This window comes from Aotus nancymaae, unplaced genomic scaffold, assembly GCF_030222135.1.
Source record: "Aotus nancymaae isolate 86718 unplaced genomic scaffold, 86718_ANA_hifiasm-v0.15.2.pri h1tg000064l_0, whole genome shotgun sequence".
NCBI lineage: Eukaryota > Metazoa > Chordata > Mammalia > Primates > Aotidae > Aotus > Aotus nancymaae.
Window position 1 is genome coordinate 5320710 of NW_026988478.1, and position 510909 is coordinate 5831618.

At 41.7% G+C, this 510909-nt stretch overlaps 2 protein-coding genes and 1 non-coding gene across 13 annotated transcripts; 1 reads left to right on the plus strand and 2 right to left on the minus strand.

The window, feature by feature from the left end:
• The first annotated feature begins 47643 nt into the window (after positions 1-47643).
• AKAP13 (A-kinase anchoring protein 13) lies at positions 47644-295686 on the plus strand. 10 transcript variants are annotated; one of them, XM_064366197.1, is made up of 38 exons: positions 47644-47687; positions 84037-84184; positions 96225-96521; positions 105962-106145; positions 133855-134053; positions 137064-140244; positions 143811-143944; positions 193708-193783; positions 199510-199646; positions 209516-209886; positions 212621-212674; positions 217059-217124; positions 219193-219385; positions 223670-223778; positions 228976-229101; positions 233440-233494; positions 235714-235846; positions 244328-244502; positions 259031-259098; positions 261926-261992; positions 266733-266868; positions 268233-268345; positions 268941-269093; positions 269998-270248; positions 273191-273316; positions 273432-273549; positions 274586-274834; positions 277857-277933; positions 278612-278793; positions 278927-279009; positions 281931-282125; positions 284687-284848; positions 285260-285330; positions 285798-285842; positions 290070-290120; positions 290937-291386; positions 293371-293704; positions 294766-295686. In XM_064366197.1, the coding sequence occupies exons 1-38, from the start codon at positions 47655-47657 to the stop codon at positions 294813-294815; spliced, it is 8652 nt and encodes a 2883-aa protein (XP_064222267.1). In that variant the 5' UTR covers positions 47644-47654; the 3' UTR covers positions 294816-295686. The 10 variants fall into 10 exon arrangements, with proteins under 10 accessions (XP_064222267.1, XP_064222268.1, XP_064222270.1 ...); XM_064366198.1 differs by having other exon boundaries at positions 268944-269093; XM_064366200.1 differs by having other exon boundaries at positions 268947-269093.
• On the minus strand, positions 205203-205307 carry LOC135270577 (U6 spliceosomal RNA). Its single transcript, XR_010338733.1, has one exon. It is a non-coding gene; the product is annotated as a U6 spliceosomal RNA (small nuclear RNA).
• A 27995-nt stretch (positions 295687-323681) lies between the features above and the next one.
• Positions 323682-359425, minus strand: KLHL25 (kelch like family member 25). Of its 2 annotated transcripts, none has more exons than XM_064366105.1 (3): positions 359407-359425; positions 333104-334908; positions 323682-325452 (listed from the first exon to the last, which is right to left on the minus strand). In XM_064366105.1, the coding sequence occupies exon 2, from the start codon at positions 334895-334897 to the stop codon at positions 333128-333130; it is 1770 nt and encodes a 589-aa protein (XP_064222175.1). In that variant the 5' UTR covers positions 334898-334908; positions 359407-359425; the 3' UTR covers positions 323682-325452; positions 333104-333127. The 2 variants fall into 2 exon arrangements, with proteins under 2 accessions (XP_064222175.1, XP_012304324.2); XM_012448901.2 differs by lacking the exon at positions 359407-359425 and adding an exon at positions 344325-344389.
• Between the last annotated feature and the right edge of the window lie 151484 nt (positions 359426-510909).

A 510909-nucleotide genomic window follows, 5' to 3' on the forward strand; every position in this document is an offset into this window, starting at 1 on the left:
GATACAGTAAAACTATTGGATTAAGGTTTGAACAGTTTCAAGTATCTTTATATGTAATGTTAAATGTGTTAAATTTTATCCAAAATGCTTGTGACCACTTATTTCATTCCCATCATCTAAGTACGGGAGCACTTGTTCCTCTATGTCTTTGTTGGTAGTGGGCATTTTTACTTTCCTACACTTTCTTGATTCATAGGTGGAAGATGATACCACCTCACATTCATTGCTATTATATTCCTCTTAAAAATGCTGTGAATGCCTAGTCAGTCCACAAACTCCTTAGCCTTCGTTTTTGGTCTGAACCCAATTTTGGAGACTTCCAGATCATCCTTTCTTGGTATTAGTTAAGCCTCCTAAACACATGGATGTTTGTGTAAGACTAGTATGGTTTCATTAAAACCAGATTGTCGGCTGGGTGTGGTGGCTCACTCCTGTGATCCCAGTTCTTTGGGAGGCTGAGGCGGGCGGATCACCTGAGATCAGGAGTTCAAGACCAGCCTGGCCAACATAGTGAAACCCCATCTCTACTAAAAATAACAGAAATTAGCCGGGCATAGTGGCACTTGCCTGTAATCCCAGCTATTTGGGAGGCTCAGACAGGAGAATCACTTGAAACCGGGAGGCAGAGAGCTGAGGCAGAGAATCCGGGAGGCAGAGGTTGCAGTGAGCTGAAATCGTGCCACTGAACTCCAGCCTGGGTGACAGAGCTAGATTCAGTCTCAAAAAAAAAAATAGGCCAGACATGGTGGCTTACGCCTGTAATCCCAGCACTTTGGGAGGCCGAGGCAGGTGGATCACGAGGTCAAGAGTTCGAGACCAGCCTGGCCAAGATAGTGAAACCCCATCTCTACTAAGGTGGCATGCACCTGTAGTCCCAGCTACTTGGAAGGCTGAGGCAGAAGAATTTCCTGAACACAGGAGGTGGAGGTTGCAGTGAGCCAAGGTTGTGCCACTGCACTCCAGCCTGGGCGACAGAGTAAGACTCTGTCTCAAAAAGTAAATAAATAAAAACCAGGTTGTCACTGAAAAGTTATGCAAGCATTTGGAAATTACTGTAAAGGAAAAAGAACACCTAACAAAGCTCTCGGTGTTTGCAGCGTTCCGTGCTTACCCTTTATATGTTTAGCAATTACTTCAACTGAACCAGTTTGTTCATCCAGAAGAACCAGTCAGAATGTCTCTCTGCCCTTACCTTCATCTGAGCAAACACCATGGTCATCTCCTCCCTTTCGCTTTTGACTATGACTAGCAAGTTCTCAGCTAGCTTACTTGTTATAGACTTGTTCATACAACTTCATAGCTCTGTGTCTGTCAGCCGTATGTCTATTTTATAGATGAAAACTTTTTCTTAATTTAAATTTCCCTTTTCCTGGAATTTATTCATGTGTTCTGAAATGCTGCTGTTACTGTAACTGACTATGTTGAAAATTCATGGATTTTATCTGTGAGGATCTTGACTTTGATACTGAAGAGCTGATGCAAAATCTTAGGCAGTAAAAGAAAAAAGAGCTTGTCAAATACATGAAAGAACTTTCTTCTTTCTGTATTCATCAGTAAAAAACATTCTGTCTAGGATTTGCATAGGTGACTCTTTTCAAAATCAGTTTTCACCTGAGGTCATTCAGGTATCTAAAAGGGAGGGGATTATCTAAACAGTGACAAAGCTGTCAACAGAGCGTTGCATCAAGTTCTCTCACACTTTACTTTTTGCTATGAAAGCTGCTTTCTCAGAGCCATCCACTTAATCTTGTCATATATGCAGTTTGAAGAAGTTTTTTTCTGTCTCTTTTTCCTCACCTCTACCAAGGTAATCATGGCCATTTAGAAGCTGAGAATTAATTTTGGGAATGGCTTAGTGTGGTAGAAATTTCTTAAAAATTCTGCAGTGGCTTAAATAATGCAAGTAGATTTCATTATAGGGACTGAGATAGCAGTTATAAGAGCCAACAGTTTGATAGCAAGAGAAACTTCAAAAAACAAAACAAACACTTAAGGTCTCTAAGCTCAACAGTCAGGTCATTTGAAGGTTTACACAGTTTTGTTTAGTTGAGGTCTTTCTTGTGTGCTTATGTTTTCACATATGTAGATACTTAGGAGTGGAATTGCTGGGTTACACTGTTGTCCAAAGTGCCTATACTTTTTACAGTTCCTCCAGCAATAGGTTAGGATTTCAGTTTTCCCCACGTTTTGCCGGTACTTGGTATTTAAAGTCTTTTTTATTATCACAGTTGTGGTGGGTGTGTATTGGTAGTGACCTATAATGTTAAATGTTTTTTTACTGTTCGTATTTTCCATTTGTTTATTTTCTTTGGTCAAGTGTCTGTTCAAACCTTTTGCCTGTTAAAAAATTTTGTTGTTTTTGTATTGAATTATAAGAGTTCTTTATATATTCTGGATATAGGCCTTTTATTAGTTTATGTGATTTGCAAATGTTTTTTCTTAGTCTGTGATGTGTCTTGTCTTTTGATTTTCTTGATGGTGGCTTTTGAAGAGGAAAAGTTTTCAATTTTGATGAAATTAATGTATCGTGTTTTCTTTTATGGATCATACATTTGGTGTCATATCTATAAGAGATCTTTGCCTTAGCCAGGATCACAAAGATTTTCTCTTACGTTTTCTTCTAGATGTTTTATAGTTTATTTCAAATGTTTATATCTGTGATCCATATTTGGGTTTATTTTTGTGTATGGTGTGAGCTGAGGGTGTAAGTTCATTTTTTGCATGTGGATATTTGCTTGTTCTGGTGCTATTTATTGATACGGCTCTTAAAAGTTTTTTTTTTCTATTAAACTGTATTTCTGCCTCTCAGTCTTATATATGCTGTGAACACAAGCCTTCATTTTCTGACTGAATTGGTAGAAGAGGGAGGAAAGGGGTTTGTCTTGGGTCTTGCTTGGCCTTATTGTAGGGAGCTTTTGTTTCATGGTTCACTTTGCTTGATTCGGCCTTTTAAGAAGATATTCAGTCTCTGTGAATAATAGAGTTTTGGTCAGTTTGGCTTTAGTTAAGAACATGCTCTGTTATCCTCTCCCTAAGGATGATTATGAAATCTTAATTTATATAGTTAGGGTTGGGTAAGCCTAAGATACTATAAGCTACCACACAGAACATTGGTTAAAAATATTTCTAGGCCGGGCATGGTGGCTCATGCCTGTAATTCTAGCACTTTGGGATGCTGAGGCGGGTGGATCACGAGGTCAGGAGTTCAAGACGAGCCTGGCCAACATGGTTAAACCCCAGCTCTACTAAAAATACAAAAATTAGCTGGGCATGGTGGCGCACGCCTGTAATCCCAGCTACTTAAGAGGCTGAGGCAGAATTGCTTGAACCTGGGAGACAGTGGTTGCAGTGAGCCGAGATTGTGCCACTGCACTCAAGCCTGAGTGACAGAGCAAGACTTCGTCTGAAAGGAAAATTCTAACATGAGCATGATGCAACTCTTCTTAAAACATTTTATTTTCTTTGTCCAAATAGTTGTTTCTAACTATAAAAGTAAAACATGCTTATTATAGAAATGTTTTGAAATTACCACAAGTATGAAGAGAAGACTTTCTTCCCCTATCACTGCCATCCTGATTTGGCTCAGCAGTACTTTTAATTTTGTGCAATTGAAATAGGGGCTCTGGACCGCATAGTTTCTTGGAATAATATTTGGATCTACTGATGGATTCAAGCTTTTTAAAAAATATTTCTCTTGGGAAGGGAAAAGGATGGAAGTGACATTTGATGAGTATCTATTGTGAGCCAGGCGTTGTCCTCCAGAGAAAGTTCTATGAAGTATTAAAATTACATTAAAATAGCATGACAAATTCATTTCCTCTCTTCATCCTCCCTAACTCCCTGCTCTTTTAGTCTTGGGTTAAATAATTTGCTCAATGTCATTAAGCTAGTATGTGGTAGATTTGAAAAGCTGGGGAAAACTTAAGCATCTTTCATTTAAAATTGTTAACCTGTGTCTTATTTCCTGGTTTGAAAGGCTGTAAAAGAAGAAAGTTCTCTCTGCCCGCACCCCCACACTTTTCTGGCTCCTGTGGTCTCCCTTTTATCTTTAGAAGTCCCAAGATCCCCTATGTCCTACTCAAATTAAGACTTGTTTCTCTTCTCCTGTCTGCATTGTACTTTCAACACTGAGACCCTGTTTTAGCTTTGATATTTATTAGCTGAATAAAAAGATACAGTAAGAGAGCTTGGATTTTTAATAAGAACATTTCTTGAATTGGATTGATTTCATCATCAATTTTAATTTCTTAAGTATTAACTAATAACTAGCTGTGGCTTCCCAGGTGAGTCCACTAACTTTCTTCATCTGTAGAATGAACTACCTACTCAACAAGGATCCTTCTGTGTTATGTCAGCATTCCTTATTTTTTGTGTTAGTAGAATCATGAAATACATTTCTGGTGATGTGGTCTCAGAGAATTTGCAGTTGTATCATAGTGATAAGTATCTATATCTAAACATAGAAAAGGTACAGTATAAATACAGCATTGTAATCCTGTGCGACTGACTGCTGTCTTATATGCGGTTGGTTGTTAAATGAAAAATCATAATGCGGTACGTGACTGTGCATTTGTGTCAGTGGATGAAAAGCATCAATTTCATGTAAAGAAAGTGTGTGTGTGTGTGTGTGTGTGTGCGCGTGTGTGCGGGATATTTGTGATTCTGGAGCCTGATTTTTCCTTCTTCATTTAGGAGGTATTTATGACTGTCGAGGCTACTTGACTGCCAGAACTTCCCATTGATGTGCTCACTTTATCAAATAGCATAGCTTATTCTAATCTGTTGTTTATTTTGTTGCCATAGTAACCTTTTTGGAAACAGAAAGGTGGTTGATATGTTTGTACAGGAATTCAGGGCTTTCCCCTGGGTTGACATTTGCTGGCAGGAATTTTTATCCTACTGATTCAGGCTAAGGCCTGGGGCTATAATGAGTACAAAGGGAGGTGGGATATTTGGACAGTTACGAAGCCGACTTCTTTATATTAACTTTGTTAATTGCTAAATTATTTTATTTAGTGATTCAGGGCTTTCCACTCCAGCCAGCTACTTGTGTTATGAATTATGTTCATTCCTGACAGGTGTTACATTTGGGCTCATATTTAGAACTCAGGCTAGAGTGGAGCACCTTGCTGCTCCCTCAGGCTTATTCAGACAGACAGAACAGAAAACCAGAGTTGACCACTTCAGATCGCCTTAGTGCATTTGGATTAGTGAACCTGGATGAGCAATAAAAGGTAGTTGAAGAGGTGTGGAAATGAAATCCTAAAGGAAATAAAAAGTGAAATGTTTTCACGTCTCTTACTCTAATGCCAGTGAACCTTTGACTTGGTTGCTGAACGAATCTACATGGGAGCAAGCAGCTGTTTAGAGTAAAATCTTTGCACAGATTGTCTTTACTCTTTTCACGTGTTTATAAAATTGGGAAGAAAATCTGCAAGTGAAATTCCAAAAAAAACCTCAATGTAATCATTTTAGAATGTCTAAGAGGGACTACAGAATCAGTCTTAATCTTTTTCAGAAGACATGGCCACAGAGGCCTTGTGGGAAGGGGATTATAATTTAGTTAAAATTTAGTGAAGTCAACACCAAGACTGTAGCAACAATTAATTTTGTTCTTTTTGTCCTTCAGCTTTCCTTTTTGGACTTCTTACTTCCTGGAGGCTTTCTCTGCCAGTCCCTTTGCCTTTGGGTATCGTGTTACCACAAAAGGAGTTAACTCTTCATATGGTACCATCATTGTGGCTGTTTTTTTTTTTTTTTTTTTTTGAGACCTAGTCTCACTCTGTCTCTAGTGCAGTGGCACGATCTTGGCTCACTGCAACCTCCGCCTCCTGGGTTCAAGCGATTCTTCTGCCTCACCCTTCTGAGTAGCTGGGATTAGAGGTGTGCGCCACCATGCCCGGCTAATTTTTGTATTAATTTTAGTAGAGGTGGGGTTTCACCATCTTTGCTAGGCAGTCTTGAACTCCTGACCTCGTGATCGGCCTGCCTCAGCCTCCCAAAGTGCTGGGATTACAGGTGTGAGCCACTATGCCCGGCCTGCTGTTTTGAAATCTGTTTTTTAGCTGAGGAAATTAAGGTAGAAAGAAGTTGTTAAGGGGTCACGCACATTGTTTTTCCATTTAATGTGTTCTCTTAAAGTATATAATACTTTAAATGAACTGTCCCTTTTTTTCCCCTCACCTTCCATATGCTTAGTCAAAAAGGGCTTATCCTCTGATCTCTGATAAGTACTGCGAAACTATCTGATCAAAACAGTTCTTTGGAATGAATGTCCTTAAGGTTATCTGTGTTTAAAAGATGCTGGATAACTAATGAACATTCAGTTAGTATAGTTTGTGGGGATTGTTTTGAGGCCCCTACAATACCAAAGAAAATGGTAACAACTTGGTACTTCACCACTGAAAGGGGCTTCATCTAAATTTACATTTCTAGAGCTCACAGTGGGAGTTATAGGCTCTGATGGTATCACTGGTAGCCCAGAGGAAACTGATATGTTCTAATTCTTGAGACAGGAAAGAAAACTGATACAGCTTAGGATTTTTAGTAATCATTGCTGCATAAATAATTTAGGAAGGAAATTTAGTTATTTAGGATATTCTGTTTCCTGGAATGTTAGTTAATTGTATTTTTCTACCCACTTGTCATATTATGGAAGTAGTTTATATGACAGTGTGCTTTTATGAGCAGTCATTTAATTAAATCTTCCTTTGGATTTTCATAGCATGGTGACCTACCTTTATTATAGTACTTACAAACTTGGAGAGAAAGATACCACCTATCTGTGAAAAAAGTCAGTCTAAAATTAAGGTACAAATGCAGAGAGCTGAAAATTATTCATATTTGTCTTTTTGTAGTGGCGCTGTACCTGATGTTTCTATTTATTTTTAATAAAATATTTTTGTTTTTAATTATGGATACATAATTATATATTTTTATGGGGTACATGTGATATTTAATACAGTCTACAATTTGTACTGATCAAATCAGGGTAATTGGGTTATCTGTCACCTCAAGCATTTAATATTTGTACTGGGGACATTCTAAATCCACCCCGTAATTTGTTTTGAAATGCACACTTTCTTTCCATTTATTTTGATTTACTTGTAGAAGTGCCATGGTTGGTGAGCAACTTGATATTGCTCGAGTTGTGATGGCAGCTGGAAATAAAGATGTAGATAAACATTTGGGACTAGGGAGTTTGGCATTTAATGTGAAGAAAGCAAGAAGTCCTTGGAAAGATTTGATCAGATAATTGACACATACCATATTCAAGTTGTGGGGCAGTTGAACCTTGTGATACTGTGGAAGATACTATGCTTAGAGACAAGGAGAACAGTAGGGAATAGTTTCAGGAGTGAGGACAAGGACTTGGGTAGGTAAGGAGATGGTGTGGAGGTAAAATAAATAGGATTTGTTGAGATGCAGTGTAGGCAGTGAAGAAGGAAATAGTTGTATAAGAGTTTCAGGTGAGACCATTAATGAGGATAAAGGACAATGAATGAACCTGTAGAAGAGGGATTCAGTGCAGAACATCCAAGGGGGTTAGGATGTCTAGCAGGCACTTGGCAGTTAGGTTATGGAGCTTAGGAAAGACTTTAGGGCTGGAGACTCAAAGTTGAGAGTGATTACACATAAGCAATAATTGAAACTGAGGGAATAGGATGGAAAGATATTTGTTGTATGTAATGACAACCTGGAGTTAGCTGGTCTGGCCAAGTAAACATGCCTTTTTGTCTTCCTTACTTTGCCTAGCCCTTCCTAAATCTCTAGTCCAGGCTCTGATGAAGAGGACTGAATATAAAATTCATGACACATAAACTTTATATAAGTAAAAGGTGTGCTCTTAAAGGCAGCATAAATATCTGAGTTTCACCAAGAAGGAATGGGAAAATGAGTTAAACTTAAAAAGGTTATGTAGTCAGAAAATGACAGAGCCTCTGCTTTTAAAAATAATAAATCTATTACTATTTTAAAATAAGAGTTCTTCAGCAAAATAGATAGGATGTGGACCTGGATTTGATTTTTAATTCCTTTTTAAAAAATTTATATTTTAGGTTTGGGGATACATGTGAAGGTTTGCTCATAGGTAAACACATGTCAGAGGTGTTTGTTGTACGTATTATTATGTCACCCAGGTATTAAGGTCAGTACCTAATAATAGCTATCTTTTCTGCTCCTCTCCCTCCTTCCCCACCAGACCCCAGTGTCTGTTGTTTCCTTCTTTGTGTTACTAAGTTCTTGACATTTAGCTTCCACTTAGGAGTGAGAAATGTAGTATTTTGTTTTCTGTTGTTGTGGTAGTTGGCTAAGGATGATAGCCTCCAGCTCCATCCATGTTCTTGTTTTTAATGGCTGTGTAATATTCCTTGGTGTATATATGCCACATTTCCGTTATCCAGCCTGTCATTGATGGGCATTTAAGTTGATTCCATGTCTTTGCTGTTGTGAACAGTGCTGCAGTGAACGTTGATGTGCATGTGTCTTCATGGTAGAAGGATTTTTAATCTGCTGGGTGTATACCCAATAATGGGATTGCTAGGTTGAATGGTAGTTGTGTTTTTAGCTCTTTGATAAATTGCTATACTGCTTTCCACAGTGGTTGAACTAATTTACCCTCTCACCAGCAGTGTATAAGGGTTCCTTTTCTCTGTGACCTTGCCAGCATCTGTTTTTTCACTTTTTAGTAATAGCCATTCTGAGTTGTGTGAGATGGTGTCTTATTGTGGCTTTGATTTCCATTTCTCTAATGATCAGTGATACTGAACTTTTTTTTCATATGCTTGTTAGCCACATGTATGTCTTCTTTTGAGAAGTGTCTGTTCATGTCCTTTGCCCACTTTTTAATGGGGTTGTTTTTCTTTTGTAAATTTAAGTTCCTTATAGATGCTGGATATTAGACCTTTGTCACATGCGTAGTTTTCAATTATTTTCTCCCATTCTGTAGGTTGTCTACTCTGTTGACAGTTTCTTTTGCTGTGCGGAAGCTCTTAAGTTTAATTAGATCCCATTTATCAATTTTTGCTTTTTTGTATGATAGCTTTTGGTATCTTTGTCATGAAATCTTTGCTGGTTCCTGTATTCAGGGTGGTATTGCTTAGGTTGTCTTCCAGGGTTTTTATAGTTTTGGGTTTTACATGTAAGTCTTTAATCCATCTTGAGTTAATTTTTATACATGGTGTATGGAGGGGATCCAACTTCAAACTCGTGCATACGGTTGGCCAGTTATCCCAGCACCATTTATTGAATAGGGAGTCTTTTTCCTATTGCTTGTTTTTGTCAGCTTTGTCAAAGATCAGATGGTTGTAGATGTGTGACCTTATTTCTGGGCTATTTTGTTCCATTGGTCTTTGTGCCTGTTTTGTACCAGTACCATGCTGTTTTGGTCACTGTAGATTTATAATATAGTTTGAAGTTGAGTAACGTGATTCTTCCAGCTCTGTTCTTTTTGCTTAGAATTGCCTTGGCTATTCAGGCTCTTTTTTTCTGAAAGGAAAAAAGAAAACCTTTTTCTAAGGTTCCATGTAAATTTTAAAATATTTTTTTTAGTTCTGTGAAGAATGTTGTTGGTAGTTTAATAGAAATTACATTGAATCTCTAAATTGCTTTGGGCAGTATACCCATTTTAGTGATACTGATGCTTTCTATCCATGAGCAGCGATGTTTTTCCATGTGTGTCTTCTCTGATTTCTTTGAGCAGTGTTTTATAATTCTCCTTGTATAGATCTTTCACCTCCCTGGTTAGCAGTATTCCTAGGTATTTTATTTTATTTTATTTTATTTTATTATTTGATTAGATTTGAATTTTTTGGTGATGTTTGTGATTTGGCTCTCAATTTGGTTGTTGTTGGTATATAGGAATGCTACTGATTTTTGTACATTGAGTTTTGTGTCCTGTAACTTTGCTGAAGTTTATCAGCTGAAGGAGCTTTTGGGCCAAGACTGTGGGGTTTTCTAGATACAGAATTGTGTTGTCTGCAAACAGAGATAGTTCGACTTTCTCTCTTCCTGTTTGGATGCCCTTTATGTCTTTCTTTTGCCTGATTGCCCTGGCTAGGACTTCGAATACTATGTTGAATAAAAGTGGTCAGAGGCATCATTGTCTTGTGCTAGTTTTCAAGAGGGAATGCATTTGCCCATTCAGTATGATGTTGGCTGTGGATTTGTCATAGATGGCTCTTATTATTTTGAGGTATGTTCCTTCAGCACCTAGTTTTTTGAGAGTTTTTAACATAATGGGATGTTGAATTTTATCAAAAGCCTTTTCTGCTTCTATTGAGATATTCATGTGGTTTTTATTGTTAGTCTGTTTATATGATGAATCACATTGATTGATTTTTTGTATGTTGAACCAGCTTGCATCTGGGGATGAAGTGTACTTGATTGATCATGGTGGATTAGCTTTCTGATGTGCTGCTGGATTTTGGTTTGCAAGCATTTTATTGAGGATTTTTGCATTGATGTTTATCAAGGATATTGGCCTGAAGTTTTTTTTGTTGTTGTTGTTGTATCTCTGCTAGGTTTTGGTATCAAGATGATGCTGGCCTCATAGAATGACTCGGGAGAATTCCCTCCTCTCCAATTTTTTGGAATAGTTTCTGTAGGAATGGTAACAGCTCTTCTTTGTATGTCTGGTAGAATTAGACTGTGAATCCATCAGGTCCTGGGCCTTTTTTGGTTGTCAGGCTTTTATTACTGATTGAAGTTTGGAGCTCATTTTTGGTCTGTTTAGGGAATCAATGTCTTTCTGGCTTAGTCTTGTGGAGGAGGGTGTATGTGTCCAGGAATTTATCCATCTAGTTTTTCTAGTTCGTGTGGGTAGAGGTGTTTGTCATAGTTTCTGATGGTGGTTTTTATTTCTGTGGAGTCAGTAGTAACATTCCCATTGTCACTTCTAATTGTGTTTATTTGGATATTTTCTCTTTTCTTTATGATTACTTTAGCGATCTTTTGATTGGTTTTTCCATGTCTCAGTTTCCTTCAGTTCAGCTCTGATTTTTGATATTTCTTGTCTTCTACTAGCTTTAGGGTTGATTTGTTCTTGATTCTCTAATTCTTTCAGTTGTGAGGTTAGGTCATTAATTTGAGATCTTTCTTTTTGGTGTGGGCATTTAGTGATGAATTTTCCTCTTAACAGTGCCTTAGCTGTGTCTTAGAGATTCTGGTATTTGTATCTTTGTTCTCAATATTTTCAAAGAATTACTTGATTTTTGCCTTAATTTCATTATTTACCTAAAAGTCATTCAGGAGCATGTTCTTATTTTTCATGTAGTTGTATGGTTTTGACTGATTTTCATCGTGTTGACTTCTGTTTTTATTGCGCTGTGGTCTGAGAGTGTGTTTGATATGATTTGGTTTCTTTTACATCTGTCGAGGATTATTTTATGTCCATTTACGTAGTTGATGTTAGAGTATGTGTCATGTCGTGATGAGAATAATGTATATTCTGTTGCTTTTGGGTAGAGACTTCTGTAAAAGGTCTATCAGATTCATTTTGTTCAATGCTAAGTTTAGGTCCTAAATATCTTTGTTAATTTTATGCCTCGAACTGTCTAATACTTTCAGTGGAGTGTTGAAGTCTCCCACTATTATTGTGTGGAGAGTCCATGTCTCTGTAGGTTTCTGAGAACTTGCTTTATGCATCTGGGTGCTCCTCTGTTGGATGCATATATATTTAAGATAGTTAGATTGTCTTGTGGAATTGAACCCTTTACCATTATGCCGTGCCCTTCCTTGTCCTTTTTGATTCTTGTTGGTTTGGAGTCTGTTTTGTCTGAAATTAGGATTGCAACTCCTGCTTTTTTGTGTATTGCATTTGCTTGGTAGATTTTTCTCCATCTCTTTGTTTTGAGTCTGAGTGTCACTGTGTGTGAGATGGATCTCTTGAAGACAGCATACCATTGAGCTTGCCACTTGGTGCCTTTTAAGTGGGGGCATTTAGCCTGTTTACATTCAAGGTTAGTATTGATATGTGTGGATTTGATCCTGTCACTGTGCTTTTAGCTGGCTTTTATGTTGGCTTGTTTGTGTGGTTGCTTTAGAGTGATACTGGTCTGTGTGCTTAAGTGTGTTTTTAAGAATGTTGAATATAGGCCCCCAATCTCTTCTGGCATGTAGGGTTTCAGCTGAGAGATCTACTGGTAGTCTGGTGGGGATCACTTTGTAGGTGACCTGCTCTTTTTCCCTAACTGCCTTTAACATTTTTTCTTTCATTTCGATCTTGGAAAATCTGACAATTGTACGTCCTGAGGATGATCTTCTTTTGTAGAATCTTGCAGGAGTTCTCTGTATTTCCTGAATTTGACTGTTGGCCTCTCTAGCAAGGCTGGGGAAGTTTTCATGGATGATAGCCTGAAATCTATTTTCTAAGTTGTTGGGTTTCTCTTTTTCCCTTTGGGGGATGCCAGTGATTCATAGATTTGCCCTCTTTACATAATTTCTTAGAGGTTTTGTTCATTCCTTTTTTTTTGGTCTTTATTTTTGTCTATCTTATGTCAGAAAACCAGTCTTCAAGTTCTGAGAGTCTTTCCTCAGCTTAGTTTATTCTACTGTTAGTACTTGTAGTTGCATTGTGAAATTCTTGTAGTATGATATTCAGCTCTATCAGACACTTTAGGTGTGTGTCTTTTTTTTTTTTTTTTAAACATTGGCTATTTCATCCTTCAGCTCTTGTATCACTTTTATACTTCTTATTTTCCTTGGATTGGGTTTTGTCATCCCAAATCTCGTGATCTTTGTTCCTATCCATATTCAGAATTATATTTCTGTCATTCCAGCCCATTAGGCCTGGTTAAGAACTGTTGTTGGAGAGCTGGTATGGTCATTTGAAGGACATATGACAGTCTGGCCATTTGAGTTACTAGAGTTCTGGCATTGGTTATTTCTCATTGGTGTGTGTGGGTATAGATTTCTTTTCTGGATGTTTTCACCAGGCCAAGGTTTTGTGTAGGGTCTTTATTTGAAGCTGATTTCTTGTCTCTGGTTTAAGAAGGGAGGGTATGTCAGGTATTTTTGGTGTTGAAACTTTGGGGTATGATCAAGCAGGTGGAACTTAGGCTTATTGGACAGTTGGTAGATTCAACAGTTGTTCAGTTGTGCGGCTCCCCTGTATTTTTCTCATAATTGCAGCCATGTTCCCTCACAGTGTCTGAAAGTATGGATTCCTCTCCCCCTTGAGTGCTGGCTATAGTTGGTGACTTGGCACTCCTGGGCTGCCCACTGCAGCTCTGGGGAGATCTCGGTGTTTTTGTTTATCCCCCAGCTTACAGGCAGCAGAGGAAGAGATCTGAGTAGTGGTTTTGGCCAAGGGTTGTTTGCTTAACTCCTGGGGGCTCCACCTCAGAGAGATGCAGGTCAGCAGTCGCTCAGTGCAGTCAGCCCAGGATGGAGGATCTGTGTTGTGGGTCCAAGCCAGGGGTTCCCTGTCTGGTGATGAGTCATCGGGGGTGTGTGGGACCTGTGAAAGACAGGTTGGCTTCCTTTCCTTGAGCTGACTGCAGCTTGTTGGAGGTGTGGATAAGGCACTTAAAGTCTTTGCTCCTTCATCAGATCGAGGGTGGCAAGGGCAGTTCCACAGTAGTCAGTGGCCGAGAGGCTTTCAGTTGCCCCTGGAAGCTCTGTCCAGGGAGTTGCTGAGTTGGTGCTAGCTCAGTGGCTCTGGTTGGGAGTGGCTGGAGCCCCAGGCCTGGAGGACCTGCCCTGTGAGGAGATATGGGAATGGGCACCCATGTAACCATCTGGCCACTTTTCCCTAGGGCTGCTGTGGTATACTTGGGGTCTGTACCAGTTCCTAATCACCTTGAATTTTCCAGAATCTGGAGGTGTTACCAGTGAAGACTGTGAAACAGCAAAGATGGCAGTCTGTCTCTCCCCCTGGGAGCTTTGTCCCAGGGAGGAACTGACTTGTTGCTGGTCCAAAGGCACCTGTAGGAAGTGGCTGGAGACTCCAGTTGGGAGGTCTGCTAGTGAGGAGGAACAGGATCAGGACTGCTTTAAAAAGCACTCTGGCCATGTTTTGGTAGAGCATGAGTGCAGTACTGGGGGTCCACTTCAGCCTTCAGTTATCTCAGACACTCTGAAGTCCTAAGGCAGGAACAGCTAAGTCACCCCAACAACAAAGATGGTGGCTACCCCTCCCTCTGGAAGCTTCATTCCAAGGGAACTTGAGATCTCTGTTGACCGGAGAGCTTGGACAGGGGTGGCTGGAGCCCCAGGTTAGGAGGGTCCTACCCAGTGAGGAGGAATGGGACTTGGCACCTGCTTGAAGCAGCAGCCTGGCCATGTTTGGATAGAGCAGCTGTGCTGTGCTGGGGGATCCCTTCTGCTCCGGGTCAGCTCAGATTCTCCAAAGTCCGAAGACTGGAACAGCAAAGATGGTGGCCCACCCCTTCCCCTGGGAGCTCCTTTTTAGGGAGGTACAGTGCCACTACTGGTAGCTGGCTAGAGTTCTACGCTAGTGGGTCTTATCTTGTGAGCTGCTGTGGAAGTTGGTCCTGTGGGCTGTTGCTGCTCAGTCCCCTGGATTCAGCCTCTTTTCTAGGGGTATGTACAGGAGTCTAACCTCCCACTTTGCCAGAGCTGCAGCTACTTTTGCCAGAAAGCCCAGTATCTAAGGTTCCAAGGTCTTCACTCATGCCTGAGCAGTTGCTCTGCCGAGACTCCACGTGGCTCTTTCGGTCAGACCATAGACTGAAGGCCCTGTCGGAGTGGGTTCACAAGGAGATCTCCTAACCCAAAGTTTGCAAAGATCTGTGGGAGAAGTGTGGTTTCCTCGGGTCGTTTATTCACTAACTGCTTCCCTGAGTCGGGGAGGAACCTCTGGCTCCATGTTGCTCCCAGGTGTGCTTTTGTCCTGCCTTGCTTTTCTCTGTTCTCTGTGGGTCAAGTTGTTTCTTTGATTAATCCCAGTGCAAGTACCTGGATGTTTCAGTTGAAGGTGTTGTATTTACTCACCCCTTCTGTTCCTCTGCGTGACAGACACACACACACACTAGCTGCCTCTAGTCAGCTCTGTTGGCCACTTCCTAACCTTTTAAACTCTTTAAAAAAAAACTTACTGTGATGTAATTCACATGCTATATAACTTACCCATTTAAAGTGTACAATTATTTTAGTATATCTGGAGAGTTGTTCAGCTGTCACTGTGATCAGTTTTAGAACCTTTTCATCACCCTAGAATGAGACCCTGCACATGTTAGTTGTTATCTTGACCTAATATTTCATAACTGTTTTGAGTTGCTCACTGAAGCTCGTTTGCTCTCTTAACTGGCAGCAAGAAATTGAGCGTGATTATCTCTTTTCTTGATCTGTCATCTTAGTGACAGAGGAGAGATTTTTAGGCACCAAAAACCACAAGCCCTTGCTGTATATGCTACTTTAAGATAGATTGCTTGTTTTCTATGAGTTCATTTGGGAGTTTTCTGTTCTTTTCTTTTTTTGAAACGGAGTCTCACTCTGTTGCCAGGCTGGAGTGCAGTGGTGTGATCTTGGCTCACTGCAACCTCTGCCACCCGGGTTCAAGTAATTCTCCTGCCTCAGCCTCCTGAGTAGCTGGGACTACAGGTGCACGCCACCGTGCCACCTAATGTTTGTATTTTTAGTAGAGACGGGGTGTTTCACCGTATTGGCCAACATGGACTCAATCTCTTGACCTTATGATTTGCCTGCCTCAGCCTCCCAAAATGCTGAGATTACAGGCATGAGCCACTGGGTCCGGCCCTTTTGGGAGTTTCAGTGAAGGACCCTGTTGTTTTGACAAAAGTACATGGTTTATGTGTAGCCATATTAAATTTCATCTTGGTATATTGGGCCTCTCATGTCTATCCTTGGTACATCCTGTTAGCCTTTTAGGCTTTTTGGATATTCATTCTACCTTCTAATATATTAGTGTTCTTAATGAACCTAATATAGTCTGTATGTTTGATCATTTGGTCATTAGAGTTTTAAAAATCATTGGTACATGTGTTCATTAGAATTAGGCAGAGTGGGAGTGGGGAAGAGTTGGTGTTGTCTATACAAAAACCTTGTTTCTTGAAGATATCTGTGAATTACTCATTTTGCTTTATTTACAGAACCATTATAGGGTTGAGGGTGGCAGCTGTGGGACATCAGGCATATTCTCTCCTTCCCACAGTACTTCTCTAAATTCCTAGATTTTACCTAGAAGCACAGACCAAAGAACGAGCTGAGGGAGGAGAATTTTAGTCATACTGTTGATACCTGTAGCTACCATGTCATCTAAACTCAGATTTCTTTAATTTGTTCAGAGTAGTATCATGGGGTATTTGGGCATAGGTTTTACTCAAATTCAGACACAGTGTTTTTAGTTTTCCTTAATTAATCTCTGTTACCAATCCCTTGGATGATAAAATTTATTTTGAAAAAAAAACTGTGGTGTGTCTTATTGTAGGTATATGCTGGGCTTTTAGATTATTGCTTCCCTTTCAAAGGCTCACAGTCCATCCCTTTAACAATTTGTGTCTGACACTGAGATAAAACTCAATAGATTACAGATTGTTGAATCTAGCTTCTTACTGCAAAATACTGTAATCCCTTTGTAATCTTCCATCTGTTTTATTCTTATATAATCTTCTTTTGGGACTTAGGAAGTATCTCTTTCTTTCTAGCCTGGGACAAACTCCTTTAAGTCAGATACTCTGAATTATTTATTCTATATTATGTATCCTGAAGTTCATTCTCATTAATAGAAAAGGAGGACATAAGATAGGAAAAGAACTCTTTGATGGACTTTGTTTTGCACATCACCACTCTGAGCCTTAAATCTTAGATCTTCCTTATTTGCCTTGCCCTAAACATAATTAGAAAATCAGTAAAGCTCTTTTTTATAGTCCGTGGCATTTTTCCAAGGTACAGTTGAGTTTTGAGTAAAGAATCATACCCTTTCTAGCTTTCCTCTCTAAACTTCTGCAAGTTTATTATTATTCTTGTAAGCAAAATCAGAGGTGTTTAATTGTTTAATCACTTGGATATATACACTGAACCTTTTTAGTTAAACAGACCTTTCTGCTTTGAATTGAGGATGAGTATTAATAAAGTGTTAGAGATGAAAATCAATCCTTTTTATTCAGAATCCAAATAATAAGGATTGTACTGCCTCAGTCTCTGTAGGGATACCCACTTCTCACTTTAAAAAAAAAAAATTTTATTTTTTATTTTATTTTATTTTTTTTTAACCGTTCTTTGCAGAGCAGGGCTACCGCATAGGCAGTGTGCCCAGTATAGCCCACTTTTTATTTTCTTATAGCTCATGTTGGCAGCTTTTCTCTCCAAAATGAGTCTATTCATCTCATGTGAAATTATTGCTGTGTGTTCTTGTTGAGGTCATGAACCTTCTTTAAAAGTTTCATGAGTTTATGGATTTGGGGAAGTATTCCTCAGTTTATTCAATACAATAACAGTAATGACTATAGTTTATTATCCTACTGTGAGGCAGACACCAACTGCAGCAAGACATTCTAGTTAGGTTTTGTTTACCTCCCCACAGTGTTATAAGAAGGGCATGATCCCCTTTTTTCTGACCAGGAACCTGAACCTGTAAAGTGAGGGTTGAATGAATTGCCCCAGACCTCATAGAAATAATATATTCTGCATTTGTATTTTTAAATCAGTTTTTAAAAAGTAACACATCTAAAATAAGTAAGAGGGATGTCTAGAATTCTAATTTAGGTCTACTTGACACCACAGTGAGTGCTGCTTTTTACTGTGATTGAGGGCCTACTGGGATATGCCATTGTGGTGGCTTCTTTGGAGGATAAGAAATTAGCCACCAAAATTAAAGAGAGCACGTTCTCTTTTAAGGAAAATACCATCTTGGCTTTTAAACACTTTTTTTTGTTAAAAGGTGAAGGAAGCCATGGAGATTTATTAAAAAGAGAGACACTTCATACCTTTCTTTTGGGAAGCACTGGACTGGTTGTATTCAGCAGTGTACAGAATTGGAGCCATAGTTAAAGGAGGTGGAGATTGGAGAGCGCCTGTCTCCGTACCCTTGGCCTCTGAGTCAGTAGCCCTGAGTCCTTGGAGTGATCTGTATGTCACTCTGTATTTGGACACAGCTGTTTCCTCAGGTTGCATGGTAACAAACCAAATAATTTGCCTTTAGACTCTTTTGCTTACTATGTCTGTCATCTTTTACAGAACTCAAGCCTTTGGTGGAGAATGACTTAGAGTTGTGACTACATTACTTAATTGTAATGAATATTCTGTTTGAACTTTGTAAGCCAGAGCTTCATGAAGGAAGATTGGAATGTTTGCTACGTAGAAGTAGGTCTCTTTGAGGGGTAAGGTACTGCCTTAAAGAGTTATAAAGAAAACACTAACTTTTAAGTATCCCTTACAAATAGGTATTCCAGTTTTCCTGATTTTTAGTAATATATGTTTGTTATGGAAATTCTGAAATATGTAGAACTGAACTTATGGAAACTTTAGAATATGAAGTAGAAAAAAGAAAATTACCCATAATTGTAACTTCCAGGAATAATCACTGTGAACATTTGAACCTATCCTTTGTTTTTGTTTTCTGTTTTTCTTTTATGTCTTTTTGTTTGTTTGTTTTTTTCATTTGAGATGGAGTCTTGCTCTGTTGCCTGGGCTGGGGTGCAGTAGCGTGGGGCGCAATCTCGGCTCACTGCAACTTCCGTCTCCCAGGTCCAAGCGATTCTCCTACCGCGGCCTGCCGAGAAGCTAAGATTACAGGGGCCCACTATCACGCCCAGCTAATTTTTTGTATTTTTAGTAGAGACAGGGTTTCACCATGTTAACTAGGATGGTCTTGATCTCCGGACCTTGTGATCCGCCCGCCTTGGCCTCCCAAAGTGCTGGGATTATGGGCATGAGTCACTGTGACTGGCGTTTTTTTTTTTTTTTTTTTAAACTGTGTGTATGGAGTGCTACACATCTGTATTTTAGTTATCACTTTACATTGATTAAGCATTTGTATATGCTATTAAGTTCCTGTTATAGCTCTAATTTATATATTAAAATAATCATTCTGATGTTATATAATTTCCATATTAATAGTGTAAATCCTTATAGACACAATTATTTTTAAATATTGATTTTTAATACCTAATATGGATTAGCCAGATTTCTAGTAAGTTCAAAACTTAGGGGAATCATTTTGAATAGTTGGCAGTTTTTAACAACTGAAGATTTTCCCTCCTAAAAATTTAAAATTTTGAGCATCTTGGATAAATTTTTCTTAAACATTATATACTTCAATAAATTACTTAACAGCTTAAAATTTCCATGATGATTTGCTGCCATCATTATAAGCATCAGTCTTGCTGTCTTCTCCTTGATGGCTTCTGTCACACCAGTCTTTCTTATTCCTCTCTGGCTTCTTTCTAAATACTTGTTTTCCTTAGAGTGTTGCATTGAGTCGTACTTTTCTGCATATACTTTTCCAGGCAATTTCATCTATGCTTATAAACTATCAGTTTTGTGCAAATGATTCCCAAATCTACAGCTCTAACCAAGACTTTTCATGAACTTTAGATCCATATATCCATCTTTCTGGTGTTCATTGTCACAAGCTGTTATCCTTTGACTCTGTCAAAGACACATCAAAAGTAATACACCTAGAAATTAACTTGTCTACCCCTAAAACTACTATTTTATACATGTACTTTTTCTTTTTTGAGACAGTGTCTCACTCTGTCATTGCAATCTCCGCTTTCGGGGTTCAAGTGACTCTGCTGCCTCAGCCTCCAAAGTAGTTGGGATTACAGGTGCCCACCACCATGTCTGGTTAATTTTTTTTTGTATTTTTAGTAGACACAGGGTTTCACCATGTAGGCCAGGCTGGTTTCGAATTCCTCACCTCAAGTGATCCACCGGCCTCAGCCTCCCAAAGTGCTGGGATTACAGGCGTGAGCCACCACACCTGGCCTACTTTTTCTTAATAGTACCGTTATCTATCTAGTTAAGGTGAAAATTTTTCTAAACTCCTACTTAGTCTTCACTCTCAGGTATATCAGATCACTAAGTTTTAGCCATGCTACCTTTCAACTGTTTCTCAAATTTATTTTCTCCTGTTCATCTCTCTTATATTGCCCATATTTAGGTTCACTAGTCTTTATCAGGACAGCTGCAGTAGCCTCCCAAGTTCCTACTCACAGACTTACTTTTCAAGGATATTTTCATATTAAGGGCAAAAATTGCTTTCTTGGGCATATGTGTCATGCTGTTTTAATGCTTACAGGTTTTTAACGGCTTCCCGTTGCACCTGGAGTCAAGTTTAAATTCCATATCAGTCTATAATTGTTTGTTTTTACCTTTCTGGCCTTTTCTCCTGCTCCTATCACACACATACTCACCAAGCTTTTGCTACCAAACTTCTAGCAGTTTTCTGATTATTCTGTGAAATTTTATGCGCATATGCATTTGTACAGACTGCTTATTCTTTCTGGAAAGTACACAGCTCCCCCCCCGCCCCCCCCCACAGCTTGCCCTGCATTCTACCCATCATTGTAATGTGTTCTTAGAAGATACAGCGGAAGTTCACTGGTGTGATATTATTCATGAACCTTGTCACGCCCATGCTGGACAGAAATCCCTTCCTTGCTCCATCTTTGAGCCATTTGTGATACTTTCTGTGGCAGACAGAATAATGGCCCCCGCCAAGTTGTCCATGTACTTTATATGGCACAAGGTTCTCTGAAGACATAATTAAGATGAAAGACCTTGAGATGTGGAGATTATTTTAGATTACCCAGATGGGCCAGTCTAATCACAGGAATCTTTAAAAACAGAGACCCTTTCTTGCCTGTGGCAGAGAGAGAGATGACGATGGAAGAAGGGTCAGAGAAATTTGACTTGGCTGGCTTTGAAAATGGAGAAAGGGGCCACAGCCAAAAGATGCAGGTGCCCACTAGAAGCTGCAAGAAAGGGCGGGGAGAAAGATTTTCCTGGATAGCCTCTGGAAGGGAATGTAGCTCAGCTGACAACTTGATTTTTATAGCCCTGTGATCCATCTCGGATTTCTAAGCTACAGAATGGGGAAACAGTTTTTTTTTTTTTGTTTCAAGTTACTGAGTTTGTGGTAGTTTGTTATGATATCAATAGAAAATGAATACACTTTCATTGCATCTTATCTGTCTTATCAGGTTATATAGCTCATTTCTTACCTTATTTTTCACTAGATTTTAAGCTCTTTAAGGGCAGGGACTGTGTGTATATATATATATATATAATTTTTTTTTTTTTTTTGGAGAAGGAGTCTCCCTCTGTCACCCAGACTGGAGTGTTGTGGCATGATCTTGGCTCACTCCACTTCCAGGGTTCAAGCAATTCTTCTGCCTCAGCCTCCCAAGTAGCTGGGATTACAGGTGCCTGCTACTATGCCTGGCTAAATTTTGTATTTTTAGTAGAGGTGGAGTTTTGCCATGTTGGCCAGGCTGGTCTGGAACTCCTGACCTCAAGTGATCCATTTGCCTCGGCCTCCCAAGGTGCTGGGATTACAGGCATAGAGCCACCACACCTGGCCAGTAGATAATATCATCTCTATTTCCAGCACTTTGCACAGTGCTAATACAGTGTTAATACTAAAACGTTAGAGTGTATGAATTAACCAATATACTGATATTTGTATTCTGATGTGTTCAACAATCTTTGCTACATACTAAATCCCCCTATTTATTTTTTGAGTTAATTGTTACTACTTTTTTTTTTTTTTTTTTTTTTTTGAGACGGAGTTTCGCTCGTTACCCAGGCTGGAGTGCAATGGCGCGATCTCGGCTCACCGCAACCTCCGCCTCCTGGGTTCAGGCAATTCTCCTGCCTCAGCCTCCTGAGTAGCTGGGATTACAGGCACGCGCCACCATGCCCAGCTAATTTTTTTTTTTGTATTAGTAGAGACGGGGTTTCACCATGCTGACCAGGATGGTCTCGATCTCTTGACCTCGTGATCCACCCGCCTCGGCCTCCCAAAGTGCTGGGATTACAGGCTTGAGCCACCGCGCCCGGCCTTGTTACTACTTTTTAAATAGTGATTTTTTTTGGGGGGGTGGGGGTGGGGAAGTCTCTTTCCTTAACTATTTTTCTTTCTGCTCCTGTTTTCTTTAGCTGTGGTGGTTCTTTTCCTGTTGATAGTTTGTTGCTTCAAATATGTCATTTACACATGGCAATTTAAAGTAGAGTGACATTGTGTCTGAATCCCTTTTGGACTCAGTGTCAGATGTTGGGAGTTTATATTTTCTCAGTGTGTCTTTACAGGCATGTACTCTTCCTTTCCCATAGAGAAATCTGAACAAGGATTTTAACTTTGGTCATTTCATTAAATGAAATTACCGACGTCCTCTATTTGTTAAACTTGCGTTCCAGTATAAATCTTATGTGAATACTAGATTCACTTATCCTGTTTTAATTTACCAACTATAACTCTGGATAAAGTACAAAAAAACAACTACGTGAAGGCACTAGAGAGCCAACAACGTGGTTTCTGGAGGGCCGTTGGTATGTGGAAGACCAGCAGTCACTGGATGAGTTTCTTGTTTTTTCATGGCTTTTCACCTGATGGCAGGCCTCATGTGGGACAGCTGGAAGTCCATAGGAAGCCTGCAGTGCTTATGACTTGTCCCATCAATCACAGCCATTGGAACATGAAGAAAAAAAGAAAGTGCCCCAATGGGGCCTCCCTAATTCTGCGTAGAATATCTGTCCAAATCACTGAACCATACCCCATACGATCTGAATGGGGCATCCACACTAATGCTTAAACTGAATAGAGATTGGAACTGCCATCAAGAGACAGAAGTTTGCCATCTGACCTGCTAAAACAAAATAAAAAGTCAAGATTCTTTGAAGGAATAGAAAAATCCATAATTGCCACAATGTCCAGGATGCATCTAAACTTACTCAAAATATGAAGAAACCAGAAAGTGTGACCCATTCTCAAGAGACAAACTAATTAATGGAGATTGGATCCCAGGATGACTTGACGTTAGACTTAGCTGATAAGGTTTATAAAGGAGCTGTTATTACTACACTCAGTTACACACAGGAAAATCCACTTAGAATCAAAACTATGAAATCTAGCAGAGAAAGAGACACTATAAAAAATATTTGAAATAAAAATTTTGCAGGACAAGTTTAACAGCAAAACAGATGACAGAAAAAATATACTGCACTTGTAGTTCAATAAGAATTAACTAATTTTGAAGAACAGAGAAAAGGAGATTGAAACAAAGTGAACAGAACCTTGAAAACGTGGGACAATCTCATGTAATTGGAGTTGTAAAAAGAGAAGGGAGCATGGGACATAAAATCTTTGAAAAAACAAGGGATGAACATTTTCTAAATTTAATATAGAAATTATGTAGAGATCATTGCTGTTGGACATTGTTTATAAGAAAAAAGGATTTTGCTTTGCACATTGAGCCTAGGAATAATTGAGGCTTGACTTTCTTCTCCCCAGCGATCTGATTTTATCAAATCTGACTGATTTCAATTGCCATAGTGTTTTTTTCTGGGTCTTACAGATCCCACACTGTTATGAGTTCACTGGAGTAAGTTGCAGCCAAGACTAAATTGCACAAAATGGTAGAATATGGACAGTGGTTTTTTGAAACATGCCAGGGCTGGTTTCTTTCGGAGATCTGTAGTGAACACTGGATCTTTTTGTGTGTGCTGCTTTCCCCTCTGCCCTTTTTCTTTGCTTTCTTTTCCTGCTACCCTCTTCTTGTTTCTGAGAAAGGGCAAAAAGGAGACTAAAGCATTAGAGCTAGAACTCACTGGCTACATCAAAGGCAGTGAGTTCTATTGATATCTGAGTCAGCTTCAACATAAAGTGACCTCTAGGGAGGCTTTTGTTGGGTCTCTGCTTTTTTTCCCCCCCCCCCCCTCGGGTGATGTTGCTGGTGGCAGTGCTGGGAGTCAGTTGGTAATGAGTCCTTGCCAGGGTGCCTTGACTGAAATTTGGAAGCCAGATTCCTGTGATTTTAACTGTAACCTTTTTTGATACGCATACTTGTATGCTCATACCCAGCTAGTGTGTACTGGGGAAGCCATAATGATTGTTACAGTTTTGAAATACTCCTCCCAAGGCCCTGTTTCTGCTTTTTGTCCTAGTTGCCCTTGAACCTCCTGATGATCACTCTTCCCCCTTCCCACACAGTGTCTGTGATCCAGCAACCAATGGGTTAAAGTCTGGCATGCCTTCCTCTATTCAGTTTTATCTGACTGGTGACTTTCCTCTTCACAAATAACGAAATATCTCCCTTCCCCGTCCCTGTTGTGCCTGTGCCCATCCATGTGTGTGCTCCACTATGTGTTAAACATAATTGTTAGAAATCCAGTTACAGATTTTGGAAGGTAATATAGTCTAGAATTAAAAAAGAGCTTTGGATTTAGATTGACTCCAGAGTTGACCACTTTTGAGCAGGGTGTCCTTAAATAAGTTCTTTGAGCCCTATTGTCTGTTTTCTTGTAGAACATGGATAATAACTACTACTCCTGAGTTTTGAAACTTAATCTGTATGATAAACCTTCTACATTCATGTTTATTCCTTTGATTCCCTTTTGGTTTTATCATAGCCAGTTATCCTAGGTCATTTCTAACTCTCCGTAGTTTTTGTATAATAGTTCTGTTTTAAGGAATTAATTTCAAAGAGGGAAGTTAGAACTGGTAGGTTCTTACTCAGCTGTCTTTACCAAAGAGAAATCTGAGGCTCAGAGTTATAATTGAGTTGCTCAAGATTATATAGCTTGGAAGCAGTGTAGCTGGAATTTAACCTTAGGCAGTCTGATACCAGAGTCACAGCTGTTGACAAATTTGTATCAACATCTCTCTAACGGTAAGGTTATGTTGGTTTAGAATTGTCAATTGCTTTATGCCATCGTTGCTGCTGCTTTTACTAGTTTATACGTAGGTTAATGATGAAACCAGAGACTAAACTGTAGTTTTCTCTTTATTTTACTTGTAATTGTCTTTGTTGATCTTTAGGCATTTATTACTTTCTAACCTTGCTGTATCTGTTTACGGATTTGACTTTTTAGTAGGCTAAAGATCTTTAAAGGCATATATTTGGATTTTAGTCATTTTTGAATCCTTGGGAGGATTCAGTATTCGTCTTCCCATTTGTACTGTCTAACACTGCATCTTACGCATCATGATGGATACATAGTACTTTGCTTTTTTTTTTTTTTTTTTTTTTTGAGACGGAGTTTCGCTCGTTACCCAGGCTGGAGTGCAATGGTGCGATCTCGGCTCACCGCAACCTCCGCCTCCTGGGTTCAGGCAATTATCCTGCCTCAGCCTCCTGACATAGTACTTTGTTTTTGAGATGGTGTCTACCTCTGTTGCCCAGGCTGGAGTGCAATGGCGTAATCTTGGCTCATTGCAACCTCTGTCTCCCGGGTTCAAGCGATTCTTGCCTCAGCCTCCCGAGTAGCTGGGATTACTGGCACCCACTACCACACACTCCCAGCTAATTTTTGTTATTTTTAGTATAGACGGAGTTTTACTATGTTGGACAACCTGGTCTTGAACTCCTGACCTCGTGATCCACCTGCCTCGCCCTCCCAAAGTGCTGGGATTACAAGCGTGAGCCACCGTGCCTTGTCCCTTTTTATTGGTGACAGTGATGACTTGAATAAAACCTTTGAAACACCAGAAATAAGCTTTTAAATTTTTGCTCAGCTGTTAAGCTATGGAATCATGGAATTAAGAGAAACTTAAAGATCCTTTAAAGGTCCTTGGATCTTTTTTCCTGGTTAATCCTCTTTAATTTTTGTCCACTGCTATTTTTACAACATGATTTGTTATTTTGTTTATCATCCCTTCACTTTGTTCCCACCCTTTAAAAAATTGTATCTGTATTCGTCTTGGTGGGGTTCCCAGAATGGACCATTATATGCTAGGTCTGTTGAGTAAATAATAGTTTGAAATCACTCATTACCTTCTCTGCATTGGACACTACATCTGTTAACTGTATTAACTACACACACGTATGTAACTGTTAATCATCCATGTATTAGTGCACACTAACAATTTTGGCACCCATTTTGTGCTGTCGATTTTTCATTTGTGTGCACTATAGTATATTTTACAAGTGCTTCTATACTTTTCTACCTTTATTTGATGCAGTTGATTCTAAATATAGACCTTGCACATGTATATTCAGTACTTGGTACACACTAGGTACTCAATAAATGTTTTAGTGATTGTGATTTTGAGCTTGCCTACTTCACAAGCCCTCCCTCCCACCTTACCCCTTCACAGCATCCCCATGTTACTCTGTGATCTGTTCCTGCTGAACTACCATTAATTGCTCCCCTAAAGATCTGTGAGTTATTATGTCTCTATGAATATGCACATAGTTTTATCCATCTAGAATGACTTCCCTATCATCTCTAATGTATTGTCAGGCTTTTTTTTTCTTTCAGCTTCTGAGATTTAGCTTAGATTACCTCTCTGAAACCTTCCTGATTGTCCTTTCTTTCCCACATGGTAATTGACCACTCCTTTGTGTCTTCCTTGTTTTCGTGTGTTTGTCTTAGAACATAGGTATTTTGAGAGAAAAGATTGCATTTTTATTGTTCTATCTGCAGCACCTAACACAGTATGCCTAGTAGTAGCTGCTTACTAAACTTTGGTGCATGAGTAAATGACTAAAATAATAATGGGCCATTTCAGGGGTTATTTCGGCCTGTAGTCCTTTCGGCCCTGTTACCAACCTGTTACCCATTAGATCCAGCAAGTTTGGTCAGCGTGTGTTCTCTGTCTTCATCCATCTTACTGACTTAAGTGTTGACTGATGCAGAGTTGGGGAGGACATTTTTGATGCCTGATTTCTAATATGTTCAGGTACTCAAATTTGCACATTCTAATTTCTTTGTATTTTTGTCTCAATGTGAAAGAACAAAACTTCAAAATATTGTGTAGGTAGGTGGTTCTTAAACTCTTTCTTGGGTGAATATTATAAGACTATGTTGGAAAAGCTTTCTTATATTTCTCAAGGTAAGGGAACTTTTGAGGTATTTCATGAAGACCTATTAAGGTTACAAGAAACTGAAATTGGGAAGCCTGTCTATTTTTCCCGTTTCATTTTCTAGTCTGGCCCTCCCTTTGCATTACATGTTTGAAATAGCCTGAATATACTTTCTTATGGCCGATGCCCCTTTTAGACTGTCAGAGTCTTAGCCCTTCTAGAGGCGTATCGAGATTGGAAAATCACACTGTTATGAAGATTATTGTGGATTTAGTAGTTGTCCTCTAAACTTGAACTATTTTAAATCTCTAGGAGCAGATGAGAGGTAACAAATCTTTGGAAACAGACTGAGATAAAATTAAGTTTTGGTAGAATGGGTTGTGATTTGTAGCTTGGAAGAGTAGGCATATTAGCATTTTAACAATATAGCTTTGATCCTTGAAAGAACACTAGGCTACTAAAGAGAGGTCTTGGTTCTCAGATGAGTTTCAGTGTATCACTTGCAGAGAATTTTGTTCTTTAAGGTATGAAAATATCCAAACAAAGCAGAACAAGTAACGGGTTTCTAATGTGAACTGGATTTGTAGAATTTTCTATAAAGTCTGACTTAAAATGTAATTAATATTTGGGGAATGAGTTTAATCTTTACTAATTTTTTTATGTTAGAGAGCATAACTTCTGTGAAACTGCTCCCATTTCACCTTTTATGCTTCACAAATACTTCTAGAATATTTTCACTGCCTTGCAATTAGGTATTTCTATCAGTCTCTCCTAACAGATTGAGAGCTCCTTGAAGGCTGTGACTACCATTTGATCTGGCCGTTATTGGGTGTGTGTGTGTGTGTGTGTGTGTGTGTGTGTGTGTGTGTGTGTGTATATTTTTTTTTTGAGTCGGAGTTTGCTCTTGTCACCTAGGCTGGAGTGCAATGGCGCCATCTCGGCTTGCTGCAACCTCTACCTCCCAGGTTTAAGTGATTCTTCTGCTTCAGCCTCCAGAGTAGTTTGGATTACAGGCATGCATCACCATGCCTAGCTAAATTTGGTATTAATAGTAGAGACAGCATTTCACCATGTCAGCCAGGCTGGTCTTGAACTCCTGACCTCAGGTAATCGACCTGCCTTGGCCTCTCAAAGTGCTGGCATTACAGGCGTGAGCCACTGCACCTGGCCAGGAGGATAAATGAGAGATCTCATATGTGGATTTGTGTCCTAGTGCAACCAGAAAGTGCCTCTTTTAATAAGGAATTGCATATAATAGTGCCTTCTAGAATAGGGAGACCTAAGGTTAGGGCTGTAGTTGCTGTGTACAGTGGATATTACTATTGGGTCCTGTTAGTGGGGTTACTTCTTTCCAGATAGTTCCAGATTGTGACAAATGGATTAATCCAGTAAAGACAGGTGCTGTTTTAGGTAAAAAGTTTAACATTGATTCCTAAGTGTACTTCTGGAATACTTCGGAGTCAACACTTGCTGTTTCTGGTGGACCTGCCACCTATAAGATAGAGATTGATTCTTGTTTTCCTCCAGCCCAAGGATACTGTGATTGTTAAGCAGCATACATTAAATAACTAACTCATCTATTAATAAGTATGCACATAGACTTTGGCCAGAACACATTAGACCCCTGAACCTTAAAATACTAATGCATTTACTTTAGGTGGCAGAGAACTAAATTAGTCAACTAAAAGCACATGAAAATCATTAACTCCAGTTTAACAGTCTACTTGCCATGTTTGTATAGAAGTTGTGATAACGTGAATGGCATTTTTAGTAGAGAATTTGACTATTTTAAAGACAAACGTTCATGAGTGTTCTGAAATAATGGTATTGTTTCTCAACCTCTCACTCCATGGGAAAGGCAACCTTCAACAATCTCTCTTCCCAGTTACATAGGGCAGTACTAAAGAAAACAGAATCTGCATTCCTAGGAGTCCATAGTAGGGGAAGAACTGCGGTGCCTTTTTAAACGACAGTTTATAAGAGTTGTGCCTGATTCTTTGTGGATACTAATAAAGATAATTCACTTTCAACTCATACTGCTTTATAAAACAAACATAAGTGTTTAAAACGGTAGCATTAAAACATTATAGTTTGTTTTATAGAGGAATAATCTGACATCTAGAGAGATGGTTTGTACAAGGTTCTTCTAAATTGTTAACTAGTTTAGAGGCTCATGGTTAGTCTTTTTAAAATAGCTTTTCCCTTTCCAAAATAGCTTTTGTCATCCCTCCTTGCCTTTCATTTTGTAACTTTAATAAAGTCAGTATGCCCTAATCACTTTCTTTTCTTGGAACTAGCCAGTGTGCATCTGACAGACCTGCAGTTAGACAGAGGCTCAGAGTATTAAGCATTGACAGTGAAGAGAGTTCAGTTATTTTATGTTACTGTGCAGATGCGGGGGAGAAACAGATGTAGCATCTCAGGAACATTCAATATTATGCTTTCTGTGAGCTATAACATCATGTGACTGCAGTTGGTTAAGTTGCACTGTAACTTTGCTCATTTTTATCCTTATTATCTATCTACTTTGTAGTACTTTTAAACAAACGTTTGGCACTATCTTAGTTACCTAGTTTTATGTACTTGCCACATCCCTTGTGACTTCATATTGGCCTCTTGTTGCCAGGCTGTTACTGCCCTCATTGTGGAGGAAGCTGAGATTTTCTACCAGGCCCAGCCATGGAATAGTGATAATTGGTGTTCAACACAGTGACACAAAGCATTACAGCATTATAAAGAACTGTTGAATCGTTTGAAACAATTTAAAAAATTTTTTAAAATCTTGTTTATTTAGGCTATAATTTAAACACAGTAAAATTCACTCATTTTAAGTACTTAGGTTAGTTGGTTCTGACAGCTACATGCAGTCATGTAACCACCACAATCAGGAACTAGAACATTTCTTTCACTCTCGGGCTTCTTGTTGCCCTTTTGTCATTGCCTCTCCCCATCCTTGGGCCCAGGCAAGCACTGGTTTACATTGTGTCACTACTTTTGCCTTTTCTGGAATTTCTTAAGAATGGGATCACATAATAGGTAGTATAAGTCCTCCAACTTATACCACCTCTGTTTATTTTTTCAAATTGATTTGAATATTTTAAGTCATTTGCATTTCCATATGTTTTTGAATCAGCTTGCCAGTTCTTTACAGAAGACTACTGGCGTTGTTACTAGAAATCCATTACATTTGGCCTGGCATGGTCATGCCTGTATTCTCAGCACTTTGGGAGGCTTAGGCAAGCGGATCACAAGGTAAGAGATTGAGACCATCCTGGCCAACATCATGAAACCCCATCTCTACTAAAAATAAAAAAATTAGCTGGGTGCGGTGGTGCTCACCTGTAGTCCCAGCTACAGAGGGAGACTAAAGGCAGGAGAATTGCTTGAACCAGGGAGGCAGAGGTTGCAGTGAGCCGAGACCGCGCCACTGCACTCCAGCCTGGTGACAGATCAAGACTCCATCTCAAAAAACATTAAATTTGTAGATTAATTTGGGGGAAAGTTGACATTTAATATTATTAAGGTAATATATTTACCATAGTATATCTCTATTTTAAAAGACCTTTAATTTTGTATTTTTTAAGCAAGTTTTTCAGTCTTCAATATACAGACCTTACACACATTTCATTAAATTTGTCCTTAAGTATTTCATGTTTTTTATAAGCTATTAAAATTATTTGAATTTCAACTTCTTATTGTTTAAAAATGCTATGATGAAGAATTGGTTAAATTAGATCTAAGTTTAAAGTCATAAACTAGGTTAAAAAAAAAAAAGGCAGGAAGCTGGCCTGGTGGTGCCCACCTATAGTCCCAAGTACTTGGGAGGCTGAAGCAGGAGGATCACTTGAGCCCAGGAGCTGGAGTCCAGCCTGGGCAATGTAGTAAGACCCATCTCTTAAAAACAACTCAAGTATGCTTTGCAAATTTTCATAACTGCAGCAATTCAGTGAAAAAAAAATTTTTTTTTTTTTTTTTTTTTTTTTTTTTTTTTTTTTTTGAGACGGAGTTTCGCTCTCGTTACCCAGGCTGGAGTGCAATGGCGCAATCTCGGCTCACCGCAACCTCCGCCTCCTGGGTTCAGGCAATTCTCCTGCCTCAGCCTCCTGAGTAGCTGGGATTACAGGCACGCGCCACCATGCTCAGCTAATTTTTTTGTATTAGTAGAGACGGGGTTTCACAATGTTGACCAGGATGGTCTCGATCTCTTGACCTCGTGATCCACCCGCCTCGGCCTCCCAAAGTGCTGGGATTACAGGCTTGAGCCACCGCGCCCGGCCAAAAAAAAAAAAATTTTTTTTTAAAGACAGTTTTACTCTTGACTGGAGTGCAGTGCAGTGGCACAATCTTGGCTCACTGCAACCTCTGCCTCCCGGGTTCAAGCGATTTTTCTGCCTTGCCTCCTGAGTTGCTAGGATTACAGGCATGCACCACCACAGCTGACTAATTTTGTATTTTTAGTAGAGACAGGATATCTCCATGTTGGTCAGGCTGGTCTTGAACTCCCCACATCAGGTGATCCACCTGCCTCGGCCTTCCAAAGTGCTGGCTGGGATTACAGGTGTGAGCAGCTGTACCTGGCCTTGAAAATGGTTTAGAAGAAAGATTAAATACATAGCTTTTTAAATCAAATTATTAAAGTTATTGCCAGTCTATATTGGGATAATATAACGCTTCTGGATTTAGAAATAACACATTTAAGAGAAGCTTCAGTGTTTATTCCCTGAATTTCAAATTTTCTGAACACCTTTTTTTTTTTTTTTTTTTTTTTTGGTGTTCTAATGGATTCAGGTAGTCAAATAGAATTTAGTTATTTCAATAGAATTCAGTTATTCTAATGGATTCAGTTATTCTAATAGAATTCAGGTATTCTTTTTTTTTTTTTTTTTTTGAAAGAAAGAAAGAAAGAAAAAGAATAAAGAAGAGGAGGAAAAAGGAAAAGAAAGAGAGAGAATAGGAGTATTGTTTTCTTGCCCAGGCTAGAATGCAGTTTAGTAATGGGCATTGAAAACCTCTTTTATACCAATAATTATACTTGATGTAAACAGGAAGGAATAAGGGAAGAAAATAACAAACGAGCAGCCAACCAATATTTCATTTAAACCTATGAAATGCTATGCGATTACCGAGGAGTGATTTACTTCCAATTATGTAGTCACTTATGGAATAGGTGTGAGGTGGTAATGTATGTTTTATGTATTTGAAGTAGAGAGTTCTATAAATGTTTATTAAGTTTACTTGTTCCGGTTCTGAGTTCGAGTCCTGGATGTCCTTGTTAATTTTCTGTCTCGTTGATCTATAAAATCGTTAGCTCTTCTTGTTACATTGATCCTTTTGCCATTATGTAATGTCCTTCTTTGCCTCTTTTGCTCTTTGTTGCTTTAAAGTCTACTTTATCGGAGGCGAGAATTGCATCTCCTGCTTTTTATTTATTTGTTTATTTTTACTCTCTAATTGGTTGATAAATCTTCCTCCTTCTCTTTGTTTTGAGTCTTTGTGTATTGTTGCATGTGAGATGGGTCTGGATGCAGCATACCGATGGGTTTTGGCTTTTTATCCGATTAGAATATATATAACTTTAATACTGGCATTTGATGCTAGCTGGCCGTTTTGCCCATTAGTTAGTGTAAATTTTTCGTTGTGTTAATGTTCTTTTCTTTTTGATATATTTTTGGAAAGGCTGATATTGGTTGTTCCTTTATATGTATAGTGCTTCTCTCAGAAGCTCTTGTAAAGCAGGCCTGGTGGTGGTGAACTCTCTAAGTACTTATTTGTTCGCAAAGGATTTAATTTTTCCTTCGATTATAAAGCTTAGTTTGGCTGGATAGGAAATTCTGGGTTGAAAGTTCTTTAAGGATGTTAAATATTGGTCCCCACTCTTTTCTGACTTGTAGGGTTTCTGCTGAGAGATCTGCTGTAAGTCTGATAGGTTTCCCTTTATGGGTAACCTGACCTTTCTCTCTGGATGCCCTTAGTATTTTCTCCTTCATTTCAACCCTAATAAATCTGGCAATTATGTGCCTTGGGGTTGGTCTTCTTGAAGAATATCTTTGTGGTGTTCTCTGTATTACCTGGAGTTGAATATTACCCTGCCTTGCCAGGTTGGGAAAGTTTTCCTGAATGATATCCTGAAGAGTATTTTCCAACTTGGATTCATTCTCTTCATCACATTCAGGTACACCTATCAAACGTAAATTAGGTCTTTTCACATAGTCCCATATTTCCTGGAGACTTTGCTCATTCCTTTTCATCCTTTTTTCTCCAATCTTTTCTTCTCGTTTCTTTTCACTGAGCTGGTTCTCGACTTATGATATCCTTTCTTCTACTTGATCAATTCGACTGTTTAAACTTGTGCATACTTCGCGAAGTTCTCGTTTTGTGTTTTTCAGCTCCATCAATTCACTTATATTCCTCTCTAAATTGTCCATTCTCGTTAACATTTCGTCAAACCTTTTTTCAAGGTTCTTAGTTTCTTTGCATTGGGTTAGAACAAGTTCTTTTAATTCACAGAAGTTTCTAATCACCCACATTTTGAAGCCTGCTTCTGTTATTGGAACACACTCGTAATCTATTAAGCCTTGTTCCGTTACTGATGAGGAATTGTGATCCCCTGTAGAGGAAGAGGCATTCTGATTTTGAGTATTCTCTGCCTTTTTACGCTTATTTCTTCCCTTCATTATATATTTATCCGTCTGTTGTTGTTGTAGTTACTGACTTTCTAACTAGGTCTCTGAGCAGACGTCCAACTTGTTGATTCCCAGCGCCGAAATCTGAGCAAACTACTGCGCCGGCCAAAACAGCGGTGTTAAGATGGATGGTGCTTTTCTGCCTGGGAATCTCCGGACTCTGCACCAAAAACTGGCGCGCTAAGGCACCAGCAAAACCGCCGCGCTGGCCACAAGAGTTGCCCTGGCAACACGTGGGGCTCCTCTGCTGGGAATCTCCTGGTCCGTGAGCAACAAATATTCGTCTGAAAGTGTGGCGTCCTCTCGTTCTCTGCGCTTTCACTGGGAACTACGAGCCCGAGCTGCTAGTGATCAGCCATCTTGGATCTCTCTCTAAACTCCTTTTTTTAATATTTTTGAAAATTTAGACAAAGGATCTTGCAACATTGCCCAGGGTGGCCTCAAACTCCTCAAGGCGGGAGATTGCTCAAGCAATCCTCTCCCCTGGCCTTCTAGGTAGTTGAGACTATAGGCGTGCACCACCACACCCAGCTTTGAACTCTCCTTAGTAGGAAACTCTTAGAGGGTTTACGTATGTTAAGAACTTCCATATAGGGCAGGAATAGAAAATTAATTTCCCCACTTGAACTAAGATAAAAAATGAAGTCATCATGAAAAATATACACGTGGTGGTTTAAAACATTTTAGCATTTCTAGCTGTGTATGAAGAGATAAATAGCACGTACATAACAGAAATGCGTAATGATAGTTTCTAGTAAATGTGGAAACAGACCATATTACTATGTATGTGACACTTTAAATATTTAATGTACGTGGCATATACAGCAGAATATAGCTAGAGAAACAGCTAGACATCTAAATAGTACATTTTAAAATTACTACACTTCAGAAATTCAAAAAATGCACATAGGTGTTTTATAAAATCACTGTTGTAACAGAATGACCCAAGTGCTAATAATTTGGTCATAATTAGCACATAAAGAGCACAACTGGCTAGTTTCCCTGAAAACCGTTACAGTCAAAGAGTAAATTAATTTAGGGGAAAAAAGACTGAAGGTTTCAAGGTACGGGATCCTGAAAGTAAAGCTACTGCTTTGAAAGTTGTCTTAACGGGGTGTGGGTATGGGGGTGGGAGTGAAGAGTAGGAATGTAGGCTTATAGACGTAGGTCGTCAGGAGAACCATTTGATGTGGAAGGGACAAGGAAGAGAAGATGTGAAGCACGCAAATGAAAAGTATTTGAAAGGGAAATAATTGACTTCATTAATTATTTGAATGCACACTCTAGACAGAGATTATAGATAGAATAAACTATAAATAGTCCAAATAAACTCTCTGGAGAATGCTGAGACCTTGGCTTTCTGATCCTCCACCTAAGTTAAACAGGTCCCACGGCAGGGCCCCCACTGCAGCAAACAGCTGGTTCAGTGCTAGATTAGCCATTGTTAGAAGATGGCCAGAATTGAGACTGATCTGAAAAACCGAAGAACTAAGGTTGCTCCAAAAACTCAGAGACAGCCAAAGGTCAGAATCAAGTAAACATCCCATGTCAACTAAAGAATGATGGTCTGCTTTGGTCATAGTAAGAGGGTCCTGAGAGAGGAGGGAGCTGACTCCCAACTCCTTGCTAGCTGGGGGCCTCTCTCCTCTGTATAAAACAGTTAATCACTTGCCTCAGAGGGCTGCCGTAGGTCAGATGAGATGCCATCTGTGCAGCAATTTAGTGCACAGTAGATGTTGTGTAAACTTCATCTTTCACTGACAGTAATACAGTAAACAGGCATACCTGACTTGAGATAAACAACAAGAAATAATAATGGGAAGCAATGAAGAAATAAAATCCTTACTTCTTACTTGAACAGCAGAATCCTTAAGAAATAGAGCCCGCTCATCTCAGTGACACCAATTCTTAAAGGTGACTTAAATAGGATGAAAAAAGTGTTCTCAACTATAAACATGGGTTCACTATGAAATACGTGGCTGACTCTCCATCAGCAGTAGCAGCAATGGTTAAAAACCACAAGCCAACACATTCTTAGCTCCTCCTCCAAGTAGTGAAAGCTCATAGGTCCATTATTTTCATAGTTTAAAAAGTATATTCCTGATTCCCTTTCTCTTTCTCTGTTGCACTCCCCAAATGCTGTCTTTAAATAGTCAGATTCTCTGCTAAAAATGCCATTCATGTCATCACAAGTTCTGTATCGACCTGGCATCGATTGTTAAAGTGGAGTTGATAATTTTCATATGCTTTTAGTTGACTACTCTAGTTCTTTGCCGCGTAAAAGAAATCATTAGTATTTTCAGAAGTATCCCTGCTTAGTGTATAAGAGCAAGATGACTGTCTAAGGAATTACTCATGCCAGGAATGTTTTATGAGTAGAAATTCTCCATCAGAAATAAAATTTTTCATTGAAGCCATTAATAACATTAGAGAAATCTTTAATGGGGGACTGCTGAAAATATTGGGGTCTTCCTCATATCTATAGGATTTTCACTTATGATATATACAAGTTTTTAATTTGAAGTCTTTATTGTTTAAAATGTCAAATTTTGATTGGTGGTTAAAAACTTGCCACCTTGTGTTCACAGTGTCATTGTTCTCAAGATGTTAAAGACTTAGTATTGTGAAATTACAACATTGAAGACAATAATTTCAAGACATAACCAATTTCATAATTTACAAGGTAACATTGACATTTTTAGCGTCTCTGATCCCCGGTGCCTGACACTTGTAGGACTCGTCAATAGTCACATAATGGGCCTGAGAATGTGGGCTATGTGTGCCTCAGAAATCTTTCCTAACAGGTTTTGCATTTGTTCAGGTAAGGTCATCCAGCTCAGTAATGTCCGCATTTGTGTGAGAGCCTACTTGCCTATATTTAGTCTTTCCAGGTGGTTTATAATTGGTTTAGCCCTTTGGGCAGCCTGCTTTTTGGTTGATAGAGGCTAGGGAGGATTGAAGGAAGTATAAAGGCTTGAATTTGGCAGTCTCTCTGCCGGATATCTATTTTAACCCCTGCTGAAGTTGATTTACATAAAACCCAGCTGTGTGTGAAGTTTTCTAAATTTAAAGTTTATTCTTATTACTGTAGAGATAGGAGTGTCAGTACTTACTGAATTTATGGTCTTGCTCTCCTGTGTCTGGACCTCCTGGCAGCTTCTAGTTCCCGTTTCCTTTGGATAACAGGATACAGCTGGTGGCAGAATTCTCACCTGTGGAATGGCCATTGGGAATTTTCTTCTCCATGTAGATCTTAGCAAAGCAGCAGAAACCATTTTTGCAGGAAACCACAAGCCTGTGTTAAACACCAAAAGAGAATTGAAATAACATGTCCACGAGTTCCTCTTTCCAGAGGTACCAACCATCATGTGGGATCCTAAGTATAGTGTTAAGTAGCTCTTTGTCCTCCGCTTCACTTTGAGGTTGTCTAGTTACATGATGTTGAATTCCCCAGCTCTGGTCCCTATTACTTCTCTGGCAGATTAAGCAAATTGCTTCAGGCTGGATTGCTTAACACTTAGCAGGATTCATGCTGCCTTTAATGAGCTACCAGTTTAACCTTCTGGGGCTAAACTGATTTTAGACATTATTGTTTTGTTGGGTTAATTTTTGTACTCACAGTTATAACTGTGGGTCCTTTGCCATCAAACTGTTGTGCAGCAAAGCTGCTGATGAATTTGTCTCTGATGTTCATGTCAAACAGTTATTTCTCTAGTATTTATTGGGGGCTCAGTGCTGTGCCATGAGCAGTAGTGGTGTGTGGGGGATGCTACAGAAGTCATCAAAATGCAGTAGACTAGAATAAAAACAAGTTGGGGAGAGAAGGCAAGCACAGAAATAAAAGAAAAATACAAGAGAGTATGTGATTTACTGCTGATGGTGTGGGTTAGATTATCAGTGATAATCCTATTAAAATCAGCAAGGGTGGACCCGGTGAGGTGGCTAACGCCTGTAATCCCAGCACTTTGGGAGGCCGAGGTGGGCAGATCATGAGGTCAAGAGATCGAGACCATCCTGGCCAACATAGTGAAACCCCATCTCTACTAAAACAGAAAAATCGCAGCTACTCGGGAGGCTGAGGCAGGAGAATTGCTTGAACCCGGGAGGCGGAGGTTGCAGTGAGCTGAGATTGCACCACTGCACTCCAGCCTGGTGCCTGGCGATAGAGAGAGAGACTGTCTCAAAAACACAAATCAGCAAGGGTGGAAGGTGTTAACATGAGCAAAGATGTGAGGATTGGACTGAGCCTGGTGCATGCACGTGAGACATGTAGGGACTGGATGGAAGGTGTGGTATGGAAGAAAGGAGTGCTCGGTAAGGCTGTATAGATAATGATAAACCCTGAACACTATTTGGAGGCACCAGAGGAGGGTAGTAGGGGGACGGTGGATGGCTTCTGAGAGCTCACCAATGATAAATGGTATGTTTAATAGGGTACCTTATCTGTTGGTGTGTGTATTTCCCTCACCATTATCTTTTATTTAGAATTAGGGATCAACACAGTGATGAGGACGTCCTGAGAGATGTGGAAGTTGAATATGATGTAAAGTTAGTGCTGAAAGGCTATCGTGTAATTCATACCACGCAAGAACAGGAACTTACCTTATTGAGTATTTTGCCTGTCACTGTGTTAAACCTTTACTACACATCTTTATTTATTCCCATTTTACAGATGAGGAAAATAAAGCTTGGTAGTTAAGTAACTTGTGCAAGATAACACAGCCAGTAAGTGCCACAGTTAGAACTCAGTTCTAGGTCCTTTTGTCTCCATCTCTGAATTATGTTGGTTTTCTAATTTTTATCCTTACGTTAGTCTGTTAGGGGTCGTCAAAGAATTATTAAACATTGGAGGGTTGTCCCTTGTCTTAATGAGGATTCTGCAATCATCCCTTCCTTTAATATCTATTCACCCAAGTGGCTTGCCCCTTGTTGTTGTAAAATAAGTGCGTTTAATTATTTTTACAGAAGAAATGTAAGCTTAATCATGTGCTGGCTCTGTGTGTCTGTGGACACAGCGTTCAGGAATATGGGTCCCAGAGTACAGGGCTCCATCTTTAAGCCCTTGAGGTTTGGAAGCTCTAGAAAACTAAGATGGGTTAAATGTGTTGCCAAAACTGTGGTCACATTTTATGTTTATGCTTTTCTCTCCTTTTCTTGAATCATGGTAGGTTACTATTTTAGTGCCATGCCCTGAAACTCCCTAAAGTAAAGGCATTGGTATCCCAAGAGAACCGTTGTAACAGATTGCTCACTTCTGTGAAGGCAGAGAGGGTGCTATAGAATTAAAATAGCGTTTTAGGAAGGTTAAGTCAGAGGTGTGAGTGGAGCATGGAGAGATTTTCTCAGGGTGATAAGACCCTGGTGCTCAAGTCTACAAGCAGAGGCAGGCACATTGGCAGTGAGTCCTCCTCCTTGGGGCAGAAGGATGATCTGGGCTGCTTCCAAGACCCCTTCTACCTGTAAGTTCTTGTGATTTGGGATTGGGATTAAGAAACTCCAGGGGCCTGTGCAACTTGATTGGGCACCAGCTGTTGTTTGCTGCACCTCAAGGAAGCCATGGTGGGAGTCTGGCCTGGCCTTGTTGGCTGTGGCTCCCAACAGATACTTGCTGTGTCTGGGTGTGAGTTAGGTTACAAAATTACAAACATTTCCAGTGCTACTTTTTGTGAATCTTTGAGCCTGCAGTTGTGAATGAACAGAAATTTGAAGTGAGCTTAAAAAAAGTGGGACAAAAAAAGGTAGAGTTTTGGTGGTTGATACCATTGCCATTGTGGGACTGTGGTTTCTCTTTTCCCCACTTAGCTGCAATACATTTATTTTTCCCTTGTATAATGGCTGAGATTTCTTTAGTATAGAGCTGTGTCACAGTGGTTTATATATTTTCTCTCTCCCTGCCTCTGTTTCTAAGGCCAGGCAGCTTTGAGGTCTGCGGATTGACCTGGATGCCCCACAATCCCCTGCCAACACTTCTCATTCCTCTGTGTAGTTCTCAGCTACTCACCGTGCTGTCATATTTGGCACGTGGTATTCCTTCTGCCCTGTGCTTCTCCCTCTGTGTCTATTTGGTGGAACTTTCCCCATGGTTTGCTTCTTCCAGTAATCTCTGTCGGGACCCCCCATCTTCTAGAGAGTGCATTGCTCCTTCCTGATCCTTGTAACGTTTTTATTATCTTTATTATTGCGCTCATCATACTGTAATAGCTATTTACATACATACGACCCTTTACTAAAGTGGTAGGAACCACATATTATTTGTTGCTAAAGCTCAATAACTCAGTACAGGTAATATTTTAGGACCTCAGAAATGTGAGATTATCTCCCATTATTGAGTTTTTATGTGCCAGGCACATATTATAAACATATGTCAAGAAAAAGCCTAAACACAAAAGATACAGTGTACTTTCCTAATGACTTTTGAAATAAACTCTGTCAGGGTTCTGATTTTTTAAAAATAAATTTGTTATTTTAAGTTATTTTTATTTCATTATTGTAAGAGTTCTGATGTTTTTTCTGTGATAATTACATTGATTTTTGTGTTTGTGCATGTGTTTGCCCCAAACTCCGGATCATTATGCCTGTTGGGTAATCCATCGTTGATAAAGAATTAAGTAAATGAGTGAATATGGGCCTTACTGTTTTTGTTTTCTTTTGCTATAATTTGCTGTGTCCTTCTGTTTTACTGTTGAGTGTTGTCCTTTGTTAGACTCTTCATTTCCTTCCAACCCTACTTACCCAGTTTGTCCTGCTCCCAACCCCCTGCCCTATCCATTTGGGCTCAGTGCTTTGCTTTTTGTCTTGGTGACTAGTAAGTACCATCATGTGATAGTGGGGCAGAGCAAGGCTAACTGTGCCGTATAAAAATCAGACACCTATTACGAGTCTTAACATCGTTTCCCCAAGTGCGGATCAGAATTCTAGAGCAAAAGGATCACCAGATCTGGCCTCCTGATTTGTACTCTTTCTGGTCCTGGGAGCGAGAATGAGCATTCTTTAGCAAGGCCTTAAACTGATGTTCATGTGTGCCAAGGTTCAAGAATTGGTGCTTAAAACTAACTGTTCAATTATTAATTAATGTAGCTGCAAACAAAAGTAAAGCATTATGAGGGTCTTGTAAGACTTCCTCAGTCCCATATTCAGGAATATTTGGCCTATGTGGTATTTTACTTTTTTGGTAGAAGTTGGCATTTTCAACAGGAAAAGCCTATTTACTCTTTGTATCCTGGTCTTTTTCCATTGTTCAGATTTCTTCCTCTTACTGCGAGACTCCCCAGCCAGGGCATAACATTTTTATAGCCACCAGCCCAGGCTCCTTGGGATGAAGAAAAGATTCTTTGGATCCTGTTGTTTTCCTGGAGGAAGAGCTGAACACTGACTCTTTTACAAGAATCCAAAGTATGCATCATCATTTCCATGTTAACTCTCACCCGAAATTTTTGTGGGTTTTGAAGGATTGATTGTAGCCCAGTCTTAGCAGGATCTCTGGCCATGGAAATTCATTTGAAGGACATTCTGCCATGGAAGTACCCTGCAGGTAAAACTGCTCTGTTTATACTTGGCTGAGTCCCAAACAGCTGCCATGCCCCTGTTGGGACTGGGAGCAGATGTGGGGGTGGTTTGCCCCCTCCCATTTTTTTTGTGTGGATTTGGAAGCTTTCCTGTTGAGAGTGACAAAAAACCTGTCAATTGAAGTGATAGGTATGTCAAACCTGGACAGCTGGTCCTTAAGAAATATGCTGAGATCACCAAGCTAACAGACACAGAAGGGTTTCCAGTTTGTTGTATGATACGATGTTGGGCCTGTGACTCCCCCACCCCCTTGAGGGACATGTCATTAACAGTGGAGCACTTGAAATTTAGTAGCATGTGTAGGTATGGCTAAAGAATAGTGAATTTGATTTATGTTAACATACATCTGGATACATACATTCCCATTTTAATTTTTTGTTTTATTGGTTCTAGGGACTTTTGGTAAGGATTGTAGATTTTTTCAGTTTTGGACATGTAGGAAACAGTGTCTTTTTACTCATTTCCAGTACAGTTGTGACAGATAGAATGACAAGGGACTTTAAAACAGACATGCTGTGTATAATATTTTCTTCCCGATTAAAAAGTACTATCTATTATTTGAATAGTTACAATTAAGAAACAGATTATTGTGGCTCAAGCCTGTAATCCCAGCACTTAGGGAGGCCAAGGCGGGTGGATCGAAACCATCCTGGCTAACATGGTGAAACGCTTGTCTCTACTAAAAATAGGAAAAATTAGCCAGGCGTGGTGGCAGGCACCTGTAGTCCCACCTACTCGGGAGGCTGAGGTAGGAGAATCGCTTGAACCCAGGAGGCAGAGGTTGCGGTGAGCCAAGATTGCACCACTGCACTCCAGCCTGGGCAAGAGAGCAAGACTCCGCCTCAAAGAAAAGAAACAGATTATTTAGGCATGAAAATTTCCTGTACTCTCCAAGATATGTACACTTAACATTTCAGTGCTCGTTATTCCAGATTCTTTTCTATGATTATTGTATTTTTTAGAATTGTAGTTTGCCCACCAACATATTTTGAGAAGTTGCCAGAAAGGCGTCTTTGAGTATCTGTAAGCCTTTCATTTAGCCATTTATGGATTTCCAAGTATCTTACTTGGGGTTAGTCTCCATTGAGTCTCAGGAATTCTGCAAGAGGAAGAAGCAGTGGCTTCTATGTGCCTGTGAATGTGCTTTTAATACTTTACCTGGATCATCCCTTCCACTAACCCCACAGGATAAGCAAGCATTATTATGCTCTTGCTGCAGATAAGGAGACTAAGATTTAGACAAGTTAAGTGACTTGCTCAAGGTAATACAGTTAATTGTAGAGGACTTGGGATTTAATTTGATTTATTATCTGGAGAATATTGTTATAGTACTCTATTATTTTCCTGTATTGAGATGTTGATGGCGGGGGGAGTTCAAGCTGGAAATAACTGAGATGTATAAAGCTGTTGGATAGAGACACTCTTTCTTTCTTTCCTTTGAGATGGAGTTTCTCTCTTGTTGCCCAGGTTGGAGTGCAGTGGCGCGATCTTGGCTCAGGGCAACCTCTGCCTCCCGGGTTCAAGTGATTCTCATGCCTCAGCCACTCCAGTAGCTGGGATTACAGGCACGCACTACCACACCTGGCTAATTTTTTTTTTTTTTTTTTTTTTTTTTTAGTAGAGACAGGGTTTTACCATGTTGGCCAGGATGGTCTCAAACTCCTGACTTCAGATGATCTGCCTGCCTTGGCCTCCCACCGCGTCAGGCCTAAGGGGACACTGTTTCTTTGGCTTTTTTTTTTTTTTTTTTTGGAGACGGAGTCTCACTTTGCCACCCAGACTGGAGTGCAGTGGCATGATCTCGGCTCACTGCAACCTCCGCCTCCTGGGTTCTTGGAGTTCTCCTGCCTCAGCCTCCTGAGTAGCTGGGACTACAGTCGCATGCTTCCACGCCCTGCTAATTTTTTGTAGTTTTTAGTAGAGGCGGGGTTTCACCGTGTTGCCCAGGCTGGTCTCGAATTCCTGAGCTCAGGCAATCCACCCGCCTTGGCCTCCTAAAGTGCTAGGATTTCAGGTGTGAGCCACCGCGGCCAGCCTTCTTTGGCTTATTAAGAGGTATTTGGTTAGCGTTAGACCAGAGGTTGGTACGTTATACCTTGCTGACTGGATATAACTTGCTGCCTCTTTTTATACAGTTTTATTGGAACACAGTCACACCTACTCATTTACATATTGTTTAACAGAGACCATGTGACCTTCAGAGCCTAAAATACTTAACCAATTTGCGCTTCACAGGCACTTTGCTGACCACTGCTGTGGACACCAGTTTTAATTTAGGTATATAAACATTTTTGTAGCTTTTGAGGTTTTGTATTCATTTGCTCAGGCATACGGGTTGGTGGAGGTGCTTTCTGTTCCTTCTTCCAATCCACAGTGCTATAACTTCATGCCTGAGTTTCTGTGTGGTCCTCTGTGGCAATTGAGTTTTTACGTAGTTCTTTGCAGGCAGCATGAATTTCAGAAATCCCAAAACTTTTGCTATTGCTAATCTTTGTAAACTTGCACACCCAGGCTGGTCCATTCTGATGATGGTGTTCACACTGCATTCTATGAAGAAAAGACTGATGATTGTTTATATTAAAATGCAGGAAGAGAATTGTAACCACAAGTTTTGCTTCTCTAATCAGGAACACCATAAGAGATTTAATATGGGTGGGCAGTGCGGGAGAATGTTAATTTATAAATTGAGATAGTTGTATTAAAATTGAATGAGTCTTATTTTTACATAAAGTGAATTTGTCTCTTATACAGCAGAAAACTAGTAAATTTGTTTTTTCTCAGCGTTATAAAAGTGGAAAATGTGGTAAGGAAGAAGTAGGATTTTCTCCCTTAAAATTCCTTGTTGAAATCATTAGATGGGCATGGTATTTTAAAACACCATTTTAAAAAGGAAAATTTAAAATTTTCCTTTTGGAAAGGCTTCGTCAAAAATCTGACAAAGCAAAGACTTTTCAGTTGGTCTTGGTCTTTCAATATGTTTAGTTATTAAGTGTGTTTACTCTGACCAAAAACTGCCTTCTTTGTAATATGCTCCTTCCTTTAGAACACAGTTCTTAAGTAGAATGAGTTTGTTTAAATGTGTAAAATAAGTGAATGCATTATATGCAGCGAAGTTTTGCATAGAACCCTGAGTTTTCAATGTTGTGTCAAGTTTAAGTGTGTAGAACACCTTTTACCTGTTATTTCTGTTACCTTTTTTTGGGGGGGGTGGTGAATGTTCTCAGGGAGGCCTTCCCTCAGCACCATATTTAAATTGCCATCCCCTTCATTTGCTATGTCTTGTTTTATTTTTCTCTACAGAATTTGTTACTATCTGAAAATTATTCAATGTTTTATTTACCTGTGTTACCCCTAGAATAATATCTATGAAGGTAGGGATTTTTGTCTGATCCTTCTGTACCTGCAGAGCCTTGAGGAGTGTGGTACACTGTAAGTGCACAATGATGCTGAATTAACAATATCAGGGAGAGTTTGTAGAATGGAGCTAGAGGTGTAGGGCAAGTTTAGATTTGAGGTTGTTAGCAGGAGATCGTCTTACGATGTGAAGGGAAAAACACATGTTTTAATGTCAGACTGGGTTTGAATCTGGTTCTTCAACTTACCCTTTGACCTTGGTGTTACATAATTTAACCTTTGAAAGATCAGTTTTTTCACTAGTGAAATAGGGGAAATAGTATCTTTTTAATGAGGATTAAATGTAATATCCAACATAATGCTCTGCACATGTTAGTTTTGTCTTTCCCCTTATGTGCCAGCATTGTAGAAATCTAAAAGCAACCTGAATTTACCAGTTTGTTTCTGGAGCGTTCTGGGGTCATTACTTTGATTACTTTTGACAGATACATTCTTTTCAGCAGCCTGTGTTGCCAACATAACAATGACCTGTCCCTTTGACCAGTGTGGGAGGACAGATACTTTGTCATCCCTCTTTTAATCCATGTATCAGAACAACTCTTAAGAGTTCTGGCTTTGAAATATGTATAGAGGAGTTTATAATTCCAAACAGTTCAGATGACATCAGCCCTTCCTTAGAGTCCTCTGAGTTTGCTCAGCTTCCTCATTCCAATGCGGTGGGAACCATTCAGTTAAATTGATGTTTGTGGTCTTTACACATAGTCATCCTAAGTTTTTTGCAAATCGTGAAACATCAGAGGTCTGCTAAGTCACTAGTTTGTCTCTGTAGATTTCTCTAATTCAAGCTTGTCCAACCGCGGCCTGTAGGCTGCATGCAGCCTGCAAAGGCTTTGAATGTGGCCCAACACAAGTTCATAAACTTTCTGAAAACGTTGGCTGTGCCCGGTGGCTCATGCCTGTAATCCCAGAACTTTGGGAGGCCAAGGCAGATAGATCACCTGAGGTCAGGAGTTCGAGACCAGCCTGTACAACATGGTGAAACCCTGTCTCTACTTAAAATAAAAAATTAACTGGGCATGGGGGCGGGAGCCTGTAATCCCAGCTACTTGGGAGGCTGAGGCAGGAGAATTGCTTGAACCCAGGAGGCAGAGGTTGCAGTGAGCCAAGATTATGCTACTGCACTACAGCCTGGGCGACAGAGTGAGACTCTGTCTTAAAAACAAACAAAGCATTTGAGATTTACGTTTTTTGTAATTTTTTTAAAAGCTTATCAGCTATTAGTGTTAGTGTATTTTTTATATGGCCACAGACACTTCTTCTTTTTCCAGTGTGGCCCAGGGAAGCCAGAAGATGGGACACTGCTCCTTTAATTTTTCTTCTGCTTGATGCAGGAACACTTAACAAGTTAGTTAAGGTAGATTGGTTCATAAATTTATAGGTTCTTTCATTCCTATGTCATAGGCAAGTCTGAGCAGGATCTGGAAAGCTCGTTCAAAGGCCAGTGAGCACAGTGAGCTTAATTTTTAAATTAAATGGGTATTTAATACATTGAGAAGGTACTCAAGCTTTTCAATCTTTCTTTTTCATTCATGCTTGCTGTTTGAATCTGATGGGCTTGAAATTGACTTTGTTCTTCTAAAAATGTTGGTTTGTTATTGCTACCTTTCTCAAGCTTGGTTTTCAGTGTGGATTTCTGCAGATAATTTTTGCACCTAAAAGCACAGAGTCATTAAGTGAAGGCAGTTAGAAAGGAAGGAGTACCCCTAGCCAGGAGGTCTGTTATGGGGTATGGAGTGAACCAGAAAATGAATGGGCATGGACATGAGGATGGAGTTGGTTCAGTCAGTGTGAGAAAGCCACCTGTGTGTCACCTTCCTACTGCATTGTCCAGCAGAACACATTGAAGGTTGGGGCTTACAACTGGTGTGGAGATTATTTGCATTTAGGGGGCTCATGTAGATTATTTTCCCTCTAAGTGTGTGTGAACTGCTTTTTGGCCAAGTCTTGATCTGAGACATACACAGCTTGATCTGTGGCAGACCTGTGAGGATTTCAATATAAAGAGGGTTCTGTTATTTGAGCTATGCACAGCTACCAAGGCATTGCTTTTCATTCCAAACATTTGGTCATTTCAATTTATTGTTAGTGAGGCTTTTGTGATTTGTTGGAACACAAAGTTTGGGATTTTGTCTGTTTTTTTTTTTTTTTCATGTATGAATGACATTTTATACTGTTGTTTGTATTGCTGGTCAGTATGTGTCTTCATTTGCCTATTGTGAATAAGAAACTTCCTCAGATCAAATTATAATGAAGTCACTTTGGTCTGTTTCTCTGACTCTTAAGAGGATGAAATAACTTTATACTCAAATTCAGGGTACTTGGTAAAGGACCTACCATTCGGAGCATTTATAGCCTAGATGAAGTCCTGGTCAAATCACCAAAGTTAAGCTTTTAAGAACATGCTATTCTTAATATTCAGGAATTCAACCCTGGAAGCCTTCTCTAAATCTTAATGAGATTCTTATGAGAATTCATTTAGTGAAAATAACAATCAGGGAATCCAGCTATTAATTTTGAGGAGGGTCATGACTTTTAGTGATTAGAGGGGCAAGCTGTAGCCTCCCTTCTCAGAGAAGGTGTATTAAGAGAGAGAGTTCTAGGGGTCCCTTGCAATCCTCCTTTCACTTTCCAGGCTTCTTGGTAAAACTGGAAGAAGTCCCTGAGCAAACAGCGTTTTGAGAGTTTGAGGGACTACATAAAAATGTAAGTGAACATGCAGTAGTTTTATTTTGATAACTGCTTTAAATATCCTGTTGGTTGTTGAAACTTCTGTGACAGTGAAGCATTTTATCTTTATTTTTCAATCCGAAAATCTTTCTTCCCCGCTTGAAAAGATTGAATCTGGGATCAATCCCTCACCCCATCTCCTTCCTAAATCTCTTAGTGTATAGTATACAACTGGCCATATAGTAATCTTTAGTGTGGGATTGTACTCAGAGCTATGCTTGACATCTAGGACTTTAGGTGGCTTATGTATTTTTGATGACAGCTTTTAATTTTATTCTCATTTATTTATTCCATTTCTGTTTCAGTGTCCTGGGTCATGAAACTTACTCCACAACAAGCTCCCTTATATGTGAGTAAATTCTGAGATTTTTTAAATTTTGTATTTATCTGTTCTGTTTACTTGTTATAATAAGCTCACACTCTCTAATTGTCCTGCTAAACAGTACTGTAGCTTCTTAGTTTTACCTGCACTGCATTCCTGTAAAAGTAGTGTGGAGATCCTCCTACTGCCACTGTGATTTACCTTATGTTGCAGCTAGGTGGCACTATGTCATTGGCAAGAGTGCTGTTTTTTTTTAGGACTCTGGGTGAAAGCTGGTATATCATTTCTCTAAAGTGAGGGACTTAGAAGATAAAACTGATGAATGATTGAATCAAGGCTGGAAAAGGTAAGCTCTGGGCGACTATTCTTTATTGTAAGAGTGAATTAGTTGAATTTGGGTGGTGAAGAGTACCTGTCTGATGAGAAGCCAGCCTTAGGGTTGTGGATGGTAGGACTATGAGAGGCCTGTAGATGTTGGGTTGCTATGTTCTGGAAAGGGTGAGAAAATTTATTTGTAATAGGACTTGAATCAGGTCTTGAAAAATAAGGATCATTTACTTGCACAAAACATCCCCAGAATTAGTTGAAGACAAAAGGCAAATGGTCAGTGAAATGGGTGGCAGTGAACATAGTGTTGCATGAATAGTGGGGGTTGGTCAGTGGAAACTCTGGCCCACCCAAATTTGTGTCAGGGAATAATGGGAGGTAAGCCTAAAAAGATGGATAAAACTCAGTTGTGAAGGAAGACGAAGGTGTGGGGATTTTGTATTGTGATGACCAAGGAGCCATTGATGGTGTTTATTTTAAAGATGCTTTTCCTTTTATGTATTTATATATAAATACATAAATGTACTGGACCATGCTGTATTAATAATAGACATTTACCTTTCTAACACAAAATGTTCATGTAACTTCTGCATAGCTGATTTTTATGTTACATGTAACATGTAAAGAAAAATACGTGTTCTTAGAAGAGATTTTATGTATTCATTTTCTTTCTAGACAACCTGGAGATTATTATGTTCACCAGTGGGTTTGCATGTACTGGACCTTGGGTGTCTTTTTTTTTTTTTTAAATGAAAACGGGTCTTGCATTGTCATCCTTGTTGGAGTGCTGTGGAGTGATCATAGCTCACTATAGCTTTGAAGTCCTGGGCTCAGGCAATGCTGCCTTGGTCTCTTGAGTAACTGGGAATACAGGCGTATGCCACCATGCCGAGCTAAATTCTCCCTTTTAAAATGTGTGATTCTTTGGTTTTTAGTATGTGTACAGTTGTGCAATCATCACCATTATCTGACTTCAGAACATTTTCATCACCCCCCAAAAAAGCACCATACCCATTGGCAGTCACTTACTATTCCCTGCTCCTTTCAGCCTGTGGCAACCACTTACATACTTTCTGTCTTTATTGATATACCTATTCTGGAAAGTTCATATATATTTATCGATAGATAGATGGATATATGTAGTCATGCAATACATGGCCTTTTATGACTGGCTTCTTTAATTTAGCTAATGTTTCCAAGATTCACCCATGTTAGAGCATGTATCAGTACCTTGTTCTTTTTATTAATGAATAACAGTCCAATGCATGGATATAGATCACTATTTACTTATCCATTCATCAGTTGATGGGCAGTTGAGTTGTTTCCACTTTTGGTCTATTATGAATAATGCTGCTGTGAACAGCAAAGTTCTGGTGAAGACATATGTTTTCATTTCTCTTGAGTATATACCTAAGAGTAGAATTGCTTGGATATATGTTAACTGTGTTTAAATTTTGAGAAATTGGAAAACTGTTATCTACAGTGGCTGCACCATTTTACATTGCTACCAGCGGTGTATTAGGACTTCAGTTTTTGAATATGCTTGCCAACACAAGTTATCTGACTTTGATTTATAGCCATCCTAATAGGTGTGAAATGATAACCTCATTGTGGTTTTGATTTTGCATTTCCCAAATGGCGAATAATTTTGAGCGTCTTTTTATGTGCGTATTGGCCATTCTTCTGTGTCTTTGGGGAAATGCCTATTCAGATCCTTTGCCTATTTTTAAATTGGGTTATTCGTCTTATTAAATTGGAAGGGTTCTTTGTATATTTTGACTACAGGTCCCTTATCAGATACATGATTTGCAAAAAATTTCTCTCATTCTGTGGGTTGTCATTTCACTTTCTTGATGGTATCCTTTCAAGCACAATTTCAGTTTTGATAATGTTCTGTTGTCATTTTTTTGTTTGTTTGTTTGTTTCTTTTTTTGGCATCATATCTAAGAATAAGTCTTTACCTAACCCAAAGTCAGAGATTTACTCCCATGTTTTCATCTAGGAATTTTACAGGTTTTGCTCTTACATTTAGGTATGTACTCTAAGAGTTAATTTTTGTGTATTTTGTAAGGGAAGAGTCCAGCTTTTTTCTTTTGCATGTGGATCTCTAGTTGTTCCAGCACCATTTGTTGAAAAGGCTATTCTTTCCCCATTGAATTGTCTTGGACATCCTTGTTGAAATTGATCATAAATGTAAGGAATTTTTTCTGGACTCTGAATTTGGTTTCATTTAGGAATCAATTTCTTTCAACAGTGCTTTGATTTCTTTCAACAGTGTTTTGTAGTTTTCACTGTGTAAAGTTGGTACTTTCTTGAAATTTGTTGCTTATGATTTTACTCATTTTGATGCTATTAATTTTGTTTTCTTAATTTTTCATTTTTTGATTGTTAATTCCTTATATATAGAAATGCTGTTGATTTTTGCATACTGATCTCTGAAGCTATAATCTTGTTTCAGAGGTCAATTATAAACTAGTGTGGCTTGTTTGGCAACAGTTTTTAAGTGGATGCCTTAGGATTTTCTACGTACAGGATTAAGTAATTGGAGATTGTTTTCTTTTTTTCCAATCTGGATGCCTTTTATTTCTTTATCTTGCCTAGTTGTCCTGGGAAGCATCTCTGGTACAACACTGAATGGAAGTGGTAAGCACAAACATCCTTGTAATACTTAATGGAGCAATGTGTTACCCTCTTTTTAAAAGGAGAGTAACAGTGTATTGGATTCTCAATGAACAGAGTCAAGGCCTAGGGATATATGCTATTGGTGAGGAAAAGTAGATATTTTATGATAGTCCATTGGGCAGGATGGTGGGGCAGTTCTCTGTACCTAGGGAAAGAAAGAATAAGCAAAACAACAGAAAGCTTGTGAAGTTTTCATTTTAGATCATATTTGGGATCTGCCAGATTGAATATCATCAGTAGAAGAGAGAATATTGCTACCAAAGAAGGAAAAACACTGTACCCAGAGAAGAACTTTTATCTGTCAGTTAAGACAAATAGGCTGGACTTCAAATAAATACTTTAATCAGCCTTTGAATAAAGATGTATCCAGAATACTCTGCAATAGTTAAAAATGTAAGAAAGGTTCCAGAATGTATAGGTGGCAGTACTGTTGAGTGTTTAAATGAAGTTCCTTTAATGAATTAAAATGTTGACTGTAGAATGTGCAGGACACTGGCCTGAAACTTAGGAGACCAGTAGCTCAATATGGCCATGACTTGGTTTTCATGCCTGTGTGTTTGTATGAGTACAACCTTTATGTTAGGCAAACTAGTTACATCACTAAGTCGGATTTTTCTTACAGCCTCCACAAAAGTATTGATCATTGCCAGATGAATTCATAAGAATTGCAGTTTCAGTTCCATTTAGTGGTAGTGCTAAAAACTTTGAGTAACTTAGTAATAACCTTCTCGGTATAAGGGCCTGGATAGTTTAGAGAGAGTAAAGATGGAGAAGCAGTGGCAGATGCAAGAAATATTTCAAAAGAAACAGCAGGTCCAAATGTTTTATTAGACATAGGGAGTGAAAGAGAACCATGAATGACAGTTGATTGAGACCTTGAGTGTGAGTGACAGCTGATGCCATCATCAGGTATAGAAAAGGAGATGATGAGCCTTTTTTTTTTTTTTTTTCCCCTGAGGAGAAGTCTTGCTCTGTTGCCAGGCTGGAGTGCAGTGGCACAATCTTGGCTCACTGCAACCTCCACCTCCCAGGTTAAAGTGATTCCCCGCCTCAGTCTCCCGAGTAGCTGGGACTACAGGTGCGCACCACCACCATGCCCAGCTAGTTTTTTGTAGTTAGGTAGAGATGGAGTTTCACCAAGTTGACCAGGATAGTCTCGGTCTCCTGACCTCTTGATCCACCCACATCTGCCTCCCAAATTACAGGCGTGAGCCACTGTCTAGACCGATGAGCTTGTTCTTTACACATGTTAAATAAAGGCACGTGGGTGTTCTGTTGCTAGGTGGAGGTGTGGGCTTGAAGCTACAGAGCAAGGAAGTTGGTTTTGAAGTGAGATAGTTTGAGTCATCGCTAAGAAATTGATTCTTTTGACTTTGAGAAGAGATGAGCTCTTTGAGAAAGTAAAAGAGTGGATGGAATTAGTATAGTGGATTTTGGTGTAGAAGACAAAGTTGAGTCAAGAAAGGAGCACCAGAAACCTGGGTTGCATTAGAGCCTTAAACATTTTATTCCTGGAGTTACTTAATTTCACTTGTACATCAAGATTGGAAATAAACTTTGGACTCTAGCTGGGCAATTTATGCTTTTATCCAGGTGCCTTTTTTGTGCCAAGACCTGTTCTGGATGCTGGAGATTTAGCCATGAACAAAACAGAAGGTCCCTGCTCTCCTGGTACTTGCATTGTAGTGAGAAGAAGGAAGACAGCAAGATAACATATCAGGAAGAAAAGTTCTATGAAAATAAACAAAATGGCAGTGTGATGGTGCCTGACTAGGGGCTATTTTATGTTGGGTGGTCAGGGAAGGCTTTTGAGAGGCGTGTTATTTAGGCTGAGACCTGAAGGAGCCAGGATGTGAAGATCCTGGAAGTGTTCTAGCCCAAGAGAACAAATGCAGAAACTCTAAAGTGAGAAGTAGCTTAATATGTTTGAGGAACAGAACAAGGGCTGGGGCTTAGTGAGTGCAAGGGCAGGGATGGGGGGCAATCTCTTCTCCTGGATGAGACTGGAGATTTAAGGAGGAGAGGAGGATAAAGTTGGATCTAGTAGGATTTAACAGACCATTGGATCATCTTCCTGGGCCTACCTTCTCTCACATCTAAACCCTGCTACAGCACCCATGCCTGTGTGTACTTGGAAAACTTTAGAGCTCCTGCTGGCTTGAGGTCGAGTCACATCTCTTAGGGATACTGGGATTTATCCTAATGTGGATCTGCTGACCATGGGCAGACAGGATTCTTAGGTAGTTTAAACATACATACTTTGGACTACCCTTTTGAGGAAAAAATGGTTTTAGTCCTTTCTGGTTATCGTTAAATTCACGTTTAGATGTAAATGGATGTTCTTGAATTGAGAATTTTTTTTTTAAGCAGATTTGGCTCTTATGAGAGGATAGTATAATAAAGAACACCTCTTTGTTTTTATATCGTTTCATGACTGAGTTGCTTTTTGGGAGAAAACCATACATTTTCAACACTTGCTTCTGTTAGTCTATTTGCGAACCTCAATAAGTGGTGTATAATATGATTTAAGAGGAGTCCTTTCGTTCTCTCATTTTCTGTGGGTACTTTACCTGCAGTTGTGTAACATTCATTTGTATCACCTGTAACCTTTCTGGATGACAACTCCTTAAAAACGAGCTGATGTTTGGATAGTACCTCATAGTTACGAAAGCAGATTTGTATACCTAATGTTATGCATGCGGTGCTCACAGCCATGTTACCAGCGCGAGAGCAGAGGAAGCTGCCTTGTTACCCTTGTCATACATAAGGTAACATAAGCTTAAGACAGTTCAACTAGTGAGTGAATGGCAGAAATGGGCCTTTACCAGAAATGGTTACTCTGAAGTTCATTTTCATTTTTCTATGTACCAATCTGTCTTATTACAAATACCAAGTCCACAACTATTCCATAAGACACAAACATTTCACAGCACTTTATATTATAGAGACTTACACAAATAAAGTCCTTTTAAAAAATAGGTAACCCAAGTTTACTCTTCCATTTTATGTTTTAAAAGATTTAATGGACTTTGTTTGAAATAACTTCAAGGCCGAGCACAGTGGCTCATGCTTGTAATCCTAGTACCTTGGGAGGAGGCCAAGACAGGAGGATCGCTTGAGCCCAGGAGTTCAAGGCTGCAGTGAGCTATGGTCACATCACTGACTGCACTACAGCCTGGGCTACAGAGCAAGACCCCACCTCAAAAAACAGAACAAAACAAACTGTAAATTTACAGAAAAGTTACAAGAAGAGTATAATAACTTTACCTCTATCATCTGTTATTAAGTCACATTTGCTTGTTCTCTGTATTACATATTTTTATTTGTTTTAGCCATTTGAAAATTGCAGACATTATACTCCATTCCCCTTAAATATTTCAGCATATGTTTACTAAGAACTAGGGCATTCTGTTTCATAACCACAGTATAATTAACAAAAACAGGAATTGTAACATTGATGTAATACTTTATATGATGTAAGTCCATATTCACATTTCTCTAATTTTCCCAATAATGTCCTTAATAGCATCCATTTCCCTTTTCAACCAGGATTTAAACACATTATGTTAATATCTCTTTAGTTTCTTAATCAGGAGGTATTCCTTTGCTTTCTTCTTTTCATGAGATTGACATTTTTGAAGAGTATAGGTCAGTTATTTTGTAGCGTGTTTTCTCATCATCGGCAACAATACTACATAAGTGATGTGATGTCGTTGGTGTGTCACATTAGGAGGACACATGATGTACTTCCCTATTGGAAATGTTAACTTTGATATCTTAGTTAAGGTTGCATTGAATTTTCATAATTTATCTGTTCCAGAGGAATTGGGTGTATAAGAGATGGTGTAAGTAGTTGTTCGCTTTGCCCTTCTAGAGTTTTTTTCTGGTTTGGAAGTATCTCTTTTGTGTGTTGGATTTTCCTAAAATAGGATACCCTTGTTCTGTGCAGGGTGTACCCTTGAATATAGGTGAAAGGGCTAATGTCAACAGAGCTCATTTTGAGTGATAAAGTGCCTGATGTTTAAGGGAGCATTGCCTCTATCTTTGTGGATACACATGGTTATTTAACAAATGTAATTCTCAGCTGAGCTATGACAACCATATTAATATGGAATATAGTAAGCACTCAGTAAACATTAATTGAGTGAGTGAATGAAATACAGTTTAGGTAAGACCACTAAAATTTTAGTGAAATTCACTTTTTGACAGAGCTACTTTTTTTCCCCCTTATTTGGACAGAGCTACTTTTTTTTTTAAAGTTGCTCACTGATTTGTTTCTCAGGTTTCATTTGTTAATCTACCTAGCATAGGCCCTGAATAGTTAGTGATGTCATCTTTATTATTGAAGATGTGGTCAACAGGGAAATGAAGGCGATAACCTTATCTTTATGGTGCATGTGGAACCTTCTTTAAAACTGTAAGGAAATCCTTACAGCATCTATGTGAAGTATAGCCGAGTGTGTTTGATAGAGCTTTATTGTAGAGATGTATTCTTTGAGATAACTAACTTACCTAGTTGAAGAAGCATAGTAGAAATAGAACCTGTATCTCTCGAGTCCTGAATTACCTTAGTTTCTATGGGATTTATAATCTGAGCCATTTGTTTACAGCAAGCCATGTGACTGCTTGTATTTTTTTATGAACATAGTACATGTACCTTTTATCTCTAGAGCTCTTCTCACTGTCAAGATACAAAGCATAGTCTTGTCCCAGACAGGATAAGGGATGCGGGATGCTGTCAGATGATAAAAAAGCCAAGCACACAAAGGAAAGGTTAGTATTTATAAAACAAAAAGAATGGGCTCTATCAGCACTCCCACACTCTAAGCCCTACCGGATCTAGCAACCTAGCAACTAGACACTAGCAACAGTAAATAAATCCTCCTCCAGACTAACAGCTGAAAAGGAAACTAGATTTTTAGACTTCCGATGAAGGAGGAGGAAAGGGTCTTTGGATGCCCCTTATCTCAGGCCCCAGGCTTAGTCTGGAAGACATATGACTAGGTCAGGCCTGAAGTTCTGCGAGGTACAAGGAAATAATAGCTGTCAAGAATTAGGAGACGTGGATGAATCCCATACTATGTATGCCAGGGAAAGTCACTTCCTCTGTCCTCTCATCACTTTACTACACCCAAGTGAATGTCCTACAGTCAACTCTGCATGTGGGATTGGACTTTATGGGAGAGGTCAGGACTGGTGACACATCTCATGAGTCATAGGGATCATTGTATTTTAGGAGTGGTTGAGCCCCAGTCTTCTGGAAGAGTGAGGAAACTGAACTACAGAGAGAGATTGGGCCCAGTTTCACAGTGGGTTACAGTAGGTCTGATCAGGTAGCAGAATCTGCAAATAATTTTAGCTTAGCTGGTGTATAGGAGGCAGGTCCCTAATTGGTTTGAATTTAATTACTCAAAGTACATGCACAGAGAAGTTGTAGTATAAGATTCAGAACAAATGGGCTAAGTAAGAGAAAAAATGTAGCAATTGGAAGATGAAGAAGAGAGGAATATTCAAAAAGATAGCGTTGTGCTTTTTTTCTTGGTGGAGTTGAACAGATGAGGATTAGACTGTCTTCATGGACTATAGATACATTGGAAAATAGTTTACAGTCATTGTTTGAAATCCGTCTATAGTGGAAGAAGTAGTGAAGATAAAATGTGACTTTTCATAGAGGAAAGTCAGCAATAGACATCTCAATAAAGTATATGCTCAGCTGTTTCATCTTTATACTTAGAGATTCCTCAAGAGGATGGTGACACATTAGCCATGGATCAAAGAGAGAAGGACCAAGGCCCTGGAACAATAAGGCATTTGTCTGGTAAAGCTCAGCTCCCTGGTTCTTTGTTCCTTTTTCTGTGTTAGAATAATGTTCTTTACTGGTTTCCAGAATGTTTCGAGGGGCATGGGACCCTTCTGGTTAATGAAATGTGCAGCTGTAACTCCAGAGTGGATGGTTCTACCTAACACAGACCTAGTTGGTTTATATTGGATGCTGATGATTCACTAACTTAAATGACCATAACACATTTCAAGAGGAGAAATTTGGGGTGCATATCTCATATTTTTCAGTTGTAAACTTGCTTTTTTTGTGTCTCTAAAGATTGGTGGTCTATTGAACACATCTCTGTGTCTCCCTCAGGAAAGCCAAACAGCATATTTTTGCCCCTGCAAATTAAATACTTTTTAAAGCCAGTGAGATACTCAGATGGGAGATTCAAATTTCTCCAAGGTAATATGTGGGATAATAATCATTACCTGCCATATGTTTGGGATAAAATCCACACTTATTAGATTTTCAAGGGGAAGAGCCATTCCAATTAAAAAACAAATTTCCAGAACCCCAACAGATCTCGTTGATTATGTCCTTCTTCCTCTCTTGTTTTCTCTGAGTACCAAATGTTTTTGCATGTAACTGCTTCTGGGAGGAGGCAAAACATGCTGATAATAGAAGAGCATCATAAGAAAGAATATCTGGCACTGGATGTCTTTCTTTATTTAAAACGTACAAAACAATCTCCAGTAATTTTAAACTATTTTTATTAGAATAGGGACCATTCCTTATGATGATGTTCTGTTTTCCCAAGGAAAAGTTAGGGTGCTAGTATTGGTTGAGAACCTACTCTTGACAAGGTAACCATGCCCAGCATTTAATACACACTGCCTGATTTAATGATGACAACAAAGGTTTGGTTATTGTATATCCACTTTACAGCCAGGGAAGTGACGACTCAAAGGGGCGACTACATTGTCTAAGGTTGCACAGCTGCAGTGGATGTAGGGTTCACATCCTGTGAGTGGCTACAAAGCCCTCCCCACATTTTCTTTTTTCCCCCAAAAGCCCATTTAAAGAAGGGAAATCAGAAGAGCACAGCCACTGGACTTGAGTTTAGATCTTGAGAAAAACTTATCAGAGTGATTTTCTGTCACCACATTGGGTTTCTGTTTACTCCAGATACGTTTTCAGCCTCCATGAAGACTTGGACTTTGTGCAGTAGATTAACATACTGTTCTGTTTATGCTAATTAGAACAGACCTCACAACCCAAGCAATACCAGAAGACGAGCATGCACGCAGAGATACTGTGATTAGGAGGAGGAGGCTTTAAAATTTTATCAGTTAAAAAAATTTATTCCTGAACAAATGTAGTTTACATAAATAATTAAATTTTTGAAGGGCCACAGAAATTAGGTTACCTCAGCTTAATGTTCTCAGTTGCCTGCTTATAGGGAAGACTAATTTGGTAATGGCCCAATTTTAGAGTTCTTCCTAGGAAATGTGTTTGCACAGTAGGCTCTGAAATAACCTGGCTGTGCTTCTCGCTTGGCTGTTAGGATACATTTTGCTTATACAAAGAGCCTTATCAGCCTCCTGATCTCTTAAATGGATTACCTGCCTTCGCCTTAACAATACATTTCTGATGGGTCTGCTCTAGCATCTTGTGGACTGGTGGCCCTGTCCAGCCAGATCTGAGACCTCCATTTAAATACGGATATTGTGACTAGCGCCAGAGAAATAAGGAAGTCAAGGGTTCCTCAATCTAGCTTTTGATAGTTTTGCAGAGCAGGAATTTCAGTTTTCTTCTGTTGGACTTTTTAATCAGTTTCCAGAAACTTGCTTTCAAGTTAATGGGTTTTACATTTGTAAGTAGCATTTTCTCATTTTTCCTTGGCATTTTTAGAACAGACAAAGGTACATCGGTCAAAGACTTTTCAGGGCCTTTTTACAGGATGCTTTTTTAATAACTTGGTATTTCCCAAGCTGTCAAATAACAGTGAGGGGATTAAAATTTCTGTTTGATACTAGTGAAGAGAAGTCTCGCTGTCCAAGGAAGATTGAAACATATCACTCTGTACCTTTAATTCATTTAAAACAAGTATTTGTGAAGCACCTGTTAGATGGATGGGAAATCTGTTCTTAGAGGAATAGATTCTTTCATGGGGAGGCAGGGGCTCAGATGCATGAGTAGATAAATTACAGTGCAAGCAATAGCGATTGGAGTGCTAGATGAGCTGGGCAGACAGTGATTGTTCATAGCAGGGAGAGGAATTAAATATTGGCAGATTTGATTGGGAAGCCTTCAGAAAAGAGGGGGGCTCTACCAGCCTGGATAGATAGCTGTGGAGACAGGGAAGAGCAGAGCGAGAGGAGGAAGCACAGTCTTTGGAGTGAGGCATGGAAGAGTGTTACAAGTTGTGGTGAGAGACTTTGCTTGACTAGGGTGGGCAGTTGACATTGAAGTATACTTGGAGATGAGATTATATAGCTGCTCTGTTCAGTAATGTAGTCATTAGCCATGTGTGTCTGTTTAAGTAACGTGAAATAAAGTTAAAAATTCACTTCATCTGAAATATTGCTTAGTTGCTACACATAGCTAGTGGCTACCATATTGTGTGCAGATAAAAAATATTTCCATCATTGCAGAAAATTCTGTTGATCAGCCCTGATAAAGGAAATACGGGCTTTTACACAGGTTAACAGTATAAAGAGCAACTGGAGATCTTTTGACTTGGCAAATAGTAGTGTGATGGAAGTCATACCTAAAATAGAGAGTAGAAGGAGAGCAGTGAAAGGTTATCAAGTAAGTAGGCCTGTCACTTCACCGTTGCAGCATACAGAATGAGATCTGGGGATGATTAAGCTGTTGTGAAGGAAGAACTTTTGGATTTTGCCTGGTAGGATGACTGAAAGCATCAAAGAGCTACAGATGCAGCCACTGAGGGTTTCAGTGTGAGAGACAGAGGGAGAATGGTGTAGTATCAATGAGCAAACAGTTTGGAGGAGGAGCTGCCTTGGAAGCCTGGTTGGGGAGAACAGTCATGTTTTTAGAACCTTAGAGTGTGGTATAAGGATTAAATGAGGTGATACATCTATAAGGCACAGTGAGCCGGATCGTGGATAAAAACTTCAGATACAGGGAGTTTTAGAAAGAGACCTACCTCCTTTATTTTGGCATAATTTGAAAGCATGTAAAAATTACGTTGTGTGACTTTGTCTTTCATCTTCTGCATAAATACTTGCGCTGAGAGCTCTTCCCCTTGTTAGCTTAGATAGCAACTACCTTTTACTGAACACCTTCCTTGTAAGGTGACTTAGGTACTTTATCTCCTCACCCATGTGAGATCCATTTTATAGATGAAGGAACATAGCTAAAAAGAGGTAAAGCAGTAATTCGAACTAAAAGCTTTGCTTTCCCATTTTATCTCTGCACGTGAGGATGGTTTCACTATCCGCTCCTCAGATTGATACTGTGATTTCTTGATCTGGTCATCTGAAGCTTGACGCCGACGTCACATCTACATTTAGAGGTTGTCTTCAGCACTGAACTCCATTTGCCATCTCTTTTTCAAACAGACATACATCCTATAAGACTTGCTTACTCTCGGTGGTAACTGGTATGTGGGGTGACCTGGAATGACTGCCACCTGGACGTCTCCAGGGCACTGGCTCTCAATGTGAGGTCCACAACCAGTAGCAGCAGCATGAGCATCACTAGGAGCTTGGTAGAAATGCAAATGTTTAGGCCCCAGCCCAGACCTAAATGCCTGAGGGTGGGCCCAAAAAGCCACTTTAAGCCCTTCACGTGATTCTGATACACTCCAAAGTTTCAGCATATAAGTCAAATGAACAAAAAGGATAGTTTTAAAAACCTCCTATGAATTAAATTGGAACTGTTTGGGTACATTTATATTTTTCAACACACTGACTGTGTAACCCATCAGCAACGGTTGCCTGTGAAGATGCATGGGAAGGTATACATATTAAGTAAGATGTTATTTCAAAAGGACAGATCTATGGTTTGTTTGTTTGTTTGTTTTAAAGGCTAGCTTTGTGAGTAAATTATCACTATGTTATAGACTCAATAATATCAAGGTGTGTACTGTTGAATACAGGGCTGGGTATCTCTTCGTAAGAGCTAGCAGTGATTTTCAGTGGACAATTAAGGGAGTTAACACTTAATATTTTTCACGGTATTTTTATGTCAGTTAGAATTTTTCATGAATTCTTCCTTGAATGATTGTAGAAAATTAAGGCCCCATATGCTTTGCAGTAGTAGCAGCAGCTCAGATTATGATGCAAATGGAACTGGTAAGAGCAGTAGGTTTTGGATTGAGGTTGCAGACAGGCTGCTGAGACTGATTTTTGGACGGCATTAATGAAAGCAGTATTTGGATGTCAGCATTCAGAGTTTAAAAGTCCCTAGCTATGGATCCCACACTGAGTCAGTGGTACTTCAGGTAAACCAATTCCAACTCTATGTAAGCTAGCCTTCAGCCATGTGAAACTGTTACAGCATTTCTTCTTCTCTCTGAATCACACCACCCAGCCCCACCAATCCCCAGCGCATGCACAAAGAAAAGCACTCATCTTTCAGGATTCATTTCCTGCCACTTGACTCTGTGGAGCCCCTCCTGAGCTTTCATCCTCCTGTGGATCCGTCACTCCTACTCCCATGCCCCAGCTACTCTGTGCAGACTTCACTCTAACACCTTGAGCACTTTAGATGCACATTTGTATGGATGCCTTTTCCATTTACTGTGTTTCTTGAGGGCAGGGGTTTTGTATTTGAATTATTATTTTATTGCTCTCATTTTTACTTCAGCTTCTATCACGGGACTTTGTATATAATAAGTGCTAGTATTTTTTATTGTTTCCAAGTAGAATTAAAGTTGTTCTTTGGGAAAGGGTGTTGCCTCATGCATGGATAATTATGTCTGATTTGCCAAAGATGAGATTTTTCTTTTTGGTTAAGATTTATGACCCCAAAGGGAAGGTCACTGTAGTTCATCAGCCAATAAATGAAACCACACAGGGGGACTTTTTGACCTGGGACAGTGTGTCACTTGGCTTTGATCTTTGGGATAGAGCCTCTAAAAGATACCTTTCTAGTGAAAACCTGGGACTGACACTAGGTGAAAAACTGAATTTCAGCCACAATAGCCTAGTACTTCTGTGTGGCGTGTGAGTTATTTACTTGGGACTCTATATTTGCTTGCTTCTTACTATACTAACCTCATTTTATTGGTCTGGCAAACCTATGAATTAAGAGCAGTTGTTTTCTTATTTTACAGATGGAGAAACTGAGACAAGAAGGTTTATATTTTAAAGTTCTAGTATGTTGATTATAAGATTTTAATTGCTCTCTTTGAAAATTGTTTCCTGAGATGAGACTATTAGCTAGATTTGTAAAGTCTGCCCACTGAATCTAAAATTCAGAAATCTGTAATTAGCTCCCTTAAGTAGAACGTTGGAAACATTTATTTGTATCATCAGGGAGGTAAAAATTACATTTTTCTGGAATATACATGAATTTATTGATTGATCGATGGGTTGGTGATGCACATCTTTAGTACTTTTTCCTCATTCAGACACATTTTCCCCAGAGATTTTGCTTATTTCCTTTTGGATCCTTTTATGTGGGGGGCTGTAACTTAGGGTATTTATCTTCAAGTGTAGAGAATGTCACCTGTACTCCCAGAAATTTGTTTGTTACTCTTTTTAAACCAGGAAGGAGCTGTTGGCTCTTGTGTCTTTGGAGCCTTTCACCAAGCTCTGTGTCTGGATTAACTGCTGACCCCATGTGATACACAGAGCATCTGGCGGCTGGGGTGGAATTCTCAGCTGTCTCTCTTTGTTATGTCCACAGAAGGAAATGTGAGTTTTATCTTACTGCTCAGGCGATGGTACATTCCTTTTTTAGTTCATGGGACCCACCAATCTGATTGTGGGAGCATTTCCTACCGTTCCTGTCATCTTCCGGAATTAAAGAAGGCCGGGGTTGATCTTAACCTACTCTCACTCGTGAACAGTTTTCTTCTCAGTCACCTTTTGTGTTCCTAAATTCTACTTTGAGTAAAGTGTATTATTGTGTAGTTTGTCCTATCTTGTATGGTTTAGGGATCCCAGGCAGCATGTTAAAAAGCTACAAATATGGGTATTTCTTGTAGCCAATGTTGTTCCACCACAAATCCTCACTTTCCAGATACCTCTGAAATTTGTTGTATTCTTGCCACCATATACTCATGACTGTGTATTGTCCATATCTTGCTAAATCTCAGAACACAAAGTAATTCTTCTCTTTGACCATGAGACAGATATGGGTGTTTTAAAAAATGGTGTGCCAAGATTGCAGTTTTTCTAGTGAATGTGGGATGTTGATTTTTCATTTGCCATAATGTACATGTGTGCATTTGTATGCAGTAGAGGTTGGTTGAAAAGTGTACTATGTTCAAATGCTGATCTTAAGCCTCCATTTACTCCATACCTGCTAGTAACTTATCACTATGCTATGTGTCTTACATTCATTTTTCTCGTTTAATCATCTCAGTGATCTCATGAGATGACTATTGTTTTCTATATTTTAACAGAGGAAAGTGTCAGAGAACTTTTGTCACTTGCTGAGGTCATGCAGCTAGTAAGAATAAGGTTAGAATTCAAGCCAGACCTTTATTCAGAAACCTGGGCTTTTTAGTGATGTCAGCATATTGCTCCTCTGTGTCTGCTTTTAACCCTGCATGGTGCAGGGAAGAAGCGTACTATTGCTGAGGACTTGTAAAATAAGGATGTTGGTGAAATTTTTAAAGTGAGAAGGAGACACTGAAAAGTGGAATTTGTTGGGAAGAAGGGGAACCATTTAGGGACAGACAGTAGATCTTTGTGGTAATTGGTACAGTAGAGCATGGTGCTGTGGGGTCACTGGTTCGTTCTCAAACTTAAGCATGCATTTGGGTCACCAGGAGGACTTATTAAAACTCAGGTTGCTGGGCCACACCCCAGATTGTCTGACTTACTAGGTTTGGGACAGGGTGAAAATTTGCATTTCTGTTAAGTTCCAAGGTGATGCAGCACTTTGAGAACCCGTGTAGAGAAAAGTATACGGGCTTAGGAGTCAAGTAGATATGGCTTTAAATTCCTGCCCTTCTACTTACCAGCTGTGGGAGCCTTAGAGTCTTTATCTAAAAAATTCTGTAATATAGGGTAGTATGTACATTACAGGATTTTTCGTGAGCACTACGTGTGACTTAAAAAGTGACAGCGATATTTGGCAATTATTGAATACTTAATAAACATCAGTTAGTTTGAGAAGCATTTAACATATGTAATTTAATCTTCAGCAGTTAAGTATATCATTCCTACATGTAAAAATCTTACTACATATCAGTTGCTCAGTTAATATTCCTGTCCACTTTTACTGGAAATGTCTAATTCCGCTTAGAAAGGTTTTCATAAAGTTGACTTATTTCTTTAAAAAATTTCGACACTTTAAAAGGAAAACTTAAAATTATTTTTGTGAAATGGTTTTACTGATAATGCTAGATAAGTGATAATATCTGAAATGATAGAATTTTCTTCTGGTTACTTTTATGGTTAAGTACTGTGGGTTGTTTGATACCCATGTAACTATTTGTTAGAAAGCTTAACCAGCTTTGTGAAAAAGCTGGTTTACCTTTAAAACTAATTTGATGAATTTTCTTCTCCTAAATTTCCATGTAACTACTTTTCAGAGAGTTTCTTTCATAAAGCCTATTTGCCATTCAGTTAAAATTCTTCACCGATAATTAAGTAAAACTTAAAAAGTAGTCAAATTTATTACCATACTTTATTTGGCTCTGTTTGAGAAATAGTATGTTTTATTAGATGAGATTAAAAGAGAGGTAGAGACATGGAGATTCTGAAATGTGGGATGTTTCTGTTTACTTGAGAATGGATGGGAACATTTCCTTTGTGCCTAGTGTATGCTAGGTACTTGGCATACCTTGTTAAAATACTTACAGTACTTACTTTATATTGTGGTAAGGGGAGTAAGTGGCAACCTTAATTTGTGTAAGACATTTAAAACAGTCCTGGCACATAGTAAGCATTTGATGCAAGAGGCATTCTTGTTTCGTGCATTTCGGTTATGGGATTATAATTTCCATCCTCCTAGAGTTTACATTCTAGCAGTTCTTACAGGAAGTTTGAGGTAGCTCCTAAAAGAATCAGCTGTTTTAAACACACAGCTTGAGGTCACACAGCTAGTAACAACAGAAGCTGGTGTTCTGAGTCATGTGATTTCAAAGCCTGTGATCTTCCTCTGGTACTACAGCCCCCAAAACCATGCCACCCATCTGTATTTGTACCTTCCCTTCTTAATCTTGGAGTTGACAGTGTCCCACTTGCCAACTTTGAATGTCTCTTTTCCATGGTCTCAGTATGTTGTACCCTGGGTTAGGAGTGATATGTGACCAGAGGTGATTCAGCTTGACCTGCTGGGCTCCCTGACTTAGGCATTGCTGGTGCAGACATGCCCATTGTGCAAACCTGATGGACTCATGGAATCAGAGGGGACCTTGATCTGCCTGCAGTGGGTGAGGCATAGTATGTATTAGATCGGGTAAGGAGGCCCTTTGTCTGAGGAGGGGGCCCAGGTTTCTACTTAGAAAAGAAAGGCATTGTCTTGGTTCATGCTTTACTCTCACTCTAATCATCAGTGTGACAGATAAAGGGAGCAGCATGGCCAACTAGTGAGACAGGTGGTGAGAGTGAACCTTGAATGTGTGTTCTTGAACTGTCAGTGGCTTGGTATGCTTGTAGCAAAATGAGGAGAGGCTCTGTGAGGGAGAGGATGCTGGGGATATCAGTGAGGGCTAGGTTGTGGGGGCTTTGTGTGCTGGGAATTGAAGGGACATGCTCAAGCATAGGGTTTTATCAGGAGAGTAGCTTGATCAGATTGTATTTTGGAGACTCTGTGCTTCCTAGTGTGTGGAGGCCAGCATAGAAGCCTGAAGTCCTAACTTCATTGATGACTTTGAAGAAAAAACAGGATAACTCAGGGTAATAAATAACCAGAAAGCTAGGTGTGTAACTATCTGTAAGATACAGGTGAGAACAAAAGTCAGATGTTTAGATTTTAATGACAGAATGTCACCTTTTCAGTCAGCAACAAAGTAGCAGAGTGTAATGTTCAACCATCTGCTCTCTGGGAGAAGAGAGGTGAGAAGGAGTAAGGAATGGGAAGCCAGAGATTGATTTTTATCTAATCACTTCAAGTCTTTCATTAAATTTTTATAGAGAATTAATAAAGGCTGGGGGCAGTGCTCATGCTTGTAATCCCAGCACTTTGGGAGGCTGAAGTAGGAGGATAGCTTGAGCCCAGGGGGGTTCGAGATCTGCCTAGGCAATATAGTGAGACCTTGTCTCGACAAAAACATAGAAAAAATTAGCCAGACATGGTGGCGTGCACCTAGCTGTTTTGGAGGCTGAAATGGGAGGATTGCTTGACCCTGGAAGATGGAAGCTGTAGTGAGCCATGGTCACACCATTGTACTCCAGCCTGGGTGACAGGGCTCAAGACTGTCTCAAAAAAAAAAAAACAAAACAAAAAAAACACAACAAACAATAAAAATCCTTATGTGTCTGCATTTTAACCAAATATCTGGTCTTGTTAGCAAAAGGAAGAATACTCTTTAAGTATTGACCTAATTGATAATTCTAACAGTTCCAGAGAGTTGTGAAACATTTTTCAGAGGTAGAGACACACTCTTGCTTTCTCGCTCTCGCTCGCTCTCCCTCTTGTGTGTGTGTGCGTGTGTGTGTTTTAAAGTCATTAGGAAAGCCAACACCGTCTGAACAATTTAGCTTTGCTGGACAAAAATAGACTTGAAAGGCAGAATTGTACATTGAAACAAAAAGAACTTAGATTCTTAAAAATATTCAATTTTCTTCCTTTTAAGAAATATTTATCATTAAAGGGATCATACATTAAATGATATTCAAACTTCAGTGTTTCATTCCTTTTCTATCTGAAATCCAGAATTCTCCTGTTATAACGTCTTTAAAACTACTCCATAGACTCAGAGCTTTGGTAAATTTATTGAGCGCCATCTGCTGGCTTTGTTTTAATGGACCATTTAAATAGGTGGTGCCGGGACATCTTTAAGAATTGTCCTGTATCCTAGTGTTGCAGAATTATGAAGCTGGAAGACAGTATGAATTTGGGCTGTGACTGGTGGTAGTATTTGAAATAATAGTTTTGTATTGGCATTGAGAAGGGGTATGCTAGGAAACCTTGAAGCAGTCCAGTAATGAGATTTAAAAAAAAAGGGGGTGTGCTTTTGGCAGGAATATACACATAACCTGAATAAAAACGAAGACGACATTTCATTGGCCAGTATCTTAATCTGGCAAAAGATTAGCCTAGTTTAAATAAAAAGTAACTTTAAATGCAAATTAAAATCCTTTAATATTTTCTAACAGTGAAGTCAATCTAAGTATATCTGGAATGACTTTATGTGAAAGTCAATAAATTTCTTGGTAGATTTCTGTTCATGTTGCTTGAGATACTTTGAGGTATCTTTTAAGGAAAGATTTATAAAAATGGCTTTGTTGCCTAGTTTCGAGAATGCATTTTATTTTGCGGGATGGGGAGAGTATCTTAGTATTTTCCAGCTGAGACAGATACAGGTAAAGCCCCTAGGTTAAATAATTAGGGGTGAAGTTGTTAGGCACTGAGTCTTAGTCTTATTTTTTAAAGTGACTTTTTGAGGACAGCTGAGCTGAACATTTGGCATACCCAGACCATTAGACTCTAGATCTTTTAATTAATTTCTCATCTAGTCATCTTAAATATTTAAGATTAATTGTAGAAAGACAGATTGTCAGGCTAGGCGCTGTGACTCATGCCTATAATCCCAGCTCATTGGGAGGCCAAGGTGAGTGGATCACTTGAGATCAGGAGTTCGAGACTAGCCTGGCCAACATGACAGTAGTGAAACTGTCTCTACTAATACAAAAAAAATTAGCCTGGCGTGGTGGTGAGTGCCTGTAATCCCAGCTACTGGTAAGGCTAAGGCAGGAGAATCACTTGAACCCGGAGGCGGAGGTTGCAGTGAGCTGAGATTGCACCACTGCACTCCAGCCTGGGCAACAGAGTGAGACTCTGTCTCAAAAAAAAAAAAAAAAAATTGTTTACGGAAAGAGTCCAGAAAGGAATTTGTGCATTCATTTGGTCAACATTTATCGAGTACCTAAAACAACGAGACACACCTGTAGGCAATGATATAGCATTAAATATGGTCCCACCTCTCGGGAAGCTTATGTAGCAGTTGAGAGGAAAGGAGAACTCAGATAAATACAAAAATATATACTCTTAGAATTTTTTATATATATATATGTATAACATATGCTGTGTTGTATTAAATAGACATACATGAATAAATATGTATCAGTAAATGATGCTATGGAAAAAATAAAGCAGGGCGAGATAGATTAGGAGAGTTAGGGCAGGGGAGTTCACATTTCATTTAGTACGGTCAGGGATGACCTCACTGCTAAGGGGAGATATGGTCATTAGTGTTAGAACAGTTTTTTATGATCATCTTACTTGACCTTCACCAACCATGTAAGCACATGGGACAGATAACGTTATTAATCCTTTCATGGGCCCCCTCAGTCTAGAGTAGAAAGGCTGAAATCCTTGGTACTCATTTATGTCCATGTTTCCTACGCTGAAGCCATGCACGTTAGTCCTTGAATACACCATGTTCGTTCAGTTCTGTGCCTTGGCACATCCTTTCCCCTCCTTGGAGTGACTTTATCTCTTGTCTTCTTAGACAACTCCTACATGGTTTTTGAAATTCATCATAAATTTTACTTTCTCTGGGTAGCCTTTCTAGTCTCCTCTGGCAAATTTTCTTCCTTCTTTCTTTCTCTTCTGTTAGGCCATAGCACTTTCGAAATGTTTGTTTATAGCACCTGTTACATCACTGTATGTTGGCATGTTTCTTCTTCTAAATCAGTGGTTCTTAATCTGTTTTTTGTTGATGTCTCAGAGGGTGTGTGAACCTCTGAAAAACTGCATTGAAAGGTTATAGACTAGTGGTTGGCAAGCTACAGCGTGTGAGCCAGATCTGGCCTGCTGCCTGTTTTTGTAAATTAAGTTTTGGTGGAACATAGTCACTTGCATTTCTTTTTTGTATTGTCTGTGGCTGCTTTTGTGCTACAAAAGAAGAGAAATGAGTAGTTGCAATGGTAACCATACTTCCCACAAAGCCTAAAATATTTACCATCTGAGTCTTTACAGAAAAAGTTTACCAATCCTGAGATGAGATGAAATGGGGATTAAAAAGGAAACATTTGGTGCTGTATGGCACAAAGCTGACTGCGTTTTCCTTATGTCTAGAAACCACAAGGAACACAGAACCAAGTCACCTAACTTCTAAGTTTCTCTTTGCCCCAGGACAGAGGGCATGGCATTCTTCTAGTGAAACAATTTGGATGTCACCAACACCTGATGACAGGTGGTGGTCATGTGGCCAAGAATGTGAGCTTTTGGGGACCAGTGTGTAATGAGCTTGCTTCGTTTAGAACTGACAACCCTAAAGCAGCAGCAAGTGGGAGTAGGGTATGATGGCAGCAGCACCTAATCACCCCCTCCCTCCATCCCCACACTGGTGGTGCTCCCTGGGCACAGGTGGGCATCTGCTGTTGGAGAAGCTTTCAGTGTGCTGCTTCTGAGACTTGCCCATGAGGGCATGGCAGACACTGGGGCCATGGATCCTGGCAAGAATGTAATCCTAAACTGTCCTTTAGGCTGTAGGCCCCTCCTCCATCTATCTGTGGCACTTGGCTTTGTCCGTTTGGTGTCCTAGCTTTACAGATGGGTCTCAGCAAGATATTCTCAAAGCATTTCAAGCAGGAATAAGCTAAGAGTAATACTGATTGAGCCTCTCTTTTCCTCAGGCACTTTGTGTAGATTTTTTTTTGTTTTGTTTTTTTTTTTTTTTTTTTTTTTTTTGAGATAGGGTCTCACTCTGTCACCCAGGTTGGAGAGCAATGGCACAGTCTCAGCTCATTGCAGACTCAATTTCCTGGGCTCCAGCATTCCTTCCACCTCAACCTCCTGAGTAGCCGGGATATAGGTGTGTACCACCATGCTTGGCTAATTTTTGTATTTTTGGTAGAGATGTGGTTTGCCATGTTGCCCAGGCTGGTCTCGGACTCCTGGGTTCAAGCAGTCCACCTGCCTTGGCCTCCCAAAGTGCTGGGATGACAGACATGTGCCGTCGTGCCTGGCCTTGTGTAGATTTTTTTAAAGGTAAAGGATTGAAGTTGGGAGTTCCAGCCCTCTGATGGGTGTGGGGGCACTGCTGGCTCTTCAGTTCAGTCCTCTGTCATGTTTCATCTGGACCACTCTTGATAGCTTCATAGGTGGTCTTTCTGCTTCTGTAGTTTCCTTGCTCTGATCTGTTCTCCACGAGATCAGAGGAACCACAGTAATCCTTTGAAATGTGAATCATGTCACTCTTCTTTACAAAACCCTCTAGTACTTTAGCGACACACACACACACACACACACGAAAAAAAATCAATATTCCAACCTCACCTTCCATCCAGTGTTTATTCATTTGCTTCTCCAGACTGACCTTTGCTATTTTTTAAACATGCTGAGTTTGTACATGCCTTGTACATAATACATTTTCTTTGCCTTGACTGCTTTCTTAATATCTTCCCTTAACTTGCTTCATTCAGGTTTCAGCTCAAATTTGACTTCCCAGGAGGAGCTTTTTCTGTCAGAAAAAGTATCCTCTCATCCCTATTTCAGACAAACTTTAACCCCTTTATGCTCTCTCTTTTTTTTTTTTTTTTTTTTTGAGACGGAGTTTCACTCTTGTTACCCAGGCTGGAGTGCAATGGCGCGATCTCGGCTCACTGCAACCTCCACCTCCTGGGTTCAGGCAATTCTCCTGCCTCAGCCTCCCGAGTAGCTGGGATTACAGACATGCGCCACCATGCCCAGCTAATTTTTTGTATTTTTAGTAGAGACGGGGTTTCACCATGTTGACCAGGATGGTCTTGATCTCTTGACCTCGTGATCCACCCGCCTCGGCCTCCCAAAGTGCTGGGATTACAGGCGTGAGCCACCGCGCCCTGCCTATGCTCTCTCTTTCTAATAGAACTTTCCCTCTAATGTTACTTTCTAGTTTGTCATACCTGCTAAAATAAAGCTCCATGAGGGCAAGGGGTGTTGTCTTTTATGTTTGAGGCCTAGTTCTTAACAGTGTCTGACACATATTACGGTAAGTTTTGTAATGAATGAATTCATTTTGCTGACAAAATGAGTTTCAGGTGGTTCTTATCAGTGGTCTGGAGCTATTAAGTGACTGATGCTGATTCTGTTTCCCAGCCTTCATTTTTATCCTTCACTACCGTGTGTGGTGGCTGATACCTTGTTACCGAGTAGCATGTTACGTTTAAGAAATACTGAGTACTAAATAATGTTAAAGATTTTTGTGCATATTCACACTTTGTAATAGAAACGAAGAAAGGAAGCTACTCTGAGAACCATTCATGCGATTTTGAGGTAATATTAAAGGATTAACAGAATGGGATAGGTGTGTTCAAAGATTTAAGGATTTTAGATGTTTTTCTTTTGGTAGGATTTCTGTTTTCTAGCTTGATGGCAACAACATCATACATTAATGTTCTCGTCTTAAAGAGCCTTATGGTACTAATTTGCTATTACTGTGCCTTATAAATTTGTCTTTCATTTTCTAGAGCATGCCTCTAAATTAGGTAGTACAAATGTAACTCATTTATCCTGTAATTACATTTTGTGATATTCTCCTTTTGAATGAATTCCGATGTAAGCAAGGCCAAGGAATAGAACTTCAGGGTACTCAAAAAGTTAGAAATACAAAGTTTGTGTTTCTTTGGGGTTTCCTAGTATTATATGACATTTTGTAAGCACCATTATATCCAGTATTTAGAAACTCTAGGTCTGACAGCTGAATGATTTTGGATTTAGTTTGTAGCCTCTGTCACCTCCCCCGTCCACTGGTTGCAGATACCATTTTTTTCTAAATAGAATTTGAAATCAGGTGACCCGAGAGAGTTGGATTCCTCAGGCTCCTTCCAGGTGACCTGCGTTTGAGAAGACTGTGGGAGGCCTCTCTGCTCTGCGGTTTGCTCAGGCAGCCAAGGGCCTCCTCTACTCCCTGCAGTCCCTGGTCCTTGCTTCTCCTACTATGCTTTTTATACAGCTGCAATTGTTGCCTTATGTGTCTTTCTCCCTGAGAGGCTGTGAGCCCCAACAGGGCAAGAACCCATAGCCTCAGTGTGTGCCGTAGTTCCTCACCCAAGTCTCCACCCCAGTGTTCGAGTGAAGGAAGGAAGGAAGGCATAGGCAAGACAAACTCAGTATTTGTAGCATTTTATGTTTCATTTTTTAAAAAGATGAAATACGTTTGGTTCAACCCAACAAATCTTGATTGAGCACTTGGTGTATGTCAGGCCTTTTGAAGAGATGGTGGGTATACAAAGATGAATGAGGTGACGTCTGTTGCCCAGCTTCACTGTAATGGCATAAGCTTCCAGAGAGTATGTGCCTGCCTGAGGTGATCTGTCTTGAGCCTTGAGCCACACTGGGCATAGACATTTCTCCACAGAACTCTTTGTGGTCATATTCTTTAAGGTAGGGTTTGGGCATTCATCTCTCTCTACCTAGAGAAGTCAGTATATGTACTAATATAGCATTTATTATATTAGTAGTAAATGTATAATTAGCAATAAATTTTATTGCTACTATACAATTATTGAATTAATAAAGTAAAATATATTAAAGGGACAAAATACTTTTAGATAAGACTGATTTCCCTTATCAGTGTTGTTTCATATAATGTTTGTATTTTAAAAACTAATCCCAGTAATGGTTGGCAGTTCTGTGTCTATATTGCTAGCAGTAAGTCGTTTGAAAATCCTTTAATTAATGCAGGCTAGCTTTCCACTTAATTATTACAGATTAATAATTATACCTTGTCAAGATTGTATCATTCTGAAAGGCTTTTGTAGTTACCAAGGATATTATTAACAATAGATTGTTAAAGAGAACTCTGAAGTATTTTAAATGGTGTGGAATTGAGTGTATGATGAATCTGAGAAGTGATTATTTTCGGTTAGCAAATGAACTTTCTGAAAGACTTGAAATGGGAAACAAATATTTTAAGTTTTGGCTGCAGAGTGCTCACTTGTGGCTGCCATTAATAGAGAGAAATATGGGAAATTCCATGTTTTTAGGTGGCACTTGAGTTTGGGTTCTTCTTGGGTCCATAGGGCCTTTTCTGGGTTCAAGGCACTGGAATAGATAGATGAAAGGTATGTTACGAAAAAACCCATTTAAGGCTGGAGGGAAAAAACACTAATTTCTGAGTTTGTTTCTTTTCTTCAGATAACTGTCTTCCATTGTTTGTTCTGAGGATTTTTTTTTTTTAATCGTTCCTTTTAATGCTGCAAATCCTTTATATATCCTTGCCTCTTTTGGCTTTGTTGATCTTCCGTTCTCTGATTTCTCCTCTTTGACTGGCTCTTCCTTGTTCGGCCTGTTTTTCCAGATCCGTTTCTTCTTCCTGTCCTCCCTTGCTGGAACACCAGGGTCTAGTCATTGGCTCTCTAGTCCCGTAAACTCATCTACAGTCAAGGTTTTAGTTCTTAACTTAGTGCCGGTTGACTCTCACATCTGACTGGCTGGACTAGCCCTTTTTTGACAGCTTGCCCTGTTACCTGTCTGCTGGATATAGAATAAGTACAAATATCTATCCTTTCTACCCTGCTAATATATGAAACTTAAGATTCAAAGCCTGTCATTTTATCACAATTATTCCCATAAGCCACTAGTTTTCCTTAGAGATACCCCTTTTTCTCTTAATATTGCTTCATGGTTACTATCTTTCAGTCCCATCCAGTCACTTGTCGTATTTCATCAAGTTATTAATTTGGGAGACAGAGTCTTGCCCTGTCCCAGGCTAGAGTGCAGTGGTATGATCATAGCTCCCTCAGTCTGCATCTCCTGGACTCAAGAGATATTCCTACCTTGGCCTCCCCAGGTGGTGGGATTACAGGCATCAGCCACTATGCCTGGCCCAAATTATTTTTAACAGAATTTTTTTCCACATTATTTTTTTAGATTGTCTTGCTACCATGGCGGTTAAGCTCTTTTCACTTTCTCATGTTGTGTTTTTGCATTATTTTCCACCCTCCATTTTTCTTTCAATATATACTGCATAAGACTCTGTCTTCTTTTTTTTCCCCTCACCTACACAAGTTCAAGTATGAATCTTTTGGCTTGCCATTAATATTCAACATAAGCTGATCTCTGCCATCTTTATTCACTCAGTTATTGAACAACTTTAGGTAGACCTTATGTGAAGTTTCAAAAAGCAGTTCTTGCTTTCTGTAAGCCTCAAGTGGTGAAGAAAAACACGTACAGCATACTGCACAAAATTACGCGTCTCTCTGGCTTTGTTGTACATGTTTGGGCCCAAGCAGCCATTGTGTGTGAGTTTGGGTTTACCCTGAGCATTAGCAGGCCTCCTGCCTCTCCTCCCTTCACCACCTCCAGATTCTTCTATCTTCCTTTCTCTTGGCACCTTCTTTCTCCTATACCCTGTAATCCTTTGATGCCTATGACTTGCTTGCTATGTAACGTGTTCCTTCTATCCACAATTAATGCTTTATATATACACCTCCTTTTTCTCCCCACATCTAACTCCGTCTCCTCTTAACTTCAGGGTCGGAGTAGTGTCAAGAATACAGACTTAGGAAATCCCACTTGGATTTGAATCCCTGCTTGACCCCTTCTAGCTTTAAGGCAAAATTTAAAAAATGCTCTGAGCTATGTATTTCTCATCTCTAAAATGAAGATAAAGATACCTTGCAGTATCTGCAAAGCACCTGGTTCAGCCTCTCACCTGCACTAGGCATTCAGAAAATGCAGTAGTGTTAACTCCTCTTCCTTTCTCTCCTTTTACCATACTCCTATAGCGTTTACTATTTGTGTAATTTTAGTTCAGTGATAAAAATGTCTGTGGTGTTGTATTATTTATTTTTCCTAGGTCCTCAAGTAAAAGATGCTTGTCCGAGCATGGACAAGCTCCATGTTCTCAGTGTGTGGCTGAAGGAACTTCTGCGTTTGCTGTTAACGACAGAGCTTTTTCCACAACTGTATTGATAGGGCTTCCCACAATTCCAGCCCTTAATTTATTTTAAAGGCTTTTTACAATTTTTTTTTTTTTGTATGGGGAGCCCTGGAGGTTTTATAATTTTTTATTTTTATGTTTTTAAAACTTGTAATGTGGAAATCATTCCAAAAATATTAAAAATATTTAAAAATAATTTTATAAAAAGTTTTCTAAAAGTAGTGCAAAGAATACTCACATATTCTCTATTCAGGACAACACCTGTTGTTAACATCTTACACCATTACTTTATCATTTTCACTCTAGCTGTTTACCTGTTCAGTCTGAGAGATGTTTCCTTAATTATCTGTTAGTAAGTTACATGTATCCTGGCTGTTTATTTCTAAAATGCTTCAGTGTGTATTTCTAAAATAGGGATCTTCTCTCTTGTAATCTCAGCAGGATAGATGCTGCTCTTTAGTTGTCATGTCTGTTAGCCCTTTAAAATCTGGAACACATCTACACCCTTTATCTGTTACCTTTTACAGTTTTGAAGAGTACAGTACCCTTTCCTCTTTTGTAAGAGACTGTTTATCATTGTCCGATGTTTCCTTGTGATTAGGTTGAGGGCTTGCACTCTTGGTCAGAACACTGCATGGGTAACATCGCGTCTTTCTCAGGATGTGACTCAGGAGACACATCTGTCATCTGTCTTTATTGAGATCTTTATTTTGATTACCTGGTCAGTGTATTGGCAGATTTCACTGAATGAATACGACTTTTTTTTTTTTTTCCCTCTCTTGTAACTAACAAGCAGTCTATGGGGAGACGCTTAAAAACTGCAATATGTGTGCCGTTCCTCCTCAGAATCTCCCTCTAGATTGAGCATTCATTGATAACTTTTTGCCGGAATGAATGTTTACCATATAATGAACAGTGATAATTTTACTACTGCAGCAGTCTCCCCACTTTTAGCAGTCGGCCCTTGTCATTCTGTGATACTCATAGGAACTCGCTTCGATGCTGTATAATTTATCTATTGTTTTTGTTAATATGGACTCATGACTTCCTATTTCTTAAATATTGTTTATCATTTATTACTGTTCTTGATTGTTTAGTCTTTAAATTGTCCCAGGTTTGTACAGAGGAAGCCGCTTGAGACTGACTTCTGTGTCCTTAAGACATGGTTCCATTATTTTTTTTGAGCACTTCCTTATTTTCTGTCAAAACAAGATGTTACAATCTCATCTTACAGATACTCTGACCCAGGCCTGGAATCAGCCAAGTCTCTGAGGAGACTTAGCTCTTTTCAGCGGAGAATGGTATTCATGACCAATATCTGTGCACTAGATAAGTTGATTGCTAATGAGTGTTCCTCTGTTGTGTGAGCCTTTAATGAAATTGAATCCTAGCTACCATGAATTGCCAAGTTAAAATGTCATGACTTTGCATTTTAGCCTATGTGAAAGTTGTAGCTACCGTCAATCTTTCGTTGCTTTAGGAAAGTAACAGGTAAAGTGTTACTGATTGCCTGTACTTGGTGTTTAAAGGAGAGAATGAAGATAGTTACGTGAAGACAAACAGTGTTGGTTAATGAGATTTTGAGGGCTTTTTCTTTTTTTGGGTACTGTAATAATTGCTATCTCATGGAAAGGTAATATTCTGTAGTAATACACAGTTTTTACTTAGTATTACTTAACTCCCTTGTTTCACTTTTCCCAAATGTGCAGTGAGTATAAATCTTGTCATTTTGGCAGACTGGGAAATTGATTTGGGGAAGCCTGTGAAACTCCTTTAAGGTTCTGGATTGAGCTGGGCGCGGTGGCTCACGCCTGTAATCCCAGCACTTTGGGAGGCCAAGGCAGGCGGATCACGAGGTCGAGATCTAGACCATCCTGGCCAACATGGTGAAACCTCATCTCTACTAAAAATACAAAAATTAGCCAGGTGTGGCGGCATGCGCCTGTGGTTCCAGCTACTCCGGAGGCTGAGGTGGAAGAATGCCTGAACCCAGGAGGTGGAGGTTGCAGCGAGCCGAGATTGCGCTACTGCACTCCACCCTGGCGATAGAGCAAGACCCCATCTCCAAAAAAAAAAAAAAAAATTTCTGGATTGAAAGGTAGCTTTTGTTATAATTTCACAATTTTCAGAGCCTGCAAGAATGTCTTTACATAAATATATGTGACTGCAGAATATAAAAAATAAACTCAGGAATCTAACTTAATTTGATACCTTTTAACTTCAAATATTTGGTTATATTATAAATTATTGAACAGAGAAACTTTACTCTGAAAAAGCTGTAAGAATAGTACAGATGTTACATCTTATAAACCTTAAACCCATATTTTCCAGCTGTTAACATTTTGCCATATTTGCTTAATCATTCTGTCTCTTATCATTTCTTTCCTCAACCATTTGAGAGTAAATTGTAGGTATCACTCCCCTTTACCCCAAACACTTTGTTGTCTAGTTTTTTTATTTTTATTTTTATTTTTATTTTTTGGGATGGAGTTTGTCTCTGTTGCCCAGGCTGGAGTGCAGTGGCGCGCTCTCAGCTCACGCAACCTCTGCCTCCCTGGTTCAAGCAGTTTTCCTGCCTCAGCCTCCCAAGTTGCTGGGATTATAGGTGTGCACCACCATGCCCAGCTAATTTTTGTATTTTTAAGTGGAGACCGGGTTTTACCATATTGGTCAGGCTGGTCTTGAACCCCTGACCTTGTGATCTGCCTGCCTCAGCCTCCCAAAGTGCTGGGATCACAGGCATGAGCCACTGCGCCCGGCTTGTTGTGTAGTTTATAAGAACAAAGATGTTCTTTCATAACCACAGCACAATACCAAAATCAGGAATTTTAACACTGGTCCTGTGTTAATCTGTAAACCTAATTCAAATTTTGCTAGTTGTCCCAATAATATCCTTAATGGCAACTTGTTTTTATTATTCAGGATTCACTCCAAAATCATGTGTTGTGTTTAGTTGGCAAATCTTTGTAGACTTCTTTAGTCTGAACAGTAGCTCAATCTTTGTCTTTTATTAGTGACATTTTCTGAAGAGTTACAGGCCATTGTTTATATAGATGCCCCTTCAATTGAAGTTTGTCTGAGGTTTTCTCATGACTAGAGTGAAGTTACACATTTTAGTTAGGAACACTGGAAGTGAAGCTGTGTCCTTAATGTGTGCTATATGAAATGTGATGTTAGCTTATTTCTCTGTTGGTTATTTTTACTTTTTTTTAATCACTTGATTCTGGTGTTATCTGCCAAAGTTCTGCTTTCCCCTTTGTTATTTATAAGTGATAAGTGGGCATTTCTCCAACATCTTTGTTGTGTTATTAACTTCTTTAACATTTTTTTTTTTTTTTGAGACAGAGTCTTTGTCTCCAGATGCCAGGCTGGAGTCCAGTGGTGCGATTGTGGCTCACTGCAACCTCCGCCTCCCGGGTTCAAGCAATTCTCCTGCCTCAGCCTCCCGTGTAACTGGCACTACAGGCGTGCGTCACCATGCCCAGCTAATTTTTGTAGTTTTTAGTAGAGACGAGGTTTCACCAAGTTGGCCTGCATGGTCTCAATCTTTTGACCTCGTGATCCACCCACCTCGGCCTCCCAAAGTGCTGAGATTACAGGCGTGAGCTGCTGCGCCCGGCTAACTTCTTTAACATTTTTAACGTGTTTTCTGTTTTCCAATTTTAAGCAACAAAGATGTTAAAAATTGGAAAACACGGAAAAGCACACAGTGTATTAAAATTGCCCTTAGCTGCCATTTAGGAATAACTGCCATTAAAGTTTCTGTGCCTACTTTTCTGTCTTTTCAAATGCAGCTTATTAAGTCTAGAAAAAGGTTTCTCAGTGAATAAAACATGCTCTAATGGGGTGTACATTCTGGGACATAATAATAGTAGTCATTTATTGAATATTATGTGCCAGACACTTGATAGAGGTGCTTTCCTTTTATCAATCACTTAATTCTTCAAAACGACCTTATGAGATTAGGATGATGATTGTGTCCTCCCTTATGGCATAGGGAAGTTAAATGACATAACTCGGGTTAAACAGATACAAAGTGGTATACCATATGGTGATAAAGACACAGGCAGGTTGGTGTCAGAGATCATCTTCTTAATCGTGGTGATGCACTAAACAAGTTATAAACTAACAATTTAAGGTGGTGATAATACTGAACTGCTGATGACAGCACTGTTACCTGTGACCTGTGATGCTTTGTACTTGACTAAGGTTTTATCTTACAGCAAGACCTCCATTCTCTCCATAAGTGGTGATGTCTCTTAAATGGGCCTGCCATGGCCTTCCTTAGTCTTCCCTGTGGAAATACTTCCCCTTTTCCCTTCTCCTTCCCTTCTGCTGACCTATTCTCAGTGGTGTGCTGGTTAAAAAGAAAGAAAGAAAGCCCTGATTTGTAGCATTTGCCAATTTTCATGGTGTAAATACTCCCATAATGGTTTTCAGGCTGTCAAGGCCACATTACTGAATGAGGATTTGGCAAGCGATGTGAGTTGGGAAGACGTGCAGCAGCACACCATTATGCGGAATTCCTGCGTTCTAGATACAATAGATACAAACTTCCAGAGCATAGAGGATAGTATGTTGTGGTAAATAACTTAAAAAGTGATGAGTTTTGAGTATTTATTACGTTTGTTTTTAATGCAGTTTATTTAGTTATAAGCTTATATCATGTAATTTTTAATAATGGCTGTGTTTAACAGCTGTCTTGCAGAATTCCTGAAACTTTAACAGTGAGCACTCATGAGCCTACACAAGCTAGCTCCAGCATACCACTGTGATTTCTTTGCTGCTGACTGGGCCCACCTTTGAAAATTGAAATGACTGACACTTTCTTACTACCTAATGTGACATCGGTGCTATCCTGTCTTTCATTCTTCCTCCTACAGGGCTTCCTGTCTCATTCTCCTAATCCATATCTACCATCCGCCCTATCCAGAGCTCTTTGCTTACCATTCATCCCTGCACTTTAATTTGCCTCTTCCCATCCCCCAAATGCCTTTCCCAATCGCATTTTTTTTTTTTTTTTTTTTTTTTAAATCAAGCTACTTTTCCCAGTTAAAGGAAAGCCTCAGACCACAAGTATCTTGGGACATGGAGAGTCTCAGCAAGATGTTGGGTCTCATGAAGAGAAGACATCTTTGGTCTAGAAAAGGAAAATATATTTTTAGAATTCTGGGGTAGAAATCTAAGTGTAAAAAAAATTTTTAACTTAATATATAAAGGAAGTCACAGTGCAGAAGGTTACAATGCCATTATTACAGTATGTAGCTACACTGAGAATTACTTGAGGATGGGGAAAAGTGAGACCATGGCTACCATTTAAAATCCCATTTTAAGGTAACCCTTTTATAAAAACCTGTTTTTATTTGCAAATAAATGATTGATAGGTGATATTTTAGATCACAGTTTATTTATATGGGGGGACGGCTAACCTATATTTAGAGTGAGACTTAGTATGCATATCTTTTCCGTTAGTTTTTGTGTCATCTGTCAACAAAACTAAGACCCTGAAAAAATTGTCAGTTTGAGGTATACATTTCTCACTAATGAATACACGTGGAAAACATCTGTGTAAGGGGATCACGCTGTTTCTGAAGTTCACATTATTGGAAGAAAGTGTTGATGTAGATGTGTGCTCTTCCTGAGGTTGGGTCAAACTAAAATGATAATTGAGACTGTCTTGAAAATTACCCTTGTTAAAAAGTTGATCTATTTTATTTTAGTTCGAAACATGGCAGATTTGTTCACTGTGTAACCAGATGGATGATCTGTTTATTCTGTAGACTGGTCTTTCCCAGGCACAGCAGAGTAATTTATTAATTATCAGGGTATTCTTCAAGGATGGTAGGATTAAAGCATCTCAACAAAAATTGTTACCTAGATCTATTTTTCCTTGTTTTTTAAATCACCATTCTACCCATTTTATCTTTCAAAACCATCTTAAGTAATACTAGGTACCTGGTTCTGCTGGAGTAAATGGGAGTCAGGTGGCTGAAATGCAGTTTGTTATTTGCTCTCAGTGACTTTATCAGTGTGCAGAGAATACTCCTTCAAGGAAAATAGGTACTTTCAATTCCAGGTGCGTTTGGAATCTAATTTTCAAGAGGCTTTGAAATGAATGGAGCTTCTGTGTTCTCTTCTATTGAATATTTTGGGCATAAGGTAGCGTGACTTAATATTACAAAATAACAACAACAACAAAAAATACCTACAGGCTGGGCGCAGTGGCTCATGCCTGTAATCTCAACATTTATCGGAGGCCGAGGCTGGAGGATTTGCTTGAGTTCAGGAGTTTGAGACCAGCCTGGGCAACATAGGGATACTTACTCTCTACAGAAAATTTAAAAAGTAGCCAGAAGTGGTGGCGCATGCCTGTGGTCCCAGATACTTGGGAGGCAGAGTGGGAAGGATCACTTGAGTCCTGGAACTGGAGGCTGTGGTGAGTCCCGATTGTACCACTGCACTCCAGCCTGGGCGAGTAAGTGAGACCCTGTCTCAAACAACAGCAACAGAAAACCCCAACTATTAAAGGTATGAAAGCAATTTAAAACTGACTGACTTGTAAAAAGAGGTTCATGTTGAAAGCATTGCCAGAAAGATTCATCTGCCTCTGTTAGCCATCTCTTCTGTCCCCAGTCAAAGAGAGGCCCCAGATACCACTAGTATCTTGGGTCACAGAGAGTCTCCCAGCAAAATGTTGGGTCTTACGTGAGGATGAAATTCTTGATCTTGCAAAGGAAGATATATTCTTAGAATTCCAGTTTAGAAATCAAAGCGATTTTTTTTTTTTTTTCCTGAAAAAGTCCAGTTAGTAATTAATTTAGGGTGTGGGCTAACTTCTCATGTAATCATTACCTTCTATGGCCCATTATAGTGCCAAACTGTCCATGGACAGTGGGTAGATGAATAGGCTGAATTCCAATAAAACCTTTATTGACAGTGAAATTTGAATTTTATGGAATTTTCACATCAAAAGGATTAAAAGGCCTTCTTTTGCCCCTAGCCCTAACCCCGACTCCCACCCCTGCAAAATGTGAAATAGGCGATGGTGAGAGATTGGAATTAGCTTGTGGGTCATAGTTTGCCAACCTGTGCTGCAAAGGATGGAACTTCTCATTTGTCCTTTTTTCAGGTTATGAGGGTATTTCAGTACCTTGAGAAATGAACTCTTCTCATACATGCTGTAAACATCTTTTTAACTGGTTGCATCATGCCAAAGGAGATTATACATTTTACCAGGCTAAGCTTTTTGAAAATGTTTCCAAGAAAGAGTCTTATGAACAAGACAGAAGTATAATTCTTAGTAGTAACTGAAATCAGTGATAATTCTGTTTTACCAGCTGCGATGTTCCTTGGATTAGGATACTTTTGAATGCCCCACTGTGATGTCATATTAGTAGTCACGGACCCACTGGAGCATTTTTTGTTAATATACCTGGTTCCTCGGTTTTAATTGATGATTTTTGCTTTTTAGTGTTTAATAAACAAGTACCTTCTGCTCAGTTATGCTGCTGGGCTTAGTAAATTGTGACCACAGGGTGGTATGGTTCTCTTGTTGGCTGTAATTGTTGCTAAAATTGAAAGGAAAAATATTCTATATGTAATGAGAATTTACTCCGCTAATTATAATGGTCTGGCCTTCTCTAAATTGATTTTTCTATAGTGCATTATTAAGATTTAGATAGTATTAAATCTCAGTGCTTTAAACTTTGATGCTTTACAATCTTTTGTTATGGTTACAACAGGAATTATATAGTTTGTAATTGGGAGAATGCTAATAATTAGGACTGTATTTCATATTTCATAGAATATATTTAGCCACTGGCCTTGATTTAAGAAGAAAAAAAAAAGTATAAAAACTGCTAAAGAATATTTGCAGCCACGTGCAAGTGGCTAACTCCTGTAATCCTAGCACTTTGGGAGACTGAGGTGGGTGGATCACCTGAGGTCAGGAGTTCAAGACAAACCTGGCCAACATGACGAAACCCTGTCTCTATTAAAAATACAAAAAAGTTTAGCCAGGCATGGTGGTGGATCCCTGTAATCCCAGCTACTTGGGAGGCTGAGGCACCAGAATTGCCTTGAACCCAGCAGTTGGAGGTTGCTGTGAGCCGAGATTGAACCTCTGCACTCCAGCCTGGGTGACAAGAGGGAAATTCTGTCTCAAAATAGATAAATAAATAAATAAATAACAAAAAGACAAAGATGTATTACCTTCTAATAGTTGGAAAGTCATAGACAGAGTTATTGGCCCAAGATTTTTGTCTGATTTCGTGGGATTAATGTAGGGGTGGATAAAGAAGAATAGGGATGCCAGATGGTCAGAAAATATAAATTATTAGAAAAGCAGCCTCCTGTTGTAATAGGTTAAAAATATTATCATAGGCAGGCCGGATACGGTGGCTCACGCCTGTAATCCCAGCATGTTGTGAGGCTGAGGGGGGCGGATCACGAGGTCAGGAGATCAAGACCATCCTGGCCAACATGGTGAAACCGCATCTCTACTAAAAATACAAAAAAATTAACTGGGCATGGTGGCATGCGTCTGTAGTCCCAGCTACTCAGGAGACTGAGGCAGGAGAATTACTTGAACCCAGGAGACAGAGATTGCAGTGAGCCGAGATTGTACCACTGCACTACAGCCTGGGTGATAGTTTGAGACTCCGTCTCAAAAAAAAAAAAAAAAAAAATCACAGGCTGAGAGTTGAACCACATATGTTCCAGGAGTTTTCCTATACAGTCGTGTGTTGTTTAAATTATGGGCTTTGTTGTGAGAAATGTGGCATTAGGTGATTTTGTTCATTGTGCAAACATCATGGCATATACTTGCACAAACTTAGATGTTGTAGCCTGCTGTGCACCTAGGCTGGAGCCCCAAGCTCATCCTCTTTGCACTCTGACATTTCCAGGAAAGCCTAGTAGAGTCTCTCCACCTTTGCTGGAGAATATATGGACTTGGTAATGATTTATGGGGTATAGAATGTAGAGAATTATTGTCAACGGGAACACAGCAGTTAAGGAACATTCTGAGTACGAGGATGTGTCCATTTATTATATCCCCTCCATCCTCTCTGCCTTATTTTTGGATTTTCTTCTACGTTTCCCCCTGCCCTCTCCCCTTTTTATACCACTCATCAAGTAAATTTTACCTTCATCTTGTTGGTTAACTTATTTGTCTAATCACCTCCCCTAAAATATAAGTTTAAAGAAGAGAGAACGATCTTATTTTCAGGTTCTTTCTGTATTGTGAATGCCTAGAAGGTTGCCTGGCACATAAGTGCTCAATGTTTATATTTGTTTCAACCTACTAGAATGGGGGCATAGTTTAGATATATTTGACTTTCCCTTAAATATGACATTTGATGAAGGCTGTGAAGAGGAACCTTACTAATGTAAACTTGCTATATTGTTTCCTTTCCTAGGGCGATTGTGTTGTTACAGTGTTGCTTGCCGAAGAGGACAAAGTTGAAGATGATGTAGTATTTTACTTGGTATTTTCGGGTTCCACCCTCCATCACTGTGCAAGTACTCGGAAGGTCAGTTCTGATACATTGGAGACAATTACTCCTGGTAAGTATTTGAATGGAATCCTTACTAGCTTTTCCTAGTTTTTAAATACTTTTACTGTATGTTTATTAGTATAGAGTGACAGGAAGCGTGAGCCAGGATACTATAACCATTGTCAGCTCTTTTAACTACGTAGGTACTCTATTTTGTTTATATCTTGCATATTCCACAAAAATTTGAACCTAGGTAAACAAAAATGAAATAAAACATTGTAAATTGAAAGATAAAAATCAGGATCAGCAAAAATATTAATTAATGGCAGCATTGAGATTTTGGGAAAACTAAAATATATGTGGAAGTTACAAGTGCTCACATGGTTACTATGGTGGGACTGCAACTCTGATTCTGAAATTTCACAGTGGCAAAACCAAAAGGTAAAACATAATTAGTAACACATTCCTCAGTATCTCTGATGGAAAAGCTTACAAAATGTTTCATAAAGCCAGCTTTTCCCCAAGTTAACAAATTATAGTTCATGATGGAATGAATACTTAATCACTGTTGCATTTATGAGTTTAACAGAATTAAGAAGAAAATGTTTACTTTTTAAAAATTCTTACAAAGTCATTAAGTCATTGCTGCTTCACCAGAAAAGGCTAATAAAGTAATGGTCGTCTCTTACCAATCTCATCATCTGAAGACATACTGACTTGTGTTTGGAGATGCGCTTCTTTCCCTAACTGACCCTGCTTCAGAGTTCACTGTTGACCAGTTTTCGTCAGAATTCAAAAAAGGACGCATTTAGAGGGAACTCCTAAACTGTCAACATTTTTAGCTGTTTTCTTTAAAGAATAATAAGACAGATACAATTCTTATTGAAACATTTTTTTAAAACCAGCATTGTAATACAACATCGATTCTACTTTGTTGGTATAGGTAGTGTTAAAAAATTGTTAAGTTTATAAAGCAGTTTGAATATCTGGTCCTGCTGGTATTGGAGCAGATTGCCAGTTTTTTATTGCTGTGCCATTTTATGTATATTGCTTTTATGTCGGCCAGCTACCAAATTTTGTAAATTATGACTTATTTAAGAACTGGGATTATGACCGTCGAAAGCTGTTTTTATCCTCCTACTTGGCAAAAAAAAAAATGCTGTTGAAAATTAGAGGATTTAAAGATTCTAGAGAGTCCCTAGGTATATTATTTCCAAATTTTTATGGACAGAAAATAGATACTGTTTTCTCTTCTGAAGAGTATTAGGTATCTGTCCTTGCGACCCATAGTTCCAGTCATTTTGTTTCCTGTGATGTATATCATATCAGAAAGTCTTCTCTGGAACTTGAGGTGTTCTCTCTAGCAGGTGCCATCCAGTATCACCATTGCTGAAAATTTATTATGTGTTGGTGATAGGGAGAAACCGCTTCTTAACCCAGGTATAATCAATCAGTCCATGACTCGGTTCTCATTAGGAAAGGGATTGAGGTAATTTTTATAAACTTAATACTTCCTATATTAGGAACTCTTTAGGGTTAAAATTTGAGGGCTCTGTGTTCATATACCTGTGTTTGCATATGTGTCTAGAAAGAACATATAAGTAGATACAAGGAGATTGCAAGCAGATACAAGGAAAGAGGCAGATATAACAAGGATGCCCTGTGTCCTAACTGTGATCTTCAGTTACAAATCCCAACAAAGTCTGTTCTCTTGGTGCAGAGGGATGTGCCTGGAAGCCTTTACACCTTTACTGGTAAGGTCCTTAAATTAGGATGGGCAACAGGCAGTTACTATCCTGGAGTCGCTGAACTTGTATGACAGCCTGGAGCTCTGAGTCTGTACCAGATCCTTGTACCTTGTCCTCAGCCTACCTTTCTGAACTCTAGTTCACATTTCTTGCCTTGACTTTGATTCTTTTATATATGTCAATGTAAGTACTCTTGCCCTGCCTACCCAAGCCAAGCAGAATGGGAATTACACACTGTTCCTTTCCGCTAATTTGGTCCGAATCCTCAGTGGTGACCCCTTAGCTTTGGCCCTGGAGTCCTACCTAGTACCTGGCTTTTCTTTCCTTTTTGACTAATCATCTCTTCTCTTACCCACATCCCAGTATTTTCCATCATGCTTATGAGGTCAGATAACTCCCCCATCCCATAGGCCTGAACGTTCTGCTTCCCACCTGAATTTAGTCAGGCAGCTGGTATGAGCTGCCTCTTCACAGCAGAGGTAACAAAAGGAGTAGAGTCCTTGAAAGACCTTCTTGTACCTCTGGAAGGCCAAATGCAGAGTAAGGCAGTGCTTTAACATGTGAGTCTTTGGTATGTGTGCGAGGGTACCAGTGAGATCCTTGGTTGGTGTAGTAGAAGCTCTGGTAACTAAGCAAAGGAGATTCCTGACTGGACACTATTGCTTTACTCATCACATAGGAGATTTTTCTGGTTACTTGTCTTTTTCAGCAACTGTCATTTGGTTTAGTTAGTAATTTATTGTGGAGGGGTAGAGATAGGGGTATTTTGAAAGTTAACTTGTTTTGAATTTCTTGTTCATATCATGGGGTAAATTTTCTAGCCTGGAACTAAACTTTTTAAAATCTGCCTTTGTGGACTTAGACTTGTGCCTTCCCTTCCTTCAGGCCTGTACTCAGCTATCACCTTCTCAGTGAGGCCTTTTGGTACAGCTTATAAAAATACCCAGCTGCCTCCTCTCCACATTTCCTGTCCCCCTTTCCTGCGTTATTTTTCTCCATTGCACTTTTCAACTTCTCACATGTATTTTACTTATCTTACTTCTTTTCTGTCTGCCCCAACTAAAGTGTCAGCTTTATGAGGACAAGGATTTTTGTTTGTTTTGCTCAGTGGTACATGCTAAGAAGGCTTGTTCTAGGAAGTTGTCACTTGCTAGAACCAACATTTTTACTGTCACACATCCTGGTTCCCAGAAGCTTCTCTTCTAGAAAGATGTGTGTGTGTGTGAATACACCCACACTCACGTATAATTGCCCCCCTCCGGCCTTTTTTTTTTTTTTTTTCCCAAATACATTCAAAAGGAGTCTCTGACTTCTTGAGTTGCATACTTAGCTTGGAGAAGGAGTCTGTTTTTGGTGTGTTCCCCCCTGCAACTCCCCCAGAGCTCCCATTGATGATTTCTGTACATCAGTTAGCTGCACTGATAGCTTGAGAGTTCCTGTTTGCTGGGGGCAGTGCCAAATTAGTCAAGATTCTTCATGGAAAGCCCATGCAGTGCACTGTGCATCCCAGTTCCTGGATAAACGTGCATGGTCTGCTTTTTGCAGCAGCTACTGCCTGCAGGGATTCCTCTGTACTCTTTGTGATGACGTGTGGGACTAGCTCTGCAATTCCTAGTTATTTTGGCTAAGAGAAGATAAAGCTTTGTGCCTTGTTCTTGCTCTTTTTTTTTTTTTTTTTTGGAGACGGAGTCTTGTTTGGACGCCCAGAGCTGGAGTGCAGTGAATGTCACAATCTCAGTTCACTGCAATATCTGCCTCCGGAGTTTAAGTGATTCTCCTCCCTCAGCCTCCTGAATAGCTGAGATTACAGGCCCGTGCCATCATGCCTGGCTAACTTTTGTATTTTTAGTAGAGATGAGGTTTCTCCATTTTGGCCAGGCTGGCCTTGAACTCCTCACCTCATGATCTACCCTCCTTGGCCTCCCAAAGTGCTGGGATTACAGGTGTGAGCCATTGTGCCCAGCCTGTTCTTGCTTTTAATGTCGTGTTTCATCCAGATTGCTGGCTCTGATTTTTCTTTAAGTTCTCTGTATGTTTCACTGTCAGTGTTTTGTAGCATTTGTTTTTCGTAAAACCAAAAAATTGATTGACTTTCAAAAGGCAGCTACTTTTTGATGTTAGTCTGTAACCTTTTATCAAATTAATATTTTCCCCAAATAGGGTTGACAAGTAGATATTCTAAATTATATCCTAATAAATTTTTTTGACTTTGGATATTGAAATTGCAGGCCCATCTCCCACCCATCTGTTTTGTCATTTTTTTTAATGTTTTCTAATAAGTCTTTACATTGAAGTGTTATGTGTCTGTCTGTCCCTGTCTTTGCCCCTCCCCGCCCTCCCCTTCCCCCGCCCCCGTGTGTGTCTGTGTGTAAGTACAAAGAAGTTGTAAAGGCCTTTTAAAGTCGTTATGATATGATTTCCCCTCCGTTTTAAAAATAAAATAGATTAAGCATAAGTGGTAACATGTTAGAGGGCAAGTAAAGAAGTGGACTTTGACTTTCTACTTTTTCTATCTTTGGATCGTCTAAGTGTTTACACTGAGCATGTTATTTGTATGATGCATAGTAATTTTCGATGAAAACATTTTGGAGGCTGAAAAGAATGTCCTCTCTTTTGAAAATAAATCCATCTTTGTGCTGATTAATACTGGAGGCCAACCAAGGCTTTATAATAAAATGTTACTTTCAAAACACCTATGAAAGTGGCCAGTTCAAGAATATAATTTCTTTGAAACATAGCTTGAAATGGAATTATACTTATAATAATGAAGGTATTGCCTTAGTAATAAATGAAAATAAAATTTTCCATTATTGCCCCTTCATAGTAAACAAATAGAACTCTGGCTGGACGTGGTAGCTCACGCCTGTAATCTGAGCACTTTGGGAGGCCGAGGTGGGCAGATCATGAGGTCAGGAGTTTGAGACCAGCCTGGCCAATACGGTGAAACCCCATCTCTACTAAAAATGCAAAAATTAGCTGAGTGTGGTGGTGGTTGCCTGTAGTCCCAGCTACTCAGGAGGCTGAGGCATAAGAATCACTTGAACCCAGGAGGCGGTGGTTGCAGTGAGCCAAGATCATGCTATTGTAGTTCAGCCTGGGTGACAGAGCGAGACTCGGTCTCAATAAAAAACAACAACAATAAAAAAAAAAACCAAATACAACCCTAAATGACGTTTTCATTAACCAGTGATTTTCCTCTAGAGGTAAAACTGAGATTTGTTTTTTTAAGACCTAGGTAGGATTGGCAAATAGCTTACAGAAATCTGGACATCCTTTTAATATAATTGTTGGGGTGGGATGCGGGCATAGAGTACTGTTTTATTGTGTTCAGTTTTATTAATGAAACTGAATTTAGACCAAGCAAGTAGTGATGAAAGATGGAACAGGATGTTTAGTGATTTTTGTGTACTATTTTTGTAAAATACTTTGGTGCAGAATCTTTCATAAAATGAAAAATTTTTTCAGCACATCTGTTATTTATTTTTAGAATTCACGAGAGGGTTCTTGTTTGAAGAACTACAAACCTTTATTGACTCCAAATTTGACTCAGCTCTTTTATATTTTCCTTTTCTTTCTCACTGATAAGGGAAGGTACTTTTAAAGTAGATTTGTCATTAAAAAAGAAGACATTTATCTGATTAGAAGTTCTTTCGGGTTTAAAGGAAAAATTTGCAGCCCAGTTTGCAACAAATGGTCTGACAGTTATAATATGTTACGTCTTTATTTTTCTCTTTCTTTTTTTTTTTTTTTTAAGACAGAGTCTTACTCTTTTGTCCAGGCTAAAGTTACAGTGGTGCAATCATAGCTCACTGCAGCCTTGACCTCCCAGGCTCAAGTGATCCTTCTTCCTCACCCTCCCAAGTACCACTCACCATCATGAGTGGATTTTCTTTTTTCTTTCTTTCTTTTTTTGTAGAGATGATGTCTCCCTGTGTCGCCCAGGCTGGTCTCGAACTCCCGGGCTAAGTGATCCTTCTGCCTCCACTTCTCAAAGTGTTGGAATTACAGGCGCGAGCCACCATGCCTGGTATCTTTAATTTTTTATGAACCAAGACTTACTTTCTAGCAGCAGGCATCCACTATTACCAAATTGAATAGCATATTTGAAAAGAAGTTGTAGACTTTTAATTTAATGGGCCTAATTAGAGAATTCTGACACCACCCCCCAATCCCCTGGCAACCCCTGCCGAGGTAATCAGTTATTTTTATCGGACATTTTCTAACAGTCTCCTTATTCTGAAATACTATAAGGTTATCTCTAGACACATGAGATTTTATATTCTATAAAACTTAAATGCTGTCCCTATGCTAGTCAGTACATATAGTGGTTATACTGGAAGAACAGACTGAGAACTAGTGGAAGGGGAAAAAATCTGTTATCTACTATCCTTAGTTGTAATGTTATTAGAAAATAATATATTTTATAACTTTGGAACTGTGAAGACAGCACTGGAATCTTAGGGCATACAATATTAAGGGAGCGATTTTCTTCCAAGGGGGTGAAAATTGGCTTTTGAGGAACAAAAAAACATACTGTGTATATGTAAAACACAGTTAAACAAATTTGTGGTATATCTGTGGTTAAAGTTTCATAAGGTGAGGGATCAATAGAGAATAATGTCTGAAAAGGCTGTTTAGGGGGATGATAACAGAAGAAAAGGCTGAGAAACACTGCCTTAGAAGTGTGGGCTGGAATATAGTAGAGCACATTTTTAGCATGAAATCTCCCCTTCTTCCTCTAAAATGTGCATGGTGAAATTCCCGTGCCTACTGTTTGTTCTCTTCTGATTCAGTACTCCTGTACACATAGAGATGTTTTACACATATACCAAATTTGCACATCTGCCATTAGATCACCAAAACCCAGCAGTGGGTGTACATGCTTCTGCACATAATCCTATTTCCAACAGAGTCTGCATCTGAAGACTGAAAATTTGTTTCCTTTAACCCTATCATAGCCACTTAAGGAAGAAAAAGACACCAAATTTTTAGAGACTTTGATGCCAAACTGAAGTAATAAAGGTATTTTTATATTTTCCATCATTCTTTCTCTTAGAAGGTGACATCGGTGTGGGGCTGGACTTGGCTGGCTCAGCTAACACTTTTAGGGTTTCTTTTTGGATAGCCGATGAAACAAAGTTCCTATTGTTTCATCCTCAAAAGAGAAGGCCCAGATGGGATGCATTCCACTTTTAGCTTAATAGGAAATGAAGTAATTCTTGGGCCACGCTTCAGCCTTTTTGTTTATCAGTAGCAATATTTTGTTTCCATGGGTGCTCCATACACTGAGAAGGAGCCTGCAGGAGAGCTCTCCCAACCTTGCACAAACACACCTCCTGACCTGCCAGCATAGAAAAGGTGTAGATTAGGTGATTTTAAGAGGACCATGGGTAGTTAAGTTTTTGTTTCTCATCTAGGTGCTCTTTGTGTTTTGTTTATTCTTTCCCTCCTTTCTTTATTTTTTCAGTTCTCCAGTGCTGATGGAAAGCTTTGTTGGGCCATGCTAGAGGAGCTCTTTTTGGAGTATTAGGAATCTGTTTTCCTTGAGTTACCTAACAGAAGCATTTTAATAGCTAATAATAAAAACTACCAGTTTTAGATGACCATTTTATGCCAGATACTTTGTACACAGCTCTGATGTTTTTAAACAATCCATAAGGTTGATGACGTTCTCATTTTGCGTACAAGGAAAACAGGCTTCAAGGTTGATTGACCTTCTTAGGATAAGCAAATCTGTTGCAGTGGAGCTGGAGTTCAAACCTAGTGTTTTCTACTTGATGGCTCATTTGCCAGTATACTTGAGGAGGGTCCCTACAGTTCAGCTGGGAGCAGACTTCTCCCACCCCATAATTTATTTTATATTTATCTTGTAAGTGGACTTGATAGTGTAAGAAGTTGAGAAATTAATTCATAATTTAAAATATGGAATTAAAGTTTGGGCAATGTTTCTACCTGTAGTTTCCCTCTCTCCTTCTCCTCTCTAAATTCTCTAGAGTAGCTGCCTTCATTTTCAGAACTTCCTTTTTAAAAAAAAGATTGGGATTTTTATTTTCCTTTCTTGTCTCTAGGAAATTGAATCAAAGGAAAAACACCATGGAACTAACTGAAAATCCTGCTATTCTTCCTACTGCAGCTTATGCTTTCGTGCAGAAAGTTAGTTTGTGGTTATTCTTTCAAATTGGATAGGTTTCCCATCCCCCCATGTCCTTGCAGTGTAATTGTAGACATTGTTAATAACCCTGCAGTCTGTATGTACAAAGGCAGTCATATGACTAATGGCCCTCTTGCAAATAGTCATGTCTCTAGAGCTAATTTATGATAGTAAGAGGTTTGGTGTAGGCATATGCAATGATTTTAGTTTTATTACTGAGTCTGTATTATATAACATTTAAAAAAAAAATGCTGATTCCCGCCCCCGCCTTACTTTATCAGAAAGGTTATAGGAATTAAAATATAATCTTGAGAGCCACTTGAGCCTAATAGGAAACATTAATTTGAGAGAGTAGGCCTGCCAACCTCGTGCGGTTGATTTCCAGACAGTAGGGCAAGGTACTTCTTTATTCGTGATCAGTAGTAACGCTTCCAGTGTACTCTTTAAGGTAATAAAGACTGATCCAGGAAACTGTGAGTTCCCCACTCATCTTTTAACCCTCAGGTTTTCTTTTGAAAAAGAAGCCTCTAATCATACCAAATAAACTCCAGATTTATAGCGTATTTTACTTATGATTAATCATTTCTCCTTGAGATTTTGAATTCATGTCTGAAGGGAAAACATTGGATTAACAATTGAACAGTTTCTCTCAGGTATCTATTTCATGGCTACTTCTGACATTCTGCCTTCTCTGTTATACAGTTTGATTTTAGTTATACACAAATAGAGCTGACAGTAGCTCACACATAACCTGCTAACAAACTTTGTTAATGGAGCTGGAAGAGGTAAGCATACTGGTGTTGCCAAGCACAACACCCCCACACGCACATACCCATCCCCCTTGTTCTGTTTCTCTCCCTGTGATTCATCCTCATCCCATTCTGCCCAAGTAAACAGTCACTTTTAGCAATTCCAGACAGATTTCTGTGCGGATACTTCTGCACTTCAGTTTTGAGTAAGATAGCATTGCTTCATCATGGCTTTTTGCTTTGTGACTGATGTTTACTTTTAGTGGTATTGTGACTCCCTTTCTGATTCAAGGGTTCAGGTTTCTCATCTTTGCATAGACTTGAGAAAGGATAAGGACTGGTTAAATGGATAGGGCTATGGATACTCTACTTTACATAATGTAATCTCTCTTCTAAGGCATTGCAAATTGAAGATTGGCATAATTCAATTTGGATCTCAAATTACTTGTCATCATTGAATTGTGAAATTTTGGTCTTTATTGACATTTAGTCATATCTACCTCAAATGACTTTCAGAAGTTTACAGATTAGCTTAATTCTGAATAAATGGGACAGTGCTATACATTGATTGCATTGATGAAGCACAGCATTTTTTCTTTAAAGCAGTTCTCCTGACTGACATATGTATCGCTTCATGCATCCATTTACCCATCATTCACCATCCATCTGCCATAAGTTTATTTGGAAATTAAGTGAGGCTATGTATGTTGTTTTGGGTGATAATATTAAAGAACTTAGGAGTCCCTTCTAGATTTTATTTATTTATTTAGAGACAGGATCTCTATCTCCCAAGTTGGAGTGCAGTGGCACGATCTTGGCTCATGGCAACCTCTGTCTCCCAGATTCAAGCTGTTCTTCTTGCTCAGCCTTCCCTAGTAGCTAGGACTATGGACGCCTGGCTGATTTTTTGTTATTTTTAGTACAGACAGGGTCTCGCCATGTTGGCCAGGCTGATCTTAAACTCCTGGCCTCCAGTTTTATGTGCCTGCCTTGGCCTCCCAAAGTGCTGGGATTACAGGCATGAGTCACTGTGCCTGGCCTAAGTCCTTAATTGCTATCTCCTTTGTGAAATCTTCCTGCTTTTGCCCACATTCGGAATGCACTAGTCCTCTTTCCAAGTTGCACTGTATTTAGATATTTAGATATTAGGAAAGTTCTTGTAGAGCTCCTCTCATTTTCACTTACATTGCAGTTACCTGTAGCTTGTTTGATTCTCTGTTATGGACCGTAAATCTCTGGGGAGTTGAGACTCCTTATTTTACTCATCTTCACCTTCTGATCATAGTGCCTGGACTTGATGGATGTCTAGCTTTTAGCTCTTGAACAAAACTGAGTCAGATGTTAGAGAATATTTTAAAAGAAACATTTTCTGCTAGAAAAATAGACAAATCATTTGGCTTGTTTCTGCTAACATTGATGTCTGTGTAGTTAGGTTGGCTGCCCTTCAAAGAAATACTGTTTTTTCCCGCAATTCTCTTTCATATATTAAATGTATAAATTCCGCATATACATTATTATAAAGTGTGCATGCATGTGCACATGCTCATGCTTATACACACACACCAGGCAGAGGATGCTTCAGCTTCCTGCAGCCTTCTTAGAAAGAATTTGACTTGGAAGGCAGTGGGAGTATTGTGTGGATTCATTGTTCACATGAAGACTTATCTTCGTGATTCCTGAACCAATTATTTTTGCTTAAAGGTCATACTAGCCCGTCATTCCGAGTGTTAGGCTCCTCTTAGGCAGGTACTTAGTTCTTAGCCTTATTCCTCTTCAAACACGTTGTCTATTTACAGGCAATGTGGTACAAAACCCTTGGATCATGATTTAGTAGGCCATGTCCTTTGCTATCAGCCTTGACTCTGAATAATGAATTCTGCACCTTAATATATGTGTAACATGGGACAGTTACACATATATTAAGGTGCAGAATTAAGTTAAGTCCCAGTTTCTCATCTATATATTGAGGACAGCACATGCCTCATTAAATTGTTACGGAGAGAAATGACATGTCAGATGCCTGGCGTGTAATAGGTACTTGGTTGGTAAATACTTCCTACCACCCTAGAATTATACAGCAGTGAGAGATTTCTTTTGCCACAGGATGAAGGGCTTAAGGAGGCCCCTGGGAAAAAAGCATGTGGAAAATCAACTTATTATTCTGATTACATGGAAAAAACATTGTCTCTTTCAAAGACAGCAGAAAGCTTTGTTCATTCCAAGTCTGAAACCTATGTTGGCCTGTGCCCGTGGTTTGGAAATTCAGTCTCAGGGGCTATGTAGAGGATTTCCCTCTACGTCCTCAGCTGTAGAACAGCAGTCTGAATGTGTTAGAGAGTCAGGGAAGTGACGCATGCATGGGTGCCCATGATGAGTCAGGGTTAGGGTTAGGCAGAGCACAAAGCGGCATTCACCCAAACAACAAACACATTAACTCAACTTTCTTTTCTTTTTGTCATCAGAAAGATAATTTATGGAAGAAGGATGATGATAGGAGCATAGTTCTGGCTGTTTGACATCAGCATGTGAAAACAGGAAATACAATGTGAATTGTGATGAGTGTATTCTGCATATTGGAAAGATTTAATTCTGTGAGGCTAAAAATTCAAAAGAAAGCCTGATTCTTTAATAAGGCCTTACCCGTAGACGTGTGATGTTAAATCTTGCTGACTTGGCTCCAGCCGTGCTCTTTGGAGTGGCATGCAGCTTGCTGCCTCCAGCCACCACTCCTGAGGTGCCTGCCAGTCTGTACACTGGGCATCATGGAGACCTCGGTGTGTTTGCGTCTCCTGAATTGGGCTCCTAGCCCTAGCATTGCATTATCCTCATGCAAACCAGGTAATTTCATTGAAGTCTTCATTACATTAGTGATTGAGATGGGAAAGAAAGTGTATCTGAGAACAAAAATCATTATTTATTTTTTTAGGCTGTGGATTGCTCATAATAGTAAAATAAAATCAAGTAATTATGTGCTTTTCCAAGTGCTTCATCATGTGAGCCTTTGTATTGTGATAATGAAGTAAGTGCTAGTGAATCTGTAAAATTCTTCCTATATAACTTGTATGAGTGATTTTTTTCCCTGTTACGTTTTCAGATCTAATTTAGTTCAGTAGCTACTTGCAGGTCCTTGAGCTTTCATTCTTAAATTTGTTCAAATCATAGCGCCTAGTTGAAATTCAAGCCTGTTCAGTTCCAGATACCATATTATAGCCGTAGTGAAAACTGGGGCACACAGTTAGTGCTCTTTGTTAAGGGAGTTGGTATTTGCAAATAATGTTAAAAGCTGAAAATGGAGTTTTAAGAAGTTTGGAAAAATGCCGTCAGAGCTCAAGAGGAAGGAGAGGGGTGTCTTTTAGGATGAGAAATTTGTGTATCATGAAATAAGAGCTAAGAGGACCCACCAGCATCCTTTCAGCAGAGAGACTCTAATACTACATTTTTTGCTGCCTATGTTTTCTTTAGGTCATGATTGCTGTGAGACAGTGAAGGTGCAGCTCTGTGCTTCCAAAGAGGGCCTTCCTGTGTTTGTGGTGGCTGAAGAAGACTTTCATTTCATCCAGGATGAAGCGTATGATGCGGCTAAATTCCTAGCAACCAGTGCTGGAAATCAACAGGCTCTGAACTTTACCCGTTTTCTTGACCAGTCGGGACCCCCATCTGGGGATGTGAATTCCCTCGATAAGAAGGTGGTGCTGGCATTTAGGCACCTGAAGCTGCCCGCAGAGTGGAATGTGTTGGGGACAGATCAGAGTTTGCATGGTGAGAATTTATATGGTCTACAAACAAACTAAGTTTGTGATACTTCTTTTTTTTTTTTTAAGTGGGGCTGCTCTTCTAGGTCATCATATTCAGGTCTTCCACAGAGGCTGAATAGATCTTAGTTACTATAGGAAAGTGGCCTCAGTGACATCTCTTCTAGGTTCTTCAGTTGAGCTGATAAGCTTGTTGTTGCAGTGAAATGACCCAACGGACTACCCAAGGAGCGTGGCACATCACCTTCCTGTGGGTCTGGATTTCGGGCTTGATCTCTCAAGTGTAGAAAGTGACATGTCCTTCAGGAGGAGACTAGAGTTACTTTTTGGTATTTAATGATCAAAGACATGGTTTTCATCATTGTATTCTGAAGTTTTCTAAAGATAGCCTGGAGGTGAAGGAGAGGAAAGATTGTGCAGTGAGTGGGGAGGAGCATGAGAACAGGGTGCACTCTGAGAAACCACACACTTCTTTAACCAGGCTAGTGTCACTCTTACTGACTTTATCTGTTGGCCCTCCCTATAAGAGTTCACTGAAGAAAGGACTCCACCTTTTTTTTTTTTTTTTTTTTTTTTGAGATGGAGTTTCACTCTTGTTGCCCAGGCTGGAGTACAATGGTATGATCTTGACTCACTGTAACTCTGCCTTCTGAATTCAAGCAGTCCTCCTGCCTAAGCCTCCCAAGTAGCTGGGATCACAGGTATGCGCCACCATGCCCAGCTATTTTTTTTTTCCTGGTAGAGTTGGGGTTTCACCATGTTAGTCAGGCTGGTCTCGACCTCCTGACCTCAGGTAATCCACCCGCCTCCGCCTCCCAAAGTGTTAGGATTATAGGTGTGAGTCACCGCACCCAGCCAGGACTTCACTTTCTGAAAAACATTTACATAGTAAGTATATAAGTATGTCCTCTTTCTCAGACAAGGGTTTTTTCACATAATTCTGGTAGCAAATGACATCTACTTGATGTCATAATTGTATAGATACTTTTTAATGAAACATAATGTGTACCCGGAGTTCAATGAGTAACATCCAGTTTTCCTCCTGAGTTCAAGTCCAGTCGAACAATTTAGGAGTCCTGAAATAGAGATCAAAATGTTTACTTTATTACTGATGAAATCTAGATTGGAAGCCTGATGTTACAGCTCCTGCCAGAAGGGTCTGCTTGTACTTTCTATTTCTTCAATGAAAAAGCTGATCTTTGACACCACTGCCCTACAGAGTCCACCAGCCTTAAGTATTGAATTATGTTGGGGGAGCAGTTCCTGAGGAGCAATACCCAGAGGGGCCCGAGTCATGCATACTTAGTTCCTACACTCAAAGTTTTGTCTTCTTTCATGGAAGAATGGTAAAGAAGTCTTTGCCAGCTGTGATTCTCTTAAATCTAAATTTAATAGTTAAGCCTGCGATCAGCTATCAGAATGGTGTCCCATACTGTCAGGGGCATACTGTCAGATACTACCTGGATAGTACTGCCCAGGTAAAATCTGAAAGGAAGTATCAAATCAAGGAAGAAAGGCTTCATTCTTTCCTTCCTCTTTTTTAAACTATAGTATCCAAGAAACTTCCGTCTTGCTAATATTTAGAGATCAGAATATTTGACATTATATAGCGCTTGAGTGCCTTTTCAGAGACCCAGTGATGGGCTTGAATACCTCTAGCTTCTGCCATTTCTTTTTTTTTTTTTTTTTTTTTTTTTTTAAAGATGGAGTCTAACTCTGTTGTTCAGGCTGGAGTGCAGTGGCGCAATCTGAGCTCACTGTAACCTCTGCCTCCTGGGTTCAAGTAATTCTCCTGCCTCAGCTTCCTGAGTAGCTGGGATTACAGGCATGCGCCACCATGCCCAGCTAATTTTTTGTAGAGGTGGCGTTTCACCCTGTTAGCCAGGATGGTCCTGATCACCTGACTTCATGATCTGCCCGCCTCAGCCTCCCAAAGTGCTGGGATTACAGACATGAGCCACCACACCTGGCCACTCCTGCCATTACTGTATTGATAGGGGAATGTTTATTCTGGCTGCCTTTCACAAATTAGTGTCAAGATAGTACTGCATTAGTTATTTGTGGGGCCTATAGTGTTTCATGGTTTTGTTTTGTCTTGTTTGAAGAGGGCCTAGGAGTTGGATGGTTTTATGTTACCATGATTAAAAACAACTATTAGAAAAAGCAAACATCTGAAACTTTGAACATCTCTTCCTCTGTTTTTTGTTTGCTTTTTTTTTTTGAGATGGAGTCTCGTTCTGTTGCCCAGGCTGGAGTACAATGGCACGATCTTGGCTCACTGCAACCTCTGCCTCCCGGGTTCAAGCAGTTCTCCTGCCTCAGCCCCCCAAGTAGCTGAGATTATAGGTGCAAACTGCCATTCCTGGCTACTTTTTTTTTTTTTTTTCTGCATTTTAGTAGAGATGGGATTTCACCATGTTGCTGAGGCTGGTCTTGAACTCCCAAGCTCAGGCAGTCCACCTGCCACAGCTTCCCAAAGTGCTAGGATTACAGGCATGAGCCACCGTGCCCTGCCACCTCCTCTCTCTGGGCCTTTAACTTCCTTGTTTTTAATAGGAGGGAATTGGCCAGCTTTAATATTTTTTTTGTACTCTTAGTGTACTGGTAAATTTTCTGTTGTACAAAATTGTTCAAGCAGTGTTAACAGAGGCCAAACCGCATATGAATACTTAAGGAAATACATATTAAAACCGTAATGAAATACCATTACATATTTATCATAATGGCTACAATGAAGAATACCAAGTGCTGGCAAAGATGAAGAACATCTCATTTTTCTTGTAGGAATGCAAAATGTATAACCACTCTAGAAAAATTTGGCAGTTTCTTATAAAGTTAAACATACACTTAGCATATGACCCAGTAATCCCACTTCTGTGTATTTATCCTAGAGAAATGAAAACTTACAGTCACCAAAAAGTCTGTGCACAGATGTGCTCATAGTAGCATTATTCATAATCACCAAAAACTGGAAATAACCCAGATCTCTCTCACTGAGTGAATATAGAAGCAAACTGTAAGACATCCATATAATGCGATACTACTCAGCAAAAGAAGCAAACTGTTGACATGTGCAGCAACTCGGATGCTTTTTAAATGTATTATGCTAGGAAAATGAAGTCGGTTTCCAAAGGTTCCTTGCTACATGATTCGATTTATATGATATTCTGGAAAATGCAAAATTATGGAAAAAGAATAGATGAGTAGTTGCCAGGGGCTGGGAGTGGGGGAAACATCTGACTGCAAAGGACTATCGTGAGGGAATTCTTTGGGTTGTTGGAGTTGTTTTGTATCTTGTTTGTGGTGGTGGCTATAAGAATCTATGCCTGTGTTAAAATTCATAGGAATGTACACCCTGTAAAGGTGAATTTTATTGTACATATATTTAATAATCAATTACAAAAGAAATTGTGTAAGTTAGGTGTATACTTTGCAAGGTGAAATGCATGGAAGTGACTTGATGGAACTGCCTTTAAGTCAACAACTGGGATCAGGAATCTGATTTTGAGTGCTCCGTTCACATTCTGCAGTTCACATTGTTCTGTCCATTGTTGATTAGAATCTAGGAACACTGGGTACAGTAAGGGCAAAGTAGCATCAGTTAAGAGTCCGTCATGCTTGCTGTTGAGGGACGAATGTAATGGAATAGTCTGTTTAAATAAATGAGTTGCATATCAAATACTTTTGAATAGATATTTAAAGGAAAAAAGGACAAAGTAGGCATGATGCCTGAGGTAATACAGGTAAATAGGACTTCTTGCTGTTGAAAGCTAGGATGTTTACAGGTATTCTAGCTTAACACTTACAAAAAGTAGTATGTAAGATTTATGGCTAATCCTCCTACTCTTTTAGTTGTTTAGGCGCACTGCTTTTTAGCTTTCTTCAGGTCAGTGACTCCTTTGGAAATTGCTTAGATTTCTCCTCAGAAAAAAACGTTTATAGGTGCCTACCTGCAAACATTTACACATGATAAATTTCATGGTCTCCCTGAACTTCAGCCATGAGCATAAAGTTAGGAATTCTGGGTTTTAACTTTGCTATTGCTAAGTGGGAATAGCATGGGCATTGGAGTCAGTTTGTTTGCATCCTGGCTTCATTGCAAGAGTTTGTGCAAAATACTTACTCTGTTACTTAATTTCCTCATCTGTGAAATGGAGGAATGTGTATTCTGATAATGTGTGCTAATTTGTAAGCTATTCATTTTGAATGTACCATTTAGAGATGCAAAACATTGATGTTTTACTTGTTAGAAAAATTAATCTTGACTTTATGAACAAGAAGGAGTTTATCATTTTAAATCTTCCAAGTGTTCTCTGATCCCTAGTTACATAAACAAGCTTCTACATTGTACTCTTTGCCACAGTTCTGCCTTAAATTCAGGTGATAAGGATTCATCTGGGTGGAGGGTGAATGATGGGGCAAGGATATTTTTTTTCCTCTCTGAGTTTTCCAAGTCTTACTTAGTTTCTCAGCTGGGTGGTTGGTGAAAATGGTAAACTTAGGAGGGTTTTCCTTGTGCAGTAGCAATCAGCATAACTCCCAGGTAACTTAGGGTGGGCCCACTGTGGACTTGCTCTAGGGGAAGCAGGGAGAAATGTCCTGCGGGAAATCTTCATTCTTACTCACGATATTGTATAACCAAGTGAAAAGAAGATCTGATCATCTTTGGGGGCAAGAATTCTCCCCCAAAGAGAAATCTGGGTGGAGAGGAGGAAGACAGATTTAGGAAAAACTACACCACGAACGACCTGTGTATTCCCAGTTCTGTGTATCTGATGTTGGTTAACAGGTCATCCACCATAATCATTTGATGGTTTAGTTCCCACCCTCCTTCAAAGTGTTTGGTAGCTTTTCATAAAAATTTTTTCTTAGCTACATTATTGTTTGTGTACTTTTTCAGCTATCATCACTGCTATAAAGAAAATAACGTATTTTAAAACTGCTAGTGGTTTTCTTTTTCTTGGCAGAAGATTAGTATTTATTGATCCCAAGACTAGTAGTGTCAGGACTTGAATTCCAAAAGGTTTTGTTGCCTCTCAAACCTTGTTTTTGTCACAAGGTTACATGTCTCATTTTTCCACAACTGCATTTTCTCACACTGGCCTGTTCTCCTTCCTTTCACATGCAGCTGAGAATGTGGGACTTTAGGTTTTTTAAGAGGTTGTCCAGCATAGTACAAAGAATGGTGACTTTGGAATCATAGGAATGGATTCAAAGAGTACTGGGAGCAGGGCTTGCTAGGTGGATTGATGGGTTAGGAAAGTAGTCCTTCATTATTGTACTGATCCTCAGAACTTAGAGCATTTTACTTAGAGAATCTGACCATTTGAAAAATATACACCCCTCTAGCAGGCTCATCATGCTTGAATGCCTACTAGGCACATCAGCTTTTTTGCAGATCTGAGGGAAGGTGTGTGAGAGGTGTGTCCAGCATATAGGTAAATAGAAAGCAGGACATGAGACACTTTCCACTTTCCTCCTCTGTGGGTAGAAGCTAAGCCTACAGAGATCTTTCCAATTAAGTATGGCTAAACAGGATATCCAGCCGACGTGAGGTCTATGAAATAACATTACAGCATACAGAAAAGGGAAAAGTATCATAAGTATTCAGATGGAAGATTCTCTGAGGATGTGCTTTCTGTAAGAAATAACAACAACAAAAAAACGCTTTATATGATATTTCCCATTTGTCCTTTAAAGAGCTCAGTTAGATCAGATTTATTAGGAAATTAGAGGAGACGACAGCCAGGAGAAAAGTAGGTTTTATATCAGTCAGTGTTCAAGGTAGAGAAGCAGAACCACTAGGAGAAATATGTTAAGGTTTTTTATAAGGAATGGTGCCTTTGATTGTGAGGGCTAATAAGTCTAAAATTCGTAGGGCAGGACGGGGAGGGAAGGTCATGGGCAAAGTCAGCCCACCAAGGTGGGCCAAAATTTCATGTCAGGAAGGGGAGATCGTGGGTGGGATAGAGCTCCACAGCCACAGGCTGGTGCTGTCCTCCACAGGTGGAGTGGAATCGCTTCTTTCCAGGAGAAACCTCAGCCCCGCTTTTAAAGCCTTTAAGTTGATGCAGTCAGGCCTACCCAGATAATCCAGGATAAACTTCCTTATTAGATCAGCTGGTTAGGGGCTTTAATTACATCTGCACAAAAGCTGTTATGATGAGGACAAGGATGGAAGGGAAGTGAGTTGGCAAAAGTAATGCAAACATCCAGAATCCTAAAGCACAATTAATTCACACTGGGGACAAAGGACCCAATTGACGTTGTAGGAAAGGCCATTAGTGATCTAAAAAACAAAGTTGAATAACTCAGAATACAGAGGAGTACTAATACAGAGAATAGAGAGCAGAGATGGATCTGAAATTACTGAGCTGTCTGCAGTTTAAACAGACAAAAGGAAGAAAAGCAGTGATGGAAGCTTTCATGCTCTTAAAACGGCACAGACTAAAGGAGGCTACATTCATATATTCATTTGTTTATCCTTTTGCACCTTGGCCTCTTCTACAAACCTAATTCACATGATCCCTGAATCCAGTAAATTCAATCTCACAAATTTGTGTAAGAAATTAATGGGAGAATCTCTCTAAAACTGGGGGTATATGCATGCGGCAGACTACTCAGCAATAAAAGGGAATGTACTACTGTGTGCAGCAATGTGGACAAATCTCAAACATGCTAATCAAAGAAGGCTTACACGAGAATATATATTCTATAATTTCATTTATATATGGAGTTGCAGAACAGGTAAAACTAAGACAGGTGAAAAATTCAGAACAGTGCTTAACTCTAGGAATGAGAAGAGGATTAACTGGGAAGCAGCACAAACTAACTTTTTTGAATGTTGGTGATGTTCTGTATGTTGATAGAGTTGTATATGCGTTTGTCAGAATTTATCAAAGGGGTATACTGTACCATTTGCATTTCATTATATATAAATCACCTAAAATTGTAGCTACATATTGAATGCTAGTTAATTACATGCATGGTGAAGTGGACTGATACTTTCAACTTATTTGGAATGCATAAAACAAGTTGGATGGATGGGGAAATAGAGGGAAGAATAACTGGATAGATATGTGATAAAGCAAATAGAGAAAAACATTAATTGTAGAATCTAGGTAGTTGAGTATCTGGTTATTTGCTGTATAATTCTTTCAATTATATGTGTACGTTGAAAAAGTTAAATGTTGGAGGAAAACATGAAAAGGTGCTTTTTAAACCACATTAACTTAGCTTGATTGTATGATTGCTTGTTTTTATTTCCCAACAAAAAAGGGAGTAATGGAAAAGGTGTTTTGTTTTTTTTTTTTTAAGATGCAAGACAGAAGAACTTGCGATTTTAAATCCTGATTTGAACTCACCTTCATTTCCACAATGAAGATAACCAGACATCATAGGGTTACTGTGAAGATAGAATGGAAAAAGTTGACATAAACTGCCTAGCTCAGTGCAAGGTGCATAGCAGGTCCTCACTCCATTGTTTTCTTGTAATCTGTTATGTTCAGAAAGGATCTACATAAAAGCAGATGTAGGGTACCAGTTACTAAGACTTTAAGAAATTGAGAGAGGATGTAGTGCAGGAGTCTGGGCGTCAGGTTCTGAACAGGTGCATGGCCTTATTATTGGGATTTCTACGCAAATGCTGAGCCGATTCAAACCAAATACAGATCAGAAGAGTGGTTGTGGGAGCGTGGTAAAGAGACAGCTGCTTCCAAGTTGGAATTAACTGGCCTCTAAAAAATCACGTTTCCTAGTTAGTGCCTTATTAGCTCTTTTGTTTTTGATAAAGATGTCAGAACAACGGTAAGGCACAAGGTAAATGGTGCTATTTGATCTTTTGTGAGGATTCTATTTGTCCTTTTGTCTGGTCTTGCCACCTGTTCAGAGGTGTTGATTATTAAGATTTGTACCTGCACATGTAGTTGTTTCTTCTGGGGTATATCCTTTCCAGCCCTGTGCCTCTGCTCAAACACCCTATAAATCCTGAATTGGTCAGCGTATATACAGTTCTGAAGGGAAAAGATACAATGTGGAAAATTGTGCTTCCAAGGAAATTGCCCTTAGAAATAGGGATACCAGACTAATAAACAGATGACATTTGGAAACACTGTAATTGAGTTTAAAATCACACCTTCAAAAATCTGTTCATTCCTTTGTAATACTCTCATATAGAAGCATTGGAGTACTTCACAGTAAGGAGAAAACCACTGGGGGGTTTAAAAAGTCTGAGTGCTCAGTGAAGAAGTTGAGACCCGTGGGAAGCCACGAAGAATGCGAGATGATAGCTAAGCCGAGGCAGGCACAACTCCAGGGTGCCATTCACAACTCCCTGGAGTTGAGTGTAATACAGCCTTGTGGGGCCATATGTGACATCCCTGCAGGGACCTTAGTTCCTGTCATCATAGGTTGGGCATGAGAGGGCTGCTGAGAAAGAGGGTATGGCTAGTGAACCTTGAATGTAATTTGAAGTCCAGGAGGACAGTGAAGAGAGCAGGGAAACAGAGGAACTGGCATTTAATGAGTATCTACTACAGTTAGTCATAGTAGTAGCATTTCACCCATGTCTTCTCATTTGTTACAACTCTGTGAGTGAGGTGTTGGTATCTCAATTCAGGGATGAAGAAAGTGAAGTTCAGAGATGTTACCTGTATCATGCTTTGTCACACGGATGGTAAATGCCAGATTCGAACCCAGATTTGTCTGACTCCAAGCCCTTCCTCATTCCATCACTTTCAGAGTGACTCAGTTTACTAAGAGGAAGCCTTTATTTCAAGTGAAGTAAATGTTTTCCTTTATGCAGCTATTAGTGGATTGTTTTAGTCTTCCTTACTAAGTGCCAGAAGATGCATTTCTTCCTCTCATTAAACAAATAAATAAAGCTGGCAGTGCCAGAAATTTGATTTGCCTTTATTGTGGAGGAATAAAAAGCCCCATGTGTACTGAACAAGCAGAACCTGTTTTTAGTGTTTAGCCAACTCCTGTCTGGGTGTTCTTATAAAAAGTAATTATACCCTTTATGATACACCCATTTAAGTCCTAACAGCTATTTCCCGATGGACCTCATGTTGTGTGGGGCTGTATTTGCTTCTATTATTTGAGTAAAAAATGTGTATTGGGGGCATCATGTCTATATGCCTGCCTATGACATTGGTTGAACAAACACTGTCTGTTAAGTCAGAATATAGAAATGGCTTGATTCTCTTTTGCAGGGCTATGTTCTGTTGAAGCTTGTGCTTCCTATACTTTCTATAGCTTTGTTTTGCCTTTACTCGAGGGCTGATTCTACCTGGCCACAATAAAGCTGCTCACACTGTATGTTGTAGCTTAACGTTACAGTCTTAAGCACTTGGAGGCAGCGGTGTTTACGTAACTTGTTTTTATGTTTGTTTGCTTTTTGTTTTCCTATTCCCCTCACTTAACGTTCATTTTCTCCCCCATTTACAGATGCTGGCCCACGTGAGACGTTGATGCATTTTGCTGTGCGGCTGGGACTGCTGAGGTTGACGTGGTTTCTGTTGCAGAAGCCAGGTGGCCGAGGAGCTCTGAGCATCCACAACCAGGAAGGGGCGACGCCTGTGAGCTTGGCCTTGGAGCGAGGCTATCACAAGCTGCACCAGCTTCTAACCGAGTAAGTGCTCCTTCTCCTTATTTCTCTCCTCTCATCCCCAGCCCCACCCCCGTTCATAGTAGTACCGCCCACATGGCATCTCAGTGTGAGTCTGCAACTCTGTACCTTGCCTTCTGCTGTGGGTTTGTAAGCTTGCTCCTGCTAACCACTTGATTGTCAGAGAGAAACGTAAGTCATATTACCATTTTCTCTCTCCTCTGCCTCTCTGCCTTCTCTGCTTCTTATCTCTTGTAGTTTACTATTTTACTCAAAAGTCAGAATGAGCCTTGTCTGTGGAGGTAGCATAACATTACCAATGTATACAGCTTATCTTGGTTTAGTACAGGAGGGAACAGATTTCCTATGTCATACATTTTTTTCTGATATGTCTTTAAGACTTAAAAGAGTTTATTAATTAGAAACCAGTACTTTCATATTATAATTGCATACAGAAACTATGGTAAACATTTAAGTTCTGGATTGAATGTAGTCTCTGTGAATAAAATTTGAGAGCAGTAGTTTCTTCATATGAACAGCAATAAAAGCAACTGAATTGTCCTGGAAATGTGCAGTAGGAAATCCTGTCTATCTTTAGGCCCAATTATTATATTTTCTGACTCTTTAAAAATTCTCTGGAGGAAGGTTGTTAGTCAAAACATTTGAAGAGTGCTCTTTTTTTTTCTTGTATAAATAAAGAAATAAATGCACTAGAGCAGCCAAAAGTTTTTATTGGATTGTTTATATAAATAAGTTTCAAGAATAGTTTCTTTTGTTTAATATATTTTTCGAATAGTTTTGTGGTTATTATCTTTTCTACCACGTTATCTGAACAAGTATAAACCCCTTTGGATCTGTGTTGTTTAGCAATTGAGGGACCTTTGCAAATTGAGTCAGTATTAGCAAATTCTCATATATTTTGCTCATGTCAAATTTAATTTAGTTGTGCTTTATGTTTTACCATTTTTAGCTGTGTATATAGTCTGGAAGGACCAAGAAGAGATCTCAGAATGTAATGCTACTTATGGTTATATAAACAGTTTTTTCTTGCTTCAATTGCTAAGCTAATAACTTTCCCTGTCATGCTAGACAGATGGTTCTTTGCAGAAAGCTTTGTGATGGGTGCTACAGATACGGTGCTGGTAGGAGGGGCACTTACCTCAAATGAGCTTTGGATACCTGAGCTCTCCTAAGACAGTATTCCAGGGAGTGATGCATTCTACTCCTTCACACTTCCCATCTGGCCAATGATTGGATTCATTCTACTGTTGGCTTCATGGCCTCAGGAAGAGAGGCCTTGTTCCAGAAATTGAAACAGTTAACTCCACATAACTACTGTGATGCTTAAATGAATTTCCTCTAAATTTGATTTTTTGCTGGGAAGCAGAGTTGGTTAAGGACTGCCATCCAAATGGGGAAATAAAGTGATTACAACAGCTTCGTTATATCCTTGGAGGAGATGTCACAAGACTGTTATTGCAGCATAGCTTTAAGGAAACTAGAGTGTGTTTGTTCTGGACTTTTTTTGCTTGCTTTAAAGTACTACCTCTGTTACATGTGGAAAGCCACTTATCTCCTTTTGAAGGTAGATTGGTGAGGGAAAACCAACCTGAGAAATCTCCAAGTAGAGGACCCAGATAGGAGAGGATGAGCACCTTGCTGCAGATCTAAGGCTTCTCTTGAATCCTGGGATTTTACTGTTCTGAAGCTTAGAAAAAGTGCTGAGTCATAACTAGCAATTAAAAAACGGAAAGGGGGCGATTGTCCCAAATCAGTTTGAGTGTGATTCTAGTAGAATTTGCTAGAATTTCAGTTGCTAAAGGAACAAGAATTGTCATCATTTTGTTTTTGGTTTTCTTTTCTCCTTTCCTTCCCCTTTCCCTATATACGTAACATAAAAATGGTTAAAACAGTAAATTTTGGGTACAGCATTCAGTGGCATTTGATACACTGACAGCACTCTCAGTGTTACGTAACCATCACCACTATTGTTTCCAGAACTTTTTCATCACCCCAAACAGAACTTCCTTTTCCCCCAACCCCTGATAACCTCTGTTCTCCTTTCTGTCTCTAAGAATTTGCTCATTCTAGGTACCTCATATAAGTGGAATCATGCAACATTTGTCCTTCTGTGTCTGTCTGCTTGCACATAGGATAATGTCCTCAAGGTTCATCCACGTGGTAACATGTGTCAGCATAATATATATTTCAAAACTGCTAGAAGAATATATTTTTCACCACACAAAAAACAAGTAGCTGAGATGATGAATATGTTACTTAGCTTGATTTTATCTTTCAATAGTGTATACATCGATTAAAACATCACATTGTGCCTCATAAATAGATGTTGTCAAAAATAGATAGATAGATAGATAGATAGATAGATAGATGGATGGATGTTGTCTGTTACCTCCCCCACACAGCCAAAAGTGGAAACAACCTAGATGTCCATCACAGATAAATGGATAAACAGCGTGGTATGTTCACATAACGGAATACTATTCAGCCTGAAAAAGAAAAAAAAATCTTTAACAGATGAAACTGAGATCCAGAGAGACAAAGTTGTTGAATTAGGATAACAAGGTGGCAGGGCCAGAAATAGAAGCCAAAAGGCTGTCCAGAGCTCTTTCCTTCCACTCCTGGGATTCGTAAAAAGTGGCCCAAGAATAGACTTCATAGAGTCTACATCCCTTGAAATTATAGATAAACATACGCATGTTTTTCTGAGCAAAGCATTTGTTGGTGAGATTCACAAAGGGGTTTGTAGAAAGTTAAGAATTGTCACAGTGTATGTTTTTTGTTTTGTTTTATTTTGCTTTGTTTTTGAGATGGAGTCTCACTCTGTAGCCCAGGCTGGAGTGTAGTAGAGAGATCTCGATTCACTGAAACCTCCGCATCCCGGGTCCCAGTTCAAGCAATTCTGCTACCTCAGCCTCCCAAGTAGCTGGGGTTACAGGCGTGAGCCACCATGCCCAGTGTATTCTACACTTTACTGAAAATTCAAGCTTATTTAACCCCATTTATAGCCCTTCGAAAGTACATTTGTTGTTTTAATTCCTTGCTGCTTTACGTTGTTTTTTGCTTTATAAATTTTGGTGGGGAGTGGGGAGTCAGGATATTGGGCTGGTTAGGGCCCAAGTTCTTTTTGTGTTTCTTGTTCAAGACTTATTTTGATTGCCACTCTATTTTGATAAACCAGGTCTTCTGTGAAAATTATGATTAGCAGTTCTTGGAGATAATAAAGATTCTCTACCATCCTTTAGAAAACACTTGGACTTCCAGATAGTAATAACTATTCAGGACATTTTTTACAGTTTCCCTCTTTTGTAACCTGTGATTGTTAACTTTCACTTAGTTCAGTGATAGGGAAGGCAGAGCTTTTGTTGACTTGCTTTTTTGCTTCAGTTTATATTTAGATCTTACATTATGAATATGGATGCATTTGTGATCTGAAAATTGATCCTAAATACATTGTATTTAAGTTTCACCTTAAGTAAATGAAAGAATTCATGTACGGAGCATAACTCGATGATTGACATATATGTTATCTCTTATTTCCCTTTCCTTAATTTTCTATCTTGCCTGAGAAATCTTAGCCCCAGAAGAGTACCCAAAACATGTAGGCCTACTTCTACTTTAGGTAGACAATCATCTCCTTTGATTTGAAGTGAATAGGTAAAGACCCTAGTTTGCAGGCTCTTGGTTTCATGAATACTAGGAAGTGACAACATCAGACAAACGTGGCATCGTAGTTATCTGAGAAGAGAGTATTAGGCCGGATGTTACTGGATCTGGCAGATCTCTTACATACACATCACAAAGTAGAAATCTTGGGACGTGGATCACCCACGTTGTGGTTAAGAGGGAGTTTGAGAGTAAGAGGCAGCTCCAGTAGTGACTAGGTGTGCAAACTTGGAAGTCAAACCTAGGTTTGCATTTTGGCTCTGCCATTTGCAAACTTTCCTCGCTAAGCCTTGATTTCTTAATCTCATAAATAAAGGATTATACTATACTTACTGGATGACAACCCAGTCTCTAGTATATGCAATATGAAAAGTTAGGGCTTATTTGTCATACAGATTCTGGATATTTTTGTGGAGCCAATAAAGGTGCTATAAGTATTTCAGCTTGGAGAAAGATAGTAGTATGGCATGGCAGAATTGCTTAGGGATGAAGAGGCTAATTAAAATCTAAGCCTACCTAGTTAGTAGTTAGTGTGACTTGGAAAAAGTCACCTATCCACTCAGTCTCATGCTTCCTCTCTCTTAAGGATAATACCTATTGTGCCTACATCACAAGGTTATTGAAACTGAAAAAATACTTGTGCAAATACTTCGTTAAACTCTTAGATAATCTATTTGAAAATTTCTTATATATTAATAATGAAATCACTAAAATTAGAGTTAACTGATCGATGAAACCCAAATTCCAATTGATTGGTCTACCAGATATCTTGTTTTGTAATATTTATTGTAGTTCTCTGTGAATTAAAGTTAGTAGATTGGAGTCTAGTTAGACTGGCTGGTTTTGAATCCAGGGTCTGCTTCTGTGAAACTGTATTATTTATCTTGGGTGATTCACTTAACCTTTCCAAACCTCAGTGCTTTTTTTTTTTTTTTTTTTTGTAACACAATAATAAGAGGACTTTCTTCAATGGGTTGCTTTGAGAAATAAAAGAATTCATGTAGAGAGCATAACTCAGTGATTGACACGAATGTTATCACCATTTCCCTCTTTTAAATTTCTTTTTCCTTCGAATGCTTATATCAGTTTTTCATACTTTAAGGAAATTTTACCAGAATCTTGAAATATTTTAGGCATCTTTCGAATGTCCCTACTTAATATGGATTGGAAATTATTCCCTAGTGTAATAGATACTACTTTAAATAAAATTAGTTTGGCCCTCTGATAGATGCTGTGATGTTGATGCCTCTAGGTTAATCGAACGAGGAATTCTAGATGGATAAAGAATCATTTGCAATCCTTCTACCCTTATAAGAAGAGTATTTCTTTTAAGAATTTCAACTCTGGAGTGTTGGCATACAAGTGCTGAAATATTCTAATTGCCGCAAGAGCCAGTTTAAACATATTTGTCCTCATAAATGTCATTTTTAGTATCAGCTTAACAAATCTTCATTTGTTGAATGCCTATACTGCATTAGAAACCATGGTTGGTACGTAACAGATACTATTTCATTTCAACCTTATATCAACCTTGTGAAATAGCCATTGTCTGTGTTTTACGGGAGAAATATGGAGGCTCAGAGAATTAAAGTAACTCGTCCAAGGCTATATAGAAAATGGTAGAGCTACTGTTACACAGACAACTGTGGAATTCTGAGGCCCGTATTCTTTCCTCTGCAAAAATTTGACAGAGAAAGACGAGATGTACTTAAATGTAAAGGGTTATATGCTTTCTAGTCTATATGTTTTTTGAGGAAAACAAAGTTCTTACTATAATAACTATACATTTATATTACTCATATGACTTTTAAGGTACGGTTGATTACTTTCAAACTACCTTTTTACCAAAGGTAAGTATTGTTATCTCTGATTTATGTATGTATTTATGTATGTACAGACTCTCGCTGTCACCCAGGCTGGAGTTCAGTGGCACTATCTTGGCTCCTGTCACCCAGGCTGGAGTTCAGTGGCACTATCTTGGCTCGTTGCAGCCTCTGCCTCTCGGGTTCAAGCGTTCTCCTGCCTCAGGCTCCTGTGTAGCTGGGATTACAGGCGCACGCCACCACACCCAATTTTTTGAATTGGGTTTCACCATATTGGCAAGGCTGGTCTCGAACGCCTGACCTCAGATGATTCACCTGCTTCAGCCTTCCAAAGTGCTGGGATTACAGGCATGAGCCACTGCACTCCGTCATTCCTGTTTTATAGTTGAGGAAACTGAGGCCAGAGAGGTAAAACGAGTTGCCCAAGGTCTCGGGTCACAAGGTTGCAAAGTAACAGAACCAGGCTCAGGCCCAAAGTCCAGTGATGTGTTCAGATTGAGGGGACACGTGAATGCTGAACACAGACCCAGCCTGATGAGCTCTAGGTACTCAGTCATGATTTACTGCAGTAGGCACTATTGGCCCCTCTCAAAGGGTTTGTGCCTGTAAGTTCTCAAGTCCTTCTTAGAAGACACTTGCACTTGAAAGCTAGGTACAGCGTTAGGTGGTAGAGTAACTACTTGAGAATATGTATTTCACAATGGAACCAAGTGCTATTGAGCAAGATGTTCTGCCAACATAGTGATTGCCCGTAAAGGGTCCTCTTTAAGTATTTGACAAGTGGGTCCTCGGTAGCCCATCTAGTGCAAAACAGGTTTGGAGCCTTTTCTTTTGCATAGTAAAGCAAAAGATGAAACAATATACAAACTTACCTTAAAAAGAATAACCAGAGAGGCAGGATTTGGTATGACTTGACATCTGGCCAAAGTCCCATCTATCAGTCTGTCCCTCCATTCATATCTGACCTCCTTTGTCATTGTGTGATCTAGGTCTTTGCACCTTGATAAAGATAAGATGGTAGAACTGAGTGGAAACTAGAGAATGGGGGAGGAGACTAACATTTATCGAATATTGAAAACTGGCTTTGTATTATGCACAGTACTGCCTTGGTGCTTTACATATGTTTTCATTTAAAACCTCTCAGCAAATCTCAAGGAGGCTAAGCAGCTTGTCCAAGGCCATATAGTTAACTATTTCCACAGCCTATCTTTAGGTTGTATTCAGATTTATTGATAGAATTGTGAGAGAAGGCATGTTTGGTAGCATTCTCAGGCTTTTAATCTAATTTATGATGATTAATAACTTTGGTTTTCAGTGCCTTTTTTTCTTTTTCTAAGTTTACAACTGGATGACTTTAATCATTTTGACAGTTTGTATTTTTTAAACTATTCAACTAGTAATCTTAGGTTTGCCCTATCTGGCAGCATGCTAGAAAGTTGCAAGATGTACTTTCTGAAGGTAATATATTTATAGAGCAATTTCTTGTGTTCACTGCTAGGTATTTTAGGTAAATTCTCATATATTTATCCTCTCCCCGACCCTTTGAAGGCAGGTGTTTTATCTCCATTGTACAAGGAAATACAATAGCCACAGCTGGTAAGTGATGGAAGAATAATTTGAACCAGGTTGTAACTCCAAATCCCATGAACTTTTATACTGCCTTGGACTTTCTAAGAAGATGGGTAGGAGTTGAAAGTTGGTTGGAATGACAGAGCCCTTCCAAGCATCTTGTGTTTTCATTCACTTCTTTTCTCTCCCTGCTGATTGCTGCATGTATACTGAGCAGGTACGTGTGTGTTCTTCGTTGCCGTGTAACATTTAGACTTTAGAGTGGTCGGAGTTGTGAAATTACGCTACTTAACCTATGGTAACAAATCCTCTATGACAACTGCCTGTTATTTGTCTGACTTCACTCCAGGCTTAAGTGGAAGAAAATACAGACCTGGAGTATAGGGCTTGATAGTCATGTATGAGAAAATGAAGGATCAGTTGATGGCACCTTCTACCCTTTAAAAACTACGTATGATTTTTACTTGGTCAATTCTCAAGTTTTCTTAAAGGCATACCAATAGAAAGAATGACTTGAACATTTTACCTGCATTTATTATTAGCAGAAATAGAAGGATTAGGGAAACAAGGGAAGTGATTAGAGAAAGAAGAAAAAAATAGGTGTGTTGAATAAACATTTTCACTAAAATCAGTATTTGGCTGAAGCAGAATATCACCAGTGTAGAATGAAGTTACATGATACAAGAATAAATGTGAGGTAGTAAAAAATGTAACCAGTCTTATACATTTATTAATACCTAACTTTTCTGTTTTGAAAGTTTGACCTTATAGTAGAACAATTTCTCAGCATTACAGCTTCTAGATTGTTCTTGATTCATTAAACAGTATTCACAATTTCTGCTGGCACATCAGTAATATCTCTATCTGGTTGGACTACAGACAGTTAAAATTCAGGGAAGTTTTTCAGTAACATGTTCTAGAAGGAATTTTGTATTAGGATTCTGGATTTAATGAATCACAAAAGGCTTTTTGCTTTAGCTGCTGAAATTGGTTATCATTGCATAATGATCATTTTGACAAGGTTTTGTTAAGTCATTAGTGTCCACAGGCATATATAAGGAACAGTATTAAGTGTTCTTACTAAAGCCTGTTTTGTTTCATTAATAAAAACGTATTTGAGGTACCTAATATTTTTCCTAACACTTAAAAAAATACATTTGTGTTTGGATTAAAGGTGATTTATCATAGTTATAAATGATTTTAGCAATTTCTTTTTGTAAAATTTGGAGGTGGCAGTGTTGACATTCTGCTCTTAATTTTATTCTTACGTGAATGATTTTCAAATAGAACTTACCCTTGAAAGACACATGGCCTAAATGGAATATCTACAATTTAAAAAATTGTTTTGTTTAATGTTCTGAACACTAGTTAACAAAAAGTTAAAACTAGAGTTCTTGTATAATCTAGTATCTGTAATTGTTAAATTTTTGTAAACATTTGTTGACTTAAGATAAAACGTTCTTCAGGTTATCTAAGCAGTGTACTGTCTCTTAATCATTTTAACTGTCAAACCATTTATTTATTCATTTGAAAATTCTTAGTCGTTTTTGCATATGACATTAATAGTTTTTACAGTCACTGATTACGTTTTATTCTTATAATACATATTTTATACTTTTACTAGCCAATAGAATTTATGTGTAGAAAGCACATGCAATTTGTTCTTTAAATCAGGGGTTCCCAACCCCTGGGCTGCAGACTGATATAGTCCATGGCTTGTTAGGACCCAGGCTACACAGCAAGAGGTGAGAGGTAGGTGGGTAATCAAGCATTACCACCTGGGCTCGCCTCCTGTCCTATCAGCACTGGCAGATTCTCATAGGAGCAGGAACCCTATCATGAACTGTGTGTGCTAGGGATCTAGGTTGCACACTCCTTATGAGAATCTAACTAATGCCTGATAATCTGAGGTGAAACAGTTATATCCCAAAACCATTCTGTCCCCCGCCCCCACGGAAAAATTGTCTTCCTTGAAACTGATCCTTGGTGCCAATAAGACTGGGGACCGCTGCTTTAAATTATGTAGGGAATGCTTACATAGTACCCCTTATTTTAATAGTATTTCTTGCATTGGCGGTGTTGCCTCGTTGATATGATGGTGACCCTGTAATCACTTGATCCTTGCTCAGTGGGCATCCATCTGTTCTTGGCCTTAAAAATGGCAAAGTTGAATTTGAGTGTGTCCCTGTTGTTTAACATCTCTGTGGGCCCCAGTTTCTTCATTGACAAAATAGGGAAAAATAATATGTACTGCATAGATGTGTTAGGATTAAACAAGAATGTGTTTATAAAGTTCTTAGGAGTTGACCATGTCTCTTTATTTGGAGAGCTAGGAAGAACAATTCATTGGAAATATTTCAGCTTCATAGGAATATGACATCTCTTTTAAGCACCATCTAGTTTCAGACTTACTGTTTCCTAGTCAGCCTCACCCCACAATTATAATTATCTCTTGACCTAGTGGGGAAACCGAGCCCTATTTTCCTCAGATTTTTGGGGGTAAATAGTGGTAGGTGATGCAGGGGTAGTTACCTGACAGTTACCCCACAAGCAAGGTTACCTTAGCTTTTTTTTTTTTTTTTAAAGTCTTAATACTGAGAAGTTGCCTTCTTTTTTTGTTCATTAGAATTATACAAGCCCTCTAGTATACCACACAGTCACCATATATTGATCATTTTGGGTGGCCAAAGAGCTCACACTTTGCATTCATGTTCATTTGATCCTCATGACAAATGTAGTATTTTCACTTTACAGATGAGGAAATTTGAAGTGCAGAGAAATTTAAGTAGTCCAAGATCACAGAGATGGTAAGGTCAGAGTAAGGAATCAAACAAACTGACTTTCCAGCTTATGCTCTAACCATTACCTTATAAAACGTTGTTGATTTAAAAGCACAAAATTTAGAACCAAGTTCTCCATAAACAATACTTGCTCAAATGATGTACCTTCTTTTTTTTGCACTCTCCTTATGCTAATTATTAAGGGGAGAGTGGCAATTCTATGTTCCCTCCCCGTCCAGAAAAAGGAAGGAAGAGAGGAAAACTAAGTTTCGGTACTAAAATATCTCGTAGCCCTGGGTGTGCATGAATGCATATCTGACCATAACTAGCCTAGCAGTGAGTTGCCTACAGATAGCTAAGGTACATTATTTTGAGGTGGATTAGCTATCCTCCACCCGCTACCCCTTTCTGGCATTTAGCCTCTCCAGCTCCATTTCAGTAGAGTGTGGTTTATATTGTAGAACTCACTAAAGTTTGGCACTATTACAGTGATGTGGTTTTGAGAAGATAATGCAATAGCCCGCAAAAAAGGAACTAGGTGCTGCAGTTCCTTGTCAGAAGTAAACTTGGAGTGAAACATGCCTTTAGGAGGGGTGACCAGGCTGCTTTCCTCTACTTTTAAAGCTGTAGTATGAAGCTAAAACCAAAAGAGGATGGGCTTGCGATATTCGTGGTGCTTGGGCAGCCATGGGTGAGTATCAGCTTCCAGATCGATGCTTTGTTAATCTTCATTGTTGACTCTTTGACGTTTTCTTTGGATTTTTACTGTAACTCAACAAGAAGCATCATTGAAGTTGCCTGACTAACTAGTGTTGTTAGGATCAGAAAAGTATTTTTGTTTGCAGTTAATTTGGCTGGATTTTACATGTATGTTAGCATAAAATCCCAGTGTTTTCTTGAGTTGAAGCATGCTAGACAAGATAAGGCAGAGTTTGATTGGTTGTTGATTATTGCATGACAGGTAGAATGCTAGAAAATTAGTTGAAATTCATCCTGGGCTTATTGAATTTGGTTGTATCATATACATAAATTGTGGCCACTTAGTTTGGATGCTGTAACCTTATCTCTGAGAAATGGCCTCTAATTTGTGTTATTTTGTAGTTGAAAAACTTACTATGGATCGTATAAAATTTATGAAAACAAAAATTCTAACATACTTCATTAGTTTCTGATAAATACCACGTCATACATTCAATTAGTATAATTTGAATGTGGTTTGAAGCTTCTATAGAGGTGTAGGTTTCCTTGTGGATAGTGGAAGGGGCACATAAGTTTTAGAATTGGGTCTGGGTACAAATTGTGACCGTTTCACTTAGAGCTGTGAGTTCTTGGGCAAATTATCTATTAAGTCTCAGTTTCTACACATGCAAAATGGAAATACACCGATACCTGCCTCAGAGTTTTTGTGAGGATTAAAACTAGATAATATACCAATAACATAGTTGTTTTATTATCATTATCAAATAGGACGTACTGTACAAATTTTATGTGCTGTGCTTTTATGTGACCGGCAGAACAGTAGGTTTGCTTTCGCTGGTATCACTGCAAACATGCAGTGCACTGCAACATTATGACGGCCATAACATCACTGGGTGACAAGAATTTTTGAGCTGCATTATCATCTTACAGACTCATCATTACATGGTCTGCCATAGACTGAAACATGGCTAAGCAGCACATGACTGTAGTTAATATTGTTAGCATTCTTCTTTTGTTTTTTTAATTTTTGCCTTCCTCCCTCTAGTGTTTTCTCACCCCTCCAAGAATAAAATCCTAGTTGCTACCAGGACTCACAAAGTTCTGTGAAATCTGAACCTGGTACAACCCTGAGACCTCATTTCATAACATTCTCCTCGTTCCCATTTGCGCTCTCTGCACAGCTACACTGACTCTAAGCCCCCAGCCAGCTCATTGCCACCTAAGGATCTTTGCACTTGCTGTACACATTGTAGGATGTTCTTGTTCCCTAACTCCACATGCTGGCTCTTGCATACCATTCAGGTCAGTTGTTAGGTCACCTCCTCAGAAAGCTATTCTGAAGAAGCCACCATTTCTACTTGAAGACATTTTCTACCATAAGCAGCTGTTTTATTTTCCTTAAATAAAGATTTGGATTTGTGTTTTAGACTACATACAGATTAAATAAAAATCCTCTATATCCTGATGCTGTAAATGTATTCAGGGATTTTTCTATTTACACTTCCTTTTAGAGAATATGTGCATTTGAAATGGTTTTGTTGTTTTAAGGTACAAGTATTCAGTAGAATACCTCTTAGTGCCATTTTAAAATGTGATCTAAAGAAACATTTTGCTTTTATCTTTTCTTTCTCCTTATTAATCCATGTAAGTTACTACTCTAAATTGTTTTAGAATAAATAGATTGCTTGGAATGAATTTTAAAATTTATTTTTTAGGCCGGGCGCGGTGGCTCAAGCCTGTAATCCCAGCACTTTGGGAGGCCGAGGCGGGTGGATCACGAGGTCAAGAGATCGAGACCATCCTGGTCAACATGGTGAAACCCCGTCTCTACTAATACAAAAAATTAGCTGGGCACGGTGGCGCGTGCCTGTAATCCCAGCTACTCAGGAGGCTGAGGCAGGAGAATTGCCTGAACCCAGGAGGCGGAGATTGCGGTGAGCCGAGATCGCGCCATTGCGCTCCAGCCTGGGTAACAAGAGCGAAACTCCGTCTCAAAAAAAAAAAAAAAAAAAAAAAAAAAAAAAAAAAAAATTTATTTTTTAGCCGTCAGCTCTGTGAAACCTTGGTTGATTTGCCTAAACACTTATCTATCTGCAGAACCTTGGCCTTGTTACTTGGAAGATTAAATGTGATATTTATGATGAAAATGCTCTGAAAAACTGAATAGAGCTTTACAGTCGTATTTATTATGTATTGTGATTTGTTCCTGATATTTCACATTTGATTCAGGAAAATCATTTCAACAAATAACAACATCTTTTGCTGTTGTTTTTGTTGGGTTGTTTTTTTGAGATAAGGTCTCATTCTGTTACCCAGGCTTGAGTGAAGTGGTCCAATCATGGCTCCACTGTAGCCTCAACATCCCACCTCAGCTTCCCTAGTAGCTGAGACTACAGGCATGCACCACCATGCCTGGCTACTTTAAATTTTTTGTAGAGATGAGGTCTTGTATGTTGCCCAGGATGGTCTCTAACTCCTGGACTCAAGTGATTCGCCTGCCTCAGCCTCCCAAAATGCTGGATTACGGGCATGAGCCAGTGTGCCCAGGCGACAGAACCTCTTTGTAACATAACTGTTACAGCTGATATTTGGGTTCTTTTGATTTTTGATAGCAATTACAACAATAATAAAGACTGGGTGGGACTGAACCTTTAAGGTACTCTTGATATTATTCAATTGATTTTCAGCTTTGCTCAGGCCTATGCAAAGTTTACATTTGGGAGAAGAATGATACCTTATCCAGTAGGTCTGTAGCTGATACCACATGCCATGTTCCTTTCTGTGCTATGCTTCCTGTCTCTTCTGCCAGTAGCTTTTTTCCCCAGAATCTATGTACATTAAATTTCATTTTTTCAGTAGTTCATTTTTAGTCTTTGCTTCAGTGATGAATTGGAAAGTTAAAAAAAATTATAAGTAATTTGAGCAGTGCTACTGTTAGGGAGAGTGAATCAATGTTGTATGTTCTGCAAAAGCAGCAAATTAGAGGAGAGACATGAGAAAAGTCACATCTAGTTTATCCAAAAGACATTGTGTCTTTATGAGGACCTACTTTATTAATGTAACTGCTTTTAAATAGGATTAATCAACTTTAATTATAATTTATGAAAAGTGCCAAATCAGGTCAGTGGCCTATATAAAAATACGCAAGGTAATTAGAAGCTTATTGGGCTTGTTGAGTATGGGTTCTTTTCTTGAATTTTAGTAATGATAACCTCATACATAGTTAAGTGAACTTTATGCCTGAAGATAGAGGTCTTGCCCAGAGAAATGAGCAAAAATTTGTCTTTTTTTTTCTGAACTGTAAAAGCTAGTTTACAGAGTGATAACTTCATTGTGATTAAAGTTACCAGTTTCTGTAAATATACAACATGGCTTCTCCATTAAGTTAGAAGCTTGTTAATGAGCTGATTTTAACATTCACCATGACACTGAAGTTTTGGATTCATGTTTAGTTCTTAATCTTTCTATCATACTTAAGTTTCTCATGATCTTCAGGAATAAGACTGGAAGAAATGGATGTGCATTCCCTTCTCTCTGTCCTGATTCTTTTATTTAAATTGGTAATCCTACGGGGTTTTTGTTTGATTTTGTTTTGTGTTTTTGCTCCATGAGAAAGCTAAAGAAACTTTCTGACATTTTAAAGATGAGTGTGTACTCCTCCCTTCCCTTTCTCCTTTCCTTTCCCCTCCCCTCCCCCTCAATTCTGGGAAATGTGACTTTTTTTTCTGTCATTGGTTTGAAATTACTTTATCCAGTTATATCATTCTTTCCAAGTTTCAGCTTATTTTGTAAGCAGTTCTCCTTTTTCCTGTTCTCGTTTTGCCACTGTAGTTGATCTCAGTCAACAGTGGTAATGTTCTCACTTTCAAAATAATTCTCAAGGGCCTGTGTTTCTCAGTATCACTAAGTAGCATGAAGCACTGGTTAAACAGAGGACAGTTAAGTAGCTGGTAAGCCAATAACTGTCATGGAATAGACAAAGACACACAAGTTCTGACATAGATCAGCCTAGTTTGTGTATAAATACAAATTTAAGTAACATTTAAATGGGGGCTTTCAGCAGCCCCCAATTTTTTTTCGGCACAGGTTTTGTTGAAAGACAGTTTTTTCATAGGCCTGTGGGAGGAGACGTGATGGTTGAGGGGATGATTCAAGCACATTAAATTTATCGTGCACTAAATTTCTATTATTACTGCACTGTAATATATAATGAAATAATTACACAGCTCATCATAATATGGAATCATTGGGAGCCCTGAGCTTGTTTTCCTGCAACTAGACAGTCCCATCTGGGGGCAAAGGGAGACAGTGACAGATGTCAGGCGTTAGATTCCCTTAAGGAGCACACAGCCTAGATCCCTCCAATGTGCAGTTCAGGATAGGGTTCATGCTCCTATGAGAATCTAATGGCACCGCTGATCTGACAGTAGGCGGAATTCAGGTGGTAATTCAAGCATTGGGGAGCAGCTGTAAATACAGATGAAGCCTCATTGGCTAGCCTGCGCTCACCTCCTGCTGTGTGGCTTAATCGGGCTTAGACTGGTACTGGTTTGTGGCCCAGGGGTTGGGGACCCCCTGCTTATTTAACCACTTGTAACTTATAGTCACTTAGATGCTGTAAGTCATCTGGGGAGTGAGAGGGTTGGAAAAGAGAAAGTTCATTACTAAGTAAATATTGTTTGGGATTGTTTCTTAGGTAAGGATCTTTTGAAGTGTCTGGTGTTGTTTTAGGGTGAACTAAATATAACTGCATTGGAGTCTAAGCTCAGAAGTCTGTGTCAAGGTTTATTGCTTCTGTGATACCTGCTGTTCCCATCTCAAAAAAAAAAAAAAAAAAGTAAAAATCAAATAATTATCCCTTTTGCTGACCTGTTACCCAGTCTAGAGTGCTGTGGTGTGATCATAGCTCACTGCAGCCTCAACCTCTCACCTCAGCCTCCCGAGTAACTAGGACTACAGGTACACTCCACCAGGCCTGGCTAATACGTATATTTTTTTGTCTCCCTGTGTTGCCAAGGTGGGTCTCGAACTCCTGGCCTCAAGCCATCTTCCTGCCTCAGCCTCCGAAAGTGCTGGAAGCAGATGTGTCACTGCACCCAGCCTATTTATTTATTTTTAATAATTAAGAGCTGGGCACCATGGCTCACGCCTGTAATCCCAGCACTTTGGGAGGCTGAGGCGGGTGGATCACGAGGTCAAGAGATCGAGACCATCCTGGCCAACATGGTGAAACCCCGTCTCTACTAAAAAATACAAAAATTAGCTGGGCTTGGTGGCGTGCACCTGTAGTCCTAGCTACTCGGGAGACTGAGGCAGGAGAATTGCTTGAACCCAGGAGGTGGGGATTGCAGTGAGCTGAGATTGCGCCACTGCACTCCAGCCTGGTGCCTGGCTACATAGCGAGACTCTGTCTCAAAAAAATAATAATTAAGTTGTACATATTCATGATGCCACCTCCATAAGACAGGTTTATTTTATTATCAGATATTATCTCCCACATTGTATAGAATTTTCAATAAGGTTGCAGCTGATACTCCATTTGTAGTCTGATATTTTCACTTTGTCATATTTTTATCCATTTCTGTGGTCTTTATAAGTATTTTTGAGGCCCTGTTTATGAGTATTTAAATTATTCAAGTAATACTGAATATTTTGATTTTTAAAACACATTAAAACTAATGAGTGCTGGAGTGAGCCTTATCTTTTACATACTGATTTTTTGCTTCTGTTAAATTACTTCTTTAGGATAAATTTCAAGGAATTGTATGATTAGGTCAGAAGAAATTATGTTTGCAGCTCGCATGTTCATTGCCGTGTGGCCAGTTCTGGCTCTGCTTTTCTTTTTTCAATCAACTGCTACCTGTAGGTTACTTTAATGCAGTGTTTTACAACCTTGGCTGCATATTAAAGTCTCCTGGGGAACTTTAAAAAACACTCATGCCTGAGGGCCACTGCTAGAGATTCTGACTTGATGGGTGTGATATGCCATCTGGACGTAAGGATTTTTAAAAGTTCTCCAGACAATTTCAAAGTGCAGCTAAGGTTAAAAGATTACTTTAGTGAGAAGATTGGGCTTAACATTGCATCTGAAAATTGATTCCTAAGAGTTATTTGTTCAGTCAGGTTGGTGGCCTAAATCTGATTCAGCAAGAGGAATCAGCTAAATACCCTGATCACGTCAATAAATATATACATGTCTGTCTAGTATAAAATTGATTTAACTTTAATTTTTGCTAATCTTGCAAAGGTTGGTGTATTAGATATTGATACATGTATAACTAATATAGTGACAGTATGCTGAAAATTACTCTTTTGAGATGTTGAAAACAGTACAGTAAGGTAGGACTGGAAAATACAACTTTGGCTATTAGAGGAGCGTAGTATTCCAGAAGTTATGGACTCATTCAGACAGGGAGCCAAGTAGGCCCTCAGGATAAAAAGCCAGAGAAGAATGAACGCCATGGATTATACTGACTGCTGTACCCATATCCATAGTGTGCAGTGATCTAGAGCTTGCACACTAGTCCCCCAAAGTGTGTATGGCAGGTGGGCGTGAGCCACGGCACCTGGCTGACTTTGAAACTCTTTAATCAAAGAATGTATGTTGTAAAATATTCTACTTGGAGGAAACATTCCTTTGACTCATAAAGAAATTTTTCTCTTAAAGGCCTCTTTGCTCCTTGCCTTCAGATTACCCTGAATACTTCGGACTGTGGGCACCACCTGAAGTGTTCCTATAAAGACCAGCCATTTCCACTTAAAGCATTGCGGCATTAACATGGGGAGAGCACAGGCTTTGGGGCTAGCCCAACATGGATTCAAATCCATAACTTGTTAGCAATGTGCTAAGTAAGAAGGTGCTAATATATATTAACTGCCTACTGTATGCCAGGCATTATTAAATAATTTGTTTACTATCCTCCTTAATTGCCACAGCAACTTTTTACAAGGACTGCTACATTTCTTAATAGGTCATGCCGCATGCTCAAAGAGGTTAAGTACCTAGCTCAAGTTCTCACTTCTTGTAAGTGGTAAAGTTTGATTTTGAACTGAGGTTTATCAAACTGCTAATATATGTGGTATACCTTGATCAAATACGTTAATGTTTCTGTTCTCAATTTCCTCATCTTCAAAGCTGGAATTCTACTTTGAAGGACTGATATGAGGATTAAATTAGTGTACTTAAATTTTCCTGTGAGAGTATCTGTGTTTAAGTAGATACTCAAATAATATTAGTTTCTTCCCTACCTTAAGTAAATCGTAATCATAGAAGAATGAATTGTCACTTCTCCCTTTTAAAAAATAATGTTTTACATTTAACTTTGTATTTTGAAAAATTTTGAATTCAGAAAAGATGCAAGAAAAGTGCAATGAACTACTATATACCCTTCATTCAAATTCACCATTCTTAACATTTGGTTACATTTGCTTTATCTGTGTGTGTATACATGTACATATATAGAATTTTACTGAAGTCTTTGAGAGTCAGTTGCAGAATCATGACCTTCTTTTCCTAAATATGTTCAGCATATATTTTCTAAGAACAAGGACAGTCATTAAATATAGTAACAGTGCATTTATCAAAATGAGTAATTTATCATTAATACATTGATCTAATATGTAGTTTATATGCTACTTCTCACCATCTGCTTAATAGTATTCTTTTAAGTATTTTTCCTCCTGATCTGGATCACACACTGGATGTAGTTGTTACACTTCAGTCTCCTTTGCCATCTGTGCCTTTTGAGCCATTACTGCCACCTCATTGGGTTGTACTAGAATTATTTCCTTTGATTATCTGTCTCTTCAGAGAGGGATGATCACAAACATCTTAAACGTTGTGAGTAAAACAAGAATATTTGTACTCTTCTACCCTGGAGTGAAATCCCAGCAAATATTTGAGTACCTACATATGTCAAGAGATTGTGCTGAGTAGTGGAGATCAGCAGCAGGTCAGGAAATACGTCGTCTTGCCTCTGAATGGGGCTTCCAGATGAGTAAGATCATTATAGTGCTGCTCAGCAAGTCTTGCTGAGCTCACAGATAGAGATTGCTCCTGGAGGGTACTCCCGGAGGTGTGCTGGAAAGTAGATATAATTCAGGGCTCCCAAGGATGTTTAAAAACAATATTAATTACCTCATGACAGGAAGATTGAAAGTTTCAGTCAGCCTTTCATATCTTAAAGTCTGTTTTGAAATCTGGTTGAATGTGAAAATCTAAGAGACTTTAATACTATCTGTTATAATAGTAATGAAATAATGCTTCTACTTCGTAATTGCCACAATTGGTGGTAGAGTACCCTTTCCTTTCTTCAGGGTGATAGTTTCGTCATTGGAATTAAAAAGAAAAAAGCAAAAAACAGATAGTGGTAGAAATCTCTGTAGACCTTCCTGCAGTATTTACATTCCTTCATCTACAGGTCTTTCTTTTCACTTGTTTTGTTTTTGTTTTTGTTTTTTGAAGTGTCAGCTGAGGCTGTGGTGCCTCTTAATTCATCAACTGAAACAACCAGAATTTCTAGTGCATTTGTAGTTATGCTTTCCTGTCCTGCAAGACCTGATTTGGTTACAATATAATCTTTGTTCACATTTTCCAAGGTAAATTTTAGATACCTACGCATAATCCTCTTTGTGGCAGAAACACTAGGCTGACCGACAACTTAATTAGTAACTGTAGACATAGGAAGGGCTTCCAGTCAAGAGAATGCTAAGTAGTTATTTTACAAGGCTAAAGGAGACTGAATGAGGAAGATGCATTTAAAATGGAAATGTGGTAGTTGTACATAACGAAGTTCTGTGCTAGAATTATAGAGCATTTAGATAAACTTAGGATTCTAGGTATGAACCTCACAGTTCACTTAAGAAGGAGGGTAGATGGAGAGAGAGCAGGGCTTTGCCTTCCCTTGACTAGCCCTGTCACACGTAGCCACTCTGTGCATATGACTTTATCTGAAAACATGCAGCTACTTAAAAGTTTGAAAACTAGTGTCTTAGTTGTATTTGTAAAATTGTACCATGCCATGGTCTTCTGAGGTTCCTTGCAGTTCTATATAAAGCTTGTGAGCTGCTTTCTTCACAAGTGTTTGCTGTCCTATTGCTGGCATGCTTTGGCAACATAGGTGCATGGTAACATTAAAGTAAACAGAGCATACTGTGAAGCAGATGATGTTGGAACTGATGGTTCATTTGAACTATTTGTACTATCACTACCCGTGCTTCAGAGAGACAGTTGACTTTATTTATACTATGTTACAGTATCTTCAAATGTGCATCTTTCCAGCTGTGCAATCAGATACATTTTGATCAGTGCTGTTGCACCATTTATTCATAATTTAATTTGCAAGAGTTTTTTGCTTTACTGGTACATGAGATGATGGTGCCTTTACAAGTAACAGCATCTTAATTTTGATGAACTATGCTCTATTTAGTGCATAAATGCCACATATAGAAAGGTAAAACTCCGAAAACATTTTTTCCTTTTTTGCATCTGTGAAGGTGGCAAAACTCCAGTAAGCTGGTCTGTGGCTATCTACCAGTAATTAGTGTTGAGACATTAATATTGAGACAGATGTCATATATCCTTGTAGTTCTAGCCTCTAGCATAGTGCATACCACTTAATTAGGGATTCAGTAAATGTTTTCATTGAATAATCTTTTAATATTACATTGTGAGGCGAGACCATTAAAACAAGGTTTTAGTTGGGAGTAATTAGGAAAAAGAAAATAACTTTATTCAAGAGAAAAATAATTTGTATAAGAAAGGAAACTAATCATAGCATATTACTTAGATCACCTAGGTACAACGTTTCTAGATGCATAGTAATCATAGTAATACAGATACTGAACACTGATCCTACCAAAATAGTAACTTTTAAAAAAATTGTAGATATTTAAGGGATACAAATGCAGTTTTGTTTTGTTTCTTGAGATGGAGTCTTGCTCTGTCATTAGGCTGGCATGCAGTGGCACGATTTTGGCTCACTGCAACCTCCACCTCCTGGGTTCAAGCAAGTCTCCTGCCTCAGCCACCCAAGTAGCTAGGACTCCAGGCGCGCACCACCACACCCAGCTAATTTTTGTATTTTTAGTAGAGACAGAGTTTCACCATGTTGGCCAGGATGGTCTTGATCTCTTGACCCTGTGATTCACCTGCCTCGGCGTCCCAAAGTGCTGGGATTACAGGTGTGAGCCAATGTGCCTGGCCACAAGTGCAGTTTTGTTACATAGACATATTTTGTAGCAGTGGTGACTGTAGGCTTTTAGTGTAACCATCACCCAAATAAGGTACCTTGTACCCATTAACAAAATAATAACTATTAGGAGAAAAAGACAAGCTGTGTGCATATGTTTTGGGGGAAGAGGGGCAGACAGTAAGCTAAATACTCATTTTCTATGTTGAGAAATCAGTTTGTAACCTCATCAGTCTTCATTCATTCCCACATTCCTCCTCTTTGTGCATGTCTGGCTCTGCTTTGTGATTCCATTGTTTGGAGATGTGTAGTTTTTATGTAACATGGCCCAAAAATGTTAGGCCAAGATTGCATTTGTTGATTGGCAAAAGGAAAAAGTGTCAAAGAGAAATTCTTTGTATACTTGTATTTTTGTATTATGTACCAACTTTGGATCTTAAACCCTCAGTAAAATGCAACTCCAGCAGACACTGTCCCACACCTAATTTGGAGCTTCTCTTCTAGTGAGAGAGCTGAGAAAAGTATATAAATACCTATTAAATAGCCCAAAGAGGGTGTGTCTGTGTATGTATTTTAAAGCCACAAGAGACTAGGTGCAGTGACTCATGCCTGTAATCCCAGCACTTTGGGAGGCTGAGGCAGGCAGATTGCTTGAGCCCAGGAGTTCAAGACCAGCCTGGGCAACATGGCAAAACCCTGTCTCTAGGAAAAATCCAAAAATTAGCCAGTGTGGTGCTGTGTGCTTGTAGTCGCAGCTACTCGAGGCTGAAGTGGGAGGATCACTCGAGCCCTGGAGTTTGAGGCTGGAGTGAGCTGAGACTGTACCTCTGTGCTCCAGCATGAGTGACAGAGCAAGACCCTCTGTCAAAAGCCATAAGAGAGTAATATAATAAGGAGGGGAGAAAAGATCCTGTATCCATAGAGAAAAGAATGAAAAAAGCAATCAGTAAGTCAGATCAAAAGATGGGTGGGTTTTGGATAGGCTGGCATCCCTGGGTGATGAAGTGTCTTTGAGGAATGCACATTTACAGTTTGGTTCCAGAATGGGATATAAGAAAATTAATTGTGGGTGGAAAAGAACATTCATGATACAGAGAATGGTGATGGCCTGGCAGAAGAGTTGCTGGTGTGGCATGGCCTATCGAGGCACCGCAGTAGTGAAAGAGATGGTGTTCTGGCTCTGCTTATTAGCTGGGTGGCCTTGCTCAGGGAGTTCTGTGGCTCTTTGCTTTATGTATCTAAACAGTAGAGATAGGATGCTTGGTAGAATTAAGGTTATGATGAAGAGAGAAAGCCTAGGTCATACAGGCACACATGTGCTTCACTCTCAGTACAAAAAGAACAACAAAAAAGTTGTTTTGCAGAGCAGAGCTTTTGAACAAAAAAATGATGTCACTATTGCTTTGAAACAGTTATTTCTTATAGATTGGAGGGTAGTGAAGGCCCTAGGGTAATTGCCCCATAACAAGAGTGGTTATGAGAGTCCAGGTAATTCAGAGTCTGAACTGAGCAGTCCCTATAGGATTTGAAATAAGGAAGTTAATGGGGGAAGCATTGCAGACATAAAGTCAACAGAATGTTCTGAACAAGGGAAATGGTATTATTAGGGATAACGGTGGTTTCATTAATGGAAATAGGTTTGGCATTGCTCCTGCGTTGGGTTATGGGTAACATAAAATTGAGGTTTGAAATTCGGAGGTGCCCATTAGACAACGTGGCAAAGACATTCATAAAGTGGTTGGAAGTGTGGGGCAAGAGCTAAGAGAGACTCTGAGTCAAGAGAGATTGTGGGGGTGAATTGGGGCTGTGGGAAAGGATGGATAAAAGAAGAGGACTGAAATCAGAGTTGATGTGTGTCTGCCTTTAGGAGATGAGAGGAGGAAGAGGAGCCAGGAAAAACAGTGGATGGATAGGATGGATTTTTGTGGATGTCAAATGAAAATACATTTCAAAAGAAGAATCAGGTCAGCATTTTTAAATTCTGCAAAATTCAGGTTGACAGGGATAAAGAAAGGCCACTGGATTTTGAGATTTACTTGTCACTGGAAACCTGTGACAAAGTTTTAGTAGTAGTCAAAGTGAGTAGGAGGGCGGGTGTGGTGGCTGATGCCTATAATCCCAGCACATCGGGAGGTAGAGGAGGTTGGATCACCTGAGGTCACGAGTTCAAGACCAGCCTGGGCAACATGGTGAAAACTTGTCTCTACTAAAAATAAAAAAATTAGCTGGATGTGGTTGCGCATGCCCTGTGATCCCAGCTACTTGGGAGGCTGAGGCAGGAGAATCGCTTGAATCCTGGAGCTGGAGATTGCGGTGAGCCAAGATTATGTCGTTGCACTCCAGCCTGGGTGACAGAGTGAGACTCTGTTCTCAGAAAAAAAACAAAGTGAGTAGGAGCCAGGTCACAAAGCCTTAAAATGTTGAAATGGATGGGAAGGAGGTAGAGACGGTGAGACTCCCTTAAGGAAAGAGGAAGAGGAAGATGGAACCTGGTTCAGTGGGCTCAGCAGGGTTCCTTGACACCAGCACTACCAAGTTTGGGCCTGATAATTCTTTGTTGTAGGGAACAGTCCTGTTCATGGTAGAACTCCACCCCCACCTCCATGTTGTGACAACTAAAGATGTCTCTCCACACATCGTCAAATGTTGGGTGAGAACTTCTGATCACAGGGTTGATCTGATCACAGGGTTGAATAAGGATTGCTACTGCTGGAGTGGGGCAGGAACCTAGTCCAGAGGTGAGTGCAGAACTGCAGGCAGCCAGGGGGTGATTTAGTGAAGCAGGGATCCAAGGAGGGCAGGAGGAAACCCAGCAAAACCTCTGTCTACAAGAGGTACCCTGAAGTTGGAGATGGTGGGGAAAGGCTTTTGTTTTGGCTCACATTAGATGGCCTCAAGCTTATCACTAAGAAAGGAGAAAAGGTCTTTTGAGAATGAAGAAGGCAAGGTTAATGTTTGGAGGAAATTATGTAAACTTTAAATAATCCCAGTGGGGGAGGATTAGTATACCAATGAGTAAAAGCATTACTGAGCAGCAGTGAGGCCTGGCTGAATGGGACTTTGGAAGCAATTATTAAAAACATTGGTAAAATCTTGAGAAAGAGGAAAATGTGTATCTCAACCACCCTGATACTTTCTATATTGGTACATTTTACGGTCTAGACTTACGTACATTTTTTAAAATTTTGCTATTTCACAGAACTTTGTAGATTTCAATGGACTGGATTTTTGTTTGTTATTTTTAATAGCTATGGTAATAGTTTATAGATGTGTTCTTTAATTTACCAGTTAGCGCTCCAGTTACTGTCTGATTAGGTTGCTTCCAGTTTTTAATGCTGTTATGCCTAAAGTTGCAGAAACATTCTTATGTATAGAGTTTTGCCAGATTTTACTAATGGACCCAGTAAGCGTTTTATACAGTGGTAACACAGAGCAGGAAATGTGTTTCCTGAAATGTCACATTAATGAGGGCTCCCTTGATCCACCACATTTAAAATCACAACCTTCATGCCTGCTTTCATCTCCATAGTACTTGCTATCTTCTAGGTGTTTTACTTATAATCTTGATTGCTGTTGTCCCCTTTATTCAACAGAACAGGGATTTTGGTTCAGGTCACCGGCACCTTAAATAGTGCCTGGCACATACATAATGCTGAACGAGTGGATGATGGGACGTACCCAGACCTGTGGGCGAACTGGGTTTGGAAGAGTGTCAGTAGCAACGGATATTCATGGAAGCCACTGGAAAAATAATTGCATTGACTAATCTTTAGTATCTAGAGGGGGAGAGGAGGAAGCAACAAAAATCCACAGGGACAGGAATTGGGAGATTGAAGGGTTAGCGCCTGGAGGTGATTGACAACAAAAGCACATTCCTCTGGAAGGTGAGAGTGAGAGAGGTAGAAGGGAAGTAGGCTGTGGTTAGAGAAAGGAATTTCCCAAGTTTAGATATTAGAAATGGAACGATTTTGAGAATTAGTAGTGGCAAGGTTGGTAGACTACTCCATTTCGCAGAGAATGGACTGTGTCACTTTTTAATTGCTCCTGCCTTGGCTAATTTACCAGTTAGCGCTCCAGTTACTGGCTGAAAGTTGCAGAAACATTCTGCAGGTTTTGTTGTCAGAGGTCTTTCTTGTTGGAATATGGCTATCTATGATAATCTGACTAAGCAGATATGCTGGTAATGTCTGCCACACAATTAGGCATGTTAGTGACTATGTCAGGCTAGGCTTGAAAGCTAAAATTAGAGAGAAGTTGTTTCCCTACTATTTGACTTCTTGAGTCATTTGAACTGTTGAGAGTGTTTTGCAGGTGCTTTTCTGTTTGAGGTCATTTTACTGAGAGTAGAGCAGCTTAGTTAAATATGTAAAACATCTAGTATAGCATATGCCATTCTTATTTTAAGCTGCTTTTGGGGAGCCACTCTTTGGTATGGAAATTGCAATAGTAGTTTTTTGGAGCACACTTAATTGTTATTACCCTCAGCCAGTACATGATTTTCCATTGCCTTATAGGTTCTCCACTGTAGCATTTTTTTTTTTAAGTTTTTTTTTTTTTTTTTTTTAATTTTAAGTTCTGGAATACATGTGCCGAACATGCAGGTTTGTTACAAAGGTATACACGTGCCTTGGTGGTTTGCCTCACCCATCAACCTGTCATCTACATTAGGTATTTCTCTTAATGCTATCCCTCCCCTAGCCCCCTACCCCCTGACAGGCCCTGGTGTGTGATGTTCCCCTCCCTGTGTCCATGTGTTCTCATTGTTCAACTCCCACTTACGAGTGAGAACATGTGGTGTCTGGTTTTCTGGTCCGCTGTTAGTTTGCTGAGAATGATGGTTTCCAGCCTCATCCATGTCCCCACAATGCACATGAACTCATCCCTTTTTATGGCTGCCACTATAGCATATTTTTAGCTTTAAAATTCCAGATAGTCTCCGGTGAGTTGTTAATGATGGACAGGTATGACTTAGAACAGTCTCTGGAGAGACAGAGTTGAAGTAATCTTTATCATATTTTTCAGTGGCTAGATAGCATGTCTATAATTTCTTAATTCTTCAGTTTCTTCAATTTCAAAATATGATCATAATCTCAAATATAACCTTCCTCCCAGAATCTCAGTGATATTTTACCAATCTGTCATTTGCTTTGGTGGGATTATAGTAAGTATGATAAGGGTTGGGAGGCTGAGGTGGGCAGATCACCTGAGGTCAGGAGTTGGAGACCAGCCTGGCCAATGTGGCGAAGCCCTGTCTCTACTAAAAATACAAAGAAAAATTAGCTGGGCGTGGTGACGGGTGCCTGTAATCCCAGCTACTTGGGATGCTGAGGCAGAAGAATTGCATGAACCCAGGAGTCAGGTTGCAGTGAGCTGAGATTGCACCACTGCACTCCAGCCTGGGTGACAGAGTGAGACTCCGTCTCAAAAAAAGATAAAATAAAATATGATATGGTATGTTCAAAGATGTTAATGTTGTAAGGAAAGGAAAAATAAAGAACATTTCAGATAAGGAGGAAAGGGTTGATGGAAAACATAATCTATTATTGTGCCTGATCTTTGAGCTACTAGACACCTCATCAGAATGCTATTTGAGGATTGTTTTCATTATTTTTAAAGCTTTCAGAGAAAACAGGATTTTCTGATAGAAGTAGAAAAGTAGAAAAAAGTAGAAACATTTTCTACTTTTAAGAAGGGAAGGCTTACTAAGACTTATATTTAAATATAACGAATGAAAGAGTAGAAGGCGGAAGAACAGGCAGCATCTGTGTGTGACTTCTCTGTGGCAAACACCATAGATTTAGATTTTAATGCACATTTTCTTTTAATTCTCAAAACAGTGCTTGGATTATAATATCCATGTTTGCACATTATGAAATTAAGGCTCAGAAGAGTTAAATTTGTCTAGCATCACATAGCTAGGAAATAAAGTTTTGTACCCAGAACTCTCTAACTCTGTATAGCATACTATACATACTAACATACTAACTATACATACTAACCATAAAGAATAGTGACACCAACGATTGAGGTTTCAGACATTTACGTTTGTGCTGAATGCAGAAGAGGCTGAAGAGGCTGCTGAACACTTGAAATGCAGCTTAAGTACAGTTGTTGAGTAATTCTTACCCTATCCCTGTTTATTGTATGCCCCAAGATTCTTTCATCTGCTGCAAAAAAACAATGCAGATTATGGATTGTATCACAGCAGGCATTAAGGGCATGGGTATGCCTTCTGGAAGCAAGGGTGGAATTGGAGGTGCTGTGGCCTTCAGAGGAGAAATCCACTTGCCTTGTTCAAATCAGTTGGCTTATAATAGTGGAAAGTTCTTATATATGTTTATAATGGTATGAATTGACCAAACTTGCTTGTTTTTTAAATTTTAAAAATTTTAACTTTAAGTTCTTGGAACCAAGTGCTTTATTCCAAGTAGGATGTGATAATTGTATTGACCAGTGTTGCACAATATGGCATCGTTAACAGTTTTTCTCTGTGTAATTGACTTCAGTAATCTTGAGGGTGTTTTCTCCACCTATTGTTTGAAAAGTTGGAGTGCCCTTATAAGGGTTGTAGTGAGTGGTTCTTCTCTTCCCATTATAATTGACTGTAGTTAGCATATGGTCTAATTTATTTTAAGAGCACCTCTTAATAAGCCTTGATTTTATTGAAAATCATGTTCCTTGGACTTCCTCATTACTTGGTTATTAGCATAATATTAACTGTTACTAGATCCCAGACATCTCTTTATCTTGATCTAAAGAACCTCGTTAGGGAGGAGTCCTGCAGTTTTCATTTAACCCATTTGTAATCTCTTTGAGGAGGATGGAGCTGTTTGTTTTGTGACTGAATCATTTGGGAGGTATATATACTAATTTTTGCTGTAGGACCTCAAAGAACATTCAGGTTAGAAAAAGGATGTAAGACTTAGAAGGTTAAGCCAATGCCTGGGAGGCAGAATATATGTTCTAACCAGAGATTGCTTGCGTGTAGGGAGAATGCTGAAGAACCAGACTCCTGGAGCAGTTTATCCTATGAAATACCATATGGAGACTGTTCTGTGAGGCATCATCGGGAGTTGGACATCTATACATTAACCTCTGAGTCTGAATCACATCATGAACACCCATTTCCTGGAGACAGTTGCACTGGACACATTTTTAAACTTATGAACATCCAACAGCAGCTAACGGTAAGTCAGAAAGCTTTTATTTGTAAGTGTGTGCATGTGTATGGAAGTGTTTTGTGTGTGTGTCCCTACCTTCCTACAATGAACCTTGATATAATTAGAACATAAAAATACTTTCCTGGCTGGGCATGGTGGCTCCCGCCTGTAATCCCAGCATTTTGGGAGGCCGACACAGGTGGATCATTTGAGCTCAGGAGTTCAAGACCAGCTTGGGCAACATGGAGAAACCCTAGCTCTACAGAAGATACAGAAATTAGCTGGGCATGGTGGTGCATGCCTGTAGTTCCAGCTACTCGGCAGTCTGACACAGGCAGATCGCTTGAGCCTGGGAGACAGAGGTTGCAGTGAGCCAAGATGACACTACTGCACTCACCCTGTCTCAAAAACAGAAAAAGACTTTACCCAAAGATTGTGAAACCTATAAAGCAGTATTAGCAGTGTTAGATGTTACCACACTTAACAGACCAGAACTAGTTTTAAGGTTGTAGCAGTAAGGGGACTGAAAGGCTTTTTGCATTGATTTTTGGAATAACGAAAGACACACATTTCAGGTACAGAAGTATGCAACAACTAGAACTAAATTATCCTGGCATAAAAGGATATTTGTCTGTGTTTGGTTTAACTTTACAAAATGAAATAAGCAAAACAGTTTCTGAGATTGTTGCCAAAGAACAAGAACCAAATTTAATCAGGAGTATTTTTACAACTATTTTAGTGAGCGATGATATGTACCATTTAAATATAGTGTTACTATGTTTAATTCAATAGTTGTATGGTACGAAGATCACTAAGAAACAAACAAACAAAAAAAAGATTTTATAATCCACTCAAATTTTCAAGATGAAGTTGTTGCCAGACATAAAAACATTACAGACTCCTTGTTAGCATTTATTACAAATAATATAAACGTCATATGTGTGTATCTCTCTTGGCTGCAACATCTGAAAGACTATGTTTAGGTAATTTTTCCACCCAGTTTATTTCAGAGCTGATTTGATTTGGAAACCACTTGACAATAATTTCTTTTAAGGTCAGCTCAATGCCAGAGGCTTCTTTGGGAACATGCATTATTTGAGACCAGCAAGCCAAGAAATGTCATAGGGTTATGTGATGCCCCTACTTTTGTGTATTAGAATGGTGTTCATTCCAGAGCAAGTGACATTTTATTTTTCTCTGAGTGGACTGCTTACCTTAGAGCTCTTTTTACTAGGTGAATGGTAGTCCACTTGAAAATACCGTTTTGCAGGTGCCCAAGCTACCTGCCAAGATGCGGGAATGGTTGGCAGGCAAATATGAGAAATTAAAACTGTGGGAACATACATGTGTTATGTTCTTCAGTCAATACTGCTTATTTATCCACATCTGTTTTATAATGTTTACCACTTATTAAAGTGGATGACTTGCTTTCCTGATTTTTAGGAGGCTGTCGTACTCCCAGCAGGATTGGAAATAAGCTAATTTGAATACTCTTAAGGAGCATAACGCAGAAGCTTTTAGTGAAAGTCCTTACTTGTACACACTAATAGACTTTAACAAGCATGATACATTTTACACTTGTACATATAAACTTTTACAAGAGACCCTGTAGGTAGATAGGAATAGTCTGATGATGGAACCCTGTAAATGCCCAATGTATTCACTGAGTGAGGAGGTGAAGGAGAGGATGGATGGCAGTAGATACACATATTATTGCAGTAGATCAGGTAATGAATGGAGAGCAAACCAGATATTTGGAAAAATAGATTTTAGGAGTTGAGAAAATAGTATTTTTGTAAGAATTCTTGAAATTTTGACATAAAGATAAACTCACTAAAGATCAGCTATATTTGTTTTTCTCCATTTTTCCTAAATCTTGCTACATGCACATGGGATTTTTGCATATTTATAAACTTAGATTAATAATTTTTTTCTGATTGCAATATAGTCCTCATACTTAGTGATTGCTGGTATTTCTTCCATCAGGTGTATGAACCATGATTTTCTTAACCATTCCCATAGTGTTGGTTGTATCTGTTTCTATATTTTAAAATACTTTAAAGTGGCAGAATCTATTTTTGAGATGACATGTAGTATCCATAGTATACTCTGACAGTATATAGATATATGTTATCATTTATTTTATATTCAGTATGTTCTGATTTTATCAAAAGGTGAAAGTATATCTACCATGCCATTGTTCCTGGAATTATGACTCCATAACTCAAATGGTTAAGTTAGATTGGCTGGAGCATATTTTGGGGGCTTAAAGGACACCAAGTAACTCCTCAGTAAGTATTTAGGGCACAGGAGCATTGGTTGCACCTTGTAATTGAAAAGAGCTATGATTTGTTTTCACTTGTATGTATGAGGCAGAGTGGAAGTAGGCTCTGCTCCTCTGAAGACTGAAAAATATAGGCGAGACATAGTGGCTTACGCATGTAATCACAGAACTTTGGGAGGCCCCAGTAGAAGGATCCCTTGGGCTCAGGAGTTAGAGAACAGTCTGGGCAACATAGTGAGACAACCTCTCTACAAAAAATAAAACAATTAGCCAGGTGTGATGGTGCACATGTGTAGACTTAGCTACTCAAGGGGCTGAGGCGGCAGGGTCACTTGAACCCAGGAAGGCTGCAGTGAGGTGTGATTGCACCACTGCACTTCAGCCTGGCCTCAGAATGAGAGATCTCACCTTAATGTTAGCTGCTGATTTGAAGATACTGAGCTTTTTTTTAAAAAAAGGTTTTTGAGACTCAATTTTAATTTACTTTCTAAAATGAGTTCAAAATATAGAAAATAGAAATTTCATATGTTCTAATCCATTTTGAACATCTTAATGTATAGGCAGAAATGAGAGAAGAAAGTAATATCAGGAATAAGAGAAAATTTATTTGTATTCTCTTAGATCAGCTTATCATGTGACCTTCGAAGGGCTAGAATGGAAGTGAGTTATGTCCAACAGGATTTTTGCTCAGAGGATATGGTGGCATCTTCTCCTACGGACAGTTTTTTAAAAGTATATTTCATTTCCTCCTAGAAAACAAACCTCAAGCAGATGGACAATCTTAAGCCCTTAATGGTGACAGCACAGGATCCTTCTGGTGCCCCAGAGACAGATGGCCAGTTTCTTCCCTGTGCACCAGAGCCCATGGACACTCAGCAACTTTCTTCTCCTGAAGAGACCGAGAGTACTCAGTGCTGCCCAGGGAGCTCTGTTGCACAGACTGAAAGTCCCTGTGATTTTTCAAGCATAGTTGAGGAGGAGAATACAGACCGTTCCTGTAGGAAGAAAAATAAAGGCGTGGAAAGAAAAGGGGAAGAGGTGGGGCCAGCACCTATTGTGGACTCTGGAACTGTGTCTGATCAAGACAGCTGCCTTCAGAGCTTGCCTGATTGTGGAGTAAAGGGCACGAAAGGCCTTTCGTCTTGTGGAAACAAAAATGGAGAAACTGGAAAAAAATCTTCCGGAATGGCCACAGACCAGGAGTCCTTGAGCAGTGGAGATGCTGTGCTGCAGAGAGACGTGGTCATGGAGCCAGGCACAGCCCAGTATTCCTCTGCAGGTGACCTGGCAGGTGTTTCAACAACAGATGTCGGTACCCCAGAGAGTGCAGGGGAAGCGGAACATGGGCTCATGAACCCAGATGCCACTGTCCAGAAGAATGTGCTTCAAGTAGGGGAAAGTACAAAGGAAAGATTAGAGAACTCTAATACTGGCACAGCTGGAGCCTCTGACGTGCAAGTCATAAGTAAGTCTGTGGATAAAGTCAGTGTTCCAAACTGTGCCTCTGCCACCAGTTCCCTGGGTGGTAACAAACCTGCTGAATCTTCACTTGCATTTAGTAATGAGGAAACCTCCATTGAAAAAACAGCAGAAACAGAAACTTCATGTAGTTGTGAGGAGAGTGCCGATGCCCCAGTAGACCAGAATTCTGTGGTGCTTCTGGCTGCTGCAAAAGACAAGATTTCAGATGGATTAGAACCTTGCACTGTCTTAGCAGGCATAGGTGAAGCAACATCACCCTCAGATTTAGCCCTTCCCGGACTGGAAGTAGATGTAATGCCACACCAGAACTCAGAAACAAATTCATCTCATGCTCAAAGCCAAAAGGGCAAATCCTCACCCATTTGTTCTACAACTGGAGACGATAAACTTTGCTCAGACTCCGCGTGTCAACAGAACACAATGACTTCTAGTGGCGAGTTGGTTGCACAACTGTGTGATAATATAGTTAGCCAGCCCAAAAGCACCACAGCAAGGCAACCCAACTCACAAGATCCACCCAAGGCAACCCACTGTGAAGACCCACAGGCTAATACAATCACCTCTGATCCTGTAAGGGATATCTGGGAACGTGTGGATTTTTGTCCGTTCAAAGTGGTGGATAACGAAGGCCAAGGAAAAGATGTGAAACTCGATAAACCTTTAACAAATATGCTTGAGGTGCCTTCACATCCACATCCATTTGTCCCTAAAATGGAGAAAGAACTGGTGCCAGACCAGGCAGTAATATCAGACAGTACTTTCTTTCTGGCAAACAGTCCAGGCAGTGAATCAGTAACCAGGGATGACGCACTTTCTTTTGTCCCCTCCCAGAAAGAAAAGGGAACAGCAACTCCTGTGCTACTTGCCGCTACAGATTGTAGAGATGGCCCAGACGGAGATTCGAATGATCCTGATACGCAGCCACTAGAAGACAGGGCAACAGGCCCGTCCACGTGCTCCACTGCTGCAGAGCTTCAGCCCGGGATGGGGAATACCAGTCTCACGGGACTTGGTGGAGAGCATGAGGGTCCCGCCCCTTCAGCAGCTCCAGAAGTTCTGAATATCAAGGGGGACACAGACTCTTCCCTGCAAAATGTGGGTAAGTCCACTTTGGCTTTAGATTCAGTTTTGACTGAAGAAGGAAAAATTCTGGTGGTTTCAGAAAGCTCTGGAGCTCAGGAACAAGATAAGGATAAAGTAGTGACCTGTTCCTCCATTAAGGAAAATGCTCTTTCTTCAGGAACATTGCAGGAAGAGCAGGGAACACCACCTCCTGAACAAGAGACTCCACAATTTCATGAAAAATCTATCTCAGCCGCCTCTGCCAAGGACGAAGCACTTCAGCTAAGTAATTCACCGGGTGCACCCTCTGCCTGTCTTAAGGCAGAAACTGAACATAACAAGGAAGTGGCCCCACAAGTCTCACTGCTAACTCAAGGTGGGGCTTCCCAGAGCCTGGTGCTACCAGGAGCAAGTCTGAATACAAACTCAAGGCAGGAAGCCTTGGGTGCAGAGCAGAACAGCACCACTCTGTTGCCACGTCTGTTGCCAGATGGGTCTGATCAGTCTGAGGCTCTTAATTGCTGTCAGCCTTCTCCTCTGGATGACAGAGTGAAGAACACTCAATCCCAGGGAAAACCTAATGCTAGTGCCTGTGAGGTGAGTGGAAATGTGACTGTGGATGTTACAGGGTTTAATGATCTACAAGACACAGCTGAGCCCAGAAGAAAGAGCGTATCACACAACACCCAAGACATTCTGATTCCAAACGTCTTGTCGAGCCAAGAGAAGAAGGTCATCTTGGGTGTGCCAGTAGCTTTACAAGACAAAGCTGTGACTGACCCACAGGGATTTGGAACCCCAGAGATGGTACCTCTTGATTGGGAGAAAGGGAAGCTGGAGGGAGCAGACCACAGCTGTTACACGGGCAACTCTGAGGAAGCCCAGATAGACAATGAAGCACATCCTGTCCTACTGCAGCCTGCTGCCAAGGAGCTCCCCACAGAAATGGGGCTCTCAGCCCATGATGATGGGGCCCCAGCTGGCGAGAGGGAAGTTATGCGAGGCCCGCCTTCAGGCAGGGAAAGGAGCACTCCCTCTTTACCTTGCTTGGTCTCTGCCCAAGCTGCACCTCTGCCTAAGGGAGTGGACTTGATAGAGGAGGCTGCCAGCCGTATAGTGGATGCCGTCATCGAACGAGTCAAGGCCACTGGAGCACTGCTTACTGAGGCGAAGGCCTGTCACACATCAGTGTCCAGTGCTGAGTTGGGTCCTCTCACTGAAGGGCTAGAGAATGCTTCTACAGAAAAAGTGAGTGCTTTCCCACCTGGGGAGAGCCTGCCAGTGGGCAGTACTCATGAGGAAGTCACGGGGAGCCTTGGAGGCTGTTTTGCTGGAGGGGAGGAGCCAGAGAAGATTATTCTACCTGTGCAAGGGCCTGAGGCAGCAACAGGTAAGCAAAACATAATACAAAATTAACAGTCTGAGAAGCCGATTACCTTAAGAGTCTCTGTGGTGTCCTGGTAAAAATACAGGCATCTTTGTTGTCTTGATGTCTTACAGTCATTGGGTAGGTAGCCACATTAATAGTCACCACCATCAGGAGAGGCGTGTCATCTCAGGGTTGGACAGATTTTGCTTCCTGTGTTGTAGACTTAACTGCTTGATTGCTTAAGCTTATAAACAATCTCGTCTGTCATTTTGGAGTGGTTGCAACTTTGTAAACCTGGAAAACAATACCTGGGTCACAGGTGCTATGAAATGATGAAGGAATTTAGCTGATGTTTTTATTCACATGGCTTAGTCCTTTTCTCTAGTACCATAGAAAACAGTGCTGAAAAACCGTGTCTTATTTACAAGTCTGAAACTCCCTTTCTCCCCTATCATCCTAGTCTGTATTCTGAGCAGATTTAGAGGCAGAGTGGTTTCATGAACAGCTGTAAGTATTGTTCTAAGCTGACATCCTGACATCCAAAATGGTGGTATTAGGTCATTGGGTGGGTGGGGGTGTGTGTGTGTGTGTTTTGAGCTAGGGGAGTTTTTGATGGGGAACTCCTTCCTTTTCCTGTTTGGGGAGCAGATCTCCAGTTCCATTGCCTGTTGCATTTGGGCAGCAGTCTGGGAATTCAAGACCCTGCACAGTGCTGGGGATAGGATGCAGGATTTCCGCCCAAGCCCAGTCTGCTGAGCTGCTGTCACAGGGCAGACCTTGTGTCTGCTTTATCTTGGTGAAGCAGCTGCACTGAGCAGCTTGCTCACACAGCAGCCTGTTCCATCTACGGGTAACCATGTTCCGAGACAGCAAAGAGAAACCACTGTTGCTCGGTGGAAAGAAACTGTCTGAATAAAACTTCTTATTGGGGGTTGAGGCTGAAGCTGAAACGAGTCGGACACGATCTTGACTCCTGAAGTTTTTAAAGGTCAGTTTGATGCACACTTTTATACCACCACCTGTTACCCGCTGTAGACAGAGGACCTAGCTCCTTGCTTGCCCCTAGGCTTTTGTAGGTAAGAAGTAGCCTGATTTGTCTTTATTGTTTATTTTTGCTGTTCTTACTTTTGACAATCTCTTTACACATATGTATTAAGAGGTTGGGGGAGGGTTATGGAGAGAAATGAAAAAAAGAGCAAAGGAAATTGCTTTGGAAGAGGCGCAATTTAAATACAGTGGTCTTTTTCCCTGGTAAAGGGCTTGTAGCCATTTATATAATCTTCTTCCTCCCCAGTTGAGGGATTAAAGGAATCTGAGGTAGAATTTTTGATGACTTTAGCTTTTTAGTTTTATTAATGTTTTGAATTGTTAGTGATAGATATTTGTTGCCTGTTGTCTCAGGATTTAAATGAGAAGGTCTCTAATTTTTTTAAAAAGGCACAACAACAAGTCTATTTTGGGGGCCCTGGCAGGTTGGCATTTCAGAAGAATGGGAGTGGCTGTAAGCTGATGCCTGGCAATGTTCTTTTCATTTGGGTGCTGTGTCCTTGGCCACATGGGCTGAAATTATTTCTCTTTCTGGCTCAATGGTCAGAATTTAACTCAAGCAAGTGTGAACCCTGTGGGGATTGTGTCTATAGTACCCTATGAGAAAAAGTAAAAAACAGGGAGAATTTCATACTTTGGTTTTTATTAGCACATAGAGTAAAGATGGTAAAAAATAATAGCTGTTTAGGATTTTGAGGTTTTTGAGAAGGAAGAAAAATGTTTGAATTTTCAACAGTATATATGGGCTTAGGGTTGGCAAATTTTGTGTAGCTGAGTTACTTGTCCTGTTACCAAAAGGAGTCATACTCATGGTCTCGGACTACAGAGAAATTCAGTACTCGTGGTCTTAGATTACAGAGACAGTAGCCAGTCATGAAGAAATCGGTGCTTTTTTCAGAAAATGGCCAGGATTGGGAAAATCCCTGGTCACATTGCCATAGAGAAAAAGCACCTGAGTGTGATCTCAGAGCCAAAGGGTATTTTCTAGCAAGTTTACATTCTAGTCATAGATTTAATCATAGTGTTTTACCAGTGAGAAGACATAGGTTTAACTGCTGACTTGGAAGGAGCCAGTTTGAAAGAGGGGATATGGCCTCTCACCCACCAAAAGCATTGACCAGAGTGCTTAGGAAATGAGTGGTGCATGACTGAGCCACGCCAGTCCTGCAGAGGTTGCCAACACCCTTCAAGACTGGTTGCTGTGCCAAGATGCATCTTTTCAAAGTTGATAAGTGTAGAAAAGGATGCACCAAAAATCACATCCCCAGAGGAAAGCAACCCTCTTTCTTCCCAGAAGTTACTTTGACTCACTTAGAGATGTTTTGATCAAGGGATAGTTCTAAGGGGATTGCTTAGTCAGATTTTAACTTTAATAACATTTTATGAAATTTAACACAGATTTTGGTTCCTTGGGCAAAGAAACTTGTTTACTCATATTTAAACTGCTAATAAGATTATATAATTAAAAGGACAGAGAAAGAAGAGGTTCTTCTATGGATATGTAACTCTTACACATTTAAGGTAGACTTTTGTACATGTCATGTGCTGCTAGAATAAAATCTTAATGTAATTTATTCTTTGATGAAAGAAACTTCTGTGCCCTTTAGTGTGGGGAGCATTTTTGTCTGCCTGAGTAGTGGCATCACTAGGTTAATAACCACAGAAACATTTCCACATGAAATCAAGATGACAGTTCCATTTGTATTTGGGTTATTAAGGTGATTTTTTGACTGTTCAATCATCAGTCCCCTTTAAAGAAGTGTCAGAAGCCTAAATTTGCCTCAGACATCATTTATCACTTCCTTCCTGTGTTTGCTTGACCATGTGGTGGTCAAGTAACAAAAACCACCACTGTTTCTGGTCTGTTGAGCATAGCCAGCAACAGGACAACTAAGTAGTTCTTAAGAAAACATGCACAGAAACGTTTCTCTTAAGAAATGGATAGCTAGTCTGTGATTATGTTTCAGTTTTTGGAAAAAATAGGGGTTAAAAACAAGAAGTAACTCCTGGAGTAGTTCAGCCTTTCTGGTTACAGTGATGGGTGGATCAGAGTATATTGTATGTTAGTGAAAGTAAAACTTGTCCCAGAGGCTTTGTCTCTCATTGTCAGTGACTTTTTCCTTTTTGCTTTGTACAAATCCTTCTTGCTTTTTTGATGATGGCCAGGATGGATTACCTAGCTTCAGCTGTTTAATCTGTTCCCCTGAAGCTTATGAATTTAGTTTCCATGTGCAAGTTGGCGCTACACTCAGATTTGTCATACAAAGTCAATGGTGAGATGGGTGTTCAAACGACATTGAATTGGATCCTCGCTTAGTTCCAAGCCAGTACAAAAGCTAGGGAAAACCAGCAACCATGTGATAAAGGAATAGCTCAGCATAGGGTCAGAGATGACACTACTTCTGACAGCAAAAGAATACTTTTCTGTTATAACAAAAAAGCAAAAACAAAACACATGAAACCTGGAGCATGTTGTATAACTAGTAAGGCACAGGAATCAGTTTTTAAAAATGCACCCTGTAACCTCCCTGCACTTTCAGAAATGCCAGACGTGAAAGCTGAAGATGAAGTGGATTTTCTGAGTAATATCAGAGCAAGTTCAGTTTCTGAAGAAGTGGCTGTAGGGAGCATAGCTGCTACGCCGAAGATGAAGCAAGGCCCAGTGACCCCGGCGGTAAGTGGCTTTAGTCTGTCCTGCTGTGTCTGATTTATGGCTTTGTCTTTTATTTGGGGGTAGATGGGCAAAATAGTATTTTACGCCCGTCTCTCGTGTGCTGTTATGTAAATGTGTATATGTTGCTGCAGTTAAGCTTTCATAAATGGTATATACCACACAGCAAAGTTTTGGAATGGGCTGTTACATGTTTCCTTGGAGATTGTACTGAAAAACATTTTCCCCATGACCACAAGACTTAAAAACTTGTCAGTAAGCTTAAATTGTCACAGAATCAGAGTTATCACAAAAGGGGATCTATAACTTTTTTTTTTTTTTTGAGACGGAGTTTCACTTTTGTCACCCAGGCTGGAATGCAGTGGTGTGATTTCAGCTGATTGCAACCTCTGCCTCGGGTGAAAACGATTCTCCTGCCTTAACCTCCCAGTAGCTGAAATTACAGGCATACACCACCATGCCTGACTAATTTTGTACTTTTTGTAGAGTTGAGGTTTTACCATGTTGGCCAGGCTGTTTTCAAACTTCTGGCCTAAGGTAATCCACCACCTCAGCCTCCTAAAGTGCTGGGATTACAGGTGTGAGTCACAGCGCCTGGCCTATAAACCCTTCTTAAACCTGATTCTTCTTTCTTTATATAGAAACTGATAGCCAAAATGAGATTTTTACTTTATAACTCAATAGTAACTATCTAAATTACAGAATATGTCATTTTCAGCAATGAAAAAAAAAAAAAAAAGGTTCAGTAGCCAGGCACAGTGGCTCATGCCTGTAATCCCAGCACTTTGGGAGGCTGAGGCGGGTGGATTACCTGAGGTCAGGAGTTCGAGACCAGCCTGACCAACATGGTGAAACCCTGTCTCTACTAAAAATACAAAAAAATTAGCCGTGCATGGTGGCAGGCGTGTGTAATCCCAGCTACTTGGAAGACTTGAGGTAGGAGAATTGCTTGAACCCGGGAGGCAGAGGTTGCAGTGAGCCAAGATCGTGCCATAGCACTAGCCTGGGTGACAAAGCAAGACTTCGTCCTTCAAAAAAAGAGAAAAGTTCACTATGGTTTTTTTCAGAACAGCATTATTAGGATATAATTCACATACCATAAAATCCACCTAATCAAATAAAGTGCGCAGGTCATTAGTTTTAAATATATTTACAGAGTTCTGCAATGGTCACCACTAATGTTCTAATTTCATAACATTGTTACTCCAAAAAGAAACCCAGACCCATTAGCAGTGTGCCTCTCCCTCGCTCTTCCCTCCCCCAGCTCATTAATCTACTTTTGTTCTCTGTGAATCCATAGAGAGAGGTGCTGTGAGAGTGTGAAAGTGGCTGTAGATAGTATGTAAATTGCCCATTCCAGAGCGTCATATAAATGGTACGTGTCACACAATATGTGGTCTTTTGTGACTGGCTTCTTTTACTTAGCGTAATATTTTCAAGTTTCATCCACATTGTGGCATTGATCAGTATTTCATTTCTTTTTGTCAAATACTATTCTGTTGTATGAATATACCACATTTGTTTGTGGATTTGGATTGTTTCCACATTTTGGCTACTGTGAATAATACTGTTGTGTACATTTGTGTACAAAATTATGTGAACATATGTTTTTTATACCTGGTGGAATTGCTGGGTCATATGGTAATTTCCATTCAGTTGGTTTTAAAAATACTTTTCTTCAAGGTCTTGAGATTATTTTTCTTTGTGTTTAAAGCTATTAACTTTTCTTTTTTATTTATTTATTTTTGAGAGGAAGTCTTGGTCTGTCGCCCAAGCCAGAGTGCAATGGCAAGATCTTGGCTCATTGCAACCTCTGTCTCCTGGGTTGAAGCGATTCCCCTGTCTCGGCCTCCTGAGTAGCTGGGATTACAGACATGTATCACCACACCTGGCTAATTTTTTGTATTTTTAGTAGAGATGGGGTTTCACCATGTTGACCAGTCTGGTCTCAAACTCCTTGCTTCCAAGTGATCCACCCAGCTTGGCCTCCTAAAGTACTGGGAGTACAGGCATAAGCCACTGCACCCAGCCAGCTGTTAACTTTTAAAACAAAAGTTTGTTTGAGAGAAACAGTGTCCTATGCTTTAGATTCCATGGTGGTAAAAACAAAAACAAAAACAAAAGATAGCTGAAAATCAGGTTAGTGAACTTACTCATACTTCCCCCCTTTGAAAGTCCATGCTTCTTGGGCTACACTTGACATTTCACTGTTTTTAGTCTTTAGAGGACTAAGTGGTATTTTTTTTCTTGAAGTTACATGGTTGGTAAATGAAACAGTCTATCCCAGATTGTTTTAAGAGTATGAACAGTGGTAAACAAGCCTTGTTTTATTGGAGTACTGCTGTATGAAGGTGCTGACTGTTCTAACCCATCCTTATTACAGATAATTTCATGACTAATGCTTGGGTGGCTACTTGTAAAGCAAGCATTATTCAAACAAATGTTGCTTTTACCCCTATGAGAAGAAAAGAGAACACACCCTGCATGGGTACATTTGTCTTTGTTTCCAGAAGCCCCTTAGAAAGGAAAGGAAAAAACTCACATCCTTGAATTCAAATGCCCCTGTTTCTTAGTACTACATTTTAATATTGTAGTGATTAGAGTCATTGAATCCAGGCTGGTACTTGGCTCTAAACCCTTTGTTTTCTGATGAGGGATATCTCTATTCTAATGGTGTCTTGTCTGCTATAAAGAAGAAAACAAAACATGACTTAAAGAAAAGAAAAGGTCTCCTCTCCCAGTCCCTTTCCTCTTCTCATTTTTTCCTGTAGTTTTAAGACATGAGAGAGTGAATATTCCTCTGGTTGGTCAGCATACCTCATTTTACAGATAAAAGAATAGACCCTTGGAGAATCACATCACTAGCTAAAGGCCAAAGGCCCCTGGAAGAGTTTATTTGATTTCTAATCTAGGTCTTACACAACAGGGCAATTCCTCCTTGTCTCTTCACCTGGGCTCTGTGATTGGTGGAGATGCTGTAAGAAGCCTGAGAACCATGTAATTTGTCTCTGCCTGGGAGTTATCATTACCTATGCTTTGTGTCTGCTTCCACCTTGTAGAGTTGGGGAAAGCATATGTTAGTGGGATTTTCAGGTCTAAATACAGGAAGTTTTTGTGTTCGCAGCATTCTTACAAGGATGTGAAATCTGACTAACTTCTCCTTGGTGCATTGAGAAACTTGCCCTACTTGCTGTGAATTGAAAGGATAAAACATAGACACACACTTTAATTTTTCCCATTTAACTCTTCATATACTGTATTCATCATGTAGGTTTTCACTGGATGGGGAAAGACAGCAGAGGTCTGCAAACCTTTTGTAAAAGACAGACTTTGGTAAATGCTTTGTGGGACATATGGTCCCTGTCACAATAGTAAGCTTTGCTGTGAGTGTGAAAGCGGCCACAGATAGCACGTAAACGAAGGAGTGTCACTGTTTCAATATAACTTTATTATGGACACTGAAATTTGAATTTCATGTGATGGTCACTTGTCATGAAATATTGTTTTGAATTATGTTTCCAGTCATTAAAAAAATGTAAAATCTTGGCCGGGCGCGGTGGCTTATGCCTGTAATTCTAGCACTTTGGGAGGCCGAGGCAGGTGGATCACGAGGTGAGGTGTTCAAGACCAGCCTGGCCAACATAGTGAAACCCCGTCTGTACTAAAAATGCAAAGAATTAGCCGGGCGTGGTGGCAGGCGCCTGTAATCCCACCTACTCAGGAAGCAGAGGCAGCAGAATCGCTTGAAGCCAGGAGGTGGAGGTTGCAGTGAGCACTGCACTCCAGCCTGGTTGACAGTGCGAGACTCCATCTCAGGAAAAAAAAAAATTAGCCAGAAATCACTTGAACCTGGAAGACAGTGGTTGCAGTGAGCCGAGATCACCCCACTGCACTCCAGCCTGAGCGACAGAGTAACACTCTGTCTTAAAAAAAGAAGTCTGTTTTTTTCATGGGCTATAAAAAAAAATAGGTAATATCCCACTGGCAATAGCATGTGAGCCCCTGCCTAATAAATACTTGTGCATCACTGGAAGAAAAGAAAAAGGAAACAAGCAGACTAATTTTCTTAAATTGTTTTGTGGTGAAACCTGTGGTTTGTAAGCTACAGGTTGGGAGTGGGGAGTTCGGGTTCTAACTTTCCTGAATAGCTTTTTGACAGCCTCTCTAGAGCTCAGTTTCTTGTCTCTACTCATTCTTTAACCTTAACCTTCTACAGTCTGCTTTCATGATGAAAAGGGTTAGAGTCTGTGATTACATTTGAGGGAGGAGGTGGCATTTGTGTAATATTTAATCTGATCTTTCTGACACATAACCGGTCTGTATGCGTGCCTTGGGAATAGGCCAGTCATTGCTTCATTGAATTGTTGAATCATCCTCTCCAAATGTAAAATAGAACAAATTCCTATATCTTATACTTTGCTACCAGCTTGAAAACCAGTACTATGCTAAATTTATGGCAGTTTTCTAGTAAAAGTAAAAAATCTATTTAAATTCTTATGGAAGTCTTGTTTTGTAACCTTCTCTAAACATGTAATTGTTAGAAATAAGAATCTCTGTTGAGCAGCACTACCAAGGATTTAAAGAAAAAAGCTGCAGTTTGGTTCTTGTTTTCTTTAGTCCATTAGTCTGATATCTGTTATACAAACTGAGGAATAATTTTTTATTCCTTAACCTGTTTGACACATGTATTGTTAATAAATCCTTACTTTAAGGGTCCAATGCTGGAAATCATGGTTTGTGAAAGGATTAGACAGTGTCTGCATTCATTTCTTATATTCTCAGAGAAAGCACATGTATGTGTTAAGTGCTGCAGATTTCTTGATGGTCTTTACTGGTGGGTTTTTTTTGTTTTGTTTTGTTTTGTTTTTTTTGACACAGATTCCTGCTGAGTCGCCCAGGCTGGAGTGCAGTGGCACAATCTCGGCCTCCCGGGCTCAAGCCATTCTCCTGCCTCAGCCTTCTGAGTAGCTGGGATTACAGGCGCCCGCCACCATGCCCCGCTAATTTTTGTATTTTTAGTAGAGACGAGGTTTCACCATGTTGGCCAGGCTGGTCTTGAATTCCTGACCTCAGGTGACCCACCTGCCTTGGTGTCCCAAAGTGCTGGGATTACAGGCATGAGCCACCGTGCCCAGCCACTGATACTTCTTTATTAGGTTGAAAATGTTCACAACTTTTGAGACAAAGTTATTACTTCACACATAATGTGGTTTGTTCCCATTGATCATTTTATTATAATTGTGGTTTGTTATTGAGTGTTACTAAAGTTTTAATGCTCATTGCAATTTAATACTCAACATTACCTCCCTCTACATACTTTACTGGTTTCAAGGTATTCAGATTACCTTTCATGTCATCTTTTTTTCCTTAGTGAGTTAATATATATCAAGTACTTAGATCAGAGCCTTGCACACAGTAAATACAGCTTAGCATTATTATTAATTAGTTTAGTAACTTCATATTCCAATATGCTATTCATTTTAGTAACTAGTGGAGTGTGGTGGTTCAGACTCAGTTACTGCTTCTTGAACACATGTTATAAAAGCTTCAGGAATAGTTTCTTACATTAATTTGAAATTGAAAGACTTGGAGCTTGTTTTACTTCTGAGACCCTTGGAATTTGAGAGAACCTTAAAGATTTTCTGTCCAACACCTTTGCTTTATAAGAGAAGAAATGGATTCAGGACAGTCAAATGACTTGCTTTGTTTCATAACTAGTTAACTGTCAGCTGGACTAGAACCCAATTTCTATGCTAATAATTTTTCCACTGTATGTTTCCTGAAGAATCATCTGAGGGTATACTTGGGAAGTCCCACTCACTTAGTTTAGGATGGGTTTTTGCTTTTTAAACAACTATCACTGAATGATACTTAAGCATGCTAAAATTCTAAAACCATTGCATTATACTTTTCATGCTTTTGGTAATAGTTGGAGAAATTCCTTTAGCCATTTTAAGATGTAAGCTGATACACTTAAAATCTCATGTTCTTATTATAATCTGTTTATTTGGAACTAAATACCATGAAGATGTTTCTCCAAAGTGCTCACTTTTGGTGCAGAAATTATGAAGATTTTTTAGACCTACCTTTTATTTCCTCGAGAACGATACGATACTGAGCCAGATGCTGGAGGGAAGCAAGAGATGACGTTGAATACTTAAGTTCAGAAAAGGCGGCCTCTGACACCATTCGTCTTTGTAGTATGCCCCACTACTGCAAACCAATATCATATGTTGTGGGGATCTTTTCTTTTCAAGATATGGCCAAGTTCACTAGGAAGGACCTTCCCTCCCCGGGGTGTCTGTTCATTGAGGTATCTCAGTAATAGTTGCTTTTCTAAATGCTCATTGCACAAGCTTATTAGCCATATGGAACAGTTAATTCTGCAGGGTTCCCATGGTCCTGGCAGTCAGACACTCAGGAACAACTATGTTCAAGGACAACTGTAAAATCCCATGTGTTGAGTATTAGGTTACTGGGAAAATCTACTCTTTATTTAACACACCTTCCTCAAGAAAGCATTTAAAATCAGAACCATGATTTTTTTTTTTTAAATTATATAGCCCAACATCAAATTAACTGAATTTCCATTCTTAGTAATTTTTACAACAGTATTCATGTTTGTTTCTTCAGGATTGTAGTAAGGGCAGTGTTGGTATTGGAATATTGCCTGTTAATATCTTCCTGAACTTTGTCCTTTTATTATATTTAGTGAAACATTATGTTTTCTTTCTCTTGTCTCAAGGGGGCGAACTTGTATTTCCATCCCTAGTCTAGGAATTTGGGTAAAGCTTTGTTTTGTGTGGCTGTTCACAGCCTTCATGCTCAGCTGCCATGGGAAAATATGACAGTCTCTAGGCTGTTTGGTAACTGACCCAACAAACTATAACGCTGCTATTCAAAATGGCTTATACATCCTACCCTGTTATTTAATAGTTGTCAGTTTTTAAAAAGGTCCTTTAAAAATGTTTCTGCCATCATATTTACATAGATAGTTTTATAGTGTGTGTGTGTGTCACCTAGGAAGAGGCAAAGTGGCCTCTTTCGGAGTTGCCGGAAAATCTTGTCTGCGTACATTTGGCATTTAAGAGAGTCATGCTTTCCCTAAATTATCCCTTTTAGGTCCAATGCTAGAGCTAGCATCAATCACAGGAAACTTAATTCTCAGCTTTTTTGATGTAAATTTTTTGGAGACTCTCTCTCTCCTCTGAAATGGAGAGTTTCCAGGAAATTCTCAGTGGCTCCTAGTACTAATTTTTAATACAATTGCAGAAAAGAACTACCTCAAAGAACCCCAGACTATAAAGTCACAAGTGGCAAAACTATAAACTTAGTTTAAAACTTCCCATAGATGATGTATATAAAGGTATAATTTAATGATCTAGTTGTACATTTTTAAGTGACCTTAAACAAGTTATTTAATTTCTCTGATCTCTGTTTTCTCCTTTGTATAATGGCTAATCACTAGTTTCTTCCTGCTCTTAATTTTTGACTGGTGTACAATTCTGAAATAATTACAATAATTTAAAAATATTGTAATCCCAGCACTTTGGGAGGCCGAGGCAGGTGGATCACTTGAGGCCAGGAGCTCGAGACCAGCCTGGCCAACATGGCAAAACCCCATCTCTACTAAAAATACAAAAAAAATAGCAGTGCATGGTGGCCTGTGCCCATAATCCCAGCTACTTGGGAGGCTACCACATGAGAATTGCCTGAACCTGGGAGGTGGAGGTTGCAGTAAGCCAAGATTGCACCACTCCCCTCCTGCCTGGGAGACAGAATGAGACTTTGTCTCAAGAAAACAAAACAAAAACATAAACAAAACACTTTGGACCAAAAGGACAATCATGAGGGGTGTGTGTGTGTGTGTGTGTGTGTGTGTGTTAATTTGAGACAGAATCTTGCTATGTTGCACAGGCTGGTCTTGAACTCCTGGGCGCAAGCAATTCTCCTCCTGCCTTGGCCTCCCAAGGTGCTGGATTACCGGTATGAACCATCATGAGGGATTTAAAAATATATATGTCACACATCGTTTAACCACATCTTTAATCACTTTTGTCTTAAACATTTTCCAAGGTGTTTTGTTCTGGGGTCTTAAAATCAATTATACTAGAATCTACTTTTTTCTTTCCTAGAACTGCTGAATCATAGGTCATATTTGCATTTTAGAGGGGATGTGTGTGTCATGCCATCCCCTCTTGGGTGAAAATAACCATATCTGAGTCTTATCACTCATTCCATCTACTACTTACACTCATTTCTCTTTTGTTCATTCTTACTATATTGACAGCCAATGATAATACCTAAGTTTAAGGGAAAGATTATGGAATCCAAAGAATTAAGGTTGTAATCCCAGTTTTGCTAATTATGAGCTGAATAATTTTGATTCATTTATTTAGAGGCTGTTTCCTCAACTGTACATTTGGGATATTGATGCTTATTACAAAGGTTATTTGTATTAACTAGAGTTAGGATAGTTCTAGCCTATAATAGGCATTTTAAAAGCAGTAGATATAATTCTAATCTCATTTTAAGCTAACTCAGAATTATCAGGCCCATCTTAAGACAGTTTGAATGAATGATTTTAGATAATGATTTAGCCTGAAGAAGATGCATGATGAGAAGCACCAGAGCCTGTGTAGTGTGCAGTCTCTGCTTTGTGGGCAGTAGGACATTTATTCTAAGAGGCTCAGGAGTTTTTTCCCTCATTCCACCCCTGTGAAAGCCAGAAACTGTGGGAAGCCACAGACTGACTTGTCAGCGGAGAGGCATGGAAAAAACGTATGTCCATGCATGAGTCCCTTACTTTAAACATTTGTAGCAAAGATTCCAACAGTAAGTTATGCTGTTGGAACGTAATTCCTTCCTTCAGGAGATGTACTGTTGTGCATTTCCAAAGCAAAATTGAGCCTTTAATCTTCAAACATCTATTATTTTATATGCTGAACATTGTAATAGAAACCAGGGATTCCATGGTGAGTAAAATGAATAAGATACTCATCCCTCAAGAAGCTCTATTGGGAGAAACAAAGAAATGAACTAGGAGTTGACACCTGGGTCATGGGAACTCAGAGAAGGAATTTTCCATTGTTTAGGCCTATCTATACCACTGTCCCTTCTACTGTTGACTTCTGGTAGGATTGTAACATCAGGCATTAAGTGGAATTCTGCTGAAATGTTTCACTCCAAAGATTTTCCCTGTTGACAGTACTGCTTGCCTTAAAATAGGGAGTCAGACTTCTCATTCCAGTTCCAGAAAATGATGCATGTATCATGATTGTTTTGCTGTGAAACAGTTCCTGTCCCTATTACCCTTGTAGTCAACACAATAGGTTATGTTCCTTCCCAGGAGTCATTAGGTTTCCCTAATGGGATGATGGAAAGGAGGGAAATAGAGCTGTGGCCCTCTTTCCTCATTAGCGCTGAAACCTGGTGCTGTATCTGCTTCACATCAAGCTCAGTGGATTGTTTTTCTCCTTGTCTGAGTCTGTTCTTTCCTCATTGAGTGAGGAAAAGGATTTAAATTCTGTCTTGCCTGACATGGAACTTTACTGCAATGGCTATTGCAGCTGAACCCATTAAAAGAAGTACTTGCAAGCTGTGAGAAGAAACATTGTTTCAAGATTGGTGTATAATATAACATGGACAGTGGGAAAGACTGTGTTCTGTAGGATTTGAAAAAGAGTAGAATTTGTCATTGGCACGGCACACCCCACCCCACCATCATAATCCCACAGGCTTCTTTGTAGCCATGGGAGGGTCTTAAGTGATACTGGCAGTGGTGAATTCAGGTGATTGACATTTGCTGCTGATTACCAGTGTTACAGTGTGTCTCTGCCTACTTTGGTTTTGGTCTCATCTTGGGAGCTATTATGCTTTTAACTGTCTCAGAAGGTGGGAGGTGGCAAGCTTGTCAGTGCCTAACAATGCCAAGATTTCTTCCCTTTATTCCTAATGGGAACCTATACTGCTGTATGTCTGTTTCTTGGGATGACTCTTTGGAAAGGAAGAGGGGTTAAATAAAAACAAAATAATGCATACTTTTTATGAATATTCTCTATGGGCTGGGTGCAGTGGTTAACCGCCTGTAATCCCAGCACTTTGGGCGGCCAAGGTGGGAGGATTGCTTGAGCCCAGGAGTTCAAAACCGGCCTGGGCAACAAAGTGAGACCCCCATCTTTATTAAAAAAAAAAATAATGATATTATCTCTGAATTAGTCTTGCTGGTTTTATTTTTTAAAATACTTGTAGTCATCCTATTGGTTAGATAATACTAACCATCTATTAGCAAACAAACAGTGCCCCAAAACATGACTAATGTGGGATGTTACCTTGATCCTTCCTCTTTTAAGGCTGGTTTGTGGTAGCTTAGAGTAGGAAGAAGGGCAGTAGCAAAAAGGACAGAGAAGATGAAGGAGACCTGTAATGTGGGATTTGGGGAATCAAAAGGATAACTAAACATAGGCCTCTTGACAGCATCTGCGACCAACCATGCACCAAAGGCATGATATGGCAATAGCTGTGTAAAGGCCCAAGATGTTTGATTCTTTCAGCAGTTGTTCGTGTAACTTGTGTTAGTATATCACCCCAGCATAGAGTGGGGAAGATGAGAGTAACTTAGATTAAAAAAAAAAAAAAAAAAGACGGGGGGCAAGCTTACTGTTCTTACTCTGAAAAGCATTTTATCACATAACCAATTAGTTAATGGAGGAAGATAATTGCACAAATCTAAATAAGTAAAAAGTGGGAATTGTTAAATATTTCTAAAAGCAAAACTTTTACTTTTAGAGATATACAATTAGGAAATTTCAACAGCTGCCAAGTGGGCCATCTTTAATGTAATAGACAAGACTTTAAATACTGACACCCATTTTCACAGCACAAGTGTTCCTTTAGGAAGTTCTTTTTAATAAATAATAATTAAAAGATTTAACAAATGTATGACATTAATTTTAAATTTAACAAGATAGTCTTTTAAAGGAATTTATTCCCCCTCCCAGCACCTAAAAGCATGTATGTCCTGATGACCACAAGGAATAACTGATCCGAGAAATAACTTGTCTTTGTCAAGGAGATAAAATTCTTCTGCCATGTTTTTACTTTCCATACCTTAGCATTGTGGCTGTGTCTCTTTGTAATGTCACCTTCCCCAGGAGTGAAGACCATTTTGTAATTAAATTGGAACATTCCACTGTGGAACCTATGACAAGTTAATGTTTTTGGAATGGCAGTCAGATAGCTGGAGGTAAAGCCTTACGTGCTGGAACTTCTACTTCGACACCTTTGCTATATTTCTAAAATATCCGTACTTGGCTGACTTCTTATGCTGAGCAAAATTTCTCCTCTTCTTCATGTCTCAGAATTATTGTTACGGGTATCATTTACTATTATGTGTTAAACTGTATATTAATGTGCTCTAATCCTAGTAATAATTGAGGAACTTGCGTTGGAAAGAGTTACTCATGTCAGTTTCCCATTTGCCCTGGTTTTTCAGAAAGGGAATGAGACTTAAACAGCCATATAGTCCCTTAGGAAGTACCTTTCAGCTAACTTCATTAGAACATAGGTCATCAAAATTCTTTTCCTAAATAATTGTATTTGCCTTTCAGAAAGCCATCTCTGTTTATTATTCTTGCTGTGATTCCTTTTAATTCCTCAGCTTCATTCATAATGTTATGAAATTGTTTAGACCTAATCTCACATATAACTAAAGGCATTAGCTTTCATACAGTCTAAATTAGAAAGCTCTCATCTAAGATTCCATCCTTTCCCCCAAATAAGAAAAGCTTTTTTTCTCTGAGATAGTAAATTTAACTTATCACATTAAACTGCCAATTTAGGGAATTTATACTCGCATCTTCTCTTACCTGAATTCTTAGGGTTTTTTTTTTTTTTTTTCCAACTATTCTTGTGTTCCTTATAACCCATCACTTCTCAAAATCTTTGGTCTTGAGTTCTCTTTACACTTTTAAAAATTATGAAGTGCCCTAGAGCTTTTATTTATATAGGTTATATCTAGAAATGTTTACTGTATTAGAAATTAAAACTGAGAAATTTGAAAAATATTCATTTACAATAATTATTAATATTAAAAGTATATATTTTTAAATATATGTGTGTGTATATATATAATTTTTGAGACAGAGTCTCTCTCTGTCTCCAGGCCGCAGGCTGGAGTGCAGTGGTGCGATCTCGGCTCATTGCAATCTCCGCCTCCCGGCTTCAAGCAGTTCTCCATCAGCCTCACGAGTAGCTGGGACTACAGGCGCATGCCACCATGCCTAGCTAATTTTTTGTATTTTAATAGAGACAGGCTTTCACTGTGTTGGCCAGGATGGTCTCCATCTCTTGACCTTGTGATGTGCCTGCCTTGGCCTCCCAAAATGCTGGGATTACAGGCATGAGCCACCACGCCCAGCCAAAAATATTTTGTCTTCAAAAAAATTAATTTTCTTTTTTTTTTTTTTTTTTTTTTTTTTTGAGACGGAGTTTCGCTCGTTACCCAGGTTGGAGTGCAATGGCGCGATCTCGGCTCACCGCAACCTCCGCCTCCTGGGTTCAGGCAATTCTCCTGCCTCAGCCTCCTGAGTAGCTGGGATTACAGGCACGCGCCACCACGCCCAGCTCATTTTTTGTATTTTTAGTAGAGACGGGGTTTCACCATGTTGACCAGGATGGTCTCGATCTCTTGACCTCGTGATCCACCCGCCTTGGCCTCCCAAAGTGCTGGGATTACAGGCTTGAGCCACCGTGCCCGGCCAAAAAAATTAATTTTCTACAAAATTTAGAGGAATAGTATTGTTTTAATTTCTGACTTAATGTAAAATATTTGGATTCTTACATCTTTTATGCATTGAACCTATTGCAATATATTGTTTTGGTTAAAAGTATGTAAAGTAAGTTCAGCTAATACAGGTGTATGCTTTCTAAAATAATTGTGATATTCTTTGATACTAGATCAGAATTGACAAATAGTAGGTTCTTAAATCTGTTTTCAACGTGGACTCTGAATTCATATCGTTGAACTTTGTGTACTCTGTGCCACTGCACTCCAGCCCAGGCAACAGAGTGAGACAATCTCGACCCACTGCAACCCCTGCCTCCCAGGTTCAAGCTATTCCTGTGCCTCAGCCTCCCGAGTAGCTGAGATTGCAGGTCTGTGTCACCACACCAAGCTGATTTTTGTATTTTTAGTAGAGACGAGGTTTCTCCATGTTGGCCAGACTAGTCTCAATCTCCAGATCTCAGGTGATCCACCCCCCCGGCCTCCCAGAGTGCTGGGATTACCAGCCTGAGGTACTATGCTGGGTCTGGTCTGTTTCATAATTTTTTTTTTTTTTAGATGGAGTCTTGCTCTGTCGCTTAGACTGAAGTGCAGTGGCATAGTCTTGGCTCATTGCAACCTCTGCCTCTTGGGTTCAGGCAGTTCTCTTGCCTCTGCCTCCCCAGTAGCTGGGATTACAGGTGTGCACCACTACGCCCGGCTAATTTTTATATTTTTAGTAGAGATGGAGTTTCTCCACGTTGGCCAGACTGGTCTCGAACTCCTGACCTCGTGATTTGCCGGCCTCAGCCCCCCAAACTGCTGGGATTACAGCTGTGAGCCACTACACTCAGCCTATCTCATTCTTACAGTGAATCTTTTACTCATGCATGATTTTGTAAAATCCTAGATTGGTCGTTTGGAAACTGTTGATTCACTGAGTCAACTCTTCCAAATACAGCTCTTGCAAATGTTGAATATTTCATTCCACAATATCAGAAACTCAAATTTGTTACTACTGCTACCAGTCTCATCAGAAATGTCTTTAAGTGTTGGTTAATTGGCAGACTCACAGTGGCAACTACAGGCTTTCCAGAATTCTCATTTTCATTTGAAAGTCTGAATTTTATCATCAGCTGTAAATACTGTCAGTTGTGTCCCTTGAGAAGCAGATACACTCATTCATTTCTACGAAAATACCCCAAGTTCTGAATAACCATCATTTGTCAGTCCTTTTAAGTAAAAGTGTTGTTTTATGAAAAAAGCAGCTAGTTTAGCTCACAAAATAATCATAGAAGTGATTTTTCTCAAGACAGGCATCACATCTCCATAGACAGAAGTATTTTGTGTTTGCTTCCTATTTTGTCACAGAATTTTAAAAAGATGTGTACCCAGAGTGTGGCAGTGAAGAATATAATGGCTCCTGATTAATTTTCGTACCCATGTCTTGGTTTGTGCTAAGGTGCAATCATTGCAGATGTCAACACAGTAAAAAAGCAAATAATAACATGAATATGAAAATAGTTTTGATCACACAGACACCCTGGAAAGGTGTCCTCAAGGTTTTGTAGACCACATTTTGAGAACTACTTGATCTAGCCCATGTTGTAGATTCTTGCTCAGAGTACATTATATAACTCCTTGGTTTTTAAACGTTGTTTAAGCTCTGTGATGTGGCATACGTGGACTTTATAATCTGTCTCTTAAGATGACTTGTACGGTCCCATCAGTTAAACTATTTGACCCCACGGTCCAGCTGTCAGCCTCGCCAGAACGCCCTTATAAGTTGAAATTTATTGTTGTATTCACTCAATGTATTGTGTGCCTGAAATGCATCTCTGGAGTCCACAGTGGTACTCTTTCCTTCTTTAAGGCCCTTCTCCAATGTGCAGTGTTGGCTGTGGTGCCCTCTTCGCTCTCTCAGGCCTCCTGTTACACTCTTCTCCCTCCCTACACCGGAGCAGACCCAGTGGAATTGTGGTGTATATCCTGTGCCCCACTAAGTACTGCACTGGGAGCTCTGCTGCCTCCTGCCAGTAACTCTGCTTCAGCCGTGTTTTCATGCACAGTTACTTGTCACATGTCTCACACATGGCAGGCATTTATAATGTCTGATGTATGTTGAGTGCCGTGAAAGAAAAAGGAACACAGAAAGAACATCAGCAAGGCTGATTTCTAGTTAGTTGACAGTTTTCTGTAAGTATTGCTTCAGTGAACTCTACATAAGGGGATACAGTATTTACTTCATTTATTCCTCTCCTTCAGGGTGCTGACAACTTTAAATACGTCACTTTCTTTTAAAATACCTATTTCCTAATTACATAACAAATATATTTGAAGATTTAAGTTTTGTAAGTTGAGGTTAAAAAGCTGATTTCATCACTGTGGCAGGAGTTGCAGCTAAAAATTAGGAGAAGAATAGGAAGGTCTTCATCGAGAACCCATTAATATGAGTATTTAGGATTGAACCAAGAGGGTTAATTCATCTTTCTATGTAAAATTTGGATAATTGCCTTAGTAATGAAATAGAACAGATCAAAGGCTTCGTTGTTTGTTTGTTTCTTTTTTTTTTTTTTTTAAAAAGATGGAGTCTCGCTCTGTCACCTGGGCTGGAGTGCAGTGATGCAATCTCAACTCACGGCAACCTCCGCCTCCTGGGTTCAAGTGATTCTCCTGCCTCAGCCTCCCGAGTAGCTGGGATTACAGGCACCCACCACCATGCCCAGCTAGTTTTCGTATTTTTAATACAGACGACGTTTCACTGTGTTGGTCAGGCTGGTCTCGAACTCCTTTCCTCAGGTGATCTACCTGCCTCGGCCTCCCAGAATGCTGGGGGTTACAGACATGAGCCACTGTGGCCAGCCTTCATAAGCTTCTTGATGTTCATCAGAATGAGAGTTAGTTGCATAGAGCCGTTAGAATTCAGACCCAGGAAAACCATACTTGTATGAAAGAGAGATTAGGAAGATTTAGGAAGTTCTTCTAAACAATAACCATATGCTGAGTTCTTTTGAGTACCACTGATGTTTACTGTAACATATTCATAGGGCAGGCATAAGAGAGACATTAATAATCTTTAGATGGCTAGTTGGATGGACAGTTTATATGTGTCCTACTCAGTGCTGCACTAAGAGCTCATGACTGCCCCGATAATTTATGCTCTTAATCCCCATGGATTACCTAATTTCCTAGATAAACTCTTCCTGATAGTCAGTGGTGTGCAAGCTTCTGAGCCATTAAATACACACATATGCCCCCGTAGTTATTATCAGAATGCTTTCATGAAACGTGGTCTCAAATAATTTACCATTTTGTGCAGAGTGTATTTAAAAGTTTCACTGGGAACAGTTGTAGAACATTGACATAAATTCCAGAAGGAGATATTTGCATACTTAGAAAGGGTCCTTTGCAGGAACATGGATGGAGTTGGAAGCCATTATCCTTAGCAGACTAACACAGGAACAGAAAACTGAACACCGCACGTTCTCACTTATCCGAGAACACGTGGATACAGTGGGGAAACAGCACACACTGGGACCTGTCAAGGAGTCGGGTGAAAGGTGGGAAAGCATGAGGATAAATAGCTAAAGCATGTGGAGCTTAATACCTCGGCGATGGGTTGATAGGTGCACTAAACCAACATGGCCCATGTTTGACCGTGTAACAAACCTGCGTGTTGTGCACATGTAGCCTGGAACTTAAGATAAAATTTTTAAAAAAAAGTTCTAGGATATCAGCTTATAAATAATTGGGAACAAGTAAAATAATATAAAAATCAATATATATTTAGTTAGACAAATCTCAAAGATGGATAATTTTACAGAACCCACCCAAACTTCCATTTATATTTTTAAAAAGCAGTGAGTCTTCAAGCTTATCAAGTTGTGTATACTTTAAATGTACATAATTTCTCGTATGTCTATCATGCCTCGATAAAGTCATTTAAAATTTTTTGTTTTTAAAACAGCATTAAGGGTAGACGGAATATTCTCCATTTACTGATAAATTTCTGATAGGTCTCATTTATTGATAAGGTCTAACTACTAATGTCATTTGTTTGTAGTGGGCAGAGTAGATGACCTTTTTCTTTAGTGCATATCTCTGTGTCAAAAATTTATGATTTATTTTACGTTTTTAAATAAAAGAGTTTCTGAATCTGGGTTTTCTGCACTGGTTTAATCTACTGGTGTTTTGTTTTGTTTTTGATGCTTTCTGGGTCACTCAGGCTGGCGTGTAATGGCATGATCTTGACTCCCTGCAACCTCCGCCTCCCAAGTTCAAATGATTCTCCTGCCTCAGCCTCCTGAGTAGCTGGGATTGTAGGAATCCACCACTCCGCCCAGCTGGTTTTTGTATTTTTAGTAGAGACGGGGTTTCACCATATTGGCCAGGCTGGTCTTGAACACCTGACCTTAGGTGATCCACCTGCCTCAGCCTCCCAAAGTGTTGGGATTACAGGCGCGAGCCACTGCACCCGGCCTAGGTTTGATCTACCCTTAAGTATGGGTTTCTTTACGTGAAAGATCCTTTTCAGACAGAGATACATATTTATTTACACAGAAACTATTTGTTGAATGCTAAGAAATCTAAAGAAACAGATGTGGTGTTCCCCGAGCCTTGTACAACAGGCGCCTGCATAACTGTGATAATTGATGGATGAGTGCTAACACAGTTCTAATGGAGTTAGAGGCAAGATAGGCCAGTTTTTTGACTGAGGTGTTTGGTGGAGGCATGGAGGTGACCACAGTTGAAGAAATCTTAAAGACTTGTCCGGTTTTGCCTAGACTGGGAAGAACGTCATGGGAGGATCAAGGACATGGAGGCAGTCGGAGAACAGTAACTTGTGTGACTCAAGTAGAAGGATCTTGCAAGGAAAAGTGAGAGAAAAGGCCAGAGAAGTGGTCATGGTGCTAGACTTCTTTCTCAGGGTCACCTCTCAGAGCCAGATGCTCTTTATCCCAATGGATCACACTGGTATTTCAGCTTTCTGGGTGGGGATTGTTTTGGGGACATTTTAAGTTCAATCCAAATTAGGCACTTGGGGATTGGCCAGGAAAAATCTATAAATATCTGTCTTTTCTTTCCCTTTGCCTCAGATGAAGAGACTTTTTCCTTTCCTTCTTTGCTTTTTTCATTTTCTTTTCTTTTGTTTTTTGGGACTTAACACTTCGGTGTTCTTCCTTGGCTTTTAAAGAAGTACTTCTTCGTAAAACAGCTTCAGATACTCAGTAGTTCCTTTATTTGTAGTTTTTGAGGTAGCTCCCTGCCTTCTCTAGTTACCAGAGGACTGGAAAAGTTCACTTTTCCCTCTGCTTTCCTGTGCCATGATACCAAATAGATCCAGAGGGGATATGGCAGTCTGATTGAAAGCAAAAGTGTTTTGTTCTTTCAATTCTGACTCGAGTCAGAATTTACCATTGTTACTTGGTTTTATTTTATATGCTCCCTTGTAGGCTGACTTAAGTACCTCCTTTTTAAAAGTAAGACAAAAATGTAACGTACATTATTTATTGCTCACAACAACCTTTTTTTTTTTAACCACTTGCCTTTATTTTTACATCTATTATATAGGTGAGAAACTGAGGAACAGAAAGGTTGTATAACTTGCTTAACACAGTCTAGCTCCAGAGTTCATGCTTTTAACCACTGTGCTAGCTTAATAGAGTCATTAAGCTACTCATTTGTCCCTTCATTTCCTTTGATTTTTCCTGTATGAGAGGTCTCTGCTAGTATGAATTTAAGTAAAGGAGCATTCCCTACTCTTTAAACATATTTTTGTGATAACTTCCAGAGCACATTTTTACAGTGTAATCTAAGGTAACCAGAGTTATATTGTACTTTCTTAAAAATTTCCAGAACATTAAAATGTCTGTTCTAGTTGAGTATTGTCAAAATATAAGCTCCAAATGATAATCTTTAAATGAACAGAAGCAAGTTTATTGCTTTGAGTATGAGTGAATGCCAGAATTAACCAGGCAGTAGGGTTGACAAATAGGCTTTTTCATGAAGGACTTCTCTCTTTTCCCCTTTGCTTTGTTTTTTTGGACAATTGATAAAAAGAGCAAGTTGTACCTCCCCAATTTTTGGAAAACATGATTGTACAATGGTGTATATTTGCCTGGAGGGATGAGGGAAGGCTTCCATGGGAAGCTGAATCATTTTTTGGCTTGTCCGACTGTATGACTATGCTAGAGATACTCTTTTTGCAGTGAAGAGAAAAATAAGAAGTAGTCAAGTAATTTTCTAAAGTACTACATTTTTATTTTATGTGGGATTCAAATTTTCCTTGGGTTGTGGTTATTTTGAGCAGGAGTTTTTGTGTCTGGCCAGGACTTGTATTCTTCTAATACAGAGACTACTTCAGACAAAATTCTTTTCTCTCCTTGTTTAATAACTAAATTTGGTCAGCCATTGAAGTCTTAGGGTTGTGATTGTGGTGGTAAATGAAGACATTATCAGTTACTCATCTCACCTTGGATGTCTCATATCATTGTTGGCACTCTGGAGAAATTTGAGAAATGGTTGTTGCCTTTAAGGCAATTATTATTTGCTTAGAGTCAGACCAGCATGCAGTAGCAGTGAACAATACAGGGCAGGACGCCATGGAGTCAGCACTGCAGAGTCTAAGCCCCTTAGTGGTTCAAGGGAGGGCATTATAAGGAGGATTAGGGTAGACAGAGAGATCTGAATTGGGAAAGTAGAATTAAAGGATGGACTTTGGCTAAGGTGGATAGGCAAGAGAGGGAATTGCAGAAACCATGATTGTTCTAAGAGCCAGGGGCGTTGAAGTAGGAACAACCACATCCTGATTGTGGAACCTTGAGACACAAGCATTAGGCTTATCTTGGAGAACAGTAGAAAATGAGATTGGATAAGGGTCATGGAGCAGTCTGAAATCCAGGCAAGGGAGATTAGACTGGATGAAGCTAAAGACTTTTGTATTGCCTTTCTGAGTGACAGCATAAATCACATCACTTCTTTGTTCAAACATCTTCACTGGCTCCCAGCTGCCTAATAGAGTCTTAAACTCTTTAGCATAACATCACATGCTTTTTAAATTTTTAATTAACACATAGTTGTACACATTTATGGAGTACAGTGTGATATTTTGGTACATGTATATAATGGGTAATGATCAAATTAGGATAATTAGCATATATGTCACCTCAAACATTAATTATTTCTTACGGTGAAAACATTGAAAATCCTCATCTTGTAGTGAGTTTGAAATACACAGTATATTATTGCTAGCTATAGTCACCCACCCTGCAATGTGATGGAATCCTACATTTGTTCTTTCTGTGACTCTACCCATTGACTAGCCTCTCTCCATCCTCTTCCCATCCTTGTCCCAGCCTCTAGTAACCACTGTGGTACTCTCTTTCTGTGAAATCAACTTAGATTCCACATTTTCAGTGAGATCTTATGGTGGTTATCTTTCTGTGCCTGGTTGATCTCATTTAACATAATGTCCTCCAGGCTCATCCATCTTGCCATGAATAACAGGATTTTGTTATTTTTTATAGCTGAATAATATTCTGTTGTGTATGTGTACCACATTTTCTTTATCCATTCATCTGTCAGTGGACGCTTAGGTTGGTTCTATATCTTGGCTATTGTCAATACTGTACTAAACATGGTAGGGAATACTGATTTCATGGCCTTTAGATACATACCCAGTAGTGGGATTGCTAGATCACATGGCAGTTTTCATTTTGCATCATCTGTTTGTATAATCTGTGCTGTTGATGCTTTTTCTCCCCAATGTCATATCAGTCCCTTGTATGAATCTGATGCATGTAACCAGGCATTGTTCTATTCCTCTGTCTTACCTGGCATTCATTGACAGCTTTTCATTCACTCACACTCTTTATATACGACGCCCACCTTCTCTCTTGAATTTTCTCTCTTTCCTTCCATTTATTTTAAAACAGCATCTTTTCTATCACTTCAGCCAGAGATCCTCTTCCTTTTGCTGAAATTCTGCTTTTCATCGGTACTACCGACCCAAGCTGTCTTGTATTTGTGTTTCATACAGTTGTTCCTGCTGTCTTTTCTTTGAGGACCCAGAAATGTCTTACGTATATGTATATCTCTCATAGCACCTTACAGGGCAACTCACCTACAGCAGACACTTAAATATTTGCTGAATGGGTAAATAAATTTGGCTAATATTCATTAGTTTGCTACTAATTGACCTTGGCATGCTGATGATGACGAAATCCCATTACAGAATTATGGTCAGTAAAGGTCAGCGTTGTTTCCTTTTACCTCATTGCCTTTGTTTTTTCTGGAATGAAATTTGTTCTTATTTCCGTAGATGATCATATGGAAAGGGAGTTTCTCACTTGTTGCCTTTTCCCTTCTTTTTCCACTTTCTTGCCAAAACACTTGTCCACCCTGCCTCCGTCCTCTAGCTATATGAAACGTTTATTCATATTCCTGACCAGGGTAGCAGTGTGTGTATTCAAGTGTTGTACTTCCGTTTCTATGGCAAAATCTCTGACAACAATCAAAAGTATACAAAAGGATGGTCATGATGCATGCAACTCACTTACTGTTAATGGTCCTTTTTCTCTGTCAATGTTTTGTTTACTTCTTAAAGTCTTTAACAATCTAAAGTATTTATTGCCAGGTTAGAAATCTTAGAGCAATCGTAATATAAGGATTCACTTAAGGCACTTTCTCTAAAGGAAAAAAAGGTCTTAAGAGAAAACTCAGAATAGTATACAGATAGAAAGAACATAAGGGCCGGATGTGGTGGCTCACACCTTTAATCCCAGCACTTTGAGAGGCCGAGGTGGGTGGATCACCTCAAGTTAGGACTTTGAGACCAGCCTGGCTAACATGGTGAAACCACGTCTCTACTAAAAATACAAAAATTAGCCGGGTGTGGTGATGGGCTACTTGGGAGGCTGAGGTGGTAGGAGAATCACTGGAACCCGGGAGGCAGAGATTGCAGTGAATTGAGATCACTCTACTGCACTCCAGCCTGGGCAACAAGAACGAAACTCCATTCCCCCCGTGCCTTCTCCCCAAAAAGAATTTGTTTTCCCCTGTGAAATAGAAGAATATTTAAATCCAGTTTTCATCAGTTTACAACTACGCCAGAACTACCCTCACCAAGATCTACAAAATATTTGCCTAGCAAAATCCAGATCTTGTATTTGCATGACTGTTTTATAGCATTTGGCACTGTTTGCTATCCTTTCTTTACTTTCTCCATTTCATTTTCTGAATGTCACATCTGTGTGTTAATTCCCAAATCTGAATGTCCAACCCCAACCATTCCCGAGTTCCAGTCACACACTTTTCAACTGCTTACCATGGCTCTGCTCAGATATCTCTGAGACACTGTGTCTCAGATTCACTGTGTCTGAAAGTGAGTTCATGATCTAATCTCTCCCTGCCACCACCTTCTGCTGCATTCCACCCTTTACCTAGTTGTTTAAGACAGAAGCCTAGTCCATCATCACACTTCTTTTCCATTCTGCTCCCTCCCTAATTCCCAGTATCCTGTTAATGTTAAATATCTTTGGACTCTCGGTTTCTTTTCCTGATCTCTGCTTTCAGCCCCTGAGATCACACTATCATTTCTCATCTAACTTCTGTAACAACTTTATAATTTTATCTGTCTCTAGGCTTGCTCCCTCCTGTCTTTTGAGTGTATTCCAGAAAAAAATATTTTTGAAATAGAGATGCCATCATGCTTTTCCCTTGCTAACACTTACTCAACTGCTTTTCCTGTTGTAGTGACATACACTTGTGAACACAAGTAACATGTTCAACTGGGGATGGCCTCATCCTTTGTCTCTGTGCTCTTTCTTCCTTGTGGGCCTTAGCACGCAGTCTTCTGCCTGAACTTAGATGCCAGACAGTCTCCCTGGCTTCCCTTCCCTGCCTGCCTACACCACCATCCACACATACACCCTTTGCCTGTTTAATTCCTAGTCTTCCACCGAGTCTCAGGTTAGTAACATATTCTAAGGGCCAGTCTCATACATGATTGTAATTATTTATTGTCCATTTTGTTCACTGCCATATCCTCAGTGCCAAGCGTACATGTCAAGAAATATTTGCCTAATGATTAAACTTTATTTACTGAAAAGCTTATTGAAGATTTAGGGCAGTGACGTGGAGTTGTACTATACAGTCACAATAATGTTATGAATTTTCCATGTAAAATTTCTTGGTTGAGATTTTTCATGTGAAATTGTTATTCAGTTTGCCATGTTTAGTGTTCTTGGCACTTCAGGTTTTAAAAATTCTGATGTATCTTAAAAACATGTTTAGGAAAAGTTGATAATACAGTTTAAAAAATTAAATGTTCCTAAAACATGTATTATGCTTTGAGTAAGCACAGTTGATGTAAATTATACTTCAGTAGAGCTGTTTAAAAATTAACTGATGATAAAAAATATTTTCAAGGTCTAGATTACAGTCTGAAATATATATATATATTTTTACCAGTGCTTTTGTCTGAGTCACACATGGCATTTGGCACTTGTGTATATACCAGCTATTTGGGTGGGGAGAAGTACAAGGTTGTGAATTCATTTGAATTGACTATTTGGTGGTATAGTTAGCATGTTAAAGAGTAAGTAGGCAGGGCACGGTGGCAGCTCACTCTTGTAAATCCCAGCAGTTTGGTAGGCTGAGGCAGGTGGATCATTTGAGGTCAGGAGTTCAAGACCAGCCAGTCCAATATGGTGAAACACCGTCTATACTAAAAATACTAAAATTAGCTGGGCAGTAGTGATGCATGCCTGTAATCCCCAGCCACTCGGGAGGCTGAGGTTTCGAGAATCGCTTGAGCCTGGGACGCGAAGGTTGTGGTGAGCCGAGATTGTGCCACTGTACTCCAGTCTGGTGACAGAGTGAGACCCTGTAAAAAAGAGAGAGAGAAAGTAAGTAAGTGTGGAGAAAAGGTACTCTTTTTGCCTTAATGCCTTAGGGGAAGAAAGGGATGCTATTATTTATAGTAATTTTACTCCAAAATTTGCACTTACAGGCTTCACGAAATTGGTAAGATTTCTACATGTGAGAAGAAGTCTTTGTGACATTGTATAATTATGAAGAGAAAGAGTAGCATTTGTTTCTGTTTTTATTTGTCAGTGCTGGACTGTCTTATGTGGTGTTCTTTTGGTCATGCTAAAAAGAAATGTTGCTAGAAGATTCAAAACTAAGAGTAAATATGGCTTATAGTTTTATCAGATACAACAGTCTTTGGGATCTGGTTTTAAATAGATAATATAAATAGTTATCAAACAGTATGCTGCATAGGTAGTGTCTCATTTCCCTTTTTGATGGCATTATTTGACAGGTTGAATAGGAGAATGCCATAGATTTATTATGTATTAATTTCAGGAAGAAGTTTTACTAATTATTCTGTATTGTATAGAAGATGGAGGAATGGGGCTCACAATTCAGTTGGCTTTGTAGCTGATAGACCAGCATTTTACTTAATATTAGGAGTCCCGATTGATGGACAGATATCCTACCCAGGGAGGCTTTTAGTGATGTACTTCTGGGTTCCATCATTAGCCTTGCTCTTCAGATTTATAAATGACACAGAGTTTGGAGGAACACCGGTTATTTCTGATGGAATCGAGATTCAGTATACTCTCTTTAGGCTAAAATGGTAACTTTAAAACAAATGAGATAATTTATTTGAGAGAATGTATTTATACAGAAAGCTATAAAGGAAGTTTCAAAATAAAATCACAAGATTATAGTATAAAGGAGACCTGATACTGTAAGTCACACTGAAAAAAAAAATAAGGGAAGTAAATTTATTTCACAATATGCTTATCTTTCTAGTGGTGTGATATGTGTGTCAAGAAAACCAGTTTCATCTTAGTTATCCCAGTATGCACCATGTCCGAGGATTTTGTTTGGGGCGTCCACTTCGCAAGAAGGACACTAACTAGGGAGCACTCGGGTACCCTTTTGCCTGAGGAACAGTTGTGGGACTCATGAAGAGAAACCTGAAGAGGGTGGTGAGCCATGATGGACATTAAAAAAAAAAAATGCTGCCAAAAGAAATAACCAATGTTTGCTCCATAGAGAAAAGCCAGATCAGTGGATCTGTTCATTTTAAGGAAGACCAGGGTAACAATTGTCGATACCCAGAAATCTTTTCGTCTGTGTGTGTGTTCGGTTTGTTCATTCTGACTTTCGTAAGGTGTTACTATTTAAAAAGTGAGAAACTTTTTACAAGTGGAATGTCAAATATTGAAGTGTTGGCAGAGAAGTTGAATCTGATTAATGTGAAATTAAGACTCGGTATTTTTATTTAAAAAAATAACATCTTTTTCTGTCCTTTGACATTTATGTAAAATCAGATGTAGGAATATTGATGATGAGTAATGAATCCCAAGTTTTCTTTCCTCAAATTCTAATTTTTCTCTGTTATGGTTTCATTTCTTGGGGGATTTATCAAGTGGTAAAATAAGATGTAGTGGAAAGATTGATTTACAGAACTGAGTTTAAAGCAAACCTGTTTTATTAGCTGTGTGATGTTAAATAACTGATTTAAACTCTGAGTGCTGCTTTTCCTCATCTGTAGATAGTAAAATTTCACCTTATAGCTTTTTATGAGGAATAAATGAAATTGTATCTGTGGAAGCTCCTGGCAAACAGGAGGTATTCAGTAAATGTTGTGCTTAATTAATCTTGCTCCAGAAGACCTGTCCTCGAGATTAAACTATCTTGTCACATTTTCCCAACTGAAATTTTGATTCTGCCATCTCCCTTTCTTCCTTCCTCCCTCCTTTTAGTTCTTAAAGCTGTTGGTAATTTTAGTAGAATTTAACATTTGTGTGTAAGTTCCATGAGACCTTGTTCCTGTAAAGAGCACAAGTTTATGAAGATAGTTTTCTTATATTATTCCATATTCATTTGTTGTTATTTTAATTGTTGCTATTGTCAATTTGCTGCCACCAGTTAAATTGTCTGAAGGTTTCTTCTTGCAAAGGCAGTAAAGGGTTAAGGAAAGGAGCTGTTGGCTACTGCTTGCTACTAATTTGAAAAGAAATGCTGGTTATGGCCTACTAGGTCTCTCCTTCTTTACACTTTTACTGTCTTGTAACCTTCAAATCCGTGTGTCAGTGAATGCTAGGAGAGGAGAGTAGACCTGCTTCTCCCGGAGCCATAGTACCTAGCACCTAAACAAACACCTACACTGAAATTTACAAGGAAACCCTAGTTGGAGACAATGCCTTGGCAGCCATTGTAAATAATTTTCTGCTTTTACGTCTCAAATACTCTTTCACCTCTCAAGTATTAATTCCTCTTACTTGAAGCAGTCTGTTATCTAAGTGGACAGGAGTTGCTCAAGTGGAGACTGTTTTATCTGTATTCTAATAAATTTTACCACCAACATATATGTAAATCTGGATGATTCACTATATTTAAGTGAATAAGATCATAGATTAATGAAAATTGTTGGCTGTGGTAAACTTTTCCTTCCTTTCCATTTCATGTGAAGAGCGAGAGTAGAAACTGTCATTATGCCAAAATAATGTTCTCTGCAAGTTTTAAGACAATGTCTTGATTCCCTTTTCTTTCTCCTCTGAATCTACCCATATCCTATGAAACATACGGCAGGTAATAACAACTCCCTAGTCTCAGACTGGCAGTTTATAATATTAGAGCAAGAAGGACCTTCAGATATGATCTAGCATCGAATCTCTCTCATTTTTCCCTTCTGGAAATCTTGGTCCAGAGGGTCAAACTAGTATCTCCCAAGTTGTTCAGTGAGACAGTGGCACACCTAGGAAGAGAAAGAACCCTTGATTTTCATTTAGTACCTTGTGTTCTCTGCAGAGAGTAAAATTGAGCATTGATGAATCATTAACCAGTCTCCAGTCACATGCTGCTACTTTATGTTCCCTTTGGGATTTCAGGAAAAATACTCAGTAGCAGAAGATGACTCCCATCCCCATCCCCACCCCCCAAAATATTTATTGGACTTTGGTGTTCAGTTTGGGTCTTCAGCATCCCCACTAGGTGGTGTCCTAATTCAGAAACTTTGCTGTAAGACTTCAGACAGGCTTCCGCCCTAACTGAGCTAAAGCAGCCACAGTGTTGACCTATAAGAATGCTTAAACAGTTTGGTAAGGTGCTAGATCTTGTAGTTAAGTAAATCAAATGAAAATTTAATTCATGAGCACAAATGCTATAGCTAAATTAAGATGTATAAAATATTTTTATATTTCATTTTCTGGAATCTTTTTTTTTTTCTTTTTTTCTTCCAAATTCATGTTGAACATTTTCTGGAATCTTTAAGAATGCATGTTGGGCCTGTGGCATGAGACAGACTAAAAGCACTGGTTGCTTTTAAAGAATCTGGGATCCTTTGTTGTGAATAGAGGGCAGGATGGAGAGAGAAGGGAGATAAAATTAATACTGGAAGTAACTACTGTTAAGTAGTATTGCTGTAAATAATAAAATATTTTACTACACGTTCCCAAAATTAAAGGAAAAGGGAAATAAACTAAAAACCTCCTTTAAATCTGTAACTCTCGGCTCTGGTTTAGATATGATTTGTTGCTGTATTTCAGAATCCTAACAGAATTACTGTTCAGTGGTTCCGGATGTTTTTGATAAAAACTTGGTATTGTCAAATCAACTGCAAAAGCACAAGACTGCAGATTCTGTCTTCTGTTGGGGAATGCAGAGCAGATCCAGAGGGGAAAGCAACATGACTCTTTTTCTCCACCCAGAGCATTCGTTTCCCACCCAGGGTATTTGTCTTCCAAGAAGAAACAGAATATGTAAGGAATTGTCCTTTTAATATGCAGAAAAAGCAGGAAATCTAGGTTTCTAGTCAGTGGCAAAAGCTGGAAATTAGAAATAAAAAGGTTAGTCTATATGTCTCAAACAGTAATATAGGCTCTTTCAGCAAATACTATTTTAAAACAAGTTTGTCATCTAAAGTTCCTGAAAACAGGTATCTTGTTATTTATTTCTTTTGTTTGCCTCCACTATAAGGCACAAAATATCTGTTACATTGATATAGATTATCTACATTTAAGTTACTGGACAGGGTTAGGGTAGAAAGGTTTTTTTTTGGAGACAATGTCTTGCTCTGTTGCCAGGCTGGAATGCAGTGCGCAATATCTTGGCTCACTGCAACCTCTGCCTCCCAGGTTCAAGCGATTCTCCTGTCTCAGCCTCCCGAGTAGCTGGGACTATGCGCCACCACGCCTGGCTAATTTTTGTACTTTTAGTAGAGACAGGGTCTCACCATGTCGGCCAGGATGGTCTCCATCTCTTGACCTTGTGATCCACCCACTTCGGCTTCCCAAAGTGCTGGGATTACAGGCGTGAGCCACTGCGCCTGGCCTGTAGAAAGGTTTTAATGGTGATTAAAGCATCTCTCATCTGATCCCTAGAGAGACAGATGCCTGGGAACCTTGGAAGCAGGAAACATTTGATTCTAATTAAAACCGAAGGGAGTGGCAATGAGGAACAAACCATATTGAGGACAGAGGGGAGGCAGCTCTGTGTTCAAAAAAAAAGAGAAGGGCGAGTTCTGCATACTAGCTTGGTAAAAGCTTTTACAGAAGATAATAAACCATCAGTTTATCTATACATTCAAGCCTAAAGTCTCTATCTGTGCCCTAGACCACATAGTTTGGAAGTATTTGTAAATCTTTGGGGGCTCCCATGCTTTTGATAAGCCTGAGCAAGAATTTTATTTACAACTTTTAAATCTCTGTCAAATCATCTTGTTTCTACTGTTTCCTAGCCTCATTTGTAATGAAAAGCAACATCTGTTTCTCTGCACATGTTGGTACCATTGCAGCGCCAACGCTCACTGAGGGCATGAGAGGGGATGGGTTGTCCACCTTCATTCCTTGTTGAAACAGTTGAGGAATAGGGAGATAAAAGGCTTTTATTTGAGATTAAAGGCTGTAGCATATTAATAGATAGGTGAGGAAAATGTTTGCACTGCACTCTTAGCAGGGTTTGCTGTATTTCCCTCCTTTAAGCTGGTCAGCAATTGAATACCTGGCCCGAGGATATGGAGACTCATCTATAACTTTTTCTGTACCCGTTTTTTTGTAGCTCCTGAAAAACCTTTTTACCAACTTTGTTTGCAATGTCAACAGAAACGTAGGTGTTAAATCTCTCTTCTCCCCTTCTGTTGTGGTATTTGAGCCCCTGCTTTCACAGCCTAGCTAAGGATACGCTGGCCAACTCAAGGAAAATCTGAGCAGCTCCTAGAAAGATTTTTTTTACCCCTTTTCTTTTGTTTCTTCACTCCTTTCTGCTTTTTGCTTCCCATGGTTCCTCATCATTTTCCCTCCCAAATCATTTCTGATCCAAGTAAGAGAATGTCTGAAGTAAGAGAATGCATTCTGCAGTAAGTCTGTCCCTGAGAATGTTAGATAGGGTGGGGGCTAGAAGGGTCTGGAATAGTAAGACAACAGGCAGATGAAGTAGCAGATGTACATTCTAGACCCAGTTAGTGTGCATAGAAACATTGAAGGAGAAGTCCCAGCCAGGCGGCTACTCTTAGTCACAAAAAGTATTAAGATACACAGAACCTCTGTTGCACTTCTGTTCTTTAAATCAACTACATCCCTTCTCCCTGCCCCTCAAAATAAAGCTTAACTCTTGATAATTTTTAGTCCTTATTAGACACATTTGTAGCCACTTCTCAATCCTAGAGACATAACTGCAATATTTGGCTAACATTTTTCTTGTATTAAATCACTGGTTTGCATTTGGCAGGGAGGTATGGTGTATGCTTTGGGCAATTTCAGTTTTCTGTACCTCGCAATAAGTCCGTTGTACACGCTCATGGTGTTTAGCAGAACACCCCCACTTCCTTTATTAGCATACTACTCTGACATCAAAAAACTGAGCTGCATCTTGCAATGCCTGACAGAGCCTTTTTCATAGGGAGGTGGGAGGGGGAGGAGGAGGAGAAGGAGGAGGAGGAGGAGGAAGAGGAGGAAGAAGAAGCGGGTTGGAAAAGGAAGTCTTGTTTTTTTGTTAGTCTGTAGATGAATCATGTTCCCACAACTGCAGTTGGGTTTTCAAACCTCCAAGGCTGCGGGTGCAGAGCTGAAAGGGCAAGCAGTGACGTTCTTGAGAGAGAAGGAAAAAGGGAGGAGGAGGCTGGGGCGGTGAAGGGCTGTCTAGGGAGGGAGAGAGTACAGCAGGAGTGGTCTCTTTTTTTTCCTTTTACTCTGCTGTCCTTAGAGATTTTCAACTTAAATCAAAACCAAGCCCTACTGCCTGGTGAACAAGAGACAGACTCTAAAGACTGCTTTGAAAAGCATCTCCCAGCTTCTACTTTTTATCTTTAAGGAAAAGTAGATTTTCTTTGTCTTTGTTTTTGTTTTAAGCAAGAACAGAACCTAATGACTTTTTTCATGTCACCGCTTTGAAATAGAGTCGTCTTCGTTTCTTTCCCTCTCTCTTCCTGGCAAAGTATATACTGAAGTTTTATTGCTTGCTTGGGTTTTTTCCCTACGTGTATCGGCCGTTATGCTTAGCCAGTGTATTCTTAATTTTTTTACTGGAGTCATTGCCAGTAATGGAAATGGTGTTTGCTTCTCTTTCAGTCAAGAGCTGCACAAAGTATAGCATCAGGGGGTATTTATTGTTTATATTATGAATTCTACATTCATCATTCCAGCACTCTGAAGTTGCCACCAAGTTCTCAGTTCAAGGAATTGGATTCTGCTCGGTTTCTTTTGAATTCATTGTTTTTAACCCCTTTGGGAGTTTTATAGAGGATCCTGAAAGGCAGAGATCTCCACCTCACCGTGAGAAGTTTGGAACTCAGGACTTGGATGAGATCACTGATCCCCAAGTTAACAGTGGATATACTTCTTGCATTTTCTCTGTTCTTTCCTGCATTTGGGCAAAATGTATGAACGGCACAAGAGGCGCTACAGCCTTTGTGACATCTCCAAGGTGGACAGGACTGTGGACGTGGTATTGCTGAAGGTAAGGGGCCACACCTCATGCTTTCTAAAGCTCTACAGGCTGTTTTATCTCTTTGAACCCAGTAGCCTTGTCCCTGGCCCTCTTGTATTGGGAGAAAGGCTGAGAAATCTGTGCACAATAGAGGGTGAGGGGTGATGATAAGGCTCTTAAAGGAATATCTGAACAGGAAGCAGGAGGTGCTTGGGAATCAGCATTGAACCACATAGTAGTGAAATTTAATTTTACTTGCATTAAAATGGATTCTTATGCTTGGGAGAACCTGATACTGTTGAAAATCAGAGGGAAAATTTCACCTTCCAAGTTGTTCTGTTTGTCCTTCTGTCTCTCTCACCCTTCCACCCCCAGACTTCACCCCCATCTGCCTGGTCTCTTTCTCTGTCAGTCTCTCTTTCTGCTTCTGTCTTTTAAGACTTTCTGTCTTTTGTCTGAGTCTTTTCTGTTTTTCTGCTACTGTCTCACTCAATTCTTTAGGGGAAAGACAGGCAACATTTATTTCTTTTGGAAAGATTTCCAATAAACCTATTTATTAGTAGCAGAGCTGACCTTTTGGCTTGGTTTGACTGCTTTTCAGAGTTAGCTTCTGACTGTTGATAGCTGTATTTGTTTGTGTTCTCAGCATTAGTGATGTTAGGTGTCTAAGCAGGATGGGGGCGGAGACTCTGAATAGCTAATTGCTCACAGAAGGCATCCTTGAATCTAAAATTAGTAAGAACTCCTCCAGCCGGTAAGATGAGAGTCTGGGAATGTTGGACAGCTCAAAGAATACTTTTTTGGAAATTTAGCAATTTTCTGGCAGAGGCAGGGGAAATTGGAAGTCAACCAAGCACTTCATAGATGACAGAAAGAACCTCAGTATCTGAACTTGTGAGGGTGTATGTGGAGGTGAGGGTGATTTTAAGCAAAGTGGAAATATATTGTCCTGGTCAAGGAAATAGTGGACCTATTTTATTGATTTATCAATTCAGTTTATTGCTTGGGTCTTTTTTTTTTTCTTTGATTGAGTAATGCTAAGGAATGGTCTCAGAAGGCTGGACACAGAAACCAGTGAAATGCCATGTTGGGCAAGGCACTAGGTAGAGGAGTTGTGATTTGTGGTAGAGTGTTGTCATTGTCTCTCCATAATCACTATCAGGTGGTTGATTTGCTGGGCCTAGGCTGACAGCGGTTGGTAACTTGGTGTTTTAAAATTGTTCCAAGATATTACTCATTTTGGTTTCTCTGAAATGAGATTTCCTCTGTGAGATCATAGTGATGTTTTAAAATTTTTGTCCTCATATATTTAGGAGAATCTTGTTTTAGGATCTTATGTGCAAAATACCCTATGATTTCGCCTGTGAGTCAGGAGAAGAAAGGAAGAGAAAAAGAAAATCTTGAGTATCACAAGAGTGTTGTACATTTAAAATAATGCTTAAATATATTATAGTTTATGCTCTAAGTGGATGTGAAAGCCTCTTTGTGAGTGGAGCTAAATGAGTACAGGCTTATTGGCCTCAGAGTTGCTGTTTTATAGTTTTAATGAAGCACCTCCATACACATTACTTGATTTGGGACTTGCCAGGCAGTTACTTTTTACCCTATATTCATGTGAAGAGCCTGAGGGTTTTCTTGAGCACAGTGAGGGGTATGAAGAACTTGAGTGAAAAGAATGTGTGTGTTTTTTCTTTTTTTTTCACAAACCTACAGCGAATAAAGGTATTTGTCTTTGTTTGTTTGTACTATTATGCCCAAAAAATAATAAAAGATTCTCAGTAGAGAAAACTTCACTTCTCAGAAAATATTTATTTCACTTCTCAGAAAATAGTCATTAGTAGTTAAACACAAGGAGTCCTGAAAATACCCTGTTTCCAGTTTGAAATGAGACGGGGACGTTTAGTGTTAGTTTCTTTGCTTTGGAGATGGAGAAGACAACATCATTGAGAGCTGTAAACTTAAAGAAACCTAAATACCTATCCCAGGTGAGCCATAGAATACAGTCCTTATCCCATTATTGCTTAAAGACAGACAATAGAGAAATAAGTACAAACTGTTATAAGTGATTTGAAAGAAATGATTAGGGTGCTGTGTAGGGAATAATGGGCAGAACTGTTTGAGATAGAATGGTCTTTGGATACAAGAGCTTTCTGAGGTGCAGACATTTAAAAAGTCAATCTCCAGAGGATGGAAAGACACTAACTATACTAAGGAAGAGCGTTCTAGAAAGAACGAACAGCAAATACAAGGCCCTGAGGAAGGAAGGAATGGACAGGGTCATTGTGGTGGATGGGAGCACCTTGAGTGGAAAGTGGGGTTGCAGGGTGAGAAGAAGGCCAGAGCCATAGGTGGGACCTGGAAGAGCAGGGCCTTGACAGCTGTGGGGAGGATGCCTTACCTCTCAACGTATGTGTTGAGAAGATTATTCTGGGAGTAATCGGTTAGCCTCCTGTTACGATAGCACAGGCAGGATAAGAGGGTTTTGTGGTCTGAAGTGGGAAGAAGTAAATGGATATGAGACACAGGCATTTAATGTTTACATTCCTGCTCTTTGTCTCATTTTACATATGAGAAAACAGATTTGTGTCATTAATAACTTTCTCATGTCTCACATCTCATATGTAATTGATAACAGAGTGCAGTTCCAGGTTGGACTGTTTTCTTAGTCTGTGTTTTTCTTGCTATCCTAGACCTCTTTTTTGAGTCTGTCAATTCCTCTTATTACATGAATATATATTAGCTTTTATTGGTATATACATATGTGTTCTTTATCTGTCTTACACTTTTCATATTGGAAGAAGTCTTACTATCTTGGTCTCTTCTTTCTCAGTACAGGAATTCCTTCTGCAATACTTAGGACAGGTACACGATGACGTATAAGTTCATTTTGTCCCATGATTTTTAGCAAAGTTTTCTCACAGTTCTTAAAAACCATTTGGACGTGTTCTCCAATTATTTCTACAAAATTATTTTGAATTTCAGTATTTTCTATCAGTGTTTTTAAAAAATGGTTATGTTGGGTGCCTGTGCCACCCAACATGTTCATTCTGTACATGAATTCTCAAGCCATCATGTACATGTTCTCCAGTTTTATCTATGGAAGTTTGCTTTTTGTACTAAGGAGTGTCATATTTCATCTATTCATTAATATTATCTAAACACTCAAAACATTTGTTGTTAAATGAATTCATCTTTGAAGCATGGATTCATAAACATCATGTTATACAAATGGTGTTTATATAACAGATGAGATGAACTATGGCAATAATTACAGAGTTTAAGTTGTGAGCCTGTCACTTTGGTATTCCACATTTACAACTATAATCTCTCCCGTTGGCATCCTAATAATTCACTGTAGATTAGCTTCAAAATTCTCATTCTGTGTTATGTAGTCACACTTTCTTTGGCTTCTTCTGTATTCTGCCCTGCTTCCTTTGATAGTTCTGCATAGTTTCATGGTAGCTCTTCTGTATCAAGACCTTCTTGTAAGATTTCCCTGAGGCTGGATATACCAGTGTCATCTTCACACTAGCTCTTGTGTCCCATCATCAACCCCCAATACCCCTGAAATACTACCTCTATTCTGAACTTTTTCTAAGTAGTGAAACCTAAGTTGATAGTATTCCTTGGTCCCCTATCCCTCTCTTCCCCGGGATAATATACACATTCCTGTTCCCCTGTATATGACATGCCCCCAGCTCCCCTTTTCCTGATGCGTGCATGACATCTGACTCTTGCAGTATGCAATTGGCAACTATGAATCATATGCTAAAAATGGGATATGGAAGAATTGTAATTGTTGGCGGGAGCCCTTCGGTACCAACATGCCCATTTTTCTCAGCATCCTTCAAAAAGGTAGTGTTGACTTCGGAAGTTGGTAACTGATGGGAGCTTTCACCTAACTGAGTTCAGTAGCCAACTTTAGCTCATGATGAGCATTACTAGAGAACAGCAAATATCAGAAACTGACTGTAAAATTAGCGTACCAAAAGGAAGTGGGTCAGAATCAAGGATTAACTGCTGATTTACACTGCTTTCAGCCTAGGCCACTGCTGGTTTACTAATTTTGTAACTTTGGGTAACTGGAAAAATACTACCTGTTAATAGTAATGTGATTCTTCTTATTACTGATGATTTACACAGAGTATTTTGTAGGCAGTAATTCAGAATGTTGGCTGCATGGTTAAAAGATTTGCAACCATGTTATGTATACGTTGAATGAAAATATTTACAGAGGAGGATCCCCTCCCCAGTCACGCTGCTTGGGCAGGCCACAGGAGCTTATTGGCTAAAGCTGAGGAGGAGTAGTCTGTCTCTAATTGTGGTGTCATTTTGCAGAGATACACACATTGCCTAAAAATTTGCTTACTGTAAGAGACTTCCACATTGCAGCAAAACAAAAGACATACGGAAGCTCTGGATTGAAGACAGCCACATATGTAGCCACTCAGATACAATCCGATTCCCTGAAAAGACTTTGACTCAAGTGTTGGCTTCTATGTCCGGATAGTGGGTTTTTGCTTCCTTTTGTTCAATCTTGTAGCTCAGGCAGGATCTCCTGAGACAGTTGCAGAGGAAATAAATATGGGCAGTAGCTGGGAAGGCTGGGCGTAACCATGAGCTGTATTATTAGGATGTTCAGATACAAACAGTAACAGAAACACTGCCAGAGACAGGCAATTCCCTCTCCACTGAAAATATGTACAGCTCTATTTTCTGACTGATGGGAACACATTGTGGGTGTGGTTTAGGGATAATTACAAGGGGTCCACAGGCTTCAGGTCAGAAATTTAAAAGTTACCTGGATAGGTGTGGCATTTCTTCTGAGGTAACTTCCATTATCCTGTGTTTCATGTGTGCCATAATTCACCAGCACTTTGGATGTTGAATACCTGTGGTGTCCATGAACTGGATGTCATGGAGATAGTATGTACAAAGGAAAACCCATGACTGTTGTTTTTTAGTTGAAGAATCCTAAATGTGATCAGAGCCAAAAAGTATGTTTTGGTGATGTATCTCTCCAAAAGATACAGATATTTAATGGTAAAATCTCTGTTTTCCACATTTCCAGCTACTTGCTTTTCTAAATCACATATTCTCTTTCCTACCCATTTAGTCAGTTGCCAATCCTATGCTTTGTTCACAGCTGAAGATTCCATAAGGGCAAATCTGAATAGAAAGATGCATGATTATCTTAATTTTTCTCTTTAAACTCAAATTATTAGCAGTGCCAACACTGATGATTCTTCCTATCCTGTGTCCTAATTCTGCTGATGATCAGAATCTTTTGTCAAACCTAGTCTCAGAACTGGCTGAGAAGAGTGTTGATAGTATAAGGAACAAGTTTATCTGTTAGTGTGAAAACCTTAGTCTTTGAATCACATTTGCAAAAGAGACTAACAGGAGAACAAGCATCTTTCTAATAAAAAATGTCTGGTGGCTTTTGATTTCCTGCAATATACATTTCAGATGTGGCCAGGCACAGTGGCTCACATCACGCCTGTAACCCCAGCACCTTAGGAGTTTGAGACAGCAGGATCACTTGAGGCCAGGAGTTCAAGACCAGCCTGAGCATCATAGCAAGACCCTTATTGCTTAAAAAAAAAAAAAAACAAAACAGCCGGAGGTGGCAGTGTGCGCCTGTAGTCCTAGCTGTTTGGGAGGGTGAGGCAGGAGGACTGCTTGAGCCCAGTAGTTGGAGGCTGTAGTTAACTACCATGCCACTGCATTAAGCGTGAGTGACAGAGTGAGACCTTGTTTCAACAACAAAAAAAGTTTCAGCTGTCTTTGCATGTATGTACTCAGAGCCTGGCTATCAGGCCTGAAGGAAGCGTTCTGACAGTGTTTCAAGTGGAGCCACCTAGTGTGGCCTTTAAGTTGCCTTGGTTGTTTGAATGAGAAAGAAGTTGTTGTTTAATAGACAACAACTATGGAGTTGTTGATGAATAGAACCAAGACTAGGACACATTTATCTGCCACATCAGTGGTTCTGAAATAGGGCAGAAGGAGGGGGAGATGTTTTGTAATCCACTTGACATCTCTTAAGCAGCTTACTTTATAGTAAGCACAATATTCACACATGAATATGATATGCTTGGTATCGCTGTTTCACAGGATGTGGTTGAAAATGCTGATACATGTTTTGACATTGTTTCCACACTCGGTACATATGAAGTTTGTCCTCTGGTTAATGACATTGACCATGACTGGTAGCGTCTGGCCCAGATTACTGGCTCTGACTCTGTGTGGGCTGCCTCCTACTTTTCTCTAAACAAGTTTACATGTCTCTAACTGCTGCACACTCATTTCTTAATTGCGATAGAGTGTATATACCATAAATTTTAACCATTTTTAGGTATGTATTTCAGTGGTATTAAGTACATTCACGTTGTTACATAACCATCCCACCAGCTCTCTCTCCAGAATGTTTTCGTATTCCTAAACCGGAATTCTTTACCTGTTAAACACTAATATTCCATTCTCTTTGCCTGCTAGTTTGGCAGCTGCCATTCTGCTTTCTGTCTCTATGAATCTGACTACTCTAGGTACCCCTTATAAGTGGAGTCATACAACATTTGTCCTTTTGTGACTGTCTTACTTCAAGTAGCGTAATATCTTCAAGGTTCATCCATATTATAGCATGTGTCAGAATTTCCTTTTTAAGGCAAAATAATATTCCATTGTAAGTATATACCATATTTTGTTTACTCATTCGTCCATCAGTTGATATTGGGCTGTTGCCCCCATTTGGCTATTGCAAATAATGCTGTTATGAACATCGATATACAAATACCTGTTTGAGTTCCTGCTTGCAATTGCATGTATACCCAGAAGTGGAATTGCTGGATCATAAGGTAATTGTATATGTTTAATCTTTTTTGAGAAACTACCGTACTGTTTTCCACAGTGGCTGTACCATTTTACATTCCTACCAGCAATGAACAAGAGTTCCAGTTTCAACACATCTTCACTAATACTTACTTTCTATCTTTTTTTTTTTTTGCTTAAATAATAGCCATCCTATTGAATATGAAGTGTTACTTCATTGTGGGTTTGATTTGCATTTCCCTAATGCACACTTTTGTCCTGTTTGTGTTTGTAAGAGTCTAGCAAGTATCAGCTTTCCAAGCCACCTCATCTGTAGATAGGTATTATCTACTGTGAATGCTCCCTTTAGCGTGCCTGTTCTTTTTACGTGCTCTGACTTGGGTCTCTTCCACACTCTTTTCATCCATTACCTCAAGTACAAATGAAGCTAGCACCAGCCTTTCTCTCAAGCTTCCAAAACTTTTGTAACCATTTGCAAGACATGTTGTTGTTTCAAACTCAACGTGGGCAAATAGAGTTCATCATCATCTTCCCTCTAGATTTCCTGTATCTGTTAATTGTGCATCTGTGACCTGTTTTCCTCTCTTATTTTTGTGAATTTTGCCTTTGTACTAGCTTTCTGATGTATACCTTTTATGTGCTTCCCAGCCCAGATTACACTACCTAGTTACGCTAGACTACTTCAGGCTCATCGCACCTGGCCTTTGTGTCTCAGATGCCCTGTGATTTCTTCCTCCTTACTCCCATTTTATCTGTACACTATCTAGAGTTACTGGCTAAGGATAATACTGATCTTTTTACTCCCTTGCTTATGTGATTGGCAAGGTTCACCCTTGTCAGAGAACAAAGCCTGAATTCATTGTAGCTGTGTCTCCTGTTGTTCTTCTTTGCTCAGTTTACACTTCTGGATACTGTTGGTTTTTTGTGTTCCTAAAAAAACATCGAAAGCAAAGGTCTTTAACCTGGATTATAAGGCTACGCAAAAAACCACCGATTGTGACGTAGGCGTGCATGTTCCTGTGAGGGTTCCATGGCTTTCTGCAGATTCTTGAAGGAGTCTGTGATGTGAAAGTCCAGCTCTGGAGTGTCCTAACTGCTTTGCTCATGCTTTTTTCATATAACTAGATTCCCTGCCTTACCATCTTTCTCTCTTAAGCATATTGTCTGCTTTTGAAGCCTACCTCATATACCAACACTTTCGTTGAGCTTTTCCCAGATCCTTGAGCAGGAATTATTTTCATTCTGGGGACTTTCTTTTGTGGATTTTAGTTATTTGTATACCTATTGTATTACACAAATTAATCAGTGTTTCCCCAACCTATAGGCCATGGTTTGTGGAGTTATCTCACTGAATTTAATAATTAATAGACTCATATGGATGTATGTATAAATCTGTCATCCTGGGATGTCAAGGCTTCATAACCCAAGGCATTTTGTGTTAAAATCATACTTACAAACCATGGGATGTACTATGCAAATTGTAATCAGAGTCATGTCTTTTTCACCTTCCTGTCTGTTGCTGTATCTTAACCTGGTTCCTTGCCTAAAGTGAGCCCTCCATAAGTGCTGCTGGCTACCTGTGTGGTTGGGTCAGTGTGTAGCTGACAACAAGAGAGCTTTAAGAAGCCGCCTTCTGCTAGATTTCCCAATCCTGGTTCAGAAGTCCCGAATTATTTGAAATCTTACTGTTTTCTAGTGTGGGTTTTACTTTTAAATATTTGTAAACGAAATCTAATTCAGAAGAGAGAACTTGCTCAGATTTGTGTAAGCTTCTTGTGTTTTTAAAGACAGTGAGCCTTCTCGGGACATCATTGTTAATTAACTGCTGGTGATTAAAACCACAGGATCCTCGTAATTGACAGAGCCAGCAACAAACAAACAGTAGTGTTTTTCAGTCACAGCATTTTGATATTTAAAAAATGGGTATCCACAGTCTCATATTTTATTTGTGTCATTTCATTAATACCTTATTTTCTAAATATTTTTGTCTAAATCAAACAATGACTGTTTTCCAACAGATTTTTCTTGAAGATGTTAAGTACATTTTCTCAAACTTATTCAATTTAAGGCTAAAAAATTGTTAAACAATTACTATTGAATTCTGAGACAAAGTTAAGAATAAGAAGAGGTGGCACAGTGGCTCATGGCTATAATCCTAATGCTTTGGGAAGCCAAGATGGGAGGACTGCTTGAGGCTAGGAATTCAAGACGAGCCTAGGCAACATTGTGAGACCCTTGTCTCTCCAGAAATCTTTTAAAGAACAGGTGGGCATGATGGCACATACCTGCAGTCTTAGCTACCCAGGAGGCTGAGGTGGGAAGATTGCTTGAGCCCAGCAGTTTGAGGCTGCAGTGAGGTATGATTGTACCACTGTACTCCAGCCTGGGGTGACAGAGCTTATTTGTCTGAAAAGGAAAGAAGTGGAAGAAGGAGAGAAAACAAAAGGAGAAAGAAGAAAAAGGGAAAAGAACAAGAAGAGACTCTTGAGGGGGACATTTGTGGTGGACAGGAAGTGAGGAAACCTTGGGTCCTCTGTTTTGAAATATTTATTACTTTCGTCAAATTATTTTGCCTCCCTTGGTCTCAGGTTTTTTACGGGTCTAATAAAGGGAGGCAGAGTTATAATCCTAAAGGAGTCTCTCCACTCTTTTTCTTGAGAATCACTAAGGATAACGAATTCAAAGATTATTCATTAAGCATCCACCATGAACCATGCAGTTACTACTCGCTGGGGAAATCTATGGAATAGATGTGATTTTGTTCTCAGGAAGTTTACGGTCTTTCAAGCAGATAAAGCTATAAATACAATATGGTCCACATACATGTATGCTCTGCAAAAATCACCAGACCTCACTGAGTGTGTTTTCTTCCTCTCTAAAATGGCAACATGCCTTCTCACAGGTCTGTAAAAAGGTCAAATCTACATGATGGTACTTTAAAGTTTCATGAATCTAGAAATACAATGAGTTATTTTACAGCCTTTTTTAAATATTTTTTTTATTTTGGAGACAGTGGCTGTTTGGCCCGGGCTGGAGTACAGTGGTGTTGTCTTGGCTCACTGCAACCTCCGCCTCCTGGGCTCAAACCAGTCTCCCACCTCAGCCTACTGAGTAGCTGGGATTACAGGCACCCACCACCATGCCCAGCTAATTTTTGTATTTGTGGAGACAGGGTTTTGCCATATTGCCCAGGCTGGTCTTGAACTCCTGAGCTCACAGCCAAATTCAGTAACTTCTTTTTGTTTTGTATCTACTTTGACTTCTCTGCAAGCAGATTCTGTGAAGCTCTAATCTCCTAAGTTCTCTGGCTCTTAGACACTGTTGTGTGCCATCTCTGCCTTCTCTATTCTCTGTGTTTTACACATACACACACTATATGAACTAAAATAGAAAGTTGTTATTCTGGCGCAGTGTCTCTGTATATATAACATTTGTGACCCAACCAGAAATATTTGTAGCACTGAAAATACTGGATGCAGTATAGTGTTCCATTCAGTGTCCTTCTCATCTCTACTAATTACAGCATGCATTGTCCAAGTGAAAACACATTTCATTACCTACTGTGCAAGATGCTATGGTAGGCTTATTGACCGACCTAACATTTTCACATTTCACATATAAGCTGAGTTCTTTGAGGACAAGCTGTTTGACTGCTGCTTTTAAGGCTTGGTACAGTGTTTGTTACGTAGAAGATACTTAACACATTTTTTAAAAAAAAAAGGAAAGAAGCATTCCAGCATGGCGAGCATCACATCTTCACACTGTTTTCCTTTTCTAGAAAGTAACAATAGATTTTAAAATATTTTCCATTAAAAAAAAAACTCAGGATGAGAGCCCATGTCACACCTACTGTGGTGGCTACAATAAAAAAGGTAACAAAAACAGGTGTTGACAAGAATGGAGAAAAATTGTCAGATGGTACAGCCACTTTGGAAAACAGTCTGACGGTTCTTTAAAGTATTAAACAGAGTTATCGTATATATAACTCAGCAGTTCCAGTCCTAGGGATATCCTAGGAGAAATGAAAACATGACCACATAAAAACTCATGTATGAATATATTCATAGCAGCATCATTCATCACAGTCAGAAAGTGAAAAGCCCACATCTCCATCAACTGATTCGTAGATAAGTAAAATACGGATATATCCGTGCAGTAGAATATTATTTGGAAATAAAAGAAGTAAAGTACTGTAACATGCTACAGCATGGGTGAACCTCAAAAACACTTTGTTAAGTGAAAGAACCCAACATGAAACATTAAGTAATGTATGACTCTGTGTATGAAATGTCCTGAGTCAGCAAATTTTTAGAGACCAAAATAGATAATCATGGCTGTCTAGGCACTAGGGGATAGGGGATGGGGATGAGGCCTGACTACTAACAGGCATAGAGTTTCTTTTTATCAAGATAAAAAGGTTCTAAAATTAGATAGCAGTAATGGTTACACAGCTCTATGAATATACTAGTACTACTGAATTATATATATTAAATGGTTCAGTTTTCTAGTATATGAATTACATCTCAAAGATGTTAAAATGCAAAGTAATTCTCTCTCTCTCTGTCTCTCTCTCTCTCTCTCTCTCTCACACACACACACACACACACAGACACACAGGCACGCACACACACGAAATGCAATGTGGCGATTTAGATGGGATCTTGGAACAGTAAAAGAACACTAGTGGGAAAACAGTGAAATTCAAATAAGTATGGAGTTTACTTAATAGTAATGTACCATTGTTGGTTTCTTAGTATTGACAACTGTGCCATAGTTATGTAACATGTTAACATTGACGAAACTGGTGAGGAAGAGAGGGGAGATAAACGGGAACTTTCTCTGCTGTCTTTGCAACCTGAATTTATGTCTGTTTTTTATGTATACTATTTTTTATCAGCCTGAAGTTACAAAATAAGTTTATCAAGGTAAATTTTTTTTAAAATAAAAGAAATATGTAACCATTGAAGAAAATTTGGGAAACTACAGGAAAGTTAAAAGGAACATAAGTTGTCGTCTTGTGGTCATTGAGACGTAACCACCCAATTGAAAATACAATCAGATTAGGAGATTGCACCACAGAGATGTAACATGTTCAAGAGATTTTTGGCTGCCACTGTGTGTAAAAATTTTAATACTGTGTAATATATACTAATTGTTAAGAACTGTGATGATCTGAGACTTTACATCCTGACACAATTTTGTGGGTACTGGCTGAAGTTAAAGGATTCTAGGGTCAGAGGGAGATAAACATATTATGCATTGCATAGCCAGCAGCATCAGCATCACCTTCCTGTTGGGTCCCCTTGCTTCCTAAGCCCCATGAGGGCAACACGAAGGGGTCCAGGTGTCACAGCCGAGAAATCTAAACCTGAAGAAACCTGATGATTATTTTTTTTTTTAAGAAAAACACTTAAGCAGAATGTTTTATTGACTTTAGGTCAGCTGGCAATAATTACCTGCATTTATGCCTTATTTTACCTCACTGGGAAAAAGACAAATGTTATATTTGTTATATTTGTCTTCTGACTTTCATGTGTTTGCTGCTCGGGGCTGAGAGAATGTTGAGCTGTCTCCTTCAGTATTACAACTCATCAACAAAAGGTGTATGTCCCAAATTTCCACTTGCTGCCATCGATTTCTGGCCAGTTCTTTGAAGCATTTATTATGTCAGCGTTAGCCACTGAATGAATCTGCTGAAGGACTGGGGATGAGTAGCATGTAAGAGCCAGCAACTAGAGCCTGGGAGTTGACTTCTTGCGGGAAACCCTCAGAAGACTCCACTGACATTAGGTATCCAGCTTTCACCTTGTTCTTGGCAGCTTGGACGTCTGTGTTGGAAAGGAGAAACCTGAATTTTTACACAGTGGATAGTAAGCCTGTGTGACCTTTGCCCTTGACTGAGACATTATCTTTATTATACTGGACAGAAACAAACCTGCCCTTTGCTTCAGAAGGAAACAATATTTATTACCTTCTGAGGATGTCTGATATACAAACAGTCTTGAGTAGATAGTCTAGAATAAAAGGTCCAAGAGGGCTTTTGCTGACAAGACCTGCAGAAATGCAAGAGGGACATGGAGAATTGTTTTCTAACGTGAATATGTTCTCATCACTGTTACTCAGAAATTATTATATTTATTTAAAGATATTTAACTTTAATTTTGTTCTAGTGTGTTATATATAATTTTGCAAAATATGAAACTCACTTTATGTAACATATGTGCCTAAAATGACAGGAAAAGTAGAAAGTCTTAGTAACTTTCATAGTCAAGGCAAAGAATGTTCACTTTACTCATTGGCTATGGATGGCATGTGGTATTGAGAGGGTAATGAAAAATATTCTAAGAAACAGAGTTTTAGTAGGATTTTCTAAAATGTTGGCCAAAAAACTTGTCAAAGGTCATGGTAGGAGACAGCAATATGGTAATTGGTCTAGTAGTTCATTTCCAGATTCTTGACTCTGTCACTAAAGGATCATCTGAGCTCTTTTATTTCTGTTAACTATCTAAACTTGTTGCTGTATTCATGCAGCCTCTTATTACAGGAATAATCTCAGGGGTGGGTGGAGAAAAGCAATTTTTTCCCTTCCAGCTTAAAAGTATAGTTTTGTATTGCAGTACAATGGTTCTACTTGCAGAGAAACTTATTTCACAGTAAGTAAAATTTGGCTCATTTCAAATGAAATGCAGTTTAAAATTAAGAGAAAATTCTTCTCTGAATGACTTTTTTTTTTTTTTTTAAAGAAAATATGTTGTTTCAGTTATTTCAAAGGTGTGGATATGGTGTTGGTAAAGTTACAAAGTTTGCGATTACTTCTTTATTGTGCACACCTAAGAGTACATTTCAGAAAGGATATTTTTTTTTAATAAATATGTGTAATCCCAGGGAACCTGCTGAAGATTCAGTTCCATTCAGGATTACTTTTAAATTTTTGGCATCATTTTGTAACATACCAGGAACTGAACCCTTGACGGGCCCTGGTTCCTGCTGTTTATCCTCTCTAATAGTAAAATAGCTGAACAGAGCAAATGATAAAGGGATTTGTTTCATGTGGTTGTAGTTTGCCTGGTTATTTGCAAGCAGTTTAATTCCTTTCATTTATTTTATTTTCAAACAGTTATAATTTGACAAAATGTCCTCTAGCTTTCTGCCTTATGCTACTTAGCATATATAGTAAAACTGTTATCAGCAGTAGAATCTTTATCAGCAGTAGAGTTTAATATCTTCTCACTAAAGTGATCAGAAATATATTTTAGAGGTTATTGAATAAAATGGAGGCTTCTGTCTGAGCATTACAAATATTCACAACTACTTGGTAGTTTTAGATATTTCTGCTTATATTATTTAGAATTACAGCAGAGTATCTCAGTTTTAATGATTAAAGGGTTATAATGTTAAGATGCTTGGTAACTGTGAAAACTAAAATTTATTTTATATTTTATACTTCTGTTTTTGGGAATGTATTTGTTTTCAGCTTTATTGTGGTATAAATTTCCATACAACAAAATTTACCAATGTAAGTTTATAGTTTAGTGAGATTTGACAAATATCTAAATTCTGTAGTCACTACCTCATCATCATAGGAACATTTCTGTCAGCTCAGAAGTTCCATTCTGTCTCCCTATAGTCAGTCTTCTCCTTCAGTCCCTGCTGATCACTAATGTTTTCTTGCCACTATAGTTTTGCCTTTTCTAAATCTTGAATAGATAGAACCATACAATAGGTAGTCTTTTGCATCTGGCTTTTTTTGTTTGTTTTTTTGCCTTACCATAATACTCTTGAGTTTCATCCATGTTATGTGTATCAGCAGTTCATTTCCTCTTATTGTGAGTCTATAGCATTGTATGGCTATACTACAATTTGCTTATCCATTTACCATTTGATGGCAATCTGGACTGTTTCTAGTTTGGAGCGCTCATGAATTAAAGTGCTTTTAAAATTCCAGTATGAGTCTTTGTGTGACAGTAGATTTTGATTTCTCTTCAGTAAATGAACAGGATGCTGTATTGTATGTAAGTGTATGTTTGACATTATAAGAAACTGCTAAACTGCTTTCTCAAAGTGACTATACTATTTTGCATTCTTTCAGCAACATTTCTGTGTTCTAGTTGTTCCACATCTTTGCCAACATTTGGTAGTATCAGTCTCAAATTTTAACTCTTGTAATGGATGTCTGTTGGTATGTCCTTGTGATTTTAATTTACATTTTCCTGTGGATTAATGATGTTGGGGACCTTTTTTTTTTTTGGTGGGGGAGGGCTTATTTGCCTTTCATCTTATCTGTTTAAATGAAATGTTTATTCAAGTCTTTTGCCCATTTAAAAAAAATCATACTGCTTTGTTATTGCATTGTAAGAGTTTGTTTTATTTTTAAATATTCCGGGTAGGAGTGCTTAGCAGATAATTGTCTTATAAATATTTTCCTTCACTTTTTAGTTTGCCTTTTTGTTTTCCTAACAATGGCTTTTGAGGAGTAAAGTTTTTAAGGTTGACAAAGATTTATCTGTTTTTTCATGTACTACTAAGAAATCCTTGTGTAAACCTAGGTCCCATAAAAATGTTTCCCTGTGTCGTCTTTAGGAGTTTTATAGTTTTAGGTTGAACATTTAGATACATAATCTATTCTGAGTTCATTTTTATAGGTGGTAAGGTTTGAGGTAAGATTTTAGATATTGGGCAGTTTTATTTGTTTGTTTACATCTCAGTATCCAGTTGTTATAGCATCATTTGCTCATAAGACTAGTTTTTCCTCATTAAAATACCTTGGCAGCTTTGTCAAAATCAGTAGGCCGTATCTGTGAAGGTCTGTTTGTGGATACTCTCTTCTCTGCCTTTGATCTATATGTCTATCTTTTAATATCACACTGGTTTGATTAGTGCAGCTTTTATAGTAAGTCTTGAAATCATGTAGTGATCAATTTGAGGACAATTAACAACTGTATTGAGTCTTGTGATCTGTAAATATGGTATCTCTGTATTTAAGTCTGCCTCAATTTTTCTCAACAGTGTTTTATAAAGTTTCCAGAGTACGAGTCTTACTCATATTTCCTTAATCCCTAATTATTTTATATTTATTATGCTATTGTAAATGGTATTACTTTTACTTTTAATTTCAATTTCTAATTGTTCATTGCTAATATAAAAATCTAGCATTAGTTCTTTTTATGTTGACTTTGTGTCTGGCAACCCTGCTATTATTAATACATCATTTATTCCCGTATTTTAATAGATTCCTTAGGATTTTCTGCATAGGCAGTCACGCCATTTGTGAATAAACAAAGTTTTACTTCTTCCTTTCCAATGGTATGCATTTTTTTGTCTTTTTCTGCTTTACTGCACTGGCTAGGCCTCCAGAACATGGTTGAATAAAAGTAATGAGAATCGACATCTTTGGTTATTGTTCTCAGAGTGAAAGCATTTAGTCTTTCACCAGTAAATACCATGTTAACCATAGGTTTTTGTCAGGTTGAGTAATTGCCTTTCTGTTCCTAGTGTTCTGAGAGTTTTATCATGAATAGATGTTGAATTTTGCTAATTTTTTTTTTTTTTTAGACAGATTCTTGCTTTGTCGCCCAGGCTGGTGTTCAGTGGCACAGTCATGGCTCACTGCAACCTCTGCTTCCTGAGTTCAAGTGATTCTCTTGCCTCAGGCTCCTAAGTAGCTGGGATTACAAGGACCTACAACCACATCCGGCTAATTTTTTTATTTTTAGTAGAGACTTTTTATTTCAACATTTTGGCCAGGCTGGTCTTGAACTCCTGACCTGAAGTGATCTGCTTGCCTTGGCCTCCCAAAGTGCTGGGCTTACAGGCATGAGCCACCACTCCCAGCCCCAAATTCTTTTCCTCTAATGATGGTCGTTAGTTCATGAGGTTTTTGGTTGGTTAAACTGATTTTACAAGTGATAAACCAACCTTGCATTACTGAGATGAACCCATTTGGTCATGATATCTTAATCTGTTTTATATATTGCTGGATTCCATTAAGCTAAAATTTGGTTAAGGTTTTTTGCGTCTGTATTCCTGAGGAATATTGATCTATAGTTTTGTTATAGCTGTCTGGTTTTGATTTCAGAGTAATGCTAGGCTTATAAAATGAGCTATGTTTGCATGTTCTTACTCATAAGTGGGTGTCGAACAATGAGAACACATGGACACAGGGAGGGGAACATCACACACGGGGGCCTGCTGGTGGGGGTGGGTGGGGGAGCTAGGGGAGGGAGAGCAGGAAGTCAGGGGGTTAGGGAGAGGTAACATTAGGAGAAATACCTAATGTAGATGACAGGGGGATCGATGCAGCAGACTACCATGGCATGTGTATACCTATGTAACAAACCTGCACAATCTGCACATGTACCCAGAACTTAAAGTATAATAAAAAAATGAGCTGTGTTGTAAATAATTTTCTTCTGTTTTCTGTAAGAGCTTGTGTAGAGTTGGTATTTCCTTCTTAAATGTTTGGTGGTATTCACCACTGTAGTCATCCGGGCCTGAAGTTTTCCTTGTAATAAAATTTTAAACTATGGATTAAATTGCTTTAATAGAATAAGGCTATTCAGATTATTTGTGTTTTCTTGAGTGAAAATTGGTAGTTTGTGTAGTGTCATGGAATGCTGCTGTTTCATCCAACTTGAATTTATTGCAGTAATGTTCATGATATTTCTTTATTTTTTTTGATATCTATAGGATCTGTAATGGTGTCACTCTGTAATTCCTAATTCCTGTCATCTGTAGTATTTCTTTTGTTTTTGATTAGCCTCACCAAAGTTGTATTGATATTATTGACCCTTTAAAGGAACCAGCTTTTGGTTTCATTGATTTTATTGTTCTTATGTTTTCTATTTCACTGATTTCTGTTCTTTATTTTCTTTATCATGCTTGCTTTGAGTTAATTTGCTCCTATTTTTCTAGTTTCATAAGGTAGAAGTTTAGATCACTGATTTGAAATACAGGCACGTAATAATATAAATATTGCTGTTGGCACTGCTTTAGTTATATCCCACAAATTTTTATATGTGGTGTTTTAATTTTTATTCAATTTAAAATATTTTCTTATTTTTCTTAATATTTCTACTTTGATTCATTGGGTTATTTAGAAGTCTAAAAAAAATTTTTTTTCAAATATTTGAGTTTTTTCCAAGTATCTTTTGTTTTGGATTTCTGATTTAATACTGTTGTGATCACAGAAGCTCACTTTTTATGATTTTAATTCTCTTATGTTTGAGACTTGTTTTGTGCTACAGAATATGTTTGCTTTATATCAGGTTTGTTTTGTCATAGAATATGAATATTCGTCATGCACTTGAGAAGAATGTGTCTTACGCTGTTATTGGGTGGAATGTCCTATATTGTGTCAAACTGATTGATGTTTTTCAAGTTTTCTCCATCTTGCTGATTGTGTTTCTACTTGCTTTATCAATTAAGAGAGGAGTATTGAAATCTTCAATGGTAATTTAAAAAATTTAAAATGTAATGAAAATAGAGTTATAATATTAAGATGGTTGGGAGGTATAAAGGCTATATTTAAACTTTTTTTTAATTTAGAGGGGGTATTTGCTTTTTAGAATTACACAGACTTGGCATTCCAGTACCAGTCCTGCTATTTATTACTTCAGCAACCCCTCTGAGCCTGTTTCTTTTCTTTTCTTTTCTTTTTTTTTTTTTTTGAGATAGAGTCTTGCTCTGTCGCCCAGGCTGGAGTGGCGTGATCTCAGCTCACTGCAGCGTCTGCCTCCTGGGTTTAAGCAATTCTTGCTCCTCATCCTCTCAAGTAGCTGGGATTACAGGCATGTACCACCACGCTCGGATAATTTTTGCATTTTACTAGAGGTGGGGTTTCAACATGTTGGCCAGGCTGTCTGGAACTCCTGGCCTCAAGCAGTCCTCCCACCTCAGCCTCCCAAACTGTTGGGATTACAGGCCTGAGCCACACCAAATATTTATTTTAGTATTTAGTCAGTTTCATTTGTTAACTTTTATTTTACCCTTGGCCTACACTGTGGCCTTTATCTCTGTGTATCTTTTCCTGTTGCTTTGGTATGCCTAATTTTTATTGACAGTCTCTTTAGAGCCTTGAGTATAGATCGTGAAAAAAAGTGTTTTTTTCCTGACATAAGTTTGCTCACCCTGTGTTAAAAAGATAGGAATGTTGGTACAGTCAACATAATTTTGACAGCTATAAAATTATCTCACAGTACTTCAATGTCTGAAACTCAGTGTTTTCCTTCTCTTTCAGATAAACCGAGAGAACTGGTGTACAATAGAGCCATGCCCTGATGCAGCGTCTCTTTTGGCTTCCAAGCAGAGCCCAGGTAAGCTGAGATTGTCCATCCATTCATTTTCTGGAGCTGCAGGCCCACTCTTAACAGATCACTTTATTTGGAGATCTGCCTTTCCTTAGCATGTTATACAATAAATCAGAGGAAGGGATATATGTGATTTGGGTTTGTAGGCATTTTGTCTCACAGTTGAAGATGAGTACGTCATTACCTTAATTTTATTTTGGTAGTAACAGACGTCATAGGTGGCTTTATGATTGATTCATATGTGATGGCATCTGTGACGTGTATATACATGTGACATAGGTTTGTTAATCTGGTAAAAGGTTATATAAATACACTATTAAGAACCAAACCTGAGGTTCTCAATTTTGACTGCACATTGGAATTATCTGGCTGAACAAGCTTTAAAAATATACTAATGCCTGGGTCCTACTTTCAGAGATTCTGATTTAATTGGGTGGAGTGTGGCCTGGATATCAGAATCTTCATAAGCTCCTTTGGTTACCCTGCTATGAATCCAGGGTTGAGAACCATTACACTTTGTATGCATGGTCAGGATTTGAGTCTTCCCTTAAGTATCTTTGAATTATTACTAACAACACTTGAGGGTGTGATGCTCTTAAGTCCTTCCTTGCTAATGACGCAGCACATGGCTTGTGGTTTCTTAGGATTCCCAACTTCTAAACCGAGTCCGGCCTCTGACTCTGTGACGTAAAGTATGTTCTCTAATGTCTGTGTGCTCTGTTGTTTCCCATCTGTAAAGTGTTAGCTTGTCTCATTTTGAGGGTGTTATACAGATGACATGATGAGTAATCCCTTTGCCTGTTCCTGCGGCTGCTAAATGCATACTAGTAATTTGCATTCTGAGTTTTTTTAGTCTGCTTTACCCAACAAACCTCTGTTTCCTTTCCCAATTTTTACTGCCCAGCTTTAAAAGTTACCTGGTCTTCATTTGCAGGTCCTTCTAGAAATGGTTTAGGTGTAGATACCCTCCAGCAGTATTAAATTTAAAAACAAATTGTTTTGAATCCTCAAACTGCAGAGCAGCTTCCTACTGATTCTCAGTTCTCTGACTTTACTACAAAGGAAATATTAGAAATATTAGAAACAGATATAAAAAGTGTTTTTCTCTATTTTTGTCTCATTTTTGAGAGTAGGTAAAGGATACTTTGCTATAGGGTCCAGGTTTTACAAGATTGACCCTGTTCACAGATTTAGCTGATACTTCCCCCATGTAGCCTCCTGGAACCTTCTGCTTAAACACGTACCACTTACTACTATGTTTTGGTTCCTTAAATTGTTTGGGGTTTTTACTAAAAGTGTAATTACAACCACCCAAGAGTGAAACTTTCTGCCAAGTAAAGATTAAATGAGGTTGCTCACAGTTTGAATATTCATAGGAAGGAAAGATCTCCACACATCATAGTTTAATTTCCGTATTTAGAGAAACGATTTTTGAACCCCTGAACATTTTCCCCAGGACACAATTTTGAGTTCTGTAGACCTACTCCACACCCTAATCCCAAGCATAAGCAATTTAGTCTTTTTAGAGTAGGTTTTTAAAAATATCGATTTAAAAATTGCAGATCAGAATCATGCTACTGAGATTTTGATTTTAGGCATAGTGTTTTTGTGAATCCCAGGTACTTTGTTTAGCAAGTTTCTCTATTTTACTTTATAAACACTTCCTCAAGGGAGCAGTAGCATTAGACCAAATAAGATAATGTCTTTTGGCCGGGTATGGTGGCTCACGGCTGTAATCCCAGCACTTTGGGAGGCCGAAGTGGGCAGATCACAAAGTCAGGAGTTCAAGACCAGCCTGGCCAATACGGTGAAACCCCGTCTCAACTAAAAATACAAAAATTAGCTGGGTGTGGTGGCACGCCCCTGTAGTCCCACTTACTCGGGAGGCTGAGGCAGAAGAATCGCTTGAATCTGGGAGGCAGAGGTTGCAGTGAGCTGAGATGGCATCACTGCACTCCAGCCTGGGCAACAGAGCAAGGCTCCATCTCAAAAAACGATACTGTCTTTTAAAATCACTTTGTATACTCTTCAGTAATGGCTCATTACAAGACAGGATTATGATTAGTGTGACATAATAGAGCCCACTGGATGTCAGAGCTGTGTTTTCCTACCCTTCCCCCACAACAGTTTGTTGGTATATCTGTTATTTTAAACCCCAGTTACTAGACAACATCTTTTTAAAAGTTTGTATTCTCTTAGCTTCTAAAAAGCTAATAGCTCAGTACACAAAAATGATAGACAAATATACATATGGGTCATAAAATGGGACTGGCCCTAGCTGTGCCCACCTTTAAGGTACTCTCATCGGGATACTTACTGAATCATACATTAAAGGTTAATGAAGCCTTAACTTTGTTAGACACATGTATCACACACCTGCTATGTGGTAGAAACCAGAGTTGTGGTTACTATATGTATAAATTATTTCTGTCACTGTGGCTCCTTTAGGGAAGTAGCAATCATCCCTTGTCACTGTTACGGAAATGGCAACTGAGAGGAGAGTGAAATTACTTCTTGCCTGGAATTTTTCTTCTAATAACTAGTCAGACCTGGATTTAAGCCCAAGCAGTCTAACTCTAAAACCAGAGCTCTTTATTCTTGTTTATACTTTGATATGCTGCTCCCCTTTATTCATTAGGAAGGGGACATGGAAGAAAGAAAAGATTTTATTAATTTTGAAAACTTAAAAATACATGTGACCCAGGGTGTGGCTTAGCTCTACCTTTGGGGATTGTTCCCATCTCCCCCTGCCCCATGATGCTGGGGGGTTATAATGGTTTATAGTCCCTCTCTCTCCATCTTGCTCTTTTTTTCTGAACTTCCCCCTCTTCTCCTCCTCAACAATTGGCTTTATCTCACAGAGCAGACTCTCATCCCAAACTTGGTTTGTCATCCCTTGTGGTGCTGGCTTGAATTTATTTTCTGGGTGAGGTATTCCTACCAGGGCTGAATCTGGATCTTCCCCATGAATTTTCCATTCGAATATCATGAGCTGGTTTGTTTTCCAGTCTGGAATTTGGACGTGGTCTGTTAGACAGCCAGCTGGACAGCGAGCAGCTCAGCGTAGTTGCTGTGACAGCCCTTTCTTTTCTTGGCCAGCCCCCCTGTTTTTCCCTCAACCACGGAAAGGCGTTTTTTATTTTTTCAAGTGGGGAAAGGAGAAGGAATAGATCACACCCACCAACTCCTCTTAAGTTACTGCATGCTCTAGGAAATGTGAAAAAAAACCTCCAGAATACCCATAGTTTCCAGTATGTTAAAGGCAGGGCTGTTCCCACCGAATTAACATACTCTGAAATAGTTTGAACCAAGACTGAAACAAACTTAGGTGATTTTTGTTTTAACTGAAAGATTTTCAGATTAATCCATGAGCCCTGTTCCATTTCCTATGGCATTTTTTTTGTGTAATTCTTTGTTGAAATTGTCTTCTAATATGTTCGTTTCTACCATAAGACAGTAAACTGCCTCCCTCACAACACTAAGCATTTCTTTTTATTTGGATACTCCACAGTATTTAGCTAGATGCCTAGCTAGTAGAAAAAGTAATTTTATTGACAAGTGATTTATGACCTATACTAATGCAGTGCTTCCTTGACCCTTACTCTAAGCTACCAGGGCAAATAATTTAGTAATTATCACTAATCAATAAATGTTAATTAGAACAACTATTTCTTCCCACTGTCTCTCAACACAGGGACAGCGTAATTATCATTGCAGGCATAACCATAATAAGCAAAGGAGACATTGGAAGTTATCTGTTCTAGTCTTCACTTCCCTCTCTGTATAGCTACCCTTTCTGTAATATCCTGATACAGCCATTCACTCTGTTCCAACCCTTCTGGTAAAGTGGTAATTCACTGCAGCCTCCACCTCCTGGGTTCAATAGTGATTATCTTATGGGGCTACCTAGCCTATTGCTTAGAAGCCCCATTGTAGTGAAGCTCTGCAGCTCACACTCAGTGGCCTTTGTTCGGCCCCTGGAATAGCACAGAGGCAATCTATGACCATCTTTAGGCACATTTTCCTCAAGCTCCTCAGCAAGCTGAATGTATCTCAGATGTTTTGACTGTTGTGGCCCCATTACTATGTACACATTTTTGTTTCTGAGCGTTCTACTTTAGATGTTATCTAGGAACAAGCAGAATCCGGAGGGTGTGGTCTGGATGGTGCATGGTGACGGGATTGTTCCCATTTTGGATGCCAGTGTACTGTTTACTAATAGAGACTAAAACTATTAATGTTTCTTCAGTTTTGCCATCACCTTGTATTGTCAATTTGCTTCCCCCAAAACCTCCAGGTAGAGTTCGCTTATCTCTTAGATAGCCAGGTTTCCTGCTCTGTCCTTGATCACTTAGTGTCACCTACAGGTTTGATAAAGTGTACATACATGTTTGTCTGAATAACACATTAACATGCTTTCAAAAACAGAGATGCATGACTTTTTTAATCTTTTTTTTTGTTCTTGAAATGGAGTCTGTCTCTGTTGCCCAGGCTAGAGTGCAATGGTGTGATCTCAGCTCACTGCAGCCTCCAGCTCACAGATTCAACCAATTCTCCTGCCTCAGCCTCCCAAGTAGCTGGCATTTCAGGCACCCACTACCATGCCTGGCTAATTTTTTGTATTTTTAGTAGAGACGGGGTTGGCCAGGCTGATCTTGAATTCCTGGCCTCAAGTAATCCACCTGCCTTGGCCTCCCTAAGTGCTGCTAGGATTACAGGCGTGAGCCACCACACCCAGCCATGACTTTTATCCTTAAAACTTCTTGAAGGAAGCTGATATCCACTCCGTAATGGATCTTGGGTTCTTGGTTTAACCATCTACAGATCTCTTTAACCATATTGCTACCAAATCACATGTCACTTTTGTTTACAAAGTTAATAGACAGCCTGGGCAACATGGTAAAACCCCATCTTGAGAAAAAATAAGCTGGGCATGGTGGCATGTGCATGTAGTCCCAGCTACTTGGGAGGCTAAGGTGTGAGAATTGCTTGAGCCCAGGAGGCAGAGGTTGGAGTGAAGTGAGATTGCACCACCACACTACAGCCTGCGCGACAGAACGAGAACCCATCTCAAAACAAACAAACAACACAAAACAAGCAAAGTTAGTGAGAGAGAATACCTTGCTTATTTCAGGCTAAGTTTTTAGGCTTCCTCGATGTACCAATGTAATATTTCTGTAGCAGACCCCTCTCTGGCTTGCCAGGGTCCCTGTTCTAGTTACTGAACTAAAAACAGATGCTAAATGATATATTTTTCCCCTTTAGCACATTGTGCCCCCAATTTAAGAGCTATTTATGGTAAGAAAAGTTAAATTTATATTTGTTATTATTCAGTAGAACCTATAAGTTTAAAACTCACCCTATCACATAGTTGCTAGTAACAGACTTTGGATTTTGAAGACAAAAGAAAAAAGTTCCCTAACTACCAAGAGGAAAACATTACCATTCGGGTATCTAAATAGAAGTAGAATATGCTTCTAAATCATCCATTTATCTTTCTGTACCTAATATAATCATGGCAGGTACATAATTGTCCTGTAGGAGCTGTATCAACCTAGAATTGGAGTAGCAGAGCTACTAATTTGGCTGTGTCCTTTATAGCTTCTTAATATTGAAAAAAGACATAGGGAAGGAAGATAAGTGTGAAAGAGAGATTTAAAAGACTGGTTGCTGGGATGAAAATAAAGATTGGTTTTTTTTTCCAATATTGGTGAATAAATTCTCTTTTTCAGAATGTGAGAACTTCCTGGATGTTGGACTGGGCAGAGAGTGTACCTCAAAACAAGGTGTACTTAAAAGAGAGTCTGGGAGTGATTCTGACCTCTTTCACTCACCCAGTGATGAAATGGACAGCATCATCTTCCCAAAGGTATTGCATGGACCTTCATTTCATTTTTCGTCCTGTGCTTTCGTGTTCCTATTTGGGCTTCCCAAACTCTTTTTCCGCTTTTTTTTCCCCTCTTGTGCTCATTGTCTTCCCAAGACATGTTGTTGCCCTAAATATGTAACTCCTGCTAGTAAGTTGTGATCCAGCTAGCCTTGTAGGGCCTCACTCACTCTGAGAGGAGTGTAATGTTCTCTCGGAGAAGGAAACACCAGATTACCAGGGTTTAGAAAAAGGCATTGGGCTGGATGTGGTAGCTCACGCCTGTAATCCCAGCACTTTGGTAGGCTGAGGTGGGTGGATCCCTTGAGGTCAGGAGTTCAAGACCAACCTGGCCAACATGATAAAACCCCGTCTCTACTAAAAATATAAAAATGAGTTGGACATGCTCACTTGAACCCAAGAAGAGGAGGTTGCAGTGAGCCGAGTTTGCGCCAATGAACTCCACCCTGGGTGACAGAGTGAGACTCTGTATCCAAAAAAAAAAGTGGATGGGGAAGAAAACCAAATTTGTTTATTGTGAAATTGTGAGTAATTACTTGCAGATTTTGAAGCTCACATAGAAATCAAAAGAAATGGAAGTTCCCTTTAGAATGAAGTAAGTCAGAAGACTGAATACTTCTCAGTGGGCAGCAAGGACCGCAGCTCAGACTATATGATGTCATATATATAACCATTTCTGGTTAATGTGTTTAGGCCTGAAGCTTCCTGCTGAGTGTGTTTGTATCACTCATCCTCATCTAGCCTGCTTAATTGGAACTTTCTTGATCTTTACAACTGAGCCCAAGCTTTCTCCCTATTGAAAAGCCCTTCCACATGAGTCAGCTCAGGTTTGCATATAATTTGAGGCCAAGGGAGGTGGCCGATGAGGGCAGTTTGCTGTCTTTTGCTTATGTTTGTTTCTAGTTGCAGCAAGTTGTTTTGTTCCCCCGAGAATAGAGGGCTTTCCCACAGCAAAGATAGCAAATGCTATTCAATTATATGCCACAAATGGTTTTTTTAATGCTAAGAGGTGAAGAGGCAGAAGCACTGTTGAACCTGTGAAGACTGTTCCTTCTAGTTTTATAATGAGTTTGGAGAAGTGGTGAGAGCAGTTTTGTTAGTGAGTGATTAATTTGTCCAAGATGCTGAATGATGCTGTGTAGAAGTTAAAGAATAGGCCATGTGTGGTGGCTCATGCCTGTAATCCCAGCACTTTGGGAGGCCCAGGAGGGTGGATCACTTGAGGTCAGGAGTTTGTGACCAGCCTGACTAACATGGTGAAAACCCGTTTCTACTAAAAATGCAAAAAAATAGCTGGGCTTGATGGCACATGCCTATAATCTGAGCTGCTCGGGAGGCTGAAGCAGGAGAATTACTTGAACTCGGGAGGCAGAGACTGAAGGGAGCCAAGATCACGCCACTGCACTCCAACCTAGGCAACAGGAGCAAAACTCCATCTCGGGAAGGAAAAAAAAAAAAAAGTTGCAAGAATAGAGACCTAAAGTTGTGGGAATCGGGAGCATATCAACGCCTCTGTGAGTGTACCCCGTGTACCTTCCTGTCATTTTTGGCCTTCCCTAACTTTATCTTGAGCTCATTGTCTTCCCAATGTCCTTGGAAAGATTTCTTTAATATGATGCAACCTTAAGGATTTCTATTTTTGTTATCCATAGTTGACAAAAAATTCTATGAAGTAAAAACTCCACATTTAGAGGATCTGCCTTTCTCTTAGGAAAAGAGAAATCAATAGGTTTCTAATATATATATATCAGAATTTAGGTAATTTCCACTGTGAAATTTGAGGTTTTAATTGTAAGGACTTCTATTCCTCCCAAGGGGAATACCATTCTGAAGATATGTGTTTCTAAAAACGTACTGAAACAGATTAAATAGTATCTCTAAGTTCCAGCTTTAAAATGGGATCATTGATAATCCCTGAAACTGAGTCATGGATATACAGAGATTTGTTAAACATTTATATATGTCTGAAAAAATTTTTTTTTCTTCTCTTTTTTTTTGTTGTCTGGTCAAGAAAATTTTAATGTAAAAAGTTTTTAAAAAATTGAAGTGTCTTCATTAAGAAATACTTGCTTGTAAACTCGTAGGTGCATGGCAGCTTGTCCCTGGGTATTACCATCTCTGCAGACTCACAGTTACTTCTGGTCACTGAATTGAATGGTTTTCCTAGTGAAAGAGAATTAGAATTTTCTATATTTCACCTTCTTAACTCAGTTTCCCAGAACCATTTACAAAATTGCTCATATAAATGGCCTCTGCTAGATTTGGGAGATTTTTTTTTTTTTTTCAAGAATACCAGATAGATATAATTTTTAAAAAGTTGAAAGAGGCCAGGCACGGTGGATCTTGGCATTTTGGGAGATTAAGGTGGGAGGATCACTTGAGCCAAGGAGATCAGCCTCAGCAACATAACGGGACCTTGTCTCTATGAACAATACAAAAATTAACTGGATATGGTGGTGCACACCTGTGGTCCCAGCTACTCAGGAGGCTGAGGTGGGAGGATCACTTAAGTCTAGGAAGTTAAGGCTGCAGTGAGCCATGATGTCACCACTGCACTTTAGCCTGAGCGACAGAGCAAGGCCTTGTCTCAGAAATAAATAAGTAAATAAATAACACCTACATTATATACTAGACTGCTTAGGGAAAATCAGAAATGGTAGGTTCACTTTCACCTCTTTATGCATGCTTGAGAATGTCTAAATGGCCTGAGAAGAGATGGGGAGGGTTTTCTCAGTGTTTTTGCTCTACCAAAGTAGTTCGTGTGCAGGAGAGGCTTTGAGATAAATGTTTGCTCTAGCGTTAATAAAACCAAGGGCTTACTTACTCAAAGGAGAGAGACAAACTAATACTGACAGGATACTTACTGTACAGTAGGTACTGAACTAAATTTTTTAAATATTTGATCTCAATTTAGGTGGTTTTATCCTCCTTATGCACTTGAGGAAATAGAGGCACTAATGGGTAAAGAAATTTATCCAAAATTACTTAGTGGGTGAGCAGCCGACTTGAGGTTTGTCAAAGCATCTAGGCCTGACTCTGAAATGTGTTCATTTTTTGTTTTACTCTCAACCTCCCAAAACCTGCTCTATTAGCCAGTGATGAAATAAAAGCATGGCATTGGCAGATAAGCCATTAACTGCTTCCTTAAAAGCCTTCCTCAGTGGTCACCCACAGTCTGTTCTGTGAAATATCAAAATGTCCTTCAGTTTGTTCCCAAGCTCTAACCCTCTTCTTCTTCTCTAAAAAATAATCTATAGGCAAGACATTGCAACATCTTTTTCTGTGAACCAGGAGTGATACATGAGGTCACTTCCTGCAGCCATTTGTGTGAGGGGCCTCACAGACAGCTTTAACAGCCCGAGCCCGTAATGTTTGTAGTGACCTTTTCACCTTAACCCTGTCTTTCCATTCAGTATGCCTCCTGGTAAATGAGCTTCATGTTTGTTCTCATGAATATGTGTGGGTTCCTAAGGACTTTCTTTTTCTTAGATCAATGGCATAAAATTTAGTTTTTGTTTTTAAAGTGAAAAGAAATCCTGGGATTCTTTTTGGCACTAGCTGAGAGACAAAGTACGATTATAAAATATACATGATTTAGGCCAATCTGTTATCCAAAAGGATAATTAACGTCTACAGGAAATACTAATATTTGCTGCCTCTCTTCCCAAAAAGAAGTAAATAAAGCTTTTCCATGTATTTTTTTTCTCCAGGTTAGCACATGTATCTACAATTGATTTTAAAAAATCAAAATGACTTCTGTAAGATACAAAACCTAAATGGAACATCCTTCTTTCATTTGCACTAGTTTTTCTGAAGTGCTTGATCCTCAACCTAAAACTTTACTTAAAAAAAAATAATAAACCATTTCAGGATAAAAGTAAATGTAAGCCAGGCATGCTGCTTCATGCCTGTAATCCCAACACTTCAGGAGGCGGAAGTGGGAGGATTGCTTGAACCCAGGAGATTGAGACCAGCCTGGGCAACATAGTGAGAACCTGTGTCTACTAAAAAATTTAAAAATTAGCCGGGCATGGTGGCACACACCTGTAGTCCCAGCTACTTGGGAGGTAGAGGCAAGAGGATCTCTTGAGCCTTGGAGTTCAAGGCTGCAGTGAGCTGTGATTGTGCAGCTACACTCCGGCCTGGGCAACAGGTGGAGACCCTGTCTTAAAAATAAATAAAAGTAAATGTATTTACAGAATCCTAATTAAGAAAACTACAATTGCAGCTAGGCGCAGTGGCTTATGCCTGTAATCCCAGCATTTTGGGAGGCTGAGGAAGGCAGATTCACTTGAAGTCAGGAGTTCGAGACCAGCCTGGCCAACGTGGTGAAACCCCATCTCTACTAAAAATAGAAAAATTAGCTGGGGGTGGTGGCTGGTGCCTGTAATCCCAACTACTCAGGAGGCCGAGGCAGGAGAATCACTCTAACCTGGAAGGTGGAAGTTGCAGTGAGCTGAGATCATGCCACTGTACTCTAGCCTGGGCAAGAGAGTGAGATTCCATCTCATAAAAAAAAAAAAGAAGGCCTGGTGCGGTGGCTGAGGCTTGTAATCGCAGCACTTTGGCAGGCTGAGGGGGGTGGATCACGAGGTCAGGAGTTCAAGACCAGGCTGGCCAAAATGGTGAAACCCTGTCTCTACAAAAATTAGCTGGGCATGGTGGCGGGCACCTGTAATCCCAGCTACTCGGGAGGCTGAGGCAGAGAATTGCTTGAACCTGCGAGGCAGAGATTGCAGTGAGCTGAGATTGCACCATTGTGCTCCAGCCTGGGTGACAGAGTGAGACTCCATCTCAAAAAAAAATTGCCTATTCACAAGTGCTGAAATTATTAAAATTTTATAACTGTGAACCAGTGGTAATGCTTGTAATCAGGTACTTTTCTTAAAGTATTGAACATAAATGGATTAAGTGGTTGGCTTGTACTAGATGTTTAAAATGTGAGCTGTTATTTTCCAAGGCATGTAGTAGAGTGCCTTGTGTTTTATTATAAATAATAGTAATGAATATTTGGGAATGCATGAAGATTAAAGGACTAGTATTTGGCAATATTAAGCATGATTTCTTCAGGCATAGTAATAAGATGTAAAGTATGCAGCAGTTTTTATGATTTTATGTATGTAAGTGTATATAATGTTTATACCTCTCCGTACGCTTAGGTGTCCATACCTACATAATGTAACTCTGGCTGAGAAAGCTGAACAGGCATTTTTTCCCAGCATTTTATCATGAAAATACTTAAAAATATAGAAAATTTGGAAAATTGTACAATGAACACACATACACCCACCACCTAGATCCTACAATTAACTTTTTATTATTTTTGCTCTGTTATGTAACTATATATCTGTCCATCCTTCTGTCCACCCAGTTTTCCTAAATTCTTTGAGGTAAGTTACAAACATCGATATACTTCAACTCTGAGCACTTTGAATTCAATATTTGTTTATAGACTGGTTGGGTTTTTTGGTAGAATTTACATACAGTGAAATGCACAATCTTGAGGGTACCAGTCAGTGACTTTTAAAAACAAAAATTTAAAGTAATGACCACTTCACAAATGTGTGCATTATACTTGCACAGAGGCCATGCTAATCTTCTGTGCATTGCTCCAATTTAGTGTATGTGCTATTGAAGTGAGCAGTCATCATGACTTTTGATAGAAGCCTTTATTCACCTGTGTACCCAGCCTGCATCAGGATACAGACTACAAGCATCGCTTTAGAGTTTCCTCATGTTCCTTCTCAGTCAGTCTCCATTCAAACTCTCAAGACAACATCTGTCTTGTTTTCCCACCACAGATTAGTTTTCCCTGTTTTAGAAGCTCATATAAATGGAATTTAAATAATATCATTTCTCTGAGTAAATACCTAGGATTTGAATTGTTGCACTATGTGGTAGGTATCAGTTTAGTTTGCTAAGAAACAGATCTTTTCTCAAGCTGATTGTTCCATTTTACATTTTCACCAGTGATGTTTTGTTTTCCTTTTCTTTATTCTTCTTTTTTTTTTTTTTTGAGACAGTCTTGCTTTGTCACCCAGGCTAGAGTGCACTGGCGTGATGTGGGCTCACTGCAACCTCTGCTTCCCAGGTTCAAGCGATTCTTCTGTCTCAGCCTCCTGAGTAGGTGAGATTACAAGCACCTGCCACTGCACTCGGCTAATTTTTGTATTTTTAGTAGAGTTGGGGTTTCACCACCTTGACCAGGCTGGTCTCAAACTCCTGACCTCGTGATCCACCCACCTCAGCCTCCAAAGTGCTGGGATTGTAGGCATGAGACACTGCACCTGGCCTGTTTTCGTTTTTCAAGTAATAACCACCAATTCATAGAAAGAGCTGCCTAGTGCAGTAAAAATGCTGTTATAAGAATATTATTCTGTGTGAACTTTATTCTTACCAGATATTCAAGACTGTAGAAACCATGTAGGTTCAGTGACATCTGAGTTAAAAGCACGTATTAGGAAGAAAGGCTTTGTGTTGAGGATATATTCTAGACAGGTCTCTTTGTTTTTAAAATAGGTATAAACAGGCCACCAAAGATTTTCTCATCTTATTTTAATGACTGTCATAAAGATAGATGGTTGTTTTTTAAACTTCATATTAGTAAAGTCCCAGAGAGATAGCAGGCCTTTTTTTCAAGGCAAAGTCCTTCCAAGATTGGATGCCAGAGTGAAGAAGCACATATGCAGCTGTCTGCGAGTTATTTCCAAACTGGGAATAGCTAACTGTAAGAAGGCTATATGGTAAACTAATCAATGGAAACTTTAACTCAGAATTTTTGTTTGCTTCGAAGGCTTTCTTGTGTGTTTTAGAACAGGCTTGTTACACATTTTGCTTTATTGATGTTCATCCTGTTTGTCCCTTGGTATTATTTTGAGAATTAGAAATTTAGGCAGCTGAAAGTGAGTATGTTCGTTTCCTAGGGCTGCTGTAACAAATTTACTGGAAGCTGGGTGGCTGAAAACAACAGGAACTTACTTCCTCACAGTGCTGGAGGCTGGAGATCCTAATCACTGTGTCAGCGGACTGCTTCCCTTCTGGAGGCTCTGAGAGAAAATGGCCTCCTCCTAGTCTCTGGTGCTTCTTCACGGTCCTTGGTGGTCCTTGGGTTGTAGATGCTGCACTCCAGTCTCTGCCTCTGTCTTCACATGGCATTCCCTCCTGTGTGCCTTTTTGTGTCTCTTCTCTTGGAAGGATACCATTCATGTTGTATCTGGGGACATGTTGGATCCACCCTATTCCAGTATAACCTCATCTTGACTAATTACATCTGCAAAGGCCCTCTTTCCAAATAAGGTCACCTTCTGAGAAGGACGTGTATCTGAGGAGGACACTGTTGAACCCAGTGCAGTGAGGAAGCTGAGATACTCACGAGACCATTAACATTGTCCTTGTCCCTGGAGAGCTGCTCCATGAATAGACCCCTTTAGAAAGCCCCCTAGTCCCTCATTCACTTAAAAAGCATAGTCCGTAATTTTATTTTAAAATACTTGCCGTAATTTAGAATTTACTTGATGAACCGTAGTTGTATTTTGCAGAGTGACCCAGTGAAGGCACTTTTCTGATACTGACTTTCGTATCTTCTATTTACAGGATTTTAAAAAGATGATTGAGGTACCAGAATAGGGCAATTTGAGTTGAAATCGGTCTGGGTTCAAATCTTGATTCTGCTGCTCATACCTGAGTCCATTGGACAGTCTGGGCCTCAGTTTGACCTGTCCAGTGATCCCCATGCATCTTCTCTCTCACTCCCATCTCATACATTACTTAAAAAACAATCTAGGAAACTGGATTCCACAGAATTGGAAAAAGAAAGCCTTCCATTAGCTTGTGAGATCAAGCCCAAAAGGTAGAAAGGGTGCTTTCAGAAGGCAGTGTGCTTTTGAACTGTTACATTAAACCTTTTAACAGAGTCTCTTTATAGTATAGAGCTGGTTTTCTGTTCCAAAGCAAAAAGATTTTCATAATTTTTTTTCTCTTTCTTGAAGAACCATAAATTTTTTTTTCCCTTAATTAAAACATTCAGTAGAATAATTAGGAAAATATTGTGGAAAAGGGAAAAAGAATTACAGAATCCCCTTCCCTGTTCCTTGCCCTCATCCCATTAAGAGTGCAAAATAGATATTAAGACAGTGTCCACGTCTTCAGAGTATGATCAAGCATCTCTTAGGTACTACTTTTGGCCTTTTAGGTGTCATGAAGCTCATCTTTCCCTCACCCATCAAATTCTGTGTTCTGGTATCTTCCTTTCTTTCCTTTCTTTCTGGTGGAGTCTTGCTCTGTTGCCCAGGCTGGAGTGCAGTGATGTGATCTCGGCGCACTGCAACCTCTGCCTCCTGGTGATTTTTCTGCCTCAGCCTCCCCAGTAGCTGGGATTATAGGTGTGAGCCATCGTGCCTGGCTGCTGGTATCTTTCAACAAGTAGAAAATGTCAGGCTACTAGGGCAAAGTTACACAATTCCTGTTAGGTGCTAGAGGTTAGCCAGGCAAAGAGCGTCATCACTTTATCAAAGACCCCATTGTCAGGACTGATTATATAGTGTATGATTTGCTTCATAACACTCAGCCAGTTCTCAGTGAAATGAGAAAAATATATAGCTTTCTTCCATTTAGATATTTGTAACAGGTACTTACACATTTGTGGCAAACGTTAGGTGGGGTCATAAGCTATTCCACTTTTTTCAGAAGGCCACTGAAAACAACCACAGACTTACTTTTGGAGTATTAATTTCAGCACATTATTATTGTAGCCAAGCAGACTGCTTTGTTTTCAGTTAAAGCTTGTAAAAAAAAAAAAACCTACTAACACATCATGAATTTAGTTTCCATATAGCAAAAAACCCAGAGACAAATGGATTCGTTTCATTGCAGTTGGTGATGTTGACTGAAAGAACTAACATAAATTTGATATTTTTCCTCTTAAAGAAAAATAGGGGCTGGTCACGGTGGCTCAAACCTGTAATCTCAGGGGCTGTAATCTCTTTAGGGGGCTAAGGCAAGAGAATTGCTTGATCCCAGGAGTTCAGGATCATCCTGGGCAATATGGCAAAACCCTGTGTCTAAAACACACACACACACACACACACACACACACACACACACAAATTAGCTGGACATGCTGGCACATGCTTGTAGTTCCAGCTACTCAGGGAGCTAAAATGGGAAGATGCCTTGAGCCCAGGAGTTCAAGACTACAGTGAGCTGTGATTGCACCACTGCAATGGTAAGCCTAGGTGACAGAGTGAGACCCTGTCTCAAATGGGAAAAAAAAAAAGAAAGAGAAAAAATGATGTACTTCTAGTCTAGTACCTCTAGTAAAAGGATATAAAGAGGATAGACTTAGGCTGGGCCGGTGGCTCACGCCCGTAATCCCAGCTTTCTGAGAGACCAAGGTGGGCAGATCACTTGAAGTCAGGAGTTAGAAACCACCCTGGCCAACATGGTGAGATCTTGTCTGTACTAAAAATACAAAAATTAGCCAGGCTTGGTGGTGCATTCCTTACTCCCAGCTACTTGAGATGCTGAGGCAGGATAATCTCTTGAACCCTAGAGGTGGAGGTTGTGGTGAGCTGACATCAAGCCACTATACGCCATCCTGAGCAACAGAGTGAGACTCTGTCTCAAAAAAAAAAAAAAAAGGATAGATAGGATAGACCTAGGCTATTTCTTTTCTCGAGTCCAGGGGGATTTGAATCCAACTGTGATCATCCTATTAAAAAAAACAAAAAGTCTGTGTTTGAAATCTTGCCTGTCTGGAACCCGCTGTGAAGCTGTTGGCTCGATTTAGAATAACTGAGGCTGTCTGATTGGCCCTGCTGGCTTCAACCATATGTGCTTTCTCTCCATTACAGCCTGAGGAAGAGCAGTTGGTCTGTGATATCACCGGATCCAGTTCATCTACCGATGACACGGCTTCTCTGGATCGACATTCTTCTCATGGCAGTGATGTGTCTCTCTCCCAGATTTCAAAGCCAAGCAGGTCCAGAGATCGGCAAAGCCTTGATGGCTTCTACAGCCATGGGATGGGAGCTGAGGGTCGAGAAAGTGAGAGTGAGCCTGTTGGCCCAGGCGACATGGAGGAGGAGGAGATGGACAGTATCACTGAAGTACCCGCAAACTGCTCTGTCCTGAGGAGCTCCATGCGCTCTCTTTCCCCCTTCCGGAGGCACAGCTGGGGACCTGGGAAAAATGCAGCCAGTGATGCAGAAATGAACCACCGGAGGTGAGATGGGAGGTGGTTTGTTTGGTGTCTCAATGTCTGCTTGCTTTTGAGAAATTTCTGGTTTGGTATTATTGTTGGTAAAGAATTTAGGAGACCCCATAGTATAGACTAGAAAGAAGGTAGGCTTTGGAATCAGGAAAATCTGTGTTCAGACCCTAGCTGTATAATTTACTATGTAGATGACCTTGGGCAAGTCACCTGACCCCTCTGAGCTTTAATTTTCTCATCGGCAAGGTACCTTCATTATTATTTTTAATAATACAATGAAATATGATTGTCACATTATGAGTGTTTAGTAAATGGAAACGTTTATTCTTGCTGCATTAGTTAATGAAACTCATGAATTAGGAAATATTGGAGGCAGTAGTTTCATGTTAAGAAATAAACATGGTCCAGGCGCAGTGGCTCATACCTTTAATCCCATCACTTTGGGAGGCTGAGGCGGGTGGATCACCTGAGATCAGGAGTTCGAGACCAGCCTGGCCAACATGGCGAAACCCCGTCTCTACTAAAAATACAAAAATTAGCCTGGCGTGGTGATGCACACCTGTAATCCCAGCTACTCTGGAGGCTGAGGATGGAGAATTGCTTGAAATAGGGGAGTGGAGGTTGCAGTGAACAGATTGTGCCATGTACTCCAGCCTGTGAGACAGGAGTGAGATTCCATCTCAAAAAAAAAAAAAGAAAAGAAACATGAAGTCTTACAGGCTTAACACATCAAAGTATTTTCTGAGAATTAAAACCTTCTGTTTCTCATATAGAAAGTTTTGATAAAATCTAAATTGTCATTGTTTAATCCTCAAGAGAATATAAGACTCATTACATATCATTAAATTGTTGGTATTTTCCCCATGTGGGAACTTTTATTATAATCGTGACCCAGTATCAGTCCTTCAGTTTGGAAGCAGGCTATACAAAGATAAGTCAAATTTGACTTCTGACTGCTGGCTGCCTAGATGAATGTAAGCTAAGCAGATGGTTTTAGCTCTAAAGAATGAGTTACAGTAGTGCCTACTGTATTTACAAGCGTATGCTTATTCCAAAGCTACTTTGCTAGTAAATGTAACAGATAAGGGATGAGGCTGACAGTCATTTTACAACAATTGATGTAATCTCATGAGCTCAGGAGTTTGAGACCAGCGTAGGCAACATAGGAGACTCCATCTCTACAAAAAAGAAGACAGTTAGCTGCGCATGGAAATTCTTGCCTGTGGTCCCAGCTACTCGAGAGTATGAGATGGAAGGATCGCTTCAGCCCAGAAGTTCGAGGATGCTATCTGGGCAACAGTGAGACCATGTCTCAAAATAATAATAATGGTAATAATAATAATTGATGTAAACAGCTCAGCTGGAGCAGTTATTTGCTCAAATTCCTCAACCTCCTGGTAATAATATGGCTATCTAATCATGTTCATTCACTCATTTATTCAGCCAACATATATTGAATACTCACTATGTGCCAGATACTGCTCTAGGTTCTAGAGATAAAGAGGTAAACAAGACACAGTCCCTGCCTTCATGGAGCTCACAGTTATACCTTCTTATACCTTCCTGATTCGCTCATATTTTCAGACTCCATAACACATTTCTGATGTAATTTTTCAATCCTCTCCATGAGTCAAGTGGTATTTCCCCATGTTTGCAGATGAGAAGACTGACGCAGATAGTCTACATCATTGATCCATTTATCTCTGATCTCTTAATCAAACGCCGTTTCTATAATTCCATATTATGCTATGATGGCATTTAGGAGGCTAACCTTAAAAATAAGCAGCATGCTTTTTCTGCTAGCTTGTTTTTATATACATTTGAGACCCTAGATCATATAAAAAGTAATTCCCCGGTTTTGCTCATGATGTACTTTTTTTAAGCATTGATAGCAATAGAAAAGGTAAGGCCGTGGTGAATAATCCCTACAGCTAGAATTCTCTTCTTGAAGCAAAGGTAACCTTTTTGGTAGGACAGCCTTATCTTAGATGATAACAGCATTAAGGAATAAGGGTTTATTTTCTATACAATCCATTTTTCTTTATAATCCATTATGGATTCCTTTGTCACAACTTTGATTGTAGAGCTACATGTGACTCTGTCATGTAGCTTAGATGAGGAAATTGAAGCTCAGAATAAATGATTTGCCCAAAATTACATAGTGATCTTAGACTGAACTGAGACTAGAACTCTACTACTTTTCATCCTGCATAATGTCATGGGATCTGCTGTTGAATTTATTGCTAAGGGTTATCTAGGAACACTGTCCTATACCTGTGAAGATAATGGAATGAGGGTGAGGCTTTAATTATCACTTTAATTAGTTTGACTCACTCTTACAGTATTACCTGCATGTAATATAACCTGAACTTTAAAGTGTTAAGAAAAACAACTTTTTTTTCTTTTTTTCTTTTTTCTCCTACAACTAAGAAAAAGAAAAACACCTTAAAATTTTGAGTAGTAATTTTTTTCTGATTGTTTAACTTTAATAATTTAATAAACTTTATAACTTTTGCCATCTGATTAACTCCTTGGAGCAAGGGGAAGAGCAAAGTAGCCCTCCACAGAAATTGTCAGGCCTTTTTGGTCCTTATATTTTTCTCATTCCACATTTCTTTATTCTCTTCCCTGTGCCATTTCTCTTTGAGCAATGTCTGTCTTCCCAGTGTGGTGTCTGTGTGTGTCATGCATTTGTATCCCATTTTGTTTCACCTGCAACACTGACCTCTTCACCATTCATTTTCAGTTCAATGCGAGTTCTTGGGGATGTTGTCAGGAGACCTCCCATTCATAGGAGAAGGTACAGAGTTCATTAACTTGATGAACTAACCATGTCACCTCTGAGCATATACTAACAAGCATCTCATTCTGCTTAATCCATGACTGGACCATCTACTCTTAAGTAATGTCCCATCTAATTCAGGCAAATAAAATATAAGTACTTATTAATTGCCAGTGTCCATTTGATATGAAATGGTTTCTTTAAGATGAAGTTTTATCCTTTATAAAAATTATTTTTAGTTTTTTTTTAATTTTGTGCTTATTGGTGTTCAGATGACTTTGATAATAGGGTCTCACCCAGCTTTCTCTAGGAGAGTTAGAAGAATTGTCTATGTTGTGCCTATCTAATGGACCCTGGGGAGTACTTTTTTTTTTTCTCCTCACAAAAGAAAAGCCAGGAATTACGTGTCCTTGTGCACAGGCCCTAAAATATTTTCAACACATTCTTTAATAATGTAATGAAAGACTTACTCGAGTACTAGGCCACCTGGCATTTTCCATTCCACTGTGGATATAGTCATTTATTAAAGCCAAGTCAGAGGCATAAGTTGATTTCTTGACCTTTGAATTCCTTAATTAGTATTTGTCAGGTAATATTTTGAAGCTAAAATTAAATGACTTATAAGCTGAGAAGTAATTTCTAGTCAGAGTGCTAATTTGCTTCAAATTTTCCATTGGATTTTCTTTAGAAGTCATTAGTGACGTTTTCTTCCATTGTTTAGAAATCCAAAAATTAGGGTTCTATTACTGTTAGTTTCTCTTATTAGGAGACATTTGTAAAGAAGTATTTTTAACTATTAGCTGAACCTGTTTGTTAGGAAGTAGGCAAATAGTAATCTTTCCTAGTTTGTCTTTTTCAAGTGGATGCTTTAATTCCAGATTTTAGGCAAGAAGTTGAGCTTAAATTCAGATATTCTCATGAATTTCAGATAATCATGATTCCTATGAAATTGCTCTTCCAGAAAATAAGTTGTTAACCCCATCTCTACTAAATAAGTTTTTTAGTAGAAGGTCCTTTGGAGATACATTTGTCTAGCTCTTTATTAAAGCTCTTTAATATGAGCTTATTAAAAATGTGCACTTGATTACAAGGTAGTAGACAACAGATTGCTGTTGGATATAGTCCAAGTTAGTGTATACACGTGGCTGTCATCACCAACTCCCGTCAGTTTCATCCCTAGTGAAACTTATTTTGTAGGAATAACGTAATGTATAATTTAAAATTTTGTAAATTGAAATATCCAAACAAGTATTATGAGGTGGAAGAGGGACATTTATTGTTTTTAATCTAGAACTTTGCATATTTCAAAATAAAGCCAAAGAACCAGTATTACTCCTACTAATTTAGGAATTGAGGAAATGACGATGCTTTCGAAAATACCCTTAATTATGAAAGGAGCTCTCTGTTACCAGGAAGGGCAGACATTGTAGACCATCTGCAACTTCCTTCCTGGTTCCTTAGAAAAGCTATTATATCTTGGCCAAGCACGGTGGGTCATGCCTGTGATCCCAGCACTTTGGGAGGCTGAGCCAGATGGATCACTTGAGCCCAGGAGTTTGAGACTAGCCTGGGCAACATGGTGAAACCCCATCTCTACTAGAAACACAAAGATTGGCCAGGTATGATAGCACACGTCTGTAATCCTAGCTACTCAGGAGGCTGAGGCAGGAGAATTGCTTGAACCTGGGAGGCAGAGGTTACAGTGAGCCAAGATTGCACCACTGCACTCCAGCCTGGGGGGTGACAGAACGAGGCTGAGCCTCCAAAAAAAAAGCTGTATGTCTCTCTTCCTGTTTCCCTATTGTTTTCATTCTCTTCACCTTAAATCCCATCAGTCTTCCACATTATTGTCATATTCTGAAAGTAAAGGAACATTAAATCTGTAAAAGGAGTTTTTGTTTTGTTTTTGAGACGGAGACTCATTCTGTCACCCAGGCTAGAGTGCAGTGGCATGATCTCAGCTCACTGCAACCTCCACCTCCCAGGTTCAAGCATTTCTCCTGCCTTGGCCTCATGAGTAGCTAGGATTACAGGTACGTGCCACCATGCCTGGCTAATTTTTGTGTTTTTAGTAGAGACGGGGTTTCACCCTGTTGGTCAGGCTGGTCTTGAACTCCTGACCTCAAGTGATCCGCCCGCCTTGGCCTCCCAAAGTGCTGAGATTACAGGCATGAGCCACCGTGCCTGGCAGAAGGAGATTATTTTTGAGAATGACGATTTGACAGTGTATGTTCAGTTACTGATTTGCCACATTGTGTTTCTAAAAAAGAAGTTGGATATTTAGATAAAAATGTGCCTGTTCATTAACTGTTTGGTGATTTTAAATTTAAGTTAATAATGTCAAAGAATGGATTTCTGAGTCTTACATGTGTTTGTAAAATATATATCTTCTCCTCACACAAGTAAATTATGTCAGTCTCATCCTGCTTACCAAACCAGAGAAGTGTTTCCACTGTATATTTTTACTTTCTGCTGCACTTGTAAGCTTTATACCACTAATTTAATCTGATTTAAAATGTTATATACTGTTTAAATTATTTTTAAATGATATGATAAAGATTTTTTAAAAGAGCCATAGGGGTAGCTCTTAACTTCCTCCTACCGTTTTCCTTGTGTCCTTTCTCCAGCCAAAAACCCCACTTGTCAATAAAACAAAGTTATTAGGTATATCCAGTATAGATAATGTTTTTGGTGCCAGGCCTTCCCATCTGCAAGATTCTGGAGGGAGCCGAGTGGTTTTATTGTTGTCCACAAGTTCTGCTTTTATCCCTTCTCAGAAAACAAAAGCACATCACTTAGAACTTTATGGCCCAGGTAGGCAGGATTTTGTGGGTTTTTTTTTTTTTGGTTGGGGGCGCGGAGTCTGACTCTCGCCAGGCTGGAGTGCAGTGGCATAATCTTGGCTCATTGCAGCCTCTGCCTCCCAGGTTCAAGCGATTCTCCTGCCTCCACCTCCCGAGTAGCTGAGATTACAGGCATGCTTCATCACCATGCCCAGCTCATTTTTGTATTTTTAGCAGAGACAGGGTTTCACCATGTGGACCGGGATGGTCTCGATCTCTTAACCTCATGATCCACCTGCCCAGCCTCCCAAAGTGCTGGGATTACAGGCGTGAGCCACCACGCTGGCCAGTAGCAAGGTTTTTTTTTAAAGGGTAGCTTTTGTTAATAAAAATCCTGACATTTCCATGTAGTTTTCTTTATAGAGCATGCAGTGTTTTGAATTGATTATTGTTTTAGCTGGTTGTGTTTACTTAGCATTTCCAACCCCAGATTTTCTGTCCCTGCTACTTGAGAATAGATACCCCTACTGGGATATTCAAGGAAGTAGATGATTAGATGGATGTTTAAAAATCTTGTGGGGAAAATGTATACAAACTTAAAAAGACACATTTCTAACACAGTGCCATAGAATTCCTTTTTTTTTTTTTTTTTTAAATTTTCATTATCAGCCAGGCACAGTGGCTCACACCTGTAATCTCAGCACTCTGGGAAGCTGAGGTGGGTGGATCACTTGAGGTCAGGAGTTGGAGATCAGCCTGACCAACGTGGTGAAATCCCCTCTCTACTTAAAAAAAAATACGAAAATCAGCCGGGTGTCATGGCACACGCCTGTGTAATCCCAGCTACTCGAGAGGCTGAGGCAGGAGAATTGCTTGATCCCAGGAGGCAGAGGTTGCAGTGAGCCAGGATCACACCATTACACTCCAGCCTGGGCAACAAGAGCAAAACTCCATCTCGGCGGGGGGGGGAGAATTTTTTTCATTATCACTAAATATATAAGCAAATATATAATTAGTGTTATATGTTTTATCTTTAACGTAATAGCCTAGTGAGTAGGGTTTGAAGATGGTTGCCAGTGTTGACTAAGTATCTTATGCAAAATCTATTAATTGTCTGGTTTGGTTGGATCCTTAATGAAAACACATGGAAAAAAAACACCTGATGACTCTATGAGCCCACCAGAGCACAGTTTGTCACTGTCTCTTTTACAAAGTCTAGGATTAGAGATACTATGGGAAGAGTAATGTGGGTATATGTGATGCACTGAGAGATTGTTCCCAGTGGTGGAGTTTTTGAACTACCTTTCATGTCTGAAGAGCAAGCCATAGAGCCATAGGTAGTTGCCACAGATTCACCAGAAGGAATTTTTGGGTTTCAGGTTGAACTGGTGATACTGTAAAGAACCCACAGTCTTTTCCGCAATGCTGTCTAGATAGACAGCAAGAAAACAATTTTAAGTTTCTGTAGTTCTTATTCTTGCCCTTTTTAAAATTGTCAGTGTTGATCACATAAATCCATCTGTCTCTAACTTTGCCCTTCATTTTAAAACCTATTAACCCCATCCCTGTTTCCTCTTTTCTCCCTATATTTCTGTTTCTGTCTTTGATGTCATCCCCAGTATGAGCTGGTGCCCCTCTGGTGTGCAGTACTCTGCTGGCCTGAGTGCTGACTTTAATTACAGAAGGTATGATATTGTCATGTGTCCAGCCACCAAATGGGGAACCATAAAATATGGCATCAGGGCTTTTGGCTTGGAGCTGGCTTCTGTGTGGCTGGGATGCATATGAGCAGGCTGCTTTGTCTGTGAGCACAGTGTTTCGTTGCCTCTGCTATGGGTGTCACTAACTCAGCTGAAGAGATGCCGCCTAGGAGTCAAGTGATGCATCCTGTATGTCTCAGTTGGCCATAGATTTGATGTTTTCTGCACAGATTTCTCTCTCTCTGTTTTGGTCTGTCTTGATGTTCAGATCCTGGAAATTCTCGAATCCTGAAGAAAACAAAGAAGGCAGCTGATAAGATGTACTAATTTCTATTATGCTTCTAAGTCCATCAGTGTTTTTAGATTTCAAATTCAGAGACTCCTTATCGTTGCCTATTTTCTCAGCCGAACAGCTAGATTTAATTATTAAAACATTTTCAGGATTAAGTTTTGCAGTCAGCATAGATGTGGTTTTCCTAGGCTTTTCAAGTAATTTCTTCTTCACTTAGCCCCTCTTCTTAACCCTGGTAATGAAAATGAGTTTTACAGGCCAGGCGTGGTGGCTCACTCCTATAATCCCAGTACTTTGGGAGGCTGAGGTGGGTGGATCACATGAGGTCAGGAGTTCGAGACCAGCATGACCAACATGGTGAAACCCCACCTCTACTAAAAATACAAAAATTAGCCAGACCCGGTAGCGGGTATCTGTAATCCCAGCTACTTGGGAGGCTCAGACAGGAGAACCACTTGAACCTGGGAGATGGAGGTAGCAGTGAGCCAAGATAGTGCCACTGCACTCTAGCCTGGGCAACAGAGGGAGAATCTGTCTCAAAAAAAAAAAGACAACAACAACAAAAAAGAAAATGAGTTTTACAGAGACAGTGATGATTTCTATTACCATATTGAGATAAGAAAAACATATCCATTATTTAAGTTACCTGCTAGAGAAAATAGAGACATGAGGCTTCAGTTCATAAGTGATTTACAAAACAAACAACAACAAAAAAAGCAAATACAAATGCAAGTCCTGGACTCTGGTATGTATGAACTTAATTGTACCAGTTTTCTGTAAGTTTTCCTTGAGTGGAGGTAACTAAATAGCTTCATTATACCTTCAGATTGAATTCTAACTCATTGTTAAATGAGAACATGGTCAGCTACAGCTATATTTTGAGATCTTGATTATTTTAAAGAAGTTTCCACTGCAGTTGTAACAGATGTGAATTATTTGAGTTAGCAACCCATGGAGTTTAGATCACTAACCTCTCTCTGTAGCCTCCTGCTGACTAAAAATGCTTTTCGTTCTGCAAATCACAAACTCTTTCTCTGAGAAATCCTCTTTAAAATGGCAAATCCTGTTTGCCTTTTTTCCCTTTACCAGTATCCAGACAAAAAATTACAACTCTTTCTACTCTTAGACTTGGTAGCTTTTCAGCATTTGTCCATTAAAGTGTTACATGTGCCTGTTGCAACTAACAGTTCTCGGGAAGCCTGTGGGCAGTTGTTGGGCCAGCTGTGCGTAGATGGTAACACTCATGAGTAACGCTTGGGTTTTCTGCTGTGAAAGCAGACCTGTAAAATTATAAAAGTCAACTTGAACCTGAAGTTAGAAAGGTCCGCTTAATGGACATAAGGACGAGTTACCCAGTTTGCCTTCTGAAAGTTACTTAAGTTCATATTTTCTCTGTGACAATAATTTAATTACTTGGCTTTTGTAGAGTTAGATTCACAAAGATTAATTAGATCAAGGAAAACCATAAATATGGCCTGTCCATATAGTATATTGAAAAAAATCCGAGAAGTGATCTTAGGTGGTTCAACATTTGGATAAATTTAATGGGGTAAGAAAATCTAATGGAGTATTCTTTCTCAGTATTCCACAGTCTGTTGGGGAAAGGTAGGTGGTACTCCTTGTGCCATACCCCTTTAGACAGTTTTGCTAGCTGACATAGAAATAATAATACGAACAAAGGAGATATACCCAAAGGGATTTTGTATCTTCCTTCGTTTTTGAGACCCAGAAATAGAATGAACTTTTGTGCCCTGTGTTCAGTTTCAGTCTAGAAGGCTTGACAGGAGGAGCTGGTATCGGAAACAAGCCATCCTCATCTCTAGAAGTAAGCTCTGTAAATGCCAAAGAGCTCAGACACCCTTTCAGTGGTGAGGAACGGGGTGACTCCTTGGTGTCACTTTCAGAAGAGGATCTAGAGTCAGACCACAGAGAACATAGGATGTTTGATCAGCAGGTAAGTCTTAAATATGTCTATTTTGGAAAAAATATATTTCACAAAATATGAACATAGAAGGCAAGGCTTCTGTTAGTATAAGGCTAGTAGCTATGATTACTTACCCATTATATGATAGACTTAATCTAGAACTAAAGCAAGTTTTTAGCACTTAATTAAAAAGGGTCAGGCATGGTGGCTCATGCCTGTAATCTCAGTGCTTTGGGAGGTTGAAGTGGGAGGATCACTTCAGCCCGGGAGTTCAAGACCAGCCTGGGCAACATAGCAAGACCCCCACCCCCTATCTCTATAAAAAATTTAAAACTTAGCTGGATATGGTGGCTTGTGCTTGTAGTCCCAGCTACTTGGGAGGCTGGGATACGAGGATTACTTGAGACGAGGAGTTTAAGGCTGCAGTGAGCCATGATTGCACCACTGCACTCCAGCCTGGGTGATAGAGCAAGACTCTTGTCTCTAAAAAAGGTAAATAAATAAAAAATAAAGAATATCATTAATCCACATAGATTTAAATATTCCATCAAGGCACACTTTTTTAAATTAGGAAAGTATCCAGGATATTAAACTGAGTTTTTCCTTCCTATCTGAGACCTTCTTTTACCATCTCAATAGTAAAATGAATCTTGAAATATGATATCATTATTGATTTTCCGAATTCTCTAAAACATATCCCAAGTTTCTCCTTTGTAGAAAAAAAAACTTTCTTACTACACCAGGAAAGGACCATGGATTCTCTCTCGTTCCCATTCCTGCCAGAATTCTTAAGAGAGCATCTATGCTCCCTGCCTTCTCTTTTTAAAATTTCATTTATGTATGTATTTAGAGACAGAGTCTCACCGTGTTGCCCACACTGGAGTGCAGTGGTGCCATCATGGGTCACTGCAGCCTCAACTTCCCGGGTTCAAGTGATCCTTCTGCCTCTGTTTCCCAAGGTGCTGGGATTACAGGTGTGAGCCACTGCGCCTGGCCCTGGCCTTCTCTTTATCACCACCTAATCATCTCTTAATTTCTGCTGCTTCCACTTTCTTGAAACTCCTGTCTTGAAGGTCATGGATTTCCTTGTCAGTTAAATCAAAGTGACTTCTTAGGTCTCATCTTCTGGGTGTCCTCATTATTACTTTCACTTTTGACAATCCCTTGGGGAGATTTTGAGTTAAGAATTCGAATTATATGCTTTTTTTTTTTTTTTTTTTTTTTTTTTTTTTTGAGACGGAGTTTCGCTCTTGTTACCCAGGCTGGAGTGCAATGGCGCTATCTCGGCTCACCGCAACCTCTGCCTCCTGGGTTCAGGCAATTCTCCTGCCTCAGCCTCCTGAGTAGCTGGGATTACAGGCACGCACCACCGTGCCCAGCTAATTTTTTGTATTTTTAGTAGAGACGGGGTTTCACCATGTTGACCAGGATGGTCTCGATCTCCTGACCTCGTGATCCACCCGCCTCGGCCTCCCAAAGTGCTGGGATTACAGGCTTGAGCCACCGCGCCCGGCCAAGAATTCGAATTATATGCTTTTTATAGCATTCTGCCTTATTGCAAGTCTTTTCCTCTTGGGCCAGGAGACTTTCGATTAATTTATGAAAACATTCTGGGATACATCTTATGTCCTCCAAATGAAACATTTATAATTTTAAAAAAAGCTTTTTGAATAGATGACTGGAATTTGGGGCAATATCTAATGATATATTTCTAATTAAACAAAAACGTTGACAACCTCTTCCATGATTTGCTGAGGAGGACTTTGTGTAGAAGTTTAATTTTTTATTGTATCCTACTATGAAGTACTGACATGACCAAATATAAATTTGGCTCTGAAGGGTAACCTTAGTAATTAATGTAGCACTTAGGCTTGTGTGAGACCAGATGAATAAAAAGATACAGGCAGCTGGGCGCAGTGGCTAAATGCCCGTAATCCTAGCACTTTGGGAGGCCAAGGCGAGCAGATCACGAGGTCAGGAGATTTAGACCATTCTGGCCAACATGGTGAAACCCCATCTCTACTACAAATACAAAAAAATTAGCTGGGTGTGGCGGTGCACACCTGTAGCCCTAGCTACTCAGGACGCTGAGGCGGGAGAATTGCTTGAACCCAGGAGGTGGAGATTGCATTAACCCGAGATCATGCCACTGTACCACAGCCTGGGCGACAGTGCGAGACTACGTCTCAAAAAAAAAAAAGAGAGAGAGATTTATGCAAAATCAGTTGAAGACCTGAATGAAATTTGCCCCTTTAAAAATTTTTTCTACTTGATCTGATACTTCAGAAAGTTTGAAAAAATAAGAATGTGAATAATGTGCTCGTTGAAGCAGGTAATTTAGATTTACTCAGCCTAATGGTAAAAGAAACGGGAAGGAAAAAATAAGAACAATTCTTTCGTGGCTATTGAGCACAGCTTGGCTAAGGATAAATAAACCAGTGAAAAAAATCTTTAAAATAAATTGCATGTCAAATATATAGAATCCTTTGGATATCATTTGCAAGATGAGATAAAATATCAGAATTGTGAATTTGTAAACAGACTCATAGACAGAGACCTGATATATCCCTTCAGATTCAGCTCAAGCCCATTTAAATGACTTGCATAAATCCATGTAAGTGGCTATTAGCTGAACCAGTAGTAAACTCAGTTCCTGGCTGTTAATTTCACTGCTGCTTTTTAGGTTTTTAGGGTAGGTGAGTTTTAATCAGGAAATAAGAATGATTTAATTTTCTTAATATTGTTTATGTGATACCTTTTCTGAGATAAATATTTCCAGGAATTTGACAGATAACCCTGCATTTTAGTAAGTGACATTACTACCACTGATGAGTTTCTAAAATAGACTGTCTTTCTGAAGTGGATTTTCTGATTCAGTCTTTCTAAAGTTGTTGTTTTAGTGCCTTGCTATGCTTAGCCTTCCTAGAATCTCTGCTCACCCATAGTTTTTATCTCGTGTGCAAACTCAGAGTGGGTATTTGGGCTGCTTGTATCACTCTGATCTGGATGAGTTGCCTGCAGTCAACTTCCTGTTAAAAGTCTCTGCCTTTCACTGAGGTCATTTTTTAGACCTCACAGTTGTGTTTCAAACATAGCAGCTGTTTGCCTCAGCTTCCATGGTTACGCATGAAACAAGCTCTAAATAATCAGAAGTCTGGCCTATTTGAGTCAAGTTCATGCTAGTAACAGATTTTTCATTGCTTCTCTTTCAACATGTTTGAGTCATAAGGAGGCAGATTTCATTCTGTGAAGGGAAAGGATTAGTGATAAAGTCAGTTAACAGTTAGAATGGGCTACTATCTCCATTAGTGTGCTAGTAGACACTAGGTGACTGTCTTTCAGGGATATTATACCAGGAACTCCTGCAGCTGATTGGATTATGTGGTCTCAAAGCTTTTGTTAATTTACTGATAGAGTTAAATTACCAAATTTCAGTTACCTTTATGTTCATGTAGAAACAGTCTCATCGTAGAAGAGGAAAGGGAAGAGATTGAAGCTTCTTTGCAAATACACTGTTGGTTTTTTTGTGATCTTAAAACACTTTACTTGCATCTCAATTTCCAATCATCTAAAATCAGAGGCCGGGTGTGGTGACTCACACCTATAATCTCAGCACTTTTGGAGGCTGAGGCAGGCAGATCACTTGAGCACAGGGGTTTGAGATCAACCTGGCCAACATGGTAAAACCCCGTCTCTACTAAAAATACAAAAAAATTAGTTGGGCGTGGTGGTGCGCACCAATAATCCCAGCTACTTGGGAGGCTGAGGCAGAAGAATCACTTGAACCCGGGAGGTTGCAGTGAGCCAAGATGGTGCCATTGTACTCCAGCCTAGGCGACAGAGGGAGACTCTGTCTTAAAAATAAAGTAAAATCAGAATATTACTGATAGCCTACTATATCTGTATGAAGGAATATTTAGACTTTCAAAGAACAAGTATGTAGTTTGATATTTCAAGTTAAATTATTTTTATGTGATTAAGCATCCAGCAGATATTTATCAAGTACTTACTAAGTTTGAAACATTGTTAGTTGCTATGAGGGATACAGAACCACTGTAAATAATGGATACTCTAATGGTCCCCATTTTACAGATGAGAAAACTAGGCCACAGAGAAGCTAAGTAACTTCTCTGAAATTGAGCAACTGTTAAGTAGCAGGAGCAGACTTTAACCTAAGAGTGTTTGACCACAAAGCCTGGGCTCTCACCCCCTTCTGGACTGCCTTATTTTATATGTGGGTCTAATTATAAAGTTTTATGCTTTTCTAGAAATATGAGAGCATATGCTTACAACCTGTTCTTTTTTACTTCGTAGATGTATCACAGATCTAAGCAGCAGGGATTTAATTACTGTACATCAGCCATTTCCTCTCCATTGACAAAATCCATCTCGTTAATGACTATCAGCCATCCTGGATTGGACAGTGAGTATACTACATTTTTTAAAAATTAAATATATTAAATCTTAACTACTCTTCCTATTACTTTTCTCACTTTAAGTCCCCATAACATTACCTGCCAAAATTTGCTTGCTGCTTCTTTGGATGAATGGTTCAGCACTTAAACAGAAAAGGTGACATACAGTTCATCTTGGGATCTTCCTCCTTTTGCTACCTAAAAATATCCCTGGGGGCTGGGCACGGTGGCTGATGCCTGTAATCCTAACAGTTTGGGAGGCCGAGGCAGGCGGATCCCCTGAGGTCAGGAGTTTGAGACCAGCCTGGCTAACAGGGTGAAACCCTGTCTCTACTAAAAATACAAAAAAAAAAAAATTAGCCAGGTTTGGTGGCACATGGCTGTAATCCCAGCTGCTTGGGAGGCTGAGGCAGGAGAATTGCTTGAACCTGGGAGGCAGAGGTTGCAGTGAGCCAAGATCGTGCTACTGCACTCCAGCATGGGCACCAAAGTGAGACTCGCTCCCTAAAAAAATATATATATCACACACACACACACACACACACACACACACACACACCCTTAATACATAAGTTTGTTGTATTCATAGGCATAAATCTTACACACTTTTTTTAAAACTTTTAAATTTTTTCTTAAATTTTCTTCTGAAGCCCTGTGTAAAACTTTTTATTTTGAAATAATTTTAGACTTGAAAAATAATTACAGATAATGTTCACTAGGAAAGAAAATAGTTGCAAAAATAGCACAAAGTATTCCCATGTATTCTTCACTTCTAGTCCTCAAATGTTACCATAATACTTGTTTTGCCAGCCTCTCTCTATCACTCCCCTTAAAGATTTTTTCTGAAACACTTGAGTAAGTTATATCCATAATGCTCCTTTACGTCTAATTTAATGTATATTTCCTAAAAACAATGATATTCTCTTATATTACCATAGTATATAAGGGTACCATATACTATATACTAATGTATACCATCTATTGAATTAAGTTGTCGTGTCTCTTTAGACCCCTTTAATCTGAAAAGTTGCTCAGTTGATCTGTCTTTCATGAATTTGGCAGTGGAGAAACCTGGCACAGTAATTGACCTGAGCTTTTCAACAATGTCAAGCTCAAGAAGGACGAAGCAAAACTGAGATAGAGATTTAGTTCAGTGAAGGCCAGTAGGATTTCATCTGAAAGGGGTTAGTAGAACTGTGTGCAGATTTAGATCACCTGGCAATGGAAGTTATGTAGAGATGTCATGACATCCGTAAGCACAAGGCCTTGCGACACTCAAAAACATACTTGGATTGGATCAGTGTTGTTTGCCACAAAGAAAGCAACTTGTTCTTTGAGAAGCCTCGTTTTTTATTAAATGTTGATTTTTTTATTATGAGTAGTTGCTGTGTGGGATCTTGATATAAAGATTAAATTCTCGTCAGAGAGGGAGTGAGTGATACATTATGTTCTTTGCTGAAAGACCATGTGTCTTGGAGACTGAAGCAAAGGAAGTAAATACACTTTCCTGGTGTTTCTGGAGTTTTCTCGTTGATTCCTGATATAATTCAGTTTAAGAGTTGGTGAAAGAAGCAGATGGCCTGTATTCATGAGATATTCTGTCTCACTTCATGACTTACTGGAATTCTAATTTTTAAAATTTTCACAGTGAAATTAAGACATAATGGATGTCTCTAGCCAGACATGGTGACACATACCTGTAGTCCAGGTGCTTCAGAGGCTGAGGCAGGAGGATCACTTGAGCTCAGGAGGTCAAGGCTTCAGTGAGCTGTGATGGCACCACTCCACCCCAGCCTGGGTGACAGAGTGAGACTCTGCCTCAAAAAATAAGAAAGACATAATGGATGATTCTGTTAACTTTCTTCTTGTTTTCATATGATTAATATTTCAAATGCAAATCTAGCCTGTTTGAGAAAAGGTACTAATGAAGACATATTCTCACAGATACATCCCCCAGAACTGTGACAGAAATAGCTTTTCCTGGTTTTGCTTGTTCTGATTTTTTTTTTTTTTAATTTGGCTTTGAGTTAGGGGTTTGGCTTGTATAGAAAGGAAATTACAATTGAATAGTTTGTAGTGAATTTGATAAGCCAGAATGCTAGCACTCAGTAGCCAGAGAAGGCCAGGAAGGCACCTGAGACGTTTCAGCCCAGTGTGCCCTCTTTCCATGACCAGCAAGTGTTGTGGCATAGTGGATATTGTACTTCTGTAATAACAGATACCTAGTACCAACAGAATGTGTTCCATAGAGAGATCTTTTTCCTGTGTTTTCTGACATATTTTGTTTCCTTGTGGATGAAACACTTCATTATTTTTCCTTCACAAAACAAGGTGCTTTTTGACTGTGTTTTCAGTTGCTATACAAACACTATAAATAATGCAGCTAACTCCCAAAAGCACTATTCTAGAGGTTCTGGCACATAGATTGCTGGGAAACTTTCTGCTTAACTCATTGAGGGAACCTTATTTCAGTAGTAGACTGATGTCAAAAGTGGAGCTTCAAGCAAGAGTTCACTCCTTTCATCCAAATGTAATACCCTCCTTCTGGTTTGTAGCATGTGTGTCGTGCAGGCTGGAATGATAGCTTGTCTCACTTACCTTCCTAATAGCGTATACTGCAACTGAAGGACCTATCAACCTTGATGGCAGTGCTTCTCCTTCGTTCCTCCTATATACAATTAAAATAGTTTCCCAACTGTATTTGTTATTCTACATTAGAAACATAATACATCATTTTGGAAATGTTAAAATTCTGACCGAAGAGAAGACTAAACTTTGTGTTAAAGTCTGTGTGGTATGCCATAAGCATCAGGATAACTGGATATTTTATAATTTGCTATAGACTCAAGTGTTCAATTCCAAATCACTTAAATACTCAGCATGATTCATCTATGGTCATAGTCTCCCTAACTGAAATAGTGTCATAATTAAAGTCCTCAGTGATTTTTAAAACCTAAAATGTTGGGTAGACTTAAAATATTTTAACTGATACTTGAAGCACACTTAGTGGCTATATTACTTTGAGCTTGTTACTAAAATTCTTTGCTTCAATTCACCTGTTAAATGGGGATAATAATGTGATATGGCTTAAATCTGAGTTTATTTGAAGTCTGTGGCATATTTTCTGTCATATAATAAGCACATGCTGTCATTGTGGAGTGTGATTGTTCACAGTAACCAGAACAGTGCCAGGGTCCATTTTTCTCTGCCCAGAGCTTAAGCAGTGTTAAACATTGCTTACCATTGCTAGAACATTGTCCCTTGTTGTCTTACGCTTGGCTGTTTCTTATGAACATCCTTGTTTAGGAACAGAATGTTTGCTAAACTCATCCTAATCTCACTGCTTTCCAGCTTTTACCTGTGCTTTTTTTCTTTCTAAAGAAATTATTAGTTGCTTCGACCACAGTTTATCACAGCTGTCAGTAACACTTGAGAATTTCTGAAAATGCATTTCCACTGAGCTATTGTCCAGAATGTCTTGTTGGGTCATTTGCTAGATGAAAAAAACAGACAAACTGTAGCGTCATTTCTAAGCTGGGATCTGTTTTAAAAACGTCTATTGATGTAAAGGGAAATACTGAGTAGAGAGAGTGACTAAAATATTTCTGTATCATCTGCTGGGGTGGAGAGCAGGTAAGCAGTAGCTTATTTAGGAACCCCAGAGGACGGGAAAACTGCAGTGGCTCCTGTCTTGGACTTACTGTCTTGATGCAAAGGGTGGGATATGATGAGCATGACTTGCCAGCCCATTTTTTAGGGGGTCGCAGTAGCACAGGCGTTGGCTATGTAATGAGGCTTGTTGGTGCCTGGGAGGACTGATGTGGGAGAAGCTTGTCCACAGAAGTATTCAAAGCATTTCTCCTCCTTGCATCAGAGAAAGATCGTGTGGGGCCTTTTTCTCCCATTTATCTGGGGTATGGAGTAGCTTTTATATTAGGTAGGTACAGGACATTTTTTTTTTCATTTCTCTCATTTCATTTAGGATATTGAGACTCCAGATAATCCAATAAAGGGAAATTCATTTATTAATGTGTTTAGTAAATATTTGAGTACCTATTCTTTTCCATACACCAGGTTAGCCAGTGGTAGGAGAGGGATGAACTTACAGATAGGATTCTTTTCCTTACCACATTTATAGATGAAAATAAGTGAATCTAATAGAAAATGGTAAATGCAGCAACTTAAACATTTGATGTCATAGGACTGGCAGACTTCAGGGGTCAGAGAAGACTGACTGAGGAGAGATAAATAAAGTTTGGACCAGAAGGAAACTTGAGAGTTAACTGGGTGAATTAGTATGTGGAAAGCAAGACTGAGGAATTTGGGCCTCTAGCCTGAGGGAAATGGTATCATTTACGTTGATTAAATTGATCGATTAATTGATTAGAACACTTTAGGCTGACCATAGTGAAAATGTTTTGGGAGGAGAGGTTGGATCAGTAGAAGGCTTTTGCAGGATTCAAGTTACAGTAGTAGACAGTGTCCTGAACCAGGGCAGAGAGCAATGGTGATAGGGGAGGAATGGAGGTTGAGCTAGAAGACATAGTGAAGAAGCCTGAGTAAGGTGTCAAAGAGAAGGATTCAGGGATGGTGCCCAGGTTTCTGTTTTGAGTAATGAATTAGATGTTAGGAACCACTCACTAAATAAAGGAACACAGGAGGAGGAACAGGTCTGCAGGAAAGATAAGTTCACTTATCTTCTTTTGGCGCTTCAGCTGTCTGTGGAACATCCACCTGTAGGTGAGCAGGGAGATGAATGACTCTAGAGCTAAACAGAGAGATCTGGCTTCCAAATTAGAAAGATGTGAGTCAGCAGTGTCTTATATGCAGACTGTCTGTTAAGAGGTAGAGTGAATGAAGACATTTGAGGTGAGAGAGAAGAGAGCCAGATACAGAATCCCAAGGAACACCACTACTAGATGTTTTTAGTATACTTTTAAAGAAGAGAACCCCAGGTATGAATTGTGATTATTCTTGTTTTCATAATTAACAAGTATGTATTTTATTAGCTGAATTTTTTAGAAACTGCATTAGAATTCTGTTTATTCTGAAATGGAAATGAAAATGTACACAAATTATTACATCGTTCACCTATACAGCACTTCCTGGAACCACGTAGGCCATTGACATTACGCTGTTTCCCCATGTCCTGAAGGTCCTGGTGTAATCTGTGCATGCTCTAATGTCTTCTGTGACCCTCCTCAGCTCAGCAGCAGATGCGGCCAGCAAGGCGGATCTCCTCCATCAGCATCTCTCCGCTCCTCCTTAAGTCTAAAACTCTCTTTTCTCTTGGCTCTTCTTATTCCAGTGATGAGGAGGAGGAGTTTCATAGTAAGTAAGCAACTTTGGTGTCCAGTGACTATTCTTGAAGGTCTGACCAGCTCAGAAAATGCTGTAGGCTTGGTACTAAGAAATTGTTTGGGGACTTTTAGCCCCTTGCATGCCATCCTTTGTAAGTCATTTGTCTTCATGCTTGGCTTTGAGAATTGGTTTGGATAGAACATTTTTTGTCTTCTTTATGCTGCTAACACTGAGCCATTGGCCTCCTGATTCCAGGGCACAAGGTATCTTTCCAGCACACAGATACCCTCAAAGGTGTAGGGGACGTGTTCCCATCCCATTGTGTACTCTTTGTAATACTGTGCGCTAATTTCACAAAACTTTATTTGACAGTGTAAATTTTATTTTCCTTGTTTTGTTTTTCTGTCTAATGGGACAGATATCTAGATGTTCATCTGTGGTATTTAAAAGCTATTGTTATACTTTTTTTTCTGCTTTTCAGACCGTTTCTTTAAAAATACCTTTCTTTTAAGATTAGACCCTATGCGTTAGAGGGAGGGAGTTATATGCATATTTGTCTCCTACTTTCTCTCTCCTTTTGAACTTTTATTTTTCAGTTCTTTGGATAAGCTGTAGGTTTCAAATGAATACATTCTTACTTGATAATGCCTAGTATAAAAACTTTAAAAGGCATCAATTTTAGTAAACTTGGAAAGGAAATAACCCCCTTTATGAAAATTGCAATCTTCAATTGTGCAAGATTTCTAGAATACTCCAGGATTGCTTTTAATGGAGAAAGCATTTATAATAGAAAGTTAAATAATGAATCATTTTTCTATAACTCATATTACGAGTCTGAGACAGTTACCATATTCATATGATTGAGTGCCCTAATTCCCTACCACTTGCTGATCCTAAATTTCAGCAATATTAAGTGTTGCTCAAGCTGGCGTTTTCACACTGTTCTTAAAGGGAAGTGCCTTATGCACAGTAAGACAAACAGTTTCGTTAATTTGGTTTTAAATGGAAGCCTTATTAAGCATTTGGTATATTTTTCACTAATAAAAGATGTTTGAAAAATAGACACAGAATAAGATAATCCCAGTTGTAATAGAAGGAAAGTTGTGAAAATCCATTTCAACTTTGGGTATTCAAAAATTTTCAAAGCTTTCATTTCAGAGTATTTGTAATAGGCCGGGTGTGGTGACTCACACTTCTAATCCCAGCACTTTGGGAGGCTGACACAGGCGAATCACTTGAGGTCAGAGTTTAAGATCAGCCAGACCAACGTGGTGAAACCCTATGCATCCAAAAAAAAAAAAAAAAAAAAAATTAGCCAGGTGTGGTGGCGGTCACCTATTCAGGAGGCTGAGGCAGGAGAATCACTTGAACCCAGGAGGCGGAGGTTACAGTCAGCTGAGATCGTGTCCCTGCACTTCAGCCTAGGTGACAGAGCAAGACTCCATCTCAAAAAAAAAAAAGTAATATTCTGGGAAGTAGCCAAGTCAGCATGACAAGTCAACCAAAGTCCCACTAATACAGAATTATAACCCTGTAACAGCAGTGGTCACTCTGTTAATGCAACACGGTGGAACCCTAAAAATACCGAAGCTTGCACAAACTTTTGAATCAAGTATCTTTTCAAAATGTGTTTCTTAAATTCAAAAGCACTGGTAAGAATTAGGTGTGGGCAGGGAGAAGGAAAAGGACGGAGGCAAAGTATTAATAAATTTGGGAAACTCTGGGTTAAGCAGGCTTAAAATGCTAACGTTGTATTACGTTGTGGATTTCCAAGGCAATATTCAATATACTGTTTCTCCCAAATGTATTAACTAGGAAACCACAATATGTGCAGCACCATATACAACATTTCATGAAACTGGTGTTCCATGGAACACTAGTTCCTGAAAAACATTGACCGTGTGCATCCAGTAGTTCCAAGCTGAAGTGCCTGCTTATAGTATAAGTCTGAAGGTTATTTCATGCCTTGAAAGACAATCTAGTTGAGATATATTATTTACCCGCAATAATACTTTGCAGGCTAACTTTAATGACAGGTTTCTTTTCTTTTGTCCATAGTTTTGTCATGGAAGTAGCATTGGCTGTTTTCTACTCTTAGATGCTCTGAAAACTTGATGACACTAGAAATTTCAGAGGCATTGGTAGATTAATTACTGTTTTCAGAATCACATCTAAAAGGTCATCATAACTAAAATTTTTAGCAGTGGAAAAGTTGGAAATATTACAGGAGTCATAGATTCTCCTAGTACTCAGTCACGTATTTGTTCACTTTTTAATTTATTCCACAGATACCTACTGGAAGCTTATTATTGGCCTGGCTTTGTGTTAGTTGGTATTTTCCTGCATTATGAATTTTATTTTTATTTAGTTCATATTATTAGGGTGGTAACTTACTAGGTAATTTTTTAAATGTATAATAGATTCCAGGCAGGCTTAGAAAATTTAATGCTGCTTATATCACTGAAGTTTCCTTGGGTAGAAAAAGTTTTAAAGCCACTGATTTAAACTATCCTCTTGATTTTTTTTTTTTAAGTACACTAAGGCATCATGAGGTTAAAATGCTGATAGTTTCTTTCCTAGATCATGCAGAACCTGGGGATGGATCCCAGATATTCTTACTCTGCTAATCTTTTCCTCTCACCTGGCTGTTGTTACCATGTGTTGTAAGTGAATAAATAGAAGAACCACCCTAAATTGGGAAAAAGAAAAAATACAGAAGATAATCTTTTGAAGACTTAGAATTTGTTTTAAAGTTTCTTATGTTTTATTCCTACTTGTTGGCAATTTAAATTTAGCCAGGTGCAATGGCTCACACATGTAATCCCAACATTTTGGGAAGCTGAGACAGGAGGATTGCCTCAGCCCAGGGGTTCAAGACCAGCCTGGGAAACGTGGCGGCACCCTGTTTCTAAAAAAGTTTTTAAATAATAAATATAATAAGTACAGTTTGCATTTCTGTTCAGAATCTAGAACAGTTTGAGAGTTGAAGAGTTTCAAATGCTGGTAATCTGGGGTGCTTTTGTTTTTGTTTTTGAGATGGAATCTTGCTCTGTCACCTAGGCTGGAGTACAGTGGCACAATGTCGGCTCACTGCAACCTCTGCCTCCCTGGTTCAAGTGATTCTGCTGCCTCAACCTCCTTAGTAGCTGAGATTACAAAAGTGTATGCCACCATGTGTGGCTAAGTTTTGTATTTTTAGTAGAGAGGGGGTTTTGCCATGTTGGTCAGGCTGGTCTCGAACTCCTGACCTCAAGTGATCCGCCCACCTCAGCTTCCCAGAGTGCTGGGATTACAGGCGTGAGCCACCGTGCCTGGCCCAAATCCTGGTAATCTGGTTGTAGAACATCTTCAAATCTGTATCAGATTAAAATTTTGCTCACAGTCATCTCAGAGATCCTTGAAACCAACCTCAAGGAGAAAGGAAGGGGTTTTGTCTGCGTCGTTAACAATAGTGATACAGAGTAACCTTTGTTTCCCTGAAGTATACATGGAAATAGTTCTATAGCTTATCTCCTGAAAACTGAAAAGCATTTGTCACTGTGACTGAGGCCTTCCTCTCATCTAATTCTTCAGTAACTCAGCCTTTACTAACGTGGTGGATAAAAATAATGATAATCTTTCTTCTGGTTTTTCTTCATATTGCCCTATTGGGCATAGTCTTAGAATTTTCATGACCTGAGGCAGTTTATGATCCAGTAGTTGTGGAAGGAAGAAGTATGCTTTTGCCTCATTCTTTTTTATCTCTATTAGCCTGGAAAGGACTTAGCCTTCTGTTTTATCTTCCTCATTTCACAGATGAGGAAATGAAATCCAAAGGTCTCATCCCAAATTAGTGACAGGCCCAAGACTTGATAATCAGCTTTGATGCTCTTTCCTGTTTGCTAATCTGTTTCTAGAAATTATCATGAAATTATTAGCGATGAGCTAGATCTTTAGTATAGAAACATATAAAAGCAGGATTAACAGGGATAAAATATGATATTTAATTTCCTGTTTTGTATTCTTCCTATGATGTCATCTCAGGAGGACAGTTTGTGTAAACTGAAGATTGATAAGAACTGGAATTAAACATGCTTCATATGTGTTTAAGCATTAGAAAAAGTTATTTGGAGTCTTTTCAATTACTTGAATCCTGGATTAAACTTATTTTCTTTATGGGAAATTCACTGCCTACTTGTGGTTCTAATTTGAGGGTTTCAAGCTTAATTTTTCCTTCTTTCAAACCTTTAGAAGGAGGAGGTGCCATGTGCTGATGTTGACATGCTGTTTTTGCTTTAGCTGTGTCATTGTGAATTTTTAAGTATTCTACCCACCACCAGTGTTAAATGTTTTGGTTCTAACTTTTCCTCTGCCTTTTCTGTTTTCTAGATTCACGGCCCTTCCACAGTACCTTCCACAATACCAGTGCTAATGTGACTGAGAGGTATTATAGACTTGTTTTGTTACTCCTTTTTTCAGAAATAAAATGAAGGAAATTTAAGATCTGTTAGGCCATTTAATTATATAAACTAAGTTAATTAAGCTTATTGGGTTCTTCTTTGAGTGATAAATTTGGAATAATGATTAAAAGTGGTTTTGTAATGAAGGCTATATCTTTTAAAGTTAATGTCTTCAATAGTTTTCTACTTCTATTAATTACACTGTCCTCAGGATAAAAATTATTGTTTGCATTTATTGATGTGAGGGTACACTATTATTTGACTTTATGAACTTGCGCACACTTTACTTATGGGGAGTTTTCATTCCTAAATCTAATAGTCTAACAGCATTTTGTGTCATATTAGTGTCTGTGTGTTTGCACATTTTATAATACTCTTAGCTGTTTTAAGCTTTAAAGCTGTGTTCTTCTGTATGGATGTAAATGGTACACAGCTTTGTCAAAGTAAATTGTTTCTTTACTTGACAGCAAGCGAAAAACTTCAGTTCTGAGTCATTTTTGTTTTCATGCTTATGAGACTGAATATTCTACTTGAAGCATAATTGGGGTTCCTATGGCTGCCCTGCAATTTTTTTTGAGTTGATCTTCCTTTTCACAGAGGCATCAGTTGTGATTCTGATTCAGAATCCTTGCAATGAATGCTTCTCTTTGCACTGCTTTTATAGCTTATTTATTCTTTCTCCTTTCTAGAGCAGTGGTTTTTTTTTTTTACCATTTCCCCTTTATCTTAAAAATAGACTGCTTTGTTTTGTAAACAACACATATATAAATAAACTCTGACTGCTGACAGGACCCCTTATGGTGCTGCTTCTGCCTGCAGCCTGCCCTGTCACAGAGGCTCTAGAGGCAAACACTGCTGTTCTATGGGAAAGTTCTAAAATAACTATTCTAGAACACCTTAGCAAAGTAATATAAATGGATGCCTTTTCTATATGATGAATTATTTATTCAAATGCCCAGCTTTTTTTTTTGGACACAGAGTCTCACTGTGTCACCCAGGCTGGAGTACAGTGGCACAATCTTGGCTCACTGCAACCTCCACCTCCCAGGTTCGACTTACTCTCCTGCCTCAGCTTCTTGGGTAGCCGGAACTACAGGCACGTACCACCACACTCAGTTAATTTTTGTATTTTTTAGTAGAGACAGCATTTCACCATGTTGGTGAGGCTGGTCTTGAACTCCTGACCTCAAGTGATCCACCCGCCTTGGCCTTCCAAAGTGCTGGGATTATAGGCATGATCCACCGCGCCCAGCCCAAATGCCCAGCATTTAAGAAAATCAACCATTGCAAGTTTCCTAAGTTAGAACATATCCATCCTGATGGACTTAGATTTTATGTGGGCTTCTTCAACAGATGGATCAGTAAATCTGAATCTACGTAAAGCTCCTAAAATGGATTCTTTAATTCTGCCTGCTATTCAGTATGTTCCCTCCTAAAATTGAACCTAGCTGCATGGACCATTCCACAGTCTTGATTGTCCAGTGTGCCAAAAGGCTAGAAAAGAGTTGTGATATCTACCATTAAGGAACTTGGATATGTAGTCAGTCATAAGATTACTTGGTTTGCAACCCCTATTAACAAATGCCCTGCCATTCTTTTACATATATGGGTTTCATTTCAAGCACCTATTTGTTGCAAAGGAGTTTGTAGATTGAGTGCTATTGTAGGTGAATAGATTCCATATAACATAATTCTTGAATGATTGATAGGCTCTTTTTAACATGAGATCACTGAAAAATCCATAATTAAAACATTAACAATGAGCCAGGCAGTAGCTCATGCCTATGATCCCAGCACTTTGGGAGCCTCAGGTGGAAGGATTGCATGAGGCCAGGAGTTCAAAATCAGCCTGGGCAACAGAGCAAGACCCCATCTCTACAAAAAAATAATTGGAAAATAGCCATACGTGGTGGCATGTGCCTTTAGTCCCAGCTTACTCTAGAGGCTGAGGCAGGAAGATTGCGTGAGCTCAGGAGTTGAAGGCTGCTATGAGCTATTACCACACCACTCACAGCAAGACTCTGTCTCTAAAACAAATAAACAAAAAACATTAGTGATGGAAACTTAGACAAGTTTTGATAACAGAACCTGGGCATTGTGGCGTACTCTATAAAAAGCCATTCAGCAGCCTTCGTCTACATTTTATTCTGCTTCTCACTTGTGTAGTCCTTTAAAAAAATTCAATCTTCTTGTTTTTATTTAGTATAACAGAAGAGAACTATGATTTCCTGCCACCATGTCCCTCCAAGAAAGATTTTGAAGGGAAGAGTGGAACAAAAGTGAGTCGTACATTCAGCTACATCAAGAATAAAATGTCCAGCAGTAAGAAGAGCAAAGTAAGTATTGGCTGTGGGCATTGCTTGTGAGCACCACAGTCGGCCCTCAGTAGGATCCCGTCACAGCCTGCATGACACCAAAACTGGCTGAATCATGGAGACCTAAATGGAAATAAATTCAGAATTACTCTCTAAAATCGCCTAATATTTAAAGGAAAATAACAAGAAGTGGAACTACCAGTTACTGAGTTTTTACTATATGCTAAGTGCTTTCTATATATTGTCTTATTTAACCCTTTCAACAACCCTATCAGGTAGGTATTATCTCTCTTTTCTAAAACTGAGATACCTTACCAAGGATGTTTCTCTAATGTGAGAAGTAGTTCAAACCAGATCTCTTTGGTTTCAAACCCCATATTCTCATTAAACCACAGTGCTTAAATCTGTGATATCAGTTTAAATGCAACAGAAAGGATTTTATGCCAAGATCAAAGGATTGAAAATATTTATATTTGGATTTAGAGGGAAGAATGATTATCCCACAAAAGATTACAAGAACTTTTAACACTAATATGATTTCTTAGATCTATTTCTAAGTAGGAACATTTTAGAATATATTCTCTTAGTGCTTAGGAGATTAAATATTTAAACTAAGTCTGTGTGTGTATATGTGTGTGTCTATGTCTGTGTGTATGTATAGACAACTCCACTGTATTACCCAGGCCAGAATGCAGTGGTGTGATCATGGCTCACTACAGTCTTGAACTGCCAGGCTCAAGCAGTCTCCTGCCTCCCACCTTAGCCTCCCGTGTAGCCAGGACTGCAGTCATGTGCCATCATGCTGAGCTATGTTTAAATTTTTTTTGTAGAGATGAAGTCTTGCTGTTTTGTCCTGGCTGGTCTAACTCCTTACCTTAAGCAGTCCTCCGGCTGCAGCCTCCCAAAACACCGGGTGTGATCCACCGTGCCCAGCCTAAAGTAACACTTTTTATCTGGTTACTTTTTACATGCTCATTATAGGATTCTTCAAAATACAAAAGTAAAAGAATGAAAATATCCTGTAGTAACCCCACTTAGACATAAGTATGCTTAATGTTTTGTTTTATATAGTTCTAATCTTTTTAAAAAATGTATTTTGAAAAGAAAGGAAGAAAAGAAGTTCACTTTATTATACTGATTCCCAGTGCTAAACCCAAACTGATTCCAAATATTTCAAGTCCATGGGGAAAAACTTTTCACCTCTCATACTGTATTAATCTACCCACAACACCCTCTAACAAAATAAAGACAGAAGTAGATAAACATTTGAAATCGGTTAAGGAACTCTTGCAAGGAATCACTCTGTGTGTGTGTGTGTGTGTGTGTGTGTGTGTGTGTGTGTGTCTGTGTGTGTAAAAGGGCATCGCCTCCTCCCTCACATAACAAGGTACACTAAGCTTCTGAAGCCCTCAGTTCAGTGGGTTGATGGAAGTATAACCAAAGTATTTTACCATGTTTTGTAAGATCTCTTTCTTTAGCAGATACATTCAAAAAAAATTTTTCACAAAACCTGCCACAAGAGTTGTGTTTTCTCTTTATTTCTCCTATTCAGGTACAGAATGGAGAAGAAGTAGGCAATCAGGGAGAGATGCAAAGAGTCTAGCAAATTATTTCTAGCATAGTCACATACTTGTTAACTTCAGACTCAGCCTTGTTTTATAATTCAAAAAAAAGAAAACGAAGGTCAAAGAGTAGAATTCTTTACCAGTATTCTATATATTTACATATTGTCAGCCAGGCTTAAAGTAGAGCCTTAGCTATTTTACTTATCACTGCTGACTTGGATACTAGTTGATATCAACAAAAGAAAATCCCCTTGGACAGATCTATATAAATTAGCCAAGTATTATTAAATGATTTGTATGGTCTTAGCATTCCACTAGGTGCTAACAGGCATCTAAGAGAACTAAAGCTCATAGTCTTGACCTTGAAGAACTTTGTGATCTAGTTTGGATGCATTCAAAATGTTTCTGCTGTTTTTTGTTTTGCTTTTAAACTGCTGAATCTTGTCTTCCAACAAGCTTTTAATGGAAGACCGGTAAATACATGGTGATTCTTCCTTCCTATCCATCTCCCCAATGTCATGGATTTTTGGGACAGAGCAATGAATATACCATGATCTTATGGATGAAGTAGAACACACATATGATGGGGGAAAAAAAACAATGTAAGATGGAATTTAGAAACTGGACCCTGACCTTTAAAAAAGTCTCATCCTAGCCTCCTTTTATGTTTTTACAATTTTACAACTGAAGCAAGAGACATAGGCTTCAAGTCACACAACCTCTGTGATCTGACTTCCAGGAAGTAGTACTCATCATTTTGTGCTTCAATAAAATGTTACTATACAGTAATTTTTTTCTTTTAACTTTTTTAATCTGGAGGGACTGGAGTTTGCTAGGAGGGAGTGAGCAGAAAGGACAGGAGAAAACATACTTTATGTTAGAGTGAAATCTGTGATCACTGGTGGAAACTGTTTAGTATCAGTTGACTTCTTGCCTTTGATGATCTCCTTTGTCAAAATGACAACACTCTTTTGCAATTGAGATTGGTTCCTCTTTCAGACTTGGCTTCAAGATTTGATATTTTGGGGCCATACTGTCTTTAGCCGTGGAAACCAAAAAATTAACGAATCCATAATCCTGGATTGCAGTCCATTTCCCTTTACCAAGTGTTCAGAGTGTCCCAATGGCACCGTAAGTCACCTTTTATAGTAAATTGTTATTAGCTCACTTTTAGATAAAATTGGAACAACTCGGCTTTTGTCAATGTAGCAAAAGATGGTTTAAAAAAAAAATGGCGGGGAGCCTGGACACAGTGGTATGCACCTGTAATCCCAGTACTTTGAGGCTGAGATGAGAAGATCTCTTAAGGCCAAGAGTTCAAGGTCAGCCTGGGCAGCATAGTGAGACCTCATCTCTACAAAAACATTGTGAAAATTAGCTGGGTGTAGTGGCACACCTGTAGTCCTAGCTACTTAGGAGGCTGAGGCAAGAGGATGACTTGAGCCCAGGAGTTCAAGGCTGCAGTAAGCTGTATATACACCAGCCTGGGCGATGGAGCAAGACCCTGTCTCTTAAAAAAAAACAAAAAAGAGAAATAGTAAAGCAGTATATTTTGTGTTGTTACATTAAATACCCTGTCTCACTGTGCTGTGTATCCACATGGAGTTTTACCATACAGAAGTACTGTATTTTCTAAATGATAATATAAAAATTAATAAATACTAAATTTTCTTAGCATAGCGATGCGAACTTTAATCTTGTTCTTAACTATTGAATTATGTTACTTCTTCATAATGTTAACGAATTTAAAGTGCTACTATGGATGTTGACACTGATTTTTCTACAAAAATGATAAATTTTCAGTTTTTAAAAATTGTTTTTTAAATAGATGCTATGAGAGACCATCTGACCCATTTGTTTTATTAATCCGCTATACAATAAAACTAGACCTACATCTTTTAAAGGAAAAATTTAAGCGTCTACTGAATATAATATTAAAATGCCACCTTTAATTCTTAGAAAAGTGTCTGCTTTCTATTCCTGATGTATATATGTATATATCTTTATGAAAATAGATTATTGCAACGGCAGTTTCAAAGCAGTAAAGGAAAGAAAAAAAATAGATTATAATGATTAACCTAAATTTTATTCAGTTGTATAATTATGATCATAAACAGTTCTTAAACATATCCAAAGAAGCCAACAGCCAGTAGGCAATAAACTGTTCACATTTCCAGGAGAGTAACATATTTTGTCTGGAGCACTGAGTTTTGTATAGAAACTTAAGAAATTGAGTCCTTGATCCTATGTCCTTTTGAGAATTATCAACAACTGGCATAAGTGATTAGATTAGATAAAGTATATTGAATGATTTTGTCGAAGACAGGCTAAACAGGAAGTATAACAGGAAGACTGGCAGTTTCTGCTTTTGTCTTAGTATCTTTGAGAGATAGTGCTGATTCTTGCTTAGTAAGTTTGCATGTTTCAGAGGATTTAAACACTCTGTATGCATGATGTTTGAGTTCACAAAGAGAGTGGAGTGACCTCTTTAAACCATCCTATCACACTGGTTTTCTTTTTTCTAAACCTCAGTTACTTTTGCACCAACCTAATACTAAGCTTTCCTCTTTGTAGGCAAACGAGTTGGTTAGAAATGTTTTAAACAAATCCATTGACTGGAAGTAGGTATTTTTGAGTGCACGGGTTAGATTCTTACATAGCCACAAATACTACATGACTTCATAACAGGACATTCAGTTACAGCTCCTAGGTCCTATGGTCTGTTTAAAAAAGAGCTGTACCCATCGGCCTTTCAGAAGGTCCTCCCAGTGTAGTGTTGACAAAGACTTCAGTCAATGTTAAATATAACTCTCATTCCTTCTTTGATTAAAGATCTGTAACATGACAGTTGTTTGATCATATCATGTTTTCACAGTTGTCCAAAGTGTTCTGATTCTTTTTAATTGTAGTTACATGTATAAAGGGGTATTTTTGGAAAAGTGAAGAATCCTCTTTCATAGTGTCCCAGTGCAGTTGTTACCTGCATCTATCCCTGTTAAATACCGTTAGCTTGTTTCCCCAGCACACAGATCAAGCATTTTGCCAGTTGTTAAACATGGAAAAGTCAAACTTCAGAAAACAGCTAGTCACCACTTTACCACAGGTGACTTCACTAAGAAGTTTTGTTATGAAACTCACTGCAATTTATAAAATGAGTATTTTTAAATAGATAAGATGTGTTCCTTAACTTCCCTTGTAAAAACTTGGCTTCAAACCTTGCTAGAGTTCTTACATTGCCGCTTAAGCACTGTCCACACACACTGTTTTTGGGGGGAATGGGTTTTGTTTCATTTCCTGTATCCTTTGTAATAAGGATTGTTGGCTTTACCAGCAGCATTCAAACAGTTAAGACTGTCTTAAGGAAACAAGCAGCCTCAGCCCTCCCTCCTTCCCTTTCTCAACCAGTCTCTGGCTTCCTCTTACGGTTTCACTAATGGCAGCTCAAAGCTGCTGAGCTCTGCCTTGACGGCATGCACCCCCGCTTCTGTGAGAGCACATTTCCTGGAATGGGGGTCGAGTCATGTCGATAAAATGGGGTCGGTTTCATGAAATACCCCACATAACAGTGAGATTCATAGGACCAAAGCATGGGGAGGTAAGAGCCTGACTTCTTTAAAGCACTAAATTCTAAGAAACACAGAAAGGGGCAGTGGAGTTAGTTGTTTTGTTTTGTTTCTATCCTGGGAAGAAGTAATTTGGATTGTTGCAAAGGGAAACTATTTCTTATTTATTCAGATTTGAAGAGCATTGCAAGGCTTGAGAGGAAAAGCTACTTGCCATAAAAGATTTTTTAAACTATTACAGTATGCTTTACCTTTCCTGAGCAAAAAATCAGATGCTTTTCCGTTTAACATTTTATGCATGGAGAAACCTTTAGCAAAATTTAGTTAAAAGAAAGAAATTATTTGAAAAAACTCAAATTTTGTTGTTGATTATTATTAAAGTTTTATGTACTTTAGCGGTTACCAGTTTTCACTCAGAACAGTTTCCTGTTTTGTAAAGTGAAGGAGTTTTTCTCTCTTCCTCTCTCGTTATTTTTTATAGTTTAAAAGTGTAGTAATTTGGCCCTAGAGTGTTCATTATATGTATTTTATTAACAAAAGGCTTCACATGCATCATAGATCTAGCAAATATTTACCATTTCATTACAGTGGATGGGTTCTGAACAGAAAGTCAGAACACCTGGATTCCTATTTTGACTGTGCCGATCATTTGTCGTGTGACCCTTTGCAAGTCAACCAACCTCTCCAGTCCCTGGCAGTGTAGTGCAGTGCATGAGAGCTGAACTTTACAGTCAGCCAGATCTGAATCTTAATTTCAGCTTGGGGAATTATTGGCGTGTAGTCTCAAACGTGTTATTAAACATCTCTAAACTTCCATCTCTTAAGATGTAAAATGGAGATAATACCTAGTACTCAATTAATTGGGTTGTTGTGAGAAAATACATGTAAATTGTTTATTACAGTGCTTAGCACGTAGTAACTGTTCAGATTTTTAGCTGTTTTCTCTTTATCCTCTGCATTGTCAAATGGGAAGCATCATGCTCACCCTGCCCACTTCAGAGTTACTGAGTCAGATGAAATGATGTATGTAGAAGACATGGATTCAAAATGTAAGGCATTTAGTAGTTGTCATGATCACTAACTTGAGACACCCATTTTTCTGTAATTTTTTTAGGACATAACAGTAGTATTGGCAATAGGTAAAATCTCCTACCTCTGTGAATGGTAGTTCTTTGTAGTCCAGTTGGTCCAAAAGGAAATTATTCCATTGATACTAATTTACCAGCCAAGTAATGTGCAAACAGTGCTTCTAAAGGACCTTTTATGGAGAGTATGGCTATATCCCCGTGGTCCTGGCCTCCTCAGAATGGTATCCACCTGAAATGTCCCTGATTGCTTTAGGTGTTTAATTAAGGACCCAACACTCATCAGTAGTTCAAGTTTTCAGGGTTTGAATTCTTTTCCATTCTTCATGACTGTAAGCTTTAATAACAGTCTCTCTTAGATTGTGGCTTGATGTCATGTGAGTCCTCTGCTTTTGGTCTGTCTCTAGAACATTTCTGACATTCTTAAGTTGTTCTTGAGGTGACATGGCCAAAGTAATCTGGCACTTAGAGCTCCTGACTCCCAGCCCAGTGCTTCACTGGTCACCCAGTCTGATCTCTCCTTTTCTGGTGTCCCTTGCGCTTTATATCTGGTCCAGTTATGGCCTGCTTAGTAATTGGAAGCACCTGGGCAGTGGCTGGCACACAGGAAGAACAAAATGACTATCAGTTTCTGTTGCCACTCTGACAAGTGAGGGAAGACCACAGGTAAGAAAGGAGCTTCGCAAAAGAGGTCAGAGAATACATCTTACGAAGCTTATCTTTCCAACCTAAGGACACTGCCTGCTTTTCCTGCCTTCCTGCGCCCCTAGGTACTCAGGGTACAGGAGTGAGTGAGCTGCTAGGCCTTGAGACTTCTTTTCCTGGTACCCCATTTTCTTAAAGAAAGTGACCCTGTTGTTAACTAGCTTGAGGGACAACAAAGGCAGTTTTTGAGGAGAATTATTATTAGTATTATTTTTTTGAGATGGAGTCTTGCTCTGTCACCTAAACTGGAGTGCAGTGGCACCATCTTGGCTCGCTGCAACCCCTGCTTCCTGGGTTCAAGCAATTCTCCTGCCTCAGCCTCCCAAGTAGCTGGGATTACAGGCACCCACCACCACACCTGGCTAATTTTTGTATTTTTAGTAGAGATGGGGTTTCACCATGTTGGCCAGGCTGATCTTGAACTCCTGACCCCAGGTAATCCGTCCGCCTCGGCCTCACAAAGTGCTTGGATTACAGGCATGAGCCACCACGCCCAGCCAAGAAAAATTATTAACAAAGCTCCTTCCTGTCAACTGCGCATTCTCCTATCCTCCCTGCCCTGCACCGTCGTCCTTCAGCCAATCCCCAATTTCTTTCATCTTCCTGGCTCACATCAAAACTTCCTTTCTTTTACTGCAAGCAGTACCTTTCCATGTTGGCTTAGGAGAGTAATGAGCTAGTGAAACTCATTTCCAGTAAATTATGACTAATTATTATATTGCTAAGCATTATTGTGTATTCATTGTATGCCATAAAAAACATACGAGATGGGTACTTATTCCCATTTGAAAAATGAGAAAACTGAGGCTCAGAGAAATAATTTACCCAAGATTAGGCCATTACCGAGAAGTAGTAGCAGAATCTGAATCTGAACCAAGGTCTGGCACCATTGTCTGTGTTCTTAACCACTGTGCGGTTTTCCAGCCTCCCCCTCTCATCAGTCTCCTCTTGCCAGTTTGAAAATTAGGCCAAAATTAATATTTATAAACCTTAAAATTCTAATTAGCAAAGACTGAAAATGTGTATGTGGAGCATATTTAATATTTGTGACTAACGTAAAAGAGAAAACTTCATAGATACCCCCTCATTTAGGGATATGCGATTGATGTGAGAAAGTTAGAGAGGAGCCTTGGTAATTTTTCATGCCGCCCAGGCATCTTTCTTCCCCTCAGACCAGTCCCAGAATTGCTACCACTCTTTCTTCCCTCTGACAAGCTGACCCTAAACGCATGGCTTTCTTCCTGCGTGGACTGTGGTGTGGCTTGCTAAGGAAGGACTGTGCTGAGGCTCTCAGAATCCTCTTTGCAGGCCATTGTGTCTGTCAGTAGAAATAACCACTGAATAAGCCACTGCCGGGACTGTTCAGCCTGCTCAGTTTTCATGTGAATTTTCTAATGTATCTTGCATGCCAACATCTTAATTTAAAAAAACAAAAAACAAAAAAACTTTGCCTAGAATTTTGTTTCTCACTCTTGTCCAAAATAGTCACCAGCCACTGTTGATCACATGGCATCCGGGTACCCAGGTAAGGAGAAGGCCCTTCAGTGTACAAGTAACTGTGGATTCTTTTCTTTTGTTTGGCAGGAAAAAGAAAAAGAAAAAGATAAGATTAAGGAGAAGGAGAAAGATTCTAAAGACAAAGAGAAAGATAAGAAGACTCTCAACGGGCACACTTTCAGTTCCATTCCTATTGTGGGTCCCATCAGCTGTAGCCAGTGTATGAAGCCTTTCACCAACAAAGATGCCTACACTTGTGCAAGTAAGAGATATGCTTCTTCCTCTCATAAGATGGAACTCTCTTGGCTCAGGGAAGCTCATTTCTAGTTTCCTGTCCACCCCACTCTTTATCTGTTCCTCATTTATGTGGAGAAGTAACCCTTTTTATATCTCTCTTTAGACATGATAAAACAAATAAATTCTAGATATGTAATATACACCCAGTATTTTTTTCAGACAGCCTCAATTTCAAATACAAACGGTCCCTAAGTTAAGATGGTTCAACTTAGAATGTTTTAACTTTACAGTGGTTTGAAACAATATCCATTCAGTAGAAACTGTACTTTGAGTACCCATACACCCATTCTGCTTTACACTTTCATTGCAGTATTCAATAAATTATATGATATAGTCAACACTTGATCATAAAATTGGCTTTGTGTTAGATGATTTTGGCCAACTATAATATAAGTGTTTTGACCTTGTGTGTTTACGATAGACCAGGCTAAGCTATGATGTCCAGAAGGTTAGGTGTATTTAAATGCATTTTGACTTAGAGTATTTTCAACTTACGACTGGTTTATGTGGTTGTAGCCTCATTGAAAGCTGAGGAGTGTTTGCATTCTGTTCTATGATCTCTAAACCACTACACTTTTTTTGTTTTGTTTTGTTTGTTTTTGAGATGGAGTTTTGCTGTTGTTGCCCAGGCTGGAGTACAATGGCGTGATCTGGGCTCACTGCAACCTCTGCCTCCCAGGTTCAAGCAATTCTCCTGCCTCAGCCTCCCAAGTAGCTGGGATTACAGCCGTGCGCCACCATGCCCAGCTAATTTTTTGTATTTTTAATAGAGACGGAGTTTCTCCATGTTGGTCAGTCTGGTGTCAAATGCCCGACATCAGGTGATCCACCTGCCTTGGCCTCCCAAAGTGCTGAGATTACAAGCATGAGCCACTGCGCCTGGCCCAGTACATGTTTTAAAAGTCTGTGGTCAGCATCAAAATTTTCCATTGCCCCAAACCCTAAAGCTACTCAGTGGCCTTTCGTTAGATCATATGTGCCTGTTTTTATTCTGTTACTTTGGTGTATGCTTTAACCATTACCAACATTAAGCCATAGCTACTGCCAAGAAAGAGTACGTCCATGCACAGAGACATTCTGTGCTGACCTGCTGAAAGCCAGGTCTGCTAACAGAGCATGGTTCCTGGTTTCGATAAGACACTCTCAGGCAGGAGTTGCTTAACTTTTTCCATACAAGAACAGATAAAAAGTGTCTTAGGCGTGAGCCAGATGGTCTCTGTCACAATTCTTGAACGCAGCAGTTGCAGTACAAAAGCAACCGTAGACAATACGTAAACCAGTGAGTGTGATTCCAATAAGTCTTCACTTATATATAGTGAAAATTGAATTTCATAAAACTTTTTGTTATGTAATAATCTTCTGTGTTTTTTGTTTTTTGTGTTTTTGATGAAATCTTACTCTTGTCGCCTGGGCTGGGGTGCAGTGATACAATCTTGGCTCACTGCAGCCTCCATCTCCCAGGTTCAAGCGATTCTCCTGCCTCAGCCTCTTATGTAGCTGGGATTACAGGCGCCCACCACTATGCCCAGCTAATTTTTGTATTTTTAGTAGAGACAGGGTTTTGCCATGTTGGCCAGGCTGGTCTCGAACTCCTGACCTCATGATCCACCTGCCTCAGCCTCCCACAGTGCTAGGATTACAGGTGTGAGCCACCACACCCTGCATCTTTCGATTTTTAAAAACTATGTAAAATGTAAAAATTATTCTTAGTTCATGGGCTATACAAAACTAGACTTCAACCCACATTTAGCCCACAGACCATAATTTGTACAGTTTTCCTCTAAGGCAATGCATCTCAAAATTTTGTCAATGCACAGATCAAAAGTAGTATTTGTAGAGCATACCAGGGTAAATCAGGGAGGCTGCTCGTGGTCAGATGTGACAATCTGGAGATCCAGCCAGCCCAGGCCCAGGCCAGTTACCCAGAAGGCTGAGGTAATTAACATAATATTATACCTATAACCAATTCAGATAAAATAGTGATGAATTCAGATGCCAAGAAGCAACTCTCAAACCATGATGTCCTGGAATCATTTTTCAGTCGTTTATGTTGGATAGGTCAAGTAATTTCTTAATAAAAATAGTTAACTTACTGAAATTTGATTTTTTTTTTTTTTTTTTTTTTTTTTTTGAGACAGAGTCTCACTAGTTGCCCAGGCTAGTCTTGAACTCCTGACATCAGATGATCCTCCTGGCTCAGTCTCCTGAGTAGCTGGTATTAGGCATGCACCACTGTGCCTGGTAGAAATTTGAAATGTTTAAAAGTGTATTTGGGCGAGGCATGGTGACTTGTTCGTATAATCACAGCTTTTTGGGAGGCCAAGGCGAGTGGATCACCTGAGGTCAGGGATTCAAAACCAGCCTGGCCAACATGACGAAACCCCGTCTCTACTAAAAATACAAAATTAGCTGGACTTGGTGGCACACATCTGTAATCTCATCTGCTCAGGAGGCTGAGGCAGGAGAATTGCTTGAACTCAGCAGGTAGTGGTTGCAGTGAGCTAAGATCACGCTGTTGCACTCCAGCCAGGGTGACAGAGCAAGACTCTGTTTCAAAAAAAGAAAAAACAAAAGTGTATTTTGACAGATTGGAAGTTATTTCTAGGATAATTTCCACTCACTTTCTTGCATGGAAGAGAAGGAGTGGAATTGGTGCTACTGTGACTTTTTGAAATGACTGACTTTATGGCACACATTCATGTAAAAGCATTTTTATGGATACTATACTTCCAAAGTAGTCAGCAACACTATTTGTTTTACTGTCCTATTTTTTCAGAAGTAACAAGAAACCATGAGAACTGTCACCCAAATCTTTTTGCATCCCTATGGGCAGATGTCACACACATTAATGTCATCCTTCTTTTGTGACTTACCAGACCTTTGAGAGCTACTACCACATAGTAATAATTTCATGTAACGTCTAGGAAACAAGAGACTGTCACCGTCCAGTATGTCTTCAGTGTTTACTTTGGAACTCAGGTTCTAATAGGATTCTTTTCTAGGACACCAGTTGAAGATCTATAGTTCAGTTTTTAGCCACCAGACAGAGTTAGCCTGTTAGTACTGGAGAATAACCTGGTTGCCTAGAGCAGTAGTCACCAAGCACTTTTTAGCATGTTCACCTATTATTAAAACGTTTTTAGCATCCTCACACAGGATACATATATCACGTAAAAAATTACACAGGAGCCCTACTATGCTGTACTTAAAAAGAGCTCATTCTAAGAATAAGAGATGTCTCAGAATTGCCATTTTCTTCTTTTCTGGTTAGTTATTAGTTATGAGAGATAGTATTGTCTGTGTTCATGACTTTGAAGGAATTTGTGTAACTCTCATTTTCATTTTATTTTAGTTGAAACCAGGTAACATAATCCATAAGCTCACTTTATTGGGTACCTGTATATTTCCATTCATCTTAACATGCTGAAAGTAAGCAAATGGGGATTATGCTTCCCTAGCCTACCTCCTGGGTGAAGAACACCCCACTCCCTCAAGAAACCTGTAACATCATATGTAAAGTGAGGCTGCCTAACATAAAGACTGAGCAAGGTACCCTTATGTCAGTTAGACATTAACTCAGTTTTTCTTTTGCGTTAAGTCAGTTTAAATAAAGAGCTGTAAAATTTTCCTCCTGTGATCCAAGGGATCGTTTTTTACATCCCTCCTTGCAATGTGCCAGTTCTTCTTTAAGGGGGAGCACTGATCTCAGAAAAATGGGAAGAGGCTGTGTTTCTTGATTGGCAGTATGAAATTAATATTCAGGGAACTTCATCAGTAAAGCAGACTAGATACCTGCCTTCTGCTATAAAATATAAAAATGCTGGATGCAATATATATATTTTTTAAATTAATGCATAACTGAACCTGCCAAATAGAAAATCCCTGAGGGACCTCAAAATCAGAGCAGGAAAGAGCATGCCCCCTCAATTGGGGTCAGGATATGTGGCCTAAGGGCATGTAGTAGGAGCTGGAACTGAGACCCCTGTATAAAAAACCCAATTTCAAGACTAACATATGGCCAGGCATGGTGGCAGACACCTGTAATCCAAGCACTTTGGAGGCCAAGGTGGGCGGATCACCTGAGCTCAGGTGTTCAAGATCACCAGCCTGACCAACATGGTGAAACCCCGTCTTTAAAAAAAAAAAAAAAAGACTAACATCCATCACGAAGTACCTTGAAAAATTCTACCCAGTGGCCTTCTGAAGCAGAAAGGAACTTTGCAGTCTACCCAGGACCCTGAGTGAGAATTCATGAATCTGGGGTCCAAATTTATACCATCTGTATGTGCTGGAACTTCAGGCTAAGAAACTTTTACAAGAGGTTTCATGAAATTCCAATTTAGGAATGACAGATCCTTGAGGGACCCAGCTTGTAGCAGATATAGAGCTGCTCCATTGGATCAGGTTGACAAAACAGTATACCCAAGGCTACTGTGGGAGGAAAAATTCTGTGACGCTGAGCTCACTACAAAAGATACATAGACGTCACATAAGGAAGTAAACTACCCAGAGGAAGAATTAGGGGATGCATATGCAAGAGATGTAGAAAATTACTAAAAGGGGCCGGGTGCGGTGGCTCATGCCTGTAATCTCAGCACTTTGGGAGACTGAGGCGGGCAGATCACAAGGTCAGGAGTTCAAGACCAGCCTTTCCAACATGGTGAAACCCCCGTCTCTACTAAAAATATGAAAATTAGCCAGGCATGGTGGCTAATGCCTATGATCCTAGCACTTTGGGAGGCAGAGGTGGGTGGATTGCCTGAGGTCAGGAGTTTGTGACTAGCCTGACAAACATAGTGAAACCCCGTCTCTACTAAAAATTGGAGAAAAAAAAAAATAGCCAGGCGTGGTGGCGGGCACCTGTAATCCCAGCTACTCAGGAGGCTGAGGCAGGAGAATCACTTGAACCCAGGAGGCAGAGGTTGCGGTGGGCCGAGATCATGCCATTGCACTCCAGCCTGGGCAACAAGAGTGAGACTCCGTCTGAAAAAAAAGCAGTTCTAAAGTATAATCTTTGGTAGTTGTTTATTGTAACATTGTTTATATTCTGGAAAAATTGAAAGCAATTGAAATATCCATCAATAAAATACAGTATTTTTTGTATATTATATAGATGGATAGGCTGATACTACAGAGAATATAGGGGCCTGTCATGGTGCCTCAAACCTGTAATACCAGCCCTTTGGGATGCCGAGGTGGGCAGATCACTTGAGGTTAGGAGTGGTGAAACCCCATCCTACTAAAAATACAAAATTAGCCAGGCATGGTGGTGGGTGCCTGTGGTTCCAACTACTCAGGAGGGTGAGACAGGAGAATTGCTTGAACTTGGGAGGCAGAGGTTGCAGTGAGCTGAGATTGAGCCATTGCACTCCAGCCTGGGTGACAGAGCAAGACTTTGTCTCAAAAAAAAAAAAAAATTTAGGACAGATCAGAGGTTGCCAAACTTTTTCTGCAAAAGAACCGATGTTATGTTAGATTTTGCAGCCCATCAGGTCTTTGTCGTGACTACTGGACTCTGTCCTTGTAGACAATGGATGTGTGTTCCAATGAAAATGTATTACAGGCCTGGCACGGTGGCTCACGCCTGTAATCCCAGCACTTTGGGAGGCCGAGGCGGGAGGATCACTTGAGGTCAGGAGTTTGAGACCAGTCTGCCCAATATGGTAAAACCCCATCTCTACTAAAAATAAATCCCAGCCACTCGGGAGGCTGAGGCAGGAGAATTGCTTGAACACAGGAGGCAGAGGTTGCAGTGAACTGAGATTGAGCCACTGCACTCCAGCCTGGGCAACAGAGCAAGACTTTGCATCAAAAAAAAAAAAAAATTATATACAAAAACAGGCTAATGGGCCTAATTCGGCCCAAGGACCATAGTATACCAAGCCTGGGAGAGATCTACAGGTACAGACAGAACTCTCCAAAACATTTTGATGAGTTGAAAAGTCAGTAAATAGAACAGTATGTATAGCATGATCCCGGTTTATAGAAAACAAATAGTAGTTTATATAAATTTACAAAAATATCTGAAAGGCTATATACCAAACTGTTAATCTGAAAAAAGAGAAATAAGCAGAAAAGGAGTTGAAGATGACTCTTTATTTTATTCTTTTATATTGTTTGAATGTTTAAACAATGTATTTATATGTTATTTGTATGTCTAAAAACAAAATGGAAACATTGGACCACTGATAGTTTCAAAGGTTTTTCTAGTTATTTATCAGCTGATCTCTGATGAAAGCACAAAATAGATGGTATTTGATTCGAGAATTTAATGGACAAAGCAGAATTACTACCAGAACAGAGTAAGCTTAGAAGCCTTAAGGAGAGTTGTTTTGCCACTGTTAATGATAGCACCAGCTTGAATCAGAAGCAGTATAGTTGAGGTACCAGCTCTCAGTTCTGGATTGTGATGTGAAACATTTTCAGGAGATTCAAAGACCCAAAAAATATTGTGCTAGAGAGACAGTAGATTTAAGAACCATTGGTTTATGGTGATAATGAGTGGCTATGCCTTTCCATGACTAGCTCTAGACAATTTTGCAATTTAAAGTTCAGGTTAAAAGAAGTTGTCTAATACATGCCAGTGTATATTTAGTTTTATATTGTCATTGACTTGTGTATATACATTATTTCTAGGTTACAGTTAGTTGAAATTTGCCCTTTTTGGCTGTATTAAGTCTTTTTCTACATTAGACTATCACTCAGAATTAAACCTATAACTGGCATATAATGTATTTATCAGTTAGCAAAAATATTTAGTTAGTGTAGGAGCCTGCACAGGCATCCTAAGCCCATTTTTGTTTTCTTGATATGTCTTCTTGTTAAACATAATAGAAATTCTCTTTTACTGAACTCCCTGGATGAGGAAGCACACATAGCTAAGAGACCACAAGTTATTGGACTGCTTATGCTATCAGTGTGTGCTAGAACCACCTCTGGAGAGCGAGTTCTGGGATACTTCTTAGAGACATCTATTGCCCAATGATGCCATAGCAACCCATGGAGAATCATTTCTGTAGGGTTTGGTATTGATTGGGAAAAATTGAAAGGTTTGAGAGTCTGAGATTTTCTGTCACACGTCCATGTAGTAATTAAATAGTTTCATTGATAGGGCAGTAGCTTTCAGGATGTCAGGTGGTTGGAAGTTCCACAGATTTCTGAATTTATCTATATTTAAAACTACATGAAAACATACATTCTTAAAGGTATAATTCCCAAATTTTAACATCAACATATTAGCTTTAGCTGTCAGCCTACCTACTTATTTGTATTTTTCCTTCAATCTCTAATTAATTGCAGATTATACTGTGATTGCAAGGAAAGTCATTAAAAAGAACTAATATTGTTTACATGAAGAACATCAAGATATTCTCTGTATCATGTGCTCAAAATTAAATATAGAAATAGAGGTTACAGTAGATAAGTGAATTGCAGGTGTCATGAACCTCTGGTTTCACATTTTTAGTTCACAACAACTTCATTGTTCTCATTAACTTTAAAAGAAAATTTTAAAATTGCAACTCAGAAAATAAATCTGTACTGTTTTACATATTTGCACACAGTATATTAATACTTTATTTCATTTAAGACTTTTTAGAGTTCTAAAGTTTTGGAAAACCAGTGAAATAATGGATTGGCTACCAGTTCTGTGCTAATAGTGTTTATAAGTGGAATGGGACTTTTTTGGTTGAACCTGTAAATTTTAATATGAAGTCACCCAAGGAATTTGCTTTTTCTGGAAGCAGATTATTTTATGAAGTCCAGTGTGTTATCACTAGACAAAAGTATTTTTTGTTTGGGAAGTCTATCAGTGGGGGCATAATATTCTTTGCTAATTGTTTCTTGTTTTTTGGTAATAGCTTGATCGAATCAAGTATCAGAGATTATCTTAGTTCTACCTGTTCAGCAAAACCCAGGAAAAAGAGTTAACATATTTGAGAAGTGTCTTTTTTGTTTTTTTGAGATGGAGTCTCACTCTGTCACCTAGGCTAGAGTGCAGTGGCGCAATCTTGGCTCACTGCAACCTCTGCCTCCCAGGTTCAAGAGATTCTCCTGCCTCAGCCTCCTGAGCAGCTGGGACTATAGGAATGTGCCACCGCACCTGGCTGATTTTTTTTTCTTTTGTATTTTTGTTAGAGATGAGGTTTCACCATGTTGGCCAGGCTGGTCTTGAACTCCTGACCTCAGGTGATCCACCCTTCTCGAACTCTCAAAGTGTTGGGATTACAGGCATGAGCCACCATGCCTGGCCATATTTGAGGTTTAAGCTGAAAAGAACCAGACAGCAAAAAGGAATAGTTTAAATTGGGCTTGATTGTTACCCTAATATGCATCTAAGTTTCAAAAATACGTTCTTTAATTTGCATACCACCCTAAGCCAGATGTAATGTTGAGGTAGTCTCAACATCTGGTGATAGCGTTAAGGTTTGTGTAAGACAGTCTGCAGCCTACGTCTTATAAAAAGAAGGGGGTAGACTGGGCGTGGTGGCTCACGCCTGTAATCCCAGAACTTTGGGAGGTCAAGGCAGGCAGATCACGAGGTTAGGAGTTCAAGACCAGCCTGGCCAATATGGTGAAACCCCATCTCTACCAAAAATACAAAAATTAACTGGTCATGGTGGCAGGTGCCTATAATCCCAGCCACTTGGGAGGCTGAGGCAGGAGAATTGCTTGAACCCTGGAGATGGAGGTTGTGTTGAGCTGAAGATCGCATGCCATTGCACTCCAGCCTGGGCGACAGAGCAAGTTTCTGATTTAAAAAAAAAAAACAAAAAAAAAACAGGTTGAAAAGGATTGAAAGCAATGAAATAGTGTGTAGTCATCTTCTCAAAGGAACCAAAATAATGGGCTGATTATCTTCAGCTTCCTGAAGAACCTGAATGTTTGTGTGTACGAAGTTCTGTGTGTTATCTTGGCAGGAAGTAGAAAATATGAGTAATTTGGGGACCCAGAATCTTTTGTCATTTCCCTCCATCACCTGTCATGTCCAGGATCTTCCCAGAAGTCTTAGGAAATGTAGCATCCATGCAGTTGGTCATTTACCTCCTGGGAAACCTTTGTGCTCTTAGAGACAGTGGCTTCCCATTGTGGTTTAGCATAACCCTATGTGGCTGACCCCTGGATAGAGCTTCATACTCTGAGCACTGCCTAGTCACCTTTGACTTGTGGTTAGAAAGATCAGCCATACAGTCCATCGTGATGATATATTATGATGGTTTATTCAAGAAACAGGTACTTTTTTTTTCTCAGCCAAAACTCTACTCTTGCTTTAGGATTAGGTGACTTTAACAGGGTTAATAGAGGAATGTCTTTTCAGCTCTTATTTCTCTATTATGTAAAGCTGTTACAGAATAATCAGCTGTTCTTTCTAGCTGTCACAAATAATTTGGTCTTTGAAAAGCTTAGTGACTTAGTGGAGTCCTTCAGAATAAGGAATTTTTTCTGTTTGGGTTTCTCGGTCTTGCCAGTGGTTCTGTTTTGCTTGCTTTAAACACATATAAAATGATACTGAAATTATTGCTGATTTATTTTTTTGTGCTAGCAGCATTTCAGTACTTTTGTGGTAGGTTGTTTCTTTTAACTAAAAAATAAGTAAACCAGCTGCAATCTAAGTAGGAAACAAGAATTTAGAATGTGTGTGATGGTTGGATTTTACTGCTGATTTTATCAGGGAAAGCTGGTCTCTGGACAGACGGTTTTCTGGCATTTATAATTCATTGCTTATATGGTAGAATAAAAAACATATGGTTGATTAAAAGAAGGAAATGTATTAGGGAAAAGGAAGATAAAAGAAGACCCTAAGCAAAGGCAATTCTTTTTCAAGGAGAACACTTTCATTTTGTTTCATTTTTGTTTACCAGTGTTTTTAAGAAAACTGCTGCTGGGGATACTTCAGCTGAGATGATTTGGCTCTTTTTTGTGGCTTTCCTCTTGTTCTGTACATCAGCGCTGTGGTTATTACACCAGCTCCTAAGAACATAACATCTCACAGGCCATTTGCATATAAGCACTCTCAGTCCAGATAGGGTGGTGTCTCAAATACCCCAAAGATTTTATTTGTTTATTGGCTAGGTGCGATGGCTCACGCCTGTAATCCCAGCACTTTGGAAGCCTGAGGCAGGTGGATTATCTGAGGTCAGGAGTTCGAGACCAACCTGGCCAACATGGCAAAGCACCATCTCTACTAAAAATACAAAAAATTAGCCCAGCATAGTGGCACGCGCCTGTAATCCCAGCTACTCAGGAGGCTGAGACAGGAGAATCGCTTGAACCCGAGAGGCAGAGGTTGCAGTGAGCCGAGATTGCACCACTACATTCCAGCCTGGGTGACAAGACCCCATCTCTAAAAAATAAAAAATATATTTTAAATATATATATTTTTTGAGACAGGCTCTCACTCTGTTGCCCAGGCTGGAATGGAGTGGCATGATCATGGTTTACTGAAGCCTTGACCTCCCGGGCTCAAGTGATCCTCCTGCCTCAGCCTCCTAAGTAGCTGGTACTGTAGGCATGCATTACCATACCCAGCTAATTTTTGTATTTTTTGTAGAGGTGAGGTTTTGGCATATTGCCCTTGTTAAAGATTTTAAACAAGAAGTTGCAGAAAGAATTTTGTAGCGTGCATTTCTAAATTTGCTCATAATTTGTTTTTTGTTTTATTTTCATTTCTTGGTTAGAGTTGAAATGATAGGAGAAAGTTGTACATTCTATCTTTAAAGGTAATTCCTCAACTTGTGTCCCAGAGAAGGATCAGGTCATATTTCCCGGTTAGATTTTGCTGCTCACGTCTGTAGGCAGAACAGTCAGAAGTCTTCAGCATATTCCCAAATTGATGATCAGTGGACTGAAGTATTGGAAGACTTCTTCTGTCAGAGCCCCGGCTGCATATAACTCACTTCACAAAGGTGACTTTTTCCTATATAGGCAGTCCTTTGATATTCTGTCATTTCATTTCAGTTTGGCTTGGCTACTCTTATCATTGTATAAAGATGATTTTCTTAAGTTAGCCTCTCTAATGGTCTGTTTAATTTTTCTTCTGAAAGACAAAAAACACATAGTATATAACCATTTGCCAAAGATCTGTGGTGGTTGGTGGCATGAGTTTAAAAAAAAAATGCAGCAATAGATAGATGATAGTTTCCAGTCATGTGGGTTTAACTTCATTTTCTTTTGTTTGATGCCTTCTTGTAGCAAAGAAAGAAGTTGAAGGCTGGGCTGTTTGCTTTTAAGTTCAGAGGAATCCAGTTAGGGGTTCTCAGCACCACTGTGCTGAGACGTTTTTGAAGAATTTTGAAAAATGAAAGTATATTGCCTACTGCTATTAGGAAATCTATCAAAAAAATAAATAAAAGGCCAGATAATTCTTCTTTGGTCTTCATAACAACGTGGTATGGTTTGTGGCAGAGAGCTTAAAAGTGTATTAGATTTGTCTTCAATTCTCGTGTTCTTGGTAATTGTCTGTTTTCCCAAACAGAGAATAAGATTTTAATCTTCTGACTTTGGCTGATGTCAGTGGGGCTGAAGTTTCTAAATCATCCACGCACAGCACTAAAACCGTCACTGTGAATTGAGTCTAGGACAACTTGGAAACGAGTTGAGTGTTTTTCAAGTAGGTACTTCAGCCTGTTAAGGAGATGTCCATGCAAACAAACTATTACTAAGACAAGACTCATGACCACGATACAGAGCATATTAAACTTCCAGCTGGGTTGTGGGTTTCGGGACATGTTTCAGTTAATTAAAAGTGAATTTATGTGAAAAGTTCTTTACTAGAAGCTCATTTTAAATGTGTTTTTCTGCTTTTATGATTGATCTCAGGTACTCAAACAATGGCCTGAGAGTTTGAATATTGTTGAAAGTCTTTTTAAAAGTGATAGTGCCACTCCCTTAAAAATCATCCTTTCTTAAATCTCTGTAGGGTGTTGGAACTGGTTGGGAAGAAAGGAACAAAAAAAACAGAACTTGGAAACAAATTCTGTGCATAGTGTTCTTGATCCCATTTGCAGATCAGAATTAGTAGCTGGTTCTCTAGCAAATCTTTCACCTCCTATGTTGCCCTCAGGTGTCTAAAATGTTACAGATTTTCAGTAAAACAAAAATGTACTTTTGCAACTGGATAAGACAATAAAATCTTATTTTTAAGTTATCACAGATATGACAAATGGATTTTTCAAAAGGATATGGAAATGTTTATTAGCAAATCCAAGGAACTTTGAATGACATTAGTGTGTAATACGTAGGTCTTTTTTTTTAATTTTGAAAAATGTTAATACAAAGTATCGTTCATAGGTAATTTAATAAAACGCATGTGTCCATGATTCAAAATGAAAACATAGTAACATTCTGTCATACTGCTTCAGATTGTTTTGCTTTTTAAGAAATAAACCATTACAGTTAGGTTTGGATTCCCCTGTGTTTCCCTGCCCCATGCATCTTCCTCCCCAAGGACAAGCACTGTCATGAATTCAGTGCATTTGTAGTCTGTGTTTTATAATTTATTCTCATACATAAACAACATATAGTTTCTTTTGTGTGTGTTTAGCTTACATAAATACTACCATTCAGTACATCTCATTTTGTAATTTGCTTTATTCTCTTCAGCATTATATATTGAGGATTCAGCATGCTGAAAAACATAGATCTAATCATTGACTTCACCTGCTCCTAGTCTGCGTCTACTTTTTCTATAGAAGGGAAGAAGAAATGGAATTAAAGATGGTGTATATGAAAGACTTTAGCTGAGTAGGGATTTATGAAGAGAAAGGGGCTGGGTGGGGCAGGCTTTGAAGTCTGTGCATGGGAAGCAGATGATGGATCAGCTAATGGAAGGGGAAGAAACCAAAAAGGAGCACGCCAGCTGCAAGTCCCAGGCATCTCTGGCAGAGGATGGAAGGTGCACCATCCACCCTGAGTAAGGATAGTGGTGAGGATGGGCAGAAACACATTTTGGTTTACTACAAAAGAAATAAAGCTGTTTGCCTTGACCACTTTGTTATGCTTCTTGCTGTGGGTCCCGCAGCCTGAAACTCACCCATCTTACAGAATCATAGCAGAGGGAGCTTGGGGGAAAATGTGATTCTTCCTTTTTCATTTTATAGATGAGGAAACGGGGGCCTATTGAGAAGGGAATTGTACTAGTGTCACACCAACTAATAAGCAGACCCAGGACCTACTTCAAATTTAGTTTGACAGATGTTTGTCCTTGTGTGTTATTAAATTGATACTTCACATACTGTAATCAAGCCTGTGTCAGGGCATTCATCTGATTTTAGTTTAAATAGGCATAGTAGCGTCTACAGATGGGCAGTTGAATAGAATGCATGAGCCAGGCACTGTGCTAGAGAGGCTTAATTGAAGATTCAGCAGTGGGCGAATGGTCCCTGCCCCAGAGATGGGATAGAGGAAAACCCAAGAGAATCTCAGTACATGGTGCCTGGTGGCATTATGGAGGAGACCTGTGAACCAAGAGGGTGTTAAAGGAAGTGTTACAAAAGGAGTGGAAAAGGCCTTTGAGGTCTGGGATTCTAGCAGTCTCTTTTCTGGTTTCTTCCCCTCCCCATCATCACTCCGGTCCCCGCTAAATCTGTATGTCTGGTTTAAAAGAGATGTTGGCCCTTACCTGGTGAGTCGATGTAGACAGGACCTGTGATGCTTCCTGAATCAGTCTGTGAGGCATTGCCTAGTGAATGGTATCTGTGGCTGATTTCCTGAGTGAGCCCTTCCTATGAGAGTGTTTTCTCATCGAGTGTCCCCACAGACAGATCTTTGATTTGTTTCTGCGTCACCTCTGGCTTCCTGGAACAGTTCTGGTATGTGACTTCATAGCAGCACTGAGAGCTGATGGGGAGCCTTTTGAGACATAGAGACCTGAATTTTTACATCAGTGGCCCTTGTAGGTCAAGGGAGTGAAAAGTAAACGAATTGAGATAAAATGCTGTCCTTGTCAAATTGTGGTCTCTGCTTTATCTTTCAGAAAGTCTCCATTTTCCCTTAAGTCACAGTTCCCAGAGGAGCATGTGGGTGGTTCTGATGACCTTTCGTGTGTGGTTCCTGTCTCAGAGAATGGGCTGCAAAAAGCCAAAAAACAGAGTTAATATTTTCAGATTTTATATTCTGTGCTTTATTGCAGTCATGCAAATTGTATAACCCCTGTCGGCACTTTATTTATGTATTTATTTGTAATTTAGACTTACACATTGATGGCAGACACTTTCACTTTTAGTTTTGGTAGCCGTTCAGCTTTCTGTCTGAAAAGTTCCAGACTTACTAGTTTTTGTTAATTAGAAATCACATCTGCTCTTGTTTTTCCTTCTCCAAATAACATCACAGACCAGCTTCCCAGAAGAGGACTGTGATATAATTTCATTTAGTCACATTCTCCCATGTGAGTGACTTCACTATGAAATTCAGAGGCCGCTTGTAACAACAGTGGAAACTCAGAATCTAGGATCTGTTTGCTTTGTCCATGTGACCTTGGGTTTGCTTTCTTTTCAGATTGCGGTGCTTTTGTCCACAAAGGCTGCCGAGAAAGTCTAGCCTCCTGTGCAAAGGTCAAAATGAAGGTAAGACTTTCTGGCTAAAAGAAGGCTTAAAATAAAAGGGTTTAAACCAGCAAGATCCTCTGGAGTTGGGAGAGTTGAAGTTGTGGTGGATTTTGTTTATTTTAATCATTTGGTACCAACTTTGAGAGCAAATTATAAGTAGAACATATTTTTTTCTCTTAAGTGATCAATCCTCTTCTTGATTAACACTGGAGAATTAGACTTTCAGAAAAGAAAATGCTTTTAACACTTCTTCATGTTCAATATACATTTCTTGGTGATTTTAATACTTCCATGTTGCTGTTAAAGTGGGTTTCTTCTTAGCTATGTCTGCAGGCCTACCCTGCTGTTCATACCTGTCTTCCTCCTTCAGGACCGTCAGGGCAGCAGGTGGAAGTCAGGGGCAGTGATCTGCTGGTGAGGGTGGGGAGGGTGTTATGGTTAGCCCCAGCCTGTCTGGTAGCACTTTTCTCCTCAGGTACATAATATAGGTGGCTCTGATCACATGATGTAATAATAGGCAGATACTGTTTTATGGTAGTACCTGCCCTGAGCATGTGTACTATGTAATCATGCTTTTTCAGTGGCCCTTAAGGAAAGAGTGTGGGGGCTGGGCATGGTGGCTCACGCCTGTAATCCCAGCACTTTGGGAGGCCGAGGCGAGCAGATCACGAGGTCAGGAGTTCGAGACCAGCTTGGCCAAAACAGTGAAACCATATCACTACTAAAAATACAAAAATTAGCTGGTCTTGGTGGCAGATGCCTGTAATCCTAGCTACTTGGGAGGCTGAAGCAGGAGAATTGCTTGAACCCGGGAGGCAGAGGTTGCAGCAATCTGTGATTGCGCCACCACACTCCAGCCTGGGCCACAGAGCTAGACTCTGTCTCAAAAAAAAAGTGTGGGTTGGGGGGCATACATTTTAGGTAGCCTGTGAAGTTTTCAGTGTTCTAGTTACCCGTGTCTTTTCATTCCTTGTCAGAGGAGTACTTTGCAACTATGTCGACACAGATGATTAATGAGCTGTATGCTTCCTCAGTAACCAAACACAGTTATCTAGTGCCATGACCTCAATCTGGATTGTGCATCAGAATCAACTCGAGGGCTTATTGAAAGAAAACTTACTGAGCCCCACTTCCAGAATTTCAGATTCTGGGGGAAGAGTCCGGGAATTTGCATTTCTAATAAGTTCCCAGATGATGCTGATAGTCCGAGTACCTCACTTTGAGAAGCACTAAAACTAGCATCAAAATGGCAAAAAATAAGATATCCCAGATCTAATTCAGCCCGTGGACATATATTTTGATTGGCTCATGTAGTACTTTTAAAATGGGAGTCAGTGCAGTTCTTTCAAAATAATATTTTGTGTCAGTTAGGATTCTTAAGTTCTCCTGAAAAAAAATTGGAAGATTTATAACCCTCAGCCCCCGATATTTCCCTGTACCCCACACTCCCAATTTTTCCTTTTTTCCATAGTACTCATCACCTTCTTAAATTCTATATTTACCCATCTTTATTTATTGTTATATAGATTTCTTATAGTCTGTACCTTCCCCCCACTATAATATAAGCTCTAAACTTAACAAGCAGGCTGAGGGTGGGAGTCTGCTCCATCAATGGAGCCTGAGCACCTTGCAGGGAGGGAGGGAGGGAGGGAGGGAGGGATGGCTGGAGCTGAGTGGAGCTGCCTCCTTTAGACAGGATATTCCAGTTCCAGACCGCCGCTGCCTTCCTACACCCCTACATCACCCCACCCCAGCTTGATTCTGCCATTTGTTACCTGCCCTCTCTGACTTTCTGGTTCTGAATGTAAAAATGCACCATATTCATTTGAGTTGGTGATCTCTGGTAACACTCAATTGTTGTGAATGTACTAGCTTATACAGAACAATCATGATAGAGATGCGGCATCTCCCATATAAGAGAATGTAACCTAAAAGGGGGAATTCTCTTTTATTTTATTTTACTTTATTTTGTTTTCGAGACAGAGTCTTACTCTGTCACCCTGGCTGGAGTGCAGTGGCGCAATCTCAGCTCACTACAACCTCCGCCTCCTGGGTTCAAGCAATTCTCCTGCCTTAGCCTCCCAAGTAGCTGGGATTACAGGCGCCTGCCACCATGCCTGGCTAATTTTTTGTATTTTTAGTTGAGATGGAGTTTTGCCATGTCGGCCATGCTGGTCTTAAACTCCTGACCTCGGGTGATCCACCTGCCTCGGCCTCCCAAAGTTCTGGGATTACAGGTGTGAGCCACCGTGCCCTGCCCAGAATTTCATTTTAAATAGAAAGTAACCTAGTTCCTCTAATGATTTATCTCAGATTAATTGCTTCAATCTATAATTGCTCAAAGTATTTTTGTTATATGCTACAATAAAAGTCTTAACTAAAATTAGCATTTTACCCAGTTTAGTACCTTATAAATGCTAGTTACTAGAAATGAAATTAAAAAGTCATAGATGCTGCACTTAAGGCCCCAGCAGTCTTCTGGGGAAGATAGACAGGCAGGCAGTTAGTATAAATGAGAAAGGGGTGCCAGTCACTGCCTTGGGTGAGGAAAGGAAAGAAGCTATGGATGGCTTTGTCAAGGAGGCAATACTTAAATAGTCTTGAAGCAGAACGCCATGCCTCTGAAGTGAGAAAAGCATTCCAGGCAGGATAGACAGCATCGTGGCATTGGAGTACACAGTGTGTTTACAGGACGGCAGCTGAGGGCAACCGAGGCTGGAACACAGGTAGCTCAGGGCAATGTGAAAGCAGAGCGGGAGAGGAGGCTGAGCTGCTCTCTTCCTACTCGGCTTCTCAGGGCTTGACAGAGGTGACTTTTCAATGGACTTACTCTCTTTTTCTTTAGCAGCCCAGAGGGAACCTTCAGGCACAGGACACATCATCACTGCCCACGGTCATTATGAGAAACAAGCGTAAGTAGCTCAGCCCACCTCACAGAATTCCCTTTCTGGCTTTCTGGTTCTGAATGTAAAAATGCTGTTGTAATATTCAGTTATTATTCATAGTCAAGATATGAATACCTATTTTGTGGTAAGTGAGAGAAGGCTGCTGTTTTATCCTGCAGATTCCTTGACCCATAACTTAACATTATACCATCAAACCCTCTTGGAAGGTTTCTAGAACAGTTTGTATATTAGCTTAAAGGCAGCACCTTTGCCTTGTGTGTTTAAGCACGTGACCCCTGTGCATCTTAATTTCCTCTTGAATAATAGTTGAGAATTAAAGACTTGTTTTTAGTGTCTTACAGTCATATGAATCAAATGAGACCTGGCTTGTTAAACTTTTTTTTTTTTTTTTTTTTTTTTTTTTGAGACAGAATCTAGCTCCGTGACCCAGGCTGGAGTGCAGTGGCACAATCTCAGCTCACTGCAGCCTCCGTCTCCTGGGTTCTAGCAGTTCTCTGCCTCAGCCTCCCGAATAGCTGGGGTTACAAACACGCGCCACCATGTCCAGCTAATTTTTGTATTTTTAGTAGAGACGGGGTTTCACCATGTTGGCCAGGCTGGTCTCAAACTCCTGACCTCGTGATCCACCTGCCTCAGCCTCCCAAAGTGCTGGGATTACAGGCATGAGCCACCATGCCCAGCCTAAACTTCTTTATAAACTGAGAAGTTACAGAAAATGCTTCTTTTTTTTTTTTTTTTTTAAGGACCTCAAGTGTTAGTCAGAATTGAGTAAATCACACTCTTTCATTCACATCAAACTATTTTCACCAGTGCATGCAAGACTCCACTTTGGTTTCACTGATACTTTTCCCTTTTCATTCTCCATTCCCTGTCTCATTCCCCCTGTGGTATATTTAATGTATGTCCTTCTAATCTGCCATATCTTTAGACATAGGTATACATTGAAAAAAATTTATTATTTTGTTTATATTTAAATTAGATAATATGACTTATGCTTATATATTCTGCGTTTTTTTTTCACTCAGTATCATTTCGAGATATGCATGTTATTGTACGCTGCTGTTTCAGACTATGGCATGGTATTCTTTCATAAGCATATTTCAAATTTTAGTTATTAGTTCCCCTAGAGACAGAATATTTAAATTGCTTCCAGCTACTACCATAAATAATGCAGTGATTAATATCTTCTTAGCTGGCTCATGAGAGTCTCTGTGAGGCTTTCCCCAAACGATGTTCTTGAAAATGAGCTTTTAGAAGTAGAGATTCTTGGGCCCCACCCTGATCTATGAATCACAAACTGTGGGATGGGACCAGCATACTGTGTTTTTTTGTGGTGTGTGGGAGTGTGTTTAATAGAGACAGCATCTTGCTTTGTCACCCAGGCTAGAGTGCAGTGATGCAGTCATAGCTTACTGGAACCTCAAACTCCTGGGCTCAAGAGATCCTCTCGCCTCAGCCTCCTGAGTGGCTGTCACTCCAGGTGTATGCCACTGTACCTGGCTGATTCTTAAATTTTTTTTGTAGAGGCAAGGTCTCACTATGTTGCCCAGGCTGGTCTCAAACTCCTGACCTCAAGTAGTCCTCCTGCCTTGGGCACCCCAAATGCTGAGATAACAGGCATGAGCCACTGCAAACCAGCCCAGTCTGTGTTTTAATAGATCTCCAGATGATTCTGATGCCCACTCAAGCTTGAAAACCACTGCTTTATGCCGAATTTCTGAGTACTTTCAGATGGCTCCTGAACAGCCGTACTAGTCTATATACCCACAAGAGTGTGAATTCCCTTTAGAGCTATTTAATCCATTTATAATCCATCTTTACATATAGATGCCTAGAAGAGGAGCTTCTCCAGGTTGATACCCACTTCAGTCTGTGATCTCACCCATTCCACATATTTTTTATATATGTCTAACTTCCTTAAATTTTTTTTCCTGTGACATTATCTGTTGTTTCAGAATTCTGATTTCTTTCTTATTTTCATGTCTTTTTTAGAAACAAATGCCTATTATGTGCAAGGATCATGAGTATTACCTTTGACCCTCACAAATATTCTTTTTTTTTTATTTGAGACTAAATCTCTCTCTGTCGCCCAGGCTGGAGTGCAGTGGTGCGATCTCTGCTGCAACGTCCGCCTCCTGGGATCCAGCATTTCTTCTGCCTCAGCCTCCCCGAGTAGCTAGGATAACATATGCTTGCCACCACGCCCAGCTAATTTTTGTATTTGTAGTAGAGATGGGGTTTCACCATGTTGGCCAGGCCAGTCTTGAACTTTCAACCTCAAGCAATCTGCCTGCCTTGGCCTCCCAAAGTTCTGGGATTATAGGCATGAGCCACTGCACCCGGCCCTCTCACAAATATCCTTATTTCTGTTGTACTCCACTGAGACAACATAGTGGTGTGGAGTACATATTGTGAATTTAAATTGTAAGGATTCAAGTCTGACACCACTACTTAATAGTTGTGTAACTGTGGACATTACCAAACCTCTCTGTGCCTCATTTTCTGCCTCTGTAAAGGTGGGATAATAATAGTATCATAGGGTGGTAGTCAGGTTTTTAAATCAGATCATAGCTACAAAGTACTTAGTAGGCACTCCTTAAGTGTTAGCTTCCACTGCTGTCATCATCACAAATAAGGAAACAGCAATACTGAGTCACTTACTTCAGTAGAATATGGATTGGTTTCAAATAAGGAGAGCTGTTATTTTCTTCACCCTCTGCTGGCTTTTAGATACACGTTGTTATGAGCTCTGCCTAATGTCATTCTGCTTTTCCAACCTGTTTTCTCTTCTACTCTGTGTCTCCCTTTTACTTTAATACTGCATAATTACTTCTGCCTTCATTCCCACAGTTGTTCTCATCAGAGTTGTCCTCTCTTTTCCTTCTGACCCATCCACATCCTTGCCATTCTTCAGGAACTAGTGTTTTCTTCCTCCATCAGATTTTATGTGCTCATTCAGGGTATGCTCCAGGCTCTTAAACTCTTAAGCTTATTCTCTTTTCTACTCACTTGCTCTTATTCTCTTGGGTGGGGTGGGGGCAAAGGGGTGGGACCCACATCCCGTACTTGTGTATTTCCTGCAGCTAGAGTCTGGTCGGGTTTCTGCTATTTTACTGTGTCATCTTCTTCCAAATAGAGTTTGAATTGGAAATTAATGATTATATTAATGCTTATTGAGTCCGAGACATCCTGAAATACTGTGAAGTCATAACTACCACCCCAGTCTTATTTCCTTCACTTCTTGACACTCCTGGGGATGAACAGATAATGCAGCCTGTGAATGGGACAGCAACTCAGTTACCAAGGAAAAACGTTACCAAGTGCCAGCGTGACCACTTTAGCAAATTAGGTCTCCAGTTTCCTCTTTAGTCATGTTAATAAGAGATATGCACAATGAGAACTAATTAGATTTGACCCTTGAATAGATGTGCCAGCCCCGCCCCCATGCAGTCAAAAATCCACATAAATGTTTGACTCCCCAAGAATTTACCCATTAATAGCCTACTGTTGACCAGAAGCCTTACCAATAGCATAAACAGTCAATTAATGCTATGTCTTTTATATACTGTATTCTTACAGTAAATTAAGCAAAAAAAATGTATTTTAAAAATTAAAAGGAAGAGAAAATATGTTTACTATTTGTTTAAGTGGAAGTAGATAATCATAAAGGTCTTTATCCTTGTCGTTTTTACATTGAGTAGACCAAGAAGGAGGAAGAGGGAGGAAGAAGAGAGGGGCTGGTCTTGCTGTCTCGGGTGGCAGAGGCAGAAGAAATTCCACATGTAAGGGAATCTGTGGAGTTCAAACCCATGTTGTTCAAGGGTCATCTGTAGTTATAGATGTTAAACAAGTGTCAAATGTTCCTCATCTATAAGTTAATTTTCCTCATCTGTACTCTCTAGCAGTGAGCAGAAGAATCATTTGAGCCTGTAAGATACATAGACTCTTGGGTTCCACCCCTAAAGGACGAAGAGGGCTGAGATTTCATGTCTAACAGGCGCTCCAGATGTTTTCATGATGAACAGTCCTAAAGAACGCTCCTCCCAGTTATCTCTAAGGTTCCTTTTACCCTTAAAATTCTTTCAATCTTATTTGAGTTTAAATATTAAAATACGTAAAACTTCCACAGGATTCTTTATCCCCATTGCCTTTCCCACCCCAGAGGTAACCACTCTTCTTAGTTTATTCATTTATTTTCCTGGAGTTCCCTTGTTAAAGTAAATACAACTTGGATTATTTTTCTTTCTTTCAAACATGAATGATAGCCTGTCATATACTTTGCTCTGCACTTTGATTTTCCGCCCCTTAATAGATCTTGGAGATAGATCCATCTGTGTCAGTACTTGGAAAGTGTCCTCATTTTTTTTAAGTGGCATTGTATTCTGGTATGTGGTGTACTATAACTTATTAACCAGTCTTCTTGTGATACTCGTGTCATTTCCAGTCTTCTGCTTTAACCAGTGGTGTTGCATTGAATAATATTGGACATACATCATTTCATGAATATACAGGTATATTTTGTAAAATAAACATAGCCTAAAAGTGAGATTGCTGGATCGAAGAATATAGGCATTTACAATGTCAATAGTTATCACCAAACTATCCTCCGTGGAGTTTTTATACCAACTTACAGTTCCAAGGCAAATCTACTGTAAAGCACCTTACTTCTGTTTGGCTTTTGTCAGATGGGTCAGGACTAGGTGGGAATGGATGGATGATGCTTCAGTTAGTGTCCTCCTTTTGCAGCCTCACAGCCCAAGGAGCGTCCTCGGTCCGCAGTCCTCCTGGTGGATGAAACCACTACCACCCAGATATTTGCTAATAGACGGTCCCAGCAGAGTGTCTCGCTCTCCAAAAGTGTCTCCATACAGAACATTACTGGGTAAGTAGAGATGTTTAAAGATAGCATAGTTGGCATCTAGGTGACAAGAGCATAATCACATCATTTGACGAAAAACCTTTTTTTTTTTTTTTTTTTTTTTTAAAGAAATCTGTAAAGTCATGATGAATGGTGCAGACAAGGTTGATGGGGATTACGTTTTTGGTGCATGTCATGACAGTCATTCTGTCACAAGGTTCTTCTTTAAATACCATTAGCAGGCTGGTTGCTCTAGGCTTTTGTATGTCATCAGCCCTAGTTGTGAAGAATCTGAGTTCTGAAAAGATTATTTTTTAGATGAAAATAAGTAGGAATAGGAAAAAGGATGATTTAATTCAGAATTTTTGGTTGCAACCACTTACATTTTCAGATGTAATGCTTTTCTGTTGATCATATAAACCTGGTGGTTTTATTTCTTCTTACCTCTGTTTTACATCTTGGCCTCTTAACACTTAAGTCAGTTTTATGAAGGCGAATGCTGAGCTAGTTATGACTATTAGGTTCCCACTCACTGGTTTGCACTGAGTTTCTTTTCTGGTCTCCTGTGGAGGTCTCAGCTGTCAAGTGGTTAGCACAGGGCTGATGATGATGTCGCTGACTATTTTGGTTAAGATGCCTGCCTTCCCATCAGCTGAATAAGCCATTTCAAATGTAGGACTCAGAGTCTCTCTATAACCTAGCTTGGGACAAAATTCCTAACTAAAGGATGCAAAAATTCCTTTTGTTTGTATTTCCTAACCTCCCATGCTGGCTAATGTTTTTTTCCTCCTTTAAAAAGTTTCAGGTTATTTTTGTTCTGTTTTGTCTTTGTATTCTCATTATTTCCAAAAGTGTGCTTTTCAAAGTTACAACTTTACTAAAGTTTCTTGTAGTAACTTTCAAAAGTTGGTCTTTAAAGTGTTTTTGCTTTTATGTCTACTGAAACACCAATTGGGTGCCTGTGTGCTAGCTGGTGAGTTGGGATTGAGAAAGTCTGAAGAGAATATAGTTGATGATAAGTGCTGGGTCTGTAGTTACGTAAAGAACAGGGAAAAAAAGTACACTGGTTAGGCAATAAGTTTTAAACAGAAAGTTTCTTATATAATGTGTATGTGGTTTGAGGGAAGAAAGTTCTCCTTGCTTCTTACCACTCTTTAAAAAGGCTCAAGAAGTCCTCACAGTTTGAGTCTACAGTGATACTAAATGCTTCTAGACTTTATTACCAGGCAGTGTGCGTGTTGCTGTGACCCTGACATAAGCAGTTTGTCTTCAGTCACTGTAGTGCTTCCAGCCAGCTGTCGTTCTAGAGTCTTCAGGTACTCATTTAAGAATGCAAGCCATGGGTTATCAGAGTGTATTTGACAGTCTGTACTTTCTTTTGCCCCCAGAGTTGGCAATGATGAGAACATGTCAAACACCTGGAAATTCCTGTCTCATTCAACAGACTCACTAAATAAAATCAGCAAGGTCAATGAATCAACAGAATCACTTACTGATGAGGGTAAGAGGAAGTTATGGCTTACATTTTATGCCTCTGTAGGGACTGTGTGTGCACCTAGACTATAAGTCTTAATGGAGTGATAGTGCCTCCCTCTTCTGTATCCTGTGAAGATTCTCTAAATTGTCTGTAAAGCGTCCAATGCTTTGTGATGACTGGGTAATCGGACTCATCCAGTTGTTAGCTGTCAAGTGAAGGATGTCATTTATTTCCATGTGGGCATACTCTTTAGTAGAAATCTTTTTCTTCCCTTAGACTTTTGTACATGTACAGTTCTAGCTCTCAGAGCTATTGTAAGCCTGCTCTCTTAAATATGAAAAGGTGCCAGGCCCCTTCCAATTCTTCATGTAGATAGGAGTCATGTCTTAATCATGTATGATTTATGTGATGTTTATTACTCTTAACCAAAGTCTCGAATGTAGTCTGTCACTCCTGAACAGGACATTGATTCTTTTCTGGTACTGGAATATGTTCTCTGTTATATCCCCTATATTCATGTGTCTTATGAAATCAACTATCATCTTGAGGCAAGTCCAACATAAGCTTATTCTACAGGTCACAAACCCAAGGTTCTGATACTGATTTTTTGCTTATTGAGGAGTAGGTACAGACATGAATGAAGGACAACTACTGGGAGACTTTGAGATGGACTCCAAACAGCTGGAAGCAGAGTCTTGGAGTAGGATAATAGACAGCAAGTTTCTAAAACAGCAAAAGAAAGATGTGGTCAAACGGCAAGAAGTGATTTATGGTGAGATTCTTCATTTTGCTCTGTTTATATTTGATTTGCATTGTCCAGCATTTTTAAAATGGTAGTTTGTTGGGCTATAGAAAATCAGTTTTTTAGTATGTGGCTTCTTGAAAAGTTTTCCTTTGAAAACTTTAAGGCACAGAGACATAGTCCTGTTTGTATCCTATCTCCTTTTTGCCCCATTCTTTTTTTCCGTTTCTACTGAATGTTATACCTACATATGAGTGCTTATTTATACAGCCGTCCTAGAAAGAGAGATCTCAGTTTTGTTCCTTACCTACGCTAAAAACTAGACACAAGTTGTTTCTGAGAACTGGGCATACACACAGTTATGACAGGTGCTGAATCCAGTGAAGACCTCTTTGGAAATCATTATTTAAGACCGATGGAATCCAGTGTACCTATTATCAGAAAATAGGACACATGAAAAATAGAGGAATAAGATGAAAACACTTGACCAGGCACAGTGACCCATACCTGTAATCCCAACACTTTCGGATGCTGAGGCAGGTGGATCACTTGACCCCAGAGTTCAAGACCAGCCTGGGAACATAGTAAAACCCTGTTTCTACAAAAATACAAAAATCAGCCAGGCGTGATGCCACTTACCTGCAGTCCCAGCTACTCAGGAGGTTGAAGTGGAAAGATTGCTTGAGCCCAGGAAGTCAAGGCTGCAGTGAGCTGTGACCACATCACTGCACTTCAGCCTGGGTGACAGAGCAAGACCCTGTCTCAAAAAGAACAACAACAAAAAAGATGAGAACACTTTTAGGGGAAAGATAGCGACCCAATTTTAAGGTTCAAATTGGGCTCTAAATTAGCTTTGGGACTGCAGCAGATGATCTTTGAGGGAGAATCCTTATAAAAGAGTGTTCCTGACCCTTGATCTTTTTCTTCCTTTTAGAGTTGATGCAGACAGAGTTACATCACGTTCGCACTCTCAAGATCATGAGTGATGTGTACAGCCGGGGGATGATGACGGATCTGCTTTTTGAGCAGCAGATGGTAGAAAAGCTGTTCCCCTGTTTGGATGAGCTGATCAGTATCCATAGCCAATTCTTTCAGAGGATTCTGGAGCGGAAGAAGGAGTCTCTGGTGGATAAAAGTGAAAAGAACTTTCTCATCAAGAGGATAGGGGATGTGCTTGTAAATCAGGTGAGAATGGGAGGATCTCAGGTTCTTATATACACTGGGAAAAAGGGAAGTTTGGGGAATCCATAGCCATGCATTCGCATCTTGTTTCTACCATTTATTGTTTGTGTAATCTCAGGGAAGTTATTTATCAGCCTTGATTTCCTTTTCTATAAAATGCAGACAGTAGGATTTCTCTCCTAATGTTATTTTAGAAAGTTAAAAGGGGTGTATATATAAAGTACCTAATGCATATGATGATAGATGTACAGTTAAACTTAGTTTTTCTTCCTCAGAGTCTATGCCATCATCAGAAACAATACAGTTTAAGAAATCAACAAATAGGGCTGGGCGTGGTGGCTCATGTCTGTAATCCCAACACTTTGGGAGGCCAAGGCAGGCAGATCACCTGAGGTTAGGAGTTCAAGACCAGCCTGGCCAACATGATGAAACCCCATCTCTACTAAAAGTAATCAAATATTAGATGCATGTCATTACACCTGCATGCCAGGTACAGTGGCATACACCTGTAGTCTCAGATGCTCAGGAGGCTGAGGCACAAGAATCGCTTGAATCTGGGAGGCAGAAATTGCAGTAAGCTGAGATCGGGCCACTGCACTCCAGCCCGGGAAACAGAGTCTCACTCTGTCTCAAAAAATTTGGGGCTGGGCACAGTGGCTCACACCTGTAATCCCAATACTTTGGGAGGCCAAAGTGGGTGGATTGCTTGAAGCCAGGTGTTCAAGACCAGCCTGGGCAACATAGCAAGACCTCTCTCTACAAAAAAATAAATGAGCCACATGTGGTAGTATACACTTGTGGTCCCCACTACTCAGGAGCCTGAGGTGGGAAGATCGCTTGACTCTAGGAGTTCAAAGTTGCAGCAAGCCATGGTGATTGTGCCACTGCACTCCAGCCTGGGCCAGGGAATTAGACCCCAACTCAAAATATATGTATATATGTGTGTGTATATATATATAATTTATATAAATATACATATGTTAGAAATCTTCAACTTTCCCCTCTGCCTCAAATCAGAAGGATCTCATGTATCTAAAAACTAGCTGAAGCACAGAAAATTGAATAACTGTCTGTAAAATACTTAATAAAATATGTATTATTAATAGTTTTATCAAGGGGGTGGTATGGTTTTAGTCATACTCCAAAAAAATTAAGCTAAAAATTACTTTGGTACTTACGGATGTGATTGTCATAGACAGACTTTAATGTTTCTTTTAAAAATATTCTTCTTGAAAACACATTGCCTGTATAACCTTTCCAGGCAGAGGTATATAACATGTACATGTGACTAGACCTTTTCCCCAAAGATGTAGATTCCCCAAAGATTTTGGGCAAATACCTGCTGCTGTGTAGAAGCAGAGGCTTAATTGCTGGAACAGTTGTCTGAGAATTGTATATGTTGTCTTTCCTTTGTATTCTTGAGCCCATACCCCTCACTTCATTAATTTATTAGCACATCCACACATTCATTTTTCAGGTATTTACTGAGCATCTATTAAATGCCAGGTGGAACTACAAAGGTAGATATGGCTTAGGCCTCTGCCTCAGGGAACTCCTATTCTAGGAGTAAAAGTAGACATGTTATGAAATAAATGCAAATGCAGTGTGGCAAATGCTTGAACACAGATAGCTGCAACAGATAGAGCTCAAAAGGGAGACCTTCAAATGATGGGCTTTCCTCCTGAAACATCCCTCAGCATTTCCATTTCTCTTTCTGCCCCTCCTCTCTGTTTTCATGTAACTTTGACTTAGACTTCATCTTAGTGTTTCATCAGACTTTGACTTGTATTACCATTTGAACCTCCTTGTACTTACGTACAACCCCTGGTAAGATCTGTGGTGCTTCTAGAATTCAGTTTAACCCATAGTGTCCATTTGCTGGTTCTGTGTGCCAAGTGCTCTGCTCACCATTTGGGGCATTTGCTTTGTCATATGAACAGATAACTTACTGTCTGTCCATCTGCTCCTCCACTGGTTAATGGTGAAGGGAAAAGCTACCCTGATCCTTCTTTCCAGTTTTTTGGTAAAGATCAATTTGTGTTGACTCTGGAGGTTTTTAGTGGAAATGGAAATCAATGGCTTAGCATGTTTTTTATGAACTGCATACAGAAATTCATTGATTTACCACAAAGTGGACATACCTTGATATGAACAGTTGAGACTGCACACATTTGTTAATGATTTAAGGGCCTTGTAGAATTATTAGGATTCCTAGGTAATGATGGCTGTTTATGATGTCTGACTTATCAAGATCAGATATGTAAGACTGTACCATGAAAAACTCCTAGTGAATCTCATTATTTTATTACTCTGTTTATGACAAATAGAACTTAGGGCCGGGCGCGGTGGCTCAAGCCTGTAATCCCAGCACTTTGGGAGGCCGAGGTGGGTAGATCATGAGGTCAAGAGATCGAGACCATCCTGGTCAACATGGTGAAACCCCGTCTCTACTAATACAAAAAAAAAAAATTAGCTGGGCATGGTGACGCATGCCTGTAATCCTAGCTACTCAGGAGGCTGAGGCAGGAGAATTGCCTGAACCCAGGAGGCGGAGGTTGCGGTGAGCCGAGATCGCGCCATTGCACTCCAGCCTGGGTAACAAGAGCGAAACTCCGTCTCAAAAAAAAAAAAAAAGAACTTAGAATACATTTTGTATTTCCTATGTGTACAGTACATAAAATTTCTTAAATTTTTTTGTTGTTTTTCAAATCCGTATAACAACTTTATTGAGATTTCATCCATATGCCATATAGTCTACCCATTTAAAGTTTAACCTCTTGAGTAACTGCCAGACTGCTTTCCAAAGCTGCTGCACCATTTCAGCTTTTTGGGAGAAGTTAAGACGAAGCACTCTTGACTTTCACATATATACTGGAAACATTTTACAAAATGGTTTTATGAGTTTGGCGCCCCATGACATAGCTTCTGTTCTCTTTTCTCTGCAGTTTTCAGGTGAGAATGCAGAACGTTTAAAGAAGACATACGGCAAGTTTTGTGGGCAACATAACCAGTCTGTAAACTACTTCAAAGACCTTTATACCAAGGATAAGCGTTTTCAAGCCTTTGTAAAGGTATTGATATGAAACATAAAAATCCCCATCGTCGTCGACAGCACTGTGTCCCTGTCGGCTTTTACTAGAGAGCCTTTTTCATGTGATTCCTGACGGTCTGTGTACTCTCTTGCAGAAGAAGATGAGCAGTTCAGTTGTAAGGAGGCTTGGAATTCCAGAGTGCATATTGCTTGTAACTCAGCGGATTACCAAGTACCCAGTTTTATTCCAAAGAATATTGCAGTGTACCAAAGGTGAGTCTCCCTTTCTAGCTCAGTCTTGTATGGCAATGGACTGTTTCCTCTGTGGCCAGTAGCACTGGAGGCCCCATGGAAGAGCTATTTCATGCTGTAGTAGGTCTAAAAGAGACCCTGTGTTTTATCTTGAAAATAATTTTCTTTTTTTTTTTTTTTTTTTTTTTTTTTTTTGAGACGGAGTTTCACTCTTGATACCCAGGCTGGAGCGCAATGGCGCGATCTCGGCTCACCGCAATCTCCGCCTCCTGGGTTCAGGCAATTCTCCTGCCTCAGCCTCCTGAGTAGCTGGGATTACAGGCACGCGCCACCGTGCCCAGCTAATTTTTTGTATTAGTAGAGACGGGGTTTCACCATGTTGACCAGGATGGTCTCGATCTATTGACCTCGTGATCCACCCGCCTCGGCCTCCCAAAGTGCTGGGATTACAGGCTTGAGACACCGCGAAAATAATTTTCTTGAATGAAAATTTGGACTGTTATGTTACCAGACTTAGGGTGGATGATAGCAAGAGGAAAAGGGACCCCATTGATTCCATCTGAAGTTCAGTGACCTGAACATTCTTCCCTTATCACTAGGCTGGGAGATAATTTCCACCAGTTCTTCCCAGAAGCACTAGAATTGCTGCTGTTTTTCACTTAATCAGTAATTACTGGTTTCTCTCTTGGCTAATTCTGTTCTAAGCAGTTATATTAAAGATTATAAGGCAGTACATTAAACATTAAGTAAAACAAAGATTAAAACTTGGTTGCTCTTCCTGCTACTACTCTCCCTCCTAGAAGTCTTTAGTTTCTTTTATTTTTAGAACACAGCATATGATTGCATATTATTTATATGATTGAAAACTTCTGACATCTTTTAGAATCAAACTTATGACAGCAAGAGGGTTAGGCACATGACTTCTGCCATGTTGGCTTCCCTCTGATCGCATAACCACAAAGGGAAAAGATGATGTGGAGTGAGAAGTCAAGATTCCCACCCTCTGCCTTTGTCCAAAAAGAGCCATAAAAAAACAGAATTATTCTTTCCTTTCAAGACGATGAAGTGGAGCAGGAAGATCTAGCACAGTCCTTGAGCCTGGTGAAGGAGGTGATTGGAGCTGTAGACAGCAAAGTGGCAAGTTATGAAAAGAAAGTACGTCTCAACGAGATTTATACAAAGACAGATAGCAAGTCGATCATGAGGATGAAGAGTGGACAGATGTTTGCCAAGGAAGATTTGAAACGGAAGAAGCTCGTACGTGATGGGAGTGTGTTTCTGAAGAGCGCAGCAGGAAGGTTGAAAGGTAAGGCTAGGCTTTTCTGTCTCATTGTGTGCCCAGGTACAACAGGCAAAATCCAAGTGCTTTTGTTGGAAATTCACTGCCAGAGAGCCCATCTCCATACACCGTCCAAGAGCAACAAGCATTTAATTCTTCATAGTCTTACATCAAAAATGTTTAGTGATGGCTTACAAAATCATAGAAAATATAGTAAGATGACGAAGAAATGATGCAGTCAGGGAAATTGGAAAATAAGATTTAAAAAAAGGAAAGGATAAGATTGGTGCACATATGCAAGCCATCAAGGAAGGTGTATTCCCCTACAAGAGATGGACAGCCAGGTTGGAATTGGGGTCTGTGGCAAAACTCACTAGGAGGGAGACACAGTTTCACAGAATCTGTGAGTTCAAAACACATCACTTGTTCACAAGAGATGTTAGAGGAATTTGCAGCTCCTGACACCTTACAGAAAGGTAAGTTTAACACATATCAGTTAGATTTATTATTACACTTTATGATGGTCTTATATCTTTAAAGCAAAAGAAGTCATAAAAGATGCCCATTTGCCATTTAGTTTTAATTTTTACTTTTCAAATGGTCAGCTATATCAAGTTAGTGAAGTTATGAGGCTTGTTTTCTATTTTATCTGTACATTGGATTTTTTTTGTTTGTTTTCACCAAACCTATACTCCATGGGCCTGTATGTTACACCAACAGCCTTGAGTTATACCCACCCCTTTGCCCTGGCCTCAGTAAGCGGAGGATGTAGAAGCAGGCTAGCCCGGTGCTGTCAGCCTCCCTGGTGTAGAAAGAAGGTGGAGGAAATGTGTGCTGCTTTCGTTTCTGAGGTGTAAGTGATGATGTAGGTAACTGCTGTTGGTGGTACCCATGCTTAGAACAAGTAGTAAAGAAGTTCCAGGAGATCAGCTGGTTTCAACAATGAATAAAGCAGGACATCCTGCTTAGAAGTTGAAATCAAAATGAAGAGCCTTGGAAAGAGGTACCTGCTCTACAGTGGCAAGTGCTGGAATGGAGGAGAAAGCAAGAGGAATAGCAATAGGGACAAGTCTTGAAGGATGATAAGGAGGGTACCTGGTACATAAGGAGAAAGTGTTCCCCACAGTAAGGAAGAAAAAGTAGAAGCACAGAGTTGAAAGGATGTGGCACGTCCAGGGAGGAGTGGATGCCCGGGACTCACAGAGAGCTGAGTGGATGACGAGGAGTGATGGGAAATCAGCCCGAAGAAATGGGGAGGGGCCAGGTTGTAATGAGGTGCATTCTCCAGACTGAAGCCTTAACAGTTGATACTATTGATGAGGGAACGGGGCATAGAATGGGTTCAAAAAGAAGAATAGCAAGCAGGAAAAGGAAAAGTGAGATGGTTTTTCAGTATAATGACTTGGGGCAGTTCAGAGTCCACAGAGACTGGTGACAGATAAATCAGGAGGCTGTTGCAGTGCTTTGGAAAGAGCTCATCTGGGCCTGCATTGTAACAGAAGGCATGAAAAAGAAGGGCAGAAAAGATTGAGAGAAAGATGCCTCCTTTCCTACCACCAACTGGCTGTGTATTTCATGGTTCTGTGATGAACTAGGCTTCTTCGCTCAGTCCTAATACTCTGTGATGTTCTGAGAGCCCTAGCTCTCTTTGAGACTTGTAAGCAGGCTGGCAGTTCAGAAATACCTGCTCTTTCTTGTAAGGGCCTGAATTTCCTAAAGCTGCTGCTGCCTGGAGCCAGCACTTTATTCTTTCCTTTGCCTAGCAATTTAATTTTTCCCAAAATAAAAACGAATAGATTCCAGCTGTTGGAATAAAGTTGTGTTCAAGCCAGTGGCAGAATGACAGGTTTCTGGCCTTGAATGTCTCCAGTAGAGATAGGAGTTGCTGTTTAGTCATTTTCACCTCCAAGTGAACTCATGCCAAGAACAGCCAGTACTATGTTGGGTACTCTCTGAAAGGGGTGGGATTGTTTTTCTCTGATCCACTGACACTGATCATATAAACTTCAAGATTCAATGAAGTTAAAAAATTGTGTCTTGCTTTTTTTTTTGGAGGGGGAGAGGGTACAGGCACCTGAATTATTTAAAAGTAAGCTTAGAAACAAAAACCTTTTTCATAACTGATGGCAGTACACAGAAAATTACAGTTTAGCCTGAAAAATTAGACCTCTCTAGGAATCAGATGTCCTTCCTTCTCTTTTCTTCATAGCTTTGCAATGAATTCCACAGAAAAGGGATTCCAGTTGTGGCAGAGTTTAAAGAAAAGGTGAGGAGTGGACTGCATAAATCAGTTCCATCCTTTCCCAGGGATTTGTCGGCTTCACTTTCCACAGTGACGATGTTACATAGGGGCCAGCCTGCTGGCTCCAGGTAGACTCCACTCCAGAGATGTCAAACCATCCTTAAGAGAATAGTGGAAAATGTTACTTCCTACTTCTAGAGGATTAGTCAGAGCAAGAGTTTAAGTTGACTATAGCATATGGAGCTGAGGAAAGAGCCCTGTATTTACATGTGCCTGTGTGACTGGAAGGCGTCTGTGTGGCCACTCTTGCTCTTTTGCGGGTGTGGAAGACGTCTTTTTATTAGACTTAGATATTGCTGCACTCTATCTTTGGGCAGCACTCCTGTCTCCTGCCTCACACCTTTCCGATTACTGTAATCAAAAGTTGAAAAATACTGCAACCTGAGGATTTTATGGAGTATGCTGCTATCTGTTGCTATTTAATATCTGTATAAGTCCAGCTTTTCAGCTTTATTCTTAAAAGTATTTTAGTCTTAAAATCTTGGCCTGTGGTGTATTTCTAGGACTGAGAACTTAAACTTTTCCAAAACAAGGCTTTGGTGATAAATCCCCTTTTAAAATGCCTCTAAAAATCTGGTGACCAGATCTAATTCCTGGAGAACTGTGAAGCTGTTGCTTTGGAGGATTGTGATCTCAGATCAGAGTTTGCCCTTATATGTGTTGCTGCAACACCCTTCAGTAAAAACCCTGTGGGTTAATATCAAGCAGTCATCGTTCTGTCTTCCTTCTCCCATTTCCATTTTCCAGAGGTTCAAGCAGTTCTTCTCACTGACATTTTAGTTTTCCTTCAAGAAAAAGACCAGAAGTACATCTTTGCATCATTGGTAAGCTGAATTGTTATTTTTGTAATAGTATTCTCAGCAGCGAGGTTAGTTTTGGAATGTAAGCACTATATTATTGCTCTTCCCCACCCCCCTTAAAATTAAATGGATCAGGACAAATTCCTCTGAGTAATTTCCCACATGCCTTCACAATTTTCTGGCATCCCATCCTCCCCAAAAAGTATTATACTCTGTTTCATCACAGTCTTTTTTAGTGTGTTGGACATCTGACTATTTGACCTATGAAGAAAGCTGTCACTGGAGTATTTCTCACATTTGAGCCCATAAATGGTGCTAACGTATGATATTGCTGACTGAATTCTTTGGGGAACCTGGAAAGATTCATCATTAGAAAACATGACTATAGGTGAAGGGGAGGAAGGCAGCAAATCACACTGCCACGTATGCACCTATGCAACAACCTTGCATGTTTTTCACATGTACCCCAAAACCTAAAATGCAATTAAAAAAAAAAGAAAAGAAAAGAAAACATGACTGGAACCTTTAGAGCTATAAATTACTATTTCCCTTTTGAAAATCTTTTTTTGTTAAAAATCTGAATGAAATAAGGAGGTATTTCTCTTTATCCTAAAGCCGCCATTCTTACCTTAGATCGAAGTTGTCCTTAAGAGTTAGAATATTGTATGTGTATCTCATATTTGCCCTCTTCCCTTTTTCCAGGACCAGAAGTCAACAGTGATCTCTTTAAAGAAGCTGATTGTGAGAGAAGTGGCACATGAGGAGAAAGGTTTATTCCTGATTAGCATGGGGATGAAAGATCCAGAGATGGTGGAAGTCCATGCCAGCTCCAAAGAGGAACGGAACAGCTGGATTCAGATCATTCAAGACACAATCAACACGCTGTAAGTTAACCACCAGGCCCCACCCCTCCTAGCTCTCCTGACGTCTCTGTGTGATTTCATAATAGGCTGGACTGTGACCAGAGTAAGTGACATCATAGGAACTTTTTGTTCTGTCTTGTTTGGGTTGTTTTAGGAACAGAGATGAAGATGAAGGAATTCCTAGTGAGAATGAGGAAGAAAAGAAAATGTTGGACACCAAAGCCCGAGAATTAAAAGGTGAGGCACTGGGGGTAGTTGGAGACCCTTGTCTGGAATGTCTGCAGTTGCCGAAGAGTGCTGGTGGATTTTAGAGGAACGAGCTTGCCACTCAGTTCGAAAGCTGCCCAGCAGCCACTTGAAAGCAGAGAAATTAATAGCTGTTTAACAAAAGAGAAGCAAAGTCCAGGCTGACGTGGGTCCTGGTAAAGAATGGCTCTAAGTGTGTGTCCAGTACTGGATCAAGAGAATATTGATTCTCTTGACTAAGGATCAGTGTTCTCGAACCTCATGACATTATCTGTACTTTGTCATAGGAGAATTTGCCAGAATTTATAGTCACATCTAAGATTAAAACAAGGAGGGAAAGGTATTTGGGGAAAAGAATTCTCTAGTTAGTCTGATTTAATCCTCCTGCCAGTCCCTAGCGTTATCGCTTATCCACATATTCACAAATGAGTTGTGAGGTGAAGTTTTGGGAGAAGGGTATATATTGATCTATGTTGGATCCCTGTTTATTGAATACTAATTGTTTTATGCGGTCTTGTCAGTATCCCTACAACACAGGCATTCTAATCCCCATTGTGCAGATGAGACCCATAAAGGACAAGCAACCCAGGGTTACGTGTGTAGTTAGTGGCTAAGCCAAGATTCTGTTCCCTGTCTTAGCAGAGCCTGGTGTTCTTTGCCAGTGGCTTATCGAATGTTTCAAAGTAAAGACTGTGCTGTGGGTAGAAATAAGGCTTAGAGTTAAATAAATGTAAGCACCTAAGGAGTTTGGTTAGGCCTTAAGTCATACAAATGATAGCATTCTATCTCCCTGAAGGAGAAGAAATTAAAAATATGGACAGATTTAGTCCAGAGCCAGAGTTACAGCACATTTGTTGGCCCATGATGAGGATGACAAGGATAAAAATCTTCTGCTTTAAGTAGCTGGCTAGGCATACTGCTAAGTACAACAGATGCAAAGATACCTTCAAAAGAGCCCTTGCCCTTGAGAAGCTCACACTCTAGCAAGGGAGACATACATAAATGATGGGCCACAAAATGGTTTATTAGACCACAGACAACATTCAGCATGTGTGGGATCTCCTCATCCTGCCTCTAGTAAGTCTCACAGGGAGCTTGTTGCATGAGCTACATCTGAAAAAAGTGATCTCAGCCCACAAGAGTAGTTATGTGCAAAGGTGAAAAAGGACTTGACATGTCTGCCAAGGAATGACAGGTTTGGTGTGTCTGGAGGGTCAGGGCTGAGGGATGGGAGCTTAAGCTGGAAAAGCACCAGGTATTAAAAGGCAACAAGGAAATGATGTAACTTAAAAAAAAAATGGTTTTTTTAACATGCTGAAGCCAGTTAGGAGAGTTGCTAGAGGGAATGGGAAGCCCCTGGAAGTAGAAAGACCGTTTGGAAGACTGTTAGGCTAGGCCGAGTGACAGTGAGCTGGAGATGTGAGTAAGAAGTAAGGTTATTAAAATCGGGTCCTTTGGGGCCAATTGCGGTGGCTCACACCTGCAGTCCTAGCACTTTAGGAGGCTGGGGCGGGTGGATCACCTGAGGTCAGGAGTTCAAGACCAGCATGGCCAACATGGTGAAACCCCATCTCTACTAAAATACAAAAATTAGCCGGATATGATGGCGGATGCCTGTAATCATAGCTACTTGGGAGGCTGAGACGGGAGAATCGCTTGAACCCGGGAGGTTTCAGTGAGCCAAGATCGCACCACTGCACTCCAGCCTGGGCGGCTGAGCAAGACTCCGTCTCAAAAAATAAAATAAAAATCTGGTCAGTTGATGATGGGACAGAGCGAGGAGACGGAATCTCTCATAGGTTTCCAAATCAGGTGACCTAGAAGATGAAGAGTTGTTGACTGGGAAGAGACTCCACACTAAAGGGAGGAGGTGGTGGGCTGGAGAAAAGATTGGTTTCCACATGCTGGGAACAAGGCATCTCGGTGGAGGTGGCCACTTGGGCCCCACGGTCTACTGCTAAGAAAGAGGGGAGGATTTTTTATGGATTTTTTGGTGGATTATCAGTATATAGAAGATAATTGAAGCCATGGCGATGAATGAGATCAAGAGGAAAGTGGGTAAGGTAAAGAAGACAGCTCAGGCCAGGCACGGTGGTTCACACCTGTAATCCCACCACTTTGGGAGGCTGAGATGGGCAGATCACCTGAAATCGGGAGTTTGAGACCAGCCTGGCCAACATGGAGAAACCTCGTCTCTACTAAAAATGCCAAATTAGCCAGGCATAGTGGCACACGCCTATAATCCCAGCTACTTGGGAGGGTGAGGCAGGAGAATCGCTTGAACCAGGGAGGTGGAGGTTGGTGATGAGTCGAGATCATGGCATTGCACTCTAGCCTGGGCAACAAGAGCAAAATTCCGTCTCAAGAAAAAAAAAAAAAAAAGACAGCTCAGGATGGAGCTGAGACAGGAGCCCAGATAAGAGTTTCCGTTGCAGATGCCAGATCTGTAAAGTGCCCTGAGAAAGAATGGTAGGAAGAGAACTGGTGTCTTAAAAGTGAAAGAGGGAAACATTTTTTAAAGGAAGAAGTAATCATCAATGCTGGAAAAAAACAACCTAAAAGATCGCATTGGATTCAGTCATGAAGTTGAATTGGGAAAGAGCAGTTGCAGAATGGGCAGAAGCTAGAGAGTAGTGGGCTGAGAAGTAAACAGGGGACAAGGGAGAGGAAGCAAAGCGCAGACTTGTTGTGTCACAGTTCTCATCGTTCGCCAAAAAGATCCAGAATGGTTTCCAGATAGAAATTACAGAACAGAAACAATATTGCTGTCATGGTGAAAAAGACAGGGCAATGGGCAGGGAGGGTGTCCTATCTTGTCCCTTCCTGTAAGTTACCACAAGGTGGTGCTCGTGTCTTACTTATCTTGTAATACTAAACCAATCAAATCACAGATGATTTTCTCCGTCCTGCAGAACAACTTCAACAGAAGGACCAACAAATCCTACTCTTGTTGGAGGAGAAGGAGATGATTTTCCGGGACATGACTGAGTGCAGCACTCCCTTGCCAGAGGATTGCTCCCCAACACAGAGCCCTAGAGTTCTCTTCCGCTCCAACACAGAGGAGGCTCTCAAAGGAGGACCTCTAATGAAAAGTGCAATAAATGAAGGTAATTAATATTCAGCATTGCCCCCTCTTCATCTCCTCCCAGAGTGGTTTCACATTAATATTACCTGCCGGTTTTTACTTTTTTACTTTAAAATAAAGCACAAATGCAGAAAATTACCCATACCAAGTATTACACTGTAGTAAATTATTATCAGGTGAATATCTTTTTAACCACTACCCACATCAAGAAATTAAATGTGCCCATACACCCTGAAGCCCCTCCCTCCATGTGCCCTGTCCCATCACAGGTCCCTCCCTCCAAAATGAGCAGTTTTTCTAACTTTTTTAAATTAATCACTTATATTTCTCACTTATATTTCTCATTTTTTTTTTTGAGACAGGATTTTGCTGCTCTGTTGCCCAGTCTGGAATGCTGTGGTGTGATCTCGGCTCACTGCAGCCTCCACCTCCTGAGTTCAAGTGGTTCTCCTGCCTCAGCCTCCCAAGCAGCTGGGACTACAGGTGTGCACCACCACACCCAGCTAATTTTTGTATTTTTCATAGAGATGGGGTTTCACCATGTTGGCCAGGCTGGTCTCCAACTCCAGACCTCAAGTGATCCACCCACCTCAAGTGCTGGGATTACAGGCATGAGCCACCGCACCCGGCCTGCTTATGTTTTTTTATATGCATCTTAAAATTTGTGTGTGTGTGTGTGTGTGTGTGTGTGTGTGTGTGTGTGTGTTGGGAGTTTCACTCTTGTTGCCCAGACTGGAGTGCAATGGTGCAATGTTGGCTCACTGTAACCTTCACCTCCCAGGTTCAAGCCATTCTTCTGCCTCAGCCTCCCAAGTAGCTGGGATTACAGGCACCTGCTACCATGCTTGGCTAATTTTTTGTATTTTTAGTAGAAACAGCATTTCACTATGTTGGCCAGGGTGGTCTTGAACTCCTGATCTGCCCGCCTTGGCCTCCCAAAGTCCTGGGATTACAGGTGTGAGCCACAGCTCCCGGCTACCCAAAGGATTTTTTTTCTAAGTACAAGTAGTTTTAAAGAATATTCCTTGGTTTCTGTTACCCTAGGTTGATGCTCTTAGGTTCACAGTGTTCTGTTTTCATAGGTGGTTACAAATTTTTCAGATTTCAGGAAATTATTCTTGAATTACAATTTGTAGTATTTTCCCTATTGCCTTTGCGTTGGTTTTCTTCAAGAACTCCATTTATCCTTATGTTGGACCTAGTCTGTCTTCAGTATTTGTCACTTTGTTTTAATACTTTTGATCTCTTCGCCTTTTTAATGTTTAAATGGTCTTCCTTTCACCTGCTTTTTTCTTAAGTCATTTGCTGCTGGGTTAATTGCTCTTATGTTCTAGTTTAGTTTTCATTTCTATAATGATGTGTTTTTCTTTTGATTATAGTTTTGCCATTTCATTTCTGTGTTTTCTAATTCTGACGTAAGTTCTTTCATGTCTTTTGTCATTTTCTTAATGTGTTTTGCTCACTTATTTTATGGACATGTTTTTCTGATGTGCTTTTATTATCTGTAGAGAAGTTAGACCCTGTGTTCTCTCCACCATCACTCCCTGTTTTTAACTTTATATGGGATTTGACTTCAGTATTTTCTATTTCTCATTTTTATGTGAAATTAGTGTCTTAAGTTTATAGGTTCAGATAACTTTTCTCACAGCATAGGACTCGTCTATCATTTTTATGTGTTTTTTTTTTTAATATGGCTTGTCTTAATCAGATTTCCTGCTGTTGGTCCCCTCCCTTGTTGCAGCTGGCCCTTCTTTATCTCTTTTCTTTTCTCCCGCTCAACTTTTATTCCTTTTTCTCCTCTTTCTTCTTTCTGTGAGCCACACCCTAGAAAAGAACCCTAGTGGGCCAGAGTTGAGATGCAAATTCTTTTTTTTTTTTAAGACATATTCTCGCTCTATCGCCAGGCCGGAGTGCAGTGGCGCGATCCCGGCTCACTGCAACTTCCGTTTTCTGGTTTCAAGCAATTCTCCTGCCTCAGCCTCCCGAGTAGCTGGGACTACAGGCATGCACCACCACGCCCGGCTAATTTTTTGTACTTTTTAGTAGAGATGGTGTTTCACCATGTTGGCCAGGATGGTCTCGATCTCTTGACCTCGTGATCCGCCAGCCTCGGCCTCCCAAAGTGCTGGGATTACAGGCGTCAGCCACCACGCCCGGCCAAGATGCAAATTCTTAGACTACTCTAGCCCCATGAACTCACTTCATATTGGCAAAGGCAAAATTCCTGACTTTTTACTTGCTGTTCTGAAATCAGTTCATCTTACTTTTCAGGGAATATCTTCTGACTGCTTGGGATATGATTCCAGAAGCCATGCCACTTCTAGTAAATTACTCTGCCTTCCGTGTACACTTTGAAACTTCCTAGGTCTCTTGTATACAAAGTGGAAGGTCTCATCTCTAAATTTCTGGTAGAATCCAACTAAAACACATACCCTGAACTGAGACCTTTCTGAGCAAAGGAACTCACCCAGTCACTCATTGGAACTTTTCAGTCATGTTCCTTGTGCATATCATGTATACTATGAACTTGGTTTTTCCTCATTAAAGATAAGATGTCAGTTTTGCATGTTTCTTTTTTTCCAGTGGAGATCCTTCAAGGTCTGGTGAGTGGAAGTCTGGGAGGCACACTTGCGCAGACTGTCAGCAGCCCAGTTGAGCAAGAAGGCGTGGTCGGTCCTGTTTCCCTGCCCCGGAGAGCAGAGACCTTTGGAGGATTTGACAGCCATCAGATGAATGCTTCAAAAGGTAAATGATGTGAAGTCGTGAGCTTTTATAGGCAATCCTTGACTGTCCCACACAACTAAAAATGACTTGTATTTATCAGCTACAGCTCCACTTCCATTCAATCAGTAAATTCCTTAGTGAGATCTTAAGACACTCATTATGAGTCTGTCAGATGAAATTCATTTTGAGTAACAAAAAAGATTTTCCTACGATCTTAGCTGAAAGAGTAGTGTAATACTTGTTCCTGCTTTCAGTTCTTCTGCATCAGTGAAATTATTAATAATCACTTAGCTGCCACCAAGCAGCTCCCCCTTTTTGGGGCCATCAGTAGGATTCAGAAATATTACATCCCTAAGATACCTATATTGTATTCTTTCCTCGGCTAGTCTGTTTCACAGCTTAAAAAAAAAAAAAAACCTATTTTTTGTTTAGGAGGCGAGAAGGAAGAAGGAGATGACGGCCAAGATCTTAGGAGAACGGAATCAGATAGTGGCCTTAAAAAGGTATTTCTCTTTGAAACATACTAGGACCCTCCTTGGCATTTCCCTCTGAATTCATAACCTTTGATGTTATTTCACTTTGATCGTGTTTTGGATGCCCGAATTGCTGCTTTTGATAAAATTATTTTCAGGGAAAAATCATTTTTAAAACAAATAGTACAGTTAAGAGTCCCACATTATTGGCTGTTGGGCCTCACTGGCTTAGCACAGTGTGTTTATGTTTATAACTCTGCCATGGTCCTAGCAGGACCAGTTTCATTAGGAGGTTTGTTTCAGATGCTCCAAACCAACCTCACCTCTTGACGAGACATCAGTGATAAATAGTTCAACCTTAAATTTTCTCTACCTTGTGAGAGGCTGTGGTAGAAAAGAATGAAGATGGAAAGCTACAGCCTAACACAGAAACATATTGAATGTTATTTTTGCATCAAGATCTTCATTTTTTTATATGCATCTTTTTTGTTTCATAGGGTGGAAATGGTAACCTGGTATTTATGCTTAAAAGAAACAGTGAGGTAAGGACATTATGAGCTATTTAAGAAAATATGTGTTGGTTATCATTGTCAGGTTAGGAATATTCTTTTTTCCTTTTTTTTTCTTGACTTACAAAGAGGCTGACTCCTGGCTGTAATCTGTACATGTAAACAATACAGTTGTCAGTTTCCTTGACCTTTCCCTTTTCTTTGGTCCTGGGGCAGCCCCTTGGAATTTTGCCAGTTAGAGAATTGCCTACTAAGATCTAAGATAGCCTCTGATTCTCTGTCCTTAAGAAAGCCTCTTGCTTTCTTGGGGTTTTGGTTTTTTTTTTTTTGAGATGGGGTCTCACTCTGTCGCCCAGGCTAGAGTGCGGTGGCGCAACTTCAGCTCAGTGCAGCCTCTACCTCCCAGGCTCAAGCAATCCTCCAGAGTAACTGGGACTATAGGCATGCATGTCACCATGCCCAGCTAATTTTTGTATTTTATGTAGAGACAGGGTTTCACCATGTTATCCAGGCTGGTCTCAAACTCCTTGACACAAGCAGTCCACCTGCCTCAGCCTCCCAAAGTGCCGGTGCTGGGATGACAGACATGAGCCACACCTGGCACTTCTTGCTTTTAGTCAGCTTTCTCTATTTAGAGAGGGCCCCCTTGTGAATCCTTCTTGGCGGTTTCCTTTGGTCTAAGCACACTGAGTGGAATTCATGGCAGCCTCATCTCTATCACAAACCCGATACCAAAAGCCATAGATCTGGAACATGGGCATTTAACTTGTGGGTAATTTGACAAGTAATTGCTTATCCTTCAAGTACTCAAGTTATTTCTTCTTCTTTCTTCTTCTTTCTTCTTCTTCTTTTCATTCTCCTTCTCCCTTCTTCCTTCTTTGTCCTTCTTCCTTCTTCTTCTTCGACAGAGCTTTTTGCTTTTGTTGCCCAGGCTGGAGTGCAATGGCACGATCTTGGCTCACCACAATCTCCACCTTCTGGGTTCAAGTGATTCTCCTGCCTTGGCTTCCCGAGTCGCTGGGATTACAGGCACGCACCACCACGTCTGGCTAATTTTTGCATTTTTAGTAGAGACGGGGTTTCTCCATGTTGGTCAGATTGCTCTTGAACTCCCGACCTCAGGTAATCTGCCTGTCTCAGCCTCCCAAAGTGCTGGGATTACAGGCATGAGCCACCATGCCTGGCCGTATCATCTTCGAGTATTGCTTTAGACTTAATATGTGTTTTCATATGTGAAGTAGTGTTGGTGTCCTTCTAGAAGGATGGCCATTCCCCACCCCGCAGTGACTCCTTGTTGTGACATAAGTCTTCAGATTACTGCCATCTCCAAAATTAATTCTGAGTATTTGACTTTTTTTTTTTTTTTTTTTTTTTTTTGAGACGGAGTTTTGCTCTTGTTACCCAGGCTGGAGTGCAATGGCGCGATCTCGGCTCACTGCAACCTCCGCCTCCTGGATTCAGGCAATTCTCCTGTCTCAGCCTCCTGAGTAGCTGGGATTACAGGCACGCACCACCGTGCCCAGCTAATTTTTTGTATTTTTAGTAGAGACGGGGTTTCACCATGTTAACCGGGATGGTCTCGATCTCTTGACCTCGTGATCCACCCGCCTCGGCCTCCCAAAGTGCTGGGATTACAGGCTTGAGCCACCGCGCCCGGCCTGTATTTGACTTTTAAGCAAGCTAGAATCTGGGTATACTTCTCAAGGATGTTGATTGTGTTTCTTCTTTTTCTTGTTTTTAACATAGTATCTTAAATCTCCAAGGAATTTCATTTTGAAATTTTAAATTAAGGGGAATCTTTTTTCCCCCTAAAATACAGAAGGATATGTTTTATATTTGTTGCCACAAAAGTCTAAATACAGTGGAGTCCTGAAGGAATCCTTCAGCGTGCTTATCTTTAAATGACAAGCCTGAGCTTATGGAAGCTGCTTTCGTGAGCCACTGCGCCCAGCCTTGATTTTTCTTTATGGCCACTTTCCCCCCTATATTTAATGAGAAGAATCAGGGTAAGAAAATAGTACAAGACCTGTTTGTTTCTCAGACATTCCAGTATGGATTAGACACTATAAATGCTTAGCTAGAGTCAGCAGGTTCTTCTGTTGCTTCTCTCTGTTTATTAAGAATAAAATAAGGGCGGGGGCTGGGCGTGGTGGCTCATGCCTGTAATCCCAGCACTTTGGGAGGCCAAAAGTGGGTGGATCACCTGAGTTCAGGAGTTCAAGACCAGGCTGGCCAAAGTGGTGAAACTCAGTCTCTACTAAAAATACAAAAAATTAGCCAGACATGGTAGTGGACGTCTGTAATCCTAGCTACTCAGGAGGCTGAGGCAGGAGAATCGCTTGAACCTGGGAGGAGGCTGAGGCAGGAGAATCGCTTGAACCCGGGAGGAGGCTGAGGCAGGAGAATCGCCTGAACCCGGGAGGCAGAGATTGCAGTGCTGAGATTGTGCCACTGCACTCCAGCCTGGGCAACAAGAGCAAAACTCCATCTCAAAAAAAAAAGAATGAGTGTAAAAAATTTTCTCAGAAGAGCTAAGCCTGGTAATTAATATTTTTGTGTTTTGTTTTTAAATGATTTAAGTATTCTAAAAGGAATACATGTTCATGATAGTTAAATGTTTGGTGTTTATATTTCCAGCCTTGTGCATAACATCCCTGAGTTGTATATGTGTGAATAGTATAAAAATAGTTTGGCGGGGTGCGGTGGCTCATGACTGTAATCCCAGCACTTTGGGAGGCCACGGTAGGCGGATCACTTGAGATCTGGAGTTCAAGAGCAGCCTGGCCAACATGGTGAAACCCCATCTCTACTAAAAATACAAAAAATTAGCTGGGTGTGGTGGCGCACACCTGTAATTCCAGCTACTCGGGAGGCTGAGGCAGGAGAATCACTTGAACTCGGGAGGCAGAAGTTGCTGTGAGCAGAGATCACACCACTGCACTATAGCCTGGGCAACAAGAGTGAAACTCCATCTCAAAAAAAATAGTTTTACATAGTTTGTATCAGTTCTTCCTAGAGCTTCATATCTTGCTTTTTTTCCTCTTAATATGCATTAAAAGTATTTCCCAAGGCATATTTTTACAAAGCATGCTGTTGCATAGCATCATATTATTGTAAACCATAGTTTACTTAATCTTTCTGATAGTTAACTGTTTTTTCTACTTTTTGCTTTTAAAGCGGTGAGCCAAGAACATCTTTATACATGCCTTGTTTTTTGCATAGCTCTCTGATTATTTCCTGAACATGCCAAATTGCTATTGAAAGGAGGTTATGCAGTGCTTGGCCCTACTCATCAGACATACAAGTGCCCATTTTCATCTTTTACCAACATTGAGTGTTACTATTTTTATTAAGTTTTTATTAGTTTGATAAGTTTGGGTCATTTATTTTATTTCAAATTAGGTTGAGTCATTTTAATATGTTATGCTTATTGGCCATTTGTATTTCTTCTGTAAATTGCTAGTTTGTGTTCCTGGCTTAATTTTCTACTAGGGTATTTTTTTTTTCATAATGTTCTGTGAGAGCCTTTTTTAAATCAAAGATTTTTCCATCTGAATTTCTATTCGTTTGTTCTTTGCCTTTTAATTTTATTTTTACTTTTTTACATAGAATTTTTGAAAAAAAGTCATGTGGTTTCCTCTGTGTTTGCAAAGCCTTCCCTGTTTCAAGATTAGAAAACGTTCTGTTTCCTTCAGCTCTTTTTTGTTGGTTTGTTTTTTGGAAATAGGACCTCGCTGTCTTGCCCTGGCTAGACATGAATACGGTTTATTTTTTACCTTTAATATTTTCAGATATTTGAACCTTTTTTTTTTTTTTAATGTTAGCTAAGGTCTCAAGTTTTTTCAGAAATTTAGCCAATTTTCTCAGAACAATTAATTGAATATTCTTTTCTTTCCATTGATTTGAAATGCTACTCATATGCTAAATTGTTAATGGGTAGTTTCTGGAATTTCTGTTCTGTTGCATTGATATGTATGCTGTCTGTATTCTAGACATTTTAAGTAATGGAAGCTTTCTCATACGTTTTAACTTGTGCTGATATTCCTCCTGCACATGGGTCACTGGGTTCGGTCTTTTGTTTTTCTTGGCTGCTGGTACTCACTTATTTTCCTTGGTGCTTTCAATATGAAAATACTACATAAAGATACAGGCATTTAGTTGTATCTCACAGCAGCCATCTTACCAGATAAACATTAGCGTGATGGATTCTGAGATTCATAAAGTCCTGAAATAAATATTTCCATTTTGTTCCTTTGGCAGCAAGTTGTCCAGAGCATTGTTCATCTCCACGAGCTCCTCAGCACTCTGCAGGTGCGTGGCTGCGTCTCCCATCCCTGCATGTATTTGTGTAGAGGACAGCAGCGTGGGGCTGCTGTTGACTTGGATCTTTGAGGTCTGTAGGCTGTTTATGGGTAAATGGCGCCCTCAGTCTAGAGAAGACTGGCTCTCACGGTGACAAAGTTACAGAATGCAGTGGGTAGAGTATCATCACCCTTCTGGGAGTACAATTAGCGAAGAGCTGGTGGGCCTTAGGCATGGTTTGATAACCTTGCTACAAAGCACGTCATGTGCTAACATGCGTTTGGAATATTATTTCACTTTAGAAAGCCGTTAGTATAAGTTTCTATATTTTGTGTCTCTGTGTGGTTTTTGAATAGAGTGGCCTTCCTAAAACAACCACTGTTTGAGACTTCCCAGGAACATCCTCAAATTCTCACTTCCTTTCTGGAAGATCTAACCTATCTCGTTCCTACTTTCTCCCACTTCCAACACACACACACACACACACACACACACACACACACTATACACCCACCACACACCTACACACCCACCACACACACACACACACCACACACACACTACCCTGGGTAATACCAGTGACTGCAGCCAGCATTTGAGACTAGATTTGACAAAAACCTGTAAGTTCCTGCACCTTTGATGTTCCTGTATGCTAACTGCCTACAGTTATCCTGGAGCATTTTTATTAGATGGGCTTGAAAAGTGAGGGGAGAGTCCTGGTCCATCATAGTGCCTGGTGTCCCCTGCTGTGGGGTCAGGAGGGATCCAGAAGTTGGCTGTCTCCCTGGCCAGAGCTGCAGGGCTCTCCTCTGTGTGCCTCCTCAGGGCGTGGTGCTGCAGCAGGACAGCTACATTGAGGACCAGAAGCTGGTGCTAAGCGAGAGGGCGCTCACCCGCAGCTTGTCCCGCCCGAGCTCCCTCATTGAGCAGGAGAAGCAGCGCAGCCTGGAGAAGCAGCGCCAGGACCTGGCCAACCTGCAGAAGCAGCAAGCCCAGTACCTCGAGGAGAAGCGCAGGCGTGAGCGCGAGTGGGAAGCTCGTGAGAGGGAGCTGCGGGAGCGGGAGGCCCTGCTGGCCCAGCGCGAGGAGAAGGTGCAGCAGGGGCAGCAGGACCTGGAAAAGGAGCGGGAGGAGCTCCAGCAGAAGAAGGGCACATACCAGTATGACCTGGAGCGACTGCGTGCTGCCCAGAAACAGCTCGAGAGGGAGCAGGAGCAGCTGCGCCGGGAGGCAGAGCGGCTCGGCCAGAGGCAGGCGGAACGGGACCTGTGTCAGGTAATGGGACTCACTGCCGAAGGCAACCTAATGATGAGACTGATTTAAGACCCCCTGTGTATTAAGCACCCTAAGAAAGTAAGCAGAGATACAGAACCTGTTTTTGGCCAGGTTCAGTAACTCATACCTGTGTTCTCAGCACTTTAGGAGGCTGAGGTGGGAGGGTAACTTGACACCAGCCTTGGACAACACAGGGAGACTCTGTCTCCGGGGGGAAAAAAACCCAAAAAAACCTGTTTTTAAGAATCTTTTTAGCTGGGCATGGTGCCTCATGCCTGTAATCTCAGTACTTTGTGAGGTCAAGGCACATGGATCACTTGAGGCCAGGAGTTCGAGACCAGCCTGGACAACATGGCAAAACTTCGTCTCTACTAAAAATACAAAAATTAGCTGGGTGTGGTGGCACCCACCTGTAATCCCAGGTACTGGGAAGTCTGAGGCAGGAGCATTGCTTGAACCTGGGAGGTGGAGGTTGCAGTGAGCTGAGATTGTGCTTCTGCTCTCCAGCCTGGGTGACAGAGCGAGACTCTGTCTCAAAAAAAAAAAAATCTTTGTTTTACCCTGAAAGAGAGGCAGAGGAAGAAAGTCTTTTTCTGCTTTTCGCAACTCTTTAAGAGGCTGAGGAAGAGAATGGAAATGGCGGGGTGTTCTGGCCAGGGCCGTGGTGGATATTTGGAGCTGGCACTTCTCTCAGCTAGAGGAGCCTCAGTGTATCTGAGAAAATGGCAGTCAGCCACCAGGATTTTAGGAGCAGCCCCACTGCTCTGTGCCACATGAGAAATCAGGCATGGCCCCACCCTGAAGGAACTTGTAGCTTAATGGAGAAGCACAGCAAGAATCAAAGAGCCCCAGAACACATGGTGCCTATGGTCATGAGCCAGCAGGAAGTGGCTCTCATGCCAGAGTCGCTGAAATAACCCATGTGGTAGGGTCGGTGGGAGTCAGTTACAGAGGGAAGCGCCCATCCCAGCAAGTAGGGGAGGCGGCCACTCCCCTTGTGGACAGATGACGATACTCTTGCTTGGGGATATTGAGAAAGCTGCACTCTGCATACTTCCTGATTTGCCTCTCTACGGCTGATGAAGCCTTTCTCTCTCTATAGCTGCTGCTGATATGGGAAGGCTTTCAGTTACTCAGCACACTCACTCCTGAGTTTATTTCGGTGATATTCCTTGGTTATTCAGAAACATGGATGCTTGTGGCAGATGGAGAGCCCGGGTGTACACAGATCTGCCCGTGTTTTGAAATGCATATCATGTTGCCATTTGTTTGATTGATTGACCTTGGACCATGAAAGAAAATTATACCGACATCTTCTAGAGTGGGGGCAGGTGTAGCTTTCTGCAGAGGCTGCCAAATATATGGTGGGGAGCAGCAAATGCCATGTGTTGCTTTTTATGACATAAGGATGGATTCTACCCCCATCCCAATGAAATCATCAGAGCTTTGACAAAGGAAGGTTCCCAGGCAACTAAGAGAAACCAGATTACATGATCCTCTTGATCTTTGTTTAACCTTTGGCTAGGATTCTTGGTGTCAGCTCGGCTTTTCCACTTATCCTCCAACGTAAACAGGCTTCTGTAGTCCCTTTGCCCTAAAATAATTATCTGCATCCCTGTGTAGAGCAGTTTTAAGTAGCTCTCATTTCTTCAAGGAATGGGAATTCTTTTCTAAGTCGCCCCATCAAAGGTACTATCGGTTTTTTATGACACCAGCGTTTATGTTTGTAATAAAAGTCTTAACGGTATTGAAGTCGGTATTTTTAACATATTTATAGATGTTACTTGGGGGAGGGCAGCTAATGGAAGTGAGAAGTTCTGAACCTTTGAGTTCTATGCAGTCTGCAGAAGTGATCTCTGTAGAGTTGACAGAGGCGGGTAAGCACCCAGCCAGCACACCCAGTTGAATCAGACAGGATTTACTGAATGGGCATCGGGGCGCCGACGGTCTCCGAGTGAAAACCCCTTCTCTTGAATATATACAGGTTTCACATCCACATACCAAGCTGATGAGGATCCCGTCGTTCTTCCCCAGTGCTGAGGAGCCTCCCTCACCGTCTGCACCTTCCATAGCCAAATCAGGGTCATTGGACTCAGAACTTTCAGTGTCCCCAAAAAGGAACAGCATCTCTCGGACACACAAAGATAAGGGGCCTTTTCACATACTGAGTTCAACCAGTCAGACAAACAAAGGATCAGAAGGACAGAGCCAGGCCCTTGCGTCCACCTCTGCCTCTACCCGCCTGTTTGGATTAGCTAAGCCAAAGGAAAGGAAGGAGAAAAAAAAGAAGAACAAAACCAGCCGCTCTCAGCCCGGTGGTGAGTCACCCACACCTGCTCTCCCTGTGGCCACGGTGTCTGCATTCTGAGAGAAGGCAGATTTTAGCGGCACAGGGCGGGGTTGAAAAGGGTACAGTTCAGATGCGCAGAAGCCAAGCTGCCATCCTTCTCACCAGCTCCACTTGCTAAGAGTGTTCATCAGAGAGCGTTAACCCACTCTGGCCGGGGGCGGTGGCTCACGCCTGTCATCCCAGCACTTTGGGAGGCTGAGGTGGGCAGATCATGAGGTCAGGAGTTCAAGACAGCCTGGCCAATGTGGTGAAACCCCGTCTCTACTACAAATAAAAAAATCAGCTGGGCGTGGTGTTATGCACCTGCAGTCCCAGCTACTTGGGAGTCTGAGGCAGGAGAATCCCTTGAACCTGGGAAGTGGAGGTTGTAGTGAGTGGAGATTGAGCCACTGCACTCCAGCCTAGGGGACAGAGCAAGAGTGTGTCTCAGAAAACAAAACTCCATTCTGTGTGGCATATGTGTAAAAGCAGAGAGCATGGGTTTTGGAGCTCACCTCTGAATGAAGTCATTCAAGTCCTCCTCGCTTTTCTCAGCCTAGTCATTGATAACAGCTAGCACTTGATGCTTTAACCCTCACGTGACTGCATGAAGTTGGCGCTGCTAACCCCAAGAGAAATGAGGAAACTGAAGCTCACAGAGTTTAACTAACATTGCCAGTGGCCACAGAGCCTGTGGTTGAATTACACTAGATGCCTCCCGGTTCATGTGCCACTTTCCCCCGAACCCTTCTCTTCAGGATTGATCTCTCCTTTCTATGTGGGAGGTTAAAGAAAAAAAATTTACATTTTTCAGGCCTCTTTATAAATTCTAGTGCTTATGTCAAAGTTAAAGGGCACATTAGACAGGGAAGGATAGCACTAAGAACCTTGTTAACCAAATTCCTTCAGAAACCCCAGTGTGCAGAAACTTAATTGCCCACAAGCCCCCGTCACCTATTTGCATTACAGAAGACTTTGGGTTGGGGAGGAAGTTCAATGAAAGGAGCAGTTTTTCTGAATTTTCTTCATTATTCTTTTTCACTTTTTCAGATGGTCCCACATCAGAAGTATCAGCAGAGGGTGAAGAGATCTTCTGCTGACCCTCCTCTCTGCTGAGGCAGCTGCCTCCTGGTCCTGGCCAGCCCACCTCTCCTGCTGTCCCTGCGTGCACAAGTCTCTTACACTGGACGCCCACTGCTCCTCAGCGTCCAGTCATCCTGGGTGGCCCCAGGCCCTGGACAAGAAGGAACAGATGATCTGAGTGTCAGGGTGGGGAAGGAGGCCCGGACTCTGCTTCGGCCGTGATTTGTGACCGCCCAGGACTCTCAGGTTGGGCTGGCCCTACTCAGGATGACACTGAAAGTAGTGGCTCGTAAGTACAGGTGATGGTTTTGGACACGTCAGGAATTCCTAAAGACTGAAAGAGCATTTCCAAATAAGGTCTGGAACTCTGACTGCCTTTAATTTGGGGTAACACAAAACCACACAGCAGGTGTTCCAGACCTGACCTGTGTCCGCACCCGGGACCTGTCTGCATACACACGGGGGGAGGGCCACAAGAGGGCAGGTCTGCACCAGCCGTCTGGTCAGCTTAGCTCAGCACGAGGGCAGTGCCTGGACTCACCCAGAGCTCCTGCACATCAGTACTTCATCCAGTAATCCTATGAGATTGGTTTCCCTCTAAGCCCACCCCGTGCACATATCACCCCTGTTTTGCATGTATTTCTCATTTCTGGGATGACAGACATTTGTGGAACAGTGAGAGAAGGCTTGATGTGTATAAAACGTGGTCTGCACCACCTTGATCTCGGTGTTTCGGGCACTAAAGCAACAAAAAAACCCGTAGTATCAAATCCAGAAGAAATACGCTGGTTTTCCAGGATGTTGACCCACATGTTTTGGCCACAGATTAAAGTGAAGAGGCCTAGTCACCATTATCCCTGCAGCATGACATTTTCGTTGTCACCACCCTGAAGAGGCCACGGCCTCCTGGCTGTGATCCTGAGCCCCCATCGTAGCTCTCTGAGATAGCAGCCGCCAGGCCCTTGCTGGGTGAGGGCACGCCCTGTAGGCACACCACCGCCAGGGGTCAGCCTCCCACCCAGGCCAGGCAGAAGCTGTGCTCTGGAGCCAGGACAGCTGGCTGAGAAGTGGGTTCAGGTGAAGGGTTAAGCCGTGTGTAGCAGGTCCTGCTAGTACAGACCTGGAGAGGAGCTGGTCTGGGGGGCGTGGTTGTGAAAGTGCCCTTTTTATGTTAGGAGGCCTTGGCAAAATTGGATTTCTTCAAAAATGTTTTCAATCTAAAGGTCTGTTGTTGAACTGTACTCTGCGCCTGAAAGAGGCCACAGATGCTGCCTGCTGCTCGGCTTTGCGTTTGCTTTCCCGACGTGTTTTGATCTGTGTTCGCCTGAGGCTTTCCCCAGCTGGTGTGTGCAGGACAGTTCATGGTGATGTTTCCCTCTGAGGCCCCGGACACCAGAAGGAGGCTGTGGAAAATTCTGTGCTTCAAACGTGGCCTTCAGTTCTTGCTTTTTTGCCCCTCAGAAGCATGGGGCTTTGAGCACACTTAGAAAAATCTGTAACTTGGTGCTTACTGATGAATTGCAAGCTGGCCTTGCAGATGGAGATATTTATCTTTCAGTTTATTTGAAAGAGGTCTGGTTTGGAATTTTTAGCCTAGATTTGTTTTATTTATTGTATGTGTGTGTTTGTGTTTTTTTTTAAGGGTGAACCAGGATTAGCCCAAGAGTCTAAACTTACAAGTGACAGCCAGCACCTCACTCTGTGTCTTTCCAATTGCCTTGAAGGCCCAGATAAAATTTTAAGGGGAGGGGTCCATGTCCTTCCCTCCCCTACCCCATCTTGTTCCTTAACCAAAGGATGTCTTCTCCCTTGTTTGAGAATGAAGAAATTCGCCACCTCTGAGCTACCTTTGCCTTTTTTTTTTTTTGTCATGGAGAATTCCCACCCTTTAGAAACAGACTTCAAGGCCAAAACTTGCTGTTTTTTCTGTTGAAAACATCATGTCCCCTTGCAAAGACCCGAAACAGAAAGTTAAGTTGCTTTCTTTCACCAATCCATGCAACTCCAAGTTACAGCTGAAAGTGTTGTGACTTTCCTCAGATCTACCACGGGGCTTGGCTGGCTGTTCTAGTCACGGGCTCTGAGTTCCCCTCCTGGGGTTCGCAGGAGGGCGGTACTGAACCCGCATTCTTCTCATTGTAGATGTAGGCTGGGTGCCCCTGTTCTCTGGGTTTGGAACATTAAGAGGTTGGTGCTGATTGGATTTACTCACGTACGAGCTCTTCACAAAAACACCGTGGATGCTGAAGTTAGAGCACATGGCCACAGAGCTTGACTTCCGTGTTAGAGTGCCTTTTACCCCCGCCCCAGCTGCGATGTTTCCCCTGCCTTGGTGGTTTTAGCGGTCTTTTTTAAAAATGGAGATTTCACCTTGGTCCAGACCCCACTAACTTAAAGCGATTTGGTCAGGTTCTGGTTGGACACGTTTAAAATCAGAAGGGTAGTGCCTGGAATTCCCCTGAGCCACCTGCCTTCATCCAGGAAGAGAGTCTGCAGTGCAGAAAGAGATCCACTTACCAAGAACTGTGCTCACATGCCTTTGTCATCTCCTTCCTCCTTGGAAGTTGTCCTCCTTCCTGTGCTTGGGATTTAACTGGGATGGTGGCTGCCTGTGCTTTTGCTCATGACCTTGACAATGCTGTAGTTGCTGGATCTAATGGCCTGTCTTGGTTTCTCTCATATGAGAAGGGGTTGTTTTCTGGGGTGACTCAGACTGAATTCCCTGTCCTGTTCCCACACCGGGATGCCATGTTCTCCAAGCTAAACAAATCAGGTGCCTGAACTTGTGCTTATTTTGGGGGGGAAGATGGAATTACTATCCAGAGTCCCCATATTTCCAGAATCGCGTGAACTTCGTGGAAGGAGGCTGCATCTTCTCTCAATTCCAGTCATCTCAGTCGTCATCCCAGTTGGGTGACGTGCACTTTAAACGCTCTCATCGGTTGGTTTCATTTTCAAGACAATCAAATGTATTGGCTGTGTTTTCTTAGAAAATGGAGAGGGTTAAAAACATGCAAACTGCCACATTCGACCTTTGCCGGTATTTCCTCTGCCCCGTGAGTGCTTCTGGAGGGAAGAATCCTTACCAAGATTTTTTTTGGAAAGGTACGAATCTTACCTTTTTTTCCCTTATATGTCTCAGGGTAATACTATTGAGAGTCACCTCTTTGCTATTTGTTACCTTCCTTAGGCCTCAGTATTTGTCGTGAACACACAGTTTTGAGACCCTTGGCTTTGTGTCTTCATGTGGGAGGGGAAGTGTCAGTGTGTGCAAGGGTCCAACCTGATAAGCCCTGCCTTAGTACAGGGTGGGACCACGGCCTTAGGGGCCAGAACTGGATGCCAAAGTTGCTGTCCACAGAAAGTGCTTTCATCATTTTTGTCTCTAGGGCTCTTTTTCCCTTCAGGTCTTTCTTCCCAGGGATGTTGGTATTTGCATTGGAGTTGAGGTTTACTGTAATGATGGGTGGTCCATCTGTGCCCAGAGGACAGCCAGGCCCTGGGAGGAGGTTTAGAAAGACGGTCCTGGTGAATGGGCTTCAGTGGTCACAAGGAGAGTGGCTGTGAGGTGACAATGTGCACCCCCTGCGGTTGGATGTCCCTGGAATGCAGGAGCCTAGAGCTAACCCTGTGGATGAAGGGGGCGGCAGCAGTGGAGCTCTGTGTGCCTTGCCTTCCTTCTGCAGGACCGCCTAGGTGTGCGGCCACCGCTGGGCATGTCCCAGCCAGCCCCGCCCCCATCCTCAGAGACAAAGAAGAGGGCAGAGAGTTTGGGCTTGGATCTGAACTTCCTTTCAATGTAGCAGAGCATTCCTAGTTCACCAGAGCCTTAGAGTCCACTGCCTGCTGGCCAGGCTTTACAATGGAAAGTATTTTAATGCTGCCATAAGAGGGAAAAAATAAATAGGAAGGGAAAATAAAGGCATCTTTCCAAGTACTCATCTAATTTGTCAAAAGATTGACAGGCCCTGAAGGGGGCAACCCTCTACCCTAGTCCCCTGCCTTCGATGTGGGTGACCTGCCCTACAACCAGGTGGGGCCACCTGTGCTGCAGTCCCGAGGGGCTTCTGCAGGAAGCACTCACCTCACCCCTTCCTCGGTGTGAAATTTTCCCCTGCCTTTTGTCAGCACCTGAGGCTGTGGGCAGGCCCTGTGCACTGGCCCTGGGGCGTGCCTGGTGAGTTTGCCTGTGGTTCAAGCTTAGCCCCGGTCTCCTGTGCTCTGCCGCCCGTGTGGGGTTCGCAGGGGAGCTACGGGGAGGAGGGTGGTTGGGACACCCCGGATACCTCTGCTGTCACTGCTTGTTTCCAAATGCTCTATGGACACTTCCGTGCTAAACCCTATTAAAGACGGGTTAAGACCCAGATGCTGTATATTAATTTGTAATTATGTATAAAGTGAAGCAGTTTTAAACTGTAAAGGTTTTTTTCAGTGTGTTTTCTGGAATTTGCCACAGCATACTGGCTTTGTATTTTATTTATCTTTCTTTCTAGTTACCAGCTTCCAACTCTTGTAAAGTCCCCCTCAGCCCTTTCAAACACAATAAATTCCCTGTGAAGTCTTGGTTGGTGCTGTGATTCATTCTTGTTCCTGGTTCCTGTAGAAGTGATACTCCCCTTCCACCCCAAAGCTCTGGAGGAGAGGCTTCTCCCAACAACATCATTTATTTATTTCTGTAGCTGCGGGAGCCAGATTTGGGGAGGAGAGGCCTTCTGCACCGAGCGGCTGCTGGGGACGTGTTCTCTCTTAGAGCGGGACTCAAACCCAGAGAGCGACTGATCAGCCCTAAAGTCAGTTTCTTCCCAGAGCCCAAACTTTGTATTTCCAGATAAATCAATGCAGTGAACAGAACTTTCCAATAGAGCCTGTGACTGTCCTTAATGTTAATAATTCATCTTCCTTTGCTAACATTCTCCACCCCATCCCACCCCCAAACTAGAGCAACTGCCAGAAACTATAATTCAAGAAGAAAGATCCTCTCTGCATAGAGCTCCCAGATGATTCCCAGGTCTGATCCCGGAATGCTGGGACTCCCTGGAGATGCACAGGGCACCAGCTGTTACTGGCTCCACCTGCACAGCCTGTGGCTTCCTGTTTTAGATTGCTGGCTTCCTACTCTTCTGAGTCTGCGCCTTCTAGACCTGTGGGAAGGCCCTTAAATCCACCTGGGCCTTGGAGAACTGTGGCTCAGAGTAACACAGAGGAGAATGTGGGCGAAGCTGCCCAGAGTTCCTGCTCTGCCACTTACCAGCTCAACGCTTGTAATCTCAACACTTTGGGAAGCTAAGGTGGGCAGATCATGAAGTTAAGAGATTGAGACCAGCCTGGCCAACATGGTGGAACGCCGTCTCTACTAAATATACAAAAATTAGCTGGGCAGGGTGGTTCGTGCTTGGAGTCCCAGCTACTGGGGAGGCTGAGGCAGGAGAATTGCTTGAACCTAGGAGGCGGAGGTTACAGTGAGCTGAGATCGCGCCATTGCACCCCAGCCTGGCGACAGAGCAAGACTCCATCTCAAAAAAAAAAAGGCCTTCCCAGCTGCCAAGTGTCTTTTGTTTTACCACGAACTTGGAAGTGCACGGGTTTCTTCGCAGAGTATTGTAGCCCTGGTGATAGCTGCCTCCCCACAAGCCAATAAAGCACTGGCCTTTCTCCTCTCAGTCGCTGCTTTTGGCTGTCACTGCTGCCCTGGAGTCTCCTCCCCCACAGCAGCCTCCTGGCCTGGGTCCACGGTGGCCCTCGTCCCACCCAGACACCCTCAGCAGGGCAAGAGGAGTGGTTCCCATGGCCTCCCTCCTCCGCTCTCCACCGCAGTTGGTTCTGAGCCAGGGACAGGCTCTGTCCGGGAGGCAAGAAGACGCGAAGGTTCCATTCTTCTCTTCCAGAACAGCAGAGGCGCAAAGCACAGAGGGCCCCAAGGACACTAGACAGCCATTCAGTGGGGGCCCAAGTCTCTGCCCAGAGCCTCTGCCACAGAACAGACCCGACTGCCAAGTGGCTCCTACGAAAGTGGCCATTTTCCGTGTGAAGGTCCTTCATCCCCAGGGCAAGACCGTGGCCTGGGGGCGGCCACCTGTGAACTAACACGGCCCTGCCAGAAAGTGAGTGGGAGCCGCTGATGCTGCAAGAAGAGATCTAAACCGAAGTGCGGGGAGGATCTCAGCCGGCCCGGAAAACCGAAAGGCCAGTGGGGAGCTTGGGAGGAGAGGCGGCCTGCAGCGTGCAAGCTTTGCGATTTCCTTGGAAGCAGCCACAGAAGCAGAGCGCCGGCCAGCTGAGCGGCAGAGCCTTAGACCTCAGACCTGGAACTTCCTGAACTCCCTGCCCAGGGTGACAGCCCCCTCATCCAGCCTCTGCACAGCAAGAAGCACCTCCCCGAGCCCCCTCCCCAATCCGGGTCATAGTTGTTCCTTGGAGTCTTACGAGACTCCTTTGTCCTTAACATTTGACTCTATTTCTTCAGGGGCACAGTGGCAGGTCACCCAGAGGGCACTGGAGCAGTCTAGTTGCAGCACCGTCCTGCCACCCCTGTGGGCGTCCCCCGAGGCCAGAGAGGAGGCTCGAGTGGGAGGAAGTGGGTCCCAGGGCCCCAGCAGCCTACACCCTCCGCCCCAGTGCGGGGCCCTCTGTCGCTGCCTCCCCGCCCCTGCCCCCTCCGCAGTCCCCGGCTGCCTTTGGTATCTAAGTGACAGTCTGGGCTCCTCCCAGCCCGCTCAGGCCTCCTCCTTTCATATGGTAATAGCCTGCTCCACACAGCCCTAGTCCCACAGATGTGTGGGCCACCCGTCCCTCCCCGTGCCTTTGGGAAACTTTCCTTCTTCCTGGGAAACAATCTGGACCGGGGACAAGAACCCCGGAGGCCTCAGTGGGAGAGTTGTGGGGAGGGGGACCTTGGACTGGGCCAGCTGGAAGCCAGGCCTGCTTTTCTCTCCCTCCCTGGTCACCACTTCCCTTTGAGCTGTCCCTGGACTTCCCACCCCACCCCCAGCTGCAGAGTTTGAGGTGGCGGTTGCCTGGACAACCTCAGTTCTTCTCTCTGGTGCAAAGGAGCGGGCTGCCAGGCAAGTGAAATGTGGCTGCCTACACTGAGGAATCTGGGACGGGGCCACGCTGGGTCCCCTGTCAGGGAGAGCTGTGGACAGGCTGAGGGGGCCACGTGGAGGCACCAGGATGGGCACAGACTCCAGACCTGCTATTCATAGCCGAGTGGCCAAGCTGTTAAGCCTCTGCCTTCATTTCCTCTTTCCGAAGGGACTGATGGGTCTATAGGTGGCGCGCACATTGTCATGATGCTGAAGAGATGAGCCGAGTGCTCGGTCTGGGGCCCAGCACACCCGCCTGGAAACACCTCCGCGGAGTGGCAGGACAGCCGCCAGAGCAACGGCCTGGAATTCATGTCACAAGTCTGGAGAGAGCTCTCCAGGGGGCAGACTCTGTCTTCTCCATCTTCCTAGGCAGCACACGGCCACACACACTCCATTTCACTTAGCTCTGGTTAACTGTCACTTTCTCTAGGTAGCCTCCGTGACAGCCAGGGCGAACCTGTCCCCACCTTCCCGTCTGCTTGCTTAGCTGACAGGCCTGCGCTTGGCACAGAATCAGATGATGCCAGCATCTCCCGGCTCACTCCAGGCACCCGCAGTGCTGAGCCCTCCTTTGTCCGCTCCCCTGGAAACGGGCTGAAGGCTGCCTCACCCACACGTTCATTCCAGAGTTAGGAGCTGGGAATCAACAATGGGCAGGGCTATCCCAGGAACCTGGAGGGACACCAGTCTGCTACCAGCAGAGCCAAGTCTGGAGGGTGGACATCAGGCTGCTGTGACCCTACCTAGGACCAGGGAGCCCAGGACCTCTCACCCTCTCCCACTGGGATGAGAGGTACTTGGGGAAGCCAGGCCAAAGAGTCCACCTGCTAGGTCTGGAAACAGTAAGTTCACACCCTGGGACCCCACTCGTGTGTGTCCTGAAGCAACAGGCTTAACCTCTCTGGGCTACAGTTAAAAAAATGGGGATAATGACACCTACCCCATGCAGCGATGGTAAGCAAAAATCCTTCCTGATTGGCAGGAAGAGAATGACAACAGGAACTGATCTTGATTGATGTCCTCACAGTTCCCTCATGGGCCTGCCAGTGTGAGCACTGCCTGTGATTTGGAGGATTCCATGTGGTTTCAGATGCATCTGGATCAAAGAAAGTTTTTCAATATTTTGCCGCCTTCTTAGAATAAGTTCTGTCAGGCCTCGGGGCTCGATAGAGTGGGGCATTCACTGGGAAAGCTACAGGAGCCTCATACCCATCATCTTGGGGTACATAACATCCTGACGGGGGGTGGAGTCTCCCCACTGGGGGGTGATCACAGGGCTCATGGAGTTCAGTCGGCTGGCAGGAGCCAGGCACGAACCCACGTGTCTGACAGCAGACCTGGGGTTTCCCCTAAGACCAGTGTTTTCCAAAGAACAGTCATTGCGTCTCCTGCTTTAGAATGATCTGGGCTGCTGGTTAAAATGCCTATCCCTGGGCCCAACCCCAGATGTGATGAATCAGCATATCCAGGGATGAAGACGAGGAATTTGCATTCTTTTTTGTTGTCAAGTCTCGCTCTGTCACCCAGGCTGCAGTGCAGTGGCGTGATCTCAGCTCACTGCAACCTCTGCCTCCTGGGTTCAAACGATTCTCCTGCCTCAGCCTCCCGAGTAGCTGAGACTAGTCACCCTCCACCACGGGGGCTTCACCATGTTGGCCAGGCTGGTCTCGAACATCTGACCTCAAGTGTTCCACCCATCATGGCCTCCCAAAGTGCTGGGATAATAGCCATGAGCCACTGCACCCAGCCAGAATTTGCATTCTTAACCAACACCCTGGGAGTTTCTTACTAAAGTTTGAGAGCTGCTGTGTGCATCCTAAAACAGGTGACCCTTGAACAGCATGGATCTGTGTGAACTGCACAGTAGATGTTTGCAACCAACTGAATTAAATGCTGACTGAAAATACAGTATTTGCGGGAGGGCCGGCTCTCGCCTAGGCAGGTTCCACAGGGTCGAAGGGTGGGACTTCGGTGCAGACGTGGGGTTTGGTGTACGCTGGGGTCCTGGAGCCAATCCCCCAGTATACCGAGGGATGGTTTTACTCCCACAAGGAGAGCTGGGGGAGCGGGAGGGCGGGAGAAATGGAGGGGAAGGAAGAACAGCCGGAGCAGCTCAGGTTCTACCTGCTTGGAGCAGTGAGACCCTTCCCACTCTGCAAAACGAGCTTCCTTAGGTGGAACCTTGCCCTCATTCTCAGAGACTTCACGAACATGTTGGCTGTGCATGAACAGCCATGAGTAACTAAGGTGTGTTAGAAATGACGCAACCTCACTAAGCCGCGGCAAGGATGGAGTGACTAGGCTGGGCGCGGTGGCTCACAAGGTCAGGAGATCGAGACCATCCTGGCCAACATGGTGAAACCCCATCTCTACTAAAATACAAAAAATTAGCCAGGCGTAGTGGTCTGCCTGTAGTCCCAGCTACGCAGGAGGCTGAGGCAGGGACTTGAACCCAGGAGGCGGAGATTGCAGTAAGCCGAGATCATGCCACTGCACTCCAGCCTGCTGACAGAAGACTGTCTTAAAAAAAAAAAAAAAAAGTTGGAGTGACAGGATGGAACACAGAACGAACACTCCCCACACATTTCCTACACTGTTGTTTGTACACACCTTAGCACTGAAGGTCTGGGTGGCCTTAAACGTGTCACTTTGGCAAAATGAAGTAGTTCTCAGCCAGACTGCATGTTAGAATCACCTGAGGAAGCTAATTTAGGCCTTGAGACACCCAGGTCACATCTCAGGCAGGTCCCATCAGAACCTTCGGGGTGGGGCCCAGGCAGCAGGACATTTGGTAATTCCAGTGGGCAGCAGAGGTTGCAGACCACCCACCCCTCCCACTCCCGAGGGCTGGATGGTTCCCAGGCTTGAGCTCAGAGACCAGCTTCAGGTCCGCAGCTGAGGCTCCTCCCTCCAGGTCTACAACCTGCCCCTGACCCAGAGCTTCCCGGGAAGTGGAGCCAGCCTTCTGTCTGCGGCAAGCCTGCCCTCTGCACACCCAGGGCCCCACGCCTGAAGGATGACATCTGTCTCAAGGCCTTGAGGTCCCACCGAGGCTGCTGACAGCAGCAGCTCCCAGCGGGACACAGCACCAGTGGGGTACAGTACCAGCGGGACTGGGCCTGGGCTTGGGGAGCACCCAGGGGCCTTCAAGAGCAAGGAAAGGGTGGTGGGCAAACTCTGCTCGGGCTAGGCCAGCCTTGGCTCCCCCAAATCCCACCAGCAGGGTTCAGATTCTGGTGCCAACCTCCAGCTGACTTCCTCCAAGACTCCTAGGTCACATGGCCCCAGCCCCCCTCTCCCCACATCCTCTCCTCTCCCTCATACTCTGCACCCCCCTGCTCCTCCTGACAGTAACTACTGCTCTGCAGTAACATATAGGGGATGTTTGTTGTTTAATGTGTTGTCAATCACGTTTCCTAAACATTTATGGTGGGAAATATGGAGATTTACTTTAAAAACATTTTAAAAATGTATAATCTCAAGTGAGGATCCAAGATGGCCGAATAGGAACAGCCCTGGAGTGCAGCTCCCCAAGAGAACAATGCAGAGGGTGACTGATCACTGCATTTCCAAACGAGTTATTACGCCCACAGACCAGGAGATTCCAGGGCTGAAAAGCACAACACGTTTCCAGCATGGCTGTTTCAGCTGGGGCAGTGGGTCTCCACACAAAAACTCACACAAATCTGGGTGGCTGTTTCAACTGTCACCTGGAAGGCCTGGCAGACAGAGCCGCCCATTCAACTGAAAAAAGGGGGGCTGAAACAGGGAGCCAGGTGATCTGGCTCGGCAGGTCCCAACCCCACAAAGACCAGCAATCTGAAACGCTCTGGATTGAGAGTTTTGCCGCAAGTGCAGCTGGACCCAGGATGGTCCAGCTCTGTGGGGGAAAGGGCATTGGCCATTACTAAGGCAGTCCTCCATTACCAAGGCAGTCTGCCCTTATTGAGGCAGTCCGCCACTACCAAGGTGGTCTACCATTACCAAGGCCGTTCTAACTATACCTCTGTAAACAAACAAAACGGCAAGGGAGTTCACACAGCAGCTGGGCAGAGCTAACCGCAACTCAGCAACACCTCTGCTGGCAGACTGTGACTAGGCTACCTCCTTGCTGCGCAGGGCATCCCTAAAAAAAGGCAGCAGCACATCAGGAACTTATAAATAAAGCCTCACCTTCCCAGGACAGAGCACCTGGGAAAAAAGGTGGTTTTGAGTTCCACTGCAGCACACTTAAACGCACCTGCCCAGCAGATCTGAATGGAACAATGGAGCTCACAGCTCAGCACTTGAGCTCGGACAAGGGACAGACTGTCACCTCAAGCAGCTCCCTGACTCCCGCATATCCAAAGAGGCACCTCATAAAGGAGAGCTCAGGCTGACATCTGGCGGGTATCCTTCTGGGACGAAGATAACAGAAGAAGAAACCAGCAGCAACCCTTACTGTTCTGCAGCTGCTGCAGGTGATCCCCAGGCAAGCAGGGTCTGGAGGGGCCTGACTGTTAGAAGGAAAACTAAAGAACAGAAAGAAATAACTTTAACATCAACAAACAGGACGTCCACTCAGAGACCACATCCGAAAGTCACCAACTACAAAGACCACAGGTAGATAAATCCACAAAGATGGGAAGAAGTCAGCGCAAAAAGCATGAAAACACCCAAAACCAGAACACCTCTCCTCCTCCAAGGGATCACAACTCAACAGCAAGGGAACAAGGCTGGATGGAGAATGAGTGTGAAACAGGATTCAGAAGGTGCTTGGTAATAACAAACTTCTCTGAGCTAAAAGATCATGTTCTAACCCAATGCAAAGACACTAAGAACCTTGAAAAAAGGTTTGATGAAATGCTAACGAGAATAAACAGAGAAGAATATAAATGACTTGATGGAGCTGAAAAACAACATATTCCACTTTATGGATCCATCACTGTCGGGAACTTAGGTGTTTTCAAATTTTCCCTCTTCTGAATAACATACAGGGTGGTTTTTATAACATTCTTTTTTCCCTATTTTAAGGTAATATGTATTTATTAAAGAAAATGTAGAAACTACAGATTAATAGACTTTCTAGGTGCATATGGGTGCCAAGCTGGCAAGGGGTGGGCTTGTGATGGTTAATTGTCTGTGTCAGTTTGGCTGGGCTCAGCAATGCCCATTATTCCTGGGTGTGTCTGGGAGGGCGTTTCCAGAAGAGATGAGCATTTGAATCAGTAGACTGAGTAAAGACCCGCTCTTATCAGTGTGGGGCGGCACCACCCAATCCATTGAGGGCTTGAATAGAACAAAAAGGGCGAAGGGCTCCCTCTCTCCCCCTCCCTCTCTGAAGTGGTACATCATCTCCTCCAGGAGATGTGCCAGCGGCCCCCACCCCAGTGCTTGGGGCTTTGCACTCATGCTGGAACTTACCCATTGGCTGGCCTGGTTCTCAGTTCTTCGGGTTTGGACTGAAGTTACTCCACTGGCTTTCTGGGCTTCTGCTGATGGCAGACTGTGGGACTGAGTCTCCAGAATCACCCGAGCAAACCCTGCATAATCAGTCTCTTAATTCTATATGTAAGTGGCTGGGTATGGTGGCTCACACCTGTAATTCCATCACTTTGGGAGGCCAAGAGGGGGTGGGTCATCTGAGGTCAGGAGTTCGAGACCAACCTGGCCAACATGGTGAAACCCCATCTCTACTAAAAATACAAAAATTAGCCAGGCGTGGTGGTGTGTGCCTGTAATCCCAGCTACTGGAGAGGCTGAGGCAGGAGGATCGCTTGAACCTGGGAGGCAGAGGTTGCAGTGAGCCGAGATCGCGTCATTTGCACTCCAGCCTGGGTGACAGAGTGAGACTCTGTCTCAAAGAAAAGAAAAAAATTACATAATTGATGCAGCTTTTTGGAAAACATTCCAGCAATTCTTCAAATGGCGAAACATCGAGTGCCACTATCTGCCTCAACGTGGGTGAACGCCGGAAACATTGTGCTGAGTCAGACGCCACTCACGAAGGACTGTGTGTCATTTACTCCTTTCATGCAAAATGTCCAAATAGGCAAATAGAGACAGGAGGTAGATTAGTGGCTGCCTAGAACAAGGGAGCTCGTGGGAGGGCTGGTGAGTGACTACTCATGGCTGTGAGGTTTCTTGCGGGGGTAAGAAAAGTATTCTAAAGCTGACTGTGGTCACGATTGTACCACTGTGAATATACTAAAAACCACTGATTGTACACGCCTTTTTTTTTTTTTTGAGATGGAGTCTCACTCTGTCGCCCAGGCTGGAGAGCAGTGGTTCGATCTCGGCTCACTGCAACCTCCACCTCCCAGGTTCAAGTGATTCTCCTGCCTCAGCCTCCTGAGTAGCTGGGATTACAGGCACACACCACCATGCATGGCTAATTTTGTATTTTTAGTAGAGATGGGTTTTGACATGTTGGTCAGGCTGGTCTCGAACACCTGACCTCAGGCAATCTGCCCACCTCAGCCTCCCAAAGTGCTGGGATTGCAGGTGTGAGCCACTGCGCCCGCCAATTGTACCCTTTCAGTGGGTGGATTGTATGGTATGTGAGTTATGTCTCATTAATCATATTAACAAAGGGACGTGAGGAAGCTTTCATGGCTGAGAGATCTCACTGTGATTCTGATGAAGGTTTCATGGGTATAGACAGATGTCAAAATCTACAAAATGATGTAATTTAAGTATGTCGTTTCTTTGTACATCAATTAGATTTCAGTAACACTGTTTCTAAAAGTTGCCTACAGTGAACATCTAGAAATAAGCACAGTTCACACTGTGGTCCATCCTCCCAGTCTGTCTGCTATAAACACACAGTTTTACACAATGGGGTCATCCTGCCTCTCTCCACTTTATATCATGAGCATCTTTCCAAGTCACTGACTCTATGATGGATGGTCACATAGCGTTTTCTGTGCAATAATGTCGTTAGCTTCTTCCATGTAGGGTTATTTAAAATGAGACAACTGAACTCTTTCAGGCTACAGGGTCACCCACCCCCTTCCTGTCCCTGCCTTAGACAGACTGCCAACCCCACTGCTGCACCTGGCGTGGCCTCCTCTGGAAAGAACCTCAGATTTGGAGCCTCTGCCAGGACAGGGAGCCTGTCGGAACCGGCCCAGGGCCGGTCGGCTCATTCCTGGAATTCCTGCCTCTTCTCACTGCCCTGGGTTGGAACCAGGTGCTGAGCAGGACTCAGGCCAATTGTGGGCATGGGCTCGATGCCACTGCTTCCTCCTCCACATCAAGGCATCAGCCATACCTCGTCCTGAAACGTAAGCGGAAATCCAGCTAAATCCCACGCCCAGCTCTGGGCTGGGGTCTGAAGGGAAGACCCAGCCACTGATTGGCACTTTTTGTCCTCCCAAAACAAATGTGAACAACCGTGTACCTTTGGCAGCGTTTGATGTCTATCTCTCAAGCGGTATCACAGGGGTAACTGTTACAAAGTATATAATTTGGGACATTATTTTCATGCTTCAAATATATTTAGGGCTGAGGGTTTAAGTTGTTAAAAGTATAGAAAATGCCCACCATGTAACCTCATTAGCAAAGCCAGTACTTCTTGACAAATTGATTGGCCAGTTCAGAATTCAATTTCCACTAAAAAAGTTTGAATTTTTTTTTTTAATTTAAATTAAAATATTAGTTGACAACTAAAAATGTTAATTAGTGACAATAACTAATCTCACTTCTGAATTATGACTTAATAATAGGGAGGGAGGTAAGATGAATGACTAGATGGGATGGATGGGTGGATGGAGAGATGGATGGATGGGCGGCTGGATGAATGGTGGGTAGGTGATGAGTGGGTGCACGGGCAGGTGGATGGGTGGGTACATGGGTGGATGCACGGGTGGATGGACAGACAGGTGAGCAGATGGACACACAAAGATATGGAACCTTGCCATGTGCTTCTCAATTGAATTCCAAAAGTCCTCTTTAACAACCACATGCTTTGCAATCCACCTTTCCCTTGCGCTGCCCAACCTTACCACGTCCCTTTGGCGCTCCTGATGTTTTTACACCATGAGCAATGCACCGTAATGAGTTTCAGGAGGGGAGAAAGAAGCCATGACTTTTTTTTTTTTGAGACGAAGTCTCTCTCTGTTGCCCAGGCTGGAGTGCTGTAGCGTGATCTCAGCTCACTGCAACCTCCACCTCCAGGGCTCAAGCAATTCTCCTGCCTCAGCCTCCTGAGTAGCTAGGATTACAGTGCGCACCACCATACCTGGCTATTTTTTGTATTTTTAGTAGAGACGGGGTTTCACCATGTTGGCCAGGCTAGTCTTGAGTTCCTGACCTCGTGATCCAACCACCTCGGCCTCCCAAAGTGTTGGGATTACAGGCGTGAGCCACTGTGCCTGGCCTCCTTTTGTGAAACGAAAGAAGGGTGATTGAGGAAGAAAGGTGGAAACGGAGGAACAGCATGGGCAGAGGCACAGTTCTGGGAAAGTGCATCCCCAGATCCCAGAGGGGTTCCTTAGGACTCGCCCAGCCTGGGGCCCATGACAAAGCTCCTGTGCGCCAGACCACTTCCCCCAAGGAAGGTGGGGCCCTGGTGTCTTCCTGCTCTTTCTCCATCACCACCAGCATTTGAAGCCGTGGCTTTTTCCTGAGAAGAGAGAGAAACACTTCCTCACCCGCTATCCCTGACTCTACCCCAGACAAGCCGGGACAAATGCAGCTCATGTCCAGTGACATTCTAGGTTGCCTGGGGAAGATCTGCCGGGGAACCGCCTGACCCTGTGCTCAGCACCCGACCACAACAGTCTTCTTTCAATCACCAGACTGAGGCTTGGACCTGGAAGTGACTGTCCCCACCAACACAACACAGGAATTCAGTCTTCCTGGAGGCAATCAGCCTCCCGAAGAAAGAAGTCTGAAAATCAGGAAGTCACAGAAAGTTTCTTAAGACTCTACACGCTTTCCAAGCAGAAGCGGAGGTCCTTTGCACACTGTGATTGCAGTAACCATTTCTCTGAGGTGGCTCATACAATTCCAAGTCATGGAAGGAGGACAGAGCACTCATGCCAACAGGAGGGATGACACACCTCTGTGAGGAACCTCTTGGTGGGCTCTGGGCTTCCTGGAAGCCAGGGCTAATGGAAACCTTTTAGTGGTTTGTTTTTTGTTCTGAGACAGAGTCTCACTCTATCACCCAGGCTGGAGGACAGTGGTTGATACAATCTTGGCTCACAGCAAGCTTTGTCTCCTGGGTTCAAGTGATTCTCCTGCCTCAGCCTCCTGAGTAGTAGCTGGGACAGGTGCATGCCACCATGGGGGAGTGGGGGTGGGGGTTCACCATGTTGGCCAGGCTGGTCTTGAAGAACTCCTGACCTCCAGTGATCCACCTGCCTTAGCCTCCCAAAGTGCTGAGCGCCACCATGCCTGGCCAGAAACACGTATTTTTAATGAAATTGCCTTCAACTCCCCAGAAAAGTTGGACTGCTCTGTTCTTTCTAGTTAATGTTTTTTAACACACACACACACACGTTGGAAACGTGTGCGGGGCAAAGGAAAGGGACATTGCTGACGGAAGTCTAGTAGCCTCTTTACTCGATTTAGTTCAGTCCTTACAACAGGCAATATTATCTGTTTCATTTTTGTTACGAATGAGGAAATGAAGTTACAGGAGCAGAGAGACCTTCCCAACGAAGGCCACCAAGTAGAAGAAGAGCTGCTGTTTGCACACGGCTGGCTTGGCTCCAGTGTGCCCCCCACCCCACACTGCGTTTGGGAGAGAGAAAGCCCTTAACTACAGGGGCAGCAGCCTTTGGCAGGGTTCCAGGTGACACCCAGCTCCCTGCCAGCTCGAGGGCCCAAGGTCTGCATCCTAAGGATGCCCTGATCTCGCCCCACGAGCCTGAGGCTGAGAGCATGCAGGACAGGGGGACACAAGCTCACAGCGTCCTCCTGACTCCCGGATCTCTTCCCAGCCCAGTTCATTTTTAAGGGGAAGCAAAAAATATGCAGGTGGCTGCACACACCCAGAACATGTTGCCCAAGGCCAGGCGGCTGGCCACAGGCAACGACAGATGGAACCCGGGGCTGAGCCGGGCTGCAAAGCCAGCGTCTCCTCCAGTGAAGACCGTGAACTCTGATCCCAAAGCCCGCTGTCTTTCCTAATCAGCTGCATTGCACTTCGACCTCATCACCTACTTTGAGGTCTAATACAGCACTGACGCAAGAAGAAAAACTGACAGGTATAAAGATGTTCCCGGCGATATGGCTTATCACCACCAGCACACCCCCAAAGGGCCGGAATTGGCCCCCATGGGGGTGGCCGAATATGGGGGCAAAGCCAGGTGCGGCCCAGTGAGAGGCCGCCTCAGGAACAGCTGACCTCACGACAGCTCAAGGTGGCTGATTGTCCTGAGCCCCAGGCCCTGCTCCTCTTGGCCCCTAAGACCTGGACCAAAGCAGTGTGCTGGCATCAGAGCACACAGACCAGTCTGACTGGTATCCCTGGAGTGTGTGCCACAGGTCAGGGGAGAAGACCAAGCTCCCCACCAGTGAGGCCGTGCCATGGGCCTCCCAGGGAGACCTCAACTCTACTCTGCGTCCCCAGCATGGAGCTCTTCTCATGGCTACATGCACCTGCCCCTTCTTGGATCCACACCCCAGGAAGGGAAGGGATAGCTTTGCTCCAGGCCAGCCTGCAGCCGCTGGCTTCCCTTCCACCGAGCCAAGATCCACAACACCTGGTCTGGGCAGCCCCTCAAGTCCTCTGCAGACCCTGCCCTCCGGCTCACTTGGAAACAGGGCCTTCTAACGACACCTCTGGTCAGCTGGTGACCTGTGCACTGCTCAGCAGGTGGCTTTGGATGCAGAAAATGTAACACAGGGGTTCGCAAAGGAAACCTACTGTAATGAATTCACTAGGCTGCTGTAATAAAGGACCACAGCTGAGCGGGTTAAACAGAAATGCATTCTCTCACACACCTGGGGGCTGGATCGCGGTGCTGGCAGGACCATGGTTCCTCCAAAGGCACCAGGGAAGGATCTGTTCCGGCCTCTCTCTCTTGCTTCTGAGAGTTCCTCAGCTCATGGCAGCAGAACTCAGGTTCCACGTGGGATTCTCCCTGCACGCCTGCGTCCACATTTCCCCTTCATATACAAACACCAGTCAGTCATGTTGATTTAGGGGCTCCCTACTCTAGGATGACCTCATCTTTATGAATTACATTTGCAAAGCCCCTATTTCCAAGTAAGGTCACTTTCTGAGCTACTGGGATTTATGATTTGAATATTTTTGGGGGATTAAATTTCAAGCCATAACACCTATCAAATATTTTTAAAAACCAACTTTATGACATTAATAGCAGTAATCTGTCCTCCTTTATTAATACATTAACGACAATTCTTGGCTGCTCTAAAACTGTAATTTGGAGATAATAAATGAGTGTAATTATTTCAAAATATCTACAACTATAATGTTACGTGAAAATATCCAGAGAGACAAAGTTACTGGGACAGATGATACCAGTGGGGGTGTCGCCTACATCCGTAGGTGAAGAAAATGCTAAACATCAGTCAGAGGTTAGTGAAAATAAAGGTGTCAAGGCAGGCCGCCATTACCGAGGCAGTCTGACATTACCGAGGCAGGCCGCCATTACCGAGGCAGTCTGACATTACCGAGGCAGGCCGCCATTACCGAGGCAGTCTGACATTACCGAGGCAGGCCGCCATTACCGAGGCAGTCTGACATTACCGAGGCAGGCCGCCATTACCGAGGCAGTCTGACATTACCGAGGCAGGCCGCCATTACCGAGGCAGTCTGACATTACCGAGGCAGGCCGCCATTACCGAGGCAGTCTGACATTACCGAGGCAGGCCGCCATTACCGAGGCAGGCCGCCATTACCGAGGCAGTCTGACATTACCGAGGCAGGCCGACATTACCGAGGCAGGCCGCCGCCATTACCGAGGCAGTCCGACATTACCGAGGCAGGCCGCCGCCATTACCGAGGCAGTCCGACATTACCGAGGCAGGCCGCCATTACCGAGGCAGTCCGACATTACCGAGGCAGGCCGCCATTACCGAGGCAGTCCGACATTACCGAGGCAGGCCGCCATTACCGAGGCAGTCCGACATTACCGAGGCAGGCCGCCATTACCGAGGCAGTCCGACATTACCGAGGCAGGCCGCCATTACCGAGGCAGTCCGACATTACCGAGGCAGGCCGCCATTACCGAGGCAGGCCGCCATTACCGAGGCAGGCCGCCATTACCGAGGCAGTCCGACATTACCGAGGCAGGCCGCCATTACCGAGGCAGTCTGACATTACCGAGGCAGGCCGCCGCCATTACCGAGGCAGTCTGACATTACCAAGGCAGTCCACCATTACCGAGGCAGTCTGACATTACCAAGGCAGGCCTCCGCCATTACCGAGGCAGTCCACCATTACCGAGGCAGTCTGACATTACCAAGGCAGGCCACCATTACCGAGGCAGTCCGACATTACCAAGGCAGTCCACCATTACCGAGGCAGTCTGACATTACCAAGGCAGTCCACCATTACCGAGGCAGTCTGACATTACCAAGGCAGGCCGCCACCATTACCGAGGCAGTCTGACATTACCGAGGCAGTCCACCATTACCGAGGCAGTCTGACATTACCAAGGCAGGCCGCCGCCATTACCGAGGCAGTTCTAACTATACCTCTACAAACAAAACCACAAGGAAGTTCACACAGCAGCTGGGCAGAGCCCACCACAGCTCAGCAACACCTCTGTTGGCAGACTGTGACTAGGCTACCGCCTTGTTGGGCAGGGCATCCCTGAAAAAAGGCAGCAGGACATCAGGAACTTATAAATAAAGCCCCACCTTCCCAGGACAGAGCACCTGGGAAAAAAGGTGGTTATGAGTTCCACTGCAGCAGACTTAAACGTTCCTGGCCAGCAGCTCTGCACAGACCAGCGGAGCTCACAGCTCAGCACTTGAGCTCCTATAAAGGTCAGACCGACTCCTCAAGCAGTCTGACCCCCGTATATCCAAAGAGGCACCTCATACAGGAGAGCTCAGGCTGACATCTGGTGGGTATCCTTCTGGGACTAAAATAACAGAAGTAACTGGCAGCAACCCTTACTGTTCTGCAGCTGCTGCAGGTGATCCCCAGGCAAGCAGGGTCTGGAGTAGACCTCCAGCAGTCCTACAGCAGAGGGGCCTGACTGTTAGAAGGAAAACTAAAAAACAGAAAGAAATAACTTCATCATCAACAAAAGGGGCGTCCACTCAGAGACACCATCTGAAAGTCACCAACTACAAAGACCACAGGCAGAAAAATCCACAAAGATGGGAAGAAACCAGCGCACAAAGGAAGAAAACACCCAAAACCAGAACACCTCTCCTCCTCCAAGGGATCACAACTCAACAGCAAGGGAACAAACCTGGATGGAGAATGAGTGTGATGAACTGACAGAAACAGGTTTCAGAAGGTGGGTAATAACAAACTTCTCTGAGCTAAAAGATCATGTTCTAACCCAATGCAAAGACACTAAGAACCTTGAAAAAAGGTTTGACGAAATGCTAACAAGAATAAACAGCTTAGAGAAGAATATAAACGACTTGATGGAGCTGAAAAACACAACACAAGAACTTCACGAAGCATGCACAAGTTTCAATAGCTGAATTGATCAAGCAGAAGAAAGGATATCAGAGATTGAAGATCAACTCAATGAAATAAAATGAGAAGCCAAGATCAGAGAAAAAAGAGTAAAAAGAAATGCACAAATCCTCCAAGAAATATGGGATGATGTGAAAAGACCTAATGTACATTTGATAGGTGTACCTGAATGTGATGGAGAGAATGAATCCAAGCTGGAAAACACTCTTCAGGATATTACCCAGGAGAACTTCCCCAACCTAGCAAGGCAGGCCAACATTCAAGTCCAGGAAATACAGAGACCACCACAAAGATATTCCTCAAGAAGAGCAACCCCGAGGCACATAATCGTCAGATTCACCAGGGTTGAAATGAAGGAAAAAATGCTAAGGGCAGCGAGAGAGAAAGGTTGGGTTACCCACAAAGGGAAGCCCATCAGACTCACAGTGGATCTCTCAGCACAAACCCTACAAGCCAGAAGAGAGTGAGGGCCAATATTCAACATCCTTAAAGAAAAGAATTTCCAACAGAGAATTTCATATCCAGCCAAACAAAGCTTCATAAGTGAAGGAGAAATAAAATCCTTTAGGAACAAGCAATTGCTGAGAGATTTCATCACCACCAGGTCTGCCTTATAAGAGCTCCTGAAAGAAGCCCTAAACACAGAAAGGAACAACCAGTACCAGCCACTCCAAAAACGTACCAAATGGTAAACAGCATTGACACAATGAAGAAACTGGGTCAACTAATGGGTAAAACAACCAGCTGGCATCAAAATGGCAGGATCAAATTCACACATAACAATATTAACCTTAAATGTAAATGGGCTAAATGCTCCAATCAAAAGACACAGACTGGCAAATTGGATGAAAAGGCAAACCCATCGGTGTGCTGTATCCAGGAAACATACCTCACGTGCAAGGACACACATAGGCTCAAAGGGATGGAGGAAGATTTACCAAGCAAATGGAGAGCAAAAAAAACCAGGAGTTGCAATCCTAGTCTCTGATAAAATAGACTTTAAACTAACAAAGATCAAAAGAGACAAAGAAGGACATTACATAATGGTAAAGGGATCAATGCAACAAGAAGAGCTAATGATCCTAAATATATATGCACCCAATACAGGAGCACCCAGATACATAAAGCAAGTTCTTAACGACCTACAAAGAGACTTAGACTCTCACATAATAATAGTGGGAGTCTTTAACACTCCACTGTCAATATTAGACAGATCAATGAGACAGAAAATTAACAAGGATATCCAGGACTTGAACTCAGATCTGAACCAAGCAAACCTAATAGATATCTACAGAACTCTCCACCCCAAATCCACAGAATATACATTTGTCTCAGCACCACATCACATCTACTCTGAAATTGACCACATAATTGGAAATAAATGCAAAAGAACAGAAATCATAACAAACAGTCTCTCAGACCACAGTGCAATCAAATTAGAATTTGGGATTAAGAAACTATCTCAGAACTGCACAACTTCATGGAAACTGAACAACTGGCTCTTGAATGTTAACTGGATAAACAATGAAATTAAGGCAGAAATAAAGATGTTCTCTGAAACCAACAAGAACGAAGACACAACGTACCAGAATTTCTGGGACACATTTAAAGCAGTGTCTAGAGGAAAATATACAGCAATAAATGCCCACATGAGAAGCAAGGAAAGATCTAAAATCGACACCCTATCATCAAAATTGAAAGAGCTAGAGGAGCAAGATTAAAAAAACTCAAAAGCTAGCAGAAGACAAGAAATAACTAAGACCAGAGCAGAACTGAAGGAGACAGAGACACAAAAAACCCTTCAAAAAATCAATAAATCCAGAAGCTGGTCAGATCAACAAAACAGACAGACTGCTAGCCAGATTAATTAAAAAAAAGAGAAGAATCAAATAGATGCAATAAAAAACAATAAAGGGGATATCACCACAGATTCCACAGAAATACAAACCACCATCAGAGATTACTACAAACAACTCTATGCACATAAACCAGTAAACCTGGAAGAAATAGAAAAATTCCTGGACACTTGCAACCTCCCAAGCCTAAACCAGGAAGAAGCTGAAACCTTGAATAGACTAATAACAAGGGCTGAAGTTGAGGCAGCAATAGCCTACCAACCAAAAAAAGCCCAGGTCCAGATGGGTTCTCAGCTGAATTCTACCAGACACACAAAGAGGAGCTGCTACCACTCCTTCTCAAACTATTCCAAACAATCCAAAAAGAGGGAATCCTTCCCAAATCATTTTATGAGACCAACATCATCCTGATACCAAAACCCGGAAGACTCAACAAAACAAGAAAACTTCAGGCCAATATCCATGATGAACATAGATGCAAAAATCTTCAATAAAATACTAGCAAATCGATTGCAACAGCACATCAAAAAGCTTATCCATCACAATCAAGTAGGTTTCATCCCAGGGATGCAAAGCTGGTTCAACATACCCAAGTCTGTAAACATAATTCACCACATAAACAGAACCAAAGACAAAAACCACATGATTATCTCAATAGATGCAGAGAAGGCCTTCGACAAAATTCAACAGCCCTTTATGCTAAAAACTCTCAATAAACTAGGTATCGACGGAACGTATCTCAAAATAATAAAAGCTGTTTATGACAAACCTACAGCCAATATCATACTGAATGGGCAAAAAATTGGAAGCATTCCTTTTGAAATCTGGCACTAGACAAGGATGCCCTCTCTCACCACTACTATTCAATATAGTATTGGAAGTTCTAGCCAGAGCAATCAGGCAAGAAAAAGAAATAAAGTATTCAGTTAGGAAAGGAGGAAGTCAAATTGTCTCTATTTGCAGACGACATGATTGTATATTTAGAAGACCCCATCGTCTCAGCCCAGAATCTCCTGAAACTGATAAGCAACTTCAGCAGTCTCAGGATACAAAATCAATGTGCAGAAATCACAAGCATTCCTATACACCAATAACAGACTTAAAGAAAGCCAAATCCGGGCCAGGTGCAGTGGCTCACACCTATAATCCCAGCACTTTGGGAGGCCAAGGAGGGTGGATCACGAGGTCAAGAGATCGAGACCACACTGGTCAACATGGTGAAACCCCGTCTCTACTAAAAACACAAAAAAATTAGCTGGGCTTGGTGGCGCACACCTGTAGTCCCAGCTACTTAGGAGGCTGAGGCAGAAGAATTGCTTGAACCCAGGAGGCGGAGGTTGCAGTGAGCTGAGATCGCACCATTGCACTCCAGCCTGGGTAACGAGAGCAAAACTTTGTCTCAAAAAAAAAAAAAAGAAAAGAAAAAAAAAAAGCCAAATCAAGAATGAACTTCTTCCATTCACAATTGCTACAAAGAGAATAAAATACCTAGGAATACAACTAACAAAGGATGTAAAGGACCTCTTCAAGGAGAATTACAAACCACTGCTTAAGGAAATAAGAGAGGACACAAACAGATGGAAAAACATCCCATGCTCATGGTTAGGAAGAATCAATATCATGAAAATGGCCATACTGCCCAAAGTAATTTATAGATTCAATGCTATTCCCATCCAGCTACCTATGACCCTCTTCACAGAACTGGAAAAAACCACCTTAAACTTCATATGGGGCCGGACGCGGTGGCTCACGCCTATAATCCCAGCACTTTGGGAGGCCAAGGCAGGTGGGTCACGAGGTCAAGAGATCAACACTATCCTGGTCAACATGGTGAAACCCCGTCTCTACTAAAAATACAAAAAAAAATTAGCTGGGCATGGTGGCGTGCGCCTGTAGTCCCAGATACTCGGGAGGCTGAGGCTGGAGAATTGCTTGAACCCAGGAGGCAGCAGTTGTGATGAGCCAAGATCACGCCATTGCACTCCAGCCTGGATAACAAGAGCGAAACTCGAGACTCAAAAAAAAAAAAAAAACAACTTCATATGGAACCAAAAGAGAGCCCACATAGCCAAGACAATCCTAAGCAAAAAGAACAAAGCCAGAGGCATCATGCTACCTGACTTCAAACTATACTACAAGGCTACAGTAATCAAAACAGCATGGTACTGGTACCAAAACAGAGATATAGACCAATGGAACAGAGCAGAGGCCTCAAAAGCAACGCCACACATCTACAACCATCTGATCTTTGATAAACCTGACAAAAACAAGCAATGGGGAAAAGATTCCTGTTCAATAAATGGTGTTGGGAAAACTGGCTAGCCACATGTAGAAAACAGAAACTGGACCCCTTCCTGACACCTTACACTAAAATTAACTCCAGATGGATTAAAGCCTTAAACATAAGACCTAACACCACAAAAACCCTAGAAGAAAACCTAGGCAAAACCATTCAGGACATAGGCATAGGCAAGGACTTCATGACTAAAACACCAAAAGCATTGGCAACAGAAGCCCAAATAGACAAATGGGATCTAATTAAACTCCAGAGCTCCTGTACAGCAAAAGAAACAATCATTACAGTGAACCGACAACTAACAGAATGGGAAAAAATGTTTGCAATCTACCCATCTGACAAAGGGCTAATATCCAGAATCTACAAAGAACTAAAACAGATTTACAAGAAAAAAACAAACCCATTCAAAAGTGGGTGAAGGATATGAACAGGCACTTTCCAAAAGAAGCATTTATAAGGCCAACAAACATATGAAAAAATGCTCATCATCACTGGTCATTAGAGAAATGCAAATCAAAACCACATTGAGATACCATCTCACACCAGTTAGAATGGTGATCATTAAAAAATCTGAAGACAACAGATGCTGGAGAGGATGTGGAGAAATAGGAACACTTTTACACTGTTAGTGGGAGTGTAAATTAGTTCAACTATTGTGGAAGACAGTGTGGCGATTCCTCAAGGACCTAGAAATAGAAATTCCATTTAACCCAGCAATCCCATTACTGGGTATATACCCAAAGGATTATAAATCATTCTATTATAAAGACACATGCACATGTGTGTTCATTGCAGCACTGTTTACAATAGCAAAGACCTGGAACCAACCCGAATGCCCATCGACGATAGACTGGACAGGGAAAATGTGGCACATACACAACATGGAATACTATGCAGTCATAAAAAATGATGAGTTCGTGTCCTTTGTAGGGACATGGATGAATCTGGAAACCATCATTCTCAGCAAACTGACACAAGAACAGAAAATCAAATACCACATGTTCTCACTCATAGGCGAGTGTTAACAATGAGAACACATGGACACAGGGAGGGGAGCATCACACACTGGGATCTGTTGTGGGCGTATAGGGGAGGGACAGTGGGGAACAGGGATGCTGGGGAGGGATAACATGGGGATAAATGCAAGATATAGGTGACAGGGGGATGGAGGCAGCAAACCATGTTGCCATGTATGTACCTATGCAACAATCCTGCATGATCTGCACATGTACCCCAGAACCTAAAGTGTAATAAAATATCTATATATTAAAAAATAAAATAAAATAAAGATGTCATTTTTTCCCCACCTAAGTGCATGGACCCCCTGCATTTGATCCCAAATCCCAAGTTAAGAAGACTGTGGCCTCTTCTAGGCTTTTCCTTGACCCTTAATGAGGCAGGGCCACATCCCAAAGCCCAACAGGGCAAGTGAAAATGCAGGAAAATACTGTGCCCATCCTGGAAAATTCACCCGACTCACCCTGGCTCCCTGGGCAGGGCCTGAACTTCTGCAGGTGCTGTGGGCAGGGCAAGCTGCAGGTCAAGTAGGGCGGGGCCTGAGGGCAGGAGAACAGCTGGGGGCCAATCACCTCTGCAACTTTTAAGAGACCATTCCCACCTCCTGAAGGAGAGAGGGTGGGTGGATCCATCGGGGCTGGGATTGGGGCTGGGGCCAGGAGGGACATGATAGGCGGGGCACGCAAGTTTCTTACTCTGCACAACATCCTCCCATTGATGCAGAACTGAGGCGCTTTCCAAGCCGCACTCATTACAGACAACTGCGTCTGAAGAGGTTGCTTCTTTTCCTACTGTGATTTACAGCCTTGGGTGTTGAGCAAGGGGTGGTTGCCACACACCCTTGGGGTGGATGACTTTGGGCTCATTCTTGTCAGTTCCTGGGCAAAGAAGGGCCCTTTGAAGGCAGGGAAACCTGGCTGAGCAGCTGGGTGGAGGAGGCAGTTGGCTACCCTCTCCTTGGCCTTGGCAACTGGATAGTGCCCCCAGGCAGGTTGTCAGGATGCCAAAGCCCCTGAGATGGCCCTGCATCAGGCACAACCCAGGAAAGCTGCACTGGCCATCTTGGGGCCGAGGTTTCCAGGGAGACCTCGCCCCATCACTGATGGAGTGCGCCTTCTCCCTTCCCAAAGCCGCATCCCAGACTCAGTCTGACCCCTGGGAGGCCACGGAACATGGAACTGGGCCTGCTGGGGAATGACTGGAAGCAACACCCCTCCCAGCCCCCACAACATAGCATGTGGCTTGGTTTCAAATCCCACTTCCACCGCTGCAATGAGGTGGCCATTCTCCCCCTGTAAAGGGCTATCTGGGCACTGGTCATGGTGTTTAGTGCTTTATAGAACTTGACCTCAACTCTTAACCCTGCCATCATTAAGCCTCTATCAGAGAATCAAGTGGTTTAACCAAGCTTGTACACAGACGAGAGCTTGAACCCAAGCCCAGGTGGGCCTAGCTCCAGAGTCCACATTCTGTCAATTGCAACTGTGTTGCCCCCTTCTCTTCCTCCTTCTAGCGTGAGACCTTGGGTAAGTTACAGTGACCTCTGGGCCCATTTCCTCATCAGCAAGATGAGGACGAGAATGTCTACCTCCAGGGGTCACTGCAAGGTTAAAGAAGGTAATTACACAAAGCGCTGGCCAGTGGGCAGCACACAGTGGGGGTCTGACCAATGTTGGCAGCACAGAGCCAGGCTCTCGGCGGACGGCAGCTCTGCATGCTCCCAGAGAAGCAGGAGGCAGGCGGTGTGCCCAGGTTCCAACTCCTGACCCAGCGTGTAGGGGAAGAGGCTGCCGTCTTCATGTCCATGCTCCTTTTACTTGGTGTTGGAATCCTGGAGTCTTCTCAGGACACTTCCCAGTCCTGCTCGCAGTAAGGTGTGGAAGTGACTGAGTTCTAGTCCTTGGGAAAATGCAGAAGCTATGTGTGCAACTGGAATGCAAATGGGGTGGCCAGGGCTGGATTGCCAGGGTGGACCAGGAAACCACTGCCTTGCATGGAAGACGGTGGGGCAGGGAGGAGGTGGGGTGCAATGTGGAACCCCGTGGGCCGCGGCCAGCTCACACTGGTCCTGTGACTGTCCGGCAGGGGCTCACACTCACCCTGTGACTGCGTGACAGGGAACGTCACCTCTGCTGCTGTCTAGGTTGTGCTCACAGGACTCTAGCTGGAGCCAACTCCTGGTGTCCGGTGCCCAGAGGGCCGAGCTCAGGGCTGTGTGGAAGCGGTGGCATTCACCTGTGATCCCCAGCACTGCTGCAGGCGGACAGTGCCAGGCGAGCGCCAGGGCAGCCCAGGAGGGGCTAGTGGGAGTATGCGCATGCACCATACTCACCTCTGAGACACACCCACTCATTCAAGATCATTCCATTTTCTAAGGAATGTGACCTCACGCCCATACGTTAGCATCTGAAGCACTTCTTACACTGTGAAACCGCCATTTGGATTTTGTGGGCTGGCATGCCACTGACCACCACGGAAGCCACCACTGAGAGTCACTGTACCGGGGCACCTCTGGGTTCCAGTTCACAGCACAGCCATCCTGCACCCAGGCCATGCCACAGCATGACCTCTTGGGCTGCTGCTGTCTGAGGGGTGCCTGAAGGTCAGACCACAAAACACAGAACACGATGTTTACCTGTGGGCATACGCTTGAGCTCTCGAGGTTCAGGTGACTATGAAAATGCAGGAGGAGGGCACGTAGACCAGGGCCCACAGCGCAACCAACAGGCGCAAATGGTGGTGTGAGCTGGCGCTGCAACCGAAAAGCTGCCTCCTGGAGACATCTCACCCCTGTGAATTGCACTTGGGTTATTTTCAGACAAAGGAGCATCAACTGGGGGTTCCACATTTTCGAATGGATGGAATTACATTCCCAGCTTGTATTCACCAGTTTCTAGGAGAGAATCACTCTCAAAAAAAAAGGTAGACAGGATCAGGACTCTCTACGTGAATCAACTTTATGGCTTCTAAAGTAACTTCAGGAGGCACAGGAACTGGGGGGTAGCTCTCATCTGGGTGGGCCCCCACTTCCCAGCTCATGAGGGGCAGATGCCAGCAGGCAGGGTTTGAGCCTTGGCTGGTGGGACAGGACTGAAGTCAGACAACAGCTGTCTCCAAGACTGAGCCCAGCACACGAGGCAGGCAAAGAAACATCTCAACTCTGTTTATTAAGTTAGAAAACTGATAAAAGCAACACAACTTTGGGGAAAGCACCATGGCACGTCCTGTGTGCTATGTGAAAAGTGTGCTTTATCTCAACCAAGATAAAGTCCAGGCGCCCTCCCTGCAGCCCCAGCAGAGCCATCCCCTATGACCACAGCCAGGTGTCTTCAGGCGGGGTCTGCTGGGTCTATAGGGTCCAAGGAGCCCCATGTAGCCAGCGCCCCACGACAGAAGTGCATCAGTGGGCGAATCCTGCCCAAAGGTCCCACTCCCCGAAGAGGCCTCCAGGACCCACACCAAGGCATGGGGACAATCAGGGCTGCTTAAGTAACTGGTTTGTGGTGCAGCCCCCACTGCTGCCCTAATCCTGAGCCAGTCAAGCAGTGTTCACACTGCAGATGCCTGAGAAGCCACAGGTGTGGACACGCTGCCCAGCACCCTGCCAGGACACCAACACCTCCGCACCCTCAAATGGTGGCTTGGAGTGGATGAGAGGCGTTAGGATAGTCACTGACAGGCGCCAACCTCCCCACAGCCCAGATGTGAGGGAGGTACTGGTGAGGGACCCCAGTGACTGAGGAGGTGACAGCAATGAACAGATGTTCGGCAGGTCTCTCGGGGCCATTCTTATCCTGGAGCTCAGGGAGCAGACAGGGCCCGAGACAAAAGAGGAAGGCAGGGCCGCCACTGTCCTCCACACGAGACGATGTGGCCCTGGTGCCATCTGCAGGGCACACCCTGGGGTCCCTCTGCTGTCTCCAGCTTGCAGCTGCTCCTGGTCTTGGCGCGGTCTGCTGGGAAGGAGCCCCTAGTGCTGCTGGCAGGCGTGTGCGATGGGGGTCACTGCTGCCTCTCAGGGTGGGCTCTGAGGAGGGGAGGTCCCCAAGGGTACTTGGAATCTTGACTCTGCCACAGGCCCAGCTCCGATGAGTAGGCACGAGCATCTGTGTCCCCACCGGGCCACGGCACTGGGCAAGGCCCTGAGTGGGTAGGCTGGGACTTACAGCTTTGCGGGAGAGGTCTGCAGACCTTGGAGGTCTGGGTGTCCTTTGCTAATAAGGCCTTGTGGATGTCACTGAGGCCCCCTGCAGAATTTCTGCCCCTTATAAAATCTGTCCCGGGTTCTCTCCTCATCACCTTTCTGGTCTCAACCTGGGACCTGGCTTCCCAGGCCTGGGACACCATCTACAGATGGTGATCCAGCCCCAGCAGGGTGGGCCAGGAAGGAAGGGCTGTGCCCGCAGTGCCGCAGGTCCTGAAGCCCACCCAGGGCTCCTCCCTGCCCCTGCCTGCCCGGCCCCAGTCCACGACCTGCCAAAAAGGTGATCTCAAGGCTTGCAAGTGTCCTTCTCCCTGAGGCCAGGGTCAGTCCTGGTGGCAGTCTATGCCCCTCTGGGAGGAATCTCTTCCCACAAACCACTGCAAAGCTGAAAAGGCCCCCAGGGGTACAGATGCAAGAGACGCTTCTCTTCTCTTGCCTCAAGCTCAGAACAGCTGAAGGCTGCTGCTCCCCAGAGTCGGCAGAGCCCCTTCCACCTCTCGGAGTGCTGGCCCAGGGCTGGCTGAGCTCCCACTGTGGCAGACAAGCCAAGGCCACGTTGTGACACTGAGGGCCGCAGTCTGTGGAGGGATGAAAGAAAGAGAAAATCAATCAGTGGCCACATTGTTCTGTCCTGATCTGGAACAAAATGACAACGAAGCAGCTACCTGTGAGGCTCAGGCGTCAGAACTCCAGACGCAGCACTCACCAGCAGCACAGTCCCCGGCGATTCAGGCACCTGGGGCCTGCTTCCCCCACTGAGTGTGACAGATGATTTAGGTGTCAAGCTGATTGGATTCGGGGATACCCAGATGCCCGGAGGGGGAAAATTGTGTATTTTAAGTGCTGCCACAGGCGCTGAGCCTGGCCCTCTTCTCCTGGAAGGGAAATGCAGGTGGCCTGGTACTTGTGAATGGCTGGGCTGCCCCGGTGCATCTGTGTGGTTGCTTCCAGAGGGGACCAGTGTGAGAGCCGTGGCCTGGGTGGGGAAGATCCTCCCTCAGTGCAGGCCCTCACCATCTGATGGGCTGGGTCCCTGCTGGAACACAGAGCTAAGGAAATAGGAACTCAGGCTTCTTTCTTCTGGAGCTAGGTTGCTCTCTTCCTGCCCTCAGGCATCAGAGCTCCAGGTTCTCCGGCCTTTGGACTCTGGGACTTGCTGCTCACCACCCCACCCCCGCCCCAGGCTCTGGGGCCTTAGTACTTGGCCTGAGCTCTGCCCTCGACTTTCCTGGTTCTGCACCTTGCAGCCTATCATAGGACTTCTCAGCCTCCATCAAGTGAGCCAATTCCTCTAATATAAGAAGTTCCCTCTCATATTATGCCTCGGAAGGGAAAGAGGTGAGCCCTCCCACACAGGGGGGCAGAGGCAGGCAGAGCACTCTAGCAACCCTGCGTGTTCATCCGCTCCACGAGGCAAGGAGTCTCAGCAAAGTCGTGATTAATGGTTGACGCTATCCGGGGATTTTGGCTTTGGTTGTATTTAACCTGTACGTGTTAGCTTTACAGTTGTGTAAGACCAAGAACGTAAGAGTTTTCTAGTTGTATGTGTGTATCCAAGTAACCTTAGTAACACTTCAATTAAAACACTGAAGGCAGCACCGCGGCTCCGTGGGACTTTCCCCTTTAAGTGGGGTGCACCTCTCCGTCCCTCACAGTGCTGGGCCCTCTGCTCTCTCAAGGCTGCTCTGCAGGAATTCTGCCCTCCCCAGGTGGTCAAGTTGTTTCCGGATACAGAGGCTGGGTTGGGCGGCTGAGAAGGTCCCCAAATGCCTCCAAGCTCCTCACAAGTGAGAAACTGGGGTCACAGGGGCCCCTGAGATGCTCTAACATGGCAAACCTGGTCCTCTGGGGCCTGGCCACCCGATCCTGGCCCTGTCCCCTCTAAGATGACAAACTCAGTCATCTGGGGCCTGGCTGCCCGATCCTGGCTCTGACCCCTCTAAGATGGCAAACCCAGTCCTCTGGGGCCTGGCTGCCCGATCCTGGCCCTGTCCCCTCTAAGATGGCAAACCCCGTCCTCTGGGGCCTGGCCGCCCGATCCTGCCCTTGTCCCAGCAACAGCATATGCCGACATGTGGTCCCTTCATGGTGAGGACTCACTGCTACCTGGAACTAAACATCCATGCCACCTACCTGGGGGTACCCCTCAAGGTGCTCTGAGCTGTTGAGAGGAATACAGACGACAGCTTAGGATCTGGGGAGCCTCAAGGCCAGGCTCCTGTGTTCCCTCCCAGGCTGGGTCCCCTTAATTTTTGGCAGGTGCTCCCTGGGGCCTGGCCTCCTTATCTATGACCTGGGCTAATCCTCCAGCTTGCAGAGTGGATGGAGGGCAGCGGCCGCCCTCCATTTCCTGTGTGCAGCAGGCCCTGGCCAGCATGCATCCTGTGGGCTGTTGGCGTAGGGCTTGCCCCACTGGACTCAGCCTGTTCCATCGAGGATGGGATGATGCCCTATCCCCCAGCCCGGCACAGGAATGAATGACTGCTGATAACTGGACGGATGGACTCCCATCCTGGGCACTTGCCTAGTCAGGCCCAATCCTTGAGGCTGGTAGAAACCCTCAGGCCTGCACTCTGGGATTTCCCACCTGTAGCAATTTTTTTTTTTTTTTTTTGAGACAGTCTCACTCTCGTTGCCCAGACTGGAGTGCAATGGTGCCATCTTGGCTCACTGCAATCTCCGCCTCCCAGGTTCAAGCAATTTCCCTGCCTCAGCCTCCCGAATAGCTGGGATTACAGCCATGTGCCACCACGCCTGGCTAATTTTTTATATTTTTAGTAGAGATGGGGTTTCTCCATGTTGGTCAGGTTGGTCTCTAACTCCCGACCTCAGGTGATCCGCCCACCTTGGCCTCCCAAAGCGCTGGGACTACAGGCGTGAGCCACCCTGCCTGGCCTGTAGCAACTTCTTTTAAGGCAGGAGAGAAGGTGCTGCACTGCCCCTTCTGCAGCAGTGTAAGCCACAGTGATTAATGAGCTTGGCCTTTCCCAGGGCTGCGACTGGAGCCCCTGCCCTGCACCCCAGTGGCTACAGTGGCTAGGCCCCAGTAACGCCTGTGAAGGGAGGACAAGCTGTCAGAAGCTGGACGCCTGCCTGGCATTCGGCAGCCCCCCATGCTGGAGGTGGGTGGGGAGAGAAGGGTTGGGGGACTGCACCTTAAAGGGCCTGGGGGGAGTACCCAGTGGAAGACAGAAGGAAGGAAGGTTTGCAGCAAGACCACCCTTATGGGGAACCAGGGGCCTCCTGCGGCCACTGGCTGCTATCCCCTAGGCCATGGATCTAACCCCAACACTGGAGCAAGGGGCTGCCCTGGAGGTCCTGCTATCACCCAGATTCCAGCTCAGCAATTCCCCGCTGCTTCTGGGCAGCTGCTGGCCAAGCCTGTGCTCTGTGCCAAGGACGCAGATGTGAGGATGCCAGTGACCAGCTCCCTAGACGCGCCTGCAGGCATGCAGCACACTCAGGGCTCCAGTCCTGCTCCAGCCTTACTCGCTGTTCATCTGATGGCAACTGTCTCCCCTCTCGGAGCCCTAGTGGGGGCCCTGTAACAGCAGGACCTCCGACAAACAGCTCTGGAGTATGACGGGATGCCATGCAGATGCTCACACCTACCAAGAGCTCCAACAGGAGGCCAGGACAGGGAAAAGAAAATGCTTGGGGACATACAAGGGCCACAATCCGGGGTGCAGAGGAGAGGCCACAGTGTCCAGGGGTCCTCCTGGTGGCTTCTGAAGCTTATGTCAAAGTCTTGCAAAGGGCCCTCCAGGCATAGGGACAGTTGGGCCCAGCGTGGACGCGGGAGATTCAGCCATGTTCATGGGGACTGGCGAGAGCTGGACTTCTCACCAGCACCCTTGGCCTGAACCCCGCTTCTGCCTGGGACAGCAGAGTCAGGGAGGGGAATGTGGGGGGTGGCGGTGGGGTGGCAACAGAAGCCATCTCGGGCCCAGGTACTGCCAGATGACACTCTAGGTGGCCGATGACCTGGGCTCAGTGAGGAGTGCTATGGTCACGGGGGAGCCCACCCTGGGGTGGCGGGGGGTAGGAGGCAGGAGTACCTGTTTCCACCCTTCCTGGTCCCGTCCTTGTCGAGGGCACTCCACCCAGCTCCCTGAAAGCCTTGTCTGGTTCCAGGGCTCGGTCCCTCCCACTCAGAGCCACAGCACAGGCCCCAGTGTGCGGCTGCCTGAGTCGGGGGCTCTCCTCCGGCTCAGCCCTGGCAGTGCCACAGTGGTCGCCTAAGTGGCCCAGCAGCAAGAGCTCTGCTTGCTGACACTGTGGCTCCCTTTCCTAGGGACATGGGGAGGGCTAGGCATGCCTGGGCATTGGTTTCTGTGCTGCAGGCCCGTCTGCGGAGAGCCCAGTTCACTCTGGGAGACTGAGCTGTCCAGGCAGAAGGTGGACAGGAGGGGCTCTGCAGAGCATGGGAACAACCCAGGGTCACCCCGAGGAGACAGAAGCCATGGGAGTGGGGCGGCCTCAGGCGGAGGAGGGGCTGCGCAGAGGGTCTCTGGATGGCTGCCAGGCCCATGAGAAGGAAGCGGCTGGAACGCAGGGCAATGACAGAAGCCTAAGAGCAACCCAGACTCAGCGTAGCAGCTGGGAAACACGCAGCCCAGAGCGGCTTACGAACGCCTTCGGGACATGGCTCTGGGATGACAGGGTCTGGAAGTAGCTTCCCAGTCAGATCTGGGACTGGTTCAGTCTTGTGTCCCCACTTCTTCGTCCCTAAATGGGGCTGATGACAGCAACTCCGTGACAGACTGAGGAGGACTCAGGCAGGAATAGGGCATGTGCCCACAGAGGAAGAGCAGTCATGGGGGGATGGGCCTTTCTAGAGGGAGGGACTAAGCAGGGACATCTAGAGGCCCTTGCAGCCCACAGCACCCCAAAACTATCAACATCAGCATCCCCCGTCCTCCATGGCTACCCCTTTTAAAGCTGCTTCTGAAAGTGGCAATCGTTTATCTCTATTCAAGTGCTATGAGTAATACAATTTCCACTCCCATTGTCCAGACGGGGAAGCTGAGCCTCAGGGGAATCAAGTAACCAGTCCAGGGTGGAGCAGCCAAAAAAATCACAGCAAAGACACTATGCATGCTTCCCTTCCAGGGCGCTGGAGCAGAGCAATTCCTGGAAGAGCACGTAATTCACTAGGTCCAGCTGACAGCCAGCGCGAGGTGGGAGGGAGCCTCTGGGGCAGCCCTGGTCTGGAGGCTCAGACAAGAGATGGTCTTAGCTGCCTGAGGCCAGGGGCATGGGCCCCCTCACCCTTCCCCGGCTGGCTGGCCTGGGGTGGAAGGAGCCTCCATTTCCCACAAGTGACATTCCCCAGGTTCCTAAATGACCTAGAGAATAGCAACAGGGAATTAATGAGGAAATGCCAGTATCCTCTTAGAATCTCACTCCTCAGGAAATTAGGAAATTTGGCAGGTCTGATTTTTCTCCAAAGAGAGCAGATTAAAAAAAAAAAAAGATGAAGGCTGGGCGCAGTGGCTCATGCCTGTAATTCCAGCACTTTGGGAGGCTGAGGCAGGTGAATTACCTGAGGTCAGGAGTTTAAAACCAGCCTGGCCAACGTGGTGAAATCCTGTCTCTACTAAAAATACAAAAAGTAGCTGGGTATGGTGGCATATGCCTGTAGTCCCACTTACTTGGGAAGCTGAGGCAGGAGAATTGCCTGAACCTGGGAGACAGGTTCAGTGAGCTGAGATCACGCCACTGCACTTTAGCCTGGGTGACAGAGCGAGACTCTGTTTCAAAAAAAAAAAAAAAGAAAACAGAAAAGCTGTAAAAGAGAAAAGCGGGCCGGGTGCGGTGGCTCATGCCTATAATTCCAGCTACTCAGGAGGTTGAGGCACAAGAACTGCTAGAACCTGGGAGGTGGAGGTTGCAGACAACACTCCACTGCACTCCAGCCTGGGTGACACAGCGAGACTGTGTCTCAAAAAAAAGAAGAGCAAAGCGGTGCTCCTATTCATGCTGGCCTCTGTGAGCCCAAACACCGTGTTTGCCGATTTGATGCCTGGGCCTGGGCCGTCCTCGCCTGCATCGTCTTTTTTTTTTTTTTTTTTTTTTTTTTGAGACAGAGTCTCACTCTGTCGCCAGGCGCTAGGCTGGAGTGCAGTGGCAGTCTTGGCTCACTGCAACCTCCGCCTCCCGGGTTCAAGCAATTCTCCTGCCTCAGCCTCCTGAGTAGCTGGGACTACAGGTGCACGCCATCACGCCCAGCTAATTTTTGTATTTTTAGTAGAGACGGGGTTTCACCATGTTGGCCAGGATGGTCTTGATCTCTTGACCTCGTGATCCGCCTGCCTCCGCCTCCCAAAGTGCTGGGATTACAGGCTTGAGCCACCGTGCCCGGGCTGCATTGTGTCTCTTTAAGGGACTCAAAGGCTTGGCTGGGTCTGATTTAGAGGCTGAACCATCAGGTTCCATTGAGAAGCAATCCCAGCTAAGAATGACTGTGTTCGCTAGGGAGAGCTTTCAGCATTTGTGTCAGCAGCCGCTGGCTCATTGAGAAAATTAATTTTCTAGCTCAGGCCAGCTCCTGACAGGGTTCCTGTGACCTGAAGCTGAGCCCACAAACGGGGATCAGTGCCACCACCCAGCGCTGTGGGAGGCTCCCTCCGGTGAGAAAGCTCGTCTTCCATAGTCTCCTCTAGGGCTGAAGGCAGAGCGTACCCAGGGATCTCCTGCCCCCATCCCAGGGGTGAGGGGCCCAGGAGAGCAAGAGCTGGGAGAAAGGCCAAGTGGCACACACCCTGGCCTTTCCCAGGCCGGGCCACAGAGGGCGTGTTAGGCACAAATTCCTTCTCTGGCATCTACCCCATACCTGCCAGGCTGGCTGGGACACCCTCTCTCATGGCAGGACCCTACACTGACCCTGCCCGCAGCTCAGCTTCTCAGGAGATTCCGCCAGCAGCAGATGAGACTTTCCTCCCGCCCGTTCCTTCCCTTCACTGCAGGGTCTGCAGAGCCTGGCCCAAGCTGCTCCCAGGGTCTCCGTCCCACTATCACCTCCTACAGAGCCCCTTGCATGTCACCTGTTTTCACAGCAATTCCACACAGTGAAGGTGCAGCAGCCATGGACACCCGCTCTGCGGGAAGTCCTACTCCAAGGCCCTCGAGGATGACCTCGCTCAAGCCAGACGCCTGCCGGCTTTGAGGAAGGACCTCTCCCCAGCCCCTGCACGCTGGTGAGCACACAGCTGCCCCCAGGAGAGACAGCACCCAAACCAAGGCTGCCTGTCCCCACCATGCAGGCTTTGGCTTTATTTGGGGGACTCCACCATGTAGACATGCTGGTTGGCAATCTTTTTTATTTTTTTTGAGATGGAGTCTTGCTCTGTCGCCCACGCTGGAGTGCAGTGGCACGATACTGGCTCACTGCAGCCTCTGCCTCCCAGGTTGGAGTGATCCTTCCCACCTCAGCCCCTCCAGTAGCTGGGATTACAGGTGTGCACCACCACGCCTGGCTAATTTTCTTGTATGTTTAGTAGGACAGGGTTTTGCCATGTTGCCCAAGCTGGTCTTGAACTAGGCTCAAGCTATCTGCCCACCTCAGCCCTCCCAAAGTGCTGGGATTACAGGTGTGAGCCATTGCGCCTGGGCCTGGTTGGCAGTCTTCATGCATATCATCACTCATCAGTGCCAGGAGAGTAACACTGTCCCGATTCCATGGGGAGGGGACCATTCTCCTGGACTCTGCCCTACTACACATTTCTTCCCTTGGCTTAGCTTCATCTGTATCTTTTCCCTGTAATAAACTTTAAGTGTGAGCCTAATAGCCTTCAGCGAGTTCTGTGAGTCCTACTGGCAAAACTGACAGAGGGTGGTTTGGGGGGGACCCCTTTGTTGCACCTGGTGTCAAAACTAAGAGCGGGCTGTGTGGAGATCGCACCCTCACACTTTGCAGGTTGACCCAAGTTCCACACAGCATTGTCAAAAGATCCCTGGGTGATTCTGAAGTGTAGCTATGTTTAGGAACCACCCTGCTGGTCTAAGGTTTTTGTCCCCATTTTGCAGCCTGGTTGAATAATTTGCTCCAGGTTAACTGCAAATAGAAGGCAAAGCCAGGAGTTGACGCCAGAGCACACCAGCCACCTGCTGCCCACCCAGACTTCCCTGGAAGACACGGTGACCTTCACCCAGAGTGGGACCAGGCAGGACTGCATTCCCCCATGACCCTTCCAGACCCAGAGTGGCTCTGGGCTGCCAGGGGCTCACCTGGCTGGGCTCGGCAGGTGCTCCTCAAGCGGGCAGGTGCTTCCAGGTGCTGACGAAGGCCGTGGGGATGAGTGAGTAGGGCACCGTGGTGATGCAGTTCCATGTATCTGAAGTGGGGTCATAGCAGTCCAGAGTCTTACACCTCTGGGTCCCAAAGTAGCCCCCGACCACATAGAGCTTGTTGCCGGAAGCCAGGGCGTGGCAGGACATGCGCTTGGCGGTCATGTCCCCAATCCGTGTCCACTGGTTGGTTTCACAGTCAAAGCGGTAGGCCGAGGCAGCCGTGAATTCCGTATCACCCCCCATGATGAAGATCTGGCTGCCCAGGACAGCGGCGGCTGTGTACCGCCAAGGCTGGGGACACTCGGCCTTGATCGTCCACCTGTTCTCTGAGGGGTCATAGCACTGGACTTTAGACACCATGTCCCGGTGGATGCTGGTTCCTCCAAAAACAAAGAGCTTCAGCTTGGCGCTCACCACTGCAGCATTGCTGACGCCGTCCCTCAAGGGGGCCACCATCATCCACTTGTTGGCCCCAGGGTCGTATTTCTCCACTTGCTTCAGGGAGACAGAAGGTGAGGCCGGGAAGACACCTGCCAGGGACGTGTGTCCCCCCACCACATACAAGCAGTTCTCCAGCTCAGCTGAGCCGTGGCCAAAGCGGGCAATCAGCATGGGCGCCGCCTTGGACCACTCCTCATGTACAGTGTCGTACACCCAGACGTCCTTGGAGACCCCATTCTCGGAGCCCCTGCCCCCCGTCACATAGACCTTGCAGCCGATTGCCGAGGCGCTGAACTCCTTCCGGGGGCTGGGCAGGTCAGCCTTGGGGATGATCTCTTTGGCCTTGTGGTCCACCTGGTAGATCTTGTCGCACATGAAGGTCTGGCCCCCAAGGATGAGCAGCGTGTGGCCTGCCTTGCGTGGCCGGGCACAGGGGCTGGTGACCACGCCGTCGTTCTGAAGGATCCTGGTCTTGCAGCACAGGGCCTCGTCTATGATGAGCTTGGTGCGCTCATCCGCCATGAGGAGGGCCTCGCTGGAGACGGCCTCCTGCAGGCAGTCTGACGGCAGCAGCGCCAGCCGCACGCTGCGGAGGAGCTCGGGCAGGTGGGCCTTCCGCGGCTCCAGGTCGTGCTTCACCCACTGAAGGATGGCCTCGAAGACCACCCGCTCGTCCTCGGTCTCCAGCTCATCACTGGAGATGAGGTCCAGCAGCGTGTCCTTGGACAGGCTGTTGAAGTCCTCACTCTGCCGCACCGTCTCAAAGTGCACCAGGCACATGCGCCAGGAGAACTCGTACAGCCGGCGGCACTGGTGGGCGTCCGAGAGCAGCATCATGGCCAGGCAGTTGGAGGGGAAGAGGTTCTTCTCCAGGAACTCGGCGGCGGCATCCCGCACGTCGTGGAACTGCAGCATGTCACCCGCCTCCAGCAGCGACTCAGCGTTCTCCTCATTGATGGCGATGCGTGAGGAGTAGGCAAAGTCCAGCAGCAGCTCCAGCACCTCCGGGTGCAGGTTGTCCTGGAAGTTGACAGTGTCGTCCCGGCTCTCCCGCAGGCCGTGGCTGAACATGGCCTCAAAGTAGCGGCTGGAGGCGGCCAGCACGGCACGGTGACAGGGGAAGGCACGGTCGCCCGCCCAGAGCGTGACATCAGTGAACATGCAGTGCTTGCGTAGCGTGTTGAGGTGGGCCAGCACGCAGTCCGGGTGGGAGGCCTTGTGGAAGAGGGTGACGTTCATGGAGCCTGTGCTGCTCCGCGACTTGCGGGTCTCATGGACGCTGACCGACATGGTGCACCAGCCTGTGAGGGAACAAGCCCACAGGTCAGAGGAGCCCCTCCTGTCCATCTGCCCTCTCAGGGCTCACTCTTCAGCACAAGCCCCCTTGCCCCCCTCCCACCCCCTCTCTGCTCACCTCTGCTAAACCAAGTCCCTCTCCCACAACCACGTCGCCAAGGACAACACAGGCAAGAGTGGCTGGGTCTCACCCTGCCCTGCAGAAACTGGTTCTGTTCTCCATGTATGGGCCAGCTCTGGGACAAATATCTTTGGCCTGCCGATGAGCCACCCTGCAGCCAAGCTCGAGTTGAGGCTGCCTCCCATGGTTAAGAGAACATGCAGGCGGTGTTCCTGACTCAGGCAGGTGTCCGGCAGAGCTAAGGAACTGGTGCCTTAGACCACATTCCACTCTCATGACAGCCTTCTGCAGAAGCTTCTCTTGGGAGTCCCACTATACAGCTACAGAAGCCACAGCTCAGAGAAGCAAAGAAACTACCCAAAACACCACAGCCAGGATTCTCACATGGGCTGTCCGGTTCTGGAGCCTGATCTCTGTCCAAGGTGACGGATCCTTGCAGGGTTAGCTATGGACACCCAAGCAGAGCCTCATGTACCCTCTTCCCTGCTCCCAGCAGACTCTGCCCTGGGCTGGGCTCCAGGTGGTACTGGCCAGACATCCCCCTTGCCTTTGGGAATATCCCCACGAGCCGCCATCATGGCCCAAGTGCTCAGTGGAGACATGTTCTCTGAATCCAGGTACAGCGGTCTTCACCTAGTTGTGCAAGTGATGGCCTGAAGGCAGGCCCACCAGTGACTCACACTCGAGACCAAGGCAGAGGCCCAAATGACAGCAGGACATGCTGAACTCTAACTGAAGCGATCCAGATTTGCCTCAGCCAAAGCAGAGGAACATGCAGCCAGAGCTTCCCCAGTCCCCCAAGTGACTCCAGGATCCTAGGTCTGAGCGACACCTCCCCTGCCTCCCTCGTCTGCCCCTCTCCACCACGCCTGGCGATCTGGTGCTCAGAGTGATGGTCTGTGCCAACAAACAGGTTCACTGCCTGCTCGATCCGGGGGATTTTCAAAGCACTGTCATTAACATCCAGCAAAACTCGTATGCCTAGAGAAAATGTGGCCAAAAAGCAAACTGCATTCCAGCATCTTGACTCCCTAAAAGCCCGTGCTGCTGTCTTCCTGCTGGTAATGGGGCCAAAAAACAAAAACCCTAAACAACAAAGTTTTTCATTTTTAATATTCAAAAGTATATAACTCCCCTGCAGCCTCCTGCTCCAAGTCAATTTCCTACTTAGGTAATAATCTGGTAAAGGAAGGAAGCAATTTCATGCTTCAATGAAATTAGAAATGAGTGTCCGGCTACCTGACTCTCTCTTGCTCACTCCTCCCCTGGCCAAGAGCCAGAGAAACTGAAGGGATTAGAGCTAGGCAAGGTCCCTGCTTTTGGGCTTAGGCAGGGAGGGCACAGGGGCCAAACTGGCCTTGCTGCTTGAGTCCCCAAGTTCCAGGCAGAATGCAGACCGTGGACCTGCCTAAGGCACTGCTGTCCAACCCTGCAGCCCACAGTCCACAGGGCTCCGAGGCGATGAGGTCAGCCCTTCTGGGGGCTGGGGCGAGAGCACTGGAAGCAGGTCCAGGCTGTACACTGTGGTCCCAGCTCCACCTCCACCCTGTACCTCACTAGTATTTTCTTGTAAAGTGAGATGCCCATCCTACTCAGGCCTCCACAACTCACTGGACAACTGACACGTGGTGGATACATGGCAACTACTTCCTGAGCACATCCTCGAAGTTGGGCCCTCAGATGCAGTGGCACGGGGCCTGAGGGGCTGCGCTGACCTGGTCCAAGGGAGGCTGTGCCAACAGCTCGGCCATGAATGATCAGAATTGCCCAACCTGAATTCCAGACCCTGCGACATTTCCCCAAATCTTGCTGTGATTGCTCAACCTTCACTCCAGTTTCCTCACCGCAGACCAGCCCCTTGGTCATCAGACAATTTCCCAAATGTGGCTCTGTCCCCTCCTTCACCACCCTACAGTGTCAGGACGTGTTTTCTGAGACAGAGTTTCATTTTTGTTGCCCAGGCTGGAGTGCAATGGCGCAATCTCAGCTCACCACAACCTTCGCCTCCTGCGTTCAAGCAATTCTCCTGCCTCACCCTCCCAAAGAGCTGAGATGACAGGCATGCACCACCAAGTCCAGCTAATTTTTCGTATTTAGTAGAGATTGAGTTTCATCATGTTGGTCAGACCGGTCTTGAACTCCTGACCTCAGGCAATCCATCCACCTTGGCCTCCCAAAGTGCTGGGATTACAGGCGTGAGCCACCGCGCCCAGTCAGTGTCAGGACATTTTAAGAGTTGTTGCCTCTGGCCTGCAGACTGTGCTGGGGGAAACTAGAGTCAAGGACCAGGAAGAACTCCAGTTCAAGCCCTGGGACTCCTAAGCCCAAGCCCTCTCCACTAAGGTCACGTTCAAGGGCCCTGATGCTGGTATCAGTTCCATTATCAACACACCTGTGTTTCCAAGGGCCTCCCTGCTCTAGGTCCCTAGGCACCTCATCGCACAGGCCCCCTGTCCCACCCTTGCCCTGCCGGGAGGTAGCTCATACTGATCTTGGGCTGAACAGCATCTTGAATGCCTGGGCTTGGACACTCCGGGTGCGGGGCCAAGCCCCTCTGGGATTCTCCTTACATACAGCACCCGCTGGGATCCCAGCTACCTCATCTTAGTACTACGGCCCTGGAACCAACACACCTAGTACCAACTCCACTCTGGGGCGCTGTGTTAACTGGGGTGCCTTCGAGGGCACCCAGGCAGAGACTCCCTTTGGAGGGGGTTATGGGCGGGACAAAGCAAGACTCAAAAGACTGAGAAAGCCAAAAAGCAAATTAAAACAGAGCAGCCACAATGGTCCTGAGAAGGAGGCAGAGCAGTGACCTCTCCAAGCCAACACTGAGCAGCAGCCCAGGGTCCCAAAGCTGACAGATATCCCGCCAAAGTTGGCGCCAAGAATGCCTGTCTGCTGACGTACACACTGACAACTCATGTACACACCCAGGCAGTTTCCCACCCCCCAGGGAGCTGCCAGCCTGGGGCACCTCTGTGCCAAGGGCAGAAGCACCTGCCCAGCTGTTTCCTCGGTTTGTCCCACCATCTGGGCAGCACCTGCCCCTGACCCAACTGATGGCAGCCACTTACTCATCGACTCAGCCTGATCCCATCTGAGGCACTGGAGCCCCACCTTACAGGCAAGGATGCTGACGCCCACTCAGGTTCTGGGGATGTTATTTGTGTACTGTCTCCCCAGCTGCACAAGAGGCCCAGAATGGCAGGCCCATGCGTGGTGCTCGCTGATGTGACCTCAATGGCTAGGACAGATTTTAGCACAGAGGTCACTCGATTTGATGGCATGGACCTGTCCATCTCTTCCTATGCCCATGATGAAGCCCTGAGACAAAGCATACGAAATTCATTCACATCACCTCCACCCTGACTGCCAGCCCAGCCACTTTCAAGACCCAGAAGAGAAGGCCCAGGCAGTGGTGAATGCAGGCCAGGCAGCTGTGACAAGTGACATGTGGTGGACAGGTGCCATTTCACTCATGCCAGCGCAACGCTGCCTCCTCCTTGCACTCACACCCTGACTTTTCTCGGAACCACCCACCTCCAGGCAGCTCAGCAGGTGGGATCCCAGGATGGGCACTGGCCCCCGGGTGCTGCACATCACTGGGCCCTGGGGATCAGGTGGGGAGTGGACGCATGCCAGGCCTGGCTGATCAGCCAGTGTCATCCTCCCGACCGCTGTGATGGGGCCTACACCCAGGACTGACCGATGAGACTCTATACTAATATGTTCACTGGAATTTTGAGGAATGAAGCAGGCTCTTTCCCCAGGACTGCTGAACGGACTGGACCAGGGCTGGGAGTGGGAATGGATGCTGGGTAGAGTTGCCACCTACCCAAGATGGAAGCCTGTGCAGAGGGCCGTGTGGAGTCCTGTGGTCCCTCAGTCTGCCCCCTCTCGCTGAGTCCTGTCACTTAAGGACTCAGGAGGTTATCAAGTGCCCTGAATTGGTGATCAGGGGCTGCTTGTCTCAAGCAGGGGGTCTCAGCTCTGTGTCCCTCCACCCCTTCCATCCAGCACTCAGGAGAATGGGTCTGTGCAATTATTTTCAGTTGCTCAAGATATATGTGTTCAGTACCAGTTATATACCCAGCCTCATAGTAGGGCCTAAGCCAAAGGCACCAGTGGCAGGTGTGGGGAGCATGTGAGAGGGCCAAAAAGCAGGTCCTGGGACACCTCCCTATGCCCAGGGCTCACACCTTTGGGGCCATAATCAATCAGACACTCTCCCTCTGCACATACCACAGAGTTGTTCTGATGACCTCAGCGTCGTCCTGGGCTTTGATGGATTTAAGGAGCATGGTGTAACTGCACAACGCTGCAAGGCCACAGACCTGCGACCCTTCTCCCTGCTAAGAGGAGTGGATCCACTTAGAAGCACTGCTCCCCATGGCAATCTTTACCTAGACTCGGCTGAAATATGCCAAGTAACAGTGTGCCTAGCTGGCTTCTCCCATCATCTTTGGAAAGTTAACTAAATGCACAAGGAAAGAAAGTAGCCAAGGGTAAGACTTTCGGAAGACTCCGAGTTTCGAGTTCCGGAGAAAACTCGCCACACTCACAGAAGATTCCAGTGACAGAATGCTAAAGGCCTATTCTGAGAGAAATAGGAACCAGGATGCCATCAGAGCTGCTTTTTCCATGCCATGCTCAGCAAGGCCTCACTTAGTCTGGCAGCAGCACTAACCCCTTCCCATCTGCCTCCACTAACCAAGAGTTAGCAAGGCTCAAAAACAGGGTGTCAGCTCGGTCATTTTTCACTAGAGCATGGGGTAAGTACAGAGGCACAGGGCTCAGAACAGCTTAAATCACCTCGGGAGCTCAGGGCCACGGCCAATCCACATGGCCCCTTGGTACAAACTGAAAACCCCTCCCCACTCCTGCAGCGTGAATTTTCGGTTTGCCAGGGTACCGGCAGTGTACCAGTCTCTGGCTTAGCAGGAAAACACCTTAGGAAACTCGGAAAAGCCAAATCTTGTAATGGCAGATGTGGCTCTGCACCCAGGCACAAGACTTAGGAAAATGCAGCTGAAATTCAGCCCGCATGAAGCTGGGTGCCCTTATGCAGTGAACAACCTGCATGGTGGCTCAGAGTCACCCTGCAGGAGCTGAGGCTGACAGCAACGCGAGACCTGGCCCTTCCTGGCACCAAGTATGCACTGGTGCATCCGAGTCAGGATTCCACCAACGATGACTTCACGAAAACACAGAGCTGCGAGGACCTCAACATGTCCCTTTGCCAGGCCCTGGGCCCCACCAAAAACCCACTTCCACCAGTCCCATTTTACTGATGAGGAACCTGAGACTGGAGGCTACATTCTTGGAACTGGGGCCTGACTGCAGACTCTGAGCTCCTAATTCCTCAGGAAGGTGGAGGTGTTCAGTCAGCACTGGGAGGAAAGAAGATGGTAGGATGGACTCCTCGCTCTCCTGTCCCCTCCTGAGGACTGGCAGCACAGGCTAGGATGCACCAGCCACCCAGCCTGAGGTCCCCTGCCTGGGTTTCAGAGGCTGTGCTGGCAGCAACCATGTGTGAGGGCGCCCAGCCATGTTGCCACCTTTCAATGGCCCATTAAAAAAAAAAAAAGGGGCCAGGCACGGTGGCTCATGCCAGCAATCTCAGCATTTTCACTTTGGGAGGCCAAGGAAGGCAGATCATGAGGTCAGGAGTTCAAGACCAGCCTGGCCAGCATAGGTGAAACCCTGTCTCTACTAAAAAAACCGAAAAAATTATCGGAGCATGGTGGTGCACGCCTGTAGTCCCCAGCTGCCTGGGAGGCTGAGGCAGGAGAACTGCTTGAACCCGGCAGGCGGAGGTTGCAGTGAGCTGAGATTGCACCGCTATATCCAGCCTGAGTGACAGTGAGATTCTGAATGAAAAAAAGAATTAAAAAAAAAAAGGCTGGCAGGGCACAGTGGCTCATTCTTCTAATCTCAGCACTTTGGGAGGCTGAGGTGGGTGGATCACCTGAGGTCAGGAGTCCGAGACCAGCCTGACCAACATGGTAAAAAACCATCTCTGTTAAAAGTATAAAAATTAGCGGGCATGGGGTAGTCCCAGCTACTTGGGAGGCTGAGGCAGGAGAATTGCTCGAACCTGAGAGGTGAAGGTTGCAGTGAGCCAAGATAGTGCCACTGCACTCCAGCCTGGGTGACAGAGAGACTGTCTCAAAAATAAAAAGTAAATAAATAGCAAAAAAACCTTTATGTATCTTTATTCGATACTCTATGTATCTTTTTATTTAAAATGTAACTGATCAGAATTATTTATGTTTTTCAGTGTGTATAATTATTTATTTTGGTTTTGATTCAGTTTTTTATCGTGAAAAGATCTAAAACCTGCAGTGAAGTCACAACAATCGTGAAATGAGACCTGACGCCTTCTGGTCTCAGGGGGTGGTCAGTTTGCTGGGCAGTACTTAGACCTCCCAGTCCTCAGCCTCGCCCCATCTTCCTTGCCTCATTTTGGCCCCCACGCCTCCTGCACATAAATGGGCTGCCCACCGGGCAGTTCTAGAATGGAGCAAGGCTCAGGGAAGGGGTGAGGATGCCTGCTTCAGACAATGCTTGGTAATTAACGGTCTTCCTCTTGAGGCCATCCCATGAGGTCCCTGAATCAAACAGCCCCCAGCCAATGCCCACCCCAGCAGCACAGGACCACAGCCCTTCCGCAGCCTCTGGGAGTGGGGCAGTGAGACAACCTGGGTTGGCCTGCTGTTCTAAGGTCAAGATCAACAGTGCCACCAACCAATGCTCTCAAACTTGTGTCTCCTTCCCCACCCAGACACATGCACAGTATCCCTTGTGGACAATGAATCATAGGATTACTCTACACATGGCCCTACCTGTCTGCCTGCAGCCAAAGTCTGGAAAGTGAAGGGAGGTCCAGACAGACCCAGAGGGCCGGCCAAGGTTTCAGCACCTTCCCCACACGCTCCAGCCTTTTAACTTAATGCACCCAAACATTAAGCACACTTGAAGAGCAGCCACTTTAACTTCCAGGATTGACCGCTGAGTCCCAGGGTGACTGCAGCCTCTGGTCACGGGGGAGCGGGAACTGTGATTACAAGTTGAAAGATGCTACTGAGATGGATGCCTTCTCCACTCCTGGGGAATGGGTCGGATGGGGCACCATGCGGGGCCCTACCCAGGGCAGCAGCTCTGCCTTCACGCAGAAGGCACAGAACAGGAGGTAAAGGGTCAAGGCCTATGAAACTCCGCTGAAAGATGAAGCAACACTTGTTGCTAAAAATCAGTAGGAGATTCTGGCCAGGAAGGAAGCCAAATCAGATGCACGACTATCATGTACCTGATACTGTGCAGGACATTTTACATACAATATTTAATCCTCACCAAGCTCAACACGGTTATGACTTTCTGTCTTAATCAGGATGGATGAGGGTGTGCTGCAGCAACAAACAACCCCCAAATCTCAGCAGCTGTACAGGAGATTTTATTTCTTGCTCATACTAATAACACATGCATCATGGTTCAGGCGGTGGTGAGTGTTCTCATCAATTCCAGTCCCAGGAACCGAGATGACAGAGCTGCCACCATGTCGCCAGTCACTATGCCGAAGGGCAGAGAGAGAGCTCTAGAAAGCATAGCACTGACGAGTAAATGCTTGGCCTGGAAGGACACACACCACTTGTATTCACATCTCACTGGCCAAAACAGCTACATGCCTTCACTCACCCGCCAGAGAGCCAGAAAGTCCAATCCTGCCATATGCCACACTATTTCTGTAAAAAATGTACAGACAAGAAAATTGAAGGTCTGGGAACAGTGGCTCACGCCTGTAATCCCAGCACTTTGGGAGGCCGAGGCGGGTGGATCACGAGGTCAAGAGATCGAGACCATTTTGGCCAACATGGTGAAATCCTGACTCTACTAAAAATACAAAAATTAGCTGGGCATGGTGGTGGGCACCTGTAGTCCCAGCTACTTGGGAGGCTGATGCAGGAAAACGGCATGAACCTGGGAGGTGGAGGTTGCAGTGAGCCAATATTTGTGCCACCGTATTCCAGCCTGGTGACACAGCAAGACTCCATCTCAAAAAAAAAAAAAAAAAATACATAAAATAGAAGTTCGCAGGTTAATGATAATGGCAACAACAGTGCTAATCACAGTTGCTTAGTACTAACTATGTGCTGGGCACCATCTCAGTGCTTCATGTGTCAACTCACCTCATCCCTACTCGGTCTTAGGTATAATCATCATCTACATCTCACAGCTTAGGAAACTGGGCAGGAGGTGTTAAGCAATTTGCCCAAAGCTACTCAAGGAATGGGGGCAGAGCCCTGGACTCTGGCTTGCTGAGTCTGTTCCCATAACTACACTATGTGAGTTCACTGACCCAAGATTGGGGAAGGGGCGGTGTTCCAATCCAGGCCATCTCACTCTTTACTGAGCCAGCCTCCTGGAGCCCTCACGAACCTTAGTCTAGTGTCTTTGTGGTTGTCGACTGTAAACTGCAATGTCTGTGGAAACACATCACTATGGTTTACTAATCCATTCACCATAATTGTCTGAATTTTTATCCAAGGAAAGAAAAATGTCTTTGCTTCCGTTGGTTCACTGTATTCTCTCGAGATAAATCCTCCTTTCAAGAAAAGTGATAGTTTTTTTATGTCATACTGTCCTAAAAGTTCTGATTACCAGGTAGGCCACCCGCAAGCCACACTTAAACCACCCTGCGATGAAGAGGCTTCATTCAGCTCAGGGAGGGGTGGCGGCCCCTCTGCACCTGTCAAGGCCGATGGAAGCTGCCGCCTGGCTTCTACCTGCCGCATCCCGCTCCCTCTCAGCTTGGGGGTGCTGCCCTGGCTTCTTCTGGACCCCAGAGTTGGGAGTCATCTGCAAGCCTAGCTGCTGCTCCAGACAGGAGTAATGTCAATAAAATGGACACCACTGCTCTCACCACTGAGGGGACAAAAAGCTCGGTACTCAGGTTCACCCATCTGGCAAAGTAACTCATTTCCTTCCACTTATCCAGAGCAAGCCAGAGAGAGAAACAAAGAGGGGCAGAGAGACTGGCTCCCTCCTAAGCAAATGTGGTGTCCTGAGGAGGACTCCCCCTGGACAGCAGGACTGGCCTGGCCCTTTGCAAACAGATGCAGCCTGAGGGCCTGGAGGGAGGCTGTCTCTCCTCCTCGTCTGGTCCCACAGATGGAGCCATTAAAAGCACTCTGGCCTAGATATCACTTTCAATGAACCACCAGGAGTGACAGTCTTCAAGGAACACAAACACGCAGAACAGAACAAGAAAAGAACAAGAACCAAGCACTGGCCACTTACTGGTAGTGAATTTCTTGCTCCCTGTTCTCCAGAAGCACTGTTCTTCTCCAGGCTGTCAAGCTGATGCTGAATCAGAATGAGAATGCCTCTAAATTCTCAAAGCCCAAGGCACAACTCTTTCTTCCCCCGCAGAGCGAGATGGGTGGGGGGAGCATAGTTGGCACCACCTCTTTGGACAATTGGGCAACATCTTACAAAATGACAAATGCATGTGCCCGCTGACCCAGCATTTCCACTCCTGAAAATTTCCCTTCCACCACGCCTGCACATGAGCGAGGTTATACACCGCAGCACAGTTACAAAGCAAGGGCTGTGAACAACCGCAATGTTCATGAATACGAGGCCTGGTGAGATCTACCTGGGTACATTCACAGATGGAGTACTACACAGCTGTCAAAAAATCTAAATGACTGGCTTTCTGCGCTAAAATGAAAGAGCTGTGGATCAGGTGTTACCTTTGATATGTGTTAAAAAACAGACTATTCACACACCCACGTATGTAATATAGACACACCTACTGGCACGTGCACAAAATCTCTCTGGCAGGCTTTGTAAGAACTCAGTTACTGCTAGCTATGGTGGAGAGAGCAGGGGAGACTGTTTTCACTGCACACCCTTCTGACCTATTGAACTCTGTCCAAGGCGACATTATATTCAAGCACCCTGCTGTATGTGAGCCTTTGTGAAGGAGCCCTGCCTACATTCTTTCATTCAATCCTTTTAACATCCTTATAAGGTCTCACTGTCCTGGTTGTACAGATAGCAAACTGAGGCTCTGAGAAGGTAAGTAAAGTGCACACATCCTCAGTTTGGCTGGAGCCAGTATTCAAAGCTGTTTCACTCCAAAGCAGCAAACTGTGGGATATTTACAAAGACCAAGTACACTCCTGGACACCAACACCGCATGTGCCTCAACAGAGTCAAGCTGTTACAAACTCTGATTTCCTAAGCCTCCCGCTGCCACAGCAAACCTATGCCTGTCTTCCTGGGCCTCAGAAAAGGAGACAGCGCACAGAGATGCACCTCCCTGTCAGGCTGAGCACCGCGCACTAGGCGGAGGACCAGAGCATACACAGCAGGCTTCCCCCACCATCCCCCGCATCTGCCTTCCTCCTGGCTTGAGAACAGCAACATCACTCTGGGACATCCCCACATGCCGGCACTCCCACCTCTGCATGGTGAGACCTGTGCCCGGTATTCATTCTCAGTGCCTCAGTTTCCTCATTTGTGAAACAGACATGAAAAGAATTACACTAACCCCAAAGAACTGCTGAGGGACTAAGGAGGGAAGATGATGTGCAGAGCCGGGCACAGGGTCCAACAATTAGCTCCCTGTTTTCAGGGACTTTCGGCAGTACAGCTGTTCTCAAACTGTTTGGTCTCAGGATCTTTTCACAACTGAAAAATGAGAACCCTAAGGGGCTTCTGTTTATGTGGTTTTGCCTATTAGTATTTGCCACAGTTGAAATTAAAACTAAGCAAAAATTTATATGTTAATTTAAATAATAAACCCATCATATGTTAACACAAATAACAAGTGTTTTTCTGTCACCCAGGCTGAAGTGCAATGGCATGATCTCAGCTCACTGCAACCTCCACCTCCCAGATTCAAGCAATTCTCCCGCCTCAGCCTCCCAGGTGGCTGTGATTGCAGGCATGCGCCACCACACCTGGCTAATTTTATTTTATTTTTGTATTTTTAGTAGAGATAGGGTTTCACCATGTTGGCCAAGCTGGTTTCAAACTCCTGATCTCAAATGATCCACCTGCCTTGGTCTTCCAAAGTGTGGGATTATAGGCATGAGCCACTGCACCCGGCAGTAACAGATGTTTTTCAGAAATGAATGTCCCAAGAAAGGATAAATACTTCAGGTGATAGGTATCTCAGTTACCTGATTCAATCATTACACTCTGTATACAGGTATTAAAATATCACAGGTGCCAAAATATGTGCAATTGTCATATGTCAATTTTTTTTATTTTTATTTTTACCCAAAAATCAATTTTAAAATGTTTGAGGATAGTGGCTGGATTCTCATATCCACTTTTGCATTAAATCTGTTGAAATGCACTGTTTTGACTATTCAGTACAAAAGAAAATCCAACCTTATACAGCAAGCTGGAAAAGGGAGATTTTATTTTCAGATAATTGTGGATACTCTTCTTTGATGCTACACTAAGACCTGACGAGTATAGTGCCTTAAAGGTTAGCTGCAATGTGAAATCTGAGCCCGTATCAATGAACTTTTGTACTCAGTGGCATTCCCATCTGACAGCCTGTCCGGCACTCTGAATGGATTGTTTACCCATGCGTGATTTTGTAACATCAGGCATTGGCCATTTGGAAAGCAACAGTTCACTGAGTTATGCACTCTGGAGAGAATGAGTGAAAAAGGGAAATAATGTGTTAGCATTACCATGAAAATAGTTTTGACCTTGTGGATCCCCCACCAAGAGAATCTCAGGGATGCCCAGACCACACCTTGAGAACATTGGGGTAGCAGATTTTTCTTTTTGAGATGGAGTTTCACTCTTTTTGCCCAGGCTGGAGTGCAATGGCCCAATCTGTGCTCACTGTACCCTGTGCCTCCCAGGTTCAAGCGATTCTCCTGCCTCGGCCTCCCAAGTAGCTGGGATAACAGGCGCACACCACCACGCCTGGCTAACTTTTGTATTATTAGTAGAGATGGGGTTTTGCCATGTTGGCCAAGCTGGTTTTGAACTCCTGACCTCCAGTAATCCACCCGCTTTAGCCAGCAGGTTTTTATCCTCCACACTAACCACATTTTTTTTAAAGAATTCAGAAAAAGAAACTTCTGTAGGAAGCATGGAGGTCTATGCGGGGGGTCTCCATCCCGTCTGTACTACGATGCAGTCGCTAGAGCCTGCTGCCACCGTAGGCAGCTGGACTCTAACGACCTGGCCCTGCGGGCTCCTCCCTTTATTATCAAAAGCCTTCCTCGCCCACAGGACCACCTCATCCTTCTCCAAAATAATAGACCTCGGGGGTCTGCAGAGGGCAGGCCCTCCAGCAGCAAAGTACAGGGGCCATGAGTAGACTGCTACACTTGGGCTTTGCAGTTGATAATTCTTCGTCTCCTGAAATTACATGTGTATGTATATTTATAGCAAAAACATGGGTGCCCATAAATAGCCAGTCCTTCATGTACACATTTTTAGCATGTTATTTAGCCACCAAGTTCCACTGCATCCTCCTTCCTGGGACCTGGAATTGGGGTTTTCCTTCCCAGTCCTGCTCTCACCACTGCAGGCCAGGTTATGACCGGGCTCCTGAACCATCTCTTCCCACACCTACCAACCCAGTGCCAAATCCTGAGCTCTGTTGCTCAGAAGCCTTCAAGGCTTTCACACCCAAGCCTTGTTCAATCATTTCCTTTTCCAGCTTTGTCCCCGCCCCACCCCCTCAGCTTTAGCTCTTCCCCTCCCTTCCCCTTATTCTCCCTGCTCAGCCCCACACCCTCCCCTCCATAGTCTCTCCTTTCACAGCTGCACCCCACGTCTGGATTTTACATTTGTCAGCCTTGTACATGGTACATGCTCAGAAAAGGAATGCAGTAAATACAATGAAATCCGAACACCTACAGGGTGGTGGCCACGCTATGCACAGGGCATAGGGCATGCAGTAACTAATAGAATTGTGTCTTGTCTCCTAGAATGAATGTTCTTCTGCCCCCTGTCTATGCTGCAGCACTGTAGCCTTTCTTCTGCTGGACAACACTGGTCACTACTCAGGTCACGCATACTGTGCCCTTCTCTCTAGTGGCAGCTCAAGGACAGTGTTCTGTGTCATCTCTGCTGCCTAGAATCGATTAGATGCTTAATAAATACTGCTCAATGAAACAGGGATTAGCCACAATACCCAAAGGAGAAAGAATCAAAATGATCCAGAGATCTGTTGGACATATGTGAGAGTTCCCTGGTGCCTGCCTGGAGCTGCCATATTATTTGCAATATAATCAACGTGTATCCTGTTTAAACATTTTATTATTTATTTCTTTTGAGACATAGTCTCGCTCTATCACCCAGGCTGGAGTGCAATGGTGTGACCTTGGCTCACTGCAACCTCCGCCTCCTGGGTTCAAGCAATTCTCCTGCCTCAGCCTCCCAAGTGGCTGGGATTATAGGCACCTGCCACTATGGCCAGCTATTTGTATTTGTTTTTTTTTGTTTGTTTGTTTGTTTTTTAAGTACAGATGAGGTTTTGCCATGTTCGTCAGCCTGGTCTCAAACTCCTAACCTCAGGTGATCTACCTGCCTTGTCCTCCTAAAGTGCTAGGATTACAGGCGTGAGCCACGGTGCCTGGCCAGGTGCAGTGGTTCAAGCCTGTAATCCCAGCACTTTGGGAGGCTGAGCTGGGCGGATCACCTGAGGTCAGGAGTTCGAGACCAGCTTGACCAACATGGCGAAACCCCCTCTCTACTAAAAATAGAAAATTTAGCTGGGTGTGGTGGCGTGCGCCTGTAATCCCAGCTATTCAGGAGACTGAGACAGGAGAATTGCTTGAACCTGGGAGGCGCAGGTTGCAGTGAGCCAAGATTGCACCACTGCACTCCAGCCTGAGGGACAGAACGAGACTCCACCTCAAAAAAAATTTTTTTTTAAATGCCAGATGGGAAAGAGCAAACCTTGACTCGTTTCTGGATGGTGTTCCACAAATCAGACACAGCAAAGTGGAAATACCAACCTTCAGCAGCCTAACAAGGAGGTGAGATGCTGTAAGTCCCTGGTTTCAAATCCCAGCACTGCCGTTGTTACCTGCCAACCTGGTCCAAGGGGCTGGGCGCTGTGGCTCACACTTGTAATCCCAGCACTCGGGGGGGCCAAGGCAGGCAGATCACGAGGTCAGGAGATCGAGACCATCCTGGCCAACATGGTGAAAACCCCATCTCTACTAAAAATACAAAACTTAGCTAGGCGTGATGGTGTGTGTCTACAATCCCAGCTACTCGGGAGGCTGAGGCAGGAGAATCACTTGAACCAGGGAGTTGTTGGAGGTTGCAGTGAGCCAATATTGAGCCACTGCACTCCAGCCTGGCAACAGAGTGAAACTTTGTCTCAAAAAAATAAAAATAAAAAAACAAAACTGGTCCAAGATACTTAAATTCTCTAAGCCTCAGTTTTCTCATCTGAAAAATGGGGGTGAAAATAACTGTTCCTACCGCAAGGTACCATCCTCAGAATTAAGAGAGAATATGTGTAAAGAGTGTAGCACTCTTCTGTGGGACACACAAATGTTGCTCGATTCATGACAGCTGCTGTTATTAATATTACTGTTGTTGATGTCCATGGATGTGGACTTGATTCCTGTGATCATGTTACCCTACATGACAGAGACTTTCAGATCTAACTAATATTTGCTACATGTGTAATTAACAGTGTTACTAATCAATCAGCTGACCTTAAAAAAGGGAGATTATCTGGGTGAGTCTGATCTAGTCAATAGGCCCTTCATGTTATTATTATTATTTTTGAGACAGTCTTGCTCTGTCACCCAGGCTGGAGTGCAGTGGCACAATCTCGGCTCACTGCAACCTCCGCCTCCTGGGTTCAAGTGATTCTCCTGCCTCAGCCTCCCAAGTAGCTGGGACTACAGGTGCACGTCACCACGCCCGGCTAATTTTTGTATTTTTAGTAGAGACAGCGTTTCCTCATATTGGCCAGGCTGGTCTCGAACTCCTGACCTTGTGATTTGCCCACCTTGGCTTCCCAAAGTGCTGGGATTACAGGCGTGAGACACCATGCCCAGCCAAATAAGCCCTTTAAAAGCAGAGTTTAAAAGCACAGCATAGGTTCTCAATTTCATTTAACAAAGTTTCAACTTTCTGGGTAGTCAGAACTACATGGCTTACAGCTTCGGAGCTGCCCCAGCAGCCAGGTACAATTATCTGGGCAAAACCCAGCAAAGTCCATTTTTTTTCACCTAAACTCCGGGTGATGGAAGTGATTAGAAAGCCACCCAGCAACCAGGGTAGGTGTGTGTCCATAGACAAACGCGTCTTACTTTGTACAACATGGGACCATGTGTGGTAGCCACTGCCTCAGCCCGCAGCAGCCTCCCAGGGCTCAGCTAACCAGCCAAACCCTGACATTCTGTTTGTAATTGTACCTCCCAGTAAAAAGTCCTGGTTGGAGTGGTAAAAATAGCAACTGCAACTTCCTGCAATACAGATATACCAGTTGATGCCTGAAAGGAAACCTGGTGATTCGACCTCACTCCAACTCAGCAAAATAAATGCCTTCAAGCTGTGCTCAGAATGGCAGTGGGACAGGAGCCCAGCAAAGGCAGCCCACCCACCACCCTGCCCCAAGAGGACCCACGCAAAAACGACTCTGGAGTGAGATGCTTCCCTTACTTTCTTAATAAAACACCCAACTCTCAGAATCAGGAGGTGTCTAATAAATGCAAAAACTGCTTTCAGCGAGGACCCCCCCACCCCGCTTTCCCTCCTACTGCTCACTAGCTGCAGAGGTATAAAGGCAGGAGGCCTCCCTACCGAAGACCTTTGAGGGACCCATTGTCCCCTTGGTTACCTTCCCCTACCCACATCTGTCCCTGAGGCTGTTCCAAGTAGGTCAGGCTGGCTGGGATCACAGGAGCCTCCTCTGGAGCTTGATTCTGAGTCATCTCCAGGGCAGCAGGGGAATCATGGCCCAACCTGGATGTTGCTTCCTGAAGGGTGAGGAGAGCCTGGCCAAAACGTCCCCAGGTACCTCCCCAGCAGTAATGAATTCCTCTGGGGCCCAGGCCATGGTAGCAGCCCCCGGCTCCTCTATCATGGGGCCTGATGCCTCCTGGGACCACACAGGCCAGTTTACCCCAGACCCAGAGTTTGCCTTCCCTTCTCTGTCCATCTCCACAGCTTTCCCCTCCTTTCGTCTCCAAATCAAATACAAGGGCCTTCTGGTAAATCTTTTGCTTGTTTTAAAGTCTCCTGTTCCAGGTAAACAAATAAGGACAGCCATGGACGTTCACAAAGTTCTTGTTGCCCCAGCCCTTGGGCTCTACCAACAAGTAGACAGGGTTTGGTCTGTGGTGGCCACTGTCCCTTTCTGGACCTTTTTCTGGACCAGCTAGGGAACTATCTGGCTCATTTCTTTATTCCTGCAGACAGGTGATAGATTACCAACTGGGCCAGCCCTCTGTGAAGAGCTCTCGAGCCCAGCCAGACGGTTCTCTCAGCCAGGTAAGCTCCCGTGCATCACTGGGACACTAGGCAGACACCACTCACTTAAAGCCAGCTCCGCTGCACATGGGCAAAGTCACCCTAGCTCCTCCCCTGCATACACTGGCTGTTTAGAAACACCTGAATTCACTCCAATGTTCTAGATATTTCCATTTCCCTAGTAAAAACCATGCATCTTCATGTTTGCAGAGCTTTTCAGCATAAAATGAACTTTCAGGAATGTTTCCCCATGCACAATGTACGGCAGCCTAGTGGGGGGCAGGGGCGGGCAGGGATTAAAGGGCCTCATTTCACAGATGAGTCCCCAGCTGAGGTCAGGAGACCAATAAGCAGCAGAAGCAGTACTCACTACACTTTGAGCTTTTGGAAAAACAAAAGTGGACTAGAATCAAAGGACAAAGCCTGAATAAACTTTTTTTTTAATGGAACAATGAGATTCCACTCTCCATCACATTAGCTAAAACTAAAAATGCAAATATCAAAAATTTGGGGGCCAGGCATGGTGGCTAACGCCTGTAATCCCAGCACTTTGGAAGACCAAGGTGGGTGGATCACCTAAGGTCGGGAGTTGAAGACCAGCCTGACCAACATGGAGAAACCCCGTCTCTACTAAAAATACAAAATTAGCTGGGTGTGGTGGTGCATGCCTGTAATCGCGGCTACTTGGGAGGGAGGCTGAGGCATGAGAATCACTTGAACTCAGGAGGCGGAGACTGCAGTGAGCCGAGATCATGCCATTGCACTCCAGCCTGGCAACAAGAGCGAAACTCTGTCTCAAAAAAAAAAAAAAAAAAAAAATTGCTAGTGAGTCTGTAGAGAAAAATGGGCACTCAGACACTATTATTAGTGGGAGAGTAAACTGGGTAAGTCTTTGCAGAAGGCATTTGGCTTTGACAATGAAAATTTAAAATAATCACACTTGCTCATAAACATGCATGATCAAAGATGATACAAGATTTCATTGATCATATAGGGAAAATGAGGCATAATCCAAAGTCTCTCCTTAGGACACAATGAGAGGAAATGATGGTTTGGCTGCAGTATGGAGTATGATGGCACTGTGAAAAAGGAAAGAGCTCCACCACACACTAAGCGGTAAAAGTTGTAGAGTATGATTCAAATTATGTAAATGCAAAATCTGTATGTACAATGGAGAACTAGAAGGGTAAGCACCCATCTGCGGACAGATATAAAGGAGGGGATAAACCCTCAAACTGTGCTCCATCTTTTCCTGTATTTTCCATGTATAAAGGAAATCCTAGCCGGGCATGGTGGTGTGCACCTGTAATCCCAGCTACTTGGGAGGCTGAGGCAGGAGAAATGCTTGAACTCAGGAGGCGGAGGTTGCAGTGAGCTGAGATCGTGCCACTGCACCACAACCTGGGCAACAAAAGCAAAACTCCATCTCAAAAAAAAAAAAAGGAAATCTATTGATATATGATTTAAATCAGAGAAAAACAATAAAACAAAAGAGGATGATGTTATCCTTAGTCTCCCCCTGCACCAGAGGGCTACGGAATGTCAGGCTGCAGCTCCTCTCTGCGCCTCATCGCCTCTCCTTCCACAGCCCGTGCTGGCCCAGCCTTCGCGAGAGCTGTGCTCTCCACCTGGCATGCCTTTCTCGAATCCTCCCATGATTGGCTCAAATGTCACCACCCCAGCGAGGCCTTCCTTGACCCCTCTTCTGAGTGCATCCTCCCATGGCCAGCTTCCTACACCTCCCTGTCCACTTCCTCCGCAGATGCATATTTCGTCAGTCTGTCGTCTGCCTCTCCCAGCTGAATGTGGGATCAGGAGGGGGTGGACCGTGCCTTGTTCTCCACTGAATCCCAGAGCCTGGCAGAGAACAGATGGGGAAAAACAATTCCCTGGACACATTTGAAATGAGGAAACCAACAGTCTACCTCCTTACCTCATCGATGAGGAAACTGAGGCAGACTTTCAACATGCCCACTGTCCAGACTCTAGCGCTGTGCCATACCCGCCTGCTTCCCACATCAGACACTCAGTTCCCAAGTAGGAACTCTTTGAACCTGACTTTCCTTCCTCAGCTTCTAGTCCAGGGCGAGCCATTCACAAAACTAAATAAATGTTTGTTGCATGAATAAAGATGGATACCTTTCTCCCTCAGATTTCCAAGCCAGTGAACAAGAGAGGCATTCACAAGTTAAGGGACTTGCTGCCAAGGTCTCACGAGCCCAGCTAGGATGCAGGACATGAACTCTGCACAATGGATGGAATCGCCATGGCTTTCTAGAAAAGGAGCTCCTCCATTTCTTGGCTCTCAACTTCTCTCAGACAAACTGGCCTGGCCAACAGCTAACCTGGCTGGCAGCTTGTCCTGGGGTTTGAATGAGCAAAGCTTCTCCTTATCTTAACTAGGAAATTAATTCTGCTCAGCCTAGATGGATCTGTGGGCAGCCTCTTCTTGGGATCCCAATGGAGCAGGCAAAAAATATAAGCAAGGCTTTTCTGTCTCCATCCTACCCCTGCAACCTACTCCTGACCACACAGCTGATGGTGGAAGTCTCCTCCTAGCAGAGGTGGGTGGGGAGTGACACCTAAGGTGAATGTGGCCCTTGGGCTGGTGGCAGCAGGCGCAGCGCTCCCACTCCCATGGCCTGCTCAGCCCTGCTTCCCCGTGGGAGGAGCCATCCAACTGGTCTTGCAGGCTGGTGCTCAGCCACCTCCTCCTGCCCCGCTGGGCGCCCCCAAGATCCCTTTCTTATTTTGAGACACAGTCTTACACTCTGTTGCCCAGGCTGCAGTGCTGTGGCGTGACCTCAGCTTACTGCAACCTCTGCCTCCAGGATTCAAGTGATTCTCCTGCCTCAGCCTCCCAAGTAGCTGCGATTACAGGCGCCCATCACCATGCCCGGCTAATTTGCTCAAGATCCCCCTTGTTCCTCAGAGCTCGTTGTCCAACTCTGCCAAGAGGTGGCCTTGGCTCTGTGCCCAGGGACATCCCACCAGTGAGGTCTCATCCTAGCCATTCCAGATGCTCCCATGACTGCTGCCCAGCTCCCTGCCCAGGACCAGCCACAGCGGTGGCCTTGGGAAATGAGTAACCCACACACCACCTTCCTTTGAGCTCACACCTGCTCCCCTAAGCCCGGCCTGGTGCTTTCCTGATTTGGTCTTCTATCTCCACCAGGTCCTTCACAGGAGGCCTCAAACTCTGAGGCAGTGGGCAGGCGGAGGAACTGCAGGAGGCTCAAGGAGAACAGCCCCATCCCTTTGGAGTTCCTGGGAAAAGCTGACTTAGTCTCCACTCACCGAGAAAGAAAAGGAAACTAGCAGCTTGCCTACGTCACCCCTCTCATTGTAGAGGTGGAAAAACTAGAGCCCAGAGCAAGTAACCAATTCCCACAGCACATACGAGGCAGAGCTGGAACCAGAACTCCATTCCTGACTTCTAAGTCGGCCCCTCTGCACTCTACTGGCTGCTCAAGCTCTTCTGCCCAGAAGGACTAAGCAAGTCACTCAAGCCTTATCAAACTGCTGAATGCCAGCACCTGCAAGAACTTTTGAAATGTTATAGCAAAACATTTAACAGAAGTGTTACACCGGAGAGCAAAGTGAGGCTCACAGAGGTGAGGGAACCCGCATGGAGTCACACAGCCAAGCAGGGCCAAGCAGGACTTTCCTACTCCCACTCAAGTGCTCTTTCTGCCAACAGGTTCTGAGGGTTCTAGCTACGGGATGGTGAACAAATCAAGTTGGCCTCGGGCCTTGGTTACACTGGAACAAGAAGTGGCCCAGGTGAGCCTCATACAGACTCTGTATCCAACTCAGGGCGCAGGAGACCACTGTGGGAGTAAAGTATGGCTGGGGAGGTTTTTATGCATTTGCAGAAAATATGGTGCATTTGGATTTCTGAGCCCACAGAGCTGCCATTTAAAAAAAAAAAAAAAAAAAAGGCCCGGCACAGTGGCTCACGCCTGTAATCCCAGCACTTTGGGAGGCCGAGGCGGGTGGATCACAAGGTCAAGAGATAGAGACCATCCTGGCCAACATGGTGAAACCCCGTCTCTACTAAAAATACAAAAATTAGCCAGGTGTGGTGGCGTGTGCCTATAATCCCAGCTACTCAAGAGGCTGAGGCAGGAGAATCGCTTGAACCTGGAAGGTGGAGGCTGCGGTGAGCAGACTCATGCCACTGCGCTCCAGCCTGGCGACAGAGCAAGACTCTGTCTCAAAAAAAAAAAAAAAAAAAACAGGCCTGATGCAGTGGCTCACGCCTGTAATCCAAGCACTTTGAGAAGCCAAGACAGGTGGATCACTGGAGGTCAGGAGTTCCAGACCAGCCTGGCCAATATGCCAAAACCCTGTCTGTACAAAAATACAAAAATTAGCTAGGCATGGTGGTATATGCCTGTAATCCCAGCTACTAGGGAGGCTGAGGCGGGAGAATCACTTGAACCCAGGAGGCGGAGGCTGCAGTGAGCTGAGATCGTGCCACTGTAATCCCAGCTGCTTGGAAGGCTGAAGCAGGAGAATTACTTGAACCTGGGAGGCGGAGGTTGCAGTGAGCAGAGATCACGACATTGCACTGCAGCCTCAGCAACAGAGCAAGACTCTGTCCCCAAAGAAAAAAACCAAAAACCAGGTCAATAAGTGCCACACACCTACTGTTTATCATCCAACAGGGTGCTAGGACATGGCTTGGAAGGAAAGGCTTAGCAGTAAGAAAGTGTGGCAAGAGAGGGAGGGTGCAGGGGTAGGGGGAGGTGACTGAGGACTCGGGAAGGCTGCAAGTCAGCTGCAGAGCAACAAGCCCCCAACCTCAATTCTGCACCCAGAAGACCAAAAAAAAGGGGAAAAGGGAGCATGGCATGACTGACACCCATCCGGTGATAGGCCCCATTCTAGGGGATTCTGCATAGTATGGTGGTTAAATCTTCACCATATCCCTGAAAAAAGCTAACACGGCTCAATGAGGTGAAGGAACTTGATCACAGACCCACAGCATTTGAACTCCAGTCTGGTGCCAGAGCCCATGCTCTTTCCACTGCCCTTGGGTTAAAAGGACTTAATAGGGAGCCCTTCCTATCCCTGAACCCCTTCTCTTCCCCACCTAATCCCACTGTACCCCCTCCCCAGCTCCTAACAGCCCCAGAAGGACCTGGAGGCAGTCTCACAAGATGACGCCTTGAGGATGACAGGTATTCAGCCTTTGACACGGTTTAGGTTGGTATGGCAATGAGGCAATCCAGGAAAGGGGCTGGAACCTGCTGTAGGGGCTGGGCTGACTTCCATCACCTGGGGATAGATACTGATTGATAACTCCTGCTGGGATGATGTTACTGAAAGCTGTGGATGCTTAAGTTCTCCCTCCTCCCTCCTCCCCTACACCTCCCCCCTCTACCCCCAGCTTGTTTCAACTAAGTGTTTCCTGGTGGGGAAAATGCCTTTCAACAGCCTTGGCTGGTTGAGGCAATTAAATTATGAAATTTACTACATTAGATGAAAACCAGCATCTCAATCAGCCAATTCATTTGTGTCTGGCCACTCTGTTTTCTTGTGCCAGCTCTGCCCACAATGGCCAGGCTATGCCTACACTGCTTGCTGGTACAGACTGACTACGGGCTCAGACAATGGGCTGGTCTTTGGGACCAGGAGGGTAGGTTCTCCCAGGACCCCCCGAGAAGACATGATGCATCCACAAGCCATCAAGTTTCCTGCAAACGCCCTGGACTGCTGACTCTGCGGCCAGCACTATAGGCAGAGTGAACCCTCCACCACTTCCCACTTGCATTTTCCAAGACTTCAACCTGTGCCTATCTTGAGGTTGCCAATTGAGGTCATCAATGCCTCTAGGAGAAGTATGGGTGAGCAACAGGAGAAAGGTGGCCGCCCTTTGCCTGGAATCTGGGCTGTGGCACGCCTTTCGCTTCTTAGTCAAAGCATCCTCTCTCCAGGAAGCCTTGCCCACCTGTGTCTTCTCCTCCGCTCCTCTTGCTACCTCTATCAGTATGATATGCCAGGGCCCCTAATCCATGTGCCAGCACCCCCTCATCAAGGTGCTCACTAAAGGTAGAGTCTCCAGCACCTAACCCAGGGCCTGGCACACAGCAGGTGCCCAATCAAGTCTGTTCAAACAATTAATGAATAAATGAATCAGTAACGAACCACCCACTAAATAACACTCTCACTCATCCTACCCTTCCCCGCTGCCCCTACCCAAGTGATAGATGGGAAGAAGCAAGCTTTCACTGGGTAATTGTTCTTTTCTTCCTGCTCTCTTCTGCCCACACGGGGTACCCACAGATTTAAAACGCTATTAAGGGGCATCCGGCTGCAGAACCTGCCTTCGATGTGGAGCACACATACAACCTGACCACAGCTCTTCTTTCCATACCACACACATAAATCCAACTGCAGCCAGAGACCCAGGATGAAGGTGTCTTCCATTTCTACCTCGCTTTTATCAACCTCCCTGGAGTCACTGCCTGACAAATGACTCAAAACTGAAATAGTTGCCGGGCCGCAAAAAGACTGACTCCATCAACCTTCACAGGCACAGCTTGTGGACCCAAGGGCCCCCGGTCTTAGGACACCAAGTGGACCCTGAGGTGGGGTCACTTTATGCCCTACTCTTCCCCAGACACCAATGCAAGCCTTCACCAACACCCCAGGAAAGCTCACAGCTCAGATCGGCACACTGAGCATCAATTCTCCCTATGAATGGGGAGACTGGGGCCCAGGGTCCAAAGGGCTTGGCCCCATCACAGTCACTGGAATCTGCTCCAGAATACAGACCGTGGGATCCTGCCTCCTCTTCTTGTGCCACTGCTAACTTCCTTCCCTCCCTCCCTCTATTGCACCGACAGAGTGAAAGCAAATGGTCCAGACACCTGGCATTCTCTGCCCTGATTACCGGGGAGTCAAAGCCCAGCCTGCCTTCCCCAAGGTCAAAACCACCAGGATCCAGCAGGAACCAAGAGCGTCCTGATTAAACCTGCAGGGGCCTGAGTCCGCCCCCTCTCCCACAGTCCGTTGGGTCAGGCCTCTGGAGAGGTTTTTCTTTGTTCAAAGACAATGGGAATGGACTTTGGGAGCTTTAGAGCAGGAACACAAAAAAAGTATCTGGTGTCTCCGGGGCACCATCCGCAAAAGAAAAGCTGCTAAGGCAACTATGAAGGAGTCAGGGTGGAGTGGGGGGAGTGGGGGCGTAACATCGCGCGGTGGTGTCTCGGAGCCAGGGCGAGAGTGGGAAGAAGAGCCAGGCTGGAGGGCTTGCTCTGGACCTGCCAGGCTGGCCTCCACCCAGGTGGACAGGTGGGTGTGCCTTCGGGACTGCGACCTTTCTCTGCCGCTAGACAGTTCTGCAAACCGAAACGAGGCACCCCGGCAGGCGGAACGTGAACGGCCCGGGGCTCCGGGGCCAGGCCCGCGCAGACCCTTCCCCTGGTAACCCCGGGCCCGCGCTCTGCGCAGGGCAGGCAGCCATCGGCCTGGGCGTCCGGGGCGCGGGGCTTCGCAGTCCGCGTTCTCAAAGACAGGCGCGTCTCCTTCCAGAATCAATAGTAATCTTTTAAAAAGAGAGTCTGCGGACTCAATGAATCAAGCACTCCCCGGGGAAAGAGCAGCGGCTCCCGCGCGCAACACCCATTTGCCAAACAATTCATTCCCCCGCGCAGCGCTCTCGGCGAACTCCCTGGCGGGGTCGCGGGGTGCCGGCCGGCCGCCGCCCCCACGCCTGTCCCAGGGCCCCCGCCCCAGCCGCGCGCGCTCCTCCCGGGACACGCAGCCCCGCGGGGGCTCCAAGCGCTCGGTCCTGGCCCGGCCCGGGGCGGCGAGTCCTCAGCGCAGGGAGCGGGGGCGCGGGTGCAGCGGCCAAAGCGCGGCGTCCCCGCCCGGCCCGGGTACTCACCGCCGCAGGCGCTCCCAGCCGCCGCCGCCGCCGCCTCAGAGACCACCCCCGGCCGCCCGCGCGAGCTCCGCAGGCCCCGCCGCCGCTCGCGTCGACCAGCTCGCCACAACCCAAACGCTCCCGCAGCGGTACCGCCAAGGCGCCGCCAACAAACTAGTTTCTCCGGCCTTCCCGCCCCGCCTCCCGGCCTGAAGCGCAACAGCCAATGAGGCAGCGTCTCTGTGACAGATGGGCGGCTGAACCCGTCAGTGCAGCCGCAGAGGACAAAGGGGTGGGCGCCCAGGCCGCGCCGGCACCGCGGGGGAAGGAGGCCGGGGGCGGGGTGGGGAGAGGAAAAGGACTTCGACCAGATTCTTAAAGAGACAGGCGCCTGCCCGCCCCCGCGGCCCAAGTTCGGGAACGAAGCGCGACGGCGTCCTAGAGCTTTCCGGAGGGAGCGTTGTAGACGGCATATGCCTCTTACTTTTGTATTCGGGTCACAAGTGCTTAGGTCTCTTTAGACCCCGCGGAGCCACACTTGTAGTTGCCCGACTGTTAATCAAACCCTTTCTTTCACTCTGGGCTTGTTGAATGTTTGGGACTTTCTGCAGTCCCCAAACCCCACCTGTACTTGAAATCTGTATTTTTCGGGGTATTTCAGACCTCCTCTCTGTGTCATTTCTCACTAAACTCCTTTTGTAAGCCAGCCTTTAAATGTTCATTCATTCATCCATCCATCCGATAATTTCTTCCAGAAACGTTTCCTGGACGCCCAGACCAGGAGCTCGTCTGGGAGGGGGAGAACGGTGTGTGATTCCTCCTTTTCCCTCCTGACTGCTACTTCAACCTGCTGTACGTGTCCAATCTCGTCTGTAAAGTGGCAGAAAAAAAACTCCTCATCGGATTATTTGGGAGATCAAAGGAGACAAACTCCCAGACAAAATGAGAACTCAATAAATGCCCTTTCTTTTCTCCCTCCTGATGAAAATCAGTAATTCAAGTAGGTCTCTTAAGGATACAAAAGGTGCCGGGCGCGGTGGCTCACGCTTGTAATCCCAACACTATCGGAGGCCCAGGTGGGTGGATCACGAGGTCAGGAGTTCAAGACCAGCCTGGCCAACACAGTGAAACCCCGTCTCTACTAAAAATACAAAAAAATTAGCTGGGTTTGGTGGCAGGCGCCTGTAATCCCAGCTACTTGGAAGGCTGAGGCAGGAGATTCACTTGAACCCGGGAGGTGGAGGTTGCAGTGAGCCGAGATCGCACCACTGCACTCTAGCCTGCGACAGAGCCAGACTCCGTCTCAAAAGAAAGAAAGAAAGAAAAAAAAAGATACAAAAGGTAAAGCATAGAAAGTGATAAGAACGTAAGGGCCAAGTCTGGGGCGGGGAGATGCCCGAGAAGCAGAGGTCACCCTGACGGAGGTGGGAGGTGCAAAGGAAGGTTTAAGGAAGTGTACAAAGATTTGGGAGAGGGGCTACGATTGTGACTGGTGGAACCTGGGCAATAGAGCCCCTGGGTAGAAAGCTGCTTAGAAGGGACAGAGATTCCAGGCTTAAAAGACTGAGAGAAGATGAGAAGATACCACCAGGGAAGGCATTTTTGGGAAACAGTTTGATGCGCCCTGCCCCTCAAGAGCTGGGAAGACTGAAGCAGATGGCTCAGACTCTGAGTGTCTGGTTCTTAATGGTGAAGAGGATTCTGAAACCTTTCTTGCAGTGGTATGGGAAAGATTAAATAAGATAGCATATGGAATAGGCCTGGCACCTAAGTGTTCAATATAGATTTGTGCTTCCATTTGGCCCAGATCTGCAGACATCTAAGACACCAGGGTTCTGATATTTACGAACAGTATGGGCCAGAGGTAAGCAGCTGGCCAAATGCACTGTTAAGGTGCCTTCGGAAGGGAAAAGTTAGCATCAAAGTAATTGCTTCATTAAAGAAATGACAGAGATCCCATTTGTAGTTTTATCATCCTGCCAATTTTCTAGCACTAGAGTGTTTATAGAATTGTTGGTTGAATGAAGCTCCATATGCAAAATTGATTCTTGGCAAGTTTATAACTGTTGCTTGTTATTCTATACAGGTTTGCTGTAAAATTATGAGTGCCAACCGTGTAAAATCTGGCCCACATTATCATTTTCCCCCTCTTTAACTCCAAGACTTAAATTACGTACTATAATATATTAAAATCAAATACGGTCTAAGCAATGGGACAAAATCAGGCCAAGAACACACGTGGGGTGATCAAATTTAGGTACAGCTTGAAAGAAGAGGAGAGGAGGAGAGGAAGCTTGTCATCTATTGCAGACCTTGGACCATCACCGTCATCACAGCCCTTCCCAGCCAGTGTCGTAATGGCCTGCTTACCTAGTCCACCTGCTGTGCAGGGAGTTCTGGGTGGGCAGGGACCGTGAATTCATCTCAGAATTCTTGGGGCTGCACCAAAGTTGTCTACACAGTTTTGAAATACTATGAATAAATCTCATACCCATTAGAATTAGCTTTTGCTGTATGTGAGAGAAAAACCCAAAATTAACTGCGACTGAAACAAGATAGAAGTGTCTTGCTTATGCAAAAGAAATCTAAAGTTAAGCAAGTCCACAGTTGTCAAAAACACGGCCTACTGTATTTTTATTCCTTCATCTCTAGTGCATGCTTCCCGTTTGCAAGGTTGCCTCGTAGTCAAGATGGCTGCTAGGGCTCTGACTTCACAGTTTCCCAGACAGTAGGAAGGAATAATGGCAGAAAAGCATGAGATGTGTGTCTTCCAGCCTTGTCAGTTCCACTGATGCGGACTACAGAAGTCCCACGCAAAACTTTTGTTTGTGGACGGAATTTCGTTTTCCTACCTGCGAGAGCAGCTGGGAAATACAGACTTTTATGTTATACATAGCTTCCCCAAAGTCAGGGTTCTGCTAACAAGGAAGAGGGAAGAATGGATACCTGGTGTCTACCAGCAGCCCTGACCAATACCTTCCCCCCGGCATCGCCATCTATCTAGTATGCCTGGTGGCTCAGAATCTGAAGTCTCAGAAATTCTGGGATGATGTGTAGAATTCAATATATATGTGTTAACAGATGATCAAATTCTTGGTTCCCTTTCTACCATCCCAGATGTTCCTGTTTAGTCTCCTCTGCTGATTCATCCTCACTTCTCAGACTTACAAATATCGGAGTGCCCAGGAAGCGGGCATAGACAGATAAGAAGACCTATTCCCAGCCGGACACGGTGGCTCACGCCTGTAATCCTAGCACTTTGGGAGGCCGAGGCAGGCAGGTTGCCTGAGCTCAGCAGTTCGAGACCACCCTGCGCAACATGGTGAAACTCCGTCTCTACTAAAGATACAAAAGTTAGCTGGGTATGGTGGTTTACGCCTGTAATCCCAGCTACTCGGGAGGCTGAGGCAGGAGAATCATTGAAACTGGGAGGTGGAGGTTCCAGTGAACTGAGATTGTGCCACTGTACTCCAGCCTGGGTGACAGAGGGAGACTCCGTCTCAGAAAAAAAAAAAAAAAAGACCTATTCCCTTCTCTACCTACACCATCTAAGTGATTTCATCCAGGCGCAGGCCTTACGTTCATATAAACACCGGCAACTGCCAACTCTGTGCTCCCACCCTGCCTTCTCCGTGAGCTCCAGGCCCACGGGTGCAGCTGATTACTGGGTATCTCTGTGTGCATGTCTAGGGCACCTTACCCTCAACCTGCATCCACTAGCTCCTCGTCCCCATCTCAGGAAAGGACAACTCAGTTTTTCCTTTTGTAAGATTAAAAGTCTTGGCATAATTCTCTCCTACCCCGTGTCCAATGCGTCAGGAAATCCCTGTTGAGTCTGAGTACTTACTACTTCCACTGCCACCCCCAGGCCTGTCTAGAGACGCTGTCATTGTCTCTCCTCTGTGACATGGTGGCAGCCTCTAGGTCATCTCGCTCTTCCACCCTGCCCCCAAAGAGTCTGTTCTCGACACAGCAGCCAGAGGGATCCTTTTATAAGATAGTCTCATTATTTCTGTCTGCCCCTAGAAATTGACCAGTACTGCTCACCTCACCCAGAGTGAAGGCCAAAGTCCTACCATCGGCCCACAGGCCTGCGCTGGTCTGGCCCTGGCCGCCCTCACACATCACCTCCCACCTCCCTGTTCCTGACCTGACGTGCTCTGCTCCAGACCAACGGATCCCTTTTCAAGGCCTCAGACGAGCCAAGCCCACTCCCGCTCAAGGCCTCGCCCTTGTCGCTCTCCCTCAGATGGCCATGGCCACAAGCTTTCCTCCCCGGCTTCCTGCAGGCTTCTGCTCACATGTCGCCTTGCCACTGAGGCCTTCCTGACCACATTCCCCACTCCTGGAAGTCTCTAGCTTGGTCCATATCTCCAAGGCACTTACTTCCACCTGAAAGTATATACACTTACACAGAGATTGAGAGAGAGAGAGAGAGAGAGAGAGAGGCAGCCCCTGGCAGGGAGGAGCTGGCCTGCGTGCACAGCTCGGCCTTGGTGCTCTCCTGTTGAACATAAACAATGTCACAGACCATCAGCATCAGAAAAGGGCACTATGTGACCATGAGCGGTCCAGACAAACGAGACCACTCCACCATCATATCCGAACACAGACAAGCACCAGCATTGCCCAACCCCCAAAGCGCCAAACAGCCTCCTCTCCCAGCTGCCATGGATGGCTGCCGCCTCCTGGTTAATTCTAGTCTGCTGTCTTTTTGCATAAGATACCCTATCCCAGACTTATCCCTGCTTTCTGAGGGCAGCTGATACAGAGCGAATCCCTACTTCCTTGGGTCCTCTCCGAAGCCACCCAACCAAAGCCTATTATAGTTTCTTCTTAACGCGCTTATACTAAGATTCCCCACGCTTACCCCGTCAAGTGTGGTCTCTCTCATTACTACCATAAGCTCGAGTTGTTCAACTACAGGTGTTTCTGATGGAGGACATTGACAATAATATACACAGACACAAATTGTATTTGGGAGAGTCAGATTTGATTGGCTGTCTCCTCCTCCAAAATTGAAGTCTGATGAGAGCAGGGCCTCATCTCCAGACCTAGAAGCTCTCCGTAAATATTCACCCAGTGAATTCAGAATGAACTCAATGTAGCTTCAGAGATAGTGTCCACCACTATCAAATGAGGAGATTCCGATGTCAGTGTTGGATACATTCAATCAAGTCTTCTAGTTTTAACCTTGCGCCCCAAAGATGGAACCCACTCAGGGCAAGGCAGTGGCAGAAAGTAGCTTTGTCAGCTTTACTTCCAAAGGGAGGAGTCGGGTGTCCGAGGTTGCCTTCCTGGAAGAGCAGCCAGGATTAAGGTCACTGGTGAGTCATGGATGGCCCTGGGCATACAAAGGAGCAGGAGGGCTGGGTCTAGCAGGGACAGCAGCTGCCGGAGGTGGGAGGGTGTCGTGTTTTCACCTGGTGGCAGTGCGGGGACTGCCTGAGGTAGAAGCTATCCGACTCCCAGGTTCAAGCGATTCTCCTGCCTCAGCCTCCTGAGTAGCTGAGATTACAGGTACGTGCCACCATGACCAGTTAATTTTTGTATTTTCAGTAGAGATGGGGTCTCACCACTTTGGCCAGGCTGATCTCAAACTCCTGACCTCAGGTGATCCGCCCACCTCGGCCTCCCAAATTGCTGGGATTACAGGCATGAACCACCATACCTGGCTGTCATAATTTTCTCTGTTATGATTTTTGCAAAGGTGATTTCGTGCTCATGCAGCAGTGTGCTACAGTGGCACAGAAGGCTGAAAGGGATGACCAGTCTGGTCTATGGGCCAACAGACATGTGCAGAATGGGGGACCTTTAGGTGTCCAAGTCCTGGCCAGAGATGCCAGTGTCGGGGGAGCTACCAAAAGGGTGGGGAAGGGACAGGTGCAGTGACTCACACCTGTAATGCCAGCACTTTGGGAGGCTGAGGCAGACGAATCACCTGAGGTCAGGAGTTCGAGACCAACCTGACCAGCATGATGAAAGCCTGTTTCTACTAAAAATACAAAAATTAGCTGGGTGTGGTGGCAAGTACCTGTAATCTCAACTACTCAGGAGACTAAGACAGGAGAATCACTTGAACCTGGGAGGCAGAGATTGCAGTGAGCCGAGAGCGTGCCACTGCACTCCAGCCTGGGCAACAGAGCAAGACTCCATCTCAAAATAAATAAACAAACAAATAAATAAAATAAAATAAAATAATTTAAAACCACAAAAAGGCAGGAAGGAGCTGCAGGGGGGAAGATAAGTGACGTCGGAGTAAATGCCGCCATTTAGAAACACTGGCCCAGCCTGTCCTGCTCCTTTCCTTCCCAGAAACTAGGAGGCAAACACAGTAGGGAACAATGGTTAAAAAACAAGAATTGAAGATGCAAAGCAGTGTGTATAGTGTGCTAACTTTTGGCCCCCAAGTGGGAGAATTAAGAAAGCACTCTCGCGAATGCATGTGTATGAATGACGATCCCCTGGAGGACATTGAGAAAGAACCCAGCAGCCCCCTGTACGTGGGGAGGGGCAACGCGGGGCGGAGGTGGACTCCACAGGATACCTTGTTAGTTAGTTTCATTGCTGAGCCATGGGAATGTATTGTTTATTGAAAAATAATTCAAAAACCAAGTTGGAAGCTCAAAAAATCTGTTAAAATGATACATTTCTATGTACAAATTAGAGGAAGAAGAAGGATAGAGGCGACTTATACTTCATCCATATGGTCTGGAGTTTCAGAAAAACATATTCGGGATTTCTTTGTATAATCAAAAAATAATATTCGGAAGAAAGGAAGAGAGGGAGGGAGAGAGGAAGAGAGGAAAGAAATGGCGTTTGGAGAAAGCCAGAGCAACCTGAGTTTGCAGCCTGGCTCTGCCACCTACCGGGTGCCATGGGCAGACGATTTTACCTCTCTAGGCCCCAGTTTTCCCATCAGTAAAAGGAGAATAATAATAATTCCTACTTCATAGGTTCTGAAAAGGTTAAATTTTAAAAAATCATTCAGTGTAAGGCCAGGTGTGGTGGCTCACACCTGTAATCCCAGCACTTTGGGAGGCTGAGTCGGGTGGATCAGCTGAGGTCAGGAGTTCGAGACCAGCCTGGCCAACATGGTAAAACCCTGTCTCTACTAAAAATACAAAAATTACCTGGATGTGGTGGCATGTGCCTGTAATCCCAGCTACTTGGGAAGCTGAGGCAGGAGAATCACTTGAACCTGGGAGGCAGAGGTTGCAGTGAGCCGAGACCACACCATTGCACTCCAGCCTGAGCAACAAGAGTGAAACTCTGCCTCAACAACAACAAAATCTATGTAGAGCACTTATGCCAGAGCCTGGGACTTAATAAACCCTAGAAGCATCACAGCTGTGAGGACAGCTGGATGTTTGTAAGTTGCCAAGGAGTGTCCCTCAGTTACTTTTCCTAAGTGCTCTATTAATTGTAATTATTCACTGTGAATGTCACCATTATTATCAACATCATCTCAGATAACTCCGCAGCTGGAGGGGTAAGAGCTCTGTGCCTCTCATTTGCCACCCCTGAACATCTTACCACAATAGGAGTCTAATCCTTGCTAGTTGTTGATGGCAGAGGGGGTGGCCTCCACCCCTTGGGGCCCCTCCCTGGCATCCATAGAAAGCTGAGGGGATGTAGCCAGGACAGGACTGGAAGATTCCTGGGCTTGGTTCCAGAAAAGCTCCTCCAGAAAAATAGACAGTGAGCCCTGTGGAATTTGGTTCCATGTTCAAATGAGTCCATGCATCGCCAATTAGGGATGTTATCTAGGGGATGTTTAAAGATCACAGGCTTTGTTCATTAATATGTTGATTTCAAAATGTCTATCAAGCATGAAACGTGTTCTAGGCACAATGCTGGAAGTTGAATAGATCTAGAGAGAGAGGGGATACAAAGGTGAATAAATCCTAGTCCTTGTCCTTAAAAAGAGCACAAACAATGTCCAATGTTGCAAAAAGAAAAAAAAAACTGTAAAAGGAAACAAAGAATGCCGTAGTAAAATAAAATGGCACATCGGAGTTGGAGAAGGAAAGATGAGATTTGGAGGTAACATTTGCACTAGGTCTTGCAGGGTGGGTAAAATTCAAAAAGGGTAGAAAAGCATCTCAAGGTATAAATGAAGACCTGGCATGGAAGGTTGCAGGGACAGATTCAAGAAAAGAAAAGGAGCCCCGGGGAGGAGTGTGGAGTTTAAGTGGGGGCCTAGGGGAGGGAAAATGAGAAGCAGAAAAGTAAACTGACTTCTGGCTAGCCGTCCTGCCAACTGTCCTGCTACCAAGCCTCCCCAGGCCCATTATACATGGAAAATTCACCACATGAGAAACAAGGCATATGAGTAAATTAACTGTTACTGTTTATTCAGACAAAGGATTGCCCACACACCAGTGAAAAGTAATCAGCTGTCTTTATGTGCCAACATGGATACATCTCGAAGACATTGTGTCGAGTGAGAAAAGCAATTTGCAAATGGATACATAGAGTTCAATCATATTTATGTACATTATAACATCTTTCAAATAATGCTGTAAAGTATATACTATTTATAGATAATTTATATATTGTATAAATATAAAAGCACCATGTATGCATATACACTCAGTATACAACAGTTTAACAAAATATTTTGAGAACTTCAGTAAGACTGAAGATTTTCTGGGAAAATACAGGTTATTGAAACTACCTCACATGTAGAAAACACAAATAATCGCTCAAGCCCAGGAGTTTGAGACCAGCCTGGGCAACATGGCAAAACCCCATCTTTACAAAAAATACAAAAGTTAGCCAGGTGTGGTGGCAGGCATGTATAGTCCCTGCTACTTAGGAGGATGAGGTGGGAGGATTGCATAAGGCAGAGGTTGCAGTGAGCCTAGATTGGACCACTGCACTCCAGCCTGGGCAACAGAGCAAACAGAGCAGGACCCTGTCTAAAAAAAAAAAAAAAAAAAGCATATTCCTGAGCCTGGAAGAAAGAAGGAAAGAAAGAAAAGGAAGGAAGGAAAAGAAAGGAGGGAAGGAAGGAGAGAAGGGAGGAAAGAAGGAAAGAGAGAGAGAGAACACAAACAATTCAACGACAATAAAAAGGATTAATCTATCAGGATAACACGATGATTCTAAAAGTGAATGCACCAAAAAACAGAGCCTCAAAGTACATGAAGTAAATAGTAAACAGACAGATGCACAATCAGAGCTGGAAACTTTAACACCCTCCACTCAGTACTAATAGAAAATCAGAGAGGGGGCTGGGCATGGCGGCTTACGCCTGTAATCCCAACACTTAGGGAGGCTGAGGTGGGCAGATCACCGGAGGCAGGAAATTTCAGACCAGCCTGACCAACATGGAGAAGCCCTGTCTCTACTAAAAATACAAAATTAGCTGGGCATGGTGGTCGCATGCCTGTAATCCCAGCTACTTGAGGGGCTGAGGCAGGAGAATCGCTCAAACTCGGGAGGTGGAAGTTGCGGTGAGCTGAGATCGTGCAATTGCACTCCAGCCTGGACAACAAGAGCGAAATTCCATTTCAAAAAAGAAAGAAAGAAAATCAGAGAGGATATAGATCCGAAGACCACAATCAACCAACAGGCTGTAACTGACATTTATCAAACTCTCCTTCCAACAACAGAATATACATTTTTCCCTCCAGGTGCCCATGAAGCATTCACCAAGATGGATCATATCTTGGACCATAAACCAAACTTCGACAAATGAACAAAGGAAAAGAAATTATACGAAATGTGTTCTCTGACCATAATGGAATCAGATTAGAAAACAATTACAGAAAAACAAACAGAAAACCTTAAACATGTAGGAATTAAACACCCTTCTAAATAATCTATGGATTAGAAAAGAAGTCTCAAAGGTACAAATAATTAGCAAATACATACACAATCTCAATGAGATGGCTTTCCTGACAATACAATATCGAAAGCCACAGAAGTCCAGTTCCCTGTAAAATTGTAGGTAGAAAAGCCAAGCTCTTAATAAGATGCAGTTTGTTTCAACACTGAAAAGAGGACTGATTAGGTGTGCACCAGCTGGCAAATGTCCCATACTTTCTTTCTCACTTGAGAAGATTGGACCTCCAGGAAACTTACACACAGCTAAGCTGATGCGTTCCTACACCTTCTCCTTCCAATGTAATTTCTTTCTAACTTCCCTCCAAGATTGGCATGACATTGTTGAGTTGTTTTCAGATGGACGCCTGAGTTTGAGAACATTTCTGTTTTGTTTGTTTTTTTAAAGAAGACATGGTTCAGAACTGTTGGTAAACTGAAGTTCTTCACGGCATCATTTGTATGAGAGTGGATCGTGAATAATAAATAATGTACACTGCTGATGACTGAAAATTACATAGAACTGAATGAAAACAAAAACACAGCCTCTCATAATATGTAGGATGCAGGGAAAGCAGTGTTTAGCAGGAAATTAACAGCACTAAGTGCTTACATTAGAAAAATAGAAAGGGCTCAAATCAGTATCCTAAATTCCTATCTCAGGAGACTAGAAAAAGAAGCACAAAATAAACACAAAGCAAAATGGATGGAATAAAGACCAGAACAGAAGTCGCTGAAATGGAAGTAGGAAAACAACTGAAAAAAAGCAATGAAAAAACATCTGATTCTTGGCTGGGTACGGTGGCACACGCCTGTAATCCCAGCACTTTGGGAGGTCAAGGCAGGTGGATGGTGAGGTCAGGAGTTCGAGACCAGCTTGGGCAGCATGGTGAAACCCCATTTCTACTAAAAATACAAAAAATTAGCCGGGCATGGTGGTGCACACCTGTAGTCCCAGCTGCTCGGGAGGCTGAGGCAGGAGAATTACTTGAACCCGGCAGGCGGGTTTTTGTTTGTTTATTTGTTTTGAGCCAGAATTTTGCTCTGTCACCAGGCTGAACTGCAATGGTGAGATCTCAGCTCACTGCAGCCTCTGCCTCCTGGGTTCAAGTAATTCTCCTGACTCAGCCTTCCAAGTAGCTGGGACTATAGGCTTGCATCACCACACCTGGCTTCTTTTATTTTTATTTGAGACAAAGTTTTGCTCTTGTTGCCTAGGCTGGAGTGCAATGGTGTGATCTTGGCTCACTGCAACCTCTGCCTCCTGGGTTCCAGTGATTCTCCTGCTTCAGCCTCCCGAGTAGCTGGGATTACAGGTGCCTGCTACCACACTCAGCAATTTTTTTTTTTTTTGAGATGAAGTCTTGCCCTGTCTTTGAGGCTGGAGTGCAATGGCGCAATCTTGGCTCACTGCAACTTCTGCCTCCTGTGTTCAAGAGATTCTCCTGCCTCAGTCTCCCAAGTAACTGGGATTACAGGCACAAGCCACCATGCCCGGCTGATTTTTTGCATCTTTAGTAGAGATGGGGTTTTTCACCATGTTGGCCAGGCTGGTCTTGAACTCCTGACCTCATGATCCACCCTCCTCAGCCTTCCAAAGTGATGGGAATACAGGTGTGAGCCTCTGTACTTGGACTAATTTTTTGTATTTTTAGTAGAGATGGGGTTTCACTATGTTGCCCAGGCTGGTCTTGAACTCCTGCCCACAGGTGATCCATCCTCCTTGGACTCCCAAAGTGCTGGGATTACAGGTGTGAGCCACCACACCCGGCCTGAGCCACTGTGCCCAGCCATGGCTAATTTTTGTATGTCTGGTAGAGACGGGGTTTCACCATGTTGGCCAGGCTGGTCTCGAGCTCCTGATCTCAAGTGATCCACCCACCTTGGCTTCCCAAAGTGCTAGGATTACAGGCTTGAGACACTGTGCCCGGCAGTAACCCATAGTTTTGCAAAATGTTACCCTTGGGGAAAACTGGGCAAAGCGTACAAACAGCCTCTCTGTATTGTTTCTTGCAACTGCATGTGAATCTACAATGATCCCAACAAATATTTCAATTAAAAAAAATTATCAAAAAGTGACTGACCCTCTTACTGTTTCTCCCACATAAAAGGATCTGAGTTAAAATGTTTTAAGGAACAGATAATTTTCCATCCTATTTAAAGTTGTTCAGCACATTATGAAGAGACAGAAAATCATTTCATTTATTTTACTCAGATAATGTCAAGACCAAGACACTACACGTGGAACCCCAGTGTAAAAAGACTTTAAAAGGATGAAGGCTTGCTGGTGGAAGAAGAGTGGGGAGCTTGTAGCCACTTACTTTCCTTCCCCTCTGCCCACCCTTTACCCCACAAACCCCCTACTGCCTACTCCCCACCCACATCTACATTTTGGGTTTCTGTGGAAACTCAGGGCTATGCAACTTGCTATTTGAAAATTACCTCTATTACACAGTCCTAATTATGGAGAATTATTGCCATGAAAAATCCCAAACAAAACACTAACGAATTGAATTCAATTTAAAACATTTACTGTCACCATGAAGAAGAGTTTATCTCAGGAGGGTTAAAATGGCATAAAAATGGAAATCAGTAGGTCCAATAAGAACCTACTGATGTGATAAATTGAAGAGATACTAAAAAGAGAGATTTAACGAAATTAATACCCAATCTTGGGTAATTTTTTTTCTTCTAGACTCTTTGTCCAGGCTGGAGTGCAGTGGCATGATCTCAGCTCACTGCAACCTCTGCTTCCCAGGTTCAAGCAATTCTCCTGCCTCAGCCTCCTGAGTAGCTGGGATTACAGGTGCACATCACCACACCCAGCTAATTTTTGTATTTTTAGTAAAGACGGGATTTCCCCATGTTGGCCAGGCTGCTCTCGAACTCCTGACCCAAATGATCTGCCTGCCTTGGCCTCCCAAAGTATTGGGATTATAGGCATGGGCCACCATGCCATGTCCTGATTAAAAAAAAAAGGAAAGAGGCCGGGAGCGGTGGCTCACGCCTGTAATCCCAGCACTTTGGGAGGCCAAGGTGGGTGGATCATGAGGTCAAGAAATCGAGACCATCCTGGTCAACATGGTGAAATCCCGTCTCTACTAATACAAAAAATTAGCTGGGCATGGTGGCGCGTGCCTGTAATCCCAGCTACTCAGGAGGCTGAGGCAGGAGAATTGCCTGAATCCAGGAGGTGGAGATTGCGGTGAGCCGAGATCGCGCCATTGCACTCCAGCCTGGGTAACAAGAGCGAAACTCTGTCTCAAAAAAAAGGAAAGAAAGAAAAATTCAACTTACTAATAATAGAAGGAAACATTTTAACCTGATAGATTATGGGGTAAGGAAACATTCCTGTATCTTCATGATGTGATCTGAGGCATAGGAAGCCTCATCTTCTGAACAAGAATGGAAGACTAGAGGGGCGAAGGCTCCGGGTGGACAGACCAGTCAATCATAGACAACCGCACTGGTCCACCAAGCACAACAAGAGTCGGAACAACTGTGCTTGCTGGGGTAGAGGCAGTTCTCCCAAGAGGTACCTGAGATTGGCTCGAGGGATGAGGGTGAAGGAGAAACTGCAACTGGCTCAGGCGGGGTGGCGCAGTGACTTCTGCCTGTAATCCCAGCATTTTGGGAGGCTGAGGTGGGCAGATCACTTAAGTCAGAAGTTCAAGACCAGCCTGGCCAACATGGCGAAACCCCATCTCTACTGAATTTATAAAAATTAGCTGGGTCTGGTGGTGCACGCCTGTAATCCCAGCTACTTGGGAGGCTGAGGCAGGAGAATCCCTTGGGAGGCAGAGGTTGCAGTGAGCCGAAATCGCGCCACTGCACTCCAGCCTGGGTGACAGAGTGAGACTTGGTCTCAAAAAAAAAAAAGAAAGAAAGAAAAAGGAGAAGACAAAAGAATGACAAGAAGTCCTCAAAGAACCTAAAACATTTTTTTGATATTTGCCCAGGTACATTGCGTTCTTTCAAAGTAGTTTAATTTCTATCAACTCCCTTAATCCTCACCCTGTGAGGCTTCCACAAGGTTGCTAACCTGAAGGCCTGGCTTGGGAACTCTGCCAGGGCACATAAGCCTCAAAAGGCTACAGGCATGCCTCATTGTAGAGGCCACACTTCCCAACAACGCACATGAAAATATACCCACCTGCCATACTGAGTGTAATTCATACAGAACCAGGTGAGAGCTGAATTGAGCTGCAGTTGACTTGCTGCCTAATGCTACATTGAAACATGTACTCATATTAATTTCTGAGTTGCCTTTTATATTTCAGAGCCCATGCATTCTTCCTCAGATCTAACATTTCCTTTAAAAGCTTTTCAACCAGCCATATCACAGTAGCTGATGGCTGTAATCCCAGCACTTTGGGAGGCCCATGGCGGAGGATCACTGGAGCCAAGGAGTTCGAGAGAAGCTTGGGCAGCATAGCAAAAGCCTATCTCTACGAAAAATTTTTTAGAGTTAACCGGGCGTTGCGGTGCTTGCTTGTAGTCTCAGCTATTTGAAAGGCTAGGCAGGAGGATGGCTTGAGCCCAGGAGTCTGAGGCTGCAGTGACTCAGGATTGTACCACTGCACTCCAGCTTGGGTGACAGGGTCTTGCTTTTTTTTTAATTTTAATTTTTTAAAGCTTGTCAACCTCAGACACTTGAACCTAGCAACCTTGTGGATATAATGCCCTAGAATCCTACCATGCCAGTCCAGGCTTTTTTTTGTTTGTTTGTTTTGTTTTCGAGATGGAGTCTCGCTCTGTTACACAGGCTGGAGTGCAGTGATGTGATCTTGGCTCACTGCAACCTCCGCCTCCTGGTTCAAGCAATTCTCCACCTCAGCCTCCCCAGCAGCTGGTTACAGGTGCCCACCATCATGTCCAGCTAATTTTTATATTTTTGTAGAGACGGGGTTTCATCATGTTGGCCAGTCTGGTCTTGAACTCCTGACCTCAGGTAATTCGCCCACCTTGGCTTCCCAAAGTGCTAGGATTACAGGCGTTAGCCACCGTGTCTGGCCCATTGCGGTTCTTATTTCTTCTCTTTCCTTCTTGCACTGCCTCTAACTTCTGGTACATTGTTGATAAAAAACAGTGCTCATCTTGTTCCTGATCCTGGGGGAAGAACACTTACTGTTTCACATTTAAGTGTGCCATTAGAGCCATTTAGTAGGTTCTCTCTATCAGACCCCTCCCATGCACCATTCTGGATTCCCTGCCTCACATCTTGGTCTAGCCGTTGCTGCTAGAAGCATCTTGTCATGGGCTCTGATCACCGTCTCAGACACACTTTGACAGCACCTCTCTTCATGCCCATGCTGTATGATTCTTCCCTCATGCCCAGAGGGTTTCCCTGCCCACGCTGATGTGGAAGACACAGTGGGTCCGCAGTGGGTGTCCCTAACAGTGTAGCCTTAGGGCCAAGCTTTGACTGGTGAAGACAGGAGCCGGTTAATCAATTTTTCCCTTTTCCTCTCCTCCCAGACAGACTGTTCTGAGAAGCTGATGGTCCTACCTGATTGTGCATTAACAGGCAGAGGCCAGCTGGCAGTGCCTCCTCCACCACTCTCCCTCCTTCCCTGTCACCCACGCCAAGCTCCTTGGGATTGCCTGAGGCTTGGTTATCTGGGAAGCTCTGATCAAGATATTTAACAACAGGTGTGATCCTAGAAAGCAGACCCTTAAAAAAGAAATTCGAGGCTGGGCAGTGGCTTACTTTCAGCACTTAGGAAGGTTGAGGTGGGTGGATCACCTGAGGTCGGGAGTTCGAGATCAGGCTAACCAACATGGAGAAACCCCATCTCCACTAAAAATACAAAATTAGCTGGGCATGGTGGTGGCATGCCTGTAATCCCAGCTACTCGGGAGGCTGAGTCAGGAGAATTGCGTGAACCTGGGAGGCAGAGATTGCGGTGAGCGCAGATTGTGCCATTGCACTCCAGCCTGGGCAACAAGAGCGAACTCTGTCTCAAAAAAAAAAAAGTTTTTTTTTTGGAGCAGGATTACTCACCTGAAGGTCAGCTCAAGGACCTCATTATTAGTGATTGGGAGAGGGATATGATAATACCTGGTATGCAGTGTCATCAGAATTATTAAGCTTTTGGCCTGTGGTGAATTTGGATAAGGTGCAGGTAGAAAAAGAGGCATTTGCTTATGCAGTGGCTGTGGTCCTTGGATGCCATGCGGCAATGAGTGTCATGAGGACTGTGGTGCACACTTATTATTGTTAATGGTAGGCTCAGGACCACTAGCTGTCAACTCTAGGTGCGCTCTGAAAGTGACAAATGAGAGACCTACCTCCCAATGTTGCCAAGAACTGTGCTGAAAATCAGTACCATCGATTTCTGTTTCATGTATCTGGGAGCTACGTTATGAGGTGTGTGCACAGTTAAGATTGTTCTGTTTTGTTGATGAATCAACCTTTCTATTGTAATGAAATGTCTTTCTTGATTTTTTTTTTTCTTTTAGAGATGGAGTTGCACCATGTTGGCCAGGATGGTCTCGATCTCTTAACCTTGTGATCTGCCCGCCTCAGTTTCCCAAAGTGCTGGGATTACAGGCATGAGCCACCGCGCCTGGCCTCTTTCTCTTGAAATTTACCTTACCTGCTGTTTTAATAGTCACGCTAGCTTTCTTATGTTTAGAGTTTGTGTGGTAGATCTTTCAAAGTGTCTTTATGTTTAAAGTGTGTTTCTTGCTGGTCACGGTGGCTCACGCCTGTAATCCCAGCGCTTTGGGAGGCCATAGCAAGCAGATCACTTGAGTCAGAGACTAGCGTGGCCAACATGGTGAAATCCTGTCTCTACTAAAAATGCAAAAAAAAATTAGCCGGTGTGGTGGCCCACGCCTGTAGTCCCAGCTACTGGGGAGGCTGAGGTGGGAGAATCGCTTGAAACCGGGAGGCAAGGATTGCAGTGAGCCGAGATCACGCCACTGCACTCCAGCCTGGACAACAGATTGAGACTCTGTCCTCCCTCCAAAAAAATTAGCCTGGTGTGGTGGCATATGCCTGTAATCCCAACTACTGAGGAGGCTGAGGCAGGAGAATTGCTTTACCCGGGAGGCAGAGGTTGCAGTGACCGAATGCGCTCCAGCCTGGGCGACAGAGTGAGACTCCATCTCAAAAATAAATAAATTAATAAATAAATAAAAATCAGTTTCTTATAAAGAACATATACAGTAGTTGGGTCTTGCTTTTCTTTTATTGAGTCTGCCAATTGCCACCTTTTAACTGAGATATTTAGATAAGCATTTAAAAATCGATTGTTTTACTCTTCCATTGTTTATTTCAAAAGATAAACATACGCTTTTACATTTCTGTTTCCCCCTTCTTACACAAAAGGGAATGTGCTTTGCTTTCCCAGCCCCTGTTAACAATACTTCATGAATATAAACTCCTAGCAGTTTACCGGCATCTTCCTCGTTTCTTTTTATAGTTACAGAGCTCTCCATTGTTTTGGGTTGAATGTTTGGTCAACCTGTTTCTATTGCCATTTGGTTCCAGTCTTTTGCTATTACAAATACAGTTGCAATGAACACTGTTGTGTATGTCTTTTTCATAGTTTGTCAATGTACCTTTTGCATAGATCTGTGCATGTTGGCTTGCTGGTCAGAGAATAAATGCATATGTAATTGTGCTCCATATTGCTAAATCCCCCTTCCTAGAAATGGCACTCTTTCAAATTTTGTGGGTGGGGCTTCTCCCATGGAAGTCTCTGAGTGACCTGGAGGGCTGCTGTCCATTATCCTGGGCCCCTCAAGACTAGAGCGTAGCGTTCTTTTCCCTGAAACATTCAGTTTCTTGAAGAAGAGGTTATGCGATCATTTGCCTGGAGGGAATGTGTATTGTTTCCAGGTGTTCGTGTTTCCACAGGTGCCTGTGAACTGGGTGGATTTGAACGTTGGTGGTGAGTCCACCTGTTCCATAAGGACATCTTCCTTAATTTTCCATTTCGGCTCAATTTCACTCCCACCAAGTGTTTCTGAATCCCAAGTATCTCTATGCTTGTGCAAGGCTTGCTGACATCTTTCCCGGGTGTTACACTGAACACCTTGCTCTTGGCCGGGACTTCTTCAGCCCACCCAGGAGCTACTCTTCTTCTCCAGGTGCTCCTCATCTTGCAGAGCTTTGCTGAAATCTCTTGTGTGTGACCCACCTCCTACTACTTCTACTATTGAAGGTTTATGCCTTTTAAGTTAATTCAGTAGCATTTTATGAGATTGAGATTGGTGAGAAGATAAATTTGTGGTTTTATTCCATTTGGATCCAGACGAGGACCAAAAATGTGTAGAAGGAGGCACTGAAGCAGCTAAACTATGAGGTTAGAAAAGAAAATGACTTTCTAATAAGAGCTGCTCTGGAACACTTATTTGGCCCCACTTCATGGCTTCTGAGAAATACAAGGGAAGATTTCAATTATTTTGAAGTCACTTTTTCTATTCTTTTCTTTTCTTCTTGTTCTTTTTTTTTTGAGATGGAGTCTTGCTCTGTCACCCAGGCTGGAGCACAATAGCGCCATCTCTGCCCACTGCAACCTCTGCCTCCCGGGTTCAAGCGATTCTCCTGCCTCAGCCTCCTGAGTAGCTGGGATTACAGGCATGAGCCACCAAGCCCAGGTAATTTTTGTATTTTTGGTAGAGACGAGGTTTCACCATGTTGGTCAGGCTGGTCTCGAACTCCCGACCTCAGGTGATCTGCCTGCCTTGGCCTCCTACAGTGCTAGGATTACGGGCATGAGCCACCGCGCCTGGCCCCTTGACCCTCTTTAGGACTCAGTTTTCTAATTTTGAAAAGCATAGGGTCCAGAAGCCATGGCTCACGCCTGCGATCTTTGGGAGGCTGAGGTGGGAGGATCAACTGAGCTCAGGAGTTAAAGATCAGCCTAGACAACATGGTGAAACCTCGTCGCTACTAAAAACAAAAAAAAATTAGCCAAGCTTGGTGACATACACCTGTAGTCCCAGCTACTTGAGAGGCTGAGGCAGGAGAATTGCTTGAACTGGGGAGGCAGAGGCTGCAGTGAGCCAAGATCATACCACTGCACTCCAGCCTGGCCAACAGAGTGAGACTGTCTCCAAACAAACACACAAAGCATGGGGAAAGATGAAATTATTGTTTAGGCTATTCCATGCCAAACATCCCATGGGGTGAATTTCAACCATTCTTTGAGATGGAAATAATACCTGGCGAGGCTATCACTGGTTCTGTTACAGAGTTGGGCTAGATGTATCAAAATAACCGACTAGGGTCTTTCTAGATGTCAGTGTTAGATCCATGAAGTACCTCCTCGGGGAACGAATTTGACAAGTTCAGGGGCAATGGAGTTACTTGCTCTTTATTTCTGGAATCAGAGGAGTGGCCTCCTTGTAAAATGCTGTCTGAAACATACATGCAGCGCTGTCTTTTCAGCAGGGTGAACAGAGCTAAGACAGTGCACACTCTGAAATAGTCACAGGTCAGTTTAGGTTACCAGACCCTGCTTAGGTTGGGGAATCTATTCAGGGACTGTTAAAACATTCTGACCACTGTCAATTTATTAATAGAGTCCCAAGAAGTCTAGAGGGAACCTGGTGCTCAGTAAGATTTAGTCACTTGAAAGATAAAATGTGTATTTTGGTTTAAGAGACATTTTTGAAGATTGAGCATCTATGTACCTTTTCCAAGTTCATGTGTTGGTCTATGAGCACCCAAGTATATCTGATTTCAAAGTACATGCTCTTAATCACTCCTCAGGGCTCCAGGTGGTGCAGGAGTTGGACGATGTTTTTAGTGTGGTTTTACTTATTTATTATTTTATTTTATTATTTTTGTTTAAGACGAGGTCTCACTTTGTCACCCAGGCTGGAATGCAGTGGCCGATCACAGATCCTGAGTAGCTGGGATTACAGGCGCCTGCCACCAAACCTGTCTAATTTTTGTATTTTTTGGTGGAGATGGGGTTTCACCATATTGGCCAGGCTGGTCTTGAACTCCTGACCCCAAGTGATCCGCCCGCCTTGGCCTCCCAAAGTGTTGGGATTACAGGCGTGAGGCACTGTGCACAGCCATCTTGACCTTTTTTTTTTTTTTTTTTAGACGGAGTTTCGCTCTTGTTACCCAGGCTGGAGTGCAATGGCGCGATCTCGGCTCACTGCAACCTCCGCCTCCTGGGTTCAGGCAATTCTCCTGCCTCAGCCTCCTGAGTAGCTGGGATTACAGGCACGCGCCACCATGCCCAGCTAGTTTTTTGTATTTTTAGTAGAGATGGGGTTTCACCATGTTGACCAGGATGGTCTCGATCTCTTGACCTCGTGATCCACCAGCCTCGGCCTCCCAAAGTGTTGGGATTACAGACGTGAGCGACCACGCCTGGCCCCATCTTGACCATTTTTAAGTTTACAGTTTAATGGTAGTAAGTGTATTCACACTGTTGTGCAACTATCACCAACATCCATCTCCAGAGCTCTTCATCTTGCAAAACTGAAACTCTGTACCTATTAACCAGTAACTCCTCATCCCCTGCTCCCCACACCCCCTGGTGACTGCCCTTCTACTTTCTATCTCTATGAGTTTGACTAGTCTAGGTACCTCATCTAAGTGAAATCATACTGCATTTTTCCTTTTTCATCTGGCATATTTTATTTAGCATCATGTCCTTAAGATTCATCAATGGTATAGCCTGTGTCTGAATTTCCTTACTTTTTAAAGCTGAACAAGTGTTACGAACTGAATGTTGTGTGCCCCCCAGATTCATATGGTGAAGCCCTAACCCCCGGTATGGTTGTATTTGGAGTAAGAAAGTAACCAGGATTAAATGAGGTCACATTCAAAAACATAAGAATTTATGTTCTTATAAGAAGAACATCAGAGGCTGAGGCAGGAGAATCGCTTGAACCCAGAGGGGCGGAGGCTGCAATGAGCTGAGATGGCTAATTTTTGTATTTTTTAGAAGATACAGAGTTTCTCCATGTTGGTCAGGCTGGTCTTGAACACTCAACCTCAAGTGATCCACCCACCTTGGCCTCCCAAAGTGCTGGGATTACAGGTGTGAGCCACTGCACCAGGCCTCTTGCATTTCTGTAAATGGTAGCCATTACTGAGCCATATTATTACCTACTGGAAAGGGGCATTCCTTGGGCCTGGACTCAGTGATAGCAGTGGCTAATCCTGATGGGTATGCAACAAGCTCAATTCTTGCCTCCTCAGAAGAAAGAAGTCAACCAAAGGGCATAAGGCAGAGTGAGAGACAGAGAAGTTTTAGAGCAGGAGTGAGAGTTTATTAAAAAGCTTTAGAGCAGGAACAAAAGGAAGTAAAGTGCACTTGGAAGAGGGCCAAGCGGGAGACTTGAGAGAGTCAAGTGCACCGCTTGACCTTTGACCTGGGGTTTTATACACTGGCCTGTTTCCGCGGTCTGCGTCTCTTCCCTCTTGTTTCTTCCTTGGGGTGGGCTGTCTGGGTGCACAGTGGCCTGCCAGCACTTGGGAGGGGCCGCATGCGCAGCGTGTTTAGCTGGAGTTGCGCGCACGCTCACTTGAGGCATTCTTACCAGTGTTCCTGGAGGAAGGTCCTACACCGGTTAAACTCCGTCATTTTGTCCGTTAGAGTACGTGCTGGAGCCCACTCCCCCAACTCCCGAGATCTTATTGGGAAGCTGCTGATCGCCAGTTTCAGGTGTTTCTCTCTATTGGGAGACTGCCTTTCCCAGGCACCAGCTGTGACCAATTATTAGGTTGGTGCAAAAGCAATTGTGGTCTTTGCCATTAAAAGCAATAACAAAAACCGCAATTACTTTTGCACCAGCCTAAATATTATTTTAGGGAGACAGTGTAACAACTGCTTTACCATCACCCGATGGTTTCCTGACATTCCTGGTAGTTGAGAGGGGTCCTCTCCTGCCCTGCTCATGGCTGACTAGCTACCTACTTAACAAGGGCAGGGGTGTCAAGCAGGGTTTTGGCTTCCCAGAAAGGGAGTTTGGATTCCTGGATTTTGTGAATGCAGCCACTACTTATTGATGTAATTGCTCCATCCTATAGAGCTGGAGTTGTGCTTGGTCATAGAATGCCAGATGGCCATTAGTTACCAGCCACTTCCACCCAAGAACACTGTCACCCAGAGAACTGAGCTGCACAGACACCAACACGAAGCCCCCACAGTTATCAGGGATGTTAAGAAACCCTACCACCACTTCAAATCATAAGACCAGCTAACATATACTGAATGCTTATCACACACCAGGTGCTGTGCTAAGCGCTTCATGTGGATTACTAGTTCCTTAAATCCTTCCAGCAAGCTATCATTTGACTTTCCAGGGACTCTTCTGAGAATAAAACATAAAGCATTGTTTTATGAATTGTGGGACTCTTTGCTTCTAACCCAACTCCTATGCTCTGTTGTGGAATCCTTGAGGAGCTCTAGTGAAGGCTGCCTCGTAAGTGTCCTCACACGACACACTCCTTGTCAGCTTTCCAGGACATGGGGATCCTGGGAGCCTTACCTCATTCTCTGTTGAAGAGGAGATAAAATTTTACAGTTTATTGCCTGTGTGATGCTAGATCAGCTTGTGCCTTAAACTTGGTATTGAAAGGGTGACCTAGAGAGAAACCACCCAAAGAATGAAAATTACTTACTAGTAAGTATGAATTGTCTGCATGCGAAGGATGCATTTTACCGAAAAAACTTATCATGTCAACATATTTTTACCATATTATCTTGGCTATATTATGACAGTATAATGGGAAGTTATTGACAGGAAGTCATCAATGTTTTCAGTAAACCTTCATGGACCATAGAATTAGTCTGCCACTGAAAAGGCTGTATTTGTTTGGGCGCAGTGGCTCATGCCTGTAATCCCAGCACTTTGGGAGGCTGAGGTGAGTAGATCACGAGGTCAGGAATTCGAGACCAGCCTGGCCCACATGGTAAAACCCCTTCTCTAACTAAAAGTACAAAAGTCACACACTGGGGCCTAGGGGGTGGGGGGCTAGGGGAGGAATAGCAGGGGGTGGGGGGATTGGGGAGGGATAGTATTAGGAGAAATGCCTAATGTAGATGACAGGGCGATAGATGCAGCAAACCACCACCATGGCACGTGTATACCTATGTAACAAACCTGCACGATCTGCACATGTACCCCAGAACTTAAAGTATAATAAAAAAAAAAGAAAAAAACCTGCAATTAAAAAAAATACAAAAATTAGCTGGGCATGGTGGCATGTGCCTGTAATCCTGCTACTCAGGAGGCTGAGGCAGGAGAATCACTTGAATCTGGGAGGTGGAGTTTGCAGTGAGCAGAGATCGCGCCACTGTACTCCAGCCTGGGCAACACGGCGAGACTCCGTCTCAAAAAAAAAAAAAAAAAGAAAAGAAAGAAATGCTGTATTTGTGATTACTGTAGGCAACCTGAGAAAAACCCTGAGGGAATTTAGGACCAGGTGCAGTGGCTCATACCTGTAATCCCAGCACTTTGGGAGGCTGAGGTGGTTGGATTCCTTGAGCCCAAGACATTAGTCTGGGCAATGTGGCAAAACTCCATCTCTACAAAAAATAGGAAAATTAGCTGGGCATGGTGGTGTGCGCTTGCAGTCCCAGCTACTCAGGAGGCTGAAGTGGGAGGATCACCTGAGCCCAGGGAGGTCAAGGCTGCAGTGAGCCAGTTTTGCGCTACTGCATTCCAGCCTGGATGACAGAGCAAGACCCTGTCTCAAAAAAAGAAGTGACCTAGAATTTTTTTTTTTTAAACATACTGACAGTACAGAAACATTCCTGGGAAATAATTTGACTGCAAGAGACTTTTTCAAAAAGAACTAAAGTAGTTTTGATCCTATCTCAAACCTCCCCTTTAATGATCGAGGCTTTACATCAGTTATTTACAAGAAACCTGGACTGCCAGGCAATAAAATTTGTAATAATGGTGCATTACAAAATTTGTGTCTAAAGGTTTTATGAGTCGTGATCAGCACACTTATTACCCGGTGGTCTAAGAGAATGGCCACAAAGTTGCTGCAAGCATCTGAGCCCTCAGCACACCACAGGAACTGCCTGTGTAGAAATATTCATCAGTCGGCATCTCCGGACTTGCTTCAGTCATTTCTGATCAAATTCAGCTTGTTAATTTCTAAAACAAACAAGAGTATATTTAAGTTATTTATTTGTATCTGTTCAGTTTTTATCATGAGATTTTTTTTGTTTGTTTGTTGTTTTTGAGACAGAGTCTCACTCTGTCACCTAGGCTGGAGTGCAGTGGTGCAATCTCGGCTCACAAGACTCTCTGCCTTCCGAGTTCCAGATATTATCCTGCCTCAGCCTCCCGAGTAGCTGGGATTACAGGCACCCGCCACCATGCCCAGCTAATTTTTGTATTTTTAGTGGAGTTGGGGTTTCACCATGTTGGCCAGGCTGGTCTAGAACTCCTGACCTCAAGTAATTTGCCCACCTCGGCCTCCCAAAGTGGTGAGATTACAGGCATAAACCACCACGCCTGGCCCTATTTGGCTGCTCCTGCCTAGCCCTTTTGCATGGGGCTGAATTCCCTCAACTCAATTTTCCATGCAGACAGCTGGAGTGGGGACAATCAAATTAGTTATTTTATAAATTATGCCATTATTACTTCTAAGAGTACTAGGGTCCATTATGTCCTTTTCAAAAACTTTCACTGATCAGCTGAGATACCCAGCTTTTTGAGGTCTGGGTTTTTTTTCTTTATCTTTATTGTTTATTGATAGATATACATGAAAATACAAAAGATTAACATGGTCCAGGGAAGATATTATTATGGAATAACTATTTAAAGATAACTGGAGCCGACACGTGTTACTCTAGAAATTTCCCTTATCTTCTGTTCCCAAGATGGCTACCGTAGGAGCTGCCGTCTTGGTTTAATGCCAGTCTGCCATTGGACACGGTTGATTGGGCCAAATTTAGCTTGCAAGTCAAGCTAGGCCAGTCAAAGTTATTTCCCAGAGAACTGGATTTGGAAAACAGAGAGCACTGTTTTTCTTTTTTGAAGCTTGATTGACAGGTGTCAGATATGCAAGTTGTTGGCAGCTCTGTGGTTTAGGGAGTACAGGGGTTGGTCTGTAGCCAGAAAGCAAAGAGAAGCCAACACAACAGAGAGGGAAGAGGCTGGAGAAAGCAGAGATTCTTGTTTCCTAGGGCTGCTGTAATTAATTACCATAAACTGGGTGACTTAAAGTGACAGAAATTCAATTGTTCTGGATAGAAGTCTGAAATCTGCATATCAGCGAGGCCATGTTGTCTCTGAAGGCTCTAGAAGAGGATCCTTCTTTGCCTCTTCTAGCTCTTGTGGCTGTGAGCAATTCTTGGCTTCTGTTTTTTTGGCTGTAGATGTTTTACTTCAATATCTGCCTTCTTTTTTTTTTTTTTTTTTTGCGACAGAGTCTCGATCTTGTTGCCTAGGCTGGAGTGCAATGGTGGCATCTTGGCTCACTGCAACTTCCATCTCTGGGTTCAAGTGATTCTCCTGTTTTAGCCTCTCGAGTAGCTGGGATTACAGGTGCCCACCACCATACCCAGCTAATTTTTGCATTTTTAGTAGTGATGGGGTTTCAGCATGTTGGCTAGGCTGGTCTCGAGCTCCTGAACTCAGGTGATCTGCCTGCCTCAGCCTCCCAAAGTGCTGAGATTACAGGTATGAGCCACTGTGCCAGCCAATATCTGCCTTCTTTGTCATACTTTGCACCTCTGTGTGTTTCTTCTGTAAGGACACCAGTCATTGGATTAGGGCCCATCATAGTCCAGGGTGACAACCTCATTTTAACTAATCACATCTACAAAGGTCTCATTTCCAGATAAGGTCATATGCTGAAGCTCCAGATGGGCATGGACTTTTGGGGACACTATTCAATCTAGTGTCCTGATGGTGTCTGAATCCTGGATTCCACTGTATTCTCAAACCTCAACCACAAGCCAAGCTTAGGTTTTTGTGAGCCAGGCCCATGTACTTAATGATAGATTCTCGCTTGCTCACTTCTGTTTAAGCCTAGTTTAAGTTGAGTGACTGTTATATGCAACCAAAAGAATTTTTAAAACATGTAAAATAATACAGGACTCCACTGTTAACATTCTATTAGCTGCCGTTGGGGGGGGGGTTCCGTATTTATCAATCATGAATGTGTTTCTTCCAGCCTGCTTGAGGAAAGCAAACCATTTTTGTACATTGTAGAAAATGAGACACAGAGAGTTTTTTTTTTTTTCTTTGAGATGGAGTTTCACTCTTGTTACCCAGGCTGGAGTGCAATGGTGCGATCTCGGCTCACCGCAACCTCCGCCTCCTGGGTTCAAGCAATTCTCCTGCCTCAGCCTCCCTATTAGCTGGGACTACAGGCGTGCGCCACCATGCCCAGCTAATTTTTGTATTTTTAGTAGAGACGGAGTTTCACCTTGTTGACCAGGATGGTCTCGATCTCTTGACCTCATGATGCACCTGCCTCGGCCTCCCAAAGTGCTGGGATTACAGGCGTGAGCCACCGCGCCCGGCCTGACCCAGAGAGTCTTGATCAAACACACAGAGTATATCATTGAGGATGCCTGTGTGGCCAATCTCCACTCAATCAGCTTCACAGGAAGGCAGTAGGTTGGGCAAGCCCGGGGGGACCCGGGGCTCCAGCTCTGCTTCTCTGTCAGTCTCAATCTCTGCACTCTTCCATGTACGTTCCAACGCTGGAGTCCCCATGTGGTCACAAGACAGCTGGAACAGGTCCACGCATTGTATTCAGACACAACAAGGTCCTGAGGCAGGAAGAGGCCATTTCTTCTTTAGATTTCATTTAAAGGGCAAGGAAAACGTTCCTATGAGTCCCCCAGCAGACCTCCTTCAATGTCTTATTGGCTACAAAGCAATGTAACAGGCCGGGAGCGGTGGCTCATGCCTGTAATCCCATCACTTTGGGAGGTTGAGGCAGGTGGATCACCTGAGGTCAGGAGTTTAAGACCAGCCTGGCCAACATGGTGACACAACATCTCTACTAAAAATACAAAAATTAGCTGGTGGTGGTAGCACATGCCTGCAGTCCCAGCTACTCAGGAGGCTGAGGCAGGAGAATTGCTTGAACCCGGGAGGCAGAGGTTGCAGTGAGCCTGGGGTAACAGAGCAAGACTCCATATCAAAAAAAAAAAAAAAAAAAGAAGAAAGAGAAAAAAAGAAATCTATGTCACATACCCTTATCTAAATCAATTACCAACAAAGGGTTTGGGAAGCCATGATTGGCTTGAACCTATGAGGATTCCGCCCTTGGGCTGGGGCTGTGATCAGCCCCTTGTGAAACACAAAGCTGAGCGCAGGAGCGCAGATGCCATGCTGATCTGAAAGAGGAAAGGAGGGTGGGTGAGAAACGCACGTTAAGTGGGCAACCAGCAGTCAGCGACACATGACAGGATGTCTTCAAAATCCCAAATGACTCCAGGCGCTTTCCACCGGATTTTTTAGCTTACCTCTAAACAGCCATCATGTGCTGTAGGCAAATTTTGGCAGAAAGTGCCAGAAGGTAGCATCCCACCCATGTTCTGATCTCCTTACTGTGCCTCTGACATCAGAAAAACAAAGGGTAAAAATCAGAGCAGTCAGCTCTCCTAATGGCTGTACGACTTCGGAAGTGGATGTTTGGAAGGTGGGTTTTTTTTTTTTTTTTTTGAGACGGAGTTTTGCTCTTGTTACCCAGGCTGGAGTGCAATGGCGCGATCTCGGCTCACCACAACCTCCGCCTCCTGGGTTCAGGCAATTCTCCTGCCTCAGCCTCCTGAGTAGCTGGGATTACAGGCACGCGCCACCATGCCCAGCTAATTTTTTGTATTAGTAGAGACGGGGTTTCACCATGTTGACCAGGATGGTCTCGATCTCTTGACCTCGTGATCCACCCGCCTCAGCCTCCCAAAGTGCTGGGATTATAGGCTTGAGCCACCGCGCCCGGCAGAAGGTGGTTTTAAGAGACCTGTGGAAGGACAGACATGCTTCGTGGTTGTGGCTCCCAGGTAACAGCTCTGAAGGACTCAACAGCTGGATTCCTGGCCACAGCCCCTCAGATGCCCTCCACGTAGGTGCCTTAGCAAAGAATCCTATTCAATACGTTTTCAGCTAGGAAAAGTGAACAAAGGTGTGGTTTCAATCAGGGTGGTTGGTTTAAATCCATAAAAATCTTCTGTTAAGCAACCACTAGAAGCGAAGATCTACCAAATTGACCCGTTCTTTGTGGGCAGTCTCCGTCCAACTGCCACAGGCTCTAAATGAGCCACCGTATAGTATGGCGGTTCATACTATCAACTCAAGATAGCTGACCTCGTAGGTCAACCGTGGAAAGCCATGGATCCCTGACAGCAGGAACTATTTCTCTTTTAGACCAGGTTCTTGACAGAGAGACTGGGCTTAGCTTTCCTGCAACTTGCAGGGTTGAGTCAGGGCATCTGGCCTGAGGCAGGGGCAGTCACTTGTGGGGACAGCGGGGAGCCTGTGCTCATCCTCTCACCCCATCCTGGAGATTTACCGCCACTGAGGAAGGAGGAAGGAGATGTTTTTGTTTGTTGTCTAATGAAGTGATCATAGCAGCCAATGATGTGGGAAGGGCTGGGAGCGGTGGCTCGCGCCTGTAATCCCAGCACTTTGGGAGGGTGAGGCGGGTGGATCACCTGAGGTCAGGAGTTTGAGACCAGCCTGACCAGCATAGTGAAACCCCATCTCTACTGAAAATACAAAAGTTAGCCGGGTGTGGTGGTGCACGTCTGTAATCCTATCTACTCAGGAGGCTGAGGCATGAGAATCACTTAAACCCGGGAGGCGGAGTTGCAGTGAGCTGAGATCACGCCACTGCATTCCTGGGTGACAAAGTGAGACTCCATCTCAAAAAAGAAAAAATATGATGTGGGCATTAGCCCTCCCAAGTTATATTTAAGGAAGCTGCGGTTCAGAGAGGATGAGTTGGTTTGCAGGTCACACAGCCAGTTAACGGATTCAGAGCCCATGCGACGTCCTGAGGCATTGGGACATGGGAGATAAACACACGATGGAGGACGGAAGTTCGGGGGAGACCTGGAATGCTGCCCGGGAGGGGACTCCCTGCAACAGGAGATAGCCTGGGGACAGAGGAGTTGCCCAGAGAGGTCAGAGCAGCAGGACAGGAGGTGAACGTGCCCCCTCCTATGGCCACTGCTGGAAAATCATATGTATGGGATGCTCAAGGTTCAGCTCTCTCCGGGGAAGTGGAGCTGGTTGGGATGGCGGTTTGTGGGAACAGTTTCTAGGAGGGAGGAGAGCACCAGGGGAACGGGGCCAAGGCTTGCTGCGGTTACCTGTGGATGCATTACCGGGAGGGCGAGGGGAAGTCCTGGCCGCAGTCAGACCTGATCAGGGAGTTAAAAGCATGGATCAGATTCAGGTAGTAGCGAGGCAGGACGGAACGGGAAAGGAACAGCAAGCTGACGTTTCTTGGAGGGACAAGAGCTGGGCCGGGCACGTGGAAAAGGCTGGACCCGAGCGTGGAGGCTGCGTAGAGCCCCTCATCACGCAGGGCTGCTGGGGGCCCTGAGGATGCCGGCTGGTCGAGGGGAGGACCTGGCCAGCTGGCAGAGGGATGATGCCATCTGTGTGTTTCATCTGAAGCGGTCTTACCACCTGGAGGCTGTGTGTGCCCTGAAGCTAGAGAGGAGGAAAGATGGAAGATGGGTTAGCGGGGAGAAAGCGAAGGTGTGAGATGCTGGAGGAAAGGTCTCCCGAGGTTCATTCCGACAGCCCTAGCCCTGTCCTCTGACCCCCTCTCCCTCCCCATTCCCTTACCAAATCCCATAGCGCAGGCTTTTTTGAGACTTCCAGCCGCCCCTAAAGGGAAGGCCCCAACCCTTCCCTCAACTGGGGACCTGAGGGAGAGCTGGCAGGGCGTTGGGACCACAGAGGGCTGGCTTCCCTCTTGCCAGAGGCGAAACAAAGGCACCTCTGGGGCTCAATGAAAACTCAGTTTCTTTTCTGGCTGTGGCCAAGGGACACCTTTAATTGCAAAATTTAAGACCAGCCCTTGTTGGAGACTGCAACAAGGCCAGGCCATATGGGAATGTTTCCTGATGGAAAGGAGCATCTGTTCTCTATAAGAAATGCAGATGGCACGTCACTGCGCCTTCAGAGGGCTCTGTTTTCCGTCCCCAGCACGGTGCCCACAGGCCAGGGAGTCCGACCATGGTTTAAAGTCCTCAGCCCTCTACCCACAGACAGAATCCACACTGAACCCACACTGCAAGCTTCCCCGACCGAGAGACCCAGATCAGCTGGCGCCCTCTGTTGACGTCTTCAGCCTTGTCCTCAGGGTACAGAAGGGGGTGAATAGGGCACAGGCTGTGTTCCTATTCTGTTCCAAGTTTTGTGCAAAGTGTTTCCTTTAATGTCGGAGAAAACCCCAGTGAGATCTCCTGCTTGCTTGGAAACCTAGGCTGGGAGGATTTCTGGAGTTTGTCTGACATGTCATCTAGCACAGGTGGGACTGAGAGTCACAGCCAGGACTGAGCGCCGGAAAAGGCCCTCGCGTGTCTTCCAACATCTACTGAGTGCCTAGTTCATTTCTTCAGCATGTGTTCTCTTATTCTGTCTCCTGTCTGCAAACACCTGCCCTCTGTCTCTCTTTGTCCCCCTCCCTCCTGCAAATGGCTGAATAAAGGTTTTCATAGGAAGAGCGTTCCTTCAAAATTAATGCCACATTTGCTTCAAATGTGTTAGAAATGTGTTACAGCAAAAAGCACTTACAATAGGACTGGTAAAATGAAAACGTACGTTAAATAAAATTAGGCCGGGCGCGGTGGCTCACGAATGTATTCCCAGCTCTTAGGGAGGTGGGAGGATTACTTGAGCTCAGGATTTCGACACCAGCCTGGGTAACATAGTGAAACTGTGTATCTACAAAAAATACAGAAATTAACCAGGTGTGGTGGCACACGCCTGTTCTCCCAGCTGCTTCGGAGGCTTAGGTGAGAGGACCGCTTGAGCCTGGGAAGTCAAGGCTGCAGTAAGTTAAGGTCTGGTTTTTTTTTTTTTTTTTTTTTGAGATGGAGTTTCGCTCTTGTTACCCAGGCTGGAGTGCAATGGCACGATCTTGGCTCACCGCAACCTCCGCCTCCTGGGTTCAAGCAATTCTCCTGCCTCAGCCTCCCAAGTAGCTGGGACTACAGGCGTGCGCCACCATGCCCAGCTAATTTTTGTATTTTCAGTAGAGACGGGGTTTCACCATGTTGGCCGGACTGGTCTCGATCTCTTGACCTCGTGATCCACCCACCTCGGCCTCCCAAAGTGCTGGGATTACAGGCGTGAGCCACCGCGCCCGGCCTTGGTAAGTTAAGGTTTTATCGTGCACTGCAGCCTGGGCAGCAGAGTAAGACCCTGTCTCAAAACAAACAAACAAACAAAAAACCCAAAAAACAAACAAAACAATCACCAAGCTGTTTAGAGGAACCAGGCATTCTCTGCAGGAACTAAAGGAACTAAGAGTTACCTCATCACCACTGCACCACCATCATCATGAGGATGGAGGTGATGGGGTTTCCTTGCACTGCACTTCACGGCTTGTGAGGAGCTCTGTGGAGCAGCTAAGCCAGTGAGAACACAAGTCGTGGGCCCTGGAGTCAGCCCTTGTGGGAAGTGACTTCCTTCTCTCTGATCTCCTTTCCATCTGTAAAAGGGGGATGATAGTTCCCATGTTATGGGTTTGTGGTGAGAGTTCATGTGCTAATGTTTTCTTTCTTTTTTTTTTTTTTGAGACGGAGTCTTGCTCTGTCACCTAGGATGGAGTGCAATGGTGCAATCTCGGCTCACTGCAACCACCGCCTCCCGGGTTCAAGCAATTCTCTTGCCTCAGCCTCCTGAGTAGCTGGGATTATAGGCATGCACCACCACGCCCAGCTAACTTTTGTGTTTTTAGTAGAGACGGGGTTTCACCATGTTGGCCAGGCTGGTCTCGATCTGTTGACCTTGTGATCCGCCCACCTCAGCCTCCCAAAGTGCTGGGATTACAGGCGTGAGCCACCATGCCCGGCCATGTGCTAATGTTTTTAGAAGAGTGCCTGGCCCATACGAAGTGTTTAATACACACTAGCTCTTATGACTGTTCCAGATCTTGCAGGAGACCCTGCATGTTTGAGAACTTCCTGAAGTCCTGGGGTGAGACGTGGTGATTGCTCTGGCTTCTTCCACCAGAGAGACCAGGGTTTTTACCCTTTGTACACATCAGGAGGCTATACAACATTTGAAAAACTGCCTTAGGTTATAGGGGTCATTTAATCTCCTTGAGCTCCACGAGGGCAGGGGATGTCACTTACGGTATCTTTAGTGTCCAGACAGTTCCTGGCAGGGAGTAGATGCTCAATAAATCCACACCGAATTGAATGGTGCCTCCTTTTTCTTTTCTTTTCTTTCTTTCTTTTTTTTTTTTGATTTCCAGGGGCAAGATCTCGGCTCACTGCAACCTCCACCTCCCGTGTTCAAGTGATTCTCCTGCCTCAGCCTCCTGAGTAGCTGGGGTTACAGGCGTGCATCACCATGTCCAGCTAATTTTTGTATTTTTAGTAGAGAGGGGGTTTTGCCATGTTGGCCAGGCTGGTCTTGAACTCCTGACCTCAAGTGATCTGCCTGCCTCAGCCTCCCAAAGTGCTGGGATTACAGGCATGAGCCACCGCACCTGGCTGGGATATTCTTTCTGAACACAACCCTGCTTTGCAAGCTCTCAGCTCTGCACATTTCTATCCTGTTTCTCAGGCCCACCTTCATCAAAGAAAACCTCCCAGAGAGTGAGTGCGGGACAGCCCACCCCCGATTACTCAGGGTTACTCTGCAGTTGCCTTGAGCAGCCTCGTCACATGAGTTCTCGGCCCCAAACTTCCCCAGCCTCTGGGTCTCATCTCTCCTGGGTGACTCTGTCAGTGACTGCAAAATGATGTCACACTTACCCTTGTGCCTGAATTGCAGGTTCCGAGCCGCTCATCCCCCCATACAAACACATTCGCCTCCAAGTGTCTTCACTCATTCACGGGCGATCTCAGAGGGAGCCTCACACATACCCACTCTGCCAGTTGCAACCCCAGACCATGCCCACTCCTTTTTCCTTTCTGGTTCTGGTTTCCACCTGTGCACTAGTCAGTTTGTCTTTGTCACCACAAAAGGGGCTGCCTGAAGAATGATGTGCTGCCGATGTCTGGCAATGCAGCTTGTCCAGCGTTCGAAGGCCGTCAATCACTGGCAGAATCTCCCAAAGACTCTCATAAAGGCAGCTTGAGCTTCCACCTCGAAGGTCTTAAAACTTATCCAGGCTGGGTGTGGTGGCTCACGCCCGTAATCCTAGCATTTTGGGAGGCTGAGGCAGGCAAATCACCCGACGTCAGGGGTTCGAGACCAAGCCTGGCCAACATGGTGAAACCCCGTCTCTGCAAAAAATCTAAAAATTAGCCAGGCGTGATGACATATGCTGATAATCCCAGCTACTCAGGAGGCTGAGGCAGGAGAATTGCTTGAACCTGGGAGGTGAATGTTGTAGTGAGCCGAGATCATGTCATTGCACTCCAGCCTGGGCAAAAAGATCAAAACTGTCTGGGGCCTCTCTCCTTGGCTTGCAGATGGCCGCTACTCATGGGGTGCTCACAGGGTCTTTTCTCTGTGCAGACACATCCCTGGTGTGTGTCCTTAAAGGCCCTGTCTCCAAGTACAGTCATATTCAGAGATACTGGGGGTTAAGTTTCCAATGTATCAATTTAGGGGGGACAAAATTCAAGTCATAAGAGCTCTCAGGCCTGTGCTTTCCAGTCACTGGGCTGCCCTCCTTGGCTGACCTGCGTGTGTGACCTCAGAGTACCCACCATGAAGGTGGGTGCCCTGTGACCTTCCAGGGAACAGCCCCAGCAGAATCTCCGCTCCTGTAAGATCCCATTATCCCCTGCTTTCAGGATGTTGGTCCACCCACCCTTCTGCCTGGAATACCCGCCTCTCTCCGCTCATCTGCCGCCTTGCCACCTCCCTCACCTCCCCACTGGTCTAAGTCCTCTCTGTTCTTGCAGCAAACTCCCATGTCACCTCCTCCATGAAGCCCTGGCTGCCACTCACAGAGAAGCAGGCTGGCTGAGTCCTGTACCAGGGTGCCTGGTGGAGGGTGAGGTGCCTTGCTGAGGAGGGGAGTGGCATAAAAGCAGTTTGCTCGGCCAGGTGCAGTGGCTCACAGCTGTAATCCCAGCACTTTGGAAGGCTGAGGTGGGCAGATCACAAGATCAGGAGTTCAAGACTAGCCTGACCAACACGGTGAAACCCTGTCTCTACTAAAAATACAAAAATTAGCCGGGTGTGGTGGTGCCTGCCTGTAATCCCTGGGTGACACAGCAAGACTTTGTCTCACACACACAAAAAAAGCATTAAGTTAGATATCAAGAGTACATATGATATAAACCCTATAATTCCATTTATATGAAAACTGTAGAAAAAAACAGTCATGACGGGAGAAGATGAATGGTTGCCTTGGACCATTGGCAGGGGGTGTGAAATGGAATGGGGCACAGTAGAACTGTGGGGGGCAATGGGAATGTTCTGTATGTTTCTTGTGGTAGTGGTCGTATGTATGTAAAAATTTGTTAACATTCAATGAAAAGTTTGCTTGAAAAAAAACTGCCTTCCATTCCTCTAGTCTTCAGGTCCGGGCATCTTCCTATTGAGATAGTGTGAAAATCAGTTGCTCTATTTGTTCGGTGTTTGCAGGCTTCTCTACTCTGTCTCCCAGAAGCCACCAGCTGGGAGTATGTAGACTGACACACAAGCGTTTCCTGGCAACTCCCCAGTAGAAGCTGACGTGCATCTGCTCCCTGCTAGGATCCTGCTCAGGACCGGGGCCCACCTCTCTGCCTGCCTCTTTTCCTTGAGGGGCGCCTCCTGCTGGACAAGTTTCTGTCCGCTCTGAGGAAGCCCTGGAATGCGCTCCATTTACACTGCCAGGGCTGTGTGGACGATCCTAGGAGTCGGGAGAGCAATGTGCAGCCTGGATGGAATGCTCCCAGACAATGGGGTCGGGCGGGGGAGCTTTGGCAAAGAATGCACTTGGGGTCTGTAAAGAGAGCAGAGAAGAGCAAGGCCACCTTTGCTCATATCAGATGCTGCTTGGCCACCCACACCTGACTCCAGCTCTAAAGGCGGGTGTGTGGGGGTCTGATTCTGGAAACTGGATGAAAGAGCAGGGAAGACTGAGTGGGGAAGATACAGGAGGAACGTGGGCTACCTGGGCAGGGGCATTTCACTCAGGTATTCTTTCAGCAAGCTTTAATTGAACGAATACAATGGGGTCTCAAGAGTCTTTATGGAGTGAGTGTATTGAAAGAAAGAAAGAATGAATGAATCAAGATAAGTAAGACAGGACTCCTGCACTCTCAGAACTCACTTCCAGATAAGAAGACAATTCAAATAAAAAAAACCCAGTAACACAGAATGGTGTATGAGAGGTACCATAAGATTTTGTGAAAATGAATAAAAGAGAAACATCACTTCTAGCAAGGCTGCAGGGGCCACCCTACCCCTTATGAATGTTGGTACAAATCAGAAGGAGCTTACCTGAACAGAGCCAGCCTCCTGGGCCCAGGGACCTGCAAACAAAGAGCAAACTGCTTTGTTTTTCTTTTTGAGAGGGCGTCTTGCTCTGTCACCCAGGCTGGAGTACAGTGAGGAGATCTTGGCTCACTGCAACCTCCACCTCCCAGGTTGAAGCAATTCTCATGACTACAGCTGGGGGACTCCCAGCTGCAGTCCCTCAGCTGAGACTACAGGTGTGCCCCATCACGCCTGGCTAATTTTTGTATTTTTGGTACAGACGCGGTTTCACCATAGTGGCCAGGTTGGTCTCGAACTCTTGATCTCGTGATCCACCTGCCTTGGCCTCCTGAAGTGCTGGGATTACAGGCGTGAGCCACCGCACCCGGCCCCACTGTATTATTCTTATGTCTTTGTGTCCTCATAGTTTAGCTCCCACTTATGAGTGAGAACGCATGACGTTTGCTTTTCCATTCCTGAGTTACTTCACTTAGAATAATAGTTGGAGGAGGCCGGCACGGTGGCTCACGCCTGTAATCCCAGCACTTCGGGAGGCCGAGATGGGTAGATTACCTGAAGTCAGGAGTTCGAGACCAGCCTGACCAACAGCGTGAAACCCTGTCTCTACTAAAAACACAAAAAATTAGCCAGGTGTGGTGGTGCACGCCTGTAGTACCAGCTCCTTAGGAGGCTGAGGCAGGAGAATCACTTGAATCCAGGAGGTGGAGGTTGCAGTGAGCCGAGACTGCACCACTGCATTCTAACCTGGGGGACAGAGTGACACTCTGTCTCTAAATAAATAAATAAAGTAAAATAAAATCAAAGCATAAAAGTTGGAGGGCAGTTTTCACTCAGACTTTCATAGGGAGGATTAGACAAGTTAGCGATGGGGTGAATCTACAGTTGGGATTATTTCTGTCCTCAGGGGGAATCTCAGTTAGTCAGCTGAGCAAGAAGTGTTCATCTCTGTGCCTAGCTAGTTTCAGGGGGACAAATGGTTCAGTCAGTCATTTATGAGACAAAGACTGGAGATTGGAGAGTTTGGGTCTGGCCTTGTCACAGATAACTTAGGGGATCATCCATAAGTATTGTGGGAGTCATCAGGGAGTGGACAGCAAGTCTTCTCTAAGTCATATGGGGAACGGTGGTTCTTTGCAGCAAGCTGTTTCCCAGAATGGAAAAAGGTGGGAGAATTTTGGATTACAAAGGTTGGGGGAATTTTTTGCGGTTTCTGTTTTGTGCAAGAACAGAGCTCAGTTAAGTTCCACATTGTCAAATTCTCCTGCAGCCCCTATCTGATGGGTCTGCAGGCTAATTTATGACAGACCTGGTAAGAATGAAAAATGTGCTATAGATCAGTCTGCGAAGTGGGAAATGACTCCTAACTGGGAAGAATTAGGGATGGGAAAGCTTAGGGTCTCAGAACATGGATACAGGAAGGGACACTTCTCTGTGCTTCTGAGGGATCGTGCTGGCTGGGAAAGGCTGTGTTGTGTTGGAGATGGAATGGGGAGAACTGGAGTGGGCGGGCTATGAAAAAGGGATTTGCAAAAACAATGGCTTATGTTGAATTACCTGGGCGTTTGTTTGAATTCTCCACTAATCTTGTTCTCTGTAATCTTTTCCTTCCTTAGTGAACCACTTTATAAAGAGGTGCAATGGAATTTCATTAATAAATTAAATAATTTAAAAACTTGTGTTTATATCTTTAAGAGAGTCATGGTTTTACCTTTTCTTGAAAATTATCCTTTAATCATCAAAGGGTTCTTGGGATTATTATAAATAATAAAAATAAGTTACCAATAGTGTGTTCAACATAGCCTTGAAAGAAAAATGCCAGGTGTACCAATAGATGCTCAGAAATAAAAATGTCAGGGGAGCTTACACCAAAATGTTATGAGTGCTTACTTCAAGATGAGTTCACAGAGGAATTTGTCTTCATGCTTATCTTATTTCTTAGGCCTAACATGTATTACAGTGAATAAAACTATTTAAATCAACTGAAGAAATGCTAATCAAAATTTGGGACACATCACTCTTTCTATTCAAATTCCCGCAGGCTTCAGATCCCTATTCTCCCAATCTGGCAGGTCTAAATTAGCAAGTGACATTCTGGGTGCAATCCTGCTTCCCTCCCAGGGTAGGATAAGGTGACTAACATTTAGGGAGCCCTGAGGGGTCTTTGGGGTCAGCCCTGGGCTGAGCTGCAGGCCCTGGGGACTCCAGCTGGCCTATCGGGTGGGGACATGTGGTTGGGCCTTCCTGAGACAATGTTTAATACTTTTAGACTGTGGCTATATAAAAGAAAAATTTCAGGGAGACACTGTGATATGGTTTCTCTCTGGGTCTGCACCCCATCTCATCTCAAAGTGTAATCCCCAACCTGTGGCGGGAGGGACCTGGGAGGAGGTGATTAAATCTTGGAGGTGGTTTCCCTCATGCTGTTCTCGTGATAGTGAGGGAGTTCTCAGGAGTCCTGATGGTTTCACAAGGGGCTCTTCCCTCTTCACCCACTGTCTTGCCTGCCGCCACATGAGACGTGCCTGCTTCTCCTTCTGCCATGATTGTAAGTTTCCTGAGGCTCCCCAGCCATGCAGAACTGTAAGTCAAGTAAACCTCTTTCCTTTATAAATTACCCAGTCTCACGTATTTCTTTCTTTTTTTTGAGACGGAGTTTCACTCTTGTTACCCAGGCTGGAGTGCAATGGCGCGATCTCGGCTCACTGCAACCTCGGTCTCCCGGGTTCAGGCAATTCTCCTGCCTCAGTCTCCCAAGTAGCTGGGACTACAGGCATGTGCCACCATGCCCAGCTAATTTTTGTATTTTTAATAGAGACAGGGTTTCACTATGTTAACCAGGAAGGTCTCAATCTCTTGACCTCGTGATCCACCCGCCTCGGCCTCCCAAAGTGCTGGGATTATAGGCGTGAGCCACTGCGCCCGGCCATGTATTTCTTTATAGCAGTGTCAAAATGGACTAATCCAACTGGCTTGTATAGAGTGGATTTACATGACTATGGTTTTATTTATTTATTTTATTATTATTATTATTATTATTTTTGGAGATGGAGTTTCGCTCTTGTTGCCCGGGCTGGAGTGCAATGGTGCAATCTCGGCTCACTGCCACCTCTGCTTCTCAGGTTCAAGCGATTGTCCTGCCTCAGCCTCCCAAGTATCTGAGATTACAGGCATCCGCCACAGTGCCCAGCTAATTTTTGAATTATTGGTAGAGATGGGGGTTTCACCACATTGGACAGGCTGGTCTCAAACTCCCGATGTCAGGTGATCCACCCGCCTCAGCCTCCCAGAATGCTTGGATTGTGGGCATGAACCACTGCACCCGGCACAGAGTGGCTTATGATTTATGCCTGATTCTCTGGTGGCTGGGGAACCAAACAGTCTCAGAAAACACATGGGTCAGTGGGAGCTTCGGGTTGGGGTTCGAGGTGTGAAACGTCATTTATGGGAGACGGTTGTTATGGGACTGGTCTCCTGCATTAGGCCCCAGCAGGCCAGACACCGGAATGGAGTCAGTTGTGCTAAATACCGTGTCGTCAAACTGAACTTTGAAACGGTCCAGTTCCCCTAAAACATTCCAATTAATCTGAGTCAACCTGAGTAATAGGGAAGTCCCGTCTGCTTTAACCCTATAAGGAAAGTAACTTTGACATGATCAATCCATGTTTTGTTCTCTGTTTCTGCTTTCTCCAGCCCTTCTCTGTCTGCAAAGCCAACCTCCTCTGCTCAGCTCATTTTATAGAATGAGGTGTTGCTCATTTCTAGAATTGCAAATCAAAGCCAATTAGATCTTTAAGTTTCCGCTTTTGTCTTTTGACAAAGGTTCACAACTTCTCCAGCCCTACATGAAGAAGCTGGAGGAAGTGGGGTGCACAGACTCTTTGAAGAATGCTGAGTGAGGTCCCAGGGCACCCACACGAGCTGTCACCTCAGCCCAGCGGACACAGCTACTCTAAGCCCCTTTGCTCACGGGGGAAAGGCTGGGGGAGGCATGCTATCCCGCTCCCCTCCACCCCCCGAATGAAAGCTGCTTTGTCTTCAGAGGACCAGGAGTCCTGATTGGGCAGCCCCTGCTGGGAATGAAATGCATGTCCTTCGCACTTCCACTCCCGTTCTATTTTCAGGCTGATTTATAACTAAAACATGAAATAAGGGATAGGAAAGCATTTAGTATTGTCTGACACTTCCCCCAGCGTTCTCAGCCTCCTTCCTCCTCTTCATCAGAATCTCTGCGGGCCGGGCAGCAGGCGCTGACTCTCACACGGTCCGGTTGGAAGAGCCGTTTTCTGCAGGTAGGTGCAGCAGCAGCTGGCCCGGGACCCGCCCCCGGGGGAAAGTCCGCTCCAGAGCCCGGGCCACCCCGCCCCTGGCGCTCAGCGCTCCGCGGGCGCGCCCTCTGGCGGCGAGAGCTCTGCAGGTTCGCAGCGGCGAGGGCTGGCGCGTGTTATCCTGGGCACACATCGGACCGAAACGCTGGGCAGGGCTGCAAGGTGACTTGCTAAGGCAATCAGATCAGAAAAGAGGGGGCGTGGAACTGGAGAGCGAGGGGAGAAGCATGTTCACATTGCGTAAAATGCAAGTGGCATCTCTCCCCATTTTCTTCAAGAGTTTATTCTGAAAAAGTTTATTATTTTTATTTTTTTTTCCGAGACTGAGTCTTGCCCTGTCACTCAGGCTAGAGTGCAGTGGCACGATCTTGGGTCACTGCAACCTCCGCCTTCCAGGTTCAAGCAATTCTGCTTGACTCCTCAGCCTTCCAAGTACCTGGAATTGCAGGTACGCGCCAGCATGCCTGGCTAATTTTTGTATTTTTAGTAGCGACGGGGTTTCACCATGTTGGCCAGGCTAGCCTCGAACTCCTGAGCTCGTGATCCATCCTCCTCGCCTCCCAAAGTGCTGGGATTATATGCGTGAGTCACTGAGCCTGGCCTGAAAAACTTTAAAGTACTTAAAAACTCAAAGACTTACAGTGGACACACATTTATCCATCACCTAGATTCTGTTATTGATATTTTACTCTATTGGTTTCACTGCATATCTGTCCATCTATTCATCCCTCTCTCCATCCTTCAAACTATCTTATTTTTTCTTTTTCTTGTTCTCTTTTTAAATAGAGATGGGGTGTTGCTATATTGACCAGGCTGGTCTCGAACTGGCCTCAAATAATCCTCCTGCCTCTGGACTCCCACAGTGCTGGAATTACAGATGAGAGCCACTGTGCCTGGCCCTATCTTATTTTTCTGATGCATTTCAAAGTAAATTGCAAACATTAGAACACTCCCGCCTAAATATCAGCCTTCAGCTTTTAAATAAACAAATGGAAGAGATTACTAATATTTATTGTTATAGTAGAATTCTTTTTTCAAATTGTGTTCTTAAAACTCTTTGAAGTAGGTTTTTTTTTTTTTTCTTTTCCTCTTCTTTGAAACAAAATTTTTTTTTGAGATGGAATCTTGCTCCAACACTCCAGGCTGGAGTGCAGTGGTGGGATCTCGGCTCACTGCAACCTCTGCCCTCTGGGTTCAAGCGATTCTCCTGCCTCAGCCTCCCTTATAGCTGGGACCATAGGTGTGCATTACCATGCCCAGCTAATTTTTGTATTTTTAGTAAAGATGGGGTTTCACTGTGGATATCAAAAGTCATTATGAGATGGATTCTTTTGTTTCCTGAAGAGCCACTTGTGTAGCTTCTATCAATATGCAAGGGGAGGAACGGTACATAATCCTGTCCTGGGAACACAGGCTAACAGGATGTTTTATCTGGCTCTTCAAGGCAGCTTCTTCCCTTCTAGTGCAAGGGGTTGTGGCCGGGGGAGATGGCGGGAGTTGGAGAATGCATCGACTTGCATTAGAAGCCTAGGGGCCTTGTGGAAGGAAAAGGACTGATATTCCAACCTTTGTCTGGAATTAAAAGATAAGGAAATCTGTAGGAGTGTAGAACAAGGGGTCCCCCGGGCGCGGTGGCTCACACCTGTAATCCCAGCACTTTGCGAGGCCGAGATGGGTGGATTGCCTGAGCTCAGGAGTTCACAGCCAGCCTGGGCAACATGGTGAAACCACGTCTCTACTAAAATAAAACAAACAAAGAAACAAACAAAAACACTAGGCGGGTGTCATAGTGTGCACCTGTAGTCCCAGCTACTCGAGAGGTTCAGGCAGGAGAATTGCTTGAACCTGGGAGGTGGAGGTTGCAGTGAGCTGAGGTCACCCCACTGCACTCCAGCCTGGGCAACAGAATGAGACTCCGTCTCAAAAAAAAAAAAAAAAAAAAAAAAAAAAGCCAGACTTGGTGGCTCACGCCTATAATCCCGGTACTTTGGGAGGCCAAGGCAGGTGGATCACGAGGTCAGGAGTTCAAGAACAGTCTGGCCAAGGTGGTGAAACCCCATCTCTGCTAAACAATACAAAAATTAGCCAGGCACAGTGGTGGGCACCTATAATCTCAGCTACTTGGGACGCTGAGGCAGGAGAATCGCTTGAACCCGGGAGGTGGAGGTTGCAGTGAGCTGAGATCGTGCCACTGCACTCCAGCCTGGGTGACAGAGCAAGACTCTGTCTCCAAAAAAGAAAGAAAAAAAGAACGAGGGGTCCTGAGCAAGGCCCTATGAGAGGAAAGGATGACAGCGGTGTGGGAGTGCAAACTCACTGTGAGGGAAGCTGAGACGGGGACTGTTTTCACCCTAGACCCTTGGACTGTGAGAAGACTCGGAGCCCACCCTGAATGTGGCTGTCGTTGTGGATCCAGGCATGTCCTGTGCCTTAGGCAGAGTTTGTGCCTATGAACTAGGAAGAATGACTTAAAGTTGCAGTGAGAACACTACCCTTGACTGTACGGCTCTGGGCCAGCAAGGGCCTTAGCTGGAAGATGGCAAGGGGGCTTTGTGCTATGCTGGGACAGTGGTCACAGGGACGTGAAGTGCTGGTACAGAAGCCACCCTGACCGTCGGCCAATTGAACTCATCAGTTTGCGTCTCTTCTCTTCTATTCCTTTCTTTTTCTTTCTCCTTCTTCCACTTTTCTCTCTCTATATGGTACTGGAAGGTAGAACTGATTGCTTTGGACTCAGTAAGCCCTTAAGATTTGAGCGATTTAAGCAGGAAATAGGGAAGGAGGGGGGCAAGACTCAAGACCATCTGTTGGACTTCCTGCTAATATAATCGGGTGGATTCTCAAGCAGTTCATTCACAAAATGTAAAAGAAATATAATTCTTGTTCTCATTCTCTATAAATAGATCTTGTTGAAAAACCAGGTCAGCATCTGATCAAGCATGTAGATCCAACCACCAGCTTATAAGAAATACAGGGAACAAAGGAAAGCGTTGATGACATCATAGGGATGCAGTCAGCCAAACCGAGACTGTGGCAAAATCTACGGGAGAAATGATGAAGCCATTAAAAAAGGAGAGGGGACCAAAGAAGTGAACAGTCTTTAGAATGAAAACTGTAAGACACTGATGGAAGAAATCAAAGAGGACACAAAAAATGGAAAGATATTCTATGTTCATGAATTGGCAGTTAATATTGTTATAATGTTCATACTTCCCAAAGCAATCTACAGTCAATGTAGATTTTATAGTCCATTTTGATTACCCTATCAAAATATCAATGACATTCTTTTTTTTTTTTTTTTTTTTTGAGACGGAGTTTCGCTCTTGTTGCCCAGGCTGGAGTGCAATGGCTCAATCTCGGCTCACCGCAACCTACGCATCCTGGGTTCAGGCAATTCTCCTGCCTCAGCCTCCTGAGTAGCTGGGATTACAGGCACGCGCCACCGTGCCCAGCTAATTTTTCGTATTTTTAGTAGTGACAGGGTTTCACCGTGTTGACCAGGATGGTCTTGATCTCTTGACCTTGTGATCCACCCGCCTTGGCCTCCCAAAGTGCTGGGATTACAGGTGTGAGCCACTGCACCTGGCCCATCAATGACATTCTTAACAGAAATAGAAAAACACATCCTAAAATTCATGTGAACCACAAAAGGGCCTGAATAGCCAAAGAAATTCTGAGCAAAAAGAACAAAGCTGGGCTGGGCACGGTGATCCCAGCACTTTGAGAGGCCGAGGTGGGTGGATCATTTGAGGCCAGGAGACCAGCCTGGCTAACACGGAGAAACCCCATCTCTACTAAAATAGAAAAATTAGCCAGGTGTGGTAGTGCATACCTGTGGTCCCAGCTACTCTGGAGGCTGAGGCAGGAGAATCACTCGAACGCGGGAGGCAGAGGTTGTAGTGAGCTGAGATCATGCCACTGCACTCTGGCCTGGGCGACAGAGTCAGACTGTGTCTCAAAAAGCAAAATCGAAACCAAAAACATAAAAACAACAAAGCTGGATTTCAAAGTACATTACAATTTTGTAACCAAAACAGTATGACACTGGCATAAAACAGAGAAAGTAGAGAATTCAAAAATAAATCCTACAGCCAACTCATTTTTGAGAAAGATGCCAAGAACACTCACTGGGGAAAGGACAGTCTGTTCAATAAATGGTGCTGGGAAAATTGGGTAACCATATACAGAAGACTGGAACTAGATCCCTATCTCTCACTAGATACAAAAATCAGACCAGAATTGATTAAAGACTTACATGTAAGACCCGAAACTATGAAACTATTAGGCGAAAACGTTGGGGAAATGCTCCAGGACATTGGTCTGGATAAAGATTTCTTGAGTAACACATCAGAAGCACAGGAAACCGAAGCAAAAATTGACAAATGGGATCACATCAAACTAAAACGCTTCTGCACAGCAAAAGAAACAAGCAGCAAAGTGAAGAGACAACCTACAACGTGGGAGAACATATCTGCAAATAGTTCATCTGACAAGGAATTAATCGTCAGAATATATAAGGAACTCATAGTATTTTATATATGATTTATACATTAATTGCTCAATAAAATTTCTCAAATCAGTGGCATTTATAATGTATGTAGACGTGACATGATGACAGTAGTGGCACAAAGGACTAGGCGCGCTTAATGAAACTGTAATGTTGCAAGTTTCTCACATTTAGTGTGAGACACTAAAAATGTAAATTGGTGTGGCTCAAAAGCCAAGAGAGGAGTTAAAATAGAATACTAAAAAAGTTGGATTAACCTAAAGACAGTAGAAAAGCAGGAACAGAGGATCAAAAAAGAGATAAAACAAAAAGAAAACAATAAAATGATAGACCAACATATCAACATTTGTATTAAATGTAAAAGGACAAAACTGTCAATCAAAAGACAGAGATTATCAGACTGAATTAAAAAAGCGATTCCCGTCTTTACGTTCTACAAAAGTGTGTCTGTAAGGACACACTTTCATTTTATTATTTATTTATTCATTTTTGTGAGATAGAGTTTTGCTGTTGTTGCCAGGTTGGAGTGCAATGGCATGATCTCGGGTCACTGCGACCTTGGTTACCAGATTCAAGCGATTCTCCTGCCTCAGCCTCCCAAGTAGCTGGGATTACAGGCATGTGCCACCACGCCTGGCCAATTTTTTGTATTTTTACAAATAAAGACTGGGGTTTCTCCATGTTGGTCAGGCTGATCTCGAACTCCCAACCTCAGGTGATCAGCCCGCCTCAGCCTCCTAAAGTGCTGGGATTATAGGCATGAGCCACCACACCCGGCAGAACACACTTTTAATATAAAGACACAGATAGTTTAAAAGTAAAAGGATGGAAAAGTACATACCATAAAAATAGTAAGTATAAGAAAGCTGGTGTGGTTATAACAACATTAGACAACATAGACTTCAAGGCAAGGATTATTATGAGATATAACACAGATTATTTTATAATAATAAAAGAACCAGACCGGGTGCGGTGGCTCACGCCTGTAATCCCAGCACTTTGGGAGGCCGAGGCGGGTGGATCACGAGGTCAAGAGATCGAGACCATCCTGGTCAACATGGTGAAACCCGTCTCTACTAAAAATACAAAAAATTAGCTGGGGGCATGGTGGCACGTGCCTGTAATCGCAGCTACTCAGGAGGCTGAGGCAGGAGAATTGCCTGAACTCAGGAGGCGGAGGTTGCAGTGAGCCGAGATCGTGCCATTGCACTCCAGCCTGGGTAACAAGAGTGAAACTCTGTCTCAAAAAAATTAAAGGGACAATTAGGCAAGTCAACGATCCTAGTTGAATATTTTTAACACCCCTTTTTCAGTAATTAATAGAACAATTAGACAAAGATATCAGTAAGAATACAGACTATGTAAATTCTATTAATTGCCTGGACCTAATTGACATTTATAGGAGATTACACCCAAGAACAGAATACACATTCTTTTCAAATGTGCCTGGAATACTTACGAAGTTAGACCATATGCTGGGTGATAAAATGAGTCTCAGTAAAATTCAAAAGACAGAAAAGAAAAGAAGAAAAAGCTCAGCAATGTAGGCTGCTGGGCTGATTTTCATACAGTTCCCTGGGTCGTGATCCCAAAGCTGATGCGGGAGCGATGTATCACTGGAAATGGACCTTTATAGGTCAGCGGGTGATTCTGACAGCATTTTGCATAGGAACGAATGCTCATCTGGATTCACAGAAGCTGGATTTGAAATAAATCCCCGATGTTGTCCAGCCTGTCTGTCTCAGTCCCTGAGAATATTTCTGGTAATCTATTTATCACTGATTTGATAACAAAAGAGGATTAAACTGGCCTGACCCTCGAATTTTCAGCTCCAGACTTTCTGGTGCTTCAGCACCTGGGAAGAACTGCTCGTATCAATAAAGTTGAGATACAGTATGAAATAATATGCTTTATTAAAGGATCACACTGGGTTGTAAAATGTAACGTTGAATATTTCTCTACAGGCAGACTTGAAGTCTTGTGACTCTTTCTAAACCTGTAAAGCCTGTGACAGGTGTCCCAGATGATAACTAGCTCTATTTCTTCTAGAGTGGTACCTTTCCAACCCAATCCTTTCCTATTTTCTTATTTTTCTGTGCTTTAATATTCCCATAACATGATCATATTATCATCAGAGCAACTATGAATAATGCTTTGACTGTTTTAATAATGAAGCTGCTCACTGTGATTGATGCTGTGGAAACTGATCGTTAAGGTGACTGGAAATGCATAGAAACAGCTCCCTAGAGTAACTGAAGAGAGGAATTTTATTCCAACACTTGAGCATCACATTTTGTCTTCTTTCTGTTCCAAGTTTCCCTTTCTCCATCTAATCCACTTCCACCCCCACTGAACACAGACCTCTCAGTTATTGTGCTAACGTGGTAAAGTGATAGCATGGCAAAGCGAAAGTTCAAAGATAATCTCCCACCCGGGATCATGCTGTCTAGTACATGAAGAGTTTAAAAAGGTGGGAAGCAAAAGAGTAGTCTGGATGTCTAATAAATTTTTTGCAAAAAGCTTCGAAATTTTCCTATGGTGGGTGCAGGGTAACCCCAGAATGTCAGCTTAGCTGTTCAGTCCCGGATCTCTTAAAGATGCATTACCTGTAAAGTGACCCCGTGGATGCCTTGTGTTTGATTCTTTATCACCGCAGGACACTGGCGTCTGAGGGGTACCTGTCTCCTCCATGCCCTAAGACTTACTCAAAGTCATTTGCAATAGCTTTCATACATATTACATCACCAGATCTATGAATGTTTTCACAGAGAGACACCACTGATATTGAGGTGGCCGACGTATTATAAGGGCTATCTTAATTATTCATTTTCACCCAGACACTTTAGTGTTGCATAAGACCCTACCATTATTTCCATACGAACATGGACCTTCAATAATAGGTCTCTATCGGGCTCAGGGCCAGGTACTTTACTCAGGTTGATGAGGTGGCATTATCCTCATTTTACACACAAGCAAACAGAGATCTAGTGAATTGAAACGATTTGCCAAAATGCACATAGTAAATTATCAGGTGGTCCAGACCCTGGCTCTTTCCACCACACCATGCTGCCTCCACGTGGTAAAATGGGAGTTTGTAGGTTTGTTGATTATACAAGTCAGTTGATTTGACCTTTAATTAATTATGAGTCATTAACTCCCATTTGGCAATTCAAGCCACAAAATGTTCCAAGACAGGAGAGGAATTTGTAGTGTCTTTAATTTCTGGTATTTGTACATTCGATCATTGTTGATGTGCTCAGTTCTGTGAATCCCTTTGTTACAAATACAGTACACCTTACTCAGCCATGAACTCCGGCCACTCTGAACAACTATTTTTTTAGTAGAGACGGGGTTTCACCATGTTGGCCAGGCTGGTCTCGAGCTCCTGACCTCAGGTGATCCACCCGCCTCAGCCTCCCAAAGTGCTTGGATTACAGGTGTGAGCCACCATGCCCAGCTGAAGTAGGTTCTTAAGAGGGCTTGCTGAACTGAGGGGAATTCACAGAGCTTCAACTTCCTTCTCAGAAGCTTTGCTATTACTACCAGGTGGCGGTCCTTGGTGCCTGCTGTAGGTCACAGCTGAGTCCCTCCGGCAGGCTGTGGATGGAGCGGATGCCTCCAAGGAGTCCTTCCCCTGCTGGGGTGGGGGTGAGGGCCGTGTTGCAGATAGACAGACCTCCTCCGTACTTTCTTTTCCTGGGACTAATCGACTTCATTAAAATCAACCACGCGCTTCCAGTGTGTCAAATATATATTTGGTTTTATGCTGAGCAGTTCTTCAAAAATGGAGAGGAAACCCACACTGAACAACTCTGAACCGATAATACGGATTTACATTCACACGGTGTGCAGGAAATAGAGTTCTAAGGAGTTCACGCTGATTTAGTGCAGCCCTAGAGAACAGACACATTCCAGAAATATTCCCTCTAGCTAGCCTCCTCCCGGCTCTCTGAATTTCCTTAGTATCTATTCACTACACAGGGTGTGGCTTGGCTGGCTGATTTCCCTGAGGGCGGGGAGGTCAAGAGCAGGTGTTACCCTGCACCCAGACAGAGGGCGGGCCCCAGGGAGGACTCCTTCCTCCCCCTCCCCGCCATCCCTCTTTTCTTCCCCTCCTCTCCTCTGCTCCTCCCCCTCTCCTCTTCTCCCTTCTCTCTTTCCTCTCCCTCCACTCCCTGTCCCTGAACCCACGTGTGTGTGGGGGGTGCATCCCTTTGTCTAGGCAAGGGCTTTCTGGGTCTTATATTCTGGTGTTTTGGAGACTGGGTCTCACTCTGTCACCCAGGCTGGAGTGCAGTGGTTCGATCTCGGCTCACTGCAACTTCTGCCTCCGAGGTTCAAGTGATTCTCCCGCCTCTGCGTCCCGAGTAGCTGGGGTTACAGATGCACGCCACCACGCCCAGGTAACTTTTGTATTTTTAGTAGAGACAGGGTTTCTCCTTGTTGGCCAGGGTATTCTTGAACTCCTGACCTCAACTGATCTACCTGCCTCAGCCTCCCAAAGTGCTGGGATTACAGGCATGAGCCGCTGCTCCCGGCCCAGCCCAGCCTTCCTTGGTAAGTGCTGACGAAATGCTGAAATGGAAGCTACATTTAGCAATTTGGGGGTGATTGATTAATATTCGTGGAAATGTTTGCATGCAATGCCAGATTAATGTTTTTTAAAAGAGATTAATGTACGAAGTAAATATTTTGACAGAGATATGAATATAACGGTGAAGGCCACTCCATCTGCTCCTTGTTTATTGCCTGGATATTTACATCACTGCACTGGAAACTTAACTGACTCAAGAATTAATGTACAGAAAAAGATTCTGTCTTTTTGTTCTGTGAGTTGGGGTAAGGACACAGGTGAGTGCACACAACCCCTAGAGACTCCCCCGCTTCCTTTTCTCCCCCAGGACTAGCGGCACCCCCATTCCCCCAAGATACACTCTCTAAGAACGTGTTTCTGTCAGGTGCTGATGTGGCCAAGGTTGTGTGGGGAAGGGAACGGCCGCTATTGAGAATCCTGGAATACGGGCGAGCACAGAGTAGGAAAGATGCAATACAGGGAAGACACTGTTGTACTGAAGGAATTTTATTTTTTATATTTATTTATTTATTTATTTATTTATTTATATTTTCTCATTTAGCTTTTTTATTCTGCATTTATTTATCTAACATTTTTACGTTTAAGTTCAGAGGTACAATTGCAGGTTCCTTGCATAGGTAAACTTGTGTCATGGGGGTTTGTTGAACAGATGATTTCAGCACCCAGGTATTAAGCCTAGTACTCTTTACTTATTTTTCCTTTTTTTTTTTTTAAGAGACAGGGTTTCTCCATGTTGGTCAGGCTGGTCTCGAACTGCCGACCTCAGGTGATCCGCCCTCCTCAGCCTCCCAAAGTGCTGGGATTACAGGCATGAGCAATGAAGCTCAGCTAGTTATTTTTCCTGATCCTCTCCCTCCTCCCACCCTCCACTCTCTGAAAGGCCCCAGTGTGTGCTGTTCCCACTGTGTGTCCATGTGTTCTCTTCATTTAGCTCCCATCTGTAAGTGAGAAGATGCAGTGTTTGGTTTTCTGTTTGTTCCTGTGTTACTTTGCTAAAGATAATGGCCTCCAGCTCCATCCCTGTCCCCTGCAAAGGACATGATCTTGTTTATTTTTTTATTTTTTGAGAAGTTTTTTTGCTCTTGTTGCCCAGCAGGCTGGAGTGTAATGGCGAGATCTCAGCTCACTGCAAGCTTTCCCTCCCGAGTTCAAGCCATTCTCCTGCCTCAGCCTCCTGAGTAGCTGGGATTACAGGCATGCACCATTACGCCCCGCTAATTTTGTATTTTTAATAGAGACGGGGTTTCTCCATGTTGGTCAGGCTGGTCTCGAACTCCCAACCTCAGGTGATCTGCTGCCTCGGCCTCCCAAAGTGTTGGGATTACAGGCATGAGCCACCGCGCCCAGCCGATCTTGTTCTTTTTTATGGCTGCATCGTATTCCATGGTGTATATGTACCATATTTTACTTATCTTTATAATAGAATGATTTCTATTCCTTTGGATATATACCCAGTAATGGGATTGCTGGGTCCAGTGGTATTTCAGCCTTTAGGTCTTTGAGGAATTGTCTCACTGTCTTTCATAGTGGTTGAACAAATTTACACTCCCACCAACAGTGCAGAAGCATTCCTTTTTCTCCACAACCGTGCCAGCATGTTATTTTTTGACTTTTTATTAATAGCCATTCTGACTGGTGTGAGATGGCATCTCATTACGGTTTTAATTTGCATTTCTTTTTTTTTTTTTGAGATGGAGTCTTGCTCTGTTGCCCGGGCTGGAGTGCAATGGTGTGATCTCCGCTCATCACAACTTCTGCCTCCTGGGTTCAAGTGATTCTCCTGCCTCAGGCTCCAGAGTAGCTGGGATTACAGGTGCCTGCCACCATGACTGGCTAATTTTTTGTATTTTTAGTAGAGATGGGGTTTCACTATGTTGGCCAAGCTAGTCTCAAACTCCTGACCTTGTGATCCACCTGCCTCAGCCTTCCAAAGTGGGAGATTACAGGTATGAGCCACCACGCCCAGCCCGATGTGCATTTCTTTAATGATCAGTGATGCTGAGCTTTTTTTTATATATATATGTATGATTACTGGCCACATGTATGTCTTCTTTTGAAAAGTGTCTACTTATGTCCTTTGCCTACTTTTTTTATAGGGTTGTTCTTTCTTATACATTTAAATTCCTTATAGATGCTGGATATCAGATCTTTGTCTGATGCATAGTTTGCAAAAATTTTCTCCCATTCTGTAGGTTGTTTTTTTACTCTGTTGATAGTTTCTTTTGCTGTGCGGAAGCTCTTTATTTTATTTTATTTTATTTTTTTTGGAGATGGAGTCTCATTCTGTTATCCAGGCTGGAGTGCAGTGGTGTGATCTCGGCTCACTGCAACCTCCGCCTCTCGGGTTCAATCGATTCTCATGCCTCAGCCTCCTGAGTGGTTGGGCTTGCAGGTGCACACCACCACACCCGGCTAATTTTTGTATTTCTGTAGAGACAGGATTTCACCATGTTGACCAGGGTAGTCTTGAACTCCTGACCTGAAGTGATCCGCCCACCTTGGCCTCCCAAAGTTCTTCAGTTTGATTTGATCCCACCTGTCAATGTTTGCTTTTGTTGTCACTGTCATGAAATCTTTGACAGTGCCTATGTCCTCAACGGTATTGCCTAGGTTGTATTACAGGACTTTCATAGTTCTGGGTTTTACCTTGAAGTCTTCAATCCATCTTGAGTTAATCTTTGTGTATGGTATAAGGAAGGGGTCCAGTTTTAATCCTCTGCATGTAGCCAGCCAGTTCTCCCAGCACCATTTATTGAACAGGGGATCCCTTCCCTACTGCTTGTTTTTGTCAGGTTTGTTGAATATCAGATAGTTGTAGGTGTGTAGTTTTATTTCTGGGTTCTGTATTCTGTTCCACTGGTCTATGTGTCTGTTTTTGTACCTGCACTGGAGGAATTTTAGATGTGTAGTGGTCTGAAAGAAAACCCACAGGTCTTTTTTGGAATGCCAATGCAATGCACATAGGAGAGGGTAGGTAGTCAGAGAAGGCTTCTTGCAACAGGGTGCTTTTGAGGCCAACTTGGGAATGTCATTAAGAGTGCAGGTTCTGGCTTAGTATTTCCAGGCACGCTGAATGAGGGGAGGCTGCCCCCACCTGCGTACTCCGCTGGTTCTCACCTGCTTCCCGTGGTCGGTCTCTCCACCAGCTCTCACTGTCAGCTCTCAGCTCAAACACGACCTCCTCTCTGAAGCCTCCTGAGGTCTTTGGGACAGCTGACAGGTTCCTTCTCTGCATTGTCTACACAGGTCTACACACGCTTATCTGTAATTCTGAACTCCAAAACGTTGTGAAAACTGAAAGCTTTTTCTTTTTGGTGCTAAAACTCATTTGGTGGCAAATCCCGCCTGAGTTGGCACGAGGCTGTGGCCTGTCTTTATTTCACTTCACCGCTGGTACGTTTTGCTGCAGAAATATGGATGTGATCGATTATGGGCGACATGCTAGGTATCTCCTAAAATCTGACAAATTCAAAATCCCCAAACTCATCTGGCCTGAGCGTTGTTTTTCTTTTTTTTTGAGACGGAGTTTCACTCTTGTTGCCCAGGCTGGAGTGCAATGGCGCGATCTCGGCTCACCGCAACCTCCGCCTCCTGGGTTCAGGCAATTCTCCTGCCTCAGCCTCCTGAGTAGCTGGGATTACAGGCACGCGCCACCACGCCCAGCTAATTTTTTGTATTTTTAGTAGAGACGGGGTTTCACCATGTTTACCAGGATGGTCTCGATCTCTTGACCTCGTGATCTACCCGCCTCGGCCTCCCAAAGTGCTGAGATTACAGGCTGAGCCACCGCGCCCGGCCCTGGCCTGAGCATTTTGATGAGAGGCTCGTGGGCCTGTGTCTCGCTTGTAACAATTGTGGGAGGTTTTCTGTACTTGGTTGACCTTTGTCTCCCCAAGAGTCTCCAACTGCAAGAAAAGGAGTTTGCGTTCTCATCTTTATGTACCACAATCCCGATAGGTCACGCCCCTAAGTGCGATAAATCTTGGTTGACAGATTATAATTGGCGATATTCACCAGGGGCCTCCCTCTTTCACTGGCCGCACCTGGCAGTCATTTCTCAGGGAGGTCGGCGGGGCAGGGCAGCAGCGGGTAGTTTTGGTCTGCAGACACCCCAGGGCTCGACCAGGTGGACCCAGCAGTGCTCTTCCCTGGGGTCATGGCTTGAAGTGAGCAAGGAGGCGGGGACGAGAATGTGGATTGATAAAGACTCTGAGGATAAGATGCTCCCAACCCACCCTGCCCAGACTCAACACCACACACGTCCTTTGGAACTTGGATAAAGTGAGGGTGGAAGACCCTGCATTTATTGATATCCGCTTCTGCTCTCCAATGGAATGGGTAAGTTCCTTATAGAAAACAAAGAAAACTGACTTGTTGTACGTCCAAATGTGTGAGCTAGAAGCCATGCAGGCCAGACAAATGAATACAATGATAAAGGAGGACTTCGTGTATTTCTAATCTGCAGGGGTCTTACTCCCCTAATTACCAGGCGTTGGTTTGTCTTTGTTGTTATATGTGACATCCAAGGGACCCAGCTGTCCTGAGTTCTTTAGAAGTCAGCACGAGGTAGTGAAGCCAAGCGTCCCGAACGTGAGATGGGCTGCCAGAGCCCAGTCTGATCTATTTTTGTGGATGGGAAGGAAGCAGCCTGGAGGAACTTGGTTGAAGTAGATTCTGGTGGACAGATTCCCAGAACATTGAAAGAGGGCTCCAGAGAGCTACCAAAACAAAACAAAAAAGCAAAACAAACAAAAAACCTTACCATTCCCTCCCATCAAGGTCTTGGGATTTGGAGGATGCAGGATAATCAATTTCCCACTAGGTGGCACTGATGATCCACATTTGGGGTACCTGGAGTCTGTCTCTATGGCAACAAGTTTACAAATTTATGGGGAGAATCGGCCTTGTCCTCTGGGGTGTGTGCGCGTGTATATGAAGGAGGTTTTGAGTGTTCAGAAAAGTCTGCTCTGTGCAGAAGGGAATATTGATATGCAACTGTCAAAGAGATAGAAAATCAAGGAAATATTATCATACTGAGCACGGCAATAAGGAACAGGAGAGGAGAAATCACTCCTCTCAATGCAGTAACAAACTACCTTGCTGCTTGGACTCTGATGTTCTCTAATGCATGTGGTTAGGAAGCGGGGCTCCGAGTCATGCTGGGGTCCTGGGGCTGGGCTGCAGGCTGGATTTGCTTTTGTGCAAAATATTTCTGCAGGAGCTCAGCCTGCAGGGAGCTGGGGTTGCTTGAACTGTGGATGTTCCCATAGGAATGGGATCATGGAAAATATTACAAAGGCCCAGACATCTAGTGCTTTTTTTTTTTGAGATGGCATTTCGCTCTTGTTGCCCAGGCTGGAGTGCAATGGCAGGATCTTGACTCACTGTAACCTCCACCTCTCGGGTTCAAGCAATTTTCCTGCCTCAGCCTCCCCGGTAGCTGCGATTACAGGCGTGTGCTACCACACCCAGCTAATTTTTGCATTTGTAGTAGAGATGGGGTTTCACTATGTTGGCCAGGCTGGTCTTGAAATCCTGACCTCATGTGGTCCACCTGCCTCAGCCTCCCAGAGTACTGGGATTACAGGCGTGAGCCACTGTGCCTGGCTGATTTTATTATTTAAAAATAATGAGATAATTGATAATGAAAATAAAAACATTTCTCAAAAAACACGATTATTGAAATATAAAATTTTCTCAACAGTTGTTGAAAGCTGGCATCTCTAAAAATATGTATAATGTTTGATATGATTTAGATCAGTGTCCCTACTGAAATCTCATGTCGGATAGTAATCCCCAGTGTTGGAGGTGGGGCCTGGTGGGAGGTGACTGGATCAGGGGGGCAGATTTCTCATCCTTTTGATGCTGTTGTGACAGTGAGTGAATTCTCTCGAGATCTGGTCATTTAAAACTATGCAGCGCCTCCCTCCTCCCTCTCTTGCTTCTGCTCCTACCATGTGAGACACATCTCTCGCTCCCCCTTTTGCCTTCCGCCATGATTGAAAGTTGTCTCAGACTTCTCCAGAAGCAGAAGCTGCTATGCTTCCCGTACAGCCTCCAGAACTGTGAGCCAGTGAAACCTCTTTTCTTGATAAATTACCCAGTCTCAGGTGTTTCTTTTAGCAGTGTGAGAATGGACTAATACAATGTTGATGACGTAGTTTTTTTTCAAATTCCTGATTCTGAAAAATTAAGAAAACTAGAAACAAATAATTGTTTGGTAAATTGCATGAATCTACCCTTGGCTTTGCATTTTTAAACCCTTATACCATACATTTCTTTCAGTTAGAAAGTTGGGAACTGAGAAAGACACCATCAACCCCATATATAAGTGGCTATAAAGGAAGTCGTGAATGGCAGATGGACGTGGGCACATGTAATAATACATGATGTAGAAAATTCAAATTATGTTACTGCAGAACATTTCACACCTCAGTGAATAAATGAAATATTAACAAGTAGACATTTGATTCCAATTCAGTTCTTGGTGAGGGCTCTCCCTGGTTTGCACAAGGAAGATTTATTGCTGTAACCTCACATGGCAGAGAGCAGGATCGTGTCTCTCATGTCTCTTTTTACAATGGCATTACTCCTATTCATGAAGGTTTCAACCTCATGATCCAATTACTTTCTTAAGGTCTACCTCAAATCCCATCTTATTGGGGATGTGGGCTTCAACATGTAAATTTTGGGATGACACAAACATTCACTTCATAGCACATCACTATCCTTTTTTTTTTTAACACAATAAAATATCTCAAAGTGTTTCTAGTTTTTAAATCGCCCAATCCCTCGCAAGCCATGCATTTTGGATTTCCTGAGACTCCTGAAGCCCAGGGATCCTTTGCATTCCTATTTAACTTGTTACTCTCATAAATTTTCACACTCATGACAACTTCCTCCTTCTTGAGACTCTCTCTTTCCCCTAGTTTTTTCTAAAATGAAATGCTTGTACCTTTCTTCTTCCTTTTATTGAAATATGATTCACATAACATGAAATTAATCATTTTAAAGTGTATAATTTAGTAACTTTTAATATAATCATTTTATTGTACAATCATTACCACATCTAATTCCAGCACATTTCTATCATACCCTAAAGAAACTTCATACATATTAGCAGTCAGTCTTAATTTTCTCCTCCCATCATCTTTGGAAAATACTTATCTACTCTCTGCTCCTGTGAATTTGCCCATTCCGGATATTCCATATAAATTAAATTATACAGTATATGTCTTTGGTCTTTTGTGACTAGGTTTTTTCACTTAGCATAATGCTTTCTATGTTCATCTGTGTTGTAGCATGTACTGGTAGACATTTCTTTTTAAATCTGAATAATAATACATTGTATAGATATGCTATGTTTTGTTTATCTATTCATCACTTGATGGATACTTGGGTTATATCCACTTACTGGCTATCAGATAATGCTGCTATGACATTTGAGTGTTTTCAGTTATTTTGGATTATACTCATTATTGAAAATAGATTTTTGAAGTCTCTACGAATTATTGTTGTCTATTTCTCCCTTTAATGCTGTCAGTTTTACTCCGTGTATTTTGGTCTTTTTTGTTAGGTACTTATAAGTTTTAATTGTTGTATCTTCCTGATGGGTTGACCATAAAATATCAATCTTTATCTTTAGTAACTTTTTTTACTGTCAATTTTGTTTGGTATCATATAGCCACTCCAGCTGTCTTTGGTGGCTGTTTACATGATACATCTTTTTCCATCTTTTTATTTTCAATCTATTTGTATGTTTGAATCTAAAGTATGTTTATTATAGACAGGATATAGTTGGATCTTATTTTGGATTGGATTGTTTAATTCATTCACATTTAATGTTATTACTGATATAATTGGATTTATATCTGACATTCTACTTTTTGTTTTCTCTATGCCTCATCTTTTTCCCCCACTGATCCCCTCTACTGTTTTCTTTAGCTTTAAGTGAATATTTTTAGTATAACATTTTAATTCTTTAAAATAATTTTTAAATATTTTTTGCATTATTTTTATTGTGGCAGACTTACCATAGGCATTTTAACACTTCAGAGTCTACTTCTAGGTTTATGCCAACTTAATTTCATCTTCTTCTCCTTTTTTGTGCTATGATTGTTATATATGTTACATACGTTATAGAATATATAAATGTAATATATATCTATTCCAAGTGTTATCTATCTATCTGCCTATTTATCTATCTATTATCTATCTACTGTCTCAGCTTTCCTCTCCCAGTGGATCTGTGAACAATGCTGACCTGTCCTGGCAGTGATGTGTGACAATGTGCACTCAACTGTAAACCTCAGAAAGACAGAGACCATGTCCATAGTGTTTCCTGCTATAGCCACTGAGTTACCACACTTGATAAAGCTGAAACAATAAAGCATAGTGGTTAAAAGTGCTACCTACAGTCCAACAGACCTGGATTTACAGTGTCTTTGATATCTCCCAGCGTAGCGACATCCAGCATGTTACACAGCTTCTCTGTGCCACATTTTCCTCATCTGTCTGTGAAAATTGTAATGCTGTCATTTTTATTACTTGTCTGACACATTGTTAGTGTTCAGAGATCTTCTCTTTTATCTGTTGGAGAAGTTAACTGAAGCTTCAGCACAATCTGGACCATTATTTTATTTTTGTGCAATGAATGAGATCTTGACCATTTTTTACCTTCACATTTGGTACCCATTTTTTTTAACATTAAAAACAAAATGAAACAGAATTAAAGTTTCGGAAAGAAACAAAATTCATGATGAGATCAGTTTTCAACTCTTTAGTGGCCTTTTGGTCACAGCCAGAAATGCCCGAGCCCAGAGCCCACCCGTGATCACCGACAGCCCCCACCTCAGGCAGCTTGGCTTTCCCCAGACCTGAAACTGACGCCGAGTCTGTGTGTTCTCTAACAATAGAGGGATTTTGCTGCTTTGCTTCACCGACTTTGTTCCTTAGTATAGGGGTGGGAAAGGAATGCACAAGAACTGACTAGATTATAGCTATTTTTGAGAACATTTCTCTCTGTGTTTTGTGCAAAATGCTAATGGAAAGAATGTTGAGATGAGAAGATTGCCAAATGTGAGATGCTGTTGTGGAAGTCACTCAGAAAGAACCATAAAAATGTTAAAAAAAAAAAAGAAGATGTCTTCTTCCAGTCTTCTGGTACCGTAACTAAACCAGCCCAATTTGATAAGTAAAAGTTGGGATCTTGTCATGTTAATTTGTATTTCCATGACTACTAATGAGATGGAGTGGATTTTGATATTTTTATTGGCCATATTGTCTCTCCTGTGAATTATCTGTTGATACTGTTTGATTCTTACCCATTTTTTCTCTGTTGAGTTTGTTCCTGTTGCATTCGTTTGATTACTATTTATGAATATATTCAGCATATTTTTTTCTGATCTATATAATATAAACATTTTTCCTGTCCCTTAACTTTTAACCTTTTTTTGCATTTCAAATTTCCTGAGGATATTGTCAACACTAATTCTAAGTCTCACTTAATTTGCTTCATACCTATACAGAGTATAATTAAATAGGGTAACTATATTTACTCACAGGGGCAATTCTGACTTTTGAATTTGCCCTTGGCTGGTTTCAGATGTTTGATGACCCTCCTTTGTGTCTCTATTTGAGATTTTTTTTTTTTTTTGGTCTGTCTAATTCTATACATGTATTACCAGCCTTCATGCACTGACTGGGGAGCTATCAACCACTGGTTGTCTTCCAGATGAGAGCATTTCCCTGTCTTCCAGACAGGGAAGTGAATACCAGCTTTCTGGTATTATCCAGTCCAAGAGTCCTCACTCTCTTCTCTTACCTAGGAATAGATACCTCTCTTGTTTGCTTCTGGTCCATGGGAATGGGAATGGGAAGGAATGGAAAAAAAGGAGCTGAACAGCATGGCTCCTCCTCATACCATCCCTGAGCAATCACTCTTTTGGTTGCCTCAGGGTCCAGCTGCTTCACCACCTGCCACCTCTGAGACTGGGTCATCTCAGGAGCCCTGGCACCTTTTGCCACAATGTCCTTGCATAGATTTGGGGTATGGCTCCTTCTGCCTATCTTTTGGGACATTTTTAGTCTCTGGTTCACTATGGCAACTCCAACTCTTGTTCCAACACAGGTATAGAGTTTTTAAAATTTATCTTCTCTTGACATGTCTAATAATTTGAAATACAAGACAGAGACTCCTTTGCTTTACATATTTGTGTGACTATTTCCTTCCCTTGATCATCTGATATTTTTATTCTAATCCACTGGTACCATCCTTTAGGCATTGGCTTAGGTGCTGAGATGGTCCGTGGCTCTCTGAAATGATAAAGCAAAATTTTATATGTCTGTAAACACCTGCATTTTCCTAGAGCACAGGCTGGTAATTCTTGTTTTCAAAGAAAGTCATGAACCAAAGAGTCTAATGATTACCTAAAAACAAAAGGCCGTAAGACAATGATTTCACAGTTTTAAGTCTTGCCTGGAATTTTAGATTTCCTTTCAATTCTATTTTAGGATCCAATTACTTTTGATTCAGGGAGTAAAAAGGGAGAATCTGCTACAGCCTCAGCTGATTTTCCACACAGATTTGGAACTGCTTTATGAGAATAATCTGTGTCATCACTTTTAGTCAAACCAAAAGAGAGAAGAAGATCAGTAGTTGAGAATCCAGTCAGGTAGGCCTGAGCCAGCAGCACCCTAGAATCCCACAGCATGCACTCAGCCCCTTCAGCGGCCAGCAGCCGGGTGCTAGTTGCTTTGCTTTCTCAACCTTTTGTTTCCCTTGGCAATGACTTCTTAGAGAGGTCTCTCTGCAGAAGTGATTGCAATTGCAAATCAGGAAAAATGGATGAGAGAAAATAATTTCTTCCATTCTCCAAATAAGGCATGAGGTTAAGCATGTGAGAGAACAGCATAAACTAATTCCAGCATGTAAATTATCAGCATCTATTTTAATAACTGCACTTGGGATGCTGTAAATGTAATGAATAGGGGGTCAAGTGGCATGTGGCTTTTAGAAACCATTTAATGGATCCTTATCAGCAGGCTACAAACAGGATCTGAATGGTCACAGTTTTGGATAACGAGACACAATTTAGGGATTGAGGGAGAAACTAACTTTGGTAATTTCTAGAAAAATCAAGGAAATGTCTGGAATTTATAAATAACAGTGGAGGGAAAGCATGAACTGCCAGAAAGTTGTTATTCCTCTGCATGGCTTTTAGCAGAGGCTGAGGAATTTTCTTGGGTTGTTTGGGAAATTCTTGTGGTACTTACAATATAATCAGGCAGAGGTTTTCTTTTTTTATCTCTGCTTGCCTGCCAGATGCTAATGATTGCTGGATGCCAGCTGTCTACAGGAGTTATTAAATTAGTTTCCCTTCACATCTCCTCTGGGGGTGTTTAAAAGGGTGAGGAATCTATCAAGAAGTATGCTGTAGAAAGCAACAAATCCCCAATCTCCTTTCTACTCTGGAGGTACTCGGTGGAAAAGAGGCCAGGGATCTTCAGGCTCCACTTATTCCTGACACCACCCAGAACCTTAGGGAGGTTCCAAAATCTTCAGGGGCCTACCCACAGACTCTGGGTTGGAGGTTGACTAGGTCCAGGAAAGCTTTTGCAGCCCAAAAACTTCTGCCTCTCTTACCTACTTCCCACTGTTCTCCATCCCATTAGGTTACCCTGTCAACCACTAATCCCTTCAAAAATGTTATATAAATGGAATCATATAGTACCTAATCTTTTAGATTGGCTTTTTTCACTGCGTAATTCCTTGAGAGTCATCCAAGTTGTGTCCCATTTCAACAGTATTCCATGGTGTGCATGCACCACAGCTTGTTTACTGACTCACCTATCCAGTTTGGGTTGTTATGAATAAAGCTGCTATGTGAACGTAAGTTTCCATTCCTTTGGACTAAATACCCAAGAGTGCAGTTGCTGGATTGTAAGCTTTAGTTATATAGAAAATTGTCAAACTATTTTCCAGTGTGGTTGTACCTTTTATATTCCTACCAGCAGTTGGATCCAGTTTTTCCATGGCCTGGTCAGTGTTTCCACTGTTCTTATTTTAGCCATTCTGATATGTATGTGATGACATTTAACTGTGATTTTAATTTTTCTTATGGCAAATGACATTGAATATCTTTTCATGTATGTGTTTCGACCACTTTCTAGTTGGATTTGTTGTTGCTATTAGTGCTGAGTTTTCAGATTTCTTTATATGTTCTAGATAAGTTGTACTTTGTTGAATTCATATAACTTTTAACGTGTTAGGAAATACATGACTACATTTTTGCTGTGAAAATAGTATAATATTTAGCATTGAAATTTGCAAGTCCCCCTCACACCCTGCTGTCTAATCTCACTCAGGCCACTAAGGATCACCTTTTTTTCCTAATTTTTAAAAATTGTGTTAAAATACACAACATAAGATTTACCATCTTACTCATTTTTAACTGCAGTTCAGAGGTAGTAAATACATTCATAATGTTGTATAACTATCACCACCACTCATCTCCAGAACTTCATCCATCTTGTAAAACTACAACTCTATTAAATAATAACCCCCTTTTACCCTCTCCCCTTATCGCCTAGCAATCACCATTCTACTGTCTCTCTTATGGTTTTGATCACTCTGAGTTCTCTCATATAAGAGATTGTGACCAACTTTCTTCACTAAGCACAATGTCGTCAAAGTTCAACCATGTTATAGCATATGTCAAAATGTTCTTCCTTTTCAGGGTTAAATGGTATTCTATTGAATGCAGATACCACATTCTTCTGTCCATGGACACTTGGAATACTTACATGTTTTTGCTAGTGTAAATAATATTTGGTGGGCAGACTCAGAAGTAGAATTTCTGGAGCACGTTAACTCTATTTTTATTTTTTAGGAAATGCTATACTGCTTTCTACAGTGGCTGTACCATTTTATATCACCATCCACAGTGCACAAGTGTTCCAGTTCATCCACATTCTCAGCAGCATTTGTAATGTTCTGTTTTTGCTTTTATTTTTGAGACAGAGTGTTGCTCTGTCATCCAGGCTGGAGTGCAATCACACAATCTCAGCTCACTGCAACTTCTGCCTCCAGTGTTCAAGCGATTCTCCTGCCTCAGCCTCTCAAATAGCTGGGATTGCAGGCGTGCACTGCCACACCTGGCTAATTTTTGTATTTTTAGTAGAGACAGCATTTCACCATGTTGTCCAGGCTGGTCACAAACTCCTGACCTCAGATGATCCACCTACCTTGGCCTCCCAAAGTGTTGGGATTACAGGCATGAGCCACTGCACTTGGCCTAATTTTCTGTTTTTTGATTGTAGCTATTCTGATTGGTATGAGGTAGTATCTCATTACAGTTTTGATTTTCATTTCCCTAGTGACAAGTGATATTGAACATCTTTTCATATGCTTGTTGGCTATTTGTATCTTCTTTGGAGAAATGTGCATCCAAGTTCTTTGCTCATTTCTGAATCAAATTTTTTTTTCTGTTATTAAGTTTTAAGAGTTCTCTATATATTCTGGATGCAAATCCCAATCAGATATATAATTTACAAATATTTTAATCTGTAGCTTGCTCTTTTACTCTGTTGGCATTGCCTTTTAATGCACAATATTTAAACATTTTTATTGTCTAGTTTGCCTACTTTTTTTTTGTTTCCTGTGCCTTTGTTGTCACATCCAAGAAATTATTGCCAAATCCAACGTTGTGAAGCTTTTACTCTATGTTTTCTTTTAAGAATTTTATAGTCTTAGCTCTAAAATTTCGGTCTTTAATCTATTTTAAGTTAATTTTTGGCTATGGTTATAGGAAAGATCTACCTTTATTCCTTCACATGTGGATATCTACTTTTTTTCAGCACCATTTGTGGAAAAGACTGTCTTTCCCTCATTGAATGGTCTTACACCGTTAACAATCATTTGACCATATATGCAAGGGTTTATTTCTGGACTTTCTATTTCATTTGTTTGTCTTTATGCCCATGTCACACTTTTGATTGTTGTAGTTTTGTAGTAAGTTTTAAAATCAGGAAATATGAGTCCTCCAGTTTTGTTCTTCTTTTTCAAGATTGTTTTGGCTATTCAGGGTCTCTTGAGGTTCTACATAACTTTTAGGATAGATTTTCATATTTCTGCAAAAAAATGTCATTGGGATTTGGATAGAAATTGCATTGATCACTTTGGGTAATATAGATACCTTAATATTAAGTCTTCCAGTTTATGAACATGAGGTGTGTTTTTATTTATTTGTCTTCATTAGTTTCAGCAGTGTTTTATAATTTTTGTTGTACAAGTCTTTCACTTTCTTGGTTAACTCCTAAGTATTTTATTCTTTTTGATTCTATTGTAAATGGAATTGTTTTTGTAATTTCTCTTCCAGATTGTTCACTGTTAGTATATAGAAATCCGATTGATTTTTGTGTGTTCACTCTGCTTCCTGTGACTTTACAAAATTCATTTACTAGTTTTAATTTTTGTGTGTGAAATCTTTATAACTGTATACATGTATAAGATTGTATCATCTGTGAACAGAAATATTTTTACTTCTTCCTTTACAATTTGGATGCCTTTTTTCCTTGCCTAATTGCTCTGCCTAGAACTTCAAGTATTTTGTTGAATAGAAGTGGTGACAGCAGGCATCCTTATATTAAAGAAGAAACTTTCAGTCTTCCAACATTGAGAATGATGATTGCTGTGGGGTTTTTACATAAGGTATTTATTATGTTGAAGTAGTTTCCTTCTATTTCTAGTATTTTGAGTGTTTTAACTGTGGTGAATTTTGTCAAATGCCTTTTCTGTATCAATAGAGATGATATGTTTTTTGTCCTTCATTCTGTTAATGGTGTATTGTGTTGATTGATTTTTATATGCTGAACCACTTCTTGCATTCCAGGAATTAGTCCCAATTGGCATTGTCTTAGTCTGTTTTCTATTGCTTTTAACAAAATACCTGAAATTGGGTAATTTATGATTTATAATAAAGGAATTTATGTTTTACAGTTATCAAGGTGGAGAAGTCCAAGGTCAAGGGGGCACACCTAATGAGAGTCTTCTCGCTGATGGAAACCCTACAGCATCTGGAGGCAGTGCAGAGTATTATATGGTGAGGGAGCTGAACTCGTTAATATGTTAATGAGCTAGTTCAGGCATCTCTACGTTTTCTTATAAAGCCACCAGTTTCACTCTAATGATAACCCATATATCTATTCCAAGAATGTATTCATCCATTCATGAGGGCAGAACCCTCATGACCCAATCACCTCTTAAAAGCCTTACTTCTCAATACTGCCACATTGGAAATTAAATCTCAACATGGGTTTTGAAGGAGACATTCAAACCATAGCAGTCATTTCATGTAGTCCTTTTAGTATGCTACCGAATTCATTTTGCTAGTATTTTGTTGAGGACCTATGCATCTATGTTTATCAGAGACACTAGTCTGTAATTTTCTTGTAATGTCCTTATCTGGCTTTGGTATCTAGGCTAATGCTGGCCTCTTTAAAACGAGTTAGAAAGTGTTCCCTCTAAAAAAGTCAGATATCAGCAACTAAAAAAAAAAAAAAATTATTACTGATTCAATCCTTTCATAAGTTACAGATCTATTCAGATTTTCTATTTCTCCATGATTTAGTCTTGGTAGCTTTTGTATTTCTAGGAATTTGTCCATTTTATATAGGTTATCCAACTTGCGACACTCAATTATTCACAGCACTCTCCTGTAATCTTTTTTATTTCTGTAGACTCAATAGTGATGTCCCCACCTTTATCTTTAATTTTATTAATTTGAGTCAACTATCTTTTTTCCTTAGCCCAACTAGCTAAGGATTTACCAATTTTGTTGATGTTTTCACAAAACTTTGGTTTTATTGATTTTTTGCTATTGCTTTTATATTCTCAATTTTACTTACCTCTAATCAAATCTTTATTATTTCCTTCTTTCTGCTAGCTTTGGATTTACTTTTTTCTTTTTTCTTTTTCTTTTTTTTTTTTTTTGTAATTCATCAAATTATAAAATTCAGTATTTGATTTGAGATCTTTTCTGTTTTTTGATATAAGCATTTATAGCTATAAATTCCCCCCTTAGAACTGCTTTCACAGAATTCCATATGTTTTGGCGTATTTTGTTTTTGTTTTAATTTATCTAATAATATTTTCTAATTTCCTTTGTCATTTCTTCTTTGATCCATGGGTTCTTTAAGAGGGTGTTGTTTATTTCACAAATTTGTGAATTCTCCAGTTTTACTTCTGTTGCTAACTTCATCTTACAGTGTTTAGAGAGCATACTTTTTATATCTCTTTAAATCTATTGAAACTTAATTTCTAGCCTAACATATGGTTTATACTGGAAAATCCCCTCTGTGCACTTGAGAAAAATGTGTATGCTGCTGTTGTTGGTAGAATGTTTCATATGTCTGTTAAATCTAATTGGTTTATTATGTTGCTTAAGTCTTTTATTTCCTTATCTACCTTTCATCTGGTTATTCTATCCATTATTGAGAATAGGTATTGAAGTCTCCCACTATTATTATAGAACTATTGGTTTCTCCCTTTAGTTTTGTCAGCTTTTGCTTTACATATTTTGATAGTCTGTATTGTGTATACAGATGTTTGTAACTCTTATATCTTGCGGTATTGAGCCTTTTATTAATATGTGATGTCTTTCTTTCTCTTTTGTAAATCTTTTGACTTAAAGTCTGTTTTGTCTGATGTCAGTACAGCCACCTCTGGTCTCTTCTGGTTACTTTTTTCATGGAATAACCTTTTGTATCCATTCATTTTCAACCTATTTATGTCTTTAGATCCAAAGTCAGTCTCTTATACATAGCATACAGTTGGTTCACGTGTTTTTATCCATTCTGTTAATCTCTGACTTTTGGTTGGAAAGTTTAATCCATTTACATTTAAAATAATTAGTGATGAAGAACTTCTATAATATTGCTATTTGTGTTCAATATGACTTATATCTTTTTTGTACTTCATTTCCTGAATTACTATTGTCTTCTTTTGCTTTGAGTTGATTTTTTGCTGTGAAGTGTTTATATTTCTTTCTAATTTCCTTTCATATATATTCTCTAAGCTGTTTTTTTTCATGGCTCCAATGGAGATTACATTTAGTGTCCTAAAGTTATAACTCTGATTTGTATTTATACCAATTTCGCTTCAATAACATACCAACTCTGCTACTTTACTACTTCTTCTCCACCCTTTTCAGTTATTTTCATTAAATTATATATTGATACATGTGTACCCAAAAATAAAAACTAATACCTCTTTTGGATGCATTATTCTCTTCATTTAAATGGAAAACAAAATATGGAGTTAGAAACTAAAGTTACAAAAATACTAAATTTTAGACTCTTTTTTTTAGTGTATTAGTTTTCTAAGTCACGTAGAAACAAAGTTACAGATCATTATATTAATAAGTGTCTGGAATCTCAAACTGAAACAAAAGTTGGGGGGCATGCTAACAAGAAATGCCATAAGTAATAGGAAGAAGAGTATTGTGAGACAGGAACTTTTTTTTTTTTTTTTTTTTTTTTTTGCCTTTCTTGAAGTTGGCTTTTATTGTAGGTGGGTGAAACAATGAAAAAAGGGATGATGAATTTTACCATTATTTGCCTAAGCATTTGTATTACTCAGAGTTTTCCAGAGGAACAAAACCAATAAGATACATACACAGACAGACAGACACACACACATACATATATGTATACGCACATGCATGCATATATGAGATTTATTATGGGAATTGGCTCACATATGGAGGTCAAGAATTCCCATGGTCTGCCATTTGCAAGCTGGAGAACCAGAAAAGAAGGTGATGTAATTCAGTCTGGGTCTGAAGGACCAGATGAACTGGTGGTATAACCCCTAGTGTAAATCTAAAGACCCCAGAACCAGGAGTGCCAAAGCCTGTGGGCAGGAGAAGACAGATGTCCCAGCTGAAGTAAAGAGATGAAATTTTGGCCCTGAGCAGGATGAATAATGTTCCCTGTTTTAGGAGAGCAATCTTCTTTTCTCATTCTACTAATTCAAATGCTATTTCTTTTTTTCCAGAAACACCCTCACAGAGACACTGGAAATAATGTTTTACCAGCTCTCTGGGCATCCCACAGCCCAGTAAAGTCAGCACTTAAAATTAACATTTTTCTCATTTGCCCTGCGAATACTTGCTGGCAGCACTTACGGCTGAAGCACTTACCCCAAGATAACTTTGCCACAAAATATCTCACTTTTATTATTGTTTTTGCATTGCTCTAGCACATTGATTTTGGAAACAAAGGACATCATTCGATTTATAGCATTCTGTTTTTAGTAGTGGTATTTCCATTTACAAAATATAATAATTCTCAATGGCTAAAGATGTCAAATCCTGGAAAATGTAGCATTCCAATGTGTGATGTTAAGATTGTTCTCAAACAGTGGTTAGGCAAAGTTTCATTTGATAAATTTGATTTTTCTGAAATAGGTGAATTTGATGATTCAGATGATTCTGATGTAGGTTCTGTCTGGAAATAACTCTAAGAACAGTTTTTATGTTTTACTTTCACATTAAAAATTAGTTAGATTTGCTTCAGCCTCAAAGAGCATGTTTATATAAAATTGAATGAGCACTGGAAGTGAGCTGCACTTTTTTTTCTAAACAAGAAAAGGGCTAACCATCACACCCTCTATATTCTGTGATAGACCCTACTCCCCACCTTTATGGAGAACTGTGTGACAATATGTTGAAGTTAGCAGTGCACGGACAAAGCTTTGTGTCCAATTTCACAGTTTTACTGAGGATGAAATGGGAGTTCTGATAGACTAAGAGTTATTCAGTTAGCCACAGCAGCACTAGGAGAGAAAATTGAGTCTCTTGACACTATATGAGTGGTATAATACTCTTGCTTTTGTGATTTATTAAGGCCTTCTGGAAACTTTCACCAATGAAGCAAATCTGGAGGACAAGGTGTAATAAGGTAGACTTAAAAGAAAAAGGCAGACCACTTAGAAAAGAGGATACAAGCAAAATGGCCCAAAGTTCCGAAGTTTCTGCCATCCTAGGCTCCAAAGTATTTGCTTGTGGAAGAGCATAAAGAAAGTGGAGTAAACTGGTATAATCGAGACAAAAGTGTCAAGTAGCCCAGGACTAAGAGCTGGGCACTCTAGGATTTCATCTCAGCTCTGTCCCTCTTCCACCTAACCTTTTGTCCTTTGGTGATTTGATAAATGCAGCTTCTTTTTTTAATGGGTTGATCTGACCTTGAGTGAAAACATTTGGTTTCCATGATGTAATTAGAACAAACCAAAAATGTCTGTCACTTATACAAATAATTTTAAAGACAGTGAGGCGAGAGTTGCTAATGTACCTGAAAATGTAAAAAGATCTCATTTTGTATGTTGTTTGGTTAATAACAAGTTCTGAAGTACTAGATACAATGTTTGAAGAGTCTGATGATATTAAAATACATTACGTTGAGATGGGTTCATACTTCCGTTGTGAATCTTATCATATACCTCTCAGGAAAAGTTATTGACAGCCATCATATCTATTTTTAACTGACTGCAAACTGTTGCAGAACGAAAACCAAATGCTGAACTGCATACTGACTATGCTCTAAACACTTAATATACAAGAGCTTGTAATATGGAAGCCCTTAATGTTTACTTTTATTTCCTGTCTTCCTTCGGCTATAGGCCTTAATTTGTCTATGTTAGATTTTTTCTCAGATAATTCTCATTCCTATTTTTTATTATCTAGCTATTCTGAGAAGCTGATAGGGAAAAAGTATTACTCAGGGAAGTAACAGAACTTTTTTACAGAAGCCATTAGGTCAGAGAATTTATTCATTGAAGGTAGTTGTAGTTATGGGTTGGTAGATGCAAGTTCTTTAATAGGGAGAAGAGAAAAAAGATCATTAAGGCATCTGTTAATACATTTTTTAAATGGAGACACTAGCTCATTTGGGAAATTCTTGATATAGAAGAAGTACTCACATTAATGCCACCGTCATTGCCAGAGTGTAAGATAATTTTGGAGTTTTAATTTAATGTCAGAAAATGCTGGAATATTTTTCCTCACTGTCTTCCAGGCCTTAACAATTTCAAATTCTCCTATTCTATTTGCTAGCTCTAAATCTGGAGCTTCTGACAAGAAATTTTACATTAGAAATTCTGTTGATATCTTTTTAAAAATAAAACACTTGTAGAATATAAAGAACTTGAGAAAACAAGGGGCTCAGAATAAAAGGAAAAATCATAATGAATTCCTAAAAATTAACTGCAAGAAGAAACATTGTTAGTTGCTATTTTCTTAAAACGTAATTCAACAGCACTTACGAAGTCTCTGGTTTTTACTTTAAACACTTTCCCCAGTTCATTTGTTAATAGTTTATCTGTTCTTCAAGACCTGGCTCAAATGCCACCTTCTTTCCTAATTAGTTTCTTCCTTTTCCGTAGTACATAGTTGATTTTGTTTTACGAATATCATTTTTGTTGTTGTTGTTGCTGTTTTCAGTTCTACCTGCTAGAAAGTAAGTTCTGTGAGACCTCAGTTTTGTTCATTACTGTGGTCTCAGGGCCTAAAACAGGTGCTTAGAAAATAATTGTTTTTCCACTCACCGTGCTGTGCCATCAAACTGATTCAGGTATACCTTGTTTAGAGTTGCCCCATAGACTGCTGAATCATTAAGGCTCTGCTAAGCCAACCCATAAAAATCTACAAATTTTAGGGAATATATTCCAGGGGTTCTCAGGGTGGGCTACTGCTGTAAGAGAATGTGAAGGTTAATTTCATGTGTCAACTTGACTAGTCTATAGTGCCCAAATGTTTGATCAAACATCAGTCTAAATGTTGTTGGGAGGTTACTTCTTAGATGTGATTAACATTTAAATCAGTGGACTCTGAGTAAAGCAGATTACCTTCCATCATGTGAGTGGGCCTCATCCAATAGACTGAAGGCCTTTAGAGAAAAACTCTCAGAAGGAAGAAGGAATTTTGCTTCTAGACTGCCTTTGAAAGCAATACCTTTACATCCACTCTTCTCTGAGTCTTCAGCCTGGTCTCTACACTGCAAAATTTGGACTTACCAACCCTCACAATCTTACCAGCCACTTCCTTAAAATAAATCTCTCTCTCTCCCTCTACATACATACATTTACACACACATACCCCCTATTATTTCTGTCTCTCTGGAGAACCATGACTAATATAGGAATGAAGGCAGAGTGGGAGATTGGCAGTGATGCTTTTATTGGTTCACTTGTTTTCTATGTATAGCAACCTATAGCATTTTCTTCACACTCAATTGAGTGAATTATGTGGAAATAATGGGGAGTGACTGTAAAAATCTTTTTTGGCACACAAAGATTCACCTTATTGCAAAAGCACATTTATTGAAATAGGAATCATACATAAAAATAAGATCAATCAGCTAAAACTAGGTTCTTGTTACATGAAAAAAATAAGTAAGATCAAAAAGCAAAGTTTAAAAATTGTCTGACCTCATCACTGAGGACAAATTAGCTGGCAATAGTATGCCATCCAGCAAATATTTTAAAAAAGAGAGACACACAGCCTGTTACTTCAAGGTAAAGGTAGTAGTTTAACAGCAAGAAAGAAAATAGCAGCTCAATCATGCTACAAGAAGCATCTAAAAGCAAATGTTTGAAAATTATCTTTGTTACTGAAAGTAAAGCATTAATTATAAAAACTGCATATTTATACACTTAAAAAGTTGGAAATAGACTGTTTATAATATAGTATATTTTAATTAGTTTTCAAGAACACCTGGCTATTTAATAGCTCAATTTCAAGGCAAGAAAACTTGAGCATAATTACTGCATGAAATTTTAAAAATGAGTTTTATGATTTAAAATGCATTTCATGATTTCCTGGTAGGGCACAGTTCCTCACACCTGTAATCCTAGTACTTTGGATAGCTGAGGCAAGTGGGTCTCTTGAGGTCAGAAGTTTGAGACCAGCCTTGCCAACATGGTGAACCTCTGTCTCTACTAAAAATAGAAGAATTAGATGGATGTGGTGGCACATGGAAGTAATCCCAGCTACTCAGGAGGCTGAGGCACAAGAATCACTTGAACCTGGAAAGTAGAGGTTGCAGTAAGTTGAGATGTCACTACTGCACTCAAGCCTGGGCAACCAAGTGAGACACTGTCTCAATAAATAAATAAATAAATATAAAAAGCATTTTCATCCCCAGGCAAGATGACCAAATAGAAACAGCTTCAGTGTGCAGCTCCCAGCGAGATCAACACAGAAGGTGGGTGACTTCCACATTTCCAACTGAGGTATCTGGCTCATCTCATTGGGACAGTGAGTGCAGCCCAAGGAGTGAAAGCCAAAGCAGGGTGGGGCAGTGCCTCACACAAGAAGTGCAAAGGGCCGGGGAACTCCCTCTCCTAGCCAAGGGAAGCTATTAGGAACTGTTCCCTGCACTCCAGCCAAGAAACTGCACTTTTCCCACAGTCTTCACAACCCATACACCAGGAGATTCCCTCCAGAACCTACACAACGACCAGGGTCCTAGGTTTCCAGCACAAAACTGGGCAGCCATTTGGGCAGAAACTGAGCTAGCTGTAGCAGTTTATTTTTTTATACCCCAGTGGCGCTTGGAATGCCAGCAAGACAGAACTGTTCACTCCCCTGGAAAGGGGGCTGAAGCCAGGGAGCCAAGTGGTCTGGCTTGGTGGGTCCCATCCCCACAGAGATCAGCAAGCTAAGAGCTACTGGTGTGAAATTCTCACAGCCAGCACAGCAGTCTGTGCTCAACCTGGAATGTTCTAGCTTGGTGGTGGGAGGGGTGTCCACCATTGCTGAGGCTCCAGTAGGTTGTTTCAAACTCACAGTGTAAGCAAAGCTGCTGTGAAGTTTGAACTGGGCAGAGCCCAACACAGCTCAGCAGCTGCAGGTAGACTGTCTCACTAGATGTCCTTGCTGGGCACAGCATCTCTGAAAAAAGGCAGCAGCCCATCAGGGACTTATAAATGAAGACCCCACCTTCCTAGGACAGAACACCTGGGGAAAAGGGGCGGTTGTGGGTACAGCTTCAGCAGACCTAAATGTCCCTGCCTGGCAACTCTGAAGAGAGCAGTGGAACTCCCAACACAGTGTTTGAGCTCCAATAAGGGACAGACTGCTTCCTCAAGTGGCTCCCTGACCTCTGTGTATCCTGACTGGGAGACACCCCCCAGTAGGGGCTGACATATACCTCATACAGGAGAGCTCTGGCTGGTATCTGGTAGGTACCCCTCTGGGATGAAGCTACCAGAGGATATAACAGGCAGCAATATTTGCTGTTCTGCAGCCTCTGCTGGTATTTCCGGGAAAGCAGGGTCTGGTGTGGACCTCCACCAAACTCCAGCAGACCTGCAGCAGAGGGGCCTGAATGTTAGAAGGAAAACTAACAAACAGAAAGAAATCGTTTCAACATCAACAAAAGGCTATCCACTCAGAGACCCCAGCCAAAGATCACAGACCTCAAAGACCAAAGGTAGAAAAAGCCATGAAGATGGGAAGAAACCAACGAGAAAAACTGAAAACTTCAAAACCCAGAATGCCTCCTCCTCCAAGGAATCACAGCTCCTCACCAGCAAGGGAACAAAACTGGATGGAGAATAAGTTTGATGAATTGACAGAAGCAGGCTTCAGAAGGTAGGTAATACCAAACTTCTCTGAGCTAAAGAAGCATGTTCTAACCCAATGCAAGGAAGCTAAGAACCTTGAAGAAAGGTTAGACAAAATGCTAACTGGAATAACCAATTTAGAGAAGCACATAAATGACCTGATGTGTGGGGATCACTCCCATGTGAAGCCCCTCGGAATTGGGCCTCACCATATGGTGAGCTTGAGCCCGGACACAGTTTCCCGTTGGAGGCAGTCGAGATCGGGGAAAGTTAAACTGAGATCAAAGGATATCTAAAAGCAATTTTGCTAGACGATAAGGTGATACCTATGTGGTCTGAGAAGACATTGTGTTTATTTTCTGTTTCTGCATTTTATGACTTTGTCTACCCATTTGCTGGGTCCTGTGCTTGTTCCTGTGACTGCTGTTTGCACAGTTAACAGGCTTACTGCCTCTCTGGTGCCTTGCATAGATAGTTAACTTTTTAACTTTAGCTTTCACTGCTGTTTGCACAGTTAACAGGCTTACTGCCTCTCTGGTGCCTTGCATAGATAGTTAACTTTTTAACTTTAGGTTTCCCCAACCTGATAATGAGACCCACCTGGTCGACTTGATTGTATCAGATTATGTACCTGATTTTACTATTGTGTTATCTGCTGCCCAAGCTTGTATCCCAGGACTTTCTGTTTCCTTTGATGTATGAGATATTGGTGTCTGTTCCTGCAAACGAAGTAGGACAAAGATATATATACTAACTGTGTGCAAAATAAATTTGTCATTTGAGTAAACGGCTCACTTGACCCTCCAGATCTCTCTATCTCTCTCTCTTTTCTTCCCACGCACTCCCCTATTCAGGTTGGAACCCTCTTGCTGGCCAAGAGTCCCCGGCAGACGTGCCAGCCGACCGGGAGCCCAGACTGATGTCACTGAAAAACACAGCACAAGAACTTCATGAAACATATACAAGTTTCAATAGCCGACTCCATCAAGTGCAAGAAAGGATATCAGAAATTAAGATCAACTCAATGAAATAAAGCAAGAAGACAAAATTAGAGACAAAAGAGTGAAAAGAAATGAACAAAGCCTCCAAGAAATATGGGATTACGGGAAAAGACCAAATCTACATTTGATCGGTGAACCTGAAACTGACAGGGAGAATGAAACCAAGTTGGAAAACACTCTTCAGGATATTATCCAGGAAGACTTCTCCAACCAAGCAAGGCAGGTCAACATTCAAATTCAGAAAATACAGAGAACATCACAAAGATACTCCTCAAGAACAGCAACCCCAAGACACATAATTGTCAGATTCACCAAGGTTGAAACAAAAGAAAAAATGCTAAGTTCAGCCAGAGAGAAAGGTTGAGTTACCCACAAAGGGAAGCCCATCAGATCCACAGTGGATCTCTCAGCAGAAACCCTACAAGCCAGAAAAGAGTGGGGGCCAATATTCAACATTCTTAAAGAAAAGAATTTTCAACCCAGAACTTCATATCCAGCCAAACTAATCTTCATAAGTGAAAGAGAAATAAAATCATTTACAGACAAGCAAATGCTGAGAGATTTTGTCACCAACAGGCCTGCCCTACAAAACCTCCTGAAGGAAGCACTAAACATGGAAAGAAACAACCAGTACCAGCCACTGCAAAGATATACCAAATTTTAAAGACCATCAATGCTAGGAAGAAACTGCATTAACTAAGAGGCAAAGTAACTAGCTAGCATCATAATGGCAGGATCAAATTCACACTTAACAATATCAATCTTAAATGTAAATGGGCTAAATGCCTCCAATTAAAATACACAGACTGGCAAATTGGATAAAGAGTCAAGATCTATTGATGTGCTGTATTCAGGAGACCCATCTCACGTGCAAAGACACACATAGGCTCAAAATAAAGGGATGGAGGAAGACTTACCAAGCAAATGGAAAGCAAAAAAAAAAAAAAAAAGCAAGGGTTGCAATCCTAGTCTCTGATAAAACAGACTTTAAACCATCAAAGATCAAAAGGGACAAAGAAGGGCATAACATAATGGTAAAGAGATCAATGCAATAAGAAGAGCAAACTATCCTAAGTATATATGCACCCAATACAGGAGCACCCAGATACATAAAGCAAGTTCTTAAAGACCTACAAAGAGACTTAGACTCCCACACAATAATAGTGGGAGGCTTTAACACTCCACTGTCAGTATTAGACAAATCAATAAAACAGAAAATTAACATGGATATCCAGGACTTGAACTCAGCTCTGAACCAAGTGGACCTAATAGACATCTACAGAACTTTCCACCACAAATCCACAGAATATACATTCTTCTCAGCACCACATCACACTGATTCTAAAATGGACCATATGATTGGAAGCAAAACACTCCTCAGCAAATGCAAAAGAATGGAAATCATAATGAACAGTCTCTCAGATCACAGTGCAATCAAATTAAAATTCAGGATTAAGAAATTCACTTAAAACTGCACAGCTGCATGGAAACTGAACAACCTGCTCCTGAATGACTACTGGATAAATAATGAAATGAAGACAGAAATAAAGATGTTTTTTGAAACCAATGAGAATGAAGACACAGCATACCAGAATCTCTGGGATGAATTTAAAGCAGTATTTAGAGGGAAATTTACAGCACTAAATGCCCGAAAGAGAAAGCAGAAAAGATCTAAAATGGACACCCTAATGTCACAATTAAAAGAACTAGAGAAACAAGAACAAATTCAAAAGCCAGCAGAAGATAAGAAATAACTAAGATCAGAGCAGAACTGAAAGACATAGAGACATGAAAAGCCCTTCAAAAAATTAATAAATTTGGGAGCTCATTTTTTGAAAAGATCAACAAAATAGATAGACTGCTAGCCAGACTAATAAGGAAGAAAAGAAAGAAAAATCAAATAGGTGTAATAAAATATGATAAAGGTGATATCACCACCGACTCCATAGAAATAAAAACTACCATCAGATAATACTGTAAATACTTCTATGCAAATAAACCAGAAAATCTAGAAAAAATGGATAAATTTCTGGACACTTATACCCTCCCAAGACTAAACCATGAAGAAATGGAATCCCTGAATAGACCAATAACAAGGTCTGAAATTGAGGCAGCGATTAATAGCTGACCAACCAAAAAAAAAAAGTCTAGGACCAGATGGTTTCACAGCCAAATTTTACCAGAGGTACAAAGAGGAGCTGGTAACATTCCTTCTGAAACTATTTCAAAATATAAAAAAAGGGAATTCTCCCTAACTCATTTTATGAGGGCCACATCATTCTGATCCCAAAACCTGGCAGAGACACAACTAAAAAAGAAAATTTCAGGCCAATATCTCTGACGAACATTGATGTGAAAATCTTCAATAAAATACTGGCAAAGTGAATCCAATGGCACATCAAGAAGCTTACCTATCACTATCAAGTTAACTTCATCCCTGGGATGCAAGGCTGGTTCAACATATGCAAATCAATAAACATAACCCACCACATAAATGGAACCAAAGACAAAAACCACATGATTAACTCAATAGCTGCAGAGAAGGCCTTCAACAAAATTCAACAGCCCTCCATGCTAAAAACTCTCAATAAACTAGGTAGCGATGGAATGTATCTCAAAATAATAAGAGCTATTTATGACAAATCCACAGCCAATATCATACTGAATGGGCAAAAACTGGAAGCATTTCCTTTGAAAACTGGCACAAGACAAGCATGCTTTCTCTTATCAACATAGTATTGGAAGTTCTAATCAGGGAAATAAGGCAAGAAAAAGAAATAAAGAGTATCCATACAGGTAAAGAGGAAGTAAAATTGTCTCTATTTGCAGATGATATGATTGTATATTTAAAGACCCCATCACCTCAGCCCAAACTCTCCTTAAGCTGATAAGCAACTTCAGCAAAGTCTCAGGATACAAAATCAACATGCAAAAGTCACAAGAATTCCTATACACCAATAACAGACAAACAAAGAGCCAAATCATGAGTGAATTTCCATTCACAATTGCTACAAAGAGAATAAAATATCTGGGTACACAACTTACAAGTGATGTGAAGGACCTCTTTAAGAGAACTATAAACTGCTGCTCAAGGAAATAAGAGAGAACACAAACAAATGAAAAAAACATTCCATACTCCTGGTTAGAATCAATATTGTGAAATGGCCATACTGCCCAAAGTAATCTATAAATTCAATGCTATCCTCATCAAGCTACCATTGACTTTCTTCACAGAACTGGAAAAAAAGCACCTTAAATTTCATATGGAACCAAAAAAGAGCCCACATATCCAAGACAATTTTAAGCAAAAAAAAACAAAAAAAAAACAAAGCTGGAGGCATCATGCTACCTAACTTCAAACTATACTACAAGGCTACAGTAATCAAAACAGCATGGTACTAATACCAAAACAGATATATAGACCAATGGAACAGAACAGAGGCCTCAGAAATAATGCCACACACCTACAATTATCTGATCTTTGACAAACATGACAAAATCAAGCAATGAGAAAGGAGTTCCTATTTAATAAATGGTGTTGGGAAAACTGGCTAGCCATATGCAGAAAGCTGAAACTGGATCTCTTTCTTACACCTTACACAAAAATTAACTCAAGATAGATTAAAGACTTAAATGTAAGATGTAAAACCATAAAAATCCTAGAAGAAAACCTAGGTAATACCATGCAGGGCATAGACATAAAAGTCTTCAGGACTAAAACACCAAAAGCAATTGCAACAAAAGCCAAGATAGACAAAAAGTATCTAATTAAACTAAAGAGCTTCTGCACAGCAAAAGAAACTACCATCAGAGTAAACAGGTAGTCTACAGAATGGGTGAAAATTTTTGCAGTCTACCCATCTGACAAAGGGCTAATATTCAGAATATACAAAGAACTTAAACAAATTTACAGGAAAAAAAAAACCCATCAAAAAGTGGGCAAAGGATATGAACAGACACTTCTCAAAAGGAGACATTTATGCAGCCAACAAATATATGAAAAAAAGCTCATCATCACTGGTCATTAGAGAAATGCAAATAAAAACCACAATGAGATACCATCTCATGCAAGTTAGAATGGCAATCATTTAAAAGTTAGGATACAGCAGATGCTGAAGAGAATGTGGAGAAATAGGAGGAAGACTTTTACATTGTTGGTGAAAGTGTAAATTAGTTCAACCGTTGTGGAAGACAGTGTGGCAATTCCTCAAGGATCTAGAACTAAAAATGCCATTTGACCTAGCGATCCCATCACTGGGTATATACCCAAAGAATTATAAATCATTCTATTATAAAGACACATGTGCATGTATATTTACTGCAGCACTGTTCACAATAGCAAAGACTTGGAACCAACCCAAATACCCATCAATGATAGACTGGGTAATGAAAATATGGCACATATACACCACGGAATACTATGCAGCCATAAAAGGATGAGTTCATGTCCTTTGCAGGGATATGGATGAAGCTGGAAACCATCGTTCTTAGCAAATTAACACAAGAACAGAAAACCAAACACCACATGTTCTCACTCATAAATGGGAGTTGAACAATGAGAACACATGGACACAGGGAGGGAAACATCACACACTGAGTCCTGTCAGGGGGTGGGAGGATAGGGGAGGGATAGCATAAGGAGAAATACCTAATGTAGATGATGGGTTGATGGGTTCAGCAAACTTCCATGACATGTGTATACCTATGTAACAAACCTGTATGCTCTGTACACATACCCCAGAACTTAAAGTACAATTTTAAAAAAAAGCATTTTTCTTCCTCCAGGTCTAAGTACGTACTATAGACTGAATGTTTGTATCTTTCCAGAACTCCTATGTTGAAATTCTTATCTTCAAATGATGGCATTAAGAGGTAGGGGATTTGAGGATTGATTAGGTCATGAGGATGGAGCCCTAATAAAAGGGTACTTTTATTAGTGCTCCTATAAAAGTGACCCCAAAGAACTCGAATCTCCACTTCTTCCTGCCTTGTGAGAACACAGTGAGAAGGAGGTTGTTTTTTAAGCAGAAAGCAGTCTCTCACCAGGCACTGAATTTCAGTGCCTTGATCTTTAACTTCCCAGTCTCCAGAATGGAGAGGAATAAATATTTGTTTTTTAAGCTACTCAGTCTATAGTATTCTGTTATACCCACCTACATAGACTAAGACAGAAAATTGGTACCAAGAAGTGAAAGTGTTGCTATAACAAATCCCTCCCACTTTTTTTTTTTTTGAGACAGTCTCGCTCAGTTACTCAGGCTGGAGTGCACTGGTATGACCTTGGCTCACTACAACTTCCACTTCCCAGGTTCAAGCAATTCTCATGCTTCAGCCTCCCAAGTAGCTGGAAATACAGTCATGTGCCCCACCATGCCTAGCTAAGTTTTGCAGTTTTAGTAAAGATGGGGTTTCACCAGGTTGGCCAGACTGGTCTCAAACTCCTGGCTTCAAGTAATCAACTTGCCTTGACCTCTCAAAGAGCTGGGATTACATGTGTGAGCACTTTGCCTGGCCTGCTATAACAAATACGTTAAAATGTGGAAGCAGCTTTGAAACTGGGTAATGAGCAGAGGGTTTTGGGGTATATGATTTTAAAAAGCCTAGATTGCCATGAACAATATTTTTTTTTTTTTTTTTTTTTTTTTGAGACAGAGTCTCACTGTGTCACCAGGTGCCAGGCTGGAGTGCAGTGGCACAATCTCAGCTCACTGCAACCTCCGCCTCCTGGGTTCAAGCAATTCTCCTGCCTCAGCCGCCCGAGTAGCTGGGACTACAGGCACACATCACCACGCCCAGCTAATTTTTGTATTTTTAGTAGAGATAGGGTTTCACCATGTTGGCCAGGATGGTCTCGATCTCTTGACCTCGTGATCTGCCTGCCTCGGCCTCCCAAAGTGCTGGGATTACAGGTTTGAGCCACCGTGCCAGGCCACCATAAACAATATTTTAAAGATGATTCTGGTGAGGATTCAGAATGAAAAGAGCTACAGAGAAAGCTTCTGTCTTAGAAAATACTTAAGCAATCATGAACTGAATGTTGGTAGAAAAACAATAAAAGCCATTCAGATGACATCTCAGCTGGAAATGAGAAACCTATTATTGGACAATGGAGAAAGGTCAATCTTTGTTTTAAATTGGCAAATAACTTGGCTAACCTGTGTTTGTGTTCCAGTGTTTTGTAGAAGGAAAAATTTGTGAGTGATGAAATTGGATATTTGGCTGAAGAGGTTTCTAAATAATGTGTTGAAGGTGTGGCTTGGCTCCTCCAAATTGCTTAGTAAAACATGAGGAGAGAGGAATGACTTAAAGATGGAATTGTTAAGCAAAAAGGAAGCAAGACTTAAAGATTTGGAAAATTCCCAGCCTATTTATGTTGCAAAAATGAGAAAATGTGTTTGGAAGACAACACTAAGATGTCACCAAATGACCATCTATGATAAGATTAATATGGATCAGCCATCTTAACAGAAGTCACATGCTATTCTTCCAGACAGTAGAAATATAACCCCAAAGGTATTTCAGAGATCATCAAGGCAGCCATTTCCATCACAGGTCAAAGTACATGGGCCCAGGAGACATAGCTGTCTCCACCTAGGTTTCAAAGAATGAGGTCACTCACACGTACAACATGGAATACTATGCAGCCATAAAAAAGGATGCATTCATGTCCTTTGCAGGGACATGGATGAAGCTGGAAATCATCATTCTCAGCAAACTAACACAAGAACAGAAAACCAAACACTGCATGTTCTCACTCATGGGTGGGAGTTGAACAATAAGAATACATGGACACAGGGAGGGGATCATCACATATTGTGGCCTGTCGAGGGTTGGGGGGTAAGGGAGGGATAGCAGGGGGGTAGGGGGATAGGAGAGGAATAGCATTAGTAGAAATACCTAATGCAGATGATGGGGTGATGGATGCAGCAAACCACCATGGCACTTGTATACCTATGTAACAAACCTGCACATTCTGCACATGTACCCCAGAACTTAAAGTATAATAATAATAAAAAGAATGGGGCCACGTAGAGCTGTGGAGTGCTGATCCCAGCTCAGCAGAGCCATGAGCATGGGACAGCATCTCAGTGCAGCTGCAACATTCCAGCAGAGAGCTACTTCAGGGCACTTTTGCCAAACTGTGGGGATGATATTCCAGTAGGATAGGAAGGCAGGGCATCAAACCAAAGACGATTATTCTCAAACTTTGAGGTTTAATGAAGTGTACCTTCTTATGTTTTAGACGTGTTTGAAACTTGTTCCCCCTTGCTTCTTTCCTATTTGTCTGTTTTAGAATAGATGTGTCTATCCTATACCTGTCCAACCACTATATTATGAAAGCATGTAACAAGTTTGATTTCACAGGCTCACAACTGAAGAGAAATTTTGCCTCAGGATAAATTGTACCTCAAGTGACATCAGTGTCTGATTTAGATCAGCTATATGGTTTCTTGACAGTTTTCATTATAATGTGAAATAAATTAAATATATATTCTCTGATATTTAGATGAGACTTTGGAGTTTAGACTTTAAGGTTGACGCTGTAATCAGTTAAGACTTTTGGGGGTATTGAGATGGAATGAATATATTTCACATGTGAGAAGGACATAAATTTGGGGGGTCCAGGGCCAGAATCCTATAAACTAGATGTGTGAGTACTCACCAAAATTCATATGTTGAACAGACTAAGATAGCACTTTTTAAAATAACTTTTTTCTGCTGTGACAGCCATTAAAATCAAATGTCAAACTGAATCTAGTGCTACTACATTACAATATATTGTGATTCTCTTTTATTTGCTATTTTGTGCATGTTTTATAATTTTGTGCTGTAGTAGTAAAGCAGAAAATTATAAACTTCACAAATAAGTATATACACAATGGGACTATAACTTTGTAATGTTTTGTAGATAGGAATTTGGAGAGCTCCAGGTAGAATGAGGGCTAGTGGATATTCCATACAGTCCTCAGTTGGAGGGATACTCACAAATCTGCTCACTGAAACGAGATCTCCTGCCCATTTTCATGTGCTTTCAGGATTTATTTTAATGGATAAAGTACTCACTGGATATTGAAATGTAAATATTACAGAAATTAGACTTAAGGGACAGTCACATGATGGAAGTTAAAGGCTTAGTTGCTTCCACCATGAAAGCAATTATGAAGAATGCTGAGAAAATAAAGACAACTAATAAAACTGCAAATTGCGTGTTCATGAGCAGTAATAAATTATGGTGACACCACATCTTCACAGCAGCATCCTCTTATGACTCCATTTATTACACTGAATCAGTGGTTTTATGTTCTTGAATGAATTCACAGTGCTAAGAGGGATTCTCTTAGAGAGTTCAGTAGTACGTACAGGTTAGGAACCCACTTAGCTAATTCTAAAGAAAAATTTCTATATGAAACCCTTAAAAATAAGTTTCTCTTCATCAGATTATATCTAGTTCATAAAGGAATAATTGCTCAGGAAATAGACAAAGTAGGGCAGGATTCTAAAGTATTAAACCTGGCTGGCTGTTGTGTCATTAAAATGAGGAAGATTTTTTTAGAAAAAAAAGAAGCTGGAAACGTAACAATGCAGGAATTCCCCAATTTTAATATATGATATTCTGTTTCAGGAGAGGTGCTCAGAGACAGTAGAAAAGAACGGTTTTTCTCTGCCACATGTATTTATAACATACATAATTGTGTTTGCATTTTAAAGAATGAACCCTAACTCTAGCAAAATTTAGACTTATAAAAATGTGATATGGTGAAAAGAGCATGAACTTTGAAGTCAGAGCAATCTGGATTCAAATTCTAGCTTCACCATTTACCTGCTATTTAATCTTGGGTAAGTTGTCTAGCTTCTGTAAATCTAGGTTCCCTTATGTTACTAAACCTACTAAACTCATTGTTTATTGTTTGTTTGTTCTTAAAGTGAGACAATATATATATAATTTGACTCGTAAAGTGGCCTTCTCACTTCATTTAACATTTTAACCTTTAAACATGGCCTAGCTTTGTATGTTTCTTTGTTTTTCTCCATGACATTTATCATTTGGTTACTTTGCTTAGTTTCCATCTCTTCAATTGAATTTAATATAAAATTGTGCAGATACTTTGGAAAACAGTTTGGCATGTCCACAAGTAGTTGAACATAGAGTTGCCTTATGATGGAGCACTATCATTGCAAAGTGTATGCACAAGAGAAGTCAAAATGTGTCCACACAAAAACATATGCCTGAATATTCATTGCAGCATAAAAAGGAGAACAACCCAAATGCCCATCAGTTGATGAATAGATAAACAAAACATTACATATCCATACAATGGAATATCATTCAGCATAAGAAGGAATGACATGATAATATAAGATATGATATGGATGAACCTTGAAAACATAATGGTGACTAAAACAAGCCAGTCATAAAAGACTACATATTATATGATTCCATTTATGTGAAATGTCCAGAATGGGAAAATTCATAGTTGTCTAAGTAAATTACTGGTTGTTTAGGTCTGCAGGGGATAAGCAATAGGGGAGTGATAGTTAAAAGATATTGGGTTTCCTTTTGAGATGATGAAAATATTCTGAAATTGACTGTGGTGATAGTTACACACATCGATAAACACACTAAACCCATTGAATTGTACACTCTAAATGGGCAAATTGTGTGGTATGTGAATTATATCTCAATAAAGCAATTAAAGCTCTATGGTTCTTGACAGATTTTATTATAATGTGAAATATGTTAAAATATATATTCTATTTCTGTAAGACTTTGGTTTTGGTTCCTCTTGAAAAACATCTAATTAATTTTAATTCTATAAATTTATTGATAGACAAATGGGTCAGATAAGTTATCTCCACAAAATATTTAAAGTCATGAAAATCTTAAGCAAATATGTTTGACTAAATTAAATGATAATAATTGTTATCTTTTAAATGGATTGTGTCTTGTAAACTCCAAACACTACTGCAAAAAAAAAAAAAGTTGACTTAATTATTACACTTTCTGAAAACTGTTGAATGCCATCTGTCTAAATTTTAATACCAACAGAAATCATATTAATCATACTATTACAACTTAAATATAATTTCTAAGATCCCTGAAGCTCAGACTAATAGTAAATTATACATAAACTTTGATTATCTAAAATCTTTAGTTATCTGGACACATTTTAAGATATTAAAATTTTTAAAGCTAGGAATTACAAAAGTAGTACAAATAAGTAATGTGTATTTTATCTTTGAAAATCACCACTCATGATAATACTTTGATGTAGTACATTTATAGTCATGTACATTAAATAATACAGCTAATATATTTGAAAACTGAAATTTAAAACTTTAAAAATTTTATCACACATATTGGTATATGTTTAAACATAGATATAGAGTTATATTAGAATTGTGAAACTGAGACCCTTACGAATAATCAAAGAAAAACTAACAATTAGGTGGGAAATGGTCTTTGAATATTCAATCTGCTCTTTAAAAAAAAGAGCAACAACAACAAACAGTCATGCTTTCTTACTTGGCGGCTATTTTGGAGAACGGACTTCCTTAACTCATAGAGCGAGAACTTCTAGAGAGGCTATTACATCGTCAATCTTTGCGGTTTTGTGTAGATTTCCTGATTTTTTTTTAACTAATTTTTTTTTAGAGGGTGTCTCCCAGTGTTTCCCAGCCTGGCCTCGAACTCCTGAGCTCAAGTGATACTCCCACCTCAGCCTCCTGAGTAACTGGGATTACAGCTGTGCACCACTGCAACTGACTTTCAATTCTTTTCTGATCAAAATCTTTCCACCTTGCCCAGCAAAATCTTTTATTTCTAATAAAAAATAAGTTCAAATTCTATAAATTCTGACTTACTGTTGTATTTAATTCAAATATTATTTATGATTATTTTTATAGCTGAGATCATTTCATCTTTAGACATCAGTGACCTGTTTATATATTAATGCTATAAAATATTTCTTTGATAATTATTTTTGATATTGCTTTTCCCAAACATAGGTTCCAAATACTGCTTAATAAAAATTCTAATATATTATTTTGTCTAACTATCTTTGGGGTTTCTCAGGAGTCTTCTGAGACACAAAAGATTTGTTCCAAACTTTATTAAATAATGCTACAAATAAGAATATGTGTATATTCTGCACAATTATGAAAGCCATCCTGTTATCAGTCTCACAGTATGGGGGCAAACTCCTCTCAAATCAAAAAGAGAAACTTATCCTCTCCAGGTTAATTGCATGTAGATGAAATGTTATTATTATAAATATATTCTTATGTCTTCAGGATGCTTATAAATCCCACATATTAACAGAAAATTCTATTTTTCTTTATTCCAATACTTCTGGCTAATATATTTACTAGAGTCATTTGGTTTTGTCATCAATAGATGGTTTCTGCTTTTCCCTTATACTTGCTTAAAGGTACCTGCTATAAACCACAGAGCAGAAGTTCTGGAAAAATTTTCAAAAAATCTCCAAAAATTTCAATGTTCTTCAACAAAGAACTGTCTACTAATCTACTCTACAGCAAAGTAGATTTATGGATCCAGACGTGCCAAACAAAGCTGGCATCTTTATTACAAGGAGACTCGACACCTTTCAGACTTCATTAGATGAGTTTGACCTTTCATAGTTCTTTCACCCAGAAAGTGTCAACCTCATGGAAGGAGACACGTAGGCTAACATTAATAAAAGCAGAATTAACTAGGGTTAAAAGAACTGATTTGAGTATGATTACTGTTTTCTTTATAATGGGCATATTAAATTTAGTTTTTTTCTTCATAATATCCCCAGGAACCATTTCCTACAGATGCCACTGGACTGATGTTTGCTAAATCCTGTCTGAAGCTAACATTCTTTGAGCTAATACCAATAGTAACTCAATCAGCAGCATTTATTACGTGCCTCTCCAAATGTATATTTTGCACATAATTAGATTACCAGAAATGTGATTTGTGTCTCTGATTATCTACACTCAACTGCATTATTAATGTGTTGATGTTAATGAGAATTTACCATTAACAGTACATTAATTTTGTTTATAAATTTCATCTTAAAATATTGACCACTTTTATTAGGAGTGCATGCTGATTATTTCAACAAGGAAAAAGTACTCTGTGTTAACATTTATCAATATACCCTGCTCAGTTTTGTTCTGCTTTTTTAACAAGGGAACATTGATTGTTAATTTTATGTGTCAATTTGGCTTGGCTATAGTACTCAGTTATTTAATCAAACAGTAATCTAAGTGTTGCTGTGAAGGTATTTTGCAGATGTGGTTAAGATCTACAATTATTTGACTTTACGTAAAAGAAATCACCCTTGATCATGTGGCTGGGCCTTTTTAATCTGGTGAAGGCATAAAGAGCGAAAACTGAGGTTTCCCAAGAAACTCTGCCTCAAGACTACAACACCAACTCCTGAACTCTTGGCTGAGTTTCAAGCCTGCTGGCCTGCCCTACAAATTTTAGAGTCAAGACTGCATGCATCAGCTCCTGTCTGCTTCTAGCCCGCTTGCTTTGTTTGCCCTACAAATTTCAGAATTGCCAGGCTTAACAATTGTGTGAGTCAACTTGTTAAGGCAAATTCCTTTATGTCTACATCTATATCTGTGTCATATCTCTCTCTATCTGTCTATTCTATTGGTTTTTATTTTCATTGGAGAACCCTGACTGAAATAGAAATGAATTTGCATAGAAGTTGGCTAAGGTTAGGAGAATAGTCTGTGCCAATAAAAAATAAATGTTCCCTATGGAAAGTTAACTAAAGCCATATCAAGATCCATTAACTTGATCTCATGGGACTAATGGAGGGTAGGAGAGCCCCAACGTGGAGTCTTAGCCCAGGAGCGTTCTTGGCTTTGCCCAGGAAATCATTCAAGGGTCAGCTGGTGGTGTAAACAGCAATTTTATTGAAGCGGCACTCATAAATGCATTGTCAACAGTGATTTCCTTGGTGACAAGAGATAGGGAAGTTGGGAGGGAAAAAAAGAATCCTGCTTTCTTTTCCTCCACAATTACTATATATACTTCAGAGTTGTTTAGAAAGTTTTCAAAGACTATAGATTGGTATGTTAACTGAACAATTAAAACTCCATAAGCTAACTGGGTGTGGTGGTGCATTCCTGTAGTCCCAGATACTCAGGAGGCTGAGGCTGGAGGATCGCTTCAGCCCACGAGTTTGAGGCTGCAGTGAGCTATGATCATGCCACTGCACTCCAGCCTGGGTGACAGAGCAAGGGCTTGTCTCTAAACAAACAAAAACTTCATGAGGTTTAGAGGCTTTGATCATTATTTTTTCTGGAATTCCATGGGAAGCCTGGAAGTGTTCCCCACAAAAGGATGATCCCCTCCATTTGCCAAAGGCTGGCTGATTCATAAGAATCCTTTTCTTGGATTCATTAAAATTAAGCATTCATAAACGGAAGCTCAGAGGGAAAGAAGACATTAAAGTTAAGGATACTGTAGGACACCCAAGGAAGTCTATAGAATTCAGGGAGTCCACAAACCTGGGTGAGAATAACTGTATTGCTAGTTTCACTAACCTCTATCTGAAATTCAGGATTTCCCTCTGTTAACAATGTAGACAGCAATCCACAGCAATAAACAACTGTGTTTCTATCTCCAATAGAGATCACATATACAGTCACTCATTACAGTTGCAGATATCTCAAAATGCTGTTTCTGCTTCTCACAACTTTGAAGTTATAGTAGATAGGAGACTTGCTGGTAGATCTAAATTACTACATTAATAAAAAAGTATATAGATTATTAATTTGGCTTATTATCAGGTGACTGTGTTTGTAAATAATTGTTTTTCTTTGTAGTCCTCTATATAGTGTTTTCTTCTTCATTCCATGACAAACTATGGTGTTTTTAAAATATATTTAAAACATTATTCTTAAAAGGGGTCTAAAGGTAACACCAAATTTCTAGAGAGGTTCATGGTATAAAGAAAGTTAAAAATCCCTTCTTTAGAAGGGGAATTATTCTTTAGAGAGGAACAAATCTAGATAATCTTTAACAAATAAAAGCAATTACAGTTTTTTGTTTTTGTTCAAAGAAAAGGAATTTACAGATGTGTAACATTCCATATTCCAAACAAGTATTTCTTCTTTTTGCAGAGACCTAGTACAAAGGAATTACCATTACCACAGTCACCGGGAGATACCATTTTCCCATAGCTATAGAAAGATCTTTTGTTTAGGAAAACTACGTAAGCAAAAAACTGGCTTATACTACGTAGATGATTTTTCCTTTAATCAAGTAAGAAGTACTTGACAAAGTTCTAATTTATGATATTCTGCTTTTTCAAATGATAAAGATATTTTGAAATTTCAACTGGATTTTTCTAAATAGACCTAAATCTCATTTTACCTTTCTTTCCTTATTTATATCTTATTTATTTTATTTATTTATTTTTATGAGAGGAGTCTTGTTCTGTCACTCAGGCAGGAGTGGAGTGATGTAATCATAGCTCACTACAGCCTTGAACTCCTGGGCTCAAGTGATTCTCCCACCTCAGCCTTAGTAAATGGGATTACAGTCATGAGCCATCATGCCCAGCTATCCATTTTACCTTTCTGAATCTTAGGAAGGGGAACCAGACTCCATAGAGCCAACTGAAGCAATGTGACACATGTAAGAACTCAATTTAGAAATTCAAGTTTATTGCCTGGAATCACTGTATTGAGGTTTATAGCCAATCATAGATAAAAGATCACCAGAAGGACAATGTCAGAAGACTGGGCAGTAAATTATTTGCAGTTGTCTGTTTCAGTACAAATGTGCCCTTTGATCTTAAAAAGTTCATGGAAGGATGATGGCAAGGGAAATAAAGGACAACAGAATTCAGTGATGGGAGGTTAGGATAGGGAAAGGCTGCCATGCTGTGTGATGCCCTCAGTTCCACAGGGCACATTGTGTAACCACTTTGCTTTTCCCTCTGCAGGACATGAGCTCTGGCCTCACATTGAGTTGCACAAGTAGAAATTTCAATTTTTCTTTTTTTAAAATTTACTTTATCAATGAGGATACTGTTTACGATGGCAAGGACATCAAGCCCCTTTGTTTAGACATAAGGTCTAGGGAAAAAACCCTAACTCCTCCCTCCTCTCCCTTTTGAGCAGTCTGAGTTTGCAGCCAGTGCATTTCAGGTTATAATAGAACAGGAGGAAAGTCTCACCTGGGAACAAAAATGGGAAGGACCAGGGTGGAAAACGATCAGGGCTTAGGTATTCAAAAGTATGGCATCAGCTGGCAAACATGCTACATGTTTTTTGAGGTTTTTCTGCTTCTGACCATCCTGCCTCCATGAGCCATATTTATCAATAAACAAGGAGCAATCTACCAGACACATTCAAACTGTGGCCCATGGACAGGAGGCATTATCTGGGTACTTGGGGGAAATGCGGATTCTCAGACTCCAACTCAGAGCTACTAAATCAGAATCTCCAGGGGTGGGGCCCAGGAATCTGTGTTTTAATAAGCCTTCTAGATGATTCTTAGGCAACCTAGGCAACCCTCTGCAGGCTCCATTTCCGAGGGAGGAGGACGTCACTGTGTCACTGAGCAACAGCAGTGTTATGTGGGTGTTTATTAACTGGCCAAAGCCTCAAAATGAAGAGCAGCAAAGCCAAGACTTCATTGCACACAGACTGAGTAGGGAAAAATCATTAGTTTTTATTTAATTTGCCCATGCTAGATTCATGCCAATAAGTTTGCAAAACATTACATACCTCCCTGTGACTAATTGTTTTGAAATTATTCTCAAAAGGTTGGGTCATTTGGGGAATTAAGGTAGAACAAGTTGTTTAGAGAATATTAGAACTTTTTCTCATTTTTCCACTGACTTTCTGTAAATATGTTGAGAGCTTAGACTGGGTCTTACTCATGCTTTTCTTACCAGCACTGGCTCAGAGGCTGCTTCATTAGAGCTGATCAATAAATGTTTTAAAAATGAATAGAAGAGTAACAAATGAGTGAAATTCAATGATGTTTTTGTCTTTAACTGTGTTTTTAGGTTTTATGTTGCTCTCAAAATAAATTACCACTAATGTAGTGGTTCAATCAACAATCATTTATTATCTCATAGTTTTCTATGTCAAAAGTTCAACTGGGGTCTCATTGGGCTGAAATCAAGGTTTCAGCAGGGCTGCGTTTCTTTCTGGAGACTCTAAGGGACAATCCATTTTCTGTGTAATGTTTTGCAAACTTATTGGTGTGGATCTAGCATGAGCAAATTAAACAAAAACTAATGGTTTTCCCCCTTCAGTTTGTGTGCAATGAAGTCTTGGCTTTGCTGCTCTTCATTGTGAGGCTTTGGCCAGTTAATAATCCATTTTCATTTTATGGAAATCCATTTTCATACAAATGGCTGGTAGAATTCAGCTTTTTATGCTGTAGGGCTGAGGTTTACTTTCCTTTGCTGGGTATCAGCTGAGGGCCTTACCCAAGTTGTAGAGTTCACTGTGTTCCTTGACTGCTGGCTCTCATCCTCCATCTTGAAAGCCAGCAAGCAAGGGTTAAGTACGTCTTAAGCACTGAATCTCCCATCTTTCTTGTTCTCTCACATCACTCTAACTCTCTACCTTTCTCTTCTACTTTTAAGGGCTCATATGGCTACATGAGACCTACCCATATATACAGAATAACCTCATATCAAGATTCATAATCTCCATAATGTCTGCAAAGTCCTTTTGTTATGTTAAGTTAACATACTTAAAGATTCTGGAAATTAGAATGTCTACTTCTGGTGGGCCGTTATTCTGCCGACCACATTCTATTACATAAAATATATAAAAGCATCTGAATCCTGATTTAAAAAAAATTCAATTCAAATTAAAAGAAATTTGGTGGAGAATAGGTATGATGTTCTTTTTCTTTTTTTCTTTTTTCTTTTTTTTTTTTTAAATGAGACAGAGTTTCACTGTGTCGCTGTATTAGGCCATTTTCTGGGACTGATAAAGACATACCTGAGACTGGGTAATTTATAAAGAAGAAGAAGTTTAATGGACTCACAGTTCAACATGGCTGGGGAGGCCTCACAATCATGGCAGAAGGAGAAAGACACATTGTACATGGGACCAGGCAAGAGAGAATGAGAGCCAAGTAAAAGTGGTTTCCTCCTACAAAATTATCAGATCTCATGAGACTTATTCACTACCATGAGAATAGTATGGAGGAAACTGCCTCCATGATTCCATTATCTCATACCAGGTCCCTCCCATAATATGTGGGAATTATGGGAGCTACAATAAGTCAAGATGAGATTTGGGTGGGGACACAGCCAAACCATATCATTCTGCCCCTGGCCCCTTCTAAATCTCATGTCCTCACATTTGAAAACTGATCATGCCTTCCCGACAGTCACCCAAGTTCTTAACTCATTTTAGCATTAACTCAAAAGTCCACAGTTCAAAGCCTCATCTGAGACAAGACAAATTCCTTCTGCCTATGAGCCTATAAGATCAAAAGCAAGCCAGTTACTTCCTAGATACAATGGGGTACAGGTATTGGATAAATACACTCATTCCAAATGGGAGAAATTGGCCAAAATGAAGGGGCTAAAGGCCCCATGCAAGTCCAGAATCCACTGGGGCAGTCAAATCTTAAAGCTTCAAAATGATCTCCTTTGACTCCATGTCTCACATCCAGGTCATGCTTATGCAAGGGGTGGGTTCCCATGGTCTTGGGCACCTCTGTCCCTCTGGCTTTGCAGGCTACAGTCTCCCTCCCTGCTGCTTCCACAGTTGGGTGCTGAGCATCTGTAGCTTTTCAAAGTGTACAGTGCAAGCTGTTGGTGGATCTACCATTCTGGGGTCTAGAGGATGTTGACCCTCTTTTCACAGCTCTACGAGGCAGTGCTCCAGTGAAGACTCTGTGTGGGGACTTCAACCCCACATTTCCCTTCTACACTGCCCTGACAGGGGTTCTCCATGAGGTTACCACCCTTCAGCAAACATCTGCCTGGACATACAGGTATATCCATACATCCTGTGAAATCTACATGGAGGTTTCCAAACCTCAGTTCTTGACTTTCATACACCTGCTCAACACCACATGGAAGCTGCCAAGGGTTGGGACCTGCACCCTCCAAAGCCACAGCCTGAGCTGTACCTTGGCCCCTTTTAGCCATGACTGGAGAAGCTGGGACAAAGTGCACCAAGTCCCTAGGCTGCACACAGCAGGGAGGCACTGGGTCTAGCCCGTGAAACCATTTTTTCCTCCTAGGCCTCCAGGCGTGATGGGAAGGGCTACTGCAAAGGTCTCTGACATATGCCCTGGAGACATTTTCCCCATTGTCTTGGCAATTAACATTTGGCTCCTCGTTACTTACAAAAATTTCTGCAGATGGCTTGACTTTCTCCTCAGAAAATGGGTTTTTCTTTTCTATCACGTTGTCAGGTTGCAAATTTCTGAACTTTTATGCTGTTTCTCTTTTAAAACTGAATGCTTTTAATAGCATCCAAGTCGCCTCTTGAATGCTTTGCTGCTTAGAAATTTCTTCCACCAGATACCCTAAATAATCTCCCTCAAGTTCAAAGTTTCACACATCTCTAGGGCAGTGGCAAAATGCCACCAGTCTTTTTGCTAAAACATAACAAGAGTCACCTTCACTCTAGTTCCCAACAAATTCCTCATCTCCATCTGAGACCACCTCAACCTGATTTTCATTGTCCATATCATTATCAGCATTTTGGTCAAAGCTATTCAACAAATCTTTAGGAAGTTCCAAACTTTCCCACATTTTTCTGTCTTCTTCTGAGCCCTCAAACTGTTCCAATCCCTGCCTGTCACCCAGTTCCAAAGTCATTTCAATATTTTTGGGTATCTTTTCAGCAGCACCCCGCTCTACCAATACCAATTTATTGTATTAGTCCATTTTCATGCTGCTGATAAATACATATCTGAGAGTGGGTAATTTATAAAGAAAAAGAGGTTTAATGGACTCACAGTTTTATGCGACTGGGGAGGCCTCACAATCATGATGGAAGGCAAAAGGCATGTCTTACATGGCATCAGGCAAGAGAGAATGAGAGCAAAGCAAAAAGGGGAAACCCCTTATAAAACCATCAGCTCTTGTGATACTTATTCACAATCACAAGAACAGTATAGGGGAACTGCCTCCATGATTCAATTATTTCCAACCAGCTCCCCTCTCACAACATGTGGGAATTTGGGGAGCTACAATTTAAGATGAGATTTGGGTGGGGACATAGCCAAACCATATCAGTCACCCAGGCTGGAGTTCAGTCGTGCAATCATGGCTCACTGCAGCCTCAACCTCTCTGGCTTATACAATCCTCCCACCTCAGTCCCACAAGTGACTGGGACTACAGGTGCATGCCACCACACCCAGCTAATTTTTCTCTTTTTTGTAGAGACAGGGTTTTACCATGTTGCCCAGGCTGGTCTCAAACTCCTGGACTCAAATGATCTGCCCGTCTCAGCCTTCCAAAGTGCTAGGATTACAGGCGTGAGCCACCGAATCTGGCCAGGTATAATGTTCTTGTAGAATGCATCAGCACAACAATCAACCTCTGGAATTAGCCCTTTGAGAGATGATGAGTTTAGATAAGTTTGTTTATAGCCTTCTATTATCACCACTTTTAAAATTCTCATTCCTGTGCACCATCCCTCTTTCATACCATGCTCGACAGCACCCAAGCTCTTAACCTTTCTTCCCCTTTTCTTTGTGTGGCTCTCAATCAAAACATAATAGGAATAACTAATTATTGATCACTTTGTGCTTATTACTTTCATACAAATCATCTCATTAAATTGTCATATTACCTCAATTAAGTACTTGCATTTTAGAGAAAGAGGAGATTTATCAAGTTTAAGTAACCTATTTATGAAAGTCAATAACAGAGCTCAGATTCTACCATAAGCCCCTCTTGTTCATCATTACACACCCTGCCTCCTTGTGATGCCCCATTTCCACATTTCCTTCACTCCAAGAAATAAGCAGCAGACCAAACTTAGACTTAAATGTCTACTAACTGATACACAAAAGAGTCTTTGGCAATAAGATCTCGAGTCTTAAAAAACAACCCCACTGGTGAAAATCAAGGCACCTCATGGTAGGCCAGGGGAGGAAATCAAACTATCTAGCTTCCCTTGGCACACAAAAATTTATAAAACTTGGCAGAGTAGGAGTTTAGAAGAGCACTGGAGAATTCTTTTTTTAAATCTTTACTATGCCAGAAAAACAAAGCACTAGTTCTATGGGGTAGTCAGGAAGAAGATCTAAGGAAGATCCCAAGGTATTTGTCATTGCCATAGACAATGTATTTGAACAAAATCTCCCACTTCTAGATTGGAATTCTATTTCTATAAGAATTTTATCCAAATTCATCAAAGTGTTCCCTCAATATGGGAACTCAAAAATAGGAACAATAACTATTGACTTATAAGTTATTTTGCCCCTTTTGACTGTTTAACCATTGATTATCTGGTTTTATTAATCAGCATTTAGTGACTCATTATTTAGTAAATACATACTGAATATTTTGCTATTTACTGACACTATGCTAGGTACGGAAGTGAAAAGAAGGAATACAAGGGTCAATCACAGACTGAGATACAGTCATCAGCAAATAAATTATAATATGACATAAGCCATGCCCTAATCTCATTTTTACCCTTATCCTGGATGATATCTTAATCAAGAAAATATGGATTTAATTCTGAATGGCTTGTTGGTTTGGAGGCCAAGGCTTGTCCCTAAGAAATTCATTTTAAACATGCAGCACAGAGCAGCCTACTTCTCCTTTGCTTTATCATGTTCCTTTTGCAAACAGGAGATGTGTTCCAGGGGAGTAGGGACCAGTCTGTGGTCTCAGCACTCAGCTCCTGCCCAACCTAGAAGACTGTTTTTCCCTTAGAGCTCCCACCAGCTTTCCTGAAAGAGCAATCAAATCCAGCTTTCCTGTGAATTATAATTTTTTGATGCCATAAATATTGTTATAACCTGTGTTTACTATGTATTTTTTTCATAAATTTCTATGGCTATGATGAGTGTTCATAGTTTAATTTCTGCATTAACAATGCTGATTCTTTAAAAATTATGACGTAGGTGGAATTTGTCTTCACCTCTCTCTTCTCTTTCATCCTCTATTGACTCCTGAGATGCCAAAGGAACATAGGCTGCTATTGGATCCATCTTTTATACCCTCTACCACCAAACTTCACCAACTAGAATGTGCTTTTCCAGCATGCACTATGTGGCTCTGGAATCTGTATGACTGATTTCAGGTCTTCACTCCATAAAACTTTCTGTCCTGTTGACCTTTTCATTCAGTAGCTGGTTAGACCGAATTTCTCTATTCGTCTCTCATACATCCCCTTAGGGCTTGGATTGCAGAGTTCTAACTCCCCCTCCAGGATTCCCCTAACCTGGGCAAGCATATTTATAACTTCCCTAACTCCTGGACTCCTTAAAATCAGATGAAGCCAAATTTTCTGAAGCAAGACCATAGTCAAAGAGAGATCTCTGAGATACTGTGTAAGTTGGGTGCTGTGTCACTAGAGAGATTTCAAAGACTTACCCTCTCCCACTGTAGCCCCACACATTCACAAGTATCTTTCCTCTTAGATAGCCCTCAGCCACAAATTCTCACTGTTGGGGTCACTCTTTTGAAGTGAGGAATTGTCTCCCAGGAAGTCTTTATTATTATACGAGGTAACTTTCCATTATTTCATTCATTAACTCAACACACATTTAATTTCAATTTCTATGAAAATAATAGTACTTATCTTATAAATTTGTCATGAGATGAAATGAGTCAATGTATATAAATTGTATAAATAATTGCTGGGCATGTTGTAAATGCTATAGAAGTGTCCACTATTATTAATATGGTTTGTAGGGTTGTGATTTTTTATAGCACAGACAATAACCTAGACATTAGGAATACAAATATGTAAAAGAGATAGCCCCTGCCCTGTAGCTTATTCTTCTTCTATCTGTCCAAGAACTAAGTTCTGAATGAAAAGGTCAATAGGACAGAAAGTTTTACAGAGTGGAGACCATAGAAATATTATTTATGGAACAAAATATACAGTAAACACAGGTTACAATAATATTTACAGCAGAGTCAGATGTTGCCTAGCATCACTGAGATTTGACTCTTCTTCCTGGAGCATTTCCTGACTGGGACCACCACATTGTACTAACTTTGACCCAAGGGGTAAGGCTGCAGGCATAGAAACATATAAGAACAGGGACACAAGGATGAGTACACAGTAGGCTCTCAAGATGTGAGCTTTGACATTAATTTAAATCATGTAGAGACAGGAGAGAGTTTGGCTGGAAAATGGAGAACACTAGACAAGTTTGATGTTTAAAATGTTGGTTGTTTGTGTGTCCATGCTCAAGTGCATATATACAGAGGTAGATAATGAAGAGATGGCATGCCCAGCTCACTTTCTATAAATTTTGTTGTTAATAAGGAGGGGAAGGCTGGGCGTGGTGGCTCACACCTGTAATCCTAGCACTTTGGGAGGCAAAGGCAGGAGGATCATTTGAGGTCAGGAGTTTGAAACCAGCCTGACCAATAGGGTGAAACCATCTTTACTAAAAGAGAAATATACAAAAACTTAGCTGAGCATGGTGGTGCATGCCTGTAATTTCAGCTACTCAGGAGGCTGAGGCACGAGAATCACTTGAACCCGGGAGGCAGAGGTTGCAGTGAGCTCAGATTGCCCCACTACACTTCAGCCTGGGTGACAGAGTGAAACTCTGTCTCAAAAAAGTGGGGGTGGGGGGCCGAGGAATAGGAGATCTTGAGAAGCAAAGAGAAAATTTGGAATTCCTGGCACAGAAATCCAAGGTGTGGGAGGAGAAGTACAGGGATCGGAGCTCAGTGATTGCCTTTGGCCTTTCCTTCAGTCCTTCAGTACATTTTCAAAACCAACTGCACAACAACTTTCAAATGGAAAAAGGATCTATTCATAGGCTAAGCCTTCACAAAAATTTATGAATCAGAACATAATAGTGTAACTAAGAGGTAGGTCCCGAAATGCAGCCAGGAAAAATGCTAGGAGGGAGAAATTTATTCCTATGAAGCAACAGTGGCCACAAAACAAAAAACCAAAAACACTGAGTAATCACAGTTCGCTTTTCCACCCATGACCCTGAGCTGCTGTTTGCACAAGAGGTTTCTAATATGCGTTTTGCACCTTCTGTGTCACTGGCAGGTCACACCTTACCAGTGGTTCTGAGGACCGAGTGACCAGCGTTTATCTGGAGGTCTGAGGATTTCTTGTTCTTTTACCTGCTGTATCTTCCTCATGGCTGAAGATGAAACATGTTATTTTTTCTAACACTTACCCATTACTTCTGGATGAACTTGTCAGAGGAAATGTCCCAAAACACTTGTACTCCTTCTATAAAATGCTCAAACAATCTTCTTGTCCCAGCTAACCAAATGGGCAGCCAAGAGGCACTCAAGGCATCCTCAAGCAGGGGCTTGTCTGGTCAGTGTTTGTGATTCTGAGTGATATATTTTTAAAAGACATATTTTAATTTTAAACTCACAAGCCTAGGAGAGCTTTTATAAGAAACAGAATGTACAATGGAAAACATTATACAAACTAATTTGGGACAGTTCATACTCTCGGAACTAGCCACAGAGACATGCAGTCCAAAGGAGAGTTTCCCCCTTAGCCCTAAGTAGAAAAGCCTGTGAGATTTTGGTTCTGCTTCATTCTTTGGGTACAACATTAGCTGAAGGAATATGTAATGAACTTAATAGACTTAAATGTTAACTCATAGTTTAGTAGAGTGCAGGCATGTCAAGGATGCCCAGAAATGCACAAGAGAGGTAGGGAAGAGGATGTCAAAGTCTTCTCTCTTGCTAAAGAGAGCAGACCTTAGGCCAGGGTTTTTAGTCTACATGAGGATAAAAAGGAGGAAGAAAAAAAAGTGGGAAAGGAGAAGAAATGCGATGATTCAAAGTGGCAAAGTGTCATCTCTGAATTTATGGTCAAGACGTAGCACTCAACAAAGTTGAAATGCTATTTTGTGCTTAAAGAGTAAAATTGAGAAAAAGGTCACACAGGGAAAATACATGTAGCTGGGACTTGAGCAGGCTGTGAAATCAAATTATGTTTTAACATTTGAGATAATCAACTCTTAACAAGATTATACTAAACTTCATTAAAAATTGCCTTCTAAGTAGAGAAAATAACCAAGTATTTTCTAGGCTTTTTTTTTTTTTTTTTTTTTTTTTTTACTTTAGATGGCTAGATTGAGAAGATAATAAATGAGAAAATATATGTATAAAATCAGATAATACTTGCTCTCTCAAACATACCAACCCATGAGTGACCTTGGGTGGCTTTGTCACCAATAAAAATCACAAATTATTTCATTGCACGTTACAGTTGTTGCATATATCTTAAAGTACCATTTATACTCAGCATTGCTTTTAAATTGTGATAAGAGAAATCCCTTATTCATCAGGCCCACAGTAGCTTTTTGAGTAAAATAAGATAAGCCATTAAAAGAAAACATCCAAGGTAGGGGACTGTGACTAAGGAGAACACACACCGGTTGGGGTTTGACTGGTATGTGAATAGTCTTTTTTTTTTTTTTTTTTTTAGTCTTTCAATAAACTTGAACTGAGTATCTGATATCTGCCAGATAATAAACTTGGCTTGGTACTAAATTATCATTTTTGGGGTTAGTACCAAAAGACAGTAATTTCCAGATAAGAAAAAACCAAAATCAAACAAAACACAAAACAGGCAGATTTCTTTTTCCATGGAGATCACCAAGTTGCTTGAGAATGAGATATCTACCAAAAGATTATCAAGGCTTTCTGCAGCAAAGTATACTGACTTTCTGCTCTGGACCAGAAAGTAAATTCTAACGATCTCTTTTATAAAAGAACATGCACCATAATGATTTTAAGGCATTGGACTTTTTGAAAAAAGTATTAAGTTTCTCTCATATTCAATCGCTACTGGTATGAATTTCTTAGTGATTTGACAATAATCCCCACTGATTTTCCAGAAAAGTTATTACAGTCTTTTCAAAACTTTGCCTAGGACGGATGCCAAGACAAAGCATTCAAACTGGAACAGGGGTCAGATTTCAACTCACTCATGCTTTCCTCCTATGTACTGCCATCTATTATAAGAGGAGGTGACCTAAGAACCTATACCTAGTTGTTGGCGGCCAAGCATGTGAGTATGAACAATTCCACAATTTCTATCATATTAGAACAGCAACAAGCAAAAGGGAATAAAATGCTTTTTTGTAACCTCTGTCTCTTTGGTGGGACTTCCATGAGTACTGACGCCTGCCAGGCATCCACAGAAATCTAATTCCATTAACAACCACTTGTTGCCTTCTCTGATCTTGGAATTTTGGAGAAGCCCTTCCGCTTTGGCTGGATCAGAGGGGCAGCAGTAGACTTTGCTTCTTAACAGAGCCTTTCTCTTAGATCAGTCTGGGAATTTCTCTCTACCTCATCCTTCTTGATGAAGGGTTCCCAACCTTTCGTGGAGCACCTGAAAGTATTTTGATCAAATATTTCTTGAAAGTCATCTTTTACTCTGCAGTATCTTTGTACTGACTGCTACTGTCTAGGGGCAGAATTTCCTCTAGCCTAAGTAGAAATGATTGTTTGGGTTTCTGTCAGACTCTACTATCCACAGCAAGTAGATCCAGCTCATTTTACCATAAGAAGCTATTTTTAATATCTCCCCAAAAATGTTTGGGACCACCACATGATCACATTTGGTGCCTCAATAGGAGTTGAGATTATAAGTAATGACAAAAAATATGAACTAAAAGATTCTTTTAAATGATGTTGACATTTATTAATTCCAAAGTTACTACATATATTTTTAACTAAAGCATATATTTTTGAGTCAGACTATATTTAGTATAATGAAGAAATAGATTCTTGAAAAAAGACTTCCCAGAGAATCTCTGGTCCACAGATTGGAAAATGTTACATTATGTTATGAGTTTCTTCAGGAAGAGGCGATGTTTTGTTCAGCTTTTTATCCCTCATACCTAACCCAGTGTTTGGCACAAAGCAGGTGCTTAATATGAAATAGATATTTGGGAGATGTTTTGTTTTAGTGAACACTTTTGTGAAATTGATGGGGCACTTATCATGTGCCAGACGCTGTTCTGAGTGCTGTACTTGTATTAACTCATTTAACCATCAAACAACTCTAGGAGACAGATGATGTTTTACAGATGACAAAGCTGAGACTCAGAAATCTTCGGCAATTTACTCAATGCCACATTGCAAGGAATTTTAAAAGCTAGGACACAAAGTAATTAAACATTGCCTTTAATGTTTTCAAATGTAACTACTGGCAGGTAGGGAATCCACAGCCACGGTTATTCAGTGAGACTTTTGGCACTCCTGACTGATCATATTTATAGAATACTACTTGGGCCACTCCCAAAAATGCAGTGAAGAATGAGGGCTCTTCATAAGACCGGGTGTGGTGGTTCATGCCTGTAATCCCAGCACTTTGGGAGGCCAAAGTGGGTGGATCACATTAGGTCAGGAGTTTGAGACCAGCCCGACTAATGTGGTGAAACCCTGTCTCTACTAAAATAAAAAATTAGCCGGGCGTGGTTGTGTGTGCCTGGAATCCCAGCTACTCAGGAGACTGAGGCACAAGAATCTCTTGAACCTGGAAGGTAGAGGTTGCAGTGAGCCGAGATCACATACTTCACTCCAGCCTGGGCAAAAGAGTGAGACTTGGTCTCAAAAATAAAAATAAAAAAACAATGAATACCCTTCACAAGGAGGCATTAATCTCCTTGTCTCTAGGCTACTAGGAATAGTTTCACAAATACACATCACGGTTTGTATATACCGCCATTTCTAATCTGATTTATTTCATACCAGGCTCTCACCTGGTTTTTGAGAGAATAAGGGATTGTGTGAATGAAGGATTAAATGAATGAATGTCTATTCCTTGATACTTTATATGACGTCAATTACTTTTCTGACTAAGAGGTTTGTGGAGGCAGTGTGAGCTCTTCAGTGGAAAGAAAATTAGGTCAGAGCTTCATTTCTCATGGGGTGGAAGAATTAAAACTCATCAGTAAAAGAGAGAAAGACGCCATGCAGAGGCAGGCAAGAGGCAGAGACCAGCCCACACAGTCCATCTGACCGTGCCGGATCCCCAGAGCACTGAGTACATCAGAGCACAGGCACCACAGGAGATGTAGGAGGTGTCCTGTCTGCAAAGAGCTCATGATCAATTAAAGAAGGTGAAATGTGTACATCAATTAACATAATACAAGGCAAAATGCGACATGTGCTAAAATAAATAAAATAAAGCACAGAAAGATTTGAACCAAGTTCCCTGGGAGCACAGAGAGGAGCCAGATGGTTTCCAGCTACTGGAAGCAGGAAATGCCAATTCCTGAACTGGCTGCATTTTCATTAAAAGAGATTAGAAGGAAGGACTTTCTACAAAAAGGAAACTATGGAGATGCAGGGGTGGGAGAATAGGGGAGAACTGGCAGTTCATTCTGGTTGATTAAACAGTGGATACACACTGGCCAACTCCTGGCTAATCTTTATTTGGATAGTACATTATTGTGTTTTTCAAAAAAACCAAATGTTATATGTGAATGCCCTAAGGGAGGACATGGGCTCTGTATCACTTATCATTCTCCACTGTCTGACATACCTGACATCCACACATTCATGTTTCTTGCTATCTTTGCAGGTTTTAGGATGGGTGATCCCTGCACTAAAGCAGAATGTCTTGGAGTTTACTGGAGCTTAAGCTGGGGGGAAGAAATTACTCACTAAGAAATAATCAGTTCTTAACCTAGAATTCAGACAGTGGAAAGCTGGGGAGATGGAGCAGGGGGAGAGGGTTCAAACTGGATGGGAAAAAATAGACCTTAATTTTCACTAAACGTTAAGTAAAATTTAGTGTTTCCTTCCATTTTGAATGTGGGTAGGGAGAATCACAGTAGTGTTAGCAGTACTTGTTACTTTGTCGCCAATAAAAATCACAGATTATTTCACTGCATGCTACAGTTGTAGATTTCTTAAACTACCATTTATGCTCATGATACTTTAAAATTCTGACACTTATTAGACTTATGCCAGATCTTGGTTTTGTTGTCCTTGTTGTTTGTCTGTTTCTGTGGGATTTTTGTTTGTTTGTTTGTTTTTGGCTCTATTGTCCAGGCTGGAGTGCGGTGGCATGATCTTGGCTCACTGCAGCCTCCATCTCCTGGGCTAAAGCCATCCTCCACCTCAGCCTCCCAAGTAGCCAGGACTACAGATGTGCCCCACCATGTCCAGTGAATTTTTGTGTTTTTCTAGAGAAATGGGATTTCACTATGTTGTCCAGGGTTGTCTCCAACTCCAGGGCTCAAGCAATCTACCTGCCTCCACCTTCCAAAGTGTTGGGATTACAGGTGTGAGAAATTACACCCAGCCTAGATCTTTTTATTTAATGAGTTAATTAAGAACTACATATATTACTGTATCAAAATTTTTAAAGTACTTTGATACAATTTACATATAATTGATTTCCTTTGTACATGAATGTGCTTTATTTTATGCTTTTTAAGACATTATTCTGAAAAAAGATCCATAGTTTTCACCAGGCCACCAAAAGGATCCTTGATACAAAATAGATTTAAAAACCCTGCCGAATGTAGCTTGGGATCACAAAGAGAGCTTTAAATATCTTCATTAGCATTGTGAATATAATCTTACCGGCAAATGGGATCCACTGGAGGGTTTTTTCTTTGTTTTTGGGAAGGTGTTTGTATTAGGGCTCTCTAGAGGGACAGAACTAATGGAATAGATATATATACACACATACATATAAAGAGGAGTTTATTAAGTATTAACTCACACGATCACAAGGTCTATCTGCAGGCTGAGGAGAGAGGAGAGCCAGTCCAAGTTCCAAAACTGAAGAACTCGGAGTCCAGTTCTCAAGGGTAGGAAGCATCCAGCACTGGAGAAAGATGTAGGCTGGGAGGCTAGACCAGTCTCTCTTTTCACATTTCTGCCTGCTTTTTATTCTAGCCACTCTGGGAGCTGGTTCGATTGTACTCACCCAGATTAAGGGCAGGTCCGCCTTTCCCAGCCAACTGACTCAAATATTAATCTCCTTTAGCAACATCCTCACAGACACACCCAGGATCAATACTTTGTATCCTTCAATCCAATCAAATTGACACTCAGTATTAACCATCGCAAGTCCACCCCTTGTCAACTTGAACCCATATACATCTCCTGAGATCATATATAATCTTCAAATAAAGACAATAGTAAAGTCATAATTATGCCTAACATAATGCAACTATCTTTCATATAACTAGAAATGCACCAATCCCTAACCCAGATACTATTACATAAAATTAGCGATAGTTAAATGCTGGTGTGAAGTCAATAAATCTTATGACACATGATAAAGGAGAAAGGAAATAAAATGAAGATATTTTCTCAGTACAAGTGTATATATGCAAAAACATGTTTTTAACAAAGGAAGAGGGAAATACTCATGACAATTACAATCCTTGTTTCTGCAGGTGGTCATGTGGTCATAGCTGGTATTGATGACTACCTTCTACTACCCATGCTGTATTCCCTTTGCCTTCAGCCAGCACCTCAGCAGGTCATGTTTTTTGTTGTTTTTCCTGGTGAAGTGATCTAAATCTTCATTCCTGAAGGGTCTGGGTCATTTGTAGTCCTGCCTGAATTGGGCTGTTGTAGTTTCCCATTGACCTTAATCACAGGGCATGGTAATACTAAGAGATGCCCTAATGGACCTCCTGTAGTCTATGCATATTCTTCTTTACCTCCATTATGGAGTAGTAGACTGATTTCATCTTAATAGTCTGGGTCAATAGCCCCAGCCAACACTGTAATTCCCTTCTTAGCCTGTTGACTTAAAGGTAGGATGAGCCTGAAGTGTCCAGATGGCAATGTTAACTTCCAGTTTAGTATAATTACTGTTGTGTCTCCTGGTGGCAGCATTCCTCCCACTGGAATGAAGACCTCTAGGCCAGCAGAACATAATGTCACGGGAACAGGAAGAAAAAATGTTGCTAGTGGATCACTAGGGGTGATGGTGAGTGGTGCCACTTCCACTTCTATCCTTTGATTCCTGGATCCGTGAATCCTGGCTATGGGAGAAAGAGTACCATGTATTGGACGCTGATTCACAGCATACACAGCCTTCTGGAAAACTTTGCCCCAGCCCTGCAAGGTACTGCCACCTAGTTGGCATTGTAATTGTGACTTCAAAAGGCTACTCCGCCATTCTATCAATTCAGTTGCTTCAGGATGATGGGGAACATGGTAAGATCAGTGAATTCCATGAGCATGAGCCTACTGCTGCACTTCTTTCACTATAAAGTGAGTGTCCTGGTCAGAGGCAATGCTGTGACCATCATGATGGATAAAGCATTCCATGAGTCCACGGATAGTAGTCTTGGCAAAGCATTGAGTGCAGGAGAGGCAAACTCATATCCTCAATGTGTCTATTCCAATGAGGACAAATCTCTGCCCTTTCCATGATGGAAGAAGTCCTGTATAAGCAACCTGCCACCAGGTACCTGGCTGATCACCCCAAGAAATGGAACCATATCAAGGACTCAGTGTTGGTGTCTGCTGCTGGCAAATTGGGCACTCAGCAGTGGCCATAGCCAGGTCAGCCATAGTAAGTGGAAGTCCATGTTGCTGAGCCCATCCATAAGCTCCATCCCTACCACCATATTATATATAATATATTACATATAATACTATATATATATTATATATATTACATATATTATATATAAATAATATATATAGTATTATATAATTATATATAATATATTACATATATATATTATATATAATATATTACATATAATACTTATATATATAATATATTATATATAATACTTTGTTCATAGGCCCATTGGGTGATGACAGGGGTGGCTGGGGAAAGAGGCTGAGTGGTGTCTTTCAGGACCTGCTCAAGCCCAATCACATATATACCACATTTGATGATGGAATGCTGCTGTGCACAACCCACTTTATGGCTACATGGGTCAGAAAGTACCCAGTTTACAATAGGCAGTTCAGGTTGCATGGTGACTTTATGACCAGTAGTCAAACATTTAGTTTCCACCAAAACCCAGTAACAGGCCAAGAGCTATCTCGCAAAAAGAGAGTAGTTATCTGCAGAAGATGGCAGGGCCTTGCTCCAAAATCCTAGAGGCCTCTGCTGTGATTTATCTAAGGGGGCCCGCCAGAGGCTCCAAACAGCATTCCTATCTGCCACCGACACCTCAAGCACCATTGGATCTGCTAGGTCATATGGTCCAAGTGGCAGAGAAGCTTGCACAGCAGCCTGGACCTGTTGCAGAGCCTTCTCCTGTTGTGGACCCCACTCAAAACTGGTAGCCTTTCACGTCACTTAATAAATGGGCTGGAGTAACATACTTAAATAAGAAATGTGTTGCTTCCAAAATCCAAATAGCCCCACTGGGCATTGTGCTTCTTTCTTGGTTGTAGGAGGGGCCAAATGCAGCAACTTATCCTTCACCTTAGAAGGAATATCTTGATAGGTTCCACACCACTGGATTGTTAGAAATTTTACTGAGGTAGAAGTTCCCTGAATCTTACTCAGATTTATTTCACATACTCTAGTATGCAGATGTCTCACCAATAAGTCCAGTGGATTTGCTACTTCTTGCTCACTGGATCCACTAATCAGCATAATGTCATCAATGTAATGAACCAATGTGATATCTCGCAGAAGTGAAAAATAATCAAGGTCTCTCCAAATAAGACTATGACACAAAGCCAGAGAGTTGATATATCCCCAAGGTAGACAATAAAGCTATATTGCTGGCCTTGCCAGCTGAAGGCAAATTGCTTCTTGTGGGCCTTATGGACAGGAATGGAGAAAAAGGCATTTGCCAAGTCAATGGCTGCATACCAGGTACCAGGAGATGTGCTAATTTGCTCAAGCAAAGAAACCACATCTGGCACAGCAGCTACAATTGGAGTCACCATTTGGTTGAGCTTATCATTTTGTTGAGATTATCATACAGTGTCATTCTCTAAGATCCATCTGTCTTCTGCACAGGCCAATTGGGAGAGTTGAACAGGGAATCACCACACCTGCATCTTTCAAGTCCTTGATGGTGGTACTAATCTCTGTAATCCCTCCAGGGATGCAATATTGTTTTTGATTTACTATTGATTTACTATTTTTCTTGGTAGAGGCAGCTCTAATGGCTTTCATTTGGCCTTTCTCACTATATTATCCCTCACCCTACCAGTCAGGGAGCCAACGTGGGAGTTCTGCCAACTGCTACATATGTCTATGCTAATTATGCATTCTGGCACTGATGAAATGATACACAGGATGAGTCTGGGGACCCACCGGACCCACTATAAGTCAGGCCTGAGCTAACCCCATTAATTGCCTGACCTCCATAAGCCTCTACTTTAACTGGAAGACCATAATGATGTTTTGGGTTCTCTGGAATCAAAGTCAGCTCAGAGCCAATGTCCAGTAGTTCCCAAAATGTCTGTTCATTTCCCTTTCCCCAACGCACAGTTACCCTGGTAAAAGGCAGGAGGTCTCATTGGGGAAGGATGGGAGAAAGATTCACTGCATAAATTGTTGGTAATGTAATTGGGTCCTTCCTCAAGGGGACCCAGTCTTCTGTTCATTCAAGATGTTCTGGGTCTGTAAACTGCTCAATTCTGGAAATTGATTGAGAGGCCATGTTTCTCTGTTTTTATAATTCAAAGTAGTCTTTTGTCCATCCTACTTAGAAGGTTTCTACTTGTATAATTTAAGTAGGAATTCAGTAGGCTTCCTATCAATTTCACTTCTAGGAATACGTGATTAAGTAGACAATGCCAGAGCTCTACACAAGTCAGACTATTCTGATCACTTCTTTGCTTCTGCTGTCTATTTTGGTAGCTATGCCCACCTTGACTTTGACAGTTGAGTGCTGCCACTTGGCCCTTGCCACCTCAGAATCTAATTATTCCCACTGTATTTAAGTTTTGTAATTAAGCAACTGCAGTTCTCACTGTTAGATATGACATACAGAGAAGAGCAATCACAGGGCTCTTCAAAGATGCTGGTGATACCCTCACAAATCTGTTTCACAAGGCATTAGTCAAAGGTTTATCTTCTGGACCTTCCCAGCTGGGATGAGTAGGTCTAAAGTGACTAATCCATTCCACCATCCCAATCTCCCAAAGCCTTTGGATCCCTTCCTCTACATTAAAACAAGGGAGATCAGGCATTCCAAGCTTGCTTACAGTGGGCCATCTTTTAATCTATATTTCAGCTAACCAGGCAAATAAACTATTAAGACCTTTTTTAACTCCCTGAGCTACAACATTAAATGCAGAGTCCCTACTTAGTGGGCCCAAATCAATACTGTTCAGCCTATTCAACTCTATGTTCCTTCCACCATTATCCCACACCCTTAATATCCATTCTCATGCCTGTTCTCCAGATTTCTTTTTACATAAGTTAGAAAACTCAAGCAGTTCTTTTCTAGTGTAGTGCACCTCCTCATGGGTCACCTCCTCATGGGTCACATTCTCAACCTCACCAATAAGGGCCTGCCAGGACTTTCAACTAGTTATAAGTCTAGAAGCAAATGGGTTGTTGGGGTGGCTCTTGAGGAGAATCAAAATTATCTTGCCTGGAAACTGCCTCAGGGGAGGCCATCACTGTTGCCTCAGGCAGTGCAGGGCTTATCTTCTCAGACAAAGGTGGAAAGGCTGATGACAGCATGGGTTGAAGAGATGATGTCGTCATTACTAGGGATGGGGAAGCTGTTCCTTCTGACAAAAAAGGTTCATCAGAGTTTACAAACTCAGTGTCCAGCTTCATCAGGGTCCTCCCAAATGTCCCCATTCTAAGTTGCAGGGTCCCATTCTTTTCCAATCAATGCCCTCACTTTAATAGTAGACACATGGCGAGGCTGTGCATGCACCTTTTTTTGCAGGTCAGCCACTTGCATGATGTCTCTGTTTTTCCACAATTTCAACTTTCTCTACAGCAGTTGAGATTCTTGCTCAGGGCAATCTTAACAGATTTGAGGCTCAGTATCTGCTTTGAAGCCAGGAGACAGAATCCCTGAGTTCATCATTTCCTTTCATCACTTTGTCTACTGAATTTAGGAGCAAGCAACCAGCTTCATTGTGTTCCTTTGTTCTCAACATATAGTCAAAGGCATTATATATAGGGTCACTAAATTCCTAGTCTCTCACCAGTGATGAATCAGGAGTGTCAAATGCATTTATTTTGCATAACTCTCAAAATGGTTCATGCCAAGGATTATCAGTGTTCTTCACACTATTAGAAGTAGAGTCCTTAGCATTTTTGGGTCTAATCACATTATGTAGCCAACTCCAGAAACCCCAAAACCAACGAAAGAACTTCATCATTAATATTCTGTTTCTCTAGAACCACTCCTGGTACCAAAATCTGTATTGGTCAGGGTTGTCTAAAGAGACAGAACTAATTAAATATATATTATATAATAAATATATATATATCAAATTTAATATATAATATATATCTTATATATTATATATTAATATATATTAATTATATATAAATAATTTATATAATTAATAACATATATTAATTATATATAAATAATTTATATATAATTAATAACATATATTAATTATATATATTAAGGCCCAGCCCACTGACTCAAATACTCATCTCCTTTGGCAGCACCCTCACAGACATACCCAGGATCAATACTTTTTGCTTTCAATCCAATCAAGTTGATAGTATTAACCATCACAGTGTTTAAATATTAATAATTACACTTAGTAAAGTGGAGCAAAGTATTTTCTAATCAATTTCATTGAGATAAATGACATATAAAAGTACCTACCCATTTGAAGTGTAAAGTTCAATGAGCTTTGACAAATGTATACACACATATAACCACCATTACAATCAAGATATGGTTCAGATAGCAGAAAGTAAAATATGGGATTCGTACATCCTGCTGTTTCTCTTATCTTCAACGTATACCCACTTCCAGCTAGCAAGTGCACTGACCTTTCACTTAGGGACCCAGACTCTGAGTTCCAGCAAGGGCAAATAGTCCACAAAGCAGTCCTCATGTCAAAAGTGATAGTGTATTGAAATTCAAGTACTTAGACATAGATATGATACCTACATAAACAGTCTAAGGTCAGTCTTCAAATATCTACCTAGGTAATTATATATGTAACCATAATCAAATTGCAACTTTTTACTGGCTGAGGGAGGGCTGGAATTTGATCATCCATTCTTATTGACTGATAGCATGTGATACTCCTAACCATATCAACACATGAATTGATAATATCTATGGCCACAACTTAAGCTATATCTTGTTGAAACTCCTGAAAACTACAGACATTAAAAAAAAAAAAAAAAAAATCTCCTATTACCCTCAGGGACTCTGGGAAATCAGCCCAATAGGATAATTTGCCAGGTCCTATAAATATTTAACAAGATGGCATTAGATAAAAGAACATTACAAAATCCTTTGCTTTTGGGAGTCGTTATTTCAGCTGCATAAGGCTAAAACTCTACCACCCTAAAATAAACTAGCCTTTTTCCTTTTAAAGACAGAAAGGCTAGAAAAATGTCACTCACTTTATCATAGTTCTCCTATCTTCTTAAGGCACCAAAACCCTCCAAATATATTTTTAGGGCGTAAAACAAAATTGAAAAGAGGTAAAACTCTTGGAGGGTATATGTGGGGTCTTCCCTTGTCTTCTCTCATGTGCTTTCTTTTATTATTGTTAGGCAAGCAAATTACACCATTATATTACTTTTTTAATGTAAGATTTCTGCAAAAATATTTGTAAGCCTGTCATTGCATGATAATGATGACAATGGAGAGGAGTAATATAATGACACACGTGATTTTTTTCCAATATAGATGATGAGTCTTCTAGCATTTACCTTAATAATAATATCTCTCATTTATTGAATGCCAGTTGTATTTCAAGTTGGATAAGACACTTTATTTACATATATTATCTCATTTAGTCCTCCCAACAATCCTAAAAGCTGCGTTAGTATCTATATTTTTGACAAATAAGGAAACTGAGATGCACAGAAAAATAAGTGGCAGATAAGACTTCTGTCTTCCAAGACTATGTTCCTTCCACTTCCTTGCCTCATTAGGGGTTGTATTACTAGTTATCGTAATTTTTATAGTTTTTTAACTGTGCTCCAGTATCTCATTTTGCAATATCGAAAGTGAAAGATACAAGCTCTCTATTTTGCAAGGGAGAATCCCATACTTTGTATTAGTAAGGGGTAGATCTTTAAGGAGGGGATGGATACCACCTCCCAGCTCCCCTAGGACTCCCTGGTACCATTCTTCCCTCCAGCACCTTTGCTCTGAGCTCCTTTCTTCCTTTACCTCCCAGTTACTACACAGCCATACAAATGCACCTATGACTATACCTGAGCATCTTTTGTTTCCTTTTCAGTCTCATTAAGCAAATAGGTAGTTTTCATAAGAGTAAATTTTCTGAAAAAATTTAACAATAATCGCAGAGATTGGCTGTAGTCTGCCACAGTTCTGGGTAATCAGCACATTTAACAATCACACTCATGAGCTATGACTTAAAGGAAACTCAAGCTTTGTCTCCCACTGTCCCTTTAAAATTTACTTCCTCTGAATGAAATCCACTATGTTCCATGACTTTTCTGCTCACTCTTCTAAAATAGTCCTAGGGCACTTTATGTCATAAAAGAGCCTCCATCCAATAATGAGAATGCCCACTGCAATGTAACATGCAAAACTCTTTGTTTGTCAATTTTTTTTTTTTTTAATATCCTAGCAAGGCCAGGATTTAGGGGAGAGTGGTGGCCTTCTCTCCCTTTCTCTCTCTCTCTCTTTCTCTCTCTCTCTCTCTCTCTCTGTCTCTTTCTCTCAGTGTCTCCTCTCAAACCTGCTAAGCACAACTCTCAGGTCCCTGGAGTTGGAGGGCAGAAATGAAAAAAGTACAGAAAGTTCTTTCTTCACTGGTGTCATAGAAGATGTTTATAACTGAGTCTCCCACAGGGACTACTGTGGGTTCTTTGCTAGTTTCCTGGATAGGTTCCTCCTACTGCAACTCTGCTTGAGAAACCAGTTCTCCAACAGTTGAACAGTTTGCATTTTGATCTGCCTCACTAACTACTTTTAATAGTTATCCTATCTCAGAACCTCAGTCAAGATTCCCCATTTAACATTTGCCACTGTGTTAATCCTGTGTGTTATGGATTGCCATCTGTTTGGTGGATATGAATGCAGACAATACTCCTTTTCAACCAGTAAAACTATAAATGGAAAATGTTAGCCAACCTTTGTTACAGTACTGAAAACTTCTTATAATTAGTTTTCATTCAAAATTTAATCTTAACTTCAATTTGAAAATGAGGTATATTACCTCTTCCACTGGTAGCAATTCTCTTTCCAATTTGTTGTACATTTTGATGGTTTTTAATAAATAGGCATGCTCAATTCCGGTCATCCCATGCCTAGAATTGAAATCGATATTTACCCCCTGGCTGACAGAAAATTTTCATCATGATTTACATTTTTCTGTGTCAAAATGAAAAAAAAAAAGAACATAAACTAAAATTCCTAATTCCCAGAAGGCGTGCATTCTAACTGAGATTACCCTGTACCATTTTTAGTCGATATCATTCATGTTGTGGATGGCATGTTACAGATTAATTGGAGTCATGTGCTTTTAAATAACAGTAGCATGTTAACTGTTACACAACCTAGTTCTTTCTCTCTCTCTCTCTCTCTCATTCCACCCTCAGGATCCTATCAGACATTCTTGTGGCAACCACACCAGCATGGCAGTGACTAGAGTGAAGGAGTAAGGTATCCAGGACACAAAATTTAAGGAGGCCCTCATTCCATGGTCAGGCAAACTAAGTATCCCTTCAGTTTTGCTCCCGTGGTGCCTGACTCATCTTACCTTAGTCCTATGCCTGTGTATCAGGCCTGCATCGCTTCATTCAATCATTCATCCAATAATATTCTTGAGTACCTTCTGTGGACCAAACACCGTTCTTGGTGCTGGATGTCCAGAAGAGGAACAATCAGATAAAAGTTTCTGCCCTCAGTATTGGCTAACAAGTGTTGTGCTATGGAGAATAAGGAAGGGCCAGGGTGGGGTCAGTGTTGTCAACCAAAACAGAGTGTTCAGGGAAGTCCTCACTGCGAAGGTGACATTTGAGCAAAGAACTGAAGGAGGTGAAATGTTTTTGAAAACTTGACAAGTGCTCACAAAATTTTAATGAATTTGTTATAAGTAATTTGTAATAAATAGATTTCATGTAAATATCTGATTTCTTTTGACAAGTCGAAAGATCTGGCAAGACAGAGCCACATTCCTGCATGACAGCAACTAGATGGAGCTGCGGGAGGCTGGCTACTTTAAAGCAAGCTAGTGCATTTGTATCTGGCAAGGGTTCTCCAGTTCTCATCTCCCTCTGCCTGCCACACTCTATTATATCACTTGTTTATTCCCTGTAGACCTTTGAGTTTGCAAACTCTGACTAGAATCCTTAAGAAATGAGAGACCTCAAATGTTGCCACTCTCCCTTCAAGCAGCCACTCATGGTCATGGTGCTATTACAGAGATGGTCTGCTTAACCACATCACAGTGAAGTCACTCTCCTACAAGCCAAGGAAGGCCTTGATTCTGGACTCCAGAGATGAGTGGTTTTTATTTAGCTGCTTTTAGCTGAGGGGAGCAGATACTATCGAGCGGTTTTCTTGCACAGTGAGTGAGATTACCAGAACATTGTAAAAACCCTGTTATCTTAGTCCATACGTGTTCTACTTTCAATCAGAACAGCAAAAGAAAAATAGCAATTCTGAGATGCTCAAGGCATAATTTTCTGTCTCAGCAAAATTTCAAGACAACAAACTGTCACAGGCATTTGAAACCCCACCGACCTGCTGGCACATGTGAAGGACAGGAATTTTCCACTGGAGTGAACCGCCCTTGCTGTTCACTGATTCCCCTGAGGAAGAGATCTGTGGTGGCAGGGAGCTCCGGCAAAGAGACTGCTATGAAGTGTAGACAGAAGCACCATTCCCTACAAGCATGGGAGAGTCAAAGGCGGGTTGTCATAGCTACTATTGCTTAGCCTTTCCATGGCGGTTTTTTTTCCTGCAACTATTTGCCTAAATTGTAAAAATTTTTTTTTTTTATTTTGGAGACGGAGTCTTGCTCTGTCACCAGGCTGGAGTGCAGTGGCGCAATCTCGGCTCACTGCAACTTCCACCTCCTGGGTTCAAGCGATTCTTCTGCCTCAGCAGGAATCTTTTAAAATGGAGCCAAGTAGGTGAGAATGAGGTAATATTTCTCAACTTCAACTTATGTTAAAAAATATCAACTATGAAATTGCATCAAACCAGTTTCACTGCAAAATGAAAATAGGTGGGAGCACTGTGACTGCCAAGCAGACATGGGGTGAGTATGTGTTTGACAAACAGTGTGAGATTCTGACATTTCAATCAACTCCCTAAATTTGCACTGGATCAAAAACCTCATCTACTCTACAGAGTACATTATGTCTCAGCTTTATTGCACAATCAATTATAGAAAAATAAAGGGAGAAAGAAACATGTTTTCAAGCTTAACTTCAAGTTAAGTAACGGAAAATTGAACCTTCATGTTAGCAAAAATGAAAATGATGGTTAAAAAGTTACAACAATTTTAAAAATGACTTTGCAAATAGCAATCAGGTCATTCATTTAATTGAATACTAAATTTACATTAATTGAAGGAAATTTTATCTTATGGCAATCCTAAGAAAAATTTGAAACAAGAGACATTTCTCTTTAGTGTACAAGATTTCTCTTTTCTATAGTTTTCCTTCACCTCTAGCAGGTTCTCCTATATACTGCCCAACACACAGTTTCTGGTAATTATGCTCTGACTCACACATATTTAAATATGGGCTGATGGGTACACATAGGAACTTTATGTTTTTTAAAAAGCTCTGGTTCAAAGATTGTTTCTGCTTTTAAAAACACGAAGAAAAAGTGTAAAAGGAAGAATGACTGTGTCACCTTCACAAATTCTTACAATGTTTCTCTTCTTAAGCAAAATTTTCAAAGGATGCCAATCATCTTTTAATTAAAGGTTTTTGTGGTTTTCTTTTGCAAATCAAACATTAGACAGCAGCATCTGGCCTGCAGATTATTCTGAAAACCTTTGTCCCTTTTTTTCACATCAACTGCAACAGTAGAAATGCTTTGCAATTCTGTATTCCTGTGATATCCTGAATACACATAAGCTGTAATTATGTAGCAAACCTGACATTACAAGAGGAAAAACTAAAGAAATCTTATTTTTATTTTCCATAAAACAACTCTTCAGAGTTCTTTTTACCTTGTACCCCTTTCATTCTTTTTTGCTTCCCTGTAAAACAGGTTTGCAAATGATTACTGGCCCATACACATAGCTTGAATGCTAAATTCATATTATTTGCTGGAAAACTTCATTTTGTTATGGCCTTCCACTCTAAAGAAGCCACATGTGAGAAAGAGATTATCTAACAATATGACTTAAGATTCAATAAAGCCATTTAATATAAATATTTTTAAAGGATAGAAGAAATTATTTTGGGTAAAGTCTCTTTCCAGTGCCCCAGAAACCATGACCATAGGCAGGATTGTGTTGCATTTGCTGAGGCTGACCCCTCTCATCTGCTTTCCTTCCATGAATTATTACCGAGGTATAGCAATGGTTTTAGGTGATCCAAAAATAGAACACGAGGCCAGGCCCTGTCCCTAAGGTTATGCAGTAAGAAAACCACCATCTTTCCTCTGCTTTCTGTGACCATACTTCCCTCCTTGCCTCAGAATTCCTGACTTCATTTTCATTCCCTGCATCCTCCTTCCTTCTGGCAGAGGGAGAAGCTTCTCTTTTCCTTGCCTGAATAATCCTTATACCCACGTCCCACTCCTGCCTTGACTCCTAACTCTATCTACTTCCTTTCTTCATCAAGTTTCTCTTCTCCTTTTGAATGTCTTTCTCACCTCCTGTCCCCTTCTTTCTTACTAAAAGCCTATGCAAATCACCCCTATTCTGAAAAACCCTTCTTTACAATGTATTGTCACCTCCATCAAATTCTTTCCCTACCAATCACCCTGTTAACAAAAAATCCTTAGCCAAATTAAATTAACAGAGTTTAATTAGACAAAGAATTCATGAATCAGGCAGCCTCTCGAACCAGAGTAGGCTCAGAGAGATCCCAGCCCGCCTCTGGTAGAAGAAGATTTATAGACAGAAAATGGAAAGTGACTTATGAAAACTGACTTATAGAAAACAGAAATTAGGTACAGAAACAGCCAGATTGGTTACAGCTCAGTATTTGCTTTATCTGAACATAGTTAAAACAACTGGCCCCCTTTGATTGGCCAAAACTGGGTGATTGGCACAAAAGTAGGTTACAGCCTATTTATGTCTCCATTTAGGTTATAGTTCACTATGTACAGAGAAACCTTTAGGCTGAACTTAAAATATGTGAGGAGTTAGCTTTAGACTAAACCTGATTTAACAATTTTTCCCTTTTGGTCATCCTCTCTCAATTTTGGGAGATGAACCAAAATTTTAGTCATTGATGAAACTATTGCCATTATAAATGTAAGCATTTGTTCTCAAAATCCACTAGGAAATAGCAGAACAGTGGGCTTTGTAAGGTGGGAAAAAGAACTTAAGGTTATTTTTTTGTAAGGGTTAGAGTAGAGGGTACTTCCTTGTGCTGGAATGTCCTATTTACAGGAGAAAAACAAGGCCTGGTCTGTTCTAGAATCTATTTCTTTAAAGTCTTAGTTGGATTATGTCACATTTAGCATGAGTGACTCTATTTTGGTTTGGTCTGGTCTGTTGAGGCTTACTGCATGAGGTCAGTCCAAAACAATGACCTCTCATAATTTTATTTAAAAAATTCTTCCCTTCTGATCAATTTCTCATTTAGTTGATAGTATGACCAAAATTTAGGGCCTTAGTGACACTCTTACTGTCATTTTGGGTTTTCAGTCTCAGCGTATCATTCATAGGTCCTAGTACCCTCATGGTCACATATTTATTTTAGCTCTTGTCATTCCAGTTGAAAAGAGACCATTTGATGTTCTAGGGATGGCCACATGCAAACATTTAAAGCTTTTAAGAGAATACAACATACCAGGGAGACTACTATTATGACTATCAAGAGAATAATACTAGGGTTTGGAGTATACTCTTCAGCCAGGATACCCATTAACCAAAGCAATTAAAATTAAACTGATCAAAGAATGAGCTGGGTAAAGAGTCTATATATTTTAACCAAGCAGCCTGTTCATTAATCCCCTACAACTGAATCTCTGTAGTATCTAATTTATTTCCCCATGGTGATAAGACATTAAAGCAACTGCACAAATACTTCTCTGTCTAGCCAGTAAGTAATCTGGAGCATTTCTAATATTTAGCAAAACTTTCACAAGAGAATTTGAAGTCCGTTATGTAACCATAGCCTTACAATAGAATCTGCTACAGATCCTATCATGATGCCCATCTAAAAGAATGAAGGCTTCCTGGCAATTTTCTCTCTCTCTCTCTCTTTTTTTTTTTTTTTTTGTTTGATACAGGGTCTTGCTCTATCATTCAGGCTGGAGTGCAGTGGCACAATCTCAGCTCACTGCCACCTTTGCCTCCCACCTCAGCCTCCTGAGTAACTGGGACTACAGGCACATGCCACCATGCCTGGCTAATTTTTTGTATTAGTTAGAAACCAGATTTCACCATATTGCCCAGACTGATCTCAAACTCCTGAGCTCAAGCAATCTGCTCACTTCAGCCTCCCAAAGTGCTGAGATTACAGGTGTGAGCCTCCACACCTGGCCTGGCAATGTTCTCTTTAACCCATGATGTAATTTAAGAGGAGTCGACCAAAGTTTTGTTTCTGACTCATTATTAGGCAACAAATATACCATTAAAATTTCTTACCTGCATTGGCCCTTCATCTTGCATCTATCACAACATACGCTTGTCCATGTATAAGGCTGGCTGCAAAATCTTTCACAAATAAAAGTATACCCCATGAGTATACACAACAGACCCCCTTTTTACTTCCATTGTTCACAGAGGCATAAGCAAGGAAATGCATTGAAAGATAAGAGTCTCATGATAGCAAAGAACTCTCGATCTGTGATCTTGGAAGAAAGCTATCCACATCATAGATGCCATTGCTTCTGGGGAGAAACTTCCCTGATTAGCTTTACCTTAAGGTTTCTAATGGGTATACAGTTCCAAGAGTGTGAAGGGGCCCTTCTGAATTGTGAGATTATGGACCTTATAGTATCTCTCTTTTTTTTTTTTTTTTTTTTTTGAGGAACTTCCAAATTGTTCTCCATAGTGTTTGGACTAATTTACATTCCCACCAACAGTATACAAGGGGTCCCTTTTCTCCACACCCTCGCCAGCATTTGTTATGTCCTGTCTTTGGATATAAGCCATTTTAACTGGGGTAAGATATCTCATTGTAGCTTTGATTTGAATTTCTCTGATGATCAATGACATTGAGTAACTTTTTATATGACTGCAATTTTTATGTCTTCTTTTGAGAAATGTCTATTCAAATATTTTGCCCATTTTTCAAATCAGATTATTAGTTTTTTACTATAGAGTTGTTTGAACTCCTGATATATTCTGGTTATTAATCTCTTGTTAGACAGGTAGTTTGCAAATATTTTCTCCGATTCTGTGGATTGTCTCTTCAGTTTGTTCATTGTATCATTTGCTGTACAGAAGCTTTTTAACTTGATGTGATCCCATCTGTTGGTTTTTGCTTCAGTTGCTTGTGCTTGTGGGGTATTATTCAACAAATCTTTGCCCAGACCAATGTCCTGGAGCATTTCTTCAGAGTTTTCTTGTAGTAGTTTCATAGTTTGAAGTCCTAGATTTAAGTCTTTAATCTATTTTGACTTGATTTTAGTATATTTTTATTCTTCTTCATATGGATATCCAGTTTTTCCAGCACCATTTATTGAAGAGGCTGTCTTTTCCCCAGTATATGTTCTTGGTACCCTTCTCAAAAGTGACTTCACTGTAAGTGTATGGATTTGTTTCTGGGTCTTCTATTCTCTTACATTGGGCTATGTATCTGTTTTTATACCAGTACCATGCCGTCTCGGTTACTATAACTCTGTAGTATAATTTGAAGTGAGGTAATTTGATTACTGTCATTTTGTTCTTTTTGCTAAGAATAGCTTTAGCTACTGTGGGTCCACAATTTCTATTTCTGTAAAGAATGTCATTAGCGTTTTGATAGAGATTGCATTGAATCTGTATATTGCTTTGGGTAGCGTGGACATTGTAACAATATTGATTCTTCCAATTCATGATGATTGAATATCTCCATTTTTTGGTGTTCTCTTCAATTTCTCTCATGCGTGTTTTGTAGTTTTCATTATAAATATCCTTCACTTCTTTGGTTAACTTAATTTCTATTGTGGCTGTTATCTGTGGCTATTGTTATCTGTGGCTACTGTTAATGGAATTACTTTTTAATTTTCATTTTTTTATATTGTTCACTTTTTGCATATAGAAATGTTCTGATTTTTGTATCCTGTAACTTTACTGAATTTGTTTATTAGTTCTAGTAGTTTTCTTGTGAAATATTTAGATTTTTCTAAATACAAGATTATGTCATCTGCAAACAAGGATAATTTGGCTTCCTCTTTTTCAATTCAGATGCCTTTTATATTTTTATCTTGTCTGATTACTCTAAGACTTCCAGTATTATGACAAATAACAGCGGTGACAGTGGCCATCCTTGTTATGTTCCCAATCATAGAGGAAAGGCTTTCAGTTTCTCCCTATTCAGTATGATACTATTTAATATCTGTGAGTCTGTCATATATGGCTTGTTTATATTGAGGTATGTTCCTTCTATCACCATTTTTTGAGTGTTTTATTATGAAGGAGTGTTGAATTTTATCAGATGCTTTTTCAGCATCAATTGAAAAGATCATTGATCATTTTTACCCTTCATTCTGTTGATATGATGTATCACATTGATTTATTTGCCTATGTTGAGCCATCCTCGCGTGCCTGGGATAAATCCTACTTGGTCATGATGAATGATCTTTCTAATGTACTGTTGGATTTGGTTTAGTAGTACTCTGTTGAGGATTTTTGCATCAATATTCATCAAAGCTATTAGCCTGTCATTTCTGGTTTTATTTTGTTTTGATGTGTCTTTGGTTTTGATATAAGTGTATACTGGCCACATAGAATGAGTTTGGAAGTATTACCTCTCCTCTATTTATCTGGAATAGTTTGAGTTTGGTAATAGTTCTTATTTAAATGTTTGGTAGAATTCTGCAGTGAAGTCATCAGGTTGTGAGCTTTAATTTGCTGAGAGACATTTTATTATGGCTTCAATCTCATTACTTGTTATTGGTCTGCTCAGGTTTTGGATTTCTTCCTGTTTTAATCTTGGCATATGGTATGTATCTAGGAATTTGTCCATTTCTTTTAGATTTCCAATTTATTGGCATATAGTTGCTCATAGTAGCCACTAATAATCCCTTGACTTACTGCAGTATCATTTGTAATGTCTCCTTTTTAATTTCTGATTTTGTTGATCTGGATCTTCTCTCTTTTTCTTTTAGTCAGGTGAATGTCAATTCTGTTTAACTTTTCACATAACCAAATTTTTGTTTCATTGATGTTATGTATTGTTTTCTTCATTTCTATTTCCTTTATTTCTGCTCTGATCTTTATGATTTCTGTTTTTCCACTAACTTTGCATTTACTTTGCTCTTGCTTTTCTAGTTCTTTAAAATACATAGATTATTATTTGATGTTTTGACACTTAAAGCTATAAAATTCCTTCAGAATTGCTTTTACTGCATCACATAAGTTTTGGTATGCGTGTTTCCATTATTGTTTGTTCAAGAAATTTTTCAATTTCCTTCTTGATTTCTTCATAGACCCACTGGTCATTCAGGAGCATATTGTTTAATTTCTATGTATTTGTATGGGTTCCAAAATTCCTCTTGTTACTGATTTCTAGTTTTATTCCATTGTGGTCAGAGAAAATGCCTGATATTATTTCAATTTTTTAAATTTTTTTTTGTGACCTAATATATGGTCTATCCTTGAGAATGATCCATGTGCTGAGGAAAATAATGTGTATTCTGCAGACATTGGATGAATTGTTCTGTCACTATCTATTAGATCCATTTGGTCTATAGTGCAGACTAAGTCTGATGTTTCTTTGTTGATTTTCTCTCTGGAATACCTGACCAATGCTGAATGAGGGGTGTAAGTCCTCAGCCGTTATTGTATTAGGGCCTATCTCTCTCTTTAGCTCTAATAATATTTGCTTTATATATCTGTGTGCTGCAGGGTTAGGCACATTTAAAATTGTTATATCCTCTTGCTAAATTGACCCCTTTATCATTATATAGTAAACTTCTTTGTTTCTTTAAATAGCTTTCTATCTTGAAATCTATTTTGTCTCACTTAAGTGTAGTGACATCAGCTCCTTTTTGGTTCCCACTGGCATAGATCTTTTTCCATCCTTTTATATTCAGTCTCTGTATGTCTTTATAGGTGAAATGTGTTTCCTGTAGGCAACAGAGCATTGGGTCTTGTTTTTTTCATCCATTCAACCAGTCTACATTTTTTGATTGGAGAGTTTAGTACATTTACATTCAATGTTATAATTGATAAGTAAGGACTTACTCCTGCCATTTTGTTATCTGTTTTCTGGTTGTTTCATGGTCTTCTCTTCCTTCTTTCTTTCCTTCCTATATTCTTCTAGTGAAGGTAATTTTCTCTGGTGATATGATTTAGTTTCTTGCTTTTTATTTTTTTGTGTTTCCATTGTGTGTTTTTGTTTCTTTGTTTGAAGTTATCATGAGATCTGCAAATACTATCTTGTAACTCATTATTTTAACCTGATAACAACTTAGCACTATTTGCATACATAAACCAGCAAAAGGAAAACTAATAAAAACTCTAACCTTAACTTCATCCCTTGACTTTTTAACTTATTGTTGTTTCTGTTTATTTATATCTTTTTGTTCAGACTATGTCTTTAAAAGCTGTGGTAATTATTATTTTTATTGGTTCCTTTTTCAGTCTTTCTACTTATGATAAGAGTAGTTTACACACCATAGTTACAGTGTTATAATACTCTGTATTTCTGTTTACTTACTAATACCCATGAGTTTTGTATCTTCAGATGATTATTTATTGCTCATTAATGTTCTTTTCTTTCTAATTGAAGTACTATCTTTAGCATTTCTTAAGGATAGGTCTGCTACTGATGAAATCCCTCAGCTTTTGCTTTTCTGGGAAAGTCTTTATCTCTCCTTCATATTTGAAGAGTATTTTTACCAGATATACTATTCTAGGGTAAAAGGCTTTTTTTTCTTTCAACATTTTAAATATGTAATCCCACTTCTCTCCTGGCCTCTAAGGTTTCTACTGGAAAGTCTGTTGCCAGGTGTATTGGAGCTCCTTTGTATGTTATTTGTTGTTTTTTTTTTTTTTCTCTTGCTGCCTTTAGGATCCTTTCTTTTTCCTTGACCATTGAGAGTTTGATTATTAAATGCCTTGACGTTGTCTTATTTGGGTGAAACCTTTTTGGTGTTCTACAACCTTCTTGTATTTGGATATTGATATCTTTCTCTGTGTTTGAAAAGTTTTCTATTATTAACCCGATGCATAAACTTTCTACCTTATCTCTTTCTCTACCTCCTCTTTAAGACCATAACTCTTAAATTTGCCCTTTTGAGACTCTTTTCTATAATATATTCCATAGGCATGCTTCATTGTTTTTTATTGTTTTTGTTTTGTCTCCTCTGATTGTGTATTTTCAAATAGCCTGTCTTCAATCTCACTAATTATTTCTTCTTTTTGATCACTTCTGCTATGAAAGGTCTCTAATGCATTCTTAGCATGCAAATTGCATTTTTTAGCTCCAGAATTTCTACTTGATTCTTTTTAATTTTTTCAATATCTTTGTTACATTTACCTGATAAAATTCTGAGTTTCTTCTCTGTGTTATCTTAAATTTATTTGAGTTTCCTCTAAACAGCTATTTTGAATTCCCTGTCTGAAAGGTCACATGTCTCTGTTTCTCCAGGATTGGTCCCTGATGAGTTATGCAGTTCCTTTGGTGTGGTCATGTTTTCCTTGATAGTGTTGATGCTAGTAGATATTCTTCAGTGTCTGGGCATTGAAGAGTTAAGTATTTATTGGAGTCTTCACTGCCTTGGCTTATTTGAGGAGGTTCTTCTTGGGAATGCTTTCTAGATATTTGAAAGGACTTGGGGGTTGTGATCCAGGCTCTATCTGCTTTAGGGAGTACCCCAAGTTCAGTAACATTGTGGTTCTTGCAGACTTGTAGAGGTTACCACCTTGAAGGTCTTGGACAAGATCTGGGAGAATTCTCTGGATTACTAGGCAGAGACTATTGTTCTCTTCCCTTACTTTCTTCCAAATATACAGGGCTTCTCTCTGTTCTGAGCCATCTAAAGCTGGGGGTGGAATAACACAAGGACCCCTGTGCCCACCATCACTATGACTGCACTGGCTCAGAACTGAAGGCAGCACAGTGCTGGATCTTGCCAAAGAACTACTGTAACCACTCCCTGGCTACTCTCTATGTTCACTGAAAGCCCACAGGCTCTACAATCAACAGGTGGCAAAACCAGCCAGGCAGATGTCCTTCCCTTCAGGGCAGGCTTTGGGTGAGTCCAGAAATTCCATCCAGGACTTAGGGACTAGAGTCAAAAACCTTCGAAATCTACCTGGTGTTCTATTATATTGTGGCTGTTCTGGCACTGAAACCACACAATGCAGTTCTCCCCACTTTTCCATGTTTTTTCCAAAAGCAGGAGATTCACCTCATAACCACAATTACCCCAGGCTTTGAGGAGTACTGTAGACTACTATTAATATTCCCTTAAGGCCTAAGTTCTCTTAAGTTAATTTGTCATAAACGCTGCCTGGCCTGGGACTCAGCTTTCAGGGAAGTGGGCTCCCCTCTGGCCCTGGGCAGGTTCTGAAATGGTAAGAGTCAAGTCCCGGAATTAGAGACTTCAAGAGCCCACTTGGAGCTCTACCCCTCTGTGGCCATGCTGTGGTACCTAAGGTATCAGACAAAGTCCCCTTTACTTTTTCCTCTGCTTTTCTCAAGCAGAGGGAGTTTCATCCCATAGCCACCACAGCTGGTAATATGCTGAGTCTCACCTGAAGACAGCATGTCATAAAGGCTCACTCAAAGAACGCTATACCTGGGTATCACTGCTGGTTATTCAGAGCCCAAGAGTTCTCCAGTTAGCAGGTGATGAATGCTGCAGGACTGGGTCCTTTCCTTCAAGGCAGTGGGTTCCCTTCTGGCTCAGGGTGTGTCTAGAAATGTCATCTGGGAGCTAGGGCCTGGAATAGGGGCCTTACAACTTTGATTGGTACCCTATCCTACTGTGGCTGGGCTGGTATTTAAGATGCAACACAAGGTCCTCCCCACTCTTCCCTCTCCTCTCCTCAAGCAGAAGGAATGAGTCTCTTTTGGAGCCATGAGCTGTGCAGCCTGGGGTTAAGGAAGGGATTATGCCAGCACTCCCTTGCCTGTCCCAGCTGGTGTCTCAGTATGCCATGCGCCCTTCAAAATCCACTGTCTCTTGGCCTAGTTCAGCACTAGGACTCATTAAGAATTTCAGTCTTTGTGGCCTAGACTGCCTTTCAAGTTTTCTTGTAGAAACAGAGAGCTGTGGCCCTTGGTGGTGAGGTTTGCAGACACTCAAGTTTGGACCACAGGGATTGATGATTCTCCTCTGGCTGGGACTGGTTTAAATGCTCCCTCCATAGGTGGGTGCCAGCTGAGTTTGGTCCAGTTTTCCTTTCTGTTCTAACACAGCACTGAGTTCAATGCCTCACAATTGCTGTGTTCTCCCTTCCTAGCTGGAGATGCTCTCCACACCACACCACTGCTGCCAGAGGGGGAAGGGAGGGGTGGTGTCAGCAATTTGAAACTGCTTTTTTCTACCTCTTGAAATTACAGCTAGGTACTATGAGTGTTCATCTGATTGCTGGTTCTTATGAAGATGCTTTTTTCTATATAGATAGTTGCGAATCTGGTGTCTTTGCATGGTGTTGTGATCTGTGGAGATTTCTATTTTGCCATCTTGCTCCACCTTGCTCCAACTCTAGTTTTCTTTGATTGAAGCATTTCCTTTTCTTATTTCCTGAATGTTATCATTCAGGAGATGACTCTCAAGATTCAGTATGTTCTCTTTGGCTTTGTCTCTGTCATTTCCCTCAAGAATTATCTGTTTTGTGGCATCACTGTGCATTGTTTAGGTATGTTTTTACAAAGGGATTATTTCCCCAATTTTCATTTCAACCTCCAGCTAGCCATTGGTTATCTCTACCTGGACAAGCCATTCAGACCTGAAACATCATCAGTTTCAAACCAAACTCAAGACCTAACTAATTTATATGCCTAGCTTTATTTATATGAATGGTGTCATCATTTCTAGCTATACAAGCTCACAGTCTTCAAGTTATACTTGTCTTCTCCTCTCCCTTAACACTGGAGCCCTAAGCTGTAAGCCAAAGGCAGTCCACAGGATCCAGCAGTGAGTGAGATGAGAGTACTATGAGATATTTTTGGTTACAATTTAGTGACGTTTTTATGTCCTGATGATACTCTAGATATACCTCAGCCAACCTTGTAGGTTAGGTTTCTGCCTGTTCTCCATATCCCCTTTCTTCTCATTTAATTTTCTTTTGTATCCGTATCTCCAGTTTTATTTGAATTCCTTTCCTAGCTCTTTCTTTCTTTGCTTTCTCTTTCTCTTTTATTGGTAATCAATCACATATTTTTAAAGTATCATATTCCCTTTGTCTCTCCCCATCAGCATTGATTTATTGAACAATACCTATTGAATCCTATCTTCCTCTCTAGCTGTCTATCTCACGTTGTAGTTCATCACCGTACTCATTTTCTTCATCCTTCTTAATCTTAAAACAATTCCAAGGGAACAAAGACCATTGTGTGGCAGACAGACCTGATAGCAATAACTTCAGCATACCCTGAGAATGACCTTATGGTCTAAGAAGAATGTACTCAGAGTCTCAACCTAAGGAATCTAGGAGTGACCAATCCAGATTCGTTCCTTATCTATGAAGCACATCTGAACCTCTGGCCCATCTCTTGCAATGCGGGCCACACAGAGGATCAAAGCCCTTTGTTCTGGATTAGATGGAGGTAGCTAGGTGAAAGGTGCTAAGTGAAAATGCTATAAAAACTGCATGCTTTTTACACGGTAGCAGTTTGGCCTAACCAGCCTGCCACCAATGGGCCATACCTGTACATGAATCCTCCCAGTTAATCCTATGTCTTGTTCACTGTCTTTGAGTCTCTTCCTCAGGCTTTAAGACATAGTGTCATCCCTATTGGAGTCAATAGGGGTCTAATACAACAACCATTTATGTGTTACTTATTATTTTGTCTTGTATCCCATGGTGCCAAGCACTTAATAGGTGTTCAGTAAGTGTTTGTTAAAAGAAAGGAATGAAGGGAGGGGAGGAGAGAAGAGGTGAATTTGCTCCCCACTTTGCAGATAGGCAACTAAGATAACAGTCATACAGCCAATTGGTGATGGAGTCAGATTTCTACTCTTCATCTGGTTAAAGTTCAAGCCTATAATAAGGACATTACTTTTCAGTGTCCCCACCTCTAAACTAGATGCTAAAGGAGAAGACAAATATGTAAAAGCCAAAGTTCTGCCCTCCAGGAGTGTATAATTTAGTAAGGGAGTTAACTACACAAATAACTGTAATATAAATTAGGATATAATTATGAGTCCATAATCTCCAGAATGATTTATTCAGTATCTAACTTCTGGGTAAATAATTTTAATGTGTAACAGAATAAAACAAGTTAGTAAAAAGTCTCCAGATGGAAGGTTCTCCTTTCCCCTAGAGCCTTGTGGTTGCCCTTAAGAACAAGAATCTTAAAATCTAAACAAAGAGGGCTCTCTATCACAAGTCAAATCCAGAGGCTCAGGTTAATGAAGATGCCTGTATAGCTCTGAGACTAAAATCAGATTCAAGGTTCTGAGAACAATTCTTCACTCCTGGCTCACAAAAGCCAAAATAGTGCCATTAAAATGTGATGTCGTTTATTATCTTTCATAAGTTGACTCAAGAGAGGAAACTTCTTTATGACTCAGAAAAGATAGAAAGCGAATTCATTTTAAAAGACTAGAGTAGACAAATAATGTCATCTCCCACGCATACCATACCATGTAATTCTAAATACAGTTCCTCCTTTGAGGAAAGATAAATATGAGTAATTATATAGTTCCAGGAATTCTCTATTACATGAATCATGGCTCATGGAACCAAAAGGAAAATATGAGTCCCTTGTAAGGAACCTAGTTGAAAAGCTACAGGTTGAGACCTGTATATTGATAGGAGTATTTGTGACACCTATCATTTGGACCAAGTGTTTACTCTGAGGAATGCGAACTTGTAATAAGATGAGATTAACTACAGAAAATGTTGTTCTTATGTAAACAAGGGCTTGGGATTGTTTTCTATTTAAAATAATTTTTATTTCTTCCAGAGTATTAGTAAGAAGATAAGTAAAGATCCCTCTAAGTTCCTTGGAGTACTCCTATTTTATCCTTTCCTCCTTTCACTGTTGTTCCTTCTGTGTTAATTTTCAGCAATCTTTTTAAAAGTGGCCATGTTTTTTTCAATAACTGCAACTTGGAGGGTTAGATCTGTTCAGAGGTTTACTGGATGTATTTTAGCAGCCCAGACTGGGTGGATAATTATTTTAGCTGCAAATTTATAATTTTCTTAGCTTTATTTTTTTGTCTAGCCTCTTTCTCTTTTTCATTTTTAATTAAAGTACAAGACAACTTGTCAGCAAGATTAATCCACTTGTGAGTCCGAGAAGTAGCCAGCTAGGGCAATGTCTCTTTACTATTAGAGCTAATTTTTGTGTGTGTAGTCCATTTATAAACTTGGAGTTCAGGAGAGTATCATTTTGATGATTAGCAGAAGTCACCTCAGAAAAGCCTGAATGTTGTCTAAAAGTCTTTTCAATCTTTAAAGTATGACACTACTGACTCATCTGGATGTTGTTGACATTGCTGGATTTTATTCCAATCAACTCCCTTTTGGAAGACTAAAGAAATAGTTGCAAATAGCGCCTTTCAGTGTCACGGGCATTCCGGCAGTCTTCTTTTGAACATTTATGGAAATCCTCTGGGAGATTTTCCAATGGGCTTTATCTACCCAAGCCTCATTTTTAGCCTTGTTTTTTTGAAGCTAACATGTAAACTAGTTGACATAAATCAGAAAAACCAGGGTAATAAGCTCAAATACTTAATTTCCCTAGCAGGGCAAGGTAATTTAGACAGTAAAGGATAAAGAGAAAAAGGAGCTGAGGGAGGAAAAAGGAAAGCTTCTGAGGGAGAAGAAGCTTCAGCAGCCTTTTTAAATTCAGAAATTGTTTTAGACAATCTTTTGGTTTTATTTCCTGCAAAGAAATAACTTTATCAGAACCTCTTTTGGATGCATTCAAATGCCATTGAAAATAACATTCCCAATTACTGTTTCATCCTGGAGTCGAATTTTTCTAATTTGAATATGCAAGTAAATTAGTAGAAGTATTTCAAAGGCACCCCATTTTAGCCACTGAAGTTTTGGTTCTTCACAAGTTATATGGGACCATTTTTAAAATTCATGACAAGAGCTGGTACCATAAGTATTGTACATGAATCTAGCTGGAGTCTCTAAAGGTGGACTTTTCCTCAAGGAAGACTTAGTTTTAGATGGCTGGTTGTCCATCATTTGTATTTTCCTCTTAAGGACTAAAATCTCAAAGGGAAAGGTGTTTTGGATTGAGTGTGCTACTTAATGAAATAGCTCCCCAAGTGTTACCCTTGGGTTGGTTCTTCCCTTTTATGTGTCCTGAATGAAAACCAGGAATCCTGTGTGCTTACGGCACTGGAAAATCAGTACCTGATGTGTGCCCACAAGTTTAAGCAAATTTCCCTGTATATCCTTCTTTGGTAGTTAAGCTCTGAGATTCGCACAAGTCTTTGGTAGTGTCCTTTGTCTTCAGGACTTATCACATTCTCATAAAGTCTTTTATGAATTATCGGTCACTCAAAAGACAAATTCTAACTTGCCAAATTGAACCAAACTTCGAAACCTCATCAGTTTAAATCACAATTTTGCTAAAGCCACAGACATTTACTTTCTCCTGTTAAAGAGAAACCAGATTTTGAACTAAAGAAATGGTTGCAAACTTTAGCAAGTAAGACAAAATCTTAACCTTAAAGAAGATTATAACCACAAACTTGCAAACAACAGAATCTCTAGAATGATAAAAGTCAAAGCTTAAAAAAAGTCAAAAGTCAAAACCTTAAAGCTTTAAAGTTAAGCTTCAATTCCAGCTCCATCTGGTAAGGTATCAGGCTGCTTGAATACAGTCTGCATTTCACCTAACCCAGGGAGATCTGAAACCAGAGAGGAGCCTTACTAAGGGCTCCCACAAACTGCAGCAAAAGTCAATTGGATGGAAACTGGTACCAGCATGCTAGTTTGTAAAGAATCAACATAGGAAGCTCACTTTGGGTCCCATCTGAGTCACCAATAAGTCAATCTGAAATAATGGAAAGGATCAGAATCTAGTTTAAATGAGTTTATACAAGTGTAAAACTGAGTATGGCCATTTGGAAAATATAGACTCCAAAGAAATGGGTTCAGTGCTCAGAAATTGAAAAGGGAAGGTCTTACTTATATTTCCATACAAGGCTGTCTTATGAGTTACAGCAATTTGATTAGTTACAGCTTGTTCCCTACCTCACCCCTACCATTTTAAAGAGCATATTTAACATTCCACCTTAGACAATGTGATAGTCATGAGGTCTTTGCCTAAGAGAAGAAAGAGGTCTTTGCCTGTTCATCTATAATGGAGATTAACAGTTAAGAGGAAATGAGTCTTTTCTAGAACCCTTTAGTCTTTGACATTTTACAAAATAATATAGGTAAGGGAAAATGCTAATCTATAACCAGAGAAACAGAGGTTACAGCTGCCTAGGTTATATGTCTGTTACATGACTCAAATCCTATAATCACAATCTATTAAGGCCTATAATAATTTAAAGTTCCAACAGCTTTTGTTCTATTTTTTAACTTTTATTTTAGGTTCAGGGGTATATGTGCAGGTTTGTTACACAGGTAAACTGCATGTCACAGGGGTTTGGTCTACAGATAATTTCATCACCCATGTAATTATCACAGTACCCAATAGGTATTTTTTTCCCATCCTCTTTCTCCTCCCACCCTCCACTCTCAAGTAAGCCCTTGATGTCTGTTGGTTCCCTCCTGGTATCCATGTGTTCTTGTTGTATAGCTCCCACTTATAAGAACATGCAGTATTTGATTTTCTGGTCCTGTGTTAGTTTGCTTAGGATAATTGCCTCCAGCTCCATCCATATTGGGACAAAGTACGTGTTCTTATTCTTTTTATGCCTACATAGTATTCCATAGTGTGTGTGTATATATATGCATACCACATTTTCTTTATGTACTCTGTCATTGATGAGCATTTAGGGTGAATCCATGTCTTTTCTATTATGAATAGTGCTGCATTGAACATACACATTCATGTGTCTTTATGGTAGAACTATTTATATTCCTTTGGGTATATAGCCAATAGTGGAATTACTAGATTAAACGGTAATTCTGTTTTAAGCTCTTTGAGGGATTGCCACATTGCTTTTCACAATGGCTGAACTAATTTATATTCCCACCAACAGTATATAAGTGTTCCCTTTTCTCTGCAACCTTGCCAGTATCTGTTGGGTTTTGACTGTTTATAATAGCCATTTAACTAGCGTGAGATTGTATCTCACTGTGGTTTTGATATGTATTTCTCTAATGATTAGTGATGTTGAGCATTTTTTTATATGCTTCTTGGCCACATGTATGTCTTCTTTTGAAAATATCTGTTCATGTCCTTTGCCCACTTTTTAATGGGTTGTTTGGTTTTTGCCTGTTAATCTGTTTAAATTCCCTATAGATTCTGGATATTAGACCTTTTTTGATGCATTGTTTGCAAATATATCTTCTTCCATTGTGTAGGTTGTTTACTTTGTTGATAGTTTCTTTTGCTGTGCAGAAGTTCTTTAGTTTAATTAGATCCCATTTGTCAATTTTGGCTTTTATTGCAATTGCTTTTGGTGTCTTTGTCATGATACGTTTGTGAAGTCCTTCCTGTGTCCAGAATGGTATTTCCTAGGTTATCTTCTAGTGTTTTTATAGTTTTAGGTTTCACATTTAAGTCTTTAATCCATCTTGAATTAATTTTTGTATGTTGTATAAAGTAGGGGTTCAGTTTTAATCTTCTGTGTGTGGCTAGCCAGTTGTCCCAGAATCATTTATTAAATGAATAGTCCTTTCCCCATTGCTTGTTTTTGTCATCTTTGTTGAAGATCAGATGGTGGTAAGTGTGTGGCATTATTCCTGGGCTCTCTACTCTATTCCATTGGTCTATGTGTCTGTTTTCATACCAGTACCATGCTATTTTGGTTACTGTAGCTCTGTAGTATAGTTTGAAGTTGGGTAATGTGATGGCTCAAGATTTGTTCTTTTTGGTTAGGATTGTCTTGGCTATTCAGGCTTTTCTTTGATTCCATATAAATATTAAAATAATTTTTTTTAATTATGTGAAGAATGTGGTAATTTGAAAGGAGGATTGAATCTATACATTTCTTCAAGCAGTATCACCATTTTAACAATATCGATTCTTTCTATCCATGAGCATGAAACATTTTTTCATTTCTTTGTGTCATCTCTGATTTCTTCTAGCAGTGTTTTGTAATTCTCATTGTAGTGATCTTTTAGGTCCCTAACAGCTGTATTCCCAGGTATTTTATTCTTTTTGTAGCAATTGTGAATGAAATTGCATTCATGATTTAGCTCTCAGCTTGGATGTTGTTGGTGTATGTACGAATCAGTATTCTACTGATTTTTGTACATTAATGTACATTAATACAATGAAAAATTTACATCAACTAATGGGCAAAACAGCCATCTAGCATCAAACGCCAGTATTAAACTTATATATATTTCAATTGGATAAAAAGCCAAAACCTATCGGTATGCTGCATCCAGACCCATCTTACATGCAACAATACACAAAGACTCAAAGAGAAGGAGGAAGATTTACCAACCAGAGAGTAAAAATAAACAAATAAACAAAAAGCAGGAGATGCAATTCTCGCCTCTGATAAAGTAGACTTTAAAGCAACAAAGATCAAAAGAGGCAAAGAAGGACATTACATAATGGTAAAAGGATCAATGTAACAAGAATAGCTAACGATTCTATAGATCAACGAGATAGAAAATTAACAAGGATATTCAGGACTTGAACTCAGACCCGGAACAAGTAAACTTAATAAACATTTATAGAACTCTCCACTTCAAATACACAAAACATACATTACCACCTCACACCTATTCCAAAAGTGACTATATAATTGGAAGTAAATCACTCCTCAGTAATCGCATAGCATTTCATAGGTTTAAATGAAATATTGGTTGGCTGTTTGTTTGTTATCTTCTTCCCTTATTCCTTCCTGACTACATCATTAAGTATAATTATCAGTATACAAGAGGTTTTCAATACCCATTACTAAATTGCATTCTAGCCTGGGCAAGAAAGCAATACTCCCATTCTCTCTCCCTCTTTCTTTTCCTTTTTCCTCCTCCCCATTCTCTCTCTCTCTTTCTCTTCCTTTTTCCTCCTCCCCATTCTCTCTCTCTCTTTCTCTTTAAAAAAAAAAAAAAAAATGTATCCTGAAACTGATGAAGTTGTTCATCAGATCAAGCAGTTTTGGAGTTGAGCCTATGGAGTTTTCTAGATATAGAATCATGTCATCAGAAAACAGGAATAGAGTGACTTCCTCTTTTCCCATTTGAGTGCCATTTCTTTCTTTCTCTTGCCCAATTGCCCTGGCCAGGCCTTCCAATACTATGTTGAATAGGAGTGGTAAGAGAGGATATCCTTGTCTTACGCTGGCTTTCAAGGGAGAAATGCTTCCAGCTTTTGCCAATTCAGTATGATGTTGGCTATGCATATGGTTAATTATTTTGAAGTATGTTCCTCGAATGCCTAGTTTATTGAGTTTTTAACAGGAAGAAGAGATGCTGAATTTTATTGAAAGCCTTTTCTTCATCTATTGAGATAGTCATGTGGTTTTCATTTTTAGTTCTGTTTATGTCATTAATTGCATTTTTTGATTTGCATATATTGAACCAATCTTGCATTCCAGGAGTAAAGCCTACTTGATTATGGTGATTAGCTTTTCAATGTGCTGCTGGATTTGGTTTGATAATATTTTCTTGAGGACTTTTACTTCTATGTTCATCAAAGATGTTACCCTGAAGTTTTCTTTTCTTGCTGTATCTCTGCCAGGTTTTGGTATCAGAATGATGCTGGCCTCATAGAATAAGTTGGGAAAGAGTCCCTTTTCAACTTTTTGGAATAGTTTCATGAGGAATGTTATCAGTTCTTCTTTATGTATGTGGTAGAATTTGCCTGTGAATCCATCTGGTCCTAGGTTTTTTCTAATTGGTAGGCTTTTTATACTTGATTCAATTTTGTAACTTGTTACTGGTCTGTTCACAGATTCAGTATCTTCAGTCTTGGGAGGTTGTGTCCACAAATTTATCCATTTCTTCTAAATTTTCTAGTTTGTGTGCATAGAGATATTTACATCTCTGTAAACGCCTCTGGTGTTTTCTTGTATTTTTGTGGGGTCAGTGGTAACATCTCTTTGTCATTTCCAATTGGATCTTTTTTTTTTACCTTATTATTGTAGATAACAGTCTATCTTATTAATTTCTTTAAAAAACAAACTCCTGGATTCGTTGATATTGTATATCTGTCGTATGTGTGTCTCAATTTCCTTCAGTTCAATCCTGATTTTGCATATTTCTTGTCTTCTGTCACCTTTGCAGTTGATCTTCTCTTGCTTCTCTAGTTCTTCTAGTTCTGATATGAGGTTGTTTATTTGAGATCTTTCTAACTTCCTAATGTGAGTGCTACAAAATTCTCTCTAAACACTGCCTTAGCTGTATCCCAGAGATTCTGGTACATTGTATCTTTGTTCTCATAAGTTTCAAAGAATTTCTTGATTTCTATCCTAATTTCATTGTTTATCCCAAAGTCATTCAGGAGTAGATTGTTTAATTTCCATGCAATTGTATGGTTTTCAGTCATTTTCTTTGTATTGATTTCTATTTTTTTTTGAATGTGGTTGGTACGATTTTGTTTTTTTATAATTTGCTGAGATTATTTTTTGTCCAATCGTGTGGTCGATTTTGGAGTATGTGCCATGTGGTGATGAGAAGAATGTATATTCTGTTGTTTTGGGGTGGAGAACTCTGTAGGTGTCTATTAGATCCATTTGATCAACTGTTGAATTCAGGTCCTGAATATCTTTGTTAATTTTCTGCTTTTATGATCCATCAAATATTGCCAGTGTGGTGTTGAAATCTCCCACTATTATTTTGTGGGAATCTAAGTGTCTTCAAAGGTCTCTAAGAACTTGCTTTATAAATCTGGGTGGTCCTGTGTTGGGTGCATATATATTTAGGATAGCTAGGTCATGTTAAATTGAAGCCTTTGTCATTATATAATGCCCTTATCTTTTTTGATCTTTGTTGTCTTAAAGTCTATTTTGTCTGAAATTAGAGTTGCAAATCCTGTTTTCTTTCTGTTTTCCATTTGCTTAGATTTTTTCTTTATCCTTTTATTTCGAGACAATGGATGTTATTGCATATAAGATAGGTCTCTTGAAGACAGCATACCATTGGGTGTTGCTTCTCTTTGTCCAGCTTGCCACTCTGGGCCTTTTCATTAGGGTTTTAGCGTGTTTGCATTCAAGGTTAGTATTGGCATGTGCAGATTTGATTCCATCTTTATGTTGTTAGTTGGTTATTATGCAGATATGTTTGTGTGGTTGCTTTATAGAGTCACTGGTCTGTGTACTTACGTATGTTTTTATAGTGAGTGGTACTGGTCTTTTCATATTTAGTGTTCCTTTCAGAACCTCTTGTCAGACAGGTCTGGTGGTAAAAATTCCCTCAGCATTTGCTTGTCTGAAACAGATCTTTATTTTCCTTAACTTATGAAGCTTAGTTTGGGTAAATATGAAAGGGTTGGAAATTGTTTTCTTTATGAATGCTGAATATAGACTCCCAATCTCTTCTGGCTTGTAGAGTTTCTGCTGAAACGTCCACTGTTAGCCTGTTGGGGCTCCCTTTTTAGGCGATCTGCTCCTTCTCTCTAGCTGCCATTTTTCTTTTTTTTCTTTTTTTCTTTGTTGAGACAGAATCTCACTCTGTCACCCAGGCTGGAGTGCAGTGATGAGATCTCAGCTCACGGTAGCCTCTGCCACCCAGGTTCAAGCGATTCTCCTGCCTCAGACTCCTAAGTAGCTGGGATTACAGACACATGCCACCACAGTCAGCTAATTTTTGTATTTTTAGTAGCAATGGGGTTCCCCATGTTGGCCAGTCTGGTTTCAAACTCCTGACCTCAGGTGATCCACCCACTTTGGCCTCCCAAAGTGCTGGGATTGTAGGCCTGAGCCACCATGCCTGGCCCACCATTTTTTCTCTTATTTCAACCTTGGATAGTCTGATGATTATATGTCTTGAGGATGGTTTTCTTGTGTAGTATCAGGGGCTCTCTGCATTTTCTGGGATGAATGTTGGCCTTCCTAGTGAGGTTTGGGAAGTTTTCATTGACAATATCCTGGAATATGTTTTCCAAGTTCCTTGCTTTCTTCCCATCTCTTTTAGGGATGCCAATGAGTAATACATTTGGTTTTTCTTATGTAATTCCATATTTCTCAGAAGTTTTGTTTATTCTTTTTTATTCTTTCTTCTTTGTTTTTGTCTGACTGAGTTATTTCAAGAGCCAGTCTTTGAACTCTTGAGATTATTTTCTCAACTTAGCCTATTCTGCTGTTAATACTTGCAATTGCAAATATGAAATTCTTGTAGTTTTTTTTTTTTTTTTCCAGTTCTATGAGATCAGTTTGGCTCTTTTTGGTAATGTCGATTTCATCTATCAGCTCCTCTGTTGTTTTATTCTGATTCTTGGCTTCTTTAGATAGAATTTTGACATTCTCCTCAATCTTGGTGATCTTCATTTCTATACATATTCCAAATTCCATTCATGTCATTTTAGCCATTTCAGTTTGGTTAAGAACCCTTGCTAAGGAACTAGTGTGGTCATTTGGAGGAAACAAGGCACTCTGGTTTTGTGAGTTGCTGATTCTTTTTCATCTGTGTGATCTGATGTTTCTTCCGTCTTTAAAGTTGCTGTCCTTTGGATTTTTTTTTTGGATTTTTTTTTATGCCTTTGGGGGTTTGAGTATGGTGTAAGGGGGCTTTGGTTATCTAGCTTAGATTGTAGGCTGCTTCTAGGTCTTGGAGGAGCCTCCTTTGATTACTGTCCCCATGCTGGCCTTTCCTTTTTTGGGTATTTGGATCTCCCTCAGGCAGTGGCCACAGTTGTCAGGTGAGCCATATTCTTACCAGGTCAGCCTTAACATGTTGTCTGTATGCTTTCTGGGGAAACACAGGGTTGTGCCTGTTCACAGAGTTCAAGTAGAAGTAGAACCACTGGGTTTGAAGCTCTCTGAGTGTGATCCTTCAGGCTATGGGAGGCAGGGGAGGGTGGAGTTGCCTGCCCTGCCATCTGGATGTTTCCAGGGCAGCAGGAGGTAATGGCCCTCAGCAAATTCAGGCAGAATTAGGATAGCTGAGCCAGAAGCTCTAGCAGATATGTCTTGCCTGCTACCAGCAGAAAGAGCAGATGGGGATACTTCCCCTGCCATATGGATGCTCCCTGGGACAACAGGAGGCTGTCCCTACTGGCTGAGTTTCCCCAGAACCAGGACCACTGAGCCAGAAGCTCTAGCAGGCATTGCCTGCCTAGTTACCAGTGGCAGGTATGGCTGGAGTGGCCATCCAAATCTGGGCTAAAGCAGGACTGCTAGGCTGAAACTGGAGCTGAGCCCTGCTCCATCAATTATTTGATCAACCTTACTGCTCCCAGGCACTGTACCTATATCCTCTATTGGGCTATGATGCCAGCACTGTTCTCCTCTGGAGCCCAAGGCTTGTGGAGGTTCCCCTGGACTCAAGAGTTGCTCCCACAATATGTCCAGGTTACTCTCTTCCTCGGTCTAGAAGCACTGTGTGGGGGGAGTGGTGCAGAGGGTGCAGGAGGATTCTACCATTCTCAGTCTTGCTCAGGTCCCTGTGGAGAGTGTGAATCCACTGCGGGCTCTCACTCACTCACCCTTTCCCATGTTGAAGAGGTTCTCCTGGCTCCACTCTGAGCCCACACAGGCTGGTGCCCAGCTTTGCTCCTCTCAGCTTCCCCTGCTGCCTTGGTGGCTCCTAACATGGTTTCTCAGATGGTTGGCCTGTAGGGTCAGCGTTCACTAGCCTTTTGTTTCCTCTCCATAAGAGCAGTGCACTGCTTCTAATCTGCCACCTTGGCCCCTTAAATTTACTTTGAAAAACACTTTGTTTGGCTCAGCTGAGCACATTTGCTTATGCATGAGCAGATTTAATTTTAAATTACTTATTTTTTTACACATATTTGGTCGCAGAAGTTTTTTTTGTGTTGAATGTGAATATAGAGAAAAACAGTTCGTGTTTTTCTATTTTATAGAGTTGCAAGACAACTTGGTTTTTAGAAGAAAAATTAGGCATAGCCTTCTGGCTGCTTAGTAAATAGACAGTAGGTAGCATGCTGAAAATAATGCAAGGCTACTAGGATATAATAAAAATAGCAAGCAAGTAGTATGGTTGAGTTAGTGTAGAATGCAGCTCCTGGAATACAACATTTTACTATTATGAGAATAGCATTAGATATGGACAGGCATGTTTCATAGGTATTTCTTGCATTTCTTAGTCCCCGATCAGTCTAGGGTCAGAATAAGATTGTCATAAATCAGACATTTTAAATCAGATAGTATGATAGTATTGGGTCAGCTGGCTAGCTATTTGTGAAAAAATAAGTTGAATCATGGCTTTAGTCTTCTATGTAGAAATTCAGGAATGTTTTAAAATTAAAATATTAAACTCTTAAAGTACAAGAAAAATATAGATATAGATGAATAATTTTATTCTTTTAGCATGAATAAAAGTCTACATAGCATAAGCATAACACCAAAGTAGGAATCATGAAGCAAAAAATTTAAGTAAGTATGTTAAAAGAGAAAAACTTTCATTTTGTGAAAAAATGCCAAAAGCTAGGTCAAAAATAAAATTAAAAACTGGAAGAACATGTTTAAAATAAATGTTCTAAAAAATTTACATTTCTACAGTAATTCAATTCAAAAGGAAGACATATACCCTTGTTATAGTCAGATAAATAAAGCAATTTTTTTACTTGTTAGCCAGATTGTCAAAAATATATAAGAATTTTAATATCTAGCAATAACAAGCATATAAGTAAATGGGCTCTCATACAGGATTAATGGGAGGATAATTGCTACACTTTTTGTGAAGGATGGTTTGGTAATATGTGCCATAAAACCTTCAAAAGGACATGCTCTATAGCCCAGCAATTCTACTTTGAGCAGTATAAGAAAAATATAAATCAATGCATGTGTGAAACATTTATTGTGGCATTGTTTATAAGAGTGAAAAACTGAAACAATAAATGTTTAACCATTGAAGAGTGGATAAATTATTTTGATCCATCTGTATAATAGAATGTCATGCTACTATTAAAAGTCAGAATCTGGATATGTTTTTGTTGACATAGAAAATTATTTATAATATGCAGTTAAGTGAAAAAAATTGTTAAGTCATTACACAAATTGTACAATTTCCTTTTTTTAAAAAGCACATTATGCAATTTGTATAATTTTTTAAAATGTATGTATGTGGATATACATATGAGAGAGAGATAAAAAGAAAAACAGATAGTGGCTAAGGTCTTCATTGGGGTTGATTTAACTTTACTGTTGAAGACATGTGGATTAGATCAGGAGTCCCCAATGCCCAGGTCATGGACCAGTACTGGTCCATGGCCTGTGAGGAACCGGGTCACACAGCAAGAGGTGTATGACTAGTTTACTTCTGGGTCTACACCATTTATAACAAGATGCATGATCCCTTGAAAAGGAACTTGTAACAACCTGAAATTACTTAGAAATCACACCTCACAGATGAACTCTCTAAGTGTGCTCCTGTAGGAAAGCAGCATGGCAAGAAAAGTGCCGTCTTGAAGTAAAACTGCCTTTAATTCATGCATATCCAGGCATTCCCACAGCAAGGTTAAGAAACAATACCTACATCATAGATAACTCTTCATAAAGATGTTTCTCTAACTTCCCCAGTGGTCATAAGCATCACAAGAGGGTTTGGGACATGACCAGCCTCGCATATCTTACCAAAAAAAAAAAAAAAAAAAATTATTGCTACAGAAAGGATATTTTCTGGAGTTAGAGTGTGTGGATCCATCATCTTGTGGCTGCCCAAAGCATTGCTTCTGTTTATTAAGTCCCTAATAAATGTTTCTTTCTGGGAAACTGGATTTGTCAGCCTCTTTCTTTGTTCTGTCAGCCCTCTTGGCCTTTGGGGGTAGATTTGCATATACCTACTTACCCAGAACATTTGGTGAGTCAGTCAGGAGCTGAGGGACCAAGAGATGGGAAAGAGGAATAAGGTAAATCCCAGGATGGCCAGTCATGTCTATGTGGGATGGTGTGGCATATCTGTTAGATGCATTCGGACTTCCATGTGAGTATGGAGACACCCTGAGTGGTTATTGGCCTAGAGTGGTTATTAACTGAAAGGCATATGGTGCAGTGTGGTAAGGAAGGGCAATGCATAGCCACTGCAGTGGGTTGGCTGCCTCTTTGTGGCATTTGTTTGTCAACACAGGTTCAGCTAGCAATAGAAGCAAAAAGCAAATGGCTAGAGGAGAAATTGTAGCAGCCTGATAGAAAAGTAAATGTGCTTTTTCACTTCTCTGATTGTGTCCAACATAGCTGCACATTTTATTTTAAAAAAAAGCTTGCTATAACTATTTCTGGAGAATGGGTGTGGGAATCTACGGTCTCTCAGCTGCCCAAGGCATTGCTTCTGTTCATAGGTTCCTATCAAATGTTTCTTTCTGCGAAACTGGATTTGTTAGCCTCTTTCTCTGGCTTCCCAGCTTTGTTGGCCTTTTAGGGAGAGAGCGGCATATATCTACTCACTGCAGAACATCTTCATACATGAAATAGATTTTGAGATTAGTGGAAGAAGTTTTACATATGATCCCAAAGTAAACAATTAAGAAAAAAAATTGTACTCACTCAGGAGGTTAGGGACTAGGAACATAGCTTGAAGAGTTACATACGATAGGGCTAAAGAAGGAAATTTGGCCAAAATAATCTGACAGAACGCAATTTCAACAAAGGCAAATTAAACCAAGGGAAGTCAATTCATATAAATTTGTGTCTAAATTAACATCTCTAGCCACAAATAACAACTCACACTTACAGTAGTAGTTGATGAAACTAGCTGACACAGAGAGCCACATGTGAATCTTGATTATAGAATCTTCTGAAACTCATGGTTATTTCAAAATGTTTGGACACTGAGGGTGCATCAAAAGGGCTAAAAGATTATGGCTGGAAGATAAAGTCAATGTGTCTGTCTATTCCCTTCTCTAGATACAGCTAAAATCTCTGGACATTATACATAAACGTAAGAACACTCAGAAAGGTGGAGACAAAAAGACAGGTCAGTTAGGGACTTTGAAACCTTAAAAACAGCATGGCACTAAGGTCTCTAGGTTTCCTTTTGTCTCATATATTTTACACTGAATGCTAGAGAAGCCTGTAACCCAAGATACCAATGTACACAGATAAAAGAAAAAGCCCCAAGAAAACCAAGAAAGGGTCAAAGGATCAGCCTAGTAAAAAAGAAAAAAACATTTTATTAATTTAATTTTTAAAAATAATTTCAACTATTATTTTATATTCAAGGAGTAAATGTGCAGGCTTGTTACATGGGTATATTGTATGATGCTGAGTTTTGGGGTATGATTGATTCTGTCACCCAGACACTGATCACAGTACCCAATAGTTTTTCAACCCTTGCCCTCCCCCTTCCCTTGCCCCTCTAGTGGTCTCCAGTGTCTATTGTTGCCATGTTTATGTTCATGAGTCTCCAACCCAACATTTCCCCTTAGTATTGCCTTTGTAGAGGTTCTCCATGAGAGCTCAACTCCTGCAGCAGACTCGTGCCTGGACCTCTACGCAACTCCATACATCCTCTTAAATCTAGGTGGAGGTTTCCAAACCTCAACTCTTGGCTTCTGTGTACCCTCAGGCACTGCACCATGTGGAAGCCGCCAAGGGTTGGGGTTTGTACCCTCTACAGCCATGGCCCAAGCTGTATCTTGGCCCCTTTTAGCCATGGCTGGAGCTGGAATGGCTGGGACACAGGTCACCATATCCCAGAGTTGCACAGAGCAGCAGGACCCTGGGCATGGCCCACAAAACCATTTTTCCCTCATAGGCCTCCGGGCTGATGATGGGAGGGGGTGCTGTGAAGATCACTGAAATGCCCTGGGGACATTTTCCCCATTGTCTTGGATATTAACATTGAATTTCATTTTACTTATGTAAATTTCTGCTGCCAGAAGCTTAAATTTCTCCCCAGAAAATGGAGTTTTCTGTTTTACCACATGATCAGACTGCAAATTTTCCAAACTTTTGTGCTTTGCTTCCCTTTTAAACATAAGTTCCAATTTCAGATCATCTCCTTGTGAATGCATATGACTATATGCTTTCAGAAACAGCCAGTTTACCTCTTGAATGCTTTGCTGCTGAGAAACTTCTGTCAGATACCCTAAATCATCTCTCTCAAGTTCAGAGTTCCACAGATTTCTAGGGCAGGGGCAAAATGTTGCCAGTCTCTGCTAAAGCATAGCAAGAGTGACCTTTACTCCAGTTCCCTATAAATTCCTCACTTCCATCTAAGACTACCTCAGCCTGGATTTCATTGTCCATATCACTAATGGTTTTGGTCAAAACCATTTAACAAGTCTCTACAAAGTTACAAACTTTCCTTTATCCTCCTGTCTTCTTCTGAGCCCTTCAAACTATTCCAACCTCTGCCCATTACCCAGTTCCAAGTTTCAAAGTCACTTCTACATTTTTAGTTCTCTTTATACCAGTACCTCACTTCTAATACCAATTTTCTGTATTAGTCCATTTTTACAATGCTATAAAGAACGACTTATGGCTGGGCATGGTGGTTCATGCCTGTAATTTCAGCTTTTTGGGAGCCTGAGGTGGGCAGATCACTTAAGGTCAGGAGTTCAAGACCAGCCTGGCCAACATGGTGAAACCCTGTCTCTACTAAAAATACAAAAAATTAGCTGGGCATGGTGGCACATGCCTGTAGTCCTAGCTACTTTAGAGGCAGAGGCAGGAGGATCACTTGAACCTAGGAGGCAGAAGTTGCAGTGAGCTGAGATCATGCCACTGCACTCTAGCCTGGGTGACAGAGTGAGACTCTATCTCAAAAGCTGATTGCCTGAGCTCAGGAGTTTACGGCCAGCCTGGGCAACATGGTGAAACCCTGTTACTACTAAAATACAAAAAATTAGCCAAGCGTGGCTGTATGCACCTGTAGTCCCAACTACTTGGGAGGCTGAGGCAGAAGAATTGCTTGAACCTTGGAGGCAGAGGTTGCAGTGAGCCAAGATTGCACCACTGCAGTCCAGCCTGGGCAACAGAGCAAGACTCCATCTCAAAAAAACAAAACAAAATAAAACAAAAAAAAACACTACCTCTGAGACTGGTTAATTTATAAAGAAAAACGTTTTAATTTACTCACGATTCTCCATGGCTGTAGAGGAAACTTACAATCATGTAGAACATAAAGGGAAAGCTAGGCACATCTTATATGGTGGCAAAATAGAGAGAAAGAAACCACTACACACTTTTAAACCATCAGGTCTTGTGAGAAGTCACTCATTATCATGAGAACAGCATAGGGAAAACTGCCTCCATGATTCAATGACCTCCATCAGGTCCCTCCCTCAACATGTGGGAATTACAATTCAAGATGAGATTTGGGTGGGAACACAGAGTCAAACCATTCACTTCACAACACTGCCGCACTGAGGAATCCAGTTTCCAACACGTGAACTTTAGGGGACAAATTCAAACCCTAGCAGATGCCAACACAAAGATGACATGAATATTGTTTGAATTATCTGACAAGAGTTTTAAAACAGCTATTATAAAATGGCTTCAGCAAAATTTACAAATACATTTGAAACAAATGAAAAAAAAATTAGAAAATCTCGGCAGGCGCAGTGGCTCACGCCTGTAATCCCAGCACTTTGGGAGGCTGAGGCGGGCAGATCACGAAGTCAAGAGATCGAGACCATCCTGGCCAACTTGGTGAAACCCCGTCTCTACTAAAAATACAAAAAAATTAGCAGGGCGTGGTGGCATGCGCCTGTGGTCCCATCTACTCGGGAGGCTGAGGCGGAAGAATCACTTGAATCCAGGAGGCAGAGGTTGCAGTGAGCCGAGATTGCGCCAATGTACTCCAGCCTGGTGACAGAGCAAGACTCTGTCTCAAAAAAAGAAAAAAAAAAAAGAAAAGAAAAAGAAAATCTCAGCAAAAAAAGAACCAAATGGAAATTTTAAAACTGAAAAGTGCAATAATAAAAATTAAAAATTTAATGAATGGGCTCAACAACACAAGAAGAAAGAGGAAAGAATCCATGAACTTGAAGAAAGAACAACAGAAATTATCTAATGTGAACTACAGATTGAATCTAGGCTAAGGAAAAATCAACAGAGCCTAAAGTACCTATGGACCCATAACAAAAGATCTAACTCCATGCCATTGGAGTCCTAGAAGGAGAGGCGAAATGATGAGAATAAGAAAAGCAATAAAAAAATAATGGCTGGAGAAGGTCCCAATTTAGCAAGAAGTATAAACCTACAAAGTCAAGAAACTGCAAGATTCAAAATAGGATAAACCTAAATGAAAGCCCACCCAGACACATCATAATCAAACTTCTAAAAATCAAAGACAAAGGAAAACTGTTCAGACAGACTCCAGGGTTGCCACACTGTCAGATAACATTTATAAACAGGAAAAGGAAAGTGATATACAGAAAACAGAAGGGAAGTACAGAAACAGCTAGACTGGTTAAAGCTGGGCATATACCTTATGTGAAACTGGTTTGAAGAGCTGGCTGCCTATGATTGGCTGAAGTTAAGCTGCTCTGATTAACTGAGCCTCAGCTATTTGTTAATGTAGTTATATACAGTCTGTTTACACATCAAGTTGGGTTACAGTTTATTATGCACCAAGAAGGCTTTAAGCAGAACTTAAAATATAAGGAGACAGCTATAGGCCAAACTTAATTTAACAATATGGTTCTCAATGTACATAGTGAAAGTATTTAAGACAATTATATTATAAATGGGAGTGGGCAAAGGGGACTTAAATGGTGGTAAGTGTTCTATACTTCACTTGAACTGGTAAATGTTAACACTAACGGATTGTGATAATTTATGTAGGTATAATATAATAACCTGAACAACCACTAAAGAAAACTATATAGAGAGATAGACTCAAAAACTCCAGATAAATAAATATGGACTTTCAAAAACATGGTCCTGTAACCTACAGGAAATTGGGGGGAAAAAAAAAAACATAAGGAAAAAAGAATATATATAAACCAAAATGGCAGACTTGGGTCCTAATGTATAGATAGTTTTTAAAATGATTATGGATGGGGTGGGTGCTGTCCCACATTCCTCAGAATCCTACTATTTTGTGCTCTAAGCATTCATCTTTTTAAATAAAGGGCTGCATTCCTAGATACACCCAGAATGGTTAAAGTTACATTTTCCCCTATGATTTTCCATTCCTTTGACTCATCACATGCTTGAAAATGTTCAAAGCCACAGACCTCAGAAACTACAGCAGTGATCAGTCAGGTAGCCTTTACCATGAAGCTAAACCTATGACATTATATTCAGCACCTTCTCCAAACCAAGGCTTTCCAAATATTTCAGAACGAAATGAAGTTCCTTTTCCTATCCTCTTCCTTTTAACCAACTGTGAAGACAATGTTATAATGTTACCAGGAAGAGGTTCTCTAGCTTACTGTATGATAATGATAAACATTGTGGTTAGAAATGGAATAAAAGAATTTGAAATAAGTCCATTTGTGGTTTAAAAGCACCTCTCTTTTCTCCTTATGTCATCCTCGAGGTTTGTAAGCTAATTCTTGGAGACTCGACTTCCTTTTACATAGAAGAGAATTATGTCTATTTTGAGGATTAAACAAATATGATAAATGTGAATGTGTCTGGCATAGGCCAAGGCAAACAGTAGGTACTTAATATTAGTTTTTCTCCTGCTGTACTCTTTCATGTTTCTTGTGAGCCTGAGTACAATCCTGACATATAGATCACTTAAGAAAGTAGTACAGTTTTTAATCCTGCTCATACTATTCACTCATCTGCAGGGTGACCATTTAATCTATATCCAATTTGCAACACCTTTGAGAATGAAAGCAGAAACTATTACTGTATTTCTCCAGGACATTATGACTGCCATGGAAAAATCAGGATTCAGAGTCACAGATGGGAAATCAGCTGTGACCCTAAAGGCAAATCACAAAGGCATCAGAGCAGCCAAAATAAAGATTCCCAAATTCACTTGAGGTTACAGGATATATTCATGAGAAAACTCCAGTAACTCTCAGCAGAGACAATTTAGTCTTATTTACACCAAATTTATCAATATTGCTTTTCTAGTTTCTAACTTACAAGGACATTGACTATAACAAGACACTATAATCATGAATAGAAGACAGAGGATCCTCTAAAGCATAGCGGTTTAGGAGTGGTAGCAAACAGTTACAGAGCTCAATAGCAGAAAAGAGCTGTGTTGTAGAACAGTGCCAACTACCATGTTCATAGGATTGACCCTGCATCATGAGGGAAAGTTTGATTTACCTTCAGGTATCATTTAAAGCACTAATGAAGAGTGAACTCCATTTCTATCCACTGTTTTAAAATTTTGCTTTCTTTTTCAAAGGATAAATGTTTCAGTATCTGAAACTCAGCCCATCAGAAAATGTAATGGTGGTCTTAGCGTGAACCCAAGGGAGGCTTGGCTTAGGATTCACAGCTATGTGATCACAACAAGAAAGCCCATGGAGAGGGACTTCAGGGCTCCTTGAGAAGGACCTCCTCTATTGAAAAGAAAAGATTTACAAGAGAAGGTGTGATATGGTCTGGCTCTGTGCCCCTGCCCAAATCTCACATTGAATTGTAATCCAAATTGTAATCCTCATGTGTTGGGGAACACACCTTGTGTGAGGTGATTAGATCATGGAGGCAGTTCCCCCATGCTGTTCTCATGACAGGGAGTGAGCTCGCAGATATCTGATGGTTTTATAAGGGGTTTTTCCCACTTTGCTTAGAGCACTTCTCTCTCCTGCCACCATGTGAAGGATGTGTTTGCTTCCCCCTCCGTCATGACTGTAAGTTTCCTGAGGCCTCCCCAGCCATCTGAAACGGTGAATCAATTAAACCTCTATTCTTTATAAATTACCCATACTTGGGCTGTTCTTTACAGCAGCATGAGAACAGACTAATACAAGGTGATAGAAGAGTGCCACTGAATGAGAACAGCATTTCTGAGAAATTATGGTTCTTACTGCTACATGGTCTATTTCCTCCCTCTCCTTCTGTACTCTTCTACACTGCCTCCATCTGCAATCTGTGCAAGAGGCTTGGAGAAGGTAGCCCCAACATATGTACATTTGGTGGCAGCTGAAAATACTATGTGCAAGCAACACATGAGACACCACAGGGACTTGGAAAGGTCTCAAAATCCCACAATAGAGAAGACAGATGAGAGCCAATAAGTCCATGTACTACCTTCATGGTGGCCACAGGCTGATAGGTCCTGAGACCCCAGCTCCGAGACTTATTTGAAGATCTGGATAGCTAAGATTTTTGCTATGCATTGTTGAACAGATTTTACTTTGCTTATCTACATGGATAACGCTTGAAAATTTTACACACAAATTTTTTTCTGATTATGAAAAGAATATATCTATAACTACCAATGTAAAGGTAACATCCAAGTATTAATTGTGAAGAAAAAAGGAAATGTATAAATATATGCTATATATGTATTATAAATATATATTAATATACATACATCTATATCTATACATATATATACACATACATAGATTTATAGCTATATAGATATATATAATACATATTTTCTTCAGGAATGTGGGAAAATGTAGGAGAATAAAGGTAGAGCAAACAGCTGAAATAAACAAAAATCTGAGAAACTTGTTAGTGTTTTGAATATGTAAGCAAAATTTTTTTTATATATGTATTTGTGTGACTGTGTGTTTGTGTTTGAAATTCTTGTATCCTGGTACAGGGGAAGTTACTTGGTGAATAATGTCTTTGGAGACAGAGACTCTAATAGAATTATTATAATTTAGATCAATTTAACTTAAATTCCTTGTGTAAAGGGGGCCTTACACAAGGTTTACTTTTTTCACAAAGCTGTTACCTTTCTTGAATAAATTATTAAAATATCTCCCTAAGTAAACTAGCTCTCATTCAAATATTGACAACTATTGTGTGTGTGTATGTATACACACTGGTTCTGGGATTAATTTTAGGCATACAAAATTGACTTGGACTATGATTAATTTATGTAGAATTATTAAGAGGTCATCTTATTTATTTTAATTTTATTTATTTTTTTAAGAGACAGGATCTCTCTCTGTCACTCAGGCTGAAATGGAGTAACATCATTGTAGCTCACTGCAGCCTTGAACTCCTGAGTTCAAATGATCCTCCAATCTCAGACTCCCAAGTAGCTGGGACTACCAGTGTGTGCTAATTTTTTTAAAAAAAGGTTTTTTTGATAGATACAGGGCCTCACTGTGTTGACTAGGCTGGTCTTGAACTCCTGGCCTCAAGTGATCCTCCTGCCTCTGCCTTCCAAAGAGGTGGGATTACAGGCATGATCTACCATGCTCAACTGATAATTTAAAATAAAATACATTTATTTTACCATGAAAAATAGTAATGCACAATGTTGAGACATGAGAGAAGCCCCAAAATGACACCTCTCTTCTCCTTGAATTTTAAAATAAGATCAAAAGAACAAGGCTGGGCAAGGTCGCTCATGCCTATAAGCCCAAAACTTTGAGAGGCCAAGGTAGAAGGATGGCTTAAACCCAGGAGTTTGTAACCAGCCTGGGCAATGTCAGAAGACTTCATCTCTATAAAAAAAAAAAATAAATAAAAATTAGTTGGGGTAGTGAAGCATGCCTGTGATTCTAGTTATTTGGGAGTCTAAAGTGAGAGGATTGTTTGAGCCCAGGAAATCAAGGCTACAGTGTGCCATGATCACTGCTGCACTCCAGCCTGGGTGACAGCGAGAAGAAAAAAAAACAGATGAAAAGAAACAGATGTAAAATCTAAATATTACCTTTATAATTGATAAAACTGATACTGGAGAAGGAAGCTTATATCTGAGGACAAGCAAACTGCCTAATATTGCAACCAGAATTAGAGATTCCACTCTCAGCAGTGCTAGTCAAGGCCACCGTCTCCATGTGGAGGAGGAAGACATATATCCTTTGTAGAGTAGCTTACTCTCAGAAGGAAAGAAAAATGAAGAGTTTACGCTTTGTATGCTCATTTTTCTCCTCCAAACTCCTGGGTTTACAAGTAAAGTGGTGGAGAGAGTGTTACATCATCAATGTCCTTCACATGGAAGAAAACATCAGGAGAGTTTCCTAAACATGTTCTCTAGTCGTATGCTTTATTAACCATTAACCCTGGGGTGCAGCCACTCTGCTGGGGGAAAATATCAGCAGGCTCTCAGTACAGGTCCGTGCTCTCACCTCATGGTGCTTCTTCGATACCAATAAGTTCTCCTTTGAATATCATCCTGGAGCCACTAGAGAACAGTTTTGATTTTGCCCCCAGAAGATTTTTAAATGCATTGGAACAGTCCAGTAGGTAAATTAAGTCCAAAGCCACTTTCTACCCAATTCCAAATGTTGACTCCCTATTCTGCTTCTCATCGCAAATCCTGAGCAACCTCATATGCCAGCATAGTCTATTAGAGGGTCAATATCAAGATGATACAACAAAAAATGGTCAGCAAGTATAGAAATATGGATGTAAACTCCCTTCCATTAAGAGTTCACAAGCATTGTTTGAGGCCAGGAATTCGAGATTAGACTGGGAAACACAGCAAGATCCTGTCTCTACAAACAATTTTTTAAAAATTACCAAGTTTGGGCAGCCACCGCCATGCCGCCCTCACTCTCCAACACCAGCACCGCCTCGTGCTCACCAAGCTCCAGCCGAAGAAGGAGGATAAGTAAGGAGGTCTTTATACCATGGCTCTTACAAAGCAGACTGCCTGCAAATTGACCTGTGGTAAAGCACCCAGGAAGCAACTGGCTACAAAAGCCACTCACAAGAGTGCGCCCTCTGCTGGAGGGGTGAAAAAGCCTCGTCATTACAGGCCTGGTTCTGTGGCATTCTGTGACGTTAGACATTATCAGAAGTTCACTGAACTTCTGATTTGCAAACTTCCCTTCCAGCATCTGGTGCAAGAAATTGCTTAGGACTTTAAAACAGATCTGCGCTTCCAGAGCTGAGTTATCGGTGCTTTGCAGGAGGCAAATGAGGCCTATCTGGTTGGCCTTTTTAAAGACAACAACCTGTGTGCTATCCATGCCAAACGTGTAACATTTATGCCAAAAGACATGCAGCTAGCATGCCACAGATGTGGAAAACATGCTTAAGAAACAGTATGATGGGAAATATTTCATTCTCAAAAAAAAAACAAATCCCTTCTTCCTGTTATTGGTAGTTCTGAATGTTAGATATTTTTTTTCCCCCCATGGGATCAAAAGGCACCTAAGTGTATGACTGCCCGTGGAAAGATAGAGGACAGAAATCCGGTATTTGCAATTTTTCCATTTTCATTTGTGTGTGAATTTTTAATATAAATGTGGGGACGTAAAGCATTAATGCAAGTCTAAATGTTTCAGTGAACAAGTTTCAGCAGTTCAATTTTATAATAATTATAAATAAACCTGTTAAATTTTTCTGGAAAAATAATTACCAGGTGTGGTGGTGCATGCCCGTAGGACTGCTTGAGCCCAGAAATTTGAAGTCATGGTGAACTGTGATCACACCACCGCACCCCAGCCTGGCAACAGAGCAATACTCTGTCTCAAGAAAAATAAAGAGTTCATATGAGCAACTAAGAGTGCTTACAAGTTGACTCTAAAAACATTGTTGTCCAGTGGAATTAAAAGTCCAGAATCACTTGCCCTTGCCAGGCAGTGTTAACGTTCAAAGACATTCCAATTCAAAATTTACTCCTCTCAATCTCTTCTCTTGTTCAGTTTTCAGAGAGAGATTCTCCATCTTGGATAATGTGATTCTTTCAGCAGCTGTAGCTTAAGCTATTCCATATCGGAATTAATGTAGTTCTTAAGACATCGTATTACTTCATGCTACATCTTTCATGAATCACCCTTGAAAAAAGTTCAGAGTTAATTAGTAGTACATACAAGATTATAATAACACTGGCCCCACATTTACCAAATTTAGAAAATTACTCCATCCCCAGTCCCTAGGGCAGTTATCCCAGAACAAAATTATATTCCCCAAACTCAGTACTTAGTCTAAACCAAAGAGAGTTGACAAAGACCACAGCAGAGATTCAGCAGCATTGAGAGGAAGAGGATGCCTTCTTGGTTTGAGCTGCACCAGCATGCCAGAGTTTATGTCACTTTCCAGAGGCCATGATCTGAGAGTTTAACAATAACTGGGAAATAGCTCTTGGCAAGAGTTTTTTTTGGAACCGTGAATTTTCCAGATGGGGAGAGAAATAGTCCTTTGCAAACTGTCACCTCTTAGAGAAGAGCATTTAAGATACCTCTACTTTGAGCAAAGTCTAGAGAGCTGACCTAACAGATTCCCAATCTTACTTGAGGTGCCTTTTTTTCCCATCCAATATATTCAAAACTTCCTAAATTATTATTTCTCCTTTGAATCCTGTGTTTCTAGTGTTCAAAGATATTTTAAAAAGAAGCAAAATCATGACTCTCATATAGATAGAATATGAGCACATGTTAAAGGTGCTATTTAATTCATTAATTACAGCAGAGAAACCAGGCAACTGGTTCAAAGGAGAAGTCATAGAAGTCCAAATTTTTGTGGAGTAAGAAATGTTGATATGAAAATGCTCATATGGATGCAAAACCAGCTTCTGCATGGGCAGAGGGTGGTGAGAAGGTAAGGGGGTATTGTTTCTCCACCAGAAAAAAATTCACTTCAAAACAATTTCAAACTACAAAGAAAACAATTATTTTGATTGCTATCAGTTATTTTCCTACTTACAGAGTTAGAAAATAGTTCCCACAGAATAGAAATCGGTTAACCATGACAGGTATATTGTGCTAGTTTAGATGTGACATAATTTCATAGTTTTCCATTGGAGCACATGTCTTCCTTCACTAGCACCCTAATATTGAACTGAACATAGGCACTGCCAAGTTACACAGCATTTACATTCTTTTCTGATTTGGCTTTTTCTGTCTTTGCTCATAGAGGCTGTTTCTATTACCTATTACTGCCAGTTCACTATTCCTAAGAACTCTGCATTCTAATCTGGGACATCTTGAGATCACACAATGAGAAGTGATCCTTGAATTTGTGTACAAGTCCTGTGAATTTAAGGTTAACTCCTTCACAGCTCACTCTTTGGTCCTGGAAGCAGACTGAAATTGGAGCAGCTCAGCCAGTGCAGGGTCTGGCACTCTTAAGTGAAACTTCCTGCAGCACACAAACACACACACAGACACACACACACACACAAATACCCTTCAGCTGCATTGCATTTTAAAAGCAGCAAAAGTGTGCTGCTTTAAAAGTATGTCCAAAGATTATACAAGATTATAAGAGCACTGGTCCCACATTTACCAAATTTAGAAAATTACTCCATCCCCAGAACAAAATTATGTTTCCCAAACTCAGTACTTAAACTAAAGAGAGCTGGCAAAGACCACAGCAGAGATTCCACGGCATTGAGAGGAAGAGGATACAGTCTTGGTTTGAGCTGCACCAGCATGCCAGAGTTTATGCCACTTGTTTAGCGGCCATGAGCTGGGAGCTTAACAATAACTGGGAAATAGCTCTTGGCAAGAGTTTATTTTTGGAACCATGAATTTTCCCCTTACCCCTTACAAATGGATTACTGCCTTAGTTCTTTCAGTATTAAGCCCTTTGAGGCCCACTAGAATCTGTCCAGAAGCTCAAGAGGCCAGAGCATGTATGCCTGTGTAATCCAATGACAAGCAGCAGCCAGCCCAGCAAAGCCCCGACTAGGGGCAGTAGCTTTGTTGAGGGCAGCAAGGCCAGTGTCTGCTTGCTTGCCAGGCCTCATGGTTATCTTCTGAAGGCAACTGTGGACCCCATGCATTTGTCGGGTCTGCCTTCATAAAGATAGCCATTGGCCTATGGATAAGGCCTTCATAAACAGCAGTAATCAGCAAGTTCAAAATACCACATGGCCCAAGGGATGGAACCTCTGACCTAGGCAGCAACAGTTGCTAACTGCACAGCTGTTCAGACTGACTGCATCAAGCACCACAGTCACCAAGACAATAAAAAGGGCTGTCCATTAAGCATGTCACACCATCAGCTGTGAGATACATCCCAATTAGAAATCAGTTAAAAATGAAAGAAAAATGTGAGTCTTAGAATCAATTAAGTATAGCAGTAATAGTAACAATAGCCAAAATGTAGGTGTAGTTACTATGTGCCAGGCATTATTTAAACTTTAACTTATATTGTCTAATTTTTCTCACAACAGCTTTATGA

What these genes read in the sequence shown, in the direction of transcription:
- AKAP13 (XM_064366197.1), top strand. Translation starts at nt 47,655, where the DNA reads ATGAAACTTACTCCACAACAAGCTCCCTTATAT. An exon ending in AGATGCCTACACTTGTGCAA is followed by an intron (nt 244,503 to 259,030) that starts GTAAGAGATATG and finishes CTTTCTTTTCAG; the next exon opens with ATTGCGGTGCTTTTGTCCAC. An exon ending in CAAAGCCCGAGAATTAAAAG is followed by an intron (nt 279,010 to 281,930) that starts GTGAGGCACTGG and finishes TCCGTCCTGCAG; the next exon opens with AACAACTTCAACAGAAGGAC.
- KLHL25 (XM_064366105.1), bottom strand. Translation starts at nt 334,897, where the DNA reads ATGTCGGTCAGCGTCCATGAGACCCGCAAGTCGCGGAGCAGCACAGGC.